Genomic DNA, 576,716 nt, shown 5'->3' on the forward strand with positions numbered 1-576,716 from the left:
CTTCAACAGATGAGTGGATAAATCAAATGTGGTATATACACACGATGGAATACTACGCGGCAGTAAGAAGGAACGATCTGGTGAAACATATGACAACATGGATGAACCTTGAAGACATAATGCTGAGCGAAATAAGCCAGGCACAAAAAGAGAAATATTATATGCTACCACTAATGTGAACTTTGAAAAATGTAAAACAAATGGTTTATAATGTAGAATGTAGGGGAACTAGCAGTAGAGAGCAATTAAGGAAGGGGGAACAATAATCCAGGAAGAACAGATAGGCTATTTAACGTTCTGGGGATGCCCAGAAATGACTATGGTCTGTTAATTTCTGATGGTTGTAGTAGGAACAAGTTCACTGAATTGTTGCTATATTATGTAACTTTCTTGGGGTAAAGTAGGAACATGTTGGAAGTTAAGCAGTTATCTTAGGTTAGTTGTCTTTTTCTTACTCCCTTGCTATGGTCTCTTTGAAAGGCTCTTTTATTGTATGTTTGTTTTCTTTTTAACTTTTTTTTTCATACAGGTGATTTGAAAAAAGAAGGGAAAGTTAAAAAAAAAAAAAAAAGATGTAGTGCCCCCTTGAGGAGCCTGTGGAGAATGCAGGGGTATTCGCCTACCCCACCTCCATGGTTGCTAACATGACCACAGACATAGGGGACTGGTGGTTTGATGGGTTGAGCCCTCTACCATAAGTTTTACCCTTGGGAAGACGGTTGCTGCAAAGGAGAGGCTAGGCCTCCCTATATTTGTGCCTAAGAGTCTCCTCCTGAATGCCTCTTTGTTGCTCAGATGTGGCCCCCTCTCTCTGGCTAAGCCAACTTGAAAGGTGAAATCACTGCCCTCCCCCCTACGTGGGATCAGACACCCAGGGGGGTGAATCTCCCTGGCGGCGTGGGGTATGGCTCCCGGGGAGGAGTGTGGGCCTGGCACCGTGGGACGGAGAGCGTCTTCTTGGCCGGGGGGGGGATGTGAAGGGAGATGGGGTAGGCTTCGGTGGCAGAGAGATTCCGGGGGGAGCCGAGGGGTCACTCTGGTGGGCACTCTTGTGCACACTTTGGACAGCCCTTTTTGGGTTCTGGAGAGTTGGGGTGGCTGGTGGTGGATGCCTGAAGCTGTCGGACTGCGGCCCGGAGCCCATGAGTCTCGAAGGCGGTTGTATGGAAGTGTGGCTTATGAGGGGTGACAGTGGGATTGGGAAAGCCATAAGGACCAAGCACCACTTTGTCTAGTTTATGGATGGATGTGTAGAGGAGTGGGGGAGGGAGACAGGCAGACGGGGGTACCCAGTGTTCTTTTTTACTTCGATTGCTCTTTTTCACTCTGGTTGTTATTCTTGTTGTTTTTGTGTGTGTGCTAATGAAGGTGTCAGGGATTGATTTAGGTGATGGGTGTACAGCTGTGTAGTGGTACTGTAGACAATCGAAAGTGCAGTTTGTTTTGTGTGACTGCGTGGTATGTGGGTGTATCTCAGTGAAATGATGATTTAAAAAAAAAAAAAAAAAAAAGAAATAGCAAGAGAAATTGCTAAATATATAGAGACGAATGAAAATGAGAACACAACATACCAAAACCTATGGGATGCAGCAAAAGCAGTGCTAAGGGGGAAATTTATAGCACTAAACGCATATATTAAAAAGGAAGAAAGAGCCAAAATCAAAGAACTAATGGATCAACTGAAGAAGCTAGAAAATGAACAGCAAACCAATCCTAAACCAAGTACAAGAAAAGAAATAACAAGGATTAAAGCAGAAATAAATGACATAGAGAACAAAAAAACAATAGAGAGGATAAATATCACCAAAAGTTGGTTCTTTGAGAAGATCAACAAGATTGACAAGCCCCTAGCTAGACTGACAAAATCAAAAAGAGAGAAGACCCATATCAACAAAATAATGAATGAAAAAGGTGACATAACTGCAGATCCTGAAGAAATTAAAAAAATTATAAGAGGATACTATGAACAACTGTATGGCAACAAACTGGATAATGTAGAGGAAATGGACAATTTCCTGGAAACATATGAACAACCTAGACTGACCAGAGAAGAAACAGAAGACCTCAACCAACCCATCACAAGCAAAGAGATCCAATCAGTCATCAAAAATCTTCCCACAAATAAATTCCCAGGGCCAGATGGCTTCACAGGGGAATTCTACCAAACTTTCCAGAAAGAACTGACACCAATCTTACTCAAACTCTTTCAAAACATTGAATAAAATGGAACTCTACCTAACTCATTTTATGAAGCTAACATCAATCTAATACCAAAACCAGGCAAAGATGTTACAAAAAAGGAAAACTACCGGCCAATCTCCCTAATGAATATAGATGCAAAAATCCTCAACAAAATACTTGCAAATCGAATCCAAAGACACATTAAAAAAATCATACACCATGACCAAGTGGGGTTTATTCCAGGCATGCAAGGATGGTTCAACATAAGAAAATCAATCAATGTATTACAACACATTAACAAGTCAAAAGGGAAAAATCAATTGATCATCTCAATAGATGCTGAAAAAGCATTTGACAAAATCCAACATCCGTTTTTGATAAAAACACTTCAAAAGGTAGGAATTGAGGGAAACTTCCTCAACATGATACAGAGCATATATGAAAAACCCACAGCCAGCATAGTACTCAATGGTGAGAGACTGAAAGCCTTCCCTCTAAGATCAGGAACAAGACAAGGATGCCCGCTGTCACCACTGTTATTCAACATTGTGCTGGAAGTGCTAGCCAGGGCAATCCGGCAAGACAAAGAAATAAAAGGCATCCAAATTGGAAAAGAAGAAGTAAAACTGTCATTGTTTGCAGATGATATGATCTTATATCTAGAAAACCCTGAGAAATCGACGATACACCTACTAGAGCTAATAAACAAATTTAGCAAAGTAGCGGGATACAAGATTAATGCACATAAGTCAGTAATGTTTCTATATGCTAGAAATGAACAAACTGAAGAGACACTCAAGAAAAAGATACCATTTTCAATAGCAACTAAAAAAATCAAGTACCTAGGAATCAACTTAACCAAAGATGTAAAAGACCTATACAAAGAAAACTACATAACTCTACTAAAAGAAATAGAAGGGGACCTTAAAAGATGGAAAAATATTCCATGTTCATGGATAGGAAGGCTAAATGTCATTAAGATGTCAATTCTACCCAAACTCATCTACAGATTCAATGCAATCCCAATCAAAATTCCAACAACCTACTTTGCAGACTTGGAAAAGCTAGTTATCAAATTTATTTGGAAAGGGAAGATGCCTCGAATTGCTAAAGACACTCTAAAAAAGAAAAACGAAGTGGGAGGACTTACACTCCCTGACTTTGAAGCTTATTATAAAGCCACAGTTGCCAAGACAGCATGGTACTGGCACAAAGATAGACATATAGATCAATGGAATCGAATTGAGAATTCAGAGATAGACCCTCAGATCTATGGCCGACTGATCTTTGATAAGGCCCCCAAAGTCACCGAACTGAGCCATAATGGTCTTTTCAACAAATGGGGCTGGGAGAGTTGGATATCCATATCCAAAAGAATGAAAGAGGACCCCTACCTCACCCCCTACACAAAAATTAACTCAAAATGGACCAAAGATCTCAATATAAAAGAAAGTACCATAAAACTCCTAGAAGATAATGTAGGAAAACATCTTCAAGACCTTGTATTAGGAGGCCACTTCCTAGACTTTACACCCAAAGCACAAGCAACAAAAGAGAAAATAGATAAATGGGAACTCCTCAAGCTTAGAAGTTTCTGCACCTCAAAGGAATTTCTCAAAAAGGTAAAGAGGCAGCCAACTCAATGGGAAAAAATTTTTGGAAACCATGTATCTGACAAAAGACTGATATCTTGCATATACAAAGAAATCCTACAACTCAATGACAATAGTACAGACAGCCCAATTATAAAATGGGCAAAAGATATGAAAAGACAGTTCTCTGAAGAGGAAATACAAATGACCAAGAAACACATGAAAAAATGTTCAGCTTCACTAGCTATTAGAGAGATGCAAATTAAGACCACAATGAGATACCATCTAACACCGGTTAGAATGGCTGCCATTAAACAAACAGGAAACTACAAATGCTGGAGGGGATGTGGAGAAATTGGAACTCTTATTCATTGTTGGTGGGACTGTATAATGGTTCAGCCACTCTGGAAGTCAGTCTGGCAGTTCCTTAGAAAACTAGATATAGAGCTACCATTCGATCCAGCGATTGCACTCCTCGGTATATACCCGGAAGATCGGAAAGCAGTGACACGAACAGATATCTGCACACCAATGTTCATAGCAGCATTATTCACAATTGCCAAGAGATGGAAACAACCCAAATGTCCTTCAACAGATGAGTGGATAAATCAAATGTGGTATATACACACGATGGAATACTACGCGGCAGTAAGAAGGAACGATCTGGTGAAACATATGACAACATGGATGAACCTTGAAGACATAATGCTGAGCGAAATAAGCCAGGCACAAAAAGAGAAATATTATATGCTACCACTAATGTGAACTTTGAAAAATGTAAAACAAATGGTTTATAATGTAGAATGTAGGGGAACTAGCAGTAGAGAGCAATTAAGGAAGGGGGAACAATAATCCAGGAAGAACAGATAGGCTATTTAACGTTCTGGGGATGCCCAGAAATGACTATGGTCTGTTAATTTCTGATGGTTGTAGTAGGAACAAGTTCACTGAATTGTTGCTATATTATGTAACTTTCTTGGGGTAAAGTAGGAACATGTTGGAAGTTAAGCAGTTATCTTAGGTTAGTTGTCTTTTTCTTACTCCCTTGCTATGGTCTCTTTGAAAGGCTCTTTTATTGTATGTTTGTTTTCTTTTTAACTTTTTTTTTCATACAGGTGATTTGAAAAAAGAAGGGAAAGTTAAAAAAAAAAAAAAAAGATGTAGTGCCCCCTTGAGGAGCCTGTGGAGAATGCAGGGGTATTCGCCTACCCCACCTCCATGGTTGCTAACATGACCACAGACATAGGGGACTGGTGGTTTGATGGGTTGAGCCCTCTACCATAAGTTTTACCCTTGGGAAGACGGTTGCTGCAAAGGAGAGGCTAGGCCTCCCTATATTTGTGCCTAAGAGTCTCCTCCTGAATGCCTCTTTGTTGCTCAGATGTGGCCCCCTCTCTCTGGCTAAGCCAACTTGAAAGGTGAAATCACTGCCCTCCCCCCTACGTGGGATCAGACACCCAGGGGGGTGAATCTCCCTGGCGGCGTGGGGTATGGCTCCCGGGGAGGAGTGTGGGCCTGGCACCGTGGGACGGAGAGCGTCTTCTTGGCCGGGGGGGGGATGTGAAGGGAGATGGGGTAGGCTTCGGTGGCAGAGAGATTCCGGGGGGAGCCGAGGGGTCACTCTGGTGGGCACTCTTGTGCACACTTTGGACAGCCCTTTTTGGGTTCTGGAGAGTTGGGGTGGCTGGTGGTGGATGCCTGAAGCTGTCGGACTGCGGCCCGGAGCCCATGAGTCTCGAAGGCGGTTGTATGGAAGTGTGGCTTATGAGGGGTGACAGTGGGATTGGGAAAGCCATAAGGACCAAGCACCACTTTGTCTAGTTTATGGATGGATGTGTAGAGGAGTGGGGGAGGGAGACAGGCAGACGGGGGTACCCAGTGTTCTTTTTTACTTCGATTGCTCTTTTTCACTCTGGTTGTTATTCTTGTTGTTTTTGTGTGTGTGCTAATGAAGGTGTCAGGGATTGATTTAGGTGATGGGTGTACAGCTGTGTAGTGGTACTGTAGACAATCGAAAGTGCAGTTTGTTTTGTGTGACTGCGTGGTATGTGGGTGTATCTCAGTGAAATGATGTTTTAAAAAAAAAAAAAAAAAAAAAGAAATAGCAAGAGAAATTGCTAAATATATAGAGACGAATGAAAATGAGAACACAACATACCAAAACCTATGGGATGCAGCAAAAGCAGTGCTAAGGGGGAAATTTATAGCACTAAACGCATATATTAAAAAGGAAGAAAGAGCCAAAATCAAAGAACTAATGGATCAACTGAAGAAGCTAGAAAATGAACAGCAAACCAATCCTAAACCAAGTACAAGAAAAGAAATAACAAGGATTAAAGCAGAAATAAATGACATAGAGAACAAAAAAACAATAGAGAGGATAAATATCACCAAAAGTTGGTTCTTTGAGAAGATCAACAAGATTGACAAGCCCCTAGCTAGACTGACAAAATCAAAAAGAGAGAAGACCCATATCAACAAAATAATGAATGAAAAAGGTGACATAACAGCAGATCCTGAAGAAATTAAAAAAATTATAAGAGGATACTATGAACAACTGTATGGCAACAAACTGGATAATGTAGAGGAAATGGACAATTTCCTGGAAACATATGAACAACCTAGACTGACCAGAGAAGAAACAGAAGACCTCAACCAACCCATCACAAGCAAAGAGATCCAATCAGTCATCAAAAATCTTCCCACAAATAAATTCCCAGGGCCAGATGGCTTCACAGGGGAATTCTACCAAACTTTCCAGAAAGAACTGACACCAATCTTACTCAAACTCTTTCAAAACATTGAATAAAATGGAACTCTACCTAACTCATTTTATGAAGCTAACATCAATCTAATACCAAAACCAGGCAAAGATGTTACAAAAAAGGAAAACTACCGGCCAATCTCCCTAATGAATATAGATGCAAAAATCCTCAACAAAATACTTGCAAATCGAATCCAAAGACACATTAAAAAAATCATACACCATGACCAAGTGGGGTTTATTCCAGGCATGCAAGGATGGTTCAACATAAGAAAATCAATCAATGTATTACAACACATTAACAAGTCAAAAGGGAAAAATCAATTGATCATCTCAATAGATGCTGAAAAAGCATTTGACAAAATCCAACATCCGTTTTTGATAAAAACACTTCAAAAGGTAGGAATTGAGGGAAACTTCCTCAACATGATACAGAGCATATATGAAAAACCCACAGCCAGCATAGTACTCAATGGTGAGAGACTGAAAGCCTTCCCTCTAAGATCAGGAACAAGACAAGGATGCCCGCTGTCACCACTGTTATTCAACATTGTGCTGGAAGTGCTAGCCAGGGCAATCCGGCAAGACAAAGAAATAAAAGGCATCCAAATTGGAAAAGAAGAAGTAAAACTGTCATTGTTTGCAGATGATATGATCTTATATCTAGAAAACCCTGAGAAATCGACGATACAGCTACTAGAGCTAATAAACAAATTTAGGAAAGTAGCGGGATACAAGGTTAATGCACATAAGTCCGTAATGTTTCTATATGCTAGAAATGAACAAACTGAAGAGACACTCAGGAAAAAGATACCATTTTCAATAGCAACTAAAAAAATCAAGTACCTAGGAATAAACTTAACCAAAGATGTAAAAGACCTATACAAAGAAAACTACATAACTCTACTAAAAGAAATAGAAGGGGACCTTAAAAGATGGAAAAATATTCCATGTTCATGGATAGGAAGACTAAATGTCATTAAGATGTCAATTCTACCCAAACTCATCTACAGATTCAATGCAATCCCAATCAAAATTCCAACAACCTACTTTGCAGACTTGGAAAAGCTAGTTATCAAATTTATTTGGAAAGGGAAGATGCCTCGAATTGCTAAAGCCACTCTAAAAAAGAAAAACGAAGTGGGAGGACTTACCCTCCCTGACTTTGAAGCTTATTATAAAGCCACAGTTGCCAAAACAGCATGGTACTGGCACAAAGATAGACATACAGATCAATGGAATCGAATTGAGAATTCGGAGATAGACCCTCAGATCTATGGCCGACTGATCTTTGATAAGGCCCCCAAAGTCACTGAACTGAGTCATAATGGTCTTTTCAACAAATGTGGCTGGGAGAGTTGGATATCCATATCCAAAAGAATGAAAGAGGACCCCTACCTCACCCCCTATACAAAAATTAACTCAAAATGGACCAAAGATCTCAATATAAAAGAAAGTACCATAAAACTCCTAGAAGATAATGTAGGAAAACATCTTCAAGACCTTGTATGCCAAGGAGGCCTGGGCATCAGAAAAAAAGATCCAAAGGGAAAGTTCAAAAGATTGGACCAGGTAAATAATTGGAAACTTAACAGATCTGAAGCTAGGTATTGCTAAAGTTTCTTCCTCACTTAAATAATCTGCATACACAGGAAAACTTCCTGGTTTCTTTAATTTTATTAGTTTTTTGCTTATTCATTTTCTGTAATGCTTCAGACTAATAATCTTCAGGTGTTAAAAAAATCTCAAACCCTAATACTTCTTTTGATGTACAAAAAACGTGATCTTAACCTAGTTTTCTCTACCTAGTCAAGAGGGAAGACCTCAAGACTTGATCTGGATGTAGACAGACCACTAGATTGCCTATCTGGTGTTTCTCTTCCGCAGATAATAAGGAGAGGAATAAATAATGAGGAAAAGCTTAGATAAGCACCTGATGACCTGTTCATAGATGAAACAGGGGAGTAAGGAGTGGACAGAAGCTTCCCCAAATCCAAGTTCTGGTACTTTATTGCATTATCATCCCTGCCCCACAGCCCAATACGTGTTTTAACACAGAAAAGAAATGCAAGCTTATATTTGCTCAAGCAGAAAAAAGAAACCAAGAAGCCCACGCACAAGATGCAGATTTCGGGGCCCCTTTCCCATTATTTCCACTAACAGTCTGGCTCGGGTCTTCAGTCCCTCTTTGGCCTGGCGTCTTTCCGGGCCACAGCGAGTTAGCAGTAGTACTCCCCACGGCTCTGGCTAATGACACGTGTTCATTTTGCAAAACTCAGCTGCAGAGGAAGCAGAGCCCCACGCCGCTCCACATTTCCTCCACGCCCTCTCGCGCCCCGCCTCGCCCTGCCCACCATGCTGCCCACCAATCGCGCCCGGAGGCGTAGCCTATCCCTGAACCGCCAGACTGCAGCCCCTCCGCCTTTGTTCGCCCCGGATCTCTCTCTCCGCCTGTGCGCTCTCAGCAAACCGGGTGGCAACCGGTGATTGGTGGTCGCGGCACAACCAATCAGAAAGGGGCACCTCACATTAGGGCTTGGAGTTTTAAATATCCGAGCCCAGGAACATGCAAAAGAGCAAGGGGAGGTGGGTTTTAGGAAGCGGAAGGAAGGAAGCCCTTTCGTAGGCCCCGCGCAGGTGTCGGTGAGAGTAGATCACGGTGCCGCCAGGTCCACGCTGCCCCGCGGCACCTGGACGCGGACTAAGGCGCACGCGTCGCGACGTCTGGCTCCGAGAGCTCCGCTGCCCCGCGCGCGCTAACCTCGAGCTAAGATTGGCCGGTCTGCGGGCCTCCTTCTTCCGTCAGCCAATCGCCAGGGAGAACTTCCTGGGTATTTCCCCCCCCACTCTTCTAGTTTCACTTGGGCCGGCGAGGGGGCGGTGGGCCCGAAAGCCGGAGGTCCGGGAGTGCCAAGAAACTGCAGGCGCCAGCGGCCTGGACTCAACATCTCTGCGCTGTAAGCGTCGCCGCCGCCCCGATGAAGTTTCGGAAAGCCTGCCTGCTCGTCCTGCTCTTGGCACTGGCGCAGCTGCTGGCCGTGGCAAGCGCCCAGGAGCCGGACGAAGGTGAGCGGGCAAGCGAACCAGGGAGGAGCGGGCCTGGCTGACTGGAGAGCGCCTTGTCCTCCTCCCCCGGGCTGGGCTGGGGGATCGACGCCCGCAGCTCGGGTTTGGAGTGTTAGAAACCTTTGCCGGGCCATCGCGAGGAGATGCGATCCTGGGTGACCCGTTGGGCTTCTGGGCAGATCTCCAGAACTCCTAAGGACAGGCGCCACCACCGAGCTCAAACTTGCCGGGAGTTTAAGGGGTGGCAGTGGGAGTTCGTAGAATCGCGCAGGAGATCCCGGGAGAGGTTGCAAACAGGTCTGGTGCTATAGGGCATTGGAAACCGCCTGCAACCGAGGCTTTGACGTGGAGAGGGACGATCCCCTGAGAGCTCCTTCTTTGCAGCTGGTTGCTTCACCGTATTTCTGCTCAGGTTTTTATCGGGATCCAGGCTGGCTGCCCTCTGCCCTGTTCTGGGAAGATGGGTGACCTGGGAAGTGGTTAACATTTCCATTCGAACACCCCCACGGAGTGTGAAGGGACAGAATACCGCTGTTGTGAAAACAGGTTTTAGGGGCGAGGGCCTGGAGATGCAGGTGAGAGTTCCCGGGACAGCCGCGGACAGCAAGCATTTTAATACTTTTTAAAATTGGAAGTAATTAATCCATGCGTTCTGGTTTGAGGAAGAAAGGATGGCTTGGTTCTCATCTTTTAGAGGCCGTTCCTTTTGTGAGCATTTATTTCCACATGTGCCAGTCACTGCGCTAGGTTCTGGGATTAAGACGTGAGTGTTGATCCCTGCTCTTAAAGCGCTTACTCGAGTAGGAACGACGCTTACTGTATAGCTGTTAGTCCTCGTACCTGAATTCTTTGAAATCAGTTAGCTGCAAACAGATGGCATAAAAGGACTTTGAAAATTAGAAATAGCAAAGAAAGATTGCTATTCCTAGAGAAGCTCGCACATAGTAATCTTCCTCTTTGCTCGTTGTTTTAATCACTAGGACAGTAGGTTTTTTCTTAGTGAGTTTGCTCCAATGTAAATAAACCCCAGTTTCTAATATTAGTGTGTAGGGGAAGTGTGAACTTTATACTCGTTCAGATTGAGTAACTTGGGGGGGTGGGTCACCAGTTCAAAAGGGTCTTTGCCCAAATAGAAAGCAAAGTAAAAAAAATCAGCACTTGGTGCAAAAAAAGACACAAAAAACCCACCCCCACCCATCTAAAGCAACTGGAGAGCAGTGTTGCTTACTAGTGTGCCTCAACACCTTCCACATTTAAATCACCTGGGAAGGTTTAAATGTAGGTTCCCAGAATACACTGAATCGGTGCAGGATGGGCCCTGCAATCTGTATTTTAAACAAGTTCTTCCTTGATTCATAGGTAAAATAAAGTTTGAGGACCTGGGAGATTGTGGGTACTTTCTGGAACATAGCTAAAAGCAAAATACTGTGTCTAGTTTTTAATGCAGTGATTCTGTTTTTGGAAGATTCTTGAGCGGCCTGGGAGAGGGGCAAACTTGGGTGGTCCTCAAGGGCTTGTAGGACCTGTGGGTTTGTCCTGGCCCTGGAGGCCTCCTATGGTCCCAGGTCACTAAGGCTGTCGAGTCCCTGGGAAGCACCTGCCTCTGGAGTGAGCCCAGGAGTGCCTGAGATTGTCATGGCCTCGGGCAGGCCTCCCAGAGGATGCCTTTCAGGGCCAGGGTGCGGCTTCTATCTCTTACCTTCGAGGGCATCCCCGACCCTTAATTTGCAATTCCTATCACACATAACTTGTCAGCAAATTTATTTTGGAACCACACCCAACCCCCAGATGTACCAAGTCTTCAGACATTTTTTTTTTTTTTGGGGGGGGGGGGGTCTCTTACTTTTTCACTTCAAATACGGTGGTGTCCTGGCACCTAAATGACAAAAAAACTGGTCACTAAATAGAGTGTAAGCTCTACTAGGATAAGCTTCAGTTGGTAGGGGATTTCCGTGTGTCAGAAAGTATTTTGATGTTGTTTGTTGCCTGCTTTTATTTGTAATCTATTTCTTTACATTTAAAGAGCAAATTCACTTATGTGTGATGCCAAGAAACTATTAAACTGACCCTCTTTTTTTATCTTGAGAAGTATTTTCAGAGCCTGATTTAAAGTAATGCAGAAAACAAATAAATCCACTTAAAACAACTTTGGGCACATTGGGGGGAAATTCTAATGTGATTCTTGGGCAAGTTACTAAACCTCTCTAAACCTCAGCTTCTTCATCTGTGAAATGAACATAGTACTGACCTCAAGGGGTGAAATAATGTGTTTAAGAGCTCAGTACAGTGCCTGGTACATAATAAACAGCTATAATGACATTATACCTGTTAATAAATTTCTCATTTTTTGTGTTGAATATAAACTATTCAGTGTTATTCTAATGGTAGAGTTGAACAGGCACTTCTCTGGTAGGAATTAGAAGTATGACCGGCTGGGTTAGAAGAGAGAAGACATCCTTAAAGTAGCTGCTTGAGTCCAGGCTGGGCAGAGACCCAGTGTCGTCAGCCAGATGTACGCAGTGGGGAGTGGACAAGGGTTGGCAGTGACGTGGTTAATCAGAAGGCCACAATATTTCAGGAGTGTCCTTACTATGTGGGCTAGGCAGGGAGGAGATGGATGTGTGAGGTTCCTTTGCCTCACTAAGGAGGATTGCACCCTTTTAGAAGGTGCTGAAAGGCTTTGGACCTATTTTCTCTCCTAGAAGGTACAATTTTAAAAGTAAAGCCCAGTGAAAAGTAGTCTCCCCAGTAAAATGGGGGATGTTTTGGTTGCAGTGATGTATGGGTTTTCAGTAGATAGCAATATATAGACAGCCCCTTCTCAAATTGCAGAGGCATCCGGGTTGGCTGTGAGTTGGGGTCCACTTCTAATGCAATTGAGACCTTTATTATGTAAGGAATGTTCTGTCATTTGTTATTCTTTGAAAAAAAAATACTCAAATTCATTTTTTTTTTAAGTATCAAGAAATAAGTTTACTCCTAGGATCTCTTTCCCATCGTAACTGCTTGACACCCATTTAATCATGAAGGCTCCATTGCTCTTAGTGTTCAGGGTCTGCTGCAGGCTGAACACAAGTAAGAAAACATTTAAATTTTTTCCTTTTTGTAAAATTTATCCTGGGCAAAGGACTTGTCTATTCGGCCATGTTTGGGCCTCTTCACCATACACATAAATCCTATGCCTGTGATTTGGATTGGTGAGCTCCCCCTCCTGCCCTAACTGACTTTTTTTTTTTTTTAATGCAATTTTATTGAGATATATTCCATAACATAAAATCCTTCAAGTGTACAATCAGTTGTTCATAGTATCATCATATAGTTGTGCATTTGTTACCACAATCTTTGAACATTTTCATTACTCCAAAAAATAAAATTAAAATTAAAAAGAGCATCCAAAACATTCCATTCCCCTCCCCCTCCATTGTTCATTTACTTTTTTTAACACATTCACTGTTTTTCTTAACTTTATCAAAATATTAAAAAACAAACAATAAAAAAGCATTTCAAACAAAACCAAAGCAAAGGAATAAGAAACAACAAATAACCTAAAATAACTACATTGCTTCCAAAATGTTCTTACCCTACCCCAAGAAAATAAACAAACTATAACCCAGCAAAGGAATAAGAAAGACAAATGACCTAAAATAACTACATTTCTGCCAGCTTTTCCACCTTGAAGAGTGGATCACGTTCCCCAGTGCTTTCTTTCCAGTCTGTCCTCCTGCCTGCAAGTTAATTTGATTCTCTTACTGGGGCATTGCAGCCAGGCAGTGATAGTGGATATGGACAGCCCACAAACCCTACCTGCCAGGCTCACAGCAGGCTGTCCAGCCCATGTGAACACCCAGACTAGAGTTCGGGGGTGTGGTGCCTACTAGGCCTCCCAGCAGAGCACAGAGCCTGCAGGCCGTCCGCTCATCAAGTCCCCAGGACTGCAGCCAGGGATGCAGGTCATTTTGGGTGGGATTTTCAAGTGAAGGGTAGTCAGACTAATCTTTGGGAAAGCCCCTTCTGACTAGTGTCTGTCAGACCAGAACCAGGTCTTTCCCTGCAGTTGTTGTAGGTGCCATTTCTACAGTGACCCCTAGTGGGCCAGGGCTGAATTCACAGGCAACCCAGCGCATTAAGTCCTCTGACTCCTCAGGACTGGGCATATGGTGTTGGCTGCCCGTCCCCAGTGGAAAGGGCTTCTGAGTGTAAAGACGCAAACCTAGGCCACCAGTCCTGGAAAGGGGTGTTAAGTACCAGTCAGGCTTAGCCCATTGATGACATTAGAGCCAGAGGAGCCTATAAACTATATATGTATTTTTAATTTTTTTTTTGAAGTAATTTCAGACTTACAGGACAGTTGCAAAAATAATACAAATGCCATATAGAGAGCTCCAACATACTGCCCACCCAGATAACCCAGATCTACCAACTTTTAACATTTTGCCACATTTGCCATAGCATTCTATCAACCCATCTTTCTATTTATTTTAAGTATCTTTAGATATCTTAATATCTTAGATATCTTTAGCTGCTTAGATATCCTTAAATGTCTTAAGTAGAGTTGTCAAGTTCAAGAAATTTAAGCATATAGTCTATACGCCACAGTTTTTTCATATGTCCCAATAATGTCCCTTTGGGCATTTTCTCCATTATTAGATCTAGTCTAGGATCATGTATTGCCTTTAGTTGTCTATTGTCTCTTGAATCTCTCTCACTTTTTTTTTAAATTGTACAGACATACATACAACGTGAACTTTCCCATCTCACCTACTTCCAAGCATACGATTCAGTGAGATTCATCACACTCACAGTGCTGTGCCAACCTCCCCACCATCCATCACCAGAACTTTCCCATCACCCCAAATAGAAACCCTGTACCCATTATATTTTAACTTCCCATCCTCCCCCTCCCCTGGAGCCTAGTAACCTGTACTCTACTTTCTGTTTCTTAATTTGCATATTCTAACTATTTCGTTTATGTGGGCTCATACAATATTTGTCGCTTTGTGTCTGACTTTTTTCACACAACTTGATGTCTTCAAGGTTCATCCATGTAGTGGCATGTATCAGAACTTCACTCCTTTTTAATGGCCAAATAATATTTATGTATATATATTTTTTAACCTCACACAGTTCTTTCAAAGAGACATGTAAATAGATTAGGCAAATATACCTTAAATGCTGTGAAGCAGAAGTTCCCTTCCTTCAACCCTCCCCTTCTCAGTGTTCTAGAAGGATGTGAACAACAGGATAGGAAAGCATTGGGAAGCTGCCTTCTCTTCAGCGTGGCTTCAGGCTGTCTTCCGTGAGCTATCCCTGGGGATCCCAGCCCCTTCCCGTGCTCCGTGCTCCATGCTTTTACACACACTCGCTGATGTAGCTCTCCTTAACGTGAGACATCCTGGTGGATGTCAGTTGCTCAAGACCACCAAGGAAGAGGTGGAACCTGAGCCCAGGTTGTCTTCCTCTGAGTCCTGGGAGGCATCATGGCTGCCCAGCCCCAACAGCAGGTCCAGGAAGCCTGGCGTTTCTTATAGCACGCCACAAGCCTCCTCGAGCCCACCTGATGGCAGTCCTGGGGGCCTGGCCCTCCTGTGTAGGCCAGTCCATCCCAGAGATAGGGCATGGCCCTCACCCCCATTCATGCTGTGGAGGGAGAAGGTGAGGTGACTCGGGAGTAGGACTGTTGGGAAGAGCTGCGGCACAGAGTGGAGGGGAGAGGGGTGGTGTAGGAATATGATGGACAGGAAGAGGGAACTTGTTGGAAGAATCACAGAAATTGTGCTTGCTTTGTACTGCTGAAAATCATGGGTTTCCTTTTGGAATTTTAGAGATGTTTCTCCCTCTACCAGCAAAGCAGGAAATTATGTCCTATGTTGGAGAGGAGAAAGGTGGTGGTCAGAAAAAAGCAATGGGATGTTTTTAAAGGGAAAATAGTTGAGGAAAGTGTGGCTAGGTACCAGTGGAGGTGAGTTTTCTGGTTTGTGTTTTTGAAATTAGTTTGCAGATTGGTAGATTTTAATGATAATGGACAAAGCTGCTCGCCCCACCCATACCCTTTAAGTAGGCTAGAAAAGCAGAGAGTGACGTGGCCTTGCAGAAGCCAGGCAACGTGGGTTTTCCTCTCTTGCAGAAGCACACTGCAGAGCTAGCTCTGGATGAAGTCGGGCAGGGGTGAGATTCAGCACGTCCCATGGGTTCCGAGATGCTGTTTGTGCACGCTTCTGATTTCATGTGTCTACCAGTTGCATCCCAACATGCGTGTATAATTCATGCTGTAGTCTGCCTTCTTCACCATTTTTCTTATTATTGCCGTCTTTCTCCATCACCTTCCAAATAATATTTGAATGATCTTCAGGAGTGAAACAAAGAACTTTTTTAAGAGCCTTTTGTCCTAAGCAGACGATCTCTGCTGTTCGCTCCATGGGCTAATGTGGCTTCCTGTAGGGAAAAAAATCCTGGACCAGCTCGGTGTCCCCTGTTCCATTCTGGACAGTGCTGGAAACCCTGGACTGAGTTGCTTGAGGCATCAAGAAATGGAGACCACGCCTGAGATTTGTTCATGATGTGGTCTGTTTTTGTGCCTGTAACTTACCCATGGTTCTGTTATGGGGGCAGGTGGGCTCCTCTTTCATTGAAGACTACCACCTCCGCATGCCTTTTAAGGAAGGTTTTGAAGCCCTCACCTCACCCTCAGCCCCAAACACAGTGACTAGCAGCGTTGCTTTATCTCCTGGGAAGCATCTCCAATTAAATTGAACCATAATAATATGATATACTCAGTTTTTTGTATTCTGGGAAGAAAATTTTATTTCCAAGCAGGGCCTTGTATAAAGGTATAATTTGTTGTATATTTTTGGTGCACATTTGCCCTGTAAATCCTAAATTCTTCATGGAATAACTTCCTCCCTGGGGATTACTCGGGTGATCTTGTAAGTAAAAATCTGCTTCCCTGCCATCTTCCCCTTCACACTTGAGGATTATAAAACCTACGGGGCTGTTTTTTAGGTAAAAACATTTACAGGTAAAATGCCATCCCCTTTCAGAAATGGCATTAGTGTACCATCCTCCAGAATGAAAAGGCAAGGATGAGCACTTGTTTCCTGTTTGTGTGATCTTTTGGGGGCAGGCAGATCATTCATTCACAGGAGGTTTTAATAAGGCCACACCCATGGAAAGCATAGAGTTTGCGGAGGAGGAAATATAGCCTGGCACAGATGCGGGGGAAAATCACAAAACGAAGTGCTTCTCAAATCCAGAGCGTAGGGATGTGGATATGAGAGCTTGTGCCCGGGGGCCAAGGTCTGGGAAAGACTGCCCAGGAATGGGTTAGATCTCCCTGTGGGAGAGCAGGGAGGAAGCAGCTGAGGTTGGACTTCTTGGGCTAGGGCAGGAGGCAGGCAGAAGGTGGCAGAGGCTGCAAGTCTGGAAGAGAAGGGGCCAGTGCTGCTGAGGAGCTTTAAATTCTTTTAGCCATGACCGCTCTTTAGGTGAAGTCTTACATGGCCACCCAATATACAAAATAAGACTAGAAGTGAGGGAGGCCTGAGGCCACCAGCCCTTCTCACGGTGGCCCCAGGGGACCACTCAGGACTCAAGACAAAAAAAAAAAAAAAAAAATTTTTTTTGAGGCTTTGGGGTTACAGAAAAATGTTTTTTTCCATTTATTTTTTAATATATATATTTTTTAATTAGAAAATTTAGAGGATTATAGAAAAATCATACAGAAAATAGAGTTCCCATATATCCCCCCACTATTAATACTTTGCATTAATATGGTACCTTTGTTAAAATTGGTGAAAGATTATTATTATTGTACTATTAACTATAGTCTATATTTACATTAGGATTCACTGTGTTGTACAGTCCTATGGTTTTGTTTTTAAATTTTTATTCTAATAACATACATAACGTATCTTCTCTTTAAGGAGGAGAGTTGCCAGTTTCCTAACATGTCTGGATATTTTCCTCCCAGGGTCTTTGAACCTAGAAGATGCCACTGAAGATGAAGAGGAGGAGGAGGAGGAGGAGGAGGATGAAGACGACTCAGAAGTTAAGGAAGAAAACGGTGTCTTGGTCCTAAATGATGTGAACTTTGATGCCTTTGTGGCTGACAAAGACACTGTGCTGCTGGAGTTTTATGCTCCCTGGTAAGCATCACATTTTTCTGGTTCTGCTGGCTGGATTGACATAGAGTTCCCTGACTTCTGGAAACCTTGATATTTTACGTGCTCAGCCCCTTCCAAGCTCATCTAGACCCTGGTAGGATGGGAGTATCCGGGACACAGGAATTCACACTCTTGGTTTAGTGCCCTGGGAGCTGGGTCACGTGGCCAGTTTGCATTGGGGATCTGACATGCCAGCTTCCGTGGTGTACAGTCTTCACTTGTTTCAAAGTCCAATGTTTCAAAATAGTAATACATCCTGACGGTTATAGCCGGTCAGGGGGAGGGAGCATTTAACAAGCAGGGATGTTAGGGAGACCTGAGCTGGTAACACACATATCCTTTGTTAAGACTCTGCCCCGACCCATCTCAAGGCCACTCCACCTCCCTCTTCCCTGCTGGCTCAGGGCCAGTAATCAAGCTGGCTACCCAGAGTACAAACTGTTGACCCATGTGTCAATTCCTTTATTGCACAAACAGCCCCTGGGAAACAGCCATGTCCCCCACTTTGCCTGTCTTTCACTCCTTATCATGCAATACATTGCACTTCTTGTTTTCCTTTCTCTCCCCTCACCTCTCTTCTAACTGCTGTTTTTTATCTCATAAATTCCTTCCCTGTGTTTTCCACTTTTGAGCCAAAATAATTAGAATAGACTCATATTATTTGTCCAGTCCCTGATGGTCAAGCACGGGCCAAGGTATTTTATATCAGAAACCAAATTTAATAGTCTTTGCTACGGGTCTGTGAGGTAGGTTATATCATTTCTGTTTTATATAGCACAAGTTCTCAAACTTTTTGGTTTCAGGATTCCTTAATACTCTTAAAACTTGAGGACCCCGAAGAGCCTTATAGATATGTTGGTTCTGTCTATCAGTGTGTACCATAAACATTAAAACTGAGAAATTTAAAATGATTTACCAATTCATTTTTGAATGACAACCTGTTGCACGTTAACATCAGAGCACTGACATCAATGTAAGTCACGTGGCCTCTGGAAAACTCCACTGTACACTCATGAAAGAATGGAGGCGAAAAGGACATATTACGTCTTGTGACCTCACAGACTCCCTGGACCAAACTTTGAGAAACTTAAAGGTGAAAACACTGAGGTTTAGAGATTTTCAAAGCAGAGCTGGAATGTAAACCTAGATCTATTTAACTTTACTTTTCCCCATTGTGTTATATTGTTGTCCTCTTCTTAACTGCAAGTATTTCTGGACCTAAAGCCCAATTTTTGTGTGCATTACTGGATTTTAATCCCCATGTGTTCTGGTTTGCTAAATCTGCCATTATGCAAAATATCAGAAATGGATTGGCTTTTATAAAGGGGATTTTTTAGTGTAATTTTATTGAAATATATTCATATACCATATAGTCATTCAAAGTGTACAACAGTTCACAGTATCACATAGTTGTGCACTCATCACCACAATCAATTTTTGAACATTTTCATTACTCAAAAATAAAAATTGAAGTAGAAAAGGACACCCAAAACATACCATACCCCTCCCCCCCATTATTACTTTACTTTTTGTCCCCATTTTTCTACTCAGTTCTCCATATACTGGATAAACTGTGAGTCACAAGGTATCCACATTCACATGGGCACACTGTATAAGCTATATAGTTATACACTTGTCTTCAAGAATCAAGGATATTGGATTGCAGTTCAGCCATTTCATATATTTTCTTTTAGCTATTCTAATACACTAAAATCTAAAAAGGGTTATCTAATGCATGAGAGTTACCTCCGGAATGACCTCTCGATTCCATTTGAAATCTCTCAGCCACTGAAACTTTGTTTCATTTCTCTTCCCCCTTTTGGTCAGGAAGGCTTTCTCAGTCCTATGATGCCATGTCCAGGCTCTGGGAGTCATGTCCCACGTTGCCAGGGAGATTTATAGCCCTGGGAATCATGTCCCATGTAGGGGGTGGGGGTGGAGGGGGCAGTGAGTTTACCTGCAGAGTTGACTTAGAGAGGCCACATCTGAGCAACAAAAGAGGTTCTCTGGGGGTGACTCGCAGGCACATTTCTAAGTAGGCTTAGCCATCTAAATGGGATTTATTAGGTTCAGATTTGCAGTTCTAAGGCCAAACTAAGGCATCAACAAAAGGATACCTTCACTGAAGAAAGGCCAGTGACATCTAGAACACCTCTATTGGTTGGGAAGGCACGTGGCTGCTGGTCCTTTGCTCCCGGGTTCTGGTTTCAAAATGGCTTTCTCCAGAATATCTCTGGGCTTCTGTCTGTCTTAACTTTTCTCAGCTCTCTGCTTGGTTCTCCTGGGGCATTTCTCTCTAAGCATCTAGGAGTCTTCTCTTAGCTTTTCCAGAGCAAACTCTGGGCTTCATCTTAGCTTAGCATCTGCAGGTATCTTTGTGTCTGCATCTCCCAGTGTCTGCAAGCATCTGGCTTTGTGTCGGCTCTTAGCTTCTCCCGGGGGCAAATGCTGAATACAGACCTTAGCTTCTCTCCAAAATGTCTCTCTCAGCTTCTCTGAGCTCCTTCTCTCCATGAGCTCTCTTAAAGGACTCCGGTAAACTAGTCAAGACCCACCCAAAATGGGCAGGGTTACATCTCCATGGAAATATTCAACCAGAAAGTCCTACCCCACAAGATTGGATTAAAAGATCATGGCTCTTCTGGGGTCTGTGACAGTTTCCAACCAGCATATCATGTATCTGCTGGATATAAAGATACAGTTAACCTGTTCTTCTTTCCCTAAATCTAACTCCTAGGTGTGGCCATTGCAAGCAGTTTGCTCCAGAATATGAAAAAATTGCCAAGACCCTGAAGGAGAACGACCCTCCCATTCCTGTTGCTAAGATCGACGCGACTGCAGCGTCGACACTGGCCAGCAGGTTTGATGTGAGTGGCTATCCCACCATCAAGATCCTTAAGAAGGGGCAACCTGTCGACTATGAGGGCTCCAGGACCCAGGAAGGTGAGGCCAGTACCTGACTGTCGGAGAAACCTGGGGTCAGAACTCCTCCCTGGAACAGAAAACAGGGGGAATAGGAATTTGGATAATAGAGAGAAGGGAGGCTGTTCCGGTTTGCTGAAGCTGCCATTATGCAGAATACCTGAAATGGATTAACTTTTATAAAGGGGATTTATTAGGTTACAAGGTTACAGTCCTAAGGCCATAAAAGTGTCCAAACTAAGGTATCAACATGAGGATACCTTCACTAAAGGAAGACCAATGGCTTCTGGAACATCTCTGTCAGCAGGGAAGGCAAGTGGCTGGCATCTGCTGGTCTTGTACTCCCAGGTTGTGTTTTAAAATGGCTTTCTTTAAATAACATCTCTGGCGTCTGTCTTCGCTCCCCTCTCTCAACTTCTGTGCATCCGTCCTTCTTTCTCCCTCGGCATTTCTCTCTAAGCATCTGGGGGTCCTCTCAACTTCTCCAGGGCAAATTCTGGGCATCATCTCTTAGCTTAGCATCTCCAAACATCCTTCTGTCTGCATCTCCAAGCGTCAGCATCTGTGTTGTCTCTTGTGCTCTCTTAAGTACTCCAGTGAACTAATCAAAACCCACTCTGAATGGGTGGGGTCCACACCTCCATGGAAATAATCTAATTGAAAGGTCTCACCCGCAGTTGGGTGAGTTACATCTCCATAGAAGCACTCAATCAAAAGGTTCCACCCTAATCAGAAGACTAATAAGTCTGCCCCCACAAGACTGAATTAAAGAACGTGGCTTTTGTGGGGGGCATAATAGATTCAAACCAGCACAGAAGCCAAGTCAGGTGGACCTGAGAATGACTTCCCTGGGAGCACCAACTTCTGGAAATGTTCTCTGCTTGAACATTAGTGGGAACTGAGATCTAAATTGAACTCTTCCTTGGGTGGGAGGGGTGTCTTCACATTTCAGACCATGAAACTCAAGATCTGTAGCGGTTGTGTTAAGAAATGGTATGTTATATAAGAGGCCAAGGCCCTTGCTGATGTTCTAGGGCAACAGTTCTTCATCTTTAGTGAGCATCAGAATCACCTGGAGGGCTTGTAAAGCACAGATGACAAGGCCCATTCCCGGAGTTCCTGATTCAGTAAATCTCAGGTCGGGCCCAAGATTTACATTGCTTACAAGCTCCCGGGGCTTCCTGGTGCTGCTGGCCCAGAACCACACGTCGAGAACCACTGGTACAGAGCGCCACCATCCAGGAATACTGCCGATGGCATCTTTAAAACCAGGCCTGATGGACTTCTGCCTGGCTGATAGTAGGCAGTAAACAAATTTTGTTAAATGAATGAACAAATAAATTTGTGGTCTCATTTAGCAGGGACACATCTCTTTTAATTATCCAAAAAAAGAAGATGACTTTATGTTAACTGCCTTCCCCTTGCTGGACCTTGGGTTCCTCATGTGCAATAATACAAGGTTGGACTTGATGAAAAAGTTCCCTTCAAGTGTGGTGTAAGCGTCTGTCATGATCCTTTAGGGCAGTGGTGTCTGTTGTGGGGTACACAAAGAAAATGTTATTGCTGTGATTAATACTTTTTTTTTTTTTTTTGCGTATTTATTCACTAGATAATACATTTATATGGTTAAGGATCCAAAAGGGTAGATAATGAAATAATCTTTCCACACCACTGTGGTTATCCAGCACCCCTCCAAGAAGGCAGCTAATGTAACAAGTTTCTTCTATTTCTTTCAGATATACTTTGTATACATAATGTGTTTTTGTATGTGTGCATATAATTTTTCCCAATTTTACACTGTTTGTTAGCATATCTTCAACACCATTCAGCACCTTGGTGTTTTTCTTTGACAGATATGTCTTAGCCAGATCAGTACATAAGGAACTTAATCTGAAAACAGGTTGAAAGTAGTATACATTTATCATACCCAGGGAGTGCACGCTGTGAATGAACTGTGGAGGTGGTTTATGCACCTTTCAACTTGAAGACTAGGCCTTTGCAGGAGTGGTTCTGAAACTTGGCTCCTTGGTGAACTCTACAGCCAAAAAAGAAAAGAAGAAAGAAAGTTTACAAACACTGTTCCTAAGCTGGTGCTCCCAGGAAAGTTTTTTGGAAGAATGTATTCTTGTGTCACTGAATCATTGTCCGAGGAATGAGGCTGTCAGTGGGCATTTTTAGAAACGCTTTCCAGGTGATGCTGATGCAACATGAGTAGTGTGGGAGCTGCTACCCACCTTCTACATTTTTTTCTCGATTTTTGCATGCATTTTTTTGATGTACATAATACATCAGTGCTAGATGTGTATTATTAAGTACATATACATTGTACATGGTAAGGGGGTGCCCCCAACACTGTATAAATGGACACATGTGATCAGAAGCATTGGGAGATGAACCCTCAGAGGGTTCCCTTGTAGTTAGCATTGTGGTCTGGTGAGAAAGGAAACCTCTTTGTTTAAGTAGGTCTTTGGCTGTCTAGAGTAAAGTCTTCAGGTAGTACAGGGATGCTGCAGTGGAAATGTCACAGACAAGGGGCTTCTCTGGTTTTTGGGAAACAGTGGACCGTCTAACTCTTAACTGTGCTGAAAGCTGCAGAGGTGACACTGGCTGTAAACACGTAAAGACTTCATGAGATGCAGTGGATTTTGGCTTCTTGTGGAAACTGCCACTTTCCTTATTCCCCCTGCCTCACCTGCTTCTGGACTGAAGTGAAGTATCTGCCAGGTTGGGGTCTAAGTGTAAATACTCTATTTTGGTTGCTTTCAGAAATTGTTGCTAAGGTCAAAGAGGTCTCCCAGCCCAACTGGACCCCTCCTCCAGAAGCCACACAAGTGCTGACCCAGGATAACTTCGATGAAGTTGTGAACAACGCAGATATCATTCTAGTGGAGTTTTATGCCCCATGGTAAGATGGGTGTCGGTCTCACTTAATGAAGAAAAATTGATTACTAAGGCATTGATTAGGTCCTGCATATTCGATAGGTACCCTGCCAGGCAACCTGGGGTGGGGGCTGGTAGAGACACAGATGACCAGGCAGAAGTAGCTGAAGAGCAAGGTGTGTGCAAGTTGTAGGGGGAGGTTGAGCTGCCAAGTCTCCTGGAAGAGAGGTGGTCTTCTCTAGAGCCTCAGAGGAAGTACAGTCTTTTCCCTGGGGATAGGGTGAAACTAAAACATGGGCTTGGAGCTTGGGAGGAGAGTGAGGCGTTGCAGGACGAGAGTGAAACCCATGTGGTCTGCATAACACTCACGCTGTTGGGAATGAGTGTGGACTGGAGCCCTTGGGCAATCCAGAGCCCCTCAGGATGCCAGGTTGGAAGACCACAGCTGTGTCCCAGACCCAGGACTGCCAAGCCTCTCGTTTGTCACTGAGCAGTTGGCTCTGCCCACAGCCCAGGGACATTCCAAGGAGAGGGTCCAGTAAGAAAACACACGTGAAAGCACTTTCACTCTGGCATTTGAGGTGAACGCAAGAAAATACACCCTTTGTGCCCAGCAGGAGGCAGTTCAGTGTGTTTGATGGAAGCTAACCTGGCTGCAGTAGGGAGGAAAGAAAGGGGAGCTTCAGCAGCAAGCAGGCATGGCAGCCAGCGGCCTCGCGGTGCCCGATCCAGGCTTTATTGAGCCTCAAAGCCTTCCCTTCTGGTGTACTTTAAGCATAGTTTTGTCTGTCTTTATCTCTGCTTGTGACTGTTCCAGTTTCTGATTGTTCCCTTCTTCAAGCTGGGAAGGAAGAGTAAATCTCAGAAGGTGACCTTTAACCCTTGCACTCAAATACTGTGTCCCTCTCTAACACTGGAGCTTCAGGGTTCCTGTCTCCTGTCCCCTCTTCTCCTCTTCACTCCTTCTGCGTCCCTGTCTCCCAAGTCCTCTCTTATAACCTGTGTCTTTGGAGCTCCCAAGCCCCCTCCCCTGACCTCCAACCCCAGGACCTTTCAGCTCTTCTAGGAGAGAAATGGCAGTGAGCCAGGCTGGCAGGGGCTCCCGCCTCCGCTCACCCACAAAGAAGCTGTTGTTTTGTTGCAACAGCCCCAACCATGTGGGGTTAGAACTTGAAAAGACAGATACCCCTTAACTCCAGCCTGTAGCCCACTCCCTTCCAGCAATAAGGAAAGCCCCAGTTCCACAAAAGACTTGGATCAGTGTCTTAGCATTTGTAGGGGGTGTTGACTGAGATGACACCCTTATCTGCCAGTATCTTAGCCAATTCTGGCATATAGTGGGTGACGACAGATCTTGCAGAGGAGAGAAGAATGGAAACTTGCAGAAGCAGGAAAAAGGGGAGGAGAGAGCACTGGAGGCAAGAAGATACCGGAAAGAAAAGCAGTAGGGCAGAGAGTGGGGGCCAGGGTTGGGTTGAGAGGCTGATTGGTGACGAGCCTGGCTGGGTGAACGGAGGCTGCTCTCCTCTTAAGTTATCTTGCTTCCTGGGTGTGGCAGGGGAAGCCCAGGCAGTTGCATGGAGAAGCAGAGGTGGTAGTTGAAGTAGACAGAAAAGAGCAAAGTGAAACAAAGACTGCTTTCAAGGGTGCAGTGAGTGCAGTGTCAGGGGAGAGCCAGGAGGGGCTGTCAGCCTTCCAAGGAATGGCCTGAGGCAGCATTTATCTGGGTGAATTCACTGTGGGTCAAGTAGCAGGTCTGTTCTTGGGCAGGGTTGGCTTTTGTCAAGAAGTACTCTGTGAACCAGAATGGAAGTCACCCAGTTGTGAGGTGGAATATGACCATTAGGCAAACAAGAGAGGCCTTGAGGGAATGTGTTCTGGACATGAGCTGCCCGGGGAGCCAGTGACAGGGAGCAGCAGGTGGAGGCCGTGGCTGGTGCACTGCAGGGTCCCGCCTTCCACACAGGAGGGCTCGGGCCAGGGCCAGGGGCCAGGACACCCTCATATCAGGCTTTGCTGGATGGGTCCAAGCCCGAGGCTTCCTGGATTCTGCAGCAAAAACCACTGCAGTTGGTAATTGTGGGAAAAAATGAATGAAAAGATGGATCGGCAGTTTGGGAAGAGAGTGAGTTTGGGGAAAAGGAAGGAAACACCCTAGTGCCATGCAGGAGCCAACACCCTCCTGCGATGGCTTTTGTCTTTGCTATAAAAGAGGCCCCAGCCTGGTGGGTGGGAGGGGGAACAGCAGTATGCTGACACCTTCCTGGTGAGTTACTTTATGAAATCTCAATGTATGAATTTAAATTCGTGATGATCCAGGAGCAAGGTTCAGCAAACTGTTTTACATAGCATGCTCAGTAAATGCATAGTGTGCAAATTTATCTTGTTCATAATATTTCAGGGAACAGTTATCATTTGGATCGCACGTAGTTTGCATGTTTCAGATTGTATCCCTGAACTCGTTTTTGGTGCCCTAAGGACATTGACAAGAGCAGAGTTTATTTTGACTTGGTGCTGAGAGCCTCCTGCATGCTGTGCCTGGGCCCAGAATTGCTGGCTGATCTTCCTGTGGCTGCAAAGGCTGCTGTTTATTAGTTTTAAGTCCGAGCTGCCTGAATCACAAATTGGTGAAGTTTTGTTGTCGGTGCTCCATTCTCTGCCCCCGTTGGTGGTGTTGCCTCAGTCCACTGCCCTTCCCTTTTCCCCCTTCTTAACGGGCCACATCTAATTCCTACCTGACTCTCCTGTCCCAGCTCAGCTATCACTTCCTGTAAGAAGCCACCCCAGCTTGCATCCTTACCTGCCCACACCTCCCCAAGCAAGAACATTCTCTCCCTTAGACACCCTCTCTCTAGGCATTTCCCCGAACCTGTGTCCTGCATGTCCTTCCTGCCCCCCAGGCTGTGAGGCAAGCTCATGTCTTCATCGTTTGTGTCTCCCGAGGGGCTTAACTCAGAGCCCTCGCCTAGGAGACATTCAGAGGGTTGCCGGATTTAGCTGAATGGCTCTGGGAACACAGCCTGCATTTCTTCGCCTCCTTGAGCTGTGAGGATGGGTCCACGCTGGAACAGGTCCCTGACAAAACTAGCTTCCTCTTGGCAGGTGTGGGCACTGCAAGAAACTCGCCCCCGAGTATGAGAAGGCCGCCAAGGAGCTCAGCAAGCGCTCTCCCCCGATCCCCCTGGCGAAGGTCGATGCCACCACAGAAACTGAGTTGGCCAAGAGATTTGACGTCTCCGGCTATCCCACCCTGAAAATCTTCCGCAAGGGGAAGCCTTTTGATTACAATGGCCCACGAGAAAAATATGGTACGGCCTCTTCCTTCTCTAATAGTGCAGTGGGGGAGGATAAGGCCCCTGCCGGGGATTTGCCATTGAAGGATTGGCAGCTGGTGGATGTGGGCAGTGGGATTGTCCGATTCAGAGGGCTTCTCTGCCTGAGAGCGCCTTCTAAGGATGTGCTGTGCTCCCAGGGATCGTTGACTACATGATTGAGCAGTCCGGGCCTCCCTCCAAGGAGATTCTGGCCCTGAAGCAGGTCCAGGAGTTCCTGAAGGATGGAGACGATGTCATCATTGTTGGGGTCTTCGGCGGGGAGAGTGACCCTGCCTATCAGCAGTATCAGGATGCTGGTGAGTAGCGACCCTCTGGGGGTGAACGAACTGCAGGCTTCCCAGGCCCCTGCCAGGTGAGGTTGCTGAGAATTTTGCTGCTTTTGCATAAAACTCCTGGGAGTGTTGATTGATTGCAGGGAATACCTTGATGGAAGAATTAAGATAGCATCTGAGGGAATCAGCTTTCCAATCTGGGGTGGGTGGGTGGTTGGTTCTCTTGTCACCTTGATTACACAGGGTATTGTCACATATTAAATGGATATTTGCTGGACTGCTCTCCCTTCTGGGCTTTGAGAGGAGGGGAGATACACAGACTCGTCAAAACTCGTTGTCTACTGTCCCGCTCTTCTGTGAGTCCTTTCTGAGAGCCCCTTTTACAAGAGGAGAGCCTCTTGACTGTAAAATAAGGGTTTTTGAGTAAGAACTGCATTCATGGCTCCACCCCACAAACAGGCAGCCCACAACTCAAGGAGAAGAGATTTTTTTTTTTTAATTAAATTCAGTTTTATTGAAATATATTCACATACCATACAGTCATCCATGGTGTACAATCAGCTGTTCACAGTACCATCGTATAGTTATGGATTCAACACCCCAATCTAATTTTGAACATTTTCCTTACATCAGAAAGAATCAGAATAAGAATAAAAAATAAAAGTAAAAAAGAACACCCAAATCATCCCCCCATCCCACCCTATTTTTCATTTAGTTTCTGTCCCCATTTTTCTACTCATCCATCCATACACTAGATAAAGGGAGTGCAATCCACAAAGTTTTCTCAGTCACACTGTCACCCCTTATAATCTACAATGTTATACAGTCATCTTCAGGAGTCCAGACTGCTGGGTTGGAGTTTGATAGTTTCAGATATTTACTTCTAGCTATTCCAATACATTAAAATCTAAGAGGAGCTATATATACAGTGCATAAGAATGCCCACCAGAGTGCCCTCTCAATCTATTTGAAATCTCTTAGCCACTGAAACTATTGCATTTCATTTTGTATCTCCCTTTTGGTCAAGATGTTCTCAATCCCACGATGTCGGGTCCAGATTCATCCCCTGGAGTCATATCCTGCGTTGTCAGGGAGATTTACACCCCTGGGAGTCAGGTCCCACATAGGGGGGGAAGGGAGGAGAGATTTTAAGCCCCTATGAAAGGTGTGAGATAGGAAAAATCAGTACGTGAATATAGGAAGCCGTGGGGTCGAGGTGTCCTGTGTGATTGACTCCTTTAACATGCATCTTATAATCACACTAGTTAGTTGTCAGTAGCTCCTGACAAATTAGCTTTTTCTGTGACCATTGAGTTCATTTGTTTTTACAAATTCCAAAGCGTAGGATCTAAGGTATTACATCTGTACCAGTTTTTTTAAAAACAAACTCCCTTCACGTGTTTAAGCTCTACATATTGTCCATACAGAATTCATGGTAGTACTTAAACTCTTTTTGGGGCATTTAGTTTGGCTGAGGTGGGTAACGAATTGAACCTAGGTCTCTTAGGAAATGTAATAAATTTTCTATTTTGTTATTCTGTTAATTTTTCAGCTAACAGCCTGAGAGAAGATTACAAATTTCACCACACTTTCAACACCGAAATAGCAAAGTTCTTGAAAGTCTCCCAGGGGCAACTGGTTGTGATGCAGCCTGAAAAATTCCAATCCAAATACGAGCCCAAGAGCCATGTGCTGGACCTTGGGGTGAGTGGGGGTCTCAGAGCTCACACTGGGACTCTTGGAAATGCCCGGTGTGTCCTGAGGCCTCTGCTTGAGCCTTTGTGTGAATTTTTGAAGCACAGAGATTGCCTTCGGTCATAGGGTGGGAAGCTCCTTTCCCAGCCCCCTCTCCTTCTCCCGCTGGTCCCTCGGAGGCAAGGGCTTGGAGCCTACCCGAGTGGTCACATGTCAGTGTCAAAGGAAATATTACATGGAGGGAACTCACCACTGGCTGTGGGTGCGTCTGTACACCTGGTACAGTAGGGGGCCCTGAGGCAGCTGGCAAAGCTTCACCTGCCTTTGCCAAAACAGTTGCTCCCATTCTTCATACTTGCTGGCAAATAAGTACCAGTCTCCCTTAGCTGCCCATTCCACCGTGGGTTTCTGCCTACCTGGCTGGCATTTCTCATAGCCGGGACGTGCTGCTCAGTCTCAGCTCAGCCTCAATTGCTGGCACACAGCTTGGGTGCCAAGGGCTGTGAAGCTACGGCAGGCACTTCCTGTTCACTGAATCAAGGTGTTGAGCTTGGCGAGTGGATTTTGGCTTGCTTTCATCTTCCCAAAGGGTGTGACACAGGCAACCCTAGAAAGGCAGAGGAGGTAACCAGCTCAGGGTGAATTTTTTCTGGCTCAGTGACCCAAGCGCTTCACTGGGGGCCCCTGACTTCAATAAACAGGTCTTTGGATTTGGAAGAAACCTTAGATGTCGAATCCAAAGCTTCTGTTTTACAAGCAGCGATATGGATACAGAGAAGTTAGTTGAATTGCCCGGGTTCCCACAGCCAGTGAGAAACAGAACCGAGATGAAAGCTCAGGTCCCCTCTTCCCCAGACCAGTGTTCTTCCCGCTGTGCTGTTATCTTTGCTGTTTGGACTGTGACGCTGGCTCTCGTGGGACCTGGAGAAGGTGGTGCCTGGGACAGCTGGTGTTCCTCCCTGAGTCCCACTGGGAATGGACCTGGGAGCTAGCCACATCCCTTCTGGTCTGTGTTTATAAACTAGGAGCTCCGTGTTGCCCTGGAGATACTGCCCTAGACTTGTCTGACTCCCCTACCACCACCTCCCTCAGTCTTTAGTCCTGTAGCTTTTTCCTCAGTCTGCACACACACACCTCCTCTTGTGTATGTCCTGCTGCCGAGGCTCCAGGCTCTTCTCCTCTTCCCTGGGCTATCACAGTGACCACCTCCAGTTGCTTGTCCTTTTGTCTAGAACCACTGACCCCAGGGATTCAAAAGGGGGCCTTTAATGAACTTCAGAGGGACTGAAACCTCACAGGAAGTCATGCTGAATTCTTTGTGGGTGTGTATGTGCAGGTTCCTAGGTGTTTCCGTTTGCTACAGCTGCTGGAATGCAATGTACCAGAAATGGATTGGCTTTTACAATGGGGATTCATTAGCTTACAAATTTACAGTTCATACTGCGAAAATGGCCATGAAAATGTCCAAATTAAGGCGTCAACAGTACAATACCTTTCTTCAGAAAGGCTGCCAGTATCCAGAACACCTCTGTCACATGGGAAGGCACATGGCCAGTGTCTGCTGATCCTTCTCTCCTGGGTTTCGTTGCTTTGAGCTTCTAGCTTCAGTGGCTTCCTCTGAAATAACCTAACCAAAAGGTCCCACCCACAACAGGTCTTCTACACTCACAGGAATGGATTAAAAGAACATGGTCCTTTCTGGGGTATATACAGCCTCCAAACCACCACACTAGGGAAAAGGGCCTGTAGCTTTCAGTAGATCCTTGGAAGGATCCTTGACCCCAAAAAGAAAAGGATAAGATCCGTGCAGCCTAGTCTATTTTGCATACCACTGCCACTTTAATCTCAAGTTAACCTCTGAGTGAAGTTCAGTCCAGGGTACTGTTCTGATGATGAGATTCTCCATGTGAAACAGGCTGCTGTTTCCTATGAAATAGGCTGCATGCCTTGGTGTGGCATCCGAGGCCCTCCTTGCCTGCTTTTCCAGCCCACTGCTCCCACCCACCCTGTGCCATCCAACCAGATCTCTTTTTACCTTCTCCTCTGCCTCTGTTCCTGCTGCTTCCTCCTGGAATGCCTTCTGCTCCCTCCCCCAAGCCCCCCATCAAGTCCCACCCATCCTTCAGCACCCACACAGCGGCCACCTCCCTGATTGCCCCATTGAAGCAGGAATTTTGGGGTTCAGAAGAGCACAACGTTCATCTACCACCTCCTGAGTCACTGAGGCAAGTTGCTTAACCTCGCTGTGCCTCCGTTTCTGTGTCTGGAAAATGTAGATCATAGGACCCACCCTCAGGGCTATTGTGAAGGGCCTGGCTCAGGTACCGAGTAAATGTGAGTTCTCAAGAGCCTGTTTCTGCAGAGCACTTTGTGCATCTCCTTGGGTCACTTTTCATCCCTGCCATTTTATTCTTGTCCTGGACTGCCAGCTCCTTGAGGTCATGGACCCTGCCTCTACCCAATAGTATCTGCCTTGTTGTTGGTGCTACATTGGATTCACCTGACACTAATGCATCCTCCCCAGAAAACACCTGCAAAATCTCATGAGCCAGTTTTAAAGAGCCGTTGCTGTTGAGCTTATGCAAGAGCAGCCACTGTCTGTGTGCCACATCCTCTGTGTGCGTGATCTTGTGGCTCCAGCTCCAACAGGAGGAACAGGCAGGCTCAGGTTGAGGAACCAAACCAGTTACTCACTTGGGTCTGACTCCAGATTCTTAGCCTAGGCAACACTGTATTCTAGTGTAATGGGGAAATTCAGGGAACTGAATTTGCCAAACTCAGAGTGCAAATCCTAAGTTGGCCACTGACCAGCTGGGTGAACTTAGGTATTATTTAGCCTTGCTGATGCTATGTTATTCTCATCTTTAAAATGTACCTCATAGCGATGGCAGTTGTGAAGACTAAATGAGCAGAAAATGAAAAGTACAGCACAGTTGAGTCTGTGTTCACAGCTGTCATCACCCGAGAGCCAGTCCTTCCTTCAACAGTTTGTCCCTGAGCTCCGACACCGAGCTCCAACCTAGGGGAAGGGAAGTGTGTTTTCTTCCTTTCCTTTAGAAGCTCACTAAGTGTCTCTGGAGGAAAAAGAGCCCAAAAGACACCAGGAAATTGTTGGGATGTGCTTAAATGGAGGCAAGCCCCGAATGTTTCCCCTCACATTGAGATGTGAAATCTCCAAAAAATCTCCACTCCCCAACCTCTTCCCTCTACCACACTGAATCCCCTCAAAGCAAACATCCTTATTCACCAACAGCAACGTGAAAGGTGAGAGTGCACCTTCGAGATGAAGCCCCCTTTTTGTTGGGGCCCATTCTTCATCTGTCCCCTCTTTGAAACAGGATTCCCCAGAGGGGTCTGCCATCAAGGACCACGTGGTGAAGTACACTTTGCCATTGGTCGGTCACCGCAAGACCTTCAATGAGGCCAAGCGGTACACCAAGCGCCCCCTGGTGGTTGTCTACTACAGCGTGGACTTCAGCTTTGATTATAGAGCCGGTGAGTGACAGCTGACAAAACCTGCCCGGCGGGTGGGTAGCTCCTTGTTTGGAAATGCCACCTGGAGCCCTGCAGGTTGGTAGCCTGGGTGCATTTTTAAAATTCATTTATGGCTTCAGGGTCATTTTTCATTCTATGCTATATAACCATCCTTTTTTCTTCCTTTTTTTTAGCAGGAGAGGAGCTTAGAATAGAATCTTGTACCCTCTTGGAGTTGAGGTAGTCAAGACTAAGAGAAGTTAGGAGATTGCCCATGCTCAGCCATGCTAAGGCTGCAGCCAGCCTCGCAGCACCCAGTCTGGTGGTTTATGTCTCCTGCTCATTGATCTGTCTCGGCTTATTTGACTTGTGTCCACTGGCTCACCTGCTCACAAAGTGTTGCTCTTTCAGATATGCTTTTCTCTGGATGAAATAAATATGGGGCATGTGCCTTATCAGAGAATTTAAACACCTTAGGAGTCTAAGCTGGGAATGTTGTTTTGCCTAAGCGCTCAGCTTATAGCCCCTGGTTCTGTTTCAGCCACCCAGTTTTGGCGGAACAAAGTCCTGGAGGTGGCCAAGGACTTCCCCGAGTACACCTTCGCCATCGCTGACGAGGAGGACTATGCCACGGAGGTGAAGGACCTGGGGCTCAGCGAGAGCGGGGAGGATGTCAATGCAGCCATCCTGGATGAGAACGGGAAGAAGTATGCCATGGAGCCAGATGAGTTTGATTCTGACACTCTCCAGGAATTTGTGACAGCTTTCAAAAAAGGTGAGCTGCAGCTGGGGCCCCCCCTTGGAGGCTCTCATCGTGCTTCCTTTAAGCACAGAACCTGGGCAGGCTTGAGGTGTGGCGGGGCAGGTGGGGAAAACCTGGCACGTTGACCTCTTCCCCTGTTCTAGATTGAATGGCCCTATTTGCCTGCCATACCTTGGCCACCGAGGCCCTGCAGGTCAGCCAGCAGCCTCCTCCCCAATCCTAGCACACTCGTCACTTCCCAACTTTCTTGTAAAGGAAGGGACAGGTATAGCCCCCAAACACAAAGGCACTGAGACAGCTTAGAAGAATGTGGTCTAACATTGGGGAATATTCTTTTCCCATTGGCAGTCCTTACATTGTTTGGAAAACAAAAGCAAGATTTTGAGGTTCATCTTACAGCTGATTCAAGCTCACTCAGCTGGCAACCTCAACTGGCTAAAATTCAGGCTGAGAGCCAGGTCTGCATAGGGGGCATCTGAAGATGCAGCCAAAAAGATACAGCAAAATTTTGATGAAATTAATGACCTTTGCTTGTGGCTTCAGATGCTGACTCAGAAGCCTCTTCATGTGCATTCATTTTTCCTCATGAGTTTGGCCTTGGTTCCTTGTCCCACATCTGAAAGGTGGGAGGATGGAGACAGGGAGAACCCTGATTAAAACCCAGTTGTTTTTCTTTTCTCTTCCCTTCTCTTTCTTTTCTTTTCTTTTTTTAAGAACAAAGTCAGATTTAGCTTGGAAACTTTACAAAGGCTTGTTTTTAAATACTGAAAGTAAAACAGGCTTTTGAACTTAGAAATAGGTTTTTTTTTTTAATCATCACTTTATTGAGATATATTCACATACCACGCAGTCATACAAAACAAATCGTACTTTCGATTGTTTACAGTACCATTACATAGTTGTACATTCATCACCTAAATCAATCCCTGACATCTTCATTAGCACACACACAAAAATAACAAGAATAATAATTAGAGTGAAAAAGAGCAATTGAAGTAAAAAAGAACACTGGGTACCTTTGTCTGTTTGTTTCCTTCTCCTACTTTTCTACACATCCATCCATAAACTAGACAAAGTGGAGTTTGGTCCTTATGGCATTCCCAATCCCATTGTCACCCCTCATAAGCTACATTTTTATACAACTGTCTTCGAGATTCATGGGTTCTGGGTTGTAGTTTAATAGTTTCAGGTATCCACCACCAGCTACCCCAATTCTTTAGAACATAAAAAAGGTTGTCTAAAGTGTGCGTAAGAGTGCCCACCAGAGTGATCTCTCGGCTCGTTTTGGAATCTCTCTGCCACTGAAGCTTATTTCATTTCCTTTCACATCCCCCTTTTGGTCAAGAAGATGTTCTCCATCCCACGATGCCGGGTCAACATTCCTCCCCGGGAGTCATATTCCACGTTGCCAGGGAGATTCACTTCCCTGGGTGTCTGATCCCACGTAGGGGGGAGGGCAGTGATTTCACCTTTCAAGTTGGCTTAGCCAGAGAGAGAGGGCCACATCTGAGCAACAAAGAGGCATTCAGGAGGAGACTCTTAGGCACAAATACAGGGAGGCCTAGCCTCTCCTTTGCAGCAACCGTCTTCTCAAGGGTAAAACTTATGGTAGAGGGCTCAACCCATCAAACCACCAGTCCCCCATGTCTGTGGTCATGTTAGCAACCATCGAGGTGGGGTAGGCCAATACCCCTGCATTCTCCACAGGCTCCTCAAGGGGGCACTACATCTTTTTTTTTTTTTCCTTGTTTGTCTTTATTTTTTTTTTTTTTTAACTTTCCCTTCTTTTTTAAATCAACTGTATGAAAAAAAAAGTTAAAAAGAAAACAAACATACAATAAAAGAACATTTCAAAGAGACCATAACAAGGGAGTAAGAAAAAGACAACTAACCTAAGATAACTGCTTAACTTCCAACATGTTCCTACTTTACCCCAAGAAAGTTACATAATATAGCAACATTTCAGTGAACTTGTTCCTACTACATCCATCAGAAATTAACAGACCATAGTCATTTCTGGGCATCCCCAGAACGTTAAATAGCTTATCTGTTCTTCTTGGATTATTGTTCCTCCTTCCTTAATTGCTCTCTACTGCTAGTTCCCCTACATTCTACATTATAAACCATTTGTTTTACATTTTTCAAAGTTCACATTAGTGGTAGCATATAATATTTCTCTTTTTGTGCCTGGCTTATTTCGCTCAGCATTATGTCTTCAAGGTTCATCCATGTTGTCATATGTTTCACCAGATCGTTCCTTCTTACTGCCGCGTAGTATTCCATCGTGTGTATATACCACATTTTATTTATCCACTCATCTGTTGAAGGACATTTGGGTTGTTTCCATCTCTTGGCAATTGTGAATAATGCTGCTATGAACATTGGCGTGCAGAGATCTGTTCGTGTCACTGCTTTCCGATCTTCCGGGTATATACCGAGAAGTGCAATCGCTGGATCGAATGGTAGCTCTATATCTAGTTTTCTAAGGACCTGCCAGACTGACTTCCAGAGTGGCTGAAACATTATACAGTCCCACCAACAATGAATAAGAGTTCCAATTTCTCCACATCCCCTCCAGCATTTGTAGTTTCCTGTTTGTTTAATGGCAGCCATTCTAACCGGTGTTAGATGGTATCTCATTGTGGTCTTAATTTGCATCTCTCTAATGGCTAGTGAAGCTGAACATTTTTTCATGTGTTTCTTGGCCATTTGTATTTCCTCTTCAGAGAACTGTCTTTTCATATCTTTTGCCCATTTTATAATTGGGCTGTCTGTACTATTGTCATTGAGTTGTAGGATTTCTTTGTATATGCAAGATATCAGTCTTTTGTCAGATACATGGTTTCCAAAAATTTTTTCCCATTGAGTTGGCTGCCTCTTTACCTTTTTGAGAAATTCCTTTGAGGTGCAGAAACTTGTAAGCTTGAGGAGTTCCCATTTATCTATTTTCTCTTTTGTTGCTTGTGCTTTGGGTGTAAAGTCTAGGAAGTGGCCGCCTAATACAAGGTCTTGAAGATGTTTTCCTACATTATCTTCTAGGAGTTTTATGGTACTTTCTTTTATATTGAGATCTTTGGTCCATTTTGAGTTAATTTTTGTGTAGGGGGTGAGGTAGGGGTCCTCTTTCATTCTTTTGGATATGGATATCCAACTCTCCCAGCCCCATTTGTTGAAAAGACCATTATGGCTCAGTTCGGTGACTTTGGGGGCCTTATCAAAGATCAGTCGGCCATAGATCTGAGGGTCTATCTCTGAATTCTCAATTCGATTCCATTGATCTATATGTCTATCTTTGTGCCAGTACCATGCTGTTTTGGCAACTGTGGCTTTATAATAAGCTTCAAAGTCAGGGAGTGTAAGTCCTCCCACTTCGTTTTTCTTTTTTAGACTGTCTTTAGCAATTCGAGGCATCTTCCCTTTCCAAATAAATTTGATAACTAGCTTTTCCAAGTCTGCAAAGTAGGTTGTTGGGATTTTGATTGGGATTGCATTGAATCTGTAGATGAGTTTGGGTAGAATTGACATCTTAATGACATTTAGCCTTCCTATCCATGAACATGGAATATTTTTCCATCTTTTAAGGTCCCCTTCTATTTCTTTTAGTAGAGTTATGTAGTTTTCTTTGTATAGGTCTTTTACATCTTTGGTTAAGTTGATTCCTAGGTACTTGATTTTTTTAGTTGCTATTGAAAATGGTATCTTTTTCTTGAGTGTCTCTTCAGTTTGTTCATTTCTAGCATATAGAAACATTACTGACTTATGTGCATTAATCTTGTATCCCGCTACTTTGCTAAATTTGTTTATTAGCTCTAGTAGGTATATCGTTGATTTCTCAGGGTTTTCTAGATATAAGATCATATCATCTGCAAACAATGACAGTTTTACTTCTTCTTTTCCAATTTGGATGCCTTTTATTTCTTTGTCTTGCCGGATTGCCCTGGCTAGCACTTCCAGCACAATGTTGAATAAAAGTGGTGACAGCGGGCATCCTTGTCTTGTTCCTGATCTTAGAGGGAAGGCTTTCAGTCTCTCACCATTGAGTACTATGCTGGCTGTGGGTTTTTCATATATGCTCTTTATCATGCTGAGGAAGTTTCCTTCAATTCCTACCTTTTGAAGTGTTTTTATCAAAAACGGATGTTGGATTTTGTCAAATGCTTTTTCAGCATCTATTGAGATGATCAATTGATTTTTCCCTTTTGACTTGTTAATGTGTTGTAATACATTGATTGATTTTCTTATGTTGAACCATCCTTGCATGCCTGGAATGAACCCCACTTGGTCATGGTGTATGATTTTTTTAATGTGTCTTTGGATTCGATTTGCAAGTATTTTGTTGAGGATTTTTGCATCTATATTCATTAGGGAGATTGGCCGGTAGTTTTCCTTTTTTGTAGCATCTTTGCCTGGTTTTGGTATTAGATTGATGTTAGCTTCATAGAATGAGTTAGGTAGTGTTCCATTTTCTTCAATGTTTTGAAAGAGTTTGAGTAAGATTGGTGTCAGTTCTTTCTGGAAAGTTTGGTAGAATTCCCCTGTGAAGCCATCTGGCCCTGGGCATTTATTTGTGGGAAGATTTTTGATGACTGATTGGATCTCTTTGCTTGTGATGGGTTGGTTGAGGTCTTCTATTTCTTCTCTGGTCAGTCTAGGTTGTTCATATGTTTCCAGGAAATTGTCCATTTCCTCTACATTATCCAGTTTGTTGCCATACAGTTGTTCATAGTATCCTCTTATAATTTTTTTAATTTCTTCAGGATCTGCAGTTATGTCACCTTTTTTCATTCATTATTTTGTTTATATGGGTCTTCTCTCTTTTTGATTTTGTCAGTCTAGCTAGGGGCTTGTCAATCTTGTTGATCTTCTCAAAGAACCAACTTTTGGTGATATTTATCCTCTCTATTGTTTTTTTGTTCTCTATGTCATTTATTTCTGCTTTAATCCTTGTTATTTCTTTTCTTATACTTGGTTTAGGATTGGTTTGCTGTTCATTTTCTAGCTTCTTCAGTTGATCCATTAGTTCTTTGATTCTGGCTCTTTCTTCCTTTTTAATATATGCGTTTAGTGCTATAAATTTCCCCCTTAGCACTGCTTTTGCTGCATCCCATAGGTTTAGGTATGTTGTGTTCTCATTTTCATTCGTCTCTATATATTTAGCAATTTCTCTTGCTATTTCTTCTTTAACCCACTGATTGTTTAGGAGTGTGTTGTTTAACCTCCAGGTATTTGTGAATTTTCTAAGTCTCTGATGGTTATTGACTTCTAATTGTATTCCATTGTGGTCAGAGAATGTGCTTTGAATAATTTCAATCTTTTTAAATTTATTGAGGCTTGTTTTATGTCCCAGCATATGATCTATTCTGGAGAAAGTTCCGTGAGCACTAGAAAAGTATGTGTATCCTGGTGATTTGGGATGTAATGTCCTGTATATGTCTGTTAAATCTAATTCATTTATCAGATTGTTTAGGTTTTCAATATCCTTATTGGTCTTCTGTCTGGTTGATCTATCTATAGGACAGAGTGATGTGTTGAAGTCTCCCACAATTATTGTGGAAACATCAATTGCTTCCTTTAGTTTTGCCAGTGTTTCTCTCATGTATTTTGTGGCACCTTGATTGGGTGCATAGACATTTACGATTGTTATTTCTTCTTGCTGAATTGCCCCTTTTATTAGTATGTAGTGGCCTTCTTTGTCTCTCAAAACATCCCTGCATTTGAAGTCTATTTTATCTGAGATTAATATTGCTACACCTGCTTTCTTTTGGCTGTAGCTTGCATGAAATATTTTTTTCCATCCTTTCACTTTCAGTTTCTTTGTGTCCCTGTGTCTAAGATGAGTCTCTTGTATGCAACATATTGATGGTTCATGTTTTTTGATCCATTCTGCGAATCTATATCTTTTAATTGGGGAGTTTAATCCATTTACATTCAACGTTAAAACCGTGAAGGCATTTCTTGAATCGGCCATCTTATACTTTGGTTTATGTTTGCCATATTTTTCCCTCTCTCTATTAATATCCTTTATTGTACCCATACCGAATCTCTTTAGTACTGAACCTTTCTCCAAGTCTCTCTGTCCTGTCTTTGTTTCTCTGTCTGTAGGGCTCCCTTGAGTATCTCCAGTAGGGCATGTCTCTTGTTAGCAAATTCTCTCAGCATTTGTTTGTCTGTGAAAAATTTAAGCTCTCCCTCAAATTTGAAGGAGAGCTTTGCTGGATAAAGTATTCTTGGCTGGAAATTCCTCTCACTCAGAATTTTAAATATATCGTGCCACTGCCTTCTTGCCTCCATGGTGGCTGCTGAGTAGTCACTACTTAGTCTTATGCTGTTTCCTTTGTATGTGGTGAATTGCTTTTCTCTTGCTGCTTTCAGAACTTGCTCCTTCTCTTCTATGTTTGACAGTGTGATCAGTATATGTCTCGGAGTGGGTTTTTTTGGATTTATTCTATTTGGAGTTCGCTGAGCATTTATGATTTGTGTATTTATGTTGTTTAGAAGATTTGGGAAGTTTTCCCCAACAATTTCTTTGAATACTCTTCCTAGACCTTTACCCTTTTCTTCCCCTTCTGGGACACCAATGAGTCTTATATTCGGACGTTTCATATTATCTATCATATCCCTGAGGTCCATTTCGAGTTTTTCAATTTTTTTCCCCATACTTTCTTTTATGCTTTCATTTTCCATTCTGTCATCTTCCAGGTCACTGATTCGTTGTTCAACTTCCTCTAGTCTTGTACTATGAGTGTCCAGAATCTTTTTAATTTGGTCAACAGTTTCTTTAATTTCCATAAGATCATCCATTTTTTTATTTAGTCTTGCAATGTCTTCTTTATGCTCTTCTAGGGTCTTCTTGATTTCCTTCATATCCCGTACTATGGTCTCATTGTTCATCTTTAGTTCTTTGAGTAGCTGCTCTAGGTGCTGTGTCTCTTCTGGTCTTTTGATTTGGGTGCTTGGGCTTGGGTTATCCATATCGTCTGTTTTTTTCATATGCTTTATAATTTTCTGTTGTTTTTGGCCTCGTGGCATTTGCTGAACTTGATAGGGTTCTTTTAGGGTTTGTAGACCTATTGAAGTCCTTATCTCTAATTTATCAGATCTACAGCTTCGTGGAGTACACTTTCTCTAACTAACCAGCAGGTGGCGTCCACGAGCCACCTGTTCTCCACAAGCCAGTTCTCCCCTGCTGAGTCTTTTTGGTGAGTGGGGGAGTGAGTCTTGTGGGGCCCAATTGGTGTACCAAGCTTGCGTGTGTAGTTGGTGTTGCCTGCCCTGTATGTGGGGCGTGTTTCTGGGCAGTCGGGGAGGGGGGGGTGGCCCTAACAATCAAATCTCCCTGATGATCCTAGAGTTTTAAAGCTGCTGCAATAGTCTAATCCTTCAGTTCAGTCCTGCCACAGTTTGTCTCTGCCACTGACCCACAAGTCTTTGGTATTGGCGTATGGCTCCTGAGATTTGCAAGTGGGCCCCTCTTCCTGGCTGTGCACCCCGGGTCCTCTGTTGAGGGATGACTGTGCTATGTCACAGGTGAGTGCCGTCCCCCCAGGGCAGTTCTGGGCTGCTGGGCTGTGTAGGGAGGCTCCCAGTCTGCTCAAATGATGGCTGAATGGGGCTTTGTTAATTCACACTGCTCCACCTTCCCAGCTCTGGGACATTCAGCTGAGGTTGCAGGGAAGGCTAATGTCCACGCCCAGTTTTGTGGTGTGTGCCTGTTATTTGAAGCACTTCCGTCACACTGGGTTGTCTGGGGCAGCTCTGGGGTATGGGGCTGGCGATGGGCAGGAGTGTTTCCTGTCCACCAGGATGGTGGCTGTGAGCGGACACCCCCCTTTTCTTGGGAAGTTGTGTTGTTTAGTGAATTTTCTCAGCCACTGGATTATTGCCTTTTGTCTCAGAGCTCTCTTAGTTCTGCTCTTGACTTGAGGTGCCCAAATTGCAATCTTTGAAGCTTTCTGTATTGGGCTTCTTAGAGTAATTGTTTTAGAAAAAGAAAAAAGGATTTAAAAAAAAAAAAAAAAAAAAAAAAAAAAGGCCCTCCTCAGAGATCTAATGGGTTATTGAAATGCTAATAGACAAAGCAACCAGGGCCATTAAGGAAAGGTCCACAGGGCAGAGAGATCAGCTTTGCTTCGGGATTTGCATATGCGCCTCAAGGCCTGAGCTCCGCCCTTCCCCTTTCTGTGTTCACCAGAACTCCAAAAATCCTCTGCTTTTATTTTGGAGTTTTTCGTGTTGTTTTTTTCTATGCCTGTCTCCTCTCTGCTGGGCTGGCTGCTCTCAGAGTCTCTGGTGTCTGGTCTCAGTCTATCTATGGTTGGAGTTTGAATCAGTAGAATGAGTTTCCGATAAGAGCAGCCACTGCAGTTCTCCCTTCTTCTTCCCGGAGCTGACAGCCCCTCCTCCCCCGGGACTGAGCCTGGCAGGGAGGGGCGCGGGTCCCCTGGCCGCAAAAACTTACAGATTTCGCTGATCTCAGCAGTTCCACGTTTTCATGAGTGTTGTATGAAGTATGCCCAAAGACAGATTGCTCTGTGGTGTCCAGTCCACGCAGTTCCTGGCTTTTTACCTACTTTCCTGGAGGAGTAACTAAAACTTACAGCTCACCAGTCTGCCATCTTGCCCCGCCTCCACCAGAAATAGGTTTTATGTATGTGGAAAACTTACTTTGAGGTTTTAAACAGGATGTCTTTATCAGTCTCTTTATCAATTTTGGTTGAGCAAATCACCCAAATTTCCCAGTGCTGGCAGAGTTTTCCCAGTGCTGTGGGGCAGTTTTGGTGCTCCCATCAATCTCTCCAGTGCTTCTCCACTGTGGCTTGGGGGCCCTCAGCCAAGCCTGCTCTACCCCAGGGCCAAAGATCCCAGTAATTCTGCACTAGAACAGTGTCTCTTCTCCCTGCCTTATTGTGCAAGACCTGATGGTTCATTAGCCTAGGGAAGGATCTACCTGTATACTCTTTGGCCCTTTTAGGAACCAAGAGAGTGGAAGATGTGAGTTAACTAAAAAAAATTAATTTTCATTTGTGGAGAAGAGGGTGGGTTTTGGAGAAAAGACCCTTCCTGGCTTCTTTGAATTGCCCCTTCTCTGATGGCTGCATATCAGGCTGGCCTCCCCGTCTATTTTCAAGAAGTACTTCTTGGGGTCTGGGGCCTTCTCGGTACTGACACCCTCTCCCCTGCTTGCTTTCCTTGGCAGGAAAACTGAAGCCAGTCATCAAATCCCAGCCCGTGCCCAAGAACAACAAGGGGCCGGTAAGGGTTGTGGTGGGGAAGACCTTCGACTCCATCGTGATGGACCCCAAGAAGGACGTCCTCATTGAGTTCTACGCCCCGTGGTGCGGGCACTGCAAGCAGCTGGAGCCCGTGTACGCCGCCCTGGGGAAGAAGTACAAGAACCAGAAGAACTTGGTGATTGCCAAGATGGACGCCACCGCCAACGACGTGACCAGTGACCGCTACAAAGTGGAGGGCTTCCCCACCATCTACTTCGCCCCCAGTGGTGACAAAAAGAACCCAATTAAATTTGAAAGCGGAGACAGAGACCTGGAGCAGTTGAGCAAGTTTGTAGAAGAACATGCCACGAAACTGAGCAGGACCAAGGAAGAGCTTTGAAGACCTTGAGGCAGAGGGTGGGAAGGGACCAGACACATCGTAGCTTCCAGCAGCCAGTTGCCAGAGGAGCCCGAGGGAGCCGTGTGGGCAGGGGGTATTAATACAATTGCAGTATCTTGATTTTTTTTTTTTTTTTTTTTAACAGTTTGATATTTCACCTCATGCTCTGAGTACTGAATAGATACAAGTGGCTCTATAGTTTAGTCAAGATTTTTATGGAGGATTCATCTATTTTTATCATTACTTGGGGTTTGATTTATTTTTTTTACCTTCCACCTTCTTTAATGTTTTTCCTCAGAGCAGATAGGATGAATCTCTTGTGTGTGAATAAGTTTTTTTTTTTTTAATTTAAAATTTAAAACAAAACAAAACATCGTTTGCCAAGTCATGTTGATTTTGCCTTTTTCATTTTGTTATCTGAGGAGTTGTTAAGGATTTGTTGACTATCGATGTGATTTAGTTTTTGATTTCTTCATGTCATGGCACTAAGTGAGGACCGTGGCCAAGGACCCTGCCAAGGATGACACTTCAGTCTGACCTTTGACCCACCACCCGGTTGAGAGAGAAGAGCCGTCTCCGGCAGGACAGTGCATAGCCGTGCCTTTTCCCTTCAATCCCAGGACACTGTGTGGAGGAACGTTCCCCCATGTTCCCCCCAACCCTCTGAGCCAGGTTCTGAGGCTCTGCTTTGCAAAGAGGCTGCCCACCTGTGGTGGCCTGACTTCTTCAGAATCTCCGTGTGTGGATTAGAGATGACATAAGACGCAGAGGTAGATACTTTCGGGTGATAGAAAATAGGGTAAGCTGTCATTGTAGAATTTAAAGAATTATGAACCACCGTAACTGTGTTAGGAAACATTAGCTTTGCTGATGTTGAAGCAGTGGGGTTGAGTTGACGTGGTGAAGCCCGACTTGGGCTTGGGCAGGGAGGGGCTCTGACCACAGGCTTCTAGGAGGCTCTGTAGCCTGTAAAATACAAATTACATCATGTGCTGCCCAAAATTCCTAGAGGAGTATCATCAGTGATCCTCAGGCGTGAGTTTCAGTGGTAGCACTTCAGGAAGTGTCAGCCCCTGGGCATGTGTAGCTTCTGTCTTGATGGGGAAGGGGCTGAAGGACAAGGAGCATCTGTGCCAGTGCTGCAGCGAGGAGGGGGTAGGACAGCAACCTGGGCCAGCCCTGACTTACGTTGCTCTGTGTCCTCCAGGCTCTCAGGATTTGTGTGTGGTACAAATGAGTTTCATTCCAGAGGTTCCTTCACCGAGATATGCCATCTCCACAGTTCTCAATCCACTCCTACCCCCCCATCATTCACCTTCTCTTAATTTTAACTGAAACAAAAGTGGCAATGGTGAACATTCTTGAGCTGGTGGCATCTCTTTTTGTGGTGATTGGTGTGTTTGTTGCAGGGGTTGGGTGGGGGGTGCAGCAGGCAGCAAATGGGTTTCAGGGGAAGGGGCAGCCTGGGTGGTCATTTCCCTGAATTATCTGCAGTCAAGTTGAGACCGGGGATTGTGGATGGTGCCTGGTCAGTCCTCAGACTTTTCAGTGTGACATGAAGCCTCTTGCACCCCCCTCAATGCCCTTCTCCATCAGGAAAACAAGGGGCTTCCAGTCCTGGGCTAGGACCTTTTTTTCAGGGACCTTATGCAAGAAATCTAAAAGGAGTAAATGTGGATGCGGGGGCAGCACTTAAAGGCACTTTCTTGAATTGAAAGTAATATTCATTCAACACTGTGCTAGGAAAATAAAGTGGTTCTTGTCCTTATGGAACTTCCAGTCTAGTTGGGGAAGCATTCAACACAAATAGTAAAGGGCCATGAGGAAGAGACCTGGGCTCTAGGAGGGAGTAACAGTGTAACTTAATTTGAATTGGGGTGGCAGGGAACGCCCGTCTTTTTGAAGTGACATTTGAGCTGAGGCCCTTAGGTTGAGCTGGCTTCAGCCAGAAAAAGAATAGAAGTACAGCCCGTGTCTTGTGGCCCCTGCTCCTGCAGCGTTGGTGGTGCCTGGATGTTTGTTAGAAATGCAGACTCAGGCTGGACCCTCGACCTACTGAATCAGAATCTGGATTTAAGAACCTCAGAAGACTCAGGCACATTTAACGTTTGAGAAGCACCAGGAGTAGATGTTCCAGGTACGGGATCAGCATGTGCAAAGGCAGCGAGGCAGAAGTCAAAATGTATCCTCTGACATGGAGTCTGGAAACCACGTTGCCCTAGAGAGTGTCTTAGCTGAGCAAACTCGCCCTCTGTTGCCTGCATCGACTGAAAAAAGACCGCAGACTGGTCAGAGAGTATGAAGACTTGTAGGTGAGACAAGCAAGTTAGTAATTGCAGCCCACTGTGGTCAATGACATGGTAAAAGTACACACGGGGCTGTGAGAGCCCAGAGAGGGGGCACTGTTCCAGACCGGGAGCCTGGTGCAGCCCTTCCAGAGAAGACTCATTGGAGATGGGTGGAGGTGAACTTTCCAAGGGGGGACATGAAAGGTGCAAAGGGACTGAAGCATCAAGCTGCCAGATAAATATGGAGGACCACAAAGCGGGAAAGGAGATGGAAGACGAGGCTAGTAGAGGTAGGACCAGGTGGTGGGTATTGCTTAAGGTCACACAGGGAGCAGCTGTCCCAGGCTTGGAGTTCTGGTTAAAGAAGGCACAATCCCTCTTCCGAATGTTTTCCCCCAACCTTGTGTGTGCTAAGTTAATGTGATCCCCAGTGTATGAAAGGTATGAAATTGGCACACAGACTATTAGAGACCAACTTGAAGGTCTGTAGCTTCCCAATATGCTAAATCTGAAAACCATTTTCTTTAGTGTTGTAATCTCTTTGTCTCTCCTACCTGTTCTAAGGGGCCAGGACTGGTCCATTGACCTAGCATTGTGCAGACATGATAATTCCCAACTGGAGGGTGTTGGGTTGCTGGGTATATAAAATGCAGATTCCTGAGCCCTAATCCTTGCCTGCTGGCTGCTATTTGGCATTGTTGGGGCCCAGTATCTGTTTTCAAAAGCTCATGCCTATGAGGACATTTCCACTCTGAAATATAGGCAGGACAAGTGTCACCTCCATCACATAGATAAGGAAATAGAAGTTAGAGAGACTCAGTAACTTGCCCAAAGCCACACAGCCAGTAAATTGGGAGGCCAGAACTAGAACTCGGGACCAGTGTTCTTTCCATTGCACCAGCATTTCCCAAAATGCTTTGGCAGAACACTGCTTCTGGAGGATGTTAGTAAGTCCTCCATTGAACTAAAATTCTATGAGCAACTTGACTTGGGTGATGCTGGACTAAGAACTCAGAGCCTGCAATGTGTTGGCATGCATTGGGACTCCAAGAGACAGTACAACCTGTACCAGGCTTACTTGATCACAAGCCGTTTTTTTCCGCAGAATTCCATAGTGACACACTCTAATATCAGGCATTGTTAGTACAAGTGTTTATGAGCACACATCTTCCCTTGGCTCCTTCTCCAAGCCCTGAAGAGGTAGAGATGCTTTCATCAACTCCCCCACCACCACCTCCACCTGTCCCCCCATCCAGGGTGAGGGACATGAACCAGGAATGTTCCAGGAGTCCACCACAGTCCACCACAGGGCACAGCTTCAAATAGCAAGTCTGAAGATGCTGCCATGAGGGCAGAGGGATTAAGTTCATGATTACTCTCATTCTTTGGTTCTTATTATAAAGAATCAAGGAGGTATTTAAAAAGCACTCTATGGAACCCAAGGTAAAGCATCCCTTTTAATTAAAATCTGTCTTGTTATCTGCATGATTGTTGGCTAACCGTGCCAAGCAGAGCACTTGGAGAAGCAAAAGTGAGGTGTGAGGGGCCACACAGGGCCAAGCATGTAGTAATTAAATGTCTTTTTTTAAAATATATACTTAGAAATTTTATTTAATAAGAAAAACATAAATAACATTAACAATATATTTAAAGTTGGTCATCACAAGGATTTTATCTTTATTATTTCTTTGAAGTTTTCCTCACCCCCTTCATGTCTAAAGAGAATTGACCAGCACTATCACTGACTTGCTGCAGTAATGAAACCCTTTGGTTCTAACACCTAATAGTACCATATTGGAAATGCAATTTTATTGAGATATATTCACATACAATATAAGCCATCCAAAGTATACAGTCAATGGCTCACAGTATCATATAGTTGTACATTCATCACCACAATCAATTTTAGAACATTTTCATTACTCCAAAATAAAAAAAAAAACATTCCATACCCCTTAGTTCTCCTTTATTATTGATATATTTTTTGTCTTTTATTTTACTACTCATCTGCCCATCATACACTGCATCCAGGGAGTGTCAGTCACAAGGTTTTCACAATCACACAGTCCCACAATAAAAGCTATATAGTTCACAATCATCAAGAATCAAATCTAGATTATAGTTCAACAGATTCAGTATTACCTTCTAACTATTCTAATACACTATAAAAAGGTATATCTATATAATGTGTAAGAATAACCTCCAGAATGACCTCTCAACTCTATTTGAAATCTCTCCACCACTAAAACTTTAGTTTGTTTCCTTTCTTTTCCCCTTTTAGTCAAGAAATTCTCAATCACTCAATGCCAGGGCCAGGCTCATCCCTGGGAGTCATGTCCCATGTTGTCAGGGAGATTTACACCCCTGGGAGTCATGTCCCACATATCGGGGAGGGCAGTGAGTCCATTTGCAGAGTTGGCTGGGAGAGAATTAAATGTCTTTTGAGTGAATAAATGAAGAATGAAAGATCTGTGAGTAGACCAGTCTTGGGGTTTCAGCAAAGAAAAGGGGCTTGCTTGTCTCCTAACACCAACCCATAGTCTCCTGATAACCTCTTAGCTACCCCCACCCTTGCTCACTGCACTCATTTTTTCACTCGGCTTAGCACAAAGCAAAATGAGCATAGTTCTCTAATTCAACATTGTCCCATCTTAGGTTACAGAGATACTGTGGAAGAGAGGAGGACGAAGGACCACTGTTAGTAAAGAAAGAGAAGAGGGTGTCTTAGAAAGTTGTAGCTGTGGCTTGAAGGAGTCAACTGGGGAAAGACCACCTTTGTCTCCTTTCTGGCTTTGGTCATATATAAAAAGAAAGTGTGGGTTCAGCTCAGGTAGGATTGAAACCATAATGCCTCAGCTATGGGTGATAGAAGAATCATGAATCTTCCCTTTCCCTGCCTGCTAAAAAAGGATCCTACTTGGAAATCGTAGATAATTGGAGTTGGTTGGGTACTTGAGAGACCTGCAAGGTCAAAAGGTTGAAACTCGTGTTCAAAGGACCCGGCAGGTGAGTTGGGTGCATGCAGAGGCTGGCTGTGGGCGATAGGGAGTGGCAGTGACCAGGGCACACTGGATGCCCTGTGTCCCATCTGAAAGGGCTGCTAGACAGCTCCAGGCGATTGTTGCTGTGGGAATCTGAACCTGCCATTGCTGTTCTCATTTTCCAAGAAAAGTAAAAAAGTTGTATGTGAAATCCCTCAATTATTAAGGGTTGGATCTAATTCAAAAGTTTTTAATAAATGCTCTGGGCCAAGGAAAAGACACCTTAGGGCTGGATTTGGTTTGAAACATCTAATCTAAGTCAAAACACCCCCTCTCCCCTTTGGGTTTTGCCTGATGGTTGTAATCACAAGAAACAAACTCACATAGAGGATACCCTAAGTGTAACAAAGTCTTAACGGTTGAGAGGTTTCCTTAAAAAAGCTGTGGAGATTTCAGTCTGGGGGTTGGAATTTGGGCTGCAGTCTTGTTAGTTGGATGGGTCCTTGGTACATGTCACGGCCCGTGCTTCAAACGTGAACACAAGGAGGGCTGCTCGGCCCGGCAGAGTGCTTTATTTCATGGGTCACATAGATGCAGTGACCCATGGAGTTTGTATTTGTCAAAATCCTTCCAGCTATTTCTCTGACTCTTCAGTAGCACACCCCACAGAGACCTGCCATGTCTCATCCTAGATGGCCACATTTTTTATCACCGCCTTTTGTCAGCCCAAGGCTAAGTGGGGTCAGAGAAGCAGCAACGGTTCCTGAGGACCAGCTGGGCTCAATCCCACCTGAATCTGCTGTTCCTTTCAAAAGCTTGACAAGTCCAACTCCCTCCTTTTTTAGGAAACTGAGGCCCAAGAGAAGGGAAAGGCTTACCCACAGTCACAGAGCTGGCCCAAGGCACTTCCAACTATCCAAACCTGCAAGGGTTGGAGAGCACTTTCAAGTATGTTCCATTTCAAAGCTCTGAGATTTCTAGGCTCTTCCTTATTGCTAAATTAACACAGGATGTAGAGTCCTCTTGACTCTCCGCTGCCACCAACCCAAGCCTCTGCTGCTGTGACACCATGGTTGCCAGACTACTGGTGCCTCCTCACGTGGGCCCACAATTGTCACTCTGATCACAGGCCAAAGCACCACTCCCTCCTTCCCCACTCCTCTCTGCTGGGTTTGAAAACCAAAGGGGTGGAGAGGGGGCCGCATCGCTTTCAGAAAGAGGCTGTTTAACTTACACTCATTTCACGTAGATGAGACAAAGATGGGCGTCTCTTAGAAAAGGCTTTTAGAAAACTTCCAAGTGAAGCAAGGTAGAAAGAAGACAAAGGCCAGGCTGGAATCCCCTCTGAGAAGAAATGAATGTCACTTGAGCCCCTCAAGGGGAACCCTCCCTCTGGCCCTAAGACACTCTATTTTAAAGAAAAACAGCTATGAGAACAAAGGAGGGTGTCCCGGCCTGCAGGACGTTCAACGGAGGCTCCGAGTCCTGTGAGGGAGGAATGGTTTGGGACAAGAGACACGAGAAATGACAGCAAGACAGGTTTCTGATCAAGCTGCAAAATTTTATCGGTGGAGGGAGTGGCTAGTAAGGACGGGTGGCGATCTAGGATTGGCTGCTGCTGTTGCTAGGGTGGAAGGCAGATGTAGGGGGATTGGCGGTTGCTGTTGCTGGGGGTCTGGGATTGGTGGTAGCTGTTGCTGGGGTGGATGGCCAATGGGCGGCTACTGTCTAGGTGCGAACTAGCTACTGCTTAGGCGGGAACTACTGTTACTTCCTAGAAGAAGGCTAATTATAGCTTAAGCTGTTCTTGCATCAGCCCTGGCGGCCATGTTACATGTTACCGGTATCGCTGAAGGTGAATATTATATACGCTACCTTAATTGTCCCCAACAGGAGGGGGCTTCCTTATGAAAAGAAGGATGAGGGAGAGAAAGCAGAAGTTGAGGCAGTAAAGCCTGGCTAAATCTATTCAAATTCCAGAGAAATCCAAGGAGAGATTTTTTTTTTTTTCTAAATAGGTTTAAAATGATTCTGAGTGAGTTACGAAGTCCAGCCTGAGAGAAAGTCTGTGTACATTCTCTAGGGAAACACCAGAAAGAAAGTCACCTTGAAATCACTGAGACGATTTCCCACCCCACCAGCATCCCCAGAATGGCTGGTGCCGGCCAGCACCTTGCTTAGGACAGTGGGGAAACGGAGTGGAAGCAGACCCTTTATGTCCTGAGAGATTTTAAAGAGCTGCGAAGGTGTCAACGTAGATCCTCAGGAAGGAAGTGGCGACTGGACTTCGAGCCAGTTCTGACCCAGCACTCCCAGGACTCGGTGCTCCCAGGACTGGCTCGTGCCTGGGAAATGTCGAGTTATGTGAACTGGGGAGCTGCAATCTCGGGGGCCTGAGTCGGGGGACCCTGAATGGGCTCATTGTCACTCCCAGGACCACTCCCATCTGTGCAGGGATCCGGGCCGAGCGCGGCGCCAGCATCCCGGGTCCGGCTGCAGGACTGAGTTTCAGCACCATCCCCAGGGCCCAGGGAAGCCCCGGCCATAGTGGGCCACCCCGATGTTCAGGGCTCTCACCAAGTGGTTGTGGAAGTCAGAGGACCCCCATGGGACTGTGGAAGCCCTGAGGCCCTTTATTTAGCTTTGTTTTTATTTTCACAACTGAAAGGCAGGAGGAATTCAATAAGGGAGGTGCTTGATGTTCAGGGGAGTCAAGAAAAAGATGTGACTTGTTTGTATCCCATTTTGGGGAATTCATACAATTTTGGGTGTCATTTCCCCAGTTTTGTTACTTTTGACCCTCTTGCCTATTTCCCTGTGATTCGGGGCAGTAAAATATGAGAAGGTTGAGAGCAACTTAGAAACAGGAGGGTAGAAGCTGTCCCTGCCTTTGTATGACTCTGGGAGTGGGCAACCCCCTCACCTCCCCTTAGTCCCAGCCCCAGAAATGCCAAGGATGAGGCCTTTACAAACAGAAGGTGACTCGAGAATCCAGCCAGAACTCCAGAGGAACCTGGGGAAGTGTGTGGTGGTGGCCGGACTCTGGACCTACTGGCACATCAGGACAAATGATCTCATCACATTGTCCAAACCCATCTGGAAAGTCAAGGGAGCAGAATCTGGCAGAAGTGGGACCCACCACAGGTGAGTTTTGCATGAAAGGGAGGGAAGACAGAAAGGGTTGAGACAATGTCACCTGGCTGGGAGGACACTTAGATTAAAAAAAAAAAAAAAATTCCTGCTCACATAAAGTACTTGGAAAGTGTTTCAGGAGAAATTTTTGATGAAAAAAATCAAGGGAAACTCCTTTCCCTTTGCCAGGCCCTAAGTTAATTAATAGATTAGCACTCTCAGATGGACGTAGCAAGGTTTTCAACAAAGCATCTTCAGTGTCTACTTAAGAAAACATGGAGGAACATCTCCATGATGCCCACACTAGTTTCAGCCTTTGCAGGTGAGTCCTCCTGGTTCCAGCCCACATACATGACCTCACAGAAAGAACACGCCCCACCTTGCTGTGCCTGCTTCCAGGTTACCAGGTCCACAAGCCCAGAGGTCAAAAGCACTGACCTTGGCCGCCGGCCAAAGCCCCTGCAACCCCCTCCTGCAGGACTGACCACAAGGACTGTGGAAACCTCCCTGGGGGAGGAAACAGCCACCTCCGTCGGCAGGGCAGGGGACAGGCGGACACACTGCACGTCCCCAGGAGAGGGATCCAGAGTGGACGTTGAAGACCACACTGGGCCTGGAATCGGGAGACTCATTGTTGGAGACCCAGTCCTGCCACCAGTTAGTTTACTAAGTGGGCAAGTCACTGAACCACTCCCAGCCTCATTTTTCTGAATCATAAAATTAGGGGAAAAAAAACCCACAAAACATAGCCAACACTACTTCCTTCACAGGATTGTCCTGAGAACCAAATCAAATGGGATGTTAGTTGAAAGCATTTTTTTAAATTGAAGTGAAATTCACATAACATAAAATTAAACATTTTTAAATGAACAATTCAGTGGCATTTAGTACATTCACAATGTAGAACAACCACTGTCTCTAGCTCTAAAACATTTTCATCATCCAAAAGGAAACCCCTACCTATTAAGCAGTTACCTACCCACTCCCTTCTTTCATACTTCGGCAACCACCAATTTGATTTCTCTCTCTGTGGATCTACCTATTCTGAATATTTCATAAAAATGGACTCATACAATATGTGACCTTTTGTGTTTGACTTCTTTCACTTAGCATAATTTTCTTGAGGTTCATCCATGTGGCAGAATGTATCAATATTTCATCCCTTTTATGGCCAAATAATATGCCATTGTGGGTATATACAACAATTTGTTTATCCACTAATCAGCTGATGGACATTTGGGTTGTTTCCACCTTTTGGCTATTGTGGATAACGCTGCTCTGAACATGCACAGGTACATGTATGTGTTTGAGTCCCTGTTTTCAATTCTTTTGGGTATATACCTAGGAGTGGAGTATCCAGATCATATGTTTAACTATTTAAGGAACTGCCAAACTGTTGAGAACATTTTTGTAAAGTCAAGAAACACACAAGTGTGAGGAAGTATATGTTACCACCCCAATCACCTTTCCCTGGGCACTCTCTAGTTTGTCGATGTCTTTTTTAAAATGTGGGACCCAAAACCAAACCCCATGGAGGGTGCAAGATAGTGGCATAGAGAGGAGTGGAATTCAGTTATTCCCCTGGAACAACTAATGAACAACCAGGAACAACTAGTAAATAATCTAGAATAACTGCTGGGGGACAACCGTGACTGTCCACACATAGCACACCAACCTGGATTAGGAGAAATGCCTGAGATCACAGCATAAAATCTGTAAGTAAAAGCTGCAGAGCTTCATGCCAGGAGTCCCTCCCCCCATGGCAGGCTTTGTTGGAAAACCTCACTGTGGTAGAAAGCAGCACTCTCCCAGCGAGTGAATATAGCTCAACTGAGCTCCAACTGGGTTTTAATTAACAAATGTGGACTGCTGAATACAAGCTACAACCCCCCAACAAGCAGACAGAGGCTTTTAGTGATGACTAACCTTAAAGAACCAGAAGATTCATCAGTCCTGGGAGGGGGGGGCCCAGATGACCAGGTGTTACCTCTGGCTGATGAGTGAAACTGGGGGCCATGTACTGGCTCTAAAAGGGGGCTTTCTGTCCCTTTTTCTCTCTCTCAACCTGAAGGGCTCAGAGGAGAGAATCACAGCCATTTTCAGTTTGCAGCGCTCTGACCTAGACAGGGGTGGAGATAACAGAGAAACAATTTAAATGCAGAGGATAACTCCCCAGGGGGCTTATCTTCCCTAAGAGTAAGGAGGTGGGGCCCAGCTTTCCTTTCAGAACCAGACCCCAGAGCCTGGGGGAAAACAGCCAAAACACAAACTGAAGGGGCCATATCTCCTTACACCAGTCGAGAGTGACAGACTGACAGGCACCACCTGTGGGGCAGATCAGGAAAAGCACAGTGACTGGAGACCTCACAGGAAAGTTGGTCAATCTTCTAAGATACACCTTGAATACATCCCTACTCTGCACCCTGAACCCGTGCTGTTCTGAGAAAATCTGATTGGGGTAAGTAACCAAGGAAACCAGATACCTAGACAACAGAAAACTACAATCTATACTAGGAAAAACGAAGATATGGCCCAAAGGAACAAACTTACACGTCAATCAAGATACAGTTGAGATATTGCTTCACTATAATGAAACCAGCTATTAAAGATTTTCAAAGTATGCTAAATCAAATAAAAAACCAAATCAGTGAGTTCAGGAAGATATAACAAAAGAGATGAAGGCTATAAAGAAAACACTGGGTGAACAGAAGGTAGAAATTGAATGTTTGAAAAAACAACTGGCAGAATCTATGGAAATGAAAGGATACAACACAAGAGATGAAAAGCACAATGGAGACATACAACAACAGATCTCAAGAAGCAGAAGAAAACACTCAGGAAATGGAGAACAAGACACCTGAAATCCTACACACAAAAGAACAGATAGAAGGAATTCTGCCTCAACTCTATACCCTTGACTCCTCTGTGGTCTACCCTACAGACTCAGCCTAAGGACTTCAACATCACCCTTCCTGGAATATTCTGCCTCTGGGCTGTTCTACAGAATTTGTACCTGCCAGCCTCCACAATTGTGTGACTGCAGCATGGCCATGCCCCAGGCTTTCTCACTGGGGTCCCTCCCTGAGCTGGCAGGTGCCCTGATGGAGCCCCAGCCCTGCCCTCGAAGCCTGGCTGAGGGCTTCCTGGAGAAGGAACTTTGGCTCAATGCCGAGCTGAACTAACTGCAGTTCTCAGAGCCTGTGGGCATCATCTACAATCCTATGGAGTATGTGTAGGAGCCCCATAGCAGCTATGTGATCCGCTACTACCAGGGCCCCAAGGAAGTGCTCTTCCCGTGCATGAGCCCAGGACCCTTTGGCATGGCCCAGACTGGGGTGCCCTTTGGAGAGGTGAGTGTGGTCCGGGAATGGTTGGGCATTGGGGGTCCTATGCTGGCCCCTCCCCAGGAGCACCCTAAGCAGCCAGTGCTGGGACTGGAGTGTCCCCAGTCAGAGGTGAGCAGTGCCTGATTCTCGGGCTTTTTCCAGAGCCTCTGCGAGCAGCCCAAAGTCTTCTTCCATCCCTGCTTTGTCCACAGCCTGTGTCCTCTGCTCTTCCTGACTCCAAGCGGGCACAACCTCACCCCTGCTGAACTGCTGGCCAAGCAGTGAGAACAGCTTCTTGTGATCTGTGATGCAGCCCTCTGCCAGCAGATGTAGCTGCTGGGAGTACAACTGGTAGTGGGAGTGGGGCAACTGGTGGAGCAGTGGGCATGGCAGGCTTTGGCAAGCCTGATGCCAGAGGTTCAGGTGGAAGGGCTCCTGCACCCCTCACCCCAGACCCCACAAGCCAACAAGGACTGGGAGGCAGTGGCTAAGGAGAGGCTGAATGAGTTGGGGCTGCTGCCACTGCTGACAGAATGAATGCTTCTGGGTCCTGGGCAGCAGACACGTTCAAGGACCCAAATCATTCTCAGGCAAGCAGATGGCTACTTACCTTCTGAACTGGAGCAACAAGTTCCTCCTGGGCTGCTTGGTTGCTGGGAAACAGTTCAACATCTGTCAAATTGTCTTCTGATCTGCTGTGGCAATTTTGAAAAACACTATTATTCCCCCTCCTGACTCCTGCTTTCTTTACCTTCTTTTGATCATTGCCCCTTTTGTCTTGTGGTCCCTCCCTGCCTTACTCTTTCCTTGGAAGCCTCTAATCAGCTGAGAGTGGTCTAGACTGTGACATCTAAGGTTGTACTTGCTGTTTTAGAAGAAAGATCTTACCAGGATCCCCACCCATCCTCCTAGAATAGCTTCCTTCAGCTGACCCCCTTCCTCACAGGGATCAGATCAAAGTATTGGGCGTGAATTAAGAGTGAACTTACAGGATACTGAGGCTGGATCAGAGAGGGAATTCAGTGTGGCAAAGTGGAAGAGGAATGGGCCTTAGAGAGAGAAGACCTGGATTTTCATCTCAATTCTGAGACTTGTGGACTTTATGATACTGGACAAGTTGATTAGCCTCTCTGAGACTCCGGATCCTCATCTATAGGATGGGGACACCTACTTCATGGGGTTGATGTGGGGATTAACTGAGAGTGAAAGGCACTTAAAAGTGCCTTGCATAGTGCCTGGTACTCATTACATTCTCTTCTTCCTTTCTTTATTCTGGGTTGGGGTTCACTGCGCTGCACTATAAGGGAAGCTCCTCCATTCCTGACAACCTTGCTGTGGAGGACTCTGGGCCTTTACCTGTGGCCTGGCTTGGGGGCAGATTTCTGTCCTGCCAGAGATGGAGCAATGACTTCATGAAAAACTCAGCCTGTGATTTTTTTGTCTAAGCATTAAAAACTCCTAAACCCTAAAAAAAAAAAGGAAAAAAAAAACAGATGATAGGGAAAAGAATGGAAAAATAGGAGCAACATCTCAGGGAATTGAATGACACATGAAGCACATGAATGTATGTGTCATGGGTGTCCCAGAAGGAGAAGAGAAGGAAAATGGGGCAGAGGCAATAATAGAAGAAATAATCAATGAAGATTTCCCATCTCTTTTGAAAGACATAAAATTATAGATCCAAGAAGCACAGTGTACCCCAAACAGTATAGATCTGAATAAACCTATGCCAAGACACTTAATAATCAGATTATCAAACATCAAAGACAAAGAGAGAATCCTGAAAGCAGCAAGAGAAAAGCAATCCATCACATACAAAGGAAACTTGATAAGACTATGTGTGGATTTCTCAGTAGAAACCATGGAGGCGAAAAGGAAGTGGTGTGATATATTTAAGATACTGAAAGAGAAAAACCACCAACCAAGAATCCTATATCCGGCAAAACTATCCTTCAAATATAAGGGAGAGCTAAAAATATTCTCTGACAAACAGACAATGACAGAGTTTGTGAACAAGATACCTGCTCTACAGGAAATACTAAAGGGAGCACTACAGACAGATAGGAAAAGACAGGAGGGAGAGGTTTGGAACACAATTTTGGGTGATGGTAGCACAGCAATGTAAGTACACTGAACAAAGATGACCGTAAATATGGTTGAAAGAGGAAGGTTAGTGTCATGCAGGACACTAGAAGGAAAGAGGAAAGATAAAGGCTGGGACTATATAACTTAGTGAAACCTAGAGTGCTCAACAATTGTGATAAAATGTACAAATATGTTTTTACATGAGGGAGAACAAATGAATGTCAACCTTGCAAGGTGTTAAAAATAGGGTGGTGTTGGGGAAAAAAATACAATGAATGCAAACTAGAGACTATAGTTAACAGAAGCATTGTATTATGCTTCCTTTAATGTAACAAAGGCAATATACCAAAGCTAAATGCCTGTAAGAGAGGGACATAAGGAAGGGGTATGGTACTGTTGGCATTGGTGATGTTGTCTGACTTTATTCTAATTTAGGTTAACTCTGTCTTTCCTTGTCTTGCTTTTTAGCTGTTTTTTTTTTTTTCTTTCTTTTTTTTTTTCTTTTTTCTCTGTACCTTCTTTGACTCTTCCTCCTTCTTTGTGGAAGAAATGGAGATGTCCTTATCTAGATAGTGGTGATAGTGGTGAATACATAAATATATGACTATACAGGGAACCATTGATTGTTTACTTAGGATGGAAAGTATGGTGGGTGAACAAAACCGTCTTTTAAAAGAAAACGGATTGATGAAGAAACCTTGAGGGCACTATATTGAGTGAAATAAGTCAGATGCATAAGGACAAATATTGCATGGTCTCAATGATATGAACTAATTATAATATATAAACCCATAGACATAAAATATAAATTACGAGGATATAGAACTAGGTTAAAGAATGGGGAGTGGTTGCTTATTATGAGCAGAATGTTCAACTAGGTTGAACTTAAGTGTTTGGAAATGGACAGAGGTGACGGTGGCACATTGTGAGAATAACTAACAGTGCTGAATGGTGTGTGAAGGTGATGGAAGGGGGAAGGTCAGAGTCGCATATGTCACCAGAAGGAAAATTGGAGGTTGAAAGATGGGAATGTATAAAACAGTTAAACTTGTGGTGGACGATGTCCATGATTAACTGTACAAATATTAGAAATCTCTCTCATGAACTAGAGCAAATGTATGACACTATAACTAGAAGTTAATAATAGAAGAGTATATAGGGGAAAATATATACCTATTGCAAAGTACGTACTACAGTTAGTAGTATTTTAACATTCTTTCATCAATAATAACAATGTACTATACCAGTATTATGAGTCAATAATGGAGGGGGTGTTACAGGTATGGGAGGATTTGAGTTTTCTTTTTTTGTCTTTATTTCTTTTCTAGAGTAATGAAAATGTTCTAAAAATTGAAAAAAAAATTTAGAGTGATGAATGCACAGCTGTATGATGGTACTGTGGGCAACTGATTGTGCGCTTTGGATCTTTGAATAATTGTATGGTACGTGAATAAATCTTGATAAAATTAAATTTTTTTTAAAAACGCATGCTCTGGGCAACACCTGACTGGAGCAGACCACAGTGTGACAACAGTGGCCACCTTCTGTGCACCTGTACTAGTGTTTGCATTATTACTTTGTATTCTTCTTTCTGGTACCTGCTTGAAATTTTTTGGTTTGGACTTTGGTTTTCAAATGAAAAGAAGAAACTTCAGCTCTATTAAATTGTATCTTGATGATTTGTGTCCATTCAGCCTGGGAAAATGACTCTGAACCTTAAGAGCTAACAATTTTAATAGAATTTTTTTTATGAGCCAGGCTAAGTGCTTTATGTGGTGTATTAGTTAGGGTTCTCTAGGGAAACAGAATCAATGAGAGGTGTCTATGACTATAAAATTTATAAAAGTGACTCATGCAACTGTGGGTATGCATGAGTCCAAATTCTGTAGAACAGTCAGCAAACTGTCAACTCCAAGGAAGATGTCTGATAAACTACTAGGAAACGAACCAGCAACTTTGACAACCTCCTGAGGAAATGAACTGGGATCTTCGACGAACGTGTTCGATGAATTCCTCAGGAAACGAACAGGCAACTTCAACGAACTCCTCAGGAAGTGCTTCGCTGGGCAGCCAAAGAAGAAGTGAAGGTCCTCTATCTGTCTCGCTTGTAAATCTTCAACTGATTAATTGGATTAAATCCAGCCAATTGCATTCTCTCATTGTGGAAGGCACGCCCTTTGGTGAGTCATCAGTCACAGCTGCAGTCAATTGACTGATGATTTAATAAACCAGCCTGTTGGTTTATTAACCAGCTACAAATATCCTCTCAGCAATTGTTAGGCCAGTGTTTGCTTGACCAGACAGCTGGGTACTATCACCTGGCCAAGTTGACACATGAACCTAACCGTCACATGTGGGTTCTAGTTAATCCTCCCAACACACTACAAGATAGTTACTCTGATGATGCCCATTGTATAGATGGAGAAACTGAGGCTCAGGCAAGGTAAAGGACTTGTCCAAAGACACATAGATCGTAAGTGGTAAAAACTAGGACTCAAACCTAGATAACTTGATTGGAGACCATGCTGTTAATCTCTACTCTCTCCCTGTTTCTTAAACCATATTAACTATTGTGTTATTAATACATTTGATTAGCTACTGTAAGTATCTTCACATTGTTAATGAAAACAAACTGGTCAAGGAGAGCACAGCACAGAGACCTCTCTCCCAGGCTGGCATCAGTCCCCATCAGCAACTCTGAGTCTGGCTGTTGATTCTATTTCTGTCCACTGGAGCATCACCCAGCCTACACTTCTCCTGCAGGTCCACAAAGGGAGAAGGATGAGAGAGGTTAAACAATTTAGTAAAATCAAGCTGTGCAATTAAAAACAAAAATAAATTAAGTGACTTTGGTGTGGCTGTTTCTCACTAATTTCAAGCTGGCTTTGAATAGGGAACAACATCAATTTAGAGACTGTAATTTATGAAACTGTTACTATAGTTTTCCCAAGTCTGGATTTCTGGGTTCGCACCACCTCCTTGGTTTCATTCATTCACTGAATATGTTTATTGATCACCTGCTGGGCAGTGTGCCAGGTACTAAGAAATGTCCAGCAATTCTGCTTTCGGATCAGGAGTATGTTTTGTATGAGTGGTAGGATGTGAGCTCACAGAGGGGCAGCCACTTATCTTCCTAGCCTGCAACTCCTGAAGTCTGTTCTACCTTCTGCAGTCGGGAGATCCTTCTTCAGAAGTAAAATCAGAGCTTTGAACTCTGCTCCTCTTCTACTGCCTGCCCTAAGGAATAGCCCTGTCTTTATTGCTCCAAACATATCTCTGCTGTCATTTTGGTGTTCTTTGCATTTGGGGCAAACTTCGGGTCTCTCAGAGCTTTCATCTCTCTGATGCTTACATAGAAATCTCCATTTGCTTTTACTTCTGGTCATCTGTCTGTCTTTTGTCCCTTTAAATTCTGAATTCCTCAGGAGCATCTAGGACGTTTGAGTGTTTCCAATGCCTCCTCCTCACGTTCCAGCGGTGGTGTTTTCTGTTCTTTATTAGTTAGAGTTTAATGGGGGCGGAAGGAGGTCTTGGGCATTGTGGGGAGGCACCTCACTCTTCTATAAAGGGAGCAGACTCTGCTAAAATGGGAATGTGTTTTCCCCTAATGCCAGAGGCACCTGCTTCCAGATTGGAATTTACAAACACAGAGGAAGAGAGAAGACTTTACCACAGTTTCCTCCAGATCTGAGTTGTCCCGAAGGTTACTCCTTAGACAAAGGAAGTCAGCGCTGATTGGGCAGCTTTCCCTGACCTGGGCAGGCTCAGTCACTCAAGACAAGCAGGACTGTTGGAGTGACGCATTGGTGATGCAATGCTAATTTTGCATATCTCTTTCCCAGGATGCTCAGCAATGCTCCTGATTCTTGTTATTAAATATATTTATCCTATTTATTGACAAATAGATGCTCTTGGAATTCTTAGGGGGTGTGTATTACTGATACTGTGAATGTAGTCATTTATCAAATATAGCTAAAATGTCACTGTAAGGTTAATATGAATGAATATTTGAGCTTTAAATAGTTTAGACAGCAGACAAACTGCTGGCTGGTCCGAAGGTAGTGAGTTATCTCAATTGATTGTTCACAGTCAGTTACAGATTGATCTCCTTGTTCTACTCTTTCCCCCCTTCTCACTACTGCACTTGACTAGTCTTTTACAGAGCTCTCCTGTTTTTATCTTAATTTAAAAGTTTTGAAAGCCAACATAACCAAGTAGTAATATGGAGTGCTTATCATACTGAGAGATGGACACTTTTTAAATTAGAAAATACAGTCCTTTCCCTCTAGGGACTAACAAAGTATTTGGGAAAACCCACCACAGGCAAAAGAAAAATCAGTTAGGTACAGTAATAACTAAAGCCTAATGAATGGTGAAGACAATACATGTCCTAAGAGATCAGTGGGGGAAGAGAGGTTGAATAGGGCATTTATTGTTCCCATGTTTGTAACATAGTGGGAGTTTATTTAATTTCTCTGTTTTTTTTTTATGACTAACTTTAGTCATTTGCAGAGGTGGGAGGAAAAATCTTTGAAGAAATATTTTGAAGGGTTTAAAAATATTTTGAATATCAGCAGGATGGATGACTGATATTTGAGGATACTTACAACATTTAATAGACAAAATTGGAAGACATTGCAACATTGACAATCCAATCAGGCAAAGTAGAGACATAACATTGACAGAGAGAAAGCATTTTAGAGGGAGGAAAGCCAAGTATAAAAGTCTGGAGGCTGGAAGAGGCAAATGTAATGGGTTACTCAGGGGGGCATCAGCGCTGCCTGCTAATCCTGGTCTGTCCTTACATTCTTGTGTAACCTTGAAACTGGGGGGTAATAATATTGATCTTCCTATTCCCTTTGCTAGATGGAAAAGTACATTCCTAACGGCATTAGAGACCAGGTGTTGTTTGATCAGTACAGTGTGATTACCACAAATGTGTATATAATGAAAAATAATATTTGGTTTGTCCTTATTAGCGCAGGCAACCCAAGGCATCCTGAGAGCACGTTGGAGTTCACCAAGTATTCCTTGGTCTTGTGTTAGCTGTCGTGTTTCCCACGGGGCAGGCAGGAGCATCATCCTCAGCAAGGCAAGGCTTAGAGAGGCCAATGGACTCTCCATGGGTCCTCTGAATCTAGATCCCGCGTCTGTTCCTGCACACCTCACTGAGCCCTCAGGAATAGAAATGACATTGGAAAGTGAACCATCTTTACTGAGTCATCTTTACTCTGACCTTCCGCTTCTATCTTTTGTCACTTTAAGTTCTGAATTCCTCAGGAGTGCCCAGGATGTTTGAACATTTCATGTGCCTCTTCCTTATGTTCCTGCAGTGGTGATTGTTCATGCTAATTGATGGTGCTAATATCAGTCACCAGCAATTAACAGAGGATTGTCGTTATATCTGAGGGATGACAGCAGCAAGAGACACTGTTAGAGAATAACCGTCTATTATTGGTGGTGGTCACATGTTCCGTATCTGCCAAAGAAAACCCCTATATTTGTATTGTATTTTATAAGGTACAAAGTATTTTCAATTTATTTATTTTATTTCACTTAATATTCTTTACAACCCTTTTAGGTTAGTATGGCAGACGTTATCTTTTTACAAAGGAAGAAATCAAGTGTCTGAGAGATCAAAGCTCAAGGCAAGCCACAGAGTTAATTACCTGCAGAGTCAGAATAACCTTTCTTCAAAAGCGCTCTCTCTGCTACCCCACAATGAAAAATCAGCAACAAAACAATGGCAACAGAGCCATGAAATCAATTGTAGTACTGTCTCAGAAAAAAGAAACATCACAGAAAACTAACTAACTAACTAACTAACTAACTAACCAACTAACAGAGGGAGGGAGAGAGAGAGATAAGGAGAGAGAGATGTAAAAATCTAAGTAACTGATGGTGGAGAAAATGTTAATATAAACATTAAGTCTCTTATTTTTCTAGGGCTGCTGTAACAAAGTACTGCAAATTGGGTGGCTTAAAAAACACAAATTTATTGTTTCACAGTTCTGGAGGACAAAAGGCCAAAACCTGTAGAGGAGGATCCTTTCTTGCCTCTTCCCAGACTCTGGTGGTTTGCCAGCAATCCTTGGGCTTCAATCACTGCCCCAGCAGTTACATGGCCTTCTCCCTGCATCTATCTGTCAGGGTGTCTGCTCCCCTTCCTCTAAGGGCACCAGTCGTATTGGAGTAGAGCCCACCCTAATCCAGTTTGGCCTCATCTTAACCAATCACATCTTCAGAGAAATTGGAATCCTCATGCATTGCTGGTGGGAATGTAAAATGGTGTAGCCTCCTTCCCCACCCCAACCCCAGCCCCTGGAAACCTGTATTCTAATTTATGATTTTATGAATTTTCTTATTCTAGTTATTTCATACCAATGAGATCATTATGTATTTGTCCTCTTGTATTTAACATATTTCACTCAACATTATCTTTTCAAGTTTCATCCATGTTGTTGCATGTATCAAAACATCATTCCTTTTATGGCTGAATAATATTCCATTATTATTATTCCAAAATGTATATACCACATTTTTTTATCCATTCATTGGTTGATGGACATATGTTGCCTCTATCTTTTGACAATTATGAATAATGCCACCATGAACATTGGTGTGCAAATATCTATTAAAATCCCTATTTCAATTCTTTTGGGTATATACCTCAATATATATATATATATATATATATATATATATATATATGTATATATATATCTCACATGATAATTCTACACTTAACTTTCTGAAGAAGACTCCAAACTCTTCAGCATTCAATGGCTGCACCATTTTACATTCCCACCAACAATGAACAAGTGTTCCTGTTTCTCTTTATCCTCTCCAACACCTACTATTTTATTTTTCTTTTTTAATAGTAGCCATCCTAGCAGATATGAAATGGTATCTCTTTCTTTGTGGTTTTAACTTGCATTTCCCTAATAGCTAATGATGTTGAGCTTCTTTTCATGTGCTTTTTGGCCATTTGCATATCTTCTTTGGAGAAATGTCTATTCAAGTCCTTTGCCCATTTATTAGTTAGTTAATTTGTCTTTTGGTTTTTGAGTTGTAGTTCTTTATATATTCTGGATATTAAACCCTTAATGGATATGTGGTTTCCAAATATTTTATGCCATCCTGTAAGTTCTATTTTTACTTTGATGCACAAAAGTATTTAATTTTGATGAAGTCTCATTTATCTATTTTTTTCATCTGTTGCTCATGCTTTGGGTGTAAGATCTAAAAAACCATCGCCTAACATAAGGTCCTGAAGATGCTTCCCTATATTTTCTTCTAGGAGTTTCATAGTTCTTCCTACATTTAGGTCTTTGATCCATTCTGAGTTGATTTTTGATTATGGTGTGTGGTAGGGGTCCACCTTCATTCTTGTGCATTTGGATATCCTGTTTTCCCAGCACGTTCTGTTAAAGAAACTATTCCTTCTCAACAGAGTAGACTTAGCACCCTTTTCAAAAAATCAATTGGCCATACAAATCACATGAAAAAGGTTCCCCTTTTCTTTTTGCCACACCTGGACAGTGTGCTAAGGTCATGTAGATTTGGGAAACCAAACAAGAACAGTTTAGTTCCAAGATTATCATCTATTATGTTGTATTTTTCCAAACTACTTCTCTCCCTTTGTCCTTTCTCATGAAAGCTTATTGATCCTATGGATCAAGCAGGACCATTTTGTGAACTGCAGTTAAATTGTGGACAGGATGGCATCCTTAAATTCAATCCCCTAAATGCAACCAAGACCTTGCATTTATTTTAGAACTACTCCAATATCTCCTTATCATGGATTTAAGTCGTATACACACCCCTTGGTCTTCTAGCTTCTTAGCTGTGACTGGGCTCCAGTGCCTTTTTGTGGAGTGTGGGAGCATAGCATCGAGACATGAAATGGATTTGCATTAGTGGTAGCAGTCACTCAATTCTTAAATGCAAGGAGCCCCCGTTTCACATGTCTTTCATAGTGAGTAATGGAGCTTATTAACAGGGAGGACCATTGCCTTGTTGGTGAGGAAGCCTGGGAGCGTTTGCTCACAAAACCATTCCATCTCTCCATGTAAAAGGGAGCTGCAAATCTAGAGAGTCTGGGGGAGGTCCTGTCTTCAAAAGGCTTATTTGAGAAGTCCTGGTATGTTCACCTTTCAAATAGCAAGGAAGATGACTTCCTTCTGAATTGGAAATGAGTGTCAGGTGGACCAGATTATGTTCCTTGGTACCCACTCAGGACCATGACTATTTAGGCAACAGAGCTCTCTGTACAGTGGGTCAGAATTCCTCTCTGGATGCCATGCCTCCTTTCCACTTCAATTTCTGAAGTGGGAGGTGGGAAGAAGGAATGATATATTGAAATTATCTGGTCTGCTGTGTTTTAAATTGTGCAGAGTTCCCAACTCCCTCTACTGCATCTACATAAGAAGTTGCATTTGACCCCCTGGGCATTTCTTCCTACTAAAATAGGGAGAGTTTTATGGCATTCGATATATGCACTAAGATTGAAGCCCCATGATCTATGTCCCACCACAGTAATGGAATGTAGTCCTCTTTCCCAGCCATGTGTGCTACAATGCAGGAGCAGTAAGTTTTAGTTTCAGGCTGTCTTGAATAACTGGGCAATATCAGCTTTTAAACTTCTGTCAGGTATCCATGAAAAAGTGGATTTTTTTAATTCAAGTTTGAGGTAAGCTGCTATAACAAAGAGACCTCAAATTATATGGCTTAAATAAGATGGTTGCTTATTTCTCCTCTGAATAATGGTCCAGGAATAAGCCCACAGTATAGGCTGGGTAAGGCACTTCTGCTCTACATCCTTGTCCTGAGAACTGGGTTCCTTCTAATTTGTTGGTCCACCATTTCCTAGTGTGTTGTCTTCAACCACATGATCAGAGTTAGCTCAACACACCACATCATGTTCCAGTCTATGGAAAGGGGGAACTCAAAATAGCAATAATAATAGTAATTTGTACAAGTAGAACACCTTAAAAGAATGTGATCTGGAGTTGCATATATCCCTTCCATTCGGACGTGGTTACATAGCCACACTAACTACAGGGGAGGCTGGGAAATGTGGTCTCTAGCTGGGGAGACACATGGTCATGTAGAATTTGGGTGGTTTTACTATTGAAAGAGAGAATGGGTACTGGGGCAGTTATCAGGCTCTGCCACAGTGGTGTTCAGTAATTATTTATTTTCTTTCTCACTCTGTCACAGAGCCCAGGTCATTTTGGTGGTTAGAGAAAGAGCATGAATAACTGTTCTTAAGCACATTATTACCACTGATGATTAAGGTGTGTTCAGTCTTCCCTCAAAATTGGTTAGGGGCCACATAGGCCTTTGATTCCAGGGACATGAACCAAATACATGTCAAGCTTGATTATTTCAGTCCCAATCCTATCTTATTCAAAGCCTGCATCATAAGATCAGTGTCTTTTCATTTAAAATGGTATATGATTGAAGCAGTACATTTTGATTTCCTATTTTTAAAACAAATATGCATTTAATTCAGTAATTCCTTTTTAAGATTACTTGGATGTAAAACTTCCTGCAAACAAAGACATAGGTGACCTCCTCCCTGCAGAGAATCATTATCTGCCAGAAAGCAGCTTTAAGAAGCAAATGGACCTGTCGTCTAATTGCTCAACCCCAATCACACCGAAGTGCAAAGCATTGTTTTGACAGGCATTTAACAATTTGAAAATTTTGAAAACTAAACAGTCCCAGGTTTGTAGAGGGGTAAATGGGTTTGCAGGTGCTCAAGGAACAGTCAGGCCTGGTCAGTTTCCTCTGTGCCAGCTGAGGGGAGAGGGGATGGTGCAGAAGGGCATTCCTTCATTCATTCCACAAGTAATTATGGAGGGCCTACTGTGTAGAAGCTGGAGCACATTGGTATGTCAACATGAGCCCCTTGACTAACCAACTTATTTCTTTCCTATTATGTTCCAAAATGTGTATTATCTCTTTTATTCTTGACAGTGGCCTTGTGGAGCAAATATTAAATATCAGCATCTAACAGGAGAAAACTGAGGCTCAGAGAGGTTAAAATAACCTGCAGAAGGTCACACAGCTAGGAATCGGCATAGCAGGGATTCAAAAGATAAAGATTCTTGAGTAAAACCGCCAGGACTCAAATCCCAGCACCCCCACTTACTAGCTCTGTGTGCTGGTTTGAGTACCCCAGAAAAGGCCATGTTCTTTTAATCCATCCCTGTGGGTGGGACCTGTTGGTTAGGTTATTTCAATTGAGATGTGACACAGCCCTTTCGATGTGGATCTTAATCCTTTCTATGGGAGTCCTTTATGAGAGAGTAAAGGACAGAGACATCCACAGAAGCCTAAAGAGCCAGTGAAGCCAGAACCTGAAAGCAACGAAACCCAGGAGAGGACCAGCAGAAGATGGCTGTGTGACAGAGGTGTTCCAGATGCCAGCAGACTTTCTTCAGAGAAGATATCCTCTTGTTGATGCCTTAATTTGAACATTTTCACGGCCTTAGATTTGTAAAATTGTAAAAGCCAACCCATTTGTGGTATATTGCATTTTGGCAGCTTTAGCAAACCAAAACTTGGACATGTTACAATAATACTCTAAACCTTATTTGCCTTCTCTATAAAATGGGAATAATTATAATAATTCCTTTGTAAAGTTGTTGTAAGGATTTATTGAGCTATTTCATGTAGCCATTTAGCATAAAATTAAGCAGAGCATAGAACACAGTAAATGCCCAATAAATGGCAGCAATTGTTATTGTTATTTAATATTAAAACCTTTACTCATTGTCTTTAAGACAAAGATAACAATTTCTTCCCTCTAATTCCACTACCACCTTTTGATATAACCAAGGTTAATAGCCTTGGGATTTCCTTCCTCATCTTTTCCCTTCCTCATCTTAACACAGACAAGCTAACTCAGAAATACATAAAGTATATATAGCATGAAATAGGATCATACTATACAAATTACTTTGCAACTTGCACATCTTGTGCTCTTTCCACTACACTAAACTGTCCCTTCCTTTCCTCCCGTTTTACTTCTTTCAACAAGTGCCTGACACAGTGGATAAAGAGGAGCATGAGACAAGTTTCATCCCCTAGCTCACCTACACCTACGGCTATCCCTATTATCAAGGAAAAATTAGAAGACAGGGAGCTCTCTTTTCAGAATGACCCATGTCAGACTCATAAACCACTGAGTCTGCTGCTGCCTATTAGTCATCTTCACTGGCTGGTAATAATGCACTAGGCACCTTTGTTTGTAGTTAGGGAGGCACAAAGCATTTTCTTGGTGTATTAAGAATTGGTGGAGAAGGAACTGATACTTGACTGTCCTGTAGGAAAACAGGCAAAAGACTAGTCAAGTGAAGCAGTGGGAGTGGAGAATGAACAAAGGAATCTGTGAGTGACTGTAATCAATTAGTTGTAACTGCCACTGCACTCGGACCAGCCAGAAAAAAGAGCCACATTGCTGTTTATATAAGTATCTAAGATTGTATAGATTGTACAGTTATGGTGACCATTAATCAGTTTAGTGGTTTTTTTTTTAAATAAAATGTATGCTTCAAATATAACTCAAATATTTAAAAAATAAAAACAGTAAGCACATTAACTTTGTAAAGAAACAAAGCCTTTCCTTCTTTGATGGCATTAAAGTACTCAGCTGCAACCTAGTTCAGAGCATTGTGGGTGATTTGCATGTAAAACCAGAGGCAGCCATATCCATCAAAGACTCCAAAAGGTGGATCTGGCGGTTTTGTAAAGTGTGATGAAATCACACAGTTTGCCTTAAATTTAAAGGAGTCAGGCGCTTGGCGAGCTAGAAATTTGTGTTTCTTAAGAAGGAAGTATGTAGAGATAGGCATTTTAGCTCAGGCAGTCTTTTGTCTTTCTGGATTCAATAGGTCCCTGGAGACACAGATGCAATTAAAGCTCCGGCTCCTCCTCGATTTTTTGCACAGTCCGAAAGCTGCTGCAGAAAGTATTAACCATTGAGTAGCTGTGCGTCTACAGCCGGAAACGAAAACAACTCAGTTTTTCTGTTCCCTTTTCCCCTCTCTCTTCCCCAACCCTCACCTCCTAAAAAAAAAAAAAAAAAGAAAGAAAGAAAAAACAGGTCCCAGGCGCTGATCTCCCAGAAGCTTTGGGGAAGCTTTCCTCGACGTTAGCCCTGCTAATCCCCGTGGTACTGTAATTCTCTCCTGTTCTTATCCAGCAAGTTTGTTTCAAAGAGAATTAGGGATATTCAGCTCTCCTGGAGGGAGATGGGGATCTCCTTGTCTAAATAAAAAGGAAAACAAGTGAATTTCGTCAGTGGAAGCTAAAACTAAAAAATAAATGAATAAACATGATTAACAATAAGTTTTTTTAAATGATGCTGTGGAGAAATAAGTAATCGCTAAACGGGAAACTTTCTTGGTTTTCTTCCAGAAAGCAGGCCCCAGAGTGCCGGACCCCAATGCTGAGATCTCTTTTCCAGCCCCACGCTATTAGCTCGATCATCTTTTCAAAGTGCACAAAGCATTTCCCCATAGCTTGGGGGATCCTGAGATGCAAACGGTGACTCGGTAAAAAATAGACAAGCAATGCAGCTTTCCGCAGGCTTTTTCGTTTTCAGATTCACTGCCGAACCCAGGGTATTTGACGTCCGTGGTGGGTCACTTGACTCTATGGGATAAAATTATTTTACTAATAATTGCATAATAATCAGTAATAAGTTTTCTTGCTTTGTTCTTTAGTTTTAAAGCAATTAACTATTTAAAAGGGGGAAATGTCTTTTTAAAGATATTTTTCAAAATCAGTAAAACATTTCATGTAGACCTAGAATTCATACTTAGCAATTATAAATATTTAACTAACCCTTAAGTTCCCACTCTGTTTTAAATTGTATGTGCATTTTAAATTTTAAATTAAAATTGACATTTAAATTTTTAAGTAATTTTTAAATTAAACTTCAAAATTAATTTAATTTTAAAATAAGCTTTTAACAAATAAAAGTTCCAAGTGGTCACCTACAACGGCCGAAATGAAATTAAGTTCTGTTTCTCGTATGTACAATCACTGTGCCGCGGTGGGGGGGGTATTTTTAATCATGCGAGTCTTTGGGGAACCCCAAGGAATTCACTCTCTAAACAAACGCTTAGCTGATTCCGCGTGTGTCGCGTCGACTGTACACCTGAGAATTCTCCAAATTAACTTCCACAGAGAATACGATGTGTATCGAAGGAAGCAATTAAAACTTACTCATTCCAATCTTACATATGTATTAATGAAGTAAAAGAATAAGTGCAACAAGATTTGGAATTTAGACCGACTAAAGATTTGGGGGGAGGAGCGTTTTGTGGTGACAATCGCAAGCAGACCTTCTAGGAGGGTTTTCGGTTGCGTTTCAGGTCCCCTCCGACCACGCGCTCTCGATTCTGGCCCCGGGCAAGCGCTCCCACCTCCCCGCCCATAGGAAGAGCTGCTTCTTCCGTCGCTTTTCAGTCTGGGCCTCGGGTCTCAACAGTCTCCTTACAGCCACTGGCCCTGACGGACGGACTGATGAGCAACTTTCGTTTTTCTATGAGCCGCCTCTTCCTTGGGGACAAGCAGCTCCCTTGTGAACTCAGCTCTAAGATCTCTGCTCCATTTCTCAGGTCGTGGGATGCTTTCTTTTGATCCCTTTCTGCTTTGCAATCCCAGTATTTCTCTAAAAACTGCAAGACTCTGCACTTTTCTCCCTCCCCTCAAATCCCTTGTCTCCTGCCTTCCCTCCAGATCCCACCCCCGCTCCCATCCGCATTCCTCAGCCTGTCTCGTCTGTAACAACCTTGAGGGATTATTTCATCACTGTGTCCTGGTTATGCTGGCGTTTGCTTCTAAATCAGCCGAGAATTTGGAGACAGGGGAGAGGTGGTGCAAGTGTTGCATATTTTTTCCCACACCCATTATCAACTCATTTTTGTGTCTCCCTACCCCCACCCCAAATAGTGAGGAGGGATTTGCTGTGCACAGGGATAGGGATAGCCCAATTGTGCAAATTGGGAAAAGGTCTCCCTTTCCTAAGTTAAAAAAAGGTAATAACATCTCACATATCTCAATAATAATGATAGCAATACATATAAAATAATTCTATATAAATGTATAAACTATGTGTCAAATTATTAAACATAAAACAATAGAAAAATGGTCTTAAATCATTATGGAAATCAAAATCCCTAAGATAATAATTTGTTATAAAATAGTCTTGCCTACAGGTCTTCATGCAAAAAGGAAATTGCTGTTTCAATGCTTAATTGCATTACATTGCAGCATGTAATTTCTGTACTGACAAAATTCCCACAACAAATAAATAGTTGTTATGATGTAAATAGCAAACCATTACAAAGTAATTTCTAATTTATGTCTATATAATACTTGATTTTGGATAATGGTAGTAAACGAATATTTCCTGACACAGGAAACAAACAGCTGAAGATAGAAATCACAATGCAAAATGTTGAATTTAGCCAATGCATTAGTACCAAGAGAGACTTTGTTTAATTTAAAAATAATGGCTGATTGGTGCAGATCCATTTTAGAAGCATAGACTATTTTAGATAATAGATCATCAACAAGGTTTTTCTGTTATCATAATTTTTCCTCCTGTGTAATTCCAAATGGAATGGTCTACATCAACCTTGTTAGGAGACAATTTCATTCCATCTTTTAGTAAATGTAATACACTGGTTTTGCTAAAGGATACTTTTATTGTTGTTGCTGAAAGTTTTATTATAGATCTGTGTTGTCAACAAAATTATAATAAAAATATGAACATTTTGGAAAATAATAAAGATATCTGCAGTGTGCGTGACGTCTCAGGATATATGGTACCCTTGTGCAGGACACACCCTGAACAATTGCATGTGGAGCCCTGACTGTGAGGCATCGATAGTTCTTCTCTTCTTCCTTGTAGGCTCAAATACACATCCACAAAAAGTGGGCTGAAATTAGAGCCTACCCCTGAAGCTAGGTAGTGAAACATGCATAAATAAATCACCTGGGTCTGAAGTCTGGGATCAGTGACAGGTTTGTTCCCTAATAAAGGATAACCATCATACCGAACATTTGAATGAATATTTTGTGCCAACGGGGATTTTTAAATTTCCATGGTATTCATGGATGCTTTGTAGCACACATTATTATAACTCCTAGCCAAGCCTATGATATTTATAATGTGATTTGTAGGGTGTATTTCACTCATATTCCTTGTCTCTCTAATTGCTGCCAATCCTGTAGACCTTATACTTGTAATCTGTTGCATGATTTGATATTTGTCCTCCAGGGCAGTTCCTACAAGTGAATGCAACCTTACCATTTTCTCACTACCTTCAATTTTCTTTTTTTTTTTTTTGAGAAGATTTAGGCTTACAGAAAAACCATACAGAAAACACAGAGTTCCCATATCCCACCACCACAGCTTTCCCTACTATTAATACTTTGCACTAGCATGCTACCTTTGTTCCAACTGATGAATGAATATTATTATAATTATACTATTAACTATAGTCCATGGTTTACATTAGGGGTCACTGTTTGTGTTGTACAGACCTATGGATTTTTTTTTTTCTAGTAACATATGTACAACTAAAATTTCACTGTTTAACCATATTCAAATACATAATTCAGTGGTGTTAATAACATTCACAATGTTGTGCTACCGTCACCACCATCCAGTACCAAAACTTTTCCAGTTCCCCAAACAAAAATTCTGCACCAATTAAGCTTTAAATTCCCATTCCCTATCCCCACCCTGACCTCTGGAAACTATATTTTAGTATCTGACTCTATTACTCTGCTTATTCTAATTCTTTCATATTGATGAGATCATACATTATTTGTCCTTTTGTGTCGGGTTTATTTCACTCAGCACAATGTCTTCAAGGCTCATCCATGTTGTCTCATGCATCAAAACTTCATTCTTTTATGGTCGAATAATATTCCATTATATGTATATACAACATTTTGTTTGTCCATTCATCGGTTGATGGACATTTGGATTGTTTCATTTTTTGACAATGGTGAATAATGCACAAATGTGAATAAAGAACACTGGTGTGCAAATATCTATTTGAGTCCTTGCCTTCAATTCCTCTGGGTATGTACCTGGAAGTGTAAATGCCAGGTCATATGGTAATCCTATACTTAACTTTCTGAGGAACCACCAAACTGTTTCCACAGTGGCTGCACCATTTTATATTCCCAGCAACAATGAACAAGTGTTCCTATTTCACCACATCCTCTCCAACACTAGTTATTCCTGTTTTTTTTTTTTTAATAGGAGCCATTTTAGTGGATGTGGAATGGTATCCATCATTTGCATTTGATTTACATTTCCATAATGGCTAATGATGTTGAGCATCTCCTTATTTGCTTATTGTCCATTTGAATATTTTCTTTGGAGAAATATATATTAAAGACTTTTTCAAAGTTTTTAATCAGGTTGTTTGTCTTTTCGTTTTTGAGTTGTACAATATCTTTATATATTCCAGATATTAAACCCTCTTTAGATATGGTTTCCAAATATTTTCTCCCATTTTGTATGTAGTCTTTTTACTTCCATGACGAAGTCTTTTGATACACCAAAGTCATTAATTGTGATGAAGTCCCATTTATCTGTTTTTTCTTTTGTTGCTCATGTTTTTGGTGTAAAGTACCTTCAGTTATTTTTAAACATCTCTCCTGTTTCCTCTTAGCCACACCCTTCTTCTTACCAGTACATCCAGTCCTCTCACTGCTTTTGCATAAATCAGACATGGTTGTTTAACGCTGTTTCTAAAATACTTCAAGAGATGCACAATTGCAGCAATCAGTGGTTGACTAATGAAAATAACGAGGTGGAATGACCAGCTTGACCTCTGTCACCATCTGCTGGAAGAGGATGGAGATAACAAGCTTTGGCTTTAACACGGGAAGTCTATTGGAGCAGATTCTGCCGGCACAAGGATTATGCAGGGGTGGATTTTATTTAAAGGAAAAAAAAGCCAGGGTTGAAGAACTAAACTCTGGGCTGGCTGGGTTGAGCCAACACTCCCTCTCTCAGAGGGTCTAGGAAAGTCCTAGGTGAGTGGCCTGGATCCCTGGCAAGCTTGACACAGGAGAATCGGAGAAAACCCAGTGGACCGGATCCCCACATAAGTAGGGTCAGGGTAAGGTGAAGGGAGTGGAGACAGAGACAGGTTCAGCTGGGCATTTCCCAAAGCCAAGATAAGATCGCCAGACAGAGACGCTGAATCAGAAGTTGGGATGCAAGATATGTATTAGGGATCAATATCTGAGAAAGGAAGCTGGGCAAACAAGACTGAGTAGAGGGGGGAGTTGAACTATGAAACAGATGCAACACCCACCAATGTGATAGACCGCTCTGGGGCAAATGGTGTCCAACAGAGCGTTGTCCCATGCTGGGCCCAAATGCAGGGGCCTTTAGGTCCCTGCCTCTCTGGCTCACTGAAAGTGGGCTGGCCTGATAGGGCTTGACAAGGACAGCACCCCCTGCAGCTGAGCAATAAATCCTTCATGGAAGGGAGATTGAGCAACACATCTCCATAGCTGACCCCTTGTATTGCTTGGGTCCACACGATTGGGAAGCACATCTTCCAGGATTCCAGTGGGCCTCTCCTTCTGAGAAGAAATGTAGAAGAGAGAGATTAGTGGTATGAACTACAGCCCCCGCAGCTGCAGTAAATGTCAAGGGTGCAACTACTGTGCATCCTTTCCCTTCTTCTTGATCATCTAAAGTTTCTTTTGATTTGGAACTTTAAAATTAAGGCTGAAATGCTTTATGCTCAATATAGGAATAAAAATTACCTTGGTATAAGGCAATGAAGTCTTAGACTTTGTACCAGATGCATGAGCAACAAAAGGAAAAACAGATAAATTGGGTCTCATTAAAGTTAAAAACTTTTGTGCATCTGTACACTTTGTTTTGTATGACTGCATGGTATGTGAATCTCTCTCAATAAAAATGAATTAAAAAAAACTTTCATGCTTTAAAGGACAGTATCAAGCAACTGAAAAGACAATCTACAGAATGGGAGACAATATTTGTAAACTACACATCTGATAAGGGTGAAAAACCCAGAATATATAAAGAACCACAACATAACAACAAAAAGGCAAGCGACCAATTAAAATATGTGACAAGGCCTCTCTTGCTCCCAGGCCATCCTGGTGGCTGCTCTTGGTTGGGGAATTCTTGTACCTCAGGCAGGAGGATGGTGGCCACAGAGAAGATGAAAAAGCTGCAGGAGTTGATCAACTTTAGCTTCCCACTTGTTATGAAAAGCAGAAAGTATGTGCTGGGGTATAAGCCAGGTCTCTAATAGGGAGACAACATAGTTTCTGGAGAGTATCAGAAGGGAGCCAGTTCAACTGGCTTATTAGTCTAACAATTTAATATCCCAACACCCTGAGGGATGGAAGACTATAACTGTTATAAATGTAAAAGAACTTCAAGGGTATACAAATATATGCTAATATAATTTGCTGTAAGTACCATCTCCCGGACACAGCTACCACCCACATTCATGTAATTGTACCCCTACAAACACCATATCCCTAACAATTTAATCACAGTACTGCAATCAACAGATTGTTCTGATTGTGGACAAGTCAAACAACCACTTAGAACTTTATTTTTCTCTTATATAAAAGGAGGAATTAGTCTAGAGACCTCTAAAATGTCTCTAAAGTTCTATAATTCCAATATGATTTTTTAAACATTTTTATAGCTCTATTGAAATATTCACATCCCATAAAATTCATCCTTTTAAAGTGTATAATTCAGTGGTTTTTTAGTATATTCACGGAGTTGTGTGACCATCACGGCTAACCAATTATAGAACATTACCTCATCCCCGGAAGAAACCCCATACCCATTAGCAGTCATTCCCCTTTCCCCTTACCCCCAGTGTGCTGGTTTGAATGTATTATTGTCCCCCAGAAAAAGCCATATTCTTTGATGCAATTTTGTGAGGCAGACATATATTAGTGGGGATTAAGTCGGAACATTTGGATTAGGTTGTTTTCATGGAAATGCGCCCCACCCAACTGTGGATGATGACTCTAATTGGATAATTTTGATGGAGGTGTTACCCCACCCATTCAGGGTGGGTCTAAATTAAATCACTGGAGCCATATATAAATGAGCTGGCAAACAGAAGGAACTCAGTGCAGCTGTGAGTGACATTTTGAAGAGGAGCTACAGCAAAGAGGGACACTTTGAAGAAAGCACAGGAGCTGCAGATGAGAGACAGTTTGAAGATGGCTGTTGAAAGCAGGCTCTTTCTCCAGAGAAGTTAAGAGAGTACAAATACCCCAAGTGCAACTAACAGTGACATTTTTGAGGAACTGCAGCCTAGAGAGGAATGTCCTGGGAGAAAGTCATTTTAAAACCAGAACTTTCAAGCAGGCATCAGCCACGTGCCTTCCCAGCTAACAGAGGTTTTCTGGATACCATTGGCCATCCTCCAGTGAAGGTACCCGATTGCTGATGTGTTACCTTGGACACTTTATGGTCTTAAGACTGTAACTGTGTAACCAAATAAACCCCCTTTTATAAAAGCCAATCCCTCTCTGGTGTTTTGCATTCTGGCAGCATTAGCAAACTAGAACTGGTATGTACCAAGAAGTGGGATTGCCAGGTCATATGGAAATTCTATTTTCAACTTGCTAAAGAACCTCCAAACTGATTTCTACAGTGGCTATACCATTTCACAATGCCATCAGCAATGTATAAGGGTTCCTAATTCTCCACATCCTGGCCAACACTTATTATTTTCTGTTTTTTTAGTAGTAGTCATTCTAGTGGGAAATGCTATCTAGTGGCTTTAATTTGCATTTCCCTAATGACCAGTGATGTTGAGCATCTTTTTATGTGCTTATTGTTTATTTGTACATCTTCTTTAGAGAAAAGCTTATTCAAATCCTTGCCCTCTGACTCCCCACCCCCTGTTTTTAAACAAGCTCTGGCCAATTTTATTAAAGACATGATTTACTTTTCACCAGTCTGTTCTGGCATGCTTCTAATGATATCAGAACTACCTGAATCGATGAAAGCCAGCAGCATACTCCGTAGTATTTTCCAGAAATTGCCACCTAAAAAACCATTATATTAAAAAGGGGAGGGGTTGTGTTTTAGCTAAGTATACAAGGATATGAAATGAAATACATAAATATATGTATTTACAGTATTTATCATTTTCATTGCTCTTTATTTGTTTTAGAAGCTTATAAAAATAACTATAACAACATTAAAATTTTAAGCACAAATTAAGTTAAACTAAAAAGGCTAGCTGTTTTAGTCTCCTGGCTGCCAAAGTAAATACCATGCAATGGGTTGCTTTAAACATGGGAATTTATTGGGTCACAGTTTTGAGGGTAGAAGTCCAAAATTAAGGGGTCATCAATGTGATCCTTTCTCCCAGAAGGCTGTGGTGTTCTGGGTTTGTGATCCTTGGCTTTTCTGTCACATGGCAAAGCACTTGGTGGCCTCTCCTGGCTTCTCTGGGTTTGGTTGACTTCTGGCTCCTTCCCACAGCTTTCTCTCTGTGACCTTCCCTGTAAGGCCTTCAGTAACAGGATTAAGACCTGTCCTGATTCATCTGGGCCACATCTTAACTGAAGTAACTTCATCAAAAGGTCCTATTTACAAGAGTTCACACCCATGAGAATGGATTACATTTTAGAACACGTTTTTCTGGGGTAAATGGTTCCAAGCCACCATACCAGCATATGCATTTTGCTTTTTTGCCTGTTACCCCAGATTTCCAGTCAGTTGCCTTTTCTGAATTTTGTCTGCAAAAAAATGAAAACAAGAATTTCATCCCCAAAGAATGGTTTTTCAGAAAGAGAAAGTGGGAAGGGGAAACAGACAGAAAGAAGGATAAAGGAAATTAAAGAAGGGGAGAGGAAAACAGTGGAGAAAAATAAAAAAGAAGTGAGAAGAGAAGGGAAAGAAACAATAGAATGTAAGCCCTTCACAATCACAGCAAGTTGTGGTTGCCCAGGAGGGGTCTGTCTGATCAAGGCTGAAGGCAACACCTAAATTACCACAAACACAAGCACTCACGCTCCATGCCTTCCTACTTTCCCAACAACCAGCTGGGGAAGGCCCCACTTTTGTTCTGATCAGATTTAGAACTAGGAGTCGAGTTCCCAGGGCCATGGATATTCAGCCAACTAGGCTGCACGTGAACGTGAACTCTGGAATCAACCCACAGTCGTCTCCAACCCTGTTCTGTCAAACTGTCATGCAGAAGCCGGTTTGGCCAACTTCATCCAGCTCCTGCCCTCCTCATCCTTCGGTGCCCCTTTCTTCTCATCTTTTCATTTCTGGTTTATTTCACTCAACACACTGTCCTCAAGGTCCATTCACCTAGCTGCAAACCTCACAACTTCATTCCTTCTTATAGCTGCTCAATATTCTGTTGTATGTATACATCTCAGTTTGCCATTATGTTCATCAGTTGATATACCCTGAGGCCACCTCCATCCACTGCAAATTGTGAATACTGCCACCATAAACCCCACTGTGCAAATGTCCATTCACGTCCCTCTTTTCAGTTCTTCCAAGTATATACCCAATAACGGGGTTGCAGGACCATAAGGCAACCCCATGCTTAGCTTCTTGTGGAACCACCACACTGCCCTCCAGATGGGCTGCACCATTCTACTTCCCCACCAACAGTGATTAGGGACATCCCTCTCTCCACATTTTCTCCAGCATTTGTATCTGTCTTTTTATTTTTTAAACAGCTTTATTCATACACCATACATTCCCTCCTAAGTAGACAATCAAATGTTTCTGGTATAATCACATAGTTATGCATTCCCCACAGCAATCTGTATAAGGACATTTCCATTTTCTTCTGCAAAGAAAGAGGAATAGGAGAAAAAAGAAACAAGAGAAAGAAAAAAAGAAAAAGAAATGACAACTGATATTTCTTTTTTCTTCAATTTGGCATTTACAGAGTCCTTCTCCAGTCTATATCCTCCTCAGAGTTTCAAACAATTCAGAATTGTCCTTTTTTCGTTGAATTTCTGGAGAGAAGTTTTCAGTAGTTGTTTACGTTGTCATGTTGATGACGTCACCCCCAAAGCATATACTTTTAAAGACATAACTCTTCTCCTCCCTGTCCCCTTCCAAAAAGGCAACTAGACAGTCCCTGCCTCTTCCCAAATACTCTTGTTGAATGGAGGATAGTGATGGAGTCACCCCCTCCCTTTCCTTACCAGGATGCCTCCCCATTTGGGGTCTGCATTTTCTCACAATCAAATGTTCTTTAAGCTACTGTCTCAGGATTTTCTTTATGAGAAATAGTGATGACCATGGCTGGGCCTACCTCCCAGCCCATGGGGGTGCCCTACATTGCTGGGGCCAGGGCTGGCAGATGATTGGAAGTGCACCCCCGAGGCAGTGATGCTCAGAACCACTCACACCCTGGCTTTCTTGGGAAGCATCATCCTTCACCAAAGCACAAGGAGACACTGCCTCCAAGGTGGAGTATGACCATCAAAGAATCTAGCTTTCTTTACCTGCTTTTTCTCCTTTCCAGTGTGGCCTGTGTTAACCCTTGTGGTGCAATGGGAAGCTAAAATTTCATTCCATAGAGAAGGAAGGAAAAAAGAATATTGATTCTGAAACAATGCTGACGAAGGCATAATTGAGAAGCTTCTTGGAGAGGCTCCATGGAACAGCAGAATAGAGCATTAAGACACACAAACACTTTCTATTTTTGAGTGGTTTTTATTCTGGAGAGAAAGTACAGCAAGTACTGTGAATAAATTCGAGAGCTGGGGTCACAGCTAGTGGGGAGGCATGGCTTGCAAGAAGAACAGGTGCCTGTTTGTTTTCTGAAAACTGCCTCTGACTGTGGCCCTGGGCTGATAGTAACCAGTCTCGGGACATGCTTTTCACTTCCAGACGTTGGGAATAATTTAGGAAGGTGCTTTTGATCACTGTGGCCATGAGCAGTGACACCTTTTGTACATCTTACAAAACTGTCTTCAGCAATGTTGTTTTTTTATTCTGTCCTTATTTCCTCCTCCATATCCTTAATCCTAGTATTCACCGACACCTTTCACCAACTACTCCAGCTCCCAGAAGGGCCCATGGGCTTAGCCTATTCCTTAGGAATAATCCAACTTCTGGACCAAGACCATGAAAAACTTGATTGTGCCAGTCAGTGAACTGTGTTAAATGTTTATTCATTCATTTGTCCATTCATTCCACAAACATGTATCATCTATGATGTGGGAGTTTGGGTGCTAGGCATGGGGAATGCATGAATGAAAAGAACTCAGGAAATACTCATTCTCAAGATGGGGAGCCTGAAAAGTAAAGGGATAATGAGAACACAAGGCAACAAGTAGTAGAATAAAGGTTGCACAAGGGACTCTGTCTTGAGGAAGTGTAGTATTTTTGACTAGATACATGGACCAGGTTGCTCAAAGATTGAAGGTGGGAAGATTAGAGATATGGGCCCCAGAAAATGAGCCTCTCCAAGGGGTCAATTTCCATTCTGGCCCCTGGAGGGCAAGACATTTGATATCCAGAGCAACACAATTATTAGTCCTCCAGGGACACTGCAGAGGAAACATAGCCCAGCTGCTCCGATGACATCTCCCTGCAGGTCCCTCCGTAATACTCTTGACATGCACACCTGCTCCTGCTCTCCCAGCCTCTGGAACACTCATCCTGTGCTCTCACGAGGGAGCACAGGCCACGATCCAGGCAGTGAGTAAACAACATTCAATTATAAGAGCAACTGGAGTTCAAGAAGCAGTAGGAAGGCTGCCTAAATTATCCAGATGTTTTATTTAATTCTTCATTTCCTGTAACCACGTCTATCAGTTGCAATCATGATGACGTGAACTAGAGGTCATCTAAGTGGTGTTTCTGGGGAGTCAGGCTCTTTCTACTTCAGTGACTCAGCCACCAACCATTGCCCTTCTTCCCCACCACAGAGAAAATGGGAAAAAAGAAAAGAAAATATATATATATATGCCTTTTCCTACCCAATCAGGAGATTTTGAAAGTGATATCTCCCTTGCTATTTTCTTTGCTTTGCTCCCATGGCCAGCACTCTCTAGGAAAGAAAGATTTGTGCTGGTTTGATGATGATGATGATGACGGTTATCATTATTATTTTAAACTAAAGCAAATATGATAGAACATGGTCAAGGAAAGACTTGAGTAGTTTCCCTTTTTTACATGGCACCATAGTTCTCATCCCTGAACTTCTCTAAACAAAGGGTTTAGAACTGAGATACTGAGAGATGCTTTCAGAGATAGATAAACGTCAAGTATTTGCAGCCAAGAACAACAAAGAACCATGACCTCCAAGGGAGAGAGTCTTGAACCTCAGAAGAGACAGTCAGGCAGAACTGTACCTGAGTCCTTGGAAATGGCTCCTCCTTTATGAGCAGATAAACTAAGGCCAGCCTGGCAGGCACCTGAGACAGCCCCTTTTCCCAGGCTGCCACCGTGAACTGCGCTGGCTCCATGTCCACAGAGAGCTAATACAGAGGCAGCTGGGCTCCAACCCCGAAGCCATAGAGCAGTGTTTGGTGTTTGGGCTAAATCCAAATGAAAGGATCAAATCTGCAGAATACCATTTCTAGTACAAAGTTTATTCAGTTGTTATTAAAATTAGAAAAAGAATGATATTGTTCTTAAATATGTTAAGTGCATTCAAGATTGATGTTTTTCCCCCAAATGGCTATTTTGAAAAGTTTTATATTAAATGCAAAATAAAATGGTTAAAAGCCAGTCAAATTCAGCAGTGGGGGGTTGTATACCAACTTTAGTGACACTAATGTTAATAAGTTCTGATAACCCACTACCATCGGACCAGCCGAAGTACCTACTTTCACTTTCATTATATAAATCCCTGAAGCAGTTACTCTAAATAACTTAGGATGAGTTCTTTTGATTATTTCTTTAAAAGTTTACAATATACAAACTATAAAATACAATGCTACAAAAGGCAGTACATTTCTGGGTTATTTTTCTTTGATTTTTAACTAGCTTAATACAAACTCATATTCAAAATGAATGTAGTTGCATGATGGGAAATAGAGACAAATTACCAAAAGGAGCCTCCTCTTGTCCTTCATAAATATCTTGAGGTTCATGGATCACAGAAAAAAATGAACATTCTTGCGTCAAGTAATCAGTAATAGAAATATTAATCATTTAAAGCCAAGGAAACGAGCTTTTTTTTATTATTATTATTTTCCTAAGATCTGCGAAATCCCCTTCTGTTGCAAGGCAGCAGCAGATGGCAGTATATACAGAGGATTCAATTTCCATCAACTCTCTACATAGACCTTTTGCTAGAGAACTTCTTGGTTGAGAATATATTTAGGGCTCACACTTGTTATTTTCTAGAATTTTTCTTCTTTTCCTAATAATCCCTGGTGACTACAATAAATCAAATAACTATGCCAAGTTTAATATGGCTATATTTCTCACCTTTAAGGAAGACTGCTACTGTTACATCAAGTCACCAGAAATTGCCGAAAATAGTCTTTTACCAATAATTTTGTAAATGGCTTTAAAATGATGGGATATAATCACCCTCACCAAATTCCGACTAAGAAATCCCCCATTAACCAGAAAAAAGAATGAAAAAGATAAGAGAATGTTCAGTCTTACATGTCTTAACTGACAAATGTTAATTCCTTGTTTTAAATTACTCATATTTTAAAATACCAAACATTAAATTTAATTGAAGCTTTCAAGGCAGAAGAAAATGTGTGTTCAAGATTTTGATTAATTTGAATGCTTAGGAAACACCACTTTTAAAAAAATACAATATATTCATTAATTAACTGCCTGATACAATTCTGTAATACTCACCCCACCCAACCCCCTCCCCATAGTCTTTGGCTGTGTACATTTTTAAAATTCAGTTTTATTGAGATATATTCACAAACCATACAGTCATCCACAGTGTACAATCAGTTGTTCACAATACCATTATATAGTTGTGCATTCTTCACCACAATTTTTGAACATTTTCATTACCACATGCCAAAAAGGATAAGAATAAAAATTTAAGTAAAAAAGAACACCTAAAACATCCCATACTCCCCATTCCTCCCTATTATTCATTTACCTTTTGTCTTCATTTTTCTACTCATCTATCCATACACTGAATAGAGTGTGAGCCACAAGATTTTCACAATCACAGAGTCACATAGTGTAAACTATGTAGTTATACAATCGTCTTCAAGAATCAAGTCTACTGGGTTGAGTTCAACAGATTCAGCTATTTCCGTCTAGCTATTTCAATGCACTAAAAACTAAAAAGGGATATCTATGTAATGCTTAAGAATAACCTCCAGAATGACCTCTCTACTCTATTTGAAATCTCTCAACCACTAAAACTTTATTTTGTTTCATTTTTCTTTCCCCTTTTGGTCTAAGAAGGCTTTCTCAATCCCACAATGTCAGGGCCAAGCTCATCCCCGTGAGTCATGTCCCATGTTGTCAGGGAGATTTACACCCCTGGAAGTCATGTCCCATTTAGGGGGGAGGACAGTGAGTTACCTGCAGACTTGGCTTAGAGAGAGAAGTCACATCTGAGCAACAAAAGAGGTTCTCTGGGGGTGACTCTTAGGCATAATTATAAGTAGGTTTAGCCTCTCCTTTGCAGTGACAAGGTTCATAAGGGCAAGCCCCAAGATCAAGGGCTTGGCCTTCTAGATTGGTAATCCCCAATGCTTGTGAGAATATCATTAATTCCCCAGGTGAGGAGGTTTAATGTTTCCACATTTTGCCCCAGTCTCTCAAGGGGTAAATACATTTTTGTTCTCTGCCCAGATTACTCTGGAATGTATAAGGGCTTCATACTAACCTGAACAAACCAACAAGATCTCACTCCCTATTCAAAGTTCCATGTAATTATAGTGTTTGAAATAAAACATGAAAATTATGTAGTGTGTTACAAAAAATATAGATTTTGCATCTGATAAACATCTTTTCCATTGGTCTCACACAGAAGTTGTTTTAAAACACTGACAATATCATTCTGTACCCTTTAGTCTGATTTACTTTTGTCCTAACCAAGTCCATTTTATTCATATCTCCAATTGAAGTCTTATCTCTTTTTTCAGATTCTTCAACATTTGCTGTATGGGATAATGCTGACATTCATAGCTGCCTGACTCTGGCTCTGAGTCACCAGGGTCGTACAGGTACCCTAAGTTCCAGGGACCAACCAGGTTATACACAAACAGCTCAGCATTTCAGATGTACCTGCTGTAAGAGCTTACAATCTAAGAACCTTTTTCTTAAGCTTTCCCCTGATAACCTATGCTCTCAGATTCAATTCTCAGAGTTTGCACATTATAGTTAGTCCGTATTAGTGAGGCATTATAATGTTTGTCTTTTTATTTCTGGTTTATTTCACTCAGCACACTGTCTTCAATGTCCACTCACCTTACAATCTCATTCCTTCTTGCAGTAGCTCAATATTCCACTGTATGTATACACCACAGTTCGCCATTCCGTTCATCAGTTGATGTACCCTTAGGCCACCTCTATCCATTGTGAATTGTGAATACTGCCACCATAAACCCCATTGTGCAATGTCCATTCATATTCCTCTTTTCAGTTCTTCCAAGTATATACCCAATAACAGAGTTGCAGGGCCATAAGGCAACCCCATGCTTAGCTTCCTGTGAAACCAACACACTGCCCTTCAGATGGGCTGCACCATTCTACTTCCCCACCAATGGTAATTTCTCCACATTTTCTCCAGCTCTTTTATCCTTCTGTTTATTTTTTAGACAGTTTTATTCACACACCATATATTCCATCCTAACTAAACAATCAATGGTTCCCAGTATAATCACATAGTTGTGCATTCACCATCACTATGTATATGAGGACATTTCCATTTTTTTCCACAAAGAAAGGAGAAGTGGCAAAAAAAAGAAAAAAGAGAGAAGACAAAAAGAAAAAGAAAAAAATGGCAACTGATACTTCTTCTCTTTCTTCAATTCGGCATCTGAAGTGTCCTTTCCCAGTATATATATCCTCCTCCAGTATTTTAAACAATTCAGAATTTTCCTTTTTCATTTACTCTCTGGAGAGGAGTTTTCAGTAGCTGTTTACATCTCTATATTGAGGACATCACCAGAGTTGCTGTTTTGGAGGTAAAGAAATTGGAGCTAAGAGACCCAAAGTGCTTTTCCTTTAGTATTCAGCCTCAGAAATAATGCTTAGAGTTAAATTAGGTAAGCTCCTTAAAAATGTGTTAATTACTAACTCTGTTCTTCCACATCTTTTTGCAAGTACTGGTTTTGAGGCTAGGAGAAATCCAAAATCAATGCTTCAGCAAGGTGATGCTTTCTAACCAATTTCTGTAACATTCTGGTGTTAGCTACCAGTTATCCTAGGGGCTCAGAACCTTGACTTATATCCCTGCCTCCCATCACATGGTGATGTCTTCTCCTTGCTCTTACAACATTTTTAAAGAAAAGAATTTTATAGTTTGATTTTCTATAGAGAGAAAGGAATCATCCAGTCTTTCATCTAGCATGATTGACTAAAATCTGTATATTGATCATTTGAAACTTTTGTTATTGGCAATATCACTTAAAATTTTAGGATTGTTGTTAAATTTGGGATAACCTCTGTCGTTTCCTCTATACATGAACTATGTAACTTGGAAAAACTTTCCACAGACTAGCTTCTTACCTTTCAAACTTTGTTTTAGCTTAACCATCCACGTACTTGTTGTTCTAGTTTGCTAATGCTACCAGAATGCAAAACACCAGAAATGGATTGGTTTTCATAAAAGGGGGTTTATTTGGTTACACAGTTACAGTCTTAAGGCCATAAAGTGTCCAAGGTAACACATCAGCAATCAGGTACCTTCACCATAAGATGGCCAATGGCATCCAGAGAACCTCTGTTAGCTGGGAAAGCATGTAGCAGGCGTCTGCTCCAAGTTCTGCTTTCAAAATGGCTTTCTCTCAGGATGCTCCTCTTTAGGCTTCAGCTCTTCAAAAATGTTACTTTTAGTTTCTCTTGGGGCGTTTGTCCTCTCTTAGCTTCTCCGGAGCAAAAGTCTGCTTTCAAAGGCCATCTCCAAAATGTCTCTGTAAGCCGAAGCTCCTCTCTCAGTTCCTGTGTGTTCTTCAAAGTGTCCCTCTTGGCTGTAGCAAGCTTGCTCCTTCTGTCTGAGCTTATATAGTGCTCCAGTAATTTAATTCAGACCCACCCTGAATGAGTGGGGCAACACCTCCATGGAAATTATCCAACCACAGGTCTTGTACGCATTTGATTGAATCACATCTCCATGGAAACACCCAAAGGATTCCAAAATCTAATCAACACTAACATGTCTGCCCACACAAGTTTGCATCAAAGATAATGGCATTTTGGGGGACATAATACATCAAACTGACACATTTGTCATGCCATCAGCCATAGTGGCCTTGTACCTACATGTCACTGGTTAAGTTAGCACAGTGGGTGGTAAGAGTTTACCAGGAAGTCATTCCTACTATTAGATGACTAACAATAACTTTAACTACACACAGACATGTCTGTAGACCCATGCAGATAAGGAATTCTGAAACTTTGACTTCTTTTCTTCCACAGTTCATACATCTCTGGTGGGGGGTAAAGGGCGTGGACAGGGTATGGAGGACAGAAAACCAATTCATGCTGAGAAGACCAGCACGAAAGGCCAAAATACCTCAATGTCCACTTTAGTGACTTGCTGAATATGTCATTTTGAAGGAGCCAGGAGTGGGAATAAATAAAGCCCTGAGTGGCAGCTAGAGACGGGGAGGACAGGATTTGCTGCAGGCTTCTGAGAATTTGCTTACACAAATAGGAAGTGTTTGTTGACTTCATATATATTGAGCAATGCCATACCAGGAAGTTTATTAAGTAACTGGAATGAGAAAAATGATAGTTCCCTGGGACCTGGAAATTGTAAAAGTGAAAGCCTGAACCTTCTGGAGAGAGTGAAGAATGCAGGGATGACACAGTCCCCTCAACTTTTCTCCAGATCCTTTCAGAGAGGGCTCAGAGCCACTTGTATCACCAGGCTAGATGGGTGTTCCTGGAAGGCCCACGAGTCCACAATTATTTTCCCCTCACCCACATTTCTCAGGTTCTCCCATTTGTTTGAATGGAAGGCTATTCTGGTCTCAAACATCTCTTAATAATCAATTTCTGCTTAACATGATAGACTGAACACACATACTTCTCTGAATTCCTTCCCCAACCCTGATAATATTTGAGTAAAATAATAAAAGAGGGGCAAAGAAAAAAGAAAAGAAGGCATTCTCACCCTTATCTCCTCATCCCTTCCTTCTTCCTACCTGGAATGGGGGATGTGGTGCTGGAGGTAGAGAAGCCATCCTGAGACTATAAAAACAGAAGCCTTCAGTAAGAATGGCGTAACATAAAGAGATAAAGATCTTCAACCACTGATGACATGGTGGGCATTTATCCAGTCCTCGATTGCCTTTCTCCATACTTCTTATTACATGAAGAAACTAATCTACATGGGCTTAATCCACTATTATTTGGGTTTCCTGTTACATTACAGCTGAACACGTTCCTAACCAGTAGAAACAGTGTACCTAAAGCATGAGACATGTACCACTGGATCATCACTGGATCAGGGTGGGGTATGAGAAATTTTAGGGAGCACTGTACATGGACTTAGACTTAAATAAAATTGACTCATATAATGAAAAAGTTATTCCTTTCCAATTTTCTTTCAATCTTTGTGATTAATTTGGGGGTGGGAGAACACTCAACTTGATGATAATATGTCTGTAACATATCCCATTTACTACGTTTCTTTTGAAGCAAAGGGGAATACCTTTTGCAGCAATAGTATTTCACTAGAATTTAATTACATTTCTTTTATTTCACTGTATCCATATTTATGGTCCCCTTTTCTAAAAAAAAAACAGTTTTATTCGCACACCATACAATCCATCCTAAGTGTATAATCAGTGGCTCCTGGTTTAATCACATAATTATGCATTCATGACCACAATCTATATGAGAACTGTTCTGTTTTGATAATGCTGCTAATATGCCAAATACAAGACTTGGGTTGTTTTTTATAAAGGGGGTTTATTTGGCTACAAATTTACAGTCCTAAGGCCATAAAAGTGTCCAAACTAAGGCATCAACAAGAGGATACCTTCACTGAAGAACAGCCGATGGCCTCTGGAACACCTCGGTCAGCTGGGAAGGCACATGGCTGGCATCTGCTATTTCTTTGCTCTTGGGTTGTGTTTCAAAATGGCTTTCTCCAAAATGTCTGTGGATTCTTTTAGCTCCTCTCTCTCCATTTCTCTGCATCCTTGCTTCTTCCTTCCAGGACGTTTCTCTCTAAGTGTCTGGGGGTCCTCTCTTAGCTTCTCTGAGGCAAACTCTGGGTTTCATCTCTTAGCTTAGCATCTCCAAATGTCCTTGTGTCTGCATGTCCAAGTGTCAGTGTCTGTGTTGGCTCATAGCTTCACCCAGGGGCAAACACTGGATTACATATCTTAGCTTCTCTCTAAAATGTCTCTCCCAGCTTCTCTTGGGGAATTCTGTCCTCTCTGCTCTCCGTGTGAGCTCTCTTCAAAGAACTCCAGTGATTTAATCAAGCCCCCACAAGTGGGTGGGGTCCACACCTCCATGGAAATAATTTAATCAGACATTCCACCCCAATCGATGGACTAATCAGTCTGCTCCCACAAGATTGCATTAAAGAATATGGCTTTTCTGGGGACATAATATATCCAAACCAGCACAAGAACATTTCCATTTCTTCTGAAAAGAAGGAAGAAAAGAAAAAGAAAATCTCAAACTCCTCCATTATGTCCCCCTCTTATTGACATTTAGCTTTGGTATATTGACTTTGTGACAATTAATAAAAGAATATTACAATGTTAGTGTTAACTATAGACCCTAGTTTGAATTAATTGTATTTTTTCCCATATACCATCCCATTTTTAACATATGGTTTCCTTTTAATTGTGTCAACTGATATTAGTTTTCTAATTTCAGTAGAGATATAAAGTTTCCTTTGAAAGCAGAAGTATTGGTATTTATAAATACCAGTACTATTTTACAGTAACTTTTGGTATATAAATCCTTTTTTTTACTTTTTACAGAATTTAATGGGCAAATGCATAAAACATAATTATAAATCTATTATTTGGGACATATAATGTATAAAGATATAACTTGTAACAAGTGCAACAAAAAGTAGTGGGAATGGAGGGGTATAGGATCAGTGTTTGTACATGCAATTTGAAGTTAAGTTGGTATCAAATCACATATGATTGTTATAGTTTAGGATGTTAAATACAGTTTAGAATGGTAACTATAAAGAAAATATCTGAAAATATATATACAGAAGGAAATGAGAAAGAACTCAAATTGGTACCCTACAAAAATCAAATGAATATCAAAGTATAGGCATTAATAGAAAAATTGAGGGACATAAAAGTATAGGGCTTAAAAGGTTAAATAGCAAAATGGCAGAAGAAAGTCCTACAATGCCAGTAATTACTTTAAATGTAAATGAATTAAATTCTCCAGTTAAAAGACAGAGATAGGCAGAATGGATTAAAAAAATACGACCTAACTATATGTTGATTTCAAGAGACTCATCCTATATTCAAAGACACAAGTAGGTTGAAAGTGAAAGGATGAAAAGATTATTCCATGCCAATAGTAACCAAACGAGAGCTACGGAAAATATACTAATATCAGACTAAATAGACTTTAAGTAAAAAACTGTTACAATTGACAAAGAAGGACACTAATTAATGATAAAGGAGTCAATTCAACAAGAAGACATAACAATTATAAATATATATGTGCCTAACTTTAAAGGCCAAAAATATGTGAAGCAAATATTGACAGACTTATGGGACAAATAGATTGTTCTACATTAACAGTAGGAGACTTCAGTACACCACTTTCAGTAATACATATAGACAGAAGGTCAATAAGGAAGTAGAAGACTTAAACAATACTATAAGCCAACTAGATGTGCTATATGTAAACATTTCACCCAAAACAGCAGAATATGCATTCTTTTCTGTTGCACATAAGTCAATCATATGATAGGTCACAGAAGTCACAATGAATTTAAAAATATTAAAATCATACAATTTGTCTTCTCAAAACATAATTGAATGAAGTTAGAAATCATGACAGAAGAAGAACTGGAAAACTCACAAAAATGTGGAAATTAAACAACTCTTGATCAACCAATGGCTAAAAAATAAATTACAAGGGAAATTAGGAAATGTCTTGAGGCAAATGAAAATGAAAACACAGCATACCAAAACCTATAGGATGCAGCAAAGGCAGTTCTGAGAGAGAAATTTATAGCTCTAAATGCTTACATTAAAAAAGAAGATTGAACTCTAATCAGAGACCTAATCTAACAACTGAGAACAAAAAAAAGGAAGAGCAAACTAAACCCAAAGTGAGCAGAGTGAAGCAAATAACAATGATTAGAGTGGAGACAAATGAAATAGACAATTAAAAGAAATAGAAAGACTCAGTGAAACCACAAGTAGCTTCTTTGAAAAGATCAATAAAATTGAAAAACCTTTGGCTAGACTGACAAAGAAAAAAAGAGAGAGGATGCAACTAACTAAAATCAGAAATGAAGAGGGGACATTGCTACCACACCCACAGAAATAAAATGGATTATAAGAAGATAATATGAACAGCTGTATACCAACAATTAGATAACCAAGATGAAATGGACAAATGCCTACAAACACTCAAACTACCTCCACTGACTCAAGCAGAAATAGAAAAAACAATGGAACAACAACAAGTAAATAGATTCAATCAGTATCCCAACAAAGAAAAATCCAGCACCAGATGGCTTTAATGGTTAACTGTACCAGACTTTCTTTTTTTTTTTTTTTTTAATCATCATTTTATTGAGATATATTCACATACCACGCAGTCATACAAAACAAATTGTACTTTTGATTGTTTACAGTACCATTACATAGTTGTACATTCATCACCTAAATCAATCCCTGACACCTTCATTAGCACACACACAAAAATAACAAGAATAATAATTAGAGTGAAAAAGAGCAATTGAAGTAAAAAAGAACACTAGGTACCTTTGTATGTTTGTTTGCTTCCCCTACTTTTCTACACATCCATCCATAAACTAGACAAAGTGGAGTTTGGTCCTTATGGCATTCCCAATCCCACTGTCACCCCTCATAAGCTACATTTTTATACAACTGTCTTCGAGATTCATGGGTTCTGGGTTGTAGTTTAATAGTTTCAGGTATCCACCACCAGCTACCCCAATTCTTTAGAACCTAAAAAAGGTTGTCTAAAGTGTGCGTAAGAGTGCCCACCAGAGTGATCTCTCGGCTCGTTTTGGAATCTCTCTGCCACTGAAGCTTATTTCATTTCCTTTCACATCCCCCTTTTGGTCAAGAAGATGTTCTCCATCCCACGATGCCGGGTCTACATTCCTCCCCGGGAGTCATATTCCACGTTGCCAGCGAGATTCACTTCCCTGGGTGTCTGATCCCACGTAGGGGGGAGGGCAGTGATTTCACCTTTCAAGTTGGCTTAGCCAGAGAGAGAGGGCCACATCTGAGCAACAAAGAGGCATTCAGGAGGAGACTCTTAGGCACAAATACAGGGAGGCCTAGCCTCTCCTTTGCAGCAACTGTCTTCCCAAGGGTAAAACTTATGGTAGAGGGCTCAACCCATCAAACCACCAGTCCCCTATGTCTGTGGTCATGTTAGCAACCATGGAGGTGGGGTAGGCGAATACCCCTGCATTCTCCACAGGCTCCTCAAGGGGGCACTACATCTTTTTTTTTTTTTAACTTGTTTGTCTTTTTTCTTTTTTTTTTTTTTTTAACTTTCCCTTCTTTTTTCAAATCAACTGTATGAAAAAAAAAGTTAAAAAGAAAACAAACATACAATAAAAGAACATTTCAAAGAGACCATAGCAAGGGAGTAAGAAAAAGACAATTAACCTAAGATAACTGCTTAACTTCCAACATGTTCCTACTTTACCCCAAGAAAGTTACATAATATAGCAACATTTCAGTGAACTTGTTCCTACTACATCCATCAGAAATTAACAGACCATAGTCATTTCTGGGCATCCCCAGAACGTTAAATAGCTTATCTGTTCTTCTTGGATTATTGTTCCCCCTTCCTTAATTGCTCTCTACTGCTAGTTCTCCTACATTCTACATTATAAACCATTTGTTTTACATTTTTCAAAGTTCACATTAGTGGTAGCATATAATATTTCTCTTTTTGTGCCTGGCTTATTTCGCTCAGCATTATGTCTTCAAGGTTCATCCATGTTGTCATATGTTTCACCAGATCGTTCCTTCTTACTGCCGCGTAGTATTCCATCGTGTGTATATACCACATTTTATTTATCCACTCATCTGTTGAAGGACATTTGGGTTGTTTCCATCTCTTGGCAATTGTGAATAATGCTGCTATGAACATTGGCGTGCAGATATCTGTTCGTGTCACTGCTTTCCGATCTTCCGGGTATATACCGAGAAGTGCAATCGCTGGATCGAATGGTAGCTCTATATCTAGTTTTCTAAGGAACTGCCAGACTGACTTCCAGAGTGGCTGAACCATTATACAGTCCCACCAACAATGAATAAGAGTTCCAATTTCTCCACATCCCCTCCAGCATTTGTAGTTTCCTGTTTGTTTAATGGCAGCCATTCTAACCGGTGTTAGATGGTATCTCATTGTGGTCTTAATTTGCATCTCTCTAATAGCTAGTGAAGCTGAACATTTTTTCATGTGTTTCTTGGCCATTTGTATTTCCTCTTCAGAGAACTGTCTTTTCATATCTTTTGCCCATTTTATAATTGGGCTGTCTGTACTATTGTCATTGAGTTGTAGGATTTCTTTGTATATGCAAGATATCAGTCTTTTGTCAGATACATGGTTTCCAAAAATTTTTTCCCATTGAGTTGGCTGCCTCTTTACCTTTTTGAGAAATTCCTTTGAGGTGCAGAAACTTCTAAGCTTGAGGAGTTCCCATTTATCTATTTTCTCTTTTGTTGCTTGTGCTTTGGGTGTAAAGTCTAGGAAGTGGCCTCCTAATACAAGGTCTTGAAGATGTTTTCCTACATTATCTTCTAGGAGTTTTATGGTACTTTCTTTTATATTGAGATCTTTGGTCCATTTTGAGTTAATTTTTGTGTAGGGGGTGAGGTGGGGGTCCTCTTTCATTCTTTTGGATATGGATATCCAACTCTCCCAGCCCCATTTGTTGAAAAGACCATTATGGCTCAGTTCGGTGACTTTGGGGGCCTTATCAAAGATCAGTCGGCCATAGATCTGAGGGTCTATCTCTGAATTCTCAATTCGATTCCATTGATCTATATGTCTATCTTTGTGCCAGTACCATGCTGTTTTGGCAACTGTGGCTTTATAATAAGCTTCAAAGTCAGGGAGTGTAAGTCCTCCCACTTCGTTTTTCTTTTTTAGAGTGTCTTTAGCAATTCGAGGCATCTTCCCTTTCCAAATAAATTTGATAACTAGCTTTTCCAAGTCTGCAAAGTAGGTTGTTGGAATTTTGATTGGGATTGCATTGAATCTGTAGATGAGTTTGGGTAGAATTGACATCTTAATGACATTTAGCCTTCCTATCCATGAACATGGAATATTTTTCCATCTTTTAAGGTCCCCTTCTATTTCTTTTAGTAGAGGTATGTAGTTTTCTTTGTATAGGTCTTTTACATCTTTGGTTAAGTTTATTCCTAGGTACTTGATTTTTTTAGTTGCTATTGAAAATGGTATCTTTTTCTTGAGTGTCTCTTCAGTTTGTTCATTTCTAGCATATAGAAACATGACTGACTTATGTGCATTAATCTTGTATCCCGCTACTTTGCTAAATTTGTTTATTAGCTCTAGTAGGTGTATCGTCGATTTCTCAGGGTTTTCTAGATATAAGATCATATCATCTGCAAACAATGACAGTTTTACTTCTTCTTTTCCAATTTGGATGCCTTTTATTTCTTTGTCTTGCCGGATTGCCCTGGCTAGCACTTCCAGCACAATGTTGAATAACAGTGGTGATAGCGGGCATCCTTGTCTTGTTCCTGATCTTAGAGGGAAGGCTTTCAGTCTCTCACCATTGAGTACTATGCTGGCTGTGGGTTTTTCATATATGCTCTTTATCATGCTGAGGAAGTTTCCTTCAATTCCTACCTTTTGAAGTGTTTTTATCAAAAAGGGATGTTGGATTTTGTCAAATGCTTTTTCAGCATCTATTGAGATGATCAATTGATTTTTCCCTTTCGAGTTTTTAATGTGTTGTAATACATTGATTGTTTTTCTGATGTTGAACCATCCTTGCATGCCTGGAATGAACCCCACTTGGTCATGGTGTATGATTTTTTTAATGTGTCTTTGGATTCGATTTGCAAGTATTTTGTTGAGGATTTTTGCATCTATATTCATTAGGGAGATTGGCCGGTAGTTTTCCTTTTTTGTAGCATCTTTGCCTGGTTTTGGTATTAGATTGATGTTAGCTTCATAAAATGAGTTAGGTAGTGTTCCATTTTTTTCAATGTTTTGAAAGAGTTTGAGTAAGATTGGTGTCAGTTCTTTCTGGAAAGTTTGGTAGAATTCCCCTGTGAAGCCATCTGGCCCTGGGCATTTATTTGTGGGAAGATTTTTGATGACTGATTGGATCTCTTTGCTTGTGATGGGTTGGTTGAGGTCTTCTATTTCTTCTCTGGTCAGTCTAGGTTGTTCATATGTTTCCAGGAAATTGTCCATTTCTTCTACATTATCCAGTTTGTTGCCATACAGTTGTTCATAATATCCTCTTATAATTTTTTTAATTTCTTCAGGATCTGCAGTTATGTCACCTTTTTCATTCATTATTTTGTTTATATGGGTCTTCTCTCTTTTTGATTTTGTCAGTTTAGCTAGGGGCTTGTCAATCTTGTTGATCTTCTCAAAGAACCAACTTTTGGTGTTATTTATCCTCTCTATTGTTTTTTTGTTCTCTATGTCATTTATTTCTGCTTTAATCCTTGTTATTTCTTTTCTTGTACTTGGTTTAGGATTGGTTTGCTGTTCATTTTCTAGCTTCTTCAGTTGATCCATTAGTTCTTTGATTTTGGCTCTTTCTTCCTTTTTAATATATGCGTTTAGTGCTATAAATTTCCCCCTTAGCACTGCTTTTGCTGCATCCCATAGGTTTTGGTATGTTGTGTTCTCATTTTCATTCGTCTCTATATATTTAGCAATTTCTCTTGCTATTTCTTCTTTAACCCACTGATTGTTTAGGAGTGTGTTGTTTAACCTCCAGGTATTTGTGAATTTTCTAAGTCTCTGATGGTTATTGACTTCTAATTGTATTCCATTGTGGTCAGAGAATGTGCTTTGAATAATTTCAATCTTTTTAAATTTATTGAGGCTTGTTTTATGTCCCAGCATATGATCTATTCTGGAGAAAGTTCCGTGAGCACTAGAAAAGTATGTGTATCCTGGTGATTTGGGATGTAATGTCCTGTAGATGTCTGTTAAATCTAATTCATTTATCAGATTGTTTAGGTTTTCAATTTCCTTATTGGTCTTCTGTCTGGTTGATCTATCTATAGGAGAGAGTGATGTGTTGAAGTCTCCCACAATTATTGTGGAAACATCAATTGCTTCCTTTAGTTTTGCCAATGTTTCTCTCATGTATTTTGTGGCACCTTGATTGGGTGCATAGACATTTACGATTGTTATTTCTTCTTGCTGAATTGCCCCTTTTATTAGTATGTAGTGGCCTTCTTTGTCTCTCAAAACATCCCTGCATTTGAAGTCTATTTTATCTGAGATTAATATTGCTACACCTGATTTCTTTTGGCTGTAGCTTGCATGAAATATTTTTTTCCATCCTTTCACTTTCAGTTTCTTTGTGTCCCTGTGTCTAAGATGAGTCTCTTGTATGCAACATATTGATGGTTCATTTTTTTTTGATCCATTCTGCGAATCTATATCTTTTAATTGGGGAGTTTAATCCATTTACATTCAACGTTAAAACCGTGAAGGCATTTCTTGAATCGGCCATCTTATCCTTTGGATTATGTTTGCCATATTTTTCCCTCTCTCTATTAATATCCTTTATTGTACCCATACCGAATCTCTTTAGTACTGAACCTTTCTCCAAGTCTCTCTGTCTTGTCTTTGTTTCTCTGTCTGTAGGGCTCCCTTTAGTATCTCCAGTAGGGCAGGTCTCTTGTTAGCAAATTCTCTCAGCATTTCTTTGTCTGTGAAAAATTTAAGCTCTCCCTCAAATTTGAAGGAGAGCTTTGCTGGATAAAGTATTCTTGGCTGGAAATTCCTCTCTCTCAGAATTTTAAATATATCGTGCCACTGCCTTCTCGCCTCCATGGTGGCTGCTGAGTAGTCACTACTTAGTCTTATGCTGTTTCCTTTGTATGTGGTGAATTGCTTTTCTCTTGCTGCTTTCAGAACTTGCTCCTTCTCTTCTATGTTTGACAGTGTGATCAGTATATGTCTCGGAGTGGGTTTTTTTGGATTTATTCTATTTGGAGTTCGCTGAGCATTTATGATTTGTGTATTTATGTTGTTTAGAAGATTTGGGAAGTTTTCCCCAACAATTTCTTTGAATACTCTTCCTAGACCTTTACCCTTTTCTTCCCCTTCTGGGACACCAATGAGTCTTATATTCGGACGTTTCATATTATCTATCATATCCCTGAGGTCCATTTCGAGTTTTTCAATTTTTTTCCCCATTCTTTCTTTTATGCTTTCATTTTCCATTCTGTCATCTTCCAGGTCACTGATTCGTTGTTCAACTTCCTCTAGTCTTGTACTATGAGTGTCCAGAATCTTTTTAATTTGGTCAACAGTTTCTTTAATTTCCATAAGATCATCCATTTTTTTATTTAGTCTTGCAATGTCTTCTTTATGCTCTTCTAGGGTCTTCTTGATTTCCTTCATGTCCCGTACTATGGTCTCATTGTTCATCTTTAGTTCTTTGAGTAGCTGCTCTAGGTGTGTCTCTTCTGGTCTTTTGATTTGGGTGCTTGGGCTTGGGTTATCCATATCGTCTGGTTTTTTCATATGCTTTATAATTTTCTGTTGTTTTTGGCCTCGTGGCATTTGCTGAACTTGATAGGTTTCTTTTAGGGTTTGTAGACCAGTTGAAGTCCTTATCTCTAATTTATCAGATCTACAGCTTCGTGGAGTACACTTTCTCTAACTAACCAGCAGGTGGCGTCCACGAGCCACCTGTTCTCCACAAAACAGCTCTCCCCTGCTTAGCCTTTTTGGTGAGTGGGGGAGTGAGTCTTGTGGGGCCCAATTGGTGTCCCAAGCTTGCGTGTGTAGTTGGTGTTGCCTGCCCTGTATGTGGGGCGTGTTTCTGGGCAGTCGGGGAGGGGGGGGTGGCCCTAACAATCAAATCTCCCTGATGATCCTAGAGTTTTAAAGCTACTGCAATAGTCTAATCCTTCAGTTCAGTCCTGCCACAGTTTGTCTCTGCCACTGACCCACAAGTCTTTGGTATTGGCGTATGGCTCCTGAGACTTGCAAGTGGGCCCCTCTTCCAGGCTGTGCACCCCGGGTCCTCTGTTGAGGGATGACTGTGCTATGTCACAGGTGAGTGCCGTCCCCCCAGGGCAGTTCTGGGCTGCTGGGCTGTGTTGGGAGGCTCCCAGTCTGCTCAAATGATGGCTGAATGGGGCTCTGTTAATTCACACTGCTCCCCCTTCCCAGCTCTGGGACATTCAGCTGAGGTTGCAGGGAAGGCTAATGTCCACGCCCAGTTTTGTGGTGTGTGCCTGTTATTTGAAGCACTTCCGTCACACTGGGTTGTCTGGGGCAGCTCTGGGCTATGGGGCTGGCGATGGGCAGGAGTGTTTCCTGTCCACCAGGATGGTGGCTGTGAGCGGACACCCCCCTTTTCTTGGGAAGTTGTGTTGTTTAGTGAATTTTCTCAGCCACTGGATTATTGCCTTTTGTCTCAGAGCTCTCTTAGTTCTGCTCTTGACTTGACGTGCCCAAATTTCAATTCTTTGAAGCTTTCTGTATTGAGCTTCTTAGAGTAATTGTTTTAGAAAAAGCAAAAAGGTTTTAAAAAAAAAAAAAAAAAAAAAACGGCCCTCCTCAGAGATCTAATGGGTTATTGAAATGCTAATAGACAAAGCAACCAGGGCCATTAAGGAAAGGTGCCCAGGGCAGAGAGATCAGCCTTGCTTCGGGATTTGCATATGCGCCTCAAGGCCTGATCTCCGCCCTTCCCCTTTCTGTGTTCACCAGAACTCCAAAAATCCTCTGCTTTTATTTTGGAGTTTTTCGTGTTGTTTTTTTTCTATGCCTGTCTCCTCTCTGCTGGGCTGGCTGCTCTCAGAGTCTCTGGTGTCTGGTCTCAGTCTATCTATGGTTGGAGTTTGAATCAGTAGAATGAGTTTCCGATAAGAGCAGCCACTGCAGTTCTCCCTTCTTCTTCCCGGAGCTGACAGCCCCTCCTCCCCCGGGACTGAGCCTGGCAGGGAGGGGCGCGGGTCCCCTGGCCGCAAAAACTTACAGATCTCGCTGATCTCAGCAGTTCCACGTTTTCATGAGTGTTGTATGAAGTATGCCCAAAGACAGATTGCTCTGTGGTGTCCAGTCCACGCAGTTCCTGGCTTTTTACCTACTTTCCTGGAGGAGTAACTAAAACATACAGCTCACCAGTCTGCCATCTTGCCCCGCCTCCCCTGTACCAGACTTTCTAAGAATTAATACCATTCCTGCTCAAACTCATCCAAAAAATTGAAGTTGAGGGAACACTTCCTAACTCATTCTATGAGGCCGTCATCGCCCTTATACCAAAGCCAGAGATAGATACCACAAGAAAAGATAATTACAGACCAATATCTCTTATGGATATAGATGCAAATGTCCTCAACTAAATAGCAGCAAACCAAAGTAAAAGTACATTAAAAGAATTATACACCACAATCAAGTGGGATTTATCCCTGGTATACAAGGGTGGTTCAACATAAGGAAATCAATGTAATACATCACATTAACACAATGAAGGGGGAAAACACATGGTTATCTCAACTGACACCAAAAAGACACTTGACAAAATACATAACCCCTTCTTGATAAGAACACTCAGAAAACAAGGAATAGAAGGAAACTTCCTCAACATGATAAAAGGTATATAATGAAAACCCCACATCTTACATCATATTTAATGCTGAGAGACTGAAAACATTCCCTCCAAGATCAGGAACAATACAAGGATGCCCCATATTACCACTGTTATTCAACATTGTATTGGAAGTTCTAGCTAGAAAAATTGGGAAGAAAAAGAAATAAAAGGCATCCAAATTGGAAAGGAAGAAATAAAATCTTTCCATTTGCAGATGATATTTTCCTATATAAAGTCCCAAAACATCTACAACAAAGCACAGAGCTAAAAAATGAATTCAGCAAAGTGGCAGGGTACAAGGTCACACCCAAAAATCAGTAGTGTGTCTATACACAAGCAATAAACAATTAGAAGAAGAAATTAGGAAAACAATTCCATTTATAATAGCAGCTAAAAGAATCAGATACCTAGGAATAAATCTAACCAAGGATATAAAAGAGTTACACATAGAAAGCTGTAAAATATTGCGAAAAGAAATCAGAGAAGACCTAAATAATTGGAAGGACATTTCATGTACATGGATTTGAATAGTAAATATTGTTAAGATGTTGATTCTACCCAAAGGAATTTAGAGTTTCAATGCAATCCAATCAAAATTCCAACAACTTTCTTTGCAGAAATGGGAAAGTCAATCACCAGATTTATATGAGAGAGTAAGGAGCCCTTAATAGTCAAATCTATCTTGAAAAAGAACAAAATTGGAGGACTCACACTTCCCAAGTTTAAAACTCATTACAAAGCTACAGTAATCAAAAGAGTATGATACTGGCTCAAGGACATATACATAGACCAATGGAATCAAATTGTGAATTCAGAAATATACCCTCATGTCTATGTCAATTTATTTGTACCAGGTCTACTCAATGGAGAAAGAATAGTCTCTTCAACAAATGGTACTGGGAAAACTGGATATCCATATGCAAATAATGAATGTATACCCCTACCTTATACCATATACAAAAATCAACTCACAATGGATCAAAGACCTAAATTTAAGAAGCAGAACTATAAAATTCCTAGAAGAAAACATAGAGAACCATCTTTAGGATCTTCTGTTAGGCAAGAGTTTCTTAGACTTTACACCAAAAGCATAAGCAGCAAAAGAAAACATAGATTAATTTAACCTATTTTAATTAACAAATTAAAATCTTTGTGCATCAAAGGACTTCATCATGAAAGCAGAAAGACAATCTACACAATGGGAGAAAATATTTGGAAGCCACATATCTGATAAGGGTTTAATATCCAGAATATGTAAAGAAATTCTACAACTCATAAGAAAAACAACCCAATTTAAAAATGGACAAAGGTCTTGAATAAATATTTCTCTAAAGAAGATATACACATGGTCAATAAGAACCACATGAAAGATGGTCAATATCATTAGCGATTAGGGAAATACTAATCAAAACTACAACAAGATATCATTTCACACCCATTAGAATGGCTGCTATTCAAAAAATGGAAAATAACAATGCTGAAGAGGATGCAGAGCAAAAAGAACACTCATTCATTCTTAGAAGGAATGTAAAATGGTGTAACTGCTGTGGAAGACAGTTTGGTGGTTCCTCAGAAAGTTAAGTATAGAATTACCATATTGTAAGAAAGGAATAAGTTTAGTTTTCACACAGAGACAGCATGGAATAAGGGAAATGGAGGCAAAACCAGTTTAAACAAGCCCTGTGATAAAGAGAAGAAAGAATCTGCCAGCCCCTTACATGGAAAAGTAACCATGGTTACTGGAATGTAAAGAAATATGAGGTAAAATCAGAGGCAGGAACTCACAGCAAAAAGAAAAAAAAATTTTTTTTTAAACTAAATGAACTCTCTGGAATAGGCTGATCAGTTCAAAATCTCAATAATGAGCTAGTTGGCTCTCTGGGATTGGCTATACAAATTAAAATCTCAAAAGATGAATTAGTTAGAGTTCTTGGATAGGCTGTAACCTCTGTAGTACCCAGTCAATGGAGAAACAGGGGAGGGACTTGTGAATTAGGAGTAGGAGATTTAAAGATCGCCATTCTCTTCCTCTGGCGCGCCAGCCTGCCACATGTTTGGCTGGACGCCCTATCTTGCAAGATTGTAAATAAATTCTTTTCTCCTCCAAAACCGAGTGAGTGTTTATTCCCTTACAGGTACTGCTTTATTTCCGACACATATGACCCAGCAATCCCACTTCTAGGTATATACCCCCCAAAATTGAAAACAGGTACTCGAAAGGATGTTTGCACACTGATATTCATAGTGACATTATACACAGTTGCCAAAAGATGGAAGCAACCCAAGTGTCCATCAACAGATGAATGAATAAGCAAAACATGGTATATTCATACAATGGAATATTAGTTGGTCATGAAAAGGAATGGCATTTTGATTCATGAGACAACGTTGATGAAACTTGAAGAATTGAGTTGAGTGAAATAAGCCAGACACAAAAAGATAAATATTGTATGATCTCATTTATATAATATATATTATGCAAATTCATAGAATCAGAAAGTGGAATACAGGTTACCAGGGGCCAGGTTTGGAGTAGGAGATGGAGAGTTAATGCTTAAATGGTACAGAAACAGAATTTCTGTTTGGGGTGATGAGTTTTGGTAATGGATGGGGCAATGGTAGCATGACATTGTGAATGCAATTAACAGCACCCAATTGTACATTTGAAAGGGGTTCAAAGGGGAAGCTTTAGAATAAAAATTTGTAAAAGCCATAGAACTGCACAATACAATCAGTGAACTCTAATGTCAACTATGCAGTATAATTAATAGTATAATTATAATAATATTGTTTCATCAATTGTAATAAAGGTACCATACTAATATGGTTAATAATAGGGGAAAAAAATGTGTGTGAGGGGGCTATCTAGGAACTCTGTGGTTTCCTCATGATTTTTCTGTAAATGAACAACTTCTCTAATTTAAAAAGAAAAGCAGAGTTATCTATGGAATATTACTCCAGAATAAAAGGAACAAGCTACTGATAGATGTGGCTGGAGAATGGAGATGGATTCATCCCAAGATGAATAATGTGAGAAAGAAGGCCAACACTAATTGCCCATGGTGTATTCATATGAAATGCATATGAAATTCTGGAAAAGGGAAAACTAATTGATACTACTAAAAAGCAGATCTGTGGTTACCAATGATGGGGTATAGGGCATGACTGAAAAGGGCAATAAGGGAACTTTTTTGTGGTGATGAAAATGTTCTGTACCTTTATAGTGGTTACACATATGTATGTATATATACATATGTCAAAACTCATCTAACTGTACACATAAAATGGGTGCATTTAATTATATATAAATATAAATTGTACCCCAATGAAGATGAAAGAGTAAAAAAGAAGTATTTAAGTAAAACAAACTAGTTTATTTGAAGAAAATACTGTGTAAATAACCATAAAGTGATATTTCAATTTCACAAAAACCAGGAAGGTGAGTCTCAAATGATCGAGTTTTGGAATACAGGCTCAACAGGAGGCATTTAACAGATGCTGAGATCAAACAGTAAGAATGGAACCAGGAAAGGCTGCCGGGCTAGAGACGGGCATTGGTGCAACAGGTGGGATAGAGCAGACAGAGAAAGGAGGTTTGTAAAGGAAGTGAATAGCAAGACATCCAATTAGCCTGCTTTACAGTTCTACTTTGGCCTACTCTGGAAAATTTTCAATTTTTTAGGAACATGGACAATTTGGTCATAGAGATCCAGTGAACACTTTTCAAGCGATAACCCGTGCTTCTCCTCAGAATAGGCTAGAAACTTTCCTGTGAATCCCCATTGCCTTCAGATTAAGTTTAAACCCCCTAATTTATCTGGCTTCATCTTCTACAGACTCATTTCTATAGTCTGCACATCCCTCCCATCTCCATTCTCCAGCCATATCAAAGAACTGCTTGTGGTTTTCCAAATGATCTATGCTCTTTAGCCTAAAGGCCTTTATCCATGCAGTTCTTTTTCTCATCCATCCTGATTACAACTATAGCCTCCCATTGGCAGGGAAAGGAAGGGGAACAATTATTTAAGTGGAAACTTTTTGTTGACAAATTGTTTTCAGCTAGTTGTGCTAAGAAGTTCTCCAAAAGATTTTCTCACTTTAAAAATCTCTGTACATGGGGTATGAACAGATTTGTGTTCTAAATTGCACGAAGACTATGTGAAAAACAAAAACAACAAAACAGTGCCTTTGGGCAAAGATCACAAAGGATTGTGAAAAAATAACAATGATTGTGTTATGGTATTAGAATTCCAGATAGTTTTTTTTTCTTTTAAAAGTTGACTTGTCTGCAGTATTGTGTATAAATGTGGTTGAAAGGGGGTATTTAGAGTCTTGTATGTCCCCAGAAGGAAAGCTAGAGGTTAGAACATGTGAGTGTATAATTACAGTGAATCTTGTGGTAGACAGTGACTATGATTAACAGTACAAATAGAAAAAAGTTTTTTCATGAACTAGAGCAAATATATGACACTATTACAAGGAGTTGATAAAAGAGTGGTGTATGGGGGAAAATATACCTATGCAAAATATGGATTAGGGTTAACAGTAATATCTTAATATTCTCTCATCAGCAGTAACAAATGTACCACACTGTAACCAAGAAGTTAGGATTTGAGGACTAATTATAATTACTAAATCATTATTTGATATTCCTTTTTACTTTCTGGTGTTTTAGAGTAGACAGAAGGAAATACCTGAAACCTGAACTGTAATCCAACTGCCTTGATGTCTGGTAACGATTGCATAGCCTTTATCTTATGCTCTTGTGATTGTAAAAACCTTGCGACTAACCTTCACTTGTACCCATTTATCCAGTTTTTCAAATTTAAAGTCATGATCACTAAAGTCAGCCCCTAATGTTTATTAGTGAAGGGCCTTGGGTCAGCCCAGAATTAACCCACCCCAAGTCCAAAGTTATCTTGATAACCAAAGCTGGATCTAACCAAAATGGGCCTGTCTGACATGTGCAGTAGCTTAGACTTTAACCTACAAGTCACCTATACCTCATTATAACACTAAAAGTCACACCCATCATCATATAAGGCTGCCATTTTCTTACATACCTTCTGTGACTAAGCATGTAATCAATCTGCGCATGCTCAGTAATTAGATCACCTATAATTACATCATCTAGAGTCAATGTGCTCATTATCCTATAACCTGCCCATCTTTTGATACTATAAAACTATCAGAATTACTGCAGTTTGGGGAGACAGATTTTTGGGCCGATAGGCCATCTGCTCTCCTGCTTCACAGCTAGCAATAAAACACTTTCTCTCTTTGACCCTGGTGTCTCGGGAATTGGTCGTTTGAGCTTATCAGGCAAAAGAATCCTCTGCCTTGGTCCATGACAAGACCAATGCTAGGGGTTCAATAATAGGGGGGTAAAAAGGGTATGGGATGTTTTGGGTTTTCTTTTTCTTTTTCTTTTTTTGGAGTAAATAAAATTTTCTAAAATTGATTGTGGTGATGAACACACAACTAAGTGATGATGTTGTGAGCCATTGATTGTATACTTTGGATGGATTGTGTGGTATTTGAATATATCTCAGTAAAATTGCACTAAAATTTACCTTGGGGGAAGGGAGTGATAGAAATGTTCTAAACTGGATTGCAGTGATGGTTGCAGAACTCTGTCAATGCTAAAAATCACTGAATTTTATGGTACATAAATTATACCTCAATAAAGTTGTTTTAAAATTTTTACTTGTGCCTAAAAAGAAATGCTAAACTGCTTTAAAAGAAAAGAAAAGAAATGCTAAAGATAGTCCTTCAGGCTGAAGTAAAAGGACACTAGACTCAAAGATACAAGAAGAAATCAGGAACATTGGTAAAAGTAACTACATAGGTAAATATAAAATCCTGTATTATTGTACTTTTGGTTTGTAACTGCCTTCTCATATGACTTAGGCAAATGTGTAAAATAACATTTTAAATCTATGTTAATGGGCATACAATGTATAAAGACGTAATCTGAGATGATAACAATATAAAGGAGATGGGAAAGAGATGCACAGAAATAGAGAGTATACTACTGAAACTAGGTTGGTACTAGTCACATTAGGTTTTTAATAGTTTAAGATGTTAATTGTAACTACAAAGGGCAACCACTAAGAAAATAACTAAAAATATAGAGAAAAGGAAAGAAGGAGGGAATCAAAATGGTATACTACAACAAAGCAACTGTTTTAGTTACCTGGCTGCTAAAGCAAATATCATTCAATAGGCTGGTTTAAATAACAAGAATTTATTGGGTCATGGTTTTGAGGCTAGGAGAAGTCCAAAATTGAGTTATCATCAAGGCAAAGCCTTTTTCCAGAAGACTATGGCATTCCAGGGCTGGTTGCCTGGGATCCATGGTCCCTGGATATTCTGTCACTTGGTGTGGCCGTATGTACCCCAGAAAAACATGTTCTTAAGTTTAGTTCATTACTGTGGGTGTGAACCCATTGTAAGTAGGATCTTTTGATGAGACTACTTCAGTTAAGGTATGACCCACCACATTCAGGATGGGTCTTAATCCTACTACAGGAGTCCTTTATAAATGGAATGAAATCAGAGAAAGAGAGAAAGCCACAGAAGCAAGAAGCTAAAACCAAGGAAACCTGGAAAAGAAGAGAAATGTTACCATGTAGCTTGACATGTAGCAAAGGAGCCAAGGATCACTGGCAACCAATGTTCGGGAAGAAAGCATTGCCTTGATGATGCCTTGATTTGGACAATTTCTTGACCTTAAAACTGTAAGCTAATAAATTCCCATTTTCAAGCTGAATCATTTCATGGTGTAAGAAAGGGTTAAGTTTAGCTTTCACGTAAAGGCAACATGGAATAGGGAAAATGGAGACTCAGCAGCAGAACTGGCTTAAACTGGCTCCATGGTAAAGGGAAGGAAAGAGAGAGAGCCATGACGTAAGCCAGAATCAGCACCAGCTCCTTATATGGGAAAAATAACCAGGGTTACTGGAATGTAAAGGAATATGCTACATGATCAAATGTGGGAACTCTCGGCAGGAAATTTAAACTAGTTAACTCTCTCTGATAGGCTGTACAAGTCAAAATCTCAAAGGCAGGCTAGTAGCACTCTTGGATAAGCTGTAACCTCTGGAGTACCCAGCCAATGGGGAAACAGGGGAGGGACCTGCGTATTAGCGGTAGGATATAACTACTGCTCTGTTCCTTCGTATGGTACACCTGCCATGTTTCTGGCTATGCATCGTTCTTGCAAGATTGTGAATGAATTCTTTCCTTCTCGACAACTGGCAGAGCATTTATTCCTTTTTGCTTGTTTCTTACAACTTGGAGGCTCATCCAGGATCCAAAGCACCAAGGGGGACCCCCAGGACAGAAGAAAGGAAGGCGTGCCCCACTGTTTGAGCAGTCTCCGACTCTGTCTTTGGGGGCCCGCCTCTGACTTCTGGTGAGACCCATGATCAGATGCTTAGTTCTGCCAATTGTGGACCAAAACAGGGGAAGGAAAAACACACCTCACAGCAGCCAGGTAACTCTCCACAGACTAAGGTAAGAAAAAAAAAAGGACTATTAAGTATTGCCTTGGTGGTTGAAACATTTTGATGAGTCTGAGGCTGATTCTAAGGGAAAGACGCCCAGACAAGACTCAGAATGGGGAATGGAGTCAGCCAGCTGGGAATAAAGGGAAGGGGGTACCTCTAGAGTCCCCCAGGAACATTCCTCTAAATAGTCCATTGGGGAACATGTTAAAACATCGGGCCAACAGTGATCAGCCCAAGGGAAAGGATAAAAGGAAAATGATCAAATATTGTTGTTATGTTTAGACAAAAGAAAGCATTTTGCCACCCGAGTATTCTGGCCAAAATATGGGGCAGATAAGAATTGGCTCTGTGCTGACCTTGTGCGTTATGTTAATAAAAAGAAACCTTTTTCCAAGGAGGAATCTAACTGTGCCATGTGCTGGCTGCAGGGAAAAGAGACCAGTTTTTATCCCATAAGAGTTAAAACCCCAGAATCTTTAGAAACTAAAACCTGGGATCCTTTGTTAACCATTAAAACCTAAAGATTCAATGGGACCAGTCCATGTCCCCAGGCAACTGGAGAGCCAATCAGTGCCGCCCACTGCTCCACCAGTTAAGAATTAAAGCAGTGTAATAGAGATATCCAAAAGTTTCCGTTTCCAGAGGCCCTTAAAGAAAGGAGGGTGAGAATCATTAATGGAAGACCCAGTGGGGCTAGCTGAACAATTAAATCAATTCTTAGGCCCCAGTTTATATGCCTGGTCTAAACTTATGTCCATACTAAATATCCCCTCTACGGGAGAAGAAAGGGGAATGGTGAAGAGGGCAGCTATGTGAGAAAGGGAGAGGCAGCACCTGCCCGGAATAAAATTGGCCATACCCAAATCCCCAACAGAGCCATGGAGGTTGAGGTCTGGAGTCAAGAGGTCTCAGACTGGGAGAGCGGAGTGACCCACATGCATGGAAAGGGTGAGTTTGCCCCGGAGATAGAGGGTGGGCCTTCTGACTCGATGCTCTGGGAGAGTTTTTCCAACCCAAGCCCCAAAGAAGGTGGAGCACATTCCCAGGGAATTGGGGAAAGCCTGGCTGCCACCCCACTGTTCAGAGAGAGGAGAGCCTTTGCCCCAGAGAGGCAGAGTCTGGGTGGCACCCTGATGTTTGAGGAGGATGGGGCCGAGAAGGTGGTCTCCCAATGTGTGGATATGTTGGAGCACTCACCCCAGCATTTGGAGAGAAAAGGGCTGCCACAAAAGCCCTTGGAAAGGGTTGGACTCCTGCTCTCTCAAGCCTCAAGGATATAACATCATTTTGTTAATGACTCTCAGACTTTGAGATCTAATGGAGTTTGCCCTGTGGGTTTTAGGAATTGTTTTTGTCCCTTAAACCCTGTTTTCCTTGCAGTTTACCTGTGAAGGTTAAGAAACCAGGTGAGAGAATACTCAGGAATGGATCCCAATGATCCTGTGCCCAGGGAATACTAAAGGTCAGCTATATAAAGGGATCTTGGCCTAATATTCAGAAAAGATCCAGAAAATGGACAAATGGCTGGGTAAGCCATTGGAGGAGTTATTAAGAGAGTCTACAAGGCAGGGAGGAAACAGACAGAGGCTAGATAGAGAAGCAGTCAGGGCCAGTTAAAAAGAAAGAGGGGGGATTTGTGGCATGGGGTTTGTGTGATTCTCTATTCATATACTTAAGTGATGTGGGACTAAATAGGTATTGGTGGATACATTTGCATATTGCAGTGTGTTGTGTAATCGAGTCTATTTAAGGCATGTAGAAGTTGCATTTAAATTTCATTAATGTGTGTATTCAGGGTGCACTGAATGTTGTATGCACATTTCCTAGGACTATGTATTTGGATTTTGTAGTAAAAAGCCATTAGTATGCATTCTGGGAGTTGAGAATTCATGTTTCTAATGGAAGTTTGGGTTTTGTGTTTATACAGGGATGTGGGATAAGACTGGGGATATGTCTTTGTGTCTTTGTAGTGTATACTAATTTGTGCGTACTCTAGAGCTGGGCAATTGTGCGCAAGTTCACGATAGTATGGAGAATGAGACAACTCTATTTAAAAGTGTGAGAAAGACTGTGTTTGTGTAGAGGTTTTCTGTATATACGTAACAGTAGGTGGCTGCACATGCTTGTAAATAAGCATAATGTGTGTGTGTTTTGTATGGTTATGGGTGGGTATATAAGCTATATGTGTCTGTCTGTGTTCTGGATATAAAAGGGGCTGTATGTTTTTGTGATTCGTAGCATGGTTTTGCTAATATATTTTGGGCAAAAGCAAAAAGTTCGTACTCAAAGTGCAAGTAGATTATATGCATATGTCCCTGTAAAAGGGGTTGAGATTCACTGAAGCTGAATCGAATGAACTTAGGACAGTGGGTGGTACATATCTCTTCCCAGCTCTGCATTTGGTGATGCCAGGTTGCTGTGGGAATAGAGACACCACATATATTGTCCTCCTCTCCCTGGAGAGTGGGTTACTACTCTTCTGACAGCAAACCTTGTGTGTGTGTTCAAGGTGTACATATATGTGAATCAAGTATATTCAGGCATCACTAAACTAGGTGTACTAAAGACTAGATTTTAAGTGGGCATTTAAGAATGGTAAGTCTTTTGTGTTCATTAGTCTATTTGCCCCATTGTTTTAACTAGTAAATAGATATAAATGTTGGTAAATTCTTGCTGCTCTTCATGCAAATGAGTTCAGGTGTGTCTGTACCTGAAGGAGGTATTAGCAGTTTTACACCAGGGGAATCACTGCAGGGGGCAGGGGGCAGTACAAGCCATGTGTGATTTAGTACTTAGGCAATTTGGACGTGTAGGCCTTTATACAATTGCTAAACAAATATGTGAATGGTGCATAATTTGTACACTGAAATGACACCAATAGGTTGGCTAAAGTATATTCCAGTAATTGTAGACCATCTAACCAAATGGGAGGAAGCCTTGTCCTCTAGCCTCACCTAAAGCATTAGGAACTTCTAAAATCTTCCTTAAACAAATCATTCACCATTATGGGTTAGTAGAAAATATAGACTCTGACAATGGTAGCCACTTTACCTCCCATGTGTTGCAGAATGTTATGGGAAGCCTGGGTGTCACTTGGGACTTCCATACACCCTGGCCATTCTCCAGGATAGTGGAGAGAATGAATCAAACCTTAAAGAAACATCTTTCTGAATTACCCTGGATCAAGTGCTTATCAATAGCCCTGTTAAGGATCAGAGCTGCCCCTAGAAAAGAACTGGGAATTTCCCCTGAGGAAATGCTTTTTGGTTTGCTTTTTCCCAGGAGGACTGGAGAACTCCCTTCCCTAGACATGAAAGATCTCTTCCTTAAAAATTACCTACTGGCCTTGTCTTCTACTTTATCATCCCTAAGTCATCATGGTTTGCTGGCCCAGACCCTGCCTTTCAAATTTGCTGTCCATTGACATCAACCCGGCAGCTGGGTCCTAATTAAGTCATGGAAAGAATCCAAACTTCAACCAATCTGGAAAGGACCCTGTCAAGTCTTGCTGACGACTGAAATGGCAGTCCGAACAGCAGAAAGAGGCTGGACTCATTGCACCCGAGTAAAGGAACCAGTGCCTAAACCAGACGATAAGTATCCAACCACTCAGCCCAAGTCCTGGAAAGTGAATCCTACCTCGAATCCCCTGAGAATCACTCTAAAAAGGACAGTAATAAGGAAAGCATATTGGGATTTATATTGGTTGCAATGTTCCATGTTCAAAGTGTAACAAGTTATGCTTGTCAGGTAATTAACTGTGGGAATTTAAAACATCAGCAACAACTGAGGGAGGAACATAAGTATTTACAATCCAGATAGAGAGCAAGATGGCTGGGGGTGGGGAGCAAACATTTGGGAGTATAACTTATGAGTCACCTGACCCCTGTTACTCTTGGAATGCTCTTTGGTGGACAACACAGTATAAGGGATGGGTCTCAATCATGTCAGAGGGAAAACCATTAAGGGAAACTTGGCTGGAGACCAACTCTCCAGTTCAAAATGACCCCAAGGTCATTAGAGTACTTGAGGCCAAAGACTTAAAGCAAACCATAGAAATAGAGACAGGTTATGGAGATACAAATGCCTGGGTAGAATGGGTCAAATATACCACCCAGAGTCTAAACAAAAGCGACTGTTATGCTTGTGCAACAGGCTCACCCACTGCTCAGATTGTGCACTTCCCCTTGGGTATGGAAAAGCATGAAAAGGAATTTAAGTGTATGATACTCCTTTTTCAAAATGCTACTCCTAGTGAAAGCTGTAGTACGTTGTCCTTTCTTATCCCTCCAGTCCAGAAGGCAAGTGTCAAGGCCATACCAGCTTCTCGCCTTGGTCCTGGAAACCACTCCGCCTGTCTCTTCAGATGGGAAGAAGGGCTCCAGGATCTTGGAACCATGGTCTTGTGTACAATGTGAGTAAGGATAGTACTGGCAACTTCTCCAGCTTAGCTATACCCCGAGCAGACCTCTGGTGGTACTGTAGAAAGGGCATTCTTCGGCCAACACTACCTGAAAATTGGGGAGGAAACTGCATTGGTTCAATTGGCTATCCCATTCACCCTGGCATTTAAAAGTAAAGCTATTATAATCAGCAAAGATTTATCAACTATACCAGAGATGCCATTAAGGGAATAGCAGGATGGTTAGATGCCACTAGCTGAATGGCATGGGAAAACAGAATGACCCTGGACATGATATTAGCTAAAAAGGGAGGTGTCTGTGTTATGATTGGGGGAAGTTGTTGCACGTTCATCCCCAATAATACGGCACCCAATAGAACTATCATCAAGGCTTTAAAAGGCTTAACAGCCTTATCTCAGGAACCAGCAGAAAATTCTGGCATTAACAACCCACTCACAGGGTGGTTGGAAAATTGGTTCAGGAAATGGAAAGGAATTGCAACGTCTGTTTTAACTTCCCTTATCATTTCAGCCGGAGTGCTTACAGCGGTTGGGTGTTGCATTATCCCGTGTGCCCAGGGGTTAGTTCAGAGACTCATTGAAACCACCCTAACCAAGAATATAAGCAGAACAATCTATACCCCCCTCAAAGAGAAATATCCCTATGATGAGGAATATGAAAAAAACTCTTAGCAAATTTGAGAAACTAGTATGCGAAACCTTAAAAGAGTTTGAAAAGAAAGAGAAGAGAATCTGTAAGAAAGGGTTAAGTTTAGCTTTCACCAAAAGGCAACATGGAATAGGGAAAATGGAGACTAGGCAGCAGAGCTGGCTTAAACTGGCTCCGTGGTAAAGGGAAGGAAAGAGAGAGAGCCATGATGTAAGCCTTGAATCAGAGCCAGCTTCTTATATGGGAAAAATAACTAGGGCTACTGGAATGTAAAGGAATATGGGGTATGATCAAAGGCGGGAATTCTCAGCGGGAAATTTAAACTAGTCAACTCTCTCTGATAGGCTATACAATTCAAAATCTCAAAGGCAGGCTAGTTAGCTCTCTCAGATTGGCTGTAACCTCTGTAGTACCCAGCCAATGGGGAAACAGGGGAGGGACCTGCATATTAGGGGTAGGGTATAACTACTGCCCTGTTCTTTTGTGCAGCGTGCCTGCCACATTTCTGGCTGTGTGCCCGTTCTTGCAAGATTGTGAATAAATTCTTTCCTTCTCCACAATCAGGTGAGTGTTTATTCCTTTTTGCTTGTTTCTCACAATGGTATTTGCTTTAAGCAGCCTAGGAACCTAAAACAGCATAAAACGTAGAAATAAGTGAAGTGCTGGTACATGCTAGCTCATCCCAGTCTTACAAACTCACCTGCCCTCTGCTCCAGGGAAGCTGAGCCTCCCCTCTCTCTCCCTGTTGTGAAAGCCTTTTAGCCTCTTTCTCTTCCCTATGGCCTATAGCTTTGACTAAACTCATCCTTGCCTGCTTAACATTGTCTGGTGAAAATTTTATTTCAATGGGTATAAATAATGCCCTGAAAACATCTACACCTGATTTAAATGGGATTCCCCAAATGTGAATGAATCTGCAAATGGACTTCATCTAAGCAACCAGAGTATCACCCTTGGGACTTCAGATGTCATTTCTGAACTGAACCAGCTCTTATAACATTGCTTTCCAACTTGAAAGGTGAAAGAAGGAAACAAAAAAAAGATTTAAACACTTTTTCCAGTGTCCCTTCCAAGCAAATCAACTTTCCTCTTGGGGAGGCTTGTGTTTTTGTTATTCACAGGCAAGGATCCTAAAGAATTTGGGAACCAGGAGAAATCACCCCAGAAGCCCAGGCTTCTGGTGAAGGTGGGTTGCAGGACTTGACAGTATCAGGCTCTGAAGCTCTGGGGAAGGGCCTTGTAGGATAAGATTTTGCAGGGCTTAAGCCACCCCTTCCCCCCAGAAAAAGAAGACATTCTCAGCATTTAGGGCTTTCTCTTTCAGGAGGGCTCCACCTGGAAGTTGCAAGCAAGCCCTCCTTTTCTGAGGTCAGGGCGGCACCAGGCTCAGGCCAGGGGCCCAGGTGAAGAGGCGTTGAGATGAGTGGCACAGAGTCATAAACAACGTGGGAACAGTGGGCCTCTATTCTCAGGGCTACAGCTCATCCCAGCCTGGAGAAGGTGATGCTCTGCCAAGTCCACTCCCCTCAGACATCTGGTGCTAGGTAAGGCAGCAAGACCAGCCTGCAGACTAAAATAAGATTGTTTTATGTTTTTGGTTTTGGCAGGCTGACTCAGCAGGGATTTTCCCTTTTTAAAAAAAATCTGTTTCCTTTTTTCTGCCCAAATCTGTTGCCTCATCATCCTCCCCAACTCTTCTAGTCTGGTGCCAACCTTCCAGGCAGCAGTGGTGGAGGTGGGGAAGGACACGGGCCCGGCTTCTAGAATCGGGTTCTGGTCTCTGCACTGCCATTACTGTGTACAGGCCATTTCATCTCTCTGGGTCTGACTTACCCCACTTGCAAAATAGGAATGAGAGAACATTACAGACTCAAACGAGCTTAAGCATGTGAACATGTATGGGGCACAGCAATAGAAGTTGTTACTACTAAATGCTGTGCTCACGGTCCTTGACTCTTGCCATGACCACAATATTTATTTCTTGTCTTTCTGTTATGCTTCAAAGCCAGCTTGAAAATTACCTTGTTCAAAAGGCTGTCAGTGAATACTGTATTAGTAGGAGTCACTGCAACATCTCTGATTGCCTTTTTGTGTATGTATATTTATGTAGAAACTGGGTGTCATGGCCCAAGAGGGCTTTTGTAGCCAAAGGACTAAAGAAAGCACCGGACATGTTTTGAGACATGAGCCTTTATTATGGGGTTTACCAAGAGGTTGGGGAGTCGAGTCACGTTGCCCTGAATTCAGGAGCTTCTCTGAATGCATTCAGGGGCTGCTCTGAATGGCGGGGTTCAGAGCTTAACCTGAATACTCTGCACTTCAGGGGTGCTGAATAAGCTGGTTATAAGGGCTAGACATTCCAATGGGTATGAGAGCAAAAGGCAGGCTTGCAAAGTAGGGAGGGATTGATTGTAATCAACAGGGAGGAGGGGAGGATTATAGATTATCTTGTAGATAACAGTATCTCAGGGAGTCTCAGGGAGTAGGTAGTTACAGATTACCTTTAGCACAGAGGCCTGATTTTACAAGAATAGGTCAAACATTAACTGTCCTAGGTCAAGCAAACTGCTGTGTGTAGTCTTCAAGACACTTGGGGGCCTGGGGCTCCCACACTGGGTTACAACAACAATCCTTCATTGCAACACTGTGGTGCTTAGGTGAAAGCTCTGGTTTAGTCACCAGCCAGGTTCAGAGACAGACTTGCAGACCAGACAATGGAAGGATAAGATTAGGACCTGGTCCCAGGCATGGGAGACAGAGGGGGGGCACCTGGAACCAGGTGGAGGGAAGCAAAATTGGTAGATGAGAGACCAAGACTGACCAGCGGTGGGGGAATTACAATAACAAACTCAAAAATTCAGGAGTATACTGTGTCTGGGGTGCTGAGATTAGAAAAAGTTCTTTATCTCCTTTTCCACATTTGCAGTCCCTAAAATCAGCACAGAGTTCAAATAATGTTTAATAGCATTAGTTTATGGGAAATGGGGAGTTAATGCTTAATTGGTACAGTTCCTGTTTGGGGTGATGGAAAATTTTCAGTAATGGATGGTCATGACGGTAGCACAACACTGTGAATGTAATTAACAGCACTGAGTTATATGCAATATTTGAAAGTGGTTAAAATGGAAAGATTAAGGTTGTATTTATGTTACCACAATAAAAATGTAAAAAAAAAAAATTTAAAGCATCTAGTTTAGAGAAACGATCATAACTATGAAATAAAGAGCAGGTAATAGCAATAATTATAACAGTTAAATAGCTTCAATCATGTTCTCACTATGTGATTGGGACTGTGCTAAGTGCAGTTATTTAATTGTCCTAATAATTCTATGAGGTAGTACTTTTATTATACCCATGTCGATAATGAGAAAACTGAGCCTCAAAAGAGCAACTCATGTATGACCACGCTGCTTATATAGTACGTGGCAGAAATAAAATCTGATGAGGTGGTGATAGCCTTTTGCTTTTAACATTTCAACCTTCTCCTAGGTGCTCAGGACTTTTCTCCTATATCAAAGTATGTGACACTCAGACCAATCCATCCGCAGTGAAGTCACTGGATCCTGCTAATACTTAGGCTGAAGATCGTTTTTACATTGAGCATCTACCATGCACAAGAAGCTATAGGAATGTGGCCTCACCCCTATCTTGGTTTTTCTATTGATTACATCCTGGAGGAGGAGAATGGGAATGGCAACAACATTTTGAGGAAGGCAATGCTAAAGCAGGGATTATCACCAGATTGCTCCAGCTATCTCTTTCCTCTGCTGAAGTATGTATGGCCTCACAGACCACTGTCCGCTGCTATAGGGGTCCCTCCACAATCTCTACTCCCTCCAGTCCTGCTCTAACCAACCTCCTAAGTGTGAGCACATCCTGCTGGGCCTGCTAGCAGCAAAGTACAGTTCCATGGATAGCCTGTCAGCAATTGTATACATTCTTTCCTTGTATTCAAACTGTATATATTCTTTCTTTAGAAATTCTCTCCCCTTGGAAATCTCAGGCTGAATATGTATTTTCACACATCCATCAAAATTTTCCCACAGAGGCACTGGGCTTCTTGGCATCAGAAAACCTGAAATTGAGTCCTGGTTGGATCACTTGCCAGCCAGGCATCTTTGGGTGGGTCACCCAACCTCTCAAGTCTGAAATTCCTCATTTGTAAACTGATCTACTCCTAGGGTGGAAAGAAGTTTAAAATAGAGAATATATGTAAAAGACAGTTTGTACCCTGTAAAATGCCACATAAAACAGGATATTTTAAATTCCTTAAATCAACTTATCCTTTCACAATTCATATCCCACCTTCTGTACATTGTTTTGAAGAACACAATTTATTTTTCCAATATGATTTTACACTGTGCCTTTGGTGTTAGCTTGGGTACTTTAAAGATAAACACAGCGGCAGGTAAATCACATTATTTACTCAGCTACCTGAGGACAGAGGTTGTTTCTCTTGTACATTCCTTGCCAAAATGCTTGTCAATAGTAGCAGCCAGTGAAAATTCTGTTGACAAGAATGAACTGACATAATCTAGCTCTTAAAATAACTGCTGTTTACACCTACAAGTAAAAGAGGAAAACGGGAGGGGAACCTAAAGGCTGGATATGTAACCAAGAAATTAAGAATTAACTAATGATTATGATTACTGAATCATTCTATAGATGCTTTTTGATTTTCTATATTGTAGAATAGCCAAAAGTTAATATCTGAAATTACTGAAACTCAACTAGTCTCATCCTTGTTTATACCTACTATTGTAATGTTTACTCTAGCCTAGTTTCACCACTGTTTCTACTTGGTATTGTGATGGTAACAACTCCATCTCCCTCTGTTTGAATCTATAAAATCCCGGAACTCCTTAGACTCTGGGAAGACAGATTTTGGGGATATTGCTCCTTCTGTGTAGCAATAAACTCTTTCTCTCTTTGAAACCCGGTGTCATGGATTGGCTGTTATGGCGGAGAACCCTGCATTTGTTCAGTATCAGATACTTGGAATCCTCTTCCAAATTCAGGTCCTTTGGGAATAAAAGATGTGCAACTGAATTTAAAAAAAAAAAGCCTTCAAGTGCAATTATTTAAACTGCTAAATAATGTGCAAATGTTTACAAATCAAGTAACCATTTCTAGATCATAGTCTGCAAATGGACAAGTTTACCATGGGGCTCAGCCCTACTGAGTTCCATCGGTATTCCTAACAGTTTGGGAGTTTTAAAAAGGTTGGCTGCAGCAGCTTGAAGATCAGATTTTGAGCCTCTTCAGGTGCTAGTATGACTTATGACGCCAACCTAGATCCTGCCTACAATTGGTAACATTGGTTCTTGGAGATGGAAACTGTTCATTCATTCATAAACATTTTTTAATAAGCAACTCCTTCCAGACTAATGAAATGGGAGGCTAATGAAACTAATACTATCCTATCCTATCCCCACCAATAACAAGTTTATAATCTACTAGGAGAGAGAAGATACTTTCACAAATTATTATAAAACAACAAAGAATATGCTAAGTGATGACAAATAATAAAGGTATAAACAGGGTCTTTTGTGATTCCCAGGAGGCAGGAGCAGACTGAAAAGGTGAATATCCTGCCTCAGGAAACTGAAGCATCTGGGTCCTTTCTCTTGATTACAGCCAGAGGCTGCGCTCAGCAGAACACCCTCAAAGATGCAAAAAAAAAAAAAGAAAAAAAAAAAAACCATTTAAAGGGGGAGGTTTATCAGTAAAGGAAACTTCTGGGTACCAAAGGCTGTGGCTGCCATAAAGGCCTCTTCTCAGAAGCCAGACTTCAAATCTGGCATGAGATTTGATAACAGCAGCCAGCACCGGGTTAGCCAAATGCATGGAAAGTTAAAGTCTGATATGTTGCTAATTAAAAAAAACAAGCAAAAAAAATCTCCAGGCCTTACATAATAGCATAATCTTAATTTGCTCTTAGGAGCTTTTAACTTCCTAGATTTGACTAAGGACAGATGCTCTGATTTCTTTTTCCCTCTCTTACAGAATAATGTATGAATGAAAAATATCAATTTGATATTTTGTAGATTTTTCTAAAGCCACCAAATTGAAACATGTGGGTAGTGACAAGGTTTAATTTTACCAAAGACCTGTGGTCTGGAAAAGAGTGAAGGCTAAGAAATCCCCCCATTCTTTTGTGTTCTGTAAATTGGCTCACTGTAAAGAATCACCCTTCCTCATATCACTTAGATAAGGGTCACAGATGCTGTACCCCTGATTTACAAGGACAGAGACAGACCCTCCACATTCCCATTCTCTGCCTCATAAATAGTTAGCTGAATTGCTTGTCTCCACTGATCAGCTGGAACAAAATGATCACACAGAACAAAGTTTGTTAACCAAACCTGGATTAAGCTTCTCTCCCTCCTCCAGATGCCTGAACTCTAAGGGAGCCTCCCAGAAAATAGGCTGATTCAAAGCACAAAATATTCTCTGCTCTATCTGATCACACCATCCTTTCATCCCATTATCCTACACCCCGTTTCTTTCTTTTCTGTAAAAGAAAGTCCCTTTTTACTTAATTCTTTTTTTTAATTCAACTTTATTGAGATATATTCACATACCATACAACCACCCAAAGTGTACAATCAATTGTTCACAGTACCATCATATAGTTCTGCATTCATCACTCCAATATATTTTTTGAACATTTCCCTTGTATCAGAAAAAGTGAAAATAAGAGTAAAAAAAATAAAAGTAAAAAAGAACATGCAAACCACCCCCCCACCCTATTTTTCACTTAGTTTTTTGTCCCCATTTTCTACTCATCCATCCATACACTGGATAAAGGGATTGTGATCCACAAGGCTTTCACAAGCACACTGTCACCCCTTGTCAGCTACATTGCTATACAATGATCTTCAAGAGTCAAGGCTACTGGGTTGCAGTTTGATAGTTTCAGGTATTTACTTCTAGCTATTCCAATGCATTAAAACCTAAAAGGGTTATCTGTATGGTGCATAAGAATGCCCACCAAAGTGACCTCTTGACTCAATTTGAAATCTCTCAGCCACTGAGACTTTATTTTGTTTCATTTCACATCTCCCTTTTAGTCAAGATGGCTCAATCCCATGAGGTCAGGTCCAGATTCATCCCCGGGAGTCATATCCCACGTTGCTAGGGAGATGTACACCCCTGGGTGTCAAATCCCATGTAGAGGGTAGGGCATTGAGTTCACCTGCGGAGCTGGCTTATCTAGAGAGAGAGGGCCACATCTGAGCAACAAAGAGTTACTCAGGGGGAGACTCTAAGGCATAATTATAAGCATTGCCTAATTCTTGGTGGTCAGAGTAGCATCCCCATTACTATAGGCCCCTCCTTCTACAGCAATAGCCCCTTTCCCCCTTTGCAATGATCCTTTTGAATAAAGTCTTCCCTTACCAAGCCTGAATTTGTTTTCTATTTGACTATAGAAGTGAAATATTACTACAATGAATATTATGGACCTAACATTCTTTGTTGTTATCTTGAGTTTGTTATTGTATGAGATACAACTATAAAACAAATTGATTAATTTTAAACAAACATGGAAGCAATAGAGCTTTATAGTAAAGTGCGTGGACCCTGAAGCCAGACTGCCAGCTTTTCTACTTACGTGCTATGTGCCATTGGGCAAGTCCTCTCTCTCTGTTTTCTCATTTATAAAACAGGGATAATATTGGAACCTAGGCATAGAGTTATCATCAGTAACAAATGTCATATGTATGCTAAATAGTAAATAAACACAGCACAACTCATTCATTGAGTAATGTGTGCATTAAATATCCAATGTAATAGCTCTTCTTTTGGAAGAGCTATTCCAATGACATAGCTGTTAGTCAAAATATATGTGAAACTGTAACCAAGAAATCAAGAATTAATAAATAATTGTGACTATTGAATTGTTACATAGATATTTTTCTTTCAGAATAGCCAAAAGTTAATACTTGAAATTACTGAGACTCAACTAGTCTCATCCTTGCTTATACCTACTATTGTAACTTTTATTCAAGGCTAGTCTCAGCCCTGCTTATACTTGATATTGTAATAGTAATAACTCCATCTCCCCTTGTTTTACGAATCCATGAAGACCCTGAACTTCTTAGTCTCAGGGAGACAGATTTGGGGGCAGATAAGCCATCTGATGTCCTGCTTCTGAACTCTTTCTCTCTTTGAAATTCCAGTCATGGATTGGCCGTTTGCACATCGGGCAGAGAACCCCACATTTGATCGATATCAAAACCAGAACCACACTAATGCCAAATGTTAATAATAGGGAAAACTCTGTGTGTGTGTGCACGTGTGCACACATGTAGGGGGAGAGTTATATGGGAATTCTGTACTTGCTGCATGATGTTCTAAACTGTGCTAGTTTGGATATATTACATCCTGCCAAAAGCCATATTCCTTAATGCAATCTTGTGGGGGCAGACATATTAGTGTTGATTAGGTTGAAATCCTTTGACTGTTTCCATGGAGATCTGACTCAATCAACAGTGGGTAAACATTTGATTAAATTATTTTCATGGAGAGGTGGGCCACATCCATTTAGGGTGTGTCTTGATTTAATCACTGGGATCCTATAAAAGAGCTCACAAACAGAAGGACCTCAGAGCAGCTAAGAGAGACATTTTGGAGACGGCCATTGAAGGTAGACTTTTTTTTTTTTTTTTTTTTTTTTTTTTTTTTTTTTGGCATTCTTTTTAATTAAACACAATTACAAGAAGAAATCACAAACAACCACAGCAGAAATAACCACTGATGGAAGGAGAGTAAGAAATACGGGTACTAAGCCAAGCAAAGCTGAGTTTGCCCGGTCATGATGAAGATGGAGACGCTGTGACCGAAGTGTCATATTGTTTCTTTGTTTTTCTGTTCAAGAATGATGAAAAACAAGCACCATTGCAGAACAGAAAGAGCCATGACCTATGTATCTCAAGATTTGAAGCTGAGTTTATATGCTTTTTTTTTTTTTAATCATCATTTTATTGAGATATATTCACATACCACGCAGTCATACAAAACAAATTGTACTTTCGATTGTTTACAGTACCATTACATAGCTGTACATTCATCACCCAAATCAATCCCTGACACCTTCATTAGCACACACACAAAAATAACAAGAATAATAATTAGAGTGAAAAAGAGCAATTGAAGTAAAAAAGAACACTGGGTACCTTTGTCTGTTTGTTTCCTTCCCCTACTTTTCTACACATCCATCCATAAACTAGACAAAGTGGTGTTTGGTCCTTATGGCTTTCCCAATCCCATTGTCACCCCTCATAAGCTACATTTTTATACAACTGTCCTCGAGATTCATGGGTTCTGGGCTGTAGTTTGATAGTTTCAGGCATCCACCACAAGCTACCCCAATTCTTTAGAACCTAAAAAGGGTTGTCTAAAGTGTGCATAAGAGTGCCCACCAGAGTGACCTCTCGGCTCCTTTTGGAATCTCTCTGCCACTGAAGCTTATTTCATTTCCTTTCACATCCCCCTTTTGGTCAAGAAGATGTTCTCCGTCCCACGGTGCCAGGTCTACATTCCTCCCTGGGAGTCATATTCCACATTGCCAGGGAGATTCACTCCCCTGGGTGTCTGATCCCACGTAGGGGGGAGGGCAGTGATTTCACCTTTCAAGTTGGCTTAGCCAGAGAGAGAGGGCCACATCTGAGCAACAAAGAGGCATTCAGGAGGAGACTCTTAGGCACAAATACAGGGAGGCCTAGCCTCTCCTTTGCAGCAACCGTCTTCCCAAGGGTAAAACTTATGGTAGAGGGCTCAACCCATCAAACCACCAGTCCCCTATGTCTGTGGTCATGTTAGCAACCATGGAGGTGGGGTAGGCGAATACCCCTGCATTCTCCACAGGCTCCTCAAGGGGGCACTACATCATTTTTTTTTTTTTTCCCTTGTTTGTCTTTTTTCTTTTTTCTTTTTTTTTTTTTTAACTTTCCCTTCTTTTTTCAAATCACCTGTATGAAAAAAAAAGTTAAAAAGAAAACAAACATATAATAAAAGAGCATTTCAAAGAGACCATAGCAAGGGAGTAAGAAAAAGACAACTAACCTAAGATAACTGCTTAACTTCCAACATGTTCCTACTTTACCCCAAGAAAGTTACATAATATAGCAACATTTCAGTGAACTTGTTCCTACTACAACCATCAGAAATTAACAGACCATAGTCATTTCTGGGCATCCCCAGAACGTTAAATAGCTTATCTGTTCTTCTTGGATTATTGTTCCCCCTTCCTTAATTGCTCTCTACTGCTAGTTCCCCTACATTCTACATTATAAACCATTTGTTTTACATTTTTCAAAGTTCACATTAGTGGTAGCATATAATATTTCTCTTTTTGTGCCTGGCTTATTTCGCTCAGCATTATGTCTTCAAGGTTCATCCATGTTGTCATATGTTTCACCAGATCGTTCCTTCTTACTGCCGCGTAGTATTCCATCGTGTGTATATACCACATTTTATTTATCCACTCATCTGTTGAAGGACATTTGGGTTGTTTCCATCTCTTGGCAATTGTGAATAATGCTGCTATGAACATTGGCGTGCAGATATCTGTTCGTGTCACTGCTTTCCGATCTTCCGGGTATATACCGAGAAGTGCAATCGCTGGATCGAATGGTAGCTCTATATCTAGTTTTCTAAGGAACTGCCAGACTGACTTCCAGAGTGGCTGAACCATTATACAGTCCCACCAACAATGAATAAGAGTTCCAATTTCTCCACATCCCCTCCAGCATTTGTAGTTTCCTGTTTGTTTAATGGCAGCCATTCTAACCGGTGTTAGATGGTATCTCATTGTGGTCTTAATTTGCATCTCTCTAATAGCTAGTGAAGCTGAACATTTTTTCATGTGTTTCTTGGCCATTTGTATTTCCTCTTCAGAGAACTGTCTTTTCATATCTTTTGCCCATTTTATAATTGGGCTGTCTGTACTATTGTCATTGAGTTGTAGGATTTCTTTGTATATGCAAGATATCAGTCTTTTGTCAGATACATGGTTTCCAAAAATTTTTTCCCATTGAGTTGGCTGCCTCTTTACCTTTTTGAGAAATTCCTTTGAGGTGCAGAAACTTCTAAGCTTGAGGAGTTCCCATTTATCTATTTTCTCTTTTGTTGCTTGTGCTTTGGGTGTAAAGTCTAGGAAGTGGCCTCCTAATACAAGGTCTTGAAGATGTTTTCCTACATTATCTTCTAGGAGTTTTATGGTACTTTCTTTTATATTGAGATCTTTGGTCCATTTTGAGTTAATTTTTGTGTAGGGGGTGAGGTGGGGGTCCTCTTTCATTCTTTTGGATATGGATATCCAACTCTCCCAGCCCCATTTGTTGAAAAGACCATTATGGCTCAGTTCGGTGACTTTGGGGGCCTTATCAAAGATCAGTCGGCCATAGATCTGAGGGTCTATCTGTGAATTCTCAATTCGATTCCATTGATCTATATGTCTATCTTTGTGCCAGTACCATGCTGTTTTGGCAACTGTGGCTTTATAATAAGCTTCAAAGTCAGGGAGTGTAAGTCCTCCCACTTCGTTTTTCTTTTTTAGAGTGTCTTTAGCAATTCGAGGCATCTTCCCTTTCCAAATAAATTTGATAACTAGCTTTTCCAAGTCTGCAAAGTAGGTTGTTGGAATTTTGATTGGGATTGCATTGAATCTGTAGATGAGTTTGGGTAGAATTGACATCTTAATGACATTTAGCCTTCCTATCCATGAACATGGAATATTTTTCCATCTTTTAAGGTCCCCTTCTATTTCTTTTAGTAGAGTTATGTAGTTTTCTTTGTATAGGTCTTTTACATCTTTGGTTAAGTTTATTCCTAGGTACTTGATTTTTTTAGTTGCTATTGAAAATGGTATCTTTTTCTTGAGTGTCTCTTCAGTTTGTTCATTTCTAGCATATAGAAACATGACTGACTTATGTGCATTAATCTTGTATCCCGCTACTTTGCTAAATTTGTTTATTAGCTCTAGTAGGTGTATCGTCGATTTCTCAGGGTTTTCTAGATATAAGATCATATCATCTGCAAACAATGACAGTTTTACTTCTTCTTTTCCAATTTGGATGCCTATTATTTCTTTGTCTTGCCGGATTGCCCTGGCTAGCACTTCCAGCACAATGTTGAATAACAGTGGTGACAGCGGGCATCCTTGTCTTGTTCCTGATCTTAGAGGGAAGGCTTTCAGTCTCTCACCATTGAGTACTATGCTGGCTGTGGGTTTTTCATATATGCTCTTTATCATGTTGAGGAAGTTTCCTTCAATTCCTACCTTTTGAAGTGTTTTTATCAAAAAGGGATGTTGGATTTTGTCAAATGCTTTTTCAGCATCTATTGAGATGATCAATTGATTTTTCCCTTTCGAGTTTTTAATGTGTTGTAATACATTGATTGTTTTTCTGATGTTGAACCATCCTTGCATGCCTGGAATGAACCCCACTTGGTCATGGTGTATGATTTTTTTAATGTGTCTTTGGATTCGATTTGCAAGTATTTTGTTGAGGATTTTTGCATCTATATTCATTAGGGAGATTGGCCGGTAGTTTTCCTTTTTTGTAGCATCTTTGCCTGGTTTTGGTATTAGATTGATGTTAGCTTCATAAAATGAGTTAGGTAGTGTTCCATTTTTTTCAATGTTTTGAAAGAGTTTGAGTAAGATTGGTGTCAGTTCTTTCTGGAAAGTTTGGTAGAATTCCCCTGTGAAGCCATCTGGCCCTGGGCATTTATTTGTGGGAAGATTTTTGATGACTGATTGGATCTCTTTGCTTGTGATGGGTTGGTTGAGGTCTTCTATTTCTTCTCTGGTCAGTCTAGGTTGTTCATATGTTTCCAGGAAATTGTCCATTTCTTCTACATTATCCAGTTTGTTGCCATACAGTTGTTCATAATATCCTCTTATAATTTTTTTAATTTCTTCAGGATCTGCAGTTATGTCACCTTTTTCATTCATTATTTTGTTTATATGGGTCTTCTCTCTTTTTGATTTTGTCAGTCTAGCTAGGGGCTTGTCAATCTTGTTGATCTTCTCAAAGAACCAACTTTTGGTGATATTTATCCTTTCTATTGTTTTTTTGTTCTCTATGTCATTTATTTCTGCTTTAATCCTTGTTATTTCTTTTCTTCTACTTGGTTTAGGATTGGTTTGCTGTTCATTTTCTAGCTTCTTCAGTTGATCCATTAGTTCTTTGATTTTGGCTCTTTCTTCCTTTTTAATATATGCGTTAGTGCTATAAATTTCCCCCTTAGCACTGCTTTTGCTGCATCCCATAGGTTTTGGTATGTTGTGTTCTCATTTTCATTCGTCTCTATATATTTAGCAATTTCTCTTGCTATTTCTTCTTTAACCCACTGATTGTTTAGGAGTGTGTTGTTTAACCTCCAGGTATTTGTGAATTTTCTAAGTCTCTGATGGTTATTGACTTCTAATTGTATTCCATTGTGGTCAGAGAATGTGCTTTGAATAATTTCAATCTTTTTAAATTTATTGAGGCTTGTTTTATGTCCCAGCATATGATCTATTCTGGAGAAAGTTCCGTGAGCACTAGAAAAGTATGTGTATCCTGGTGATTTGGGATGTAATGTCCTGTAGATGTCTGTTAAATCTAATTCATTTATCAGATTGTTTAGGTTTTCAATTTCCTTATTGGTCTTCTGTCTGGTTGATCTATCTATAGGAGAGAGTGATGTGTTGAAGTCTCCCACAATTATTGTGGAAGCATCAATTGCTTCCTTTAGTTTTGCCAATGTTTCTCTCATGTATTTTGTGGCACCTTGATTGGGTGCATAGACATTTACGATTGTTATTTCTTCTTGCTGAATTGCCCCTTTTATTAGTATGTAGTGGCCTTCTTTGTCTCTCAAAACATCCCTGCATTTGAAGTCTATTTTATCTGAGATTAATATTGCTACACCTGCTTTCTTTTGGCTGTAGCTTGCATGAAATATTTTTTTCCATCCTTTCACTTTCAATTTCTTTGTGTCCCTGTGTCTAAGATGAGTCTCTTGTATGCAACATATTGATGGTTCATTTTTTTTGATCCATTCTGCGAATCTATATCTTTTAATTGGGGAGTTTAATCCATTTACATTCAACGTTAAAACCGTGAAGGCATTTCTTGAATCGGCCATCTTATCCTTTGGATTATGTTTGCCATATTTTTCCCTCTCTCTATTAATATCCTTTATTGTACCCATACCGAATCTCTTTAGTACTGAACCTTTCTCCAAGTCTCTCTGTCCTGTCTTTGTTTCTCTGTCTGTAGGGCTCCCTTTAGTATCTCCAGTAGGGCAGGTCTCTTGTTAGCAAATTCTCTCAGCATTTGTTTGTCTGTGAAAAATTTAAGCTCTCCCTCAAATTTGAAGGAGAGCTTTGCTGGATAAAGTATTCTTGGCTGGAAATTCCTCTCTCTCAGAATTTTAAATATATCGTGCCACTGCCTTCTCGCCTCCATGGTGGCTGCTGAGTAGTCACTACTTAGTCTTATGCTGTTTCCTTTGTATGTGGTGAATTGCTTTTCTCTTGCTGCTTTCAGAACTTGCTCCTTCTCTTCTATGTTTGACAGTGTGATCAGTATATGTCTCGGAGTGGGTTTTTTTGGATTTATTCTATTTGGAGTTCGCTGAGCATTTATGATTTGTGTATTTATGTTGTTTAGAAGATTTGGGAAGTTTTCCCCAACAATTTCTTTGAATACTCTTCCTAGACCTTTACCCTTTTCTTCCCCTTCTGGGACACCAATGAGTCTTATGTTCGGACGTTTCATATTATCTATCATATCCCTGAGGTCCATTTCGAGTTTTTCAATTTTTTTCCCCATTCTTTCTTTTATGCTTTCATTTTCCATTCTGTCATCTTCCAGGTCACTGATTCGTTGTTCAACTTCCTCTAGTCTTGTACTATGAGTGTCCAGAATCTTTTTAATTTGGTCAACAGTTTCTTTAATTTCCATAAGATCATCTATTTTTTTATTTAGTCTTGCAATGTCTTCTTTATGCTCTTCTAGGGTCTTCTTGATTTCCTTCATATCCCGTACTAGGGTCTCATTGTTCATCTTTAGTTCTTTGAGTAGCTGCTCTAGGTGTGTCTCTTCTGGTCTTTTGATTTGGGTGCTTGGGCTTGGGTTATCCATATCGTCTGGTTTTTTCATATGCTTTATAATTTTCTGTTGTTTTTGGCCTCGTGGCATTTGCTGACCTTGATAGGGTTCTTTTAGGGTTTGTAGACCAGTTGAAGTCCTTATCTCTAATTTATCAGATCTACAGCTTCGTGGAGTACACTTTCTCTAACTAACCAGCAGGTGGCGTCCACGAGCCACCTGTTCTCCACAAGCCCGATCTCCCCTGCTTAGCCTTTTTGGTGAGTGGGGGAGTGAGTCTTGTGGGGCCCAATTGGTGTCCCAAGCTTGCGTGTGTAGTTGGTGTTGCCTGCCCTGTATGTGGGGCGTGTTTCTGGGCAGTCGGGGAGGGGGGGTGGCCCTAACAATCAAATCTCCCTGATGATCCTAGAGTTTTAAAGCTACTGCAATAGTCTAATCCTTCAGTTCAGTCCTGCCACAGTTTGTCTCTGCCACTGACCCACAAGTCTTTGGTATTGGCGTATGGCTCCTGAGACTTGCAAGTGGGCCCCTCTTCCAGGCTGTGCACCCCGGGTCCTCTGTTGAGGGATGACTGTGCTATGTCGCAGGTGAGTGCCGTCCCCCCAGGGCAGTTCTGGGCTGCTGGGCTGTGTTGGGAGGCTCCCAGTCTGCTCAAATGATGGCTGAATGGGGCTCTGTTAATTCACACTGCTCCCCCTTCCCAGCTCTGGGACATTCAGCTGAGGTTGCAGGGAAGGCTAATGTCCACGCCCAGTTTTGTGGTGTGTGCCTGTTATTTGAAGCACTTCCGTCACACTGGGTTGTCTGGGGCAGCTCTGGGCTATGGGGCTGGCGATGGGCAGGAGTGTTTCCTGTCCACCAGGATGGTGGCTGTGAGCGGACACCCCCCTTTTCTTGGGAAGTTGTGTTGTTTAGTGAATTTTCTCAGCCACTGGATTATTGCCTTTTGTCTCAGAGCTCTCTTAGTTCTGCTCTTGACTTGACGTGCCCAAATTTCAATTCTTTGAAGCTTTCTGTATTGAGCTTCTTAGAGTAATTGTTTTAGAAAAAGCAAAAAGGATTTAAAAAAAAAAAAACAAAAAAAAAAAACGGCCCTCCTCAGAGATCTAATGGGTTATTGAAATGCTAATAGACAAAGCAACCAGGGCCATTAAGGAAAGGTGCCCAGGGCAGAGAGATCAGCCTTGCTTCGGGATTTGCATATGCGCCTCAAGGCCTGATCTCCGCCCTTCCCCTTTCTGTGTTCACCAGAACTCCAAAAATCCTCTGCTTTTACTTTGGAGCTTCTCGTGTTGTTTTCCTTCTATGCCCGTCTCCTCTCTGCTGGGCTGGCTGCTCTCAGAGTCTCTGGTGTCTGGCCTCAGTCTATCTATGGTTGGAGTTTGAATCAGTAGAATGAGTTTCCGATAAGAGCAGCCACTGCAGTTCTCCCTTCTTCTTCCCGGAGCTGACAGCCCCTCCTCCCCCGGGACTGAGCCTGGCAGGGAGGGGCGCGGGTCCCCTGGCCGCAAAAACTTACAGATTTCGCTGATCTCAGCAGTTCCACGTTTTCATGAGTGTTGTATGAAGTATGCCCAAAGACAGATTGCTCTGTGGTGTCCAGTCCACGCAGTTCCTGGCTTTTTACCTACTTTCCTGGAGGAGTAACTAAAACATACAGCTCACCAGTCTGCCATCTTGCCCCGCCTCCCGAAGGTAGACTTTTACTGAAGCTAGCCCAGAGTTTGCTCTGGAGAAGCTAAGAGAGGACAAACACTCCAAGAGCAACATTTTGAAGAATGTACAGGAGTTGAGAGAGGAGCTGGAACACAACCCAGGATCAGATGTCACCCACATGCCTTCCCAACTAACAGAGGTTTTCTGGACATCATTGGCCTTCCTTTGGTGAAGGTATACTCGTGTTGATGCCTTAATTTGGACATTTTCATGGCCTTCAGATGTGAATTTGTAACCAAAGAAAACCCCTTTATAAAAACCCATCCATTTCTGGTATTTTGCATACTGGCAGCATTAGCAAACCGGAATGTAAACCTACAACTGCTCTAATAAAAAATGTTTTAAAAAATATATTTGAAACCAAATGAAATTGTCTTCAGAAGCTGTACAGGTTTTTTCATAGTATTACCTGTGGCAGCAAATCTTCCTTCTTTGAAGGTAGATTTGCTTTTTAAAATAGCCTTCAAAGCCAAAAATGGTGAATATAATGAGAGCGAGCTGGGAAGTACATTCTTGGCAAAAAATGGTGTGATTAAAGTAATTGAGGCCCATGTTCTGACAGGGTCACTTGGATTCTGAAGCACACTTTCAAAACAGAAGGCTTGCAAGTATGCTTAAGCAATGACAACATTTTTTTTTTTTTTGCAATTTATTTATTTATTTATTTATTTTTTTAAACATTGTACATTTTTCACAGAATTCACATTAGTGGTAACATACAATATCTCTCTTTTTGTGCCTGGCTTATTTTGCTCAGCATTATGTCTTTTTTTTTTTTTTTTTTTAGTCTTCATTTTATTGAGATATATTCATATACCATGCAGTCATACAAAACAAATCGTACTTTCGATTGTTCACAGTACCATTACATAGTTGTACATTCATCACCCAAATCAATCCCTGACACCTTCATTAGCACACACACAAGAATTACAAGATTAATAATTAGACTGAAAAAGGGCAATTGAAGTAAAAAAAGAACACTGGGTACGTTTGTCTGTTTGTTTCCTTCCCCTATTTTTCTACTCATCCATCCATAAACTAGACAAAGTGGAGTGTGGTCCTTATGGCTTTCCCAATCCCCTTGTCACCCCTCATAAGCTACATTTTTATACAACTGTCTTCGAGATTCATGGGTTCTGGGTTGTAGTTTGATAGTTTCAGGTATCCACCACCAGCTGCCCCAATTCTTTAGAACCTAAAAAGGGTTGTCTAAAGTGTGCGTAAGAGTGCCCACCAGAGTGACCTCTCGGCTCCTTTTGGATTCTCTCTGCCACTGAAGCTTATTTCATTTCCTTTCACATCCCCCTTTTGGTCAAGAAGATGAATGACAACACTTTTTGATCAAGTACATGTATCAGTTATCTATTGCTGCATAACAAATTAACCCAAAAGATAGTAATTTAGGACAACAAACATTTAATTTCTCATAGTTTCTGTGGGTCAGGAATCCAGGGCAGCTTATCTGGGTTCTGAGACTCAGGGTCTTTCACAAGGCTGAAATAAAGGTATTGGCTGGGGCTGCAGCCATCTCAAGGTTCAACTGGGGAAAGATCTGCTGCTGGGCCTCAGGGCCTCACTGGTTGTTGGCTCTCCATAGGGCTGCTCAATACTTGGCAACTGGCATCCCCCAGAGCAAGGGATGAGGGGAAGATGGGGGGAAGGGAGAGAGGGAGAGAGGCAAAGAGAGAACCCAAGGCTGAATCTACAGGCTTTTTTTTTTTTTAAACCTAATCTTGGAGGTAACATCCCATTACTTTTGTTTTATTCTATTCCTTAGAGATGCTTCAATAAATTCAGGTCACATTCAAGGAGAGGCGATTACATAAGGGCATGAATAGCAGCAGACAGAGATCATTGCATGATCCACTGAAGTAACAAAGCTGAATGATAAACATTCATTTCCAGATCTCTCTCTTTCTCTCTCTCTCTCTCTCTGTCTCTGTCTAAATATGCATGTGTGCATGTGATTGTTTAAAATTTTTTCATCATTTTTTAAAGATGTTACTTTTCTATGATACAGATATCTTTGTGAAAAATTTATTTGATACTAGGAACATGATCTTAATCATTGTCACTCTTGAGCCTATGTAACGGATTGAAATTATATATAAGCAATATAGCTTAGTTCTAGTCCATTTTTTCACAGTGGACCTTACCTCTGATAGAATTTTTTTTGTAATCTGAAACATTTAAGTGCCTGGTAGTCTAAATTTTTTAGCATTTTGTTTCTTAATGTTTTTTTTTTTAAATAATTTTCAACTCAGGATTTTATTTAAGTATTAACTTCAACAAAGACAACTGACACAAACCACCTGTTTTCAATGAGCTCCCACAAGCCTGCAAATGCAAGTGATACACAATCTCCATCTAAGAATGTTCTTATTAACAAATGATGCCATTTTCACCTATCAAGATTTAGTAAAAGTAGAAACTTCCTTCCAATTTTTTCAAGGCTTCTTTTTTGTTTGATTCTTTTTTGTTTGTTTTTTTTAATTTCCTCTTCTTTTTTTAAATGCAGTTTTATTGAGATATATTCACACAACATACAGTCCTTCAAAGTGCACAATCAGTTGTTCACAGTTATACATTGATCACCATAATCAATCTCTGAACTTTTCATTACTCCAAAAAATAAAATAAAAATTAGAATAAAAAAGAACATCCAAAACATTCCATTCCCCACCTCCCCTCATTGTTCATTTACTTTTTCTCACACTCATTCCTTGTTTTTCTTAACTTTATCAAAAAATTTAAAAAGAAGCAATAAAAAAACATTTCAAAACCAAAACAAAGGACTAAGAAAAAACATATAACCTAAAATAACTACATTGCTTCCAACATGTTCCTACCCTACCCCAAGAAAAATAGACTATAACTCAACAAAGGAATAAGAAAAACAAATAACCTAAAATAACTACATTTCTGCAAACTTGTTTCTACCACAGCCCCCAGAAATTAACAAACCATAGTTGTTCCTGAGCATTCCCAGAACATTGTTTACCTTCCATAATTTATCTGTTATTAGATTATCGTTCCCCCCTCACTATTTGCTGTCTTTCGCTAGGTCCCCTACATTCCACAGTATAAACCATTTATTTTACTTTTTTCCCAGTTTTCACATTAGTGGTAACAAACAGTATCTCTCTTTTTGTGCCTGGCTTATTTCGCTCAGCACTGTCTTTAAAAGTTCATCCATGCTGTCATATGTTTCACGACATCGTTCCTTCTTACTGCCGCATAGTATTCCATCGTGTATATATATCACTTTGTTTTTAATTGAGCAAATTTACAACAGAGGGTGCATATTTCTCAATAAAACAGACAAGTTTATTTGCTAATGAAGAAAGCCGGTGTGCTGGAAACTGTTGATTGAGTCTGAATATAAACTCTAACTGACCATAGCAACTGAACCAAAGAGCTGTTTGACAACTACAGACAGAAGGGGTGGATTAATACTGGAATCAGTAAGCCTTGCCACAGAGCTTAAACTGTACCTCCTTTTCTACATGGTTTTAATTTAGATATTGATCCTGATTTGTGAACTTAAGTATTTTATACGTGAAACAAACAAAAAACCAAACTTAGGAAAAAAAAAAAAAAAAAAAAGCACATTATCTATTCATCCGTGCCTACAAAATTAGTGAAGTAGCAACAAACTTTCTATATCTTTCTTTTTTAACTCTGAAAGTTTCTTTAAATGCCATCCTCTGAAATCCCTCTCCCCAGTTATATAAACGTTGTTAACCATTTGGTGTGTCTACCAGATTTTTTCCATATATACAGATATATGAGCATGCTAGATGTATCTTCGAAAGGAGGCTTCTTCGATTCGTTTTTCACTCTTTCCTTCTGAATGAGAAATGCATTCCTGTATAATCGCAAATTAATCATTATGAGTTAAAACATCTTTCCGTAGTCATTGTTTCACGAATTCTGAAGGTTAACTGTATGGGTTATTTTGAAAAACCTCTCCTATTCAAATCACCAACTAAAAGTTACTTTGATGTGTATTTCAATTAGTTTATTTAAACATCATGCCAATTACTATTTTCAGCTAAAAAAAACCACAGTTAGTCAAGCGTGGTTGTGGGGAGAGACATTGCCAAACAGTTCAGCAGTAACCCACAACCCTCGGACCAACCGGTAGTATAGAAACAATCTCTGATTATTTATAGTCCCCTTCTGAATTCTTTTCTAAGTTAGGAGACTTTTCATGATCTATTTCACAATTATGCGAAGTAAAATACATGAAACTTTCCGATTGAATACAGTGAAAACAAAACACAATTACTCTCTTTTAAATAGTTGTTTGAAGAATTATATTAACTAGAAACGTTTTATGCATTTCACTTTTACAAATGCATTATGGGTAGCACCTAGCTAAATATGAAAGTAAAAACAAGCGATGGTTCGCAGCAATGAAGCTTGAGGAACTTGCCTGTTAGTCTTCTTCAGTAGAGGCCATCCTTGGGCTGGGGACCCACGCTCTGAGAGAGGCGGGGCTGTCGATTAAATAGCCGAAGAAATCAAGTCACTTGTTTGCCTCTCACTACAACCCGGGACCCGCGCCTGCTTACTTTGCAGGTTTTTTTCCTTCGGCTTCAAGTAAGTTTCAGAACCGCGTAACCACGTCTGGGTTTCGCAGACGCCGAGCGGGCGGAAGCCGGAGCTCCCGAGACGCAGAGCACTAGCCTGCTTTTACACCTCCGGAGACGCGTTTCCCACCAGACGGCTTCGTTTATCCCTAAAAGTCCCTATCCCCCAGAAATCCCGCCCGTCTGCCACTCAGGTCACTAATTGCTTAAGAATTAAGAGTGAGTCAGCGAGGGTCCAACAGGTGACCCCAGCAAGACTCCCTTCTTTTCCTCCAGTAACTAAATACCACCCAGGAAACCCCGTGTTGGTTAAAAAGGATATTCCGAGAGTACTTCAGCGGCTTTTATCAGTCATAAATTGCTCATCGTTTCTCAACCCACCACGGAGGCCGAGGTATTTCTTTTCAAGAACTGATGAGAAAATGCAAACCATTGGTGATCCTTTGAAGCTTTAAATAATTATAGTGAAAGTTTAGGGGAAAACTGCGAGGGGGCTGCCCACACTTGAGTACTTTGTGCATGGAAAAATTTGCCAACCAAACCCTTATTTTCCTTAATCAAAGGAGAGGGTTTCCGCCAAGGATGTGGGTCTGAACCCCGGTGTTTTATATGTCAGAAGTAGATTCAATATGTAAGCACTTCGGAATATCAGAATCTTTTGCCTTTTAAAAAAAATGTATTTAAAAAACTCCTTTTTTGGAAGCATTTGATAGATTTCCTGCACTTATTCATAATAAAGCCTATTCCTTAAGGGTTTCCTGGGAACTTACTGTTTTGTCTTCCTGTAAAGACAGAGTCAGAAACTGTATAGAAAGACCTAAGGTGACTTTATAATTATTTGATCAATGAAAAAAACTTTGGAAATTAGAGGTATTGGGACTGGAACTGAGAATTTCTGACAAATGAAGAAAACCTCAGATAGTTAAGATACTAAAATTGTCCGAGAAAAAAAATGGTGGTACAAAAAGTTTAGAGGTTTTTAAAGATGATGCTAACTCAGTGATTTTTAAAATACATGCAATTTAGGAAAGGCATTAGATTAAGAGATTAGGAATGTTGTCAATGCTGTATTTTAAAGGTGAGTAATTGCTTTAGTGACATCCTTATATATTTTGGGATTTTTTGTCAATTAAGGTGAAAATTTATATAATAGTGATCAGTTTGTATAATAATTTGCAGATTTCCATGTATTATCTCATTTATCACACTGGTGATGGCTATATCTTGGGAAATTGGTAGAGCACATTAGCTTTTTCTCCCTTGTGTAATACTGTAATATTTATTTGATTTAAAGGAAATAGCATGAGCTATGGAACAAGTACTAAACAAAGAGGTAAATGGTGGGGTGGGGGGTGGGGGTTAGCCCTATATCTCAATAGAAATGTTTTAGTCCTAGATCTGCAAGGACTCAAGTTGAATTTGCTCTCTTTAATGTTTATTGAGATTTACCTCCATGCCAAGCACTGTGCTAAGAGCTTTACTGGCGTCCCATTTCGTCCTTAGAGCCTAATCCATCAAGTAGGTTAAATCAGTGAAATTAAATAACCTTTAACAGTTGGAGCAGGAGCCCTTTCTGAGCTCAGAACTTCCAGGGCTCAAATGTTACTTCTGAGCCCATGAGTCTTTTCTCTTCATCAAAGATAATAATTACTTCCAGGGTAGAAGTCACCTAATCTAATGCCTAGCACATACTGGCAAGCTAAATAAAGAGTCGTTTGAATTAATTAATTAATGATCATTGAGTCTGATTCTTTAGGGCTTTAATTTTAATAACTTTGACCAACATGGCATCTATGTACTCTTTTTCCCTTCCCATTATCTATTTCTGTTTTCCTGGACTCTTGCTAATGATACCTTCTTTTCTTTCCATTCTGTTTTTTTTTTTTAATTGAATGTAATTTTATTGAGATATATTCACATACCATATAATCCTTCCTCTCTTTTTAAGCTATCTAATTGAATATAATGAGCTATATTTACATGACTAGAGAAAGAAATACACTATCCTCCCAGTGTGTCACATCCAGGAACGAGTACACAGGGCAGATAACTCGGGTGTGAGTGGACAGTGCAGCTGGGAAGGGAGCATCCTGTCCCAACCTATGGCGGCTGTTCTGAATCTGGCACTGTCTGTTGCAGCAATGGGATGGTGGCTGCAGTTTGAATCCAGCATGGAAAATTCAGCCAGGGGAATAAGAGAGCCAAGTAGAGTAGGAGGCTTTGGCCCTTGCAGATCTGGGGTGACAGGGAAGTGGCTCTGCCTGCTTTCTTTGTCTGCCTTCCTGTTGCTTGTCCGTGCCAGGAGACCCAGACATTTTGAAAAAGATTTATTGCTTTTTCTGTTTATAAGAGCAATATATGATTGTTAGATAAAATTTGAAAATGCAGAAAAATATGACAGGGACAATAAAAATGACCTGATTTGCTCACTGCGCAAGTAACTCTTTTCTTTCAATCCCTCTTTCTTGCATTTTTCTTTAGTTGGATCATACTTAATACAGTTTTTATCTTGTTACTTTTGTTGAACTTGGTATTTATGAAGTTTAAGCATTTTCCCATACCGTTAAGATCTCTTCATGAGCATCATTTTTAGAAACTGGGTAATAGTCCATTCTGTGGACAGCCATAGTTTACTCAATCATGCTCCTACCAGTGGACACATCAGTTATTTGCATTTTTCACTGTTTTATATAATACCAAAGGGCACATCCGAGTTCACGAATCTTTCAATACTGGTTATTTCCTTGGTATAAAGTTTTGGGAGTGAAATCACCAGATGTCAGAATATAATGACTCTTTAAGTTCTGGTTACACCTTGCCGATGACTTTTCCAAAAGGTCGTGTGGCCTGGCATGCTTGGGACGTGCTGGTAATGGGGATGTCAGTGACATGCCCTTGGCGTTCACAGCCCAGAGACAGTGAGGCAAGGGAGAGCTCACTGCAGCTGCTATTCAGATGTCAGATGAAAATAATCGTCTTATTCAGTGTATAAGGAACTATTGGAATAAAGGAAAGACCTCAGAGTGTTCTTGGTATCAGCAAATGTTGCATACAAACTTGGTCTACCATGCTACAATCACAGATTCTAATCAAAATGTAGAGTCTTTTTTTTTTTTTTTTTAAATCAGCACCTCCCACACAGAGTATAGCTGTGGGTCCTGGAGGGGTAAATTGGAGTGGCCCTTCCCCACCTCTAAGCTCTCACAGTGTGTCTTCAGATGGAGGGGTAGGTGGGGTCCTCCTGCATCACACATGCAGGACCAGATGAAGGGCCAGTTGCCAGGGCCTAACCATATGGCTATGCAGGGATGGGGACCCAGTCAACTCAATGAACCTGCCTTCAGATAGCCTTGGATCCATGGGAGGTTACAGCCATTCTTTACCATCATCACAGAGCGTGCCTGTACAGAAGGGCCACGTGAACACACAGCTTCATCAGCACAGCACAGAGGGTACACTTTACCACACCCTCACCTTGTGTGAAGTCGTGGGAAATTACCTTTTTTTGTTTTTTCAATTTTTGATAATTTGAAAAGTGAAAAATGGTTTCTGTTTCTTAGAGTTTTAATTTGCATTCATTCAACTTTCAATAAGCAGGAATTTTTCCATAAGTTTACTAAATATTTCCCCTAAATGCTTTCTTTATTAATTTGTATACTGCCTTATATATTACAAAATATTTTAACTGAATTTGTAGCAGAGGCTGAAAATATATTCCCGGTTTATGGTTTGCCTTTAGATTTTGATGTTTTGATATGTAAAAGTTTAATTTTTAGTAGTCTAGTCTTTTCCTATATGGTTTCTTCCATTGTGTTTAAGTTTAGAAAGTTCTTCCCGTCAATGAATCAGTTAACGTTTATCTACATTTTCTTCTAGCTTTTGCTTTTATATTTTGTTTAGCTCTTTAATTAATCAATCTTATTTTGGTGTGTGTGATGAGAAACTAGCTACCCATCCTCCTTGCCTAGCTCTTCCTTCTTAATTAGGATTTCTAAATTGTGTGGTATTTTCTTAGCTTTAAAACATCTCCAGGTAATGTTAAAAATAGTTAAGTTTTACTATGCTCCAGTTATTTTCTGAGAATAAACTAAACTCTTTCAAGAACTAACATGCTAAATGACTTTGGGCAGCTCATTTCACTTCTCTGGGGCTCCGTCTTCTATAAAACGAGAGACTTAGAATAAATCAGCTTTTCCAGAAGCACAGGATTGATAGGGTTGAGAAAAGAATTCTGTGGTCAGATTTGTTTGGGAAACTCTGTGCTACATAAAGTATAAAAGTTTTTAAAATTTTATTTTACCTTTAATATTATTATTTATTCAAAAGCATTTTTTGGGGTGCTTCCTACACCAGGCATTGTGCTAAGTACTAGAGATAGAGCCCTGAGCCAAGGCTCAGTCTCAGCTCAGTGGAGTTCACGCCAGTGCAGAAGACAAACATTGAGCAAGCAGTGTCCAAATCCAAGGGCATTATGAGAGGAAATCAGGAGCTATGATGGGGGCACCTATCTCGGCGTCCTCAAAGTCTTCCTGAGACCTAAAGGCTGAGTCTGAGCTTCCCCGGGGTAGAGGGGGCAGGAGCAGAGAAATCAGCAAAGGCAAATGCTCCCACGTGAGAAAGCATGGAATGTTGGAGAAATTGGTGAAAGTCTAGGTTGAAGCCAGATTGTTGTGGAACTTACAGGCCATTTTAGGATTTTTGGATTTTATTCTAATCAAAGATTTTAATTAGGAGAGTGATGTTTACATTTTGCAGCGATCCTTCTGGCTGTTTTGTAGAGAATAGACTGACGGAGGCAGAACTCTTAGTGGCCTGCGGTGTTTTAAGAGGGAGATGATGGTGGCTGGGTGATGACAGTGAAATGGGAGGAAAGTGGACAAATTTGAGAACTATTTTGGAGATAAAATTGCAGAAGGTGAGGGAAAGAGGAGTCAGAAACACCTCCCAGTTTTTTTACTTATGCCATTAGGTAAATACTGGTATCATTTCCTGAAATATGGATGAAGTGATGTGGATAGTGTCTATGCAGGTGGTTGTGGTGGGGTGATGTGTGGACACTGATTAGTTCCATTTTGCAGCTGATATTGTGAATCTCTAAAATAAATAAATAGTATTCAGCATTTGCCAAGTTTATTTGACCCGTACCCATTTGCTTTTGGCAGAATCTCTCTCGGGGCCAGGGTTCCATGGAGCACACTTTGTTAAATGCTGAACGAGCTGTTGTCAGAGGTCCCTTCCAGTTCAAATACTATCCTTTCCCATAATGCTGACAGTAACAGGAAAGTAAATTGCATTACTCAATTTTTGAATAAACTTTTTAATTGAAGCATAACAAAAATAAAGAAGGTGCACAAACCAGAAGTGCACAGCTTGATGAATTTTTACCTATGAGCATCCCACATATCTGCCACCTAGAGAAACACAGAACATATTACTGCAGAAGCCTCTCACACTGTCTGATGTTTAAGTCTATAGGTCAGTTCTTGGTGACTGATCACATGGTAGCCAAAGGGACAGGCTTCTGGTAGAGCCACCCCTTTCATGCTGTCTCGAGGATGAGCTTCTTTCCCGGACTGTAGCAGTAGAGCGTTTCTTTGACGTTAGCTTACCCATCACTCTGCACTCAGAATGTACGAGGAGTCAGGAGCACTTGTCCTTTTTTCCTTGAAGAGGATATTAATAATCAATAAATCAAGCGAAAGACCTTCATCCAGGGTTAGACTCACCTGTTAAATGACTTTCTTGTGAAGATTTCAGCAATAAAGGGGAAGGGTCCTCTACCCATTTGACAAACAACCCACAGCTGCTCACTGATGCCTGCATGTAACAGTGGCACAGCATAGAGGTCAATCAGTATTTATGGGGTTAATGAGCATATGGGTATCAGAACCTCCGCTTCCTGCCGGGGGGACTAGGCTGCAGATGCAGGTGCCTCAGACAGCAGCACGTGCATTCGTGCATTCGCAGTTCAGCTTTGGGGGCTTGTTCCCTGGGCGGAAACCCCTCCCCACCTCTCTTCCCTGCTGACTCTCCTATCTGCCTTGCCAACATTTAAATGTTTAGATAGCTCACCCTTGGGGAAGCCATTCCTGCTTCCCAAACCAGGTCAGGCCATCTCCTTATCTATTCTCACAGTGCCTTACATTCTTTCCATGCCTGTGGGAAGCTGGATGGGGACTTCCTGAGTTCAAATCACTGCTCTGTCTACTACTTGCTAGCTTTGTGACCTCTGGCAAACTTAACTTCTTTGTGCCTCAGTTACTTTTCACCTAAGTGAGGACAGTAATAGTGCCCACATCAGAGACACATTGTGATGATTAAAGGAGAGAATCTACATCAAGTGCTTAGTGTGGTGACAGGCACGTGGGAGGTGCTTAAAAACCCTTTGCAGAATGAATGTGAAATGCATGTAAAAAGGTGGAAAAGGGGAGTGTAGTGGGGGTAGGTGTTAATGAAAGGGGAGGCTGGGAACATGTAATATACACTTTCATTTTAGGCTTGGGCCTGATTTGCTTTTACCCTAGAAAGATGCTTCTTAGCATTTGCCCAAGTTAAAATGAATCTGGTCCTGGGTGATAAGCAGCAATTGTTTTAATATAAATATAATAAAGTCTGTTTCTTCTTTCTGTTAGCTTCTGCCTTGGGAACTTTGGTTGGCTCCCGGTGGCCACCCTGTTGCATAACTTAGTAAAAAGGGGAGGAGAAAGGGTGGGGTTGATCATAGAGTTTTTATGTGATTCCTGCAGATGTGGATAGTAAGTGGAATAGTTATGGGTCTGAACACTAGAAAGTTCTTCTACAATTGATTCCCTTTTTTAATTTAAATGTCTATGAACTTGGTCTCATTCTACATGAAAATATTTTTAAGGGTTGGGAGTAGAAGTGGGTAGGGATTTTGGAACAAAAACGTTTGGTCATTTATTTCCTGGCTTTGTTAAAATGTGGTTCTTAAAGACAGTGGGGTAGCCTATGCTCTGTCAGTTCTCTAGATCACTTCCAGCCCCATAAGGCTATGATCTAATAGAATTTATAACATTATATATTCCAGTAGTGACTTGCAAAGATTGCTTTGAAGGGATTACAGATGGTTCTGTAAGTATATACTTACAGAAGGACATAATGCAATTTGCTTTCTAGCCCAGAGCCCTAAAAATAATTAGGTAGGAATCCAGACAAGTGTTAAAAGGCAGTTGTTTTGGAGGAATCCAAATGGCTTTAAAAAATCAATTTCATTTATCATCAGAGGAGGGTTTGCATTTTAGATTTTTTATGGTTTATTGAATAGTAAAACAGAATGACCATACTGGCATTAAAAAAGTAGGCAATGAGAAAAATCAGTGCAACATTCCAAAGTCGAATTAAGTATAATAGAGTGAGGAAAAAGAATTTCAGAATGCTGGAGTAAATAATGTTAGCTGGGACCTCAAATATTTGCCTTTGAGTATTCTTATTTGGTCCGATTTGCAACTTCACCATATGTCTTCCATCTGACTACGTCTGTAACCCATCATGCCTTGGAATAGCCATCGTCCATCTGGTCTCCTTTCATGGGATCTGAGAGAGACTTTCTCATTGAAGTGCAGGTCAGAGTTCAGTTTTGTCTGAGCATAGACAGGCAGGGACTGTTCAAGGAGGAGGAGAGGGGATCTAAGGACAAAAAGCAGGAGGGATCAGCCTGTGGAGGGCCTTCATGTGCAGACCCGTGAAGTTACTTGGTAGGCAAGAGGGAGCTATTCAGGAGTTTTATTTTCAGTAATTTTTAATAATAAGTTTGTACATTTAATGTAGAAAAATGGGGGGGGGGACCCAGAAAGGTATAAAAGGAAGATAAACCTCATTCCTAATCTCATCTCTCAGACCACTATTTTGCTGTTTTTACTTTCAGTTGGGAAGTGACTTAGTTTGCCAGGCTGCTATGACAAATACCCCACAGTGGGCTGGCTTAACCAATAGGCATTTATTGGCTCACAGTTTCTGCGGCTAGAAGTCCAGAGTCAAGGCGTTGGCAAGGCCATTCTTTCTCCCCAAAGTCTATAGCGTTTTGGTGCTGGGTCGCGGCAAACCTCAGGCGTCCTTGGCTTGCATCTCTGCGTCCCATCACAGAGTGATCTCTCTCCTGGGTCCAGTGTCTGCTGACTTCTGGCTTCCGTCTGTGGTCTTCTCTACTTCTTGCTTCCAGTATCTTCTCTTTATAAGGCCACACTTTAAAAACAACATCTTCAAAAGGTCCTATTTACAAATAAGTACACATCCAAACGGACATGAATTAAGATAAGAAATGTGTTTGTTTGGGTACGTAATTCAGTCTGCCACAGGGAGAGACATTAACAAATGATGCTTTTAGGAAGAGTAGCATGATGGTGGCATTTAGGATGTACTGGCAGAAGAACCAAGGCATGGAGACTATTTGGGAAGCTAATGTGTTGGTCACCAGGCAAAATGGTTGTAGTAGCAGTGACCAGAAAGGGGAAGGGATAGATTTGAGGCAATCAGAAAGGAAAAATCAATAAAACTTGATGAATTTAGATGTGGGGAAGTGGGGAATGAGACTTGAGTTGGAAGAAGTTAAAGGTGACTTAGAGTTCTACTGGGTGATGAGGAGGACACATCATAGATTCATTCATTCATTCAACAGAAATTTACTAAGTGCCTGCTACCCTCATGGAAATAATAAAATAATAAATTAAATAAATTAAATTAAATTAAATTAAAATTAAATAAAATACTACAATATATCATATGTTAAATGGCAATTAGTATTTTGGAGAAAAATAAGGCAAGGAAGCCCGATTGGGAGGGTAGACAGGGTGGAGCTTTAAACAGAATGACCAGGGAAGATCTCTGGCAGAGAAGGGGAAAGAGTGTTCCAGGGAAAGGATTGGGAGGTGTGCACATGCCCTGCTAAAGAGGAGGGAAAGATGGAGAAGGTGGAAGCCATCGTTGCTTTAAGCAGAATTGACACCTGACTCTGTTAAATTGAGAATAAATTGGAGGGAGGCACAAATGAAGGAGAATAATGGTGCATCCACAGAAGTAGGGAGGTCAGGAGGAGGACTGGTTTTTGGAGAAAGGTGATATGTTGCCAACTGACTCTGACAAAGGAAGTTTCAGTGATTCTTCAACAGTTTTAGACAGGTGCTCTCTCACTCTCCTAAAAATTTGTATGGTGACTGTCCTAGTTTGCTAATGCTGCGGAATGCAAAACACCAGAGATGGATTGGCTTTTATAAAAAGGGGGTTTATTTGGCTATACAGTTACAGTCTTAAGGCCATAAAGTGTCCAAGGTAACACATCAGTAATCAGGTACCTTCACTGGAGGATGGCAAATGGCTTCCGGAAAACCTCTGTTAGCTGGGAAGGCACGTGGCTGGCGTCTGCTCCAAAGTTCTGGTTTCAAAATGGCTTTCTCCCAGGACATTCCTCTCTAGCAAGCTTGCTCCTCTTCAAAACGTCACTCACAGCTGCACTCTCTTCAGTCTCTTTGAGTCAGCATGTTTTATATGGCTCCACTGATCAAGGCCCACCCTGAATGGGTGGGGTCACACCTCCATGGGAGTATCCCACCAAAGTCACCACCCACAGCTGGGTGGGGCACATCTCCATGCAAACAACCTAATTCAAACTTTCCAACTTAATCCCCACTATTCTGTCTGCCCCACAAGATTGCATCAAAGAATATGGCTTTTTCTGGGGGACATAATACCTTCAAACTGGCACAGTGACTCTTTCCTTTTCTCGGCAATGCCATCCTGAAAACAACCTGACAATAAAAAATTAAAGTCATAGCATTGATCCATTGAAGGTATTTCCTCATGAAGCCCTGGCTGTGTAACTGTGTTCCCAACTTGTGATTTTCCCTTTTACAGGGATTGACCGTGAAGGACAGTTAGTGACTCTGTCACTGGTCTTTCTAAATTAGCCTTTAGTCTATTGAATGAATCCATGAATGAATGGTCACTTTAATCTGACCTCTGGCCAGTGTTGAAATGCAGAAGAGATTCTGATATTTAAGTTCAGTGGTTCTTGTATGGAGTCAAGGATCCTTCTGAGAACATAGTAGAAAATTATCGTTGTCTCATCCCATAAAAATGTACTTATTCTCATTACAGACAATTGCCAGGGATTTGCTAATGGAGACTCTACCAACCCCAGTGGAGGTGGTCCAAAGCTTGCCTAAAGGCATGACCACATTTTTCTCATGAGAACTGGCTGGTACCTCATTCAATTCTTCATCTTATGAAACCACCCACCCCTCTTCATCTCATCATAAAGCATGACAAAGGAGATTTGGACCTGGAAGTTTTCAAGGGCATCATAGGGCTAGAGGGCTTAAACCAGGGAAGAAGCTGAAGTCAGAAGTGGCAGATGTAATCCAGGTATGAGATAATGCTGGCTGTGGAGATGGAAAGGAAGTCAAAGCCAAAACGCATTTAGGAAACTGTATTGAGTGATGGACTGGATGCAGAGAACAAAGGAACGAGGACTGGAAAATGACTCCAGGCTTGCAAGCCTCAGAGACAGGCAAGACAAGCATAGTAATCTAAAGGAAAAAAGGAGAACTTTTTGATGAAAAGTTCAATTTGTAGCTTATAGAATTTTTATGAAGTCCATATGCAGTTTGGAAATTTTCAACTCTAATCATTTAGCTTGTAGACATTAAAGAAACTAAACAACACTCATGAACAAACATTTTGGACTTTCTTCTCATAGCCAATATGGAGTTCAGTTTCTGTTAGCTTGAGGTTTTAGCTTTTTCCCTCTGACAGCCATTTTCTATGTCACAGGATCTGCTTTATAATGACGATGATTATATAAGGATCCTAAACTTAATAAAGATTGCTTTAAAATGTCACTTCCAGATAGTTTCTATGGAACCCATAAAGCTCAAAGTTCTAAGAGCATTATGTGAAGATCGTATATTGTGAAAAATTTCAGATTGTATAAGCCATGACTAAGAGGACTTGGCCTATAAGTTTATGGAGGTTTGGGGTTAGAAAGAGAAAAAAAAACATTTATTAAAAACTACTTTTTCTGCATGTGTATGCACATTTTTATGTATGCAAATGCATAGGAAAAAAGATTGGTAGGGCTTGGATGCTATTAATGGTTACCTTTGGGGAAGAGGGTGGGATTGAGAAGAGGGGAGGGTACTTTCACTTGTTCCTCTGTATACTCTGGTATTGTTGGAATGCCTTAAATGGAAATTACATTCACACATTGCTTGTAAAATTTTAAAGAATTTAATAAAGATGGTAGGCAAAATGTCAATGCCAACACAGCTGGCATAAACAAACTGAACCAGAATGGCTTGTGGCCTCAGGCAAAGTCTATGGACAAACCCTAGATCTTCTGAAAAATTATATAGGCCAACTCATTTTCTCAGGAACATAGTATATAGACTTTATTTTTGGTTATCCTAAGGAAAATTTATCTGCATTTGGTCTGCCGTTTTGAGAAATAAAGTAAGGGCTGATTTCAGAGTTTCTTCCCTGAAAATGAAATTAGGGCTATCAGCAGTGCTGAGGAACATGCCAGGAGCAAGCTTACTTGACTTTCTCACATGCCGGGGATTTTTCAGCAGCCGTTTAAGGATTGAGTGCTTTTCATTTGTTGCTGTTCTTGGAGTATGTACAAACTTGTCCCAAGCATAAACTATTAAATGACAAATGACACAGTTAATTACCACCCCACAGTCTTCCTTAACTCGTTTTATAATAAAATTGAATGAACACAAAATAAAACCAGAATTTTATAGAGTTGTTCTTTTTTAACAAAAATTATGTCATTCACTCCTGGCCACAGTCCTGTGATACCTGCCTCCCTGGCCCATTTTATACATTAAGGAGAATTTCCAGCAAGGTGAGGTAACACATCCAATATTATCAGACGTCTAAATGCCAAAGCTGGAACTTATATTTTCATCTTTCCACTAAACAAACTTACAATGATTCACTTCTCCCTCCTCCCTTTAAAAAATGCTTTATGTAGATCTTGGTAAGTGATAGTATTGGATGTATTGGTCAAGTTATAAGAAGAAAGGAATAGTTTGGTGGGAGGGTCTAGTAGCCTGCTGGGGATAAATCCTGGACCAGGACTTAAGGTAGAGATAGTCCAAAGAATTTACCATTAGGGTGACGTCCTGGCAGAAAGTAGCAAATCACTACCAAACTGTTGGCTTCTGTTAAAACAACTTTAGACTCTTCATCTGTGCATCTTCCCAGCCCATAAAATTGCAGTAGTAATGGCTTAAGTCATTTGAAATTCTATAGGCTGGAAACTTCATAAATTGAGTGAATATATGTGGGTGTGTATTGAATGTGTGTATGTGAGTTAGACATTTAGGTGTGATGATAATTTTCATCAGTCTCGATCAGGACTGAAATTAAACCAGGATTTCTATAGACTTCTCTTGCTAAAGGAATCCTTGTTACCTAAAGCCTGTTAATTGGTAGATGAGGGAAAATTCTAGGTAGGGAATATGTAAGAGTGGTTTAAATGATTTTCTTCTTTTAGGAACTAGTGGAGGTCAGGATTTTTTTTTCTCCCAGGCCTCTGTTATACCCCCTGGACCCAGGCTTTAACATAAGATTGAGTGCTTGAGTGCAGATAGAAAAACAGAGAAAGCTAGAGAAATGCTGGGATATCACTGCCATCAGGCACTTGGAAGCAGGACTCAAATACTTCTTAGAAAGAGGGGAGGGAAGGAGGAGAGAGAAAGAGAGAGAAGGAGACATACTCCAACTTGAATCAAGAAGCAAATAGACCAGTGTTACCCCAGGGACCTGCCGTCAAAAGTTAGCTTGGGGTGAATTATAAGATTTTTTTTTTTTTTAAATGATCTGGGATAAGATTGGAGATATCATGGGAAAAGTTAAGAACTTGTAGGAAGCGTTCAGTTATGTATTGTAGAGTTAATATTAATTTCAGAATTTGCTGAAAAGGTGTGTTATTGTAAATCCAGCACCTCCTGGAGTCTCAAAATGTATTTTTATGCACAAAGATGTACTTACTGTCAGACTGCATGCAACCATGTTATCTGCAATCACCTGGCAACTGCATGCCCAAACCTTAGTGAAAACTCCACAAGTGTCAGAGCTGCCTTCCCCAGTGAGGGCAGTGGTGGTATTTGTTAGGTCAGATGCACCAAGGTTATATTTATATTTTTGGAAATCAGACCACTCATATTAAGTTTGGATATTAGGTCCTCTAGTCTCAGGAAAACTAATTAACTACCCACTCATGTCTTTAACTGATAGACTGATAAGGAGAAAGTAAGTTATAGAAATGGAGTTAAATGCACAACACTTAAAAAATTGCTTGAGAGATACAGCTAGATATGGACGGAGGTTTGAGGCTGAAGTAGAATTTAGCCAAATCCTAAAGCTCTAGGAACTACATCTACAGTGGAATTAGTATGTGAAACAATGAGACATGCAATTCCATTGTCAAGGTTTCTGAATAAATTTAGATATATTGCCTTTTGCAGTGATGGTGCTATTGGTATTTTCTGAGTCAGATTGAGTAAGTGGATTAGTCCTTTATGGACAATGGGGGATTAAAAAATATGACTGATATTATTATCATTAATATTTTTATTCAACAGTGAAAATTTATTGAGTACCTGTTAAATGCTGTACACCATTAAGCATGTATTTTCTGTGTATGTGATTTTTAGATGCTTGATTTTTGAATTATAATTTTCTTAAAGACAAAAACTAATTTTTTTTTTTTGGTGGGAAGCGTATCAGATTTAACAATGGAAGGATTCAGTTAACAGAAATTCACTTTAGGAAAACTTTGAAAAATTCTATTCTTTTAGCTGTGATGTCTATGTTAAGAGGATATTAATATGCAGCAAAGATGCTTGCCTGAAAGCAAATAATTTTGCTTTGTATACAGTACCTGAGCCTAATTCATTGAATAGTAGATTGTTTTAAAGTGCATTCTTTCTTAGAGAGAAACCATCTCTTAAGAAATCTCTGCAAGGCCAGAGACTACATTTTAATTGTCTTTGTATCACCCATAACACCCAGCTCAGAGCTCGGAATATAAAATGTGCTCAAAACACATTCTTTGAAGGAATATATGATTTGGGTATCCAAACCTGATAGTGTCATATCTCCACCTACAGTCATCAATGATTGCTTTTTTAAATGACATTTTTTCCTGCCCTTGGTTCTAATTAATGTTCAGTTCAGACTGCAGGGTTTGGATGAAGAAATCTGAACAATAGCCAGACAAGACAAAGCCTGTTAAATCTTATGTAGGCTTCTCTGTCTGCTAATATGGTTTAGAATTATATCTTAGGAGCATTGTATACCAGAAGAATATTGATTGCATTTCAGATAATGTAATTTACAGTTAATAAGATGGTTAGGCTGGTCCGGGGAAATATTTGTTTTGTTCAATAATGTTAGACAGAAAACATATATTTTAATAAATACTGAATGAAATAATCCTTTTGAGTGAACTTCAAGGAAATAAACATCCTACCATATGACTACATATTGGTGGCTTTTCACATTTCTAAAACCAAGAAAGATACCTTCCCAGTAATCCTTTGCTTTACAAATAGATTTCCTTTGAATTGTTCTTGCTTTAATATCAGAAACTTTCATCTGGCATTTTGTATGTGACCTTTAATATCTAAGGATGACAGTTGTAGAACAGAATATATAATATAATCCCATTTGTTTAAAAAATATATATGAAAAATTCTGGAACACTAAATACTAGACTTAAGAGTGGTGCTAATGAGGATCAGGGCAGAATATAAGGAAATTGTAAATTTTGAGAGTAACAGATTTCTGTGATATTTGAATTTGTGTAATAAGCATATATTACTTTTGTAATCAGAGAACAAAAGATATATTAATATACAGGGCTAAAGATGATGACATCAAAAATAAAAACATAAATGCTTGGAGATAACCTAGTTACAGAGTCATCTATCAAAACAGATTCCTGTTTGTATACACAAGGATATACTCTGCAGCATTGTTTGAAATGGCAAAAGAGCTGCCACTCTTCAAAAGCCCATCATCAGAGGGAAAGAGGACATAGGACAATGTGTATGTATGCACAGGCAATGAAAACCTTATAGAAGATGCATGAGAAACTGGTAACCATGAGGGCCGTTGTGGTGGGGGTTGTATTTTTGAATTTTGTGATATGTGCCTGCGCTACCTATTAAAAAATAAGTTAGAAAATTTTGAAGGTTGTATTTATGTTCACGAACCACAACTACTGATCAGGATAGGAAAGGAATATGACCCAATATTTTCTATTCCCTGCAGCTGTCCCCTTGCACTTGGGTGTCTGTTCTGTTATCCCCTGAGCAGGGCTTCTCAAAACCATGAAAGCCCTGATTTTTATTTTTTTATTTCCCCAATTCCTTGAAGACCAATACTTTTATAAAATCAATAAAAATGAATTACTAGAGAAATGGAATTAAAAAACAACAAAGACATACAAAATTGAAGGTCCAATTTTTTTATTAGTTTGAATAGACGTAAAATTCCTCTATCAAATTGCTTTTAAACAGGGTTCTCAATGGGGGGAGGGGGTTGATTTTGTCCCCCAGGGGACATTTGGCAATGTCTGGAGACATTTTTCATTGTCACAACTAGTGAGGGGGTATCAATCTGTCAGATTCCAGAGTCCAGGGATGCTGCTAAACATCCTACAGTGCCCAGCACGGGTCCACAACAAAGAATATCAGGCTCAAAATGTCAGTAGAGCTGAGGCTGAAAACTCCTGCCTTAAAAGTTTGTAAATGCTTAATCTCGGTTTCTGTATTTCTCTCTTGGCAGATGGGTAACAGTTTAGGGGCCAGCACAGGTCAGCAGACCACACGTTGAGAGGACTGCCTTGGGTTATTTATTTGAACTCTGATCCAGTCAGGTTGCCAAGCAAGGCACAACCAAAATTGTCTAACCCTTTGAGTTTGTGAACCTCCTGCATAAACAATATACTAGTAAGAGCACAGCGGAACAGAGCCTAGTGATGTAATTAAATGAAATGTAAACAAACTATTCTCTGCAGACAGTGAGACCAGGGCTTGAATCCTGGTTCTGTCATTTACTGGCTGTGTGAGCTTAGGGAAAGCTGTTTAATATCTGGGCCACTATTTTCTCACCCCCATGTCTGAAATGGGGATAATGCTCTCTTCATAAGCTATTGTGAGATTTAAGTGTAAACAATTGGTATTTAAATTTCCTAATCCATGGTGGCACCTAATAAATATACTTAAATTAATTCTCTTTCCTTGACTCCTCTGACCCCCAATCCTCCAATCCCCCGCCCCACTCCCCCCACCCCCAGTCACTGAGGAGGACCCCGCAACATTGTTCCCTTCTTCTCAGCCATTGCATTTCTGTGGCAGGAGCAGAAACACCACTCCTCTCATTTTCTTCTTCTGAGAGAAGAGTGGTGCTAACCAGAACATTTTAATTGCCAGAACTGTGAATGGGTCAAGCACAGGTGGTAACTCTCCTGAGAAAGTTAAATGAAACCACTTTGTAAAGTGCAAAGTGCCATGCAACTGTTAGGAATCACTCATTTGTTTAACCAATATCTATTGAGCTCCTACTAGAACCCGTTAACATAGGTGTTCACAAAACTTACTGTAAGAGTTGATACCTTGTGGCCAGCGGTGTGTTCTCTGGGATCCAAAGCTGTTCGGGAATCTTTGATCACAGGCTCCCATTTGTTCACTGGTAGAAATGATCAGGAAAGAAGAGTAAAGACAATTCGTTAAGAAGCTGCTAGTACAACCCATAAGGCAACCACAGGGCAACCAGTTCAGACTTTGGCAGGGACTATGGGGAGGGAGCTCACCCAACAAATTCCAGCCCCACCTTAAAAAGTAATGGCCCAGCTGGCTCTTGTCCTCATGTCCAAACCTGGAGTGCCTGAGAACCTGGCATTGCTGACTTTGCTCCAGGGAACCACATGCAGACCCAGACTGTCCTGTTCTAAGAACAGGGATTGGGGTAAAAGCTGGCTGTGGGCCCCAATGCTAAATTGCTCTCCTCAGTAGATCAGAAATTGCAGCTTGTAGAGGACGTGTAGTGAAATGGGGACAAAGCTGGGGGCAGACACCTCCTGCGAAGGGGAAGAGGCCCTTGCTGGGCTCCCCGAGGGTACCATGTGGATAGTTGGCCCAAACGGAGCCCAAGAAGGTCTCTGCTTTCAAAACTCTCTTTCTTGAGAATGCTTTCCTTTCTTTCATAATCGGTATGTATGAGTCATGCTCTAGATTTCACCTGAACTGATTCTGAATGAGGAACTGTCAGAAGGCTGCTCTCGGTTTGTATTCTGAGTAAGCAGGCAAGTGCTTTAGAGAATGGCAGTTGCAGTTCAGGGTGAGGGACAGGCAGCAATTTGTAACAAGAACACTCAGTAGGTAGTAGAAGCTAGGAGGTTACTGTTCCAAAGACAGGGGTGGACTGGGAGAAGGTATTACTAAGGAACAGATTTGTTGATTACCAGCAGCTGCCTGGGAGGAAAAATCTGACCTATTCAAAAACCTTACATTACATCAGCCACCTCTTCACTTCTATGTGGCCTAAGGCCATTTTCACTGCTGTCAGTGAAGGTTTGAAAAAGTGGTAAGAAGTGGTCACCTTCTTACATGAGGCTCTAGGAGACACTCACTGTGTCTGTAAACTATATAAACAAATAATGTCAACACATGGGGTCACATGCTTTGAAAAAGTATTTAACAAGGTGTTCTAGTTTGCTAATGCTGCTGGAATGCAAAACACCAGAGATGGATTGGCTTTTATAAAAGGGGGTTTATTTGGTTGCACAGTTACAGTTACAGTTTTAAGGCCATCAACAATCTGGTACCTTCACTGTAGGATGGCCAGTGGTGTCCATAAAACCTCTGCTAGCTGGGAAGGCACGTGGCTGGCATCTGCTCTGGAGTTCTGGTTTCAAAATGACTTTCTCCCAGGACGTTCCTCTCTAGGCTTCAGCTTCTCTCCAAAATGTCACTCTTAGTTGCTTTGGGGCATTTTTACTCTCTCACCTTCTCTGGAGCAAAAGTCTGCTTTCAACGGCCATCTTCAAACCATCTCTTATCTGCAGCTCCTTTCTCAGTCCTGTGGGTTCTTCAAAGTGTCCCTCTTGGCTGTAGACGCCTCTTGAAAATGTCACTCTCAGCTGCACTGAGTTCCTTCTGTTTGTCAGCTCATTTATATGGCTCCAGTGATTTAATTTAGACCCACCCTGAATGGGTGGGGTAACACCTCCATGGAAATTATCTAATCAGAGTTATCACCCACAGTTGGGTGGGGCGCATCTCCACTCAAACACTCAAAGAATTACAGTCTAATCAACACTGATATGTTTGTCCACACAAGATTACATCAAAGATAATGGCGTTTTGGGGGACATAATACATCCAAACTGGCACACAAGGCTTTGGAAACAAGGAGGAAGAAGCAGACAACTCTGTCCAAAAACAAAGAAATGGCCCTCTGGATGTTCCTGCTCCTGGACACAGCAGTCTACATTCAGAGTCAACACAGTACTATTAATTTTGAGGCAAACGTTTCCTCATTTTATGAGATTTTCAGTTTGATTCATTATCACAGCAGAACACAGAATTTAAAACCTTCCTCCTAATCCCAGTTACCCAAGTATATTTTATACTTTATAAAATATATGTATTTACCCAGTACATGCTTCACACCACTAACTTATATTTTATACAGTATGACTTTCATTTCCAAAAGCAATTCATTCACGTAAATGTTCAAATCACAAAGCCTTGTACTCTGGTACTGGGCATAATTGGAGGATGAATTTGGTAAGTGTCCTAACTAAACCATCCCAACACATATTCATCAACATTTGAACTTTCCTCCTACTTTCAAAGAAAATGATGTATGAATAACATGCATGTTTTTGCATGTTAGTCTATTAATATTTTTCTACTAAATCAGGCAATGAGTACACTTTCCAATGTTGAACTCTTTGCAAATGAGCCCTATGACTCAATTTTGCCATGATCTGGTATTTTGGGGACTTTTAAAACTATGCAGGCACTATTAAAATTAGTAAAAAGGATCTTCAAAGTCATGCAAACTGAAATGACAAAAAAAATCATTTTAGCTTTTGATGGTGTGATGAAACTTTCTATTCACTGGTTTCAGAAATTCATAAGCATCAAAGTAAAGGAAATTGTGGTACCTGATTTTGCAGTCATCGTTTCTGCATTTCAGAGATGTATTCATATGACACAAATATAGTATTTTTAAATTTAAAATGGGTAAGATATAGATTAATGGTTTTAGAAACAGAACTAGAAAGTTTAAGAACTATAAAGAACCTTTGAGAAATTTTTTTTCCAAACCCATCATTTTACAGATAATACTATCAGCAACTAGTTTATGCCTGGGTAATCCCTTAATTTCCCAGGACCTTCACTTCCTTATGTATAAAATGAAAGGCTGGGCTATATGAACTCTTAAATCCCTTTTGAACTCAAACATATTGTAGGATTCTACTAAGTGGTTGCTGAATGAATGAAGCTAATGCTCAGAGAGACTGGTTGATTTGCCTGGGACCACCCAGGGTGAGTCAGGAGCAGATCCAAATCCTCTGATTCCCAGCCATTGCTGTTTACATGGAATAATCTTAAAATAAAGGTTTTGAATTTTATTAAAATTAGATGGAGATTAATGGGAGAAATATCTTAATTAAGAAAAAAAACAAAAACAAAACTGAACTCTATACTAAAGCCAAACCAAACAAACTTCCACACAGTACATTTCAGTTATCTTATCTCCACTTTTTAATCATAGACTGGCTTTTCTTGGACATCTAGCATATGGTCCTGTTGTAATTGGATATGTGCTGAAGAAATGGCCACCCGTATTTTGGTTTCTATTGCTGCATAACAAACTCTAAAACAAAAAGGCTTTTAACAGTTTACTGTTACCTCTCTGGGTTGATTGGGCTCAGCTGGGTCCTTATTACTCAAGATCTCTCTGAGATGGTGGCTGGGGCTGGAGTCATCTGAAAGCTCGACTGGGCTGGACATCCAAGGTGGCATATGCACATGGCTGGCAGTTGATAGTGCCTGCTGGCTGGGAGCTAGCTTTGTTGTCAGGAATGCCTCCATGCAGTCTCTCCATGTGGTACGGACTTCTCACAGCATGGCAGTCATTTCAAGAATGAGCATTCCAAGAAGCAGGAAGTAGAAACTGCTAGGCCAGATAAGGTCCTGCCCAGAACCGGTAGGTAGGTCAAACCTGTCAAGGCGTGTGGCAAGGTCACACTGCAGAAAAGCCTACGGCCATAATTAGAATATACAATCTACCACAACAATTTATAATAAGGTAAGTGAATGTGAGTCTATTAGCCGTAATGTGACATACTTTAGAACCAAATATTAGTGATTCAAGGACACTACTTTAGAGCCATTGCTTGCCTCTGTTAATATTGATTAACAAGATTAGGTGGTGGAAAACATTATTACTCGGTGTAGCAAATGATACCTTGGAACCCGGAGAGCTAATGAAGCCCCCCAGATGTTCTGAAGATCGTGTTTCCCCAGAGTCTTTATCACTCCTGGGGTCACAGCTTAAGAGACTGGAGGAGACATCTCCTCTTCTTGCTTTTGAATCATTTATCGCAATGGCTCTACCTTCCTCCTTGAGGAGGAAAGATTTTCCCTGAAGAGCCTACCAACACTTTATTCAATTTTCCTTTAAGTGCCTTCTGGGGGTCAGCATTGTGTTGGCTGCTGAGACAAGGAAATATGTAGTAATTTTAGAAGTTGAAAAGAAAAAAAATGCCTGCAGTCTAGAGAGATGGAGCCAAGAAGCCACCTTACCCTTCTTCTTTCTTTCTCCTTTCCAAGCTGTAGGAGGTGTGGGAGCAATGGGTCTTAGAGCCATCCTGGCCACTTGTCTTTGGATGTTCTTTCTTTTCCCACAAGTAGCTGGCCTGATGCTGTTTGTACTGGAGGAGGCTGCGGAGGTGTTGGCTCTGGGATAACCACATTTCTGCTCTCTGGTCCGTTTCCTCTGCCAGGGAGGTGAACTCTTTACTCTGTGATCTGAGAGGTTTCAGGTAGGGCTAGCACCTGGAGGGATAACTCTCTGAGAGATGGAGTCCTGCTATCCTTTTGGATTTTTCACCAAAGGGATTGTTATCCTGTGGTGGAGGATGAGTGGCTGTCATACCGCACATGTTGGAGCCCTTGAGTTTCTTTTAGAGGCATCAGGGACCTCCGGTATGTTTTATATATTGGACTTTTATTTAATATTTCATTTGAAGACTGGTATATATAATGACCAGTTTCCTGGCACCATCGAGTATAAGCTATTTGATCCTGGGCAAGCAACTTCACCTTTCTGGACCTCAATTTCTTGCCCACAATATGGGGGTAATAATGCCTCCCTCACATAAATACTATTCACAGGCAAAGCACCTGACATAGCACCTGGCCCACAGTAGGGGCTCATCAAGTGTTACTTCCCTCCAAGTCCTGCCTGTTTTACCTCTGGAGTCCTTCTAGAATTTGTCTCTTGTCTCCATCCCTAATACAACTCCATTAGTTCAAGCTTGACCTGATTCAGTGTGTTTGAAAACGATGATTAGGCCACATGCCTCTGCCAGATGCTCACCTTTAATGCAACAAAATATGTAGATATTACCTAGCAAGTAAGATGTCAGCAATGGCAGATCCCTTGGAGTAGGCAGGTGAGTTCCCGGATGTTTCCTAGTGCAGCTCTCTGATGTCCTTTCCCTTGTTGACCCACTACTGATGGACCTTGGTGGTCCCTCTGAGTCTGAGGAGTTGTCACGATGATGGGGTTCTATCCCTTTAGAGCCCCGTTTCCAAAGTTACTTTTATACCAAGCTATCTATAACTCTTGCAAGCACCTATTCTCACAAGATACAATGTAATAGAGGTCTCCTTAAACAGTTTATCTTTCAGTGTCTGCTAGTTAGGACCCTCTGAATACAAGGCCCTCATCATCTCTCTCTCACATGGACTACTCTCTCAGTCTCCTGAACAGTGTCACAGTTTCCTCTCTGGGATCTGAGAAATAATTAGGTAGTTAAATGGACCAAATTTGGTGACAGATTAGAAGTTGGGGGTGAAAGAAAATTCAAAGATGAGTCCCAAATTCCAGAGTGGGTGGTAGTGTCACCAAGTGGAACAGGAAACATAAGAGGACTATCAGATTTAAAGACCAGCATGTTGGGCAGGTGCAGCTCCCAGCACCTGTGGAACTCACAGGTGTATTCATCAAACACCTGGATATGTGCATCCAAAGTTCAGAGTGTCTGAACTCACTCTGGTGGCTTGGGCAAGTGGGTTGCATTGACCCTTCTCCAGCTGATTTTTTCAGTCTGCCTCTCAAGGGCAACTGTTTCCCCTTATTTCCAAGTTCTTAGGCAGAGGTAATTCACTCTTACCCCATGTCCTGTCTACAAAAATTACAGTTCTTATATGGCTTGGCATCTAGTTTGATGTTTTACTGTGGAAACACCAAATATTTGCATCTGAACTATTGGTTTATTATTTGACTGAATTTAATATTATTATTTTGATACTGTATATGAATATAAATTACAAATATTTTTAAAGATTTACTTTGTATACAAGTAATAGAATAACATATTCTTTAAAGCTAGAAGGAAAACTAGAGATCATATAATCCAACATTCACAAAATACCAAGTAATTTAACACATATTTATTGAGCTCCCTCTATGTGCTAATGTCTGGGGACACAGAGACGAATAATATATTATTCTTTCCCTTAAGGAGCTCTCACTCTAATAGGAGAAGAAGGTCACCTAACTTGTCACCACAGTGTGGTATGATAAGTGCTATAACAGAATCTGATCTATGTCTTCTGGCACAGAGGAGGGAGTTTCTATTAACTTGGAGAAGTCAAGGAGGGTTTGACAGAGTTGCTGATATTTGAGCTACATCTTGTTAGATAAGTAGGAGTTTTCAGAGGGACTGGATGGGGGGAAGGCAGCAGAGAGAGTTTGGAAGAATGCAGCACAAAGTCAAGAAGGGGCAACATGAGCTCTAGAGTGAAGCAGACCTAGGTACAGTGTGCATTCTACTACTTTTTCTCTGTGTGACTTTGGGCAAGTTAGTTAACCTCTCTAGGCCTCATTTTTCCTACCTGTAAAATGTGATATGAGAATTAAAATTAATTGATACCAAGTGCATAATAGGCATTCACATCCTATTAGTCCACATCCTTAGTGTGGCTAGGAAAGAAGGTGTGGCTGGGAGGCTGGGAGTAATTTCAGATAGAGCCACTCTGATTTTTTATTTTGTTTTGCTTTGTTTTTTGCTAGAGCACTGGAAAACCTGTAAAGTATAAAACATGGGCTGTTTTTTTCTTTTTTTAAAGTTCTAAGGCAATGTAAAGAGTGAATAATAGAGAGGGAGAAAATGGAGATAGAGAAATCAATTGGGAATCCCTTCTGACCTATGTGGAGATAAAAGCAGCAGTGATTCCTAGCCCTGAGATCTTACCTTCTAGTTATTACTGTCCTCATGGGGTTTAATGAAAAATCTTCAAATCAAATTAAATTTACATGTATGTAGAAGATATCAATTTTAATCCACAGGCTCAAATTTACAAGAACTACTACATTTTCCATACATTTTTAGACCACTTTATTTCTAAGCCACTTAAAAAACACCTTTGTTCTGAGTATGTAAATAATACATGTTTATTGGAAATAAAGAAAATAAAAAGTGAGAATTTAAAATCCATAAACCTATTACTGAGATGAAGTTTGTTCCCAGTAGTATATTTTCTTTTAGTTTTAGTTAGAATTAGGTTGGACTGCCTGTGACGGAAAATCCAAAAGACAGTGTTTTAAATAAGAAGGGAATTTATTTCTAACATGGTAAACCAGGAGATTGGCTGTGTAAGGCTAGTACAGTCATAAAGGCATTAGGGATCTAGGCTTCTTTCAGCACTGCTTCACTCTCCCTAGGGTGGGGCGGCATCCCATGGTACTAAATGGTAACTGGAATCCCAGCCCCCACATACACATTCCAGCTGGCAGAAGGGAGAAATGGAGGAAGGGAAAAGGGGGAAGAGTGTGCATGCAAACAGTCTTTTAAGGAGGTTTCCTGGCAGCTGCCATATGGTACTTCTGCTTACATCTCATGGACCAGACCTTGGTGTGAAAGGAAGGTGGGAAGTATGGTCTTTATTATGAACATAAAAGCACCCAGCTAAAACCCAAGGGATCTGTTACTAAGGAAAAACTGGAGGACGGATATAGAGGTAGGCAACTAGCAGTCTTTTCTACACTTCCAGTCTTTTTTATAGAGTATATATTAATGTAACATTTCAATAAATATTTTAAAGAAATTGGGACCATAATCTTATGTCTTTTTTTTAAATTAGTTGTAGGTTTTTGGAAAAATCATGCAGATAGTATAGCATTCTCATATACTTCCCCACAGTTTTCCTTTTTATTTACATTTTACATTAGTTCTTACAAATTAGTAATTATCAAGTAATTAGTAATTAATATTAGTAATGATTGATATTATTAACCAATTATGAATTATTAGTAATTATTAATATATTACCAATCAATTATTAGTAATTATTATTACTAATATTAGTATTTACTAATTATTAATTATGCTAGTTAGTAATTAGTACTTATTAACATTTGTACTTTCATTACAACTAATGAACCAATATTATTAATTATACACCATAGTTTACATTAGGGTCCACTCTTTGTGTTATACTATTCTCTCTCTATATATATATATTTTTATTGTGGCAACCTATATACTACATAACATTTCCCCTTTTAACCATTTTTCAAATATACAATTCAATAGTGTTAATTCCACTCATAGTGTTGCCCTATCATCACTACCATCTATTACCATAACTTTTATGTAACCCCAAACAGCAACTCTGTACCAATAAGCAATAACTTCTCATTCCCTGTCCTATACCTGTCCCTGGTAACCTATATTCTAATTTCTGACTCTATAAATTTGGAAATTATAATTTCATATAAGCGAAATCCTACAGTATTTGTCCTTTTTTGTCTGGGTTTTTTCATTCAACATTATGTCTTCAAGGTTCATCTGTGTTGTAGCATTCCGTATGATAGCTGAATAATATTCCTTTGTATGGATATACCACATTTTGTTTATCCATTCTTCTGTTGCTTCCATCTTTTGCCTACTGTGAATAATGCTGTTATGAACATCAGCATGCAAATATCTGTTCAAATCCCTGCTTTCAATTCTTTTCGGTATGTATCTAGAAGTGGGATTCTAGGTTATATGGTAATTCTATATTTAACTTTTTGAGGAACTACCGAACTCTTTTCCACACCAATTTACATTCTCACCAACAATGTATGAGGGTTCTTATTTCTCTGCATCCTCACTAACACTTATTTTCTGTTATTGTTATTTTTTAATAGCCACTCTAGTGGGTGTGAAGTGGTATCTCATTTTGGTTTTGATTTGCATTTCCCTAATGACTAATTATGTTGAGTGTTTTTCATGCACTTATTGGCTATTTGTACATCTTCTTTGGAGAATGACTATTCATGTCCTTTGCCTATTTTTAAATTGGGTTCTATGTCATTTTGTTTTTGTAGTAGTTCTTTATATATTCTGGATATTAAACCCTTATCCAGATATATTATTTGCAACTATTTTCTCCCATTATGTAGGGTTGTCTTTTCAGTTTCTTGATATTCTCCTTTGATGTACAAAAATTTTTAGTTTTCATGAAGCTCAATTTATTTATATTTTCTTTTGTTGCACATGTTTTTGGTATTATATTAAGAATCCAGTGAATTTGGCACTCACCCAGTTACTGCAACCCTTTAATTGTCTTCTGGAGCCCTGAGAAAGATAGCTTTGCCGTTTTTCCTAGTTGTTCAAAGATTCTTTGGGAAAACAGAGCCCTGGAGTATCTCATTCTGCCATCATGGTCAATTGGAAGTCTGTATCTTATTTTTAAATGTACTATTATAATGAAAATTTCTCATTTTTTATTTCACTTAAAGTTTTAAATATGTTTATTAGTCAACATATAGATGATTAGTAGTTTAAAAAATCAAATATTACTATGATACTTATATTTGAAAAAGAGCACCCTTTTGTTCCACCTCTCTCCACCCAAGTAGTTCACTTCAGAGACAACCACTTTCAACTATTTTAGCTGCATTTTCTGGTAGTTACTTTCATTTTTCCAAATAGTGTGCTTTTACAATTGGGTCTTGATTTATCAATTTTAAACGTTTAATGTTTTATTTTTTACTATGAAAAATGAAGATTTATATTCCTCTCCAATTCTCTGCCTCCATTACCCTAACACAGTTGCTGATTATAAATATTGCACACAATTCAGCCAAGTAGTTTACTATGATTTAATTTCCTTTCTTGTATAATTTTCCAGTATAGCTTTTTATTTCCCTTGAAGTTAATTATTGCTTTGTTTTTCTCTTTGTATAATAATAGCTTATCTATCATGAATTACTTTCCAGGCTCTGAAAAAACTGTAAAACACTTTTCAATATTGTAAAACCCATCAGGAGGTCAATTAAATTTTTTTTCTTGGAAACATCTCTCCTGAAACCCTCCATCTTTCTCCACTTTGGACTGATTGTTCTTTAGGCCTACCAAAGGACTGTAGTACTATGAATTCTATCACCTATCATCCTGAGAATACTTTCACTTCTCTCTTGTGTTGGATTCCCCTGTTTTCTGGACCCCATTTTTCTTGATTTGTATTTGGGTAGAGCACATTCCTTTAGCAGTAAAAGGACCTGGGAGATTGACTTTTTGAGTCTTGCTTTTCCAAAATGTTTTTATTCTAGCTTACAATTGATTGATAGTTTGATTGAGTATAGAATTATATCCAGAATTTTGAAGATAATGTCATGAAGGAAGAAAGCTTCACTGTCAACCAGCTTCCACTGTGACCATTCATATTTAAGAGGGTGGCCTAAAAACTGATTGGAAGCTCTATGAGTGAGGACAGGGCTTGTCAAATGGTGAACTTCAAGGTAGAGCAAGTGTTGGGAATTGAATCATTTCCTCCCTTAAAAAGCATGTTCAGGTCTCAATCCCTGGTCCTGTGGGTGTGGATTCATTTGTAAGTAGGACCTTTGAAGTTGTTGAGTGTGCCCTAACTGAATGAAGGCAGGCCTTAATCTAATATGGCTGAAGTCCTTACAAGCAAAGGAAATTGGACACAGAAAAAAAAGCCATAGGAAACAGCTAGAAGCTGGAAATCAGTCGAACCTGGAAGAGAAAGGAGAAGAGGCCGCTGTGCATTGCCATGTGATGGAAAAGCCAAGACCCATGGATCACCGGCACTCAGCCTCAGAATGCCACAGTCTTCTGGGAGAAAGCATTGCCTTGCTGATGTCTCAATTTTGGACTTCTCCTAGCCTCAATATTGTGAGCCAGTAAATTCCATTGTTAAGCCAATCTATTGCGTTCTATTTGTTTTTAGTATCCAGGAAGCCAAAGTAGTTTTTGGTACTAGAAAGTGGGGTGCTGCTATGACACATACCTAAAAATGTGGAAACAGCTTTTGAATTGGGTAATGGGTAGAGGCTGGAAGAATCATGAGTTGCATGATAGAAAAAGCCTGGATTGCTTTGATGCAATCATTTTGTGGGAAATCTTCAAATCTCAGAAAAGAATCCTCTGGTCTCTTATCTGGATGTCTTAAGTCTGGCTGTCATTATTCTGGTAGCCAAGTGGGAGAACAGGTCTAGGAATCTCACCCTGCAGTCACATAGTTTCACTTTATTCCCTTCTTTTTCTTTATGGCACTTTACTCTCATCTTTTACTGTGCTTGTTTTTCCCAAGATGGAGCTCCTGGTTAAATTTCATTAGATAATAAATTTCTTATTTCCTGACAGGGTAAGGAGGAATAGTACTTTATTCCCACAGAAAAATGGAAATTCTTAAAGTTGGGGTCCATAGATAGAATTCAGGAGATCTGTGAACTTGGGGGGAAAATGACATATTAATTTTTACCAACTTTGAAGATGTATGTGGTCAACAAATTAGGATATATTAGCAGTGCCTGTGACTTTGTCACCAATAGAAATCATGGATATTTTTATGTCACATTACAGTTTTTATAGATACTTAAACACTACTTAAAAATTACCATGAATTAAAGAATGTGTGGAATGAGGAGCAAGTTGGGGTTGCACTGCCCTTTATACACATTCTCAGTGAGTCTTCCTGTTTCAGCCCTACTCCTGAACCCTAACTTCCAAGGTGAATTCCTGAGTCTTTCAAAACAATGCTGGGGTAAATCATCTTGAGACTTGTTGCCCTACCATTCTGATTCCTTTGCTCTGCTTCTCTATCTGCTTTCCTTTTTGTTTTCCTTTTTCTTTATATTTGTTAATACTCCTTGGCCATTGCCTCTCACGTTTTCTTTGTCCTTTTATTTCTTTACTATTATTTTAATGAGATTTTGGAATGAAGTAGAAATAAACACATGTTCAAAGTGCCATGTTTAACCTGAAATCATCTTTATTTTATTTTAGATCATATTAAATTCCACCCCGGGACTCTAACCCATTAAGCTGGAAGGAAACCTAGTATCAGTTATTACTGGGTGATGCAAATGTTCCAGGATCTTCTACAGCATGGAAGCTTGGAGGAAGTACCTTGGACATGTCATCAGTCCACACTGATATGACTGGAGCACACGTTGCTCTAGTCCACAGAGACTCCCTGACCTGGGACTAGGCTGAGTCCTATAGCTGGAGTCTAGCCTGTGTCTACAAACAGCCATCTCCCGGGGCCTGGATCTCTGCTAGATGCATTGACCTCTCTGCTAGAAAGCCAGTTATAAGGGTTTAAGACAAAGACATTCCTAAGGGTGGGAGAGCATATGTACTGGAACAGGGTCTTATGATATGGGGGAGGGGGTTTGGTGCAGGAAGGAGAGGTGGATCATAGGATGGGGCTTTGAAGATAACCACAAGCGTGATAACATTTTAGGGAGTCAGGAAGCAGGTAAACTAGATTAACATTTGATGGTCTGACTTAACATTTACATCTTGCTCCTTTTTGAGACCAAGGGTTTCTCACCTCCTGTCTACTTCCTGTTTTAAAGTTACATTTTAAGATTAATTTACCATTTTTTTCTCTACTGGTTTACAAAGATGATAGGTTAAAGCATTAGCTGCCCAGATCATGCAGACTGTTCTGCGACAAGTTCTGCAGGCCTGTTTTGCTCAGGCCAGGGGCTCCTACACTTGTGTACACAGGACACAGTATTATTGTTAAGACACCTGGAGCAGGGAAGGGGGAGGTAGAGCAGTAAGTGAGATGGAGGAAAGATACTAGATTTCATAAGCTTGCCTTGCTTGGAGAAAACTGATGAAGAGGATCGGATTATCAGCTGTAGGTCCTGGACTGCCAAATTGGGAACCTGACCCCAGAACCTTTTAACTGGTGTGATTACACTGAAATTCAGATGTAGCCGGAGCATGTGGTCCTGATTTATATCAGGAAACTGGAAGCTTCCTGGATGATCCCCTGCCTCAAAGGAATAGAGAACGCCCTTAACTAGTTAAGGTCTTAGTAAATCAAATCCAGCAAGGTCTGCTCTAAGGGATGGGTCTGACCGGGTATATAGTCAGGGCGAGGGCTATTTCTTCAGTAAGTATTTATTAAGTACCTTCTACATATGAGGCATAGTGCAAAATGATGGGTATAAATGGTAAGGAAGATGAATAGGATCTCTAACTTCTAGTGGCTTTTAGGCCAGAAACTGCTGAGCAAGGAGCTCCTATAAGACTAAGTTCCCCCAACGAGGATACCTATCTTCCTCATAAACTAAACATGATGATTAAATTAATTGATAAATATATGTATATATATATATATATATATATATATATACAGAGAGAGAGAGAGAGAGAGAGAGAGAGGGAGAGAGAGACAGTAGTAGTAAAGGCTTATACATCTTAGGCACTCAATAATAGCTGGTTCTTTCTCCTTTTGATGCAGTGGCCTCCCCTTCCTGAGCCTTCTTTGATTCCACTGGAATGTCCCACTTGGGTCTTTCCAGTCAGGTTATTACCATGGACCCAGCTCTAGATCCTCTGCTGTTGTCTTAACCCAGAACATCCCACCCCTGTACCAAGACTGCTCCCCACAGTGCAAACATTTATTTGGATAGGAAAGCCATGTAGTTTTAAAATGTGAATATATTTGGGCAGACACAGTGATTTCAATTTGTCGATTTCATCATGGTTGTGCCATCAAGTGGAGTTGAGGTTTATTAATTTTATATAGAGTCTTTGAAATTGTTAGTTCATATGTATGGAAATAAATTTTCATGAAATGAACTACACATTCTCTTATACAGGACATCTATAATACTAGAGTAAAATAGCTTTTAGATTACTAGAATGTTAGGTTTCTACTATAAATTTGTGTAGAAAAAGGGAAAAAGAAAGCATAGATGGAACAACAACAACAGCAAAAAAGAAAATAGATGTGAAGTCACTGTTCTTTTGATTGCACGCAGGGAAAAAGTTTTCCTACTGATTTCCCTGGGACCCAGATCTTTATCCATCCTTACGGAGCCTTTTGAAAGGACAGGTGATTTATCTCAATTCCACTAGTGCTCAAGGGCAATTTGGGAGAGCTAGAATTGAGCTCTAGGCTGAGCCAGAAGGAAATGATAAGGGGCCAAATTAAGGGTTGCAATTGCAGGCAGCCTCCAAAAAACATATACTTTAGATAACTAGTGTTAGGCAGGAGGAAATAGGATCTCCTTCCTCATGGCCACTGGGCTGAGACCTTAGCCCAAACCCTCCTGGGATGCAACTGAGGCTGTGCTCGCCGATGGACCCAGCTGATCTATGAACCAAGGATGGAGAAATATTGATGTTCAAGCTCCATGGTTTTCATGGAAATATTGTCGATGGCTGTTTGCTGGAGAATAAGGCTGCAAGGGACCTTTTTTCTTCTTTGAGTTAATTCCTCCATCTTCCCTCAGCCACAATTCTATGGGAACTATTTTATAACTGCCTACAGAATGATTCACGTCTTCACAGCATCAAAACTAGCACCAAGTACAGAATCCTGCAGAGACCAAGGAGAAGGAGCCATGGAGATCATTTGTTGTTAGAGAGGAAATGAAATGAGTTGAACCAGAAGCTTAGAGTTTTTTAAAAAAAACATAAAGTTGCACTTGATACTGCTTTACTAGACTGATAAAGAAATAAACTTGAAAAGCAAATTAATCTAATCCAGTCAGAAGAAAGAAAAAAATATATATTTAACCCTTTTCACCACAATTGCTGTTCTATTCCCTTTATATACTTTTTTCCCTCTAACAATGATTTTTTAATCATCATTCTGTTACCACACATTTGCCTCACATTTTTACCAGTTGTGACTACAAAGTAAGGATACTGGTTTCTGCAAGCCATGTATGAAAATCAGTATCCTTATTTCATAGTAAAAGCATATACCATATTCTGTTTTAATTGAGTAGCAGATGCGATTTGAGACATCATTAAAAATCTTAGATTTTACTTATCAGAACATGGAATTTGGGCTTAACTAATCCCAGAATTTTGCATTTTCCAAGTAGTTTATACTTCTAAAAATAATTATATATTATTTAATAACTTAATAACAGCCTCCCCCCACTCCCGTTTGATGAACCAAGTGAAATTGTCACGAGGATGTCTCAGATTATAAATTCTGAGTCAGCAGGGGGTAGACCTATGCAGTTCCCGGTTTGTAATATTTTGCTAGTTAGAAGCTTGACAATGATGATGCTTTGAAGCAGGAACTTAATTTTTAACTTTTGGTCTTTGTATTTTCAACATAATGAACCAGGAAAATAGTGACTGTTTAATTTTTCTTGTTACATCATTTTAGACAGTGTCGAGTTCCTCGATTGTAAGCTTAATTATAGACAGGAGGAGAAATACTAGTACATACAGAATCAGAAACCAATCGACCCACAATATAACCATACTTGTAAACAGTAGAGTTTAAGTGGGATTTCTTATCATAGTCATTCATAGATGGATTTCAGAGGCTCTGGTCACTTCTTGAAATTCCGTTTGGAAATTTTTCCCTGGGGCAGGATGGTGGTGGTGATCCGTTCCTTACTCAGATACTCAAAGGAATTCAAGTTGCCCCACCAGGAAAAAAAAAAAAGTAAAAACACCTCTCTGAGTTTCCGGTTTTCCTGCTCCCTCAGGTTGAGAAGACAAGATGTTTGACTCACTGATGGTAGTGTGCAGATGCTGTTTGGCTGCTCCAGAGTCATTTCCTCCCCTTTCTTACTAACAGAGCCCTGATTTTACTCAAGGTAACAATGTGCCCAGCCTGAGGGGATGATTCATGGTATTTTGAAACCATTAATGACGGTAGCATTCTCTTTCATTAGCAAGTTGCAGGTGATACCTAAAACCTTGGCAGCCATCTTGCCACCGTGAGTTGACAGGCCTGAGGATGATAAACCAATGGGCAAAATGGAGAGACAGGGAGCCTGAGTTCTTGACGACACAGCTGAGCTGGCAGACCAACCTGAGTTTCTTGTTAAATAAACAATAAATATCCTTAAGTGAAATGTTTCTGCAACTTGCAGCCAAATGTATCCTAACAGATACAGGGAATAATCTTTTTCAGCTTAAAAACAGCATCCATAGATTCTGCCACTTCAAAATGTACCACTAGTGGCCAAATGATGTTTTCATTGGATGACACTAATTCCATTATTATGTTAATCTTCTAAATATGCATGCAAGAAATGTATGGAAAGTATAAGGAATGAAATGAGGGATCCTCTGCATTTAAAATAGTATTCTTCCTGATATAAAGGATATTGGATTTTACGTTATTTTTGGATAATAGTACTTAAATTAATGAACAGAAATAGTTATATAGACAAAGAGACTATACCTCTACTTCCAGTCAAAGTGGAAATTAATTATGTTTTCATGCTTTTCTGCTCCAAAATTTCTATCATGATAAATTTGTGTGCTATTTCACCATATTGCCTACCTACTAACAAAAGAGTAATCCATTAATTAAGGTTTAAGTTTTTAAAAATTTTTTTCCTTTTTACATTGTGATAAAATCCATTTTGACATATAGGCCACTTTAAAATTTTGAGTAAGGAAAAAGCCACAGAGTTAGCATATTTTCCTCCAGTAAATTTAGTCATATGTATTTCAATGCTATTTATATAAATTTACATATTACTTCATATATACAAATGATTCAATGTCTCAATAGCATCTTGAATTCAATTAGATACTGACTGTAAGTACTGGTAGTTAAGCCAGACTCCATAGGCAAACAGCAGTCCTTCAGACAAGTTCCTGGGCAAGTTCCAGGGCCCAGGCTGCAGTGCTTCTGACCAACTGGCTACAAATTTGGGGGTTCCCACCACTTTCTCAGGTTCAGTAATGCACTGAAATGTCTCACAGAACTCACTGAAAGTGCTATACTTATGATTATAGTTTTATTACAGTGAAAACAATACAAATAAGCCAAATGAAAAGACTCATGGGGTGAGGGCTGGGAGGGCCTCAAACACAAGCTTCTGTGGCCTCTCCACGTGAGTCAGAATGTGTCACCCTCAGGGCACATAGGTATGTATTATCAATCACGGAAGCTCACTGGCTCTTCTGTGCCTGAGAGTTTTTAATGGGGTTTCGTTACTTCGGTGTGATTGATGGAATCATGGTTGAACTCAAACTCCAGCCTCTCTCCCCTTTCTGGAACGTAGGGCTGATACGATGTGACCGCTTAATCACATGGTTGGTCTTTCTGGTGTGACTAGGCCCCACCCTAACACTACCTGTGTGGCTGCCCCACCTGGTCATCTCCTTGCTAAGCTATTAGGTATGGTCTGGAGCCCGCCATGAATAGCAAAAGACACTCTTATCGTGGGTAATTCCAAATTATTTAGAGGTTACTCCAGGAGGAAGGACAAAAATCAAATCTCTTTTTAGGGGCCAAATTCATTGCTATACTACGTATATTTGTGATCATTAAAAAAACGCAAAATTTTATTTATAGTACACTAAAGATGATAGGGTTGGAAGTTTATGAGTTAGCTTTTGCTGTGTCACAAACCTCTCCAAAATTCAGTGGTTTAAATAGCAATGATTTGTTTTCATTTACGTGCCTGCAGGTTGGTTGGTCCAGTTTGGGTTTGATTGGGCTGGGCTCCAAGTTGAAGGTTGAATCCGGGTCTGCTTCACTCACTCTTCTTGGACAGGCAGACTGGCTGGGATATGTTTTTCTCACAGCAGTGGCAGAAGTGCAAGAAGGCCAAGAAGGCCAACCCAAATTCAAGCATTTCAAACCTTTGTTTGTATCACATTCACTAACATGCCATTTGGTAAACCGAATCACATGGCCAAGTCTAATATCCATTGCCTTAGGAAATATACTTCAGTGCTAGGTAGGAGGATCTGCAAAGTCACACAACAAAGTTCACAGGAGGAAGGAGGGAGAAGAATTGAAAACGATGATGCAGTGTAAAGAAAGTGTGAAGTATTAACAAACGGCCAGCTTCTTTTTCATTGCTCTGACACTCAGCACAGTTCTGAGAAGAAAAGGAACTATCTTAGGAACGAGAAATGCCTACTACCTTTGACATGAAAGATAAAATTCTGCATGCTAAACATGTCATTGCCTACCTCTATTTTGTTCATGTATTTTTCTAGAATGAGCTTAATATTTCTATGGAATAAAGGCAATTTGTTTTGTCATTGTTATTGCCTGTATGTTGAAACTGTACAGAGATTGCATTTATGACATGCATAATGTGTTGATGGCCAATATTTTTTAATAATAGCTAAAATAAGGGCCATGTTTTTCACATGCATTTTCATTTTAATATTCACAGCAACGCTATGATGTAGGAATTACTTATTATTCCTATTTTACTGATGAGGAAATGGAGTTCTAGATTAAGTAACCTGCTAAAGATCATAGGGAATAGAATCAAGATTTGAACCTCATTAGTCTCATTTAGAATTCACATGCTTAAGAGTACACAAATATTGCCAAAGTGCCTTTACTAAAAGGCTTCATCACTTTTCACTACCAACATGTATGAGTCCTGTTTCTTCAGATCCTTGCATTTTACAAACATCATGTTCTAGTTTACTAATGCTGTTGGAATGCAAAATACCAGAAATGGATTGGCTTTTGTAAAGGGGGTTTATTTGGTTACACAGTTACAGTCTGAAGGTCATAAAGTGTCCAAGGTAAGTCATCAACAATCATATACCTTCACTGGAGGATACCTTCACTGGAGGATGGCCAATGGTGTCCAGAAAACCTCTGTTAGCTGAGAAGGCATGTGGCTGGCATCTGCTCCAAAGCTCTGGTTTCAAAATGGCTTTCTCCCAGGACGTTCCTCTCTAGGCTGCAGTTCCTCAAAAATGTCACTCTTTGTTGCACTTTTAGCTTCTCTGGAGCAAGAGTCTGCTTTTAATGGCCGTCTTCAAAATGTCTCTCATCTGCAGCTCCTGTGCTTTCTTCAAAGTGTCCCTCTTGGCTGTAGCAGCTTGCTCCTTCTGTCTGAGCTTATATAGTGCTCCAGTAATTTAATTCAGACCCACCCTGAATGGGCAGCCCAACACTTCCATGGAAATTATCCAATCAGAGTCATCACCCACAGTTGGGTGGGGTGCAAAGAATTATAATCTAATTAACACTGATAGGTCTGCCCACACAAGATTACATCAAAGATAGTGGCGTTTAGGGGGACATAATACATTCAACCTGGCACACATCATATCTTGAAAAACACAACATATTTATTAAGAATGTTTGACATATTTCTTGAACAAGCATGTATTCCTTTTGCAATGAGAAAGAATGTTTTAAAATTAAATTGAAATGTCGCTTTTGAAGACTGAAAGCAAATTCACCAAAATGGTAAAAGTGGATCTCTTTGGGAGATGGGCTATGGGCAATTTTCATTTCTTGTATAATCTGACAAAAGACAGTTAATTAAAAACAAGAATGTTAACATTCAAACATAAAGTTAAAGAAAAAATGGTTATAGAAAAAATAGAGAGAGATCACAAATCCCTGTTCATTTACCTATCCAATAGAATAGATTTGGCTGTATTTATACTGCAAGGCAATGCTAGCTTGGGCTGCCATTCAGGACTCAAAAACAGTTATCTGGAATAGGCATTAGAATGGATTCTTTAAAATGTTATTAAAACACATATGATAATTACAATATGAAAGTAGAAATGATTTAACACCTTAGAAGAAATTGAGTACCTCATCATTTTCTGCCAGTATCCAGTCTATTTTAAAAGGGTATTAGCTTGTAAAGTAATATAAGTTGTGCTGTATAATAAAATTATAGGCAATAATGTATGTCTTTTTACTGAGAATTCTATGTCAGTATTAGTTAACTTACACTTTTTTTTTTTTTTACAGTTCTAAGATATAAACTATTGAGTAATTGATAATGCTTTTGAGATTATTTGGGGATAATTTTATATGGAAGTTGTTCAAAAAGTAAGCTTACAAAGTTAATTTCCAGTGCAATGTTCAGTGATTTTTTTTTTCAAAAAATTCATCAGATGGGGTATGTGTGACAACACTGTAAAGTGAATCACTTGTAAAGTGAAACCCTGTAAAGTGAATATATCACTTGATATATTGCCCTTAGTGTAAAATGGCTGCTGTGTTAAACATATGGTTCCTAACTGAAGTTTTATCACTGCTACTGTTTTTCTTCCCAAAAGATTATACACCAGTTTGATAAATTTCATCAGTGGGAAAATATTTTCTCCTCAAGTTAGGGATGCATTTCTGCAGTTAGAAATTTTTTTTTTTTTTTGCATTCAAAATATTGACTCAAAACATTCTCTTCTTTTAACAGTAGAAATGTTTTAGTAAACTATCATTCGACACTGAGAATTGCAAAGCAATACATCAATACATGGAACTTGTACAAAACCAGAGTTACAGAAGAATAAAAGAATTGCCTTACTTGTCTATCCAGTCCGATGTCCTGTGCCAATGAAAGCCACAAATGTCAACAGCTTAGTTTATGCAATGGCCACAAACTTTGTCCACAGGTCCAGGAGGACAGAGGTGGTATAAAGATGTTGCAGGTCAAATCTGCTAAGGACATAAAAGGATTTGAGGTGGTCACCCACTTTGGACTTGGAACAGGAGAACATTCTTGTAAATGTCTTTTGGTAAATTATCTATCTATCTATCTATCTCTATATATGGATATATAGGCTGGATATATACTTAAGAGTAGAATTGGTAGGTTGTAGTGTATGTGATATTTTGTCCAACTTTTAGTAGATACTATCTCTTCTCAATTTTCCAAAGTGGTTGTACCAATTTATACTCCTATTAACAGTGTACAAGAATTTTGCAAATTCTAGGTATTTTCTGTTATTTTCTTGTTTAAACATCCTGATGGATATGTAGTAGAATCACATTATGGCATATTTGTATTTCCCTGATAACTAGTGAAATTAAGTACCTTTTAAAAAAATGTTTTTTGGCCATTTTTGCATATCACTTTTTTGGAGTGCCAGTTCAAGGTGTGTGTGTGTGGTATTTTTTATTTTTTGCCATTTTCTTAATATTTGTCTTCTTTTTCAAACTGGTTTGTAGTTCTTTATATAATCTAGATAACTAGTCTTTTGTCATATGTATGTCTCGTGGATTTCTATTCTTTGACTTTTCAGTTTCTTAATGGTGTCTTTTGATGGATAGAAGTTCTTTTCTTCTCTTAAACTTTTAATTTTAAAATACTTTCAAACTTATAGGACAGTTACAAAAATAATATAAACCCCATACTCTTATATACCCTAATTCTCCCAGATACCTAGATCTACCAATTTTAACATTTTGTCATGTTTGCTGTATCATTCTATCTATCCATCAGTCTGACAATCCTATCTCTCTATCTATCAGTCCATTTTTTGAACACTTGAGTGTAGGTTGTAAACATCATGCTCCTTGAACACTTAATACTGCCATGTACAGTTCCTAAGAACAAGAATAATCACTTATGTAATTACTTTAAGTGCAGTTAAGTTCAAGAAATTTAACATTGATATAAATAAAGCATACAGTCTATATTCCAATTTTTCATAGCTGTCAATAAAGTCTCTTTGAGCCTTCTCTCCTCTCTTATTAGATCCCATCAAGGATCACGTATTGCCTTTAATTTCATTTTCTCTCTAGTTTTCTTTCTGAGGTTTAAATTGTGGAAACATATAAAATGTAAACTTTCCCATCTTAGCCACTCCGAATCATACCATTCAGTGGGATTAATCACATTCACTATGTTGAGGTACCCTCACCACCTTCCATTACTAAGCTTTCCCATCTCCCAAACAAAACCCTACACTCATTTTGCATTAACTTTCCATTCCATTCCCTCCACCCCAGCAACCTGTACTCTAATTTGTGTCTCTGTGCACTTGCATATTCTCTATTTTCTTTGTAGTTGTCATGGGACTTAAACTTAACATCCTGTATCTGTAACAATCTTGTTTGCTTTGATACCAGCTTAACTTCAATAGTATCCACAAACCATATTCCTGTATCTCTCTATTTCCTCACCTATATGTTGTTCTTGTCACAAATTACATGTTTATATATTATGAGTGCAAAACTACTGATTAATCATTGCATTTTATGTGTTTGCCTTTTAGATCCTGTACTCTGCTGTAGGAAGTAAAGAATGGAGTTACAAACCAAAGTACAACAGTACTGGCATTTATATTTACTTCTCTCCTTATCTATACTGGAGATATTTATTTCTTCATGTGTCTTTAATCTATTGTCTATTGTCCTTTCAACCTGCAGAACTCTCTTTAGCATCTCTTATAGGGCTGGTCTGCTGGTGAAAAACTCCTTCGGCTATTGTTTATCCGGTAGTGTTTTAATTTCTCCTTTAGTTTTGAAAGACAGTTTCACTGGATATAGAATTCTTGGTTGGCATTTTTTTGTTTTCAGCATTTGAAAAATCTCAACCCATTGACTTCTTGCCTCCATGGGTTCTAATGAGAAATCAGTACTTAAATGTAATCAGGCTCCCTTGTACCTGACATGTTGCTCTGTCTTGTGACCCACAGAATTCTCTCTTTATCTTTGGCATTCGTCCTTGATTATAATATGCTGCAGCATGAGTCTATTTGGGTTTAGCCTATTTGGAGTTCATTAAGCATCTTGGATATGTATATTCATGCTTTCATTAAATTTCGGAAGTTTTCGGCCATTACTTCTTTGAGTATTCTCTCTGCCCTTTTCTCACTTTCTTCTCCTTCTGGAATTCCTACTGTATTAGTCAGGGTTCTCCAGGGGAACAGAACCAACAGGAGATACTTATATATATATATTATGAGATTTATTATAGGAATTGGCTCACATGACCATGGGGATTGTCAAGTCCAAGTTCTTTAGGGAAGACCTCAAACTGGGAATTCCAATGAAGGCTTCAGTGAATTCCCGTGAAGAAGCTTGCTGGCTTAGGTAGAGATCAAAATTCTTCTTTGTAACTGCTGAAATCATCAGTTCTTCTTTTAAGGCCTTCAACCCATTGGATGAGATTTCTCTCATTGCTGAAGGCAATCTCCTTTGTCGACTGTGTATGTAATCAGCCATAGATGCAATCAACTGACTGATGATTTAAATCCATGAGATATCCTCACAGTAACAATCAGACCAGTGCTTGCTTGACCAAACAGCTGGACACTATAACCTAGCCAAGTGGACACATGTACTTAACCATCATAACCACAGTGTGTATGTTGGTACACTTGATGGTTTCCCACAGTTTCCTAAGGCTCTGTTCACTTTTCTTCTTTCTTCCTTTTACTCTTCAGACTGAGTGATTTCAATTGTCTGAACTCAAGTTCACTGATTCTCCCTACTGCCAGCTCCAATCTGATGATGACCCCTCTAGGGAATTCTGTTACTGTGGTCTGCAGCTCAGCTTGGCTTCTCTTCACAATTTCCATCTCTCTAATGATATTTTCTTTGTGTTCATCTATTATCTTCCTGATTTCCTTTATTTTATTTGTTCTTGTTTTTCTTTAGCAATTTGAACATATTTAGGAGCATTTTAAAAAGATCTTTGTTATATTCCAAGTATGGTCCTCCTCACTGATGGTTTCTAATACTTTAATTTTCTCCTTTGCCTGGGCCTTCACTTGTTTCTTTCTTTGTATATCTTATAATCCTTTGTTGAAACCTGGACATTTTGATATTTTAATATGTTTTTAATGTGTTATCACTGGAATTTAGTCCTGTGTTCCTTAAGCTTGTATCTAGCTAAGGCTATGACAGAACTTTCCTTAAATGCCAGGAGCAAACAAACAAACCAAAAAAAAAAAGGTGGGGCGGAGGGGGAAAAAACACCTTTCCCAGTCTTTGAAGATTGACCTTTGCAAGTGCTATCCTTTAGGGCTTATGGATAAGAGTTTAGAAAATAGCTCAAGGCCAAAGCATAGGGGCCCACCCCAATACTTTCTGTGTATGCATCATGTCTTGGGCCTGTACATCTGGCCCTGGGAATTCCCTCCTTTACATGGATACAGATGTCCCCTCTTCCCTAGGAAACAGTTTCTTCCAGATCCAGGCACTACACGCTATGTTCTATAGTCAAAAATCCCATGCCTTAGTCAGTGACTTGATTCCTCACCCACAATATTCTGTGGGAGAGCTCGGTGAACTGTCTTCTACACTCAGGAAAAGTTCTGGAATAGCAAGTCTCTCAGGCCACCCTATACAGATTGGGCCAAACACACATGCTCCTAGTATGTGCATGGGGGTTACTCTGCTTCCTTTGGATCTGGGACCAGGGATTCACACTGCAAGAGTGGGCCAGCTCTCTGCCAAACAAGTGAGAGATGGGGTATGGGCCAGCCAGGGCACCACAAGATCCTACCACCTTTTTCTTGATTTAGCACTTGCCCTGTTACTACAATCCTTTAAGTATTTTCTGGAACCTTGAGAAAGATGTTTCTGCCCATTCTTGCTGATTGTTCACATCTTCTGTTGGGGAAGAGAGTCCTATCACATCTCATCCTGCCATCTTGTCTGAGCAGGAAGAAGTTCTTAATTTATCATTTCCCCCCTTTATTGTGAGCACTTTTGTGTCTATGAACTTTTTGCCTACTAAAAGACATGAAGTTTTCTATGTTTTCATTTATATTTGAATCAACAATCCATCTGGTATGAAGTAGAGGTTAAGATTTTTTTCTCTTAAGTATAACCAGTTGACCCAGAACCAATTATGGGAAAGATTATCTTTTCTGCATTGCACTGCAAGGTCACCATTGTCTTAAATGGGTAACCATGTAAGTGTGGGTCTGTTTCTGGACTATTTTGTTTGTACTGGTCTATTTTTTCCATGTTTGCACCAATATCACTCTCAATTACCATAGATTTTCAAGAGGTCTTGATATCTGATAGTGAAGTTGCCCAATTTCATTTTTCTTTATGGTTGCCTTAGGTCTTCCTGGCCCTTTGCATTTCACATGTTTTAGAATTAACTTGAGAATTTAGACACATACAGCATACACACACACGCATCACAAATTATGCTGGGATTTTGAATGGCATTGAGTTGAATCTATGCATCTTCCAAATCATAAAAAAACATTTTCCTCTATTTAGGTCTTTTTAGTTTCTTTCGATATTGTTTTGTAATATTCAGTGTATGGGTCTTGCATTTCTTTCATCAGAGTTATTCCTAGGTAGTTGATATCTTTCAAGTGGTATATGGTATTATTTAAAAGTAATTTCCTCTTTATCACTGATATATAGAAATTGATTTTTGTAAATTAGCCTTGTATCCTGTGACCTTGCTAATTCCATTTATTAATTCTAATTCTTTGATGAAGGATTATTTTGGATTATCTATGTATACAGTCATGTAGTCATTTTTACTTCTTCCTTTCCAACACCTACCTCTTGCTGAAACCACATTCTCTTATATACTGATATTTTTAGTCTATTTTTTCTTTCTTTATTTTATTATCTCCTTTATTATAACCCAGGATATTTGTAAGATTCAGCAGTTCTCAGCTTCCCAAAGTCTTCAGTAGTCCTTGATTGGACAGGTATCACATTTGTAAAATAATAATCTTTCTACTCAGGGGTTGTTTGTAACCATATTTTGGCCAATCATTCCTAAGTGTCATAGTTGAATTCCTTCAAAACTCTCAAGTAATTTCTAGATTGTCTCAATGTTCACTGTATTTTAGTCTATTCATTTGACCTGATCAAATGTCTCTTTTAAAAGTCTTAATGTAAAATGGTAATATCTTGATCAATTTAGCTGAATTTGTGTTTGGGTGAGTAGTACAATATAACTGGAATTTAGGGTGGTGGAGTTGTAAATGTTAAAGCTGAAGAGGTAGGTTGGGTCCACATTACAGAGAGCCTTACATCCATGTAGTTTACTTATTTCTTGATTATCAGAGGATCCAGACTCTGGACTTTCTACAACCAGAGAAAGATTACACAAGGGTCTTAATATCTACCAGGAGGCAGGAATGATTGGGACCTATTTTAGAGGCTGCCCATCAGTTCTCCCTTTGGCTTTCTAGGGGTGATTGTTTCAACCTGATTCCAGAAAGGATTAAGCTAATTAAAATCATGACCAAATAGTGTTATAATTTTTAAATTAAGATTTCTCTATGTGCTACACATCTCTTGGCTCCCGCCCAGTATGTTTTCTATTCTGCAGCATAATGCCACTCTTGTTTTTTACAGAGCAGCTCACTCTTTTTCAGACCCTTAATTGATACTCCTCTGGTGACAAGCTCAAGTCTCTTACCCAAATTATATCCTATGGCTCTTCATTTATCTTCTAATAACCTTCATATAGATTTTCCACACTCACCCTGTACTCTGTATGCCTAAAATGAACTCATCAGTTTTCTACCTCTGTTAGGATTGAGAAATTATTTTAGGACCAAGAAGGGAGAGTTTATAAAAATGCAATGTCACAAGGTCTAAACCTTTTTTGACCCTAACAAACTCTACATGCTCATTCAGGTACCACCCTTACTCAATCAGATAGTTACCGATAGGTATCTGTTGCAATTAAATATGAACTTCTACCAAATCTACTCAGCTACCTGCATTTCTGTCCATATACTCTGCCTTCTCTCCTGTTTGTGTTTCTAGCAAAGGCCAAATTCTGCACTCAGGCACTAGGACCCATCTCCTTTCATTTGTTCAAGGTCTGAAGTCCATTCCTTCTAACATGATCAAGGATGTTGCTCCATTAATACTCTTTCTTTTCTGTGTCATCAATTTTTCTATCTCCACGAGATCTTTCATCATCATACCAACATGATATGTTTTATCCTCCTATTTTAAAATCTTTCTCTTGACCCCATTTATTTCTCCAAAATTCATGAGAGAGTTGTCTATACTTGCTGTTTCCAGTCTACTCCTTTAATTCACTATTGAATCCTCTCCAATTAGGCTTTCATCCTCACCAATCCACTGAAACTGTTCTTATTAAGGTCACTAATGACCTCCAGGTTGCTAAATCCAAGGGTCAAGTCTTGGCCTTTTTATTTGACCTATTAGTAACAATTTACACATTTGATTGATAACTCTCTTTTTTGTAACACCTTCTTCCCTTGGCTCTCAGGACACCATACCCACTTGGCTCCCATTTCACTGGTCACTCCCATGTTCATTAGTTTCTCCTCATCTTTACAATCTCTTCATGTTGGACTTCCTCGGGGTCAACCCTTGTATTTCTTTTCTATCTATACTCTGTAATACATAGTAATTATGCTGAGGATTCCCAAACTATTTCTAATTTGAACCTCTTTCCTGAATTCCAAACTTGTGTAACTACCACCTATTTACCACCTCTCCTTGAAAATAGGTGTTTCAAACTTAGTATGTCCAAAACAGCTCTGATCTCCAAACCTCCATCCCATAACCCCTACTGCCTCTGCAGCCTTCCAAATGACTCAGATGGTCAGCTTGTATTCAACCTACTTTTTTTTTTTTTTTCCATCCCATATCCAGTCTGTTAGCAAATCTTATTGGCTATACCTTTGAAATATATCTAGAATCTGACTATTTCTCACCAGCTCCACTGTTGCCTCTTTGGTCCTAGCCACAATCATTTCTTGTCTGTATTATTACAATAGATTCTTCCCTGATTTGGCCCCTTCCCCACTTCAGGCTAGTGCAACACTGAAGCTAGAATGATCAGAATGAATGATCAGAATGACTGGGTTTAAACAGTCAATCAAGTCACTTCTCTGCTAGAAATCCTCACTTAAGTAAAAGATAAAGTCCTAAAAGACTTTAGGCCACAGGGCCCCCTTCTTGGATTCCATCTCCTACCATTCTCCTTCTTCCAGTTCTAGAACATATCTGCATGCTCCCACTTCAGGCCCAGGCACTTGCTATTTCCTCTTCCTGGAACACAGATAACTGCTTTCTCATCTCCTTTGAGTATTTTCTCAAATGTCACCTTCTCAGTGAGGCCTTCTTTGACCAACCTATTCAAGCTATTTTAAAATTGCAGCATTTGCACCCAACACCTGCCTCCTTCTATACTTTATTTTCCTCCATTTTATTTAACACTATTTCATATGCTGTGTAATTTACTTGTTTGGTTTATTGCTTGTTCCTCTCTACTAGAATATAAGTACCTTGAAGGTGAGGTTTTTCTGTTTTGTTCACACTGTATTCCTAGCTGATAGAACAGTGCCTGGCCCCTAATAAACCTTCCACAAACAGCTGTTGAATGTTAAGTGAATAAATGAATGTGTGAGAAGTCAAATCCCATTTGTGTGGCTATAGGGAAGTTCTGGGAAGTTGTACGTTCTGTTTATCTTTGTTGGGAGTCCTTTCTTCTCTTTTTTCCTCAGGGAAACCCTGAGGATATAGCCTGTGCATTTAAATAGACCTTGGGTTACAACAGTGAATAAGGTGGAGCTACTTCCTGACTTCATGGAGTTTAAGTCTCTCCATTTTTTTGGTTTCATCAGGTAACTATAATAGTGAATCTTTGTCTTTAACAGACAAACAGTAATGTTATAACTGTAATCTTAGCATCTTTAGACACAGAAATGGAAAAGCTTTGCAATTCTCAGCCTTCACATCCATCTTTGAGTTTAACCTGGTTTTCTGCTTCATCTAGGCCTTTAGTAACTAGCTTTCACACACAAACACACATACACATGCACACTTATATAAGTTTGGTATTGTGCATACTGAACATTTTTTTTCCCCCATCGAAGTGATCCCAATGACCTGTACAATAGATCTGTATAATAACATTTCCTTGCTTTCCTGCATTGGAAGTCTTCAGATAATTTTTTTGTGTGTGTGGGGCGAAAATGAAATATTTTTCCCTCCCAAGTGTCCTGTATTTTTCAATATATAGAAAGAGATGGAAGATTTTATAATACTCTCCATATACAATCAAGTCCTTTTGCAACGTTTTGCAAATTATCCTTTTCTCCAGTGATCACTGTGATCTAAACTATCACTGCTTAAATGGATAATATCATCACTGAATTAAGGCAATATTGTGATCTATTGGCATCCCTATTTCCTGCTCCAATCCTGCCTTCATATTGTATTTATACTTAGATATTATATTGTGAAAATAAATATAATATGTAATATAGCTTCATTTAGCTCTTTAATCTACTTTCACTTTTCACCAAGAAACTCCTAGCTCTAGTTATATTCTACACAATCACTCAGAGTAGCTGTTTATTTCCATGTCCCTCACTCACTGCCCAATCAACCTAGATCTTGCACTTTCTTTAGGATTCAGCTAAAATGTCTTTTTTTGTGATGCTTTTTTGTAACATCTTGATTTCAACATCATTCCTTGATTTTAAATGTTGTAACAATTTACATAGCATTTCACAGTTTATATAATACTTTAAATTTGTTGGTTATCTCTACAAATGTAATTTCCATATTTTAAAAATAGCCATTGTTTTAATATTTAATATTTAAAGACAGATAAAATCAGTAATTTGATAAGCAACTTAGTTACATTTCTGTAGACGTAAATTACTGGTCTAAATGGAAGCATTTTTCATGGAAAGTGAATGTATTGGTGATTGTTATGATAGATGGAATTCATTACATTATCTTATAGTCATCTCAGTTGCATAATCTACTTATTTTTGCTATCTTATAATTTATTCATAAAATGGTTGTGACTTTATTTGGGCACATGACTTTAAAAAAAAAAAATTTAGCTTACCTCTGCATACACTTTCCAACAGTGACTTGGTTCAGAGTATATGTGAGGGAAGAATAGGGATGGTGATTTAGGAAAGATGATTTATGGGTTAAATCATCAAACTGATTCTGCATAGTTATTAAAAATGTAAACATTTTTTGGGGGGCCCTTTAACCCAACAGTTCATGGTTCACTATTTTTTCCCAAATCTGAATTTATACATGGGTGAGCGGTATTTTATTCTATAGATGCATCGTATTAAAAACAAATCCAGAATAATTTTAACCTCTTTGCCAGATAAATCAAAACGGCTGATTGTATCCTAAACAGAATATTCCTAATTCCTCTGGGTTGAGACAGGTTTACCCGAAGATCATTTTTTAATAATTGAAAAACGTTACAATCATCCTAGCACTCTCCAGAAGCGTTAGCATGATTCAAGTGAATGCCACTTATTCTTGATAAACGATTTTTAATGTTGACACATGCTTGGACCTACAAACATTGGAAGGGTCTGAACAAGGTGCTTTGAGTGAGAACTTTAAAGTAAGTGTAGTGTTGCTCTTTTACAGGTTTCTAAGGCGATGGGCAATGCAAGTTCGACCAGCTGAAGTCCAGCTTGGCCAAGCAGCTGAGGTGCAGCCTCAGAAAAATAACCGTTACGGCTTTCTGCTCGGGTGGCGACGCGCCTGCCCACCCACCTGGGCGCGGGAGTGTCGCGCGGGTCCTCGGTTTGAGATCAGCGGGGTGGGCACCTCAGACAGCGTCTCGCATGCAAATGAGCAGCCTCGGGCAGAGGCTACCGCGGCCCACTCCCACCCCCCCCCCCCTCCGCACCACGTCCCTTGTCTTGCCAGGACAACACTCCGTACACCGGCCCAGCCCTCTACTTCGCGCGCTGGGAAAAGAGCGCGGCGGTTAAAACCGTTACCACCCCCTAGTTTTGAACCGGTTCAAACTTGGCTTTCAGCCCCCACCCCTCGGCCCCTCCCCCTCCAGCCCCGGGAACTCCAAGGCGGCGGTTCCCGCCAAGAACAGCGAACGCGTTGTCCCGCCTCCGGCCGGGTACCCGCCCCCCTCCCGCTCCCTCCCGCCCCCCTTCCAAGCTCCTAGCTCGCGGGCTGGGCTTCTGGCTTCCATACAACTCCCTACATCGTGGCCTGCCTGCCCACCGTCTTCTTGAGAGGCGCCGTGTGTCTGATGAAAGAACAAAGAGAAGGCGGCTCCGGCACTTGCACACCGAAAACCAGCGTCTCTCAGACTGAGCCCTACACCAGTGCGCGCACGCGCCGGCCCGCGCCCGGGTGTAAGTCCTCAATGTGCCTCTGTGCGTGGGTCTCTCCTCGGCGCCTCCGAGCTCGGCTGCCCTTGTGATTGGACGAGAGCCTGCCTCTCATCCCGCCAATCGGGGCGGCGCTTGATTGTAGTGGGGGGGCCAAATAAAAGCGATGGCGATTGGGCTGTCGGGTTTGGCGCTCGGTCCGGTAGCGTCCGACACCCGCTGGGACACTGAAGGCAGTGGAGAACCGGCAGCCGCTGTGGCGCGCGGGAGCGGCGCGCGGGAGCAGCGCGGGCTGGGGCGAAGGACGAAGGTAACGCATAGCTGTCCGGCGGTGCTAGTTGACTGGGCTCTGGGAGTCCAACTATGGGCGGCGGCGACAACAGGACATCACCACCTCTTCTTAGCCTGCCCCTAGGTATCGCCCAGAGATGGGTTTACCCGGAGGCACCGCTTTTGTATTCGGTGGGGGGTGAAGAGCGATCCCTTGCAAGGGGGTAACGAGGTCCGGACTGACCCGAGCGGCCCACGAGTGGGACAGTAGCGGACCCCCCGGAGATCCAAGGCGGGAGTAGGGGCGGGTGTTCGGAGGGGGGGGGGGGCGTGTGGAGGTTTTTTTCTCCCCATTTCTGTTTCCTCTGGAGGCGCCGGATTTGGGGTTGGGGGCTTTCCGGTGCCCGGTACTGGGTGGCAACCCCGATCCTGAAGTCTCCTTTGTGTGGAGCGGCCGCGCCGGGGCGGCGGGAGCGCTCCGGGTGTGACGGGACAGACACAACTTGGTGGGACCTCGCCACCGACTCTTCACTCAGACAAAGGACAGCTTGTGTCTCAGGGAAGGAGCTCGGGCGTGAGGGAAGGGGACAGTGACACTTAGGTCTGCGACAACAGACGGGAGAGAGGCGTTTAGGAGATTCTGGCCGCGGCAGCCAGAATGGGAAGGATTCGGTCCCCCCACGCCTCGCACACCCGGCGGCGCTGCCCCGCCGCCTCCCTACCCCCCCGCCGAACACGCAGACTCTTGGGGCAGTGTGACCGCAGTTACGGTGGGACAGTATGCCCGAGAATCGAACTCTGAGCAGCTTCAACTGTGACATTTCCCCCCAAAAACAACCTAAAAATCCTGCAGTCTACAGCCTTTCAAAACAAGGAAATTTCGGGCTGCCTTAGCCTTATTGATTGGCTTTTTGTTAAGTTTGAGGGAAGAGTGGCGATACACTCCCCTTTATTGGTTTTGTTCTTTTTGAGCACTTTCCGTTGAGTTTCCACTTAATACTATATTCCCTCCCCATTCCCCCCACCTCCAAGATATCTATGCCACAGGGTTACTTTTTGAAAACGGAAGGAATCGAGAGACACGAAATTTTGGAAAACTTGGAAATTTTGGAAAACTTGGTGAATGCCTAGTGACCCCTCACTCTCTGTAAAGAATCATAACCTCAAAAAAAATTATAAGCTGTTTTGGCCAACTTGTCTAACACCTGAGAATGGCGACAGGTGCTGTAATTGAGTAAGCGATTATTTCTCAAATCTCTAGGGGTTGAATGAAGATGAGGTCGAAATAGTTGATCAAAATAAAATGCGTAGACAAATGTGTTGTTATTATATAGTTATAATCATATAACAAATTATAATTTGTTATTAACTGGTCTTGTTTTCTGTGAACAATAGCATTTTGAGTCAAAAAAAAACTAAGGAAGAAATGTTTGTCGTCTAAGAAATTGACTGTGCTGCCCACAGTTAAACTAAACTTCCTTTGTTTATCACAGTCTGTAAAATCTAAATTCTTTTGGAAATAAAAGTCTGCCTTCTGTATTTAAAACTGTTTTTGTTCCAGGTTTATTTTCTAGGTTTCAAAGACCATTATCAGTTTAGTTTTATTGCATTTTAATGAACATAAAAACACTTTTTTTTTTTTTTTTTAACACTAAACCTTAACACTAATGCCCGCACAGTTGAACATGGTATGTACTTTTGGAGTTTTGCAGTTTATTTTCCATTTCTTTCGTTCATGAGCATTAGCAATTACTTCCCATTTAGTAATAAAATGCAGAACAAATATGTAATCCTAGCTCATTTATTCATAATTTTATTTGCAAGAAAATGAAAGCATTTAAGATGTATTCTAATTTCCTGTTTATAGTCCATAAAGTTAGGAATCAATAGGATTCTAGGACCTGTTCCTAGAAGTAAAGGTAAAAATCCTGTTATCCCTTTTTGAAGATGTATTAGGGAATGTGATGTTTAAAGTCCTGAAAACGATTTAGGAAATTTGTGTCCTAAATTCTGATTTTGGGGAGGGGATGTGTGTGTGTGAATATATTTAAAGAAAAATTTAGAGAAACACAGGCACTCTTTAATTTACATTGTTCTGTCTGACGAAAATTTAGTAGGCATCAACTAACTTAGGGATTCATAAAAATGGAGGTACAGAAGTGCAGTGTAAAAATCTATTTTACAAACATTTTGCAGTTTTGGACACCATTGAACAGACATTTCCTGATGCTGCTCCAGGTGTTGAGGGAGATAGTTAAGTAATGTTTACTTTTATATCAGTTACTGATAATTTTATATTAAAATATCTTGTCCACTTGTATGAGCTGAGCCAGTTATGCAGATTTTGGTAGAAATTTGGATGTTTTAGGATAAATTGTAATTTTGTCCTTCTGTTCTCTGTATTTGATAATTACTGTCTTTGTACTTGCCGCAAGATATTTTTGAAAAGGCTTTTTGGGAAGTTGATTTTTAAAAAATTATCATTTTGTGTGTGTGTGTGTGAGAGAGAGAGAGAGGTGGAATTGAGAATGTATTTAGTCAAGTTTAAGTACCAGATGTCATTAGGGCATTAAAAGTTCTAATGCTTTTATGCCAGTGTTGGCCATTTAAAAATTTTAGGCATATTTCCCCAGGCAGCTGTGATGTTTTTCCAGATTATCTTCCATCCTTTGAGCTGGCATGCTCTGGGAGTATGAATTAATTTCAGTATTGGCCTAAATAACAGTGTTTAAGAAAGTTGATCTGCTGCTTTTTAAAAACCAATAAGGAAAAAAATCTTTTGACCATATAATGCATGGTCAGTTACAAGTGATTTATGGATTAGTCTTGAAGTCTTCCTGGCAGCACGGATGATGAAATTTTTTCTGTAAATTATGAAGCGTTCTATATGCACAAGTGAAACCTTTAGTTTGGGGGACAGCTTAAGTCCAGAGGAAAAATTCATTAAATTCAGAGAAGGGCTCATGGTCAAATGATATTTGAGGACTTCCCTGAATTTCCAGGCACTCTTGTGTTCCTACAGTTTGTTCATACTTTTATTATACATGTATCAAATTGTATTGTAATCACTTGCTTATGCATCTGTCTCTTTTACTATACTGCAAGTGCTTTGAGGCAGAGGCTCTGTCTTATTTTTCTTTGTATACCTTGTACCTAGTTTGGCGGTTGCTGGAGAATAGGGGTTTAATAATTGAATGTGTGAAGGAAATTTAGAAAGTGTAGGGAAATAATTTGACAAACTTGAAAAACAAACCGTATATATTAATATATAGGTTGTGAGGAATTTTGAAAGTGCCCTCTTAAGAGGCAGTGATTACAAAGAAAAAAAACAGTCACCGCAAACAGGTTCCATGGTTTCTTGGATTCTGTTCTTATACTCTGTGATACTCAAAACTGGATATACTTTAGATGGAACTAATGTTTTTGAGGCAACTAGAGAGAAGCTTGATGCATCTGGATGCCCAGTATATGACATATGCTTAAGTTGATGAGTTGTTGATATTGATGATCCTTGAACAAAAATAGAAGGGAAAAGAGTGAGTGGGTAGTAAATCTCTTAATTGAAAGGAGTGTTCTTAAAATTAAAGAGTTCTTTACTGGAATAAATCAAGACAGATTTTGAAGCTAAAAACTGAAGTAGTGAAAACATGTAACTATGGGCCTTTTATTGGGATGCCCCCCCATTATTGTTTTAAAACTATATGATAAATGTAGATTAGCAAGTCAGAAGTTACAGCTGATTAATTTCAAAGATGGTTGCAGTCTTCTGTATCTTGCCACTGCACTACTCAGTACAAAAATTTGACAAAAGTGAATATTTATTAAAGTGCCTGCTATTTTCCAGTTGCTTTCTTTCTAATTCTTACAAAAACCATGGATAAGGAAACTGTAGCTTAGAGAGGCTAAGAATTTACCCAGGATTATCCAGTTAGAAATTTGTAGTCAGAAGTCCAACCTTAATTGTTTGACTCCATATTATCTACTCCATATTACCTCTATTATCCATGTTATCTGCTGGCCTTCAAGAAGAGTGAGTATGTTTGAATCAATCAGAAAGTTGCATTTTAAAAGTAAGTAATTCTAGTTTTGTGGGAGGAGAAATATGATGTCCTACACTAAAAGATATCTTTGAGGATTCTTTTCTCAGCTGGAGATGTAATAAATAGCATTAAAGTAGCAGTATAGTGGAGTTTCAAGAGTATAGTCGAGTTTCAAGTGTGCCTTACTCAAATCACATTTCTTGGGTTCCAATTCCTGATTTGCCAATTTGTACCTTGGACAACTTGTCCTCATGAAGTTTGAATTTCCTTATTTTTAATTGGTGATGATAACAACAGTATTTATCCCGTAAGGTGGTTAGAATTAAATGAATTAATATGTGTGAAACTCTTAGCACTATATCTGGCACAGTGTTTGATACATGAATTTTAATTATTGTGCCAGTATTTTTAAGAGTTGATGTAATTTCTTAATGGAAGTACTTAGTTTAAATATGTTTAGGATCCATTAAATAAAGAAATGATGCTGCATATCTATTTCTGTTTACTTAGAAATGTTTTTATTGGTTAAATAAAAGTTATTTATGTTGAATTTAAAATACTGAAACAAGTTAGACTTTTATAAAAGGAAAGCTTCTTTGAACCCTGTAATCCCATTCCTTACCATAACAGTTTGGTTTATATTCCTCCCCAACTTTTTCCTATCTATTCATATTATGTATTTTTTATAATTTGTACATATATTTTACAAAAATGGAATCAAGTTATTTAGTTCTAATGCAACTTTTTAAGGTCAATACAGAGATGTGCTTCACATTTTTATGTGCTTCATACTGTTCTAAGTTATGTTCATTATTTTATATACTGTATATAGGAGATGGAGAGATTAGTTAATGACTAGAGGTAGATTAAGGATGGTTTCAAAGCCCTGATCTCGTAAGCCCAGGTCAGCTCAAATCCATGCCTTGGCTTTTTTTTTTTGGTTTTTGTTCTTGTTTTTTTTTTGATTTTAAATTCAGTTTTATTGAGATATATTCACATACCATACAGTCATCCATGGTGTACAATCGCCTATTCACAGTACCATCATATAGTTGTGTGTTCATCACCTCAACCTATTTTTGAACATTTTCCTTATACCAGAAAGAATCAGAATAAGAATAAAAAATAAAAAAGAACACCCAAATCATCCCCCCATCTCACCCTGTTTTCATTTAGTTTTTGTCCCCATTTATCTACTCATCCATCCATACGCTGGATAAAGGGAGTGCGATCCACAAGGTTTTCACAATCACAGTGTCACCCCTTGTAATCTACATAGTTATACAGTCATCTTCAAGAGTCAAGGCTAGTGGCTTGGAGTTTGGTAGTTTCAGGTATTTACTTCTAGCTATTCCAATACAATAAAACCTAGAAAGTGTTGTTTATATAGTGCATGAGAATGTCCAGCAGAGTGACCTCTCAACTCTATTTGAAATCTCTCAGCCACTGAAGCTTTACTTTGTTTCATTTCGCATCCACCTTTTGGTCAAGAAAATGTTCTCAATCCCATGATGCCAGGTCCAGATTCATCCTTGGGAGTCATATCCTGCATTGCCAGGGAGATTTACACCCCTGGGAGTCAGGTCCCATGTAGGGGGGAGGGCAGTGAGATCACCTGGCCTTGGCTTGTTTTTTAAGGCCCACCAGTTAAGAATGGTTTTTAATGTTTTTTAAAGAGTTGTTAAAAAAAAAACAAAACAAACCCAAAGAAAAATAGTGTTACAGAGACTGTGTGGCCTGCCAAAGCTAAAATATTTACCAGGTAGTTCCTTATAGAAAAAGATGGCCACCCCCTGCTCTGAACTATCAGGCTGTACTTCCTCTATAAGTGGTACATAGTATTCATAGCATTCCAGTTTATCAGTGTGTCATCATACAGTAAACCAATCCTCTGTGGTGGATATTGCTTTCTCCAAAAATGTGAACATCTTTACATGTCTTTGAACATCTGTATGACAACTTTCTTTAAGAAGAATGCCTTTTCAATACTATGCACATTTCAAGTTTTAATGGATGTCTTCAGATTGCTGTCTAAAAAGACATTTTTAGTTCACGGAATCAACTTCATTGAAGTATAATTTACACACAGTAAAATCCGCATATTTGGAAGAGTTTTGACAAATGTATACACCTGTGTCATCACCAATCACTTAAGGTATATAACTGACCCCACCCCTAACTACCGATCAGATCTCTCATGTTCAGGAACTTCATATATAAATGAAATTAAATGGTATATACTCTTTTGTGACTGGCTTTTCTCATCCAGCATTTTTTTTTTTTTTTTTTTTTTTTGAGACTTTTGCTTGTAGCAGTTCCATTTTATTTCTGAGTAGTATTCCATTGTGTGAATATACCACAGTTTATTCATTTACCTGTTGATGGACACCTGGGCTGTTCTTAGTTTTGGGCTATTAGTAAAGCTGCTATGACCATTTGTGTAAGACTTGTGAACATATGTTTTAATTTCTCTTGGGATCAATACCTTGGAGTTAGACTGCTGGATCATATGGTAAATAAAGATTTAACTTTATAAGAAACTGCCAAACTGTTTTCCGAAGTGGTTGTGCCACCTGTACATTAAGAGTTACAATTGTAACTGTGCAAGAGTTACAGTTTCTCCACATCTTCACTGCCACTTGCTATTGTTAGCCTTTTAAAATTTAGATAGCTAATGAGTATGAAGTGTCCCACTGGGGTTTTAAATTGTATTTTCCAGATGATCAGTTGTGTTGAACATCTTTTTGTATGCTTATTGGCTCTGCCCTTTTGCTGGAATGTCTTCCCTACCATTTTAGCATCTCAAGATAGCTAAATAAAATAGCTACCTTATCTCCTTCTTAGAAAGAACCGTAATTTTTGCATTACACTTTTGTGCTTTTCTTTCTCCCTCCCGCCTTCATTTTAAGTTCAAGGGAAGAAATTCTGTATTAACCTATATGGCAGAGTATTTTTTTGGGGGGGTATGTAGTACATGCTAATTAAATGTTGTTGGAATTGCCACATAGGACTAGAGCCCTGAAAACTTGAAATCTCTTCTTTAGCAGCAAGTCATACATAAAATAATTAGTTAAATAGCCATACCCCCAAAACAGAGCCTGCAAGAATCAATCAAGTGAATTTTGCAAGGCTATACTGTTTAGCATCAAGTAAATTTTGCTAGCTGCTGCCATGATATTAATATTGTAAAGTTTTGATTTATATATATAGTAGATTGTTGATTAAAGTCAGAAAGCTTGAGAAACTGATGGAAAAATGAATGAGGAGCATGAAAGCGATGACTCTGCAAATTTGTCTTTTGATCGTCTTCATCTCTCAGATGTATTCATAAGAGCCAAATTCATATGTAGCATATCAAGCTGTCTCCAGTAGATTTAAAAAAAAGTGTTAAAAAGACAAACCTTATGACTGTTTTATACATTTTAGTGTCTTGGTTTTTTATACTCAAGACTGTCTTTTCATATATTGCTGAAACATGCTTGTTAGCAAACTCGAAAATTTAAGAATATTGGTTGATTTCCTTTATGCAGTGGAAGAATTTCAGACATCTTTAAAGCAGATTTTGAATGTTTTTGATGCAGACAAAACTATAATCTATAGTGAGATTTCATTGTATTCTGTTTATAGGTACGTGAGTTCCTACCATGTTCCTGTAAATAACAGAACTAACCACCATTTATTGAGAATCTTTACTGTGCTGAATATAGATGCAGTCTCTAAACATTTTTATCTGTGAATTTGTTGAAATCACACATTATAATTATTTAAACATGAACACCATGTATCATTTGTTTAATGGGAAAAGTAGAATCTGTCCTTATGATTATGAAAGAGTATTATGATCTGTCATACACTGGGTGGGAAAAAGCTGGTGTGTGTATCCTTTTTCATAAAATTCTGATCTGAAATATTCCTATATTCAAATTATTTAATCCTAGTACAAACAAAGTTGGCAAAATTATTTTTGAACAGCCAAACATGTAGGTCTCTGCGTCAGTGAGGGGTTCTGTTGGTATCCACAGACTAAAGAAATGGTACTTAGAAGCATTTTTACTTCCTGGAAAGAATTGATTATAGGGTACACTGAACTTAAGTACTGAAACTACCTACTTTTACTAGATTGTAGGATACCTGGAAATCCTGGGAGGTTCTGTAAATGTTCAGGAATTTGTAGTTTGAGTCACCCCTTCTATTTATGATTCGGTCTTCAGAATTCAGAGTGAATCGAATCTTATTTGAGACTTAGGATCTGAGGATTACAAGGAAGGCTGAACATGTAGGCAAAATTACTTGTGAACAGTTCTTAGGATGATGCCATATTACAAAATACCTTCTCTTTAGGTCTAAAACCAGCCCAGTTTTCTTCTGGGATGAGCACAAAGCACTGTTCTGTTGAGCGAGGAGTTGTTGGTTTGCACCTAGGGGCTAATGCTATATGAAAAATACTTTATCTTTGATTACTGAAATCACTCTGAGTGGCTAAATACAGTATGAGAGGCATGCAGAACAGGTTGTGGGACTGGCAGATTGATGTCATCTATCTCATGCTCATGTAGGCATATATTTACTGGCTGGGATGGTGAATAGATCCTTTGTATTTAATTCAGTTGAGTTTTCTTCATAAAATTTTGCTGAGTGTATGTTGTTATACTTGTGTAAGTTAAATTAGATGTTGGCATATTTGAGATAGAAGATTTAAAATAGGCTTCCTAGGAAGAAGAACATCTGGCATCAGACTTATCAACCTTTTCACTCTGTTTACTTGTATCAAATGTGTTGAAGAAATAACATGAATCTCATGTCTTATCTTTGAATTATAAATGAGCTGTATACCATAGCTTTAGCTTCTGGTAGATATTTTTTTGTTGCCATTTACATTCCACAATGTCTCCGTAATGAATATATACTCAACAAAGTAAGAGGATTTAGCCTGTAAAATAGATTTGCTTAGTTTTCAAAGAAAACTTTACATGTCAGTTTGGTTTGTGACTCATATATTCAAACAAAGTCTTTAAAACATTTGTGATAATACAGCTTTTCAGTTGATTTTAAATTTATATGGCTATTTTCTAATACATGTCTTTGTAAACTGATCCTGCTTTCTAATAAACATAGGAATAGTGGTTTGTGGTTTGTTGAACTCTGGAGTTTATTCTTGCTGGAAGGAGGAAAATAATCTTATTTTTGTAGAACACACATCACAGCAAAGTCGACCCACTTTTTGCTGCAGTAATCAAGTTAGTGTTACCTGTAATTCAGTTAAGATTGCCACGTTACTATAATTTTCATGTGCCTTTTAATTTTTTGGTATGACTTAAAACATGGCTACAAATACGAGCATCTTTTCTTTCTTTTGTATTTTACCCTATCATCAGTCACAGGCATATATTTTCCCTAGGTATTTCTTGAACAGAAATGCTGCTCTATATAGTTTCTCTTCTATAGTTGCAGGTACAAGTAATCCACAAAAGTGCAGGCACTAAAACACCTTTTATATCTTACACATTTGTATCTCACAGGATTTAGCTCTTTCAGAATGGTCAAATTCTTTTTTTTTAAGATTAAATTACTTCTGTTTTTTTTTTTTTATATTTTAATTCAGTTTTATTGATATAGTCACATGCCATACAGTCATCCATGGTGTACAATCAGCTGTTCACGATACCATCATACAGTTCTGCATTCATCACCCAATCTGTTTTTGAGCATTTTCCTTATACCAGAAAGAATAAAAATAAGAATAAAAAATAAAAGTAAAAAAAGAACACCCAAATCATTTCCTCCATCCCACCCTATTTTTCATTTAGTTTTTGTTCCCATTTTTCTACTCATCCATCTGTACACTGGATAAAGGGAGTGTGATCTACGTAATTTATTTTTAATTGTCATAAAAATATACATAAAATTATTTAAATCATTTTAAGTGAACAGTTGTTAAATATATTGACAATACTGTGTAACTTTCCCCACTTTAGTTCCACACTATTTTCTTCATCCCAGTCAAAATTCTTACTTACTTGATTGATAATATCTCTATTCCTGTAGTACCTCTATTGCTGTCTTTCCCAAGACCTCAAAACAAAAATCTTTAAGTTTCTTTTAGCACTTTGCAAGTCATTTGGATGGCATGTTTGGATCCAGCAGTCATGAGCTTGTGTATTTTTGTCATTCTTCTCCTTTTTAAAAATAAAGGCATTCTAGGAAGCAAAAAGATCCCTGGAACAAAATTTTTCTTTTCTTTTATGGGGGTAGGATGAAGTGTTTTGGTGCAGGTAGGGGTGGTTGTTTTAGATAGTTGGAGTGTCAGAATGGTGACCATGACTATTGGTGATACAGTGATGAACGATGGGTGGATAGGATAGGAAGGATAGGGACAAGATGGGTGAAAACAGAAGCAATTTGTTTAAAACAGGTTGAAAGATTATCACCTTGTTAGATCATAGTCACTTAATTTGGCACAGATACATGGCCAACTATCACTTGGATTCTATAGTTTTGACAGTTATAGTGAAGTATCCTTTGTTAAGTGTTCTTCATATAGATTTTTTGATCACTTTATTTTGTAATAATTTCAGACTTCCAGGGGAATTGCAAAAGTTGTACAGAAACAATACATAGAACTCCAACATACCCCCATCCAGATACCCATATTTACCATATTTTGCTGCATTTCCTTTCTTCCTACCCTCTCTCCTTTTTTTCTGTTTTAAATGTTTTGAGAGTTTAAATGTTTCCTCTAACAGTTGAAACTTCTATTTACTTTACATAGATTTTATTTCCTTTTTTTTTTTTAAGTTCAAAGAGTAGTCATTTCTAGGCTTTCATTCCTATGAAATATAAAAATATATAATTTGAATATATTGCCTGTTCTTAGGCTCTGCTAGGCAAATGGAAAGGATGCAGGCTCTTGCTATGATTTCTGATTCATATGGTGTCTGGATATACTTATGGTGGCTGTTTTCAAAGGTAGTCTGTGGATCCCAGGGGGTCTCTGAGGCCAAAACTATTTTCCTAATAATACTAAAATGTTATTTGCCTTTTTTGTTGTGTTGACATTTGCACTGATGGTGCAGAAGCAATGGTGGGTAAAAACTGTGTTAACACCTTAGCAACTGCAGTTAAAACCAGTTTTGTTTAAGAATGTTCTTCATGAAATAGTAAAAATTAAGTTTATTAAATCTCAATCCTTGAATATGTTTTTTTAATATTCTGTGCAATAAGATGAGAATGTGTATAAAGCATTTCTGCATACTGAAGTCTGATGATTCTCAAGGAAAAACACGTATGCCATTAAATTGTGAGCTGCTTTTTTTAAGGAATACCATTTTTCTTGAAAGAGGGGCTGACAAACTGATTATTCAGACTGGGGTATTTGGCAGACAGTTTCTTAAATCAAGTGAGCTTGTCACTTAAAGGAGAGCAACTGACCGTATTTATTGCCAATGATTACATTTGAGCTTTCAAGCTCAAACTTTGGAAAACCATGAGCTTGACAGCACTTAAAGACTTCTCTGATGAGATCAGTGGGTTTAACAAATATGATTTTTTGAAATATGCCAGCATTCTGGAAGATCTGCATAACTCAGTGGACCAATAGTTTTCAAATGAGGAAAGAGGTTGGAAAATTGTACATGGGTTAAAGAGCCATTCAAATTGAATAGACCAATGAATTTTGATGTGGCAGAGTACGAAAAGTTCATTGATAAAATTTCAGATTCTGTACTGCAACTAATCTTTAAGGAAACTACCACTGCTTACAGAAGTATGATTGTCTTGAGAAAAAGTATCTATGAGATTGAGTTGCAAGCTGAAGTAACTGCTTTCTTCATTGAACATTTTGTTTGTCATTTTTTAAAAATTGAGGTGAAATTCACAAAACAAAACCGTTTTAAGTAACAATTCAGTATATTCACAATATTGTAGAACACTACCTCTGTCTAGTTCAAAACATTTTCATCACCCTAGAATGAAAACTTGTACTCATTAAGCAGTCACTTCCCATTTTCCTCTTTCCCCCAGCCCCTGACAACCATCAGTCGCCGCCTTGGATATTTTATATAAATGGAATCATATGATATGTGTCCTTCATGGAACAGTTTCAGTGTAATATTAAAGCATGATGTCCATAATTACCTGAAAAGGCCCTACATTTTTCTAACTAAGAATTGAGTCTGGATTATCTTCAAATACTTCAACCAAAACAACATAATGGAGCAGATTGAATGCAGAAGCAGATATGAGAATATAGCTGTCTTTTATTAAGCCATATATTAAGGAAATTTGCAAAGATGTAAAAATACCCTTCAGTAGTTTTTTTAAGGAAAGTAGTTTTTTATAAAATCTTATTTGTTAACATGTAATAGCCTTGTTATTTTTAAACAAATTGATGTTCTAAAAAAGTTTTCAATTTTGGATTTTTAGTATGTCAAATATTGATAGATAATAAGCCATATAAACTAAAAATTGACATTTTTAAGAATATCAATGAATCTTCAGGCCAAAAAGCTTGAGAAGAGTTTATGGTGTTTTTTTCTTTAAATTTTCTGCCCTTTCTATTTTCTGTGATAGCAAACTACAATGTGAATAGTTAATGTCTAAACTGTGTAATATGTTCCAAATTCATTGATGTAGCAGTGGCTCAATTAGGACTTTATCCTCTTCTGAGCTCTTCTGACTATATCTGGTTTTAAAATTTCAGAATATCTCTTGCCATTTTGTTCCTCCATTCCCACTGCCATCATTCCAGTCAAGGATCTTGGCATTTATTCCTGAATTACTTCAAATACTCCAGTTTTCTGCTAATACAGTGTTTTTCAAGTTTTTTGACTGAATGGCATTCCAAGGTTGTCTTGACTATTTTTGTTAGTTATCTAAAAACATACCTCCTTATGGTGAAACCAAAGCAAATGTAAAAATCACGTACATTTGATGATGTTTTGTTGAGACTGAATATTCAGCCAATCTTAAAATAGAATGAAATAGCCTCAGGAATTTCAGTTTTATAATAAACCTGTTTCTTTAATTTGCTTTAATACTTATGCAGAGAATGGTTATTTGTGTAATGGTTATTTGTATAAGTAGATTTTATAAAATGGTGTTAGCTTTTAGTCTTTATTTTTTCAGGATAATCAGACCTAGTAGTTAACCAGAACAGGACAGCTGGCAATCCTTTAGTGTCAGTTGAAAATTCTGTAAAGCTGTTTTGATCACTGAAGCAATTTAAAGTTACTGAAATCTGAGTATTCAATCTAATTTATTCTTGGAATCTTTATTAGAAAAAAATATTGCATACTTTATTACTACTGGAATTGCTGTTAATATATTGCTGCTAGTTGGTGGGAGCAAAGTGCAAGTTGGTGGGCTCTCAGCGTCCCACTGGCTTTGGTTCTTTTGTGTGTATTACTTTTACCATACTCTGTTCCATGTGGTAACTTTACCTTGACCTTCCTTCCTTACCTGCTTTGGTTTTCTCCATAACACTCAGTACCATCTGACAAATATTTTACTTTGTTTTTGACTTTTCATCTAACTAGATTGTAAGTTCTCTGAGGCCATGGATTTTAGTCTGTTTATTGTTAAATCTTCAGTTTCTTTAACAGTGATTGGCAGATATTAGATGCTCAATAAATATTAGAATATGTGCATGTTGATGCTTTTCTCTATTTCTATGAACTCCAAACTCCTTCTCTTTTCTGTGTTCTGTACTTAGTGCTTTCTCAAGCTGGGGCAAAGACCATGTTTCTCTGTCCATCTTAAACACAACTCAGCTGGCACTGAATTGTATACAGTCCTCTTGATATTTGATCAGTGGTGTTGTTTGACGTGTACAGTCAGTGTCACAAATACGTCTCAAGTCAGATTCTGTATTTCTATTAATATAGCCTGAGGGTATTATGTTTTAATAGACATCACGTTATAGACTCATAGGGAGATCTTTTTTTCCATTTAAATTGTTCATTAATGTTACTTCAGATTTAAAATAGAATTCTAAGACGTGGGAATTCTTCCCCACTCCTGAAAGGCCTTTGAAGTTAATATATGTAAAAGTATAAGTAATCTTAATTACTACCTATTTTCTTTAACTTCATGTATTTTTAAATATTTCTAATCATCTGCATTTTTGTGTTTTTTCTGTTGAACATTTTATATAACATTTTAAAAATGTATTTCTGTTCCATTTATCATTTAAAAAATTAATGTCTTTACATTGGATTGTTGTTTAACCTAATTCTCTTTATTTTGGAATAATTTTAGATTTTATACAATCGTGGTACATTTGTCAAAAGTAAGAAACCAAGACTAGTACATTACTATTAACTAGAGACTTTATTTGTATTTCTCCAGTTTTTTCCACTATTGTCCTCTTCTGTTCCTGCATCCAATCCAGTATACCCATTCCATTTAGTTTTCCTGTTTCCTTAGTCTCTTCCTATCTGTGATTTTCCATGACCTTGATAGTTTTGAATAGTATTGGTCAGGTGTTTTGTAGTAATGTCCTTTAATTTGGGTTTTAATTAAGATTAGACTGAGGTTATGAGTTTGAGGGAAGGATACCATAGAGGTGAAGTGACTTTCTTAATCACATCGTAACTGGGTACATGATACCAACATGATCACATCATAACAGGGTACATGATATCAACATGATCACTTGATGGTATCTTCCAGGTTTCTCCACTGTAACGTGACTATATATCTTCTTTCCATGCTCTGTATTCTTTGGAAGCAAGTCACTGAGTCCATCCCCCACTCAAGGGTTAGGTAATTGCACTCTACCTCCCAGAGAGGGGAAGTATATACATACATTATTTGGGATTATTCTAGCAGGAAGATTTGCCTCTTCTCCCTTAATCTGTCTATATGTCTGTCTATCTAATCTAATGTAATTTAATCTAATCATTTATTTCATGGATACTTTATTATTTTGGTTATACTCTAATATTGTGATTTATTTTGTTACTCAAATTATTCCACCTTTGGCCATTGGGAGTTCCTTCAGTTTGGTTCCTCTCTTTGATATTTCATTTTTTGAGCTCTTGTGTTTTTCCTGCCCTAGACCTAGAATCAGCCCAATACCTTGCACTGGGGAATGGTATTTAGAAAAAAAGATGGGCCCATTGCTAATATAGTGAGGCTGCTTCTAGTCCCTCTGGGGACTAGAAATTTGTGAATGTATGGATGTATACGTAAGTACTATATTTCTGAGTATCTATACATATTAAAATTTCATAGTGGTATCTCTGACAGTGAGAAGCCTGGCTCACATTATCTACAATTTGTTTACTTTTTTGTTTAACCCTATACATGTAGAGTACTTTTAGAATTACTAACTGGTATCCCTGTTCAAAACAAATTTACCAATTAGAATACAGTGTTTATATATAGTTCTTTTTGTCTTTACCTTTACAGTATCTAGTCAAAGCACTGATTTCCAAAGTTATGTAGTTTTGCCCCTATTTGCCCTGGCCCTCTTCTTTGAGGTTATAAAGTTGATAGTCATTTGTCTAATCTGCCTTCTGTCCTGAGATGCCCCATCATCCTTATTTTTTGAAATGCACATGCACTGTATATTTTATCATTAAAAAAAAAATAGGGTTGTTCTCTAACTTAACTTTAAAAAATGAACATTGCAATTCCTGAGCTCACTCACTGGTCATTTGTGTAGTGGATAGTGAACACTTAAGTGTGTGTGTGTGTGTGTGTATGTGTGTGTGTGTATATACAGTGTTCATTGTATGCCAGGTGTAGTGTTCTACACACCTTACATAAAGTCTCATAACTTTATATATGAGATGGGTACTCTTGAATTCATCTCTTTCATAGATGAAGAAAGTGAGATGCAAAGCTGTTAAGTAACTTGGCCAGATTCACACACCTGAAAGAACTGGGATATGAACCCAGTTAGTCTGGCTTTGGAGTCTGTGGTCTTGCCTCTTGTTTAGGACTGATGTATAGGACTTAGGTTTTAATAGTGCTAAACACTATTTATTGTTTATTGTTGTAACAGGCATTATTAATCATGATAGCACTCTTTCCTGCTGAGCTAGAACCTGGTCTGGCCTCGGAATTCTTGTAGATATAGTGGTTACATGAGATAAAATCCATTTGCCATCTCTGTTCTTGTCATTTTTTGAGTGATTCTAATATTCAGTGCATTAGCTAGTCATCTGCTTCTCTTGGATTCTTCTTGTGATTTTCCCTTTTCTAAGGGCCTGTTTTCTGGAATTCCCCTCAGGCATAATATCTACGTTTCTTAGCTAATTAAATTTTATCTCTTATCAATTCTTTAACATCTGTATGTCACTCTGAGTTCTCTTTGTATTTTCCTTATCATTACCTACAAAAATCTTATTTACCATTTCCTTTTTTTTCTTTAAATTTTTAATTCAGAAATAATTTCAGCTTAACAGGAGAGTTACAAAAATAATACAAAACCCATATAGAGAACTCCAACATATCCTTCTTCCCACATATCCAGATTTACCATTCTTAACATTTTGCCACATTTGCCATATCCTTTTATCTGTCCATCCATATCTATATTCTGAACATTTGAGAGTATGTTGTATATCCTGTGCTCCTTGAACAAATGTACATTTCCTAAGAACAATAATATTCACTTATACCATCCCTTTAAGTTAATCAAGTTCATGTTTTTAAGTATGATGTAATAATGTCCTTTTGAACTCTTTCTCCATTATTAGAATCCATCCAGGATCCCATACTGTATTTAGTTGTCATTGTCTCTATTGTGCTCTTATTTTTTTTTTTAAATTACGGTGTTACTGGACAAAGTTCGTGGATTCTTTGCCGGATAGCGCAAATGACCAATTCCCAAGACACCCAGGTTTCAAAAAGAGAAAGAGTTTATTGTTAGGCACAGAGCAGAACAGATGGCCTGTCGGCCCCAAAATCTGTCTCTCTGAACTGTAGTAATTCTGATAGTTCTATAGTATCTAAAGATGGGCAGGTTAAAGGATAATGAGCACGTTGGCTCTAGATGATGTAAGTAGAGGTGATCTAATTATTGAATATGCACAGATTGATTACATGCTTAGTCACAGAATGCATGTAAGAAAATGGCGACCTTAATGTGATGATGGGTGTGATTTTTAGTATTATAATGAGGTATGGGTGACATACAGGTTAAAGTCTAAGCTATGCACATGTCAGGTGGGCCCATTTTGGTTAGATCCAGTTTTGGTTATCAAGATTAACTTTCTACTTGGAGTGGGTTAATTCTGGGCTAACCCAAGGCCCTTTATTAGTAAACATTAGGGGCCATCTTTAGTGATCACAAGACACCAAAGTTGAAGAAACTGGATAAAATGGGTACAAGTAAGGCTCAGTCACAAGGTTTTTACAATTAGAAGGGCACAAGATAACGGATGTATAATCATTATCAGAGATCAGGGCAGCTGGATTTCAGATATTTCCCTCTGTATACTCTAACATACCAGAAAGAAACAAGGAATATCTATATAATTATTCAGTAATCATAACCAGTAAGTGTGATTCAGTAATCATAACCATCCCTTAAATCCTAACTTCTTGGTTACAGTGGAAACCTGTATCTAACAAACTTTTCCATCTCAGTCACTCTCAGGCCTACCATTCAGTAGAATTAATCACCCGCACAATGTTGTGTTACCCTCACCACCATCCAGAACTTTTCCCATCACTTCAAACAAAAACTCTACATCCATTATGCATTACCTCCCCCTGCCCTCTTACTCCCCATCCTGGTAACCTGTATTCTGCTTTCTGTCTATGAATTTGCACGTTCTAGTTATTTTATTTTAAGTAGACTCATACAATATCCCTTTAAGTCTGACTGACTTCACTCAACATAATGTCTTAAAGGTTCATCCATGTTGTCCCTCGTATCAGAACTTGATTCCTTTTTAAGGCTGAGTAATATTCTCGTTGTATATGTATGCCACATTTTGTTTATCCATTCGTCTGCTGATGGACATTTGGGTTGCTTCCATCTTTTGGCTATTATGAATAACGCTGCTATGAGCATTGGTATCTGTCCGAGTCCCTGCTTTCATTTCTTTTGGGTGTATACATAGAATTGGGATGCAGAGTCATATGGTAGTTCTATGTTTAACCTTTTGAGGAGCCCCCAAACTTTTTCATGATGGCCTGGTGGCATAATTTTACATTCCTCCCAACAATGAATGAATGATCCTATTACTCCACATCCTCTCCAACACTTGTTATTTTCCATTTTTAAAATAATAGCCATTCTAGTGAGTGTGAATGGTCTCTCATTGTGATTTTGATTTGCATTTCCCTCATGGCTATTGATACTGAGCAGCTCTTCATGTGCTAATTGGCCATTTGTATATCTTTGGAGAAATGTCTATTCAAATCTTTGCCCATTTGTAAATTGAGTTGTTTTTTTTGTTGTGGAGTTGTAGTTCTGCATATATTCTGTATATTAAATGTAGTTCTGTATATTAAACCCTTTTCAGATATATGGCTTCAAAATATTTTGTTCCATTCTATAGGTCTTCTTTTCACTTTCTTGATAATGTCCTTTGCACAAAGGCTTTCAATTTTTAGGGCCCATTTATCTATTTTTTCTTTTGTTGCTTGTACGTGCCTCATGCAAGATCCAGAAGATATTTTCTTATGGTTTTAGTTCTTATGTTTAGGTCGTTGATCCATTTTGAATTAATTTTGGTGTATAGCATTTACTTTTGAGTTTATTAAAGCAGTGAATTTTAATGTAAAAAGTAAATGAAACTGAAAGATCAACAGTTGCCCTTGAAGCAAACTGTTAAACATCTTAAACATCAAAGCATTATTAAAGGCCAGAGTTTTCCAAATAGGCAATTTTTTTTTTAACTGTTAAACAGTTTTATTTATACTCCATACAATCCATCCTAAGTAAACAATCAATGATTCCTGGTATATTCACATAGTTATGCATTCGCCACCACAGTCTGTATGAGGACATTTCCATTTCTTCCGCAAACAAAGCGGAAGAGGAGAAAGAAAAATGAAGAATAAAAAAATAAAAGATAGAAGAAAAAATAAAATAAAATACAATGAAAATGTCAGACAGTAACACCAACACCAAGAATCCCATACCACGCCCTTATATTCTCCTCTTAAAGGCATTTAGTTTTGGTATATTGCATTTGTTACAATTAATGGAAGCTTATTACAATGTTACTGTTAACTCTAGACTCTAGTTTGCATTGATTGTATTTTTCCCCCACAACATTCAGTTTTCAACACCTTGTAATGTTGACATTCATTTGTTCTTCCTCAGACAAAAGCATTCATATATTTGTACCGTTAATCACCATAATTTGACCTTTCTAGGTTTTGCTAATTTATATAATCCCAGTCTTTATATTCTGTCTTTCCTTCTGGTGCCCCTAGCCTTGATCTTTCAACCGTACTCACACTCATCTTTGTTCAGACTACTTAGGATATTGTGATACCATCACAGAGTATTGTGCTATTTCTGGATCTATATAATCAATCATGTTGAACATTCTGTACTCCTTCAGCATCAAATGTCTGAACTCTACCCTTTCTATCTCCTCATAATCTGTTCTCAGCTTTAACTCTCAAGCTTTGCTCATTAATGTTAGTTAATATTAGTGAATCCTTACAATATTTGTCCTTTTGTTTCTGGCTAATTTCACTCAGTGTAATGTCTACTGTCTACTGTTTTGTCTTTTGGATTTTGTATGTCATATTTTTATTTATCTGGTTATATCTTAATCGCCCTCTAATTTTTGAAGGAGTGTTTTGTTAGATATAGAATTCTTTGTTGACATCTCTTTTCTCTTTCAGATTTTAAATGTGTTAGCTCACTGTCTTCTCCCCTCCATAGTTTCTGTTGAGACATTGGCACTTAATCTTACTGAGACTCCGTTATATGTGATGAGTTGCTTTGCTCTTGTTTTCAGGATTCTTTTGGTGTGGATTTCTTTATATCGTATTTACAGTTCATTGTTCTTCTGGGCTGTGTCTATTCATGTCTTGTTAAATTGGAGTATTTTCGCTCATTTCTTCAAATATTTTTTCTGCCCCTTCTCTTTCTGGGACTTCTATAATGCTTGGTATGCTTAATGGTATCCCAGAAGTATCAGGTTGTCTTCACTTTTCTTCATTCTTTTTTCTTTCTATTCCTTATACTGGATAATTTCAGTTCTCCTAATTTCAAATTTTCTGATTATTTCTTCTGCCAATTCCAATCTGTTGTTGAACTTCTAGGTAATTTTTTTTTAAATTCGGCTTTATTGAGATATATTCACATATCGTGCAATCATCTGTGATATACAATCAGCTGTTCATAGTACCATCATATAGTTGTGCATTCTTCTTCCCAATCTATATTTTTGAACAGTTTCTTTATACCGGAAAAAGTAAAAATAAGAATAAAAAATAAAAGTAAAAAAGAACACCCAAATCTTCCCTCCCACCCTATTTTTCATTTAGTTTTTGTCTCCATTTTTCTACTCATCCATCCATATACTGGATAAAGGGAGAGTGATCCACAAGGCTTTCACAGTCACACTGTCACTGCCTGTAAGCTACATTGTTATACAATTGTCTTCAAGAGTCAGGGCAACTGGGTTGCCGTTTGATAGTTTCAGGTATTTACTTCTAGCTATTCTAGTACATTAAAACCTAAAAAGGGTTATCTATATAATGTGTAAGAGTGCCCACAAGAGTGACCTCTCGACTCCATTTGGAATCTCTCAGCCACTGAAACTTTATTTTGTTTAACCAAATAGGCAGTTTTATGACAGTCTTGCTGTAAAACAAGACTGGGAATGTCAAAATTATATTACTTAAATTTTATTGGTTTTGGATTTGACTTTACTTAGCTTATATTCAGTTTAGGGTCAAAATTAATGCTATTAATTTTGTTAGGAAAGGTGAGCAGTACATGTAGTTTGTAATTTAGACAAGTAGAAACAGTACTCAGCAAGACCAAATAGATATAGACATTGTCTTGATTTAACAAATTCTTTAGGAATGAAGAACCTTTAAAGAAAGGCAACCCAGGGACATTGAAGGTGCCTAGGGAGCTTTTGTCTTTTTTTTTTTTTTTAAATCATATTTTTTATTGTATAATATAACATACACCTAGAAGTGAAAACTTGCCAAGTGCAATTCAACAAGTGGTTAGAAAGCAAATTTCAAAGAATATTACGGGTTACAGTTCCACAGTTTTCAGTTATTTTCTGATTGGGAAACATAGCATGCAAAAAGGTAGTGTCTTCCAAAGTGTGATTTAACAAGTAGTTAACTAGGAAATTTCCAAAGTTATTATGAGTTACAGCACTGTAGTTTCACTTTCTTCCTTATTGGGAAATATATATACAAAAAGGTGATGACATTCAAATTACAATTTAATAAGTAGCTATAGAACAAATTTCAAAGGATGCTATGGGTTATAGTTCCACCATTTAAATTCTTTCCTTCTAGCTATTCTAATACCTTAGCAACTAAGAAAAAGAAAATTATAAGAGATTCAGTATTCATAATCCTTTGTTAAATTCCATCTTTTCTGTTACTACCCCTTCCTCTACTTTAATCACTTTGTCTTTTTTATACCTAGTATTTGGAGCTGAATAAGGGACAGGAAAGTCTTCTTTGTAAAGGCTTCTCACAAGTGGATCAGGGATTGGAACTGCTAAAGGAGAATGCTAATTCTTTGGGCTTGTGTGGCCTGGTCATCTGAGAGGTAGAGTGGTTTATCTAGGCCACGTCTTGGGGGTCTGTATAAACCTGAGGGGATGGAGGAAGCTACTTACCTGTTGGTTAGCAAATCAGCACTATGTAACAACTCTTTCTAATGATGCCATTGACAATGAAGCAGTAAACCATTAGAACCCATCTTCTGTTAATTCAGGCAGTGTTGTATGTATAATCTCAACCCTAAGTATGTATCTTAGAAGCCTCTATATTTCAGGTGGCAGAAAACCGCATCCAAAATGGTTTAAGCAAAAAAGAATTTATTGGCTTACATAATTGAATGGTTCTGGAGATGATTTGGCAAGGTATGTCTGACTCAGGGCTCAAGTGATATGATCATGGTCCATTTCTTGGCTTTTTTTTTTTTCTTCTTCCCAGTTGTTGATTTTCTTCTTTGCAAGCTCCCTTCTCATGGTTGCAAGATGGCTTCAGCAATTCTTTGGGCTACATGTTTCCAGGTTCAAATCTAGTGGAAAAGAATGAGCATTTTTGTCCAAGCATTGCAGGAGACATTCTGTGACTGGACTGCTTTTGTTCATGTGTCCATCCCTGAACCACTCACTGTCTTTTAAGGAGATATGGTCCTTTGTTCGAGCCAAGATCACAGCCATTTGAAATTGGCTTCCTCAGGTGTTCATGGTAGCCCTCAGAGAAATGTTCTTGTGAATTGATGCAGGATGGTAAAAATATCTTCTATCTAATGAAACAGTAATAAAGGGCATAAAATTCAGGATATGTCTGTGTTTGATTTATAAAACAGACTCTGGACTGTGTGGTCTTGCTTTAACTTTATTTAAAGTATATAAATGTAACATCTAAGTCTTTACTATATTGTTAAGATTTTGATGGTCCTTTGCCATAATCCTGTTTTGCTTTTGAATTAAAGCCTGTAAACGGGTAGTATCTTGTTTTAACGACTAGAGCTATGATTTGTTTTGAATAAGAAGCTATTTTCATATCCTGGATAAAAACCATACTGGTGTCATTTAAAACACTAACCACTAACTATAGCGATATGTAACAATGATATTACATGAAAATATAAAATGTAATATAAAATATGTATCTTAAAATTACAGCCACATTACATTTCAATTAAAACTAAACACCATATTTTACTGTATACAGATTTTATTGTACCAGGGGTGCTACCTCCAAGGACCATAAATTTGTCAACTTGGCAGGTATGATTAGCCTAGGAGTTATAAAGGCAACAGATATCCCTTTTTCTTATAGTTCCTAGGCCTTTGAAATGCTAAATGTCTAAATATAATTTGCATAGGATAACTTAAAGGTCATCTGTTAACTAAACTAACAGACAGGAGCGGTTGATACAAAATTGTTTAAAAGAAAGTTCCCATTTCTTCCTAAAGATGTCCTTTTGCCCTACTTCACTGTCTTCCTAATCTCATTTTCTGCTTTACCTCAAGATGAGGTCATCTGCTTGAGTTTATAATTCTAATGACTTTTAGTTTCCCTTCACTTCACAGGCAAGGTCACACTTTGAACCTTTTCACATAAAAAACCTCTGTGATCTCATTCAACCTTTCTTATCTCTGCCCACTCTTATCACTTCGTTCTTCTCATTCCCCCTTCTCATTCTGAATGTTTTTCATTGTCCTTTTAATTCATGACTTTCTCTCTCTTTTTCCACTAACAGGGTCTTTCAGCCAAACCCCTCTGCTGTTACTTGCCCCACTATCCAGTTTTCCCTTGGATATCCCTTTTATTCTCTTTCATTCTTTCTTTGCCTTTTGAAATCTAATTCATCTTTTAAGATTAACTTCCCTTGTCACCTTTCCTGCAGTCCTGCAATTCCTGACATCCTTCCCCCCAAAATACTTCTCATTATACTGTATTTGCTTCTTTTCTGCCTTCTTAGCTATAACATAAGTAAGCTCCATAAGGGCAAAGTCTGTATTTTATTCATCTTTTGTACTCATTGCCTGATTCATAATAGTCAGTTAACATGCTTGAGAAAATGAGTTGTTTTTTTTTTTTTTTCCCTGAAAGCTCTGAATAATCTACCATTTGCTTTCTCACCATTTGCTTTCTGAATATTTTACAAAGTTACCCACTGACCTTAGGTTCGTTTTTCTTACTCTAAATCTTCTCTCGGCAGTTTTCTCTGTGCCTGAGTTTTATATAAACAGGTAAATGAAGCTCTATTCAGTCACCCAGTTATTTAAACCAGAAACTCATGTCCTCCCTCATCTTCCATGTTTAAACCATCACCAAGTCTGGGCAAACTTAACCCTCTAACTCTTGAGTTCATGTGCTTGTCTACAGTCTGGTCTAAGAAGTTACCGTCATCTCTTGTCTAGAGATTATAGTGCAGTGGCTTCTAATCTGGCTTTACCCATAGCTATTCCTTAACTTTCCCGCAGATCACCTTCTGTTCTCTATTGTAGCCAGCATGATGTTTTCAAAATGTAAATTCTTTTCTCAGTGGCTTCCCATTGCTCATAAAATAAAGAAAAATTCTTAACCTCACTTTTAAAGCTTTGTACTTTTTAAAGTTTGATAGATAGAAGTTTGATTTTTAATACTTTGAGAAGAAAATGTCATAGAAGAGGACACTGCTTGGACTTAAAGTAAGGACTCTAAAGTATGAATTAGATATTTAGTGTGCTATATGCTGTTCCCACATTTAAACATTGGTTCCTAGGGCCTGCAACTAAAGATAAGGCAGAGAATTTACTTGGCATTTGCTGCATTCCTTTTCTCTCTTGCTACCAGAAACCCTTCATGTGAATAAAGGTGGCACAGGATGCAAAATGCAGACTTGATCACAGTGTTTAAGATGAGAAGTATGATGAAAATGAGTGTGTGTATGTATTGGGGAGGTACTTTAATTTTTGCATTCTCAATATATTATACTATATATTTTCAACTTGTGCTGTATGTAAACTATTCTTCTGCCTTAATTTAGTGGTGAAAAGCTTAAAGGATGTTTATGAATTTTTTTCCCTCAAATATTTATCTCAATAAAAGGGAGCTTGTGGTAATGTGCTTTAATACATGTAATGGTATCACATTTCTCTTAAGATGGCTGCTATTTAGGCATGTAGAATTTTTGTAAATGTATCTTTTAAAATTGCTTTTAAACAATTTATTATTTGTGAAATGTTTTAAATATTTAACTATACAGAGTAAATGAGCACTTTGGCAAATGTCAAGAATGTAATATGTGTTATTTTGTTGATTGTTTGCTGGGGATTAAAACTCAAATGATCAAGTTCAAGCTGGTTAGGTTAAAACTCAAGTGATCATATTCAGGCTGGTTAGATTAGTGATTTTAATATGAAACCATTGCTTTTAGAATAATCATGGGCCAGACTGGGAAGAAATCTGAGAAGGGACCAGTTTGTTGGCGGAAACGTGTAAAATCAGAGTACATGCGACTGAGACAGCTCAAGAGGTTCAGAAGAGCTGATGAAGTAAAGGTACAATTTTATCCTTTGTGAAAATGCATATATGATTAAGGATAGTTTTTTGTTTTTCTTTCCTAAAGTTAAATAAGCTTTAATGTTAAATAGCACATTTTCAGCCAAGATCATATTTACAGTTGGGTAAAGGAAAACTTGGAAGCTAAGATCCCTTGATCTGTCTTAACCTAAAGATTGCATCATGCACATTAATGACAATGGAAAGATTTTAATTTAATTTCTATTTATCCTACTTAGAAATCAATGTCTTCTGTGTATACCTTTATAGAGCACGTATAGTTTCAGGACCTAAACACAAAGGAATGTGTTTCATGGTTTTATGTTTCTAAAGTCATTGTGATTTTTTTTATACAAAGTTAACAAAGAAAGGTTGGAAATAATTTCCTTTCTCCTCCCACCCTCAATAAAATTATAGGTGTGGTGTTTTCCTGTTCTTTGAATGTGGCAAACTACTGTCTAGTATAAAATCTGTATGCTTTTGAGGAATGTTCTTGATGTTTTTGAGAAATCACTAGATTTAAAAAACCTGCCTTACAGATGTTACTGATTTTCTAACAATGACCAATTTCTCCTTCTTTTGTTTCTTTAAAGAGTATGTTTAGTTCCAATCGCCAGAAAATTTTGGAAAGAACAGAAATCTTAAACCAAGAATGGAAACAGCGAAGGATACAGCCCGTGCACATCATGACTTCTGTGAGCTCATTGCGCGGGACTAGGGAGGTTGGTTAACAAAACATGTAGTAATTATCAGCACATTTGGTTTATGCTATTGGACTGTTCATTGATTATTGAAAGGAAGTCATTGACCCCTCAAGATGTCCATCTTTTTAAGTGCCATTTCCTTTTAATGTGTAACTGTTAACAACTGCTTAGATGATATTACTAGCTATTCCTATAACATTTCTAAGTGTTTAGACTGTACATTCACTGTTAATTAGTAGATTCACTGTTAATTAGTAGATTCCAAGATTTTCCAAGACTTGCTTAAAAAATTTTTTTAAAAATCAAATATCCTTTAATGTTCTTATCAGATTACTGCTTTGAGTAAGAGTTTCTGATTCACAGTTATCTTTCTTTTGTTTATCCCTTAATATGAATTAGCCTTGTAGTAAGAAATGCTTTGTTTCATATTCATGGACTAAGAAAGCTTTTTATTATATATTTTGCTCAAAGGCTGAGACTGAATTTTTAAAAATCAGTGTTGAGAAATTGGAGTTTTCTGTTTTGTTGCATTTTCTGAACAAGGTAGATATTAATGACTCCAAGAGTTTCCTATTTTCGAAGTTGATAAATCCATGGTAGAGTCTATAATTAACTATTGTGTTAAAATACAAGTTGCAACAAGATGGAAAGGAAATGGCAGAAACAAACAGTAAAGAACCAATCATTAGAATTTGAGTTAAGGCGTTTCTGTTGAATTACCTGTATGTATGTAGAAAGAAATATAGGATATGGCATCCTATTTGAAATGAGAATTTAAGGAAAAAAAAGGGAGCTGGTGATTTGGAATTTCGATTATCATAGATGATTGTTATCGGGATGACCAAACATAGGACGTATTTTAACAATGGAAAATAAAAAAAAATTTTTTTTTCAATGTAGTCACTTTTTATATAACATTAAGTGATAATTTGCTACTTTATGAAGACTGCTGTGATTGTGTGACACACCACCTTCAAAGACTTGTCACTGTTAGCACAGAGCCCAATCTGTGTAACTGACAGGATCTTAAAGATTTCAATGATGTCATGGTGGTCTTGATGGTAACACATGAGTTGAAATGATTCTTAGTCATTTATGCATTTTGGCAGGTGACAACTCTTTAAAGCTATGGTTTACAATTGTATAAATGTGTATTGTTTGCTAAAATCCTTTCCCTTATTATGATCTTTTGGTGTTAAGATCTCTGAAACTTAGGAATACCCACCTGGAACAGGTTAGGTCCTAGGTGTTTAGGTAAATGACTTTTTATTAATATGTTAAAGGTAAGAGACTTATTTTCTTTGCCAGTCAGTATGCTCTCAAAAGGGCAAAGGATGGGGCTTTTAAGTAATTTTTTGGGGGGATTTTTGTCTGGCGAACTTTTTGGAAATTTTGAGATGAAGGAAAAAGAAACTTCAGTTCACTCAAGCCCCCTTGGAGGAATAAATCTTCAAAATTTGAAGGAATCAAGTAGAAAACACAGAATACTTATTTTTGCCACCCATTAATCTCAAAATGCTATCAAAAGCCCAATTTTACATTATAATAAAGGTAAGAGTAATAATTATTTCTGACACTGTGCCTAGGTACTTTGCACACATTATCTCATTTAATCTTCATGATGGTTATAGTACTCCTTTTTGTTTCCAGGTGGGAAAGGTGAGCCTTAAGAATTGTCAGTGTGCTTGCTCTAATGATCTGATATGGGCCCAGAAGAGTATACTTGCTCAGACAGATTGAGGAATATTAGCACACATTTTTTATGTAGAACTTGAATTTCTCGTTATAAAGTTTGACATTAAATTTAAGACAAAAGTTCATTCAGAAGAATGTTTCCTAATTGAGTTTTGATTTAATTTTGTCAAATGGAGAGAAAAGTAATTAACATAAAAGATAGTTATTTTTGTGTGTTTATGTGAAATAGAATTGTGAGAACAAATCAGTATCAATATTGTAATAAAACAAGATTGTTTTCTAAACTTAATACTTCCACAGTGCCACATAGTTTGAGAAAAACATTTTCCTGAAATATTGGGTGTGGGGGGGAAGAAAATCCACAGTCTCAGGAATTCAATTTTTTTCGCGTAGAACGCTTATCAAGGTCACTTTTTTTTAATTGAGATTGTTCACATACTATACAATTATCTGAAGATTCAAAGTATACAATCATTTGCCCCCAGTACTGTCATACAGCTGTGTATCCATCACCACGTTTAATTTTTTTTCAATTTTTAGAACATTTTCATTACTCCAGAAAAGAAATAAAGACAAAAAAAGGAAACTCAAATCCTCCCATACCCCTAACCACCCCCCCTCCACTATTGATTCATAGTTTTGGTATAGTACATTTGCTACTGTTGATGAAAGAATGTTACAATACTACTAACTGTAGTATGTAGTTTGTAATAGGTATATATTTTTTTCCTAGATGCCCCTCTATTATTATCTTCTAGTTATAGTGTCATACATTTGTTCTAGTTCATGAGAGAGATTTCTAATATTTGTACAGTTAATCACGGACATTGTCCACCACAAGATTCACTGTTTTATACATTGCCCTCTTTTAACCTCCCACTTCCCTTCTGGTGACATACATGACTCTGAGATTCCCCTTTCCACCAGGTTAACGCAACATTCAGCACTGTTATTTAGTCTCACAATGTGCTACTGTCATGTCTGTCCATTTCCAAATGTTTAAGTTCAACCTAGTTGAACATTCTGCTCATAATAAGCAACCGCTGCCATTCTTTAGCCTCGTCCTATATCCTGGTAACTTACATGTCGTGTCTATGGGTTTACATATTATAATTAGTTCATATCAGTGAGACCCTGCAGTATTTGTCCCTATATGACTGACTTACTTCACTCAATATAGTGCTCTTAAGGTTTCTTCATCAACCCAATTTTAAGAGACAGCTTTGTTCACGCACCATACATTCCGTCCTGAGTAAACAATTGATGGTTCCCTGTATAGTCACATATTTATATATTCACCATCATCACCACTGTCTATATAAGGACATCTCCATTTCTTCCACAAAGAAGGAGGACGAGTCAAAGAACGTAGAGAGACAAAAAGAAAGAGTAAAAAAAATGACAGCTAGGAAGCAACAAAAGGAAAGATAGCATTAAACTAAAGTAGAATAAAGAGTTGGACAACATCACCAATGCCAACAGTCCCATACACCTCCCTTATGTCCCCCTCTTATATGCATTTAGCTTTGGTATATTGCCTTTGTTACATTAAAGGAAGCATAATATAATGTTTCTGTTAATTATAGCCTCTAGTTTGCATTCATTGTATTTTCCCCCCAATCCCACCCTATTTTTAACACCTTGCAAGGTTGACATTCATTTGTTCTCCCTCATGTAAAAACGTATTTGTACATTTTATCACAATTGTTGAGCATTCTAGGTTTCACTGAGTTATACAGTCCCAGTCTTTCTCTTTCCTTCTGGTGCCCCACATGCTCCTAACCTTCCTCTTTCAACCATACTCACAGTCATCTTTGTTTGGTTTACAGTGTGCTGTGCTACCATCACCCAAAATTGTGTTCCAAACCTCTCCCTCCTGTCTTTTCCTATCTGTCTGTAGTGCTCCCTTTAGTATTTCCTATAGTGCAGGTATCTTATTCACAAACTGTCATTGTCTGTTTGTCAGAGAATATTTTAAACTCTCCCTCATATTTGAAGGACGGTTTTGCTGGATATAGGATTCTTGGTTGGCGGTTTTTTTCTTTTGTTGTCTTAAATATATCACACCACTTCCTTCTTGCCTCCCTGGTTTCTGCTTAGAAATCCACACATAGTCTTATCAAGCTTCCTTTGTATCTGATGGATCCCTTTTCTCTTGCTGCTTTCAGGATTCTCTCTTTATCTCTGACATTTGATAATCTGATTATTAACTGTCTTGGCGCTTCTTGGATCTGTAATTTTATGTCTTTCATAAGAGATGGGAAATTTTCATTGATTAGTTTCTCTATTATTGCTTCTGCTCCTTTTCCCTTTACTTCTGGGATACTCATGACACATACATTCCTGCATTTCATTTTGTCCTTAAATTCCTGGAGATGTTGCTTATATTTTTCCATTCTTTTCTCTATCTGTTCTTTTGTGTGTAGGCTTTCAGGTGCCTTGTTCTCCAGTTCCCGAGTGTTTTCTTCTGCCTCTTGAGATCTGCTGTTATATGTCTCCATTGTGTCTTTCATCTCTTGTGTTGTGCCTTTCATTTCCGTAGCTTCTGCCAGTTGTTTTTTCAAACTTTTGATTTCTACTTTATGTACACCCAGTGTTTTCATTATACGCTTCATCTCTTTTACCATGCCTTCCCTAAACCTTTTGAACTGATTTAGCATTAGTTGTTTCAATTCCTGTATCTCATTTGAAGTGGAAGTTGGTTCCTTTGTCTGGGCCATAGCTTCGTTTTTCTTAGTGTAGATTGTAGTTTTCTGTTGTCTAGGCATCTGGTTTCCTTGGTTACTCCAATCAGGTTTCCCCAGACCGGAACTGGCTCAGGTCCCTGAAGGAGGAAATATTCAGCACCAGGTTTCCCTGAGAGTGTGTCTTAGAAGATTGATACACCCTGTGAGGCCTCAAGGTACTGTGCTTTTCCTAACCTGCCCAGCAGGTGGCACCTGTCAGCCTGTAGCTCCTGACTGGTGTAAGGAATTGTGGCCCCTTTCTCAGCTTAATTTGCTTCTGGTTTGATTGTTTTCCCCCAGGCCCTGGGGTCTTGTTCTGAATGGAAGGTAGGTAGTAGAGCTGGGCACCACCTCTTTCTCCTTAGGGAAGATACACCCCTAGGGAATTTTCATTTGCATTTAAATAGGCTCTTTGTCTCTCTGACTCTGCTGTCTCCACCCTTGTCTGGGTCAGAGCACTGGGAACTGAAAATGGCTGAGTTTTTCCACTGCAGAGAGCTGTGAACTGAAAATGGCTGAGGCTTTCTCCACTGAGCTGCTCAGGTTGAGAGAGAGAAAAAGCGACAGAATGCCCTCTTTCAGGGTCAGTCCATGGCTTCCAGTTACCCATTGGCCAGAGATAGCACCCGGTCCTCTGGGCTCCCCCTCCTGAGACAGAGACGTCCCCTGGCTTTTCAAGGTCAGTTGCCACTAAAAGCCTCTGTGAGCTTGTTGGGGATTTGCAGCTTGCATTGAGCAGTCCATGTTTGCCAATTAAAACCCCAGTTGGAGTTGGCCTGAGGTATATTTACTTGTTCAGACAGTGCTGCTCTCTATCTCAGGGAGGCTTTGCAGTTTATATTGCTGTGGGGGAAGGGGGCTCTCAGCTGGCATCCGCAGTTTCTACTTACAGATTCCATGCTGAGATCTCAGGCATTCCTCCTGATCCAGATTGGTGCACGATGTGTGGACAGTCATGGTTGTCCCCCAGCAGTTATTCCATATCATTTACTAGTTGTTACTGGTTATTAGTTGCGCTGGGGGGACTAAATAACTTCCACTACTCTCTATGCCGCCATCTTCTTCCGTCTCCTTGGTCATTTGTTTTTGAGCTACTATCTATGAGCTGATTTTCCTTCAAATGATTCCTCTTTTACCTACTCCTCTCCATTTTAAACCCATCTTCAATGACTTGTGGAAGCTGAAGATTTATACAATTTATGATAAGCTTTTTGGTGTTACCACAATATATAAAATTTTAGGGCTGAAAAGGACTTTAATGATCTCTTAGTCTAATCCCCTTAATTTCTAGGTGAGAATATATACCTACTTATTTATTTTTTGTTATGAGCATTTCCAGCTACATATCAATTTCTTTTATGTAGAGTCTGAAATAGTTCAGAAACAGGAAGTTAGAAGTTAACCTGCTTTGGAAAACTTTCCTAATAGATGGTAATCGCAATAGGCTTGGGAGAATTTCAGACTGCAGTGTTGATCTAAACACCTAAAGTCTGTAGCCTTCAACATTTGTTTTATTTAACTGCTTATTTTTATAAGCCAATCATACATAAGTGCTGACCATCAGTTTAAGTTCTCTGTAGCATGACAAATCAATGACAATTTTCAGTTCTTCAGTCAAGCATTACACTGTACTATCATCTGTACTCATAGAATTAAATACAGTCTTACAATGACTGATTTTATCTAGGTTATCTTCATAAAGAATGTCTAACAAAAGTTTATTTTCTGATCTAATGAAGTGACTCCTGTGGTTGCTGACTTCAGAAATATCAGTGAGCTAGCTCAGCAGTTGAATTGAGAGACCATTTCTTTAGTATAGTTTCCTTAATATGTGTTTTTAAGATAACTCTGAGCATCAAAAAATTTTTGTTTTTTTTAAATGCAATTTTACTGATACATTCACACACCATACATCCATCCAAAAAATTTTTAATACAAAATATGTCTTCTTCTTTTGAAATACTTATAACTTGAAGATTGTGACTAAAATGTTTTTAAAATTTCTCTCCTGCACTCTTAGGTTAATATTTTTAAGTAGTATCTAGCTTCAAAATGTCATTATCAATACATATAGACCAAGGGGTGTATACCTATTGCCATTATATGTGTCTGTTTTTCAAAAAATTGTTTCTTGGTGTCTTTCATTACTGTCTTAACAATAAAGAACTTTATCTTCTCGAAATCTTCATAAATTGGTAGTTTTAGTCTTTAATATGTTTGTTTCTCCAGTTTTAATGAAGAAACTGATTTAGGACTTACTTTTGGAGTTCTCATTAGTGTATTTCTTTTTGCACATTTGTCTGTTTCTTGCTAAAAAACAGAAGACGCTTTCTCCTTCATTGTTTCTTATCAAAAATTGTACTATTCATATTAAGATTGAGACCGAGACTTGCGCCAATAATTAATAGTCTGTCTTCTGGTCAAGTGATATAATTAGCTTAGTAGTTCAAAATTATACTGCATCTATGCATTTTTAGATTCTCTGAAAAATATGTTGGTCCTGTATACTGATAAAATGAATGAGAATTTTTGGTGTATATTTAAACATGGGACTTCTTCAGATACAGAATCAGCATCAGAAAAATGTCATGGTCCTCATATTCATGAAGAATAAAAAAAAATCTCGTATTTTAATATATATAGGTTTGTATAGCCTAGCATATTTGCAAATGAACGTTTTGGAGGGAATTTCATCAAAATAACAACATGTAATTTCATGTTGGCAATTTGTACTTACAATTTTTCTTGTAAGAAAAAAAACATTGTCTAGTTTACATGCAGATATTTGATTGCATTATTGTTGACTTGGTAATGCAATCCACTCAGTTAATTGTAAATAAGTTTATATTTATAATTTATATTTATATTTACATATTTATAAATTTATAATTTATATTTACAAAGAAAAAAGAATATGCCAGTGTCTGTGATATGTAATGTAGTGTTTTGTATTCAAATATACTCTTAGCTTTCAATATAGTAAGTAATATGTTTTGTTTCCTTTCTAAATTTCAGAGTTATAGGACCTATAAGTCTAGAGTCCCATAAACTTTTTGAGCAAATAGGGCATTTTTCTCATGTCTTATAGAAATAAATGGATGACTCTATCAAGTGTCTGTATTACTCTCCTTCTGAACATACCCATCAGTTCTTGGTTCCTGAAGAAACTGGTCTCAAGTTGCCCTTTGCTGTCATTTGCCTCTCTTAACCATACTTGTTATTTACTTGGGAGAATTTAGTTTTATGTTAACTCTGCCAGTCCTTTCTACCACATAACTTTTTTTAAGTAGCCACAGCTGTTGCTCTCTTGCTGGCTCCCTTTAGGCTGAAATAGAGGATTATAAAGGGGCACTTTTCTTTTGAAAAGAAACCAATAAAAGCATTTTATGCTTTTCTAAAATGTTTTTTAAAAAACAGAAAGGCCATTTATGATGTTTGAGTTTATTTATTTATTTTTTGTTTTCTAACTTGCTTTTTTTAATTCATTTTTATTGAGATATATTCACATACCATGCAGTCATACAAAGCGTACATTCAGTTCACAGTAGTACCTTTATATGGTTGTGCCTTCATCACCAAAATTAATTTTTGAACATTTTCATTATCACACACACAGAAATGATAAGGATAGATATTAAAGTGAAAAAGAACAATTAAAGTAAAAAAGAGCACTGGGTGCCTTTTTTTTTTTTTGCCCCCATTTTTCTACTCATTCATCCATACACTGGACAAAGGGGAGTATGGTCCATATGGCTTTCCCAATCACATTGTCACCCCTTACAAACTACATTTTTTTTATAATTGTCTTCAAGATTCAAGGGTTCTAGGTTTCAGTTTGATAGTTGTAGGTATTTACTGATTAGCTGTTCCAATTCGTTAGAACCTAAAAAGGGTTGTATAGATTGTGCGTACGAGTGCCCACCTGAGTGACCTCTTGGCTCCTTTTGGAATCTCTCAGCCACTGAAACTGATATCATTTCCTTTCACATCCCCTTGAGTTTATTTTAATATCTTAAGTTTAAAAAGTGATTTTTTTTAAAAAAGGCAAATATTTATATTTTGTAAAACTATTAAACTAGCAGAAATTGCCATTAATTTACTGCTTTTCTCCTGGAATACTGTGTAGACTTTGTTTTTAAAATTGTTAAATGGAGAGGTTTCGTTCCCAAAATGAAAAACCAATTTTTCAGTTATTTCAAAAACAAAACAAAACAAAAACAAAAGATGCTTGCCTAGTCTGGAATGTTAAAAATTAATTTATTCTCGGAAGAAATGAAAATTTCTTGCTCTAAAGCTTTTGCTACAATTTAGCTTGATAACCTGGATTGACTTAGTTTCACTGCTTAGGATTATATCTTCTCAAGATTATATAAAAAGATTTACTTGAGTAACATTTGGGGAGTGTTGGGCAGATTTCATGAGCCACCCTGATAACCGATGAGGCGGTTTTATACTTGCTAATGTGAGTATCTCTGAGGTTAATGAAACGCTTTTGTTTTATTTATCTCCAATTAAAAGGAGTTAATACATGATCATAGTAAAAATTCAAATGACAAAGAACTACATAAAACAGAAGGCAGAGGTCCCTATAGTCCAACCCTTCTGACTTTATTTTTTGCAAAATTCTTTTTTATAGTATTACAATGTGTAAATAATGATGATTTACTTATGTTTAGAAATTACTGCCCAGAAAAGACATTGCTGCCAGGTTGTCCTATCAATTTACCACCTCTTTAAAAATGTATAGTATTTGATACTAGGGACATATACCATATTTTATTGACCTATTTCTAATTGATGGACATTTACATCTGTATTTTTTACTTTAGTAAATAACACTGCTGTGAACATTCTTCATAGACATCTTTGCATTTTTTGAATACTTTTATAGGAAGAGTGCTTAGAAATAGAATTGCTAGGTCAAAAGATTATGCATATTTTAAATACATATTACCAAATTATTCCCCCCAGAAATTTTATATTTATACTAACATGAACTATTATGAAGGTGTCTGTTTACCTAGATTCCCAACACAAAATATTATTTGTCAGTCTGATAGGTAAAAGATTGTTACAATTTGCATTTCTTAAATTGTTCAGTGAGGTTGAGAATTTATATTGTTTGTTTATATTCCTTATATGAATTGGCTGTTATAGTCTTGAATCTTTTAAAAGTAGCCTTTTTCTTAGGATTTATAGATTTTTTGTTTATTATGAGTATTGCTTATCTGTGTACAGATATTCTTTCAACATTATAAAATTATCTACCCATCTTTCATATTAGTTCTCTTTTGAATATCTTTTTTTTTTTTTTCCTGGTCTTAACCACATCTGCTTTATTCATATCTCCAATTAAATCTGGGCTCTGTTTCAGTTTTTTTTTTTTTTTTTTTTTAACAGTTGCTGTATGCGTTAATACTGATATTCATATCGTCCAAGCTCTAGCTCTGAGTTTCAGGTGTAACACAGATACCCAATGTTCCAGAGACCAATCAGGTTATACATTAAGAGATCAACATCTCAGAGTTTGGAGATAGCCATTACAATTCAGGAATAGATTTGACTGCTGTAAGAGCTTACAATCTAGGGACCATTACAATAATCATTTCCCTGTTAGGCTGTGCTCTAAGATTCAATTCTGAGTTTACACATTATAGTTAGTCCATATTGGTGGGGCATTATAGTGTTTGCCTTGGTTTTTGGCATACTTCACTCAATATGCTGTCTACAGGATCCATTCACCTTGTTGCGTGTCTCACAGCTTCAGTCCTCGTAGTTGCTCAATATTCCATTGTAAGCATTCACCACAGTTCACCATTCTGTTCCTCAGTCAGTGTACCCTTAGGCCACCTCCACCCATTGCAAATCATGAATACTGCCTCCATAAACACCAGTGTGTAAGTGTCCATTCATGTCTCTGCTCTCAGATCTTCCAAATACATACCCCATAATGAGGTTGTAGGACCTTATGGTCCCACGTACTTAGTGTCTTGTGGAGCCACCACAGTGACCTCCAGAAAGATTGCACCATTCTGCCTCCTCATCAACAGTAAATAGATACATCCCTCTCTCCATGTTTTCTCCAGCACTTTTACTTCTATTTGTATTTTTTTCATACAATCTTTTAGAGATATATTCACATAACATACAACCATCCACAGTGTACAATCAGTTGTTCATGGCATGATCTCATAGTTGTACATTTATCACCACAGTCAGCACTTGAACATATTATTGTGAAAAAGTGTTTTTTTTTTTTTTTTTTTTGGTGAATAATAAAAAAGATAATAAAAATGTCATATAATACAATATATTAGTAAGGACAAAAAACAATACCACTACCAAGAATCCCATAGCCCTCCCTTATATCCCCCTCTCATATACATTTAGCTTTGGTATATTGCCTTTGTTACATTTAATGGAAGCATATTGGAATGTTACTGTTGACCATAGACTCCAGGTTGCTTTGATTATGTTTTTTCCCAAGTATCATCCGGTTTTTAACACTCTGCATGGTTGACATTCATTTGTTCTCCCATGTGTGAGAACATTTTTATATTTGAACATTTAGCAACAGTCATTGGCCACTCCAGTTTTTGCCAAGTTATACAGTCCCAGTCTTCATCATCTATCTTTACCTCTGGTGTCGTACATTCCTCTATCCCACCTCTTTCAGCTTTACTCACAGACATCTTTTTGCCATGTACTTACAATGTTGTGCTACCATTACACAGTATTATGCTATTTCTGGCTCTGGAAACAAAAGGGCAAATACTGGATGGTCTCATTAATATGAAATAACACTAATGAGCAAACTTGGAGAGTTAAAAGCTGATAACACAGGCTACCAGGAGATAGAAAGAGGGTAGAGATCAGGCATTTGATGCAGGAGGACTACAGAAACGTTCAGCAGGATTGACTGTGTAGATTGAATATCATTTTTAACCCATCAGAAATTACATTTGATGTAGTGAGTTGGGGATTTGTTTTTTCGCTTTTCTATTTAGCTTTCCCATTGATTCAGCGCTATGTATTGAATAAATGGTGAACAGGTGGGAGGCAGCCCTCACACCAGTTTTTCCTATTCATTTTTAACTGCTACCTCTACTTTTCTGCAGTATTAAATCCCATATCCATTCATTTAAGCAAAATTTCAGAACAATTTTGCTGCCACAATTTATGGAAATCATTTTTGTTTTCTTTATTTCAGTGACAGAAATGATCTTTCCACATACACAGAACTTTTAAAAAATACTCTTAACAATTATTGCATATTTGTAATGTTGAAAATACAACTTCCACAACTGTGCCATAGGCAGGGCTATCCAGATTATTGCAATGTACAAAGCAGTGGCATGGAGTTAATGTTTTAAATTAGGACAATACAGGACAGTTTTTGAACTAAGTAGATACTTAAGTTTGCATTTACATGGCTCTGGTTACCTGCCTCGTCCTGTTTTGAATGTCTTGTCATTGTACCAATTTATGTCCTGTGACTATTAGTTCTGCTTCTGATTTCCAGTGTTTTAGCAAAACTGCAGATAGGACAGGAAGGAGTGATTTCCCCTAACAAGCCCCCTTCATACCTGACTACTTTGGATTTCCCTGTTTAATCCTAGTTTTATGTATCTATGATCATTTTCACTGAGTGCCAGGTTTCTGAAGCTAGGATTCAGGGAAACACTTTAAGGGTCTAAACTTCCTGAAATTGTATTCCAAATGGTTTATGTTCTGTGTTAAATGTTATATATGTCTATTTTTTTTTTCCTGGGAAGAAGTATAACAACTCACTGATACTTAAAGCATAACATCTTATGAACTCAGAAGCAATAGCCTTATTGTTACAAGGTAGAGGTTCTTCCCCCAATCTGAAATGGTTCTGTAAAATAAATATTTTACAAAAATTGAAAGAATTTACAATCAATCTGGTATGAACCATTGTTTTTCATTCCTTAGCTCCAACACCGTTGATTGGCTGCTTTCAGTAGATGCATTTAATGTGTGTCAAGGTCTTGTCAGGATTTTTTTCTTCCCATTTTTATTTGTGACCTCTGATTTGAGTCCCTCATTTTCTTCAAGAATATGTCATTTAATTTCCGTCTCTCCTTTTGCATTCTAAACCTGGTTATGAACTCACTTTGTATTATTGAGCTTCTCTTAAGCTTCTCTTAAATACCAGGCTTGGTATTTACCACATTCCAGTTTTTAGTTCAGTACTTCCTTCACATAAAACTAGTCTGAATTTATAAATTTATGCACTATCATTTTCACCAGAAGGGCTAGCTAATTTTAAACTTGGGTGTATTACCTTTTCTTTAACAAAATCCTGAAGAATATAGATAGTTTCAGAACTCATCCTCAGTTTTCTCTAGAGTTAGGTGGCAATTGATGCCTTCTCCTGACTTTTTTCTCTAGGGTGATGACCCTCCCCTACTTTAGATATGGAAACTTTCCGTATTGTTTTTACTTGAAGAAATTAAAGGGCGTTAGACAATATGAACAGTTCATTGTGTCTTCAAGCATGAAATAAATGGGCCATCCAGTATCCAAGAATATTTTTTTACTTGGCTAACTGACTGGATTTTCCCCCCAAATATAAGGAAGTTGGACTTAACCCTTCTGATATTAAAGATTATTCAGAGGCAGGATGGCTATGGCCATTGTCCTTTGGGATGTCCCTCTGTAAAATGGGGAGTCATACCTAAATCATAGTGTAGTTGTGAATTTTAAAGAAGTTAATGTGTGTAAGATCTCTAGCACAGTGATTGGCACATAGTAGGGTGTGTTAATTTCTTTCCCTTCCCTGCAGGCCATTCACCTGCTCTTCCCTCTACGATTTTCCATAACACAGTTTTTACTTGGAACCAGCCTTCTGCCAAGAATCTCAGTTTGGTTGTGTACTCCTACAACTACTATTTTTGGCTTGACTTCCCTCTCCAGCTCCCAGTGGTCCAGCCACACAGTCGCCTATTGTACCAGCTGGTTGATGTAAGTCTATCCATCCTTAGAGGAACCTAGTTACTTACCAGTAAGCTATGTTTCTCTGAAAATGTAGCATCCTTGATCTTATTATAGTTTTTTTTCCTTTCTTTACCATTGATGATAATCATCTATATGACTTTTCCTTGTGCGATCCTCAAGTTGGAACTAGAATTAGAATTTAATTTGTTTGTATAGGTCTCCTAGTGAGTTCATGAGTCCAGGACACATGACTCTTTCTGATCAGGTCAGGTAAAATGCTGTGGAGACCCATGAGGTTAAAATTCGTTTCAGAACTCTTGAGTGATGTGAAGCTTAATTTATATAGGCTGTCAAGGATGATACCTTTTCAAAGAAAAAAAAAGTTACTAGTAAGTAACTGGGATTTGTGAGTTATTTTCCTGTAAGTCAATAAATTATTAAGAATTCCCAAACTTGTTTTACAAACAAATGCTTTTGCATTTGAATATTATTTCATAAATGAAAGGAATATGGTTATTAGTTAAAGTTTATAGTTAAGGAATGGTATGGGTTTCTAGAGATACTACAAAGACAGTGAAGTAGGGATAGACCTTCAGTTTCCTAAATAGATACTCTCTTAGTTTTAAAGAGATATTTAAGTTGAAGTCTCCATTAGCGGAAGATCAGAGGAAATACAGTCTATTCATTCCAGAAACATTTTTCGAGTGCCTACTCTTCGAGACACTGTGCTGAGTATTGGGATACATAGTTAAAACCACACTTGGTCTCAGCTGCTTTTGCCCTCAAAGAGCTTATTTCCTGCCCCTTGGTGACTCTTGTATGACTCAAAATTGAGATGATACGGTAATGGGATCCTGACAGAGGTATATGGGATTGGAAGTAGTATTTAGTGCTACAGCCTTTGCCTTCTTATTTTCTGTGCTTCTGTAAGTTTTCTGTCCATGGGAAAAATCAGCTGACTCATTCAGTATATTCAGAGCATTTTGTACATTGCTACAGCAAAATATAGATGAAGAAAAACCAACATTTCTCCTTTTTAGTGGTTGAAAACAGTATCTAACTTCACTTGTCATCATGGATTTAGGTGTTATTTGCAGGTAAATAAGCCAGTGTTGGAGAACCCTCCCACTTTTTTGTAAGCTTTAAAGGCAGTCAATCTTCAGAACTTAAGCCACAGAATTAATTTGGCCCCACCAAATTTAAAACAAAAACAAGAACTTTTTTATTGAGAAATGACCATTTTATATTTAAAATCACTAATGTTTATATAATTCTTGATTCATTAATTACAACAACCTCTTCCCCAAATTTACCCAGTTAAGTAGGAAGAAGGAAAGAAGACTTGGTAGTAGGAATAATAGGTGGAATTTGGGAGAGGTGATGCTCCTAGAACATTTCCTATTTGTCTATTGTGCTACAGTTTTACCCTATCAGCATTTCAAGGACAAGGAATATAGGTCAGGAATTAAGGTCTTGGTTGCTGGAGTCAGACTTGATCTTAGGTTTGAATCCTGGCTTTGTATTTACTACCTTTCTGACTACACAAGTTGTTTAACTTCTCCTGAGCCTTGGTCTCATTTGTGAAGCTGTGGTGCTAAAAATACTTGTAAGGTTGTGATGAGGAATAATTTAGATAATGTATATAAATTACTTAGCACAGTGCCTGCCACATAGTACGTGCTCAATAAATGTTAACTGGTGTTATTAATGGATTATTAATGAATGGGTGGATGGAGGATTGTAGCAGAGGTTAAACAAAAGAAAAGGGAAAGATTGCAGGTGCTAGAGTATTAGTAAATGTTCACAGCCTTTTTATTTACTTGAGGTATGGGCTTTATAGTATTATATTTTATTTTGCCTTTTTGGAAATCACTGTCACAGTTCTTCCTAACAATTGAATCTTTTAACTTTTCCTTCCACTAAGGAAGGAATTACTTTTTGTGCTAGAATGACTGTGACTATTGCAATATTATCCCAGAAACCTGATGAAATGCTGAGGGCCAGTTGTGACCTGTATGTGAAAGATTTACATTCTGATTTATCCAAACTGAATTCTGATATTTTTAAGATATCTAAAATAAAAAACATTTAATAATATGTGTGTGTATATATATATATAATTGTTTTGTTTCATTTTACTACTTCAATGCTACTTCTTTTTGCACTATGAATTATGAGTATATGTTTAGGGTATTTCTGAGAAAGCTCTGGAGGCCTGATACTTGGAGGCGATGATACTCTTTAGGAAAATCTGGATTCCTAGACAGGAAGGAAAGAGCTTTGGTTACAATTTGGGCACAGTGTTTTAACTGTATTTTGTAGAACCAAAGATGCAAAATTTTCAACATTTTAATATCTGAAACTGGAATCTTCATCTCAGAATTGCTGATAGAAAATGACTCATAGTTGAATTGGCAGCAATTTTTTTTGGTTTCACAGATATAATGGTGTGCCTTGAAATTGAAGTCATTGTGGATTGGATGAAATATGGTATTTCAAGGGACTATATATACTAAATTATAAGATTCTGGTATAGAGGCAATATGTGTAGTGGGTAAGAGCAGAGGCTCCAGAGTTAGACTTGCTAGATTTAAATTCTGGCCCTAGCTAATGTACGACCTTGGGCAAGTTACTTACCTTTACTTTGCTTTAGTTTTCTCATTTATAAAATGGGGCTAAGAATAGTACACATATTACAGTGTTGTAATGAAGAGTAAACATAGCACAGTCCCTAGCATGTAGGAAGCACTTAATAATATTAGCTGCTATTATTACTAATTTAGAGAGTGTAGTTTTGCAGAATTGATTTGAATCCATTTTGTGATTGAAACTCAAGATATATTACCTTTATAATTGTATATATCATCTGATGATATCAGCAAATCACACTTGGTTTTAAAAGGGGGGAATCAAGTTTATATAAGATCAGGCTTAAGTTGTATATTATGTGGTTGAGATGTAAGTGAAATTTAGTAATGCTAGGAAATTTATAGTGAAAGTGTGGAGCAGTGAATCAGATTGTTGAGGCCAACAAAATAAAAATTTTTTCTTGTTGATATTAGCAAACATGGGGAGGGTTGGAGAGTTTTGAAAAATTGCAAAATCTGAAGAATTTTTTTTACCCCAAATAAATAAAAAGAGAGAATCTTTTTTGATTTTGATGAACTTTACTGACGTAGGTAAAGAAATTTCCTTTTCAAAATCATTAAGTAGGAGCATTTCTTGATAATATGATGGCTGTAGCTTGAGGTTGTCCTTTTATTCTTAAGAGTCAATTTTATTTTTTCTGTTTTAGTGTTCGGTGACCAGTGACTTGGATTTTCCAACACAAGTAATTCCATTAAAGACTCTGAATGCCGTTGCCTCAGTACCTATAATGTATTCTTGGTCTCCCCTACAGCAGAATTTTATGGTATGTAAATAATGTATCTCCTGCTTATTTGATATGTAAAACTTAATTTAAATAGAAAGGCATAGGTAATTTTCTTTTTTTGTCACGTTAAATCAAGATAATATAAGTAAAAATAAGCTATCAAAAATGGCAGCACTTGAAGTGTGTTTTTTTTTTTAAATTGATAACAGGTGCTTTTTTTTTTTTTTAAAAGCCTTTACAGTGCTTCCTTGTCCTTTTAGATAAGTTAAAATATTCTCCAGTAAAATGTGTTGCAAAATACCATACCTGGGACTAAAAACATATTTAAAAGGTGAGCTTATAGAAGAGGTCAGTCTGTATCCTACAATATCAGTCTTAGAGTTTTTTGTAATTTAAAACAGTATTAGGTGTATGTTGTTAAGTGATAATGTTCTCTTTGAAATATTTCAGGGCTCATAAAAAGCAAGCATATTTCCAACAGTAACCCAATAAGTTTTGTAATAAAATGCTACTATTTCTTTAATCTTTTAAACATTAAAAAAATTCGTTATTCTTATATAATTCTTGATTTAATTCTTCAGGATAAGGGAGGGTTGAACAAAAGAAATTGAGAATTTCAGTATGAACTGATTTGTATTTTTAGATAAAAATATAGTTTACTTGTTTGATATACAAAATGGGAAGAGTTAAAAGATTGACAGAATTCCTTGGTGAACCTACTTTAGAAAATTGCTTACTAGATTTTTCTAGTATTTGTTTGTAATGTCTTTAGAAACTTTTCTCTTGTAGTTTTTATAGTGGCAGGTTAAAAGTAAACCTCAGCAACTCTTCCGCATTTGTACACATTTGTGTGTTTAAGTCTAACTGTTCAAAAATATTTAATTTGCGAATCATATTGCAGGAGCCCAAGGGAGGCTTCGTATTTTCGGGGCCCGAAATTCATAAAGGATATAGTGTTTAAAGTTGTCAGTGAATATTGTAAATGAATCATCCGTAGGTTTTGCTGGTCACTGATCAAAGCAAATTAGGCAGATTTTTTTATTATGGCTAGGATGTTTTGAGGAGCAAAGATTACATGGATAGGATTGGGAAGATAAAATAGCTGATTGTTGCTTAATTTTGCTTACATCCAAAGAAATTAAATCTCCTGATAAATGGGATTAATGCAAGTGAGATGAGATGAAAATGGGACTTTTCAGTATGTAAGCTTGAATCTGAATAGGTCAGTACATTAAAATCTAAGTTTTCATTTTATACCCCATATTCTCTTCTTTCAATTTCTCTTTTCCCTGTTTGCCTAAGGTACTATTATCTTTATGAAGTTTGCAGTTGTTCTAGACCTGTTATGTAGGGTCATTTAACTTTTTTTTTTTTTTTTTTTTTAATTTTCTTTTTTTTTTCACATTTCCTATTTGCTGCTGTTTGACATTCTCAGATTTGTTTTTCATGGTATCTTCCCATTGTATTCTTTCCTGTTAATCATGGTTATGGTTCTAGTCCTAGCCTAAACTGTCTCACACTTTAAATATCTGCTGTATTCTCCAGTAAATCTTAGCTAATTGTTAACCAGTATCCTCTTCAGTGTCCTCTTAAGACTTAGCTGTATTCTTACTTTAGTTTCATTAAAATGTAATTCAGAACCCTCCAGTCTTGTACATTTTTTCTCATTTTTATTCTTCATTGAAAATTCTCTTCCTCCTTTGAAAGAATCCCTGTATTCTTCACTCCATTCTCTGAACTTTTTGATTGGCTCCTTCCCTACTAAGTTATAATTCTCTCACTATTGTCTTCCAAACCTCTTCTATTATCTTTGCTATCATTATCCAACTTTGATATGTATCTTGTTCATCTAAGGATTGAAATATTTCATGTTAGTGTAGAATATTCTTATTTTACATGTAAGCTTTTAACCCTTTTGGTGTAAACTAACGGATCTTCGATACTCTATTTAACATCCCTACAACTTGATTATATTGAATGTCTCTTAATGACTATCAGATAAAGTTTAGAAATCATTGTGCTGGGTTTCTTTTTTTTTTTTTTTTTGTATGGATATTTATGGTTGTTTGATAAACCCTGCTTCATCAGTTCTGAGGCACATTTCCCTACTTTTTAACATCTGAAGTGGGCAAGTGTCTTAAACTGACGTATGAAAGCATAATTTAAAGCCTACTGTTCTTTTTTATAGGTATATGATATAATGGTAAGTTTTAAATGATCGAGGACATCTTGGATTAGTAAAAGTACAATATGTTTCCCTAAAATTTTTTCATATGAAGAGTTTCCTCAGATGATATGGTTACTGGTGAGAGGGTCCTTTTTATTTTATTTTATTTTTTTATAGCCTTTAGAGTATTCTATTTTAGATCTGGAGAGTTCTTCAGAACTAAAATACAATAATTTAAAAAAAATAGATATCCCATATTGAGTTTTTAATCTTTTAATACTTAAGCCTGCTTTTATAATTTTTTTTATTCGAGAAGTTATAGGTTCACAGAACAATCATGCAGAGAGTACAGAGTTCCCTTATTATCCCCCAACACCCCAGTTTTCCCTTTATTTACATCTTGCATTAGTGTGATACCTTTGTTACAACTGATGATGCAGTATTATATTATTAATTAAGGTCCGTAGTTTATATCAAGTTTTACTCTTTGTGGTGTTCGGTTGTATTCTGGTAACATATACAACCTAAAAGTAATCATTTTAGCCACTTTCAAGTATACAATTCAGTGATGTTAATTATATTCACTATGTTGTGTTACCATCACCACCATCCATTACAAAACTTTTCCACCACCCCAAACAGAAACTGCTAATTGAGCATTTATTCTACATTCCCCATCCCCATCCTTGCCCCTGGTAATATGTATTCTGTTTTCTGACCTTGAGTTTAGGATAAGCCTGCTTTTTAAATAGATATTTTTACTTTTAGGTGGAAGATGAAACTGTTTTGCATAACATTCCTTATATGGGGGATGAAGTTTTAGATCAGGATGGGACTTTCATTGAAGAACTAATAAAAAATTATGATGGAAAAGTACATGGGGATAGAGGTGAGCCATATGTTTATTCTCTTGGAAAAAGGGGCCAAAGAATCGAAACACTTTGGTTTATTTAAGCCTAGGGCATGAAAGAAAAAAGTTGGTCATTTTTTTGTCACATGAATGACAGGCATTTTAAAAAAATACTTGATAATTATTCATAATTGGTTATAACAAATTATATGTCAATAACATGTAAATGAAATAGAAGTTGTTTGAGTGAATGTGGTTTTTAAGATTCATTGGTGGTAATAATTTTTTTAAAGTGGATATCCCACAATGATTAGGATTAGCCCTGAAAGTTAATATGTAAGCTGACTAGGGCTTTGCTTATGTGGCATAGACTCCAGAAGACCCTACTGCTGAAGAGATCCTATTCCTAGTATCTTACCCACCAGGCTACTGCAGTACCTGAAATTAGAATCATAGCTTTGGTTTTTTTTATTTTCTCCAGAAGGCCCCATTAAAGTGTCTGGAAGGAGGGTATTTGTAACATCATCATCATATTATCATAGTGGAAAACAAGGTCCTGAAGTAATCAGTTAATGAATAGATAGATACGTTATTTGGGATGGGAGACTAAGGTTAAAGGAGTGGGCACTGAGCACCTTTTGGGAGGAGGGATGATTGAAGAGAACATGTTAGGTTGCAGATTGAAGATAAAATCCCTTTCCTAACTTTGCCTAAGGTCAGTCCTGAAATGGTGAAATGATCTTCTGCCTACTTCTATTTTAATAATGTTAGAGAGCTGAACAATAGGCTGTGGCTATTCCAAATTAGAAAAGGCATACATATGTTTTTATTACCACTTTGTCCTGTATATTGCTTATATTTCTATTGATGAATTTCAGAATGTGGGTTCATAAATGATGAAATTTTTGTGGAGTTGGTAAATGCTCTTGGTCAATACAATGATGATGATGATGATGATGATGATGGAGATGATCCTGATGAAAGAGAAGAAAAACAAAAAGATCTAGAGGATAACCGAGATGGTATGTCTGTTTATTAGGTTTTTGTGTATGCATCACAGCATTCTTTAAAAAATAATAGCTTAAAAGAACTCCATTCTTTTTTCTGTTGTTTAATATCACATCAACAGTAGTGTATTTAAAATTATTATATTATTTGTAAGATTTCATCGTCCACATGAGCTTCTTCGTTTCTTTTGGCTAGCAAGAGAATGTAATCTGTTTGTTTCTTGGGCTTCACATCATTATAATGTATAAAATAGATTGAACACTGACTATGCACAAGCAGTGTGCTAATCACTTGATATTTATTAGCTCATTTAATCTTCTTGAAGGCTCCGTGAAGTAGATATTATTATTAGAACCATTTTACTGTTGAGGAGATGGATAGAGAGAAGTTAGGTAACTTAAGATTATACTGTTGGTAAGAACAGCACTCTGATGGTAACCCACATCTGACTAAGTTCAGAGCCCATATTTTTAAACTTTTCTGTCTCCCTAATAATAGATATATGACTTAACAGAAAAATCACTGATCCCAAGACAGAGTCAATAGTTGGTGTGTTCTAGATGGCAAAACCCATTATTAAGACAACAAAGAAGAGTTTGGTAAAAATATAGCAATTCCAAAGAAGCATAGTTTTTAATAATGATAGGGGCACTTAGTGATCATCTAGTTCAGTTGCTTCATTTTACAGATGAGAAAACAGACTGAAGTGGTTAAGTGATGACTAAGCAAAGGTCACAAAAGCAGTTGGTGGCAGAGGTGGGATTAGACCCTTCATTTTATGCCTCCCTGTGCTTTTAAAACTTTCCACATTTGAAGTTGAATTTTTTGTTTGTCTGAACTGCAAGTATTCCGTAAATCCATGTAAAATATGTTAGAAGTCAGCAAAACACAAAGCTAATGATTTCTCTGAAAATTAGCTTTGGTATAGAGATACAGTGTGTGTGGAGAAAATGAAAGACTGAGAACCTGTTGATTTTCACCGTTCTTTTCCCTTTCATATTTTCCTATTTAGATAAAGAAAGCCGTCCACCTCGGAGATTTCCTTCTGATAAAATTTTTGAAGCCATTTCCTCAATGTTTCCAGATAAGGGCACAGCAGAAGAACTAAAGGAAAAGTAAGATTTGTTCTTTTCAGACAATCTTGCATTTATGGTATGTAACTCACCGTTTTGCTTTATTAGAAATGGAACTAATGTAGCTGATTTATTTATTTACAATGTGTACAAGATATCTGGAAAAGTATCTGAAGAAGTATGTTTCCTTGGTAATCTGTACCACACATTTGTGGTAGATGGGATAAATTGTGTGTGTGTGTGTTTGTGTATGTAGTATTTCTCTGGACACTGGTAGAAATTTTAGTCTGATGTTTAATTAAAATTACTATTTACCATGATATACCTGAATCACATCAGTGAATTTGATTCTTTATGTATCATGCATAATATCTAATTCTTTTTATTTAAACTTTGGTGTGGCTGACTACATTTTTTTTTAAAAGAGCAGTTTTATAGAGAGAAATTCACATACTATCTAAAGTGTAAAATCATTGTCTTCTAGTATATTCACAGAGTTGTACATACATCACCACCATCAGTTCTAAGAACATTTTTACCCTGAAAAAGGTTCACTGTGTTCTATAGTCCCATGTTTCATATAGACTAGATCTTTTCTTTTGTATATGAGGGAAGTTAAAATTTTACCACCATGGAAACCTGTTTGAATCTTTTATTTTCCAAAAAAGTGATTTTTTGTTTTACCTTTACTTATATTTTTCTTGGTTAATGTTAGGTATAAAGAACTCACCGAGCAGCAGCTTCCAGGTGCACTTCCTCCTGAATGTACCCCAAACATAGATGGACCAAATGCTAAATCTGTTCAGAGGGAGCAAAGCTTACATTCATTTCATACGCTTTTCTGTAGGCGATGTTTTAAATATGACTGCTTCCTACATCGTAAGTGCAATTATTGTACGTTTTCATTTTTTATCTTTGTTGTAGAATTCTGTCTAAAGCAGCTTGGAAAATGCTGTCATTTGTTATGACTAGGAATTTATCATTTAATCTTGTAGTGAAGATTGAAAAATACGTTAAGATTAAGGTATTCTTATTTTTTAATTTATTGTTTGGGGATTGCTCTCAAGTCTTTTACCTGAATTTAATTTGACTCCTGTTTTTCCTAATAAACTGAAATACACATCCATGATTTTTCCATAGATGCTAAGAAGTTATTTTATAAGAATAAAAGTTTTACTAAGAATGAGCTTATAGCCCATAGCAATATTGCTCATGTTGATGAATAAATTTTGTTGAATAAGAAATTGGCTAAAAAGATGTTTATATAAGTTTTTATCTGTTTAGTGTTAAATCTTTTTTTGGTCCTCCAGTTATGTTGCTTTTGTAAAATATGTGTGTTTGAATTCAGATGAAATAAAATGTTCTTAATGAAATTAAGTATAGTACATACAATAATATTTCATTTCTCTGGCATTGCTGAGGAATGAGGTTTCTTAGGTCTAGGTAACTGGAATTTATTTCTTTAAGTGCAGTTAAAAAAAATCAACTACTTATTGAGGCACACCTTTTGAAGATCTATTTCATACTTCCTAATTTTCCTAAGCAAAGTTTACTTAATATAGGCTAACTTTTCCCATATTATATTTTAATGTCAATATCTGTGGCATGGTAATTACCTTTGGGGGCTTTTAAAGTGTGTAAAGTTCTTTCCCCAATATTAAATGGACCCATTACTTTACCTTTTCAAGCTCCTGTGCCTGCTTTTTACAGTTTCCCCCCTTTATCCACTGGTAACTCCTGATGCTAATATATGCCTGCCCAAGCAGCGGTATCTCCCCTCCTTTTGGGTTACAGCTCATAATTTGTTGGGTGATGCATATATTGGTCTGAAAATGGTAAGTTTTGTTTTGTTTTTGTTTTTTTTGAAATGTTTGTCATTTAGTTAACTTAGAAAAACCTGAAGTAAATTTTCAGAGTTATCATTGTATCTCATGTCTTTGCTGTTGCCTGCATTCTTAATGTAGTTTAAATTGATGGTTTGGTAATTTAATCCTTAGTAAGCCATTTTTAGTTAAGCCATTGGACAATTACCAAGTATTTTATTTGGGCTTGGCAGTGATATCTTCCTACAACCCTTGAAATAGTTATCTTGAATTGCATTTAATTCTTTCTTATATACTATCATTTTATAAATGTGATTTTATTAAGATATATTCACACATCATACAATCCATCCAAAGTACACAGTCTGGCTCACAGTATCATCACATAGTTGTGCATTCACCACCGCAATGAATTTTAGAACATTTTCATTACTCCAAAAAGAAAAAAAAAATAAAACCCAAAACATACCATACCCCTTATTCCTCCCATCAATGATCCCTAGCATTGATGTGGTACATTTGTTACTGTTGATGAAGGAATATTAAGATATAACTGTATTTTTTCCCATTTACCACTCTATTATTAACTCCTTGTAATGTTTTGTACTTTTGTTCCAGTGAAAGTTTTTATACTATTTTTTTTTAATCATCATTTTATTGAGATATATTCACATACCACGCAGTCATACAAAACAAATTGTACTTTCGATTGTTTACAGTACCATTACATAGTTGTACATTCATCACCTAAATCAATCCCTGACACCTTCATTAGCACACACACAAAAATAACAAGAATAATAATTAGAGTGAAAAAGAGCAATTGAAGTACAAAAGAACACTGGGTACCTTTGTCTGTTTGTTTCCTTCCCCTATTTTTCTACTCATCCATCCATAAACTAGACAAAGTGGAGTGTGGTCCTTATGGCTTTCCCAATCCCATTGTCACCCCTCATAAGCTACATTTTTATACAACTGTCTTCGAGATTCATGGGTTCTGGGTTGTAGTTTGATAGTTTCAGGTATCCACCACCAGCTACCCCAATTCTTTTTTTTTTTTTTTTTAATGGGTTATTTTTTTTTTTTTAATCTTCATTTTATTGAGATATATTCACATACCACACAGTCATACAAAACAAATCGTACTTTCGATTGTTTACAGTACCATTACATAGTGGTACATTCATCACCCAAATCAATCCCTGACACCTTCATTAGCACACACACAAAAATAACAAGAATAATAATTAGAGTGAAAAAGAGCAACTGAAGTAAAAAAGAACACTGGGTACCTTTGTCTGTTTGTTTCCTTCCCCTATTTTTCTACTCATCCATCCATAAACTAGACAAAGTGGAGTGTGGTCCTTATGGCTTTCCCAATCCCATTGTCACCCCTCATAAGCTACATCTTTATACAACTGTCTTCGAGATTCATGGGTTCTGGGTTGTAGTTTGATAGTTTCAGGTATCCACCACCAGCTACCCCAATTCTTTAGAACCTAAAAAGGGTTGTCTAAAGTGTGCGTAAGAGTGCCCTCCAGAGTGACCTCTCGGCTCCTTTTGGAATCTCTCTGCCACTGAAGCTTATTTCATTTCCTTTCACATCCCCCTTTTGGTCAAGAAGATGTTCTCCGTCCCACGATGCCGGGTCTACATTCCTCCCCGGGAGTCATATTCTACGTTGCCAGGGAGATTCACTCCCCTGGGTGTCTGATCCCACGTAGGGGGGAGGGCAGTGATTTCACCTTTCAAGTTGGCTTAGCCAGAGAGAGAGGGCCACATCTGAGCAACAAAGAGGCATTCAGGAGACTCTTAGGCACAAATATAGGGAGGCCTAGCCTCTCCTTTGCAGCAACCGTCTTCCCAAGGGTAAAACTTATGGTAGAGGGCTCAACCCATCAAACCACCAGTCCCCTATGTCTGTGGTCATGTTAGCAACCATGGAGGTGGGTTAGGCGAATACCCCTGCACTCTCCACAGGCTCCTCAAGGGGGCACTACATCTTTTATTTTTTCCTTGTTTTTCTTTCTTTCTTTTTTTTTTTTTTTTTAACTTTTCCTTCTTTTTTAAATCAACTGTATGAAAAAAAAAAGTTAAAAAGAAAAACATACAATAAAAGAACATTTCAAAGAGACCATAACAAGGGAGTAAGAAAAAGACAACTAACCTAAGATAACTGCTTAACTTCCAACATGTTCCTACTTTACCCCAAGAAAGTTACATAATATAGCAACATTTCTGTGAACTTGTTCCTTTTTTTTTTTTTTTTTTTTTAATACTATTAATCACAGTCCATCCACCACAAGATTTACTGTGTTATACAGGTCCATGCTTTAACCTCTTGCTTTCTTTCTGGTGACATGTGATTCTAAACTTCCCATATCAACAACATTCACTATTCAGCACTGTTTATTATACTCACCATAATGTGCTACAATCATCTCTATCCATTTTATTAAGATTCCATTTTATTAAGATTATAAATTGCATTCAATTATTATTATAATAAAGAATTGAGTAGAAATTCTGTTTTGGAGTAAGATAAATGGTCCTTCCAATTTGTTGTAGCATTTAATGTACCTTTACTCTTGTACAAATGAACCAAAGTAGCAGCATACTACGTTCAAACATTACTATGAGAATTATTTGATAGTGAAATTTAGATAATTTAGATGAACCTTGAACTGTTATTTATCCCATTATGCAAGCTGAAACTTAGCTTCCATGACACTCACAGGCTGCCCATTTGTAGCACTTGGGGAGCAATGGATCTAACAGCTACCTTTCCTTCTATAGCCAATTTATTCATAATTTAGCCTTAAGGAATTTAGGTATTTCAGTGCTTTATACTAATTTTGACAAAACACCACATACTCTGAATGTTCTTCAAATAGATTATTAAATATTTATTATTAATATATATGAAATACAGTCTTTTGCCTTTTACTGTTTTCTGTAAAATGAGGTTAATACTAATATTTTCTCATAGGCTGTTCTGAGGATTAAATGAGTTAATGCATGTAAAATACCTTAAATAGTACCTGGCTTATATTTAGGTATTGTTATTTTTAAAATAAATCATCATATATGATTTACATGTCAAAAAAGCATTAAAAAGATGTACAATGAAATCTCCCTATTCCCCATCCATTTAGTTTTTACCTCACTCCCCAATAGTTAAACTACTTATATTTGTTTTTTTGTATCTTTTGTAGTCTCTTTTAGCAAATATGAGATATTGGTTATAAGGTTCTTAGCATTTTCCTGGAACTGAGGAGTTTTTGTTAGCTGTTTTTGCTACCATTGCTGTTATTACTACTATCCTATGCTTTGAATAGTGACATTATTTATTTCACGAGATGCTTTTTACAAAAGTTGTCTGATCCCTGGGATATACACACAAGAATTTATATGAATCTAACTGAAGTATATTCATTAAGAATTTATTCTTAACACTTAAGTTCTAGTCAAATCAGGCAAGATCAGTACTGTAAAACAGGAAGTTACTCTATAAATGTGACATTTTCTACTGATTGTGATCACTTATATTTTTAATTACACGATAACTTTAACAGGTTAAAGAAATGTGGTATATACCAGTGGTAGTCATTACAATGACTGATTAGAGAGATGCCAAGTTATTATCTTCATTTGTGTAGTGAAAAGAGTAGTTCTAGTTACATCTATTACCAACTAACTAGGTAAGAATAGGCAAATTATTATTCTCTTTATTCCTGTTTCCTAATTTGTTAAATCACTGCTGAAAACAGGTGACTGCTAAGGGTTCTTCCAACTCTCTAATTCTTTGGTCTTCATATTTATATACTTGAGGCATAGCTTATTTGGTGAAACAAGATTCTCAGGGGCTTTGTATTTTAGTCATTTTGTTTTAGGGTTGCCAAGTTTAATCTTACATTGATATAGAGAACAGCTGGAAATGTATATTATAAGTCTTTTTCCTTTGCATAAAAACCTTTATTAGATAAGATTTTTCAACTAGTCTTTATGGGTTGCTTCTTAAATTAAAAAAATTCCCTTAATATCCATGTTCTCTCCTGTTTCATATAATTTAAAGAGCATTTTACCTAAATTTCCCTTCTAATTATTTTTCTGATCGGAAAACTTTATATTCTATAATCTTCCCATGTTATATTTAGTTTGAAATATATTTTAATAAACATATTGAATATTAGATAATATTTTAAGATGCCTATTTGAAAAGATTATGTTTAACCTTTTCGAAATTTAAAGCAGTCAGGATGATTCTAGATGGAGTTCTTTAAGTAGTTTTTCCAGTGAATTGAAGTTTGAAATTCTGCTGAAGGAAATGTAGTCTTATGGATAGTCTCCATCTATTTTCAGTTAACTGAAATGTGAAATTCAGAGTGACATTTTAAAATTAGCTTTTAATTTAGTATGTTAGTAAGTTGCATGTTAATTTTTTTCCTGTGTTATCCTGAACTTGTCTTATCTTGGACTCTGTAATTTTGGCTTATAAGGCATATCCTATTTTCTAGATCTGAATAAGAGACATCTTCTAGCTCAGGTTAGGTTGAACAGGCTAGTGAACTTTTTGGGTGTGTGTTTTCACTGAATTGAAACAAGAGGATTTATAACATAAATTACTATAATCTCTATATAGATTATATATCTATAATCTATAAATAATATCATGTGTTAGAGGAGGCATCCAAGTTTTACCAAAAATTGTGTAGCTAAATATGTGTAGTTAATTCTGGCAAATGAAAATTTTTTCTTTTAGAATTGATGTAATTACTTGCTGATGATGTGATTTAAGTCTTCTAGGTGCTAAGTATCTGTATTAAAGATCCCCTAAATTCAGTTCAGTGCCAAATTAGTCATATGTATTAGGCTTTTATGTTAGGAGAAACTCACACTTGAAACAGAATTTAAGCCTTGAATTTCTACTTTAAAACATCATTATTTTGTCCTTTTATTAATTCCCCTTTGTTCCTCTTCATTTTGTTTTTATTTCCCCTTTAAACTCCATGGATAGGAATTGACTTGTTAATAATATTTTTAAAAATACTTGTTTCAAGAATATGCTATACTTTCCTTCAAATTAATTTTCATCTTGTGCAATTCTGAATGGCATTTCTATTTGTCTTTTGTACTCTAGGAGACATACTTTCAAAAGTAGTTCTCTGAAGTTACTGCTATGCATTAGCACTTCTTTTATATGCCTTTGTATAACTATTATCTCATTATTTGGGAATTTTAATTTCAAACATTTTATCTTTCTAAAGTCTGTTTTATCTGATTTTTCTGTAGAAAGGTGTGCTGACCGCGTAACAGTTCTTAAGTCTTTGAATTCTGTGGGTGGTTAAGATTAATTTCATTTTAATAATCTGGAGCAGTCCTATTTATCTTTAAAAAAATACAGTTTTTACCATGTATTATCCCAACTCACTACTCCCCATTTGATGAGGTGATTGCTAACCTCTCTTTGGAAACAAATTGTAGATGTCAGAATCCTTATGGTAAAAATAGTAAATCTGATTTCACTGTAGAGGAAAAATCAACTGTTTCTATGGAGATATTAAAGGACTCAATTTAAATGAATGTGTATAATCAGAGTTTATGTTTATGGAATCACACTTGTGAGGGGAACACTAAGAAATCACTCATCATTTGAGAACTGACTATTTCCTCCCTTGCTTGGGGTGGGGAAGGAGGGGAGGAGGAGTGGAGGTAGAGAGTCAATGAGAATATATTGTGAAAATTCAATAAGAGCATGAAGGCAGTTCTACAGAATAAAAAACAGCAAATATTAGCTAGATTGTAATCTATCAACTTTTTACATTATTTTTTACATTGAAACTAGGAAAATGATAAAATATTTTATAGTTATATTCACATACTTTATTTTTAATATATTTTGCAGCTTTTCATGCAACACCTAACACTTATAAGCGAAAAAACACAGAAACAGCCCTAGACAACAAGCCTTGTGGACCACAGTGTTACCAGCACTTGGTAAGATTTATTGCTTTATTTTTCGAGACCTATTTGAGAACTCTCATTTTGAACACTGGTGGAGGTCTATAAAGTCAGCGTTAACATGTCTGGAACCATATTTTTAATGGCCATATAATAGGCAGAGTTTTCTAACCCATGTTATTTCTTTCATAGCTCTTATGTACTGCACATTTTAGTCTTTCATTAACTTTTTAAGTGTTTTTTTATTTGTGTTATCTCTGGCACCATTTCAAGATCTTTAGAATCGAGGATTATTGCACCTTCCACAAAAAGGATGAGAGTGTAAAGCACAGATAGCCCCCTGAAAACCCCAGAAACTCAGTAATTACATGCTGTAGTTCCTAAGCCTTTTGCATAGCTGTATCCTTTCTTTGGGTTTTAGATCCACTGTACTTTGAGTTATATGATAGGTTTCACAGATTTTTTTTTTTTTTTTTTTTTTTTTTAAGTGACGGAGAAAAGGTAAGCATTAGGAAAATAAGAGATAGAAAAGTTGCTTTTTTACGGGTACTATCTTATTTTTACCATTTCCCCCTCTTTGAACCAAGCCACTCCTACCTAGGAACTAAATGGGTATATATTGCCTGTTGGATTTTGGACAGAAGATTCATTGAATGGCACCTGCAGAAGGTATCCTATTTTTAAGCAATTTGGTTTTTGTAGAATGAAGTATAAAACTGTTGGCTACTCAAACTTTTCCCTTCTATTTCCACTAAAAAATGGAATTCTTGAACATTATTTTATAATATTCTTTATAAGGCAGAATTATATTTGGCTCATCTAAAATGTTTCTGTGTTACATTTTTAAGCCATGCCTTTACCATTGTTTTATACTTTCTCAGACTGGATTAATGTATTTCATAATGCAAAGTGTAACCCTTACAGTTTTGTTCCTGTAAAGTTCTTTTCATGTCTTCCTGTGGCTATGTATTTCTCATAGGAAAAAAAAATGGATATTTTAATAGTAAGGCAGAAAGTGACAAAGTAAGCATGTTTATGTGCTTTGTATTCTTGTGCACACTTAAGTATTATTACCATGGGTAGAGATGCATTATTTTCAGAAACACTGAAATAGGAAAGTCTGACTCTAGAATGCACGTTAGTATGATTCTTTACTTTTTGTAAAGATTCACTTTTAATTATGCTTTGTGCGTGTGTATGTGTGTGTGTATATTATATGGAGAAGAGTATGCACGCCAGAAAATCATTAAATCAGGAAAATCAAAAGCTAGCATATGTAGAGAGGACTACCTTTATTATATAAAGACCATATATATATTTTAGTGTAAAAATCAGTTAATATATTTTTTAAATCCAGTGGATAACTGTCTTGCCTGATTTTGTACCACTCTTGTAAGATATATATGTGTGACCCATATTTCTTGAAATTTTCAAACTATCAAAAGCAGATTGGAAACAAGTGTATTTATATATGCAAATGTTTTTGTGATAAATGGATATTGTGATACATTTCCTGGCTTATTTACCTTATGCATTTTTGTTTGTTTTTTTCCTCCTCCACCAACATGAGTTTTAGAACTTTACCTTGATGTTTATCTACATTTTTCATTTGTAGGAGGGAGCAAAGGAATTTGCTGCTGCCCTCACTGCTGAGAGGATAAAGACTCCACCGAAACGGCCAGGAGGCCGTAGAAGAGGAAGGCTTCCCAACAACAGCAGCAGACCCAGCACACCTACCATTAATGTCTTGGAATCAAAGGACACAGACAGTGATAGGGAAGCAGGGACTGAAACAGGTGGAGAGAACAATGATAAAGAGGAAGAAGAGAAAAAAGATGAAACTTCCAGCTCTTCTGGTAAGATACATCTGATAACTGGGTTTTACTATTGTGTTGAAAATTTTCATATTGGGAAAATTAAGGATGTGTAATGTGTTGAATGATTTTCTTGGTTGGTTAGTTTTTAGTATAATGAAAATCCCCTCTGCACTCCCTCCACCCTGCCCCTTACCCTATTTATGATGTTTGCCAGTCCGGGTTATTTGAGGGTTGATGATCCAGTTTGTTCTTACTCTGTATCATTTTCCTTTTTCTTCTTCATCTTTCTCAGACAGGGCATAATGAAATTCAGATCATTCAGTTTAATATTTTTTATATTCTGTGAATAAGTATGGTTAGGAGAGAAAATTAGAATCACCAATGAGTTAGTTTTTTACTGATTGGTTTTTAGTTGTTCATTCCTTTGATTAATAAGTATGTAACCCCATTTGCTTTGATTTTGGAAGACTGTGTTAAAGGGAGTTCAACCTCAATGGTGAAATGGTTTCCATGGGAGAAAATTCTTATTGATATTCTTTCTATTCTTAGTTTATTCTAAAATATGATTCACCTGTCTCCCCGCCCCCCTTTTTGTAGCACACCCTGAATTTTAACTACTTAATACTGTTTTTCTCAGTTAGCATTTCTTGATCAATGCCTAAATTTGGTTTTGTAGAGGCAAATTCTCGGTGTCAAACACCAATAAAGATGAAGCCAAATATTGAACCTCCTGAGAATGTGGAATGGAGTGGTGCTGAAGCCTCAATGTTCAGAGTTCTCATTGGCACTTATTACGACAATTTCTGTGCCATTGCTAGGTTAATTGGAACCAAAACATGTAGACAGGTAAGCATATCTGATAAAAATATTGTTAAAAGAGCTTCAGATGTAGGGAAAAATACATACCCATCCAACCATGAGAAAATTCTTGGTTACTTTTAAACTCTTGTTCATCTGTTGAAAATAAATAAATTTCTTTTCTCTCTGAAGAAAGAACTGGATTGAAATTACTTTTCAGGTGGTTTTATAGAATTTACCTAATTTAGATAGTTAAGGTTAGGTAGCATTAGATTTAAAAGCTAGTAAGAATTTAAATTTAGCATTGCTACTCTTGATCGGAATATACTAGTCGTCATGGTATCTATTTGAGGGTTGGGACAGTGTTTGTTTTGTTTTCTACTACATGCCCAGCACCTAGCAGTGTCACAGAAGAGGTAAAAAAATTTTTCTAGTATAAATGAGTATAAAAATGGTTTGCTTTAATAAGAATGTTTTCATGGCTATGTGACTGTGCCTCTTGTCAGGTGTATGAGTTTAGAGTCAAAGAATCTAGTATCATAGCTCCAGTTCCTGCCGAGGATGTTGATACTCCTCCAAGAAAGAAGAAAAGGAAACACCGGTAAGTATGTTTTGAAGAAGTCTAGAAAAGTCAGACATAAGCTGCAGGTAAAGCACTTCCTAAGGGCAATGATTGTTTTCTACCTACTTTATTAAAAAAAAAAAAAAAAAAAGTCTTAAAAATTTGCCATCAAAAATAGACCTGTGGAATCTTGTTTACACTGCTAGTCTCTTTAAGAATACAGCAGTCACCAGTAAATTTGCGTGTCGAGCATCATAAAAATTGTTACCATTCTGCATTTTAAGGAAAAAAAAATCAATTAGTTTGTCCAATAAAGTCTACATAAACAATTACTTAAGCATTTGTTATAAAGTGTATCTGAGATGTGTTCCTCTATATGCACCTTGGGAATAATCATGTGAGTCTGGACCAGTGTGTGTGTGTGTGTATATATATATATATATATATATATATATATTTTTTTTTTTTTTTTAAGGTGCTGGGGCATTGCATTCTGATATTATTTAATGGTCACCCTACTTTGAGCCTGTATAAAATTAGGTTACCTTTCACAAATGCTTGTAATGAGTTACTGATGAAATGTAGTGAATATTTTCAGGCAGATAAATGTAAATGTAGAGTCTGTAAATTATGAGTACATTAATCTGCTTTCATTCCCACCATAATCCTCCTCCTTTTTAAAAAAGGGACATATGCATGTTGCATTTAAAAAATAAATGAAGTCAATGTAATTAAAATTTAAAGAACTTGAGAGGTTTTTTTGCAAAGAAATTAAGACACTTGTAGGTGGTTCTGAATTTTTTGGTTGATTTATTTCTTACCATGTTGTTTAATTTCATGATTAATGATGCCTGGAATTAGGTTAATTTTACTTTATCAGTATAACTGATAATAGAATAAGTCAATTAGGTAAGTGTATCATGCTACATGAAGAAAGGACTGCTAGTATATCCTGAGTGGTTGATACTATAAAATATTAGGGAGCACTGCCATTTGCTAAGTGTCTTGGTAATCTGTTAGTTCAGTTGTTATAAAGAGGCCTGCAGTGACCAAGCTGTTCTTGAGTTTCTTTGAACTGATGGCACATATAAAGCTGGGTAGTGTATGACTCGGGCACTGCTTTATTAACAGCACAGGTATATCCATTTAAGTAACTTTTGTTAGAGTTGTAGCTGACTATACCCCCTAGCTTTACAAAGAAGTTTCTTTCCTGCCAATAGTCTTGTGTTTGTGTTTTATTTTCATTTGTTTTTGCAGGTTGTGGGCTGCACATTGCAGAAAGATACAACTGAAAAAAGGTTAGCATCTCTCCCTTCAACTTTATCATTAGCTTAAAAATGTCTGATTTGTTTTCATTTGCTTTAGAATAGTTATTGGACAGATGTAATATTAGTGTTGGGATATTCTGATAATTGATTTCTATACATTTTAACCAATTTAAATTGAGAGATGTGTATTAAGCTCCAGTCAGTTCCGTTTTATACTGTAAAGTGAAAGCTAATTGGATGGAGTGAGTGAATGGGTAGGTTAAAGAAGTACTCTAGAAAATCTGAGCAGTGAGTGACAATCCTTCAGAGTTTATAAGCACTTTGGGGTTGTGAGAAAAATTTTATCCATTATTTTGTAAGTAGGAATATGTGTAACGTTGTAAATAACGTAACAGTGATGAAAACCCAGCTAAGTCCCAAAAGTTACAGAGAAGAATATACTCTTGATAGTATGATCATTTCATATCTCCCTGGATTAATTGGTCTTCATTCTGTTACCTTAATTCAGATGGCTCCTCTAACCATGTTTACAACTATCAACCCTGTGATCATCCACGACAACCTTGTGACAGTTCGTGCCCTTGTGTGATAGCACAGAATTTTTGTGAAAAGTTTTGTCAGTGTAGTTCTGAGTGTAAGTATTTGTTGCCTTGATGCGGTTCTGTGAGGATTAAATAGATCTTTGGTTAGCAATTTAAGTTAAAACGTAAGAAAGTAGGAGCTCTTCCCTAGGAAATCTATTTGTTGTACCAGCATTTGAGCCCTATAATTGACACCGTGTTAGGTGTCCAGCCAGACTCCCGGGTAATGTGATTGGGTATAAGTTCCAGTTTGGCAAAAGTGTTTTAATGGAATTGCCTTCCCCCCACTTCTTTGATCATTGAAAGTAAAATCATAGTAAAATTGTCACAAAATGTAAGGGAATTAGGATGATGTACCCAAATAATTGTTGGGTACCAGATGGTTCTAGCTTCCAGAATAAAGGAATGTCGTATAAGGTAATGATTTTCTTTAATTAAACTGCACATAAAGCTTGAATAATAAAGACGTGCTAGAACTGTGGGCTATTAGAATGGTCAAGGAGCACAGATATTTAGTCCACCCACCCACCCCTCACACACCTGTTTTATAAATCAGAACTTCAAGTACATATACCGTTTAACAAATTAAAAAATGGCGAATGAAGAAACTATTACTGATCCTTTTTGGTTCTGACATCTTTCACTTGCCAGTTTAATTTCCTCATCAATACAATGGAATAAGGTGTTGTGAGGAATAAACAAGTTAATCAGTTACTTGATGTATAGTGTGCAAATTTTCTTTGCTAAAAACATGATAGTGATAATAATGATGAAGAGTATCTCTCTGAAGGTCAAAACCGCTTTCCTGGATGCCGTTGCAAAGCACAGTGTAACACTAAGCAGTGCCCGTGCTATCTGGCTGTTCGAGAGTGTGATCCTGACCTCTGTCTTACTTGTGGAGCTGCTGATCACTGGGACAGCAAAAATGTGTCCTGCAAGAACTGTAGCATTCAGAGGGGTTCCAAAAAGGTAAGTAAAATTTCCTTCTGGATGGTCATGTTTGGTTAGATATTTAGGATGCAAATGCCAGGATAGTTTTTAAAAAGGAGCATTGATAGTGTAGCTATCATAATGTACCCTTTGGGCAGTTTCTTAATAGGTTTTCTGTAGAACACCTTACTCTAGTGAGAAGCAGCTGTTAACTGGATGTGGCATAAAATAACTATTTTTCTAGTCATTTAAAAGACAACTTTTTGCTTTTGTAGTCTCTATAAACGGTGATTTCTATCAGAAAATAGGGATCCATTTTCATCAGATAGTATTTTTAGGTTCTTTTCTGTGCAGAGGAAAAGATGAAAATTTCCCATGGCAAGTTTTCACAGACTTAGTTCCTGTTTCCCTAATAACCTTGAAAATAACTTAACCAGAAAGTTTGTATTTCAAGCCTGGGGATTGCATGGAGGTGATTTTAATTGTATCAGCCAGGAGGTAAATTATTTAACTGTTTTGGATATTGACTTTTTAAATCATCATAACCTTATGTGTTAGGAACAATTGTTAACCCCATTTAACAGTTAAGGAAACCCAAAGTCACAAGACTTGTAAATAATGGGGCTGAGAGTCAGGCATTCTGGCCCCAGAGTCTGTCCTGTTAACCAGGATACCATTCATTTGCTTGTGTGTCTGTTTGGTATATCTATCTCAGGTTATTCAACCATTTTATAATATAATTGAGATCATATGACTATTAGCAGTCCTTTTCTACCAGAAATTCTTCTTTAGGAAAAGTGTCTTAGCTACTCTTTTGTTTCTTTGTGTCTTTGAGCCAAAATCTATGTTCATGGAGGCTCTGATTATCTTGATCAGCCTAGCAGTCTAATTTGTTATGATTTTTTAGGCATTTAGATTATTTTACTCTAGTACTTTAAGGTCACTTAGTCACAATGATTGATGGTACAGTTTCCCCTGGCATATCCATTCAGACCTAAATTCTCATAATTTCTTTCCTATCCCTAAACTTGCCATTCTATGATATATTCCTGCCCTCCACTTATTCAAAAAGTAGACAATACTTATTAACATTCACACATCCCCTAACAGTATTTAGCTACTTTAGTTTCTGATCAGGAGGGTATTTGGGAACATTAAATGGCAAGTGAATGTAAGATGGACTAGCATATAAGAGTAGTTTAGGAAGTCTTGGTGATCAGGGAACCTTTTTAAAGGTCACAAAATTTTGAATGAAAGCTTAGTAATGAGCTATGATGAAAACTAAATCTGGGAATGAAGCGCCCTGCGAAACAGACAGCCATGATCACCTGGACAATCCTGCTAAAAAAAGAGAATGCTGGGTTGATTAGATCCTGAAACCTACGCAAGTTATTTTTCATCATCTGCGCTGTGGAAGAAATGCCAGGGCTTTAGGAAGGAATAAAGGTCAGTGAAGAACCAGAAAGTCCTGCTGGGACCCTAACTGAAAATGGAGGACAGAAATCACTTTGGGGAAATGGAGAGAGAGGAAGGGATGGTATATTGGTGCCCTTGTATTAGAATACAAGTTAAGAGTGACTTATTTAAGGAAGTCAAGGACTGAATCAATAGTGGTGAAGAAAAAGTGCAGCAGTCAAGTACCTAATTGAATGACAGTAATTGAAAGGGACTAGTAATATCAAAGGTAACTTTTTTGGTCTATGATAAAGAATACTTATCCTCTGGTATTGCAGTGTGTCATCTCCTTTGGCAATACTTGGGAAGTTGACCACTCAATTTGGGGTATTTAGCAACCTTATATACTGACTGTTGAATTGTTGCTTTAGAATAGGTCCGAGGATTTACAATGATGCCTCTGCTTTCACTGTGTAGTCTTGTTAGCAGTCCACTTTTGCTCTCCTTTTATGATTTTATGATTGTGTTTTCTTGTCTTAGCATTTATTGCTGGCACCATCAGATGTGGCAGGCTGGGGGATTTTCATCAAAGATCCTGTACAGAAAAATGAATTCATTTCTGAATACTGTGGAGAGGTAAGGCAAGAATAACCCCTTCAAGCATATTCAGAAAGCATAACGCACACCAATCACATGTATTCAAGTGGTATTGTATAGAATAGCTTTTCTCTGTTTAGGATTGATTTCATTGGGCAAGTCCATTGGCTTCGATTAGAAATAACAATACAGATTACCTTCTTGGCTCAGACTTATTCATGCCTTGTGCATTTGCTTAATAACTATAGATTGCTTTATATTTAGACTATTATCTGGGATGGCAGGGAGGTGGGGAACAAGAACTTTGTACTTCTCTGTGTAGAATCTGTCCTGCTTAATCCACAACTTAATTGAGAAGGAATTAGAAATACCTTTTTAGTGTTGGGGAAAAATCATTGGGGTCAAATTCAATTTAAAATCAGTCCCACCAGTTTGTAATTAATACTCAGCAAAACAACTTGTTTATCATTTTCTCCAAGCACATAATTACTTGAGATGTGGAAAAATTTCTGAGCTGAAGTCTTGAAAATACCAGTTTTCTGATGTATCAATACGCAGACAGAATGGAGTGGGGGGTAAAAAACTGGCCCTAGTAACATTTGGTTTGAACATTTTCAAGGTCCACATTCTCTTAATGAGGGCTTCTGTGTGTTCTACCAGCAGGCTTGACCATGTGATCCCAAAACAATTTTTCCCCATGTCTTTCTCTAGATTATTTCTCAAGATGAAGCAGACAGAAGAGGGAAAGTGTATGATAAATACATGTGCAGCTTTCTATTCAACTTGAATAATGGTATGTTTAAAAGTTAGAGGGCATTTAGTATCTTTTTTTTTTTTTTAACTTTTTAGTGTGAAATAACATTTAAACCTACAGGACAGTTACAAAAAGAGAAGCCCAACATACCCCACCCCAGATACCCAGATCCACCAATTCCAACCCTTTGCCATATCATTCTGTCCATCTCTCTGTGTATTTATCCATTTTCTGAACACCTGAGGGTAGTTTGTACACACTTTTTCCTCTAACACCTAATACTGCCATGTTAACATGGATACAAAGCTTACAGTCTACATTCCAATACTTGCATATGTCCCAGTAATGTCTCTTTGAGCCTCCCTTACTAGATCCCATCTAGAGTCATGTATTGCATTTAATTAATTGTGGGAACTTGTATACAACATAAATGTTCCCATCTCAGCCATTCCCAAGTATACTGTTCGGTGGGATTAATCACATTCACTGTGTTGCAGTACCCTTACCACCTTCCATTACTAAACTTTCCTATTTCCCAAACAAAATCCTACACCTGTTTTGCATTAACTCCTTTGCCTCCTGCCTTAGCAACTTGTACTCTAATTTCTGCTCTATGAGTTTCCATATTTTCCAATATTTTCATTGTAGTTATCATGGGGCTTAAATTTAACATCCTAAATTGTTTGCTTTGATACAACTTAAATAACATACACAAACTACATTCCTTTACCCCTCTATTCCCCACCTTTAGGTAGTGCTTTTCACATGTAAGTCCCCAACCACTGATTTATTATTTGCATTTTGTGCATTTACCTTTTAGATCTTACAGGAAGTAAAAAGTGGAGTTGAAGACCAAAAACACAATTGTACAGGCATTTATATTTACCCCTCTCCTTATCCTTACCAGAGATATTTATTTCTTCGTGTGGCTTTGATCAACTAGCTATTTTTCCTTTCAATCTGTAGAACTCTCTTTAGCATCTCTTGTAGGTATGGTCTACTAGTGACAGAATCTCAGCTTTTGTCTATCTGGGAACGTCTTAAAATCTCTCCGTTTTTTGAAAGAGTTTTGCTGGATATAGAATTCTTGGGTTTTCAATTTTTTCCATTCAGCACTTTGTCACCCACTGCCTTCATGCTTCCAAGTTTCTGATGATAAATCAGATAATAGTAAGTTGGAATAAGCAGCAGAGCAGTTTTCTAGGGATATGTTCCATAGATATTTATGATTTTAAATCTGAAAGTGTTTTTTATTGATGTTGGGAGAAATTTAGTCAGATTCCATTCTTTTGTAACATTTTGCTCAGTAATGTATAATTTATATTGTCTCATCAGTGACCATTTAAATTTTAACCTATAACAACTGTTTTCTTCCAAATATAATTTTATACTGACTGTAGTTGCTTAAATGATTTGATTTTGAAGGCAAACCCCAAAGAACTATAACCAGTGTGTTTCCACAATCATAATAACTTTCGGTTTATTGATCTATAAAATAATCAGTGAATTGTGTTTATTTTTTGTTTAGATTTTGTTGTGGACGCAACCCGCAAGGGTAACAAAATTCGTTTTGCAAATCATTCAGTAAATCCAAACTGCTATGCAAAAGGTAGGTACTAATAAGGTCAATATTATAAGTTTGACAATAAGAACTCCCTTTTCCATCCAGTGATAATGGACTGGAAGAGTTCTGGGAAACATGTTTAAGCTGTGTACTGGCTTGGCCTATATTCATACTAACTGCTTACTGATGTGGGTGTGTCTCTTTGCAGTTATGATGGTTAATGGCGATCACAGGATAGGCATTTTTGCTAAGAGAGCTATCCAGACTGGTGAAGAGCTGTTTTTTGATTACAGGTTGGTAAAATACACTTACAGCATGATGTAAAGGCATTTTTCTATCTGGGCCTGAATTATAAGATGAAGGTTGCTATTGCCACCCCCACCCCCGGATCCCCAGTTTTTTCTGAGTGCGCTCATTCATTATTTAGCATGGTCACTGTCTTTCTTTTTAATAAGTTTTTGCAGGTTTTTTCTTTCCCCATTAAAAAACAATCATTTACACCAGATAGGTATGACTCCTGGACCTCTTCACATAATGCTTGTATGCAGCTGGTTCTTGCTGGTTGCATTTTTAAAAGTAAACTTGATAAGACTATACATAAATTGTTCTGCAACCTGCTTTTGTTTAGTTGACAATATATTATGTCTTTAATGTCAGTACATTGAGATCTACTTCATTCTTTTTACTATAGTATTTATTACATTGCAGCATCATTTAAAATAATACTAGATACTAGTTCACACTTATTTTTTTATTGAGATTGTTCACATACCAAAGATCCAAAGCACACAATCAATTGCCCATGGTACCATCATACAGCTGTGCATCCATCACAATTAATTTTTTTTTCAATTTTTAGAACATTTTCATTACTCAAGAAATAAAGACACAAAAAGGAAGCTCAAATACTCCCATACCCCTAACCACCCCCTCCATTACTGATTCATAGTTTTGATATAGGTTTGTTACTGTTGATGAAAGAATGTTAAAATACTACTAACTGTAGTATATAGTTTGCAATAGGTATATATTTTTTTCCTATATGCCCCTCTATTATTAACTTCTAGTTATAGTTTCATACTTTTGTTCTAGTTCATGAAAGAGATTTCTAATATCTGTACAGTTAATAATGGACATTGTCCACCACAAGATTAACTGTTTTATACATTCCCATCTTTTAACCTCCAACTTTCCTTCTGGTGACCTACATGACTCTGAACTTACCATTTCCACCACCTTCACACATCATTCAGCACTGTTCGTTATTCTCACAACATGCTACTATCACCTCTGTCCATTTCCAAATGTTTACGTTCACCCTAGTTGAACATTCTGCTCATAATAAGAAACTGCTCCCCATTCTTGAGTCTCATTCTATATCCTGGTAACTTATATTTCATGTCTATGAGTTTACATATTATAATTAGTTCATATCAGTGAGACCCTGCAATGTTTGTCCTTTAGTATCTGTCTTACTTCACTCAATATAGTGCCCTCGAGGTTTCTTCATCAACCCATTTTTTAAAGATGGTTTTGTTCACACACCATACATGCTGTCCTAAGTAAACAATTGATGGTCCTCTATATAATCATGTATTTATGTATTCACCACCATCAACACTATTTTTATAAGGACATCTCCATTTCTTCTACAAAGAAGGAGGAAGAGTTGAAGAACATAGAGAGACAAAAAGAAAAAAGAGAAAAATAAAAACATGACAGCTAGGAAGCAACATAAGGAAAGACAGCATTAAACTAAATAAAATGAAGAATCAGACAGCATCACTAATGCCAGAAAGTCCCATACCCCTCCCTTATCTCTCCCCCTTATATGCATTTAGCTTTGGTATATTGCCTTTGTTACATTAGAGGAAGCATAATACAATGTTTCTGTTAATTATAGTCTCTAGTTTACATTGATTGTATTTTCCCCCAATCCCACCCTATTTTTAACACCTTACAATGTTGACATTCATTTGTTCTACCTCATGTAAAAATAATTTGTTCCTTTTATCACAATCGTTTTAACACCCTAGGTTTCACTGAGTTATACAGTCCCTGTCTTTATCTTTCCTCTTTCCTTCTGATACCCCACATGCTCCTAACCTTCCTTTTTCAACCATACTCACAGTCATCTTTGTTCAGTTTACTTACATTGCTGTGCTACTCTCTCTTAAAATTGTGTTCCAAACCTCTCACTCCTGTCTTTTCCTTTCTGTCTGCAGTGCTGTCTTTAGTGTTTCCTGTAGAGCAGGTATCTTGTTCACAAATTCTGTCGTTATGTTTGTCAGAGAATATTTTAAGCTCTCATATTTGAAGGATAGTTTTGCTGGATATAGGATTCTTGGTTGGTGGTATTTCTCTTTCAGTATCTTAAATTTATCACCCCCCTTCCTTCTTGCCTCCATGGTTTCTATTGAGAAATCCACAGTCTTATCAAGCTTCCTCTGTATGTGATGGATCCCCTTTTTCTTGCTGCTTTCAGGATTCTCTCTTTATCTTTGACATTTGATAATCTGATTATTAAGTGTCTTGGCATAGGCCTAAACAGATCTATTCTGTTTGGGGTGCACTGCACTCCTTGTATCCGTAATTTTATGCCTTTCATAAGACATGGGAAATTTTCATTGATTATTTCCTCTATTATTGCTTCTGCCCCTTTTCTTTTCTCTGCCTCTTTTCCTTTCTCTTCTCCTTCTGGGACACCCATGACACATACATTCATGCGTTTTGTGTTGTCATTCAATTCCTGGAGACGTTGCTTATATTTTTCCATTTTTTTCTCTATCTGTTCTTTTATGTGTAAGCTTTCAGGTGTCTTGTTCTCCAGTTCTTGAGTGTTTTCTTCTGCCTCTTGAGATCTACTGTTATATGTCTCCATTGTGTCTTTCATCTCTTGTGTTGTACCTTTCATTTCCATAGATTCTTGCCAGTTGTTTTTTCAAAGTTTCGATTTCTACCTTATGTACGCCCAGTGTTTTCGTTATATGCTTCATCTCTTTTGCCGTATCTTTTCTAAACTTTCTGAACTGATTCAGCATTAATTATTTCAATTCCTATATCTCAGTTGAAGTGTAAGTTTGTTCCTTTGTCTGGGCCATAACTTCCTTTTTCTTAGTGTAGGTTGTAGTGTTCTGTGATCCAAGCATCTGGTTTCCTTGGTTACCCCAATCAGGTTTTCCCAGACCAGAAGGGGCTCAAGTCTTAGAAGGAGGCAGTAGTATCCGGTTTCCCTGAGCATGTCTTAGAAGACTGATAGACCTTGTGAGGCCTCAAGTCACTGTGCTTTTCTGTCCAGCAGGTGGCACCTATCAGCCTGCCACTCCAGACTGGTGTGAGGAGGTGTGGCCCGTGTCTGTTTTCCCTCAGGTTCTGGGGTCTGGTTCTGAATGGAAGGCAGGTAGTAGAGCTCGGCCCCATTTCTTTCCTCTTAGGGAAGATGCACTCCCTTGGGATATGTTATTTGCATTTGAATAGTCTGACTCTGCTATGTCTACCCTTGTCTGGGTCAGAGTGCTGGGAACTGAAAATAGCTCAGGCTTTCTCCACTGAACTGAAAGAGGGACAGAAAGCTCCCCTTCAGGGCCCATTTGTGGCCACCTTCAGTTTTACGTGTCAGCCAGAGATAGCACCTGGTTCCTTGGGCTCCCCCTCCTTCCCAGAGAGTCTCAAGCTCTCCAAGGTCAGTGGTCACCAAAGCCTCTATCTGCTAACTGGGGATTCGTAGCTTGTATTGAGCACTCCACGTTTGCGAATTAAAACCTCATTTGGAGCTGGGCTTAGCTATATTTGCTTGCTCGGACATTGTTACTCTCTCACAGTGAGGGTTTGCAGTTTGTGTTCTGTGGGAGTGGCGCTCTTGGGGTGGGTCTGCAGTTTTTACTTACAGATTTTATGTTGCAATCTCGGGCATTCCTCCCAATTCAGGTTGGTGTATGATGAGTGAGTGGACAGTCATGTTTGTCCCCCTGCAGTTATTCCAGATTATTTACTAGTTCTTCCTGGCTGTTTATTAGTTGTTCCATGGGGACTAACTAGCTTCCACGCCTCTCTATGTCGCCATCTTCTTCCCGAACCCAGAGTTATTTTTAATGCTTTATAATCATCTGTGTATTCTCATATGCAAGTCAAATACACAAAACCTGCAATTCCTAAATTTTTTCTGACCAAACTCGAACAATTTTACAGACATACTTGTTTTATTGTGCTTCACACGTATTGCCCACCCCCCCACACACACACTCCTCACTGAAAGTTTGTGGTAACCTTGGGTTGAGCAAGTCTATCACTATCATATTCCCAAAGCATGTCCTCATGGCGTGTCTTGTCTTTGTGTCCCACAATAATAATTCTTACAGTATTTCAAACTTTTTTCATTGTATCTGTTATGGTAATCTGTGATCATGTTGTTACTATTGTAATTGTTTTGGGGCGCCATGAAGCACACTCATAAGATGGCAAACTTCAGTGATAAATGTCACACATGTTCTGGCTGTTCCACTGACTGGCTGTTCTCTGGTCTTTCTCCCTATCCCCTGAGACACAGCAATACTGAAATTAGGCCAATTAATAACCCTACAGTGGTCTCTTGAGTGTTAAAGTGGCACATATCTCACTTTAAATTTAAATCAAAATCTGGAAATGATTAAACTTAGTGAGGAAGGCATGTTGCAAGATGAGGTAAGCCGGAAGCTGGTCCTCTTGTGCCAAACAGCCAAGTTGTGAAAGCAAAGAAAAAGTTCTAGAAGGAAAGTAAAAAGTGGTACTCCAGTGAACACAGGAATGATAAAACAGTGATATCGTTTTTTGCTGATATGGAGAAAGTTTTAGTGGTCTATATAGAGGATCAAACCAGCCAAAACATTCTAAGCCAAAGCCTAATCCAAAGCAAGGCACTAACTCTCTTCAGTTTTTGAAGGCTGAGAGAGGTGAGGAGTCTGCAGTAGAAAAGTTGGAAGCTAGCAGAGGTTGGTTCATGAGGTTTAAGGAAAGAAGTAGGCTCCATAATATGAAAGTGCAAGGTGAAACAGCAAGTGCTAATGTTGAAGCTGCAGTATGTTATCCAGAAGATCTAGCTAAGATAATGGATGAAGGTGGACAAAACAGCGTTTTATTGGAAGATGTCATCTCGGATCTTCATGGCTAGAAAGGAGAAGTCAATGCCTGGTTTCAAAGGACAGGTTGACTCTTGTTAGGGGCTAATGCTCTGGTAACTTCAAGTTGAAGCCAGTGCTCAAATTTACCATTCCGAAAATCCTAGGACTCTTTAAGAATTGTGTTGTGCCCTGTGCTCTATAAATGGAACAACAAAGCCTGGATGAAGCATAGCTGTTTATAACATGGCTTCCTGAATATTTTAAGCCCACTGTTCAGACCTGCTGTTCAAGAAGAACGATTCCTTGCAATGGTATTTGCTGATTGACAGTGCACCTTGTAATCCAGGTACATCTGATGGAGATGTACAGCAAGGTGAATGTTTTCATGCAAGGCCATAGCTACCTTAGGTAATTATTACTCTGATGGATCTGGGCAAAGTCAACTGGAAACTGTCTGGAAAGGACTCACCATTCTAGATGCCACGAAGAACATTCAGGATACATGGGAGGATGTCAAAACATCAACATTAACCAGAGCTTGGAAGAAGTTAATTCCAGACCCTCATGGATGACTTTGAGGGGTTCAAGACGTCAGTGAAGGAAGTCACTGCAGATGTGGCGGAAATAGCAAGAGAACCAGAATAAGAAGTAGAGCCAGAGGATGTGACTGAATTGTTGCACTCTCATGATAAAATTTGAACAGATGAGGAGTTTAGAGGCAAGTGGTTTCTTGAGATGGGATCTACTGGTGAAGATGCTACCAACATTGTTGAAATGACAACCAAGGATTTAGAATATTCCATAAATTTAGTTGATAAAGCAGCAGCAGCAGGGTTTGAGAAGATTGATTCCTGTTTTGAAAGAAGTTCTACTGCGGGTAAAATGCTCTCTAAGGTGTCCAAAGTAAAGGTACCTTCACTGGAGGATGGCCAATGGCATCTGGTAAACCTCTGTTAGCTGGTAAGGCACGTGACTGGCATCTGCTCTGGAATTCTGGTTTCAAAATGGCTTTCTCCCGGGACGTTTCCCTCTAGGCTTCAGCTTCTCTCCAGAATGTCACTCTCAGTTGCTCTTGGGGTGTTTGTCCTCTCTTAGCTTCTCTGAAGCAAAACTCTGCTTTCAAAGGTCATCTCCAAAATGTCTCTGTAAGCTTCAGCTCCTCTCTCAGCTTCCGTGTATTCTTCAAAGTGTCCCTCTTTGCTCTAGCAAGCTCCCTCCTCCTGTCTAAGCTTATAAGTACTCTAGTAAACTAACCAAGGCCCTGGCTGAATGGGTGGGGCCACACCTCCAAGGAAATTATCTAATCAGAATTATCACCTACAGTTGGGTGGGGTGCATCTTCATGGATACAACCTAATCCAAATGTTCCAACTTAATAACCACCAATAAGCTGCCCCCACAAGACTACACCAAACAACATAGCTTTTTCTGGGGGATACAATACATACAAACTGGCACACCAGGAAACCAAAAGTTCATGTTACTTGCTTTATTGTGCTACTGGCTTTATTGTGGTGGCCTGGAACCGAGATTTCCCAGTGCATATAAAAGTTATGCTTATATTAAGGATCACTGATCACAGATTGCCTTAATAGATATTATATCTGTTATGGTGATCTGCGATCAGATCAGATTTGTGATCAGAATTACCAAAGGATGACGCCGAGACCCAAGGTGAGCACATGCTGTTGGAAAGATAGACATGCTCGATGCAGGGTTGCCACAAACCTTGAAAAAAACACAATACATATTAAGTGTAAGAAAATGAATTATGCCTGTATATCCCATTCAACAGCTCAGTTTTTTGAGTTGTCTTAAAGTAGGGCCCATTTTTGAGAATGGCATACCTAAAAGAAACCTGAATAAAGATCATACTTTAGAGGACGGTCACTGCAAGCTACTTTAGTCTAAGAGAGGTGGCCGCCTCAAGACTCTGCTACTTTGCCTCCTAACACTCATGCAGGTCTTCCTTATTCTGAGTGAACTTACAAACACTTCCTTTTGTGTGACCCAGAAGCATGTGTGTCGTCTCTCACCTCCCCTGCCCCACAGAGCTGGCCTTCCGGCATTATTTGCTGTCACCCCAGTTTTCTTTTCTACCTGTAGCCAATCAACTTTGGTTTTGTTTGGCCCTCTTCCTTAGTCATTGTTTTGTCCAGCTCACAATTTTCTGTTATTTTCCTTTCCTTCTACTCACTTTCAGTTTTCTATAATGTTAGGCCCGAGTGTCATGATGTGCTTGGGGCAGTTTATTTCAGAGGCTAGAGGGAAAGGCATGGCTTGTTTCTTCTCTGTATTAGGAAGAACGCTCTGAGAATGGATGCAGATAACAGGACTGTCCAGTTCAAACTCTCTGAACTTCTCCACTAGAAATATTACCAGTGAGAGGAACACGCATCTGTCTAATTTGATGAATATGTATGGGTGTTTTTTTTTTTTTTATTGTACTCACTGAAATTTAGCAGACCTGGTATGTGGTCATTCCTTTTTTTCATGTTGTTTCAGATACAGCCAGGCTGATGCCCTGAAGTATGTGGGCATTGAACGAGAAATGGAAATCCCTTGACATCTGCTACCTCTTCCTCCCCCTCCTCCTCTGAAACAGCTGCCTTAGCTTCAGGAACCTCTAGTACTGTGGGCAATTAAAATTAAATGCAGTCTGAAATTCTGAATTTGCAAAGTACTGTAAGAATAATTTATAGTAATGAGTTTAAAAATCAACTTTTTATTGCCTTCTCACCAGCTACAAAGTGTTTTGTACCAGTGAAGTTTTGCAGTAATGCAGTATGGTACATTTTTCAACTTTGAATAAAGAATACTTGAATTTCTTCATGTTGTTGAGTCATCTATCATACAGTTTCATCAACTCGTTTTAGGAAAGTATTGTTTCTAATGGAAAAACAATTTTCAGTTGTCCTACCATCAGTCTTGATTCATTTAAGTTATATTGCCTATTAGTAAGTAGGAGATACCCTATGTGAATATACTATACTGTGTGCATCTGGGGGATTTTGTACTCACAGGAGATATGAGTGGGTTGTGTTCCAGTTATTTAACCTAGTGAAAATTAACCTCTAGGTCTGTTTCTTATATGTATATAAAATGGCAGACTTGGATTACATGATTTCTGAGAACCCACCTAGCTCTAAATCAGGTTAAACGTGGGTCCTTTAGAGATACAACAGTGTTAAGTTGGGACTTAGCTGTGAAAGGTTAAGAGGTATGACCAAACTGAAGTTTTATATCTTTAGTTTGTGATGTGTAGTTGCCTTTTTCATAGAATTAGATCTAAAATTTGATTTATTTATAATGCAAAACGAACTCACCTTCCTTTCTAATATCGTAAGCATTTATAAGACTTTTTAAACTTTCTGTTACATGAATGCATAAGGCACAGCAACTTGTTCTGAATAATTTTCCACTTGAATTTGGTAATGAAAAGACCTCATCTTAAACTCTAGTCTCATTTGGTTATTCTTACATTTCCTCCATGGTTACTTTCACGACAGTGGTGATATATTTTATGTCTCTAACTACTACCACCCTTTACCCAGTAGGTAGTTGCCGACTGGTTTAAGTAGAACAATATAACAACTCCAGTGTTCCACCCTTGGCACACTCAGTGTGATCATGGGTGAAGTGGGCAGCCATTTAGTCCTGAAAGGTTATTATTTTGGTTTGTTTATGTAGGTTCTTTAAATGGTGTAATGGTCTTGTTTACACGTAGGTGAATGGAGCTCATTTATTCCTTATCACAAGTGGGCTTGTTGAGGATACTCTAAAGGTTACTTGTGCCCAACAGTATGTAATGACATAAGAGTTCCTTGCAGCCATATCTTTTCTAGGGTTAACAGCACCCAAACTATCCTTAAGTGCAAACAGCTGGGAGGTGGGTCATTGAGTCTAGTAAGATTAACATACCAGAGACTCAAATGCATCAAAAAAGCAAACGATGTATTGATAGATTTTGAGCACCACCTGATGTGTCAATGCACAACATGCAGCAAAAGCTTGACAGAGTCCCCATTTTGTCAAACCTCTGGTCCCTCCAGGCTTCTTGGCTGAAACATATAGTATCCTGTCATCTCAGTATAGGTAGCACCACACCAGAGACTCAACTTGTGCAGGCAGATTTAAAGTTACCATGAGACAGCATTGTTCAGCTTGTTAAATTTTAATCAATATTTTATAATTTATAGAAAATAATTATCTACCTAGAAGCTGATTTTTAGTTCATTTTCAAGTTCATTGTCTGGTTTGTCTGATTTCCAATCTTCACCATATCCAAACTTGCTGATCACCACCTCCTCCCATCTCCACCCCACCAAAAGTCAACTGTGGGTAAATTAAGCAGGTCATCTAATTTAAGCTTATAGGTAGGTCATCAAGACAGGATCCTTATGTTATTTAAAAAGAATTGATTCTCTGATAAAAGCTGTATGAGCTTTGGATTCTTAGCAGATTACGTGCCTGCTTATTCTCTCAGCAATTTGTTTAGCTGGTACAGAAGTAGCCCATGCTCACCTGTTATAATAATTTCATTGTTGGGTCCACCACTGGATAGGTACAAAGAACTGGAAAGATGAGATTAAGATAAATCACCCAGACATCGAAGTTATTATTATTCTTAAATATATCTTAAATTCCAGGGGTCTGTTGGTACTATAGCTACCTCATCCATTATGTAGGCTCAATCTCCAAATTCCTATGTTTTAGTATTCCTGGCTTTTTTTTCCACAAAAGGCAGTAAGTACAGCCAGCAGTCAAACAAGTCTACAGCAAGTATGATTCAAATCAGACGTGGTGTTTTATAATAGCTAGAGCATAAACCAGGATAATCTGCTACCCTTGGGAGTTGTGAAGATCAAGGTTCTACCCTAAGAGAAAATGATTCCCTCAGGCCGTAGTACCTGTAATGATAAACACACAGAGCCCACTTATTTGGCCTTAATGCAAAGCCCAGTACTTTCTAGACTACATGGAGTTTTGTTCTGCAACCATAAGAGGACTAAACATTGGTGGATTTATGAAAGAGGCAGTTTAAAGTCACTGATAGAGTAAAAAGTAAATTTTTGTTGCTGTGATACTTAAGTTCATAATCTTTTTGGCAGTGATTCCAAGAAGTAAGCCTTGTCTGGATGGGTAACTGTACCCATGCATACTTGAGCTGCAGAATTCCGCAGCAAATAGTGACCTTATAATAAGGCTCCACTATAGCCTCAAAAAAGCAAGAAAGTCTAGTGATAATGTGGCAATTCTGGGATTAGTTCAGTGATTTGGGGCTTGGATATTTCTATGTGAAATACTTTCACAGGTATACCTACTTGTAATAGTAACCACAAAGCCAAATTGCATTTACAATATCAATAATTTAGAAATATTTTGACCAAAGAGAGGTGTAAGAAGGACTTCAGAATTGGGCAAACATGGTTTTCTTAAACCGCCGAACTCATATTGGTTATTATAATGATGTAATCACTAATCCCTCCTCAAGACAAAACTTAATAGAGACTGCACACCAGAGGATTTTCAAAGCAACACCTTTAAGCAGCTACAAAGACTTGTACTGAGCCATCCAGAAAAACTTCCTCATACAATATCCCTCTTTCCATTTTGTTTTAATAAACAAAGTCTTCAAAGTTACTCTACATGTAAGGGACACTGGGGTCTAGACACGGTTCAGTGGAACTGATTTCTTTTGGCTTCCATTTGGATGCTCCTGATCATCTATTTAATGTGGAATAGGAAGTACCAAATGACAGTGTGGGATTAACAACCTCGTTTATCCTATCCCTTAGTTCAGCTGAATGAGTACAGCACCCACTTCTGTGAACAGACTTTCCAGTATGGGGATAGAAGGGAAAGACTCGAGGATCAGATGGTCACCTTGCTTGCTGTTCTTAATTTCCATAGTACCAAAATACTTACCCAAGGGCGTTCTTGATCTGAAATAAAATACCGGCAAGATTTCCTTAAAATATTTCTTGTTCTGGATGAGCTCAGACGGAGAAGTTCTTTTAGTGTCTTCACGGTATTTTATGCAGCATACTTGTCCTAGAGGCAAATAAATCAACTGTTATGAGGAATAACAATCCATAAGATGAACTCTCAGTAAGGGTGTTAATGGGAGTGGTTTCAAATTGTCCTTTGTGGAGCCCTGGGGGCACTTTAACGTCTGAGGAGAGTGTCCAGTAGGTCATGCTCCTCCTTTTTGTCTGGTTTTATATACTGGGCATCTGCGTAAAACTTTGATAAAGGAGGATATAAAGTATTAGACCATTAAGTGTTTTGTTCAACCACTATCAACCCGTTTTTAAAAGGTTAAGTGCCAGATTTTGAAAAAAACCATTTAATCTCTGCTTCTTTCTTTAGTTATGCCTTTTTATGATGATTTTGACTATAATATAATTATACTAAGTGTATTCAAGTATTTGTTGCTTTAGGAACTTGTGAGATATTTTAAACTTACAAAGAAAATAAAGCCAATGAGTTAAATAGTAGAAAAATTCTCTGCTACTACCTCCCTCTCTACTATGACCTACAGCCAGGAAGTGATTGCAAAAGGGGCACAGATTATTGACATGATAAATAATCAAACATGAGAATGTAGAACGGAATAAAAACAGAAAGCGTGATGGAGACTGCTCCCAGGGTGCTATGTAATTAGATTGTTCACTGTTATCACAGTACTGCTGGAGGACTGGGGCAAATACTTCATCCTCACTTTTCTAACAGTCAACAACTACTTGTCCACTTTACCAGGTGTCTCAAAAGCAAGATATTCTTGGTTCTCTATTGCCTGCCATGGGTGATGATCACCAGGGCTGCTTCTTACCTCCTGTCACCATTAGTAAGCAAGGAAACAGCGCCTGGGTGGGAAGGGAAGGAAGGGGGCTTGCTGCATTATCTAATCCAGAGTTTTACCAGCAATAAAGCTGATGTTTTAATCTTGAAACTGTTGTCTCCTTTTAACGACTGGTTAGAACCAAAATGAGTGAGTGACTAGGCTCCATTATTTGTTGTAATCAACTGTTATAATTTGTTGGCTATTTGTAAGTAGCCAGGAAGAATGGTAGGGAGCATGGATTCTGGGGCCTGGTTGCCCAGGTACAAATCCTAGAACCCGTACTTACTGACAAGTTATTTAATCTCACCTCAGGTTTCCCCATCTATAAAAGGGCTACAACTTCCCTGAGTTGTCAGGATCAGTTTGCTTATTCCTCACGAGTGTTAAACGGAATCAGTACTGTCAATGAATCTCTGATATGCTGCATTTGAGTCACTGGAAGAAGAAAAGTCTTAGACATAAGCCTAACATTGGGGCTTAAAATCCAAAGAATGCAGCCTTTTTAGACTATAGGAAGACACTGGGAATGTAAATTTGCATAATCATCTTTTATTTACATATAGAAATTAGTAAAACTTAAAACCAAATGCGACTTGTACAGAAATCCTTTAATTTTCTTTATTTCCACACATTAAAAAATGAAACACACTATACAAATGGTTTTTCATAGCAGATTACACGTGGGTCCATTCAGACTTGCTCTCAAAGTGCTGCCAACATTCTAAGTGCTGCCTAAGATGACAGCGGTTAATCGGGTAGCCAATGTATTGATTTAAATGCAGTAGCATGCAGCCCTCAGCATGGAAGGTTCAATTCCCCTCTGTTCTTAAATTAGGTTAAATGGCGTCGGTGTCCATATTTACAGACTTGAAATGTATCAATCCTGAGCAGTTCCGATGTAAATCTGAGACTAGCTGATGGGAGTCTTGGTCTCAGTTTTAAAAAGGGAGGTCCAGATGGCAGCATGCTGGCTGCTATGAACTTGAATTGTTTTCATTCTTTCCACCATGGACTATTTGCTGTGGGTTGCACAGTCAGCCCCTTCTAGAAGGGTTAAGCCAGGTAACTGTAGGTGTCCTTTTCACCATCGACTCGCTCCAAATATTCTTTCTCAATCAGAATGTCAATGCATTTCTGGGCATTATGTAAAAAAGAAAGAGGTAGGGAAAGGGGAAGAAAAACAAATTTATTACCAAAATAGTGACTACCGGGCTGAAACCACCCTCACCAACTGATAACTCCCCACCCTTGAGGGCCCAGTGGGGAGCAAATGTATCCCTGTATGTGTATCTGTTTAGTATATAGTCTTACTTCCCAGACAAACAAGACGCTGAACAGAGCTCTTTCAGTTTCCTTTTCCTTAAAATGACTTATTTTTCAAACCCACTCACTGCTCTGGGACCCCCAGGAGAATCAAGCTGTCTTAAGACGTGGAGTGCAACCAGCAAGGCTCTCCCAACAGGATCAACCCTGGTCTCTTCCCAGACATACATGCTGATCGTGACTGTGAGTCCTCTTCTGGGCCCACCCTGGGAAGCCACATGCTCCCAGTGCCCGCTCAATGAAAAGGTCAGACATTTGAGAATCCCCTTTTCACAGGGGTCTGGCTGTCTCTAGGACAGGATTCTTAGATGTACATGAGGATGTCATTATCAGGGAACAGGGGGTTGTGGGGAACTCCCCAAATTGCATTAACTGGCACCTGTGTGAAATGTAATCCCAGGAGCTATTACTGTTGCCTGCTGTCTGTCGGGAGTTGCCTGTAAACTGCCACCCTAGGAGGTTCTCCACTAGCTGATATTTTACTCAACTGGCTTTATAAAGGGAAAAACCCATTTAGTTAATGTCAATCAATAGTAGACTAGGTAAGTGAATTGTGTTATGTTCATAAAATAGAATACCCATATAACAATAAAAATGAATCAACTTGCTACATACTACAATGTGGATGAATCTCACAAATACAATGCTGAACCAAAGAAACCAGACACAGGAGAGTACATACTGTCTGATCCATTTATATACAGTTCAAAACCAGGCAAAAAACCCTAAGGTCTTAGAATACATAATAGTGGTTATTTTATAGGGAGTACATGTATTGGCTGAGTTGGGGCAGAAGGGGGTTTGAGGGTTTCTGAGATGCTGGCAATGTTTTAGTTCTTGATCCAGGTAAAATATATGTATGATTATATATATCATGTATTTATGATTTGTATACTTTTCTGTATATACATTTCAAGAGAGACTATTTTTCTTTTGAAGAAGTCTATCACATATGAATAAACTAAGTTTCCTTGTTCATGAAACTGCAACCAATACACCTTTTGTTATGCCTTTTCTCTTCTAAAATAATAAACTGAAAGCTACTGCTATGTAATTCTTATACCTTAATTACTGGAACCCGAGGTTTGAATCTTGAGGAGAGCTGAGTTAGCACTTCTCCAAGTAACTGCTGGTGTTTTAGAACCTTTCTCATTTTCATAATTCTCACGATAGCCGCCTATATAACCAAGTATAAGGCAAAAACGAATAATTATTTACAATTATTATTTACAGTTAAGGACAACCAGTAAAAAGGCTGCCAAAGTTTTATTTTCATGCATAGCATTACTATTTTATAAAAGGCAACAAAGATACTACAGGTGAGAGAGGGGACTGGGAACCAATTCTATCTACCTAATGCTTCAATTCTAATGTAATAAACATTAAAATTGTTATTTTTGGTCTTATGAGCAATGTTAATAATTTAACTCAACTATGAAGTATTTTAAAAAGAGAAAAAAACCTTTTAACGCCACAAAAGCTGCCCGCATTTCTCCATGAGACAATTCTCCTTCTCTCTTATATTACTTTAATTTTTCTCTCATATTATTTTAAAGGACGGAAATTCACCTACTGTTCATCAAGAGAACCATCTACATTTTGGTAACCACTCACTGGTCACATACAACACAGAATGTGAACTAAGCACCCACCAATTTTAAAAAGCCATCTTGTATGCAAGGGAATCAATTAATCAATCAATCACCCATTTCTCTCGTGCGCGCTCTCTGTCACCTGAATCAGGAGTTTGCGGTCTTCCTCAATATTTTTGTGTGTGGTTTCTTGTTCCTGCTTTTGTTCAGTTTTCATTGGCACATTAATGTTGACCCTTAATTTCTTACTGTCAAGAAAATTGAGGAAAACAATCATAATCAATCAATGCAAAACAGAGGCAATAAAGCTTCTTTACATTTGTTAATCTGTGCTCCCCTTGATGGAGGTTGGAGTGTGTAACACATCTTATACCACTACTGCATATTTATATCAACTATCTGTGACACACCCTGAAACCCAATACCAGGTAGGTTTTAACACAGGGTGGCTTCCTACTTAGTCCTTAATTTTGACACCTGTATTATTCTGACAGGAAATTCAGTTCCTTAATCTGCTCCCCCAAATTGCGTCAAAATAAATAAAATCAAGACACTCTGACATAACCAAACTTTCCAGGAAAGCCACTTAAGGGGACTGTCTTGCCAAGGAATCTACTAACTAAAGAAAACCCCCAAAACTCAAAACGGTTAAATAGAATAACACCTAGGGGACCATCAAATGAAATGTTAAAGACCCAAATCAAACTCCTATCCAAGCCTTACATCGAGTTTCCCAATTTCCCTCTGTTTGCAACTACACCAGTAAATGTACTAGGGGTGTTAGGGTAAAGGTTATGGTCGAGGGGCATCTAGTAGGTTTTTCTTACTTTTTATAACCAAGAAATAATTTTATTAAGGTATCTGGCTTCAATTCCACCTCATCAACATTTGCATTTTCATCTTCTAAGACCTATTAAAAAAAACAACCATTACTATTATAATCTCAGGAAAATATTTTCTTCTAGCTTAACATAAAAAGCACACAAACATACCAATAACTTTGACTTCAATAAAATCTGTAGGACTTGCGCCAAAATATCCTGCAATTAAAGAGAAAACAATAGGTTAAAGGGAACATGCATTTTTCTTTGCAGTAGCAATCTCAGACAAGAGTCTACTTTTCCACAGAAAAACAACGACCACCCAAATAGAAGGAAAAAGAGAGATGGGTGTTTCTCAGAGGTTCCCTAAATCCCCCTGCTCCCCCTTCCAAAAGTGAAATCAACTCCTTTCTGGCCTTAATCACTCAATGCTTTTTTTTTCCGAAGTGATTCTGCTATATGACAGTAATAGAAATTGTGCATAACTGGTTTCTTTAACAGCTAAGGGAGCCTATTTACTTCTTAAATCTTATGTTCATCTTGTTTACTGATCACTGCAAAAGAAATATAAAAAGGCTTTCTCATCACTAGAAATAACTTTATGTTCCTGAACAAAGACAAGGCAAATCTGCAAGAGACCTCTGTTCTTGACTTTACTTGTGGGAACTCTCAGTACATCGTGTCATCTCTCTGGGCCTATTTCCTCATCTATAGAATGATGGGGTAGTGGTAGTCTCCCATCTCCTTCAGCTTTACAGCTTTATGATTCCATGAAATCAAAGAGCACCAGCTGCCCAAGGGGAACTTATACAATCACCTGGAAACCCCATCATGGGTACAAGATCCTGTCCTCATCTTTTCTGTTACCCATTCTGGTCACAGAGCACAAGGCTGAAGTTGTAAAAGTGAGATGTGTCTGGTCTAATAATCCAACCAGAACTCCCAAATACGGAGGATTAGAATACCGCTAGTTAAGTCTAGAGCAGGGGTGACAAATCAATTTCAATACATGAGCCAAATCTGACAGAGCAATGTCAGATACCGATAGGACTCGGCAGGGCAGAGAGCAGCAGCATCCCCCGAAGGGATATTTTAATTCTCAAAGCAGTTCAAGAGATTGGAGTAGAGTTGCTATTATCAAGGTAATCAAAGATCCAAACAGATGTAGCTGTCAGCTCTGTACAGCAGTTACCAACCAGTGCGTGTTTGGGAGGCACCCTAAGCCGCCAATGAAACATTAATCTCCTCACTCTGACATGACTAAGTGGGAATGAGAAAAGACTTCCATGTAAAGAGAAGCAAACCAGTTTTGAAGACGGTTTGTTTTTTTTTTGGACTAACTTAAAAAATGATTTTAAAAATGACTTTCCTAACTCATCTTGAGGCCAGTATTACTCGGATACCAAAACTGGGAAAAGACATCACAAGAAAAGAAAATTATAGACCAATTTTCCTTATTAATAGAGATCCCAAAATTCTCATCAAAATACTAGCAAACCAAATCCGGCATCATATAAAAAGGATTATACACCATGACCAAGTAGGATTTATCCCAGGAATGCAAGGTTGGTCAAGTGAAAAAAAATCAAGGAATGTAATACACTGTATTAATAAATTAAAGAGAAAATAACTATCTCAAAAGATGCAGAAAAAGCATCTGATAAAATATAACACCCTTTCATTATTAAAAATCACTCAATGCAATAGGAACAGAGGGAACTTTCTCAATGTGGTAAAGGGATTCCATAAAGAATCCTTAATGGTAAAAGACTGAATGAGTTCACCCTAATATCAGGAACAAGAGAAAGATGTCCATTCTTGCCACTGCTATTTTAACAGTGTAGTGGAGGTTACAGCCATGGAGATTAAGCAACAAAAAATAAAAGGCATTGAGATTATAATGGAAATGTTTAAAACCGTCTGCATTTGCAGATGATATGATTTCTCACATCAAAAACACTCAAGAATCCATGAAAAAAAAAAACAAACTCTTTAGAGCTAATAAATGAGTTCAGCAAGGCTGCAAGATACAAAATTAATATTAATAAATCAGTTGTATTTCTATACAGTAGTAATGAACAATCTGAAAAGGAAATTAAGAAAACCATTCCATTTAGGATAACAACAAAAAGAATAAACACTTAGAAATAAATTTAACCAGAGGGTATGAGACCTGTACACTGAAAACTATAAAACACTGCTGACATAAATTAAAGACCTAAATAAACAGACATCCCATGTTCACTGACTGGAAGACTTAATATTGGTGAGATGGCAATAGTATCCAAATTGAGCTACAGATTAAATGCAATCCCTATTAAAATCCCAACTGCCTTTTTTGCAGAAAGGGACAAACTGATCCTACAATTCATATGGAAGTGCAAGGGACCCAAAAAGAAAAAGAAAAAAAAAATCCTGAAAAAGAACAAAGTTGGAGGATAATTACAAAACTACAGAACTCAAGACAGGGGCATACTGGCACAACAGACATACAGACTAGAATGGAGAGTCCAGAAACAGACCTGAATATCTATGGTCAATTGATTTTGGACAAGAGTGCCCAGACCATTCAACAGAGAAAAAATAGTCTTTTCAACAAACAGTGCCGAGATAACTGGAGATCCACGTAGTCAGGCCCCTACACCTCACACCACACTCAAAAATTGATTCAAAATTAATTGCAGACTTAAGTGTAAGAGATAAAACAAAAAAGCAATTCGAAGGAAACGTAAGGATAGAATCTTCATGACCCTGGATTAGGCAATGGGTTCTTAGATTTGACAACAAACTCACAAACTGCAGCAAAAACAGATGAACTGGACTTCAAAATTAAAAACTTTTGTGCTTCAAAGGGCACAATCAAAAACTGTAATGACAATCCACTGGATGGGAGAAAATTTTTGCAAATCATATATGTGATAAGGTTCTAGTATCTAGAATATATAAAGTATCCTTATAACATAACACATAACATACAAAGACAAATAACACAATTTAAAAGTGGGCAAAGGATGTAAACAGACATTTTTCCAAAGAAGATATATGACTGGCCAATAAGTACATCAAAAGATACTCTGGTTTCAAACAGAAATCAAAGCACAAATGAGATATCACTTCATACCCACTAGGATGGCTAGAATTAAAAAAAAGAAGAAGAAAAAAAGTGCTGGCAAGGATGTGGAGAAACTGGAGCCCTCATATATTATAGATGAGAATGTAAAATGGTACAGCCACTGTGGAGAACAGTTTGGAAGTTCCTCAAAAGGCTGAACTAGTAGACACAAACTAAATGCCTACCAACTGATGAATGGATAAAGAAAATGTGGTATACGTAAACAACGGAATATTGTTCAGCCATTACAATGGAAAATTATTCAGATAAAAAAAAGAAGCACTGATACATACGTTACAACATGAATGAGCCTTGAAAACATTATGCTACATGAAAGAACCAGACACAAAAGACCAGATACTACATGATTCCATTTACATGAATGTCCAGAATAGGCAAATCCAAAAAGATAGACAGCACATTAGTGGTTACCAGGGGCTGGGGGAGAAGGACTGATAACACGTAGGCTTTTTTTTTTCCCAGGGTCTGGAAATGTTTTCGAATTGGATAACCTTGTGAATATATTAAAAACCAGTGAACTGTACACTTCAAAATGGTGCCTTTTATGTTAGGTTAAGTTTTACGTTATGTGATTTATATCTCAAAAAAAATATGAGTAATAAGAAAAATAATGTTAAAATTAAGTAAAAACTTGAACTTAGGGAAAAAACCCTACTCCAAAAAAGGGTTAAGAAATGGTTGTGTATGAGAAAAGCAATACAGCTTATACTCTCAGTTTAAAAACTAAGCTCTCCGTAACACGTACTAAAGTCTTGGAATAATAGCAAAGTCATATTCACGAACAAATATCTATTGCACATCAAAGACACTATAACCTTTCCCCAACCATTCCCAAATAGCCTCATGAATAAGGGAAATGCAACTTGATACGATAAAGAGACTGTAAAAAGATAGGAATACCATTTTAATTTGCGTGCTATCGGTCAACTGCTGCACCGTGTAGGCATCTTCTGTGTTGTACTGAAGCAAGATCGCCATCTGGAATGTAGATGCCTTTGAGGTTGGTCCCCCATATAAAAGAAAAAGAAACATTTCAAGGCCTGGGAAAAACTTCAAAAATATGTAACATAAGTTTGAAGGATTTATTTATAAAAGGAATTCTTCAAAGAAATTCAAAAATTAAGCACATCGATTTAAAAAGGTATACAAAATGTTGTATGTAATATGACTAAACATGCAGTATTTTCTGGGAAGATGAGTCTTCATTTCCCATTTTTTCAAACATTCAAATATTTTGAATTTTCTTCTAACATGTGCTGTCTCTGTAAATATACATTATATATGCACCAACACACTGTTACATAGGTAAACACACATACACACACCTGGTATATATGGACACATTATGCACGTGTTTAGATTGGTTTTTTTTTTTTTTTTTTAAATCATCATTTTATTGAGATATATTCACATACCACGCAGTCATACAAAACAAATTGTACTTTCGATTGTTTACAGTACCATTACATAGTTGTACATTCATCACCTAAATCAATCCCTGACACCTTCATTAGCACACACACAAAAATAACAAGAATAATAATTAGAGTGAAAAAGAGCAATTGAAGTAAAAAAGAACACTGGGTACCTTTGTCTGTTTGTTTCCTTCCCCTACTTTTCTACACATCCATCCATAAACTAGACAAAGTGGTGTTTGGTCCTTATGGCTTTCCCAATCCCATTGTCACCCCTCATAAGCTACATTTTTATACAACTGTCTTCGAGATTCATGGGTTCTGGGTTGTAGTTTGATAGTTTCAGGTTAGATTGGTTTTTTGCACAAAAAAAAGGAAAATTCCCCTTTGGTACATTACTGACATAAAACAACCTACATATTGAATTATATCTGGTTTTTACTATGTAAAGAATAAAGTGGTGTAAAGCATTTCAAAAACCACTTTAAGATATCTACTAGTGAACTGTGCATGAGGTAGCACGTGCTCATTCTTCGCTCCCTCGAGTGTGCAGGGAATGAACTCCTGCTACCTGGGGCACCTTGCCTGTTTATCTCATGGTGATCTTTCTCCCCCTCTCTTCTATAATCCAAAGCAACAAGTAATGTATGGTGACTCCTGCTTCTTGCCTAGGCAAAACCTTGGTCAATGAAAAGAGAAATAAGCAATGACGCGTATTTTAGTACATCGGTGAGATGACAGTGCTGCTGAAGGGACTTAGGCTGCTAATCAGAAAAACGATCTAACGGAAGAAGCAAGAGCAAGATTCTAACATGCTTTGGGATAATACTACTGCCCTGCGTTGGGGACCAGGATGCCTATAAAAACAGAGGGAACTCTATACAGCCTTTCTCAGGGCAGTGACAAAACCCAAAAGCATCTTGGTAGTGGTTATAACTCAAACTGTATACCTAAAATGGATGCATTTTATAATATGTGAATTATTTCAATAAAATTGATATAAAAGTTTTTAAAGAATCAAAGAAAAACACAGGGCAAACACACTGTTTGTACCTTAAACAGGAATATAACCACAGGAAAATAGCACATTCATGATTTTACACTGTGCCCTATCTTGGCTGCTATAACATGGCATCTATTTGGTAAAAAAAAAAAAAAAAAGGCACTGAAGTTTTAGTACTATAGTATGAATGCATGGATTCTTTTACGGATGTTTAGAAATATATAAAACAAAACGCCATTTATACATTAATACACACTGACATTGATTAAGATCTCTGTACCTAGAGAGTAACAGATTATTAAGCATTTTAATATTGTATTAGAGTAGAATTATTGAAAGTTTAAATTAATGAGCAGCTTGAGTCTGCAGAACCCAGTCTGAAGTTTCTCACCACTTGAAAAGTGTTACAAGCATTTTTATAATCTCTCTAGAGAAACCTGCTTACATATTAATATAAAGCAGTTATTTGTGAAGCCCTTCTGTACAAAAGTTGAAAGAGAAAGAACAGAGTCTCTTTGAAGAAAAAGACCTTAATTGAAATTTTGGCTCTGCCACATATAAACTAGAGTCCAGAAAGTCACCTGAATTAACTTTAGCCACAGTTTCCTCACCTATAAAATGGAAAATTACTAGTTGTACACTGATTGCTGTAAGCACTGAGGATTATAATTAATGTGAAACTGCTCTATCAATGGAAAAGAACTATCATCTTAATTAAATACATCAAATGCTAGCTCTTTAAGCCACCATCTGAACACTTAACTGTGTGAAGGGCAGGAGCCATGCTAAACATTCTAAATACATTATTTCATTTACTTTTCAAGCCATCTCCAAAATAAAAGCATTAACACTCCCATCTTATGAACGAGAAACAGAGGCTCAGACTCAGTAAGTAACTTGACCTTGGTTACTTAGCCAGAAAGAGTAAGAATTCAGGTCATTGGATGCTCAACCCCATGCCATTAATCTCTATGCTCTTTTGCCAGATGCTTAACTCTGGTTTCTATTAAGTGGGTCACCTCATCCTGTCTTCTATCAGTCTTATCATCATGTAGACTAAAAAAAAATACTGCAAATTAAAAAGGTGACCTTACCTGCAAGGTATATCTGTTTTTGAAGCAGTTAGTTACCAATTCTCCTTTAGACAGTTGATATAACCATGTCAATTTTCTGCCACTGTGACGGCTAGCATAAAACGCTGTAAATCGCTGATAACTACGTTCCAACTGTATGAACAGAGAGCATTATATAGAATCCCTTTCTTACCATTTTCTAAGTCAGCATTTCTAAATAAAAATACTGTCCCAAGTTCACAGTACAAAATGTGAATGGTTCACATGGAAGTAAAATACAAAAAATGGGCATTTCACATTATTTGACTTTCTTGTAAAGCATTTTAGCTTAAGCATTGGGAAGGTATAATCAAAAAAGGTTTCTATTTTCAGACAAGTAGGTATCATCAATATGCTTATTACATAACTAATAAGGTCCTACTTTATGAGAATAAATAAACTTGCTTTGTTGAGGGTGAAATCAAGCTCCCTTACACATAACCCTGCCATGAGCATTTTCTTGACCATTTAAAGTGGTATGGCTGGACAGCAGGAAGGCATTCTGCAGACATGCATTCATATTAATGGTGAAGGCTGCCTCTTTTTAACCTTTAGGTAGCACTAATGGAATAAAAAACAAATCCATCCTTACCTCTGACGGCAAGGCAAATGTACACGACTGCTGAAAGGGCCATGATCCGGAACTCAGAACCTGAATACTGAAATCCACTGGGAGTGGGAGGTGGGGGGTGGAGGCAGAGAGGAATTAGGAAACACATTTAATTCATTTTAAAAACTGAAAAACTCTATTACCTCAGATAAATGTGGTTTATTTTTATTAAAATACATTAAATGAAAAATCCAGAATTTTATGAATATAAAATTAAGAATTGAATATACTTCATTTCAATTCATTTTTATCTCAACTGAAGTTAGCAAAAGGTGGAAGACCCATAAAGTCTTTTACACCAAAGAGTGAGGTTTCATTTCACTTCAAACTCATAATTCTGTTATATACACATTTTGCTTCATTCACTTTAATTTTCTGCTGTGAATAACTCAATCCATTCAAGCCATACCTATGCTCACCAGGTATAATATTACAGCCGAGAGCACAAAAAGGCTAAATAACCACACATAAATAACTAACTTCATTATATAACCAGTTTTGTGTGATCCTAAGTTTTTGATCTATAAATTATGACAATAATTTCATCACAACGGCTGACAACAAATCTAATGGCAAAACTGTCAAGTTTAACAATCAAACAATACTTTTAATTTGTGAAAAACAAAAAGACAAAATCCATTATAATGGCACAAGCATAAACCTGTTATTTCATGACTACAGGAAGACTTTACAATAAGAGGCAGGCTGACACTCTTGGGGAAACACATCCCTTGCCTGTGCTACCACATAATTCAAATCTAAAGCCACAATGTCTTTAGTTTGACTCTGTTGTTTATATAGACCGAGCAAGTTTCAAATAATAAGTTTCTAATAATTGAAGAAAAAGAAGAAGAAGAAGAAGAAAAAAAAAACAACACTACTAGAGCAGATCAATAATAGAACAACAAATCAATTGCCCCTAGCCTGTGTGTGGAGCACCAACTGGCTTTTGCTCAGCACTGTGATCTTACCAATAGAAAAGGCTGACAATAATTTAAGAGTGTCATCTGCTATCAGAAGGGAGCCAAGGCTGGGAATGTAAGGGCATTTGTAAGGAACTTCCTATTTCTCAGCACTGAATTTCTGATGAATTATCTACTATTCTTACTTAATATTTTGTCATTTTGCTCACTTGCTTAAAGAGCATTGACTTCTCTAAGAACACTGCCCGTAAAAAAGCTTGTAAACACATGACATACTCACAGTCTAGTGGTTCTGAATTTGTCAGGTGCTTTTTGAACTGCTCATTCAAGTCTTTGCTTACACCGATGTCCTGAAACATTCGTTGAAGTTTAGAGGTATACTCAAAACCACAAGCTTGCTGAAATAAATCCAAAGAACTGTCTCATTACTCTGTATAGAAATGTACATAACGTATACAAAGGAACCTCAGAGAAATCACAGTACCAGGACATATACTTAGACAGTTAACACATAACTATATTTTACAGTATAAATATGAGCAGATTAGATAGTTAAGTCTTCATACAAACAATAACTACTCATTTGAGTATCTATTTTGATGCCTTGGTTAGAATACAAAGATAAAATTTTTTAGTCTATACCTCTTCTCCCATGTAACTGTAATTTCAGGCCAAAAGTGAAAAATGCTCTAAAGACATAAATAACATGTTTTGGGAGTTTAAGGGAAGGTGGTTAATAACAACAGCTTTAGCATCTGACATAATTCGTTTCAAAAAAGAAGGCTCTGCTACTGAGAGGAGTCTGTGGAAACTTTCTAGGCCTCAGATCCTCATTTGTAAAATAAGAATAATAACATTATCTACTCTCATCAGTGACTGTGAAGATCCAGTAAGTTAAGTGTACACCAAACTCTTGGCATAGTGTACCTGGACAACAGTGCTGGACCAAGTGTAAAAAAAATACCAACAAGAGGGGACTTTGTGCAGGGGGATTAAAGGTTTCAAGACATAAGCAGAATTTGAGATAGTCCTGGAAAGACTTGGAAATACAAACACAACATATATTCCATAGTACACTGAAATATACAAATCCTATCTAAAGATATCTAACCTTTTAACAACAATGCAAGATAACAGGTAAGATGTAAGGTTGTGAGAGGGTTAAATCAGGTAACTCAAGAAAAGCACACCGGGCAGCGCCACTCAGGGTCTGTTCACGTTCAGAAAAGTTATGTGACAGTGGGGGGCAGGAGAGAAGCAGCAGCAGTGAGTGTACCGCCAGGATTCCAATCCAAGTCCCCCAAGCAGGTAGACTTATTAATGGGGAATAGTCCAGTCAGAGGCAGTGACTCCAATAACAGCAGGGAGGGAAGAAAGCATCAGGCAGGAACTTAGACCAGGTACAGCACAGGATGCTTGAAAGATAATGGGAAAAAATCCTGGAGACACTGGCTAGGGCTAGATGGTGAAGGAGCTTTAATGCATGGCTATGGAATACAGTAGGTTTCCCTGGGAGTCAATGAGGAAGTCCCAAAAAAGGATATAGGTGCAACTCATGGCTTACAAAAATTTGGTAATTATATGAAATTAAAAGATTAGGGGACTTCAGGATCAATTAGAATGGAATGAAGAATAATGGGAAGAAAATAACTGTCTAGACAAGAAGAAAGGAAGGCCTAAAGCAAGGCAGTTGGAGCAGAATGATGAGGGCATAAAAAAACACCTTTGAAGGAACAGGTTTGGAGAAGCAAATACACTCAATTTAGACATAAGGTAACTGAGGGTAAACAGAACCCTCAGATGGATAAGTCCATGGTAAACTGCAGGAGAGACGTCGGAGGAGAAAAACAGACAGGGATTCATTAGGTAACAGGGATAGCTGAAAATGGGCTGAAGAGCACTGCCAAGGCAGCACGTGTATTTCCAGAAGAAAAGAAGGTTGAGGTGAAAGGCTCAGGGTCAAGAGGAAGAGGAGGGATCCATGGGAAAGGTACTGAGAAGAAAAAGGAGGGCCTGGAGGAAATGTTGTAGTATAGAATCTAGGGGAGGCAGTTTCAAGATGCAATGTGTGGTCAACAGGTTCCAATCTATGGAAAGGGATATTACCCGTCTTACCTACTTCAATAGTTATGCTCATTTCCTTTGGAGCTGCATAAAAAATGCTTGGTAAGCAATGACACATGATCAGTTTTCATCAATATGAGAAATGAAAAAGGTCACCAATTCATGTATTGGAAGAGACTTTTTGAATTATGCCAGGATGTCTTTGGGAGGTCAAAGGTAAAGGGAAGGAGAAATCAAGGTCGCAGCTTAAAAAGTAGTAGAATCCAGGAAATGATGTTGGGGAATTTAGAGATTAAGTCAAGATAATTTAAGGAATGTTTATAAAGCACTGGAAGAAATCTGTGGATGCTTAAAGGCAAGGGGCAAAAGTAAATTAAGAGGGACTAAAAATTCAACTGGTGAAACGAGGCTCAGGGAGGAATCATGAAATGACAGTAAAGGTAGAGTGGAGGGGTCAATTTTGTAAGGGGAAAGTTAAGTTGGAAGGAAGACAATGGATAACGATGATTTGAAGAAAAGGAGGGCGAGCTGCTTGCACAGGAAGGTTCTGATCTCAGCAGACTCAAATAAGAGTGAGGCCAGTGACAACACAAACCCTGGCTAATATGTATTGAACACTAATTATTTCATGGATTATCACATTTCATCCTCACAATCTTAAGAGATAGACACTGAGGCACAAAGAAGACCACAAGGAAGGCAAAACAAAGTGGCAGGGCCAGGAGACCCAAACACAAGTAGTCTGACTCCACAATCTATACCCTCAAGAACCATGCTATGGAAAGGAGAAGGGAGCCAAACAACACACAAGGAGTCCAAGCCAGCACTGAAACAAATGTAGGGAATTCAGAAGAGGCAGAGGTCATTTTTGGCTCTAGAAGAAGGGAGATATTGATGCCACAGAACAGACTCAATAAAGCAAAGTAATACTAATCCTTTTCTCCTCCTGCAGATACAGTTCACTAAACCCAGAGCAAAATAAAACACCCAATCAACTCAAAGCCAACAAAATGTGAATACAAGCCACAGCAAGGATTTAGAAACTGAGTAATTCATAGGAGTAAAGACAATTGAGGTCTCCACCCAGACTAGGGGGGAAAAGCATGCCAAAGGTGTGGGAGCCAAGAAAGGACGCATGGGGCAGGGGGAGCAGACCACAGCCAGGCCTGGCCAGAGCAGAAGTGTTCCAAAGAGTGACGGGAAAAAGGCTGGGAAAGCACTTAAGGCCTGACAATGGAAGACCCCCAAGCAGTCACAATTATCAGGAGTTCTTTAGAAGTGAAGTAGCAGTAGCTCTACGCTTTTCATGTTGTATAAAAATCTTGTTAATTACTGACAAGCTGCTTGCCCATCTGATAAATGGAAGAAAACTAACAACTTAAGAACAGCTTAAAAAAAAAAAAAAGAAAAATGTTAGGATTTCTTAGGAAAAATATTAAAGTTACCTTTAATTTAGAGATCATGCTTGCTTCGGCATCATCACTTGCACTATTCTGGTGTACGAGTCTTTTGGCCAACATTTTTGCATAGAACTTTTGAAATACATCTTTATCCTCTATGTACTTGAAGACAACCATCTAACAAAGCCATCAAGAGAACACACTTAATGCACACTTACAATCCAACTGTGAAAGCCCATTGTCATTGAACACATTTTGGAAAGCAAGATGTGTAATGGTGGAATACACCAATATACCACCCTATAGTCTTTGAAATAAATATTTAAATTAATCCCTTAAATCACATTAAGTTGTTCTGGATTTAGTAATAATAAGGAGAAGTACAAATGCTAAAATTAATGGCTCAATTTAGGGAATAAAACCATAGATTCATGATAAAATAAATAGTTACATTACTTTTCACATTTCAGATGCTTTATAAAAAGAACCTTAACAACAACTTGTCCCATAGCTATTGAAAATGGATGTATTATTAAGCACCTTACCACTTGATTAAGTGTATCTTCTAGTTCTGCCTCTTCTGGGTTCTTGGAACTGAAATTTTAAAAAGTCATAGTACTTTAAAACAAATCAGCAAAGGTTTCATAAGCCGAATTATATCAGAATGTGGTTCTGAGTCTCCAAATTAAATTTTTTCTTCAGATTAGTAGGCAGGAAAAGGGAGGGTTAATTTTTCTTATTTATGCCAATTTGCCAATCTTACTCTATAATTCTATCATGGAAGAACAGATTATGCAACCATTTAGAATATTCAATATGAAAATCAACAGAATATATTTATAAAAAGTCCCCCCAAAACATTCTAAACCAAGTTTTTCTTTAAAGTAATCTATTTAAATATAAATACATAAGTTTCACTTTTTAATTGCCTTATAACTTTTACTAACTTTGAAAAAATAAAATGGCATATATGAATAGCTTTCTCTTAATGCTCTAAAAATTAAAGGTAACAAAGGGGTTTAAACTACTAGTAAAGTGTTGCCTTGCATTTATAGGTATGTCTACAAAACAGATGACTGTCTTTTAACAACTGATTCATTCACTGAACAAATATTAATTGAAAGGTAATTTGAGGAAAATTGCATTTTTTTAAGTTTTCACTACAAGAATCCTTTATAAATAAGACCCTTAAAATTCATCTAAAATGATCCAGCTACAAAACAAGCTCCAGTGAGGTGCTTCTACTTAAGAATAATAGTCAGTTCAGAAAATCCAGTCTTTAAAAATCCAGTCCTATTCTTTATGTTGACAATGGTGGAAAGACTGACAGTCAGGGCTGTTTGTTTCTCTGCAGCAGTTTTACTTAGCCCTGAAATCCAGGACCAACTCAACTCTATTCACAAATTCATGCTCATTAAAAGCACCACTGTAGAAACATCCTGACATTCTATCTGCTTCAGTAGACTTAATTAAGAAATAGTAAAATAAGAGGTTTAGTGCGGACCATTTTTGAAAAGACAATTGATAAAAAGAACACTTAAGTATTCTGACAAACTAAAGCCCTAATAGAACATCTCCATTTTTAAAATGTTTAAATTTACCATATTACTATAGCCTGAAAATATGAAATTATAAGAGGCATTCCAATTTAAAAGGCCCTTTTCATTCCTGGAAATAACATATTAGAGGATCTCATCAGAATTACAAAATTACACACCAGACCAGCAATTAACAGAATTAACAGAAGCTAACCAAAAGAATAAATAAATAAAGATCAAATACTCATGTTGTGAACTCTTACAGGCCTTTGGCAAGTAACTTTCTGTTAATAAGAGATACTTATTGACCTTTATTCAAAGACCATGTTGTTTTGCAGGAAGATCTCTGCTAACAGTAAATCACGAGACCTACCGTTAAGCCATCTAGATTTCTAGAATTCTATACTATGTTTTGAAGAATTATTCTTTAATTCATTGAGAAATGTGATTTGCTAGTATTTTACTTAAGATTTCTGCAAATGTATTCCTCAGACTTGTCTGCATTTTTTTTTTTAAATGTTTCATTCGTTATTTATCAAATACTTGACACCAAGAATATGATGAAAAACAGCTGACATAGTTCTTGTCCTCATTGTTTCTGGTCTAATGAGGGAGACAAATATTAAACAAATAAACGCATACAAATAAATAATTACAAACTGTGATAAAAGTTATTAAAGAAAAGAGCAGGGGTGATCTAATTTAGATAATGGTAAGGCAGGCCTTTCCGAGGAAGTGAAATTTCAGTTGCTATCTGAGGTAAGATGAATAATAGTTATCCAGGAGATTGTCTGTAGTCTTTTTATTTCTAGTATGTGTATGCATTCATAATTGTTTTTGTACTTGGGTTAGTCTAGCCTTAGGGAGCTATTCAAAATACAATTTTTTAATATGAAAACCCAGTTTTATTTGGACGTATGTAAAAGTACTGTAAGAGAAAACCATTAAAATCTGTTAACATTTGTTGATATATTTGAAATAGAAAAATCATCCTTGAGCAGTTCTGAACTGAAAGACACTGTTAAACCCAAAGAGAAAATGAGAAAAACTAAAACAAACACACAAACAAAAACTGAATAGAGGGAAACATATTAGATTATGTTGCCTACAGTTCTTAATACACATAAATTGATTAGAAAAAACGGTTAAGATGATGACTAAAAAATAATGAATGTGAAACAGCAATAATACAAACTCATCAAATGAAAAGCCAATTTACAAGTTCATACAATAATGAAAGTTTTGTACATGGACAGTCATCTCTTTCCATCACTAAAAATACCAGTGGGAGCTGTTGCAGATTTTCAACTGCAAAAGGAAAAGAGGGGGGAAAAAAGGAAAAAAATAAATAAATACATAAAATAAAATGCTAGGACAGTAGAAAAGAAAAACTAGAGGACCAGAAAAGAAAAGGTTAGTTTATGGTATAATATCCACCATTGGGTAACAACCAGCTTGACCCACTGAAGTCAAACCTTATTTAGCTAAAAGGGTCACACTGGATGCAATTCTTAAAGACATTAGCAATATAAGAAGAAAATGAATGGACATACAATACAGAACATGAAGTACTTTCTAGGAGGGCAAACATAAAATGTTTCAAGTATTTTCTCAAAAGGTTTAAAAGTTACAATTTAATATAGGAAAAATTTAATGTAAATTCTACCACCTCATATACAAGCTGAGATTTAGATAAGCTTACTTTTTTATTTTTTTTTTGAGTTGGCAGCTTTGTATTTATTCAATCAGTGTACCTGGTAATTGTAGTTGTGTCCCGGTAGAGATATATATATATATATTTTTTAATTCAGTTTTATTGAAATATATTCACATACCATACAATCATCCATGGTACACAATCAACTGTTCACAGTACTATCATATACTTATGCATTCATCACCACAATCTATTTCTGAACATTTTCCTTACATCAGAAAGAATCAGAAGAGAAAAAAAAAAAGTAAAAAAAGAACACCCAAACCATCCCCCCCATCCCACCCTATTTGTCATTCAGTTTTTATCCCCATTTTTCTACTCATCCATCCATACACTAGATAAAGGGAGTGTGATCTACAAGGTTTTCACAATCACACTGTCACCCCTTGTAATCTACATTATTATATAATCGTCTTCAGGAGTCCAGACTACTGGGTTGGAGTTTGGTGGTTTCAGATATTTACTTCTAGCTATTCCAATACATTAAAACCTAAGAGGTGTTATCTATATAGTGCGTAAGAATGTCCACCAGAGTGACCTCTCAACTCCATTTGAAATCTCAGCCACTGAAACTATTTCATTTTGCAACTCCTTGTGGTCAAGAAGATATTTTAAAAAAATATTTTAATACCTTTTCTTCAGCAAGGAATCACAGTATCGAGCCAGCAATTCAGGGGATTTACTGGATGACTGAGCCATTTTGGTAACTGCATTGTTGTTTATGAAGCGACCACAAGCCTGTGAATTATATAAAATATAGTTAGAGAAAAATTTCCTATCCATATATATTATAGGAAAGTTACAATAATAATATACCTACTTTATCAAGGGCAGCCACAAAGCCAGCGTCGTTGTTGAATGCTGACATGACCAGGGCGTTATATTTTTTATGAACATCCAACACTGTCTGTACATACATTTTGGGGTCCTTCAAAAGAGGGAAAAACAGAAAGAAAAGAAGGTTAGTGGGGATAAAGTTGTTTATCAGTATGCTATTATAAAATATTCCAAAGAGTTTAGACACTTTTAAGAAGTCAACAAGTAAAATCAAGAAATACATTTGGTTCCATCACTGAAATGCATAGGGCATTTTGTTTATATATACCTATACCTATAATTAATAAAATAGAATACCTCCGCACTTGCAACTAAATACTGTTTTCAAGCTTGCATTTAAAACTAATAGTACAAAGAAACTGTCAGAGGATATGGAGAATATGTAAGTTCACAGAGACAGATTAGAGTGCAGGCTGTCATGGGCGGGAGGGAGGTGGCAGGGGGAGCAGATGCAAAATGGATGTAGGTTTTCTGCTGAGGGAGATGGGAAGGTCTTGGGAGTGGAGGGTAATGAGGATACCGCTACACAATAAATGTGATTAATCCCACTGAATGGTATGCTTGGGAGCAACTGAGATGGGAGAGTTTTTGTTGTATATATGTTCCCACAAATAAGAAAAAAAAAAGGGGGCAACTAAAGAGACAATGACCAAGGTGATACATGATCCTGGATAGGATCTAACAGGGGAGGACAGAAGCTCACAAATAAGTGTAGAGAGGCCAGAGCTGATCAGAGAGGAAGGATGTGGAAAACAGGCAGAGGATTTGCAGAGTTGATAGGGTAGGCAACAGGGAATTCCTAGACAAAGGAACAACATAATGGAAGAATTTAAAGATCAGCCACAGGAGAGGTTGTGCAGCAATTCAAAAGGAAGATAGTTACAAAAGAAAAAAAAAAAAAAAAAAAAAAGGAATTGATGCTGAGAATTCACTGCCTGCCAGACTCTGTGCCAAGCCCTTTACATGGACTGTCACAATCGCACTATGAGGGAGGTACAGTTTTTATAGATGAAGAAAATCAGTCATGATGGGGAACCTAGTCAAGTGTTTAACTGGCAAAACTAGGCTTGAACCCAGTTCATGATCTTTCCTTTTGAAAGGGAAAAAAGGCCTAGGTTACAAGTCAGAGAGACATGATACACTGCAAGGGATCACTGAAACTCTGGGTATATAAACAAACTTTCTCTTTATTTGCAAGAATGACTCACCATGAGGAGCAGACAGGGCCACAAACACACAAACATAACATGATATCACCTACTTAAGGAAGACTGACTGTCTAGCTTGTACTGCTTCTCCCTACATGTGCTTGGCCTGGTTCCCAGAAGCGATGACTTTAACTTCATGTGTCAAGAGTTTTCTGCTCATGCTTTTGCCTTGTCGTCAGTAGATTCCTTACAACCAGTAATGTTTCTCTGTTGTTTATTAAGCTTTAATTCTTGCAGGAGAAATTAAAATACTTTTCCTGTTTTGTCAATTTCTTGACCAATTTTCCTTGGGATTCCAGATTGGAAAGTTTCAAGTTTTCTGAGAAATACCCAGAAGACATTCCAACATGGAAACACAACACTACCCCAAGGGCAAAGACAACTTCAGACTCCAAATCCCAAGGTTCTTTCCACTTCAGATATCTGGTGAGTAAGTGAGGGTTTGAATGGCACCCAGACCAAGGGAATCATACACGAACACAATGAGCCTTGGGGAATCCCTAACACTTGAGGTCCAAAGAAAAGCTATCTAGGAACTTGGCAAGGCACACATAGAGACAGGAAACACATTAGGAGAACACAGAGGAGAAAATTTTAAGGAAAGAGCAGTTAGCAGTACCAAATATAGACAGATGTTAAAAAGTTGGGTGGATTTAGTAATTAGCAGGTACATGATGATCTTTAAAAGGTGTTTCAGAGGGTGACTGATTGCAGGGAGAGGCTAGATAATAAAAGCAACAGAGGTAAGGAAGGAGAAAACATCAGTGGGATCAAATGAATTTTTTTTGTTTTCTGTTTTTTTTTTTTCCAAAAAAATTAAGACTCGAATTTCTGAAGATTAAAAAAAGATGAACAGAATATTGTAATTGGTCTGTCTGATTCATGACCATCTGTTTTTTTTTCAAAACAGTACACGAAGTCACGTTTATATAAAAAAAACAACGCCTCTCAGAGCGTCCTTGAGGGATCTCATCCAACTCCCACCATTTCAATCATTGCTATTATGCCAATGACTGTCACATTTATGTCTCTAGACCAAACTTCTCCATTTGTCTTTAGATGTCTCACAGGACTCCTCTACACGTCAAGCTCTGCATGTCAAAAACGTTTTTTGGCTATCTCACTCTCGGCAAGTGACACCACCACTCTCACCCCAGTAGCTCAAGCCAGACACCAGGAATTACCTTAACTCCTCCTCCTTTCCAACGTCTACTCAATCAACAAAACCTGTCCATTAATTTTTTTCTCGTCACATTATGGGAAAATTTCAAATATATTCAAAATTATAAAGAATAGTAAAACTCACCCCCATCATCCAGCTTAAAAATGTTTCAAAATATAAAACCTTTCCATTCTAAAGTCTAACTACCTAACTCCTTCTCTTCATCTGCATTGTAACCATCCCAGTGTCTACTAGGCCACTATTACGTTTTCACCTGAACTACAACAACAAATCTAATTGGTCTTCTCACAGGAACTCTTCTTCATTTTAATCCATTTTCCACATCGGGAGCAAGTAATTTTTTAAAAATAATAATCTGATCTTGTCAATTCCATGTTTACATAACCCTTAATTGGTTTCCTCTGGCCCTTGGCATTAAGCCATTATTAACATGACTACGAGGTCTTCCATGATCTGGCTAGCTTCTATCTAAGCTTTCAGCTTTGCCTGATTCCACTTTCTCTCTGTGCTCTCTTCAAGGTGTACCAGATTTCTTGTTGGTAAAATGGGTGGTGTTTGTACCCACTGAGGGTTTGCTCTGCCTGTAATTCCCCCTTTGCCTGGCTAGCTCCAACTCTTCTCAGTTTCATTAAACAAGTTTTCCCGGTACTTCTTCAACAAGCTAGGCCTCCCTGAATGTACTGCCCAAATCCCATGGCAATACTAGTCATACTAGCAATTCATTGTTGGTGGATGGATGCCTTTCTAGGTGGGCATAAGCTCAAAGAAGCCGTGGGGACCATGTCTACATTGCTTACAACCACTGTGCTTAGAAGGGCCTTGTGTAGTGATACCAAATATTTCTTAAATGGCTACATTAAAGACATAATGATAATCATTACTTCCACTAAAAGGATAATTCTAAAGGACAACCACAAAGAGAAAATATACCTTAAGAACCTCCCATAACTACTATTTTCTCTTATCCTTTCTTAAAATATTAAACTAAATATCGCATTCAAAGAGGTTTCAGGGCATTATTTTATGGAAAGCGAGTATATATTTTGATATGATTTCTAAGTATCAGTTATGATCCTAAGTAATTCTGAAACACTCTAATACTTCCTAGTGACTCAGCAACATCCAAGAATATTGTCAAAAGAGGCATATGAGGGGTGCTAGGCCTGGGAGAGTATCCCTCACCATTTCATGTAAATAAATTGGTCCTCTCCAAGCCAACAGCAGACCTGAGCAGTCCTTGGAAACCCACTCTTATCTACAGCTACTTCTGAGGGTATGTTCTTCAAGCATCCAAATCTTTAAAAGGGTTTCTTTGAGGGCAGTCAGTCAACAATGTTAACAGGGTGCCCACAGTGGGCATGCCCAAAGAACCTTTCTCGGCACTAGAAACAGTCCCTACCGCTAGGTAATTTTTCTTTGAGAAGAAGAAAGAGAAAAGAAATGAAGACTCATTAATTAACAAAAACATATCAAATAATTCTTCTTTCCCATAAGCATTAACACTTGGTCTTTGGCGTTAACACTATCTCCGTGGAAAACAAAGAGAAGCTTAAGTTTTGGAAAAACATACACATATAAACTACAAAGAAAAACGAGCAACTCAGTTTTTCTGCATGAAGATGATATACTTTGACAAGTACCTGTGCAAAGTTTTAATTCTAGATTGGCTCCCCCACCCTCCCCAGCGTGTTTCTAAGGTGCCTCCTTCCACTGCCAGTTTGTATTTGCTCGGTTAGTTAATTTTGATATTAACTACTAGATAAAAAGAAGCAGGAAGATAAATCTGAAGCCTCAAAAATCACTAATATTCATTTATATTATATACAACATGCTAAAATACTTCAATTTAATAGTACATTTATAATATAATAGTTTGGGATTTTCCTAATAGGCTTTTTTGAATTCATCACCTAACTTCTTTCCGTAAGCAGAAATCACCAGTTCTTCAGACTGAATGTGGTTTAAAGTTTAAGATACTGAGGCAAAAAGACAAACAATTTAGCAAGTGTTCTCTATTATCATCATTTTAACCTCTGCCTACCTGCTACTTTCTGCTTCAATCAATCTCTTATATTTAATTTGTGATCATGGCTCTGAATCTCAGAAAGTAACTGGTACTGTTATCATTATCTTTGGAATCTGATTAAAAAAAAAAAAAACACTATGAATTTCTGATCCCTGATACATAACTGTGTGTGCTTTCATTTTTTTTATTAAATTCAGTTTTATTGAAATACATTCACACACCATACAATCATCCATGATATACAATCCACTGTCCACAGTATGATAACATAGTTATGCATTCATCACCACAATCTATCTCTGAACATTTTCCTTACATCAGAAAGAACCAGAACAAGAATAAAAAATAAAAGTGAAAAAAGAACACCCAAATCATCTCCCCATCCCACCCCGTTTGTCCTTTAGTTTTTATCCCCATTCCTCCACTCATCCATACACTAATGATAAAGGGGGTGTGATCCACGAGGTCTTCACAATCACACTGTCACCCCTTGTAATCTACATTATTATATAATTGTCTTCAGGAGTCCAGACTGCTGGGTTGGAGTTTGGTAGTTTCAGGTATTTACTTCTAGCTATTCCAATACATTAAAGCCTAAGAGGTGTTATCTATATAGTGCGTAAGAATGTCCACCAGAGTGACCTCTCGACTCCATTTGGAATCTCTCATGTGCTTTCATTTTTGAGCTCTTGCCTATATATGCTATACATGCCTGGTTATTCTCCTAGTTCTAGCTCATACATAAGTGTTCTTTCGATCCAAGATAAGGCTGAAGTCCTAGTCTTTGGCCTTTTATTATTACCAACTGTAAGTGGTGAGGTTCCAAGTCACTGGACTTAGGAGCTAAGTGATCAAGGAGGTGAAAATATTAAATTTTGGAAGCAGAATTAAGTGAGACTTGTCAGGAAAAACTGTGACTTCTCTGAAGAGAAAGAATTAGATTATCAGAGAGAATGATGTTTCAGAAAGTAATAAAGTTAGTTCAGAGACAGGAGTAGTGTACAGAGAAGATAAAGAGTAGGCAGCTTATTTCAATTAGTGATAGCTGAGAAAGAGAAAAGTTCATCACTAATTGGGCTTGAAACAACCAGGGGCCACTTCAGTATTTATAATTTTGTAACAAGGATTAAATTCTAATTTTATCTGATGTTGGGTATAAAGTTAGATTTGGGGACAGGTTTCCATAATTGGTTTGCTTATGAAATAAAGTCTTCCTTACAGATGAAAGAAGGGATATAAAAAAATGAAACAAGTCTTTTCATAGACTAGCTAATCTTAGACTCAAAAATGACACCAATGTATTTGTTTTCTTTGAGAAAATGGTTATTCTCCTCCTCCCATGACAAGATAGAAAATAAAATCCAAACATTCCTTATTTCCCTGAAGTTATGAATCTATAATTCACAAATTCAGTTATATCCTTTCTATGAACCAATTTACATTTTCAGCACATATCAACTGTTTGTGTCATTCAATTTCTAAATGTGACTTTACAGTAAAAAATTGTGCTTCCTTTTATCCTAAAACAACTCCTTGGTCCCTCCCTTTCTTCCTTTTCAACCTTCACTTAATTCACAAAACCTGTACATTTCTTTCGTTTTTTAAGAAACCTGTTTTATTATGGAAAATTTTCAAACATATTCAAACTTAGAAATAGTCAACTCACACTCGATTTTAAGGGATAGCCTCAATCTAACAAATCTAGAATTTTCTCATCCTGTCCTCTACAGACCCTTTTAAGATTCTATGGGTGTGTATTACATCTCCTTTTGACCAAACAATGCTGGGCTAGACTCCAAATGTAAGGTTGCCTAGCTAATTTGATCACTTCTTAGATTAATTGTTTGGATGATTTTCTTCTACTATTATCCACAGAATGTTTCAATCAGGACTACAGTTGTGTAAGGATGCATTTTTTTTTTTTTTTCAAAAAAGGGACTTTTCTTGGATATATAAACTAAACCCAACTGTGCTATAAATGCAGAGGTCTGTGTGACTCTATTCACTCTGGCGTCAGTTCTTACATAATTGGGTTTTTATAATTACTTCTAATTCAACCTCTCAATCCAAATCACAGAACTTTTTCATAGTTCTGATAAGGACCCAGATTCACTCCTTAGTCTTACACAGAAAAAATGTCCTTGTCAGGGTTACCTGACTATCTCTGCCTATAAAACCCTCCATGTTAGGTGCTGCCTTTTATAAGCACTATCATTCCCAATCCTGGAGCCGGCAGCTCCAAGCAGCTCCTAGAAAAATTCTCCTCCTGTTTCAATACAGCTTCTGTCAGCTTCACATAAACTTTCTTAACTTTGTTCCCCATTGAGAATCTATAGCCCACATCCATATTGTTAGACACAACAATCTTGTTGGATTACACTTCAATACCAACTAGACTAAGGAATCTAAATCAAAATATGATTTCCAAGAGGACTTTGTGTTTATTTGTTGCCATTTTTTATCCCAAAGACAAAGAATAACAGTCTTTGTAGGGGAGTACAATAGTACTCAGATTGCTGAGTGGATTATTTAAAAATTCAAAATGGAATAAACAGTATCATCAAGCATTGATTAATAAGTTTTAGCAAGTTTGCAATATTTGGCTCTTCCAACAGAATAGTTTTCCTGAACTTTATTTTGGTATTTTACTATAAGCTTGTGCCAAGGAAACTTATAAAATCACCCTATGTGAGTAAATATGATAACTCTGTACACATTACTCTAGGGTTCTCTTTATAATGAGCCATGGAGGATGTATTTGCAATTCTGAATGCCAAGAAAAGTTGTTCTTTTTCTGAGTTAGAGGTTTATTTTCTACAATTACTATGAATCAAACACCTGATTTATACTATAACCATAAAACTCCTAGAGGAAAACACAAGGGAATGTCTTCAGGCATGAGGAGCTCTCTACACTGACTAGAAACATTCAGAGGAGAATTTGTGACCCACCCTAACAAGAGTACTAGACTTCACTGCATGCACACTGGGTACTATCTTACACTTAGCTTCAGTTTGTTTCCTATCTTTATTTTTCTATCCCCTGATTTACTTCATTTATCCTGTCGTATTTTATGTATTGTATAAACAGCTCTAAATCCTGTTGGGAACAATGAGGAACAATGAGGGTATACTGACACCCTATTCTGTACAAGGCATTGTGCTAAGCTCTGAAGACAGAAAAATGGATAAAGCCAACTCTGCCAGAAGACATTTACACAGGCATTTAAAATATAAAGCAGTGGAAATGTCACAGAGGTAGTTCAATGTGCTGTGGCTCAAGGGGGAGATTCTACCACTGTGACTAAGATGGATCAAGAAGGGCTTCACAGAAGAAATGGCGTTTGAGCTGGGTTCTGAAAGATGAACAGATGTTTAAAAAAGAAAAAAAGAAGGAATGCATCCAAGCAGAGAGAAGAGAGGAGCTAGGAAGGTACAGCAAGGCGTATTTATGGAATGGTGAGTAATAGAGGATAAAATTGGAAAAGAGGCAGTGGCCATGTAGCAGAGGGTTTTTCCCATCATCATCATCAATGAACACTTCACTTTCTAGGTAAAATACTAGAAACTGAAATTATAAAGAGGTATGAGCTTTGTTCTAAAGGGATTTACAATCTACTGCAGAGGGACAGGAAATACAGGAAGTTACATACAAATATAGGGTGGTATATGAGAAATGTCTGTAAATGCTATAAGGATCTATGATGAAGGAATGATCACCCAGTGCTGGAATAGTTAATGGAAAGCTGTATTTAGAAAGGAGGACGTGAACTGGACTTAATAGCAGGACTAAGCCAAACAGAAAGCAGCGATGACTACACTACAGGTAGAAATAGTATGAGTACACATGAGGAGGTGTAAAATATTTGGGGAGGAATGAAGATATAACAGTTTGGCTCAAAAGGAGGGTTCATGAAGATGGGGGCAAATTAGAAAAAGATTCCAATTTAATATAATGTTGGAGATTTACTATATTATTGTAGGCAACAACTTATTTTGTTTTATTTAAAACAAAGTAGAAAGAATGAGAAGTGCAACTGTTAATGTGTTCAGTGATATTTTTCAAAGATTAAACTGCCAAGTACTATGAAGGATGAACTGTAATGGAAGAGACGCAAGACCATTTGGGAAATGAAGTGATGGGGGCCCAGACTGAGATAGTGGCACCGAATCTGGAAAGAAAACCCTTGGCGAGCCCAAGGAGGAAGAATCTCCATGCTCTAAAGACTCCTTAGAGAGGACACAGGAGCAGAAAACTTGCTGCTAAGGCTTGGGTGACAGGCAGGTTTCATCTTCAAGCCAGCTCTGTGTCGACAGAGACTAGAGTATTAGGTTGGGAAGGGTGTTCAGACTATGTCCAGATTCAGAACTAATGGACTGGCAATATTTTAACTAAACTAGGCAGATGAATTCATGGAGATCTGATGAAAAGATAACAATGAAGCATTTCAATTTAGAATCCTTACATCAAGTCTATTGCAGGAGTGCCATAAATGAAAATAATGGTTTCAATTTTATCTAACACTCCTTTGCTGTTGCCTGCCATTGTGTTGGCCTGTTGACGCCACCCAGCTTCACTGAATTAATTACTTTGGCAGATACAAAATTTAAAAAAACTAGCATGGGGTCAGACACATACTAGGAATCCAATCAAGTTTTGAAGATGCTCCCCTCAAGACCTTGCTAAGTGGACTGGAAATATCCACTGTATAATATAAATTATTGCCATGCTTTTGCCAATCTATGAAACACACAAGATCATCTTTCAAATTTTTTTTACTTCCACAAGTTTTTAACTGCCATTTAAAATGAACTAATTTATCATGCTGCCCCACCCTCTTCTTTCAATCTCATAACTGAAGCATGGGTAATGTGGCTATCAAAAATCTTTTATCCAATCCTTTGTTCAGCTCTAAACCAGTTCTTAACTCATACACAAAACATTCCCATTCATAAAGTCGTTTTTTTGTATACAAGGTTCCCAAAGTCCTACTGGTGCCCCAGTCCAATATGCTTATTTATTCTCCAGCACATTATCAGTTAAGCATAATTATTCTCAATAGTGATGACTGCTGAAGGCTGGAGATAATCTTCCACATTGGAACCCTGCAAGACGGTGGTAGAAGGGACCTACAATGCTCCACCTCAGCATCATTCAGCCTGGAAGCTACCCTGGTTCTCTGTATTCCAAGAGGAGCCCCTGAATCAGTCCCAGACGAAAAGGACTGCCTCAGCTTGCCTCGATCACAACCCACATTCCCAGAGTGTTGACGAGCATGTATATCAGGGTGCATGGTACAAGGAACAGCACATCTAAAAATAGCAAGTATTTTAAGAGCTCCCTTTTCAGTTACACTTCATTAAGGAGCATTGCCAGTTTTTATTTAAGTACTGAGAGGGAGATACTGTGAGGGAAATTCCCCTTGAGTCCATTATTCAGGACCAGTTTTCAATTTTTAAATCAGTGTTAACAATGAAAAAAAATCGTCTTAGGAAAAACTCATAAGTTTGAAGTATCTAACACCAAAAACATTTAAATTACAATACAAATTTGAAATGTGTACTACTGCAATCTAGGCCAGACTAATTAGCAATAAAATTGGTTTTATAAAGGTGTAAACATTTTAAGAACAATTTAAGAAACTTTTTAACCCTTAAAAAATCATTTAAGCAGTGCCTTTTATGGTCTTTAATATGCTAATTACAAACGATTCTCACAAAATTGGATCTCCACATGCAAAAGAATGAAAGTGGACCCCTACCTCACATCATACAAATATTAACTCAAAACCAATCAACGACCAAAATCTAAGAACTAAAACTACAAAACTCCTAGAAGAAAACATAGGGGAACATTTTCAGGACCTTATATTATTCAGCCAAAAAAAGGAATGAAGTTCTGACAGATGCTACAACATGGAAGAACCCTGAGGACATGTTGAGTGAAATAAACCAGACACAAAAGGACAAATATTGTATGATCTCACGTTTATAAAACAGTGTATGCAAATTCAGTCAGAAACTAGAATACAGGTTACCAGGGGCAGAGGTAGGGGGAATCGGAAGTTAATGTTTAACAGAGTTTCAGTTTAGGATGATGAGAAGTTTTGATAATAGATGGTGGTGATGGTAGCAAATATGAACGTAATTAACACCACCATACTATATACTTGAAAGAGGCTAAAACGGAAAATTTTATGTGGTATATATAAGTAATCAAAATAATTTTTTTTTAAAAAACCCATAGAACTATACAACACAAAGAGTGAATACTAACGTGGACTTTAGTTAATAATATAATTATAATAATCAGTTAAGCAGCACCTTATTTATGTCAGTTACCGATACACTATGTTTCAATTCAATTTGGCAAAAATATTTTAAACCTAAGAATTACGTTCTCAAAGTAGTTAAAGTTCACTATAAAATTATGTATAATTGTAATTTTTACTAACTGAAACAACCTCTTCTGTCTCCTGGTATTTTCAGAATGAGTGGGTTCTAGAAAACCATTATGGCACTGGTTGCAATGCATCTTTTACATTTATGACATATTTGATGAAAATTCATAGCTATTTAAGATTGTTTTTAGCAGCTGTATTTATTATTTCATATAACAAATATTCAAGCACTGCTGCGTCAAGCTAACCACTGGATATGCTGAAGTGAACAAGACACATGAGGGATTCTGCTGTCCTTGGTTTCCTGGAATTGAGGGGTTTTCCCATCGCTGGTGAAACAGGCAGCAGGTATGGACCCATACCGGAGAAGGCTGGGCAAAAAAAATCTATGCCTCAGCTGGAAACTCAAACCTATATCTCAACTAGAACTTTAGAAATAAGATAATAAAACAAATTCAAGAAAAACCTCCTTTGGCACAACAGGAAAGGTATATGCTTTCTTAAAGAAACGTTTTTCTCCATCAGAAAAATAATTTTAAATACACAGTTTCAAGAGCTTAATATAATACCGTAAATGTTCCAATACTGGGGACTTTACTTTTAAGCTTATGGTCAATTAAAACCTGGAGATCTTTCTCACAAAACCTACTGCTAAGCCAGTTTCTTCCCATCTTGTAGGCATAAAATTAATTATTTTGTAAACTTAAAGGAATGGCTTTACATTTTTGCCTCTAATAACTCCTATTTAAAAATTTCTTTTCATGTTAAGGGCTTTTGAGATCACAAAGAAATTTAATTCTATCCTCTTATCCCTCTAAATTTTGTAGTATATGAATTTGTCTTTTTCTAAATGATTGACAAAGATGTGGCAATTAGTGAAGTAGCGACTACCATAAATGAAAGTAAAAAGCAATCTTTCAAAAGATACCAGGGAAATAAGAATTTTTAAAAAATAAACTAAATATATTATTTTAAAAAATAATCATCATTTGTATGACTGCGTGGTATGTGAATATATCTCAATAAAATGAAGATTAAAAAAAAATAATAATCATCATTAAATGCAATAAAATCAGACAGATAAGTTTTCTGATTCAGACATAAAAACTAATTGTGACCTAGAAGTCTTCTTTGTTATTAGTTCCCCCAAATGCTATTAAAGTTCACAATAGGAACAAAACTGAAGACAACTTATCCATCTTTTAGAATCATGTGATACTTCCCATATAAAGTTACTACGTTAATTACAGATAACCTAGCAGTAATATTCTACGCAGCTCATTTTTGGGGGTTGGAGGTATGTAAGAGAAACATACATTTCAGGGCCTTACAGAGCACACAGACTGTCATCTTCAATTACAGGGTATTATTCAGATCAAACTTCTTGAAAGGCATAATTTGTGGATTTTAGGTGGCATGGCAAAAAGTTCTAGGAGTCCTTAGACTTTTCTTTCTGTGGAAGAATCCTCTCTCTTCTAGTATTAAAGGAATGTAATAGAAAAAAATAAAGAGGGGGGAAAAATCAAGAAATGATGCTCTTATTGCCTACAAAGTGTCAGAGAATAGTTTAGGAGGCATTTACACTAAACCAAGCTGTCTGTAAACCTCCTACTTCAAAAAGCCAAGAAAGTTCCAGGTCCTCTATGAAAGTTCTAGTGATAATCTTCCCACTCAGATTCTTAAATGGAGAAGCATAATACATGCCTTCAGTTCATGAATGAAAATAATTAGGCCTGATTTTCAATTAAATATTACTTACATTTAATGCGGCTTCTCCACACTTTTCAATTGCTGCAAGACCCTGATTATGAATGTGTGTCTCCAGAAGTTTTTTCAATTCTCCTAAGCCATCCTGGATTCTAGATACAAGATTATACATTCGACCCAAATCTGAAATAAGAGGAAGGCCATCATTATGCACTGAAACAAACTTTGCATGTTTACACCACTAATTATGCATGTACACTGGAATGAAAGGGGAAGATATTCTGAAATAAAATACCAAATAGTTTCAATACAGTGTATGCATTTTTCTTTTAAAAGTAACAATGAAGTCATGCTACTGAAAAACTTTATTTTTCTGTTAATATGAGAAACCACTAAAAAAAGAACAGAAAAAAAAATCTTATCAGAAAACATATCAAGTGCTTCCGAAAACTCTTAGGTTCTGTTATATTTTATGTCTGACACACAGTAGGCACTCAAATATTTGTTTAAAAATTGAATACATTGAAGATGAATATGAATATCCATCTCAGCTATATAAACAAATGAGTGACAAAAGGAACCTCAAAATTCTTCAATTAAAATATGTATAGCATATAGTTAAATTTATGAAGCCCTAAAAAGTACAGTTAACACTTAAGGGGGAAAAATCCCTAATTCAATCATAAATCTTTTATTGAGCTCTTAATAGGTCCAGTAAAACATATGAGGGAGAAGGAAAACAAATTATAGTTTTCCTGTCTTGAAGAATTTTTCAAGGAAAAACACTGAAGAAAAAATTGGGTGTGGTTAGCATGTAATGCTAAATTATGGAACACGTTATATTCCAAATTAACTTATACCAGATGGTCCACAAAAATCTGAAATCAATTTACAACAAGGAATAAAGATACACACATAAGACATCTTTTCGTAAATAACTAATGCTGAGCAAATATTTGGTTTTATCCCTATTCTTTAAATTTGTCCCAAGCTTTGCCATCTTCAATTTTTTTGTTTCAACTAGATCATTTTACCAGTATCATCTCCTTTGAACTCTTCATTTCCAAGCACTGAATTTGAAATATTGTACACTATAGTCTTAAATCCTTTAGTTGCCACCTTTGAATCTTTAACCTCATATTATCGGAATCCAAAGACAGCATCACACTAGGTTTGTTTTCAGTATAGGATAAAGAGAACAATTCTCCAGTAAGAGTCATCTCTAAGTCTTGACCATAAGTAAGAAAGCCTTTGCTAAGAGACCTGACATTACTGGTTTTGATGGCAGATGGCACCTGATCAGGACTCCAAAGCAGAGGTGTGTACACCGCTGGTCAACTGGGATGCTGCACTATCACAACCCAAAAGTTACTTAATAATGTTTAGTTTCTAGTTTTGCTTTTAAATTCTAGTTTTGAATTTTATTACATTATGTTCAGAGAACACAGCTTGTATGATATCTAAATGGAATTTATGAAACTTTATCTGCATTCTATGACAAGAATCTATTTCAAAAATAAAACGTGTGATTGAAAAGCATTCTGTGCTGTGTGTCATTCTCTGTATACGTTATATATCCAGCAGTTTCCACTTAGTACAGTAATATTCAGTTCTTTAATATCTACTTATTTTTGTCTATTTTATCAGTTTCCTGAGAGGGGTACATTAGAATTTCTAGCAGTTGTTAGTTTTTTATTTATTTTCAGGCTATACTGTTGGAAGCATATGCTCAATTTTTCTTTGTATCAGTCTAGCAACTCCTCTTGGTCCCTTACAATATTCTTTGCTTTGAATTCTATTATATTAGAGAGTAAGACTGCTACCCTAACCTTTTCATACTTGTCTAGTATATCTTTTCCTATCATTTGATTTTCAACTTTTTCTATTTCCTCCTTTTTGGGGTCTTCCCTGAAGAGGGGCCGATTTTTCTATGTATGGGTAGAAGGGTTTGCATTAAGTATGCATAAACTTTCCATAAATTATGACTTTAAAAAATTATGCTGGTGGATACCTTTAGCCAGGTTTAGGAACCTCCATCCTATTCCTGGACTCCTAGGAATTTTTATCATTAATAGATATGAAATTTTAAAAATGATCTTTCTTCATTTGAGACAATCGTTTATTTTTTCTTTAAATTTTATAAGATGAATATTTAATACATTTTAATATTCAACCATTTCTGAGTTGTGGAGACAATTCTAGCTAGGGCATGATGTATTATTATTTAAAAATATATTGCTAGATGCAATGTGTAGAATTTTGTTTCTGTAAATCTACAACATCCCTTACAACAAAAAAAATATTAATAAAATAACTCATAATAATAAAAAAAGAGGCCCCAATGGTTTTACAGGCAGTGTCTTCAAACCATTCAAGAAACAGATCATTTCGATTTCATACAAACTGTTGCACAAAATAAAAAGAGGAGGACATACCCCAGCTCATTTTATGAGATGAAAAGACCCTTGATATCCAAACCAAACAAGAATGAGAAAGAAAAATCACAGACAAATCTCACATAAACAGATATAAAAATTAAAAAATTTCTATTTTTAAAATTGCACCCATTACAGTCAAAATATTTTTGGATTTAAAAAAAAATTACAACCAAAGTCTGTCTTATTTGATAAATTAACATATTTCTATTTATTGTAACTAGTATAATTTGTCATCTTAATAATTTCCATTTTCTGTACCTTTTTCTCTTTCATTTAACAAGTGAGATTCTCTTTTGCTGATTTAAAAGTACTACAATCTGAGGCGGGGCAAGATGGCAGACTGGTGAGCTGTATGTTTTAGTTACTCCTCCAGGAAAGTAGGTAGAAAGCCAGGAACTGCGTGGACTGGACACCACACAGCAATCTGACTTTGGGCATACTTCATACAACACTCATGAAAACGTGGAACTGCTGAGATCAGCGAAATCTGTAAGTTTTTGCAGCCAGGGGACCCGCGCCCCTCGCTGCCAGGCTCAGTCCCGTGGGAGGAGGGGCTGTCAGCTCCGGGAAGGAGAAGGGAGAACTGCAGTGGCAGCCCTTATCGGAAACTCATTCTACTGATCCAAACTCCAACCATAGATAGACTGAGACCAGACACCAGAGAATCTGAGAGCAGCCAGCCCAGCAGAGAGGAGACAGACATAGAAAAAAACAGCACGAAAAACTCCAAAATAAAAATGGAGGATTTTTGGAGTTCTGGTGAACATAGAAAGGGGAAGGGCAGAGCTCAGGCCCTCAGGCTCATATGCAAATCGCGAAGAAAAGCTGATCTCTCTGCCCTGTGGACCTTTCCTTAATGGCCCTGGTTGCTTTGTCTCTTAGCATTTTAATAACCCATTAGATCTGTGAGGAGGGCCCTTTTTTTTTTTTTTTTTTATCCTTTTTTCTTTTTCTAAAACAATTACTCTAAGAAGCCCAATACAGAAAGGTTCAAAGACTTGCAATTTGGGCAGGTCAAGACAAGAGCAGAACTAAGAGAGCTCTGAGACAAAAGGGAATAATCCAGTGGCTGAGAAAATTCACTAAACACCACAACTTCCCAAGAAAAGGGGGGTGTCCGCTCACAGCCGTCATCCTGGTGGACAGGAAACACTCCTGCCCATCGCCAGCCCCATAGCCCAGAGCTGCTCCAGACAACCCAGTGTGACGGAAGTGCTTCAAATAACAGGCACACACCACAAAACTGGGCATGGACATTAGCCTTCCCTGCAACCTCAGCTGATTGTCCCAGAGTTGGGAAGGTGGAGCAGTGTGAATTAACAAAGCCCCATTCAGCCATCATTTCAGCAGACTGGGAGCCTCCCTACACAGCCCAGCAGCCCAGAACCGCCCTGGGGGGTCGGCACTCACCTGTGACACAGCACAGTCATCCCTCAACAGAGGACCCGGGGTGCACAGCCTGGAAGAGAGGCCCACTTGCAAGTCTCAGGAGCCATACGCCAATACCAAGGACTTGTGGGTCAGTGGCAGAGACAAACTGTGGCAGGACTGAACTGAAGGATTAGACTATTGCAGCAGCTTTAAAACTCTAGGGTCACCAGGGAGATTTGATTGTTAGGGCCACCCCCCCTCCCTGACTGCCCAGAAACACACCCCATATACAGGGCGGGAACACCAAGTACACACGCAAGCTTGGTACACCAATTGGGCCCCACAAGACTCACTACCCCACTCACCAAAAAGGCTAAGCAGGGGAGAACTGGCTTGTGGAGAACAGGTGGCTCGTGGACGCCACCTGCTGGTTAGTTAGAGAAAGTGTACTCCACGAAGCTGTAGATCTGATAAATTAGAGATAAGGACTTCAATTGGTCTACAAATCCTAAAAGAACCCTATCAAGTTCAGCAAATGCCAAGAGGCCAAAAACAACAGAAAATTATAAAGCATATGAAAAAACCACACGATATGGACAACCCAAGCCCAAGCACCCAAATCAAAGGATCAGAAGAGACACAGCACCTAGAGCAGCTACTCAAAGAACTAAAGATGAACAATGAGACCATAGTACAGGATACAAAGGAAATCAAGAAGACCCTAGAAGAGCATAAAGAAGACATTGCAAGACTAAATAAAAAAATGGATGATCTTATGGAAATTAAAGAAACTGTTGACCAAATTAAAAAGATTCTGGACACTCATAGTACAAGACTAGAGGAAGTTGAACAACGAATCAGTGACCTGGAAGATGACAGAATGGAAAATGAAAGCATAAAAGAAAGAATGGGGAAAAAAATTGAAAAAATTGAAATGGACTTCAGGGATATGACAGATAATATGAAACGTCCGAATATAAGACTCATTGGTGTTCCAGAAGGGGAAGAAAAGGGTAAAGGTCTAGGAAGAGTATTCAAAGAAATTGTTGGGGAAAACTTCCCAAATCTTCTAAACAACATAAATACACAAATCATAAATGCTCAGCGAACTCCAAATACAATAATTCCAAATAAACCCACTCCGAGACATATTCTGATCACACTGTCAAACACAGAAGAGAAGGAGCAAGTTCTGAAAGCAGCAAGAGAAAAGCAATTCACCACATACAAAGGAAACAGCATAAGACTAAGTAGTGACTACTCAGCAGCCACCATGGAGGCAAGAAGGCAGTGGCACGATATATTTAAAATTCTGAGTGAGAAAAATTTCCAGCCAAGAATACTTTATCCAGCAAAGCTCTCCTTCAAATTTGAGGGAGAGCTTAAATTTTTCACAGACAAACAAATGCTGAGAGAATTTGCTAACAAGAGACCTGCCCTACTGGAGATACTAAAGGGAGCCCTACAGACAGAGAAACAAAGAAAGGACAGAGAGACTTGGAGAAAGGTTCAGTACTAAAGAGATTCGGTATGGGTACAATAAAGGATATTAACAGAGAGAGGGGAAAAATATGACAAACATAAACCAAAGGATAAGATGGCTGATTCAAGAAATGCCTTCACGGTTATAACATTGAATGTAAATGGATTAAACTCACCAATTAAAAGATATAGATTCGCAGAATGGATCCAAAAAAATGAACCATCAATATGTTGCATACAAGAGACTCATCTTAGACACAGGGACACAAACAAACTGAAAGTGAAAGGATGGAAAAAAATATTTCATGCAAGCTACAGCCAAAAGAAAGCAGGTGTAGCAATATTAATCTCAGATAAGATAGACTTCAAATGCAGGGATGTTTTGAGAGACAAAGAAGGCCACTACATACTAATAAAAGGGGCAATTCAACAAGAAGAAATAACAATCGTAAATGTCTATGCACCCAATCAAGGTGCCACAAAATACATGAGAGAAACACTGGCAAAACTAAAGGAAGCAATTGATGTTTCCACGATAATTGTGGGAGACTTCAACACATCACTCTCTCCTATAGATAGATCAACCAGACAGAAGACCGATAAGCAAATTGAAAACCTAAACAATCTGATAAATGAATTAGATTTAACAGACATATACAGGACATTACATCCCAAATCACCAGGATACACATACTTCTCTAGTGCTCATGGAACTTTCTCCAGAATAGATCATATGCTGGGACATAAAACAAGCCTCAATAAATTTAAAAAGATTGAAATTATTCAAAGCACATTCTCTGACCACAATGGAATACAATTAGAAGTCAATAACCATCAGAGACTTAGAAAATTCACAAATACCTGGAGGTTAAACAACACACTCCTAAACAATCAGTGGGTTAAAGAAGAAATAGCAAGAGAAATTGCTAAATATATAGAGACAAATGAAAATGAGAACACAACATACCAAAACCTATGGGATGCAGCAAAAGCAGTGCTAAGGGGGAAATTTATAGCACTAAATGCATATATTAAAAAGGAAGAAAGAGCCAAAATCAAAGAACTAATGGATCAACTGAAGAAGCTAGAAAATGAACAACAAACCAATCCTAAACCAAGTAGAAGAAAGGAAATAACAAGGATGAAAGCAGAAATAAATGACATAGAGAACAAAAAAACAATAGAGAGGATAAATATCACCAAAAGTTGGTTCCTTGAGAAGATCAACAAGATTGACAAGCCCCTAGCTAGACTGACAAAATCAAAAAGAGAGAAGACACATATAAACTAAATAATGAAAGGAAAAGGTGACATAACTGCAGATCCTGAAGAAATTAAAAAAATTATAAGAGGATATTATGAACAACTGTATGGCAACAAACTGGATAATGTAGAAGAAATGGACAATTTCCTGGAAACATATGAACAACCTAGACTGACCAGAGAAGAAATAGAAGACCTCAACCAACCCATCACAAGCAAAGAGATCCAATCAGTCATCAAAACTTTTCCCACAAATAAATGCCCAGGGCCAGATGGCTTCACAGGGGAATTCTACCAAACTTTCCAGAAAGAACTGACACCAATCTTACTCAAACTCTTTCAAAACATTGAAGAAAATGGAACACTACTTAACTCATTTTATGAAGCTAACATCAATCTAATACCAAAACCAGGCAAAGATGCTACAAAAAAGGAAAACTACCGGCCAATCTCCCTAATGAATATAGATGCAAAAATCCTCAACAAAATACTTGCAATTCGAATCCAAAGACACATTAAAAAAATCATACACCATGACCAAGTGGGGTTCATTCCAGGCATGCAAGGATGGTTCAACATAAGAAAATCAATCAATGTATTACAACACATTAACAAGTCAAAAGGGAAAAATCAATTGATCATCTCAATAGATGCTGAAAAAAGCATTTGACAAAATCCAACATCCCTTTTTGATAAAAACACTTCAAAAGGTAGGAATTGAAGGAAACTTCCTCAACATGATAAAGAGCATATATGAAAAACCCACAGCCAGCATAGTACTCAATGGTGAGAGACTGAAAGCCTTCCCTCTAAGATCAGGAACAAGACAAGGATGCCCGCTGTCACCACTGTTATTCAACATTGTGCTGGAAGTGCTAGCCAGGGCAATCCGGCAAGACAAAGAAATAAAAGGCATCCAAATTGGAAAAGAAGAAGTAAAACTGTCATTGTTTGCAGATGATATGATCTTATATCTAGAAAACCCTGAGAAATGGACGATACAGCTACTAGAGCTAAGAAGCAAATTTAGCAAAGTAGCGGGATACAAGATTAATGCACATAAGTCAGTCATGTTTCTATATGCTAGAAATGAACAAACTGAAGAGACACTCAAGAAAAAGATACCATTTTCAATAGCAACTGAAAAAATCAAGTACCTAGGAATAAACTTAACCAAAGATGTAAAAGACCTATACAAAGAAAACTACATAACTCTACTAAAAGAAATAGAAGGGGACCTTAAAAGATGGAAAAATATTCCATGTTCATGGATAGGAAGACTAAATGTCATTAAGATGTCAATTCTATCCAAACTCATCTACAGATTCAATGCAATCCCAATCAAAATTCCAACAACCTACTTTGCAGACTTGGAAAAGCTAGTTATCAAATTTATTGGAAAGGGAAGATGCCTCGAATTGCTAAAGACACTCTAAAAAAGAAAAACGAAGTGGGAAGACTTACACTCCCTGACTTTGAAGCTTATTATAAAGCCACAGTTGCCAAAACAGCATGGTACTGGCACAAAGATAGACATATAGATCAATGGAATCGAATTGAGAATTCAGAGATAGACCCTCAGATCTATGGCCGACTGATCTTTGATAAGGCCCCCAAAGTCACCTGAACTGAGTCATAATGGTCTTTTCAACAAATGGGGCTGGGAGAGTTGGATATCCATATCCAAAAGAATGAAAGAGGACCCCTACCTCACCCCCTACACAAAAATTAACTCAAAATGGACCAAAGATCTCAATATAAAAGAAAGTACCATAAAACTCCTAGAAGATAATGTAGGAAAACATCTTCAAGACCTTGTATTAGGCGGCCACTTCCTAGACTTTACACCCAAAGCACAAGCAACAAAAGAAAAAATAGATAAATGGGAACTCCTCAAGCTTAGAAGTTTCTGCACCTCAAAGGAATTTCTCAAAAAGGTAAAGAGGCAGCCAACTCAATGGGAAAAAATTTTTGGAAACCATGTATCTGACAAAAGACTGATATCGTGCATATATAAAGAAATCCTACAACTCAATGACAATAGTACAGACAGCCCAATTATAAAATGGGCAAAAGATATGAAAAGACAGTTCTCTGAAGAGTAAATACAAATGGCCAAGAAACACATGAAAAAATGTTCAGCTTCATTAGCTATTAGAGAGATGCAAATTAAGACCACAATGAGATACCATCTCACACCGATTAGAATGGCTGTCATTAAACAAACAGGAAACTACAAATGCTGGAGGGGATGTGGAGAAATTGGAACTCTTATTCATTGTTGGTGGGACTGTATAATGGTTCAGCCACTCTGGAAGTCAGTCTGGCAGTTCCTTAGAAAACTAGATATAGAGTTACCATTCGATCCAGCGATTGCACTTCTCGGTATATACCCGGAAGATCGGAAAGCAGTGACACGAACAGATATCTGCACGCCAATGTTCATAGCAGCATTATTTACAATTGCCAAGAGATGGAAACAACCCAAATGTCCTTCAACAGATGAGTGGATAAATAAAATGTGGTATATACACACGATGGAATACTACGCGGCAGTAAGAAGGAACGATCTCGTGAAACATATGACAACATGGATGAACCTTGAAGACATAATGCTGAGCGAAATAAGCCAGGCACAAAAAGAGAAATATTATATGCTACTACTAATGTGAACTTTGAAAAATGTAAAACAAATGGTTTATAATGTAGAATGTAGGGGAACTAGCAATAGAGAGCAATTAAGGAAGGGGGAACACTAATCCAAGAAGAACAGATAAGCTATTTAACATTCTGGGGATGCCCAGGAATGACTATGGTCTGTTAATTTCTGATGGATATAGTAGGAGCAAGTTCACAGAAATGTTGCTATATTAGGTAACTTTCTTGGGGTAAAGTAGGAACATGTTGGAAGTTAAGCAGTTATCTTAGGTTAGTTGTCTTTTTCTTACTCCCTTGTTATGGTCTCTTTGAAATGTTCTTTTATTGTATGTTTGTTTTCTTTTTAACTTTTTTTTCATACAGTTGATTTAAAAAAGAAGGGAAAGTTAAAAAAAAAAAGAAAAACAAGGAAAAAAAGATGTAGTGCCCCCTTGAGGAGCCTGTGGAGAATGCAGGGGTATTGGCCCACCCCACCTCGATGGTTGCTAACATGACCACAGACATAGGGTTTTACCTATGGTTTTACCCTTGGGAAGACGGTTGCTGCAAAGGAGACGCTAGGCCTCCCTATGGTTGTGCCTAAGAGCCTCCTCCCGAATGCCTCTTTGTTGCTCAGATGTGGCCCTCTCTCTCTGGCTAAGCCAACTTGAAAGGTGAAATCACTGCCCTCCACCCTACGTGGGATCAGACACCCAGCGGAGTGAATCTCCCTGGCAATGTGGAATATGACTCCCGGGGAGGAATGTAGACCTGGCATTGTGGGACGGAGAACATGTTCTTGACCAAAAGGGGGATGTGAAAGGAAATGAAATAAGCTTCAGTAGCCGAGAGATTCCAAAAGGAGCCGAGAGGTCACTCTGGTGGGCACTCTTACGCACACTTTAGACAACCCTTTTTAGGTTCCAAAGAATTGGGGTAGCTGGTGGTGGATACCTGAAACTATCAAACTACAACCCAGAACCCATGAATCTCGAAGACAGTTGTATAAAAATGTAGCTTATGAGGGGTGACAATGGGATTGGGAAAGCCATAAGGACCACACTGCACTTTGTCTAGTTTATGGATGGATGAGTAGAAAAATAGGGGAAGGAAACAGACAGACAAAGGTACCCAGTGTTCTTTTTTACTTCAATTGCTCTTTTTCACTCTAATTACTATTGTTATTTTTGTGTGTGTGCTAATGAAGGTGTCAGGGATTGATTTAGGTGATGAATGTACAACTATGTAAAGGTACTGTGAACAACTGAAAGTACGATTCGTTTTGTATGACTGCGTGGTATGTGAATATATCTCAATAAAATGAAGATTAAAAAAAAAAAAAAAGTACTACAATCTAATTTTTGTTTTAAATGTTGTCCTTAACGTAAGACTCGTCTTAATTCATATAATCTTACTGATTCTTAGGCTTAGCAATTTCCGAATCAACTTCTTACAAGTACTTAACTTGATTCCTTGTTGTCTGTGCAGATAGTTCATAAGTTTATAAAATTACCAAATCTTATTAATATTTTCTTTCTAAGGTTACTAAAAATAAGATTTGTCTAATTAGTGTTCTAATGTGAATGATGAATTGGTTTGAATTGTTTGTTTACTTACTTCATTTAAGTGCCTACTGAAATGAACCCACCCACCTCCCCTTTCCATTCTCCCACACCACACCCTCCATCAAGATGCCTATATACTGCTTGTTCCCTTAATGACCTAAGTATATCCTCCTGCCTCCCTTTGTCCTTCATACTTGTCTAAATCTCACCCTTCTCTGTAATGAAACCGAAGTTCAAACTTTTCCATGTCAATGTCAAAAGGATAGAGTCAATTTATTTAGTTTTCAAACATTGGCACATGGCTGCTCAACGTTCACTGGAAGAAATTTCTGCACACCCCTAAATGTCTCCTAGTAAATATTTTTAAACATTGCCACTGTTTTGTAAACCTGCATTCTGTGATTAATTTGTCACATATCATAAGCAACTCATATAAAAAAAATTTAATGATCTTTTTGAAGGAAAACCAAGAATTCAGATGTTGGAGAAAGGAGGAAGAAGGGGATGCTGCTCGATTCCAGATCATCCCTCCTCTCAATCTGGTCTTCCAGGTTGTAGTATTCTAGAGCTGGTTTGGTATAAGAAAAAAGCAGTATATCATACATCAACACCCCATCCCCCTTTTACTGGTGAGGCAGAATTGGAAAAAAGGGGCTAGAACAGATCAGATCCAGGAAAACTCAGGGCCTTCGGATTCACACAGAAAATCAGAAGAAAAAAGCAAGGGAGTAAACAACTTCTTTCTGACTATTCCCTTCAGCATAAAAGAGAGAAAAGACTAACCTCAATTCTCTTTCAAGGAAGCATCATGGCCTAACCAACTATAAATCTAATAAGCTTCAGGAGAGTTCCACAGCAGAATCAATTCCTTTCTCCTTCCCTACACACTGAGAAGGCCTAAAGTTCCTCCAAAGTTCTTTACCCTCTATATTCAAAACAGTGTAAGAAATAGAAATTAAAGGGACTTTACCCCACACCAATACTGCCAGATGCTGTGTGAAATAGGTAATGTGCTTTCCTTTGGTTAACAGAAACCTAAAGAGAAAATCTGAGGTAGAACAGATTGGCCTTGGTGGACAAGTGTGGAAAGTCAAAGGTGACATGACATCAGGGGTTTCCCTCCTATTCTCAGAGGCCTAATTAAGCTCTCCATTAACTTTTTTCAGCTCAGCCTGCTCTCTCCTGGACCCTCTTCCTTTACTTTCAGGTTGAGGAAGAATTAGGAAGCAGTAGGTAAACATATATTTTAGGGCTCACATATAGCTGTATGAAGGAAAGAACTGAGCACAGGTTATTTTTGGTAAAGTGAACTCTAAAGTAGCTTGAAGGGAACTATATTTTTTGTCATTTATTTCTATTTGTAAAAAAGACCTTATTCAAAATGCTGTATTGAAGGAACAGAGCTTTATGTGGATTATACATAACCTTCCTTTTGAATAAAAGCTATTTTAACAATTTGATTAAACCCTATCTCTCTACTGCAATATATTTTTATTAAAGTGTGTTTTATTTCCATTCTAATAAATTCCAGGAATAAATTTATTACATAAATTCTCTAATTTGTTTGTTCCTTATTAGCCGTGTTATAAAGAATTCCCATCAAAAGCTTGAAAAATATATACAAATATAAGTACACTACCTTCAGAAAATGCCAAGCAGTATTTTCTGAGTTACATACAGTTTTCCAAGAAAGTTAAAAAAGCAAAAAAATCCTGGTTGGCAAACTTAATTATAGACATACTGTGGGTATAAAAGGTGATGGGTTACATCAGCCCAACAGAAAGGCCATACCTATTAAGCACAACTCCTCCATTCCCTTTTCCCCCCATTCTCTATTAACCTCTAATCTCTCTGTCTCAATGGATTTGCTTATTCTAGATACTTCATGTAAGTAAAACCATACATTTGTCCTTTTGTGTCTGGCTTATTTCATTCAGCATGTTTTCAAGGTTCATCTATGTTGTAGCATTATCAGAACTTTATTCCTTTCTACAGCTGAATAATATTCCATTGTATCCACATACCACATTTTGTTTATCCATTCACCTATTGATGGGGCACTTGGGTTGTTTCCACCTTTGGGCTATTGTGAATAATGCTGCTAAGAACAGTGGCATACAAGTATCTGAGACCCTGTTTTTACTTTCTTTGAGTATATACCTTAGAGTGGAGCTGCTGGTTCCTATGGTAATTCTACATTTAAGCTTTTGAGGAACGCCAAATTGTCTTTCACAGTGGCTGCACATTTTATATTCTCACCAACAATGCATGAGGCCTCCAATTTCTCCGCATCCTTGCCAACACCTGTTACTTTGTTTTTCTTTTGTTGTTTTTTTTTTTTAGTAACAGCCATCCCAGTGTGTGTGAATTGGTGTGACATTGTGGTTTTGTATTATTTTCTCTTTATGCTTTTCTGTATATTCCAAATTTTCAACAATGGGAAGGCACTACACTTTTATAATCCTGAATTAAACCCAAATATTGAAAAAACAAAAACAAAAAACCTTTAAGCATACTGAACTTTTGGTACTTCCAATAGCTGCAATTAGCCCTGCTCATATACTGCCTTGACTTACTCCAATGACAGCAGCAACATCCACTCACTTCTAGTGTATCTCACATCAAAAGGGTAAGAACACACACACCTCTATCAAGTTCATGGCATTCATTTCCCATTTCCCATGAATTCAACGCGCCACAGAAAATAAGGATGTACTACTGGCACTCATGAAAACTGTTTATGTTACTAACTTTTGGCCCTGTCTCCCCATCGACATGATATGTTTCTTAAAGCCAAGGATTTCTCTCCTACTTGTATGCCCTTGTAATGGCCCAATCATTTCAAAACTGAAGATTGTAATGAGTTTTAGTGGCTCACCTTCATTTTTATCAGCATCCAATAAATTCTGAAATTCTGTGTGGAAAATTTCCAAGTGTTTTTCAATGAGTACTTGCTCACATTTCCTTGCTAATTCATCTTGTGTGCTTTCATGAAGATAAACCTGAACTCTTCGCTGTTCCTCAAGAAGACGAGCTTCTGCCTACAGAGAATTCAAATGAGTGGTTTTTTTCTTAGTTTTTAAAGAATTGTTATGTGAATAATGGCAAATTAAATTTACAAACCTGCTCTAATAAAATTATGATTGAGGAAAAAACGGAAATCTTACAACAGTGTAAGGTCTTTGATTTTAGGGTAAATGCCAGCCATATTTAAATGGCCACCGATGTGTTCCATTTTCTCAGCAACATGTATTTATTTCAAATTTCTCTTTAAATTCCTTAGCAATGTTACCATTATTAATAGCTCAAATGTCTTTATGTTAAAATTTTTGTTTCAGAAGTATTTCACCATTTGGGGTTATATGCCTGTTCGACACTCAGAAACCTACAGATCCTCTCCTACACATGGACAACAGGTTAAGAGCAACTACCTTTGACTGAAAGTTACTCTTGAAGTCAAGGGTCACATAAATATAATCCCCAAAATTACCACATGGAAATAATTATTAGCAATTAGACATTTAAAAAAATTTAAAGATAAACATATGGCCCTCTTTGTCAATCACTGACTATGTGTCTTTAAAATCTATTGGGTTATTTACACATCTCAATTCTTGCATTTCCCTCCAAGGAAGAGAGGAAAATAGAGGCTGTTTAGCAGAGCAGCAAAATTAACAAAAGTCAGTATATTTTACAACATGTCACCAGAAAGTACCACTGAGGAAACACTAAATTATCCAAGCAGGGATCAAAATTCAATGATAATCTCAAACTATTTAGTCAATCTGAACAAATGGAGACAAAACTATATTTTGTACTGTAAAGATTCTAATTCTCTCCAAAATTATTTTCCATTTGGTATAAATTTCGAGAAATCTGGTAAAACTCAACTGGAAGAACAAACATCCAGGAAACAAGAAGACTTATAAAATGAAAAATGACTTGGCAGGATTTGCACTGTCAAGAATTGGTAACAATGGGACAATTGTTTAAACTACAGCACAAGTTACAAACTTCTTACACATTCTAAATAAAGAATTAGACGTGAAAAATAAAATTAACGTGGAAAATATTTGCAGTATATATCAAAAGGTCAATATCCTTATTATATAATTACTTCTAACAAAACAGGATGTGCAATCAAAATAAAAACATGGGGAAGGAAAGGAAAAAATAATCTGCAAATGAAGAAACATAGACAAGTCAATTCACACACATAAAAAAGGATCAAACTCATGATTTAATTATGGAAATTATTAAATGCACTCTTCATCCATTAAACTGGCAAAGAGCTTTTAAAAATTTTATTTCCACCAATAGTAATGAAAATATAGGAAAACAGGCAATCAGTGCTTGTAGGAGTATACATTGGTACAAGTTTTCTAGAGAACAATTTGGAAATATATGTCAAAAGACTTAATAAATGTTTTTGTACTTCGAATAAGTAATTCCATTTCCAGGAACTTATCTTAAGTAAATAATCAAAGTTGCAAATATTAAAATCATATACAGTGTTACCTCTATTGTGATAAATCAGAAGTTATTAAATTACCAATAAGAGGTAATTAAATTGTAGCATCATCAGTTAATGGAATACTTTTCCACTAAGACAAATAAATATAAAATATTAATATAACAAATCATTAGTGAAAAGTTACAAAAAAAATCAATAGCATTATTCCAATTCAGTTTTCTTTGTTCGCACAAATGTTTCTTTTCCTCCAGTTTTATTGTGTTTTTCTGTAATGCTGTGAAAAGCCTTCATTTCCCTTTTCCCAAGTGTTGAGAGTCAAAAGCAGCTCTTAACCATAGACTAATCTCTTCAATATCTTCTATGTTGATTTAGTTTCATATGTAAATATTTTTATTAGTTCTCCTCAGGGATTTCTACATATATATATTCCTACACACATATAAACAAGCTTTTCATCCTCATTTTGACACACCTGTTCCTTGGTCAAGGCCACCTGCAAGAGCAAGTTGGTTTCTGAAGAGATCTTGCAGATCCATTACAGGATTATCATTAGTTTTTAGCCTGTGTTCTGATCCATTGCACCTAAATTTTCTTTTCAAAAAGCTTGTGGAAGGAGCTGCCAAAGCCCCCTTTCTGGTCTTGTCTGGAGTTTGACTGCTGGACGATGTTTGTTCACTTTCTTTCTTCCTTTGGACAGCATCTAGTGGTGTCTTCTAAATGCATCAGAGTTTTGCTTTGGGACCTCTGTTGGGGGAAGAAGGTCCTGGGTGTGCCACCGGCAGTGGTGGCTGAGTCATGGGGGACATGAAGAGTTCAGCCTTGCTGTTAAGTGCTCAAATTCAGTTTCGTATATATACAAACAGTGTCTCAGGCTTCTAGGATTATGTTATTTTATTTTCCAAATACAATTACTGTGTAATTTTTTTTTCCTATTGCAAAGTTATTTTAAAAGCTACTTTAAAAAAAAGTGATCGTGAGTGAAATAAGCCAAAAACAAAGAGACAAAAACATTGTAAGGTCTCACTAATAGATAAACTAACTACACTAAGCAAAGGCTGAGAATTGAATTTGAGAGCATAGGTTATCCGGGGATGGAACGGGGGCAAAGATTGGGCTATTGATGATTAAGGAGTACAGAGTATTCAATAAGGCTTATTGTAAAGGTTCCTAGACTGTAAGCTCTTACAGCAGTCACATCTATTCCTGAGTTTTAACTTATTTCTAAATTCTGAGATGTTGAGCTCTTTGTGTATAACCTGGAAGTTCCCTGGAAATTTGGGTATGTGTGTGACACCTGAGACTCAGAGTTCTGCAGCTCTGAAAGTCAGCATTACTCCATACAGCAACTGTTCAAGAAGCTGAAATAGAGATCAGACTACAATTAGAGACATGAATGAAACGGACTTGATTAGGACTAAGGTAAATTAGAATACAGGGTAAAGGATGATATTGACAGTATTTTAAAATGCCAACTTCTGTGTGAAACCAAAGGAAGAGAGTTTTATTTGGTATAAAATGTGTATTTTCTGTAGCACACTATCTAATTCAACCTGTCTTGTCAGTTTATTAAAAAAACATGATTACGTGGAACCTAGAATAGGGAATGAGATCTTGTTATTCTGTACAGGCTCATGTAATATCCCAGAATATTTGGGGCAGAAAATAAAAATGTATTTGCAAAGTCCCCTTGAGGGACTAGGGGAAAAATGTGTAACTATTAAACTTCCCCACCTGGGGAATTCCTGATATTCTCTTAAGCAACAGGGGCTCCCAATTTAATAAATCAAGCCCTCAATCTAGAGGCTTGCCCTTATGAAACCTATCTCTCCAATGGTGAAGCTAAGCCTACTTATAACTACGCCTAAGAATCACCCCCAGGGAACCTCTTTTGTTGCTCAGATGTGGCCACTCTCTTTAAGACAACTCTGCAAATTAACTCACTACCCTCCCCTCTACATGGGACATGACTCCCAGGGGTGTAAGTCTCCCAGGAAATGTGGGACAGCACTCTCAGGGATGAGCCTGGCCCTAGCATCATGGGATAGAGAATGCCTTCTTGACCAAAAGTGGGAAAAGAAATGAAACAAAATAAAGTTTCACTGACCAAGAGATTTCAAGTAGAGTCAAGAGGTCATTCTGAAGGCTATTCTTATGCATTATATAGATATTTCTTTAAGTTTCTAGTGTATTAGAATAGCTAGATGGAAATACCTGAAACTGTTGAACTGTAATGCAATAGCCTTGATTGTTGAAGATGACTGTATAAGTATATAGCTTTTATTGTGTGACTGTGTGATTGTGAAATCCTTGTGACTGACACTCCCTGGAGCAAGTATATGGGCAGATGAGTAATAAAATAAAGACAAACAAATAAATAAATAATAGGGAGTGATAAGGGGTATAAGGTGTTTGGGGTGTTCTTTTCATTTTTATTTATTTTTAAAATTTTTGTTATTGGGGAGAATAATGCAAATATTTAAAACTTATTATGGTGATAAATGCTCAACTATATGATGATATTGTGAGCCACTGATTGTATACTTTGGATGGATTATATGGTGTGTGAATATATCTCGATAAAAGTGCATTTAAAAAAAGTGATCCTTAGTGCTTCATTCTAACATGTCATTAAGCTTGATACTTCAAAAACTAAAGCTGATGAAATACAGGACATTCAAACCAAAAAGCACTACTTTTCCTCTTTTGTTTAAGTTATTATCTGTTTCTTTGAAGAACTTAATGACCATGGGCACAGAAGCCCATCTCTCTTAAACCTTTGCTTTCCTCTACAACAAACTTTCACCCCTTCTCAGATTAAAGATTACAGTTTGATGTCACTGCTGCTTCATTCTTTGAGATACACTGGCTTTCTACTCTTATACTAACATCAGGAGCATTTGATAGCCCCTTTCTACAGGGGCCAAGAGGGCAGAAAAAGGACAAACTGTGCCTAAGTGTACAAAATCATTTAAGACCAAAGAGGCCTCAATTCAAAAACAAATAAGAAAAAACTGAATAAAATTAATCAAATATTGCTATTAATCCTATTAGGATCAGTTCACAGCAAGAAAAAAAGAAGGCAAATAAACCTAAGGTATATTTCATTTTTAAAGTTTTTTATGACATTAGAAACCTAGGATAGTCTTACAACATTTTTGTATAGCTCAGATTAGAATTAATCATGAGACAGTAAGAGATTTTAAAAACACTAGTGTGGCCCAGTGTCATTCAATTATCAAAACCGTCTCTACTAAGGGAAGCCAAAGCTTCTCATTTGTTTCTCCTAAAATATTCTTTAAAAACAGAAAAATGTGAGCAAAGACCTCTAAAGAATTTACACATCCAGCCCAAAGAAGAATATTTCTTGAAGGCTCATGCTTTATCTCAATAGTGCCCATCAGTTTTTAATTCTATTTTCTAGTAGAATATAATTTTCTCCCTAAATTATTGAAGTCAGCTACTTTTTTTTTATTAAATTCAGTTTCACTGAAATACATTCACACACCATACAATCATCCATGTTATACAATCCACTGTCCACAGTATGATAACATAGTTATGCATTCATCACCACAATCTATCTCTGAACATTTTCCTTACATCAGAAAGAACCAGAACAAGAATAAAAAATAAAAGTGAAAAAAGAACACCCAAATCATCCCCCCATCCCACCCCATTTGTCCTTTAGTTTTTATCCCCATTCCTCCACTCATCCATACACTAGATAAAGGGGGTGTGATCCACAAGGTCTTCACAATCACACTGTCACCCCTTGTAATCTACATTATTAAATAATTGTCTTCAGGAGTCCAGACTGCTGGGTTGGAGTTTGGTAGTTTCAGGTATTTACTTCTAGCTATTCCAATACATTAAAGCCTAAGAGGTGTTATCTATATAGTGCATAAGAATGTCCACCAGAGTGACCTCTCGACTCCATTTGAAATCTCTCAGCCACTGAAACTATTTCGTCTCATTTTGCATCCCCCTTTTGGTCAAGAAGATACTCTCAGTCCCACGATGCCGGGTCCACATTCATCCCCGGGAGTCATACTCTGCGTTGCCAGGGAGATTTACACCCCTGGGAGTCGGGTCCCACGTAGGGGGGAGGGCAGCGAGTTCACCTGTCGAGATGGCTCAGTTAGAGAGAGAGAGGGCCACATCTGAGCAACAAAGAGGTACTCAGGGGGAGACTCTCAGGCACCATTACATGCAAGTTTAGACTCTCCTTTGTGGTAATGAGCTTCATAAGGGCAAGTCCCATGCTCGAAGGCTCAGCACATCCAACCGCCAAAAGTCAGCTACTTTTTATCCTGTGGGTTTGTATACTCCTTGGCATATACTGGAGATTTTGAAGGATGTGTGTGTTTAAAATCAAACACTTGTGTCATGCTTACTCTTTGCCAGGCACTATTCCAAGCACTTTATAAAAATGTATGCTCATTTAGTTCTCATTATGATTATTACTATCACTCCCATTTTACAGATGAGGAATCTTAGCAACAGAATGATTAAGGTCATCCAGCTAATAAATCGTGGAGCAGGGATTTAAAGCTAGAACCATAACCCATTCTACTTTTATGTTTACATATTCTCTTCATTATAGACTTCCAGAATGTGCTGCAAGTCATATTTGGTATCAACCAGCTGGGTTTGGGACAAATCTTTAACTCCTCTAGAAAGGAATCCCCACTAAAAGAACCAGGATGCAGGAAGTACAGTGCTGTCTTGAAGGCAGGGCTCACGCTGGACTGAAATGACCAGGTTACTGGAAATCTTTGCGCTTCACAAGTTTCCTTTGGTTTCATGTCTGATTTTAAAATCAGATTTCCTTTCTTTAGGAGTTCTATGTAGCATTACCCTGCATCATACATATGGACAACTGAGGTGATCCCAAATCACTAACAAGTCTATAGAAATAACAAGTTCTCACTACTAATGTGGACAGGTACCCTGACAAAAGGCCTGACTTTTTAAAATACACATGGTTTTAAAAGAATTGCCATACATAACAGAATTTGATAAAAAATGTGTTTATGAAAACCATACAGCCAAAGTAAAAATGAAATAACATGTAATGCTAAGATTCAAAACAGATTATGTTTCAAAAGTTTATTTGTCAGGCAGTTGTTTGAAATTCTGAATAAACTAGTTAGGTTACAGATCAGCACACAAAAGCCAATTTAACCCACAATTTTCCAAAAGAACTATTAATATTCCATATATTAATACTTAGGAATGATTCTATTTTTGTTAGATTTTCAAATATCAGAAATTTGTTTGTTGACTACTTTCATACTTCAATTTTCTAAGCTCCACTTATAACTGTATCTCTTATGGGAAAATGCATTTAGAACATAAGAAACATTTTATGGGTAAAATCTTTGATTAGAGAGCAGAACTATTGCTCTTCTTTCTATCTCTGCCTGTGGTAAAAGTAAATTTGCAGTCCGTTCACTCTCCAAGCGAACAGGGAATAATGGGCAAAGCGGCTTCTCAGATGCTGTTAGATCAAAATACCCTAAAGTCTCCTTGTCTACTTAAGGTCAGGCGTCAGGAAACCACAGTCCATGAGCCAAATCCTACCTGCTGCCCTTTTTGGGTAAATAGTTTTACTGGAACATAGCCATACTCATCCATTTATATATTGTTATGGCTGCTTTTGCGCTACAACAGCAAAGTTGAGCAGCTGTAACAGAGACCATATGGCCTGCAGAGTCTACATTTACTGCCTAGCCCTTCACCAAAGTCTGCTGAACACTTACCTAGGTAATACCTCAGAGCATAAGTCAGGGATACCTATATATCTACGAGAAATAAAAAAATACACTGTGCCAGTCTGGATGTATTATGTCCCCAAAATGTCATTATCTTTGATGCAATCTTGTGGGGGAAGACATATTAGTATTGATTAGATTGGAATCCTTTGATTGAGTGTTTTCATGGATAATTTCCATGGAGGTATTACCCCACCCATTCAGGATGGGTGTTAACTAGATTACTGGAGTCCATATAAAGGAGTTCACAGAGCAGACATGAGTGACATTCTGGAGAGCAACTGAAGGTGATATTTTTGGAGCAGCTGCAGCTAAGAGAAGACAAAAAACACCCCAAGAGCAACACTTTGGAGAATGTCATTTTGAAACGCAACCTGGGAGCAAGCAGACACCAACCACGTGCCTTCCCAACTAACAGAAGTTTTCCGGATGCCAATGGCCATCCTCCAGTGAAGGTACCCTTTGTTGATGCCTTACCTTGGACACTTTATGGCATTAAGACTGTAACTTGGTACCCAAATAGACCCCCTTTATAAAAGCCAATCCATTTCTAGTGTTTTGCAAAAGGGCAGCATTAGCAAACTGGAACATACACTAAAACTTCACTTTAACACTTACTACAGAAAAGGATTTATTATACTTAGCTCAGTCTTGAATCTCCTCCCATACCAAGGACATTCAGGTCCTGTGGTTTCAGAAGAACCTTTCCTATAATACAAACTCAAATGATGTCTTAAAGCTAGATTCTTAGTGGCTATCTTAGCAGAAAAGAGCAAAAGCTAAAAGTTTGAAAATTTGAGAATATTTGTTTTTCTTAAAAGCTCATTTCCTCATTGATATCATAAGACTAACTCTCATTAGCTACAGAAGTACATTCTAGAAAACTGAAAACAAAAAAGTTGTCCAGCTCTACAGTTATGTTCTTAGACTGATAAAGAGAACACTGAGTGATGATTAACATTAATTTACAGAAGTTTCTTGGAGAATTAGGAGAATCAACTTGCACCTACTACTGGCATCACAGGCTAACACAGGGTGGCTGTTCAACAAATTAGCTGTGAAGAAGGCTGCATATACTAAAATGAGTAACTCATTTCAATAGCAACAACTTTTAATTTAAGTCTACTTTAAGTACAATATTTAAGCTTACCTTTTTCATATATTCAGTAACTGGGTTCTGCTGCAAGAATTCAGTACTCTCTCTTGTGTAAAATCTCTCTGTGTCAGCCAAAAACTGAGATTCAAAGGATTCTTTATACACTGTTAACGTAGGGCCCTTTGCAAATGCATCATCTTCATTCAGCCCCAATTCCACTAGAAATAAATATGAACTATATTTCAATTATCCTATTCTATGGTACATTTGACAAAATATACTTAAGGTGTAGAGCACTCAGTTTGTTATGTTTAAAAAGTAAATGTGAAATGGTGAGGCATAAAGTAAATCTGATATTCACCAATATTAAATCTCAGTTTCAGTAAAATAGAGAAGAAAATTCAAGATGTACAAGAGCAAGTAATTCTAACCCAAGATCAAGCATGCCTCAAAATTATCATGAGGTTCATTTACAGAACTTTAATATTTTCAAAAACTTAAAAACAATTCATATGACTAATTAAAAACTTTTAAAGAAATGTGATGTTATCCTAGTTTTTAAAAAATTATATTACTTTAAAATAGTTTCACAATCTCAATTTTTTAAGATATATACTGCTGATTATCACTCAACTCCATTAATGATACTCTATTACGGTATATATCTAAGCCCTTCACAATGAAACTAGAAAAGAAAATAATGCAAATGTCTATTCCATCACATTTCTTCAAAGCATAGGGACCAAACAACTTTTCTGAAAGGTAAAAATCAAATTGAGTCATACTGACTTAAGAGAATTATGAATACCTTTGTAAATACTAACACTATTCTTGATAATATTAAACTATTTTAACATAAATCTGTTGGAGCATTGTTAAAATTGCCATTTGATACGAAAACTGAGTAAATTAAAGGGAAACTGTTTACCGTAAGACTGTACAACTCCACTAATCAGTCTTGTGTTGATGGTTTCACCATTTCTTTCCTTTTCAATCAGTTTTAAAACAGCATTTGTTACCTTTAGAAAGGATATAGGAAACATTGAGATGCAGAGATTATACCTTACAGTATACATTACTATACATCCTTTAAACATTCAAATCCATTCAACAGTGCAAGAAGAGTTATTCTGAGATATTCCAAAAGGAGTAGAAAAGACAAAGGCTAAGAAATGAACTTTGTAAGACATTTAAGAGATGCGCACACACACATACCTGTTTATTCAATGGCCTGAAGAGACAATCTCTCCAAGTCACCAATGCAAGCTGGATGAAAAAGAAAAAAGGAAAAATATAAACGCCTATACTCCTACTATGTTTTTCCAAGACTAAAGTCCATAGTAAATAACATGAATTCCAGATTATATTTATCAATATTTCTAGATTATAAATTGGTAAAAATCTGTCTTTGTGATATGAAAGCAGTGACACGAACAGATATTTGCACACTGATGTTCACAGCAGCATTGTTCACAACTTCTAAGAGATGGAAACAATCCAAATGTCCTTCAACAGATGAGTGGATAAACAAAACGTGGTATATACACACCATGGAATGCTACATGGAAGAAAGAAGGAACAAGGTCATGAAACACATGACAACATGGATGAACCCTGAAGACATAATGCTGAGTGAAATAAGCCAGATACAAAAGGAGAGATATTGTATGTTATCAGGAATGTGAACTCTGTGAAAAATTTAAAATAAATGTCTTATAATGTAGAATATAGTGGACCTAGAGACAGCCAGAACCTAGTGAAGAGGGAACGATAACCTAATACATACAGATATGATAATGAAGGTGACCTTAATGGTATGGGAATGGACAGGTGTGACTATGATTCATTAATGGGATTATAAGTATCAGTGATGCACTGAAGGTGAACATGTTTGTAAACAGTTGTTTAAAGGCATGTAATCCACAGAGTAGCACCACAAAACTAAATAAGTGTTAGCATGATACATTTATATGGTATGACACTGGTGTAGAGGGTTAACAACAGAGTGGTATGGGAAAACTACCCATTGTGTATTAAAGACTATATTTAATAGAAATATCTTAGCAACTCTACACTAATACTAAGGATGAATAATTGGCAGCTGATGAGCTCTGGGATGTATTATGTTATGCCAATTGTTTAAAGTTGAGAGTGATGATGACTGTACAGCTAAGTGAAGATAATGTACGAAACTGACCACTTATCTTGGGATAGAATATATATTAAGTGATGGCAGGAACCCACTACTTAATAAATCAAGCCCTTGACTGGAGGCTTGCTCTTGTGAAGCTGAGGGTTGTAAATGGGAGACTGAGCATTCCTATAATTATGCCGAATAGGCACCTCCAGGGAACCTCTTTTGTTGCTCAGATGTTGTCTGTCTCCTTATAAGCTCAATTCGGCAAATAAATTTCACCTGATTCCCAGGAGAATGAATCTTCCTGACAACATGGGAAATGACTCCCAGGAATGAGAGCCTGGCTCTGGCAGTGAGGGATTGAAAATGCTTACTTCACCAAAAGGAGGGAAAAAGAAAGGTTACAAGCTGAAATCAGAGTGGCTGAGAGTTCCCAAAGAGTTGAGAGGCTTTCTTGGAGGTTTCTCTTATGCAAGCTCCAGTTAGACATCCCAAATGGTCACAGTATGCCATGCCCTTATCAAAAATAGTTCTCAAATACCTAGATCCCTATCTGAGATTCTATAAAAGATTTATTCACTAAGTTTTATCATTCAGAAACTTAAATCCACCAGAGTGTTCCTATAACAGACAAATCCCACAATTCAGAGGCAACAGCCTCTTTAAGATCAACAATTAGATGCAGCCACCTTCCCCACACTGTCAACACCCCCTTTCAATATGAACAAGTTAGGGTGCTCTTTGCCTAGACACCCCTGAAGATGAAGAATGTGATTAAGTGAGAGGAAGGGGTAGCAACAAACAAGATAAAATTTAACGAAGGCCTATGAATAATGAAACTTTATATAATTACATATACATTTTTGGATGCTGGGGTGTTGGAATGGCTGGGAAGAGGTAAATGATATGGTGGAACCATGGCCTATGGCATCCCTTGGGATTTGCTCTACAGCTGCTCACTGAATTGTGCCTTGAAGGTCTTCTTTCTGCATATACCTTGTACTGCATAACAGGGAAGGGACTGAGACTGTGGAACTGTAAACCATATCAATTTTTGAAATTACCTATATAATTGCTTGTTGAGTTGTAAATCAAGAGTTGATACCTTTCTGTATGTATGTTATATTTTACAGTAATGGAAATGGCTGATGTTGTGGAACTGACCCATGGCATTCTGTGAAATTTGCTAACAACCTGTGAAATCATACTTTGAAAGTTATCACTGTTATGTATATATGTTAAAGTTCACAATAAAAGAACTCTATCTTCATGATGAAATTAGAGAGTCACTCTCTTGAATTAACAAATTCAAGAGGCAAAGTATAGGCACTGATAAGCCACATTTTAAAATGAAATGAAAATTTGGATTTAAGGAAAAGATTCATATCACTGTGAAGGGTAACAGTGGATGTAATCTGTACATTTCTTCCCTGAGCGAGACAAAATTTAATTTTAGGCCTAACACACTTAATGAAGTGAAGACAATTTTAGCTATCAGCATAGTCTCTTAATACTTGGGAAACAGTCTGTAAAAACCTAGTTAAGTTCTGTATCTTGACTGTGGTGGTGGTTTCATGGGTGGATGCAACTGTGAAAGCATCAAATTATATATTTTCAATGGATACAGCTTACTGTACATAAATTATTCCTCAGTAAGGTTGATTTAAAGATTTAATAACATAAGGATGTGGGTCTTTTAAAACTGAAAAAGCTGACTGCAGTAATCTCTCCTCCCTAAAAAATAGAATACAAGTTTATTTGATAAATCTTTTTGTATTATCTCAGAAATTTTCCTCTAAGACTGACACATTTTCTTTATAATGTATCTCAATTACAATTTACCTGACCTATAAAATTGTTTAAAAACATGATACTGTTTTTAAAAAGCCCACACACTGCTATTAACATTATGACCTAAGCTTTACTCAAGTGTATCTGAACATTATGTTGTAGTGTCAAGGGTTTAAATCCTTTAATGTTTCCATCATCTCCTGGATTTGGGTATCTGGTACTAGGAGACATGTCGAATACTAAACGGTCCCCCTATTAGACCAAGTATGGTGGACATGGTCTTACTTCTCTGATAAAAGCAACAAAACATACCAATAGCTTTAGATTTACACAATACCTACAATGTACAAGCACTGTGCTAAGGACCTTACATAGATGTTTCATTTACTCCTCACAGAGGTACTAAGAAAGTAGTGTAACTTTAGTCTAAGGAGGTAACTAATATTTAAGCCTTATTATAAAGGGTGGTGCTTTTAATTTTTTCTGGTGTGGCCTCTATCTGAAGAGTTACAGAAAAGTTGTTGGAATCATACACAAACTAATAACATCTAAAACTAAAGACTCAATCTTTAGCATGGGTTTGAAAGAATATTTTGAAAAAATATTAGAACACGTATTTAAAAACCTCTAGCAGGCTATATAATCACGAGACAGGAAATCCTAATGTTTTTTTAAAGTACTGCTATAATTTCAGTCAAATCAGTTCTGTTCAGCCAGGTAAGCTGCCTTACACTCAGAGATGGCAGTTTCTGATTCTGACAGAATTTAGGACCCTTGGGGCTTTATATGTAAAATAAATCTCTCTCAAGATCCTAAAATTTTGTCAAAAGACAAATTTCCTATTCAAGAGATGAAAACCCGTCCACACAAAGACTTGGAGGTAAATGTTCACAGCAGTATAATCCTAACAGACAACCCAAATGTCTACAACAACTGAATAAGCAAAATGTGGTAATTTGGCAATAAGAGAGAATGAAATACAGACACATTACAACACAGATACACTTTGAAAACGTGCTGAGACTCAAAGATTACATATCACATGATTCCATTTATTTGACATGTCCAGAAAAGGCAAACCTATAGAGGTGGAAAGAGTATTAATGATTGCCTAGATCTGGTGGTAGGAAAAGGGGTTAACTATAAATCTCATCTTATCGGGGTGATGAAAATATCCTAAAACTATTTGATGGTGAGGATTACAGAACTTGGCATATTTATTAAAAATCACTGAATTGTACACTTAAAATGGGTAGATTTTATGGTATGTAAATTAAATCCTATTAATTTGTTTTTAAAAAGATTTTATGGTATGTAAATTAAATCCTATAAATTATAGTATGCTGATTATTTTTCAATGGAGCTGTTTAAAAAAGATTCAAAGTAACCAAACTCACCACAAAATTTTCATTAACAAATACTTCTGAAACAGTTAAAATTTTCAAGGAGGTAATTATGAGTAAATGTTGAAAAAAAACAAGTAATTTCAGATATTATGAAATCAACTGACACATCATAGATTATGAAAATGAAATCCCCCTACTTTACAGAATAAAATTATGTGATGTGGTTTGCAGGCTTGATGTCAAACCCACTAATATCCTAATTTTTTCCCGAGAAATAAACAAATAGTACAAGGACCCAAAGGACTGCACAAGAAAACCATTTCTCTTCTTCTCTTAACATTACTGGAAAGACAAAAAAGCATGCAGCAGAGCTGCCTTAGCTCTACCATTGGCACCCTGCACAGTCCTCTACTTAGAGAGCAGCTAAAATCTAGACAACATGTACATTAAGAGCATCTATAGAAAATCGAGTTGTGTAGCCACACAAAATTCAGAACATCCCATCTTGTAGAATTTTAGTTCACTATCTCCCCTCATCCACACCCCAATTAAATTTTCTACAATGGGGTTTTCTCAACAATGGCACTACTGGTGCTTAGGGGAGGAATATTCTTTGTTGGGAGGTGTCCTACGCATTGTAGAATGTTTAGGAGCATCTCTGATATGTACTCAACTAAAAATGTTTCCAGACATTACCAAATTTGTCCCAGAGGAGGGGATCGGTGGGTGGGTGGGGCAAAATCCCCCCCACTGAGAACCAGCGGTCTACAATTTGCTTTAATACTGGCCAACCAAATTGTGTACCTCAACATCTGTCTGAGGTACTTCAGAAGTATAAAGGGACCTCCTGTAGGTACCAGACAAATTACCTATGTTTACAAGGCATCTAACAAATGTTCTTCCAATGAAGCACCACACAGTGAACTGGGGTTTTTAGGTTTTTAAAATTAATTCTGGGGCATCACCTTCTGGTAAAAGTTAATGTTCCCGGTGAAATTTAGGGAAGGTTTGCGCTACAAAATTCTTAACTGGGGCTATGCATCAAATTATCTGTGGTGCTTTTAAAAGGCATACAATTCTAGGCTACTGAATCAGTAGTTGCCTTGGTTTGAAAGTCCTGAATTAGTAACAAAGAAAAGGTGAATAAAGGGGAAAAGTGGAAAAAAACGAAAAGGGGGTAAAAGGGTGGGGAAGACAACTGTGTTTGTGTGTGTGTGTATGTGTGTGAGAAAGATGCATTTTTAAAGTGAAGGTATAAGGTCATGTAGCTTATTTTTTAATTTCCCTAAAATTCCCAAAGGGGTTATATCAGAAAAATGATTAATAAAAAATGCTCCCCTTAAAGAGAAGTCAGAATTCACACATGATTTTTAAACTGTTTCTTGGCAGAATTAAAATAAAATTCAAATTTATAACAATTTAACACACAAATACTAACTCGTGAAATTCATTTAAACATAGAATGTTAACATTTTTTTTTTCCCCACATTTAACTAAAGATAATACTTGGTTTATGTACAACATGCATTTCTGAAAAGATTATATGTATATTCAATTTATATAAAGAGCTTTTACTGAGTGGTATTTCTACTAAAAAATCACAAGACAGAATGAAAACAGTATTAAGAAGGAAAATATCTATAAAAAAATAACTTTAAAAACATGAACAATATATTCAAGTCTAGTGGTAGCATAAATATCAGATTTCAGTATCAGGAATTATGACATCCAAAAAGATGCTGGAAGGCAAGAACTTCATTTTCCAGGAGAAATGCAATGTTGGGGGTAGTATTTGGAAATAACTTTTCCCTATGAAAATTCCTTTCCTTCCCCACCTCTTCAGACATCTTTAACAGGTGTGAAGCAGTAATCAAAATGCAGTGCTATAACCATGAACAAACAAAGACATACCACACTGTTTTTCTAAATTAAGAGAGCCCTAGACACACCTAATTTGACTTCAGATGATTTGTCACTGTGAAGAAGAAAGAAAGAAGGGTCAGACAAGAAAAGAAAGCAGGACCAAAGGTGAAACAAAGAAAGTTCAGAGAAACAAATTCAAGAAAATATCTTGCTGAGTCACTTTAATATCAGTAATGAAATTAATTTATGTCCTCTGGTTGACTGGAAAAGAAACCAACAACTGTCTATAATTTAAAAGGAGAAAAGAACTATTAGCAAAAAAGTAAAATATTTATGTTCCATGACAAAGCATTTCCATTTTTGAAGATTCTAGAAAGCACAAGTAGATTATTATAAGGGAATTTAGTCTAGTATTCTGAAAACAGCCCAATATCTAGATTCCCCTATGAAAAGATGATACAATTTTAAGAAAATAAACATTTGAAAAGTTTTTAAAAAAATTCTTACTGAATATATTTCATATATTCCTTTTCGTCCTTCATCACATTCACGGCGAACCCAATGTCGATTGAGGTAGGCACAAATTCCATTCAACACTTTGCTTGAAAATCGATAATCTTCCCATTGTTGAGTGTAGAATTTCAGTACGCTCTCATCCATCAAATCCTCTCCATCCTAAAAAAAAAAGTTAAAGCTTTAAGATGACTAATTTGTCCCATACATTAAAGATAAAATCAGTTAAAATCAAATTATATTAAAATACACTGATAAATATGGTTTCAGATAGGTTCTTTAAATTATTCTGTATACAAAAATAAGTTAATGTATATTCTCACAAGAATATAGCTAGTGAGGGCTGAACCAAAAGAATTTTAATAAAAATCCTTTCATTTCAAAATAAATGAACTGCTTTCATGGTATTATATATGCATATACATTCATAAAAAGTGCTCTGAACTTTCAGAATATGAGGGTAGTTCCTTTCTTTATTAAGGAATGAGGAAACCACCTTAATATCTCTATTTTTGATATTTTCCCTCTGTTAAAAAATTAACAAGACTTTATAACCATTTAAAACCATGGCCAATACTAATTCAATTTTTTAATGCACCATCTTCCTTCTTTAAATTTAAAGTTATAAAAATGAATAGCTCTTTGTTGCAATTTGTTGTGTTTTTGTACAAATAAAATGCATATGATGGTACAATATTTTTTCTTTAACAATACCTAATAAAGAAAATACGTATTTACCAAAATTAATTTTACTGAGATTTCCATAATTCAGACCACAATTTTTATTTGAAGGAAACTAGAAATTTTTTTCATAAGTAGTAATGCCACCATAAAGTAGTAATCCTTTAAAAACAAAATTATATTGCAAATTTTAGTATATTACTGTAGCTGAATGGCACTAAATGTGAAGCTAGGAGTAGAGGTGGCTCCTCCATGAACCAAGGACCTGAGACAAACCATTTAACTTCCCTGAGGCTGTTTCAACTGTAAAATAAAAGGTTCTTGTCAGATCTCAAGTTCCATACAGACAGAAAGATACACATATATCTAAATGGAACACAATCAACAATCTATGCAAAAACATGATCATATTTTGATACAACCAAGTTTTAGTTCATTTAAATTTAAATACTATGAAATGAACTTTAAATGTAAAGCTTTGTATATTCTTCTAGATCATATGACCTTTTATAAAATGCAAAAATGTCAATGACAGTATGACTTTCAATACCTGTACACAACACAATATACTGCTCTTCACTTCAGTACATGAAATAGTGTCTACTTCACCAAGTGTTTATTTATAAATATATTTATATCTATAAATATAAATTAAAAGGACACTGCTTTCAGCAAGACATTAGAAACACACTAGGAAACATGAAAATGACACTATCAGTCACAATTTGTGGCCAATTAACAATGGTCTGTTAAATTCATGTTTAAGTTTCCAATTAGTTTGTAAAATAAATTAACAATTTTGGAACCTGCCAAAATTTTTGCATATTATCTGTGTATCAAAAATCTTTAAAATCTGTACACAGACAAGTCTCTGCAAATTTCCTAGGAAGAGAGTATAGATGTCTTCACTCACTCTATGCAATATGTGTAGCACCAGATGAAGGAGCCACTTGCCCATCCTTTGGCTGAATGTAAGGCATCACACTGCCTTTGCTAGAGAGGATGAAGACTGAGAGAGAAAAAGGTAGAAAATGAAGGGGAAAAGACTCCATCACTGCCCAAGCAAGACTCATACTCAAAAGAAATGGATATTCATAGTGAAATCCATAATAGACAAAGGTACAATTTCACAGTTTTGAAATACACTACACGACCACGTGTAAAAAGTCCATTGGGGTTAAGTTGTTAGACAACCTACAAATATTTATACATTTGATACAGAATAACATAGCTTCAAAATAAAACATATGTAATCTCAATACATAATTATATGTTTTAAATGTTCATCAATTTCTAACAACCAAATACAACATGGTTAATATGCGGTATGGTATCAATCATTTCCAATAATGAGTTTTGTTTTTTCTTTTTAAAGTCAGAATATGGCTTATGAAGATTTCATCTTCATAATAGGTAAAAGACTAAGCAATACCGAAAAATCTTCATGCACATGTCAATGTCTACAACAATGAATAAATGACACTAGAAGATTTAACATTTAAGTTAGAATCATTATTTCAATAAATTAAAGAAATTCTATTATAAATGCTCAATATATATGTAAAATATCTCACCTTAAGAAGATTTGTCAAGTAATTCTTCAAAAATTCTTTAAGTCGTTTGTATAATTCCAAGCCAACAAACTGAGCTCCTCCAGGTGTCTGACCCTTTTTAGATTTAGAAGGAGGGACTCCAGCTCCTCGTGCTTGGTTTGACTGGTGTACACTTGTACAGTAGTTATAAACATGACTTGGAGAAAGGTTAAGGAAATTTAACCTGCATCATGTTTGCAGCGATTAATATGAACATCTTTTCTTATAAAATATTTGAGTATCAGTAAGTTTCCAAAATACCTACAAAACCTGTGAAAAACTAGAGTGGAAGTAAGACCCCAAAGTCAACAAGCCCCATTCACATGCTTATCAGCAGGCCTAGGGAGCAACCAGCCGAGGAGAACCGACACCAGCCGAGGAGAACGGACACTCCAGAAGGACGTTTGCTGAGAAACTATTCAGACTTTCCAGATTACCCAATATGATTGACTTTGTGGAAAACTGTCCTGAGAGTCTATTAGAAAATCTAAAAAGAACTGAAAAAATAGGTACAAAGGAAAGGCTGAAAATGACACAAAAACCTACAGAACAATCATTTACTTCAGGGAAAAAAAAAAAGTTGATAACCATAGCCTATAACAAAGCTCTGCAATACTTGTACTACCATAGGCATATATTTAAGAAGAGGCGATCAAGGATTAACAAACATCTGAAGAAACTTCCAAAATGGAAATAAAGACCAAATCTTAGAGGAAACAGAAACTATCCAGGAAGGAGAAAACTTAAGAAAAACACCCCAACATCAATATCCTCACAGGAAATACAAGATTGCATTCACAAAACAAGAAAACAAGATCAGGATGCTATAAAACAGCCACATTCAGAGAATGAAATAACAAACCTTAAAAATTAAAAATGTGACAGCAGAGAGATAAAACTGAAAGAAATGTCCCACAAAATATAGCAAAAATGACACAGGTGGAAGATAGGGGAGCAAAGACAGGAAAACTGGAGTATGTGTTCACAAGACTCAACATCTAAATAGGAATTCAAGAAAAAACACACACTGAAATCTGATTAAGAAATCCTCAATGAAGTAAATCAGAAAATTTCCCACAACTGAAGCAAATGAGTTGCCATACTGAAGAATCCACTGCATGCCCAGAACCACGGATTGAAACAAATCCACAGAAAGTAACATTACTGTGAATTTCACAACTGGGGAAGAAGAGAAGAACCTATTGGTTCCTAGAGGAAAACAAATCCCTGGGCACAAAAATAATCAGAAATCAGAATGGTCTTGGACGTCTTGCTGGGAAGAAGTATTAGAAGCAAGGCAACAATGTTGTAATATCTTCCAAATTTGAAAGAAAAACTAATCTAGAACTCTGTAAGTAAAAGAGCAATCAATACTAAGGTGGATTAAAGACGTTCGCATCAGCAATAATCTCAAAAACTTTATCTTCAATCCATTAATTCACAGGGTAGATGATAGACGACAATCCTCCAATGAGGCAGTAAACCAAAATAAGAAGTGAAAAGAAAGAAAAGAAACAGAAAACAGGACAGGCAGCTCCTCTAAAAAAGTGAAGGGGATTGTCAGACAGACGGTGAAGGGAGGTGCCAGGAGAACTACAGAAAGCAAGCATTCCAAAGGGAAACCAGGAGGCTTGAGAGACAGACACACTATGGGCTGCTGTCCCAATGTCCTCTGTTGTTCTAATTTCTGAAGGACATGCTCCACCAATATAAGGGAATAAAAACAAGAGGAAGACACAAGATCCAGGAAACAGAGAAGCCAACCTAAAGAAAGACAAAGAAAATTCCAAGGCTGACAGCAAAATCAAATCCCTTACTGACAACTATACCACAGGCCCCCAGAGCAACCAGCTTAGAGGTAAAAGGAATGCACCAGGAAGAGGGTTGCTCCAGGAGAAAGAAATGCTCCAGGAATTCAGAACTTTTAAATCTCCTGATGTGTTGGGCCTTATGGAAAATGTCCCGAGAATCTATTGGAAGGTAAGAAAACAATTTAGTAACAGATTCAAAGGAAAGTTTGCAAATGAAAAAATAAAGCAATGATTAACTTCAGGGAAAACAAAAGGTTACTAAACCATCATCTATTATGATGTTCAGTTATGAATAATATTTTCATAAGCATACAGTCATACACTATATTAAAATATTTCAATACACGAATATCAAAATAACCAGAACTTTATTTCAAACTTTTTACGAATTGATTTAAATAAAACTACATTTTGAAGATAAAGGATAAAACCAGAAGAAATGACAGGGCATTAGAGAAAAAGACTTTCAAAAAAGAGTCGGTATTCCAAAATTCATTACAAATGGATTAAGAATTAAAATTTGAAAATTGAAACCAGAAAACAAAGAAAATACAGATGAACGTTTACTTTTTAAAGCAAATATGTGAAGTCAAAAGCCACACAATTAAAACCTAAAAAAGCAGAACTAGAACCCTAAAGACATCATGTTAAGTGAACACGCAAAATGACAAATACATGATTCCACTTTTATGAAATACTGACATTATGGAAATTCATATGACACAGAGAGTAGATTACTAGGGGTGAGGTGGGGGAGATGGGATTGGAAGTTATTGCTTCATGGGCACGGACTTCTGTTTTGCAGTGATGAAAAAATTTGGGTAATGGAGGTAGTGCCGGTAGCACAATGTTGTGATTATGATTGTATCACTGAATTGTACATGTGAAAATATTAAAATGGGAAATTACAATAATTTTTTTAAAAAAGATCTAGCTACATAATATTAAAACTCCTACATAGTAAAATATACCATAATTTTTAAAATTAACCTATATTTTCAATTTTGAAAATATTTTAGCAAAATGTCAACAAGGGATTACTATCTTTAATAAATTATAGTATTATAAAAAAACACATCTCCAAAGAAAAATGTATAAAGTATATGAACGGGGAAAAAATGTTTCAATTGTACAGAGAATCACAAATACACAACCCCTCTTAAGTCAACAACCCAGTTTTGATATCTTCCTACTCCCACACTCTTCTTATTCCAACTACTACCCCTTCCACCTCAACTTTCTAAGAAATAAAATATTACAGATTAAAATTGAAACACTGTGTATTCCTAATTCCACTCCCTCTTACCCATGAGGCAAATACTCCCATGAATTTGATGTATCTCATTCCCAAGAATGTTTTTATATTTCACCACAAAGAAATAACTGGAATATAGTATTTTTTCCCATGTTTAAAAGTTTAAATTACAGAAATTTTAACATTGTACATTTGCTTCTGCCATTTGTTTCTGATAAGATTGAGAGAGCAACTATTCTACATGTGCTTGAAAAAACCCATCGATTCTCTATTGTTGGATACAGGGAATCATTAAATTGAACTGGTCAATTTTGGTTTCAAATCTATCATTACTTTTTTGCCTATCAATTACTGTGAAATTTTATTAAAATCCCCTTATGGACTTGTCAATTTCTCATTCTTCTCTAAAATATGTCATATTTTTGATGCCCTGTTAATAAATACAAATTCTCTTCCTATATTATGAGGTAACCATGTTTATTCCAACAATATTGCATTAGAAGTCTATAGCATCTGATGTTAACATAGTTACACCATCTCTTTTGTTTAGAATTAACCTGAAATAACCTTTGTTCCATCTCTTTACTTTAGACCTTTATATCCTTATCTTTCAGTGTGACTACTGTATACCAGAGTAAAATTCACGTTTTAAAACCATCTGAAACCTACAACTTCGAGTCTGATAGGCTCTGATTGACAAGTACGGTTTTACACTTACACTCTCTTTTATACTGCTATTTGGATTTATTTCTATCATCTTGTCTTGTATAGGAGAAGTCCCAATCAAGGCCATGTTTTCTTCCCAAATACTGGTATTCTGGGGCTGGCTGCTGTGATCCTTGGTCCTTGGCTCCTGTCACATGGCAATGCACATGGTGGCCTCTCCCTTCTCTTCCGGTTCCATTGACTTTCACCTCTGGATGCTCCCCCTGTGCTTTTTTCTGTGACCTTCCCCTAAGGCCTTCAGAAATAGGATTAAGACCCATCCTGGGCTACAGCATCTGAAGTAACCTCATCAAAAGGCCCCATTTATAAGGGTTCACACCCACAGGAATGAATAAGTTTAAGAACATGCTTTGGGGTGGGGGGGGGCGGCGCACAGCTCTAAAACATCACAGTTATATACTAATTTCCACCTACTAAATTAATGAAGGTTTAAAAAAAATAATTAAACCTGATGATGCCTTAAGGTACAGGAAAATGAGAGCTTCTATACTTTGGGGTCAGAACATATACTGTCACAAATTTCTGGAGTAAAATCTGAAAATATTCAAAATCCATAAAGGACATGTCTTTTGATACAGCAATTAAACCTGTAAGCATTTATCATAGAGGAATTATCATAGAAGTAACAAATACTTAGCCAAGCAAACTACCATAGCATTATTCATAACAGCAAAAAAATTTTTGAAATAATCTATTTGTCAAGCATAAGAGAATTAAATACATAGTTGGAGCCTTTTGATGAAATAATATTCAGCTTTTAACAGTCATAGAATATACAGTGATTTTAAATACTGCAACATATTTATCCAATTTCATCTATCCTAAGAAACCATTCATAATGTTGATTTCAAGTAAGAAAAGAAAATGTTGCCAATGAAAATGATACAGTGTACCCTTATAGATGGAATTTTTACTTTTTGAAAGATTAGCTCTTCTAGACTCAGGTTTATATCAATCTTTTAAGCAGATAAAAAAAGAAACTCTAAATACATTGGTTGTTTCTAAAATATTTTTACATAAAATCTGACTCTTTGTTACAGATGTTTCTCCACATAATATTGATCCCCATGCCATTAAGTATGTCAGCATTTTCTAGGAGTAGTGCACAGTTGATTCCAGCATTCTCTTCTAATCTCCTAATCAGTTTGTAAGTTTTGATCCTGAGCTTTCTTGATATTAAAAGAAAGTATCAACAGGTTTTTTTTTTCTTTCACATTCCTCTGCAAATGGTCCTTAAATTGTTTGGTAACTGAAAAGAGAAGTTTGCAATCAAGTTTGCACAGGTGCATATAATGACAACTATGCCATAAATGACACCTTGCCAAAAATTAACTTTAGGATGCACTAAAGAATTAAAATGGTACCAAAAAAGGCAGGGGAGAGGGGTAGGGTGGTCCTGGAATCAGTGAATTTTGGTACAATCACAAATCAATATGGAAAGGAAAAGAGTAAGTGAAAAGAAAATTAGTGTTAGTATGATTCCTTTGGACAGGCAGATAAAAGTTTACATATCTGTTCAGAAATGAAATTAACAATAGTTCCTTCTAGAAAGCAGGGCCACAGAATTCTTTCTCAGAAATGTATTTTTTGAGGAAGAAAAGCCCAGTCCACAGAACATGCCCTCTCTGTACCACGAACTACTACTCTCAGCCCCCTCCTCAAAGAGGACCTTGACACACATTCAACGAACTCCTAGGACCCATGCAACAGATTGAAAGACACCACTTTAATGAAAACAAAACCTTCTAAAAGTTGTTTTAAAGTTTCTACCCAGAGTTTAACTCCATAGTCATTTGTAAATTAGCATTAAATCAGTCATGGAAAACAACATATTAGTAGTTAAGAGATTTCGTGCTTGCTAAGTTATATTAGTTTCCCCAAATTCATTTGCTTCTTCTATCAACTTTGGATATTAAGTTACAGAGATGAAATAGTGCAGAACTTGTAACAAAAAACAGGAGGGCTGATCCAACCTCTACACCCAACAGTGGCAACTTCCTTTCAACTCTTTCACTATTTTTTTCAGGTGGATATGTACATATGTTTTAAATAATGTGCTCATATTATATTGTTCTGTGACTCATCAAGTTTTATATAAATTACTGATTTTCTGCTGACAGAAAATATAACTTATTTATACCTTCTACCTCTAGTCCATCATTGCAAAATTCATATCACCATGGAGCCTGTATTAGTGGCCTTTGTACCTTTAAGTTATATTTAAATTTTGGTTCTGTTTCTGGGAAACAAAATATCAAACTAAATTTCTGGCAGGTAACAACTATAAACTCTGGAAAAAATATAAAAACAACTATCAGAAGGCACCAGAGATCAACCAAAAGAAGCTGATACTGAACGGTAGTTTAGTCTTGGAAGAAGGGAACAACACTGGAACAAAATCCAACATTATTGACCTAAGAGCAAACAGGAAAATTAGACCATTTTTAAAAGAAAAATCAACAACAGAATGACCTGGAGATGACTCAGATGTTGGAACTAATAGAGAAATATTTTAAGGCAACTATTATAACCATGCATAAGGAAGTAAAGGAAAATATGCTTACAATGAATAAAAAAATTAATTTCAGAACAACAACTCTGAAAAAGAACCAAATAAAAATTCTAGAATTGAAAAGCACATTTGAAATTACTTATTGGATGAGTTTGACAGCAGAATGGAAATTAGAAAAAGTCAGTGGGTTTGAAGACAGAATAACAAAAATTACCAATTCTGAAAAGTGAGAAAAAAGATTAAAAAATAAAAGAGGATAACACCTCAGAAACATGCGGGACAATATCAAAACATCTGATATGTAATTGGAATCCCAGAAAGAAAGGCTAGGAATAGGGCAGAAAATATACTTCAAGAGATAATGACCAAAAATCTCCCAAGGTTGGAGAAAGACAAATTTAGATTAAAGAAGTTCAGAAAACCTTAAGCAGCAGAAACATGAAGAAAATCATGCTAGGTATGTACATCAGAGTGAAACTGCAGAAAACTAAATTAAAGAAAAAAAATTTTTGAAAACACAAGGAAATGACATACAGGAAAACAATTCAAATGATCACAAATCTCTTGTCAAAAACTATGAAGCCCAGAAGACAGTGTAATAACATCTTTAAGTGCTGAAGAAAAAACAAACTATAAATCCCTAATACTTTTTTTTAACTTTATCAAAAAATTAAAAAAAAATTTCAAACAAAGGAATAAGAAAAAACAAATAACCTAAAATAACTACATTGCTTCCACCATATCCCTACCATAGCCCAAGAAAATTAACAAACCATAACAATACAAAAATAAGAAAAACAAATGACCTAAAATAACTACATTGCTTCCAACATGTTCCTTCCATACCCAAGAAAACTTACAAACCATAATCATTTCTGAGCATTCCCATAACATTAAGATTACCCTCAATAGTTTATCTGTTCCTAGATTATCATTCCCCCTTCACTAGTTGCTGTCTATCTCTAGGTCCCTTACATTCTACAATATAAAATATTTATTTTACATTTTTCACAGAGTTCACATTTGTGGTAACATACAATATCTCTCTTTTTGTCTCTGGCTTATTTCACTCAGCATTGTCTTCAAGGTTCATCCATGTTGTCATACGTTTCATGACCTCGTTCCTTCTTACTGCTGCGTAGTATTCCATCATGTATATATACCACATTTTGTTTATACACTCATTTTGAAGGACATTTGAAATCCCTAATTCTTTATCCAAAGAAAATAGCCTTCTAAAATGAGGGCAAGTACAACACCCAAAGCACAAGCAACAAGAGAAATGATAGATAAATTAGGCCTCATCAAAATGAAAAACTTATGCTTCCAAGGACATTATCCAGAAAGTGAAAAGCCAATGTACAGGATGGGAGAAAACAGTTGCAAATCATATATCTAATACAGACTTAGCGTCCTGAATATACAAAGGACTCTTACAATGCAACAACAAAAAAGACAACCCAATTTAAAAATGGGCAAAGGGTTTGAATAGATAAATCTCCAAAGAAGATATATAAATGGCCAGCCAGCACATGAAAAAAAGTTCAACATCATGCACCCTTAAGGAAATGCAAATCAAAACAAATCAAAACCACGATGAAATACCACTTCACACCCACTAGCATGGTTTTAATGTTAAAAAAACAACAAAGAAACAGGAAAATAAGTCTTGGCGAAGATGTGGAGAAACTGGAACCCTGGTATATTGCTGGTGGGAATGTAATGTGGAAATGCAACATGGTAAAGTCTGGCAATTCCTCAAAAAGTTAAACACAGAATTACAATATGACCCAGCAATTCTACTCCCAGATATTTCCAAGAGAAATAAAAACAGGTCTATACAAAAACTTGTATATGAATGTTTATAGTGGCGTTATTCATAAGAGCGAAAAGGTGGGGAACAACTGAAATGTCCATCAACAGATGAATGCATAAACAAAATGTGATACATACATAAAACAGAAAATGATTCAGCCATAACAAGGAATGAGGTGCTGATTTATGTTGCAACTTGGATGAACCTCAAAAACATGACGCTGAGTGGAAGTCACACAAAAGGTTACATACTGTCTGATTCCTTTTATAAAATACATCCAGAATAGATAAATCCATAGGGACAGAAAACAGATTTCAATTTACCAGGCAGAGGTTGGGGGATGAGGGTGGGTTGAGGGAGAGGAGAACAATGAGTGAATACTTAATGAGGAGGGATATTTTTATGGGGTGATGAAACTCTTGAATCTAGAGTGAGCTGGCAGTTGCCCACACCCTGTGAATACACTAAATGCCACAGAATTGTAAATTTAAAAACTGTTACTTGTATGTTGTGTGAATTTCACTTCAATTAAGGAAAGCTAATAAAAATTTATAAACTTTTTATAAATAACATGCTTTACACTGAAAATCTATAAAGCAATGAAGACCATTCTAAAAAATCATCTAAAATTCATTACCTAGAGACAATCACTTTCAAAAAGCTGGTGTAAAAAATTTTTAAAAAACTAGGCCAGTGCACTGGGTATTAACAGTATACATATTTTTTCTTTTAACAATATTACTAACATTATTGCATGTCCATGAACACTCTTCAATGTATTTTTAATGGTTGTCTACAGTAATACCAGTATCTTTAGTGTTGAAGATTTAGTGGTTTTTTCATCATTTCCTATTAATAAAATATGCTGAATAGACTCACACAATTTGAATGTGGTTATTTCCTTGGGATAAAGTTAAAAGTTAAAAACAAAAACAACTGCTGGGCCAAAGTAGAAGCACATTTTTAAGTCTTTAGACACATCTATATATTAGATAGTTCACATTTGGAAAAGATGTGAAAAACCTTTATATGTTTAGGTTTATATGACATGATCCATTTTCATTATATTAGCAAAGTCTAACATTTAAGACTTCTGAATAAAAAGTACAAGATTAGAATGTCCAAATACATCTATTTAGTTAGACAGTTTTCCAAAATGGATATGGATTATCATAAATCTTTGGTGAGAACAATTTGCTATTTCTTCCGACTGATCTGTTTTTCTATGAGATTTTGATTTTCTTTAAAGAAAAGAGAATTTTGCAATAGGCAGGGAAAGGAAAAAGGCTGCCACTTAGAATACTCCCCTTGCAACTGCAACCACTAGAAAAGAGATGGCAAGGTACAAAGGCACATGCACTTCAGGAAAGTGACAGCAGCAGCTGTGATAGGACAGCACAGCAGACCAGTGCTGAGCTGCAGCCAGGGACGAGCATGCCCTGGCATGTTATCCTTAAAAGCATATCCTCCTGCAGTCTTCTAAGAGCCCAGGAGATTTACTCCGGGTGAAAAAGTACCTCCATCACCAATGATCATGAATTGTATCACAGAACATCAGAAGAAGATTAAATGTGAATTCAGAATATGTTTATATTATAACTTACTGAGGTTAGCAGCCAAGACTAGGAAATATGAATGTGATCCTTATTGTACTAGTTGGGGAAAAAAAGAATTTGAAAACCATAGGCTAAGAAAGCAGAATAAACTAATTCGGTTCGTAACACAACAGAGAGAAAAGAGAAACTTCAAAGTGTTCATGAGGACTTATTCAATGCCAACGTAGATGTTTAAAGTTTTTTATTTCAAAAGAGTATAAAATTTTGGGTCTGAGGTGCAAGATGATTGCACAAGAATTTTCAATTGGAAGTGAGGGGCAGGTAGATATGGGCCCAAACAAAAAGAAATAGAAATTTCAACCAGGTGACCTGAAAGATAGGTGTTCTTCTCTTATACTGTAGGGATCCTCACACTTTACTGCATTTCTTTCATATATTCTATTCCACCAGTCAGGAACTTTATTTGTTCTCTGAGCCAACCATGGTACCTGAAATATAACAGGTTCTCAATAAATACTTGTTGAATGAACAAGAAATTCATTACCTATTTCAAGTTCAAAAGGAAGGAAATCTATTGCTATCTACCCACCTGCATAGAAGTACTGATATTTTACTGCAGAAAAAGTATTCTTGTATGTAACTATACATATGTCAGGGTATAGAAAATGATAAATAAACAGACAGAAGCACTGAGCAGACAAACATACGTGGAGGGGCAGGTAGAAGTAAGGACTTAAGGCTACAAACTTTAAAACAGAAATGAAGCCTTGAGAAGTGGCAAGACATAAAGTTAACTGAACTAGATAGAGCCTTTTGTTTGGGGATGCTCTGGACATTTTTTTCTTTCCCCATATTCCCTTCTCTCTCTCTTGCCATTCTGAGTTGAAAAACCAAGAGAAATGTTTATGCTATATAACAACATATATTCTTGTTGTAGCAATCATAAATGTTAGAGGTTCCTAAAAGCTCTAAGAATATTTGTTACGCATATAGACACACGCTACTTCCTCTAGAAAACACATCACAACCGATTCTCCAGGATAACCAAAATGGTAAAAATCTACGAGTTAAGACACTAGCCAGAGTTATGGGAATAAAAAGGAATCCCTCCCTTTTTCTCTCAACCAGTTTTCCTCCCCTCCCTTCTTACCCATTTTCCTTTACCAACTGCTGATAAACATCTCTAATTCTGAGAGTGGTACTAGAGTAGTGAGATAGGACTGCAGAGATAGAACTTTCTTCCTTGGATCAAAAGCACCTCCTAACCTGAAAAAATAAATTCTAGAATTCAAGAGTAAGATTTTACTGTATAGCAGCCTTTAGGGGGTAATTTTAAAAGGCAGTAAGTGGTTACATAGCAGATCAAATATATACCTATAAGAGAAAACTTTTTTTAAAAACTGTTTTGTTATGTAAAATGGGTCCAAGATAAAGCTGTAGTAACAGCCAACTATAGTTCAAAAAAATACATCTTAACATAAATGGATATGAAAATATACTCTAGAAAAATATCAGATGACTCAAAGTGCTTCTAGTTATGCCAATAACACTGCTATTGAAGATGTATGTGAGGAGTAGGGGAGAGTATAATTTTATAATTTTCAATAAATTATTAAATACAAGCAGAAATAAATCTATTATTTCATCTTTACCTGATAATACATTGAAAGTTAACAAAAATATTTTTCTTTGGAACTTCATAAGGAAGATTTTAGAAATACTTTGAAAAATGTGATTCATTCAAATACAATGTCAATATAATGGTTAAAGGCATAGTTTCAAGATTAAGACTATTTAGAATTTTAGAACTGGCATTATCACTTACCAAATGGCTGCTATAATAAATAGGCAAGTTACCTGAACTTTTGGAGACCAAATTTCCTACAATAACAAAATGGGATTACCAACAACTCTCAGGAGTGACATAAGCTTTAAGAAAGACATAACAATTCCTAGCATAATGCCTGACACACAGGACTCAACCAGTAGTTAGTATTTCATAAATGATATTTAAAGAATTAAGTAAGAAATTTTAGAATCATTACAAAAATAAACTTGAAATGAAGAACAATGTTCCCATGCATTTGATAGATCAATAGAGTAAGTGAAAACCTGACATCTCTAATTTGTCAAAAGAATCTGGAAAAAAAACAATACAACTTTGAAAAGAGAATATTCATCCATGATAAAATATGGTTTTCTATTAGGTCTTAGGAAAGAAACAGCAAAGTTTACCACAGAAAATTTCAGTATTTTGTTTTATAATATCAATACTACTCATGGAAAATAAATCCTGATATGAGTTTTTTTTTCTTTTTTTCCCATCAATCAGATGAAATTTCTGAAGCATGAAAAAGCAGTCTACAAGTTAACACTGGATTCTTCATCATGAGTAATCTGAGTTAATATGTTTTTTATAAAAGCTTAACAAAAATTATTAGCATTACTCAATTTGATCATGTACTTTACTCAAAACACGTGCCAAAACCTCTGACAGAATCCAGAAATAAAATCCATTTTTGGAGAATATTTCCCACAATTACAATTTTTCAAAATAATGAAAAACTTTGAATTCCAAAAGTTCCAAAAATGCTCTGCATAGTAGCAAAATCACTGGAGAATGTGTATACCAATCTGAACATTTGTATAATGCTCTGGATGTTTGTTACAAAACAAAATGGCTTCACTAATGTATTGAAATGTCAGCTAATATTAACAAACTAAAAACATCTTTAGCAATTAGTTTAGATTCTCTAATATTAAAAAATGTATGAAGCAGTTATCTCAGAACTGAAAGGGAAAGAATAATACCCAACTTACTAGTGGTAGTTTTAAAAAATTAAAATTGTGGCAAGTATCAGAACTTGATAGAATTCAGTAATTTCTGCAAACAGGCAGTCTACTTTCTCACAGTCCCTAATTGCAAAACATTCTATCAGACATGGGACTGATCCATTTTATTACAAAATTACATATTAATAAATTCTTCATACAGACAGATCAGCAATTAAATCTCCTTGATCTACACCTGTTTTATTTTGTTTTTGCATACCCAAAATGCAACTGAGTATCTTGTCTCACTATTGGAATCACCATCTTCAGCTGTATTACTTATCAGAATTTAAAAAAAACAAAACAAACAAACAAAAAAGCAAAAAAAGGTCATCCCTAGTAAGCTACAACTCTCTTGAATGGAATATCAACATTTGGCAAAAAGTGCTCTACGTACTATATGATGTGGCAATTCCACTCCTAAGTATATACCCAAAAGAAAAACCACACAAAACTTTTATACAAAGTTCATAACAATATTCATAATAGGCAAAAAGTAGAAACAACCCAAGTGTCCATCAGTTGATGAATGGATAAACAAAATGTGGTATAGTCATACGATGGAAGTAAAAGAGGCCAGACACAAAAGGCCACGTACTGTGTGACACCATTTTCTATGAAATGTCCAAAACACGCAAATCCATGGAGGCAGAAAGTCGATTAGTGGTTGCCAGGGAATTGGGATAAGGAGAAATGAGAAGTGATTGCTAATGGTATGGGGCTTCTTTCTGCAGTGATGAAATTCTACAATCAGATAGTGGTGATGGTTGCACAACTGTCAATATAACTAAAAACCACTGAACTGTACACTTTAAGAAGGTGAATTTTATGATGCGTGAATTATATCACAATAAAGCTGTTATAAAAAAACAATGTATTCTAAACCATAAATGTATACACATAAATAAACATGAATATGCACACAGAATTGAAATTAATTTAGGAATAGTTTCAAATCTATTTAAATTAATGTTTGTTTTTTTTTTAAAGAACTCTAAATTATTAACATACTTGAAGGCATACTGGAAGATCTCCTAATCAAGTCTGACAATCACTGAAACATACTAAAAATTTAATCATATTGCTCCATTAAACTGGCAACTTTAAACTCCTACATTCAGCAAAACAGACTGATATGCCCTCTAATGTGTTAGCTAAGTTTTAATTTCAATTTCTTACATATAAATGAAATTAAGAACTCTAAAGTTAGTCTCAGAGTATGTAACAGGACATAAACTACATCTTTTACATCCTCAGAAGCTTCAGAGCATATATATGTTCCTTGCACACATGATGGACCAAATAATGAACACATGAAATACTTTCTTAATATCACATTTATAAAACAGGGGTGTAGTGGTAAAACTTTTGCTGTATAGGCTATCCCTTTAGATTATATCAGGACCCGATAGTGAATATTTTAGGCTTTGTGGATCCTACAGTCACTGACACAACTACTCAGTACTGTCCCTCTACCACAAAGGTAACCATAGACAACATACAAATGAATGGGCAAGACCAGATTTGGCATGCAGGCTGTAGTTTGCCAAACCCTGCTTTAGATCAGCACTATCTAACAGAACTCTTCACAATGATAGATATGTTCTAATATCTGGCTATGGAGCACTGAAAATATGGCTGACACAACTGAGGAACTGGGTTTTAATTATTCAATTTTAAATTTAAATTTAAATAGCTACGTGTGGCTAGAGGCAACTGTATTGAACAGCACTGCTTTAGAATGCTAACTAGCCAACTGCACCATTGTTCAAAAAAAGAGTAAACCAGTTAATTTTTAAAGCTAAAAATGAATACTGTGGTTATATTATAGCATGAACTGGAAAGTGACAATACAATATAAAATATGTCAAAATTCTAAGCAAATTAATTTCAGCTCAAACAGTAGGATACGTGTAGAGTTCCATATATCTGGATTTTGCCATACTTTGTCTGGTGTAAACTTGCTGGATTCCAGCTCTGAGATCATCCCAGATCTGGTCAAGGCCAATCTGCTTCAGTCCATGTGGATTCTGACTCCTGTTTGATGACATTGCGAGTAATATTCTGAAATCGTCCAGTGCAGCAATCCTTATTCAAGATATAGCTAATTCTCCATTAGATGAAAATATACAATATCATTCCAAATTTATTCACAGCAGCTCAGAAAGGATGTCCTTCAAATGTAGAGAATGAGATCTCATTGCAGGCAAACCTGAGAAGAAACAGAGAAAATTAAATTCTTTCTCAACATCCTAAGTGCCACACCTGCCAAATATTTAGTTTCAGTCTATAGGCATTAGCATCTATAACTCTACTCTGGAGATTATTTCTTTATGTTAAAACACACTCATATGAAAGAAGAACAAAGTGGGAGGTCTCATGCTACCTGACTTTGAGACATATTACAAAGCTACAGTTGTCAAAACAGCATGGTACCGGCATAAGGACAGATACACTAACCAATGGAATCAAATTTAGTGATCAGAAATACACCCTCGCACATCTGTAGACAATAGATCTTTGATAAGGCAGTTAAACCAAAGCAATTGGGACAGAGCAGCCTGTTCAATCAATGGTGTTTGGAGAACTGGATAGCCATCTTCAAAAGAATGAAGGAGGACTCCTGTCACACACCTTAAACGAAAAATAACTCGAAATTGATCAAAGACCTAAACATTAGCACCAAGACTACACGACTTTCAGAAGAAAATGTAGGGCAATTACCTTAAAGATCTTGTGATAGGAGATGATTTTCTAGACCTTACACCCAAAGTGTGAACTACCAAAGAAGAAATAGATAAATGGGATCTCCTCAAAATTAAACACTTTTGTACATCAAAGGACTTGGTCAGAAAAGTAAAATGGCAGCCTACGCAATGGGAGACAATATTTGGAAGCCACGTATCCGATAAGGGTTGAATATGCTGAATATATAAAGGGATCCTACAACTCAACAACAGAAAGACAACCCAATTAAAAAATGGGCAAAAGACATGGACAGACACTTTTCTGAAGAGGAAATACAAATGGCTCAAAAAACATATGAAAAAAAATGCTCAACTTCACTGGCTATTAGGGAAATGCAAATCAAAACCAGTATGAGCTATCATCTCACACATACCAGAATGGCCATTATCCAAAAAAAAAAAAAAAAAAAAAAAAAAAACAGAAAATTACAAGTGCTGGAGAAGTGGAGAAAGAGGCACACTTATTCACTGTTGGTGGGAATATAGATTGATGCAGCCACTCTGGAAGGCAGTGTGGCAGTTCCTCAGGAAGCTAAATACAGATTTGCTGTATGATCCAGCTATTCCACTGCTAGATATATACTTAGAGGAACCAAAAGTTAAGACACAAACAGACATCTGTAAACTGATGTTTATAGCAGCATTATTCACAATACCAAGAGATGGAAACAGTCTGAATGTCCATCAACAGATGAGAGGATAAACAAATTGTGGTATATACACATGATGGAATATTACACAGCTGTAAGACAGAACAAAGTCACAGAACACATAATAATGTGGATGAACCCTGAGGATGCTATGTTGGGTGAAGTCAGCCAGAAACAAAAGGACAAATACTGTATGGTCTCACTAATACGAACTAACATAAATGAGGAAACTTTGAGAGTTAAAAGCTGAGAACACAAGTTATCAAGAGAAAGAAAGAGGGTAGAGATAGGGCATTTGTGCTAAAGGAGTACAGAATGTTCAACAGGACTGACTGTATAGATCCAGAAATAGCATAATACTGTGTAATGGTAGCACAATATTGTTAAGTACAATGAACAAAGATGTCTGTGAGTAAAGGTGAAAGAGGAAGGCTAGGGGAATGTATGACACCAGAAGTAAAGACAGACAATAAAGACTAGGATTGTATAATTTAGAGAAACCTAGAGTGGCTAATGATTGTGACTAAATATACAAACAGAAAAATACTTTTACTTATGGGAAAAAAATGAATGTCAACCATGCAAACTGTTGAAAAAGAGATGGTATTGGGGAAAAAACAATCAAAGCAAACTGGAGTCTGTGGTCAACAGTAACACCAAAATATGGTTCCATTAAATGTAACAAAGGCAATATACCAAAGCTACATGTGTATGGGAGGGGGATATGGGGTTCTTGGTAGTGGTGCTGTTGTCTGACCTTACTATTATATTGTATTGTATGGTATTTTATTTTCTCTTTATTATTGTTTTTATTATTCTTAAAAAATTTTCTTTCATAGTAATGAATATGTTCAGGTGCTGATTGTGGTGATACATGCACAACTACATGATAATACTGTGAATAACCGATTGTACACTGTGGATGACTTTATGGTATGTGACTATATCTATAAAATTGTAGGAAAAAATATAAATAGAGATAAAAGCGCTAGAGAAAACATGGAGAGAGAAATGTACCTATTTACTGTTGATGGGGAGGTAGCATGGTATATCCTATCTGGAGGACAGTGTGGTGGTTCCACAAGAAGCTTAAGTATGTGGGTACCAAAAGGTCTTGCAACCTCATTATGGGGTATATACTGGGAAGATCTGGGAGAAGGGACATGAATGGACACTTGCACACTGGTGTTTATGGAGGCAGTATTCATGAACTGCAATGGGTGGAGGTGGCCTAAGTTCATTGACTGATGAACAGAATGGTGAACTGTTGTGTGTGCATACAAGGAAATACTGAGCTCCTGTGAGAAGGACTGAAGCTGTGAGACACCAACAAAGTGAATGGATCCCATAGGCAGTATTTTGAGTGAAGTATGCCAGAAATGAAAAGACAAACATTATAATGCCTCACCAATATGGACTAACTGCAATGTGTAAACTCTAGCTTACAATCTAGGGACCATTACAATAAGCGTTCCCTAGATTGTAAGCTCTTCCAGCAGTCAAATCTATTCTTGAATTGTAATAGCTGTCTCCAAATTGTGAAATGCTGATCCCTTTGTGTATGACCTGATCAGTCTCTGGAACTCTGGGTATCTGTGTGACACCTGAAACTCAGAGCTAGAGCTCAGCAGCTATACATGTCAGTATTAGCCAATACAGCAACTGTTAAAAAAGCTGAAAAAGAGTCCAGACTTCAATTAGAGATACGAATGAAGCAGATCTGGTTAGGACCAAGGCAAATCAGGCCAAAGGGTAAAGGGTGATACCAACTGTGTTCTAAAACTTCAACTTCTGTGTGAGACCAAGGGAGAGATGTTTATTTGGTGCGGGATATATATACAGCACACTAAATAATTTAACTTATACAGTCAGTTTATTCAAACACCATAATTACATGGTACTTTGAAAAGGACGTGAGATCTGATAGGTTTGTACAGGTTAGTGTGAAACAGCGATACATCCCAAAGTAATTTGGGCAGAGAATAAAAATATATACATAGGGCCCCCCTGAAGAGCTGGGGGAAAATGCGGAAATATTGGATGTCCACACTTGAGTTATTACTGATATTCTCACAAACATTGAGGACTGACAATTTGGTATGCTGAACCCTCGATTTTGGGGTTTGCCCTTATGAAGCTTGTTCCTGCAAAGGAGAGGCTAAGCCTACTTATTATTGTGCCTAACAGTCTCCTCCAGAGTACCTCTTTATTGCTCAGATATGACCTCTCTCTCATGAAGCCCACTCAGCAGGTGAACTCACTGCCCTCCCCTCTATATGGGACCTGACTCCCAGGGGTGTAAATCTCCCTGGCAACGGCAGGATATGACTCCTGGGGATGAGCCTGGGCCCAGCATCATAGGATCGAGAAAATCTTCTTGATCAAAGGGGGAAGCAAAATGAAACAAAATAAAGTTTCAGTGGCTGACAGATTTCAAATGCAGTCGAGAGGCCACTCTGGAAGGCATTCTTATGCACTATATAGATATCCCTCTTTAGGTTTTAATGTATTGGAATAGCTAGATGGAAATTCCTGAAACTGTCAAACTGCAACCCAGTAGCCTTGAATCTTGAAGATGGTTGTATAATTATGTAGCTTACATGGGGTAACGGTGTCACTGTGAAAACCTTGTAGCTCACACTCCATTTATCCAGCATACAGATGGATGAGGAGAAAAACAGGGACAAAAACTAAATGAATAATAGGGTGGAATGGGGGGGATGATCTGGCTGTTCTTTTTACTTTTATTCTTTATTCTTATTTTTATTCTTTCTGGTGTAAAGAAAATGTTCAAAAATTGACTGGGGTGATGAATGCACAACTATATGACGGTACTGTGAACAGTTGATTGTACACCATGGATGACTGTATGGTATGTGAATATATCTCAATAAAACTAAATTTAAAAAAAACGCACTCATATTATACGGTCTGAGCTGAGAAATATGCTTACTTAGACATTTTATTCAAAATCATGATTTTTAGCTCTCACATAAGAAAAGCTGGGTAAAACTTTACACAAGCATAACTCTGTTGCCTTTTTTGTGCCTTCTACAGTTACCAAAATCTATCACTTGACCTACATATCATTTAGAACTCAAAATTAAAAAGGCAAAAGATAAAAAAATTCATAGAAAAAGAAAAACAAATAGCTAACAGGAAAAACCATTCAATCTCATTAGCACATTGTGAAAATATAGTTTTCACTTAGCACACTGGCAAAAATGCAAAAGTTGGTGTGGGTGAAGATAAAGTGAAATGATTACATCCTTTTTAGAAATGAATGTGTACAGAATTATTAAAAGTTGAAGTGTAGCCTGAAATCAGAGAAAACTGGGTTTGATGATCAGCCACACACCTTTGTAAGTAACTTCACTTCCATAAGCTTCAATTTCTTAAGTCTACAAAATGGGGCAAATCACCTTTCTGGTGTCATAAAGTTTAAATAAAATAATGTATATCAAATTCTTAACACATGGTAAATGTTCACAAATGATAAAGGCTATTATATCTAGGTACATGAAGCTACAGCAAAATACAATTTATATTGCTTTAAGGATTTTGGATCCATAAATAAAGGATCTTAGATATTTAATACAGTATTAAATACATTATCATGGATGATTTTTTAAGGACTGTCTGTATATATCACATCAACGTGAAGGTTCTAGTGCATTTCTAGTGTAAAATTAGGACAATTATTTTAATGGTTTCATAACCATGGTGATTTATATAGAATAAAGCTCTATTAAATTTAAAATAAATGTTGCTGGAAGGTAAATATGACCTGGAAAAATAAGAATAGGTTATCAGAGTCTGCATATTCAAGGTTGAGTTTCTCGTCAACTAATTCAGTGTGTCCTGAAATCTAGATTTATATCCTAAATAGCATTATGGAGCCCTCTGAAATCTAAGGCACATTTAAGGACCTTGTAGATCATGCTTGTGGGTTGAAACTCTAAACTACTAAATGAGCACTAGTATTTATAATCTGAGCTATGGGACTTAGTATTTTATGAAACCATACCACCACTCCTGATTCTGAAAATATTTTATTTCAAATGTAGAATAGAAAAATGTACAATAGAAAAATATCTAACAGAAGAATTCCCTCAAATTTAAAGGAAACAAACAACTCAGCAACCAGTCTGCAAATGTTCCCTATATACAATTTTAATATGCTTTTCCTTTCATCTACCTTGGGAGATCACACCAACACCCCTCTTAATAATCAGACTGTTTTGGACTGAAAGTACCACCTGATAGCATCAACTATTTAAACCTAAATTCATTTCCCATCACTTATTTAATTTTCCCTTAAGGAGAAATTATCACTTAAATTCCTCAAAACTTGCAATTCAATTAATTCTATCTCAGATATCTTCCTCATATCCATTTAGATGCTCTTTTACTTCTTTTCTAACTTCTACCATCAACTGAGGAAAAATGTTACACTCATCTCATTTTTATCTTTTCCTTGCCTTACCATTTCAACTGGCACAATAAAAGTAACTGTTAAGCACAGCATGGCAATACACCAAACCTTCTCTCTACAAACCTCCATATGTCAATGATTCACAAAGTGTATTTCCAGCCCCGATTTCTTCTCTGAACTCCAAGGCTGTCTATATATCCAAGTGTCTTGTTCATATCTCCTCCTGGATATTCAAAACCCCAATGGGTCTACAAATGAACTCAGGATCTGCCCCCAAACTCCATCCTCCACCAGTGTTGCCCTTGTGCAAATGATTCTAACACCTTCTTCATCTTTCATCTTTGATATCTGAATCCCATTGACTTTAACTTCTGAGGTCATTTCAAATCCATTCACTCATCTCCATTCCTCCTTCTTTAGTAACTCAATCATCATCTTTTGCCTGAACCACTATTTTAGTAGTCTGGACTCCTATACTTCCATCCATTTGCATCACCCCCCATCCGTTCTTCACAGAACAACCACTGGAAGATTTTAAGTCTAATTAGGTTATCATCCTAAGAGGAATAGGGAATCAAGGCAGAATTTAGAGCAAGGAAATCCCTAATATGGCATGACCACATCCTTTTCTTGCTCTCCATCTGCCTCTTACAAAACCCTCCTCTTCATCTCCATTGGTACAGCCACACAGGGTTATTTTTCCCCTCTTGGATACTGGGAGTCTCCACATCTGAGGATCTCTACATTTGTTGCCATATAAAGAAGGGCAAATATTGTATGATTCCACTTATATGAAATATCTGGAATAAGCAAAGTCAGAGAGGCAAAGTAGATTACAGGTTACCAGCGGCCAGGATTGGGGAGAGTAGAGGGGGCAGAATGGGAAGTCAGTGCTTAATGTGTACACAATTTGTGGTGCTGAAAATGTTTTATAATGGATGGTGGTAACGGTAACATAGTATTACGAATATAATTACTATCACTGAATTGTACATATGAAAATGGTTAAAATGGGAAATTTTGTGTTTTCCACAATAAAAAATTTTCAACAAAACAGTTTATTTTTAAAAACTTCTTGTATATAACTTACTTGTAAACTGGAAACTCCATGTACCATGCATTTGTACACCAAAAGTTATTTGATCTTAAGAGTAAGCTACAGTCACAGACATTTAGGGGCTAACCAACACACTAGTCTGAATTTTAGGTTCTTTCATTTTTAAGGTGCAAGAAATAGCAAAACCATTAAAAGAGCCCTAAGAAAAACCAGATTCACTGATTATCTATTTATTAAACTAAGAAACCCAAACATATTCAATTATAGGAGCTGACAGTTTTAAAGTACTGACAAATCAGAACTGTATCAATATTAAACCCATCTGGATATTATGAAAGCCCAATTCTAACAAGTCTGCCATTTTTTTTTAACTAAGAAAAACACTGCAAATATAACATTATCAAGGATAAAGTCAAGGTATTACTTATCTTCTGTCAAAGTTAAAATACGATAAAATTGTCAATATGCATTTTCCTCAGATTAACAATTTTTCTACAATGCTTCCATTCTTATATTTCACCATAAGTACACCAAATGTTCCTCTACAGACATACCTCATTTTAATGCACTTGGCAGAGTGTTTTTTTAAAAATTGAAGGTTTGTGGCAACCTTGCATCAACCAGGTCTATTGGTGCCTTTTTCCAATAGCATGTGCTTACTTTTTGTCTCTGTGCTACATTTTAATTATGGTGCGTACATTGTTTTTTAGACATAATGCTATCGCATACTTAAAAGGGTACAGTATAGCGTAAACATGACTTTTATATGTACTGGGAAACCAAAAAATTTGTGTGACTTGCTTTATTGCCATATTCACTTTATTGCAGTGGTCTGGAACTGACCCTGCAATATCTCCGAAGTAAGCCTACACATTCTTTCTTCTTTGTATTAAATTTCTGATTCCAGTTGTGAGTCTTACTCATAATGACTGAAAATCTATGAGATCAAACATGACCTTTTCATGTTAAAATGTCAAATTCACTTTGTTATTAACATATTTTGTGTCTGGTTCTATAGATAACTTTGTGCCACAGGACACCTCAGCTTCCTCCTTAGAACTATATTCCAGAATATGTTGAAAAATTACTGAAATTTTCTGCTCCTGTTGTCCTGTGCTTTATTATTTTCTCTTAACTATCCATTCCCATTTTCTAGTTGTCTTCATGGAGTATCCAAAATTCATACATAGTTGATCTGAAGTTCTCATATTGGCATGTGTCCTTATCTACCAAACTGAGCAAGTTTAAAGAGGACAACCCGATATTTTTTAATATCCTCTGGAGAGCCCCATATATATACATGCTTAAACATTTATATTACTAATACAACAATGAAATCTAAAAACTAAATATAAAAGGACACACATTAAAAGCAAGCGCTTCCATAGAGACAGAAAGTAGAAGTTACCAGGGGTAGAGGTGGGGAAGGGGAAAATGGGGACTTAATAGGTACTGAGTTTCTGCTTAGGGTCATGAAAAAGTCTTGGTAATGGATAGTGATAATGGTAGCAGAATATTGTGAATGTAATTAGTACCACTTTAGTGTACACTTAAAAATGGTTAAAATGGGAGATTCTGTGTTTTTATTATATATATATATATATATATATATATATATATATATATATATATATATAAAATACATATTATTTTTCACAATTGAAAAAAGTAAGCACATCACTAAAATTTCTTAAATGAAAAGTCATGCTAACACAGCAATAGCACAACCTGCTTCTTGCAGGCTGGGTTTTCTGGAAACAGATGCTGAGACAGAGTTTGGGTGCAAGATGTTTACTAAGGATGGACACCTGTGAAACTAATGGAGCGGAAACAAGTCTGGGGCAGAAACAAATTGAACTGTGATGTGAATCTTACAAGGCCTAACCCACCTGGTGGGAAACCCCGGAAGGAGGATTGCCAGTGTCCCACAGGTGCCTTTACACTCCCACTTTGCTCAGTCACTGCTAGTGGGCTGCCCTTGGGAGGGCATGACCTCAGGCAGAATGGCTCTCTGCAACTTAGACAAACCCTGAAGGACCTGATAGCTGGAGTATGCAAACCATATCCCTGTAGTGGGTAGCAAATCAAGTCTTTCCTTGAAGGGGCATCCGAATGAGGCATCTCCATACCTACCACATTGCCCAAAGGGATACAGAATGCTCTGGTAATGAAGTTTTCCAATTTAGGTTGTTTTCTTTTTTTTAAATCTGTTGATGCATCACTCAAGTGTTTGGTGAACTGAACTGATTATAAAACTGCCTCAAGCAATAAAACAGAATAGAGGTGGTCCACAAAAAGACTGGCTTATCTATCAATGCTGAATTTTCATAAATATACCACTATACAAATTATATACCCTTCATCTAATAACCAGGCTCAAAAAATGTCAATAATCCTAAGGAGACTTCATACAAAGCCAGAGAGGTTCAAATGGTTTTTAGGTAGAGGGTAAAGATATTTTCCTAATATTCTAGTTTGCTAATGCTGCCAGAATGCAAAACACCAGAGATGGATTGGCTTTTATAAAAAGGCGTTTATTTGGTTAAAAAGTTACAGTCTTAAGGCCATAAAGTGTCCAAGGTAACACATCAGCAATCGGGTACCTTCACTGGAGGATGACCAATGGTGTCCAGAAAACCTCTGTTAGCTGGGACGGCACGTGACTGGCGTCTGCTCCAAAGTTCTGGTTTCAAAATGGCTTTCTCTCAGGATGTTCCTCTCTAGGCTGCAGTTCCTCAAAAATGTCACTCGTACTTACACTTGGGGTATTTGTCCTCTCAGCTTCTCTGGAGCAAGAGTCTGCTTTCAACGGCCGTTTTCAAAGTGTCTCTCATCTGCAGCTCCTGTGCTTTCTTCAAAGTGTCCCTCTTGGCTGTAGCTCCTCTTCAAAACATCCCTCACAGCTGCACTGAGTACCCTCTGCCAGGCAGCTCATTTAGATGGCTCCACTGATCAAGGCCCACCCTCAACGGGTGGGGCCATGCCTCCATGGAAATATCTCATCAGAGTTACCACCTACAGTTGGGTGGGGCGCATTTCCATGCAAATCTAATCAGCACCAAAACGCGTGCCCCACAAGACTGCATCAAAAAATACAGCTTTTTCTGGGGGACATAATACATTCAAACCGGCACACCTAATAAATCACATCACACAACTAGAAAGCTTGAGAGATCCAAAGAGCTAACAGATATTGAAAGCAAAGTGAAAACATCCAAAAAAAAAAAAAATGCTTTGAAAACTCAGGTAGCTTTCAAAAGTACTGTGGTATGGAATGATAGGATTTACCACTTGAGGTTATGCATATGCAAGAGTTTTAGGCCATACAATATGCAATTTTGCTACATCGCAGTTTAGAAACACAGGCCCTGAGCAACTGGCACACACAGGAATCAAAAGGGAGTGGAGCTAGCTGACTGCTAATGGCAGCCACAGCTCAGCGCACTTCACTGTCCTCTAGTCAGCACCACTACTTACCCAGCAATTCACCTAAAACCATGCTCACAAGCTCCATCAAGTCCTACGAGATAGGCAGGCATAATTTTCTGTGATAGGAAACCAAGGCACAAAATACAACCAACCAAGGACAGAAACCAATGGCAGAACCAGTTGCAGCTTCACAAACCCTAGCCTCTGGCTCACAAAGTCTGAACAAATTACAACACATGCACACAAACTATGAATATACTTCACCGTCACCTCACCTTAGGAAAATATAATAATGGAATGCAATAATCAAAACAAACAGATCTAGTAAGAAAGAAGGGATGGAATTCTCTGGTATATAATCCCTGGAAACTGAGTGCTAGAAATGGGAAACACATCAGGCATGTTTCTTAATTTCAAAAGCTCTAACAAAGTCTTTCATGATATCTTTGTGGGAAAAAAATGGTGAGAGACATGGGCTGAATGTGGAGCTGAATAATAGTTCTAATTTCATAGACTCAGTCGGTTGATTTGCAACTGAGTCACCCGTGAAATGAATACATCGGGAGTGCGCTTTGCCAGATTCTACCTTAGGCTCTATCTTGCTTAACATTTGTTTCAAAGATGCAAAGTCTTGAGTATTTATTACACAAAACTATGAGGAAAGGCTACTGAGAGATGACAAGTTAAAATGCTAAAAACAAACCAACAGAATAAGAATTTAACACCGATTTTTTAAACAAAGTTAGAGGTTCTAATTTGTTTACTGAATATAGAAAAGGAAGGAAACTTTTTTTAAGTACACATGAAAAAATCTGAGGATTTTAGTTGACCTCAACCTTAATGAATTAACAGATAAAATAGTAACTAAAAAAAAGGAAAAGCAATCTCTAATCTCTGGCTACATACAGAATTCAAATCAAAGGAAATAATAATCCCAACTCCATCTTATGCTGGTCAGACAGATCTGTACTTAATTGTGACAGCCTCAGAGGAAAATTAAACTAAAGCACATTTAGCAGAGCACAGTACTTCCCAACTTTTATAAATTATGGCACATGCAAGGAAAACAGTTGGGAAATACAATGGGGTAAATGACGGTTACTTGCAGGCAAACAGAGCAGCATAGGGGTTCTGTCAATCCTGGATTCCTCCAACCCACAACAAAATCTAGACCAAATATCTCAGCTCAACAGTAATTCTTCCATGGCACACTACATGCTGTACCAAGCACTCCAGTTGTAAAATTCTACGGAAGAGAACATAACAGGATGATAAAAAGTCTGGAGATTATCTTCAAAAATGTCTGAAGAAGAAAAGATTAAGGAAAGACATCCCAACTAACACTGGGAGATTTAAGGACCTGTCGCATAGAAAAGGCTAGGTTGCTCCAAAGGGCCATGAAAGCCAATGTAATAAATATTAAAAGACTTTCCAACAATTTAAACTAATCAAACAGCCTATTTCTCAAGATAAATGATGCAAAAGATTCCTTCTTTGAGTGGAAGTGTAGACTAAATAAATGACCTCCAAGAATCTCAAATACTTGACATTAGTGACTATTTCAGTTTCATCCATGTATACTGAAAGGGCTTTTCAAAAGAACACAAGTAACCGTCTTCCACTAAACACTAACTGGAACATCAACTGAACATCAAGGGAATTTGGGAAATAACAGCTTTAGTCAAGTTAAATAGATTGGTTGGTTTCAAGATTCCAGAGGCCTGAAATGAATATGCCTTACGAATTTACAAGAGGAAAACAGTACAGAGCGTCTCCCACCCAAACCTACTTGGTCATAAAATATTTTTACCTGAATGTATCTGGGGACTAGTTTTTCAAGAAATAACAAGGCATTAAAACCAAAAAAAGATAAAGGAAAACAAAAAGATGCATTTGTGCTGACCTCTACTGATTCCACTCGAGATAAACCACACACTATTTTGCAAACTCTGTCACTTAATAATGAGAAACCTCACTTTATTTAATGAAATACACTTCATTTGGTTTTTGTGATCTACATAATAACCCATTATCTGTCTAACTAGTCCCCTTTTAGGTGTTTACTTGTTAACAATTGTAATACTGCAAAAAGCATCCTTAATACTGCAAAAAGCATCCTTACCTGATTCAAGAAATGCCTTCACAGTAATAATATTGAATGTGAATGGATTAAACTCCCCAATTAGAAGAAAAAGATTGGCAGAGTGGATTTAAAAATATGAACCACCAATATGTTGCTTACAAGAGACTCATCTTAGACCCAGAGACACAAAGAAATTGAAGGTGAAAGGATGGAAAAAAATATTTCATGCAAGCTACAGCCAAAAGAAAGCAGGAGTAGCAATATTATTCTTAGATAAATAGACCATAAATGCAAGGATGTTATAAAAGACAACGAAGGTCAATATATACTAATAAAAGGGACAATTCAACAAGAAGAAACAACAATCATAAATGTCTATGCACCCAATCAAGGTGCTCCAAAGTATATGAAACAAACATTGGCAAAACTGAAGGAAGCAACAGATGTTTCCATAATCATTGGGGAGACTTCAATACATCACTCTCTTCAATGGATAGATCAACCAGACAGAGAACCAATAAGGAAACTGAAAACCTAAACAATCTGATAAATGAATTTGAATTAACGGACATATACAGAACACTACATCCCAAATCACCAGGATACGCATTCTTCTCTAGTGCTCATGGAACTTCCTCTGGAACAGATCATATGCTGAGCCATAAAACAAGCCTCAATAAATTTAAAAAGACTGAAATTATCCAAAGCACATTCTTGGATCACAATGGAACACAATTAGAAGTCAATAACCATCAGACATTTAGAACATTCACAAATAATTTGGAGGTTAAATACACTCATAAATAACCAGCGGGTTAAAGAAGAAATAGCAAGAGAAATTGCTGAATATCTAGAGACGAATGAAAACAAGAGCACAACGTATCAAAACCTATAGGACACAGAGAAGGTGGTACTGAGGGGAAAATTTATAGCTCTAAATGCATACATTAAAAAGGGAGAAAGAGCTAAAATCAAAGGACTAATGGAACAACTGAAGAAGCCAGAAAATGAACAGCAAACTAATCCCAAACCAAGTAGAAGAAAAGAAGTAACAAGGATTAAAGCAGAAATACATGACACAGAGAACAAAAAAATAGAGAGAATAAATAAAACCAAGAGTTGATTCTTTGAGAAGAACAACAAGATTGACAAGCCCCTAGGCTAGACTGACAAAATCAAATAGAGAAAAGACCCATATAAACAAAATAATAAATGAGAGAGGTGACATTATTGCAGATCCCGAAGAAATTAAAATTATAAGAGGATACTATGAACAAATGTATGCCAACAAACTAGATAATGTAGAGGAAATGGACTAGTTCTTGGAAACCCATGAACAACCTAGAATGACCAGAGAAGAAAAAGAAGACCTCAACAAGCAAAGAGACCCAATCAGTCATCAAAAAGCTTCCCACAAATAAACATCCTGGGCCAGATAGCTTCACAGGAGAATTCTACGAAACTTTCCAAAAAGAACTGTCACCAATCTTACTTAAACTCTTTCAAGACACTGAAGAAAATGGAACACTACTTAACTCATTTTATAAAGCTAACAACACTCTTAATACCAAAATGAGGTAAAGATGCTACAAGAAAGGAAAACTACAGGCCAATCTCCTTCATGAATATAGGTGCAAAAATTCTCAACAAAATACCTGAAAACCGAATCCAAAGACACATTAAAAATATCATACACCATGACCAAGGTGGATTCATTCCAGGTATGCAAGGATGGTTCAACATAAGAAAATCAATGTAATACAACACATTAACAATCAAAAGTGAAAACCTGAATGATCATCTCACTAGATACTGAAAAAGCATTTGACAAAATCCAGCATCCTTTTTTGATAAAAACACTTCAAAAGGTAGGAATTGAAGGAAACTTCCTCAATATGATAAAGGGCATGCATATATGAAAAACCCACAGCCAGCACAGTACTCAATGGCAAGAGACTGAAAGCCTTCCCTCTAAGATTAGGAACAAGACAAGAATGCCCGCTGTCACCACTGCTATTCAACATTGTGCTAGAAGTGCTAGCCAGGGCAATCCAGCAAGATAAAGGAAAAAAGAAATCCAAATTGGAAAGGAAGAGGTAATACTGTCTTATTTGCAAATATATGATCTCATATCTAGAATACCCTGAGAAATCGATGACACAGCTACTTGAGCTAATAAACAAAAAGCAAAGTAGTAGGATACAAGATTAATGCACGTAAGTCAGTAATGGTCCTATACACTAGAAATGACCTAACTGAAGAGATACTCAAGAAAAAGATTTCATTCTCAATAGCAACTAAAAAAATCAAGTACCTAGGAATAAACTTAACCAAGGATGTATAAGATCTATACATAGAAAACTACATAACTTTACTAAAAGAAATAGAATGGGACCTAAAAAGATGGAAAAATAGTCCATATTCATGGATAGGAAGGCTAAATATCATTAAGATGTCAATTCTACCCAAACTCATCTACAGATTCAATGCAATTCCTATCAAAATTCCAACAACCTACTTCGCAGACTTGAGAAAGCTAGTTATCAAATTTATTTGTAAGGAAAAGAGGCCTCAAATTGCTAAAAACATTCTAAAAAGAAAAATGAAGCAGGAGGACTTACATCCTCTGACTTTGAAGCTTATTATAAAGCCACAGTAGTCAAAACAGCACGGTACTGGCACAAAGATAAATATATTGATCAATGGAATCGAACTGAGAATTCGGAGATAGACCCCCAAATCTGTGGTCAGCTGATCTTTGATAAGGCTCCCAAAACCTCTGAACTGGTACATAACAGTCTTTTCAACAAATGGGGTTGTGACAGGTGGATATCCATATCCAAAAGAATGAATGAGGACCCCTACCTCACATCCTACACAAAAATGAACTCAAAATGGATTAAAGACCTCAATATAAGAGACAGCACCAAAAAACTCCCAGAAGATGATGTAGGGAAACATCTTCAAGACCTTGTATTGGAGGTCACTTCTTAGACCTTACACCCAAAGCACAACCAAAAAAAGAAAAAATAGATAAATGGGAACTCTTCAAGCTTAAAAGCTTCTGTACCTGAAAGGAATTTGTCAAAAAGGTGAAGAGGCAGCCAACTCAATGGGAAAAAGTATTTGGAAACCATGTATCTGACAAAAGATTGATATCTTACACATACAAAGAAATCCTACAACTCAGCAACAATAGTACAAACAGCCCAATTATAAAATGGGCAAAAGATATGAAAAGACATTTCTCTGAAGAGGAAATACAAATGGCCAAAAAAACACATGAGAAAATGCCCACCTTCACTAGCTTTTAGGGAGATGCAAATTAAGACCACCATGAGATATCATCTCACACCAATTAGACTGGCTGCCATTAAACAAACAGTAAACTACAAATGCTGGAGAGGATGTGGAGAAATTGGAACTCTTATTCATTGTAGGTGGCACTGTATAATGGTACAGCCACTCTGGAAGACGGTCTGGCAGTTCCTTAAAAAACTAGATACAGAGCTACCCTTTGATCCAGCAATTTCACTTCTCGGTATATACCTGGAAGATCTGAAAGCCGTGACACAAACAGACGTTTGCACACCGATGTTCATAGCAGCATTATTCACAATTGCCAAGAGATGGAAACAATCCAAATGTCCTTCAGAAGACGAGTGGATAAACAAAATGTGGTATATATACATGATGGAATAGTACAGTAAGGAGGAACGATGTCGTGAAACACGACATGTGGATGAACCTTGAAGACATAATGCTGAGTGAAATAAGCCAGACACAAAAACAGGGATATTGCTGGTGGCACTGTATAATGGTAGAGCCACTCTGTGAACTCCGTAAAAAATGTTCAATAAATGTTTTAAACTGTACCATGTAGGGGACCTAGTGACAGACAGCAAATAGTGAAGGGGGAACAATAATCTAAGAAGAACAGATAAGTTATGAAGGGTAAACTTAATGTTACGGTAATGCTCAGGAACGACCATGGTTTGTTAATTTCTGGGGGGTATGGTAGGAACAAATTAGCAGAAATGTAGCTATTTTAGGTCTTTTTTTTCTCTTATTCTTTTGTTGGGTTATAGTTTATTTTCTTGGGGTAGGGTAGGAACATGTCAGAAGCAACATAGTTATTTTAGTTTATTTGTTTTTTCTTATTCCTTTGTTTTGGTTTTGTTTGAAATTTTTTTTATTGTTTGATTTTTAATTTTTTGATAAAGTTAAAAAAACAATGAATGAGTGTTTAAAAAGAGTAAATGAACAATGGGGGGAGGAGGGGAATGGAATGTTTTGGATACTCTTTATTTTATTTTTTGGAGTAATGAAAATGTTCAAAGATTGATTGTGGTTATGAATGCACAACTATATGATGATACTATGAACAACTGATTGTACACTTTGGGTTGTATGTTATGGGAATATATCTCAATAAAATTGCATTTAAAAAAAAGCAGTCTTACTAGTGTGTGTATTTTTGCTTATGTGATACATATATGCATCCATATTATAAATATGATATGGACTACAGTCTGTCTACTAAGAGAGAACATTAGGGAAGGAAAAGATTTGTGGAAAGATAATTTACTTTTGGATACAGTGAATTTGAGGCACTTCTGAATCACCTTAGGTAGCTGCCAAAATGGGACTAAAGCACAGAAGAGATGACTGGCTGTAGACTAATATATGACCTACGTGACTTAATTCTGGGAACCATGGATAACCTGAGAAAATACAACAGAGATGGGCCCAAATGGAACTCTGAAAAACATTTAAAGATTGGCCAGATGAAGGGGAACCCAGTTTATAAACGCAAAGTTATAGCCCAAAACAGTAAGAAACCATACACTAGAAGCCAAGGGAAGAATGAGGTCAAACAAAAGACTGACATTTATTTCTTGTATGGTCATGGGTAAGTTACTTAATATCTTAGTACCTCATGAAGTTGTGGCAAAGATTAAATGAGGTAACATATATTAACCCTATGTGACACGTTCAGTAAATGCTAGCTATTATTTTCATCAGCATTAGGATGCTGGAAATGTAACTTCTGGATTATTTTTAGCAAGTGGTTGCAAGGGGAGAAAACCTACTGGAATGGATTGTGAGGGACAGAGAATGCAGTCAATCTTTAAGAATTTTGGCTATGAAGGGATGTGAAGTCCATGAAAGGCACTCATTCCCTTTCCCTCTCTTTAAAGAGCAAGAGCTAGAAAGATAGGAGGTTGTGTTTGGGAGGTGGGATGTCTGAATCAATGACTCTAGGAGTGGTACAAAATGGGTGGTAAGGCTAAAGCTGGGACATAACAGTGAATGACTGAAGTAGAATGGAGTTAAAGAAGTGAGAGATCAGGACACTGTATGGATTCTCCAAGTCAAGGTAAAATTACCCAGAATAATAGGTTTTGGGAGTGGAGGGGAAGACTTTGAGCTGGGTGAAAGAGCTTCCAATTATTTTTAAAATAATGGCTATAAATAATCTATTTCAAAGATGGATCATTAGGATCCACAATCTCCTAGCTTAACAAAAGTAACAATATTTGCTTGAATATTAATTACTTAGTTTTGAATGAGATGAGTTTTTGTATTAATTTTTTTATTAGAGAAATTACAAGTTTATAGGAAAATCTTGCAGAAAAATACAGAATTCCCATATACTCCTTTCCATTATTAACACATTGCATTAGTGTGGTACCTTTGTTGTAACTGATTAAAAAATACTATAACTATACTATTAAATATAGTCCATTCTTTACATTAAGGTTCACTGTGTTACACAGTCTTATTTTTTAATTATTTTTATTCTAGTAAAATATATACAATCCAAAATTTCCCATTTTAGTCACATTCAAATGTATAATTTAGTGCTGTTAATTACATTCAGTGTTGTGACACAATCATTCACCATCCATTACCAAAACTTTTTCATCTCCCCAAACAGAAACTCTGTACAATTTAGGCATCAACTCCTCATTTCCTCCCCTCACTCTGGCCCCTGGCAACCTGAATTTGTTTCTGGTTATGAATTTGCTTATTCTAATTAGTTCATATCTGTGAGATCATACAATAATTTTCTTGTCTGGCTTATTTCATTCAAAATAATGTCTTCAAGACTCATCCATGTTGTCACATGTATCAGAACTTATACTACTCATCTTGTTCATCCATTCATCCATAGGTGAACATCTTCTGTCTACTGTGAATAATGCCACTATGAACTCGGTGTACAAGTTCCTGATTTCCAATCTTTTGGTTATACACTGTTCCAGTTTGCTAATGCTGCCGGAATGCAAAACACCAGAGATGGACTGGCTTTTATAAAAGGGGGTTTATTTAGTTGCACAGTTACAGTCTTAAGGCCATAAAGTGTCCAAGGTAAAGTGTTGGTAATGCACCAACAGTTGGGTATCTTCACTGGAGGATGGCCAATGGTATCCAGAAAACCTCTGTTAGCTAGAAAGGCACATGGCTGGCATGTGCTCTGGAGTCCTGGTTTTCAAAATGGCTTTCTCCCAGGTGGGTCCTCTCTAGGCCACAGCTCCTCAATATCACTCTCAGTCTGCTCTTGGGGTGTCTGTCCTCTCTTAGCTTCTCTGGAGCACGAGTCGGCTTTCAGTGGCCGTCTTCAAATTGTCTCTGATCTGCAGCTCCTCTCTCAGCTCCTGTGCGTTCTTCAAAGTGTCCCTCTTGGCTGTAGCAGGCTCGCTCCTTCTGTCTGAGCTTATATAGTGCTCTAGTAAACTAATCAAGGCCCACACTGGAAGGGTAGGGCCACACCTCCATGGAAATTATCCATTCAGAGTTATCACCCACAGTTGGGTAGGGTATATCTCCATGGAAACAACCTAATCCAAACGTTCCAACTTAATCAACACTAATATGTCTGCCCACACAAGACTGCATCAAAGATAATGGCATTTTGGGGGACATACTACATTCAAACTGGCACATATACCTAGAAGCAGGATTGCCAGGTCATGGGATTTCCTTTCTGAGGAACCACTAAACATTTTCCCCAGCAGCTGAACCATCTTAAATTCCCACCAACAATGAAAATGTATTCCTATTTCTCCACATCCTCTCCAACAGTTGTTATTTTTTGTTCAGTGAAAAGTAGCCATTCTAGTATGTGTGAAATGGAATCTCACTATGGTTTTGATTTCTATTTCACTAATGATGTGGACCATCTGTTTTAGTTTCTTGACTGTCAAAGCAAATACCACACAATGGGTTGGCTTAAACAATGGGAATTTACTGGTTCACAGTTTTGAGGCTAGAAGTCCAAAATCAAGGTGTCATCGAGGCAATGCTTTCTTCCACGAAACTGTGGTGTTGGGAGGCTGGCTACCAGCAATCCTTGCTCCTTGGCTTTTCTGTCACATGGCAATGCATATGGCAGCCTCTCCTGGCTTCTCAGTTTCATGGATGTTACTGTGGCTTTTTCTCTCTCTCTGTGGTCTTCCCTATAAGGTATTAGGTAATAGGATTACGATCCATCCTGATTCAGTCGGCCCACATCTTAGCTAAAGTAACCTCATCAAAAGGTCCTATTTACAAAAGTCCATACCCACAGGAATGGATTAAGACTAAAAACATGCTTTTCTGGGGTACACAGCTACAAACCATCACAGCATCTTTTTGTGTACTTTTTGGCCATTTGTATATTTTTTCTTTGAAGAAATGTCTATTCAAGTGTCTTGCCCATTTTTAAATTGGGTTGCCTTTTTGTTGTTGAGTTGAAGGAGTTCTTCACATTAATCTGGATATTAAACCCTTATCAGGTATGTGGTTCCCAAATATTTTCTCCTCTTCTGTAAGCTGTCTTTTTTACTTTCATAATGTCTTTTGATACACACAAGTTTTTAGTTTTGATGAAGTCCCATTTATCTATTTTTTTTCTTTTGTCTCTTGTACATTTGGTATAAAGTTTAAGAAACCATTACCTAACACAAGGCCCTGAAGAGGCTTCCCTACATTTTCTTCTAGGAGTTACATAGCTTTGGTTCTTATATTTAGGTCCTTGATCCATTTTTTAGTTAACCTGGGTATATGGAGTGTTGTAAGGGTCCACTTTCATTCTTTTGCATGTGGATAACCAGTTTTTTTCAGCACCATTTGTTGAAGAAACTATTCTGTCCCCACTGAGTGGACTTGACACCCTAGTCAAATATCATGACATACATGTAAGTGTTTATTTCTGAACTCAATTCATTTCCGTGAGGTCAGTAGTAATCCACCACCACCACCCTCTTTCTGATTTTAGTTAATTATTTGCATTCTCTTTTCTTCTTTGTCGGTCTACTTCAAAGTTTGTCAATTTCTTACTGATCTTTTCAAAGAAACAACTGTTGCTTTTGTTGGTTCTCTCTAAGAGACTGTTTTTTAATTGCCTACTTCATTTATCACTACTTTATTTCTTTCCTTCTGCTCACTTTGGGTTTAGTTTTTTCTTCTTCTTCTAGATCCCTCAGTGGTGAAGTCAGGTCTCTGATGTGAGATCTTTCTTTTTTTAAGCATTTAGAGCTGCATCCCAAAAGTTTTGATATGTTGTGTTTTCATTTTCATTCACCTCAAGATATTTCCTTTAGAATTTCTTCTTTGACTCAATGGTTGTGTAAGAGTGAGTTGTTTAATATCCACATTTTTTTTTTTTTTTCCATTTCTCCCTCTGTGACCCTGTTATTGATTTCTAGCTTCATTCCATTATGGTCAGAGAAGATACAGTGTATGATTTGAATATTTTCAAATTTATTGAAACTTGTTTGATGATCTAACATATGTTCTATACTGGAGAATGACCCATGTGCACTAGAGATGAAAGTGAACTCTGTTGCTGTTGGGTTAAGTGTTCTATGTATGTCTGATCAATCTAGTTGGTTTATGGTATCATTCAAGTCTTCTCTTTCCCTACTGACCTTCTGTCTAGGTGTTCTATCCATTATTGAAAGTGGTGTATTAAATTCTCCAACTATTAATGTAGAACTATTCCTCCCTTCAAATCTGTCAGTATTTGCTTCATTTATTTTGGGACTCTGTCATTAGGTACATATATATTTATAAGTCTTATGTCTTCTTGCTGAATTGACCCTTTATCAGTATATAGAACCTTCTTTGTCCTTTTTAACAGTTTTTTATTTAAAGTCTATTTTATCTGATATTAGTAAAGCTACTGCAGTTCTTTTTTTGGTTACTTTTGGTTACTACTTAGATACATATCACTTTCAATCTGCTCAGGTCTTTGAATTTAAGGTGAGTCTCTTGCAAACGGCATATAGTTGGGCCATGCATTTTTTAAATCCATTTGGTGAGTATCTGTCTTTTGAATGGAGACTTTAATCCATTTACATCTAAAGTCCCTATTGATAATGCAGGACTTCTGCCATTTTGTGATTTGGTTTTTAAATCATATCTCTTTTGAACCTCAATTCTTCCACTAATGCCTTCTTTCATATTTATTTTTTTGTACTGTACTATTTTGAATCCATTCTCATTTCTTTCTGCATATATTTTTCAAATATTTTTGTTACAATTACCAGGTGGCTTAATTTTAACATCCTAAATCTATAAACAATTTTTTATTTGATACTAAATAAACTTTAACAGCATATATTCCATTCCTATACCCTTCCATCCTCCCACCTTTTTATTGTACTTGTTACAAATCATTTCTTTATATATTTTATGTCTGAAACCATAGATTTATCATTACTTTTTGTGCATTTGCATTTCTGAAACTGTAAGAGGTAAAGTGCAGATGCATGCCAAAAAATACAGTAGTACTGGTATTTATAATTACCCACATGGTTATGTTTTACAACGTTCTTTATTTCTTTAAGAAATAAAGTGTTTCAATCCACTATCTATAGTGACCTAGCCTTTAGCATTGCTGGTAGGGCAGAGGTCTAGTAGTGATGAACTCCGTCAGCTTTTGTTTATCTGGGAGTATCTCTCCCTTATCTTTGAAAGACATTCTCACCAGACATAAAATTCTTGGTTGGCAATTGTTTTTTCTTGGTGCTTTATGTATTTTGTCTTACCACCTTCTTGCCTCCATGGTTTCTGATGAGAAATTGGCACTCAATCTTATTAGGACTCCCTTGTACTGACATGCAGCTTTTCTCTTTCAGCTTTCAGAACTCTCTCCTTGTACTTGGCTTTTGACAGTAAGCCTACTATGTGTCCGGGTCTGGTTCTCTTTAAGTTTAATCTGTTTTGGGTTCCTTGGGCTTCTTGAATCTGCAAGTTCATATTTTTTGTTAAATTTGGCAAGATTTCTGCTATTAGTTTTCTTTTTGGGACTCCCATAATGTGTATATTGGTAAGCTTGTGGCCCAAAGGTCTCTTCAGCTGTGCTCACTTTCTAAAATTGTTTTCTTTCTGTTCCTAAGCCTAGATCATTTCAATTGTCTCGTCTTCTTTCTTATGCCAGCTCCAATTTGCTACTGAAAACCTCTGGGCAATTTTTCATTTCAATTATTGTGGTCTTCAACTCCAGTATTTCTGTTTGGTTTCTTTATAAAATTTCTATGTCTTTAATGAAATTCTCTTTTTGTTAATTAATTATCTCCCTGATATCCTTTAGTTCTTTATTTTTTTTATCTCCTTGAGCATACTGAAGACCATATTTTTAAAGTTTTTGTTTGTTATGACCACACAGTCCAGTTCTCTTCACCGATGGTTCCTGGATTTATACCTTGTTTCTTTGGACAGGCCATCATTTCCTATTTTTTTGTTTGTCTATCTTGTAATCTTTTGTTGCTCACTGTACAGTTTCATATTTTAAAGTGCTAACGCAGAGATTTAGTCTCTGAGCTGTCCATCCCTTAATCTGTACTCAACTAGTGAAATGACAGATACTTCCTTGGGTGCCAGGAACTAACAAAAACAAACAAACCAAAGCAAACTGCCTTGGCTGGTTTTTTACTTTAGAATTTAGACCTCCTATCAAGAAGACGAGCCCAAGAGGAATGCAAAGTGCAGGGTCATCTCCATCTTTTCTCAGCCTGAGTCCTGTTCTGGGTTTGTGACCTTGGGAACTACCTTGGTTATAGGAATTTGAATGCCCCCCTGTACTCCCCATGAAATAGATTTTCTCCCCTTCCCCAGTGCTCTAGTGTATGTCTTAAAGCAGATAAATCTTTGCCCCAGCTGGCTTAATTTAACTGTCTTACACTTCTTTAGCTGTCCACAAGCTGCTTCTGCCTGCAGGGCAAGTTCTGGTGAGCCTGAGAGAAGTTTCCAGGTTCAGTCTTTCAGCCTGCCACTCATCAGATTGACACTGACATACAGTCACCCCACTGTGAGCATAGGAGTTATTCCGCTACCACTGAACAGGGCCAAGGACCCATATGGGAGTATGGAAGCGTGGGAGAGGGCCTAGCAAAGGACACCAAAGCTTCACCTAATGTTTTTAAAGATGTGGCACCGACCAGTTACTGCAACCCTTTAACAGTTTTCTGGAATTTTGAGGAAGATGGCTCTGCCAGTTTTTGCTGCTTGTTCAAAGATTCTGTGGGGCAACAGCACCCTGGAGCTTACTTGGTCAACCGGAATACCAGGCTAACTTTTAAAATCTGGTGGTTAGAAGATAACACTATGAGGAGGGGAAAGGGGCAATATAGCAGAGCACTCCAAAGATTAAGTAAGTCTATGTCTATGGCTGTATACATAACAGGGAAAGGAGGACACTGACCTCATGTTCCAACCTTGAGGGTTGTGGAGTATGGGATAACACAAATAGCCGAACCCTAATAGAGCTTTAAGGAGATTTAGTCTTTAAGGAAGACCAAGGAGGTTGAAGGAATGTGAGAAGAGGCTACAGAGAGTTTTCCTACAGAGGACTTCCAGGGAGTGCAATGAAGAATCTGAGTGGGCAAAGAAGTGGGGGTAAGGCAGGGTACTGGTTATAGAAAAAGATGTACAAAGCAGCCATGGAGATGTTAGTTCAGAAGATGTAAAGATAACCCGAGGGCCTGTAATGGTCAGAGATTATGGGGAGAACACATGCAGTTTTAAACCTCTAACTTTGGAAGGAGGCAGCCCACTACTTCACAAGATTCAGCTGTGGCCCCTGTACTGGACTACAGCACCAAGCATTTCTTTGTTATTTATCTAGTCAATTAAACTTTGTTTTCTTGTAATGTATCATTTCCCTTGACAACTCCTAAATTAAAAACGGGGAAGAAATAAATTCTTAAGGCTTCATTGAACATAACTGCATCACTACTCCATTTTAACATAAATGTGACCTTCTTAATTTTACCTCAAATATTTAAAAAAAAATCTAGATAATACTTCTGCCTAAAAATGCAATCTTGATATTTGCTTCCACTTCTATAAATTAAGACCAAACACATTTAGCAGATGTTAAATCAAGGAGTCTTAAACAAAGCAAGATAATTCAAATCAGAATTGTAATGGGAATGCAAGAAATAAGATTCTTCTAGAAGACTACAGCTGCAGTTAGGCTGACTGCTTTTGAAAAAATGTTAAAGATAAAAACAAAGCAGTGATTAAAATGTCACAATATCTTCCAAAAATAAAGACTATATTTGAATTAATGAAAATACAGTTTAAAACACTGATAAAAATAAAACAATACAAAAATTTGGCTTTTCTAGTTTAATAACATTTTAAATCTGATTAAAATTTAAATGATCCTGGGTAATACTCAATAGTGATTATTATTTTCTAGTACTTGGTTAAAAGTACTCTCTGGATTTTATTTGCAATATGGCAAATAAGATATGAAATATATAATACACCAAATGATTTAGACCTAGTGAAACTTGCATATGTGCATCAGAAAATAAAGAAACTCATGTACTGTTCATAAGAGCAAAAACCTGGAAACAACCCAGATGTCCACCAACAGAACCCGTAAGCTAGTATATCCACACAATAGACAAAACACAAAATGAATCAACTTCAGCTATACACTTATACGGGAATTTTAGAAAAAGTGCTAAGTGAAAAAGAAGTGACAGAGTAATACTTATAGTATGATACGATTTTTATAAGATCAATTTTTTTAAAAATACTTATATAAAAGGAGAAGCTAGCACTCCCCTAACAGGAATGGGAGATGTTCTAAGATGACCCAAATAATGCATATCTTGTCAAGGCATTGGCTAACTATTTGGTAGCATGAAACCATGGTTGTACCATGTTTATATTAAAAAATATATATATTTGTTATAGATACATACTTTTTGGGTGAAATGATGACTGGGATTTACTTAAAAATAGTGTGTTAACAGACATAGGGGACTGGTGGTTTGATGGGTTGAGCCCTCTACCACAGGATTTGCCCTTGGGAAGACTGTTGCTGCAAAGGAGAGGCTAGGCCTCCCTGTAACAGTGCCTAAGAGCCTCCTCCCGAGTGCCTCTTTGTTGCTCAGATGTGGCCCTCTCTCTCTAGGTAAGCCAACTTGAAAGGTGAAATCACTGCCCTCCCCTCTATGTGGGATCAGACATCCAGGGGAGTGACTCTCCCTGGCAACGTGGAATATGACTCCCCGGGAGGAATGTAGACCCGGCATCGTGGGATGGAGAACATCTTCTTGACCAAAAGGGGGAAGTGAAAGGAAATGAAATAAGCTTCAGTGGCAGTGAGATTCCAAAAGGAGCCGAGAGGTCACTCTGGTGGGCACTCTTACGCACAATATAGACAACCCTTTTTAGGTTCTAATGAATTGGGGGTAGCTGGTGGTGGATACCTGAAACTATCAAACTACAACCCAGAACCCATGAATCTTGAAGACAATTGTATAAAAATGTAGCTTATGAGGGGGGACAATGGGATTGGGAAAGCCATAAGGATCACACTCCCCTTTATCTAGTTTATGGATGGATGAGTAGAAAAATAGGGGAAGGAAACAAACAAACAAACAAACAAACAGACAAAGGCACCCAGTGTTCTTTTTTACTTTAATTGCTCTTTTTCACTTTAATTAATATTCTTGTTATTTTTGTGTGTGTGGTAATGAAGGTGTCAGGGATGGATTTTGGTGATGAATGTACAACTATGTAATGGTACTGTGAACAACTGAATGTACAATTTGTTTTCATGACTGCATGGTATGTGAATATATCTCAATAAAATGAATATTAAAAAAAATAGTGTGTTAAAAAAAGATGCATGACAGAAAGGAGAATTATACTTCCTCTAATTACCATTAATAAAAACTTAAAAATCTCAGCAAACCTAAACATGAAGTAAAAATACAAAGAAAAGCAAAATCCTCACATACATGTCCAATTGGTTTTTGTCACAGGTGCCCAGTGCACCCAACTGGGAAAGAAGAGATTCTTCACAAATGGTGCTGGGAAAAGTGGATGTGCATATGCAAAAGAATGAAGGTGGACCCTTAGCTCACACTACATAAAGAAATCAACTCAATGGACCAAAGACCAAAATATAAGAACCGGACTATAAAACTCCTACAAGAAAACATAGGGAAGCATCTCTAAGACCTTGTGTTAGGTAATGGTTTCTTAGACTTTAGAACATCCAAAGCCCAAATAAGCAACAAAAGAAAAAAAATAAATGGGACCTCATAAAAATTAAAAACTTTCATGCAAAGGACTTTGTCATGAGAGGAAAACCACAGAGTGGGAGAAATATTTGGAAACCATACATCTAATAAGGGTTTAAGACCCAGAATATATAAAGAACTCTATACAACTCACCAGAAGAAGACTTGAACAGACATTTCTCCAAGGAAGATACACAAATGGCCAAAAAGCACACGAAAAGATCCTCAACATCACTAGTCATTAGGGAAATGCAAATCAAAACCACAATGAGATACCATTTCATACTCACTAGAATTGTTATTAAAAACAAAAACAAAAACAAAAACAAAATTACACTTGGAGAGGATATGGAGAAAAAGGACACTTATTCATTGTTGGTGGCAATGTAAAATGGTGCAGCTGCTGTGCAAGAATTTGGTGGTTCCTCAGAAATTTTAGAAGTAGCATATGACCTGGCCATTCCACTTCTAAGTACCCCAAGGAATAGAAAGCAGGGACTCAAACAGATATTTGCACACCAATGTTCATAGTGGCATCATTTGCAAATGCTGAAAGGTGGAAGCAACCCAAGCGTCCAACAATCAGTGAATGAAGAAACACAATGGAGAATTATTCAACCGTAAAAAGGAATGAAGTTGTAATACCACTGACAACATAGATGAGTCTTGAAGATACTATGTTGAGTGAAATAAGCCAGACAGAAACATTCAATTATTGTATGATCTCACTGATACGAACTAATTAGAACAAGCAAATTCATAATCAGAAACTGGAATTCCAGTTATCAGGGAGTAACAGTGGGGATAGGGAATGGAAAGTTAATGCTTAAATTGTATAGCGTTTTGTTTGGAGAGATGGAAAAAGTTCTGGTAATGGATGGTGATGATGGTATCACAACATTGTGAATGTAATTAACAGCACTGACATATATATTTGAAAGTGGTTAAAAGGGGAAATTTGGGAAATGTTACTAAAACAAAGTAATTTTAAAAAATCCATACGACTATACAACACAGTGAACCCTAGAGTGAACCACGGATCATAGTTAAAAATACAATTATAAAAACATGGTCATCATTTGTAACAAATGTACCACACTAAATATGAGACGTCAGTAATAGGATGGTATATGGTAACTTTCTATTTTATGCAAGATTTTTCTGTAAACCGACAACTTTTCTAATAAAAAACAGTTACAATGAACAAGATACATAAAAAAAAATTTCAATTACTATCCTAATGGACTACTTTCTAGAGATGTTAGTGGAGTTTTGCCTCTAATTATATTCAAAATCCAGAGACTTAAAGTCAAAGAAGTAACAAGCACACATTCAAATGGGAAATGAGTTCTGCTGTGTTCTGGACAACTAACTCAAAGTCAAATTCTCAAGACCCAAATGTGTCATAAGTGCCTGAACTGCCTTGTTATGTCATTACTCAAAGCTAGTAATCAGACATTTGGCACTAACAGATCAGATTCGGTTAAAAACACAAAATTTACTACATGGCTTATCTATTCAACTATTTATCTACCCAAGAAGAAGAAAACATATGTCCACCTAAAGATGTGTATATGAATGTTCACAGTACATCATTCATAACAGTAAAAAAATAGAAACAACCCTAATGTCCGTAACCGGTGAATTGATAAATAAAAGGTCACATTCATATAACAGAATACTATTCAGCAATATAAAGGAAACATTCAATTACAACATTCAATTATACAATATGGATAAACTTCAGAAACATCAATGCCAAGTGAAAGCTAGATATAAAAGACCATATATTGTATGATTCCATTTATTACATGAAATGTCCAGAATAGGAATATCTATAGAGACAGGAAGTAGACTAGTGATTCCCTGGGGCACAGGGTGGGAATTTGCATGACTGCAAATAGGCACATGGGATCTTACTGGGACAATGGAAATGTTCTAAAATTGAATCGCAGTGATGGCTGCACAACTCTAAATTTAGTAAAAATTATTGAATTATATACTTAAAGTGATATTTACAGTACGTAAATTTTACCTCAATAAAACTATTTCACACCCCTACCCCCCAAAAAAAACCCACCAGCTTTAACGCATTCCAGCTATAATTACTTATAATTACTCATAGCAGTTCTAGGTTAAATTCAGTTCATTTACCAAAAGGAATGCCTCTCTAGAAAATGAGGTTCTGCATATGTATGGGTCTTCCCATAAGCACTAAAAGCAGTCTTATTCGGTGCTCTATCAGAAAGGAAGCTTTAAGAACTGCTATGTAAGACATATTACCAACAGACGGGTTTATACTCTCCTGCAATGATGTAAAAACACGTGAAAACATAATTGAAGAGATTTAGCTGAAGGTACTAGAAGAGATATCATGAGACACATAATTTGCTGCCATATTAAAGATATAGACAAAAAATGCAATACAAGTTCAAAGAAGAAAGAAATCATTTCAGGCTACAATGATCAAGAAGGCTTTGCATCTAGTTTATGGATGGATGAGTAGAAAAATAGGGGAAGGAAACAAACAAACAAACATACAAAGGTACCCAGTGTTCTTTTTTACTTCAATTGCTCTTTTTCACTTTAATTATTATTCTTATTATTTTTGTGTGTGTGCTAATGAAGGTGTCAGGGATTGATTTAGGTGATGAATGTACAACTATGTAATGGTACTGTGAACAATCAAATGTACGATTTGTTTTGTATGATTGCATGGTATGTGAATATATCTCAATAAAATGAAGATTTAAAAAAAAAAAAAAAAGAAGGCTTTGCAAAATGTGTCCGTTGAACTGTTTCTCAAAGGATGAATAGGATTTGAACAGTAGAGGAACAGGTAGGGTGTTTTACAAGGGAAGAGCATAAGGCAGCCTCACAAGAGGCTGAGTTATCCAGTTCGGCTGCAGTGGAGGACTTGTTGAAGAAGCTGTGAGAGGCAGGAAGGATGGGTTTATAGTACCAAAGAGAGAGGCGTTTGTGTAGGCAATAGAGTCATGGAAGGTTTCTGAGTAGGGGAGTGACATGATTAAAGTGATTTTGGAAGCATTAGTCTGACAGCCCTGTGGAGTTGGAATTAAAGAGGACATAAAGGCAGTTAAACTAGTTGGTAGGCTATTAGAGTTGAGCTAATGGTTCAACTTAAGGCCTTATAGCAATGTAAAAAGAAAAGGACACGTGCTTAAGACCACACAAAGTGGAAATTATAGTAACTAGACTAACTGAACATGGGTAGCATAGGTAAGGAAAGAATTAAGGATTACAAAGGACATCTTTTTTTTTTTTTAAATAAACTCAAAGTTATAGGAACAGTTGCAAAAACAATACAAACCCCATACACAGAACTCCAGCATACCCTGACCCCCCTCCCGATACCCCAATCCACCAACTTTAACATGCTGTCACATTGCTATTTCTTTCCCTTCCTCCCTCCCTCCCTATCATCCATCATCTATTGTTCTGTCTTCTGAAAATATGAGAGCTAGCTGCACACATCCTTGAACAAACAATATAATTCACATATACACTACCCATGAACAAGAACATTCTTTTATGCAATCCCATTAAGTGCAGCTAAGAAGTACAAGAGATTCAACAATGATACCAACAAAGGCCGTCTTTTAAACCTCCAAAAATTTATCTCTGAATTCCAGAATCTGACAAGGCAGTCCATTAAAAATTCAAAACAATTTAACTACTGCTGGCAGAAATGCTCAATGATACAATTAGGAATTAGTATCTATCTACTAATATTATAGACACATTCGCATTTTAACTCAGCAATTCCACTTCTAGAAATTTAACTCCATAACTGGCAAAAAACAATGAAAGTCATATTTATCAAGTTTAGTCACTGCAGAGGACTGGAAACCACCCCTAAATCCATCAACAGGGCACAGGAAGGATAAATCATGGTATAATCCACACAAGTACACAGTCTCACAGCAGTTCTAGGTTAAATGGCAACCATCCACACATTCATAATGTGCTTAATATGAAATTCTTTAGATCACTAAATTGAACACCCAATTAAAAAATTCTATGCTGCCAAAACCTCAGCAGTCAAGGGACTTAGAGACAACCCCCAAAAAAGAATGTTGATATTATTAAGAGAAACACGTAAGTTATGTGAAGAAGCCTGGATTTAGAAAGAAGATGAAGAACTTAATTTTAGAAATATACAATATGAAGTAATTTTTTTTTTTGGTATCAGCATAAAGTTGTACATTTATCACCACAATCAGCACTTGAACATATTGATTACCACAAGAAAAACTGTTTTTTTTTAGCAATAAAAAAGATGATAAAAAGAAAAATAACATGTCATACAATAAAATAGTAAGGACAGAAAATAACACCACTACCAAGAATCCCATATTCCTCCCCTATATCCCCCTCTCATAAACACCTAGCACTGGTATATTGCCTTTGTTACATTTAATGGAGGTATATTACAATGTTACTGTTGACCATAGGCTCTAGCTTGCTTTGATTATGTTTTTCCCAAATACCATCACTTTTCAACATTCTATATGGTTGACATTCATTTGCTCTTCCCAACACAAAAACATTTTTATATTTGTATATTTAGTAACAGTCATTGGCCACTCCAGTTTTTGCCAAGTTATACAGTCCCAGTCTTTATCATCTATCTTTACCTCTGGTGTCATACATTCTCCTATCCCACCTCTTCCAGCTTTACTCATAGACATCTTTGTTCGGTGTACTTACAATACTGTACTACCATCGCAGTACTTGGATTTAGAAAGAACAACAACTTAATTTTAGAAATATAGAATATGAAATTAAAAAAAAAACACAAAAAAAACACCAAAATGAAAATGCCCAGTTGTTCTAGTTTGCTAATACTGCCAGAATGCAAAACACCAGAGATGGATTAACTTTTATAAAAGGGGGTTTATTTGGTTACACAGTTACAGTCTTAAGGCCATAAAGTGTCCAAGCTAACACATCAGCAATTGCGTACCTTCACTGGAGGATGGCCAATGGTGTCCAGAAAACCTCTGTTAGCTGAGAAGGCACGTGGCTGGCGTCTGCTCCAAAGTTCTGGTTTCAAAATGGCTTTCTCTCAGGAAGTTCCTCTCTAGGATGCAGTTCCTCAAAAATGTCACTCTTAGTTGCACTTGGGATATTTGTCCTCTCTCAGCTTCTCCAGAGCAAGAGTCTGCTTTCAATGGCTGTTTTCAAAGTGTCTCTCATCTGCAGCTCCTGTGCTTTCTTCAAAGTGTCCCTCTTGGCTGTAGCTCCTCTTCAAAACATCACTCACAGGTGCACTGAGTTCCCTCTGCCTGTCAGCTCATTTATATGGCTCCACTGATCAAGGCCCACCCTGAATGGGTGAGGCCACGCCTCCACGGCTATATCTCATCAGTTATCACCTACAGTTGGGTAGGGCATATTTCCATGCAAACAACCTAATCCAAACGTTCCAACTTAATCCCCACTAATATGTCTGTCCCACAAGATTGCATCAAAGAAAATGGCTTTTTCTGGGGCACATAATACATTCAAAACAGCACACCAGTTTTAAAAGATGGAAATGTAGCCCAAAGAAATCACACCTGAAGAAATAAATTTAGCAGTTGTCAATAAGGTAAAATTACTGACATCAGTAGGGATAAATCTTCAAAGGATAAAGAAAGACCCTAACAGAGATGAGAACTGATGTTTCTATTTGAAGGACAGGAGAAATGAGTCCTCCTATTACCCGCCCCCCTCAAAAAAAAGTGCTTGCAAGAGGCAGAGACTATATAGATTAGAGGACCAAGAGGCCAGAAGAAACAAGACATTGCGTGAAACTTCTAATCCTCAAAGTATCAAAGGTCCAAGATAAACATCTATTATGAAAAAGACATTGATTTTAGTGACTCAGGAGCCTAGCGACCTTCAAGAATGTAGTTCCAACAGAGTAGAAGGCAATGAAGTCAGGCTGCAGACAAGTGGAATTAACTGAACTCGGATGGTGAGAGGAGGTCGCTGAACTCTATGTCACTAACAGAAACCAATAAAAATGACTCTCCTGATATTTGTCACAGGAGAATTCCTGAGACTAGCTCAAATAAAGTGATGCCTTATTACTCCTGTTCACCATTATACAAAGTAATACATGACCTTCCCTTTTAAATTGTAAAGGCAATATACAAACAACGATTGTAAATTTATAATGGAAAAATAACAGGATAGCTATTGTGCTTCAACTTCTAAAACAAACTGCATATTTTATTCAAAAATAACGTGCAAAAAATACAGTAAGTCTCATAATAAAACTTTTGTACATGTCTCATAGATGAATTTATGTAACACTGGATTCAAAGTTGGATATTAAATTGACCAAATTCTGCAGCAGTGTGTTCATGCTTCCCACTACACTCTAAAACGACTCCTTTCCGCAACCTCATCAAGGTGACCCCCAACTCAGATCACCACTAGATGGCACTGAGAAAATACTATGCCAATCACAGTAGACCAACGCAGAGAATACAAACCCAGCGAGCCCTGCTAGTCAGATTCACTTGGAAGGCTGCATTTGGTTCATTCTGATTGTTAACCCACTTTTAATCTCTCTTCAGAAATTAAGCACCAAAATGCCAACTTCTCAGAGTTGTCATAAAGAAAAAAATAAGACATACATAAAAACACCTAGTTCTGTGCCTGGTACACAGTTGGGATTCCCCAAATGATGGTTCTTCCTTCTAAAAAATAATCAGGTGGTAGGAGATGATCCTTAAAGGCCCACCTAATTCAAATGATTTTAGTCAGAAACGATTAAACGCATTAAATGCAAGGACATGTTTAGCATAATGAATCTTATTCATGTGGTATTTGCAAAATCACCCGTAAAAATGAAAAGAGGCTCATCTTTGACTTATACATTTTACTTACGAAATACATTTGTATTGTGCTAATCATTGCTATTTGAATAATGGATGTTTTAATAAGTAGATTTTGTATTTATACCAGTTACTATAAATTGGAAAATGCATCAATAATAAAAGGTTGTTCTTTGTAAACACAAAATTTCTCTCCCTAACCTTTGGATTTAAATGAAGCAATTCTGATTTACTGACTCCCATTTTGTGGCCAGAGGGCAGGAGCACGATCTGTTTTAGTCACAGCTGAATTCTCAGCACTGACCATACCGCCTGGGCACACTACAGGTGCTCAATAAACACTCGGTGAATTAATTACTTCAAATATTTTAGGGGCACACCTGACTGATGATACTTAAAAAAAAACCTCAGCCCATCAGCATATAGAAATACTAAAAGTAAGTTATGGGCTTGAAAATGCTTAATTGTTTGTCAATTTATTTTCTACTAGCCTATAAGAGTATGAAGAAAAATTTAGAAGGGAAAAATTACACAACACTTAGACTGCATATAAAATTTAAGAGAAATAAACAACCCATAAAAACTAATTCTTACCCTAAAATGACATTTTAAAGTTCTTTTTTTAAGCATATAAAACACATACAACTATTCTATTTTAAAATAGGAAAACTGAGGCTCAGAGAATGTTGGCCAAGGGCACAGCTAATAAACGCTAAGAGTCAGGAGACCATATCTTGCCATTATACAAATGTACTAATCACCCTACCCTAGTCAAAAAAAATGCTATAAATTTAATCCTATTCACCTGGGTGAAGAATAATTGTACTCCACTAAGAGCAAGAAGCCTAAAAAAATTTGAGGTGAGAAATATTTTAATAGATTGATTTTACAATTATTATAACACTCTAGTATAGCCACTTTAGAAGAAAACAACTTCAGTCTATAAAACGCTTAGAAAACACAAGCGTTAGAAAATACAAAATACAAAACATGTTAGTAACAGAGCCAGACCAGAATCTGAGTTGCTTGACACAACTGCAGAAGACATTAACTTACGATTCACTTCTCACTAGGCTCGTGTCTATTCTCTCCTCTCCACTCCTGGCCTAGTTTCCACTGTGCCACCCCAAACAATAGCTCTCACCTCTTCCAACCATACTGCATCCTATTTCCAGTCACACTCTATGCCTCCAAAACCTTTAAGGGTCCCATGCTGTCCATCAAACAAACAATAAAAACTTCTCAGACGGATACTCAACACCCCCAAACTATCTTTACAGTCAAGCAAAATGAACTGGATAGACAAGACACAAACCTCTGTACTTCCCACCTCTGCATACCCTTAGTTCAATACTTCTCTTTTCAAAGTATAGTCTTTGCCTCCATTTCCCTAAGGCCAAACTTATCTCAAGGCCCAAATGAATTGCAAAAATCCTCTACATTACACTTCTGATGATTTCCTTCAATTGGAAATAATAGCAATCTGTCAGGTCTCAGATTTTCTGTTCTTTATTACTGTTTTTTTTTAATCATGGATAGCAATGTTTAATAGCTTTATTGAAATATAATTTATATCTCACAAAGTTTACCTAATTTACTGTACAATTGAATGTCTTTTACTATACTTAGAGTTATGTGCAGCCATCATCACAGTCTAATTTTAGAACATTTCCACTGCTCCAAAAAGATCCCTTGTGTCCCTTAGGAGTAATTCCCCATCCCCTCCCTCCACCCCAAATCCCTGCTCTAGGCAACCACTAATCTACCTTCTATCTATAGATTTTCCTAATCTGGACATATCATATAGATGGAATCCTTCTCTATATATATTGTGTGTGTGTGACTGGCTCCTTTCACTTAGAATAATGTTTGTAAGTTTCATCCATGTTGTAGCATGTATCAATACTTCATTCCTTTTTATTGCCCAATAGTATTCTTTCCCCTACTAAATGGAATTATATCCCAAGGACAGAGTATTTACTTTGAGTGTACTTTTATGCCTTTTCCTATATGTATTGCATACTAATGATCTTTAATAAATTTTACTAAATTAAAATAAACAGAAACTCTTCTGACTCATTTCTATGGGGGCTCATTCTCTCTTATCTCCCAACCCATCTCCCTGCCAGTCTTCCATGCCCCGAATGCATCTTCACTTCTGTGGTCAGCTAACTTTTCTAAAACACCTATTACGTTTCTCAAATGGTTCAGTGGCTCCACATTTTGGCTGAAGAACTCCTTGATCAGTGTTCTGGTTTGCTAATGCCGCCGTTTGCAAAACACTGGCTTTTATAAAGAGGGTTTATTTGGTTACATAATTACATTCTTAAGGCCATAAAGTGTCCAAGGTAAGGCATCAGCAATAGGGTACCTTCATTGGAGAAAGGCCACTGTTAGCTGGGAAGGCATGTGGCTGGCATCTGCTTGCTCCCAGGTTGTGTTTCAAAATAGCGTTCTCCAAAATGTCTCTGCATCAGCTTCTTGGGGCAAACTCAGGGATAGAACCTCCAAAGCATCAGCAAAACTCTGCTTTCAACAGCCATCTCCAAAATGTCTCTGCAAGTTGCAGCTCCTCTCCAAATGTCACTCTCAGTTGCTCTGAGCTCCTTCTGTCTGTGAACTCTTTATATGGCTCCAGTGATTAATTCAGACCCACCCTAAATGGGTGGGGTAACACCTCCATGGAAATTATCCAATCAGAGTTCTTGCCCACAGTTGATTGAGTCACATCTCCATGGAAACAATCAATAGGTTCCAACCTAATCAACACCAATAATGTGTGACCACACAAGATTCCATCAAAGAACATGGCATTTGGGGGGACATAATACATCCAAACCAGCACAGTCAGCCATTACAGATCCTCTCAGAGCAGGGAGCATGTCTTCCCCGGCCATATCACATCACAGGAGGAAAACTACATAAGCTACACTACTTACTACAGGTTTTCCTACAAATACACCACCTACTTTCAAACTTTTACTCTTGCTGTTCATTCCTTCAATATTAAATCTTATCTAGCCTTCAAAGTTCAGCTCGAATACTACCTCCAGAATTGAAGGGGAAAGAAAATGTGCAGAAAAGGCTTTGGATTAAATCCCGGCCATGCCACCTACAATGTGACCTAAGTGGTTCGACTTCTCTGAGCCCAGTCCACTTCTCATCGGTAAAAGGGTGAAAAGGAAACCTACTTCATAAGACTATTATTTTTTAGTGTCATTGCAATATATATATAAAGCACCTGGCAAATAGAAGTAATTCCCTTCCTGAACCTCTCAATTGAAATTACCCAGTCTTCCCTGTACATTTTCCTTGAGTTAGCACACCTTTCATCTGTGTTCGCATGTCTGCTTTACCAGCTAAGACTATAAAGCTTGTTAGCAAATGTGGTTCTCTTTAGAGAATGGGAATCACCCGTTCACTTTAAAAAATTAAGAAACAAGACCTGGACCCCATGTTCAGGGTTAGGGCAAGAGCAACTGTATTTAAAGCTTCATGGTTTAGTCTTCTCTATGCCTTCTCCTACCTTTCTAAAAACTAGCAGAACTTTGCAATTAGGCCCTCAAACATTTACTAAATGCATAAATACAGTTGCCTTCTCCTTGTGATCAATCTTTCTAGTCATATAATATAAACATATGCACAAGCGAATTTAATACATTCTCACAAACACATGAATCTATAATTATGAGAAATTTCAGGTGTTATTCAGTAGAATTATAGAATACTCTCCTATGAACACCTTAGGGATTAGGAAAAAACTTTTTGTTCTCTTAGACTTGGTACACGAGCAATTACTAATAGAAAAGGGTTCTTTTAAATCCAAAAAATCCACATACAAGCACTCAAAGCCTTAAATACTGTTCAGTCCACAAATGGATTTTAATTAAGTCAACATCTATATACTTCCTAATTCATATGTGCCTTTGAGGAAAGATGCAACAAGTATCACTGGTTTAATTGCTTTAGAAAACTTGAAGACCACAATCACCTGTTAAATTTAGCAGGTGCTGTGCAGACTGACCATTTTGCCCATATAATCTAGTTTTATCTGCTAACAAGTGATTATTTTTAAATTTTTTTTTTTTTAGTTAGTTATCTATTGAGTAGGTAATCCAGTCACATGATACAAATTCAAGGGCTACCAAAAAGACCTAGGGTAAAATGTCTCCCTCTCCTCAGCCCTGTTTCCTCCCCATAGATCACGACTGTGGTCAATTTTTTGTCCCCTAGAGCCTGTGCATATGCTAACAAGTACACTAACAACTGACTTTAAGTTCTCAGTTTGGCATAATACTTTTTATGTGCACATTTATTCAATTATCTAGCTTGGTACCTCCATGTATTTTATTTCCAAGCATCTCATTCACTTTAAAACAAGGAAAAATGGTATTACATTTGATAATAATTATCTACATCATGTTTTTCAAACCAAGGGATGCAACTCATTAAATGTGTGAATCATTAAATCAATTTAGTAAACAATTACTGGAACTTTATTAAAAAGAAAAATAGGAAAATAAAAAAGAGCTCACAGCATATAACAACATAAGTATTAAGTGTATCTATTTCAGTGTGTACTGGTTACCCTATAAAAGGCAGTTTACTGTAGAACAATTCAAACAGCACTGACCTACATTACACAGTGACATGACTATTTTCAATAGCTAATACATAAATATATGTGGATGTTTATGGGCCTTCAAAATCCTGGCTCCACAGCTCACTAGCTGTGTGAGCTTAGGCAAACTACTTAACTTCTGGGCTCATATATCCATAAAATGGGGATAACAACAATACCTATCAATCAGATGTGCAACAAATGAGTTATGTATGCTTAGAACAGTAGAAACATAATAAATATGTAGGAAGGGACCTCAAACAGATCCTGTGCTCAGGACCAAGTGTGTTGGCAAGGAGGAATAAAACACAATCCCCTAGAAGATAAGGGTACTGCCAGTACATTTCTTCCCCTATTGTCCTGAGCATTGAAAATACTCACTGGGGACAGTATTGATTCTCGTGGGTGTGTTTCATGACATCTAGCTCACACCCTTGTGGTATATCTGTCCCAGGCAGGGAAGTAGCAGGTTCCTCACCACAGCACAAGAAGGTAGTACTGTGCATAGAACACCTCCCTGCCTGGGCCATGGATTGAGACCTGCTGGCTATAGAGAACCAATGCCCACTAGTGAAGCTGATCTTGCTCTGACTCTTTACGTGAGTAAAACGTCTTTCCATCAGAGCCTGTGTGGATTCTTTTTGTGCCGGCAACCCTGCTGGATGAGTCAGTCAGTGGTAGAGTGAAATATTCTCAGGTTTCCATGGGTGGAAATTAGATGTTCACCTTCTGATTGAGGAGGCACAATCACATCATTTGTGGTGAAGACTGAGTTTGCTCCTAGTTGATGAGCGCTAAAATACCCGCTAAATAAGCAGATTTTGAAAACCACTCTATCACCAACTGAACAAGAAGTCATTCACCTTAACCAGGTTTTCAAGCCTTTTCATTATACTTTTCTTTCCACAAAGATATATAATTTAACCTTAAGTTCAAAAATTCTGATCAGCAACTTTCCCTAGCTAAGTAAGCTTTCAAAGATACTTCCCATTTCACTACAAATTGGTCCACAAGAGGATAAACAGTCCTACTACTCTCTTTATTTGACTTGGAGCCTTTATGTTTTGATTAGTTTTTAATACAATTTACCATTTTCTCCTCCCCATGGGCAATGGTCCCCAACACACTTAAGAGTTCACAATGAGCTTGAAGGCACCTGTTTTACCTGTGGTTTTGTCTTGCCAGTTTACATACCCCCATTCTGTGCACATGTTCAATACTGTGCTTGCTAAAACCGTGTTGAAGATTTCTTTACCAGTTACTATAACATCAAGTACTTAAAAATTAAAAATTTTCTGACATTATAAATATTGGGTAAGGAGTGCTGGGAGATAAATATAAACACAGAAAGTGTGTACTTAAACATGAACTTTAATTCAATCAACGCTAACTAGTTGTTTTCGTTTCCCAGGCTGCTCAAGCAAGTATCATGAAATGGGTTGGCTTAAACAATGGGACTTTATTAGCTCATGATTTTGAGGCTAAAAAAGTCCAAATCAAGACATCATTGAGGTGATGATACCTTCTCTCCAAACACTACGGTGTTCTGGGGCTGGCTGCTGGCGACTCTTGGCCCTTAGCTTGTCACATGGCGATGCACAGGGCAGTGTTTCCTGCCTCCTGCGTTCTCTTCCCGATTTCATGGCTTTCAACTCCTTACTTCCTGTGTCTTTCTCCATCTGAATTTCACTCAGCTTATTAAGAACTACAGATTAATAAAAGGATTAAGACCCATCCTGAATGAGGTGGGTCATACCTCCTTGAATGAAGAAACCTTATCAAAAGGTCCTACTTACAAGGGATTCACACCCACAGGAATGGATTAAATTTAAGAACATATTTTTTCTGGGGTACATACAGCCCCAAACCACCACACTAGCTTAACACCTCAGTTTTGGTCAATTATTTGACTGTCCTCTGAGTGCATGAAAATCTGCCAATAGATGATAACCTTCAACAAGAGGGTTTTCTTGTGGGAGGGTGGAGCTGCTTTTTATTTTAAATCTTGCTTCCCTCTTCAGACTCAAAACAATATCCTATAACAAAGGAGAAGTTTGGTAAAACCTGTAACATGAGCTTCACCTTAGAAGATGATTCTGAAACAGATTAAGCTTCTAGCATTTTTCACTCGTGTGTTTTAATCGAACTGTTTCTAGTCAAGATGCCTTTCTTTTTAGCTGCAAACATTTCACAGTCTGCACAGTTTGTTTTTATATGTCACTGCAAGAGTGATTTTTCTTTTACATTATTGTTTAGGGTATGAAGAGACACAAAGTGGCTCATTTGCATCTCTATATTAAAAAAACATATTTTAAATAAGCATAAAGAATATCCTACACATTAAGATTGTTAACCATTTCTATCAGTGCACTAGTTGGACTGGAGTAGTTCACCTTCACCGTATAACTCAAGTTTAATGGAAAGACGGCCACATGGAAATACCTGTCAATAGTCTTGATTTCACATAGTTCATTAACGTGCATTTTCTCAAGCCAGGTTTTCAAATTTACGCTTCAAATAGCTCATTTTGAAAACCATCAACCCATGATCCCAGTTAAAAACAGTTAATATTTTTTAAAAAGGGAAGGAACTGACACACACACACACACACACACAAATCACAAAAATCCAGGTTTTTCCCATAGTTTTGCATCATCAAAAACTCACTACAGAAAATACTAAAAACCACTGAATTGTTCACTTTAGATTGGTGAGTTTTAGGATATGTGAATCATATCTCAATATGATTTAATAAAAAGAACTCTACAAACAGTTGCTTATTTATATAAAGAAAAAAACTGATCAAACTGATTTGTAGAAGCCAATGATTCTTTCTGTAACCCAAAGCAAAACACAGACATACATAAATACCTACTTTACATGGTGATTAGTTATCTCTGTGAACAGTTCCACAAACAATCCCGTAGTCAGATCATGGGCTCCAAAAGACCAGCCTGAACCACCATGCCAGTGACGTTAGTGTGTGCTCAGAATGGGGCCTGGTCACTCAGACACAATGGAAGGAGTACTGGCAGAGAACAAGCCAAGAACAAAATTTCAGATTCTCCAATTGCAAAAAAATTAAATAAATTCTCCCATTAATTGGGGGATGCAAGTTTTTACCCTCCAAGTATTCATCATCATTATCACCATCATCAACACACAAAAGTGACCAATGGGGGGAAAATGTTAACTGCTGATTTTCGCTTGTAGAGATGAAAAATCTCTCCTAAATATGCCCACCCCTTAAAAAAGCAGTAATGTTTCCAAGTTATTTAAAATAGACTTTTCAAGAAGATACATGCTTGCTATGTTTATCCTGGAACTGCTCCTATCATGGGGCTTACTGCTACAGAACCCCAGGGGACCAGGTACTCAAAACTGAGGAACTAGGAAAACTCAAAATAAAAGAACTATTACTTGGGTACTGGTGGTTTGATGGGTTGAGACCTCTACCACAGAATTTGCCCTTGGGAAGACTGTTCTGCAAAGGAGATGCTAGGCCTCCCTATAATTGTGCCTAAGAGCCTCCTCCCGAATGCCTCTTTGTTGCTCAGATGTGGCCCTCTCTCTCTAGCTAAACCAACTCTAAAGATGAAATCACTGCCCTCCCCCCTACGTGGGATCAGACACCCAGGGGAGTAAATCTCCCTGGCAACGTGGAATATGACTCCCTGGGGAGGAATGTAGACCCAGCATCGTGGGATGGAGAACATCTTCTTGACCAAAAGGGGGAAGTGAAAGGAAATGAAATAAACTTCAGTGGCACAGAGATTCCAAAAGGAGCCGAGAGGTCACTCTGGTGGGCACTCTTACGCACAATATAGACAACCCTTTTTAGGTTCTAATGAATTGGGGTAGCTGGTGGTAGATACCTGAAACTATCAAACTACAACCCAGAACCCATGAATCTTGAAGACGACTGTATAAAAATGTAGCTTATGAGGGGGGACAATGGGATTGGGAAAGCCATAAGGACCACACTCCCCTTTGTCTAGTTTATGGATGGATGAGTAGAAAAATAGGGGAAGGAAACAAACAAACAGACAAAGGCACCCAGTGTTCTTTTTTACTTTAATTGCTCTTTTTCACTTTAATTATTATTCTTGTTATTTTTGTGTGTGTGCTAATGAAGGTGCCAGGGATTGATTTTGGTGATGAATGCACAACTATGTAATGGTACTGTGAACAACTGAATGTACGATTTGTTCCGTATGACTGCATAGTATGTGAATATATCTCAATAAAATGAATTAAAAAAAAAAAAATCTGCCCTGCTGGTCTGACCAGCCCGACCCTTTCCATTCCATACTAAGAGAAATCTGATCCCTCTTTGTCTTTTTTCCCCACATCTGGTGTTCATATGCCTTTGTTATCAGGCACTTGAAACTATTTTAGCATAGGATTAATTAATTTCTACATAGTAAAGGCATTTTTTTCCTGGCATTTGGTGACATTTCTGTACACCCATTTTCTCCTAATTCCCATAGTATTCCTAAATGTGCCACTCAGAATACATTTCTTAAATAATTGACAGTAGCCTTTCTATTTTCTCAGCTGTAGCACAAACTGTGCCAAAACAATTTTTAATTTTTAGCATATTCATACTTTTAAGCATAATTAAATTAGGTTTAAAACATCAATTTAAAAATATTTCTACTAGCACTAGGGGTTGTGAATTAGCAAGGGGGTACGATCCCTACTTTCAAGTTAACAGTATCACTAAGAAAAACTTCCACACTGAAGACAATGTATCAGTACATAATTAATTTAATAAAATCAAACAGTAAATCAGTTTTATGAGATTAGGCTAGTTTCATGGTAGGCACGAAACTTGAGGGAACCTGAAGCATTTGAAGGATTAAGATAACGGGAAGATGAGAGCCAGAAAGGAGAGATCCGACTGGAATGAGCCCACCAAAGTTGTATCTGAAGCCCTTAAGGTGTCAACACACCTGGAAAAGGGCCTTCTAATGAAGCAAATACCAAACTTATTTCAGCATTACTAAGTGGAAACATATTTGTAAGTCTCATTGCTTTTATTGTCTTGTTTTTTCTTTTTATAAATTAATACACAGTGTTATAAATGCATGAGCAATGTAAAAAATTGGAGGAAAAAGTGAAAAACAGAAAAAAAAAAAAAAACAGCTAATAATCCCACTGCTCAAAGATAATCACTTTTGACATTTTGGTTTACTATCCTTTTTTTAAATGCATATACTCACTCATATAAAAAAATCTGCAATATTACATATGTTGTTTTGTAGCATGTTTTTGTCTTTAATACTGCTGAATAATCATTAATATTACAGAAATGCAAAGATTTATCTAAACAATGATGAAAGAATCATCTGTAATAAAAGCAAATCACAGAAAACAAAAGCTCAATAAGAAAGCATTTATTAAATAATAGCATACCTATGATGGAATATTAATCATGTCTTTTATTTTCTTTGACTCAGTCCTTAGAAATGGATTAGCTATTTCAAAGTGCATATATATATTTTTTGTAAGCTTTTGTTATATATTTCTCTCCAGAAAAAAATCATACTAAATTATACTCTTTCTAGCAATGTATTATGAGTGGGCCCATTTCTCCATATCTTTGCCAAAATCAGCTTATTTTTTAATCTATGCCAAAAAATATTTTTAAATTAGTATCTCAGCTGATTTAAAATTCTGAGAGCACTGCTAGTGAAACAAAATCTCAAATGTTTACTGATCCTTCTCTTATAAATTACCAGTTTGCCTGTTTTTCCATGGTGGGTGAGGGGGCTCTTTTTCTTATTGGTTTATCGGTTTATAAGCCCTCTTTTTATGATAAGGAAATTAAATTTGCTTGTAAGTTACAAAATCTTTCTCAGTTTGCCATTTCCCTTTTAACTGTTTATGGAGTTTTAATATACAGAAATTTTATTACTCTAAAGTAGTGAAACAAATCTTTCCCTTCACAGTTTCTACTTCTGGTGTTATGCTTGGAGAAGCTTTCTCCATCTGTGATTTGAAATCCATTTGTATTATTTTTTCAGTTCTTAAAATTTTTCTTGAAAAAATTTAAAAAGCATGTAAGTTCACTACTTTAAAATAACTATTTTTACTATTTATGAATATTTCACCAATGCATACACACTTTATACTACATATTTTAAATGGTGGCAACCATTTTCTACCAAGTATTTTTTTGACACAGGCCTTTTAAAAAATTGTAGTTTGCTAGATTTGAACAGACTTAAAAGGCTCTACAAATTTTCCAATGCCAAATCATAACATCACACCCAATTTAACAATAGCCCCAAAGTTCCAGAATTGTTTGTTTCTATCCCATCAGTGCCCAATTACTTTCCTTCAATATACCACCAGTTACTAAAAGCACCAGAAGAAATAAGCTCATTCTTAGTAGTCAACCACAGTTGTGCATAACAAACTGTGGTAGTTACCAATTAATTATCAGATACCAATCCTTAAGGAATTTATTTTATTCTCTTCTCTTCTTCCACCTTCATATAAATCAAACACTTAGAGCACACTTGGTTAAAAGCTCAAGCTTTGGACTCCGCCTAGTTCTATCTCAGGTTTTACCACCTTACTAGCTCTGTAACTTCAATCACTGGAAGACTCAGTTTCTTCATCTGTATTCTAAAAGACAGAATTATCAGTAGTACCTACGCTTCACAGGGCTTTGTAAGATTTGAAATGGGAGGATGTACATGAAGTGCTTAGTTCAGTGGAGGGCACAGAGCAAGCATTAAATGAATGTTAACTTGAACGAGCAGTGTGCAAGCACTGGGGACAAATGCATATCATGAGGCTCCTGCCCTAAAGCAGGTGGGTCTAATGGCAGAAACAACCAATTAAAATTGAAGTATTAAATGCTATACATTAGTGGAGACTGAAAGCAGATTAGAGATTAGCAGGGCAGGTGGGGGTATGGGGAGTTATTGCTCAATAGGTAGAGTTTCTGTTTGGGGTCTCGTACGTCTTTGTAATGGATGGTGGTGATGGTAGCACAACATTGTGAATGTGATTAATACTACTGAAGTGTACACTTAAAAATGGTTAAAATTGGAAAATTTGTGATATATATGCTAACAAAAAAAATTAAGTGTTTTTTTATCGACACAGGCAGGGCATTATGAGAACCTAAAGAAGGGCTCCTAAGTCAGGTCAAGGCCAGCTCTCCAGAGATGGAACTGTCTTTTTAAAAGAACAGAAGTTTGCCAGGTGATAGGAAGGGGGAAAAGAAAAAAATAATATTCTAGACAGAGGGGAAATCATGAGCAAAAGCAGAGGAAAGGCGAGCAAGTGAAATTCTGGGACCTGCAAATGCAATAATGCTGAAGCACAGAGCGAAAGCCAGGGAAACAACTGTGGTTTCTGGATCCAAGTTTCCCCACAAGAGAAAAACTTTAAATGACTATCAATCTTTGACTTCACAATTCTGCTTTTCAAACATGAGTAAGATGCACTATATTTTAAAAGACAGTTTTTCAAGATATTTCAAGATATTGTTAAAGTTAAAAGCTATGATATTCTTATGGATTCTACACACTCTGGGGTCCTAAAGAAATCTTAAACAGCATCAAGTAAAAAACTTCTCATTTTACAAATGAAGATATATATAGGCCTAGCAGAGTTAAGCTGAGACTAGAGCACATGTCAGGAGCAGTAAAAATGAGTGAATAAGTTAATAACACATACATATACAGCTTTTCTAAGAAGCCAGACACGATCTCTGTCTTTGTGTGAATAAAATGAGAAAGTCATTCAATGTTACAATTTTGTGTATAGTGTGCATTAATGTACATAATATAAGCAAGGAAATTAAAATCCTCAGTAATAGAAGGGGTTTGATCCAAATTTTGTATTTTTTCAATATTCATTTGTTTTGAAAAGCAAACTTTTCAAACCTTGTGAATAAACTACCGTATATTAAAAACAACAAAAGGTGAACTTAGAATTGATCCTTAGGATGGTTGCACTCTTTCTCCAGACATATCTAAAAGACAAGCTCAAATTTAAACCAATAGTACCAAAAATACACATTAATCCAGATTAACCCTTAATTTCAGAAGGTGGAAAAAGCCCACAGTTTTGGGATTTATGGAGGAGTATAAAGAAGAAAAACACAAGCACATTCATAAGTTTCGGGGCCCTAATTTTTTAATTTGAAGAATGGCAAGTAACAACAACTCCCCAATATAAAGACTTCAGTATATTCATTTTAATTTTCCATGCTAAAAGGCACACTATGCCTGTTGGACATATTGGGAGTGAACTTCTGATAAAAGACCCTCAATGACCCAAGAATGTTTTCTCCTATAAGAGAGGTCACTTCATGCTCTAGCAACCCTACTCAGTTTGCTTCATGTTTCCAACAGAGAAGAGCTCGACTACCAACTACTTCATTTCAAAGACAAAGCTGAGATATTTAAGCAGGAAAAAAAAAAGCCCTCAATCTTGTTACAAAAAACAAATGCAAAAAATAAATTCCTCACTTTAAAACTAATTCAAGTTTCACAAATTATTTTCTTGGCACTTCCCCAGATTTCCATAGCTTAAGAAAAGCTGAGCACATATCTCTTGGGGCACTGTACCAGAAACTGGGGGGAGGTGGAGGGGAGGAAGGAGAGAATGGAAAAGAAAAGAAGGAATGATTAAAGCTACAAATTTTATCATTCTCTCTCAAGAAGCTACTACTACTAATAATAAAGTATGCATTCCTAACCACTAGAAATGCAGAGACTATGTTTACTAGAGCCAAAACCAGGGCCAGTGGTCAAACAACAGGTATAATTTAGAATTATTCCAAAAAAATCATTCATTCAAAGAATCAAGATGAGGTACAGGACCAAATTCTGTGCTAACTGGCGATGCAAAAAAATAAATAAATACTCCCTGCCTTCAAGGAATTCATAGACTGAAAAGCATGGGTGATAACTGACAGTCAAGCCTACGTTAATTATCACTAGGAGATAATATACAGTAAGCAGCAAAGGAGACTAATGAGTTTTAATCTAAGGAAATATGTGCAGAATCAATTTACACATTTATCTCTTAGTCTTCTGATGTGGTATTCACTAGGAGTAGGAACATGACTATAAGTCCAAAACATGTGGCTCTGAGAGAAAGTGGATTTTATAAACTGGTGAAAAAATCCTAGTATAAAAGTTTTGAGGTTTGGGGCTTTTTTTTTTTTTTTTTTTTTTGCAAAATAGTTTTTAAAAGATGCCAGTGGTGAAAAAAAGTTTTAACACTTTTAGAATGTGATTTTTTTATATTTCACTTTTCACGTAAACATTTTTAGAAAGTAAGCTTGAGCCATCTCTATCAAGCTTAATGAGCACTCTTGTGAAACCTCCAAAAATGGGCATAATAGAGTCAAAGCAAGCCAGTCTTGTGTTTGCGGGCTTCGAAATTTGAAATGCGATGCAACTACTTCGACTTTATATAGAAAGCAATAAATAGAACTTTCAGATAACAATTTTTCTAATATACAAAAAGCTTCTTATAGTTTCACATCCAAATTTTTTAAACAAAAATTGCTGGTTTTGCTTTTTCAGCAAAACCACACATTTTACTACACAGAACATAACCTCTACAGGATTTCAGAAAATCAGGGAGAGAGTGGCCACAAAACGAAACGTTAAATTTAAAACTACACATACTTTAGCGGAGTGTTAGATATGTTTGTCCTACAAACTCATGGCTGAAAATAAAAATGAAATTTAGTTGACACTCCAATACGTGCATTTCAATAAGAGTGTGAACATTTACTCCACTCGTAACTATTTGAATGCTACTACAGGAAAAAGCAATTACACAGAGTAAATAAACACTTGAGTAAGTTGACCGCAATTCAATATTTATAAACCTACCTCTACCCCTACTAAGAACTAAAAGCAACAGTGCGACTCAATCAGAAAACTAGCTAAGATGAGAAAACCCTTACTTAGGGAACTCATCTCAGAATTTTTAGAAAAGCATCTCTCTCTTCAAATTATGTCGGCATTAACACATTACACACATGGCAGCAAGATAGGACTTTCGGGCCTTGGGAAGAAATGCACACAACTCTCGAGGCTCGGGACCCCAAACTCCACACAACCTCAGCCCAGCGCCCCTCCGTTTACCTCTGGGGCCACTTACTGCGCGCTCCCGCTTAGCGCCCGGGCTCCGGGGACGCGCCGAGGCCGCAGAGCAGAGCCCCGCCGGACTCGCCAGCGTACCGCGGGCGCGGAGAAGCTCCGTCCGGTTCAGCAGCCACACTCACATCCCCGTGCACCGGGCAAGCGCGGTGCCCCCTCCCCCGGCCCGCTCCCCGCAAGAGAATGGAGCAAAAGAGCGATTATTACCCAATAATAGCAACCTCAACCAGTCGCAACAATGAAGGGGGGGAACCCGAGAGCTCCGGCGGCGGGCAGGGAAGCGGAAAGCAAAAGAGCTCTACTTTGTGGCTCTGCTGCTTCCCGGACTGCCTCACTGAGAGCAAGCCAAGTACTTACTTAAGAGCACGGGTAAGGGGTGAAAGTGATGCATGAGTGAGAAGAGTGATCCAGGAAGGGGGCAATGGGGAAAAGGCCAAAGTCGGAAGCACTCACGTGGGGACGGGGAGTCACGCAGGGGTCGCCTGCACAAGGGTAGGCGAAGCGCAAGACTCCTGTGTGCCCGGGGAACAGTCACCGCACCAACTTCCCCGGCCGCGGCTGGAAAGAGGCCGGAGCGACAAGGCCGCCTCTGCCAGGCGCGATGAATCGAGCTTTTTCCCAGTGCGTAGGTCCAGGCCTGGCTGCGCAGAGCGCCCTCCGGGGCCGCAGCTCAGCCAGGCCCGAGTCGGCCGGGGTGACTCAGGGCCGGGGTCTCCGCTCGCTCCCTCCTCAACCCCCGCGTCCTCGGTCCACAAGACCCCCAGCCCCAGCCGCCATTCAGTCCCGCGTGGGTTCGGCGCGGCGGAGGCTCAGGCCTCGCCTGATGCCGGGGTTCGGCCGCGACCGCCGCGGCCCCAGTCACTGCGACACCGCGGCTCGAGCCCGGGCCTGCGCAGCCGCCGCAGCTTCCACTCGGCCCCGGCTGCCAAACCCGCAGCCAACACTCACCCTCATTTCTTCCAGTGCTTAACAGGCTCCAGCAACGTCTTCACCTCCTCGCTGGGCCCCGGGCCCGATTAAATCCCCGTCCCGCCAAGGTCTGGCTGCGTCCCTCAGCCACAGGGGCCGCCCCGCCTGGAGCTGCGTGCGACACCCGCTCCCTCCTCCTTCTCCTCCCCTGCTCGCTAGTCCGTCCCTCCTCCTGCCGCCGCCGCTGCGCCGCCTGCACAACGCAACCTCCGCCCTCTCGCCTTTCCTCCCTCCGCTCCCCGCCCTCCCCGCCTCACCGGCTCCGGCTACCGGGTGGGAAAAGCTGTTGGGGGAGGGCCGACACGCACCGCCGTCGGCGTCCGGGGCGGGGGAGCTGGGAAACCGCCGCCGCCATCTCCCCGCTAGCCCGAGGCGCGGGAGGGGCCCGGAAACCTCCAACTCCTTCGGGTTTCTTCCCCGCCCAGAGCCTCAGAGCGAGGGTCATTGCCGCCAAGAATCAATTCCCCCTTATCTGCGGAGGACCCCGCTCGCATTGGTTGTTTCTACCTGAAAGTTCATTGCCCTTTCCGCGTGAACACGCGGCGCCATCTCCAGCCAGGCTCACGGGATCCTCCTCCGGGTTTTACAGACTCCCTCCTTAGGGCGGCCTCTAAAGACCCGGGTTCCCGCCACTTCATACCTAACGAAGAGGAGTATAACCTTATAAAGTTGGTGGCATTACCTTCTGGAGAAACTCCCCCAAAGCACCCTGAAGGAAAAGGGTATTACACCTCCTCCTGCCCCTCTCCTGTGCGTACGCTCTACACACAGACACACACACACACGCACACACCCTACGCTAACACGGAACAGAACTACACTCAATAATGCCTCCTCGGACAGGGAGATAAACCAAAAGCGATATCCCCGACTGGTAGATAAGAAAGTCCAGGATGGGAAAGAGGCCCTAAAAATCAGGTGCAGACTTCAGAGAAACATGTAGATTTTCTATCCCTTTACACCTGCAGGCCTTAGGAATAAATACCTGGAAGCTTGAGGTTATCTGCATCTCTTTAAAAAAAAAAAATCATTTAAAAAATAAAACCCAATTAGGCTTCCCTTTTCAAATCCTTCAACTCATTTTGGGCAAACTTTGGCAAGGATCACTTTATCTTTGCAAAGACAATCAAGAATAGACAGACTTTAAGAATTTGATCGGTATGAGATGTGCCTAAAATAGTTTTGCCTTAACTGAAGTAGTCTGAAGTAGTTAGTACCATTAATTTGAAATTAACCTGTCATAATTAGCAGCTTGAAATATTCAAAATAAATACAAATTTTGGCAGCACAAATAGCCACCCTACTTCCTGTGGCGGCAGAGGCTGGAGAAAGTGTGCTCTTGCCCCACGCTTAGTGAGAGGCAACTGTTTTAAAGAGCTGAGAAATCCCATGAACAAGCTAGGAAGGATTACAAATTACCCTATCAGCTAACCGAAAGAAGTGAAGAAGGTAACTTTCTTTACTCAGAACTAAAACACTACGGAGATTCGAGTACCACCTTGGCGCAGAAATCCTCTGCACAGAGCAGAGGGCTGCCCCAAAGAGCCACATGCTACTTCCCAAGCAACGTGCCTTTCCTTCAGAAGGAGCATCCCACCTGTATATTTGATTCCTCCTGTTGAAAATATGGTCTTTTTTCAACCTTTGTTAAGTATCTATAGAAGTATTCATTTATATACACTAGTGATAAAAGTATGTAATCCTCCAATTTGTGCAGGGGGTTAAAAATTCTTGGGTTAATATCCTACACTTTTAAATAACCTACTTAAAGGAAAACTTCAATGCATTTAACTTTTGAGGGGTACATGATAAGACTTTACCTCCTGTTGACCACACTTTCCACTTTAGATATATGATATGGCTTTTTTTACAGTCATTTCTTTTTAATGGAACTTGTGTTTCCTTCAGTCAACAACATATCTCATCTCCATCTTGCCTAACCTGTCTTCTCCCATTCCATTATTCCATATGGTCTCCTTTCCTCTGACTTCCCAGAGCTAAATATGAGAGTTGAGTGGGTCAGCCTTCCCTTTTCTGTTTGCTTCCTCCACCTATTTTTCCTCAATGGAAGTATTTGCCACCACCTTCTCCACTTCTTAGTGCCTCCAGTCCTGATCTTAACCTCTTACGTCCTTCACTTTCTGTGTAGCTGCACTATCAATCATTCACAATTAGAATGTCCCATCAGTTTTTGTCTGCTTCACAGCCAGGTTGCATCTATGCCATCTTTATTCTGGGCAAGTAACTCTGTCCCCTGTCTAACCGATCAAGGACATCTAATCTCCTTCCACTTCAAAACATCCTTCTTCCATCTTTCTCCCCTCTCTCAGCAAAACTGGTGTCTGTCCTTCAGATCACCCAAAGTTTGGAGGGATAAATAATTTCATAGATGTCAGAATCAAGATTCAAAAGAGTCTCAAAAAACTAGAATATTAAGCTAAAACCAATGAAATAAAATTTAATTTCACAAATCTAAAACAAATAATGCATTTGAAAAGGCCTAAGTTTTAGGTTTAGGCAGACATTGGTTTATATCCAGACTCAACTTACCATCTTTTACTCTAATTAAGCCATCTGTTAAATGAGGATAGAAATATCTACCTCATAAAATTGTTATGAAGAGAAATTCCTTCATAATTTCAGCAAAATTCCTGGAACATTCTCTGAGTGTTAGTTGCCTTCCTTCTCCTCATCTTCCACAAGGTAAAGGTCCACTGACTTCTATTGATGACACTTAACATTTTCTAAGCCACATAGGCCTGAAAACTCAAAATACTGACCCATGTACTTTGTATCTCAGAGCTAGCCATCATCCTAGGAACATCTTTTGTCTGTTTTGGCTCTGTTTGTGGAAGTAGGTATTATCATCATCACAACCACTTTCCAATGGAATACCCAAGGAGCAAAGATACTCACTTAAAATCAGTATGATCAGTGGCATAACCTCAACCAGAGACAACCAAGTGTCTAAATAGCACTACTATACCATGCTATTTTCTCATACCTATACGGTTCCCTTAAACTTCTAAATGATTTTCCTGGTTCTGGTCTCTTCCCCATCCTTCTCATATACATAGTGACTGTAGGTTGTTCCTTCTAAACCGATACCCTCATCATTGTATCTTTGTCCTTTCAAACTTTTCAGTGACACCGCATTGTTTATGGGCCTCAGACCAAACTCTTGACTTGGCACTTAAAGTTTACCAACTTACTTTTCCGAATTTATTTCTAGCCACTTCACAAAAGGAACTCCCAACTCTGTCCAATCCTGTTGGGCCTATTCACTTGCCACAAACATCGGCTTTCAATCAACGCTTATGAATGCTTGCTTCCATTTGTTTCTTTTACAGACATAGTTCCCTCCTTCTTCCTGTTTCCAAATCGTGCTTACTTTTTAACATCTAGCTCCCCTCCCCTCCCAGGAAGCCTACCCTCTACCCAGCCTTTTGTGATCTCTCCCTAATTGCCAACTTCTCACTTGTGCTTTTAATACTATCTAGGCTGTGCCTGGGGTCAGGGACTATTTCCTAATGTTCACCATAGCATTGTGCCTGCAGAACACCAAAGAGTATGCAAAACATTTGTTTACTAATCAAATGAAAGGATACTGTTATTTGATTAGCCTTATGAACTAGAAATGGAAATAGCCATCCAGTGCAAAATAAATTGATTTATTGGGATGGTTCCCAAACCTCACTTTTTTGAGAATCACCTAGGGACTTGAATACTGATTGATTCAGGGTCCTTTTTCAGATCTACTGCAACAAAATTGGGTGGGAAGGGAGAGGGAGAGAATTTCAAAGTGCCACAGTTTATATTCTGGCTTCATTACTTACTATCTGGGTAACTTTGAGCAAGTTACTTAATTTCTCTGTCTCTCAATTTCATCTACCTTGACAAGAACTGTGTCTCATATGGAGTTGTTGTAAGTTAAACACTTAATAAATAACTACCTATGATGATGACTATTATAATGATTATATAATTACCTCAACGCCAGTCCGGTGGTCTGAGTTTGGGAATCACTTATTTAATGAGCCATTCCTCCCTCAAATGTTATGACCTTAAAACTTCCAGTATTAAACGTATGACATATTACAATGAATCTTATTTGTTTTAGAATAGTGTAATTATTTTAAGGAAGAGGAGCCAAGTAAATTAGATTTTTCAATTAAATTTGTTTATTTGATTCAACTCATGAAATATACATTATTCATGATTTTGTGAAAAACGAGTTCCTCTTAGAAAAATAACTGCAAATATGCTATAAACGATACAGAGTAATTCAACCAGGTGCGTTCAAAGGACACAGGAAAGAGATGAAACAATATCAAGATTTCTCCACTTAGGACAAAGAGCTGTAATTCTTTTTGAAGAATTACAAGGTTTTTAAATCCTCTACTTTAATTTGTTAGAAAAAAAAGTCTTAGCTCATTTTGGTCTAATGACAAATAAGCAAGATTTGAATGATATTTAGATGTAACTAGATATAAGATATGAAGTAGAAATTTACCTATCAAAGTCACAAGCTAAGTATACCTGAATGGGGAACACAGGATGGGTAGGCCCCCATCTCAATGCTTGACTTATAAATGCCCTATATACAGAAAGTGTGACTCTTTGCAGTCCACAAAAGGCCTGGTTTTTAGTGCCTGGAATTCCATCAAAGATTCTTAAGTATCCTCACTTAAAGATTTAAATAGCTCTGGAGAGGTCTTGATAGTCAACTATACATTAGCATTAACTAGTTCAATCGAGTTGTCTTTTTCAGACACAGATCAGTAGCACCTAAAGAATGGGAAGTTTTGGACAAATCAAGTTTGGGAGCAACACTGAGCACCTCAGGGTAGGTTGATGACCTTGGGACCAGAGGTTCCTGGGAGAGGAGCATTAAGGAATGGAAGGAAATGCAGGAAAGCAGAAAGGAGGATTTAAAAATCTAATGTTTCCGATTTCAGATTTTTTGCATATTGCCAGTCCTAGACCTCTTGTTTGGGGACCCAGAAGTTAGAGAATACTGCTATAAAATAGTTATTAATTAAATAGGCTTTAGAGGTCTGACCTGGAGGATCTAGACACCATCATAACATTCTATTAAGTTGCACCATATGAAATTACCACTGATTTGCAAATGACAATTTAATATCTATTAGAAGATTAATCTGAGTTCCAGAAAATTGTCATAAAATCACTTCTCCCAGGAAGCTTTCTATGACCCTCCATACCTCGACTCACTCCTACCCCTGGATTAGGTACCCTTCTTGTGTGATTCTTTTGCATGTACTTATTCTTATTTAAGAGTTGATCATATTGCATTATAGTCTTTTTCCCTTATGTATCTCCCTTTTCCCCCACAGATTGTGAATTCCTTGAATTCTGGTACTGTGTCTTTTATTTCTATATCTACTTTTAGCATAGTGCCTGGTACATAGTATACTGAAAGAATGGTTGAAACTCAACTCATGGATAAATTGGGATTGTTTGTACTATGAAACCTGGTTGTGTTACTTTCCTACTCAAAGACCTTTAATAATTCCTTGTTTCCTACCCAAAGAATTACAAGCACTTCTTTCTGAATGTTAAAATGCCTTCTACACTTTGGCTCCAGCTGATCAATCCATACTATCACCTGCTGGTTTCTTACGCATATCATACTGGAACCAAACTGGACTCCCCGTGAAACCAAATAGGCTCCATGCATTTCCTCATCCAACAATACCTTCCATATAAAATGCTCTTCTGCAATTGCTGCATCTCCAAATACAATCCATTCTGCTAAGCCTACTTTAAAAGCAATCTCTTTAGTGAAACCTTTCCTGCTCCTCTACTAGATGTGACTTCCACCCCACCCCCTTCATGATGGGTAAGCTCCCTGAAGAAGTTCTTAAACAAGCTGGTATCTCTGCAGCACTTAGCAAGATACCCTGGATATAGCAAATGGCACTTTATTTTTCTAAAAATTAACTAATGCTCATTGCCTCAACTTTACTACCTCCTAGTGACTCCTCAGTCCATTACAATCTACCTGTTAAGTTCAACAGTTTCCGTTCTGCATTCGCTACTACTACTGCCCACCCCTCCATCCTGGAAATAGTTTGCCTTTGGCTCTCGTATCTGTGCTAACCTGATAACTTTTTCTTCATCTGGCTCTCTTCCATCCACCCTTAAATGTGGGCTCCTGAAGATTCCATCCTTGGTAGTCTTTTTCTTCCTACCTTTTCTTTTTGGGTGATCTTGTCAGTTTCCATGGCTTCAGTTGTCATCTATATCAAATAATCACTTCCGACTTTATCCAGGAACACATCCAGGTTTCATGGTACCTAAAGTTGATACAATTGGGTGGGGAGAGGGCATTCTTTAAGAAAATTTCTACACTAGGATTGCTAGCAACAACTAAACTGTACACAGAAAGCATATAGATGTATCCCACTAAACCCAAACTCTCTTGGATTACTAACTCAGCTTTCCCTTAAACAGTTTCCCCCAAAATGCCTGGAGCACCTTAAAGCCACCTCACCTGTGGGGAAGAATGAGGGAGAGGAAGTTGGGGTGAAAAGAGACAGCAATCTTCATTGTAGCTAAAATAACCTAACCTACCTTTGAAAAGTTTACAGAAACATATGACTACATGAAATATTGCTAGCTCCTGCCAGAGGCTTGGAACAGCCCATATAGGTAAGGAGACCTGAAGCTAAAGCCTCACTACCTTCAAGAGTATCCACTTTTATCTCTGTCTTCAACCTTGAACTCTCCCATACTCCAGATCTGATGCTCTAACAGGGTGCCAGACCTGTCTGCATGATGTCCCACATATTTTTAACCATTTGGCCTCAGATGAAGCCTACTACTTCTCCTTCTCTCCTAGGCCTGTCCTGGGCCTTCTCCTTTGTTTCCTGTCTAAGCTTTTGGCATTACCACCCATTCAATCATGTAAGTTAGAAGCATCAGTTGTTTTTAATGCTCCTGTCTTTTTCACCTCCATATCCAGTTGGTCACTAAATCCTAACAAGTTCAGACCTGTATTATCTTTCATTTGGATTATTGCAATGGCCTCCTAGCTGGTGTCCTTGCCTTTAGTCTCTCCTATGATTCTCCGCACAGCCATGGAGTTACCTTTCTAAAATACAGTAATGAATTCCTCAAGAAGCACTAGAGGATGGGTTCAGGAGCTAGACTACCTAGGTTTAAATCTTGGCTCTATTGTTTACTAGCTGTTTGACCTTGGAAAAGTTACTTTTGTCTATGCCTCAGTCTCTACAGATGTGAAATGCGAATAGTACAGATTTCACAGGATGGTTTTAAAAAATAAGTTATAGCATTTCAGTGTTGTATATTTGACACATAGAAAAGCATTCAGTATATTATCATTCTTAATGTAGCTCGCCTATGAAAAACTTTCAATGGCTTCACATGCCTAAAGACCTAAAGTCTATTACAAGACACTGAACAATCTTCACAGCAGAACCTCAGCCTATTATCCAGGTGTCCATTCCAGCCACTTCTCTTCCTGGTCCTTGTGCTGCAGCTAATTTGACCAGAAAGATGTTTCCAAGTAGTTTGTATAACTCCCGGTAGTTTCCTTTGTTGGGAATGTCCTTTCCTTTCCCATTCCCTGAAGAAATCTTAATCATTTGCTAAGTCTCTGATCCAATTTCATCTTCTCTATGAAAATTTCCTCAGTCTCTTTAACTGCATTGTGTCCTGATGTTTTTTCATAAACATTGAGCAAAAGTCCTCTGAGAAACTCCCAATACCCTGAACTCTCTTTTTCCATCACTGAAAGTGGAGCTTAAGTTATTTATTGGGCCACATTCTTGTATGCAAACACTCATGTTATATGTGTAAAGTAAATCTTGAATTATTCCAGTTTTTATTGGCATAAATTGAAGAAAACATTCTAGTTGTGAATGATGAAGAGCGTTTTCCAGGTCATGCTACATTTGTGCCAGGAAAAATTTTATAGCCCATTAACATCATTTGTTTTTGGTATGTTTTAAATAACAGTTACAGTATTTAGAGAATGTGTACAAAGAATGTAAGAAATCCAATGACCTTAGAGTTTGGTTTTCTTGATATGTAACGTCTGTTGCTTTTTGACTCAATATTCACTTTGGAAATGGGAAAATGGATGCCTAAAGATGCTGCAGGCTGGAGTCCTCAGTTAACAATAAACTCCCCAAAAGATGTTATATTACCATTTTATGGAGAAAATTACAGTACTCTCTTCTCACCCCATTAATTTTTCTGGGGAATGGCAAGTGAAGTGAACTTTTTAGATTTTTGTATGATTTCTCTGACCATTTTTTAAAAACTGTGTTAATTCAGATTTGGAATCTGGATAAATAGGTCCTGGCTTCTCCTGCTTGACAGAGTAAGTTCAGAAATGGAACTCTAATTGTACAATAAGAGCTACAAATATTTTTTGATGATAATGTCTCAGAAACTTTGGTCAGCATCATTAACCACTGTTCCATCTCAGCAGCAGCAGCAGCAGCATTCACAGGTTTCTGGCTTCTCTGATGAAGCCAGCGGGACTTGACTTGCTTCTGTGAGCTTAAGCAGTTATTCAAGAGGGAAATAACATGGTGAGAAAAAGAATTAAAATTTAAAAATTATTAAGATTTAAAATAACTTTTAAAAGTTATTCTGCTTGAATACCTTGGTGCAGGAGCAAGCTGTATAAGATAAATGGGAAATCAGCAACTACCTATCCAAAATAAACATATAAACTTTCCTCCCCATTGAGAAGACAGCCCATCTTTCTTGTGGTCAATAATCATTTCTTTTATTTTTCCCTCTCCTTCCTTCCAATAACTCTAACTTTATTTTAAAGATTAACACTAGGTAAATATCCAGCAATCTAGTTCCCTAGCTATTAAAACATTGCTGACTTAATTGCCTCTAAATTAGGAAATGCCACTTGGACAGCGCAAAAGGATTTATGTTCTTAAGGTACCAACAAGACCATCAGTAAGACACGGGCAGTGGAATAAAATTTACTTTTAACCATTGTGCCAGTTTGTATATATTATGTCCCCCAAAATGCCATTATCTTTTATGGTCTTGTGTGGGCAGGAAATGTATTGGTGTTGATTGGATTGGAGACTTTTGATTGGATATTTCCATGGAAATGTGATCACTCAACTGTGGGCAAGATCTTTCACTGGATAATTTCCATAGAGGTGTGGCCCCGCCCATTCAGCATGGGCCTTGATTGGTTTACTGGAGAGCTACATAAGCTCAGACAGAAGGAGCAAGCTTGCTACAGCCAAGAGGGACACTCTGAAGAACACCCAGTTGCTGAGAGAGGAGCTACAGATGAGACACAGTTTGAAGACAGCCATTGAAAGCAGACTCTTGCTCCGGAGAAGCTAAGAGAGGACAAACACCCCAAGAGCGATCACTGAGAGTGACATTTTGAAGAGGAGCTGTGGCCTAGAGAGGAACATCCTGGGAGAAAGCCATTTTGAAACCAGAACTTTGGAGCAGATGCCAGCCACATGCCTTCCCAGCTAACAGAGGTTTTCTGGACGCCATTGACCATCCTCCAGTGAAGGCACCCAATTGCTGATGCGTTACCTTGGACACTTTATGGACTTAAGGCTGTAATTGTGTAACCAAATAAACCCCCTTTATAAAAGCCAATCCATTTCTGATGTTTTGTATTCTGGCAGCATTAGCAAACTAGAACAACCATAGACACTTAAATTTTCCTAGTGGAATTTGGTAAGTAGATGTACAGTGCATTTAAAACTCTAACAGTCAAAACAAAGTGTCTTTTCTCATTCCAGGTTATCCAAACATATGAAAAATAGAGTAAAGCATTTATTGTGATGTTGTATTTCTTGAGTAAGCACTTCATATACCACTTGCTAACTGACCTACTCTACCACCCCCCACCCCCCCCCCCCTGCAGCCAAAAAGCTACACTGTAGTTTAAACATGGCAAATAAGGGTGGCTCCTACCTGGCACAGAAAGGGATATAATCCCACTGTGACTGTGCTATAGGTAAGCTTTTTCCAGCTCCACCCTCAGTCTGACAGAGGCTGTGGGAAAAAGCAAGGAAGGGACTCCCATGGGAAAAAGACAAGCTCAGATGGCCCAGTTTGTGTATCAGAGAGGCAAAGAGCAGAGCGGGAGACAGTACAGCCTCCTCCCTCCTGCTACCCCCCAGGCTCTGCCACCATGTTGCAGACTGGCTTTTTTCAAGATTGCCCCTGGCCAAATAATGCCGTGCTTTTGAATGCCCAGAATTCACACCTGCCAGAGTTATTTGCTCCGAATTCACACCTGCCAGTGTTATTTGCTCCGCTAATTATATTTAACATTTTCTAACTGTAAACTATTTGGGAGCAGGGCTATGTCCCCAAAGCACTCAATTACACAATCTGTCCCCAACCCATCTTTCCAGGCTCACTTCCTACTCTGCCCCTCTCATCCTCCTTACTCCATACTGGACTAGTCACCATATAAACATTGTTTGTACTTTCCTTCCTTCAAGCCTTTGTTAACTCTGCCTTGGATGCTTTCCTTACTCCTGGGTCCATCTGCTCAAATCCTATTATCCTTCAAATCTTAGTTCAGTTATTACATCTTCAGACTTCCAGATGCCCCTTGCTGAAATTAATCTCATTTCCCCTTATATTCTCACAGTACTTTGCTTGGCCCTCTACTTTAGATATGTATTCTTGTTACATGTATTTCTGTTGCACTAGACCATGGACGTCTTGTCTTTTCCTCCTCTAATACAGTCTCTTTGCAAAGCATAAGTTTTTGATTATGATGATATCCAATTTTATCAGTTTTTCTTCTTATGGATCATACTTTTGGTGTCAAGTCTAAGAACTCTTCACCTAAAACCTAGGTCTGGAAGATTCTCTCCTGTGTTGTTTTTTTTCTAAAAGTTTTATAGTTTTCTGTTTTACATTTAAGTCTGGGATCCGTTTTGAGTTAATTTTTGTATAAAGATGTGAAGTTTAGGTCAAAGGTTTTTTTTTGCCAATGGATATGTAGTTGTTCCTGCACCATTTGTTGAAAAGGCCATCCTTACTCCTTTGAGTTCCTTTTTACCTTTGCCAAATATTAGTTGAGCATATTTGTGAGTTTCTATTTTTGGGTTCTCTATTCGGTTGCATTGACCTATGTGTCTGGATTCTAGGTGCTTGAGGGTCAGGTATATTTCTTTTTTTTAAAATAGTGCCTTCGGTATATTGCCTTGCAAACAACAGCATCTAACTCTGCCTGGCACATAGTAGGTGTTTGGTTTGCTAATGTTGCCATTATGCAAAACACCAGAAATGGATGTGCTTTTATAAAGGGGGTTTATTTGGTTACAAAGTTAGTCTGAAGGCCATGAAAATGTCCAAATGAAGGTTAATGGTGTCAGAAAACCTGTTAGCTGGGAAGGTATGTGGCTGGTGTCTGCTGATCCCAGGTTGTGTTCCAGCTCCACTCTCAGCTCCTGTGTGTTCTTCAAAGTGTCACTCTTGGCTGCTGCACCTCCTTCTGTCTGTGAACTTTTTTATAGAACTCCAGTGATTCAATTAAGACCCACCCTGAATGAGTGGAGTAACACCTCCATGAAAATTATCCAATCAAAGGTCTCACCCCCAATTGATTGAGTCACATCGCCATGGAAACACTCAACCAAAGGATTCCTACCTAATCAACACTAATACATCTGCCCCTACAAGATTGCATCAAAGAACATGGCATTTTAGGAGACATAATACATCTAAACCAGCACAGCAGATACCCAATAAATTTTTTAAAATACATTTTTAAAGGAAGAGAGAGAGAATAAAAGTATTTTATAAATGTGAGTTGAATTATTGCTGAATTAATTTTTTAAAATGTTGAGAGTCAGACTTCTGTGACTTTGCAGTCAGCCTGGCAATAACCTTTCCATAGCACTCCTCCTCCCCCCTTTTTTTGAGGGCAGAACATGGCTTTATTATAGCAATGTATCAAACAAATATAACTAAGTGTTCATAAGCACACTATCCATTATGCTTGATGGTGTTATTCAGCTCCCTAAAATTTGAGGGAATAGTTTATATAATTCTTGAAATTCACTGACCTTTTTATAAAGATCTGGGTTTGAAATGCATGGACATGTTTTTTTGTTAAGAGTATATAACTTTTCACTCTCCTGACCTTATTCATAATCTTAGCCTTTTCATATATCCTCAGTGAGCTAACCAAGCTCAAGTCCTTTTGTTACTAAAAACAACCAGTAGTTCTATTTGCTCGTAGCAACACCCTTAAAAGGATGGCATTTTAAAGTGAATAACAACTAATAGGTAACCAACAGGTTTTTGATCTAATTCATTTTTCCTTCATAACAAAAAGAATTCACCTGCCATCCCACCTATTCTAGTTTGCTAATGCTGCCAGAATGCAAAACACCAGAAATGGATTGGCTTTTATAAAAGGGGGTTTATTTGGTTACAAAGTTACAGTCTTAAGGCCATAAAGTGTCCATCAACAAAGGGTATCTTCACTGGAGGATGGCCAGTGGTGTCCGGAAAATCTCTGTTAGCTGGGGAGGCACGTGGCTGGTGTGTGCTCCAGAGTTTTGGTTTCAAAATGGCTTTCTCCCAGGACGTTCCTCTCTAGGCTGCAGTTCCTCAAAAATGTCACTCTTAGTTGTTCTTGGGGTGTTTGTCCTCTGTTAGCTTCTCCAGAGCAAGAGTCTGCTTTCAATGGCCATCTTCAAACTGTCTCTCATCTGCAGCTACTCTTTCAGCTCCTGTACATTCTTCAAAGTATCTCTCATGGCTGTAGCAAGCCCACTCCTGTTTGAGCTATATTTATATAGTGCTCCAGTAAACTAATCAAGGGCCATGCTGAATGGGCGGGGTCACACCTCTCATTATCCAGAGTTATCACCCACAGTTTGTGGGGCCCATTTCCATGGAAACAACCTAATCCAAACGTTCCAACTTAATCCCCATTAATATGTCTTCCCCCACAAGATTGCAGCAAAGAATATGGCTTTTTCTGGGGGATGTAATACATTCAAACCGGCACACCACCCCATAGCCCTTTTTACTCAGAAACCAGAGCCCCCACACAGCCTGCACACACTGAAGACCTCCTGCCTGTGCCAGTGCCTGGATACTTTATGCAAGTCCCATGCCCCACTCCTTCCCATGCAGCTGCAAGCTCCACCTCCTCCCACACAGCTTGCACTCTCAAGGTCTTCTGCCCCTCCTAGTGCTGGGGATCCCACTGCATTCACCCACTGCTGATCACTGTCTCCTGCCTGCATTCTGGAAGGTTCCCTATTACTTGCCCAGCAATGCCAGACCAGCTCTGGCCTGGTCAAGTCACAGCATTCTTCAGTGAGGTCTGAACCCAAGTTTGTCCTTCCTAGAGTACTCTCCATCAGCCCAAAGGTACCATAGCATATAGAGATTCCTTATAACTTACAGTTACTGTTTCATCATAGTTACTAATTATTTATATACAACTTCCCTGTTTAACTTAATGTGTAATTCCTGTCTAGGACTTAGACTGCCACACTTGGGTAGTCACTACCCTTATCTGTCAGGGTCCCTGTGATATGTAGATTACCTTCTTCATCCATATATCAGTGCTCCAAGGCCAAACTCTGAGAGCCATAATTTACACATTGCTATAAATTAAGTCAGCCTGTTATAGTGGAAAGATCCAAGACTTTGGAATAGAAAGCCAAGAGTTTAGGTTTGGCCCTTACCGTTTACCGTCTGAGTGATAAAAAATGTGACACTAGCTATCTTGGTCAAGTCAATTTATACATAGAGCCTTGAAAGGGGAATGATTGTGATGATAATACTTTACAGTTTTGATGTGTTGATCAAATGAGAAAATGCATATAAAATGTTTCATTCAAGTTCCAAAAAAATGACAGTCCTTTTCAGTTAACCTTAAGATAAATTATGAAGGGAAAGACTGTCTCCTGCTGAGTAAATTCCAAAAATTTAGGAGCAGCAGAGGATTTCTTCCAAAATCATACCACCGAAGCAATTTCTTTGGCATAGAACTGGGCCTGGGCACAGCTATCTAAAATGTCTACCCCCCCAAAGACCTTTACAGATATACTTTCAATAACAAGTAAAATAATGATGCTCGACTTTATTTTAAAGGCAAGGAAAGGGAAATTAAGTATAATGGAAATACTGTAGAAGAAAAACTGCTGTTTATATTAAGATTTCCTGCTGTTTAGAAAGATGAGTAGTTAAGGACCAAGGTATGTGAAAGAACAGTGCCAAATTAAAATGTGTTCTTAGCCAGAACATTTGATATAGAATAATTATTGTAAGAAAAGCATGATGGCAAAGCAGATCTGGTGGTTGACATAAATGTCAAAGAATAATTAAAAAAAAAAAAAGTTTACAGAAAGGATTGCTCAAGAATTTCTGAGTTTCTAAGGCAATTTTAGCCCAGCTTCAAAGTTCCCATACACATTAAATGGGCAGGGAGTTGCTAACGGACAATCTAAAAAGAAAACTCAGTATTGCAAATACAATATGATATTCAGTATGTTAAAATGCTTTTTGTAAATCATTGCATAAGGTATATACAAAGTATCTTCAATGGGATTATCTGAAATAGTACTCTGTTGATAAATGAATTTTCTGAACATGTCAATATTTCATCCTGACTAGTATTCTCAAAGAAAATGATAAAAATGCAATGAGTTTTGCTTTTCTAACTTTCAAGTCATCAATGATATGGGTTCTACTGAAATCAGCTGTAACTATTTAAAAACATCATTTGCACAGACAAAATTGTATATTTTATCTGCTGCAAGTAACTTCTGCAAAAAAGTTGCCGCTGTCCTCAGAGTTAATGTTCTTCCTGGTGGCTTTAAAATGTGCCCACCAATTTTTTTATACACCTCCCTGTAAGAGGTGGGGCCAAATTCCTCTCCCCTTGAGTATGTTCTAGACTTAGTAACATGCTTATAGTAAACAGGATAGAGACAATAGACAAGATGGCGGATTGGTGAGGTGTATGTTTTAGTTACTCCTCCAGGGAAGTAGGTAGAAAGCCAGGAAATGCGTGGACTGAACATCGCAGAGCAATTTGACTTTGGGCATACTTCATACAACACTCATGAACACATGGAACTGCTGAGATCAGCAAAATCTGTAAGTTTTTGTGGCCAGGGGACCCAAGCCCCTCCCTGCCAGGCTTGGTCACCGTGGGAGGAGGGGCCGTCAGCGCTGGGAATGAGAAGGGAGAACTGCAGTGGTGGCTCTTATTAGAAACTCATTCTACTGATCCAAACTCCAATCATAGATAGACTGAGACCAGACACCAGAGAATCTGCAAGCAGCCAGCACAGCAGAGAGGAGATAGGGATAGCAAAAAACAGCAAGAAAAACCCAAAAAAGAAGAAAAACTGATCTCTCTGCCCCCTGGACCTTTCCTTAATGGCCCTAATTGCTTTGTCTCTTAGCATTTCAATAACCCATTAGATCTGCGAGGAGGGCCCCCCCTTTTTTTTTTTTATCTTTTTTTCTTTTTCTAAAATAATTACTCTAAGAAGCCCAATACAGAAAGCCTCAAAGACTTGCAGTTTGGGCAGGTCAAGACAAGAGCAGAACTAAGAGAGCTCTTGGACAAAAGGCAATAATCCAGTGGCTGAGAAAATTCACTAAACACCACAACTTCCCAAGAAAAGGGGGGTGTCTGCTCACAGCCATCATCCTGGTGGACAGGAAACACTCCTGCCCGTTGCCGACCCCATAGCCCAGAGCTGACCCAGACAACCAAGTGTGATGGAAGTGCTTCCAATAACACGCACACACCACAAAATTGGGCGTGGACATTAGCCTTCCCTGCAACCTCAGCTGGTTGTCCCAGAGTTGGGAAGGTGGAGCAGTGTGAATTAACAAGCCCCATTCAGCCATCATTTCAGCAGACTGGGAGCCTCCCTACACAGCCCTGCAGCCCAGAACCACCCTGGGGGGATGGCACTCACCTGTGACATAGGACAGTCATCCCTCAACAGAGGACGAGAGGGTGCACGGCCTGGAAGAGGGACCTAGTCGCAAGTCTCAGGGGCCATACGCCAATACCAAGGACTTGTGGGTCAGAGGCAGAGACAAACTGGCAGGACTGAACTGAAGGATTAGACTATTGAAGCAGCTTTAAAACTCCAGGAACACAAGGGAGATTTGATTGTTAGAGCTGCCCCCCCTCCCTGACCACCCAGACACGCGCCCCATATACAAGGCGGGTAACGCCAACTACACACACAAGCTTGGTACACCAACTGGACCCCACAAGACTCACTCCCCCACTCACCACAAAGGCAAAGTGGGTGAGAACTGGCTTGAGGGGAACAGGTGACTCGTGGACGCCACCTGCTGGTTAGTCAGAGAAAGTGTACTCCACGAAGCTGTAGATCTGACAAATTAGAGATAAGGATTTCAATTGGTCTACAAATCCTAAAAGAACCCTACCAGGTTAAGCAAATGCCAAGAGACCAAAAACAACAGAAAATTTTAAAGCATATGAAAAAAACAGACGATATGGATAACCCAAGCCCAAGCACCCAAATCAAAAGATCAGAGGAGACACAGTACCTAGAGCAACTAATCAAAGAACTAAAGATGAACGACGAGACCATGGCATGGGGTATAAAGGACATGAAGAAGAGCATGGCACAGGATATAAAGGACATCAAGAAGACCCTAGAAGAGCATAAAGAAGACATTGCAAGACTAAATAAAAAAATAGATGATCTTATGGAAATTAAAGAAACTGTTGACCAAATTAAAAAGATTCTGGATACTCATAGTACAAGACTAGAGGAAGTTGAACAATGAATCAGTGACCTGGAAAATGATAGAACAGAAAATGAAAGCACAAAAGAAAGAATGGGGAAAAAAATCGAAAAAATCAAAATGGACCTCAGGGATATGATAGACAACATAAAACTTCCGAATATAAGACTCATTGGTGTTCCAGACAGGGAAGAAAAGGGTAAAGGTCTAGGAAGAATATTGAAAGAAATTGTTGGAGAAAACTTCCCAAATCTTCTAAACACCATAAGTACACAAATCATAAATGCCCAGCGAACTCCAAATAGAATAAATCCAAATAAACCCACTCCAAGACATATTCTGATCACACTCTCAAATACAGAAGAGAAAGGAGCAAGTTCTGAAAGCAGCAAGAGAAAAGCAATTCACCACATACAAAGGAAACAGCATAAGGCTAAGTAGTGACCACTCAGCAGCCACCATGGAGGCGAGAAGGCAGTGGCAAGACATATTTAAAATTCTGAGTGAGAAAAGTTTCCAACCAAGAATACCTTATCCAGCAAAGCTCTCCTTCAAATTTGAGGGAGAGCTTAAATTTTTCACAGACAAACAAATGTTGAGAGAATTTGCTAACAAGAGACCTGCCCTACTGGAGATACTAAAGGGAGCCCTACAGACAGAGAAACAAAGAAAGGAGAGAGAGACATGGAGAAATGTTCAGTACTAAAGAGATTCAGTATGGGTACATTAAAGGATATTAATAGAGAGAGGGAAAAATATATACGACAAACATAAACCAAAGGATAAGATGGCTGATCGAAGAAATGCCTTCACGGTTATAACGTTGAATGTAAATGGATTAAACTCACCAATTAAAAGATATAGATTCGCAGAATGGATCAAAAAAAATGAACCATCAATATGTTGCATACAAGAGACTCATCTTAGACACAGGGACACAAAGAAATTGAAAGTGAAAGGATGGAAAAAAATATTTCATGCAAGCTACAGCCAAAAGAAAGCAGGTGTAGCAATATTAATCTCAGATAAAATAGACTTTAAATGCAGGGATGTTTTGAGAGACAAAGAAGGCCACTACATATTAATAAAAGGAGCAATTCAACAAGAAGAAATACCAATCATAAATGTTTATGCACCCAATCAAGATGCCACAAAATACATGAGAGAAACACTGGCAAAACTAAAGGAAGCAATTGATGTTTCCACGATAATTGTGGGAGACTTCAACACATCACTCTCTCCTATAGATAGATCAACCAGACAGAGGACCAATAAGGAAATTGAAAACCTAAACAATCTGATAAATGAATTGGATTTAACAGACATATATAGAACATTACATCCCAAATCACCAGGATACACATTCTTCTCTAGTGCTCACGGAACTTTCTCCAGAATAGATCATATGCTGGGACATAAAACAAGGCTCAATAAATTTAAAAAGATTGAAATTATTCAAAGCACATTCTCTGACCACAATGGAATACAATTACAAGTCAATAACCATCAGAGACTTAGAAAATTCACAAATACCTGGAGGTTAAACAACACACTCCTAAACAATCAGTGGGTTAAAGAAGAAATAGCAAGAGAAATTGCTAAATATATAGAGACGAATGAAAATGAGAACACAACATACCAAAACCTATGGGATGCAGCAAAAGCGGTACTGAGGGGGAAATTTATAGCACTAAATGCATATATTAAAAAGGAAGAAAGAGCCAAAATCAAAGAACTAATGGATCAACTGAAGAAGCTAGAAAATGAACAGCAAACCAATCCTAAACCAAGTAGAAGCAAAGAAGTAACAAGGATTAAAGCAGAAATAAATGACATAGAGAACAAAAAAAAAAACAATAGAGAGGATAAATATCACCAAAAGTTGGTTCTTTGAGAAGATCAACAAAATTGACAAGCCCCTAGGTAGACTGACAAAATCAGAAAGAGAGAAGACCCATATAAACAAAATAATGAATGAGAAAGGTGACGTTCTGCAGATCCTGAAGAAATGAAAAAAATTATAAGAGGATACTACGAACAGCTGTATGGCCACAAACTGGATAATGTAGAGGAAATGGACAATTTCCTGGAAACATATGAACAACCTAGAGTGACCAGAGAAGAAACAGAAGACCTCAACCAACCAATCACAAGCAAAGAAATCCAATCAGTCATCAAAAATCTTCCCACAAATAAATGCCCAGGGCCAGATGGCTTTACAGGGGAATTCTACCAAACTTTCCAGGAAGAACTGACACCAATCTTACTTAAACTCTTTCAAAACATCGAAGAAAATGGAGCACTACCTAACTCATTTTATGAAGCTAACATCAATCTAATACCAAAACCAGGCAAAGGTGCTACAAAAAAGGAAAACTACCGGCCAATCTCCCTAATGAATATACATGCAAAAATCCTCAACAAAATATTTGCAAATCGAATCCAAAGACACATTAAAAAAATCACACACCATGACCAGGTGGGGTTCATTCCAGGCATGCAAGGATGGTTCAACATAAGAAAATCAATCAATGTATTACAACACATTAACAAATCAAAAGGGAAAAATCAAATGATCATCTCAATAGATGCTGAAAAAGCATTCGACAAAATCCAACATCCCTTTTGATAAAAACACTTCAAAAGGTAGGAATTGAAGGAAACTTCCTCAATATGATAAAGAGCATGTATGAAAAACCCACAGCCAGCACAGTACTCAATGGTGAGAGACTGAATAAACAGGATAAAGTGGAAGTGATGTTTAGAGACTTGGGAGACTTGGTCATAAAAAAGCACCGTGGCTTCTTTCTCGCTCACTCTTTCTTGAATTGCTTGCTCTAGGGGAAGTTAGCGGCCATGCTGTGGGGAAATACCCATGTGGGGAGGAACTGAGGCCTCCTGTCAACAGCCTTATCAGTGATCCATTTTAGAAATGGATCCTCTAGCCCCAGTCAAGCTTTCAGATGACTGCAGCCGCAGCTGACATCCTGACTGAAACTACAAAAGAGACTGAACCAGAACCACTCAGCTAAGCCACTCCTGATTTTCTGACCCACAGAAAATTTGTAATAATACAATTTTATTTTTTAAGACTCTATGTTTTGTAGTAATTTGTGACACAGCAATAGATAACTAATACATTCTTGGAAAGAACTAATCTCCTTTCTCTATCAACTAGGAAAAGATCACCTCAAAGGTAAATTAACTTCTCACTAAAATACATGAATATTTGACAAAAGACTGTAGAACTCATCAGAACTTCTATTGCCACTTGGGGCGTTGGCTTGGGCTGGAGGAACACTTGAGGCCAAAGAACGTCTCTCATCTCTTCCCTGTGGTACTAGCTTCCTATTGCTGTTGTAACAAATTACCACAATTCAGTGACTTAAAGCAATGCAAATTTATGATCTTACTGTTCTGGAGGTCAGAAACCCAAAATGCATCAGCAGGGATATGTTTCTTCTGTAGGCTTCAGGGGAGAATCCATTTCCTTGCCTGTGCAAGCTTCTAGAGGCTCCCACATTCCATGCCTTACGGCTCACATCACTCTGACCTCTGCTTCTGGTGTCACGTCTCCTTCTGACTCTGACCCTTCTTCCTCTCTCTTAGGACCTTTGTGATTATAATAATCACAATAAAACTCAGATAATCCAAGATAATCTTCCCATCTCAAGATCCTTAACTTAATCACATCTGCAAAGTCCCTTTTGCCACGTAAATTAACATATGCGTAGGTTCCAAAGATTAGGACATACATATCCTACCACACCTACCCAAAATGCAGGGTCTCTCACCTCTCCTACTTGCAGAACAGTGCCTCCTCCCTCCTCATCCACTTTGGAGAGGACCCTTTATACTTCCTTTTTTTTAACTGAAACCTGAATCATTCCTAGGAACATGTCTTTCTCAATAATCCTGAGAGCCAAGGTTTTCAATCTCCAATCCTACAGACTATAGGACAGGAAATAGGATCTCTGAATTTTCTTAACTTCTGGCTACCATTTCCAAGCCATTTGTTTTTGCGCCTCATTCAAAGTCTTCTTCCTTTGAGACCCATGCTACCTGCCCCTGCCCTGTTTATCACTACATTTATCAATCACATTGATTATTTACTAATTTCCCCCAAAAAACTCCGCCTTTCTCTTCATTCTGCTGTTTCCTAGGGGACTGAAAGGTTGATGTAGATGACATTTCCCACACAGTACACAGTACCCTGAGTTCCTCTCAGCCTCAGCTCCAATGTGCTTACCTCCACTCCACTCTCATGATCATACGCTGGACCTTTCCTTATCATCACCTGGAACTGCTCTTAAAGTTTCAAGGACAGTATCTCATTCTCTCTTCCTGACTTCCATATGATTCCAGCTATCCCATTCCCTAATTCCACAATACAACAACAATGATCATAAGAGTTAATATGTTTATAATAGTTTAAAAAATTATCCCCATTTTTCAGGTAAGGAAACCAAGGCTCAGAAAGGTTAAATATCTTATCCAAGATTAAGCTAAGGTCATCTCATTTCCAAGGTAAATATTGGAGCTAGGATTTGAACTCAAGCCATTTGATTCCAGAGCTCATACCCTTAATTAATACACTATCAAGAATTACCAGGACCTTGACCCTCATGTTATTATTTTTTTTTCCTAGTCCATCACCTTCACTTAAAGGCCTGTCTCCTGTCCCTAGGGGTTCCTAAATTCCCATGCATTTCCAGTTCTCCAGGCTAAATGAGTTCCGATCGCCTGGGGTCAGCCCTTGGGCTAACAGATTCAGGTGCGAATGAGAGCACCCCAGAGGGCTGTGGACACCCAAATGGTAAAAGGATCTGAAGGGCTGTGGGTCCTGGATGGAGCATTGTCAATCCCTGCTCCACCTCTATGTCTTTGGACTGCTCTAGTTTCCAGTCTCCAGAGTGGTCTTTCCAAACTTCGCCATTCTTCTAATACCACTAATCCTATCCTGCTACCTTTCTTTAGTAGGTGTTCTACTTTGAGAAAATTGAGGCTACTAGTCTGGCTTCAGAGGAAGACACCCACCCCCCCATCTGGGTCTCAGCTCTCATTCTATTCATCTCCACGTGGCCCATATTCCACACACTCTCCCCTATTTCTATTTTTTATCAACCTTTCCCTGTTGTTGTCTTTCAATAAACATGCACAAATATATCCCATCTTAAAAACAACCTAAACCAAAACCAAAAAGCACATTCTTTTACCCTCTGTTCTCCCTTAGGTGTTATCTGCTTCAGAACAACTGTGTCTATTTCCTTAACTCCATATACTTTTCATCCCTCTTCAGTTCAGTTCCTTCCTCATCATTTTAATGAAACTAGTCTTTCTAAGATCTCTCCATAAAACATACCATCACATCACATAATATAACACATAATACAGCATAACATGGTATTAAACAATATAACATAAAACATAAATATAGCACTGATTACCTATGCCACAGTAAACTTTCCATACCAAATACTGATCTTTCTGCAGCTTTTAACTATTATTCTGCCTCCCATCTTTATTTTTTTTAATTCAATTTTGTTGAGATATATTCACATACCATGCAGTCATACAAAGCATACATTCAGTTCACAGTACCATTATATAGTTGTGCATTCATCACCAAAATTAATTTTTGAACATTTTCATTACCACACACACAAAAATAATAAGAATAAAAATTAACGTGAAAAAGAACAATTAAAGTAAAAATGAACGCTGGGTGCCTTCCCCTCCCCCCCCATTTTCCTACTCATCCATCCATACACTGGACAAAGGGAAGCATGGTCCATATGGCTTTCCCAATCACATTGTCACCCCTCATAAGCTACATTTTTATACAATCGTCTTCAAGATTCAAGGGTTCTGGGTTGTAGTTTGAAGTTTCAGGTATTTACTGCTAGCTATTACAATTCATTAGACCCTAAAAAGGGTTGTCTATATTGTGTGTAAGAGTGCCCACCAGAGTGACCTTTCGGTTCCTTTTGGAAACTCTCTGCCACTGAAGCTTATTTCATTTCCTTTCACATCCCCCTTTTGGTCAAGAAGATGTTCTCCATCCTATGATGCCGGGTCTAGATTCCTCTCTGGGAGTCATATTCCACGTTACCAGGGAGATTCACTCCCCTGGGTGTCCAATCCCACGTGGGGGGAGGGCAGTGATTTCACCTTTCAAGTTGGCTTAGCTAGAGAGAGAGGGCCACATCTGAGCAACAAAGATCTGCCTCCATCTGTAAATTCTCTCTTCCCTTCATCTGCAAACCACCATTGTTTCCTAAATCTCTACATCCTTCAACTACTCATTAAAATTTAGTGTTTCCCAGGATTGTCTTCTCTGTCCTAACGATTTAGGGACACCCTTTCTGGCTTTAACACACTACCTATGTGCAAATGACTTACGTCTGTGTCACTTCCACTGACTTCTCATGTCCTGACCTACATTTCTGTCTTTGCATCTCCACCTGGTTGCTCCACAAGTACTACAAGCCCTGTTCTTTTTCCTCCTTGGTAAAAGAGCCTGCTGGCCACTTTGGCTCTTTTGTAGCCTGCTTTTTCTAAATGTTGATGTTCCTCAAAATGCTCAGGCTAGGCTTTTTCCTTTTCTCACTATATTCTTTTAATTACCACCTGAATGCAGATGTATCTTCAACCTAAGATTTTTTGGGGGCTCTAGACCAATATATCAAGCAACCTACTTGATTGCTTCTCTTAGATGTCTCAAAGACACCTAAAACTCAACAGGCCCAAAGCAAACTCATGATGCCACCCCACAAATCTTGCTTAGCTTCATTATTTCAATCATTGACTTCCATTCAGTCAGTTTCATGACTTTTGTTCTGTTTCACCTCCATAAGTTCACCCCATAGGAGTTCACTAACTCCTATAAATATTGCTTATTTTTAAGTCAGCGTTATTTAGGTATAATTTACATACAATAAAATTTACCAATTTTAAGTGTACTGTTCTGAGTTTTGACAAATATATACAGTTGCATAACCATCACTATAGTCAGGATACAGAAGTTTTTCATCACCCCAGAAAGTTTCCTTGTGTCCCTTTGCTCAGTCATTCTCTTTCCCCCATCCCTGGCTACTGGCAACCACTGATTTTTTAGAATTTCAAGTAAATGGAATCATACAGTAGATACTTTTTTGTGTCTGGCTTCTTTCTACTTAGCATATGCTTTTGAGATTCATCCATGTTGTTGCATCCATCAGTTTATTCCTTTTTATTGCTAAGCAATGTTCTTTGTAGAGATATTACACACTTTGCTTGCCTATTCACCAGTTATTGGACATATGGGTTTCTTTCAGTTTGTGGCTATTATGAATAAAGTTACAAACAAGTCTTTGTGTGGACAAGTTTTTATTTCTTTTGGGTAAATCCTTGGAATGGGATTGCTGGGTCTTATGGGTGAAAGTATGTGAAACTTCCAAACAGTTTCCCAAAAAATCTATACCATTTTTATTTCCACCAAGAATATGTGAGAGTTCCAGTGGCCCCATATCTTCACCAACACTTGATATGGTCAATCTTTTTAAATTTAGCGATTCTGATAGGTGTGTAGTGATATCTTGTGGTTTTGGATAGCATTTCTCTAATGACAAATGATGTTGAACATCTTTTCCTCTGTTTACTTGTCATTTGGGAATCTTCTGAGGTGAAGTATCTGTTCAAATCTCTTGCCTATTTTGTTATTGGTTTGTCTTTTTGTTGAATTGTAAGAGATGTTATATATTCTGGATGCAAGTATCAGGTATATATTTTGCAAATATTTTCTCCCAGTCTATAGCTTCTATTTTCATTTTATTAATAATCTCTTTTGAAGAGCGAAACAATTTGATGAAGTACAATTTGTCTTTTTTTTTTTAACTGCTTATGATTAGCTTAAGAAGTCTTTGCCTAATCCAAGGTCACAAAGATTTTTTCCAATGTTTTCTTCTAGAAGCTTTATCCTTTTAGCTCTTACAAATGTATGATCTATGATTCATTTTGAGTATTTAAAATGAATATTCATTTTGATATTTTGTTTATTATGATGTGAAGTTAGGGTCAAGTTTCATTTTATTCCCCATATGCATATCCAACTTTTTGAGCACCATTTTTTGAGCCACTATCCTTTCCCCATTGAATTGCCTTGGCACTTTGTCAAAAATCAATTGGTCATGTATTTGTGGGCCTACTTTCAAATACTCCATTCTGTTCCATTGATCTATCATATATCCTTATGCCAATACCACACTATCTTGATTGTCATACCTTTATAATAAGCCTTGAAATCAGGTAGTATAAGACTTTCAACTTTGTTTTATCTAAAAATCGTTTTGGCTTTTCTATACCCTTTGCATTTCCGTATAAATTTCAGAATCAGCTTGTCAATATCTAAGAAAGCCTGCTGGGATTTTGATTGGGATTTCTTCTCTATCTCTTGAATTTATGTGTTTCTCTCCATCTCTGCCACAATCACTACCCTAATAGAAGCCAAGTTAACCAAACAGTCTACCAACTGGTCCCTCTGCCTTCAGTCTAGACCCACTCCAATCTGTTATTCACCCTGCAATGGAGTGGCGTTTTTTAAACATATATCTGATCATGTTACTCACTTAAAAGGTATCTCATTGCCCTAGGGATAAACAGTAAACTACTTACATGGTCCATACGCAAGGATCATATTTAAAGTAGTCAAAATATTTAACTACACAGGTACTGACCAGTCAGAACAGATGCCAACATCTTGGAGCAACATTTTTAATCCTCTCCTTCCCCTCCCATTATGCTGGATATTACTCTTTTGGTTGCTAGATCATGGGGAAGTCCAGAAGAGGGGCTTGGTAGCTAAATTAGTGGGGGAGGGGGAACTAGAGTAGCTCAGTGCAGTAACTATCAAATGGTACAAAAGTAGTTTAATATTTTAACAATAGCATGGCCATATTGTTGCAGACTGGCTGACCATCAGGCCTGCTTCCAGGGCTTTCTGTGGTTCTGGCATCTATCCACTTTTTTGGTTTTATCTCCTGCCTTGTCTGCTCAAGCCACACTGGTCTTGGAGTTCCTTGAAAATGCTTCAGAGCCTTTTTTACCTCCTCCACTTAGTTAACTCCTAGTCATCTGTCCTATCTCTGCTCTAACATTAATTCCTTAGAAAGCTTCCCTGATCTCCCTGAGTAGGTAAAATCCCCCAATAAAAGACCTCATAAGACCATGGCCCTCTCCTTTCTAGCAATCATCACAATTGAAATATTCATATATTTTTATGATTATTCAATTAATCCTCTCTAAATAGTAAGCTCCAATAGGGCAGGGATAATGTTTCTTTTGGTTTCTTATTGTGCCCACAGTGCTAACCCAATGACTGGTACATACTCCATAGCTAATAAATAGTTGTTGAATAAATGAATGAAAAATAAAACTCATTACCTCTTCTGACAAGCCCATTCTTTCTGAATTTCCCATTTTGGCCTATGGTACCATCTACGTTGTCACCCAAGTCAGAGACTTAGAAATCATTCTGGATTCCCCTTTCTTTATTCCACCATTAAGATAGACATCAGATCCTGTTTGTTCTACCTCCTAATCATACCTTAGCTCAGGCTGCATCATTTTTTTTTCTTTGTCTGGACTATAACGAAATCATCCGAACGCCTCTCATTGTCTTCAGTTTTGCCTCTGCTTTGTTCATTCTTCATAATGAAGATTAGCATATATTAGGATTAGATTGAGTTGTGAGAGACAGAAAACTCAAAATAAGAATTTATTTCCCTCACATCTATAAATCTGGACAGAATGTTCCACGGTGTCAGGGACCAGGCTGCTCCCACCCTGTTGCTCCGCTGTGCACGGCCTCTATTCTCAAGCTTATCTAATGGTTTAAGATGAAGTTGTACACTCACTTCCCCTTCCATCTTATCGGCGTCCTTAGACCCATGACATAGCTGCGGGGAGGCTGGGAACTGAAGTCTCTGTTCCAGGCAGCCATGGATCTGGCTTAAAATTGTGTATTCTATTAGAAGGGTGATCCTTCTAATGTGATCACGTTATTTCCTTGGTCAATTATTTCAGGGTCAAGTCCAAATCAGCTCGTGTTCTGATTCCTACTTACCTGTCCAAGGCCATTCCTTATACATCTCCTGTGCTATAGTATTCCTTTAGCGAGGCTCAGCAACATTCAGTATGGAGCCCTTGTTTCATTCATCTCTATTCTTAGAACTTAGCATAATGTCTGTCATGGAGAGAGCAAACAAATAAATGTTTGTGGTATTGAATGGAAAGGAACAAGACTTATTTTTGTCTCAGTGTGCTGTTACAACAGTATGGTACTATGAACAATATTCATAAGGATGACTGTGAGTCATTAAGAAATGGATTAAATTATATTTATAAGCTTAATATAATACATCTGGGAAAGATTTCAAATGAGAATGATTATGATTTTAAAGATTTGATTCTTAAAGACAGAGTTGTTCAATTGTTTTGAAAAGTCAGCCACGCAAACTCACATTCTGAAGTCTTTGGGATATCAGTGACATTTGACTATGGTTTAATAATATTGTCTTTCCCTCTGAGGAGTGGATTTAGCAGCAGTTGTGAGTTTGGCATATTCTTCCTTAAATCCCATATTTACATACATTTTTCTGTTCTTCTACATTATGGTCATACCAGAAACTATCAAATGGTCACTTATTTTTATTTGCTGCTCTGAGAGATTATGTTTGGAATAAAATTTAAATTTAATTTAAAGTGTGTCTAGAGCAGCTCATAGGCAAAAATGTATGTGAGTCAATATGAAATGGGAAGAAATGATGCCAGCAAGTACTGTAACTGATGTAGCCTTTTTAAGGGACCAAATTTCCATCTGCTGAAGAGAGCTAACCCCACAAGACTCAGAAGTAGAAATCAAAAAGAGAAGACCTCAGATATATATTATAAATATCTTTTAAAATAGGAGACTCTAAGCAGAAACCAAATGGCATAATTTTACGAAGCTATTTTAGTGAGGGGTAAGGGAGTGTCTAGGGAACAGCTGTAGTAGAAGGGCTGAATAAGACACTATAATTATAGCATTCAAGACTCTACAACTTTTTTTAATATGTAGCATGGACAATTAAGATGATTAAGTGATAATTGTCTCAATTTTCTTACCTGAGAAATGACTTTGCCTCCAAAGGTAAGTAAATGGTTGTAAATTGTTTCAGTACTGATCCTCACATTTGACTTGGAAATTCCATTTGAAATTAATGTCCAACCTTAGACTCTTTGTCCTAAGAGGAAGGTGATCTGTTTCCACAACCATCATATAAGATGTTGGCTCATTCAAGCTGTCTAATTTGAAGTTATCTTTTCATAATTCTGTGAATTTATCCAGTTTGACCCACTGTTGCATTGTGGATGGTGAGCCTAAAGGGGATGGCTAAGAGAGAATTGTTACTGTGAATTTCTATTTACAAAGAAATCTCATGTATTGGACCTTGTTAACACAAAATTTGAGTTAATTTGGACAGGGTCAAACTTGCATTTTACCATGATACTATCTTTGTAAAAAACATTTGAAAATGAAATTATTATTGTTTTAATTATTTCACTTTACATGTATGATTTCAGGTGTATTTCAAATGATGGCAACATGTATTACTTAATAAACAGTCTCTCTTATAGTAGTAGAATATTCTCCAGTGAAAAAATTTTCAACATCATTGCTTGTTTTTGATGTTTATAAATTAGAATGTGTATACTTTTTTTTTTTAAAGAGTAGTTGTGGGTTTACAGAACAATCATGCAGAAAATACAGGATTTCCACATACCTCCCTATTACTAACATCTTGGATTGTTGTAGTACATTTGTTACAATTGCTGAAAGCATATTGTTATAATTGTACTCAACTACAATCCATGGTTTAACTTAGGGTTCACTGTTTTTATTGTGCAGTCCCATGGATATTTTAAAGAAATTTTATTCTAGTACGACCTAAAATTTCCCCCTTTAACCACATTCAAATATATAATTCAGTGTAGTTAATTATGTTCACAATGTTGTGCTACCACCACCACCATCCATTACTAAAATTTTTCCATCATCCCAAATAGAAACTCTGTACATTTTAAGCCTTATTAGCTCCTTATTCCCTACTCCCTTTAGTGTTATTGATAAGATTTCAAATTGAACAGTTTCAAGGATTTAGAAGTATCATTTATGTCTAATTATCCTGATTACCAAATCACCATTGTCTTTTCATAAAAGAAGCTCTTTTAATAGGTATGTATTTCTTACCCTACATCTAGTTTTCATATCAATACATTTTTGTTGAACATTCTATGTCCTTAATACTATGCCAGGCATTGTTGGGGATAGAAATAAATTTTAGTCAATAATATGCTTGGCAGGGTAAAACTTTTACCCACAAACACTTTTATAACAAAATGAGTGAGTATAATCATAGTGTTAAACTGTGTCACAATTAGGTATTACAGCAATTCAGAGAGGTAGAAATCAAGGCAATTTGAGTTATGAGGACAGGTTTTACACGTGCTGTTTGACATATGGGTGGAAATGCAACTTCATTTCTTTCAAAGAAATTACAGTTCTTCCACCAGGACACTGCTTTTTCTGCATTTATTTTCAGTTATTAATATTGACTTTTATGGAGGGGTTAAGTGAGAGAAGTGTACTGATAAGATCTTTTCCAACCCTCTCCCATCTCTGCAACTGTTCATGGCCTTAACTATGTCACCTGGAAGTACTCACAAGGTATTATCTCTTGATATTTGTGAGGGGTACACAAACACATACACAAGATCTTAGTGTCTCTCCTAATTTTCTAAGACTTCCTCTCAAAGTGTTTCTGGTAGAATTTAAAAAAATTCTTTTGTGCATATCCCCAAACTAAAATATAACCAATTTTCAATTCTCAATAAAATCTTACCTCTTATTTATGAGACAGCTATTATTTTTGCCTCCCGCCCATCCATTCCCCCTTATTCTGAAGACAGAAACTTTCTCTTCTTGGAACATTTGCCAGTGGTGTGCTGGAGCTGGCTCATACTAGCTCATGAGAGCCAATTGTTAAAATTTCAGCATTTGGCAACCCCATTGTCATATATCTATATAATCATTATTTTAAATTAAATTATATAAATTTATGGCTAAATAAGTTATACTAAAAGCAAAAGTAATAAATACTCAAACCTCATCACTTCCTACTTATTTTACTACATTTTTTTATTATTGATGCTCTTGAAGTTATTACATTTATTGTATCTGTATGGTAGAAATATTACACATCTCTTCCCAACTCCATGCTCAGGAACATCACCTTGGTAGCTTGAAATCTGCCATGGTGAGAGCATTTACACACCACAAAATCTGTAAACTGTATAAATGAGGGCTCCCCCTACCCCCAGAGCTGGTTGTTAAACACTTAACAGCACCCTAATGGGCATTACTCATTTCACTTCATGTGGTTCAGGTATTCTGACCACATTCTCTAACTCCAGGACTGGAAACATGACCCAAACTTAATGAGTGAGAATAACCCCTCTGTGGTTGCTAAGTCAGTACTATGTAAGTTTGTAGCTGGGGATAGCCTTTTTGTCATCACATGCAGAGACTGCCTGAGAAGGAAGCCAACTCAGAAGAAAGCAAAATGGAGAGCTGGAAACAGCTTCCTAATGGCATCATTTAACATTTGGATCTAGCTTTGCCTGCAGCTATTGTATCCTTGACTTGATCGTTTCCCCTGGGCCAGTTTGAACTGGTTTTCTATCACTTGCAACTAAAATAGCAATTTTCCACAATTGAAACACTTTTTAAAAATCACTTTAGGGGAGTTAGGAGTACTCAATTGCAGCAAGAGAGTTATAAAGCCATGTTTGATAATGGGTTGCTGTTTGGGTGATTGTAGGCTCACTCTCAGAGATTTGGCTGCAGAGCACATGATTCAAATTCACATGGTTAGAAAAATTACTCAATTCATAGACTTTGGATTACCCTTGAACGGTTGAATCTTTGAAAGTTAAGTTTGTCAATACTGAGTCTATTTAATTGACTACCATGCTTTGTAGTCGTCTTAATTCTCTCCACATGCTCTAAGAGGAGGAGGTCTGTGTTCTCTGAGAGACACCCCCTGTGGTGTTATAACCCATTGCACAAACCTAGTCAAGCTCAGTGTTATATTTCCTCAAAAAGTTATAAAGTTTGAGACTAAAAGAATTTACCCAATTTGTGGAAAGAGCCCTGGATTCAAAGTCAAAGATTTGTTACCTAGTCAAGACTTTTCCATGACTTTGGGCAAAACACCTCACCTCTCTGGGCCTCTGTTTTCTTTTCTAGAGAAAGGAGCTGAGGCTAAATGATTCCAGTGGTATCTTCCATTCTTCCAAAATCTATGATTCTATTTTAAACATTTATTTACTGAAATTTAGTTCCCTAAATGGTTCTCAACATTTTTCTCACCAAATAAAACCATGATTTTTTTTGTTTTTTATTCATTTTATTGAGATATATTCACATACCACGCAGTCATACAAAACAAATCATACATTTGATTGTTCACAGTACCATTACATAGTTGTACATTCATCACCTAAACCAATCCCTGACACCTTCATTACCACACATACAAAAATAACAAGAATAATAATTGAAGTGAAAAAGAGCAAGTAAAGTAAAAAAGAACACTGGGTGCCTTTGTCTGTTTGTTTGTTTGTTTCCTTCCCCCATTTTTCTACTCATGCATCCATAAACTAGACAAAGGGGAGTGTGGTCCTTATGGCTTTCCCAATCACATTGTCACCCCTCATAAGCTACAGTTTTATACAATCGTCTTCAAGATTCATGGGCTCTGGGTTGTAGTTTGACAGTTTCAGGTATCTACAGCCAGCTACCCCAATTCATTAGAACCTAAAAAGGGTTGTCTATATTGTGCGTAAGAGTGCCCACCAGAGTGACCTCTCGGCTCCTTTTGGAATCTCTCTGCCACTGGAGCTTATTGCATTTCCTTTCATTTCCCCCTTTTGGTCAAGAAGATGTTCTCCATTCCACGATGCCGGGTCTACATTCCTCCCCGGGAATCATATTCCACGTTGCCAGGGAGATTCAGTCCCCTGGGTGTCTGATCCCACGTAGGGGGGAGGGCAGTGATTTCACCTTTCAAGTTGGCTTAGGTAGAGAGAGAGGGCCACATCTGAGCAACAAAGAGGCATTCGGGAGGAGGCTCTTAGGCACAATTGTAGGGAGGCCTAGCCTCTCCTTTGCAGCACTAGTCTTCCCAAGAAAACCATGATTTTTGATAAGTTGCCACATATCTAAAAGGTTAATATTTTCACCTTTTTAACCCAATAAAGAGTGACAACAGGACTAAATGACAAGTGATTCTACACTGGAAGAAGAAGGAGAATGAGACCCAGAGAAATGTTTGCTGTGGGGGAAGGAAGGTTTTGTAAAGTTTGTACTTCAGCTTCTAGCTCTTGCATCAACAGCCTGTGATCACAGGTGCTAATTAAATTAATAAAAAGGCATTTTGTTAAAACATGTGCCCTGCACCTGCTGTGTCACCAGGCACAGGTTTCTTGCCTGTTGTGATGGATCAGTTTTACCACTTAACAATGAAGGCAAAAAAGAAAATAACAGCAAGAGGGGAAAAGTAGAACTGTAGCCAGTAGGTCTCTAATATTCCCTCCACAAATGCCTGTTAAGTTGTGATGGCACATATGGAAAGCACAATTTTGAAATTGATGTTCTCAATTACTTTGGGTGTGACAACTTTGTTTAATAATTATTATAATTACAAAAAATAATATCCGGTCCTCACCCAGTTAAGGATGAAGATGATAAACTGAGAAATTATACCTTATAAAAATAAAGCTTTAGATGCAAACAGTACATCCATCTCTCTATAATGAAGCTTTTATTGAATGTCTGGGGTCAGTTATTTGGAACTATTTTTAAGAAGGTCTGGTAATGTCCATTCTTTGACTTAAATGTAGACACAGTGTATTTTTGTTTGAGAAAGATAAACTTTTAAAAATCCGTTTAGCTTTAGCTACATTTTATGTTAAAAAATGGACATACCCCAGTATATTAGGATTAGATTCAATTGTGAGAGACAGAAAACCCCAAATTAGAATTTAGTTCCCTTGCATCTAGAAATCTAAGCAGAATGTCCCAGTCCAGGATAATTCTCCACCAGGTGAGGGGTGGTGCTACACGGTGTCAGGGACCAGGCTGCTCCCACCCTGCTGCTCCGCTGTGCACAGCCTCTATTCTCAAGCGTATCTCATGGTTCAAGATGAAGCTGTACACCCACTTCCCCTTGCATCTTAATGGCATCCTTAGACCCAAGACATAGCGGCAGGGAGGCTGGGAAATGAAGCCGCTATTCTAGGCAGCCATAGACCTAGCTTAAAATCGTGTATAGAACAAGGATTGCCAAACTTTTTATAAAGGCCCAGATAGTAAATATTTTAGGCTTTATGGACTTTATGGCCCTCTGGTTAAAGTACTCAACACTGCCATGGTAGTGCAAAAGCAACCACAGGCAATACATACACGAATGGGCATGGTGGTGTTCCAATAAAACTTTATTTACAAAAATAGGTGGCAGACTAGCTTTGGCTCATAGGATGTACCCCTGTTACAGAAGATGGGAAAAACGTATTGGGGATAACTAGTAGCTTCTGCTCTACCAGGTAACAGAGATATGAGCAATACTGACTCGGGTAATTTTCCTCCCCCTCTTTTTTAGTATAGTTAGTTGCAAGCAAAATTGCCAATAATTAATTAAAATCAGCAAGATTATGTCGTGTCGGGCAAATTTCTCTAAGGCTTTCTTTGAAATAGTAGTTAGATTTCAATTATGCCTTTTGTTTGTCATGCTGACTTATTGAGAAACCCCTATTGATTCTAACTTTGGTAAGTGAATAGTTATTTTCTGAACATAGTGCTTGGGAGATGCAAGGTTCCATGAAATGAGCACTCCAAAGAGAAGCATAGGAGACACTGATTTCCCTGAGAAAATAATTATGGCTTTTCTTCTCTTCTTGGCAGAGTAGGAGAGGGCTGTGATCTTTCATGTAATTATATCTCACTTTAAGATCTCCTTTCTTCTTTGTGGACAGGGGAGAGGAGGTGCACCATTACACTAGATGGCTGTTACTAGCAATTCTTGTAGAAACTCAATAAAAAGTCATTGTGATAATTTTATTTTTCATTGATTATATTTATCTTTTATTCCTAAATTCAAAGGTAGCGCATTGTTTTACTAAGTCAAATATAAATGCATAAATATGAAATTGAGAGCCTTCCATTACCCACCTCTCCCAGTCTCTTCCAGGCTTTTTTATATGCCTGTCCTAACAATCAGACCAGGATGCCAGGAAAGAAGGGTTATTACAGTTATTTCTGTTGCTTCCAGAACTCATAAAATGAGATAAGCTCCTCTGCAAACTACTCTACTAGTTCCTTTGTCTTTATTTAAGACTCTAGTTAGTAGAAGCAATATCAGCTTTCAAGATGTTCCCTTTTCTTAGTATGGTCTACCCTTAAATCTACTTTAATATCTCCCAAACTCCAAATTTTGTATTCAGTAGAAAAGATACTTAATTTTAATTAAACTGGTCAAATTTTTTTTGCTACATGGAATTAGAAACTAAATGACAGTGGCCTTATAAATCTTTTAGTTTCCTCATCTGTTTAAAGCAAATACCATGAAAAGGATATGCTTTAACAATAAGAATTTATTAGCATACAAGCTTCCAGTTTGAGGCCATGAAAATGTCCAAACACGGCATCATCAAAATGATGCTTTCTTCCAGAAGACCGGCTGCTGTTGGTCCTGGACTCCTGTCACGTGGCAAGTCACATGGCGGTGTCTGCTGTTCTCTCCCTTCTCTTCTGGGTTTCCTTGATTTCAGCTTCTTGCTTCTGTGGCTGTCTCTCTGAATTTCATTCCAGTAAGAGGATTAAGACCTACCCTGGGCCATGCTTCAACTGAAGTAACCTCATCAAAGTTCCTATTTTATAATAGGTTTACACCCACAGGAATGGTTAGCTTTAAGGACATGACTTTCTGGGTTACTTACAGTTCCAAACCACCACAGTATCCATGATTATAAAAGCAGACTTAGAATGGAATAGTAGAGCCAAAAAGAACCTTAGGATATGTTAGTCCAAATTCTTTGGTTATCAGAGGGAACTGAGGTTCAGAGAAGGAAAGTGATTTGTCCTGGGTTGCATAGCTAATTAATAATAGAATGTGGTAGTGACATAGGTCTGCTGGATCACAGAAATGCTTGAAAAGTTCCACCCTCTCTCCTGATGAGCCCTAACTGGGACCAGAGGGAGAACGCTGCCTGTCATGCATCAGAAGGTGGGAAGATAAGATGTCTGGCTTTGCCATTTCTTCTTGCAACATCTGTAAATAAGGAAGGCCTCAGGCTTCTTCTGAAAAGGCGGTTTGTTCTCTGGGGCAAAGACGCAGCACTGTGACTGTATTGGAGACCTGTCCGGCAAGGACTAAGAGGTGCAAACAAACGGGGAGTGCACAGTGTAAGGAGCACAGGGTGGCCTTTATCAGGGAATTCTGCTCCTGTCTTTGGGGTGTGTCAAGGAATTGTCCCCAAGTCTGCAGTGCATCTAATTTGCTTGGTACCTTTAATATGACAGCTTTTAGAAGAAAAGAAGTATGTCAAATATAGACCAAATGAAAAGAACTCCCACATTTCCTAAAAGGTTGGAGATTGCTAAGCATTAAAAACTCGAACAAATGTATATGGTGGTGTAGTTTTGTAGAACATATGCTTAATATGTTCCAACATGTTTGTTAATTAATTTCCAGGGTCATCTTCATAAATGGGTAAAGTTTCTATAGATGTATATAAATATATGGCTATTATGTAATATATATGTATATACACACATGGATACACATACCTACATGCATATATAAATTATATATGCATACATGCAGATCCTTTCATCTTCAAATATGAGTATGTTGAGAGAGCCCTCTTAACACCCATGTATATCTGTATATATTGTATAATTTTCTTTCTTTCATTCTTCCGTTCTATTTTCCCTAAAGAAGGGTGGGAGGAAAGAGAAGAGAGGGAGGGAATATGAGAGAACAGTACTGAGTGATCAAAATATGCTCAAACTTTAATATGAAAAGAATAAATGCCTAATCATAATAATTAGTAACACATGCCCTTTGTGACTTTCATCTGTTTTAGTCTAATAAAAGAAACAGAAAAAGAACATTTAAAAATGAGGAAAATTCTCTTTTTCTTGCTTTCTAAAACTAACAAAGGCTACTTCATATTGCAAGTCATCATAGCAAAAGCATTAGGAAGGAAGAGCCATTTAAAGTTAAGTCAATCATTAATTTACTAACTACTCACTTGAATGTCATAAATAATTTGAAGTAGAAAGGATTGTCAAATGTGATTAAGGTCATTATTTCATGTTAAACTGGCCCACGGTCTTTTTAAATATAAACATCTTTCCATTAAAAGAAGAATTAAGGTTTCCTCAAGGTTAAGGGTCTCTGGAGCCTAATCCATGAAGATATATTACAATAGACATGATCAAGTGTGTATATGTGAGATGAGAAGATAATACAAAGTTTCTCAAGGTGAGAGGTTTCTGAGTAAGAACAGATACATATTATTTTAAGAAGATTTTCTGGGTGTTCCATTTCCACAATGAATTATAATATTTTCTGCTACTTGAAAACTCTGACACCTGTATTGAAAAAAATAATAGCTTAAGAGTCATTTAGTTCATTCAGTAAATATTTATTTAGCACTTCTATTTGTCAGACACAGTTCTAGGGTCTTGTGCTACAGCAGCAAACTAAACAAAGTCCCTGCTCCCAAAGACTTCACATTCTCATTGTGGAGGCAGGCAATAAAAATAAACCAATAAATATAAAAGATAGTGGAGCTTATAATCTGCAGCAAGAAACAGACAAATACGCAATAACAAAGCCCAGGGACTAGTTTTATGGACAGGGAGTCGACCTGGATCTCAGAATTGGGAGGATAAGGCCTGTCTTCTTGGACCAAGTGACGCTAAGCCGAGACCTGAAGGATAAGGAGTGGTTACCTTGGCCAAGGTAGGTGAGGGTTTGAGGGGGAGGCCAGGGAGGAGTGTTCCAGGGAGAGGGAGCAGCATCGGGAAGAGGTGAGACGGCCCAGGTGAGAAAGAGCATGACATGTTTTAACAACCAAAAGAGTAATGATCAGTATGGCAAGAGAAAGAATTGAGGAAAGAGGGGTGGGAGGTGAGGCTGGAAATGTGCACACAGGGCAGATCATGTAGGATCTTGTAAGCTAGGTGAAGGAATTTAACTTTTATTTAAAGAACAATGGGGAACCACTGTTAAGTTTTTAGCAGGGAAATGACATGATCAAATTTTGTTTAATAGGATCCTTTTGATGGCAGTGTGAAGATTGGATTGGAGGGGGACAAGATAACAGGCAGAAAGATCATCAGGAGGCTGTAGGTAAGCCAGGAAGAGAGATACAGGCATGGCTGGCACTAGCAAGTGGCAATGAGGACTGTAATGAGAGGTAGCACCTGCTATGTGCCAGACACTCTTCTAAGCACTTCAACCATCTCATAAAATCCTCATGGCATCTCTAGGAGGGAGGTTCTGTTATCACACATTTTGTTTTATTAATGAAGAAATTATAAAGAGGCTAAATTACTTGCATAAACAAGTGGTAGATCTGGGATTTGAATCCATGTTGTCCAACTGCAAACTGTATTATTTCACTACAGTTTTCTCTGAAGCAGATGATTGGAGTTCTCTTTAGAAGGTGGACTTGAGAGCATTCAATGACTGATTGAATTTAGGGAGTCATGAAGGAGAAGAAGGAGTTCAGGATGATGACTGGGTGGATGGTATTGCTTTTTACTAGGTGGAGAAGGGAGTTTTTTGGAGGAGGGCAGATGAAGAGTTTAGTTTCAGATATCCTGAGTTGGAGAAGCTACGTGGAATGTTCAGTTGACTTACTGATCCAGTGCTCAGTAGCTCTGGGCTGGCAACTAGAGTTTTGGAGGACCTCAACATAGATGGTAATGGGAGCCAAGGAAGTAAATGAAATTGCCTAGAGGCAGTTTTTAGGGTGGCCAGAGAAGATAGCCTAGTACCTCAAAGGACACCAACACTTAAGGAATGGTCACAGGAAAAGTGGCTTAAAAAAGAGACCAATAGGATGTGGCTAAAGAAGTCTGAGAAAATCAGAAGAATGGGGAATCACAGAAATCAGGTAAGAGAATGTTTCGGGTAAGAGTCATCCTCAAGAAGAGGACTGTGCACAGGTCAAATGCTGTCTAGTAAGGTCAGGACTGAGACACTTGTATCAGACTTAACGACAATGTAGTCCCTGGTGAGAAGAATTTTAGTTGACCAGAGGTAACAGCCAGACTGTGGTGGGCGATGGAAACGATGAGTGCTGCAGATAACTCAAGAGGAGAGAAGAAGTGAGGTGGTTGTAGGAAGGGAACATGGGGCTGGGGAAGTCTGTTTGATTTTTAAATATAGTAGCTGCTTGAGTCCATCTACTCGCCAGCTAATGATAAGGATACTTCAGAAGAAGTGAAAGGTGGAGCAGAGAGAGAGAATAAGGCAAAGAATGGGTTCTTTGAGGGGAGATAGAACTCAGAGTACAGTGGGAGGACTGACCTCAGACTGAAGGGGAAAGTTCTTTGATCGTAACAGGAAGGAATGTGGAAAGGGAAGGTGGATGAAGATATATTTAATTCTTAAGTCAAACACTGACTTAGCGAATACTGAACCATTGCTCCTAGGGGAAATCCAGGGTTATCTTCCTGCAAGACTCTGTTCACAACATTTTCATCAACTCATTAATACATAACCTTGCTTTATATGTATTTCTGTTTAAAGACACCTCATTAAATATATATTGTTGATTGAACTCACTGCCAACAGCACTATAACTCATGCCTGAATGAAGCTTATCTGACACATGTATTTTCTCTAAGACACAACACAGTCTTGTGCTTAGGAACCCTAGAGAGCACTTCAGCACTGTGCTTGGGCATCATTTTAAACAGAAATTATCAACAAAAAGCACAAAATGTGAAAAATGGGCACTAAATATACCACAAAAAAGTAACTTTTTATAGCAAGGCAGGAGAAACAATAAGGCAGTGCATCATCTTGTTTGATCTTGGCTGGGACTTTTATTTTTCGCCATTCTGCACATGTTTGCGAGTGACCATGAACGTGTGTAAGTATTGATTTGGGGATTACAAGTGAATTTTAGTGAGTAAGTAAATTCTTAAATACAGAATCTATGAATAATGAGGATTGACTATATAGATGCAGGTTTGGTGTTGGGAAACCAAGGGCTTTCCTGTTAGAGGACTTCGTTTTAGTAGAATTGAGTGAAATGGTGGGGGGTGGAGGGTCGGGGAAGTGTAGTGGTGTCAGAGATTTGAGGAGAGTAGAAAAATTGTGAAATAACTAGAGTGGAGACTGTGGAAGAGAGTGGACCAGGGAAGGATTAGTGGATTGCAGGCAGCCTTGAGGGTCCAGTCATGCCTGGCAGTCATGAATTTATGGTGACACAAATCTGTGAGGTTGTCTCAAATTCTCAATCAGAGCTTGGCAGCCCAGGTGTACAGAGAGGACAGAAACTTTGGCTTGTTCCAAGTTGAAGTCTGTCAGGTGGTTTGGGAAGGATGGACAATGGGGAAAACGGGAATTTTCTTATCTCATAGGGATAAGATGGGGCAGATTCTTGCTTTGGCTCTCTCACTGACTCTGTTACCTTAGGCAAATCACCAAATACTTAGAGGCTTCATTTTTTCCCCCAATCTATAAGGGAAGGTGTTGGCTGGAGGGTATGCATTCTCTTTGGAATTCTCATTTCGTGGTTAACATCCCCTCTAGTTCTAAAATTCTGTGGTTCCATTTTGTAAAAATGTAAGCACTCTCTGAACATGTGTGAAAGACATTGCTAACTCCTTCAAATTAGTAGGGCTAAACAACTTTTATTATGATGGCAAAGCTGATTCTATTGATGCTTCCAGAACTGATGCAACTGTTTCATTTTCTCATGAAAATATGCCAAATGTTCACAGGGCCCTTCCAATTAATCAAGAGTAAATGTCTCACTGTCATTGGTGATTCATCGCTGCTGTGCACTTCCTAATCTGTACTTGATTTAATTCAATTCAACTTAAAAACATATTTATTGAGTATCTTGCATAAGTTGCTGTGGCAGCAGTTTCAGGTACTATGAAGATGAGAGAACTACAGTCCTCTCTCGGTTATAGTGTAACAAGGAGTATAAGACCAGTGTAGAAATAAGTATGTAGGGCATATAAATCTTGTTATACAATTCAGGTAGCAAAGAGCAATTTTTTTCTATATTTTTCTCTCACAACTTAATGTCTGTTTTGAGCCTCTTTTTACCAAAGTTGGAATAAACTCAGTGGGGGGTCTCCCATTTTTTTGGATTATGACTAAATTCTAGGGGCTTGCATAATCAGAAGGCATGGGGGGGTTGCCTTTGTGGTCCTTAATATCATCTGTCAGCACTATTTGCTGAGACATTCACTTCCCCTGAGGTTCTGCGTTATCAGTTCATGCAGGCAGCCACAGGAACATATTCATTCAGCATGTTTCTTTCAGGACCTTTTGATTCTCTCTCCTACTTCCAGGGCTTTCTGGGTTGCATGGGAATCAGTGTACCACTTCCCAGTATGCTGAGACACACCACCCATTAATTTTCTTTATGGTGTCTTGCTGCTTCTCTAAGTTTCTTCCTGGGACACAGGATAGAATGCCTTTTCCCTGTAGGATCAATCGACATTTGGAGTCTGCATTTGCTCTCCATCTTTTTTATTTGTAGCCCTGAGAATCCTCTCGTAGGGGAGGATTGAGCAGGTAGGGTGGGGAATCCTAGGATTACAAATTATGTTTGCTTCCAAATCTTTTGTCTATGCTGTGAACTACTTCTGTTATACTAAGAAACTTCTTTTTCTATCTGTTTTCTGCTCCATCGCGTCCCTCTAAGACAATGAGCACAGAATGGATTAGCTGCTTGAATATGGAGAAGAGCAAGGCATAAAAAGAAATGTGGGGGGAAACAGTGGAAGCTACTGGCAGAAATAGGGTGTGTTATGATATGGCAAGCATTGTACTCCGGGGAGATGGAGGTGTGCAGTGAAAGTATATTAATAGGGATCTTTGGTTGCACTTGAAAGAAATGAACAATGGCTAACTTAAGGAAAAAGATTAACGTGTTTATTGAAAGGATTCTGGGGAGCTCACTAAATATAAAAAGAACATAACAAATGCTTTGAAAACGATAGGAAGCAGGGCAGCAGTGGGGATTGTGGCAGCAAGAACTCAAGCGCCATCAAGGGTGCCATGGTCAAATGACTCAGCTCCAACTATGTTCTGTCCTGGTGTGTTTCCACTCAAGAGCAAATCCCCGGGAGATTGGATCTGATTGGCTGAACTTGGGTCACATGACCATACTATGGGTTTAGGGTTCTCTACCTGGAAGCTCCACCATCTACATGGAATGGGAGAGGAACAACACTCCTAAGCCAAGGGGGAAGTAGAGGAATGAAGGGATGTTGTGTGGACAAAACAATGGATGCCCATTCAAGGGGAATGAAAGCAAGCACATCCCATTAAGAAACCAGGAAAGCTTAGAGCAGATGGCATTTGTGAAGGACTTTGAAGGACGGAAAGGGTTCTGATGGATAGAGATAAGAGATGGGGATGGGAAGAGGAGTGTATATTCTAGGCAGAAAAGACAGTTTGAGCAATGGCCCAGAGACAGGAAATATGGGATTATTTCAGAGACCATCTGAGAAAAGTTTTGCTAGAACTTAGTATGATTAGGGGTAGAAGATGAAATTGGTAAGGCTGAAAATGTTGACTTAGGGTCATATTAAGAAACCTGAATGAGGGATCTTTTATTTTGGAAGTGATGGATAACCATTGAAACTTTTTTTTAAAATATAGTTTTGTTGAGATATATTTACATACCCTACAATCATCCACAGTGTACATTAGCTATTCACAGTACCATCATATAGTTGTGCATTCATCACCAGAATCAACTTTTGAACATTTTTCTTACTCCAATAAATAAATAAATAAATAAAAATAAAAGTAAAAAAGAACACCCAAACATTCCATCTCCCCCATCCTACCCTATTTTTCATTTAGTTTTTGTCCCCATTTTTCTACTCATCCGTCCATACACTGGACAAAGGGAGTGTGAGCTACGAGGATTTCACAATCACATAGTCACACCATGTAAGCTACATAGTTATGCAATCATCTTCAAGAATCAAGACTACTGAGTTGCAGTTTGACACTTTCAAGTATTCCTTCTAGCTATTCCAATACACTAAAAGCTAAAAAGGAGTATCTATATAGCGCCTAAGAATGCCCTCCAGAGTGACCTCTCGACTCCATTTGAAATCTCTCAGCCACTGAAACTTTGTTTTGTTTCATTCCACTTCCCCCTTTTGGTCAAGAAGATTTTCTCAATCCCACAATGCCATATCCAGGCTCATTCCCAGGAGTCATGTCGCATGTTGCCAGGGAGATTTATACCCCTGGGAGTCAAGTCCCACATGGGGGGGGCATTGAAACTTTTTAAAGAGCTGAATTACATAATTAGGCTTATGCTATATTTCAACAAAATGAGTCTACCAATGACATATCTGAGGGGTTTAAATAGGTAGAGCCCGGAGGTTGGAAACCAATATGGAGGCTATTGTGATATTCTTTAAGAGGTAAATGAGGGTATTAGCTTGGATGGCAGCAATGGGAGTGGAAAAGAGACTATAAGACAACTCTTATAGAGGTGGAATTCAGAAGGCTTGGTCAAAATCAGATGTCGGGAAAGAGGAGAGTAAGAAGTCAAAGATGTCTTTGATTTTTCTAAACTTATCTGTGAGAACAAGGTAATGAAAGAGGGCATCTGGTTTGTCAAGGTAGTTGACAAGTATATTAGTCAGGACTCTTTTGATGATGAATAACAAAAATCCAATTTAGCCAGCTTAAGAAAAAAAAGGAATTTTTAGTTGATGAAATTCTTAAATCCAGGGAGATGCAGCTGACATTAGACACCTCTTGTTCCAGGTGCTCAAATGCTGTTATCAGCATCTACCTCTCTTTTTGTCTCTTGACTTTGCTTTCTTTTGTGTGCCTTGCCTTCCTTCTGCCTTACTGCAGATGACATCATGTGGCTAGGGAAGATGCTTGCATCATCTTTAGAGTTCATGATCCAAGCAGAAGAGAGACCTCATTACTTTCTCCCAATATCCATATATCGAATCTCATGGAAGGAATCAGACTGATGTCACTTAAGTCGGGTGCCTACCCTCTTGGCCAAATCATGACAGGAAAATGGGGTACCATTGATTAGCAAGTCCTGGGTCATGTGGGCCAGGAACCAAGTAGGAAACTTTGATTGACCATCCAAATAGATGAAGAAGTGATAGTTCTCCAGTAAATATGAGATATAGGGCAGACTGAAACAATAGATGGCCACTCCAATGAATTTGGATTTGGATATTTCATTTTCGGACATGCCAATATTGAGTCAAGAATAGGATTCAGGGAAGGTATGGTGAGAAACAGATTTTAGGAGTTGGTTGATAATATGGGTTTGGTGCTCAAGAAAGAGAGAGAGGTTACTCACATAGAGGTTGTGGTTAAAACCATGGTAGTGGATATGTGTTTGGAAAAAGAGAATAGAGATGCAAAAAAGGTCTGAGGGCTGTCTAAACATTAGGAAATTTCTATATCTTGTGCAGGAGAAAATGAAAAAAATACAGAAGTAGTCAGAGAGGAGCAGGCCACCCAGAGGATATGAATTTATGGAAACCAAGCAAGGAGAAAATTTCAAGGAGGGAGTGTTAGCACTTTTCAGAGGTAAAGGGGGGTAAGGACTAACAAAAGACAGGTAATTAGGAGATCACTGGTGACGTTCTTAATGCCTTTCAGAATAAGTAATGGTGCCATTGAAGAAAAACCTGTATTTTTAGGGGCATTCATGAGCAAAACAGTTTATGGGCAAGGTAAGGTATTTGGATGTAGACTTAGAACTTTAGAATCTATAGGAATTTTAGAAATAAATTATTGAGAACTATTCTGTGCATATTCAGTTGGTTTATGAGGGAATTGAGGTCCAGAATGGGACAAAAAGTTGCACAACTTCCTCATGTGGTTTAGTTGAAGAACTAGAATGATCAACAGAAGCCTTGAATCTGGGTCTGTAGAAAACCATAGGCCCTCTACCTGCAGTTTCCTGTATACCAAGAGCACATGCTCAGGGGGAAATGGAGATAACATAAATGAATGAAGCAGGAGATGGTGATCCTGGAGAGCCCATGCCCCATTGGATGGGACTGCTGCTACTCAGCTCCAGCTGATTACTGCCGTATGGGAATGGAGACTCAGTATTGTCCAGATAGATTTTCAAAGAGTAGCTGGTAATCAGGATTTTTATGTGAAACCTCTTACTTTTTATGTATTTACAGCTGATTAAAGAACATAAAAACACCATGTGAGCAAAACAGGATTGTGGGCTGAGTTACCAGTTTATGACCTGGGCTCGAAAAGGAAACAAGTAAACTTTCCTGCTACTTTTCTAGGAGAGCACTGATGTGCTCTCTGGGACCAGGTCATTCCCTCCCATGGCAAGGTTTCTATCCTCACCCTGGGTCCTTCTGCTGCTCACTTGTTCCTGGCTTTTTAGGTACTCCCGGCCTAAGCTTTCCTTCTGCTCCTGTGCTCCCATCTTGCCTCTGTTCGCTCATTAACATATATTAGTTCCATGCTCCAGAGAAGCTCACTGTACCTTTCAAGACAGTTTTGTAAACCAGTTTATACCAGTGAACCAATAGGGAAACCAAAAGAGGACCCTTCTTGCCCAGGTAAATATATGCAATTTAATAAAGGCTGTGTGCATATAATGCACTCATTTTATTTTATAATCCAGAGGAAGGACACTGATGTTAGGAGATTTAGTCCAAGCTATGTGGGAAATTATTCTTGAACACACGAGGCTGTGAATTCGAGACCCTCTTTACACTATCCAGGCACCATGACTTTATGACCTGAATTTCATGAGATAGTCTCAGTTCCAAAAATTGTATCATGCTGCTCTCAAAAGTGCCCTCATACTTCTCAGAATACAAATCTTAATTTTTGGTTCAGAAAATGTGGTCCTTGGGCATGTTGATTGATACCATTTTCATCAAGTGTACTATCTCTCTTTTTCATGGTTTGGCTAATTGGGGTCCCTCAGCCTTCCACATAATTTTTTTTTTTTAACTTTATTAGAGAAGTTGTGGGCTTACAGAAAAATCATGCAGAAAATACAGGATTCCCAGATACCATCTGTGCTGGTTTGGATGTATTATGTCCTCCAAAATGCCATGTTCTTTAATGTAATCTTGTCGGGGCAGACATATTAGTGTTGATTAGGTTGGAATCTTTGGATTAGGTTGTTTCCATGGAGATGTGACCCACTCAACTGTGGGTAATGTGGAAAGCCGCCTCCCGAATCGGGCCTAGCGTATGCGCTGCAGCCTGCTCTAGAGTTACCCCCGCCCATCGAGTGAGCCAAGATGGCGCCTGCATCCTGTTTCCGCATAGTGACGCATGTATCCGCCACCCGCTCCTACCAATCGAAATCCTGTATACGCGATACTAGCCTAGAAGCTTATTGGTTGTTAATTGTGTATAAAAGGTCTTACCCGGACGGGGTAGGGTGAGACAGCCCACAAGGAGCCGTGCCTGACGGCCACATCGAGGCTGCTCTCCCACGAGGCGCCGTGCCCCGTGTGGGAACCAGTAACACAGAATGTTCATCTAGCTGTAGTAAAGGGCTTGCTTTCACAACTGCCGTGTGGTTCGAGTCGTGATTCATGACCAGGTTAGTTCGCGCAGTCTGCATCTCTCTCTCTCCTTCCCTGTTTCCCCTCGCCGGCCGGGAACCGGGGACCGAGCGGGCAGCGCCGGACAAGTGGTGGCCCGTACGGGGAAGCTCCTCCTCCTGCCTCGCTCTCGACGGTCCCTCTGTGAGGAGAGCAGCGCTGCGCGTCGAGCTTACGGCGGACTTCCCGCGCCTGATCAACGCGAGAAGGTGAGTGCGTCTTATTACATGATAGTTAGGGCCCGTGGGTTTTCAGGTGACCCCGGGGGACTCGGAAGAGCTCTCCGAGTGACTGAAGTATAGTGCCGACTGCAATCATGGGGCAGTCCGGAAGTTCACCTCTCTTAGCTCCCTTAAAGAACCTTTTGAAACAACGGGGTATCTCGGTCAGGAAAAGCTCCCTTCAGCGTTTTCTTGATGATGTTGATACTTTTGCCCCTTGGTTTGCCTGCACCGGCAGCCTTAGCCTACCCTCTTGGATGAAGCTCGGTCGCGACATAGACCGAGCGCGCCAGACGGGCGTGTGTATGGACCCGATTCTAGTACCCATATGGGAGGACCGTCCGTGCGGTCCTTGAACTAGAATCGGCTACCGGCCTAAGCCCGTCCTCTGTCTTGCAAGAAGCACGGTGCGCGCTCCAAGAAACCCAGTCAGTTTCGTCAGCGGACGGCTCCTGTAAGGGCAAACCGCCGGAGTCCAGTGACTCTGACTCAGAGTCAGATAGCGATACTGACGAGAAGGCGGAAGCATCCCCGCTAATTGAGTGGGAGGAGCCTCCCGCCACACCCGTGCGGCCTTCCGCCCCGCCAATGTCTACCGCTGCACCCCCAGGGACACCCCAGCTCCCAACTGACGCCTTGGGCGGTCCCACCAAAGGACCTCGCCGAGAGCTCCCTCTAGTGGCCATGCCCAGTAAATGTAATTATCCTTTGCTGCCAGACCCGGAAACCCCGATGGGTCGGTCAGGGGAGGGGCAACCTTTGCCGTACCCCCCGCCCGAGTATAAAGGCCCTGACCCGGTGCTCAGCTGGGCCAGAGGCTCTGTTTGTGTTTTTCCCCAGGAACCAGGACGTCAACCAGTGTGGGTTCCGGAAAGACTGGTGAGAACCGTGACATCACCTGAAGAAGCCAAGGAACAGCTGTCAGAAACGCCAACGAATATACAACCTGAACCATTAGACCAAGCCTCCGACCCTGCTGATGATGGCGACGACCGACAAGACGATAATAGTAGGACTGACCACCCCGCGGTTGCCCAAAAAGAGGATCGGTAACTCTGTTCTTTGCTCTCCTATAGCAATCCTTCTAATCTGCCTTTTTCTTTTTAGTGGAACTATATTTCCTCCACAAGCTTCAACGAGTCCTTCCCCCTCACCAATGACACACTGATCCTCTCTTTTGCTAACCTCTCTGTCAAGGTTGTCAACACCACAGTTGCGGCGAATGCTACTTGTGAAACTGGGCTTGCTCCTACAGTCTGCAACCGTTCCAAAGACCCGGATGCCTCGCCGCCCCGCTATCCTAGTGTATCGCCCAAGTTATGTCTGGCTCCCCGTCAAGGCAACCGACTGGGTTGGCCCTGTTTCTCAAGTTGTTTCACTTAACAATATCCCCTTCTCTAAGTCTAGGCGTCCAAGAGGCATAAAAGAATGGCTATCGAATGCTGCCAGTGTAGCTTCCTCTTTGTTTGTCCCAACGATCGGGCAGGCTGTGCTACAAGCATGGACAGATCGGCAGCTCGCCATAACGATGGAAACGGTAAATGGCTTGGTCAACCTTACCCGAGACGTGCTACGCCGCCACAATCAGATGCTGAACTTAAATTTCCAGGCCATTCAGAAACTCCAAGCGGAGATAGATGAACTTGGACTGGAAATAGATGGACTCTGGAGAGTGCTTCAGCAAACATGTGACACCCGGTGGCTTACGGTTAAACTCTGTGTCACTCCTGTCAGGGCCAACGTGACCGGAAGCATTTCCAGAGTCTCTGATTGGCTGAAAAGGTCATATTTTCCTGAATTTGTTAATCTCTCCCAACAGGTGGAATCTAGTTTAGACACAATTGGGGGGATCAAGTTAAAACCCGTTAAAGTCGATCTCTCCGGGTTAGGCGAGGTTCTACAGAAACTATTGCACAGTGTTTCTTCCTGGTTCTCTTGGCCCAATTTAACTAATTGGATCCTCATTGCAGTGGGATTATTGGTGGGATTAGTCGTTGTTAAATGTTTGCTAGAACGCCTGTTTCAAGCGCAGCAGCAATTGCGTGTTACCACTATGATGGCTATGACTCCCACCTCTGTTACCCCCGATAGTGACCGATTTATTAACCATACCCCTTCCTGGTCGCCTCAGGTGGGGCGCTTTGGAGCAAAATTTGTAGCGAATCGCATGGCTGTTTCTCGGGTGTAAAAGGCGACACCAGTAGTCATAATTTTGTCTCAGGTGGGTCTCTAGGGCAGAGTCCTAGTTGTGGCCAGACTGGACCCTAGCCATTGCACAGAGACACCTAGTGACACCCCCGACTCTGGTTACTGCTGTTCCTGCCCCCGTCGTTGTTCCCCAGTTGCCAGGCAAAGCACTGCAGGGAGAGTCACGTTGCTTCCAGCTTACGGACTCTCCGGTCTCCATATGACGTGAGCATTCTGGTTGGTGCTAGAGGCTCCGCCGCTGGATGGCTGAGGCCTAGTCCAGACTCCCCAAAGCACCAAAGAGGTTGTGAACCATTTGGGTTCACGGGAGCACGCTCATCACTGGAGACACTGGGTCAAAAATAAATAAGAAAGGGGGAGATGTGGAAAGCCGCCTCCCGAATCGGGCCTAGCGTATGCGCTGCAGCCTGCTCTAGAGTTACCCCCGCCCATCGAGTGAGCCAAGATGGCGCCTGCATCCTGTTTCCGCATAGTGACGCATGTATCCGCCACCCGCTCCTACCAATCGAAATCCTGTATACGCGATACTAGCCTAGAAGCTTATTGGTTGTTAATTGTGTATAAAAGGTCTTACCCGGACGGGGTAGGGTGAGACAGCCCACAAGGAGCCGTGCCTGACGGCCACATCGAGGCTGCTCTCCCACGAGGCGCTGTGCCCCGTGTGGGAACCAGTAACACAGAATGTTCATCTAGCTGTAGTAAAGGGCTTGCTTTCACAACTGCCGTGTGGTTCGAGTCGTGATTCATGACCAGGTTAGTTCGCGCAGTCTGCATCTCTCTCTCTCCTTCCCTGTTTCCCCTCGCCGGCCGGGAACCGGGGACCGAGCGGGGCAGCGCCGGACAGGGTAATACTTTGATTAGATTATTTCCAAGGAGGTGTGGTCCCGCTCACTCAGCATGGGTCTTGATTAGTTTACTGGAGCCCTACAAGAGCTCAGAAAGAAGGTACTCAGTAGTGCTGTAGCTAAGAGAGACATTTTGGAGAAGGGCATTTTGAAACACAACCTGGGAGCAAAGGAAGGAGATGCCAGCTATGTACCTTCTCAGAAAACAGAGGTGTTCCAGATGCTATTGGCCATTCTTCTGTGAAGGTACCCTATTGTTGATGCCTTAGCTTGGACACATTTATGGCCTTAAGACTGTAACTGTAACCAAATAAACCCCCTTTATAAAAGTCAATCCATTTCTAATATTTTGCATAATGGTAGCGTTAGCAAACCAGAACACCATCCTATCATTGATAGAATGCGTCGGTGTGGAATATTTGTTACCATTAATGATAGTCCATTTTTATAATTGTACTATTAACTATAGTCCATGGTTTAACTTAGGGTTCACTGTTTGTGTAGTATAATTCCATGGATTATGTGTGCTCTCTTGATATCTTGGGTATGCCCTGCACACAATATCTAGTGTACATGTCTCTCTGAAAAGGAAAAGGTTCAGTCCTCAATATTGGACTTAGAGAATGATCAAATGAAGGAAGAAGTCATGGATCTCATAAAAAAAAAAAGAGGTAGTGTAGAACGGAAGGAGGGGAAAGAGATGGAGCTAAATGGCAAATAGAAGATGAAGTGAAAAAAAATGGGAAATGTGTAAAGAAAAGAAAAAGCTCCAAAAGATTTTATGCTAGAGAAAAGAAAAAAAAAAATTCTTTGCTAACCCCATTCAAAATTGCTTTGTCTAAAAATCAGAAGACTGAAGAAAACAGAAACCTTGTGCCACAGCGCCCCCTGGCACCACTAATTGGAACCATGTTATGCAACTTCAGATTGCTAATATATTTATTTGCTCAAAATGTACTCATATTTCACAACAAACACAAATTAATTATAGTTCAAAAGGAACAGAGTTAGGCTTTCAATTCAGGCTCTAAGCAATCATATTAGTGATTATTTTTCTTTTCCTAATATACCAATTAAGATCATTGGATTCCAGCTAATTAAGTTACTTAACTCAATGATAAGGGAATAATAACATATACTAAAGATTGAATGAGCTCTAGCTTTTAAATAATTACCTCTCTGAGATTGGGGCTCTTCACTTTCGTACACAATGCCAGTAGATTGACTTTCAAGAGTCATTTAGAGGAAAAGAAAAAGGCAGTTAGATAGTTATAAGATAGTTATAAGATTGTCAGTCCTTATCAGAAACTGGGTTATGTGTACTTTGACTTTAAGACTCAGGGCCACGCACCTGTGGGAACTGCACCACACACAGGTTTTGAAAAGAGGCCCAGCCACAGCTGGAAGGTATGCTATACCTCTTAGCATTGGCATCCAAAAGGAAAGGACGTTTCTAAATTCCAGGTATATTTTGGAGCCACTTGATGCTCTGAGAGGAAAGGCTTCTGAAGACAAAGTAAGTAATAGATCCTAACTTTGCAAACTGCAAAAACTATAAGTTTTAAAAGAAGGAGGAGGAGCAAATAAATGAGATAAAGACAAAAACCTTCAGAGTCAGAATTTGGGTATGAGAGGAAGGAAAAAGGCAGCAGAGTAACTTGTTTTCAAGAACCCAAACTAGGAAGGCCAGCAAACTGGGATGGAGGGCATGCAACTGCAAGGGTGGATTGAGAGAATCTTACAAATTTGGAAACATCTGCCCAGGTGGCCTTGGAACACAAGTACAGGTACAGAGATAACCACTTTCCCCACTATTCACCGTAATTAGGTAGCCTACTTCCTTGATAGCTCTGAGAATGTACACAGAATTCTACTTGAAAAAGAGCCCCTTTAATTCATTAAAAGAAGAGCAATTTTCAGTCCTTAAAAGACTTACAGCTATAAGTCAATCAAATTTTTGGCATGGGCTGTCCCCTGGGAAGAGACTGCAACCTTGGACAAGGCAGTTCCCTGTGGCTGAGAGCAATGCCCATTGAGGGACACAGCCATATGCCTTCAATAGCTGATATTTCCAGAAGCTGTAGAGTAGATGCATTGGTCCTTGAGAGGGAACCTGGGTGGAGAACCACAGTACTACAGTCCATCCCTTGAGCTACTCAGCTCCATTTACTTACTGATAGTAAGTTTGTCCTATCTGGGGATAGCTTTTAGGATTCTGGCCTGTTGTGTTTCCTGGGGAGCATTTAAGGGAAGAGTTAGTGGGATGGTCTATAGTCTCTTGCTTCTGTAGTTGATCTTAAGGTTGTAACTGTTACTCATCATCCCTCTTCTCTAGTATCCACTGTAGATTTCTTTCTCCCTTGACTAGCACTTCTGCTGATCTATGTGGCTTGCCCAATTAAGTGATTCTGACCCTTGCCCCTGAAGGGTGTGGCCCTCTGGTTACCTTACTCTTCTTAGACTGTGTCTACTGTACATCCATTTACCTTTAAAACTGGACATGGGAGTACCACGTGATGTCACGTGGGATCACCTGGGTGCCATAGGGTAGCAGCAGACCTACCTACATAGTTCCTACTGATGATCAGAGTCAATTTTCCCTGACATTATGGTGATTCCTTTTCTTGCCTGCTGGTCTCTTGGCACAAAGGGTTTAAAGTCACTGGGGACAGCCATGGCTTAAAATTCAATGTGGGTTTTGGTCATCAAGATGGTGGGGTGAGCTGCTTCAGGGCTGTGTCCCCATCCAGAAGTCTTAAACAACAAGAGCTGGCAGAACCATCTTTCTTAAAGCTCCAGAAAACAGTTAAAGGGTTGTAGTAACAGGGAAAGTGCTGAATCAAGAAAAAGGCAACTTAAAAATGGTAGGAAATCCTCCTCATATTGCTCTGGCTGGCCATATCTCCATCCCCTCACTGGCTTGGTGTGGAGCTGGTTGCACTTCCAGTGTGGGTACTGGGTCCTACTTCTGGAGGGAAGACAGCAACCCTCATGCACATACTGGGAGCATGTATATCTGGGCCATTCTGTCTGGTAGCAGCCTGAAGAACTGAACTGGGACACTCATCTCAGGCTCATTGTCCCAGAACTTTCAATGCACATAGAAGGCAATTCACAGAGCTCTACTACTGAATGCTGTAGGAGAACAGTAAAATCACAGCTGCCTTGGGCAAAGGTTTGCAGCTGGAGGGACATAAAGTACAGTGCCTGGGACCATGAGGAAACACTGTTTCCTAGGGAAAAGAGGACATTCTTTGTGCAAATGGGGGTATTCCCGGGGCCATGTGTACATACTCAGGACAAGATGCATGCACAGAAAAGAACAAGGAGGATCCTATGCTTTGCACAGGCCAATCACCAAAGACTGAGATAGGTAGTTTCTCTTTCTTTCTCTCTCTCTTTCTTTCTTTCTTTCTTTCTTTCTTTCTTTCTTTCTTTCTTTCTTTCTTTCCTTCCTTCCTTCCTTCCTTCCTTCCTTTCTTTCTTTTTCTTCCTTCCTTCCTTCCTTTCTTAGCTCCTAGCATTCAAGGAAATCTCTCTCATAACACTAGCTGGATACAGGCTTAAGAAACAGATGCCTCAGTGTCTAAATTTCAGAGAAAATACCTTAAAATATAAAAATGCCAGGTTGCAGCAAAAGATTACAAAACACATGAAGAAACAGGAAATGAAGGTTCATGCAAAGGAGCAGGATAAAGAATTAGAAATCATCAATCAAGAAGACCAGAAGTTGGACATACCAGAGAAAGACTTTTGAAAATTTGTCCTAAATATGCTCAAAGAGCTAAAGGAAGACATGGACAAAGAACTCAAGGAAATCAGAAAAATGATAGGTGAACACAAAGAAAATTCAATGAAGGGATAGAAATCATGAAAAGGAACCAAACAGAACTGAAGATCAGAGTAACAGAAATAAAAAATTCCCTAGAGTGGGTCAACAGAAGATTGTAGCTGGCAGAAGAAAGAATCAGTGAACTTGAAGATAAGACAATTGAAATCATACAATCTGAGGAGCAGAAAGGAAAAACAATGAAGAAAAGTGAACAGAATCTGAGAGACTTGTAGGACACCATCAGGCATTCCAATCAGGCACTGCGGGATTCCCAGAAGGAGAAGAAAGGGGCAGGAAGAATATTTGAAGGAATAATGGCTGAAAACCTCCAGAATTTAATGAAAGATATGACTATACGCACTCAAGAAACTCAATATACCTCAAGCAGGATAAACTCAAATAGACCCACAGCAAGACATATATGGTAATCCATCTGTTGAATACCAAGGATAAAGAGAGAATTCTGAAGGCTGCAAGAGAGAAGCAATATATCACATACAGGGAGCCTCAATAAGACTAAGAACCGATGTTTCATGGGAAACCATGCAGGCAAGAAGGTAGTGGGATGACATATTTAAAGTGCTGAAATAAAAAAATTCCAACCAAGAATTCTGTATCTGGCAAAATTGTCTTTCAAAAATGAGGTATATCAAGACATTCACAGATAAACAAAAGATGAGGGATTTTATCACCACTAGACTGGCCCTATAAGAAATGCTAAAGAGAGTTCTGCATGTTGAAAGGAAAAGGCACTAGATAACAGATCGAAGCTACATGAAGAAATAAGGATCTCTAGTGAGAGTAATTAGATGAGTAAATATAAATGACAGTACTATTTTATTTTTCTTTTGCAACTCCACTTTTTACTTCTTACAAGATCTAACAGGCAAAGGCATAAAAAGTAATGATAAATCAGTGGTTTTTGACTCATAATGTACAAATATGTAATTTGTGACAAGAACTACATAAAGATTGGGGGACAGTATAGGAACATAGTATGTATATATTATTGAAGTTAGCTTGATATCAAAGTAAATGAGATTGTTATAGACTTAGAATATTAAATTTAAGCCCCCTGGTAATTACAAAGAAAATATTGGAGAAAATGTAAGCTCATAGAGACAGAAATTAGAGTACAGGTTACCAGGGGAAGGAGGCAGGGAGAATGGGGAGTTAATGCATAATGGCAGTGGGTTTCTGTTTGGGGAGATGGGGAAGTTTTAGTAATGGAAGGTGGTGAGCATATCACAATTTTGTGAATGTGATTAATCCCACTGAATGGTATGCTTTGGAAGTGGTTGAGATGGGAAAGTTTATGTTGTACATATGTTCCATCAACTAAAAAAGAAGAAGAAAGAGTAACTAAAGAGATAAGGACAATTAAATGCAATATGTCATCCTGAATGGGATCTGGCAAGGGAGGAGAAAAGGCTCAGAGGGACATTATTGGGTTATAGGAAAAAATTGGAACATAGCCAGTGAGCTTTATATCAATGTTACATTTCTTGAACTTAAAACTACACTGAAAGCAGTTACATAAGTGAATATCCTTGTTCTTAGGAAATGTATGTGGCAATATTAAGGTTCAAGGAGCATGATGTGTACAACCTACACTCGAGTGTTCAGAAAATGGATAGATAGATAACAGAAAGAATATGTCAAATATGGCAAAATGTCAAAATTGGTGGATTTGGGTATCTGGGTGGGTAGGGGTATGTTGGAGTTCTCTTATGGGGTTTGTATTATTTTTTGTAACTGTACTGTAAGTTTGAAAGTATTTCAAAATAAAAAGCTTTAGAAAATGAAAGTAAGAAGTACCCAGAATGCTTATTTCCTTTCAATAGATTGCTACATGTAGACTTTTGTGATCGATGAGAATGAAATGTCTAAGGTTTTTTGGGCAGAAAGTTAAACTCTTACCTGCAGTGTGTAGGAGAGTACCCATTTTTTTAGATGGAAGAAACAAATATACAAATTGTTCAAGCATGTGGGGTAGAGAGGGAGGGACACAGGAGGGAAAGTGTATAATATATGAAGCAAGTATCCCGGTGAGCGGAAGAGGATGGCTTAGAGTAAAAGAAGATTTGCTTGGAGTTCTCATTTAAAAGTTTCTGTTTTCTCTATGAAGTAGGAGATGAAGCTGTCTTCTGAAAATGTGTGAATCATGAGGTTGGAGGTTCAGAGAGCTGTCTAAAAGGGTATTGCTGGGAAAACTTAGGGCCAGCTATTCCTACATTCAACTGCATTCTCCCCTAACAGATTCTTACCTAAGTTCTGAAACCATCTCCTTTTGGTTGAAAAGACCCTTCCCTTATGGGGCCCCCGCATCTTGAAAGCCTGCAAAGTCTGCTTCTTCTGTCACATGGACTTTAGACCCTCTAGCCATTCAGTCTCCTAGATCCACAGGAGGCAGGTCTCCATGGGACCTTCTCTGAACCCCATGCATCCTATAAATCTACATCCTGTAGTGCTATGGGGAAGGTCTTATTCTATCCCCTGAGCCCATGAAAGCTTTTTGTTTTCTCAGCAATCAGCCACTACCAAAAGCATGAGCAACAAAAGAAAAAATAGATAAATGGACCTCATCAAAATTGAAAACTTTTATGCATCAAAGGACATTATCAAGAAAAAGAAAAAACTTACAGAATGGGAGAAAATATTTGGAAACCAAATATCTGAAAAGGGTTTGATATCCAGAATATATAAAGAACTCCTATAACTCAACAGCAAAAAGATAAATGACTCAATTAGAAAATGGGTCAAGAATCTGAATAGACATTTCTCCAAAAAAAGATAGACAAATGGCCAAAAAGTACATGAAAAGATGCTTAACACATTAGCCATTAGGCAAATACAACTCAAAACCACAATGAGATACCACTTCACACCCACTAGAATAGCTATTATTTTAAAAATGGAAAACAGTAAGATTTGGTGTGGATGTGGAGAAATTGGAACCTTTGTACATTGTTGGCGGGAACATAAAATGGTGCAGACTCTATGGAAAACATTTGGTGATTCCTCAAAAATTTAAACATAAAACTATCATATGATCTGCCAATCCCTCTTCTAGGTATATACTTTCAAAATTGAAAGCAGAGACTTGAACAGATATTTTTACACTGATGTTCAAGGCAGCATTATTCATAATAGCCAAAATGTGGAAGCAACCCAAGTGTCCACCAACAAAGAATGGATAAATAAAATGTGGCACACATATACAATGGAATATTATTCAGCATAAAAAAGAATGACATTCTGATACATGCTCCAACATAAGTGAACCCTGAAGACATCATATTGAGTGAAGTAAGACACAAAAAGACAAACACGGTATGATTTCACTGATATGATGTAACTAGAATATGCAAATTCATAGAGACAGAAAATAGAATACAGGTTACCAGGGGCTGGGGTAGGGTATGGAATGGGGAATTAATGCTTAATTGGGACAGAGTTTTTATTAGGGGTAATGAAGAGTTTTGATAATGGGATGGGGTGATGGTAACACATCCTGAATGTAATTAATATCACTGAATTGTATACTTGGAAGAAGTTGAAATAGGAAATTTTATGTTGTATATCTGTTGCCACGCTAAAAAAATGAAAAATAAAAAATAAAATAAACAACAGTCGACAAATAATCCAAGAATCTGCCCAGATCCTTTTCCAAACTGAATCAGCTTCTGATACTGGTGTCCTTCGTGAAGAGCCTTGACACCTTTCAGGGAGAGGGAGACATTCCTTGGAACCATCACTGGTACTCAGGAAAAAAACAACAACAAAAACTGGCTCAGTTTGAGAATCCCCCTATACAGAACCAGACACTGGCCAATGCCAGAAAGAGAAGGATGCTTGATGGAAGGCAAATGACCACCACCTGCCCTCTGTGCTGCTGCTTCTGCTCATTTACATAACATCTCCTGTCCATGGGCTTCCACTCTAGTAGAGAATGTCAGTAGGAGCTTCCGGCTGAGATTACCAAGCCTTTGTTTAGATTTCAGTTTAGTGTTGCCCAGTGTCCTTGCCCTTGCCCTGACCTGTGTTGTGTGGGCTGTGGTTCAGTCTGCTGGTGGCTTACTCACCTTCCTGCTAACTTATTGCTTTGGACTTGCCTTTTGGATCCTGGGGATTTCCTCGCTCCTGGCTGCTACCTGACATTTCACCTACTGCCTCTCTTGTTTAGCTGTTGGATTTCTGTCCACTTCCTTGAACCACTCGCATATTCCTGATATTACTTAAATCACTGCCCACTACACTGAATTCTTCCTTTGGTCTGGTCTATTCAAAGCACATTCCTGAATTCTGTGCAGAAAGCCTCTTGAAAGTTTTATTACAGGTGGCATTAACAAATTGTCCAGCCCTGGGTAGCTCATTTAAGCAATCATATATGCTTATAACATGCACTAGGCTTTTGAACAGACTCAGCATTCATGGATTTGGTTCTGAATCACCTTCTTGACCTTTATCTTGCACCTGGTTCTGCTTGCATCTTTTGTAGCTGCTTCATATGCTGCCACTTCTCTCATTTTCATCCTTGCCTTACCTTTCAGACATAGCTTCTCTCCAGTGGTTCCGGTTCCCACCTCAGCTCAACACCCTGTCTGAATTTAACCCAATCCTGGAACCCTGTTGGGAGATGCATTCATGTTCACTCCTGCCCCACAAGAAGCAACCAAACAAGGATATTTAACCCAAAATGATTAGGTTAAATGATAAACATGTCAGTTACATTAAAAAAAAAAATTAAAACAAATCTTCACACTAAAGATCACAGAAAGATCAAAGACTAATGTAAAAAGAAAGACACAGAGACAGAGAGGGAGGTAGGGAGACAAAGAAAAAAGAAAGAAGGAAAGGAAGAAAGAAAAGAAAGAAAGCACTACAAAAATAGTACAAGAAAACATAGGGAAACTCTTTCATAGCTTTGGAATAGAAAAGCCCTTTCTAACTATGACACAAAATCTAGCCATCATAAAATACAAGATTTATAAACTCATCTTCATAAAAATAAAACATTTCAGCATGAAAAAATAACATAAGCAAAGTCAAAATATAAACAAGACTTTGGATGGATTTTATGGTGACTATATCTCAATAAAATTGCATTAAAAATATATATGTGTGTGTGTATATATATACACACACACACATACAATAAACTAGGAAAAACACATTTTCTATTCATATCCCAGACAAAGGGCTAAGCACACTAATATATGAAAACCTGCTACAAATGGTAACTTGATTTTAAAAACTGGTAAAGAACATGAATGGACAGTTTATAAAAAAAATACAAATGGCTTTAAAGCATATAAAAGACACAACCTCACTCATAAAAGACAAATAAATACCAGTTTTTATTTGGAAACTACATGGAAATATTACTTTTCACCTATCAGACTGGTAAAAATCAAAGAGTTTGGTAACACACCATTTCTTAGGCTGTCAGAAGACAGGCCCTCTCATACACTGTTGGTGGAAATATGAATTGGTATAATCCCTTTGGAGGACCGTTGAGTGGGATCTATCAGAATTATAAATGCATATGTATTTTGTTCCAGCAGTTCCATTTGTAGGAATTTATTCTGTGTTTATTCTTACACAAGTGTGAGATGATTAGAAATAAGGTCATTTGCCCCAATATAGTTTGCAATAGAATATTCTGAATATATTCAATATTTAAAAAAACGAAAACTATATCTAGGTACTATTTTTAAAGTAATAAATGACATAAATACTTAGAAAGACTCAAGAGAAAGATTCTGAGATTTAAACTGCAAAAATTTATAATTTTATAATTCTGGCCCTTCATCTGGGTCTACAAATTTTTAACTTGCATTCTTCACAAAAGCCTGAGGGTATTCTGAGTTGAGAAGTCTACATCTCCAAAACCTGTGTTCCTTGACACACAAGCTCACTTCTTTGGCAGAGCTTGTGTGTACTACTTGCATGGAAATGATGCTTTATTGACAGATGGTGTAGCCCTGAAAATACAGCCACACAGGAGAGAAATAAAATGAAATAAAATGAATGAAAAAGAAAACTAAACAATCTCTCCAAACAGATTTTTTTTTATGCTACTAAATGTGGTTTAGGGTTTTCTAATAAAAGTCATATAAAACAAAATATTTACAGCAAATGTGCTACAATATGAGTGGTTTTAGGAAAAATGTGGCTTTGGCTAGAATGAAAAACATTTTAAAGGCTTAAAAAACAAAACAGCACTGGTCGTCTCAACCTTTATAGCAATGAAGAAAAGCCAACATATTTTTTTTAACAGCATTCAATTCCCCTGAATAGCTTTTTTTTTTTTAAAAAGTATGTGGTTAATTTGAAAACTTTGTTTAAATGTAAACTGAGTGGATCAGGGAGGAAAGGTAAATTGATACACATCAGATTAAAGATAACGAAAAGAAACGGAATGACCTATATATCCAGAACATTTTAAGAATGATCATTTGTCTTTTTTTGCCAAGTGCCAGAGAAAGAAGTGGCTGAAAGTTGGCAAAATAACAAATAAGAAGCTGTAAAACTGCCTGTCTGAAATCTGTTCTTCTCTGTGGTTATTTGGACCAGGCTGACTTCTTGCTGGCACTTCTCACATGGAGCACCCTGTACCCCACAAATACTCACATCTCATCAAATGCTGACAACATCACACGCCACTCCAGCTTCTAAGGATTCTTCACATTACCTGAGTCTTATGGGGTTGCATCAGCTGATTGATTTCATGTGACAGTTCCTATAACTTTTCACCCAGAGACTGAAAAAAAATCTGATGCTTGAAAAGCACCATTTTAAAAAGTTGTAAACAAGCACTAAGAGGCTCTCCTGTGTAGTTAGGAAGCAAGCTTATTTCATTTTGCAAAATGCATTCCCTGGAGGTTTTGTAAAAACAACTGTGCTAAATATAATATTAATAAAAAGCCAGGAATTAGCATTAGTTGTTTAAATACAGCCATTTTCCAATCTTCCAAAGCCAGAGTTGCTGTAGTTTAGGAAAATGTTTTTTTTAATTGTTTGTTAAAATATTATGGACCATATGGAAGGAACATATAGTTAAGAGAAGGCAGTTTAACAGTAGTAGGCCCAACAATACTAGTTCAACAGACTGGGTCCAAAGATTTTCCAACCTGTAACATTTTCCCCTCTTTGTACAGGAAGCTGGAAAAGAAACTAAAAATAAAACAGAGTTTTACTTTAATTACTGACAGCCAACCAGGGTTTCTCCCCCCCACTTCTGGAATATTCCATTTGATATTGGCAAAACAAATATTTCATAACATAAAGAGAAACAGAAGCAAAGTATCATGAAATCAATGCCTACAGTAAGTTCAAATGCTCCCTTCTAAAACACTGTGTACTTGTTTATTCCCTCCCATGATGTAAGCTTTATTTCAGGGTAAATCACACTCAGCTTCATCTCTCCCCTCAGGGAAGGGCAGGGTTCCTTCAAGTTGCCAGTGTCAGGCAGGAGAAACAAAGCCAAAAACAGGCTGAGCTGAGGTCAGGTACCTGGGGATGCCAAAGCCTGGGTACAGAGAAGAAAAGCAGATTTGCAGATGGGTGGAGGTTACAAGCTGAGTCAATAGCCAGAGACACCAAGTTCAAACCAGGACAAGCTAAAAAACCAGAGTCTTGGGGGCAAACCTAAGAAAAAATCAGACAGGAATAGATGAATATGCAAGTTAAAGGGGACTAAAAAGCATATGGAATTGGTGTGGCTAAATCTACACAGACATTTTGTTTAGTTCCAGGGCTTCCTCCTCGGCACGCAGCCTTCTATTGGCCTGAAAGGAGCATACTCTGAAAATAATAGTACTCTGAACTAAAAGCAATTAATAAAAGATGGAGACTAGGTTATGCACAAACATGCACCACCACCAAGACTCCACAACAGAGATCTCTAGAAGGAATGCATAAGCTAAAGATTGGTATCACTATTGTTAGAACAATAGAGCAGGTATAACTGTAACTTTAGCATACATGAAATATATGGTAAGCCTGATATAACACTCATCCCATAATTTATTCATTCAAAACATTTTTAAGTCCCTCTGGCCAGGCTCTGTGCTCCCTTGTATATGTCACAGTGCCTCTCCCTTGCAGCTTTCAGAATTCTCTATTTTTGACATTTGACCATTTGATCATAATATGTCACGGCATGGGTCTATTTGGGTTTATCCTCCTTGGAGTTTGTTGAGTGTCTTGGATGTGTATGTTCATATCTTTTCTGAAATTTGGGAAGTTTTCAGTTATTATTTCTTTGCATATTTTCCCTGTTCCTTTATCTCATTCTTCTTCTAGGATTCCCACAGTGCATATATTGATGTACTTGTTAGTGTCCCCCAGGTCTCTCAGACTCTGTTCAGTTTTCATCATTCTTTTTCCTTTCTGCTCCTCAGACTGAATAATTTCAATTGTCTTATCTTCAAGTTCACTGATTCTTTTCTTCTGCCGGCTCCAACGTGCTGTTGAACCCCTCTAGAGAATTTTTGATTTCCATTACTGTGGTCTTCAGCTCTGTTTGGTTCCTTTTCATAATTTCCATCTCTTTATTGATATTCTTTTTGTGCTCATCTATCATTTTCCTGATTTCCTTGAGTTCTTTGTCCATGTTTTCCTTTAGCTCTTTGAGCATTTTTAGGATTGTTTTCTTCAAGTCTTTGTCTGATATGTCCTTCATCTCGTCCTCCTCACTGATGGTTTCTGATGTTTTAATCTTCTTCTTTGCCTGAGTCATAAATCCCCCCCCCTTTTTTTGTATGATTTTAACCTTTTATTGCAGACTGGACATTTTGATATTTTATGTTTACGGCTGGAATTTAGGCTCTGAGGAAACTGCTCCTTAAGCTTGTAGCTGCTAGTGTTAGGACAGAGATTTGTTTGAATGCCAGGAGCTAACAACAACAACAACAACAACAACAACAACAACAAAACAAAAAAAAAAAAAAGAAAAACAGAGAGAGAGAGAGGAAAATGAGAAAACACCTTTCCTAGTCTTTGAAGCCCTGTGAATCTATCTTCAGGGCTTATCCATACAATGAGTTTAGAGAATAGTTCCAGGCAAAGTATCGGGGCCTCCCAGATCTTTTCTGTGCAGGTGTCCTGCCTTTGGCTTGCACATGTGGTCCTGGGAATTCCCCCATTTAAATGGATATGAATGTCCCTTCATCCCTAGGAAACAGTTTTCTCAGGGTCCCGGGCACTGTACAGGATGGCCTACAGCCAGCAATCCCTTGCTCCAGGCAGCCACTCAACTGCTCTCTCACAGCATTCTGTAGGAAAAAGCTCTGTGAGCCACCTTCTAAACACTACACACAGGGCAAGTTCTGGGACAGTAAGTGCCTCAAGCCATCATTAGACAGATTGAGCCAGATATCCATTCTTTCAGCACGTACACAAGGGTTACTCTGCTTTCTCTGGAACTGGGACCAGGGATCCATAGGTTGGGTGTCACAAGATCCTGCCGTTTTTTAGTAGACTTTTTCTTGATTCAGCACTTTCCCTGTTACTGCAATCCTTTAAACTGTTTTCTGGAGCTTTGAAAAAAAAATGTTTCTGCCAGTTCTTTCTGGTTATTCAAAGTTTCTGTGGCGAGATGGAGCCCTGAAGTGTCTCACTCCACCATTTTTATTGGGGCAGGCCCTCTGGATACGTTTTTCTTTATTAGAGAAGCTATGGGTTTACACTACAATCATACATAAAATACAGGAGGTGTGAAACATCATGTATAATTGATGATAGCACATTTTTATAATTGTACTATTAACTGTAGTCAATGGTCTTACATAGGGTTCACTGTGTAGTGTAATTCTGTGGATTTTTAAAATAAATTTTTATGCTGTTACCATATACACAATCTAACATTTCCCTTTTAAATCACATTCAGATACATATTTCAGTGCTGTTAATTACATTCACGATGTTGTGCTATCATCACCACCATCCATTATCAAAATATATCCATTTATTCCAAGTAGGAACCCTGTGCATTTTAAGCCTTAACTTCTCATTCCCTATCCCCACCCTGTCCCCCAGTAACCTCTATTCTAGATTCTGACTCTATGAGTTTTGTTTATTCTAATTATTTCAAATCAGTAAGATGATGCGATTTTTGTCTTTTTGTGTCTGGCTTATTTTTCTCAACATGATGTCTTCAAGTTTCATCCATTTTTTCATATGTATCAAGACTTCATTCCTTTTTATGGATGAATAATATTGCATTGTAAGTATATACCACATTTTGTTTAGCCATTCATCAGCTGATGGACACTTGGGTTGCTTCCATCTTTGGGCATTTATGAATAATACTGCTATGACCATTGGTGTGTAAATATCTGTTCAAGTCCTCTCTTTCAGATAATTTTAAGATGTGAAATACAATGGTGTTCATTGTGATGTTGTTTATCATGGCAAAAAATGGAAATGATGTAAATGTCCAACTAATAGGAATTGTCTCAATAAATTATGGTACACCCATACAAGGAATGTTATTCAGCCATTAAATACTATGTTGCAAAGGAATGGATGGGAAATAAACTGATATTAGCTTGTCAACTATAAAGCAGGTTATAACATAGTTTGATTACATTTTTTCTAGCAAATAACTGATATGGACTATTTTGCTAATTTGGGGTTGGAGATTATGGCAATAATTTCTTTAACATTTCTAGTTACTTGTTTGATCTTCCACCCACTCCCAATATTTGAGCAGGAAGCCCAATATTTCTCTATTGCAGTCTCTGGTATCCTCACCCTCTTCTGCATTCTCCCGTTTTCTCTTTTCATTTCTTCCTCTATCCTTTCTGAATTAACCAAGAACCCTGTGCTTGCCTGTGTTCAAATCGTGGCTCTCCTGCATCTAGTTGTGTGACCTTAAGCTCTTTTTGTTTATTTTCTCATCTGTAAAAGAGTTCATCTCTTCTAGGACTGTTGGTGAGCAATAAGGAAATAATACATGCATGAGCTTAGAATAAGGCCTAAAATACACTGGTCTCAGTAAGTTGTTATATTGTCATTATTATTACATGATATTATCATTACAGAGTAAGGCAGTGCTTAAAACTTCTCCATTTGAAACTGATAATGTTTTCCCTCTCCTTTATACTCAGCATGATGGTTTCCAAAGGGTTTTTAGTTAACACTGAAGAAACCTCTGTGACACCTAAATTTTCTGTGGTCAAGGCCAGGTATGGTTTGGACCTGAGTTTCTAATAAGGATATTTATGAGAAAGATCCCCAAGACCAAGTCAGCAGAGAGTCACCACAGGTCACTTGAAAGATGCCAAGTTAGAAAGGAGGACAAAAGTCAAGTGATGAAGAGGACTTTGGAAGGTGGATATACAGGCAGAAGCAAGCAAGAGGCCCTGGCCCGATGATGTGAGGCACGGGAAGGACCAGTACGGACCATAAGCTCACGCCCAGACATCCTTTAACACATATGCTCCCTCACCTGGTTGGAAGTGGGATCTTAAATGGGCAGGTACCTGCCGATTCAACTAAAATCTAATGATTCTCTTTTCAAGCTGGACATGTGCCTAGTTCAACAAGAAAATTAATGAGTTTATTCCATTGAGTCAATGTGCTTTCAAGAGCAGAAAGGGGTGTCAGGAAAAGGGTCCCTTAATTCAGTGTTTTCCAAAAAATGCATCATCAAGACCACAGTGGAACAAAAACAAAAATAATTCTTAGTGTGATGAGATCATGGGTCAGTTTTTATGATCATTAGTTTGAATTTTGATTGAATCTTATTATGCTCTATTTTCAGTTATTTATTTTTAAAGAGTTCTCTTTGGGCAAGCTAATTTTTTGGGCTCCTACCCTGCACCCACTGACATTGGGACCACTGTTGCCAGGGTGATCTGTGCCCTTCCCTGCTACTGCCACCTCCTTGGGCCTCTCTGTTTTATTTATTTGTTTTTAAAAATTTATGAATGCTTATTCATTTTTTTTTTTCATTGAAGGAGTCATATATACTCATGTTAAGACTCAAAGAGAACAAAAGGAGACACAGGACAAGTAAGTATCTCTCCCAAGGAGTAATCACTAGTTCCCATGCAAGTGTACCCGTTCATGCATTTTCTATGTTCATACAGATACAGATCCACCTTCCCTTTCTGACATAGACGGGGGCATCGTTGTTTTTCTCTGTGCTCTCTCCTCTCCTTTTGAATGAGCACTGGGTTGGGGTACAGTTTCACCCCCGTGAGGTCTGCAGCTGACACAAGTGCATCCCAGGCAGCAGGGGTGCCACGTTGCTGGCACCCTGTGGTGGCATCTTCTCTCATCCCTTTCTTCATCTGCTTTGTAGTCTGGGTTTGGTGAAGACTTGCCGACATGTCTGCACAGCCCGGCGTTGAACATTGGCTTTCACGGCTCCATTCTGCCCTCTGGGTGTGCAGCAGCAGTCAGGAATGTGTAATTATGCTGTGGAGTGCTGGGATCCAAGAAGCCCTATATTCATTTATAAGTCACTGAACACACTGTGTTTGTTTGACCTACTTTATAGTTGCAGTATTACCAAGTAAATTATAGAGGTCATTTACGGTTAGAAAATCTACACTTTTCCAAGAATTCAAGGAGTTTTACAAAAACATCTATCTGATTGTTAACTCTTTGAGGGCAGGGGCTAGGGTTTATTCATACATGTGATCTCCACATATCCTGGGCAATATCCGGAAACATAACAGGTGGTCAGCACGTTTATATATTGACCAAAATGATTTTTACTTTGAATACAAAAAAACCTCTGGCCGTCCTCCAGTGAAGGTACCCGATTGTTGATGACTTACCGTGGACACTTTATGGCCTTAAGACTGTAACTTTGTAACCAAATAAACCCCCTTTATAAAAGCCAATCCACTTCTGGTGTTTTGCATTCCAGCAGCATTAGCAAACCAGAACACTGAGGGACATAATATATACAAACCAGCACAACATATTTATATTTAAGATAGAATGGTCAGCAAATAAAAGTTTATATAATCTAATATTGATGAGTAATAGCAGAACAGTTTAGGTGTAGAACACTGAGTTGCAAAGCTAAAGTTCCTAGGCTAAATGTTAGGATTTTTTTATTCATAAAAAATGTCAAAAGTCATATATTACAATGTACTAGGAGTTGGTTGGGAGAAACTGGTGGGCCAAAGCATCTTTCTAATCAGCAGGTTCAACACCAAATTAATTTCCACCCTCCTGAAAACTGGTCCTCACCCTTTTCTCCCCCTTTTTGTTAATCATATCAACATCCTCAGAATTTCAAGGAACCAGGAATCAAGGAGATAGCTTAGATTCTTCTTCTCTGCTCTTCCCATATCCATTTTCTCATCAAGTCCCACCAGATAGCTTCAAGGTCCTTAAATTTGTCCACTTTCCTTTGCAATTGCTTCTGCTCTAGTCATAATTTCATGTTTCTTTTCTTTTCACTATGAATAAATTTCTAGAAAAATGTTTCTGCGTTTGGTTTTGATTTGCTCTAGCCCATCCATCATAACATCTAAATCTGATCACTTTACTTCCTGACTTAAAACTATTTGGCGACTCTCCATCAGGGACAGGATAGCCTCTGCTGCATCTCTGTCCCGTGTGCCCTGTCCTGTGGGGAAATGAGAACTGTTCCGGCCATAAGCAGGGAGGCTGCAAAGACACAGGATTTCATTCATTATTCTTCTCAGTGATAAGCCTGTGTTCCTTGGGTTTCCTGTTTGGAGGATCAGCCTCTCGGCAGCTGGGCAGATCCCAGGTCTTTTCTCTGCTTTCCGGACAACCGTTCAAGCACAGCCAACCACAGAGAAATGCTCTACCCAGACATGGACCTGTGCTGCCACTGCCCCAGGGGCCCTCCCTGCACTCTTGGGCCTGGCCTGTTCTGCTTGGACCCAAGTTGCTGCTGCTCCTCCCCAGACTCTCCTCCCCCATCCCCATGCCACCCTTTTCGGAGATCAGGGCCTATGTTTACTGCCTCCTCCCGAGGGGGCTGACTGGGCATCCCTGGGACCGTGGCCTCTCAGTGCATTCTCAGTCTCCCCGGACAGGGCTGGGTGGTGTGATCAACTGGGTCAAGCCTGTAAGACCTGCTAGGACCTTGCTGCTTCCTTGCTGTCTGATTTGAGTGCTCCGTTCTTTCACAGCACCAGAGTTGCTGCCGTCTCTGACTTGTCTGACTCAGGTCCTCCCCGTCCCTCCCTGGCCTCCCACGTGGACCTCTCTCGAGGCTCAGTGCTGAGCACCAGTCTGCACACCAGAGCTGGGGAAACCTTCCAGAACACTTGATCATCACAGTTTCCCATACATTTCAAATGTATGGGAAATGACTTTCTAATGTCTAAGTCAGAATGACTAATGTCTGAGTCATTAGACTAATGTCTAATGTCTAAATCACGACAACTTTCTAATGTCTGAAACCTCATGTCTAAATTCTCTCTCCTGACCTCAGGGTCACCCTGCCTTTCAACCTCATTTCCCCAGAGCTCCTCCTCTTCCCTTTCTCTCTCAGCCCTCGCCGGGCTCCATTAACGTTCAGTGGTGCATCTATTTGGAACACCCTCCCCGTCTTCCCTTTAGCTTTTCAAATCTTACCCAGCCTTTAGACCTCCATTCTAGATTCACTTCTTTGTTGAAGCCTTTAACAACTATTCTAGCCTACCCCATCTCTACCACTTCCTAACTCTTACTGCAATTAAAATCAGAACCTCACAGTGTATTATGTAATTGTTCTCTGATTTAATTTCTTATACTCTGTCTTCTCCCCTCTATTAAATTGCAGCTTATTGAGGTCAGGGATATGTTTTATAGTTCTGTTTTCTCATACTTAGTATAGGAGGTGCTCCATAAATATTTATTGGTAGATTTAGTATGACTATTTCCTTATTCTATTAACTCAGATACTACTTTCTATTTGTTATTGTAAAAATTTATACACTACATTCAGATGTGCCCCTCCCTCAGTGTAGCATATTTAGTTACATAACTGTTCTCATATTATTCTCAAGCCCCCATTCCTCCTTTAGTGTGTACATTTAACTTGCCAAATAAAGATAATAGTTTCCTCTTGTTTAAACACTCATATCCTTTGATTTCAGGCTTTCCCCTAATCCATTCCTCTTCCAAAGATGCTGTCTCAGTGGAGAAGGAAGCACATTTTCCCCTATGGGCGTTTGGGGAGGTGGTGAGGTGTGTGCTGAGATCCCTGTGCAGTTCCCTTGGTCCACGCTGGACCCTGCTGCAGGGCAGCTGGGCTAATCTTTGGGTCCCTTGTGCTGGTGCTTCAGGGGTATCACTGTTTATTTGGATTTTGGGTTATCTTGCTGGTGCTTACTGCTGTCATCCATGTTTCTGACTGTATGGATTGAATTGTACCTTCCCCAAAAAAGATATGTTGAGTCCTAACTTCTAGTACCTCAAAATGAACTTACTGGAGATAGGATCATTGCAGAAGGAATTAGTTAAGTTAAGATGAGGTCAAACTGGAGTGGTGCAGGCCCCTAGTCCAATATAACTTGTGCCCTGATTAGAAGAGGAGAAGAGATAGACAACACACAGAGAGTAGATGGCCTTGTGAAGACAGAGGCAGAGATTGGAGTTATGCTGCCACAAGCCAAGGAATGCCAAGGCTTGCTGGCAAACCACCAGAAGCTAGGAAGGGGCAACAAAAGATTCTTTCCTGCAGACTTCAGAGGGAGCATGGCCCTGCCAACACCTTGACTTCAGACTTCTAGCTTTCAGAACTGTGAGACAATAAATTTCTGTTGTTTTCAGCCACCATGTTTGTGGTACTTTGTTACAGCAGCTCCAGGAAACTAAGACACTGACTTTTTGCCTCCTGCCAGGAAATCTCCACACAAGCAGCCTTGGGGATTTCCAGAGCCGTGAATGTGGGCTGGAGGAGGACCAGGAGCCCTGCCTTAGCATCTAAGATCGTCCATCATGTGGATGCCAAGTTTTTCCAGCTAAGCTGAAGTCAGGGCTTTCTCAAAGGGGTTGAAGTTTTCTGGGGCATTGCCATGGAATGGGAAGTGAGAACAAACTCTATTGCTCTTCAAATCCCCATAAGGTAACTGGTCATTTATAACACCCACTTCCCCACTGAGGTTTTCATCTGAAAGGAAGCAACAAAAGCACGTTGTCCTGGCCTGGCCTATTTTCCCACTCTTCTTGCTCCCCTTGCCAGAACCAGAGGGGCTTTCCCCTGGGATTTCCTGTTGAATGATCCATTCTCTTATTGGGGAACCCTTGATTTTCCCTCACTGCAGCTTACAGAAAAATTCTGTGCTCAGACATCCAGGCTTTACTCTTGATATGTAAAGGAGGACTTTTGGAATTTATAAAAAAGTGTTTTCTCTTTCCCCAAATCCTGTCTTTCAAGGCTTTTTTCTCTTTTGGATTCAACAGAGTTATAGCTGAACATGGCCTCCTTTTGTTCTAGGTGGCTCTCGTCTCCTTCTCTGGGAAAATGAGCCTTCATGGTGGAAGGACTGCAGGGCAACATTATTTATAGAGCAATAAAAAAATACTTCAAGTTCAATATTTTCAAAATACTGTTTTTGTTACAGTTAACATGCATACAAGTAAGAAGATTTTGACTAACCCTGGTTGCTGAGGATGATACTTCAGTTAAAATAAGAAATAACAACTAACTCTGGCCAAAAGTTACCATATACTGAGTATTAGTAGTTATTAATGGAAGTCAAGAACATTTTGCAATAATTTCATCCTTTTGAGTACCACTGACCATTTTATAGGTGGTTGTCACTCAACTGACTTCAGATTATTTGCCTAGAATGTCCTTAGAAGTTAAGTCTTGATTGACAGTCAATTTTCAATTACTGGCACTAATTCAGTTTAACAACTCAACATTTCTAGGGCACTTGCTATACCCAGAACATTACACTGAGACCTCAGTGATGGAAAGAATAGTCCAGAATTGTAGATTCCTACATGCCATTTCTAAAATGTTTCTAATTAAAAAATTTTAAAATGACATAACTGAAGAGACAATCAAGAAAAAGATTCCATTTTCAATTGAAACTAAAAAAATTAAGTACCTAGGAATAAACTTAACCAAGTTTACATAGAAAATTATACCTTTACATAGAAAATTATATAACTCTACTAAAGGAAACAGAAGGTGACCTGAAGAGATGGAGATATATTCTGTGCTCATGGATAGGAAGGCTGAATGTAGTTTAGATGTCAATTCTACCCAAACTGATCTACAGATTTAATGCAATTCCCATCAAAATTCCAGCAATCTACTTTGCAGATTTGGAAAAGTTAGTCATCAAATTTATTTGGAAGGGAAAGATGCCTCAATTTGCTAAAAATATTCTGAAAAAGAAAAATAAAGTGAGAGGACTTACAGTGCCTGACTTTGAAGCCTACTATAAAGCCACAGTAGTCAAAACAGCATGATACTGGCACAAAGATAGGCATACTGATAAATGGAATCAAATTGAGAATTCAGAAATAGACCCCCAGATCTATGGTCAATTGATTTTTGATAAGGCTGCAAAGTCTACTGAATTGGGACAGAACAGCCTCTTCAACAAATGGGGCTGGGAGAATGGGATATCTGTATCTAAAAGAATGAAAGAGGACCACTACCTCACACCTTATACTAAAATTAATTCAGCATGGATCAAAAATCTCAATATAAGAGACTGTACCATAAAGCTCCTAGAAGATAATGTAGGGAAGCATCTTCAAGACCTAGTATTAGTAGGTCGCTTCTTAGACCTTACACACAAAACACAAGCAACAAAAGAAAAAATAGATAAATGAGAACTCCTCAGAATTAAAAGCTTCTGTACCACAGAGGAATTTGTCAAAAAGGTAAAAGAGACAGTCAACTCAATGGGAGAAAATATTTGGAAACCATGTATTTGATAAGAGACTGATATCTTGTATACATAAAGAAATCTTACAAATCAATGACAACAGTACAAAAGCCCAATTATAAAATGGGCAAAAGATATGAAAAGACATTTCTCTGAAGAGGAAATACAAATGGCTAAAAAACATATGAAAAAATGTTCATCTTCACTAACTATTAGGGAGATGCAAATCAAGACCACAATGAGGTACCAACTCACACCAATAAGAATGGCTTTCATTAAACAAATAGGAAACTACAAATGCTGGAGAGATGTGGAGAAAATGAAACTCTTACTCATTGCTGGTGGGACTGTATAATGGGTACAGCCATTCTGGAAGACAGTTTGGAGTTTCCTTAGAAAACTAGGTATTGAGTTACCCTATGATCCAGCAATTTCACTTCTTGGTATTTACCCAGGGGACCTGAAAGCAGTGACACAGATATTTGCACATTGCTGTTCATAGTGGCATGGTTCACAATTGCCAAGAAATGGAAACAACCTAAATGTCTTACATCAGATGAGTGGATAAACAAAATGTGGTACATACATATGATAGAATCTATGCAGCAGTGAGAAGGAATGAGGTCGTGAAGCATATGACAACACGGATGAACCTTGAAGATACAATGTTGAGTGAAATAACTCATATACAAAAGGAGAGACGTATGTTGCCACTAACGTGAACTCTTATTGTAGAGTATGCAAATCTAGAGATAGATAGCAGTTAGTGAAGGAGGAACAATAATCTAATAAGAACAGATAAGATATTGAGGGTAATCTTAATGATATGGGAATATTCAATAATGACTATGGTTTGTTAATTTTTTTCATGGTATGGTAGGAGCATATTGGAAGCAATGAAGTTATATCAGTTGTATCAATGGAGTTGTATCAGGATATTTGTTTTTCCTGTTCCTTTGTTTTATTTTTTCTGGAAATGTTTATTTATTTATTTATAATTAATTTTATTGAGATTGTTCACATACCATACAATTATCCAAAGACCCAAAGTGCATCATATAGGTGCCTCCATCACCACAATTAATATTTTTTCCAATTTTTAGAACATTTTCACTGTTGATGAAAGAATGTTAAAATACTGTTAACTGTGGTATATAGTTTGCAATAGGTATATTTTCCCCCTACATACCCTTCTATTATTAGCTTCTAGTTATAGTGTCATACATTTGGTCTATCTAGTTCATGAAAGAGATTTCTAAAATTTGTACAGTTAATCACGGACATTATCCACCACAAGATTCACTGTTTTATACATTCCTATCTTTTAACCTCCAATTTTCCTTCTGGTGACATATGTGACTCTGAGCTTCCCCTTTCCACCACTTTCACACTCCATTCAGCAATGTTAGTTATTCTCACAATAATGTGCTACTGTCACCTGTGTCCACTTCCAAACACTTAGGTTCAACCTAGTTGAACATTCTGCTCATAATAAGCAACTGCTCCCCATTCTTTAGCCTGGTTCTATATCCTGTTAACTTATGTTTCATGTCTATGTGTTTACATATGATAATTAGTTTGTATCAATGAGACCACACAATATTTGTCCTTGTGTATCTGACTTATTTCACTCAGTGTAGTGCCCGCAAGATTTCTTCATCATCCCATTTTTTTAAAAGTTTTGTTCACCCACCACACTTTACATCCTAAGTAAACAATTGATGATTCCCTATATAGTTACATATTTATGTAGTCACCACCATCACCACTATCTATATAAGGATATCTCCATTTCTTCCACAAACAAGGAAGAGTCAAAGAAGGTAGAGAGACAAAAGAAAAAGAAAAAGAAAAAGAAAAAGAAAGAAAAAAACATGACAGCTAAAAAGCAATGAAAGGAAAGATAGAATTAAACTAAAGTAGAATAACAGTCAGACAGTATCACCAATGCCAAGAGTCCCATACCCCTCCCTTACGTCCCCCTCTTATAGGCATTTAGCTTTGGTATATTACCTTTGTTACATTAAAGAAGCATAACACAAAGTTTCTGTTGACTATAATCTCTAGTTCGCATTGATTGCATTTTTTCCCCAATACCTCCCCATTTTTAACAACTTGCAAGGTTGACATTCATTTGTTCTCTCTCATGTAAAAACATATTTGTACATTTTATCATAATTGTTGAGCACTCTAGGTTTCACTGAGTTATACATCCCAGTTTTTATCTTTCCTCTTTCCTTCTGGTGTGCCACATGCTCCTAACCTTCCTCTTTCAACCATACTCACACTCATCTTTGTTCAGTGTACTTACATTGCTGTGCTACCATTACCCAAAATTGTGTTCCAAACCTCTCACTCCTGTCTTTTCCTATCTATTTGTAGTACTCCCTTTAGTATTTCCTGTAGGGCAGGTATCTTGTTCACAAACTCTATCATTGTCTGTTTGTCAGAGAATATTTTAAACGCTCCCTCATATTTGAAGGATAGTTTTGCTGGATATAGGATTCTTACTTGGCAATTTTTCTCTTTCACACCACTTCCTTCTTGCCTTCATGGTTTCTGCTTAGAAATCCACACATAGTCTTATCAAGCTTCCTTTGTATGTGATGGATCACTTTTCTCTTGCTGCTTTCAGGATTCTCTCTTTGTCTTTGATGTTTGATAATCTTGTTATTAAGTGTCTTGATGTAGGTCTATTCAGATCTATTCTGTTTGGGGTATGCTACGCTTCTTGGATCTTTAATTTTATGTCTTTCATAAAAGATGGGAAATTTTCAGTGATTATTTCCTCTATTATTGCTTCTGCCCCTTTTCCCTTCTCTTCTTTTTCTGGGACACCCCTGACACATACATTCATGTGCTTCCCTGAGACATTGCTCATATTTTTCCATTCTTTTCCCTACCTGTTCTTTTGTGTGTAGGATTTCAGGTGTCTTTTTCTCCAGTTCCTGAGTGTTTTCTTCTGCCTCTTGAGATCTGCTGTTGTATGCGTCTATTGTGTTTTTCATCTCTTATGTTGTCCTTTCATTTCCATAGATTCTGCCAGTTGTTTTTTCAAAGTTTCAATTTCTACCTTATGTTCACCCAGTGTTTTCTTTATAGCCTTCATCTCTTTTATTATGTCTTCCCTGAATTCATTGATTTGGTTTTTGATTTGATTTGGCATATTTCTTTGAAAATCTTTAATAGATTTTTCATTAAAGTGAAACAATATCTCAAGTGTATCTTGATTGAGGTGTAAGTTTTTTCCTTTGACTGGGCCATGTCTTCACTTTTCCTTGTACAGATTGTAGTTTTCTGTTGTCTAGGCATCTGGTTCCCTTGGTTACCCCAGTCAGATTTTCCCAGACCAGAACAGGTTCAGGTCTCAGGTTATATTCAGGGTGTAGCTTAGAAGAATGACAGACTTTCCTGTGAGTTTTCCAGTTGCTGTGCTTTTCCTAACCTGCCCAGCAGGTGGCACCTGTCAGTCTGTTGCTCCTGACTGGTGTAAGGAGGTGTGGCCCCCTTAGTCCTTAGTTCCTGTTTTGGCTGTTTTCCCCCAGGTTCTGGGGTCTGGTTCTGAAGGGAAAGCTGGGCCCCACCTCCTTACTCTTAGGGAAGATACACCCCCTAGGGAGTTATCATTTGCATTTGAATCGACTCTCTGACTCTCCTGTCTCCACCCCTGCCTGGTTCAGAGCACTGGGAACTGAAAATGGCTATGGCTCTCTCTTCTGAGCCCCTCAGATTGAGAGCAAGAAAAAGGGACAGAAAGCCCCCTTTTGGATCCAGTACATGGCCCCCCTGTTTCACTTGTCAGCCAGAGGTAACACCCAGTCTTCTGGGCTCCCCCTCCCAGGACAGATGAGTCTTCTGTTCTTTGAGGTCAGTCATCACTAAAAGCCTCTGTCTGCTTGTTGGAGGTTTGTAGCTTGTATTCAGCAGTCCACATTTGTTAATTAAAACCTCAGTTGGAGCTCAGCTGAGCTAGATTTGCCCACTTGGAGAGTGCTGCTACTTTCTACCACAGCGAGGTTTTGCAGCTCAGCCTGCCATGGGAGAAGGGGGCTCTTGGTGCGGTTCCACAGCTGTTACTTACAGATTCTGTGCTGTGATCTCAGGCATTCCTCCCAATCCAGGTTGGTGTACGATGTGTGGACAGTCACAGTTGTCCCCCAGCAGTTATTCCAAATTATTTACTTGTTTTTCCTGGTTGTTTATTCCACTCCTCTCTATGCCACCATCTTGCCCCTCCTCCTCTTATTTATTTTTTGATAAATAAAGTTAATAAAAAAATTCAATAGATCTAGAAGTCAGACAGTTATAGCTCACCTTCCCATAAAAGGCTTTCTTATTCCTCCACTCCATTCCACCTTTCTTATGCAAACATAGACCAAAATCAATCAGATCCTTGAGTAATTGGAATACTTCCAGATGGGAACCCTTGATCAGTGAGTCTTCCTTTTGGAAGTTTTAAGTTATTTTTTTGTGTGTGTGATTTTTCCATGATTTCAAAAATAATTGCTAATATTTAAAGGTACTATGGGGCCCAGTGTTGGTTCCAGAAATTAAATACCAAAAAAGAGGAACTTGGGGCTGCAAACTGGTAGGAAGGGGGAACCTGTGGCTGCATTTATCTAACACCTACTGTTTAAATGGAGAAGACATCAATTGCCCAGATCAAGGAATGGGGTAGAAGATAATGCAGATTATGAAAGAAGGCTGAAGACTCCTGTCCCTAAAATCACTTCTTAGTGCAGACATAGTGGTGTAATTGAAAATGCACAGGCTTTGGAAACAGATAAATACAGAGTCAGATTCCAGTCATTGTTCTTATCACATGGCAGTTTACTTAACCTCTCTAAGCCTCAATTTCCTCATCTATAAAGTGGATAAATATATATAATACCTACCTCATTGAGTTGCTGGAATATTAAAAGAGAGATAAGGTATATAAACACCTAGTGTAATACACCTGGCTCATAGTGATATGATAAATGGTAGCTGTTATTATTTTTGTTAAACCCCATCAGGGGAAGGCAAACTTTTTCAGTAAAGGTCAGAGAGTAAATATTTTGAGCTTTGTGGGACAAGAGGAAAAACTAAGGGTATTATGTAGGTACTTTTTAACAAAAGAGAAAATAAATTTCCACAAAGCTTTTATTGACGAGAATCACAATAAAATAATTGATTACAATTTTTTGTAATTTAGGTCTACTAATAAGGGGAATGGAATTCTTTTTTGGGAATAATATTTTGCTAGTTGGGGTTCAAAATTAGTGTCCTGATCCTCTAATCAATTATGTTCATCTGTATAAACCATTATCTTACAGACATTACAAAAACAAGAGGTGGGCCAGATTTGGCCCTTAGGACATACTTTGCTGATCCTGGACTACAATTTGGACATATGATGCCCATTTATAAAATTGATTATATTTCATGTTTGAGGCAATGATTTACATGCCTACTTTTTTTTTTTTTTTTTTTAATCATCATTTTATTGAGATATATTCACATACCACGCAGTCATACAAAACAAATTGTACTTTCGATTGTTTACAGTACCATTAAATAGTTGTACATTCATCACCTAAATCAATCCCTGACACCTTCATTAGCACACACACAAAAATAACAAGAATAATAATTAGAGTGAAAAAAGAGCAATTGAAGTAAAAAAGAACACTAGGTACCTTTGTCTGTTTGTTTGCTTCCCCTACTTTTCTACACATCGATCCATAAACTAGACAAAGTGGAGTTTGGTCCTTATGGCATTCCCAATCCCACTGTCACCCCTCATAAGCTACATTTTTATACAACTGTCTTCGAGATTCATGGGTTCTGGGTTGTAGTTTAATAGTTTCAGGTATCCACCACCAGCTACCCCAATTCTTTAGAACCTAAAAAAGGTTGTCTAAAGTGTGCGTAAGAGTGCTCACCAGAGTGATCTCTCGGCTCGTTTTGGAATCTCTCTGCCACTGAAGCTTATTTCATTTCCTTTCACATCCCCCTTTTGGTCAAGAAGATGTTCTCCATCCCACGATGCCGGGTCTACATTCCTCCCCGGGAGTCATATTCCACGTTGCCAGGGAGATTCACTTCCCTGGGTGTCTGATCCCACGTAGGGGGGAGGGCAGTGATTTCACCTTTCAAGTTGGGTTAGCCAGAGAGAGAGGGCCACATCTGAGCAACAAAGAGGCATTCAGGAGGAGACTCTTAGGCACAAATACAGGGAGGCCTAGCCTCTCCTTTGCAGCAACCGTCTTCCCAAGGGTAAAACTTATGGTAGAGGGCTCAACCCATCAAACCACCAGTCCCCTATGTCTGTGGTCATGTTAGCAACCATGGAGGTGGGGTAGGCGAATACCCCTGCATTCTCCACAGGCTCCTCAAGGGGGCACTACATCGTTTTTTGTTTTTTGTTTTTTTTCCTTGTTTGTCTTTTTTCTTTTCTTTTTTTTTTTTTAACTTTCCCTTCTTTTCTCAAATCAACTGTATGAAAAAAAAAGTTAAAAAGAAAACAAACATACAATAAAAGAACATTTCAAAGAGACCATAGCAAGGGAGTAAGAAAAAGACAACTAACCTAAGATAACTGCTTAACTTCCAACATGTTCCTACTTTACCCCAAGAAAGTTACATACTATAGCAACATTTCAGTGAACTTGTTCCTACTACATCCATCAGAAATTAACAGACCATAGTCATTTCTGGGCATCCCCAGAACGTTAAATAGCTTATCTGTTCTTCTTGGATTATTGTTCCCCCTTCCTTAATTGCTCTCTACTGCTAGTTCCCCTACATTCTACATTATAAACCATTTGTTTTACATTTTTCAAAGTTCACATTAGTGGTAGCATATAATATTTCTCTTTTTGTGCCTGGCTTATTTCGCTCAGCATTATGTCTTCAAGGTTCATCCATGTTGTCATATGTTTCACCAGATCGTTCCTTCTTACTGCCGCGTAGTATTCCATCGTGTGTATATACCACATTTTATTTATCCACTCATCTGTTAATGGACATTTGGGTTGTTTCCATCTCTTGGCAATTGTGAATAATGCTGCTATGAACATTGGCGTGCAGATATCTGTTCGTGTCACTGCTTTCCGATCTTCCGGGTATATCCCGAGAAGTGCAATCGCTGGATCGAATGGTAGCTCTATCTCTAGTTTTCTAAGGAACTGCCAGACTGACTTCCAGAGTGGCTGAACCATTATACAGTCCCACCAACAATGAATAAGAGTTCCAATTTCTCCACATCCCCTCCAGCATTTGTAGTTTCCTGTTTGTTTAATGGCAGCCATTCTAACCGGTGTTAGATGGTATCTCATTGTGGTCTTAATTTGCATCTCTCTAATAGCTAGTGAAGCTGAACATTTTTTCATGTGTTTCTTGGCCATTTGTATTTCCTCTTCAGAGAACTGTCTTTTCATATCTTTTGCCCATTTTATAATTGGGCTGTCTGTACTATTGTCATTGAGTTGTAGGATTTCTTTGTATATGCAAGATATCAGTCTTTTGTCAGATACATGGTTTCCAAAAATTTTTTCCCATTGAGTTGGCTGCCTCTTTACCTTTTTGAGAAATTCCTTTGAGGTGCAGAAACTTCTAAGCTTGAGGAGTTCCCATTTATCTATTTTCTCTTTTGTTGCTTGTGCTTTGGGTGTAAAGTCTAGGAAGTGGCCTCCTAATACAAGGTCTTGAAGATGTTTTCCTACATTATCTTCTAGGAGTTTAATGGTACTTTCTTTTATATTGAGATCTTTGGTCCATTTTGAGTTAATTTTTGTATAGGGGGTGAGGTAGGGGTCCTCTTTCATTCTTTTGGATATGGATATCCAACTCTCCCAGCCCCATTTGTTGAAAAGACCATTATGGCTCAGTTCGGTGACTTTGGGGGCCTTATCAAAGATCAGTCGGCCATAGATCTGAGGGTCTATCTCTGAATTCTCAATTCGATTCCATTGATCTATATGTCTATCTTTGTGCCAGTACCATGCTGTTTTGGCAACTGTGGCTTTATAATAAGCTTCAAAGTCAGGGAGTGTAAGTCCTCCCACTTCGTTTTTCTTTTTTAAAGTGTCTTTAGCAATTCGAGGCATCTTCCCTTTCCAAATAAATTTGATAACTAGCTTTTCCAAGTCTGCAAAGTAGGTTGTTGGAATTTTGATTGGGATTGCATTGAATCTGTAGATGAGTTTGGGTAGAATTGACATCTTAATGACATTTAGCCTTCCTATCCATGAACATGGAATATTTTTCCATCTTTTAAGGTCCCCTTCTATTTCTTTTAGTAGAGTTATGTAGTTTTCTTTGTATAGGTCTTTTACATCTTTGGTTAAGTTTATTCCTAGGTACTTGATTTTTTTAGTTGCTATTGAAAAGGGTATCTTTTTCTTGAGTGTCTCTTCAGTTTGTTCATTTCTAGCATATAGAAACATTACTGACTTATGTGCATTAATCTTGTATCCCGCTACTTTGCTAAATTTGTTTATTAGCTCTAGTAGGTGTATCGTTGATTTCTCAGGGTTTTCTAGATATAAGATCATATCATCTGCAAACAATGACAGTTTTACTTCTTCTTTTCCAATTTGGATGCCTTTTATTTCTTTGTCTTGCCGGATTGCCCTGGCTAGCACTTCCAGCACAATGTTGAATAACAGTGGTGACAGCGGGCATCCTTGTCTTGTTCCTGATCTTAGAGGGAAGGCTTTCAGTCTCTCACCATTGAGTACTATGCTGGCTGTGGGTTTTTCATATATGCTCTTTATCATGTTGAGGAAGTTTCCTTCAATTCCTACCTTTTGAAGTGTTTTTATCAAAAAGGGATGTTGGATTTTGTCAAATGCTTTTTCAGCATCTATTGAGATGATCAATTGATTTTTCCCTTTCGAGTTTTTAATGTGTTGTAATACATTGATTGTTTTTCTTATGTTGAACCATCCTTGCATGCCTGGAATGAACCCCACTTGGTCATGGTGTATGATTTTTTTAATGTGTCTTTGGATTCGATTTGCAAGTATTTTGTTGAGGATTTTTGCATCTATATTCATTAGGGAGATTGGCCGGTAGTTTTCCTTTTTTGTAGCATCTTTGCCTGGTTTTGGTATTAGATTGATGTTAGCTTCATAAAATGAGTTAGGTAGTGTTCCATTTTTTTCAATGTTTTGAAAGAGTTTGAGTAAGATTGGTGTCAGTTCTTTCTGGAAAGTTTGGTAGAATTCCCCTGTGAAGCCATCTGGCCCTGGGCATTTATTTGTGGGAAGATTTTTGATGACTGATTGGATCTCTTTGCTTGTGATGGGTTGGTTGAGGTCTTCTATTTCTTCTCTGGTCAGTCTAGGTTGTTCATATGTTTCCAGGAAATTGTCCATTTCTTCTACATTATCCAGTTTGTTGCCATACAGTTGTTCATAATATCCTCTTATAATTTTTTTAATTTCTTCAGGATCTGCAGTTATGTCACCTTTTTCATTCATTATTTTGTTTATATGGGTCTTCTCTCTTTTTGATTTTGTCAGTCTAGCTAGGGGCTTGTCAATCTTGTTGATCTTCTCAAAGAACCAACTTTTGGTGATATTTATCCTTTCTATTGTTTTTTTGTTCTCTATGTCATTTATTTCTGCTTTAATCCTTGTTATTTTTTTTCTTGTACTTGGTTTAGGATTGGTTTGCTGTTCATTTTCTAGCTTCTTCAGTTGATCCATTAGTTCTTTGATTTTGGCTCTTTCTTCCTTTTTAATATATGCGTTTAGTGCTATAAATTTCCCCCTTAGCACTGCTTTTGCTGCATCCCATAGGTTTTGGTATGTTGTGTTCTCATTTTCATTCGTCTCTATATATTTAGCAATTTCTCTTGCTATTTCTTCTTTAACCCACTGATTGTTTAGGAGTGTGTTGTTTAACCTCCAGGTATTTGTGAATTTTCTAAGTCTCTGATGGTTATTGACTTCTAATTGTATTCCATTGTGGTCAGAGAATGTGCTTTGAATAATTTCAATCTTTTTAAATTTATTGAGGCTTGTTTTATGTCCCAGCATATGATCTATTCTGGAGAAAGTTCCGTGAGCACTAGAAAAGTATGTGTATCCTGTTGATTTGGGATGTAATGTCCTGTAGATGTCTGTTAAATCTAATTCATTTATCAGATTGTTTAGGTTTTCAATTTCCTTATTGGTCTTCTGTCTGGTTGATCTATCTATAGGAGAGAGTGATGTGTTGAAGTCTCCCACAATTATTGTGGAAACATCAATTGCTTCCTTTAGTTTTGCCAATGTTTCTCTCATGTATTTTGTGGCACCTTGATTGGGTGCATAGACATTTACGATTGTTATTTCTTCTTGCTGAATTGCCCCTTTTATTAGTATGTAGTGGCCTTCTTTGTCTCTCAAAACATCCCTGCATTTGAAGTCTATTTTATCTGAGATTAATATTGCTACACCTGCTTTCTTTTGGCTGTAGCTTGCATGAAATATTTTTTTCCATCCTTTCACTTTCAGTTTCTTTGTGTCCCTGTGTCTAAGATGAGTCTCTTGTATGCAACATATTGATGGTTCATTTTTTTTGATCCATTCTGCGAATCTATATCTTTTAATTGGGGAGTTTAATCCATTTACATTCAACGTTAAAACCGTGAAGGCATTTCTTGAATCGGCCATCTTATCCTTTGGATTATGTTTGCCATATTTTTCCCTCTCTCTATTAATATCCTTTATTGTACCCATACCGAATCTCTTTAGTACTGAACCTTTCTCCAAGTCTCTCTGTCCTGTCTTTGTTTCTCTGTCTGTAGGGCTCCCTTTAGTATCTCCAGTAGGGCAGGTCTCTTGTTAGCAAATTCTCTCAGCATTTCTTTGTCTGTGAAAAATTTAAGCTCTCCCTCAAATTTGAAGGAGAGCTTTGCTGGATAAAGTATTCTTGGCTGGAAATTCCTCTCACTCAGAATTTTAAATATATCGTGCCACTGCCTTCTCGCCTCCATGGTGGCTGCTGAGTAGTCACTACTTAGTCTTATGCTGTTTCCTTTGTATGTGTTGAATTGCTTTTCTCTTGCTGCTTTCAGAACTTGCTCCTTCTCTTCTATGTTTGACAGTGTGATCAGTATATGTCTCGGAGTGGGTTTTTTTGGATTTATTCTATTTGGAGTTCGCTGAGCATTTATGATTTGTGTATTTATGTTGTTTAGAAGATTTGGGAAGTTTTCCCCAACAATTTCTTTGAATACTCTTCCTAGATCTTTACCCTTTTCTTCCCCTTCCGGGACACCAATGAGTCTTATATTCGGACGTTTCATATTATCTATCATATCCCTGAGGTCCATTTCGAGTTTTTCAATTTTTTTCCCCATTCTTTCTTTTATGTTTTCATTTTCCATTCTGTCATCTTCCAGGTCACTGATTCGTTGTTCAACTTCCTCTAGTCTTGTACTATGAGTGTCCAGAATCTTTTTAATTGGGTCAACAGTTTCTTTAATTTCCATAAGATCATCCATTTTTTTATTTAGTCTTGCAATGTCTTCTTTATGCTCTTCTAGGGTCTTCTTGATTTCCTTCATATCCCGTACTAGGGTCTCATTGTTCATCTTTAGTTCTTTGAGTAGCTGCTCTAGGTGTGTCTCTTCTGGTCTTTTGATTTGGGTGCTTGGGCTTGGGTTATCCATATCGTCTGGTTTTTTCATATGCTTTATAATTTTCTGTTGTTTTTGGCCTCGTGGCATTTGCTGACCTTGATAGGGTTCTTTTAGGGTTTGTAGACCAGTTGAAGTCCTTATCTCTAATTTATCAGATCTACAGCTTCGTGGAGTACACTTTCTCTAACTAACCAGCAGGTGGCGTCCACGAGCCACCTGTTCTCCACAAGCCAGATCTCCCCTGCTTAGCCTTTTTGGTGAGTGGGGGAGTGAGTCTTGTGGGGCCCAATTGGTGTCCCAAGCTTGCGTGTGTAGTTGGTGTTGCCTGCCCTGTATGTGGGGCGTGTTTCTGGGCAGTCGGGGAGGGGGGGTGGCCCTAACAATCAAATCTCCCTGATGATCCTAGAGTTTTAAAGCTACTGCAATAGTCTAATCCTTCAGTTCAGTCCTGCCACAGTTTGTCTCTGCCACTGACCCACAAGTCTTTGGTATTGGTGTATGGCTCCTGAGACTTGCAAGTGGGCCCCTCTTCCAGGCTGTGCACCCCGGGTCCTCTGTTGAGGGATGACTGTGCTATGTCACAGGTGAGTGCTGTCCCCCCAGGGCAGTTCTGGGCTGCTGGGCTGTGTTGGGAGGCTCTCAGTCTGCTCAAATGATGGCTGAATGGGGCTCTGTTAATTCACACTGCTCCCCCTTCCCAGCTCTGGGACATTCAGCTGAGGTTGCAGGGAAGGCTAATGTCCACGCCCAGTTTTGTGGTGTGTGTCTGTTATTTGAAGCACTTCCGTCACACTGGGTTGTCTGGGGCAGCTCTGGGCTATGGGGCTGGCGATGGGCAGGAGTGTTTCCTGTCCACCAGGATGGTGGCTGTGAGCGGACACCCCCCTTTTCTTGGGAAGTTGTGTTGTTTAGTGAATTTTCTCAGCCACTGGATTATTGCCTTTTGTCTCAGAGCTCTCTTAGTTCTGCTCTTGACTTGACGTGCTCAAATTTCAATTCTTTGAAGCTTTCTGTATTGAGCTTCTTAGAGTAATTGTTTTAGAAAAAGCAAAAAGGATTTAAAAAAAAAAAAAAAAAAAAAAAACCCGGCCCTCCTCAGAGATCTAATGGGTTATTGAAATGCTAATAGACAAAGCAACCAGGGCCATTAAGGAAAGGTGCCCAGGGCAGAGAGATCAGCCTTGCTTCGGGATTTGCATATGCGCCTCAAGGCCTGATCTCCGCCCTTCCCCTTTCTGTGTTCACCAGAACTCCAAAAATCCTCTGCTTTTATTTTGGAGTTTTTCGTGTTGTTTTTTTTCTATGCCTGTCTCCTCTCTGCTGGGCTGGCTGCTCTCAGAGTCTCTGGTGTCTGGCCTCAGTCTATCTATGGTTGGAGTTTGAATCAGTAGAATGAGTTTCCGGTAAGAGCAGCCACTGCAATTCTCCCTTCTCCTTCCTGGAGCTGACAGCCCCTCCTCCCCCGGGACTGAGCCTGGCAGGGAGGGGCGCGGGTCCCCTGGCCGCAAAAACTTACAGATTTCGCTGATCTCAGCAGTTCCACGTTTTCATGAGTGTTGTATGAAGTATGCCCAAAGACAGATTGCTCTGTGGTGTCCAGTCCACGCAGTTCCTGGCTTTTTACCTACTTTCCTGGAGGAGTAACTAAAACATACAGCTCACCAGTCTGCCATCTTGCCCCGCCCTCTACATGTCTACTTTTGAGATGCAATTCAGGGTGGTCGGAGACTTCCTATTATCTACATAGCACAATAAAGAGTAAATTAAATAGAATCATTTGGATAGACTAATATTAATACAAAAGGCAGTTTCTGTCTGTGATTCTCTGTTCCTAGTACACTCAACCTTCATTGTAAATACTGTTGGGGATCACTCTATCTGACACACCTTAACCTACGTACCGTTTTTGTTTGTGCTTTTTAACTGGGACATAACAGAGACATAGAAGGGTTAACTGTGATGAATTAAGAGTACACTATGGAATAAATTCCATAGCATGTTTTCATGAAGAGTCAGCTTGACAAACCAGATAATGCAAATAATAGGCAGGCAACTTATAGTGTGGTCCAGATGTTAACTCTTGGGTCCTTCATTGCATAGCTACTAAAATACTTAGCAAAAAAAATGGTCAGGGAAATGTCTTGTCCTGGCTCTCTCCCTTTAGAGCCTGGTTTATTGTCTTTCTGTGTTGCTGTTTTGGGCCTACCCAGTGCATGCCCACCATACTGATTCCTGTGGGTGCACATGGAACTAGGGCTGATAATTGAAGAGAATTTGCAGCCTCTTTGCTGTTGTTCAAAGCTCAGACTTCAGATCAACAAGTTTTCACCAACTATTATTTCCATAACTCTAGCTGTTACTCTTTCTTCTTGCACTAGGATATTCCACTGTCCTTACAATTTGGAGGCAAAATTCGGACTACTGCTGTTGGTTCTGGGAACACTTGTGGCCTTGTCAGAGTACTGAAGTTTATATACTTCACGTCCACTGTGCTGGTTTGAAGCTGTTACATACCCCCGAAAATCTTGTGTTGTTTTATTCCATCCCTGGGTGTGCAGACCTATTATGGGTGGGACCTTTTGCTTAGGTTGTCTCCATGGAGATGTGACCCACCCAATTCAAGGTAGGTCTTAATCATTTACTGGTGTCCTTTGTGAGAGGATAAAAGATGATAAATGTCCAGAGAGCTGAGAAACACCCAGAGATATTTGGAGAGAGCTATTGAAACAAGAACCAGGAGAGAAGGACCAGCAGTCATCGCCATGTCCCTTCTCATGTGACTGAGGAATCCTAGATGCCAGCAGCCTTTCCTCAGAGAAGGTGTCTTCCTCTTGCTGCCTTAATTTGGACATTTTCATGACCTTAGAACTGTAAATTTGTAATGTAATAAAACCCTGTTGAAAATGCCAACCCATTTCTGGTATATTGCATTCCAGCAGTTTTAACAAACTGAAACACCCACTTACATATGCATGGGTTACATGAATTTATGTCATCTTATCTTTTTCCTAGAACATCAACAACATGGTTTAAAACACTGTCTCTGTCAGCTTTCATTAGAGTCAAACAAAACCTCTTGCTTACCATCATCCTACTCTTTATTGATATTCAGCCTTGTTTAGAACTTAAGAATTTTCCATGTATGTCTCCATTCATCTTGAAGATTTAAAATGATGTAGGCAACAATAATTTTAAAGAAATCTAGTTGCTTTGTTACCACTAATGGTATTTTAAAATTTTAGATTAAGGTAGATGATATGAATGCTCAAGTTAATAGATTATTTTTTAGGGTTAGGAGTTTCTCCAGAGGTTTTCTAGTTTGAGAATTTGATTTTATGGAGACATCTACAGGTATCTAGATGTGCAGAGTGCTCTCCCCAGGGTCACATAACTCCTGAAGTCTCTGGTGGTCTGGATTGTCCTCTTTCTACAGCACAGTCCTAGTTCAGAAATGGACCTGTATTAAAAGTTTAGATATATGGTCTCCTTTATTGAGCTCCTCTTTTGTTAAAGTGACTTAATACCTTTAGTAATTGTGAATAAAATGGAAAGATGGAACAAGACGTTAATGAGGTACTTGTGGAGGAAATATCATGCATAAGACAATAAAATGCAGAATTCCCACATACCACCCTATAAACAGTTTGCATTAGTGTGACATATTTGTTATAATTCATGAAAGTACATTTTTATAATTTTACTATTAACTATAGTCCATTGTTCACAAAAGGGTTCACTGTGTTGTACAGTCCTATGTTTTTATTTTTTTTCCTAATTTTTATTCTAGTAACAAGAGGTGTTAAGTCCCTAGCAAAAAGCTTGTGATCAGTTTAGTTTTATGCTGGATATTTGGAGAATACTGAAATGTTCAGACCTGCTAGAAAACGGCAAGCTCTCCAAATCTTAATTTTTGTGAAAGTTTCAAGATCTCTGAGGGTTTTCTTAACATGTAGGTTCTAAAACCCTTCAGAATTTGTGTTTAAGTGTGAATTATTCACTTTTCTCCCATGCTTCCAAGAGACTCTCAGAAGAGCTAGGTAACTGGAGGACAGAGTGCAATCAAATCTGACGAGTCTTTTCCTGTGTCTGGTCTGATTCTAGCTGGTCCCCGGGCATAGGGAGATGGAGAAAGGAAATGTCATAGGCTTTAGCTTTGGCAGGAGCAGCAAATCCCATTCCCCTGTTCTTGTTTCCATGTGTTTGACTCTGAAAAAATAGAGCTTAAAGGGGTTGCCAGGGGTTAATGAGCTGCTAATTTATCACATCCACTGTTGAAGCTGCAAAGTACCTGTTAGATGTATGAAGTGGTCTGGAGATTTCAGACAAAGATATTCTTGCTAGCATTTGTCTTTTTTTTCCTACAAAAAGTTTTATCGTTTACACTTGGTTCATGGCTTGTTAGAGGACTGCAAGGCAACTAGTGAGAAAAGTGCCTCCTCTCTGGAGGGAGGGGCTCAAGTAGAAGCCTGGATACCAGGGAAATGCAGAGGGGGTCCCCCAAAAACCTCTGGGCTCTGGAGGCTCCTATCATTTTTTTGAGGGTGAACCTTTGGAAGACATACTTGCCTAACCCAGTCTGTGGAATGGCCAGCCTGGGAAGTTTGGTCAAGTGGTCATGCATCTTCTTGATGAATTTCACCTCCTTGCCTAGGAAATGACTCTCTAGGGAATTATAGAGATGAGGGTTCATGTTGGCAGAACCCAGGGAATGCAGATCCAAAAAGGCCTGCTTCAGGTTCTTCCCTGGGGTCATGGTGGTTTCTGTGGTGTCCAGAGTTTTACCCCACTCATCTTGGGATGGTTTCTGCATAATGTGGAAGAGGGCATGGCCGCTGTGCTGGTTTCGCATCTTCAGGAGACGATTAGTGCCCTTGTGCTTCTCCTTTGCCAACTGCAGAAGAAGTGATCCATACCCTCTAGGGCCACTTTGTTTGGGGTGAAATAGAAGCCCAGAGAGTGGGAGGTGTAGGAGGTCAGCAGATGCAGGTAGACCAGGTGGTTGGTGGAGGTCTCCACTTTAGCAGAATAATTCTGATGGATCTGAGAGCCCATGGCTGGTTGACAATGAGGAAATAACCACACACAAAAGGTGTTAGCTGGTCCTGCAAGCAGGGGATGGCCAAGAAGATGGTCCTGGAGGTTGCAACTGGAGAGGATGTTGGAGGGTGGTCAGCAGCTGAAGTTGAGGAGGTGGGGGGGGGGGTGTCAATAATCCCGAGGTCTGTTCTGTCTGAACATCACTGAAGCAAGTGACAGATCCTTGGGACTGTGGGGCCCACTGTCAACATTTGCTTTTTAAAATTAGTTCATTCCAACATTTTAAAATACATTATTTTTTTTAATTTACCAGCTTTATTGAGATGTAATTCACATACCATACAATTCAATCATACTTATAATGTGCAAGTCAATGGTTTTTAGTATATTCAGAGTGCAGCCATCACCACAATCAATTTTAGAACATTTTTACCACCTCAAAAAGAAACCCTGTACCCCCTATCAGCCGTTACTTTCCATTTCCCTCCAAACTCCCCTGCCCTAAGCAGCCACTAATCTACTTTCTGTATCTATAGATTTGTCTATTCTGGACAATTCATTTAAATGGAACCATATGATTTGTAGTCTTTTGTGTCTGTCTGGCTTCTTTCATTTAGCATAATGTTTCCGAGGTTCATCTAAGTTGCAAAGGCAGCATTATTTTATTCCTTTTTATTGCCAAATATTATTCTATTGTATAGATATACCATATTTTGTTTATACATTCATCATTTGGTGGGCATTTGGGTTGTTTCCACTTTTTTGGCTATTATGAATAATGCTGCTATAAACATTTGTGCACAAGTTTTTGTGGGGATGCAAGTTTTCATCTCTTGAATATATACCTAAGAGTAGAATTGCTGTGTCATAGGTAACCTATGTTAACATTTTGAGGAAGTACTAAACTGTTTTTCAAAGTGGCTGCACCATGTTACTTTCCCACCAGTAATGCACGAGGGTTCCAATTTCTCCACATCTTTTCTTACACGAGTTACTCTCTATCCTTTTTTTTTTAATCTTCATTTTATTGAGATATATTCACATACCACGCAGTCATACAAAACAAATCGTACATTTGATTGTTCATAGTACCATTACATAGTTGTACATTCATCACCTAAATCAATCCCTGACACCTTCATCAGCACACACACTATCCTTTTGATTATAGCAACCCTTGTGAATATGAAGTGGTATCTCATTGTGGTTTTGATTTGCATAACCAAAATCACCAATGATATTGAGTAACTCTTCATGTTTTTATTGGCCATTTGTATAACTTCTTTGGACAAATGTCTAGTCATATCTATGACCATTTAAAAAATTGGGTTATTTTCTTTTTAATATTGAGTTATAAGAGTTTACATATTCTGTATACAAATTCCTTATCAGATGTATGATTTGCAAATATTTTCTCCCATTCTGTGGGTTGTCTTTTCACTTTCTTGATGATATTGTTTGTAACACAAAAGTTTTTTATTTTTATTAAGTCTAATTTATTATCTATTTTTTTCTTTTGTTGCTTGTGCAGTTCCAATGTTTTGGAAGATGAACCTAGCTCTTCAGGGTAGAGATGAAAAGAGTTATACCTTATATGTCTGGTGGGACATTATTAATGTGACACTTAGAAGATGGAGCCAATAAGACACTTAGGAAAAAAGAAAGAAGAAAACAGCAGATAAAAGGGATTTTAAAAAAATTGGCACATTTCAGTTGACTAGGAAGTTCTCTGTGAGTCATGTTCTTGGCAGGAAACAGATGGGATGTGCAAAAGGGGTGAATAAGGAGAGTTTAATGAAGAACTTTTTATAAAAAAGGTTTTGACAGTGTTAATGGACACCAAAAAGGTATGAAGAGCTGGTAATGCTGGGATGCTACTATCACACCTTGGTGAGCAGGGAGGGAACAGTTACCATAAACTGATTATAACAAGGGGTGCTCCCTTTTGGTAGAAGAATGTAGCCACTTGCAATCTACAGACTGGCAAGGAGGAAGCTAGAAGAATAATAAACTCCAACTTTTTTTCCTTCCACTCTCTAATCTCCTGCATGTTCCTTCCTTTAGCTGAACCCAATTGAAAGCCAGGAGCAAGGGAACCTTTTCGATATGGTCAGCAGAAGTTGGCCTTGTTGGCCACAGAAGGAAATGGAGAAGAATGGGGAGTAGAGAGTAGATCTGAAGGAGAAGATGGAGTGCAGTCACTAAGATGGGAGTTTGGATGATTATTGGTTTTTGTTTTTGGTGGTATGGTGGGGGTCAATTTATATATTTTTTTTAAAAAGGCAAAGAATTCCATAATCATGTCTTTTAATATTCTTCACCCATTGTCGTCCCTTCACTCTGGAAAATCTATCACCCATACCTTTGCATATAAAAGCTGATCTCTCACAGGCTCAGCTCAGATGCTACCTTCTTCTTGCTGTTATTCCTCATAATTTGGTCAGAAGTGATCCCCCTCCTCCAAAGTGCTATTGGAGATTAAACTTCCCACAGAGTGATTTTAACTTATATTGTTATTTATGTACACATCATATGAATCTCACTGTACAATAAATTCTTGAGACAGAATCAGCTTTATTCACCTCTGTAACCTCTTGCAGGACCAGCACAGTGCCCTGATATTAACACAGTGACTCAGTTAATATTTGGTGAATGAATGAATTTAACACAAGGAATTTATCTAGTTTTCTTCACATCTGTTAGTTGGAAGGGTCCACAGTGCATTTCCATTTTTAACTCAGCCACTTCATGTTCCTGCTCAGCAAAGACTGCCTCTGGGTAGAGGGCACTGTAAGCTGTCTGTCCAGCATTTCCTCCTTATTCCTTGAGTAGAGACCTGAATTTGTTCAAGCCTCCACCCTTTTCCATGCAGCCATGTATTATAGGGGAAGCTTACACTGGGCTAGAATAATTTAAGGATCATATTTTCCCTTTTACTAGGAATTGGTCTGGGAATGGACATGAAACCAGATTCTGACTACAAAGCCTTCAGGAAAGGTTTGCTCACGATTTCCAAGAAATTCCTTCCTTCATCTTTTAGAGAGAAGATCCGATTGTTACTGACAGCCACTTTACAACCAGGAGAGGAATCAGTTTTAAGAGGATGTCAGTGTGGATTACAGAGCAGCAATATGGAAAGAACCTGGGCCCTGGCTAACATCATTGAGGGCAACCTGAAACCTGCCTTATCTCTAAAATCCTGCTTTTGTGAATAAATATATTTTCTCATTTGGAAAGACCTTTGAGTTGAGTTTTCTACTAATCTGTATCTGAAAGCAGGCACATGTACTCTGTCACTGTTTTCCTCTTCAACTCTGCTGATATAGGAGCAACAATATAAGTGAATAGCTATCTGAGTGTTTAGACTTACTTTGTGCTAGGGAAGGTAAGAATGGCTTATATGAGAGAGACCCTGTCAAGCCCGAAAAATTATATATATCATTACACGAGTAGCTCTGATTCTGGAGGCTTAAAGTTTGTTAAATATTCATTACAGAATTCTGCTAAATGAAAGCTAAAAATAATAAAATGTTTATGTGCTACCTCTTGCCCATTACATTAACTTAGATTTTTTTAGAGAAGTATCTCCAAAATGTTAAAGATGTTTTTTTCCCCATACTTTTTCTTCTTGAAAGTAAGCATGAGCCTTAAGCTCTGAATCCAGAATAGATCATCAATAGTGTTGTCAAAGTAAAGTTTGCCAAAGGAGCCCTTCTTGTGGACTTGATGTTTCACAATAGGGAAGAAATAGGGCTATGCATGTAGCTAATTGACAAGTCAATTTCACAACGAGATTTATTTTGCTTTTCCTTGCAATTTAGATTGGAAGTCAAAACCAGCTCTTGTTTAAATAAAACTCCATGCAGAGTGATTACTGGAAGTACTTCAAGTTCAGTAAGCAAAGGGACGGGAATAATTATTGACAGAATTTCTGGCTACTTGATTAGTAATTTCAAGGTACTTGTCTTTGGGGTAAAGTCATTTTTCTCTATCTATCCCTCTAAGCAGGAATGGACAAAACCTCATGAAAGAAGATTTTGTATGAAAGGATGGGAGCCAATATACTAGAAGTAAAAGGAGGTTATTTTATTGGGGCACCTGTGGCTGAAGAATTGAGAAAAATTATCAACAATTTTGAAAGAGGGAGAACAAAGGGGATTGGAGCCAAGAAAGGAGGAAGAAAAACAGTTAAGAATAAGATAGTGTATAGGAAAATAACAAGAGGAGAAACATTCAAATGTGATACATTTTTCCATGGTGACAATTAAAAGATACATTTATTGGTGGTTACTAAGTAGAAACATCCAGCAAGAGTTTTTTTTTTTTTTTTTTTTTGCTGGTCCAAATAATTCATTATTCAAAAACTAAAGGGAGTAGATCTCTCTAGTTCATTTATCTGAAGGCTGAGGTATCCTGGACAGTCAGACAATGTGTATCTATTGCCAAAAAATCAAGTAGGAAGGATCTGTTTTCTTTCTAGTGTCCCATGGTTTCATAAAACTGATTTCTAATCTGTTCTTCCTTTGCTTTTTTTTTATGAAAAACTACACATTTTAGAGAAATTGATCAGTTCATCTAGACATGGTTTTGTCCATCTGCTACATGAGTTCCTTTATTTACATAATAATTAGACCAGTATTTCTCAAAGTGGTCTCTGGGCTACTGACTTCAAAATTGTTAAAAAGTATATATTGCACCAGGCCAAATGACCCAGTATGTCTGGGGATGGGATATTTTTTTTTCTTCATTCAGTATTTTTTTTAAATTCATTTTTTGAGATATATTCACAAAGCATGCAACCATCCACAGTGTACAATCAATTGTTCAATATACCTCAAATAGTTGTGCACTCATCACCACAATCAATTTTTGAACATTTTCATCACCACACGCACAAAAAATAAGAATAAAAATGAAAGTAAAAAAGAGCACACAAAACATTGGGGATGGGGTATTTTTAACAAGCACCCCAGATAAGTTTTACAAATTCTAATGTTGAGAAACACTGGTCTCGATTTTAACTGTTTTGAAACAAGACCCAAATCATTTTTTTTCTTCTAATGCCTAGCACACAGAAGGTGGTTGACAAATAGTTTTTGGAGGAATGAATCTAAGAAAAGCAAAACTCAAAAATATGGCCTTGCAGTTCCTTACTGCCGGCCTCTACTTCTCTGCAGAGTAAGATCTACCATTCTGCTAACAGGCATTATCTTCTGTATCTTGGGATTTGTGGCAGCCTTAGGTATGCACCCCTGGTCAAAAATATCTTCTCTATACACCTCTTCAACTGTCTGAGACAATGTCTTTAGAAATGCATTACTTTGGGTTAAACAAACTACTCCTTTGTTTTAATTATCTACTGCTATATAACAAAGTAGCCCTAAACCTAGCAGCTTAAGGCAACAAACTTTTTTTTATCTTACAGTTTCTGTGGGTCAGGAGTAGCTTATCTGTGTGGTTCTGGCTCAGGGTTTGTCATGAAGAAACCTACAGTGAAGCTGCTGGCTGGGGCTGCAGTCAAATGAAGGCCTGATACATCAGCCGGTCCCCCAGAGCCAGTAATCCGAGAGAGAGAGTGCAAGGAAGAAGCCACTTGCTTGCTATGAGCTAGTCTCAGAAGTGATGCATTGCCACTTCTGCAATATTGTATTTGCTAGAACAAGTCACTAAGTCTAGCCATTCTCAGTTGGAGGGGAATGAAGCTTCCCCTTTTGAATGGAGGAACATCAAAGAATTTGTGGGTATATTTTAAAAGCTCCATATCCTTTAAAATTAAAATGGAGTAGGGAGATAAAAATAATGAATAGCCTACTAACCAATCACACAGTACCATGGATTAATTTAATCAGATCAGATCCTTCTAAAACATGAAGTTTAATTTTTGAGGTTTGGAGGAAAAGGAGGAATAGGCAAGTTTAGAGCATGAGGACTGAATGGAAGGAGAGAGATTTTAATTTGAGCACAAGGGTACTGGGTACATGGGAGGTGAGGGAGGAGAGGAAAGAGATATCCTGAGATAAACAAGACCTTGTGTTTTTCTTGGATTCCCAATAAGGGCAGCTGCACAAGCTGACATTGTTTCAGTTTGGGGGATATGTTATTACTGGGCTTAATTTATTTCAGGAATTGTTTATGATGCCTTAGATTCAACAGGAGTTGAATGCCCTTTCATCCAGTATAAAGTGTAGACATATAAAATATTTGTTGCTTTTTTATGATTATAAAAATAATAAGTATTCATTGTATAAAATTTGAAAATGCAGAAATATTTAAGGAAAAAAATTAATCACTTATTCATCACCTTGAGAAATTCATGCCTAGCATTTTGGTGGATATCTTTCCTGGTTGTCAGTTCATTGTCTCCATGCATTTTTAAAAACAAAGTGAGATCCCTCTGTCAGAATTCTTGGTTGCAAGCAACAGAGATCTACTCTGGCTGTACCAATTATTAAATGTGGCAAACCACATTTTGCTTTGCCAGCTGGCTCCATGTGTCTTTGACAATAGCGTTAATTAAAGAGAAACTGCAAGGCTGTAGGAGGAAGAAAAGACTTGCTCCTTCCTCTCTGCTTAATGTGAGCTTGTCATCTGCTTCCTGTTCCTGTGAGTACCACCCCAGCAATACTTCTTCACTCAAGCAGTAGCATTCACTTTCCAAGGAACAGCTGAATGCAGTTGGCAGTTTTTCCAATGTCTGCAGAATGTTTTGGTTTACTTCGGTAAAGCTGCTGAAACACAATATACCAGAAATGGGTTGGTTTTTACAGTGGGGATTTATCAACTTACAATTTACAGTTCTTACACTGTGATAATGTCCAACTCAAGGCATTAACAGGATGATACCCAGACTCTGAAGACAGACTACCAGTGAGCTTGGACTCCTCTGTCATATGAGAAGACACGTGGTGGCATCTGCTGGTCCCTCTGTCCTAGGTTTCATTGCTTTCAGCTTCTGGCTGTTCTATTGCTCAGCTTCTCTGTGTGCTTCTCTGAGGTTCATCTCCTAGCCTCTCTGGGTTTTTTTATCCTCTTATAAAGGATGCTAGAATGAGGATTAAGACTCACCCTGAATGCGGTGGGTCACATCTCAATTGAAATAAGATAATCAAAAGGTCCCAACCACAACAGATCTGCCCACAGGAATGGATTAAAGGAACATGGTCAAACAGCCAGGAAGATGGTGGAGTCGGTGAGGCAGAACGGGCTTCTCCTTCATCAGAGTAACTAGAAAGGGGCCAGAGGACACCAGGAACTGCAGTTCTGGGGTGTGACTGGCCATAGAGGGTCCCCCACATTATGTGGAGGGGACACCCAACAAAATGGAGGAGAGACAGCAGCCGGAGGCATACAGTGAGTGTGTTCCCTGTCCAGACCCACCTCCACTAAGGCCAGAAGCAGCAAAACTGCTGCTGGGCAAGGGAGTGAGCAGCAGCTCTCCACTCCTATCCACCTACCTTGACAGTTTGCTGGGGGGTGATCCTCCACAGCCAGACAGTGGGGAGCTCTCATGAGGGAATGTGCTGGGTGGCAAGTGCTCCCCCTCATGGAAGTTGGGGGGGGCTGCAATGGTGAGAAGCAGGGAAGGGAGAGGAGCGATACCAGTGATCAGGAGCCCCTCCCAAACCCCAGAGACTCGCGGGCGCAAGGTAGGTAGAGAACCTTCAGGCAGGGCCCACATCCCACCTGTGGGGTGCCCTTGGTCAGGCACCCTGCCTACCTGTTCAGGGCTGGTGTGGCAGCTTCAGGACTGGGATTCTCCAGAGCACATGGAGAGCTGGTGCACTGATTGGTTCCCCGCCCAGTTTGGATTCTGCCCACTGCACAGAAGTTTGGGGAAGACTTACTTGAGAAGTCCACCTGCTGGTAAGTTAGTAAAACTTCACTCCAGCAAACTGTACCTCAAAATTGCCACCTCCTGGTAGGTTAAGGAAACCGCCCTTCCAGCAAACCAAATTGTATATAAAGGCTCAATTAATTCTGCACTTCCCCAAATATCCCTATCAAGATAAGCAAATGCCCCAGAGCCAGCAGAAAATTACTAAGTACTTGAAGGATATAGAAGATAAGGAAGCCAAATGAACAATTTAAAAAGCCAGAAGAGACACAAAATTTGGAGCAATTAAACAAAGAAGTACACACAAATATTAATATTATGGCTCAGTATATAAAGGACATGAAGGAGACCCTAGAAGAGCATAAAGAAGATTTTCAAGAGTAAATAAAAAAATAACAGATCTGTGGATATAAAAGATACTGTTGATCAAATTAAAAATATTCTTGAGACATGTAACACCAGGTTTGAAGAAGTAATGGAATGAATTAGTGACTTCAAAGTTAGGATGATGGAAAGTGGAAACACAAAAGAGCGAATGGTGAAAAAAATAAAAAACTTTGAAAAGGAGCTCAGGGAAATGATGGACAACATGAAGCGCACAAATTAAGAATCACTGGTGTTCCAGAAGGGGAAAAGTAAAAGCCTAGGAAGAGTATTCGAAGACATTATTGGGGAAAACTTCGCAACCCTTCTAAATAACACAAATATGCAAATTAAAGATGCCCAATGAATTCCAAAAAGAATAAATCCAAATAAACCTACTCTGAGACATGTACTGATTAGATTGCCAAATGCTGAAGAGAAGGAGAGACTTCTGAAAGCAGCAAGAGAGAAGTGATTCACCACATACAAGGGAAACAACATAAGACTAAGGACTGACTACTAAGCGGGCACCATGGAAGCAAGAAGGCAGTGGTATGGCATTTCAGATTCTGAAAGAGAAAAATTGCCAGCCAATAATTCTTTATCCAGCAAAGCTCTCCTTCAAAATTGAGGGAGAGTTTAACATTTTCACAGACAAACAAATGCTGAGAGAATTTGTTAACAAGAAACCTGCCCTTCAAGAAATACTAAAGGGAGCTCTACCAGCTGAAAAAAACGAAAGGAGGGAGAGGTCTGGAGAAGAGCACAAAAATGAAGAGTATTAGCAAGGGTAACTTAAAGGAAAAAAAGAGAGAGGGAAATAGATCTAACAACTAAAAACCAAAGGATAATGTGCCTGGTTCAAGAACTCCCTTCAGAATAGTAACTTTGAATGTGAATGGATTAAACTTGTCAATTAAAAGATACAGACTGGTAGAATGAATTAAAAAGTATGACCCATCGATACACTGTTTACAAGAGACTCATCTTAGACCCTGCAACACAAAGAGACTGAAAGTGAAAGGATGGAAAAATATTCTATGCAAACTGCAACCAAAAGAAAGCTGGGGTAGCTATACTGATATTGGACAAAATAGACTTTAAATGTAAAGATGTCATAAGAGACAAAGAAGGACACTATATATTAATAAAAGGGATAATTCACCAAGAAGAAATAACAATCATAAGTTATGCACCCAATCAAGGAGCTCCAAAATACATGAGAAAAACATTGGCTAAACTGAAGGGATTAATAGACACATCTACAATAATAGTAGGAGACTTCAATACACCACTCTCTTCTGTAGATAGAACAACTAGACAGAGGACCAATAAGCAAATTGAGAACCTAAACCATATGATTTAGACTTAACAGACATGTATATAGATTTTTACATCCCAAAGTACTAGGATATACATTCTTCTCTAGTGTCCATGGACTGTTTTCCAGGATCAATCATAAGCTGGAGCACAAAACAAGTCTCAATAAATTTAAAAAGATTGAAATTATTCAAAGCACATTCTCTGACCACAATGAAATCAACAACCACCAAAGAACCAGATCTTTCACAAATATATGGAGGTTAAACAACACACTCTTAAACAACCAGTGGGCCAAAGAAGAAATTGGAAGAGAAATTGGTAAATATCTAGAGATGAATGAAAATGAGAACACAACATATCAAAACCTGTGGGATGCAGTGAAGGCAGTGATGACAGGGAAATTTATAGCTCTAAATGCATATATCAAAATGCAACAAAGAGCTAAAACTAAAGACCTAACTGAACAACTGAAGAGGCTTGAGGATGATCAGCAAACTAACCATAATGCAAGTAGACAAAAAGAAATAACAAACATTAAAGGAGAAATAAATGAGCTGGAAAACAAAAAACAATAGAGATGATAAATAAAACCAAAAGTTGGTTCTTTGAGAAGATCAACAAGATTGACAGATCCTTAGCTTGACTGACAAAATAAAGAAGCTAGAAGACCCAAATAAACAGCATCAGAAATGAGAAGGGGATAATTACCACATCTACTGAAGAAATTTAAAAAATTATAAAAAGATACTATGAACAACTGTATGCTAACAAGCTAGACAATTTAGAGGAAATGGACAATTTCCTGGAAACACATGAACAACCTAGACTGACCCAAGAAGAAATAGAAGACCTCAACAAACCAATCACAAGCAAAGAGATCCAACCATCATCAAAAATCTATCTACAAATAAAAGCCCAGGGTCAGATGGCTTCACAGGGGAATTTTACCAAACTTTCCAAAAAGAATTGACACCATTCTTGTTCAAATTCTTTCAAAAAATTGAAGAAAAAGGAACACCACCTGTTCTGGTTTGCTAATGCTGCCAGAATGCAAAATACCAGAAATGGATTGGCTTTTATAGATTGACTTTTTTTTTTTGGTTACAGTGTTACAGTCCTTAGGCCATAAAGTGTCCAAGGTAAGGCATCAACAATAGGTTACCTTCACTGAAGGATGGCTATTGGTGTCTGCATAACCTCTGTTAGCTCTGAAGGCATGTGGCTGGCATCTGCTTGCTCCCAGGTTGGGTTTCAAAACAGCTTTCTCCAAAATGTTGTTCTTGGGGTGTTTTGTCCTCTCTTAGCTGCAGCTCCTCTTCAAAATGTCATTCTCAGTTGCTTTCCAAAATGTTGCTCTCCAAAATGTTGCTCACAGCTGCACTCAGTTCCTTCTGTTTGCCACCTGTTTTATATGACTCCAGTGATTTAATTAAGAAACACCCTGAATGGGTGGGGTTACATGTCCATGGAAATTATCCAATCAAAGGTCTTGCCCATAGGTGATTGAGTCACATCTCCATGGAAACACTCAATCACTACGTTCCAACCTAATCAACACTAATATGGCTGCCCCTACCAGATTGCATTAAAGAATATGGCTTTTTCTTGGGGACATAATATAACAAACCAGCACACTACCTAACTCATTTTATGAAGCTAATATCACGCTGAAACCAAAACCAGATAAAGATGCTACAAGAAAGGAAAACTACAGGCCAATCTCCTAATGAATATAGATGCAAAAATCCTAAACAAAATACTTTTAAATCGAATTCAAAGGCACATTAAAAGAATTATACACCACAACCAAGTGGAGTTCATTCCTGGCATGCAAGGGTGGTTCAAAATAAGAAAATCAATTAAGATAATTCAACACATTAACAAATCAAAAGGGAAAAATCAAACGATCATCTAGATAGATGCTGAAAAAGCATCTGACAAAATTCAACACCCCTTTTTGATAAAAACACTTCAAAAGGTAGGAATTGAAGGAACCTTCCTCCACATGATAAAGGGCATATATGAAAAACCCACAGTCAGCACAATATTCAATTGTGAGAGGCTGAAAGCCTTCCCCTGAAGATTGGGAATGAGACAAGGATGCCCACTGTCACCTCCATTATTCAACATTGTGCTAGAATTTCTAGCCAGAGCAATTCACCTGATATGATCTTATATCTGAAAAATCCTGAGAATTTGACCACAAAGCTACTTGAGCTAATAAACAAATTCAGCATAGTGGCAAGATATAAGATTAATGCACATAAGTCAGTAATGTTCCTATACACTAGTAATAACCTAACTGAAGAGGCAATTGAAAAAAAATTCCATTTACAATAGCAACTAAAAAAATCAAGCACCTAGGAATAAACTTAACCAAGGACATAAAAGGTCTCTACATGGAAAATTACAAAATTTTACTAAAAGAAATAAAAAAGGACCTAAATAGGTAGAAAAATATTCCATGCTCATGGATAGGAAGACTAAATATTGTTAAGATGTCTATTCTACCCAAACTGATCTACAGATTTGACGCAATCCCAATCCAAATTCCAACAACTTACTTTGCAGACGTGGAAAAGCTAGTTATCAAATTATTTGGAAGGGAAATGGGCCTCAAATTGCCAAAAACATCCTAAAAAAGAAGAACAAAGTGGAGGGGACTTAAACTTCCAGACTTTGAAGCCTACTATAAAGCCACAGTTTTCAAAACAGCATGGTATTGGCATAGAGATAGACACATTGATCAGTAGAATCGAGTTGAGAGTTCAGAAATAGACTCCCAGATATGGGGTTGACTGATTTTTGATAAGGCTCTCAAATCCACTGAACTGGAACAGAAAAGTCTCTTCAACAAATGGGGCTGGGAGAACTGGATAGCCATAAGAAAAAGAATGAAAGAGGACTCCTACCTCATGCCCTATACAAAAATTAACTCAAAGTGGATCAAAGACTTCAATATAAGAGACAGTACCATAAAACTCCTAGAAGATAATGTATGGAAACATCTTCAAGACCTAGTATTAGGAGATCACTTCTTAGACCTTACACCCAAAGCACAAGCAATGAAAGAAAAAATGGATAAATGGGAGCTCCTCAAAGTTAAAAGCTTCTGTACCTTAAAGGAATTTGTCAAATAAGTGAAGAGGCAGCCAACTCAATGGGAGAAAATATTTGAAAACCATGTATTTGATAAGTGACTAATATCTTGCATATATAAAGAAATCCTACAACTCAATGACAGTAGTACAAACAGCTCAATTATAAAATGGGCAAAAGATATAAAAAGACATTTCTCTGAAGAGGAAATACAAATGGCTAAAAAACATATGAAAAAAATGTTCATCTTCACTACCTATTAGAGATATGCAAATCAAAACCACAATGAGATATCATCTCACACCAATAAGAATGGCTGCCATCAAACAAACAGGAAACTAAAAATACTGGAGAGGATGTGGAGAAACTGGAACTCTTACTCATTGCTGGTGGGACTGGATAATGGTACAGCCACTCTGGAAGACAGTTTGGTGGTTTCTCAGAAAACTAGATACTGAATTATCCTATGATCCGGCAATTCCACTTCTCAGGATATACCCGGAAGATTTGAAAGCAGTGACACAACCAGACATTTGTACATTGATGTTTATAGCAGTATTGTGCACAATTGCCAAGTGATGGAAACAATTCAAGTGTCCTTCAACAGACGAGTGGATAAACAAAATGTGGTATATACACATGAAGGAATACTATGCAGCAGTAAGAAGAAACAAGGTCTTGAAATCTATGGCAACATGGATGAACCTTGAAAATATAATTCTGAGTGAAATAATTCAGACACAAAAGGAGAGGTATTGCATGTTACCACTTCTATGAACTATCTGAACAATGTAAAATCAATGTCCTATAATATAAGACTATTGGGGACCTAGTGATAGTAGCTAGTGAGGGGGGAATGATAATCTAATATGTTGAGATATGTATGTTAATGATGGTGAATTCAAAGGTATGGTAATGGATAGGGGTGATGATTATTAATTGGATTATAAGTATCAGAGCTGTATTGAAGGTGAATAGGATTGAAAGGGGGTGTTTAAATGCATCTCTCCCACAGATCAGTACCACAAATACAGATAGAGGCTTGCATGATATACTTCTAAGGTATGACACTATCACAGAGAGTTGACAACGGAAGGGTATATGGGAAAAATCTACACATTGCATACTAGGGAATGTAATTAATAGGAATACCATACTAGTACTACACAAATACTAGGGACAAATAATTAAGGGCTGATAAGAGCTATGGGATGTTTTGGGTCATGAGAATTGTTTAAAATGGAGAAGGATGAGGATTGCACAACTAAAGTGATGATAATATGAGCTATGGATGGATTATTGTGGATTGGCTATATGAACTTAGGAACCTCCTACTTTATAAGTCAAGCCCTTGATATTGTGGTTTGCTCTGGTGAAACTTATGGTTGTAAAGGGGAGGCTGAGCCCACCTGTAATCATGCCTAGGAGTCACCTCCATAGAACCTCTTTCATTGCTCGGATGTGGACTTTCTGTCTCTAAGCCTAACTCTGCAAATAAACTCAACAGCCTCTCTCCGATGTGGGACAGGACCCCTAAGATGAATGAGCCTTCCTGGCGATGTGCAACATGGATTCTGGGAATGAGCCTGACCCTGGCATCAAGGGATTGAGAATGCATTTTTGACCAAAAGTGGGGGTGTGGGGGGCAACAAAATAAGGTTTTAGTGGCTAAGAGAATTCAAACAGAGTCAAGAAGTTGTCCTGGAGGTTACTCCGAGACAAACTTCACCTAGATATGCCAAATGACCACAATATGATAAGCCCAATCAACAGTAGTCCCGAAAACCTTAAAGAATACCTGGATCCCTATCTGAGACTCTATAAAAGTTTCACTCACTAAGTTTATTTGTCAGAAACTTAAATCCTTCAAAGTGTTCCTATGCCAGTGAAGTCCCAAAACCCAGAGGCAATAGCCTCTTCAAGAATATCAACTAGATGTGTCCCCTTTGCTCATAAAGTTGACACCCCTTTTCAACATGAACAGGTTAGGGTGGTCACTGCCTAGACATCCCTGAAAATCGGGAAAGTGATTAAACTAGAGCAAGGGGTAGCAAGAGACAAGACAGAATTTAACAAAGGATTATGAGTACTGAACCTTTATATAATTTTCTTTTTCTTAGTTGCTAGGGTATTAGAATAGTTAGAAGGAAAGAATTTAAATGGTAGAACTGTAACTCATAGCATCCTTTGAAACTTGTTCTATAGCTACTTGTTAATTTGTAATTTGAAAGCTATACCCTTTGTATATATGTTATAGTTCACAATAAGAAAATAACTGAAACTATGGTACTATAACTTATAATAACTTTGGAAATTTCTTATATCTCTATTTGTTAAATCATACTTAGAAAAATATTACCTTTTTGTATATATGTTATATTTCATAATAAAGAAATAACTGAAATGTAGAATTGTAACCTATAATATTCTTTGAAATTTGCTCTCTAACGATTTGTTTTTTTAACATTAAAAATTGTTATTTATTAAATATCACTATGTACACAGCCCCACAGAAATAAATAGTTGGAGGTCAGAGAATTTAAGAAAAAGGCAAACACAGATGAAGAAACCATGCAACAAGCAATGCAACAGAAAAGAACACAGTTTAAAGTAGGCTTTTGGGTAGCTCAGTATTTTCTCTGCACCCTAATTTTTGGCCAGCTGCTTCAGTCTCTGTTTCAAAGCTGCTGACTTTTCTCGTAGTCTAACGGGATACCTTAACTGTGGAAGTGCTTACAAAAATCTGCCAGACTCTGAGGTTTATGCTAGAATAAGCAAGGAAGATGCTTTACTTGCCTGTGACATCTTTACTCAGTTAACTCCATGGTACCTTAAGAATCAGTTGTAATTACAAAACTAATATATTTTCATAAAAATTCAAACACTATAGACACATATAAAGTAAAAACATTAAACCAGGGCTTTTTTTTTGTGTGTGTGTGCAAACGTAAAGCATAAATGTAAAGCACCTTATTTACAAAAACCAGATGAATCATTGTGTTCAGGAACTCCTTTATTTTTCCCGGAAGCACTCATGGGTGACGGATTCAGAGTAGGTGCAGGTGTCACTGCGTGGCGGGTGACGCCTAGGGCTGGTGGTGGGGGTGCTGAGCGGCGGGTAGCACCAAATGGTGGCCGGCAGCAGCAGCAGATGCGCGGAGTGCCTGGGACAGGAGGGCCACGGGGAATGGTCCCGTCTGGAAGTTCTCAGGTCGCTGGGTGGCCATGCCAGAGCTGAACATCTTAGGCCGAGATGTGGCCCTGCAGCCTACACAGGAGAGGGGCATTCTGAAGGCGTCTGCTTTGGGAGACATGGAAGGAGAAGTGGTCGGGCGGCTGGCGGCTGAGCCCAGAAGCGGGGGTGGGTGGGGCCTGGGAAGTCACTGTGCCCGGTGCCCCGTTTCCAACAGCATGCCCTCCAGCTGCAGCTTTCTGTCACTCTGCATGTAAGGCTGGTGCAGCCAGAGAGACAAGTAGCTCAGGGTGAGATCACAGTCTGCGGTGTGGGCAGCCCTTCCACCACAGCACGCTTCAGGAGGAGCTCCTGGTACATATCAGAGGGCAAAAAATGGGCCGTGGGCCAGATGTGAAACAGGGAGTGCTTCTGTCGTCTCCATAGTGGTACTTCTCTAGGTCACAAATCCCTTTGGTTGTTGAAGACAGCATTTCCATCTTCGTCTGTATTTTGGTCAGACCATTCAAGGTGGCCTGCAAGGCCTCACATAGCGCCTCAAGTTCCTTGTTATATTCTGGATACTTCTTTTCTTCATTTCTATCGGAAGCCAGGCTGCTGTTCTCTAATTCCACCTTGTCTTTAGTTGGCAAACTGATTTTAAGGTTGGCAATACTGTTTGCAGTAGCAAAACCTGCATCATTAAGCGTTTCCTATTTCAGGATAAATCATGCCAATAAGCAGCATTGTCCTTAATTCTTATTGCACTGACAGATAAGACAGGTTTTCTGGGAGTTGCAATTCCAAGAGTCTTTGCTTCCATGCTGTTGGCTGATATCTCGGGAAAGAGCCCAGAGCCCCTCTAACTATTTGTTAAATTGCACTTGGAAAACTATCACTTTTATGTATATATGTTATATTCTACAATAAAAAATATGATAAAAAAGTAAAGAACATGGTCTTTTCTGCTGTACATAACAGCTTAAAATCACCACAGAGCCCCATCCCACTCACCTCATACACCAGAACAAACTGAGCAGTGCCCTCTTCTCAGACGTCTAAATTTTAGCTCTATTGGGCCCCACTCCTAAGTTGATAAGCTTTTCCCTTTTCTTTTTGTTCCTTCAACTCTAGGAGTGGTAGCTCCTTCCTCTATGGTACCTTAGAGTTTTATTATTAACAAGTTTTAACCTAGTTTATATGAAATTTTTATATTAAATTTTTTCTATTCACATAACTTCTACGTTTTTCTGTCTCCTGATTGGATCCTGACTACATTGACTATAACTTAAAGTAGGAAAGAAATTTATCGAAATAATACTGGGTAGTTCCTAGAATGCACAGAATAGCTAGCCAACCAGGCTGGAAAAGATAGGAAGCCAAGCCAAATATAGCCTGCAGGAACAGCTTGGCCAAGACACGGCTGCTAGGCCTCAGACATTGCTGCATCTACCACCATCCACATTGACACTGTGATTCACCTTCTGATGATCCTCAGGTCCTCACGTCACAGGCTCAAGATCCAGTCTTGGGGTGAGCCTCTGATTGGCTAAGTCGTGCTGGGTCATACTAAGTTATGCTGTAGAAACAAACCACCCCCAAATCTCAGTGGCTTAAAGTCACTGCTTGCCCTGTGTGTCCATCCTGAGCCAGCACCATCTCATCCTCACTTCCAGGGTACAGGCTGACAGATTGTCATCAAGGCAGAGAGAAAGTCTTGATACAGAAGTGCTTTCAAGACATAAGGCCACATCTAACTTCAAGGGAGTAGGGATGTGAATCTTGCCATGTGCCAGGAAACCTAGAAATATTTGGCATATAGGGCTGTCTGTCATATGTCTGTCACACCAAACTTAGGTACAATGCCTGCCCTCTGGGTGTACCTGTAATAACAGGTAGCAGCAGGAGGGAGCTGCTGGGACTCATCTCCCTGGTACACAGACACACACACACATACACACACACCCACAGCAAGGGATGGGATTGGGCAGCCTAAATGGCAATGTAGTAGGCAAACATCTACTACATGGGTGTACTGTTTTGAAACTATTTTTTTCCTTCTAACTTTTTTCCTGTGGGTGCAGTAGACACTTTGGGGGAGGAAGACCTGTCTGGCTTATGACCACGTCCTCTGTTCTCTGAGATCTGTCAGATCTGCCCAAAAGCTGGCGTCTGACTACCTTATTTGTGCCTTGTGACCCTGTTCCCTTGACACATCTTATTAGACTGGAGACATACACTGGATAAAATCTTGGCCTGGCCAGTTCTATGTCGCAAGAATTTGGACCGAGTGTCACAGAGACTCAGCTGTGTCTACAAGGAGGTTCTACAAAGTACTGCCACTGAGGTCTTCAAGTTGAACTTGCCCTGGTTCTTGCTCTCCTGAGGCCTGTATGTCCAATTTTTCCTTCCACTCATGTAACAAACTGGTGTTCTTTCCACAAATTCTCTTTTTTGCCTAAGCAAATTCAAGTTAGTTTCTGTTTTGGTACACAAAGTCATAATTAAGATAGTAAGCATTTTCCAGGTTATTAAATGCTTTAAAAAATATCTAAAAATATAGTCCAGAATATGATCCATAATCAATCTTCTATTGTTGTCTATTTGGTTTGCTTCAAAATATTCCCATATTTTACATCTTTACTTCTCTGATATTTAAAATTTAATTTTTATAATGTAAAATTTGATATGTACAAAGAATGCATGTAACACTTAAGGGTGTTTTGTTGGCAAGTAAGAAAATGAACATCCATGAACTCAACAGCCACCCACGAACCGAAATATTTCTAATACTTTTAAAGCCCTGTATGCCCCTCCCCTCCTTTTTCCCTGCTTCCGTGGCTATGCCTATGGTGTGCCAGGGCCCTGGGGAAATATTACATGTGGGATCCTTTTCTGTATAGACAGTTTGATGAAAAATTTATTATAAAATTCATGGGCCCATCTAGGTACAATGATTTATCAGTGAGGATTTAGAATAATAGCAAGAGAAGAGGTACTTAGATAGTAGTTTATTGTTGATTCAGAGCATATGAAGATTCTTGCTACTGTCTAGGAACCATCTCTTTGTTTTCTTTAATGTCAAATAATTTCATATCTCCCACCAAGAAAAAAAGGTAGCTGAGCTGTATTTCTTATGGAATGCCAGGGCTCTTTGGAACTTGTCTGGAAATATGGCTCTTCCTGTTTCCACAGTTTCTTAATACCATTAAAATAGCAAATGCTGGTCCTATCAGGGGGCCTGTGAATAATGGCTTCTGTTCCAGTTTGCTAATGCTGCCATTATGCAAAATACCAGAAATGGATTGGCTTTTATAAAGGGGATTTATTTGGTTACAAATTTACAGTCTGAAGGCCATGAAAAGGTCCAGATTAAAGCATCAACACGAGTATACCTTCACCGAAGGAAGGCTAATGGCGTTCAGAAAACTTCCTTTAGCTGGGTAGGCACATGACTGGCATATGCTGATCCCGGGTTGTGTTCCAGCTCCTCTGTCAGCTCCTGTGTGTTCTTCAAAATGTTGCTCTTGGAGCATTTTGTATTCTCCCAGCTTATCCAGAGCAAACACTGGGCTAGCATCTTCAAAGTGTCAGCAAAAATTTGCTTTCAGCAGCCATCTCCAAAATGTCTCTCTCGGCTGCTCTGAGCTCGTTCTGTCTGTGAACTCTTTTATAAGACACCAGTGATTTAATTAAGACCCACCCTGAATGAGTATGCTAACACCTCCATAGAAATTATGTAATCAAAGGTTTCCCCCACAGTTGATTGAGTCACATCTCCCCAGAAACATTCAATCAAAGGATTCCAACCTATTCAACACTAATATGTCTGCCCCCACAAGATTGCATTAAAGAACATGGCATTTTGGGGGATATAATACATCCAAACTGGCACAGCTTCCAACAATCCTCTTAGAGGCTGCTACTTAGTGTTTTGTTAATGATGACTACAAATGCAATCTTACCCAGGCTATGCAGAAAAATGTGAAAGATAATTCATTTTCTGGTCATGTTAAATTTACTGTTCAGAATTTTAATGTAGCACAACACATTTGGCAACTACATGCTCTTTTGGACTTCTTTAGGCCATAATGTCCCGCATTCCTCCAAGGTGGTCTCTTTCAATTGTGATTTCACTCCTGCCTTCCAAGTACAGCTGGAGTGGGGAGGACAGGCGAGGGACCTGCGGGTGGAGAGAGAATAGTGGTCCCATTCATGCAACGAATGTCGGTCCCTCCTCCAGCCGGGCTTAAGAAGGACATGGAAGAGAGTGCTTAGGAGACATGGGCACGGCCATTGCCCAAGGACTGTCTGACAGTGGTAGGAAGCCTGCAGTGGAGTGGGGTGAATGCCTTGGGCATGAGGTAAAGGGTCAGAGAGCCCCTGAAGGAAGGTAACAGGAATGGTGGCAGGGGTGGGGTAGGGGGTTGTCGGGTCTAAGAGCAGTACCGCCTACCCCCATTGGTGACCAGTCTCCTAGATTTTCTCTTTATCTTCTCTTTGCTTTTCTTCATAGTTTGCCAATTAAGTATGTATCTTGAAACTATCTGTTTAGTTTTGCCTACATTTTTTAACTTTTTTAAAAAAATTCAGTTTTATTGAGATATATTCACATACCATACAATCATCCATGGTGTACAATCAACTGTTCACATCATTACATTCATCACCCCAATCTATTTTTGAACATTTTCCTTACACCAGAAAGAATCAGAATAAGAATAAAAAGTAAAAGTAAAAAAGAATACCCAAATCATCCCACCCTATTTTTCATTTAGTTTTTGTCCCCATTTTTCTACTCATCCATTCATATGCTGGATAAAGAGAGGGCGTTCCACAAGGTTTTCAGAATCACACTGTCACCCCTTGTAATCTACATTGTTACACAATCATCTTCAAGAGTCAAGGCTACTGGGTTGGAGTTTGGTAGTTTCAGGTTTTTACTTCTAGCTATTCCAATATATTAAAACCTAAAAAGTGTTATCTGTATAATGTGTAAGAATGTCCACCAGAGTGATCTCTCGACTCCATTTGAAATCTCTCAGCCACTCAACTTTATTTCGTTTCATTTCGCATCCCTCTTTTGGTCAAGAAGATGTTCTCAATCCCATGATGCTGGGTCCAGTTTCATCCCTGGGAGTCATATCCTGCATTGCCAGGGAGATTTACACCCCTGGGAGTCGGGTCCCACGTGGGGGGGGGGGGCAGTGAGATCACCTGCCAAGGTAGCTTAGTTAGAGAGGTCACATCTGAGCAACAAAGAGGTACTCAGGGGGAGACTCTTAGGCACAATTATAAGCAGGTTTAGCCTCTCCTTTGCAGTAACAAGCTTCATAGGGGCAAGGCCCAAGACAGAGGGCTCAGCATGTCCATCTGTCAGTCCCCAGTGTTTGCGAGAACATCAGCAACAATCCAGGCGAGGAAGTCCAACACCTCCACATCCTCCCCCAGCTCCTCAGTGGGGCCAAAAATATATATTTTTATTCTCCACCCAAATTACTTTGGGCTGTGTTGCTATTTCACTCTAACCTCTACAGACCTACCATATCTCACTTCCTATTCAAAGTTCCATGTAATTGTGGCATTTGAACAAACTGACTGTAGAAGTTACATTGTTTAGAAAATATAGATCCTACACCAAACAAACATCTCTTCCCTTGGTCTCATATGGAAGTTGAAGTTTTAGCACACAGTCAGTTTCAATCTTTACCCTTTGACCTGATTTGCCCTAGTCTTAACCAGATCTGCTTCATTCATGTCTCTAATTGAGGTCTGGGCTCTTTTTCAGCTTTTTTTTTTTTTTTTTAAATACTTGCTGTATGCATTAATACTGAGATTCATATCTGCCAAGCCCTAGCTCTGAGTCTCAGGTGTCACACAGGTACCCAATGGTCCAGAGATCAATCAGGTTATACACAAAGGGATCAATATCTCAGAGTTTGGAGACAGCCATCGCAATTCAGGAGTAGATTTGACTGCTGTAAGAGCTTACAATCTAGGACCATTACAATAATCATTCCCCTGATAAGCTGTGCCCTAAGATTCAATTCTGAGTTTACACATTGTAGTTTGCCCATATTGGTGAGCCATTATAGTGTTTGCCTTTGTTTCTGGTGTACTTCACTCAAAATGCTGTCTACAGGATCCATTCAACTCGTTGCATGTCTCACAGCTTCATTCCTTCTTGTAGTTGCTCAATATTTCGTTGTATGCACACACAACAGTTCACCATTCTGTTCCTCAGTCAGTGTACCCTTAGACCCCCTGTTCTAGTTTGTTAATGCTGCCGGAATGCAAAATACCAGAGACGGATTGGCTTTTATAAAAGGGGGTTTATTTGGTTACACAGTTAGAGTGTTAAGGCCATAAAGTGTCCAAGGTAACACATCAGCAATCCAGTACCTTCACTGGAGGATGGCCAATGGTGTCCAGAAAACCTCTGTTAGCTGGGAAGGCACATGGCTGGTGTCTGCTCCAAAATTCTGGTTTCAAAATGGCTTTCTCTCAGGACATTCCTCTCTAGGCTGCAGTTCCTCAAAAATGTCACTCTTCATTGGACTTGGGATATTTGTCCTCTCTCAGCTTCTCTGGAGTAACAGTCTGCTTTCAATGGCCATCTTCAAACTGTCTCTCATCTGCAGCTCCTGTGCTTTCTTCAAGGTGTCCCTGTTGGCTATAGCTGCTTTTCAAAATGTCACTCACAGCTGCACTGAGTTCCTTCTGTTTGCCAGCTCATTTATATGACTCCACTGATCAAGGCCCACCCTGAAAGGGTGGAGCCATGCCTCCAAGGAAATATCTCATCAGAGTTATCACCTATAGTTGGGTGGGGCACATTTCCATGCAAACAACCTAATCCAAACATTCCAACTTAATCCCCACTAATATGTCTGCCCCACAAGATTGCATCAAAGAATACGGCTTTTTCTGGGGGACATAATACATTCAAACTGGCACACCCCCTCCAGCCACTGCAAATCATGAATACTGCCTCCATAAACACCAATGTGCATATGTTCATTCATGTCACTGCTCTTGGATCTTCCAAATACATACCCCGTAATGAGGTTGTGAGGTTGTAGGACCTTATGGTCCTACATACTTAGCTTCTTGTGGAGCCACCACAGTGACCTCCAGAAAGGCTACACCATTCAGCCTCATCAACAGTAAATAGGTACATTCCTCTCTCTATGTTTTCTCCAGCACTTTTACCCCATTTATATTTTTTCCTACAATTTTGTAGAGATGTATTCATATAATATACAGTTATCCACAATGTACAGTTATTCACAGTATCATCATATAGTTGTACATTTATTACCAGAGTGACTATACTTTTTAATTAATGCACACATAAAACATTTACAAAAATAGGACATGTAATAAGCCATAAAGAAAATATTAATAAATTTCAAAGAATCAATATCTAATAGGATGTGTTATCTAACCATACTGCAATAAAATTAAAAACTAATATCGAGCTTTAAAAAGTCCACCTACTTTGGAAATAAATAACATGCTATTAAAGAATCATGGATTGAAAATGGATTTGGAAATCATAAAAAATATCACAAATGTAGAATTAAACAATAATGAAATCACTACTTGTCAAAATTTTTGGGAAACTGCCAAAGCAGTATTTAGAGGAAAATTTTTAACTCAAAATAAATTTATCAGGAAACAAGAAAGGTTAAATCAAATGAACTCAAACGGTGGAAAAAAGCAACAATGCTATCTTAAGGAGGTTAATGAAAAGAGCAAAATAATGAAGAGTAACAAAACCAAAAGCTGATCCTTTGAAAAGATTTGAAACCCTCAGAAAGCTCCTTTTGATTAGTTAGGAACAATTAATTCCTTCAACCAATGAATACATAAGTTCTTCATTTTAATGTGCATGGCAAACTGTGTAATTCATTTATGTTACAGTGATGGATAAGACTGTTCTTGTCTGAAGGAACTCACAGGACTTTGGACAAATGTGTACTAACTAGAGAAACAACTTGGGAATGAAAAAAATCAGTAACAAGTTTTCATTCGTTTCTCAAATAATGTGTGAAGTCCCCTTTCTTGTCAATTAATCAATATGAAAAAGAAATGAAGACTTGAGTAAGGCATTTAACCCAATAGTTTAATTTTGTAAAATGAAATGGTATATATATTTTACGACATACATAATATTTATATTAATTCTTAACATTACAGAGTCACAAATATGTATTTTGTTAAAACAGGCTTTTTGTTGAAAAACTGGCCAGATTATATGAGCTAGTTATCCTAGTTAATAAAGAATAGTCATTTCCTGATGTTAATCTAAAATTAATCTGGAAAAAGTAGCTGTTTTACTGTTAAAATGTATGTATACTATTTATTTATTTATTTATTTATTTATTTATTTATTTTTTTAATCATCATTTTATTGAGATAGATTCACATACCACGCAGTCATACAAAACAAATTGTACTTTCGATTGTTTACAGTACCATTACATAGTTGTACATTCATCACCTAAATCAATCCCTGACACCTTCATTAGCACACACACAAAAATAACAAGAATAATAATTAGAGTGAAAAAGAGCAATTGAAGTAAAAAAGAACACTGGGTACCTTTGTCTGTTTGTTTCCTTCCCCTACTTTTCTACACATCCATCCATAAACTAGACAAAGTGGTGTTTGGTCCTTATGGCTTTCCCAATCCCATTGTCACCCCTCATAAGCTACATTTTTATACAACTGTCTTCGAGATTCATGGGTTCTGGGTTGTAGTTTGATAGTTTCAGGTATCCACCACCAGCTACCCCAATTCTTTAGAACCTAAAAAGGGTTGTCTAAAGTGTGCATAAGAGTGCCCACCAGAGTGACCTCTCGGCTCCTTTTGGAATCTCTCTGCCACTGAAGCTTATTTCATTTCCTTTCACATCCCCCTTTTGGTCAAGAAGATGTTCTCCGTCCCACGGTGCCAGGTCTACATTCCTCCCTGGGAGTCATATTCCATGTTGCCAGGGAGATTCACTTCCCTGGGTGTCTGATCCCACGTAGGGGGGAGGGCAGTGATTTCACCTTTCAAGTTGGCTTAGCCAGAGAGAGAGGGCCACATCTGAGCAACAAAGAGGCATTCAGGAGGAGACTCTTAGGCACAAATACAGGGAGGCTTAGCCTCTCCTTTGCAGCAACCGTCTTCCCAAGGGTAAAACTTATGGTAGAGGGCTCAACCCATCAAACCACCAGTCCCCTATGTCTGTGGTCATGTTAGCAACCATGGAGGTGGGGTAGGCGAATACCCCTGCATTCTCCACAGGCTCCTCAAGGGGGCACTACATCTTTTTTTTTTTTTTTTTTTTTTTAACTTTCCCTTCTTTTTTCAAATCACCTGTATGAAAAAAAAGTTAAAAAGAAAACAAACATACAATAAAAGAGCATTTCAAAGAGACCATAGCAAGGGAGTAAGAAAAAGACAACTAACCTAAGATAACTGCTTAACTTCCAACATGTTCCTACTTTACCCCAAGAAAGTTACATAATATAGCAACATTTCAGTGAACTTGTTCCTACTACAACCATCAGAAATTAACAGACCATAGTCATTTCTGGGCATCCCCAGAACGTTAAATAGCTTATCTGTTCTTCCTGGATTATTGTTCCCCCTTCCTTAATTGCTCTCTACTGCTAGTTCCCCTACATTCTACATTATAAACCATTTGTTTTACATTTTTCAAAGTTCACATTAGTGGTAGCATATAATATTTCTCTTTTTGTGCCTGGCTTATTTCGCTCAGCATTATGTCTTCAAGGTTCATCCATGTTGTCATATGTTTCACCAGATCGTTCCTTCTTACTGCCACGTAGTATTCCATCGTGTGTATATACCACATTTTATTTATCCACTCATCTGTTGAAGGACATTTGGGTTGTTTCCATCTCTTGGCAATTGTGAATAATGCTGCTATGAACATTGGCGTGCAGATATCTGTTCGTGTCACTGCTTTCCGATCTTCCGGGTATATACCGAGGAGTGCAATCGCTGGATCGAATGGTAGCTCTATATCTAGTTTTCTAAGGAACTGCCAGACTGACTTCCAGAGTGGCTGAACCATTATACAGTCCCACCAACAATGAATAAGAGTTCCAATTTCTCCACATCCCCTCCAGCATTTGTAGTTTCCTGTTTGTTTAATGGCAGCCATTCTAACCGGTGTTAGATGGTATCTCATTGTGGTCTTAATTTGCATCTCTCTAATAGCTAGTGAAGCTGAACATTTTTTCATGTGTTTCTTGGTCATTTGTATTTCCTCTTCAGAGAACTGTCTTTTCATATCTTTTGCCCATTTTATAATTGGGCTGTCTGTACTATTGTCATTGAGTTGTAGGATTTCTTTGTATATGCAAGATATCAGTCTTTTGTCAGATACATGGTTTCCAAAAATTTTTTCCCATTGAGTTGGCTGCCTCTTTACCTTTTTGAGAAATTCCTTTGAGGTGCAGAAACTTCTAAGCTTGAGGAGTTCCCATTTATCTATTTTCTCTTTTGTTGCTTGTGCTTTGGGTGTAAAGTCTAGGAAGTGGCCTCCTAATACAAGGTCTTGAAGATGTTTTCCTACATTATCTTCTAGGAGTTTTATGGTACTTTCTTTTATATTGAGATCTTTGGTCCATTTTGAGTTAATTTTTGTGTAGGGGGTGAGGTAGGGGTCCTCTTTCATTCTTTTGGATATGGATATCCAACTCTCCCAGCCCCATTTGTTGAAAAGACCATTATGGCTCAGTTCGGTGACTTTGGGGGCCTTATCAAAGATCAGTCGGCCATAGATCTGAGGGTCTATCTCTGAATTCTCAATTCGATTCCATTGATCTATATGTCTATCTTTGTGCCAGTACCATGCTGTCTTGGCAACTGTGGCTTTATAATAAGCTTCAAAGTCAGGGAGTGTAAGTCCTCCCACTTCGTTTTTCTTTTTTAGAGTGTCTTTAGCAATTCGAGGCATCTTCCCTTTCCAAATAAATTTGATAACTAGCTTTTCCAAGTCTGCAAAGTAGGTTGTTGGAATTTTGATTGGGATTGCATTGAATCTGTAGATGAGTTTGGGTAGAATTGACATCTTAATGACATTTAGCCTTCCTATCCATGAACATGGAATATTTTTCCATCTTTTAAGGTCCCCTTCTATTTCTTTTAGTAGAGTTATGTAGTTTTCTTTGTATAGGTCTTTTACATCTTTGGTTAAGTTGATTCCTAGGTACTTGATTTTTTTAGTTGCTATTGAAAATGGTATCTTTTTCTTGAGTGTCTCTTCAGTTTGTTCATTTCTAGCATATAGAAACATTACTGACTTATGTGCATTAATCTTGTATCCCGCTACTTTGCTAAATTTGTTTATTAGCTCTAGTAGGTGTATCGTTGATTTCTCAGGGTTTTCTAGATATAAGATCATATCATCTGCAAACAATGACAGTTTTACTTCTTCTTTTCCAATTTGGATGCCTTTTATTTCTTTGTCTTGCCGGATTGCCCTGGCTAGCACTTCCAGCACAATGTTGAATAACAGTGGTGACAGCGGGCATCCTTGTCTTGTTCCTGATCTTAGAGGGAAGGCTTTCAGTCTCTCACCATTGAGTACTATGCTGGCTGTGGGTTTTTCATATATGCTCTTTATCATGTTGAGGAAGTTTCCTTCAATTCCTACCTTTTGAAGTGTTTTTATCAAAAAGGGATGTTGGATTTTGTCAAATGCTTTTTCAGCATCTATTGAGATGATCAATTGATTTTTCCCTTTCGAGTTTTTAATGTGTTGTAATACATTGATTGTTTTTCTGATGTTGAACCATCCTTGCATGCCTGGAATGAACCCCACTTGGTCATGGTGTATGATTTTTTTAATGTGTCTTTGGATTCGATTTGCAAGTATTTTGTTGAGGATTTTTGCATCTATATTCATTAGGGAGATTGGCCGGTAGTTTTCCTTTTTTGTAGCATCTTTGCCTGGTTTTGGTATTAGATTGATGTTAGCTTCATAAAATGAGTTAGGTAGTGTTCCATTTTTTTCAATGTTTTGAAAGAGTTTGAGTAAGATTGGTGTCAGTTCTTTCTGGAAAGTTTGGTAGAATTCCCCTGTGAAGCCATCTGGCCCTGGGCATTTATTTGTGGGAAGATTTTTGATGACTGATTGGATCTCTTTGCTTGTGATGGGTTGGTTGAGGTCTTCTATTTCTTCTCTGGTCAGTCTAGGTTGTTCATATGTTTCCAGGAAATTGTCCATTTCTTCTACATTATCCAGTTTGTTGCCATACAGTTGTTCATAATATCCTCTTATAATTTTTTTAATTTCTTCAGGATCTGCAGTTATGTCACCTTTTTCATTCATTATTTTGTTTATATGGGTCTTCTCTCTTTTTGATTTTGTCAGTCTAGCTAGGGGCTTGTCAATCTTGTTGATCTTCTCAAAGAACCAACTTTTGGTGATATTTATCCTCTCTATTGTTTTTTTGTTCTCTATGTCATTTATTTCTGCTTTAATCCTTGTTATTTCTTTTCTTGTACTTGGTTTAGGATTGGTTTGCTGTTCATTTTCTAGCTTCTTCAGTTGATCCATTAGTTCTTTGATTTTGGCTCTTTCTTCCTTTTTAATATATGCGTTTAGTGCTATAAATTTCCCCCTTAGCACTGCTTTTGCTGCATCCCATAGGTTTGGTATGTTGTGTTCTCATTTTCATTCGTCTCTATATATTTAGCAATTTCTCTTGCTATTTCTTCTTTAACCCACTGATTGTTTAGGAGTGTGTTGTTTAACCTCCAGGTATTTGTGAATTTTCTAAGTCTCTGATGGTTATTGACTTCTAATTGTATTCCATTGTGGTCAGAGAATGTGCTTTGAATAATTTCAATCTTTTTAAATTTATTGAGGCTTGTTTTATGTCCCAGCATATGATCTATTCTGGAGAAAGTTCCGTGAGCACTAGAAAAGTATGTGTATCCTGGTGATTTGGGATGTAATGTCCTGTAGATGTCTGTTAAATCTAATTCATTTATCAGATTGTTTAGGTTTTCAATTTCCTTATTGGTCTTCTGTCTGGTTGATCTATCTATAGGGGAGAGTGATGTGTTGAAGTCTCCCACAATTATTGTGGAAACATCAATTGCTTCCTTTAGTTTTGCCAATGTTTCTCTCATGTATTTTGTGGCACCTTGATTGGGTGCATAGACATTTACGATTGTTATTTCTTCTTGCTGAATTGCCCCTTTTATTAGTATGTAGTGGCCTTCTTTGTCTCTCAAAACATCCCTGCATTTGAAGTCTATTTTATCTGAGATTAATATTGCTACACCTGCTTTCTTTTGGCTGTAGCTTGCATGAAATATTTTTTTCCATCCTTTCACTTTCAGTTTCTTTGTGTCCCTGTGTCTAAGATGAGTCTCTTGTATGCAACATATTGATGGTTCATTTTTTTTGATCCATTCTGCGAATCTATATCTTTTAATTGGGGAGTTTAATCCATTTACATTCAACGTTAAAACCGTGAAGGCATTTCTTGAATCGGCCATCTTATCCTTTGGATTATGTTTGCCATATTTTTCCCTCTCTCTATTAATATCCTTTATTGTACCCATACCGAATCTCTTTAGTACTGAACCTTTCTCCAAGTCTCTCTGTCCTGTCTTTGTTTCTCTGTCTGTAGGGCTCCCTTTAGTATCTCCAGTAGGGCAGGTCTCTTGTTAGCAAATTCTCTCAGCATTTGTTTGTCTGTGAAAAATTTAAGCTCTCCCTCAAATTTGAAGGAGAGCTTTGCTGGATAAAGTATTCTTGGCTGGAAATTCCTCTCTCTCAGAATTTTAAATATATCGTGCCATTGCCTTCTCGCCTCCATGGTGGCTGCTGAGTAGTCACTACTTAGTCTTATGCTGTTTCCTTTGTATGTGGTGAATTGCTTTTCTCTTGCTGCTTTCAGAACTTGCTCCTTCTCTTCTATGTTTGACAGTGTGATCAGTATATGTCTCGGAGTGGGTTTTTTTTGGATTTATTCTATTTGGAGTTCGCTGAGCATTTATGATTTGTGTATTTATGTTGTTTAGAAGATTTGGGAAGTTTTCCCCAACAATTTCTTTGAATACTCTTCCTAGACCTTTACCCTTTTCTTCCCCTTCTGGGACACCAATGAGTCTTATATTCGGACGCTTCATATTATCTATCATATCCCTGAGGTCCATTTCGAGTTTTTCAATTTTTTTCCCCATTCTTTCTTTTATGCTTTCATTTTCCATTCTGTCATCTTCCAGGTCACTGATTCGTTGTTCAACTTCCTCTAGTCTTGTACTATGAGTGTCCAGAATCTTTTTAATTTGGTCAACAGTTTCTTTAATTTCCATAAGATCATCCATTTTTTTATTTAGTCTTGCAATGTCTTCTTTATGCTCTTCTAGGGTCTTCTTGATTTCCTTCATATCCCGTACTAGGGTCTCATTGTTCATCTTTAGTTCTTTGAGTAGCTGCTCTAGGTGTGTCTCTTCTGGTCTTTTGATTTGGGTGCTTGGGCTTGGGTTATCCATATCGTCTGGTTTTTTTCATATGCTTTATAATTTTCTGTTGTTTTTGGCCTCGTGGCATTTGCTGTCCTTGATAGGGTTCTTTTAGGGTTTGTAGACCAGTTGAAGTCCTTATCTCTAATTTATCAGATCTACAGCTTCGTGGAGTACACTTTCTCTAACTAACCAGCAGGTGGCGTCCACGAGCCACCTGTTCTCCACAAGCCAGATCTCCCCTGCTTAGCCTTTTTGGTGAGTGGGGGAGTGAGTCTTGTGGGGCCCAATTGGTGTCCCAAGCTTGCGTGTGTAGTTGGTGTTGCCTGCCCTGTATGTGGGGCGTGTTTCTGGGCAGTCGGGGAGGGGGGGTGGCCCTAACAATCAAATCTCCCTGATGATCCTAGAGTTTTAAAGCTACTGCAATAGTCTAATCCTTCAGTTCAGTCCTGCCACAGTTTGTCTCTGCCACTGACCCACAAGTCTTTGGTATTGGCGTATGGCTCCTGAGACTTGCAAGTGGGCCCCTCTTCCAGGCTGTGCACCCCGGGTCCTCTGTTGAGGGATGACTGTGCTATGTCACAGGTGAGTGCCGTCCCCCCAGGGCAGTTCTGGGCTGCTGGGCTGTGTAGGGAGGCTCCCAGTCTGCTCAAATGATGGCTGAATGGGGCTCTGTTAATTCACACTGCTCCCCCTTCCCAGCTCTGGGACATTCAGCTGAGGTTGCAGGGAAGGCTAATGTCCACGCCCAGTTTTGTGGTGTGTGCCTGTTATTTGAAGCACTTCCGTCACACTGGGTTGTCTGGGGCAGCTCTGGGCTATGGGGCTGGCGATGGGCAGGAGTGTTTCCTGTCCACCAGGATGGTGGCTGTGAGCGGACACCCCCCTTTTCTTGGGAAGTTGTGTTGTTTAGTGAATTTTCTCAGCCACTGGATTATTGCCTTTTGTCTCAGAGCTCTCTTAGTTCTGCTCTTGACTTGATGTGCCCAAATTTCAATTCTTTGAAGCTTTCTGTATTGAGCTTCTTAGAGTAATTGTTTTAGAAAAAGCAAAAAGGATTTAAAAAAAAAAAAAAAAAAAACGGCCCTCCTCAGAGATCTAATGGGTTATTGAAATGCTAATAGACAAAGCAACCAGGGCCATTAAGGAAAGGTGCCCTGGGCAGAGAGATCAGCCTTGCTTCGGGATTTGCATATGCGCCTCAAGGCCTGATCTCCGCCCTTCCCCTTTCTGTGTTCACCAGAACTCCAAAAATCCTCTGCTTTTACTTTGGAGCTTCTCGTGTTGTTTTCCTTCTATGCCCGTCTCCTCTCTGCTGGGCTGGCTGCTCTCAGAGTCTCTGGTGTCTGGCCTCAGTCTATCTATGGTTGGAGTTTGAATCAGTAGAATGAGTTTCCGATGAGAGCAGCCACTGCAATTCTCCCTTCTCCTTCCTGGAGCTGACAGCCCCTCCTCCCCCGGGACTGAGCCTGGCAGGGAGGGGCGCGGGTCCCCTGGCCGCAAAAACTTACAGATTTCGCTGATCTCAGCAGTTCCACGTTTTCATGAGTGTTGTATGAAGTATGCCCAAAGACAGATTGCTCTGTGGTGTCCAGTCCACGCAGTTCCTGGCTTTTTACCTACTTTCCTGGAGGAGTAACTAAAACATACAGCTCACCAGTCTGCCATCTTGCCCCCTATGTATACTATTTAAAGATTAATCTCTAAAACTTAAAGAGCCAGTTTTTCACTTATTAGGTATGTGTGACAAATGTGGCTGTTCATATGGAGTTTTTTTCTTTTTCTTAAACAGTTTTATTCATATACCATACAATCCATTCTAAGTGTATACTCAGTGGCTCCTGGTATAATCACATAGTTATGCATTCACCACCACAATCTATATGAGAACATTCCCATTTCTTCTGGGGGGGGGGAAGGAATCCTGTTTCCCTCCTTGATATCCACCTATGATTGACATTTAGCTTTGGTATGGTGCCTTTGTTACAATTAATGAAAGACTATTACAATGTCGTTGTTAACTATAGATCTTGGTTTATATTAATTGTATTTTCCCCCATATGCCACCCCATTGTTAACACCTTGGAATAGTGACATATAGTTGCTCTAGTTCAAGTAAAAACTTTCTTCTATTTGTACAATTAACCACCATCATCGTTCATTCTAGGTTTTGCTAAGTTATTTGGTCCCAGTTTTCATCCTCTAGCTTTCCTTCTGGTGACATACATGACCCTAGTCTTCCTCTTTCAGCTGGACTCGCACTCAGCTTTGTTAATTACACTTATAATATTGTCTTATATGGAGTTTTAAGGCCGTGATCTGCAAGCTGAGGTGTGGGACACAGACATGGGTTCTCACTAATTTTGAATGATGCCAGGTGCATTGTTTCTGGGTATAAAAACCTCTAGAGTACCAAAAAAGGGATAGTTTGTAATATTGAAAACCTCTTTTGATCATGACATCCTAAACCTGCTAAAGATCTTTGTGCCTTTCATGTCCTATACTTGCTTCTGATAAGGTGAATGTGCTTTAGAATTTGGCGTTTTGGCCCATGTCATTATGTTCTGAATTCAGATATCTGATAGAATGGGGCAGTGGTAGTGGTATGAATTTTCATTTAACTACCTGAGTTTTCCATCCTTTGGCTATTGTCCAAGAAGCCTTATCCTTGAGAGAGAGTTCCCTGACTGAAGAGCAAAGAGAGCACTGGTAAGAAATACTGAATTGAGGTAGCATCTCTATTTGTCCAGATGACAAATTCTTGGCAAAGATCCATGCCCTATCCATTCATCTATCCATCCATCCATCCATCCATCCATCCATCCATCCACCCATCCAACTCCATATCTCAGAAACAGAATATTCAAGAGCAAGAAAAGCATGCTAGGCAATATTCTTTCACCTTTCTACCATTCCAGTAATGGGAAAGGACTTGGTGAATGCTCTCACTTGTCTCTTGGTGGAGTCAATAAGGGGAAGTGAAACATTCTCATATTATTTCTGCAAGTTTTTTGGAGTAAAAAGAACAAATCTTAGAGGTAAATTTGTTTTTTTTTTTTTTGAACATTTACTCAGATTAGTAGGAGAAATGTTTTATTAATGTTTGCAAGAGGACTACTGGATATTTGGGTAAAGTCTCTTCCTTGCTGTCAGTCGCCCACCACTTCAAATTCATTACTGTGAATTTAAAAAATGTAGATTAATTTAAGGGAAATAGCTGTATACTCTAATAATCGTAAACAATATACTTGACAATCATTAAAATATCTTTTGTAAGCTTCATACTTACTAGTAGCACAATGTCTTCATTTCTTTTTTCCTGTTTCATTCTAGCAATAATCATTTATCCATGGATACATGAACAAATTAAAAAACCAAGAATTTAGCTCCAATCATCTTGTTAGGGTATGCATTTGCAATAAAATGTTACTCTTTTTGTTTAATGATTATTTCTCAGCATATGTGATACATTTATAGTTTTATACAACTGTATAGTTAAATACCTGCCATGACAATTCAGAAGAATTTTTCTTAAAAGTTAAAGTTTTAAGGTTGCTGAAAACATAAATTTAATTTCAATATGTGTGGCATATTTTTAGGCAGAGATGTATGATAAGGATATCAAAAAATATTGTCATGCATAAAAATATCTTACATTAAATGGTTATGAAGTTTCTTTCTGTGGGGTGGAAGTGTTCTGAAATTACATAGAGATAATGGTTGTATAACTCTGTAGCTACACCAAGTATCATTAAATTCTAAAATTGGATACTTAATATGGGTGAAGTTTATAGTCTATTAATTATATCATAATAAGGCTGTTACAAATTATATTATATTAGGATAAATTCTATTGGGAAACTGTCCACTGGCAGCTTCCACCAGGCCCCAGGAAGTTTTATTCACATTTTATTCATATTTCACATAGTAACCTCCTGCCTGACCTTCCCTCCTCTTTTTCCCTCACCCCCTCCCACCCCCACTCCCACCCCCACCCCATCCCTAGGTGACTGGGCCTTTTTATTAAATTGTCATCCTGGGGCTCATGCTTAGGTGGTTGGGACTTCCCTGACCTTTTGCTTTTGGAGTCCCTAAAGATTCCGAGGGAGCAGGGTTTAGAATGTGATGTTCTCTTGACCCTTACTGTTGTTTCCCATAAATGAGAGTGGTTATGAGTGTAGGTTGTATTTGCTATTTAGGTTCCAGAACCACAGCATTAACATAAATGTCCTCTTCTTTTGAATAGAAAACAAATGATCCGCAGTGTTCATGCCATGCCTTAATCTCTAAGGCTCTATCTTACACACCAAATTCCATCACATTTTTCATAACACATTTGACTAGATTGTAAGTGTGTCTCTCTATAAATCTTCACCCTGATTCTGCAAAGCAAATCAAATGATAAATGTGTCTTTTTGTACTTAGATGTAATCTCAACTCTTGCTTATTGGAAGGTTGGCATAGTCTTTCCTTTTACTTCATCATCAAACAGCGTCTCTCTTGGCTCTGTCCCCTTTAGCAGTCAGTCCTAGCTTTAAGTTTCTTTTTTTAAGTTTCCTTCCAAACACACTTTTCTGCCTGGCAGGTGGTCTTCCCCTTCACATTCAGCCTTCCTGAAACATATTAGACACTGAGACAGAGGAAAAGCACTTTGAAATATCTTGATTTTAAATTAACATTTTAAATTAAAAATAACTTAGAAAAATCTTATTATGGAAATAATATATATTCTTTTATTAAGATAATTAAGAACATTCAGAGAGAGAAAGAGAAAAAAGCAAAAATTCCCATAATGTCATCCATAGACTACTACTGTTAAGATGTTGATGGGTAGTTCATTGGTTTAATGGACTTAAATCTTATATATCCTATTAGGTCCACTCATCCACTTGTGGCCTCCTTCCAAAGAAGGGACTGGGCAGTGATAGTCTTTTCTCACCCCCCCTTTTTTTTTTTTTTTTTAATCATCATTTTATTGAGATATATTCACATACCACGCAGTCATACAAAACAAATTGTACTTTCGATTGTTTACAGTACCATTACATAGTTGTACATTCATCACCTAAATCAATCCCTGACACCTTCATTAGCACACACACAAAAATAACAAGAATAATAATTAGAGTGAAAAAGAGCAATTGAAGTAAAAAAGAACACTGGGTACCTTTGTCTGTTTGTTTCCTTCCCCTACTTTTCTACACATCCATCCATAAACTAGACAAAGTGGAGTTTGGTCCTTATGGCATTCCCAATCCCACTGTCACCCCTCATAAGCTACATTTTTATACAACTGTCTTCGAGATTCATGGGTTCTGGGTTGTAGTTTAATAGTTTCAGGTATCCACCACCAGCTACCCCAATTCTTTAGAACCTAAAAAGGGTTGTCTAAAGTGTGCGTAAGAGTGCCCACCAGAGTGATCTCTCGGCTCGTTTTGGAATCTCTCTGCCACTGAAGCTTATTTCATTTCCTTTCACATCCCCCTTTTGGTCAAGAAGATGTTCTCCATCCCACGATGCCGGGTCTACATTCCTCCCCGGGAGTCATATTCCACGTTGCCAGGGAGATTCACTTCCCTGGGTCTCACCCCCTTTTAAACACACATATATCATTAATGATCATTTTCATAGTAAAGGCTAATTTCATTGATTCACATCAAACTATCATTGCCTAGGAAGTGTTTACCACTTCTTGTTCTCCTTTTTGCCTAAAGCTAAATAGGCTTTCTCTGATATTGGAAGAAGATTTAAATTAAGGCCACCTGCAGCTGAGCCCTTGCAGACAGGCAAACATCGCTGACCCTACAGTTCATGTAGCTGTTCCCAGGCAAAGATTGTTTAGCCCCCATCTTGCCCTCTAATGGCTGGCCTAAAAGATACCCTGAGCCTATGGAATGTGTCGGTTTGGGGCAATATACAGAATTCTGGGCGTGGGCATATGTAAGGAGCCAGTGTCTGGAAAACGGGAAGAAAGTAAATTGATGACAGAGAAGTGGATGGAAGCCTGTATCAGTGGAACTAGACATCCGAGAACAGAGGTAAATCTGAACAGGTGGCTTAATTTCTCTCAAAATTCACACCTAGCAGGAATGAGAGGCCTGGTAGTCAGGCAAGGCAAAGTGTGAGGGATCAGGGGTTGTCAAAGATCAAAGCCAGGGAATGAGTCAAAGGATCGGGTCTTTAGAAAGAGGAAACGAGGAACCCAGGTGAGGGGATAGAGAAAAGGCTGCAGGGCTCTGCAGTAAGGAAGGCACCGGGCCCGGTACCAGAGAGGCATCCTATTTACCCTATTTATTTCTCTCCAGGGCACGACCTAGGCTTGGAGTCAAAGAAGTGCACAGAACTACTCCTTATACCTTGGTAGGTAAAAATATGCAATTTTCATGCTGAAAACTTCCAAGTCACCACGACCCATGGGTTAAACAATACATAAGAAGATCCAGTGGGCTGCTTCTTGGGGCATGTTCTCCCCATGGACACCCCCAATCTCCTTTGGGACAGTGAATCAGTGTCTCTGTCTTTCAAATGTGTCAGCCTAGTACCGGATGCATGGTAGAGAGTCAAAAATATAAATGAATGAATCCTCTGGAGATAATTATTGGCCAAAAAATGGCAGTTGACCCATCTTAGAATAGTTAATTTACCTTATGTCTTCCTGTGGCATTATTAAGTTAAACTTGGGTGCACCGTTAGAATGGATGCACACAGTGCCTGCCCTCCCACTCAGGCAAAGACCACCCCCATCCCTTTCCCTCTGAGCAGAAGGGCTTCGTATCCACATTCAGGGGCTAGAAATTCCCAGGAACACTCACCAAGTCTGAGACTAGTGAAGTTCCACCTGCAGTTTGGAAAAATAATTACCTTTGCTGGATGCTGTCAAGCAGGGCAACAATTCACTACCAATAAGTGAAATCAAATCATACGTATCCCCGGAGGCAAGAAGAGGCTCCAGATCTAGGGTGGGCACTTTGCCCCTGCAATACCATGAGTGAGGTCACAGCTAAGTATAAAATGCCTTGAGCAAACTGGAGGTGAGAGAGGGGCCAATGGAAACAGTGGACTGGGCAGCCCCCTCCATGCTCATTATCCCCACTGTCTCCTGTCTTCTCAGATTAGAATCCTAATGTGAGTTTACAGAAAGTCAGCTGGAGCTGGTCCTCCATGTAATTCAATCATGTTGCCCGCAGCTCTTAGGAACTCAAACAAGCAGAGGGACTAACTAATATTACCACTGAAATGGAATTAAGGACATTCGTTGTAAAGTAATAAATCATCTCATCCTTACCACATGGCCAGAACTGATTAACACCTAGAAAAAAAATGATTTAAATGCCCCCAAATCAGAATTAATGTTTCAGAACATAATGAGAAACCATTTTTTTTTTTTTTTAAGAAAAGGTGGTTGGGAGTTTACTAAACCAAGAGGCAAAAATAAAATATTGGGGATAACATCCTGACAAATCTCATTCAGATTCAATGAGTTTGCCATATCACAAAGGCAAAAATCTTATAAGATTTAAAAAGTGGAATGGTCGTTTAATTGAGTGATTTCCCCTCTATTATTTCTCTTATAATTATGAGAAATTAATGAAGGAGCCTCCACCTAGGCTGACAGTTTCATAAATCCCCAGGGATGAGCTTAGCCCATTGACTGAAAATCTTTTTCATAAGATACTGGCTGTTTGTTGTGCAGTGTGATTTAATCTCTTGGATTAGTTAAATGGTAAAATGTTAGAATTTCTGGGCAGTACTAAACAGGTTAGCAGCAGAAGAGGTGCTTCGAGAGCTGCAGACCCTTTTAGAAGACAGGGTTGCCGTTAAAGTTAGTTTGCAGATACTTTAGCTGTTCCAGGCACTTGATTGGCATATGTGCCCTTGGGCCATATGCAGAAACATAAAGAAACAGAATTTGGGATTCCCAACCCCCCCAATCCCACTCCGAATCCCTTAGATTACTTTGTATACTGCTGGGAGAAAGCTTAATGGGCTCAACACCATCTTACTCTTTAGGAAGGGTAAATGGGGAATATTCTTTTTTTTGCAAATACTTTTATGGGTGGCCAGGGATAATAATTATTGGTAGCCGAGTAGGTAGAATTGGTACAGCTGGTATTCCAAACTTTTGGGTAGAAGCTTGAACTTGCAGCTATAAACTCTGATTCTCATTTTGCCTTTTTGCTTCTCTGTCTTTGGCACCAGAGACATGGGCCAACCTCAGAGTATTATTTCCTAAATTGCCTCTAAAAAGGTGAAAAACTTTTGTTCATGACCAGTGGACCTAGATGAGAAGAAATTAGAGAATTCTTAGGGTGGAAGAAGTTATTCCTAGACAAAGAATCCCCTGGATTTGTGCTGAGGAGTGAGACAGCTGGTCAGCGTGGAGGTGAAAAGAGCTAAATGTACAAGCCTATCATTGTTTTGATTATCCAAGTTGGATTCAGGGAATATCTGTGCTTCTTTGATTAGTACAATGACAGTGAGACTTCTTCATGTAATTGCAGAGAGGACAAGTGCTGAGAAGATGACCCCTTAGGGAAAAAATTTAAAATTCTGCCTTTTGAACAGAGATCTGAATTTCTCTGCCACTGCTCAATCTATGCTCAAGGGCTCTCTGCCCTAGGTCTATGGACAGTATTCATACTAGATGATTTCTATTTGCTGTGACATTACAGTCTTATCAGCCAGAGCTCCATCTGGGGACACTGCAAATCTCAGACCTGCTTCAGTCATGGAGTCCCACTGCAGGCTGTCACCCTGAAATCCACATATAAAGAAAAGAGATTCCACAACCCTGACATTGGAAGTGTTAGGCTGAAAATTTCAATGTTGTGACAGATGGCCCAGCAATGTGGTGTGAACAGCAATGGCCTCGCCAGCCCATTGGTTCTTTTTGTGAAATTTAAATATTGGAACAATGACTGATGGTGCTGGTGAGAAGGGCACCTTCAATCCCAGTCCTGGTAGAAGCAGGGCAGTAAGTGCCTTATTTATGGTATATGCTTGGGTTCCCCAAACTGCCCAGTTATGTTCATGCATGGAACTGGAGGTATGGATGGAGGCGTGGGGGGCTGGAAATAACTCTTCTGGCAGAAAACAATTTATCCCACATGCATGGAATACGGAAGGGAACCAAGGGAGCAGAGAACTGGACAGCTCATCAGAGTGGCTATGAGTTTTGAAAGCTTTTTACTGTAAGAAAAGCAAAATCTGCAGTTTAATTTCAAATAATGCGATCAATCTGAAAACCTGGACTCTTTCAAATTATAAAATTTTGTTCATGGAAGGAAGAATTTGAGGTTTCCCTTTAAAGTAAAGTTAAAAAAAGGGGAAACAAGGATTATATTAAGCATTGCTTATAAACAACGAACGACTGTTTGTCATATAGTCTAAAATACGTTTTACTTTGTTTAAATCAGTAGTTAGTTAGTATTAATGCTTTATTCATTTAATAATACAGTTTTAAAAGGCAGTTTATTTTCACAGAAAATTCCCAAGCATCTGGCATTGTATGCTTTAAGAAAAAGTAATGCCATAATCCCTTTTGGCCCATAACCAGCTGCCAGTTTACCTGGTGTTCAAAATCCAAATTATAAACACAGTGCTGAGGACTCTGAAGGACTATTTTCTGCAAACCAAGCCTTCATTAACTTGGTAGGGCAACAGAATGAGTGCCCATTTGTGGCACAAGTGACTGGAGGTGGTTGAAGATCCTCTAGTGGGAAGTGTCTCTGGTACTTTCACAGGGTTGCCTCTGTTTTAAGTATATGCATAGACAAAGCCAGAGTGTCATCACTGAGCTTTTAAAAAACAAAATCAAAACTAAAATTTACTTAGGGTCAACTCATTCTCACTTGAAACACTTCCCTTTCTCATTGATTATGTATATCTTTGATCTTTGGTGTGAAAGTGTACTATAAAAATATCTATCATTACAATGTTGATCTTGATGAATTTAATTTAAAGGGTCTGGGAAATAATTTCAGGAACAAGTTTTAGGTAGTCCCCAAGATATTGACACCTGACTCAGAAACACCCAAATATAAGCACAAAGCTGCAAGAGGGATTTTTGACCCTTTCCTAATGTAACCAACTGTTGAAAAGATGGGGTCAGCATTGTGGAAATATACATGGGTTCTGCAACATTAGGGTTAAAATCATCAGTGTGACTCAAAAGTGCCCAAAGCACCCCTGCTTCTATTTTGGGCTCTGGCCATGCAGGCCTCTTGAGAGCTGACAAGAGCTGCCTTGGGGCTGTCACTGCAGGATCCTCCAAGGAGCAACTAAGGAGCTGCTGTGCTCCGTCTCTCTCTTGCCCGACCTCAGAGGACCTCTTGCTCCTCGCTCTCTCCCTTCCATTCCGGCCTAAGAGACCATTCTCCTAACTGGAGGCTTTTTGTTTTCACCCTCAACATTGTGTAAGTCAGTTTCTGCCAGAGCAGTAACCCTGCCTGGGATATTTTTTTATTGTAATTAAAAAAATTGGTATCTAATGTTTTTTGAGCTTAGATGCCAGGCACGGTGCTAAGTGCTTCAAATGAATTACACCCCGTGAATCACTTCATCCAGACAATTCCAGGCCTATAAGTTATGACTTGTTCTTAGAGTGACGTGGCTTCTTCTTATTAGAATAATTGTTGACAAGGGATCTGGAGAAATCTCCAGGTCTACAGGAGAGGCATATGGGCCTAATCTTCATCTGGAGAAAAGGAACTGGACTTGGTTTGGCAAAGTCTGATGTTGCCTGAAATGTTGGTGTCCCATTCATGGTGTTATTCCAAACTGAATAAGCCAGATGTTGGGAAATCTACTGTTTGTTGATCTACTGAGTGTTTTTTTTTTAAATTCAGTTTTACTGAGATATATTCACATGCCATACAATATAATCCACAGTATACAATCAACTGTTCACAGCACCATCATATAGTTGTGCATTCATCACCCCAATTTGTGAACATTTTCCTTACTCCAAAAAGAGTAAAAATAAGAATAAAAATAAAAGCATTCCATTCCCCCATCCCACCCTATTTTTCATTTAGTTTTTGTCCCCATTTTTCTACTCATCCATCCATACAATGGATAAAGTGAGTGTGAGCCACAAGATTTTCACAATCACACAGTCACACCACGTACACTACATATGCAGTTGTCTTCAAGAATCAAGGCTACTGGGTTGCAGTTCAACAGTTTCAGTATTTCCATCTCGCTATTCCAATACACTAAAAACTAAAATGGGATATCTATATAGCACATAAGAATGCCCTCCAGAGTGACCTCTCAACTCCATTTGAAATCTCTCAGCCACTGAAACTTTATTTTGTTTCATTTTGCTTCCCCCTTTTGGTCAAGAAGATTTTTTCAGTCCCATGATGCCAGATCCAGGCTCATCCCCAGAAGTCACGTCTTGTGCTGCTAGGGAGACTTACACCTCTGGGAGTCAAGTCCCACATAGGGGGGAGGGCAGTGAATTCACTTGCCGTGTGGGCTTAGAGAGACAGGGCCACATCTGAGCAACAAATAGGTTCTCCGGGGGAGACTCTTAGGCACAATTATAAGTAGGCTTAGCCTGTCCTTTGCAGTAACATGCTTCATAAGGGCAAGCCCCAAGATCAAGGGCTCATCCTATTAAATTGTTATGAACTACTGAGTTTTGATATGAATGTCTTGTTGGAATTCTATGGCTAGACCATAGTGTTGGCAGGAACTGAGTTATTCCTGAAGGGAGTGGATGTTCCCACCAATGATCTTAGGAAGAGGTTAATCCTAGGACAGAAAATGAGTACTGGGCCAGTGGCCTCTGGTCTGGAAGAGGGCATAGAGGAACTGCTGCTTCTCTGGGCCCAGTGGCTGAATAGGGACCCATGTGGAGTGACCTGTGCCTATTAACTTTGAGTAAAGCCATGTCAAGAATTCAGTTTTAAAGGATTTCTGTATTGTAATTCCTTTCTATTTTCCCCAAGGGTAGTGAGTATCTGTTGCTCTTGCCTTCCCAGTATTCACTTTACCCTTTTTTGGTAATAGCATCTTCAATTTTTCTTTTGACAGTTGGATACCCCATAATTCCGTGGGTTTCATTTGGGGCTGAGGCCACGCTCTTTATGGTGAGCATGTGACAAAGGCCTGGCCAATGAGAGTACTATACAACTCTGGCCACAGTGGTTGGCTTATGACTGATCATGTGACCCAAGCTAGGCCAATCAGAGCAGCCTTTAGGATTGGCTAAGATTATTGGGAAAGAGCCATTCATTCTGTCTCTTACAATTGGGGTGAATAAGCCTAGAGGTGTTGGGGACCACTACTTAGAGAATTAAAGTACACAGGGCAAGCCAGGGCCTAGAAAGGGAATTTGAATCCTGAGAATGTTCTTTGAGCTTCTTAAACCAGTCATGCCCAAATCAAGAAAATGTCTGTACTCTTAAGTTATATGGACCAATAAACTCTTTTTTTTTAACCTCTGTTTTGATTGGGGTTTCTGTCGTTTGCTCCTAAAGATATCTTTTTAAATGTACTAGCCTGGTCTCATCTATCACTTGGGAAACTCAGGAAGGATCTATGCCCATGCTTAGCATAAAGTGCATTGTGAGAGAATAGCAACAGCTTAAGAAAGCTGATATAGATCCTACAGGAGGTAATCTACAGGGAAGGGAGTGGACAACAGCAGCCAAAGCCAGATCACTGGTGAAAATAGCAAGCTTCAAACTGGACAGATGTGTGGTACATGTGATTATTCTTTGCAAAGTCTGAGAAGTACCAGGGAAAGGATCTAGATAGTGTAATAATTTGAGTATTAAAAGCAAATGTTAACTCATTTATATATCCACGCAGTGAGGCCAGGCAACATTTAGAGTAACACAGCTAAGTGTTTTATATCTTGCCAGGGAGGAACAGAGATGTCTGGGGAACAAAGGCTAATAAACCTTTCCAAGTTTCCTCATAGGGAGATAGGTCCTGAATCCATAAACAGTATTGTAGGGACACTCCACAAATTCATAGATGGTATAGAATACTATGGGGCTCTGATAGTATAAAATACTTACAGGCAAGATTTAGCAATGTTGGAACTGCAGCTCTTAGTTTTAATTTCTTACTCTTGCATTGTGACTCTGGACACCCTACAGAATGATCAGGGTAAAGATATGGTAAAGAGATGGGGGCTTCTTTGTCTTCTTTTCACCCTTAAACTCTTCCCATCCTTTCTCCAGGCAGCAGATCTGCTTGGCATAAAAACCGTGTTGAAAAATAGTTTTCAAAATGCTTCCCTTTGAAGTACAGGGGATCAGGATTTTGAATGAGCCTTGCAGGCCTTGAACACAAGAGGCACCACGTCAGGACCCAGACTGAGGGTTTCCTCACGAAGTGGAAAATGGAGCTTAGCAGCCTGAGCCCCAGGAGGTTCAGCAAGATGAACCTGGTATTCTGGGGAGAAGAAGGGGAATTCAAAAGAAAAGAAAAGAGGAAGGGAAATAAGCAGGCAGGGATTTCTAGGTGCCTTTCTAAGAAAGGCAGACTTTATATATACTTGAGGGATTCCCAACAGGAATTATAAAAATTTATATTTTGTACCATTCTCCAATTAGGTTTATGATTGTCTATGTGTAACATGTGTACTCTTTCAGGTGGTATGGGGCATAATGGCAGAAATTACATTTATATTATTTATTTCTCTTTCTTAATAAATGATTAATGAATGGTGGCCAATGAGGTGCATTGGAATTGTAAAAGAGAAAGGGGTAGACTAGGGTCTGTTTGAGATCAAGTCCTATTAGTACACACCAGGCCCTAATTCAGGAAGTTACACAATAAGCTTTTATCAACAGGATGAAGTGAAACCCAGGGACTTTAGAAAAGTCCCCCATTATTTCTACAAATAGGTCATTTGAGGAAAAGAATTGGGTTTCAAGAAATTGAAACTTAAGTGATTATTTAAAGCCCAGCTGAAGAACATGAATTTAGAAAATTCCATTGACCTGGCAAATAAATGAAGGTCATTCAATGTATTCCATCTTGAATAGTTTTAGACATGTTTTGTTAGGCACTCTAAGGAACTATACCCTAAGGGTTTGGAGTTTCTTTGACCAATAACAGAGAAATTGGCCCTGAGCTTTCAACCACAATTCTCCCGGGAAGGTATTAAAAAAACAAGAGATGATGAAATAATTTACTTTTTAGATGTGTTTACACCAGGGTGGTAACAAATTTTGTAATCTCTGCTTTTTAAGATGATGGAAACAATTAAGAGAATTTGGTCTACTAAATTTATAAACATGATTTATTAGAATTACAGAAGTTACCTAAAAGCATAGGAAACCTTGGCCTTTTGTAGTCAGTGCTGCACTCCTATCTTTTCAAATTCCTTTACCACTTTTAGGTACACAGGTTCCCAGTGATTTTCACTCTGAAAACCAGTACCTGCATAGTGGAGGGCTGCCATCAGGCTGTTAGTTTTGAATGAGTCCCAGAGCAAGAGAGGGCTTTGCAGTAGGTTCAGGCTGTGGAACAAGTGACTGTGCTACTGGAGCCATGTGGCCTGACAGATCCCATGATGCTAGAGATACCCATGGTAGATCAAGCCTTGTTAAGAATACCTCAGTGTAGACCCCTAGCATTCAAAAGTAAGGCCATCCCACCTGAAGAAGAAAACTATATGCCAGTGGAAAAAGCTCCGTGTATGCTGTTGGGCCCTGACCATATGATCATGGGATATCAACTGATAGGTGATCAGAGTTGGCTATCATGAGTTGGGTGCTGGGGTACTATCAGACCCACCAAGTCACAAGGTCAAGTGAGCATAGCAGTGATCCATGATAAAATGAAAGTGGTACAGCTAGCGTTGATCTTGAGCAAGTCAAGAGGGCACGAATAAGTTACACAAACGGGTGGTCCAGACCCCATGTCACCTATCATTCTTTTTTTTTCCAATTCAGTTTTATTGAGATATATTCACACACCCTAAAATCATCCACAGTATATAATCAGTTGTTCAAAGTACCATCATATAGTTGTACATTCATCACCAAAATCAATTTTTGAACATTTTCATTACTCCATGCCTATCATTCTTGCATTCCTTGTTCTCCTACGCTTATAGGAGCTCCCTATCACCAATTAATGGAGGACAAAAATCTGGGTCTGGTTCATGGATGTGTTGTCTTAATATGCTGGGATGAGCCAAAAATGAACTCCTGCTGCAATATAAACTGACTCAGAAATGACCCTGAAAGTTAGTGGCGAGGGAAATACTCTCCACACAGATCTTCCACTTTGTGTGGAAGAAAATTGTCTTAAGGTAAATGTATCCCTGTACTCCTAGGCAGTGGCTAAGGCTTGTATGGGTTGTCAGGACCCTGGAAGAAGTTAGCTGCAAAAAGGTGTGGGAAAGACGCTTGTGGATTGATCTATGGAAATGACCCAAAGTGTGAGAATCTTGGTATCATATGTTGATACCCACCAGAAAGTTTCCCCTACAGAGGAGGCACTAAGCAACCAGGTGGACAATAGGACTCATCTAGTAGATGTCAACCAGCCTCTGTCCTTGGCCACCCCAGTGTTTGCATGGTGGGCCCAGGAATGGCAGAGATGGAGGCTATGTGTGAACCCAACAGAACTGGATCCCTCTCACCAAGGCAGATTTAGTACCTGTTACTGATCTGCCAGTTGGCGGCAAAGACAGATTCTGAGCTCCCTGATATCTAGCAAGGTATGTAAAATACTCATCAATATCAAAATGTCAACTCTAAACTAAAAATTAGAAGCACTTATAAATTATACTAGATACTCATTTACCAAACTAGACAACTAATTACAATTATACTCATCAATGCATGTAAAATAAGTAGTTCAACATACAAATGAACCTATAAAAAGGTGCATCAATAATCATAAATGCAGGATATCATTATGCCCCCATTTTGGTAATCATCTGAGGTAACTACAATTTTCAAATCTGAAATTTCACCTTGAAACTAAAAGGTGGGATAAATACAGTGTAGTTGAATATATTTTCAGTCACATCTCTTTTAAAGTGCAGTGTTCAGTCTTGCTACAGAAAATGAGGAGAGGATTTAGAAAAATGAAATCAAGCAGTATTTGTTGTATTATAATAACACATAGTGGAAATATTATCTGCATTCTCCTAACTCTGTGGAACCCAGAATAGAACAGTTAGTGCTTTAACAGACATGCTGTTGACAAGAATTTAGGCCTTAAATGTTTATCTTTGACAAATTAGTTTTGCTGCCTGATCATGATGAGAGGAAACTTACAGTGTAAGGCAGAGCCAGTCTCTATTTGCTTAGGTCTTGATTTTATATTGAAATAGGGACCAAATATGAAGATTCTTATACATACTGCTTTCTCGGGGGAGGCAAGGAGAATTAATTACAGGGGAAAATCATCAAAAGTATAAATGTACTTTATTTAAATTGCTTGACAGTTATACTATTGAATAATTAAAAAAAAAACCCTAAAAAATAATTTAAACATTCAAATTTGCTCTTCAGTAGATCAATTTTGAAGCGAAGTTTGCAACCAAAGTTTTAGTTTTTTCACACAGAACCACTCATGTTTTATCTGTTCAAAATTTTTTTAATGTAGTCATTCAGAAGTGCTGGAAAAATAGGCCAGGGAAATAAACCACCTGTAAAAGCTGTAAGCCAGATTTCAAATATTTCAGAAACAAATTTTCTCATTCAATTCTAAAAAAATTTCTACAAGCATATAATATGCTTCTGAAATGGAATAAACACAGGTCCTACATTAAGGAAATTTATTTTCTATAATTCCTATAGAAAGAAGTAAATAAAGAAAATAGAATTCATGAGTGGACTAGAATGAAGAGCCAGAAGCTAAGTCTGAATGAAGGGAGAATGAAAAGAATCCAAGGGAAGTTTCCAAATTTATTTAGCTTGCTAAAATAAAAAGCAACAATATGACTAGCATATGAATTAATTTTCAGAAATGTTTTTCTTTTGCAATACCTGGGGTGATAGTTAAGTGATCACGATTTTCTAAACTACCACTTGCCTTCCTGGTTCAGAGACACATAGGCATATGAGACGTCTCCACAGACGCTTTTTGTGTTTGCTTTTTAACTTAACCTCATCTAACAGTCATGAAGATATTTTCTATGTTATATTTTAAAAGCTTTAGCATTTTTCTCATAGCATTTTGGTCTTTAATCCCTTTGGAATCAATTTTTGTGTATGCAATTGATTTTTGTATAGACATCCAATTGCCCCAGTACCATTTACTGAAAATACCTTTCCCCACTTTCTGCCATTCCATCTGTCCTTTACCAAGTCTCTATAAATGTGGGGTTCTGTTTCTTGCTGTGATTTGTTTTATTAGTCTATTTGTCTATCTGAGCCAATTTCACACTGGCTTAAATATCATAATTTTATAATGCCTTGGTGTCTGATAGAAGCAAATCCTTCAAGAATGTATTGGCTATTCTTGGCCATTTGCATTTCAACATTCATTTAGAATTGGCATCAATTTTTACAAAAAGCAAAACTGATATGACTCTGTTTAGAATTATATTTAATCTATAAATAAATTTATTGAATAGGCACAGCTTCAGAGTGTCATCTTACAATTCCTGAACATGGTATATCTTTTCATTTTTAAGTCTTTTTTAATGTCTCTGAAGACAAAATTTTAATTTTCTCTGTCAAGGTTTTGCATGTTTCTATACTTAGAACTGTTATAGTTTTTAATGTGATTGTAAATTATGTCTCTTAAAATTTAATTTTCTAATTTTTTGTTGCTTGTAAATTAGACTACAATTCATTTTCATATGTTGATTTTGTGTTTAGCCACCTTGCTAAATTCTTATTAATTTAAATAATTTATCCATGGAATCATCTGTGGTTTTAACATATAGAAATATATAATCTGAGATTTTACCCCTCTCTTTTAAATTTTTTTCCTTGCCTTATCATGTTAGCTAGAACTTCCGGCATAGAGATGGTTAGAAGTGCCGATAACAAGAAGCCTTGTTTTAGGATTTCAGTGTTTCAACATTAAGTATGATATTTACTGTAGGTTTTTTGTAAATGTACTTTATCAGTTTAAGGTTTTCTTTATTCTTAATTTGCTATGGATTTTAATCATGGATAGAGATTAAATTTTTTTCTAAACACTTTTTCTTTATTGAGATATTTTTCTTCTTTACTCTATTAGTGTCTACATGAATTAATTTTGCAAGACTAAATAAATCTTTAATTTCTAGGATCAACCCAATGTGATTTTATATATTTATATATTTTTAATATATATAAATATATGGATTTGATCTGATAATATTTTACTTAGGATTTTAGTATCTATGTTCAAGAATGAATATGGTTTATTTTTATTGAATATAACATTCTACTATATGAATGGAAAGACAGTATTTTTATTCATTCTACTGTCAATTGACTTTTGATAGATTTTTTTAGCTATTATTAATATATTGTTCTGAGCATTCTTATAGGTATCTTTTGGTGAACATATGTTTGTCTTTTTTGTTGGATACTTAGGAATTAAAAAAATATACCCCATGTCTAATATCCCTAAATATAAAGTCTGTATGCATCTATTTCTGCTGTCTTTAATTCCACTGTTTCTTGCTCATGGTTCCTTGTTTTCTTGTATCCTTGGTTTTCTTTGAACATGTGCTGCTCATAGATAAGAAAAATCATCTGTAGGGAGTTCCCTAAGCCTGGGTTGAAGAATCTTTATTCCAAAGATGGTTTATATTTACATAGCCAGATACCTGAGTACTACTAGTGTAGGACCATCTCAGACCTAGTTAGTAACTTGAGGTTCTGTGGACCACACAAGTGATGAGAACCTAGTCTGCAAAGTCATGCAGCAATTACTCTGTGGTCACAACTTCCTTGGTCAGTGTTTTTCCTTCTTTCCTTTCTTTTCTTACTCCACTTAGTGCCAAGGCTACTCTCTTTGTGGTCCTCTGGGAATGGGACCTAGAGTTTAGTTGGTTCATCCTTCCGATTGGGGTCCTAAATTAATGTGGCAAGGATAGCCTATCAGATTCTCCGACCTGGGTGAGCCTTGGGCTTTGACTTCCGTCCTCCTCTGTGTGGTTCTCCAAAACCAAAGCAAATGGTCTTAGGACAAAAGCAGCTTAGGTACCCAATTGTTCTAATTCTCTAGATTCTATGTTTCCCCTGGAATTTAGCTGGATTATTTTCCCTTCCCCCATCTTGTATACTCTCCAATGTTTTTAAGATTTTTAAAATAATCAGAATTTTTGGTTGTTTACAACAGAAGGGTTAAAATTACCAATCTTTTTATTCATTTTGATTCTTTTCTTTCATTCTGTTTTCCTCAATAAGCTGCAGTGTTTATCTGTTTATATCTAGGAATCAAGGTCCAAGCTGATTAACATAAGTAGCTCTTCAGGTCCCCCTTCCCCCCACCCCAAATCCTCTCCTGTGACTAGGACTGTTTACTATGGATTGGTGAGAATGTGTGGGACAAATGAACAGATAAGTGGGCTCGTGACACCACAATCAGTAAATAAAGACCATTACCTTGGGAGAATAATACTTTAGTAAAATTTATTGCCAGGGGGAGCTACCTTCCTTCATGCTGAAGGCCAGTATTTACTCAGGTTCTGACAACCTTCTTACTCTGACCCTAGGGCCTGTGCTGGGAACTCTTCCCAAGAGTGACTGAATGACTTTTAGTTTATTCAGAAAGCTGCTCTCAAGGCTATATCCCAGAGGAAAATGCTTTAGCCAGTTACTCTGTAAACTTGTAGAATTGCAGGGCTCTGTTGCTCTATACCCAATTAAAAACTATTACTCTGATGACTGACCCATTGTCTTCTCTTGTATTTTTTTAAAATTCTATATTGGAGTTTTTGTAGGGACTGTAATAACTTTCTCCTATGAATTTTTTTGAGCTGTGGATTTCTCTGCCTCGGTTTCTGTGTCAAACTAATTTCATCTACTTTCTATTTTCCAGAAATTCCACTGTGTCTTCCTTGCTAATAATATCATTTCTTATTTTTATTATTATTATGAATTTATTATTTTCTAGATATCTTTACTTTCACTTCAGTGAGGTTTGGGGTAAGAATAACTACTAAGCCAAGGCTTTGAAGTATGTTATTCTTTTTGTTTTATCTAAATCTATGACAAGGTCTAGTGTAACCTCAATATAAACTTGATATTCACATGGCCCAGGCTTGGCACAGAGTCACATTTAAGGAAGAACAGTCTAACAAACAAAAGAAATGTAAAAGATAACCCAGGAGGCGGGGCAAGATGGCAGACTGGTGAGCTGTATGTTTTAGTTACTCCTCCAGGAAAGTAGGTAGAAAGCCAGGAACTGCGTGGACTGGACACCACACAGCAATCTGACTTTGGGCATACTTCATACAACACTCATGAAAACGTGGAACTGCTGAGATCAGCAAAATCTGTAAGTTTTTGTGGCCAGGGGACCCGCACCCCTCCCTGCCAGGCTCAGTCCCGTGGGAGGAGGGGCTGTCAGCTCCGGGAAGGAGAAGGGAGAACTGCAGTGGCAGCCCTTATCGGAAACTCATTCTACTGATCCAAACTCCAACCATAGATAGACTGAGACCAGACACCAGAGAATCTGAGAGCAGCCAGCCCAGCAGAGAGGAGACAGGCATAGAAAAAAACAGCACGAAAAACTCCAAAATAAAAGCGGAGGATTTTTGGAGTTCTGGTGAACATAGAAAGGGGAAGGGCAGAGCTCAGGCCCTGAGGCTCATATGCAAATCCCCAAGAAAAGCTGATCTCTCTCTGCCCTGTGGACCTTTCCTTAATGGCCCTAACTGCTTTGTCTCTTAGCATTTCAATAGCCCATTAGATCTCTGAGGAGGGCCCTTTTTTTTAATCCTTTTTTCTTTTTCTAAAACAATTACTCTAAGAAGCCCAATACAGAAAGCTTCAAAGACTTGCAATTTGGGCAGGTCAAGACAAGAGCAGAACTAAGAGAGCTCTGAGACAAAAGGCAATAATCCAGTTGCTGAGAAAATTCACTAAACACCACAACTTCCCAAGAAAAGGGGGGTGTCCGCTCACAGCCATCATCCTGGTGGACAGGAAACACTCCTGCCCATCACCAGCCCCATATCCCAGAGCTGCCCCAGACAACCCAGTGTGACAGAAGCGCTTCAAATAACAGGCACACATCACAAAACTGGGCATGGACATTAGCCTTCCCTGCAACCTCAGCTGATTATCCCAGAGTTGGGAAGGTGGAGCAGTGTGAATTAACAAAGCCCCATTCAGTCATCATTTCAGCAGACTGGGAGCCTCCCTACACAGCCCAGCAGCCCAGAACTGCCCTGGGGGGACGGCACTCACCTGTGACATAGCACAGTCATCCCTCAACAGAGGACCCGGGGTGCACAGCCTGGAAGAGGGGCCCACTTGCAAGTCTCAGGAGCCATATGCCAATACCAAGGACTTGTGGGTCAGTGGCAGAGACAAACTGTGGCAGGACTGAACTGAAGGATTAGACTATTGCAGCAGCTTTAAAACTCTAGGATCACCAGGAAGATTTGATTGTTAGGGCCACCCCCCCTCCCTGACTGCCCAGAAACACGCCCCATATACAGGGCAGGCAACACCAACTACACACGCAAGCTGGGTACACCAATTGGACCCCACAAGACTCACTCCCCCACTCACCAAAAAGGCTAAGCAGGGGAGAACTGGCTTGTGGATGCCACCTGCTGGTTAGTTAGAGAAAGTGTACTCCATGAAGCTGTAGATCTGATAAATTAGAGATAAGGACTTCAATTGGTCTACAAATCCTAAAAGAACCCTATCAAGTTCAGCAAATGCCAAGAGGCCAAAAACAACAGAATTATAAAGCATATAAAAAACCAGACAATATGGATAACCCAAGCCCAAGCACCCAAATCAAAAGACCAGAAGAGACACAGCACCTAGAGCAGCTACTCAAAGAAACAAAGATGAACAATGAGACCATAGTACAGGATACAAAGGATATCAAGAAGACCCTAGAAGAGCATAAAGAAGACATTGCAAGACTAAATAAAAAAATGGATGATCTTATGGAAATTAAAGAAACTGTTGACCAAATTAAAAAGATTCTGGACACTCATAGTACAAGACTAGAGGAAGTTGAACAACGAATCAGTGACCTGGAAGATGACAGAATGGAAAATGAAAGCATAAAAGAAAGAATGGGGAAAAAAATTGAAAAAATCGAAATGGACCTCAGGGATATGATAGACAATATGAAACGTCCGAATATGACTCATTGGTGTTCCAGAAGGGGAAGAAAAGGGTAAAGGTCTAGGAAGAGTATTCAAAGAAATTGTTGGGAAAAACTTCCGAAATCTTCTAAACAACATAAATACACAAATCATAAATGCTCCACGAACTCCAAATAGAATAAATCCAAATAAACCCACTGTGAGACATATTCTGATCACACTGTCAAACACGGAAGAGAAGGAGCAAGTTCTGAAAGCAGCAAGAGAAAAGCAATTCACCACATACAAAGGAAACAGCATAAGACTAAGTAGTGACTACTCAGCAGCCACCACGGAGGCAAGAAGGCAGTGGTACGATATATTTAAAATTCTGAGTGAGAAAAATTTCCAGCCAAGAATACTTTATCCAGCAAAGCTCTCCTTCAAATTTGAGGGAGAGCTTAAATTTTTCACAGACAAACAAATGCTGAGAGAATTTGCTAACAAGAGACCTGCCCTACTGGAGATACTAAAGGGAGCCCTACAGACAGACAAACAAAGAAAGGACAGAGAGACTTGGAGAAAGGTTCAGTACTAAAGAGATTCGGTATGGGTACAATAAAGGATATTAATAGACAGAGGGGAAAAATATGACAAACATAAACCAAAGGATAAGATGGCTGATTCAAGAAATGCCTTCACGGTTATAACATTGAATGTAAATGGATTAAACTCCCCAATTAAAAGATATAGATTCGCAGAATGGATCAAAAAAAAATGAACCATCAATATGTTGCATACAAGAGACTCATCTTAGACACAAGGACACAAAGAAACTGAAAGTGAAAGGATGGAAAAAAATATTTCATGCAAGCTACAGCCAAAAGAAAGCAGGTGTAGCAATATTAATCTCAGATAAAATAGACTTTAAATGCAGGGATGTTTTGAGAGACAAAGAAGGCCACTACATACTAATAAAAGGGGCAATTCAGCAAGAAGAAATAACAATCGTAAATGTCTATGCACCCAATCAAGGTGCCACAAAATACATGAGAGAAACACTGGCAAAACTAAAGGAAGCAATTGATGTTTCCACAATAATTGTGGGAGACTTCAACACATCACTCTCTCCTATAGATAGATCAACCAGACAGAAGACCAATAAGGAAATTGAAAACCTAAACAATCTGATAAATGAATTAGATTTAACAGACATATGCAGGACATTACATCCCAAATCAACAGGATACACATACTTTTCTAGTGCTCATGGAAATTTCTCCAGAATAGATCATATGCTGGGACATAAAACAAGCCTCAATAAATTTAAAAAGATTGAAATTATTCAAAGCACATTCTCTGACCACAATGGAATACAATTAGAAGTCAATAACCATCAGAGATTTAGAAAATTCACATATACCTGGAGGTTAAACAACACACTCCTAAACAATCAGTGGGTTAAAGAAGAAATAGCAAGAGAAATTGCTAAATATAGAGAGACGAATGAAAATGAGAACACACATACCAAAACCTATGGGATGCAGCAAAAGCAGTGCTAAAGGGGAAATTTATAGCACTAAACGCATATATTAAAAAGGAAGAAAGAGCCAAAATCAAAGAACTAATGGATCAACTGAAGAAGCTAGAAAATGAACAGCAAACCAATCCTAAACCAAGTAGAAGAAAAGAAATAACAAGGATTAAAGCAGAAATAAATGACATAGAGAACAAAAAAACAATAGAGAGGATAAATATCACCAAAAGTTGGTTCTTTGAGAAGATCAACAAGATTGACAAGCCCCTAGCTAGACTGACAAAATCAAAAAGAGAGAAGACCCATATAAACAAAATAATGAATGAAAAAGGTGACATAACTGCAGATCCTGAAGAAATTAAAAAAATTATAAGAGGATATTATGAACAACTGTATGGCAACAAACTGGATAATGCAGAAGAAATGGACAATTTCCTGGAAACAAATGAACAACCTAGACTGACCAGAGAAGAAATAGAAGACCTCAACCAACCCATCACAAGCAAAGAGATCCAATCAGTCATCAAAAATCTTCCCACAAATAAATGCTCAGGGCCAGATGGCTTCACAGGGGAATTCTACCAAACTTTCCACAAAGAACTGACACCAATCTTACTCAAACTCTTTCAAAACATTGAAGAAAATGGAACACTACCTAACTCATTTTATGAAGCTAACATCAATCTAATACCAAAACCAGGCAAAGATGCTACAAAAAAGGAAAACTACCAGCCAATCTCCCTAATGAATATAGATGCAAAAATCCTCAACAAAATGCTTGCAAATCGAATCCAAAGACACATTAAAAAAATCATACACCATGACCAAGTGGGGTTCATTTCAGGCATGCAAGGATGGTGCAACATAAGAAAATCAATCAATGTATTACAACACATTAAAAAGTCAAAAGGGAAAAATCAATTGATCATCTCAATAGATGCTGAAAAAGCATTTGACAAAATCCAACATCCGTTTTTGATAAAAACACTTCAAAAGGTAGGAATTGAAGGAAACTTCCTCAACATGATAAAGAGCATATATGAAAAACCCACAGCCAGCATAGTACTCAATGGTGAGGGACTGAAGCCTTCCCTCTACGATCAGGAACAAGACAAGGATGCCCGCTGTCACCACTGTTATTCAACATTGTGCTGGAAGTGCTAGCCAGGGCAATCCGGCAAGACAAAGAAATAAAAGGCATCCAAATTAGAAAAGAAGAAGTAAAACTGTCATTGTTTGCAGATGATATGATCTTATATCTGGAAAACCCTGAGAAATCGACGATACAGCTACTAGAGCTAATAAACAAATTTAGCAATGTAGCAGGATACAAGATTAATGCACATAAGTCAGTAATGTTTCTATATGCTAGAAATGAACAAACTGAAGAGACACTCAAGAAAAAGATACCCTTTTCAATAGTACCTAAAAAAATCAAGTACCTAGGAATAAACTTAACCAAAGATGTAAAAGACCTATACAAAGAAAACTACATAACTCTACTGAAAGAAATAGAAGGGGACCTTAAAAGATGGAAAAATATTCCATGTTCATGGATAGGAAGACTAAATGTCATTAAGATGTCAATTCTACCCAAACTCATCTACAGATTCAATACAATCCCAATCAAAATTCCAACAACCTACTTTGCGGACTTGGAAAAGCTAGTTATCAAATTTATTTGGAAAGGGAAGATGCCTCGAATTGCTAAAGACACTCTAAAAAAAGAAAAACGAAGTGGGAGGACTTACACTCCCTGACTTTGAAGCTTATTATAAAGCCACAGTTGCGAAAACAGCATGGTACTGGCACAAAGATAGACATATAGATCAATGGAATCGAATTGAGAATTCAGAGATAGACCCTCAGATCTATGGCCGACTGATCTTTGATAAGGCCCCCAAAGTCACTGAACTGAGTCATAATGGTCTTTTCAACAAATGGGGCTGGGAGAGTTGGATATCCATATCCAAAAGAATGAAAGAGGACCCCTACCTCACCCCCTACACAAAAATTAACTCAAAATGGACCAAAGATCTCAATATAAAAGAAAGTACCATAAAACTCCTAGAAGATAATGTAGGAAAACATCTTCAAGACCTTGTATTAGGCGGCCACTTCCTAGACTTTACACCCAAAGCACAAGCAACAAAAGAAAAAATAGATAAACGGGAACTCCTCAAGCTTAGAAGTTTCTGCACCTTAAAGGAATTTCTCAAAAAGGTAAAGAGGCAGCCAACTCAATGGGAAAAAATTTTTGGAAACCATGTATCTGACAAAAGACTGATATCTTGCATATATAAAGAAATCCTACAACTCAATGACAAAAGTACAGACAGCCCAATTATAAAATGGGCAAAAGATATGAAAAGACAGTTCTCTGAAGAGGAAATACAAATGGCCAAGAAACACATGAAAAAATGTTCAGCTTCACTAGCTGTTAGAGAGATGCAAATTAAGACCACAATGAGATACCATTTAACACCTATTAGAGTGGCTGCCATTAAACAAACAGGAAACTACAAATGCTGGAGGGGATGTGGAGAAATTGGAACTCTTATTCATTGTTGGTGGGACTGTATAATGGTTCAGCCACTCTGGAAGTCAGTCTGGCAGTTCCTTAGAAAACTAGATATAGAGTTACCATTCGATCCAGCGATTGCACTTCTCGGTATATACCCGGAAGATCGGAAAGCAGTGACACGAACAGGTATCTGCACGCCAATGTTCATAGCAGCATTCTTCACAATTGCCAAGAGATGGAAACAACCCAAATGTCCTTTAACAGATGAGTGGATAAATAAAATGTGGTATATACACACGATGGAATACTACACGGCAGTTAAGAATGAACGACCTCGTGAAACATATGACAACATGGATGAACCTTGAAGACATAATGCTGAGCGAAATAAGCCAGGCACAGAAAGAGAAATATTATATGCTACCACTAATGTGAACTTTGAAAAATGTAAAATGAATGGTTTATAATGTAGAATGTAGGGGAACTAGCAATAGAGAGCAATTAAGGAAGGGGGAACAGTAATCCAAGAAGAACAGATATGCTATTTAACGTTCTGGGGATGCCCAGGAATGACTATGGCCTGTTAATTTCTGATGGATATTGTAGGAACAAGTTCACAGAAATGTTGCTATATTACGTAACTTTCTTGGGGTAAAGTAGGAACATGTTGGAAGTTAAGCAGTTAGGTTAGTTGTCTTTTTCTTACTGCCTTCTTATGGTCTCTTTGAAATGTTCTTTTATTGTATGTTTGTTTTCTTTTTAACTTTTTTTTCATACAGTTGATTTAAAAAAGAAGGGAAAGTTAAAAAAAAAAAAGAAAAACAAGGAAAAAGATGTAGTGCCCTTTGAGGAGCCTGTGGAGAATGCAGGGGTATTCGCCTACCCCACCTCCATGGTTGCTAACATGACCACAGACATAGGGGACTGGTGGTTTGATGGGTTGAGCCCTCTACCATAAGTTTTACCCTTGGGAAGATGGTTGCTGCAAAGGAGACGCTAGGCCTCCCTATGGTTGTGCCTAAGAGCCTCCTCCCGAATGCCTCTTTGTTGCTCAAATGTGGCCCTCTCTCTCTGGCTAAGCCAACTTGAAAGGTGAAATCACTGCCCTCCCCACTATGTGGGATCAGACACCCAGGGGAGTGAATCTCCCTGGCAACGTGGAATATGACTCCCGGGGAGGAATGTAGACCTGGCATCGTGGGACGGAGAACATCTTCTTGACCAAAAGGGGGATGTGAAAGGAAATGAAATAAGCTTCAGTAGCAGAGAGATTCCAAAAGGAGCCGAGAGTTCACTTTGGTGGGCACTCTTATGCACACTTTAGACAACCCTTTTTAGGTTCTAAAGAATTGGGGTAGCTGGTGGTGGATACCTGAAACTATCAAACTACAACCCAGAACCCATGAATCTCGAAGACAGTTGTATAAAAATGTAGCTTATGAGGGGTGACAATGGGATTGGGAAAGCCATAAGGACCAAACTCCACTTTGTCTAGTTTATGGATGGATGAGTAGAAAAATAGGGGAAGGAAACAAACAGACAGAGGTACCCAGTGTTCTTTTTTACTTCAATTGCTCTTTTTCACTCTAATTATTATTCTTGTTATTTTTGTGTGTGTGCTAATGAAGGTGTCAGGGATTGATTTAGGTGATGAATGTACAACTATGTAATGGTACTGTGAACAATCGAAAGTACGATTTGTTTTGTATGACTGCGTGGTATGTGAATATATCTCAATAAAATGAAGATAAAAGAAAAAAAAAGATAACCCAGATTTTTTTGCACCTCTCAAGGAACAATAAATGGAATCTAAGTCATGACTCCCACTTTTCTTTCCTTTTGAAATTTTCACACTCTCACAGCTGCTCTGGGCTTTTTACTAGCCAAATTCCCCAGCTCTTTCAGATATCCAGGCCATGATATTTTTCTATTGCTTTCTCATATACTGTCAATCTTATTTTATATAGACTGACTTAGTCTCTCTGGTTTATTTTAATTTCATCTCCTGCACGGGAAGAAAGAATTGCTCCTTTCCATGTCTCTCGTGTCTTATGTCAGCTTATCCGTTCTCTAGGGACTGGGCTGGCAGAATAAAAACTGGATTTCAAGGCAAATCTTTCCTATAGAGTAGGAGAGGTGAGGGTCTGGACCCCTGAGAATGGTTGTGCAGGTGTTTCTCCAAACAGAGCTTCCTGCCTGAGAGGTTATTGCAGGGCTATGTTTGCCAAGGGGAAGGGCTGCTTTCTAATTCACACAAAGGCTTTAGGGTTAGGAGAATTGGGAAAAGACAAATGACTTTCGTATTTGCAGAAAGAAGAGTCAGGACATACATAGCGTTTTAGTTTCCTAGGCTGTTTAAAGCAGATACACGAAATGGGTCAGGTTAAACAATACAAATTTATTAACTTACAGTTTAAGGCCAAGAAAATGTCCAAATCAAGGCATCATCAAGGTGATGCTTTATTCCGGCAGATGTGCTGCCAATGATCCTTGGCTCCTCTGCCGCATGGCAAGGCACATGGCGGCATCTGCTGGTCTCTCCCTTGTCTTCCTGGTTTCATTGCTTTTAGTTTCTGGCTTCTGTGGCTTTCTCTCTCTGTCCATCTGAATTTCATTCTCTTATAAAGGACTCCCGATATAGGATAAAGACCCATCATGAATTGGATGAGTCACACCTTAACTAGAGTAACTTCATCAAAAGTTCCTACCTACAATGGGTCCACACATGCTTTTCGGGGGTACATACCGCTTCAAACCACCATAGATAGGAAGACTCAAAGTTTAAAAAAATTGATATTTTCATAGTTGATAGAATATAAATATATGTTTATTTCCTATTTTTCTCCAACCTTAAAACACGTATATAAAATAGTAAATGTCTAAGATTCTGGACCTATTCTCTCAACAGATAATTTCCTTGGGCCTCTGACAACTCTCTTATAGCCCCTCCCCTATTCCAAACACACAAAATGGTATTCCTACAGTTGTTTTACATCTGGGAGTTCTAGTTTCCCAGTCAAACCCTGGGCTTTCCTTCAGGGTGGGAGAACTGGAAGGCTTATGACAGAGATTGTGCATTGTCCTTTGTAAACTGGGTGTATAACAAGGTGATACTGACAGTAATTTGCTATAATCTACAAATGACTTTTTGTGGGGAATGGGAGAAAACACTCTGTGCCTAAAAGTGGAGGGGCTAGAGGACAGGTCAGAAAGGGGAGGCTGGAAATAGTTCCTGCTTCTCACTTTTATCTGACATTAGCTTGTTTATCTTCACTTCTTAGTGGTGAGTAGAAAGACAGTAGTACTATGGGTCATGACTTAGAGGATGGATAAATTAGGTTCCACCACAAGATATGTTAACTGAATAAGGACCCTGAGTTCTAGATGACACACTATTTCTTAATCCATTTTCGAGGTTGGAATAACAGTCTTTGCAATTTGCATTTCTTAGTATCTGAGAGAGTATGACCCTGGGATAGCAGGTGAATAGGACAGCAACTCAGTTTTACTTCTTAATGTCTGTTGTTGGGGAGAATGACAAGTGGGTATATTTCTGCTTCTCTGAGATGGATCCATCAGTGAGTACTGAGCTTGTTTTCTCACTAGATCAACTTAAAACAGTTCCTGATGTGAGACGAGTTTGCAAAATCATTGGTCTTGATATTTGTTTCTGAGATATGCTTTTCTATTTTCAGTATAGAAAAAACATTTGCCATACTTTTTACCGCTCTTGTTAAAAAGAGAAAACGAAAAATGTACTGGGTCCTCAGTTATGCCTGAAATTTAAAACAATCAAAGTAAATTTTATTTCGTCAGAAAGCATCAGGAAATCTTTTGACTACTGTGTAGAATCAAGAGGTGGAATAACAAAAGCCAAAAAGCAGCCGGAGCCCAGTAAGTACCACAAGGTAAGCCACAGAGAACTTTGAATTAGGTTAGTATAAACAATAGGGGGTTTATTCAAGACCTTGCCTCAGGAAAGTCGTGAACAAAGCGAGTATTTGTGATTATGCTTGTCTCAATAAGAGCCAAACCCCAGGTATTGTGAGGCTACAAAGCTATCTCATCATCTTCCTGTATCATCTAACCCTGGGATTCTCTGTGACATTTTAAACTGCTTATTTTAGAGCAAACCAAATGGACTATACAGTATTCATATACATAGCACATTTGTAGTACATAAAATATGCATGGATTCAAAATGCATTTAGAGAAAAAAAAATCATGATTTGTTGTTAAGGGGATATTTTCGTAAAGCATTAGAACTGGAAGGGCCTGAAGAAATAATAATGTGAAGCCATGCAATATTTGGGACATACTTTTACTAAAAATTATTCATTGTTTATATGTTTATTATGCTTATACTGAAGATTATTACTTATTTATATGTTTATCTGAAATTCACATTTAACTGAGTGTGTCCTATATTTTTTATTTGCTAAGTCTGGCAACCCTACCATATGGCCTTCTCCCCAGGACATCAGCAAAATCTTACTATGTAGAAAATCTTAGGTGACTGTTAAGAATTCCATTTGTCTACTATCTTAGAATGTTTTAAAATAGAAGGGAACAAATAGACTTTTTTTAAAAATGATAATACCATTTTCAAAACTTGGAAATATAGCAAAAGGAGGATAGCATGTCCTTTTAATGTCATTTTGGAGCACTGTTTAACAGGTCTAGCTGAGGATTGTTTATATATTTAGGGCAATGTACTTGTTTGTCTTGTTCTGTATTAATGATTAAAGGGCCAGAGTCTATGAAGTTACGTGTCCTCTTGAGATATTTGTCTGATATAGATGCAAATAATTTCTGTCTGGTAGTAAAGATAATTTGAAAGGTTATTGATTTATTATTTTGTAGGACTGTGCTGGTTTGAAACTGTTATGGACCCCTGTGGAGCTGTGATCTTTTAATCCAATTTTGTTGGGTGGAACTTTTGATTGTTTCCATGGAGATGTGACTCAATCAATCACGGGTGAGACCTTTGATTAAATTATTTCTGTGGAGGTGTGGACTCCACCCATTCATGGTGGATCTTGATTAGTTCACTGGAGTATTGAGAGAGCTCAAGATGCAACACAGATGCTGATGCTTGGAGATGTGGACAGAAAGATGTTTGGAGATGCTAAGTTATGAGATGAAGCCAGAGTTTGCCCCAGAGAGGATAAAAGAGGAACCCCAGATGCTTAGAGAGAAATGCCCTGGTTGAAAGAAGCAACAGTGCACAGGAGCTGAGAGAGAGAGAAGTGAAGACAGAGGCCCAGAGACATTTTCGAGAAAGACATTTTGAAACACAATCTGGGAGGAAAGGACCAGCAGACACCAGCCACATGCCTTCCCAACTGACAGAGGTGTTCTGGGCACTATTGGCCATTGTTCAGTGAAGGTATCATCTTGTTGATGCCTGAGTTTGGACATTTCTATGGCCTTAGGACTGTAAATTTGTAACCAAATAAACCCCCTTTATAAAAGCCAATCCATTTCTGATATTTTGCATAATGACATCTCTAGCAAACTGGAACAAGGACAGTAACCACTTTGTGTAACCTAAAACTCTTATGCTAACATTTTCTTTTCAAATACCTATAATATCCAGTTCTTCAAATTGTTCCTTGAACCAACTTTAATGTCCTGTTTGTTCACTTGTTAATGAGTTGAGTAAATATTTAACATGAGTTTGTTTTCCATTTGTATATGAATCATTTTCAACTTTTTGAAATTAATTTTGCTGCCTTCTTATAGAAAATGGCAGATACGAATTCTATGGATGTGCATTGTACCATGTTGTGACTTTTCTGGCATAAGCCAAGCTTCATGGAGAAGAAAGCTAGGTTTATGGAGTGAAATCCATTATCTCTCTTTTGCAGAAAAATGCAGCTTGGTTTAGGTAGTAGTTGAGAACCAAGCACACATAACTGAGAAGAATGTCTGATTGTCAAAAATCAATAGCAATGGATAGTTTAAATCTTCTTTATATTTTCCAGATTCGCACAATGATTATATATTATATTTATGATCAAAATTACTTTATCCTAAAACATGTATAGCTGAAGAAAGCCTTTTAGAAACTATTTTCAAGTTTCAGATTGTCAATCCTTGAAGTACCAGTAATTAAGAGGATGAGTTATAGGCTAACATAGACTAATATAATCCATGATTAATTAATAAGATTTGAAGGTTTGTTAGAAGATACCCAAATATACTTAGGTATTTGTATCTCTTTATACTTTTCTATAAAATTATTGTCTATTATTGGTAAAGGAAAATTTGTTTCTGTTTATTTTGGGCTATTTTAATAAATTTTCCCATAAAAAGTATAGATGGATGAAATTATGACCTCTTCTATACTGATATCCACCTCTGAAAAAGCTTAACAATTTAAATCACAAAGTCTATAGCCAGGGAACATTGTTCAATTGTTGGCAACCATCAAACTTTCAGAAATAATTCCTAAGTCATGAAGAAAATAAATAGCTTCTGATGGGACAGCTGGGAGGATAAGTCAGAGTCAGATTATAATTCATGAAAAGAAGAAAAAGAGTCAGAGCAAGTTGCTCTGATGTCTGGTGTCAACTCTATCAATAACTAATCATGTGACATTGATAAATATTTCCTCTCTCTGGGCCCTAGTTTTATCATCTGTGAAACAGATAATGATAACAGTAGTGGCAGCAGCAATAAATTTGATTACTTGGCTAAGATGGTTCAACCAGTTTTCTTTATTCATTATTTCTTGAAATATTTCTTTCTCTATTTTGTTTTAAAATTTTCTCCCTTTGACTCTTCTATTATCCAGATGCTGTTGCGTCTTCTTCTACTCTTCAGATCTTTTAGCTCTTCCTTTATAGTTTGGATATCTTCATTTTTCTCTGCTGCCTTCTGGGAGAATTTCTTAATCTGATCTTCCAACTCACTGATTTTTTCTTCAATGGTAACCATCCAACTATTTTTCACATTTATCATTTTCTTTATTTGTTTTAAGCTGCTACATTTCTGGTACTTATCTTTACAGCAGGAAAAGAAAATGAATACAAAGACCTTATATCTACATATAATGGAGGGCCCTGGCTGAATTTTAATCTAATATTTTTAAAACAAAAAACAAAAGCAAGAATAGTGCAAACCTGCAGTTGGGCTTGGTCATCCCCACTCCTCCTGGCATGAACAGAGGTGTCAAACATTCACAAAGATATATTGAGTAAGGTACTTGCACAATAAAGAATAACCAAACTGAACAGGGTGATGCATGACAGCTACTGGAAACCTCTCTCCAGAGATACATATAAAAAAAAAAAAAGAACAATTCTCACTTGTTCAGAACTCTGGAGGAAGGGAAAGACTTGAGGAGGCTGCCACAAATGCTCAGTTGAAGAAAGAGTAAAACATCATGTAGGAAACTTCAGTCCCAGACCAACTGGTTCTCTTCCCCCACCCCCACTCAGTCCCATGCAGCTCAAGAAGTGCCCAGAGGCAGCAGCTGGGATCCCTCCCTCCTCCCACCAGGGACACAGACTATAAAGTCTCTCACAACAGTGAGACAGATCCTTACCTATATCTAGTCACAGAGACACAAGCCCACAGGGACCCATGGCAGGATTCAAGTCACAGGGAGGGTGGAATACAAAAAGGCAGCAAGGAGGAGTTTCCAAAAGGGAGGACTAAGTAGGGAGCAGAAGAGTCTTTCACAAAAGCAGCAAGTAGCCAGGCAGAAAGTGCCCAAATCAATTATTTTGGGAGCCAGGGGACAGGGGAAGACATCTCAAGGCCCAGGTCAGTGAGGAATGAAGAGTCTGAGAAAATATGGACAGAGACTGTGTTTCCAGCCATGGTTCCTGTCACTCATCCCCCACCCATGAGGGAAACAGCAGTGGTGGCCTGATCCTTGCCTGGGGGATGGCTGCAGACTGGGTCAGCTGGGGGAATCCTTTGCCACAAATAAAGTGGGGGATACAGCCCCATATGAGCCAGATTTTGTCTGGTTAAATGAGGGCAGAGGAACTCCACAGTTTCAGCCCTGCCCAGACTGGGGCTTCTGCTGGGGTTCCAGGAAGTAAACAGCTTCTAGGGATGATTACATCAACAAAAAGTGCCATCTGCTGGGCAGGCCAGAAATGCAGGGGAAAATTACAGGGCTTCGCAGAGCCTCTTCAGACCCTATCCCAGGCCCATCAGAGCTGGTTTACACCCCCTTCATAGGTACCCAGCCCTGGTTTGCCTGAGAAATGCAGATGAGCCAACTGTCAAAGTAGTGCCCTAATACAAATCCAGGCAACAACTAAATCCCAGACAAGAGAGAGAAACTGACCTTAAGAATAGACCCATCAAGATAATCAGAAGACCAGATAACAGCAAAAATCACAAGGCATCCTAAAACTCAAGAAGAAATGGCCCAGTCAAAGGAACAGATCAAAAAATTGGAGAAGACACAGAATCTGGGACAACTGATCAACAATGTGCAAAGAAATCTCCTGAATCAATTCAAAGAAATGAGGGAAAATGTTTAAAAAGAGATAAAGGATATTAAGAAGACACTAGAAGAGCATAAAGAAAAATTTGAAAGAATACATAGAAAAATAGACATTACAGAAATAAAAGACACTATAGATGAAATTTAAAAATATACTGGAGACACACAACAGCAGATTTGAAGAAGCAGAAGAAACAACTGAGACAGAAGACAGATTAACCAAATTCAAATAGACAAAAGAATAAATGGAGAAAAAAATGGAGAAATTTGAGCAGGGTCTCAGGGAAATAATTGACAACACAAAGCACAAAAACATATACATCATGGGTATCCCAGGAGAAGAAGAGAAGGGAAAAGGGCCAGGAAGAATATTTGAAGAAATAATGGTTGAATATTTCCCAACCCTTATAAAATACATAAATATGTAAATCGAAGAAGCCCAACATACTCCAAACAGAATAAATCCAAATAGACCCACTCCAAGACACATAATAATCAGACTGTCAAATGACAAAGAGGAGAAAATTCTGAAAGCAGCAAGAGAAAAGTGATTCATCATATACAAGGGAAGCCAATAAGATGAAGTGCTGCTTTCTCATCAGTATCATGGAAGCAAGAAGCCAGTGGTATGATAAATTTAAGATACTGAAAAACAAAGATTGCCAGCCAAGAATTCTCTATCCAGCAAAGCTGTCCTTCAAAAATGAGGGAGAGAAGGAGGAGCTAAGATGGCGGCATAGAGAAGAGTGCTAGTCCCCCCCTGGAACAATTCATAAATGACCAAAAAACTAGTAATTAACCTGGAATAACTGCAGGGAGACAAACGTGACTGTCCACTCATCATCCACCAACCTGAATTGGGAGGAATGCCCGAGATCGCAGCATAAAATCTGTAAGTAAAACTGCGGACCTGCACTGAGAGCCGAGAGCCGAGAGCCCCTCCCTCACGGAAGCCTTGCAGAGCTAGAGAGCAGCACTGTCCGAACAAGCTAGTGTACGTCAGCCCAGCTCCAACTGTGGTTTTAATGTTAACTGCTCAATACAGACAGCGAATCCTCAACAAGCAGACAGAGGCTTTTGGTGACAACTGACCTTGGGAGAGTTGGGGGACATATCTGTCTCAGGATGGGGAGCCCAGAGGATCGGGTGCTATCTCTGGCTGACGGGTGAACCTGGGAGCTTTTCTGTCCCTTTTTCTCTCTGTGGAGAAAACCTGAGCCATTTTCAGCCCACAGAGCTTTGCAGTAAAGACAGCCTCAGCCATTTTAAAATCAAAACACTTTGATCAGCAGGATCACAGAAACAAAGAACTTATTGATATGCAGTGACCTCTTTGGAGGGGGCATAGCTTCCCAAGAGGAAAGGGAGGGGCCCAGCTCTACTGTCTGCCTTTCCGGAACCAGACCCGAAAGCCTGGGGGTGGAGAGCCCCAGGCCACACCCTCTTACACCAGCCAGTGACAGGCTGACAGGTGCACCTGCCGGGCAGAAAAGCACAGGTGCATCAATCCTCTAAGAAAAACCATCAGGGAAACCAGATACGGAATACTACCTCCTTCTGTGACCTGAGCCTGTTCTTGTCTGGGAAAACCTGATTGGGGTGGCCTAGGAGGTCAGATGCCTAGACAACAGAAAACTACAACCTACACTAAGAAAAATGAAGCTATGGCCCAGTCAAAGGAAAAAACTTACACTTCAACTGAGATACAGGAATTTAAACCACTAATGCTAAATCAATTCAAAAAGTTTAGAAAAGATTTAGCAAAAGAGATAGAGGCTGTAAAGAAAACACTGGGCATACATAAGGCAGAAATTGAAAGTTTAAAAAAAACTAGTAGAATCTATGGAAATGAAAGGCACAACACAAGAGATGAAAGACACAATGGAAATATACAACAGCAGATCTCAAGAGGCAGAAGAAAACACTCAGGAACTGGAGAACAAAACACCTGAAAGCCTACATGCAAAGGAGCAGATGGAGAAAAGAATGAAAAAATATGAGCAACGTCTCCAGGAACTTAAAGATGAAACAAAGTACAGGAATGTATGTATCATTGGTGTCCCAGAAGGAGAAGAGAAGGGAAAAGGGGCAGAGGCAATAATAGAGGAAATAATCAATGAAAATTTCCCATCTCTTATGAAAGACAAAAAATTACAGATCCAAGAAGCACAGCGTACTCCAAACAGAATAGATCTGAATAGGCCTATGCCAAGACACTTAATAATCAGATTATCAAGCATCAAAGACAAAGAGAGAATCCTGAAAGCAGCAAGAGAAAAGCAATCCATCACATACAAAGGAAGCTTAATAAGACTATGTGTGGATCTCTCAGCAGAAACCATGGAGGCAAGAAGGAAGTGGTGTGATATATTTAAGATACTGAAAGAGAAAAACCACCAATCAAGAATCCTATATCCAGCAAAGCTGTCCTTCAAATATGAGGGAGAGCTCAAAATATTTTCCAACAGATAATGAGAGACTTTGTGAACAAGACACCCGCCCTACAGGAAATACTAAAGGGAGCACTACGGAGTGATAGGAGAAGACAGGAGTGTGTGGTTTGGAACACAATTTTGGGAGATGGTAGCACAGCAATGTAAGTACACTGAACAAAGATAACTATGAATATGGTTGAGAGAGGAAGGTTGGGAGCATGTGAGACACCAGAAGAAAGGAGGAAAGATAAAGACTGGGACTGTGTAACTTGGTGAAATCTAGAGTGTTCAACAATTGTGATAAAATGTACAAATATGTTCTTTTATGAGGGAGAACAAGCAAATGTCAACCTTGCAAGGTGTTAAAATGGTGAGGCATTGGGGGAGGGATGCAATCAATGTAAACTAGAGACTGTAAGTAACAGAATCATTGTATTATGCTTCCTTTAATGTAACAAAGGCGATATACCAAGGTAAATGCAGATAAGAGGAGGGGATAGGGGAGGCATATTAGACACTTGACATTGGTGGTGTTGTCTGACTCTTTACTTTGATTTAAGGTTACTTTTCCTTTTGCTATTTCCTAGCTGTCATTTTTTTTTCCTCTTTCTTTTGCCTCTCTACCTTCTTTGACGCTCCCTTCTGCCTTGTGGAAGAAATGTAGATGCCCTTATATAGATAGTGGTGAAGGTGGTGAACACATAAATATGTGACCATACAGAGCACCATTGATTGTTTACTTAGGATGGAATGTATGGTGTGTGAACAAAACCATCTTAAAAAAACAAAAAACTGGTTGATGACAAAACCTCAAGGGCAATATACTGAGTGAAATAAGCCAGACACGTAAGGACAAATATTGCAGAGTCTCACTGATAAGAACTAATTATAATATGTAAACTCATAGACATGAAATATAAGGTACCAAGATATAGGATGAGGCTTAAGAATGGGGAGTGGTTGCTTAGTATGAGCAGAATGTTCAACTAGGATGAACTTAAATGTTTGGAAATGAACAGAGGTGTCAGTAGCAAGATGTGAGAATAACTAACAGTGCCGAATGGTGTGTGAATGAGGTGGAAAGGGGAAGCTCAGAGTCATATATGTCACCAGAAGGAAAGTTGGAGGTCAAAAGATGGAAATGTATAAAATTGAATCCTATGGTGGGCAATGTCCATGATCAACTGTACAAATATTAGAAAACTCTTCCATGAACCAGAACAAATGTATGACAATACAACTAGGTGGGTTGGTTAGGGATACGGGAAGATTCGAATTTCCTTTTCTTTTTTTTTTTTTTTCTCTTTTTACATCTTTCACTTTTTCTTGTCTGGAGTAATGAAAAGTATCTAAAAATTGAACAGAAATTAAGTGCAGTGATGGATGCACAGCTGTATGAGTATACCAGGGCAACTGATTGTATACTTTGGATCTTTGGATAATTGTATGGTATCTGAACAACCCCAATAAAAATTTTTAAAAAAATGAGGGAGAATTTAAAATATTCACAGATAAACAAAAGCTGAGGGATTTCATCATTAAGAGGCTGTCTCTACAAGAACTACTAAAGGGAGTTATGCTAGCCGAAAAGAAAAGATAGGAGAGAGAGGCCTGGAGGAGGTACAGAATTGAAGAGTATTGGTAAGTTTAACTTAAAGGATAAAAGAAAACCAAACTATGAGAAAAGTCCCATGAACCCCATGAAAAAAGGGGGAAAAAACCAATCAAGTCTCACCCTGAAAAAAGCAGAATTAAAGAAGCAATCAGAAGAGGAATTCAATATATCTAATATATAGAGAGAAATTAGGGATAACATTGTATTGTGGAAATAATATCAAGTGGTTATAAAACAAGAAAAGTTCATTAAGGAAAATACAGTTGGTTCTGCTATATTGTGATATATGCACTCCTAGAAATCAAAGTGCTATGCAAAATCATATAGGAAAACAACAGGGCTTATTGAAAAATATGGTTAGGGGTCCAACACACAAAACTTTGACAGTGACACATTAAAAAGAGATAGGAAATTAATAAAAATTGTAGCACAGTTTTATACATGTTAACTGGGTAAGAAATTCATACATTCTATGGTAAACATGGAATTTTACCTTGAAAAAGATCTAAAGTTTGCTTGTAGAAGTGGGCTTTGGAAGGGTTGAGAAGTGCTGGAAGGAGGTTTATCTGAAAAAGGATAGAAAGTTGTAATGCCAGATGTGGAAGGCTGTAGCTCAGGACACACATTGTGAACTGAGGTAACTGGTTGATGTTTGAGGGGTGCATGTGCGTGTGTGTGTGTGTGTGTGTGTGTGTGCATTTACATTTTATGTATTCCTATGCAGTTTAGCTGAGTGTATGTGTTTGGAGCTCACTCAGTGTATCTTGTGGGCAAAATCATGCATAAACAGATGTAAAATTCATATTTGCTTTGATTATTCCCTAATATATCAATCACATTGGAACAAATTCACATTTTCAAAACAAATGTTATAGAAGAACTCACTGTAGCTTTGAAATGAAAATTCTATAATCAGCCAAATTCAAGAGTGAGAGAGTTAGGAACTCAAATAACTTACTGTTCCAGTTTGCTAAAGCTGCCATTATGCAAAATACCAGCAATGGATTGGCTTTTATAAAGGGGATTTATTAGGTTACAAATTTAAAGTTCTAAGGCCATAATAGTGTTCAAACTAGGCATCAAGAGGATACCTTCACTGAAGAAAGGCCGGTGGCATCTGGAACACCTCTGTCAGCTGGGAAGGCATGTGGCTGGGGTCTGCTGGTCTCCTGCTCCCAGGTTGCATTTCAAGATGTGTCTGGGATTCTTTCTCTCTTAGCTTCACCTCTCAGCTCCTGTGAATCCTTGCTTCTTCTCCCAGGGTATTTTTCTCTAAGCATCTGGGGGTCCTGTCTTAGCTTCTCTGGGACAAACTCTGGGCTTCATCTCTTAGCTTAACATCTCTAAATGTCTTCTGTTCTGCATCTCCAGGTGTCTGGGTCTGTGTTGGCTCTTAGTTTGTCCCAGGGGGCAAACATATCTTAGCTTCTCTCCAAAATGACTGTCTCAGCTTCTCTGAACTCCTTCTCTCTGTGAGCTGTCTTAAGGTGTTCCAGTAAACTAATCAAGATCCACCCTAAATGGTGAGGCCACAGCTCCATGGAAATATTTAATCAAAGGTCCCACCCACAATTGTTTCTAAGGAAACAATCTAATCAAAATATCCCACCCAACAAGATTAAACGATCATGGCTCTCCTGGGGTCCATAACAGTCTCAAACTGGCACACTTACCATTACTAGATAGTATCTGAAAGAATTCTCAAGGCATGTATTCCAATAATAAGAACAGTGAATTCAGGTAGCAGTAGTGAGATGCAAGAAACTGTTGTGAACAAATAAAAATAAGACCCATTGTTAAATATGATTTTATCATCTGTAAATTGAAAAAAATCACTGGATCTAAAATCTAACATCATATTAACATGAAACTTGCAGGAAATGGGGTAATAGACGGAAATAAAAGCAAGTTGATTCTCTCCTTTCCTGGGGATGGGAGTTGGACTGACACAGAAACTGATTAACTCTGGGTTTTGTTAGACAATATAAAATTTAACAGCAGTCCCTAGAAGAATAGTAAAATAACATATAATTATCAATTAAAAGGGAGATAAAGAAACAAATGAAATGGATCAAAAGCAGAAAAGAGAAGAAATGAATCAAAAAAGAAAGAACTGAAAATTAATAAGATCCTACTAAATCACAAATCAATGCTTTGATAAATCAAAATAAATATGAATGAAATAATTGTGCTGATGAAAAAGCATGGACTCTTTGATTACATTAAAAAACCAAATTAACCATATGATATGTAGAACATGCATTCAATAAAAAATGAAATGAAGATGTAAAATAAGGAGATGGAAAATGTTCGTGCAAATACTAACAAAAAGAAAGTCTGTGTATATATATATTGATATTGATACTAGATGTAATATAACTCCAAGCAGAAGGAACAAGGAGGGATGTATCATATTGGCTAAATGAGTGATCAAACAAAAAGATGTAACAATTATGGACATTTATTTCCTTAATAACATAGCTAAAAAACAGATCAAGCAAAGTGATATAACTTTAGGGAGTAATTGACAAAGCCAGTGGGAAAATTATATCCCTCTCTTACAAGCTGATATATCAAGCAAAGCAAATGTAAGTAACTATATAGAGTATTTGAGTAATACGAGTAACAAGGCTAATCAAATTGATTCTCTGTACTAAGTAAACAGAGAGTACACATTCTTATTAAAAATAAATAGAACACTGTGGAGAATGCAGGGGTATTGGCCTACCCCACCTCGATGGTTGCTAACATGACCACAGACATAGGGGACTGGTGGTTTGATGGGCTGAGCCCTCTACCATAGGTTTTACCCTTGGGAAGACGGTTGCTATAAAGGAGAGGCTAGGCCTCCCTATAATTGTGCCTAAGAGCCTCCTCCCGAATGCCTCTTTGTTGCTCAGATGTGGCCCTCTCTCTCTAGCTAAGCCAGCTTGAAAGGTGAAATCACTGCCCTCCCCACTACGTGGGATCAGACACCCAGGGGAGTGAATCTCCCTGACAACGTGGAATATGACTCCCAGGGAGGAATGTAGACCTGGCATCGTGGGACGGAGAACATCTTCTTGACCAAAAGGGGGATGTGAAAGGAAATGAAATAAACTTCAGTGGCAGAGATTCCAAAAGGAGCTGAGGGGTCTCTCTGGTGGGCACTCTTACGCACAATTTAGACAGCCCTTTTTAGGTTCTAGAGAATTGGGGTAGCTGGTGGTGGATACCTGAAACTATCAAACTACCACCCAGAACCCATGAATCTTGAAGACAATTGTATGAAAATGTAGCTTATGAGGGGTGACAATGGGATTGGGAAAGCCATAAGGACCACACTCCACTTTGTCTAGTTTGTGGATGGATGAGTAGAAAAATAGGGGAAGGAAACAAACAAACAAACAGACAAAGGTACCCAGTGTTCTTTTTTACTTCAATTGCTCTTTTTCACTTTAATTATTATTCTTGTTATTTTTGTGTGTGTGCTAATGAAGGTGTCAGGGATTGATTTAGGTGATGAATGTACAACTATGTAATGGTACTGTGAACAATCGAACGTACGATTTGTTTTGTATGACTGCATGGTATGTGAATATATCTCAATAAAATGAAGATTAAAAAATTAATTAATTAAAAAAAATAGAATGACTACTAATATTGATCATGTATTAGGCCACCAAGAATACTCAACAAATTCCAAAAATTATCAAATAGGCATATGGGCTGAACACAGGATATAAAGTTGTGGAAATGAGTTCAGCTGTGATAAAAGTAGTTTGGAAACACTGTTTTTTTATTTCAAACTTCATAATTTTTAGTTTGCATAACTAAATTAATTCTTTGTCATATAAAGCTCTGTGGATTTTGACAAATGCATAGAGTGGTATGTCAACCTGCAGTTATGGTGTGTTCACCTGAAGTTATGCAATCCCAGTCCTGGTAACCAGTGATCTATTCTCTGTCCCTACAGTACTTCCTTTTTCAGAGTGTCATATAACAGGAACCATACCATAGATAGCCTTCATATCTGCTTTACTTTCACTTAACAAAATGTATTTGAGATTCCTCCATGTTGTTGCATGAATCAATAATTTGTCCCTTTGTATTGCTGAGGAGTATTTTATTAACTGGATGTACCACAGTTTGTTTATCTATCCACCAGCTGAGGAACATCTTGATTGTTTCAGTTTTCAGTGATCATGGATAAAGTTGATATATCCATGTACAGGTCTTTGTGTGAACAAAAGTTTTCATTTTTCTCAGGTAAATACCTAGGAGTGGGATCAGTAAATCATACAGTAAGTGTATGCTTTATTTTTATTTTTATTTTTTTTAATTTTATTTTGACATAAATTCAAAGTTACAGGAACAGTTGCAAAAACAATACAAACCCCATACACAGAACTCCAGCATACCCTGACCCCCCTCCCCCGATACCCTGATCCACCAACTTTAACATGCTGTCACACCGCCATTTCTCTTTCCCTCCCTCCCTTCCTCCCTCCCTATTATCCATCATTTACTGCTCTGTCTTCTGAACATATGAGAGCAAGCTGCACACATCCTTGAACAAACACTATAATTCACATATACAATTCCCATGAACAAAACATTCTTTTGTGCAATCCCATTAAGCACAGCTAAGAAGTTCAAGAAATTCAACATTGATACAAAGCTTACATTCTGTATTTCTTTTTTTTTTCTTTCCTATGTCTCAGCTGTGTCCCTTTGAGCCTCCTGTCCTCTATCCTCAAATCCCATCTAGGATCATCCTTGGCATTCAATTGTCACCTATTTAGACTGTCTTTTTTTTTTTTTTTTTTTTTCAATTGTGGAAGCATACATACAGCCTAAATCTTCCCATTCCACCCCCTCCCTAGCATTCCATTAGTGGGATTAATCACATTTAGAATGTTGTAATGCTATCACCTTCCTACCATCTATTACTAGAAATTTCCCTTCACCTCAAACAGCAACCCTACACTCATTTCTTAACTTCCCATTGCCCCTTCCCCCACTTCTTGTAACCCGTACTCTACTTTTCATCTCTATGGTCATATTCTCTGATAATTTCTTTGTGTTTACAGTGGGGCTTAAAATTAACCTCTTAAATCCATAAAAATCTTGTTTTTCTTTGATACCAACTTAACTTCAATAGGACACGTAAACTATGTTCCTATACTCCTCCATGCCCCCACCTTTATTTATTTTTTATTTTTTTATCTTCATTTTATTGAGATATATTCACATACCACGTAGTCATACAAAACAAATCGTACATTCGATTGTTCACAGTACCATTACATAGTTGTACATTCATCACCTAAATCAATCCCTGACACCTTCATTAGCACACACACAAAAATAATAAGAATAATAATTAAAGTGAAAAAGAGCAATTGAAGTAAAAAAGAACACTGGGTACCTTTGTCTGTTTGTTTGTTTGTTTCCTTCCCCTATTTTTCTACTCATCCATCCATAAACTAGACAAAGTGGAATGTGGTCCTTATGGTTTTCCCAATCCCATTGTCACTCCTCATAAGCTACATTTTTATACAACTGTCTTCGAGATTCATGGGTTCTGGGTTGTAAGTGTATGCTTTGTAAGAAACTGCCAAGCTGTCTTCCAAAGTGCTGCACCATTTTACATTCTCCAGTAATGTATGAGTTCCAGTTGCTCTGCATCCTTGGCAGCCTCGGGTGTTGTCATTTTTTGTTTATTTGCCTTCTTTATTTTTTTTTACTTTATTTTTTAATGTTTAAGCTTTATTGTAGTAATATATAATGTAAAAATTGTCATTTTCAGAGTACAATTCAGTGGCATCAATTACATTCACAATGTTTTGCAACCACCACCACTATCTCCAAAACATTACATCATCCCAGCAGAAACGCTCTGTACTTAACCATTTAAAAAAAAAATAGCCATTATGGTAGGTATGTGGTGACATCTCAGTGTGGTACTAATTTGCATTTACCTAATGATTAATGATGTTGAGCATCTTTTCATATGCTTACTTGCCATCCATATATTTCTTTGCTGAAGTTTCTTTTCAGATTTTTTTGTATGTTTTTAAAGGTGGGTTATTTGTTTTGTTATTGTTGAGTTTTGAGAGTTCTTTATGTATTCTGGATACAATCCTCTGTCAGAAATGGATGTTATAGCCCAATGGTTGCAGTTTTCCCAATGAAGTATAAAGTAAGATCATCAGGTGAGAGTGAGGATGGTATAGGAGGTATAGGAAGTTTTTGAGGAATAAGAAACAAATATGAAATAGTGTCTTGGGAATAGGGGAGTGAATGGTCTCAGAATGTATTCTGTGATTGCCTGGTGGCATTAAGGGCCATCTTGAAGTACATGGTCATGAAGTAAAACTGGGACCAGTCAACATGGTTGTGATTTTTTTCCCAAGCCATGATTAGTTGCATGGGTTTAAGAATGGAGTAGATGGAGGGGTAAATTGAACTAGGGTTACAGTTTTACCAAGTGAATATGAAGAAACAAAGAAGGAGGGAGGGGAGTTAAGGGTATATGCAAGGGGCAAATTAGAATGATTGACCATGGAATTTAAGTGGAGTAGGAAGAAAGGCCATCAAGGGATGAAGGGGCAGTGAAGAGATTTTGGATCAATAGATCAGAAGTCACAGCATGGAGAGACGATTTTGGGGATTGGGATATTGGGAAGGTAGGAGGTAAAGTGAGATGTTTGGTATTGAGATAACATCAGGATTGCAGTAATGTTATGGGATAGGACTATAGATGAAGGTAGAGGATAAAATCATTGAATGAGTGATGTCAATAGACTGGAGGCCAGGGTGTATACATTTTCACTGAGAATTAAGACAGAAGTAATATTGAGTGACAGAGAGCCAGGACCAAAATTAAGGAGAGTGCTCTCAAGTTTGGAAGATGACAGAAACAATGAGATGAAGTGGAAGGCATAGTCCATGAGGAATAATCTCTGAAGGAGAGTGTTCAAACAGGTCAACCTGCAAAGACTAGGAAAGGTATTTTCTTTTCCCTCCTCCTTCTCCATCTCCTTCTTCTTCTTAAAGTTCCAGGCATTCAAGAAAAGCTCTGTCATAGCACTAACTGGAAGCAAGCTTCAGGAACAAACACCTTAGAGTCTAAATTTCAATGATAACACATTAAAATATCAAAATGCCCAGTTTCAACAAAAGTTTACAAAACATATAAAGAAACAGGAAGCAACGGCCTAAGCAAAGGAGTAGATTAAAGAATTAGAAACCATCAATGAAAAGGATCAGACGTGGAACATAACAGAGAAAGACTTTTAAGAAATGATCCTAAATATGCTCAAAGAGGTAAAGGAAAACTTGGGCAAAGAAGTAAAGAAAATCAGGAAAATGACAGATGAAAATAAAGAGAGTATCAATATAGAGATGGAAGTTATGAAAAAGAACCAAATGGCACTGTTTGTAACAGAAACTAAAATTCTCTTGAGGGGCTCAACAGCAGATTGGAGCTGGCAGAAGAAAGAATCAGTGAACTTGACAGTAAGGCAATTGAAATAATCCAGCCTGAGGAGCAGAAAGAAGAAAGAATGAAGAAAAGTGAACAGAGCCTGAGAGTGGGACACTAGCAAGCATACCAATTATATGTATTTTGAAATCCCAGAAGGAGAAGAGAGAAAGGAGCATGTATAACATTCAAAGAAATAATGGCTGAAAACTTCCCAAATTTAAGGAAAGATGTGAATATATACATCCAAGATGCTCAATTAACTCCAAACAGGATAAACTTGAATAGATCCACACCATGACGTATAATTGTCAAATGTAAGAAAAATTCTGAAAGCCACAAAAGAGAAGCACCATGACACATAGAAGGGAGCCTCAATAAGATAAATGCTGACTTCTAATTGGAAACCATGAGGTAAGAAGGCAATGGGATGATATATTTGAAGTGCTGAAAGCAAAAAAAAAAAAAGAAAAAAAAAGAAACCACCAATCAAGAATTCTATAGCTGACAAAACTGTCTTTCAAAAATGATGGCGAGATTAAGACATTCCCAGATAAACAAAAGCTGACAGATTTTGTCACCACTAGACTGGCTCTATGAGAAATGCTAATGAGGGTTCTGTAGGTTGAAAGAAAGGGAAACTAGACAACAGATCAAAGCCACATAAAGAAGTAAGGAACTCCAGTAAGGGTAATGACATGAGTAACTATAAATGCCAGTACTAGTGTTTTTTTGGTTTGTAGCTAGACTGTTTACACCCTACAGGATCTAAAAGGCAAATGCATAAAATGTAATGATAACTAAGTGGTTTGGGGCTCATAATGTATAATCTTGCAATTTGTGACAAGAACTACATAAAGGTCAGGGGACAGAGGAGTATAGGAACGTAGTTTGAATATACCATTGAAGTTAATTTGGTATCTAAGCAAGTGAGAATGTCATAGATTTAGGATGTTAAATTTAAGTCCCATGGTAACTACAATGAAAATATTGGAGAATATGCAATCTCATAGAAACAGAAATTAGATACAGGTTGCCAGGGGTGGGAGTGGGGGCAGGAGAAATGGGAAGTTGATACATACTAGGTGTAGGTTTCTGTTTTGGGAGACAGGAAAGTCATTGTAGTGGAACGCGGTGAGGGTACTGCGACAATGTAAATATGAATAATCCCACAAAATAGTGTGTTTGAGAGTGACTGAGGTGGGAAAGTTCGTATTGCATGTATGTTCGTTCAGTTAAAAGAAGACAACAAAGAAGAAGGAGGAGAAGAAGAAGAAGAGGAAGAAGAAGAAGAGGAAGAGGAAGAGGAAGAGGAAGAGGAAGAGGGAGAGGGAGAAGGAGAAGGAGAAGGAGAAGGAGAAGGAGAAGGAGAAGGAGAAGAAGAAGAAGAAGAAGAAGAAGAAGAAGAAGAAGACGAAGAAGAAGAAGAAGAAGAAGAAGAAGAAGAAGAAGAAGAAGAAGAACAAGAACAAGAAGAAGAAGAAAGAAAAGAAAAAGAAGAACAGCTAAAGAGACGACAGTTAAATGCAATACATGATCCTGGACAGTATCTAATAATGGAGGAGAAAAAGCCCAAAAGGACATTTTTGGGACCTATGAAAAAATTGGAATATAGATATAAACTTTGTATCAATGTTCAATTTCTTGAACTTGATAGCTGCACTTAAGGTGATTACATAATTGAATATCCTTGTTCTCAGGAAATGTACATGGCAGTATTAAGTATTCAAGAAGCTTGATGTATATACAACTGTGGTAGTTTGGAGCTGTTATGTACTCCAGAAAAAGGCCATGTTCTTTTAATCCATTTTTGTGGGTGCAGACCTATTGTGGATGGTTCTTTTGATTAGGTTGTTTCAATCGAGATGTGATCCAGGCCATTCAAGGTGGGTCTTAATTCTTTAATGGAGTCCTTTATGAGAGGATAAAAGGCAGAGCCATTTGAAGAGAGCAGAGGGAGAGGAATGCCTAGAGAAGCAAGAAGGACCCACAGGAGTTGAGAGAGACAGACAATGAGAGAGAGAGAGAAAGAGAGAGAGAGAGAGAGAGAGCCAGAATGCAGGAGAGAAGGACCAGCAGACATAGCCATGTGCCTTCCCATGTGGTAGAGGAATCCCAGATGTCAGCAGCCTTTCTTCAGAGAAAGTATGCTCTTGTTGATGCCTTAATTTGGACGTTTTCATGGTCTTAGACTTGTAACATGCGACTTAATAAATCCCTATGGTTAAAGGCAACCCATTTTCTGTTATATTGCCTTTTGGCAGCTTAGCAAACTGAAACATCAACCTACACTTCAGTGTTCAGAAAATGGATTGATAGATGGACAGATAGGTAGAATGATAGACTGATGGGTAGATAAATCAAATGATATGGCAAATATGGCAAAATGTTAAAATTGGTGGATCTGGGTATTCAGGGGTGTTCTCAGTATGGGGTTTGTATAATTATTTTTTAACTGTCCTGTAAGTTTGAAAGTATTTCAAAATAAAAAGTTAAAAAAAAAAAAAAGCAATTGGCCTTGAAGAAGGAAAAAAAGAAGTAATAATAGCATGAAGGGTTGAAGAGGAGGAATATGAGGTCAGATTTCTGAGCCCACATGCGGCTATATCTTGAAGTTTGAGAGGTGGCAGGAATGGAAAAGGGGACATACACTAAACAGGGGCTTTGGTCCTGAACTCAGTGGGTAGGATACAAATGTGGCGTTCTTCTATATCCAAGTGGTGACGTCTGAGCATACTGGGTACATATATAGAAAAATTATTTATATTCATTTCTGTAGGTGGAATTTATCTTTGGCTGCTTAGCAAATGCATTCCTCTTACAGGGTCAAACACTATTGTGTTTTGGTAAAGCTCAGTGCTGCTTCATTATTTTGTCCTTTCCTCTAGGTATCTTGTGTTAAGGGGCATGTCTGATACTCTATCAGAGCTATATCACTGCCATGTTATCTTAATCCCAATGTATTACATTTGACAAGTTAGAGGCATAGAATAGAATAGTGCTTCAGCAATAAGGGTCCATAAGCATTGAAGTTTAAAATTATTTACTTTCACTTCAAAAAGGAAAACTCTGGAAAATTAAGTGAATAGTTTTTAATTTTCTTAGTTTTTTAATTGGTAAAATACTCTTATCCCCTGGGTCCCCCAACCCAAAAGAGAATAAGTAAATCTTTTTTTTCTTTTTCTTTTTTTTTTAAATATTTGGAGACTTTAGTAGGCATAGGATATTAGCTACCTAGGAGAAACCTTTAATCGTGGGAGGAAATGATTAGTTTATGGTTCGTTTTATGCCCAACACCATTCTCTCTATTTTTGTGTATGGCCTAAACTGTGAGAGAAAATAATTGGAAATGCTATGATGAAAATAATAGAGTGATTCCTCTTGTTGCTATGGTGACAAGAATAAATTGAATCCATTGCTATGAAAAATTGCCCAAAAGGGTACTTCAGCATTCCACAGTGGGTATATTTGTTAAGAATTTTAATCTGTCAGCTTCCATCAAAATTATGCAGCCTTCAGAGAAACAGTTTGCAACTGTACTTTTAACTAATTTTTAATTATTTTGACAGAAAACAGCAGAGAAGGAGCAATCATTATTACATTGGAAAACTAAGTAATTTTCTAAAAGTATCTCGCCAGGTACAATCTCAAAAACACATTACATGAGATTGCATAAAAGAAAGTTCTTGTTCATGGGAATTGTATATGTGAATTATATTGTTTATTCAAGGATGTGTGCAGCTTGCTCTCATATGTTCAGAAGACAGAGCAATAGATGATGGATGATAGGGAGGGAGGGAGGGTGGGAAAGAAAGAAATGGTGGTGTGACAGGATGTTAAAGTTGGTGGGTTGGGGTATCAGGGGAGGGGGTCGGGGTATTGGGGGGAGGGGGGAGGGGTATGCTGGAGTTCTGTGTATGGGGTTTGTATTGTTTTTGCAACTGTTCCTGTAAGTTTTAATTTATTTCAAAATAAAATTAAAACAAAAAACAAAAAACAACACATTACAGCTTTGTTTCCACCAGCATGGAAAATGTCATTGCTGGCATCAGCTAGCTTTGGATGATTTTTCATATCACTAACATTTTTTACTATGATATGGGTCTGAAAACATCTGGTCTAAGGCCTGGTTTCGAAACCAGAGGTTGAGGATTCCAAATCTCGTTCAGTATAAGACAGTCAGTAAAGAGAGTCCATAAACTCCCAGTGCCTCTGTTTCCCCATTTTTGGCTATGAGTATTTTAATAATGTTAGCATGTACTGAATGCACCGTGCTAAGGAGTTCACACATGTTGTCTACCTTCATAGCAATTCACATAATATTGTATAAATATTACTATCTGTAAACATGTAAATATTATAAACATGTATGTACATGTTTATACATCTATAAACATGTAGATATTACCTATACAGACGAGGAAACTGAAACCCAGAGTGATTCAGCAAGTTCCTCAAAGTCACACAACAAAGTGGCGGAGCTGGGATTTAACCCTAAGAACATCTTGACCCTAGAGCCTGGATCTTCCCGTGGTCCTCTTGCCGCTAGCATCTCTAACCTGCAGTCACACTGTTGGCTTTGAATATTTGGGCATTTACCCTGATCAGTACATTCAAGGCAGGTAGTGCTTGCCTGACTGGCTTTTGCAAGAGTGGTGAGAAAAGCAGATATTTAACTTTATTTTTTTGTTTTGATCATTTAGTTTACTGTCTTTATGATTTTGTTTTCTCATTTTTTGGGGGAACAGTTCTTTGATCTTTGGTGAAGGAAAACCTTTGGGTACAGACCAAGAGCCTGATTCTATCCTGTGTATCTAAGTAGTGCCTTTCCCTGGCCATCTTCCCAAGCACCCAGGAGAGAAGCATCTCTTCTGCCACCTTCTAATAGTCACTTCTGAAGTCAAACCTCTTGAATACAGGGAATCTCTGAGGACCCACAAAAATGTTACCTCTAATGCTTTCCTGCATAACTGCTGAGTATGGTTAAACTTTTTTTTTTAATCAAAGTAATAGGTGCATATAGTTAAAAATAAAGTAAAATATTTCTACAAACATCTCTCCTGTAATCTATGCTTGCTCAGCTATTGACCTCTGTGGTGGTTTGAAGCTGTATGTACCCCAGAAAAACATGCTCTTAAACTTATTCCATTCCTGTGGGTGTGATCCCATTGTAAGTAGGACCTGCTGATGAGGTTACTTCAGTTAAGGTGTGGCCCAACCCGATCAGGATGGATCTTAATCCTATTACTGGTGTTCTCTATAAGCAGAGTGAAATTCAGACAGAGGGATAGAGAAAGACACAGGAATCAACTGAACATCAATAGAACCCAGAAGAGAAGGGAGAGAGAGGAGATGCCATCAGGTGCCACGTGACCAACCAAGGACCAAGGATCACCGGCAACCAGCCCCACAGCGCCACAATCTCCAGGGAGAAAGATCGCCTTGTTGACACCATTGATTTGGACTTTTTCCCAGCCTTAAACTGTGAGTGAATAAATTCCCATGGTTTTACCTGAAAAACAACCTCCATATAAATAATTACTATTTCCTGATTTATCTCTTTTAGACATTACCTATTGACTTCCTATTATTGCCTATGACAGTTTAGCTTAACCCCATTCTCTCCCTCCCATTCTAGTTACACCAACAACCAGTGTGTATAATATTACATTTTCGCTTTGCACATCAGTTTTTCCTGGGGCTAATAATTGCTTCATTTTATTAAAGGGCCCCATAAAATCTGTGAAAAGCCTGTTAATACTACTGAATATTCAACATACCAAATATTATTTCCATTCCATTTCCATTTTCATGGGGGAGCTTACCTTTCCCAAGCCCTCTGTGCCCTGCCCCAGCCTGCACTGTGGTTCCCTAGCGTGATGAACCATTGTCATTCCAAGTCCTCGCCTCACTATTCTTATGTAAGGGATCCTCATTGGGTTTATTCCTTTATTTTTCTGGAACATATTGTCTAGTGGTTTTCAAGGAAGTGTACAGAGGAGGTACATTTTAAAATTGGTATATATTTTAAACATCTTTGTTTTAACTTCACAGTTTCTGGATAGTTTGCTGAGTATAGAATTTGTTTGAAAATCATTTTTACTCTCAAATTTTAAGGCTTTATCTAATTCTTATCCAATGTTCCTGTAGTTCCTTATGCCATTTTGATGTCTAGTCCTTTGAAGCATAACCTCTTTGGTTTCTGATGTGTGAAAACTTTTAAGTTCTTCTTTTTACTACTGGTCCTCTGAAATTTTACTCAGTGTGAGCTATTTTGTTTTTCTTTTTCCTATTTGTTGTGCTTAATGGGTCTTTTCAACCTGCAAGTTTATGTCTTTCAGTTTTGATAATTTAGTTCTTTGATAATTTATTCCCCCCTCCATTTTTACTGTTCTTTTGCTTTCTCGAATTCCCATTAGCTGGATGTTGAATCTCCTGGACTGAACCTCCATTTTTCTTAACTTTTTCCTTTTATTGTCCATCTGTTTTTTATTTTCCCTACTTTCTGAAAGAGTTCCTCTATGTTATTTTTTGATCTTTCAGCCGAAAATTTTATTCTTTCCCCCATCAAAGGAGGCAAGTTTAAATAATGCTAGCTGATGTGATTTTTTTTTTTTTTTCTGTTTTTATCTCATTATCTAATTCTGTGAGGCAGTGGAAAGTTGCTCTAGTCAGTGGGCTTATATGGGCTCAATTCCTCACCACTTTCAATTTTCTGAAGGGAAGACTAGAGTATGCAAGTATTCTTTTTTGTTCCCATGGAAATAAGATACACTTATCTATGATGCATTTTGATGATGAAAATATAGTATTTTGAGTTGTAGGCAATTAAGAATAGAAATACTATAATGTATTTTTCTACCCCTTTGGAAATAGTGAAAGCGCCAAAAGGCAGCCATCTTGGATGTGGCGGGTATTTCAATTTCTTGTGACAGAATTCCTTGGATCAGAAACTTAAAACAATTGACATATTACTACAAAATATGTACTTTAGATAGCAGTAATTAAGATCAAATTCCTTTTAGTTCAAATTCATAGTCCAAGTGTCAGGCCCAAATCACATTTCACATTTAATGGAATATGTTAGTCTAGAAAAAATTGTTTTTGATATTCAGAAATAACAAGAATTTAATTTTTAAAATTTGTTTACAGTCCTGGGAAAACTAAGAACCATTTGCCAAAATAAAGGAGAAAAAAAATCTTAGTATTAATAGTGATTGATTTGGATGTTGGAAAATGTTGAAGACAGGTGCAATTAACCAAACCTTTTTAACAAAACTATTGTAGAGTCTGCATTAGAATAGAATGTTTATAATAACAGAGCAACTAAGACTATAAAGAAGGTAAGACCAGAACTGAGTTCAGACTTATACCATTAACCCAGTACCAAGTACACCAAGCTCCTGTAATTGTCTTGGTTCTCCTACAACCCAGTGCTTCTGATGTAGGTGTCACAACTTCTTGGCTCTGGAAATTTCAGGCAATGTGAGCCTTTAAAAATTTTAGTTTTTCTCTAAAAGTTCTTCTCTCTTCATTTGTTGGTTTGGTACATAGTCATATGGGTGATAGTTCCACCCATCATCATATGGGTGTCATTATGCTATTTTGCATCTTCCATCAAAATAGAGAAACTTGAGAAGCTAAACAGGATCTTAATCTATTTATGATTGTTTACTTCAATCTCTTCATCATTTGCCAGTCTTTAGCAGAGCTTGTCAATATTTCTGTAGCACTCATTGCTCTATTTTATTCCTTGTCTTTATTGTGTCTTGGTCTTTTTTTAAGTCAGAGATGAGCAAGGTCCATTCATTCCATTCATTCATTTATTCATTTATCCAGTGATTACTGAATACCTCATGTACATCAAGCAATTAGAAAGACATTGGGGATCAAAGATGACTAAATTAAATTCTGGTCTTGAAAGCTCTCAGGGAAAGGAGCCAGAAATACAAACGATAAATTACATTTAATAAGATTAATGTTAGAAGTACAGATATGGCATAAGGGGACATAAAGTAGAGACATGAAACCATAACTAGGGAGGTCAGTGAAGGGAGAAAATGCTTGATCAGTGTTTGGAAAGATGAGTCAGAGTTCCCTGGGTGAATATAAGTAGAAAAAGGAAGTGGGTCCGAAATTCAGGCAGAGAGAATAGCATGTGCAAAAGTGGCTTGGAGGAACATAGCGTGTGAGAGGACTTGCATACAGGTTTATAGATGGATGGGGGGAGGAGAAATTAGAACAAATTTTCCTAAATTGTATTCCACAAAATACTAGTTCTGTGAGTTGCTCTGCAGAGATTGGTCCCATGATCAAATAAGTTTGGGAAGTGCTGCAAAGTATTCGGTATTATCTATTGTCTTAGACTGGGTCCTCTGGAAACAGATTCTGATGTTGAGACTTACATGCAGAAGGTCTCTTGGTGAGTGCTCTAGGGAAGCATGCCTGTAAGGAAGTGAGGCAGGCAGGAATCTGTATATATTTTTACCTTAGGCCACTTGTACTTCCATATGAAATGGCTGACCAGGTGCACTCCTACTTCTTGACTAAACCAGTGGTGGAATACAGTCATTCTCCAAGACTCATCTGCCTTCTGCAGGAGCCAGATTGGCAAATTAAATGGAGATATTATAGGGCCCACACCCCTATATCTTTTAGCTCTTTAAAGATGGCACTAATCTCCTTCTCAACATTCTCCTTCCCCATAGGATACCATACGATTTTTAATTTTCTATCTTGGAACGGGGTTGGGAGAGGTTCAGAAGCCTCCATTTGCCTTTCCACATGATAATACTCTTACTTACAAACCAAGGGCCAAATGTGGGGGTTACTCCAATAGCCAAGTATATCAATTCCAACTATATACTCATGGAGTGGAGAACTGCTCTTAACAGCAAGTATGAAAATTCTCTTTGCTTCCTATCCTTACCCACACTTGGTATGATGGTTTGAAGGTGTATGGACCCCAGAAAATTATGTTCTTAAAGTCAATCCATTCCTGTGCATGTGGACCCATGATATGTAGAATCTTCTGGTGAGTAGGATCTTAACTTAAGATGTGACCCACCTCATTCCAGGTGGGTCTTCACCCTCTTACTGGAGTCCTTTATAAACATGATGAATACAGAGAGAAAAAGAGAAAGCCACAGAGGCATGAGGCTGAAAGTGACAAGACCCAGGGGAGAAGGGAGAGACCAGCAGACACCACCATGTGCCTTGCTATGTGACAGAAGAGTCCAGAATCACCAGTGCTGGCCTTTGGGGAGAAAGCATTGCCTGATGATGACTTGATTTGGACATTTGCCTCAGCCTTGAAACTGTAAGCTTGTAAGATAATAAATCCCCACTGTAAAAGTCAACCCACTTCTGGAATATTGCTTTTGGCAACCCAGCAGACTAGAACACTTGGTATTGTTTTACATTTATTATTTTTTTTTTTTTGCCAATTAAATGGATGTGAATTGATACCCTCTAGTATTTTTAAAATTCACATTTCCCTGGTTGCTAATGACGGTGCACATTTTTTCTTAAGTTTATCGGCCATTTATGTTTTCTCTGCTGTGAAATGTTCATTCATGGCTTTTGCCCATTTTTCTTGTCTGTTTCTTAGTGATTGATTTTTTAAATTGATTTTCTATTATCTTTTGTTACCGATTTGTAGGAGTTATTGAATGTATTCTGGGTACTAACCTTTTGTCTGTTATATGTGTTGCAGATAACTTCTCTGGAACTCCTAGAAGGTCCCTATTTGGGGTTCTGATGCAGAGGATTCATGCTTCTAGTACTCAGCTCAGAATATGAGATTCTTTTGAACTGCATATGCACCAATGAAGGCCTGTCTCTGCGTTTTCTTACTGGGGCAGTACAAGCACATAGAAGGTCTGCAACAATGCCAAAAGGGGAATCAAAGAGCAGAATTTTAGGGCTCCAGGCAGTGCTAGGGACATGTTGGCTCAACTACAGCCTCCTGAGAATCATGTACAAGTGTTCTGGTTGTCCCTTCTTCGGTAAGTTCTTAGCACCCTGGGTGTGAGCAGCCCTAAAAGCTATCTCCTCTCACTCTATCCAGAGTCACTTGGTCCAGGGATGCTGAGGAAGCCTGATGCCTGCTGTTCTGTGCTGGTCAGCATCCAAAGCTCTCTCCTCAGCAAACAGCCTTTGGCTGATTATGCATGGCAAGGTCTCAGCTGAGCCCTTAAACAGCTAGCTGGGCTCTTTCCGGTCCCACAGAATAAGTAATAGCTTTCAGTCCTCTGGATTTGCCTGGAAAAAAACAAGGCAGTGCCATACTCTGCAGCATCTCACTCCCAGCTCCCTCTAGGCTCTCTTCTAATGGGCAGTGAGGAAGAACACAGTTAGGTTTCCCTGTTCCCTAAAGAGGCCTCCTTAAAATGCAGCAAAATAGAGCCAATCAATACCCCCTACAGCATACAGGTAACCAGAAGACTTGGAAGCAGCCCCTTTGCTAATATGTTTCCCTGCTAGAAAGAGAAAAACATGAAAGTGAAATCCTAAATTGTGTTTTTGACCTCTGCTAGTTCCAAAAGGTAAATATGCAAAATGTGCAAACTAATTTTACTTCAACCTTGATATACAATATATTTTCCATATCTGAGAAATTTCCCCAAGTTAAAAATCCAAAATTGATTTTGTTGGAAAACATGCTTCTTCTTTGGCTCGGCTATTTAATACTCTGGTCCCCAAAAGGGACCTATAGCCATTTACTCAGGTGATTATACACCAGGAAAAAGGGAATAACCAGACATTCGAGGACTATTGGACATGGAGTCTGAGTTGATATTGATATCTAGAGACCCAAAGTGTCATCATTTAAGAATATAAATGGGCACAATTGCTTCAGAAAACAATTTAGCATTAATTAGTAAGGATGAACATCCCTGCAACTCAGGGATTACATTATAGTATTATAGTATTATATCATTGTTTATAATAGTAAAAATTCAGAACAAACAATATATGTATCAATAGTAGATTGGCTAAATAAAATTTGGTATATTCATACAATGGAATACTATGTAGCAGTGAAAATAAATGAAGTCTAGTTTCACATATCAACTGATATTAAAAACTAATAAAAACACCAACAAAAAACAAGTCACAGAAGAATGCATCTAGTATGAGCCATTTATACAAAGTAGAAAAATAGGCAAAAGTTAGAGATACACATATATGGAGTAAAATGGAAAGAAAAGCAAGAAATTAAATAACACAATCAGTATAATGGCTACCAATGGTGGAAGTTGAAGAGCAAGGAGGGTGTGATAGAGATGTGCACACAGAGAGTTCAAAGTCATTAGTCCATTGCCTCATCTGGGTAGTGGCTGCAAAGATGTTTATTATTGTTTCAACTAACTTGTGTTAAATTATACATTTTAATTATATATGTATATATATTATAATCACTCTACTTTAGGCATGTTGTATTTCACAATTTTAAACAAAGGAAGAAGAAGAAGAAGGGGCACTAGGAAGTGGTTTGGGTGCCCAGGTGAAGTAAATTTAGCCCTGTTGAACGTTATCTGAAAGGAGTAATAGAGACATGTCTACAGCATTCCTGCAGTGTCTGCTCTGGACTCCAAGTGTGTCCCTGATCAGCCAGAAGTTAGACAGAATCTTTGTGGTGCCGAATTGAGGAGTTCAAGGATGGCTTCCTGTAGAAGATGAAGCTTGGCCAACATCATGGAGACTTACGGTGTTATATGATTGTTATTCATTCAACAAATACTTGTTGAGCACCTATTGAGAGCTAATATTGTGGAGGGATACTTTATCATAAAACATAATCCTCAACTTTAATTATGAGAGGCGGGGGTGGGGTGGGGGGAGGAAACAAGCAAGCAAGCAACAGGGATACATAAAGCTGTATCTGAAAAATGTCATAATTTGTGGAAATGAAGTACTATAGAAATTGAATGGAGGGAGATAGTACTTCAATTGTAATAGATTCAGGAAAGCCTTAGAATCATAGTTGTTCAGAGTTGGGAAGAGAGGGAAGAAACATCTACTAAGCTTTACCAGAATCAGGCATTGTGCTCCAGGTGGGTGGAGTGGGCATTCTGGGTGAAGGGAGAACTGAGCAAAGGCCAGAAGGAGGAACTACAGGGTTCATTCAAGGAGAGGTTAGTGTACAGTTTGAGTGGAGTAAAGTAATAATGGTTGCATTTATTCTTAGGGCTGGAAAATTTTTCTGTCAAGGGCCAGATAGTAAATATTTTAGGTTTTGTGGGCCACAGGGTCTCTGTCAACAATTCTGCTGTTTCAGTGAAAGCAGCCATAGACAATATGGGCCTGGCTGTGCTACGCAAAACATGCAGTGGACCAGATTTGGCTGGAGAACCATAGTTTACAGATCCCTAATATATTGAATGATTACTATGTGCATTCACTCAATTCTCAGAACAATCAAGGGAGCAGAACATTCTCTCCTTCTTACAAGGTTCAGAGCGATTAATGGACTGGACCAACGTTACTTAGTAGCAAGTAATGAAGGTAGATTTTGAATCAGGGAATCTAACTCCAGTGTTCAGTCTTAGCTACTGTATTACCTTGATAATTAGAGGTGCAGGTAGGGGCCCACTCATGGAGATCCTTGTCTGCCAGGCTGAGTCATCTTGGTTAGACAATGGAGGACCATCAAAGGTTTGAAGTAGAGAGTGATATAATCTGACTTGTTCCACACCCTTCATTTATTAATGAAGGCCTCCTGGCTTTATTCCCCCTTTGGAGAGCTGGCTGTTAAACATTTACTCACACACCGTTGGAAAAATGGCTGAAAAGGAGATTTGGAACTGGAACTTGAAGATCTTTATGTTATACTAAGGAATGAGGACTTTACCTTTGGGTCATGTTTCCTGAAGTGTGGTCTGTGGAATCCTACTCCTACACAATCTTCTTTAAAATATATATATTTAAAAATATATGTGTTTTGATGTGTTTGGTAAGCCCCTAAACTATACTCCCATCTCGTGGAGCTTCATGATGCCTAAAAGCACATTAAAGGCTATGGAAGTTTTATGGTAAAGCATGGTAAAGACACCTTTTAAGTTGGCATTTCCAAAATTAGTTGGCCATACAAAACCCTTACTTCAAGTAATACCTCAACATTTGTAGTGCTAGTATTCTTGGGGCCTTGTTTTGGGAAATAAGGGTCAGTGGAGCCTTTTAGGAGAAAAGGTAGGAATCTCAGATAATCTGTGATTTAGAAAAATAACTCAGGAAAGCAGAGTTCAAAAGTTTAGTTAAAGAGGGTTAGTCTCAGGTTAGACAAGAGGATCTAGCCAAAATCAAGAAAATTTTGTAATAGTCCAGAAAATATAAGGTCACAAAGTAGTGACAGTGATTATGGAGAAGGAGAGAGAGGCAGATTTTGTCCAAACTTTTCTCTGAGATGGGATTGAGAGCACGTGTGATGGAATGAATGAATGGTGTTGGAAAGGGAGGGGTCAAGGTTGCCTCTTAGATATTCAGCTTGGTTGACCAGATGGATGGTCATGTAGTTAACCACTGCTGAGAATGCAGAAGGAAAATTTCCACCATGGTTGCTTTCTAAAACAGTAAACGTTAGGGTTTTTTCCATCACTTTCTGGATCCATATAGTTGATGTCACAGAGAAGTATAGGCAAGGTCAAAATTGAAACCCCTGGCTCTGGGATCTGGCAGAAATTTATAATTTATATTCCTCACAGATTGCTCTGCTTCTTTCGTGCTTCTCTGACCAGTTTTGGTCTTCAACTCAGGGAATGAAACCCAGCAGGGCACATTGTGATGGGAATACAAATAAGTCTCTTTCTGTCAAAGTGCTTAACACAAACAATATATTATGACACAATTGGCCAGCCCAGTCTATCAGAAAAGTTCAGAAAGAAGAATGATTGTTTTTCGAGTGGGAGTTTCCAGGCTATTTGTCAGAGAATTTGGGGAAGTTGCAATGGGTAAAGTTTATCAGTGGCAGCAACTAAAAATTGCCTCTGGATGTCTCTCAGGCCAGAGGATATTTAAAATCTGCACAGATGATTAATTCTCCCACCAGTACGGGGAGAAACTGTAATTTAAAAAATCATAATATTGTCCTTATGTTCCTCATTGCAACATGAATAACTGAAAATTATGAACAGTAACATGTATGATATAAAATACCAAAATATGAAGACTGGGTTTTCTGGGAATATCATGAGAAAGGTCAATTTATTAACATTATGACCATATGTTCTATTGCCAGGAAGCTACATGTTTAACATTTATTGAGGATAATATTAGAAAGAGCTACATGAAGAACATTTCTGTACCTTCCGTAAAACTTTTAAGGAGAATTATTTTTGTTTTGTTTCTTCACAGAAGGATTCACACAATCTTTTTTTAAAGGTATTTAGCAAAAGAAAGAAGAATATTGGTTCTTTTTCTGATTGTGTTTTCTTTTTTGTTTTCAGTTTAGGCAAAAATGACAATCACAGTAGATATTCTATTCCCTAGATTAGCATTGTGAGTGGGTTCCACGAAAGAAGGCCCACAAGGTATTCTATGATTAAATACATTTGGAAAATACTGGATACTATGTTTCTCTTGGGAATTTATAATACATATTAGTATACTAAAGGCTCAGAGAAGTCTGCAGAAAAGACACCTATTTTAGTTTAACCCAATGTTCCACCCACTTTATTTGAGCAGAGGACCCTTTTTGTTCTCATATATTATCTATTAACATTCCTTGGAACTTGTGTCCTATAGAACACACTTTTGGGAAATTCACATCCAACTGATCGATGTATTTGTGCTGGCCTCTTTTAATGTAACTTTGATTTAAAATTTTTACTTTACTTATTTTTATATGTGTACTTTTTTTGTAAGCTACCTCAAACTCTTCTTAAAGACAAGCAGTCTAAAATTGTAGGTAAATATATTACAATTAGAGATTTGCAATACATAGGTAAAGCTCTGTGAAGGGAGGCTTAAGAAATTTGAAACGTTAGCACTCTACTAACACTTACATAACTTAACCATGGATAACTCCAAAGCCATACTGAACCTTTGGTAATTCACCATGAATGTGTTCTCTTGTGACCCTGACTTTGCATATGCTGATTCCCATGCTTAGAATACCATCCTCATTCCCTAACACAAGCTGAGTTAAGTACTTCTTTTTCCATGTTTGTGTATAATCCCATTCAAAGTTCTCTTATAATGTATTTCAAATTAATATGATTATGTGTTTATGTAGCTGTATCCCCCACTAGACTTAGGCCATGGAAGGCAGAGAATATTCTACTTATCTCTATCTCTTGTAGTTAGTAGATGATAGGAACTTAATAAATGCTTGTTAAATGAACTAATCCAGTTCAACCATCCATCCAATGCTGGAATAGTTGCTAGGATGTTCCTGAATAGGTGTCTAATCTATGTTTAAATACTTCTAGATATCAGAAAGCCCTACTACTTGAGATAACTTATTAATCTTTGGGTAATCCTGACTATTCAAAAAGTTCTTTTCATAATGAATGATCTCGCTTAAACTAAGAACAAACAATATTAGAATTTTAAACTATGAAATATGGGATAGTTCACTGTTTTGTCTCTTACTGGATTTCTAGCACTTAGAACAGTCCTTGGCATATAATAGGTATTCAGTAAATATTTGTTGCATGAATAAATGTATTATACTTTAAATTAAAATCAGAAACAAGGCCTGTTTTAACTGTTATTTAACATGTTACTTATGTGTAGTGAATAATTCCATAATTATAAAGAAAGGAGGAAATAAAAATGATCATTATTTATAACTGATACAATTTTACATCTAGGAAATCCAAGACAATTAACTGACACATAATTCAAAATTAGAAAGTTTAGTAAAGTTTCTTATTCACAACTAATGTCTGAAAAATATCGTCTTACATGCAGAACCCATATGAAGAAAATGACAATGGTAGTGAGATAATTGGTTAAGTATTTGCAAATAACTGAATTGGATCTCTACCTTATATCTAAACCAAAACAAGTTTCATTTGATTAAAGAGTTAAATGTAAATGATAAAACTATTAAGGAGCCAGAAGAAAATATGTGTAAATATTTATCAGATCTTGCCATGGGAAAGCCCATTCTAAATTATGCTGTTTACCATGAGGAGAAAGATCACTGGATTTGATTACATTAAAATGAAAACTTCAAAAAGCACGAAAAGCAATATTAAAAGGCAAAGGAGGAACTGAGGAAAACATTTCCAACATAAATGATAAAGGAATTGAGTTCTTACTATATAATAAACATATAGATTGATAAATTGCTAATAGATAAACACTCCAATGGGAAGAATGGGAAGATGAATAAAAACTTGAATGAGTAGATTATACATGGAAGAAATGTAGTGGTCAATAATTTTATAAAAACATATTCAATATCATGAGTTATCAAAGAAATCAAAGTTAAAATGAGATACCATTCTTTTCCTAGAAAATTGACACATTAAAAAATACATAATATTCAGGGTTGATGAGGATGTAGTGAAATGGGTACTATGCTTCACTGTGTCAGGTGTATAGATTGGGGCATCTTTATGGTCAGGCTTAGGGGACAAGTGTGAAAAATCCTAAAAATGACTAGGGTATACCACTTCACATCCACTAAGAGGGTTATTGTTAAAAAATGGAAAATAGCAAGTGTTGGTGAGTATGTGGAGAAATCAGAACCTCATACATTGTTGGTTGGAATGAAAAATGGTGCAGCCACTGTGGAAAACAGTTTGGTAGTTCCTCAGAAAGTTAAACATAGAATTATCATATGACCCAACAATTCTGTTTCTAGGTATATACTCAAAAGAATTGAGAACAGCAACTCAGGTATTTTTATGTCAGTGTTCATAGCAGCATAATTCCCAATAGCTGAAAGGCAGGAGAAACCCAAATGTCCATCAACAGATGAATGAATAAATAAAATGTGGTATATACATATAATGGAATATTATTCAGCCCTGAAAAGGAATGAAGTTCTGATACATGCTATAACATAGATGAAACTTTGAAATCATTATGTTGAATGAAATAAGACAGACACAAAAGGACAAATACTGTATGCTTTCATTTACATGAAATACCTAGAACAAGCAAATTCATAGTGACAGAAAGTAGATTACAGGTTACCAGGAACTCAGGAAAAGGAAGAATTGGCAGTTTCTGTTTGGGGTGATGCAAAAGTTTTGGTAATGGATGGTGGTGATGGTAGCACAATATTGTGGATGTAATTAATATCACTGAATCAGACATCTGAAAGTGGTTAGAATGGGAAATTTTGTGTTATATCTATCTTATTATAATAATTAAAAAAAAATCTTAAAAATGTTTTCATCCATTGTCCTAGTATCTTTATTCCTACAAATATTTCTTATGGACATGGACTGTGATACTTACACAGATATATTCATCCTAGAATTATTCATGATAATGAGATGCTAAAAACAAAAATAGGGTATGGACACATTCATAAGAAGGAGCATTTGAAACCATTTAAAACAGTATTTTTAAAGAACATTTAAGATATGGGAAATATTCTTTATATATTATTTAAGTGAATAAAGCAAGGCATATACCTAAATCTACTATATGATTCAAATTCTTCAATAACTATATACACATGTTACATAGATAAGTGCGCACATGCATGCATGTGTGTGCTGTGTGTGTGCCTATGTGTTTGTAAAAAAAATATGGGTACCTCTGGGTGGAAGGATGATGGGTGATGGCTGGATGATATTTTTATTATTAAACTTATTGTATTTCTAAATCTTCTACAATAAACATAGTGTTTCCATAATTATCAATAGATACACAAAGAGCAAACACACAGTTCTTCCATGAAGCTGAAAAAGGATCTCTCTTGAACTTACTAACCTTTTATTCCATTCCCTTGCAGGCACACAGAACATATCCTGTATGCTGCCCTTCTTCAACTCCATTTTCAGTCACTCCCTCTTTCATCCTATGAATTTCTATCACAACCTTTCACCTTTCTGGTTACTCTCCTGAAAAAGTGCTCTAAGACGTTTAAACACTTCTGAAGAGTGGCTAGTAAAACTGCATGTGGTTTTGCATGTGCAGTGTCATCAGCACAGAGCACGTACTAGACCCCACATTCCCGTTAATGCCCTGAGGTTTGAATTCATTTCTATTGTACTTCTACCTCATTTGATGCATGTGGGATCCCTCAGTGGCACAGGGTTCCTGCTGCTGAGTGCTGTCTCCTCCGCCCTCCCTCAACCCCACCATGCTGTTACTGAGCCAGGCACGTACGCTGTATCATGGCAATACTCTTCTACTTCATATACTGCCAGAGTCATGTCTGGGCCCATTCCTCCCCTCACTGTCCCTGTCTCATTACACGTCTTAAATCTGGCAACTATTTTACCATGAGAAAGTCTGCAGGCAAATAAGGCACCATGTAGGGGCTTTGCCTCACTCAAGTCCCTTACTCCTTTGTATTCTTTCCTTGCCATTCATTCAGAATAGAGCTGTTGCTCACATGGTGTCCAGAATGACGGGATCCCCATCTACTTGAGCAGCTTATCTTGCACAGCATATCTTGCATGGTTAATAGGCAAAATCATGCATCACCTGATCAAAAGTGTTTTAATAATACATATTGCCTCCTTTCCTCATGTTTTATGGTTTCTCTTGAATGCAAGCAAGCAGCTGTTTTCCATCCTTTAGAGTGTGCTGTTGTGGCTTGTGAACCATACTTTGTCCGATTATTGGCAGATTTTTCAGTAAGACTCCTATTTTCAACATAAATTTAAATATTGGAGGAAGAGGAACAAAGTTGTTAATATCCACTTATGGAATTGGACATTACCAGGTGTAAGAAAATTTTATTTTTACATGTCAGCTTTTTCCCCCAATGGAGGTGGGGAGGGGGTATTACCTGAAAGAGATGCAGAATACCTGGTGAAGTGGATGGGGAAATCCAACTTGGGAAAGGATTAGAAATGAATTGGTTTACTCTTTTTCTTTTTTTTTTTTCTTTTTTTAATTTTTTTTTCATTAAATTCTATTTTATTGAAATACATTCACACACCATACAATCATCCATGGTATACAATCCACTGTCCACAGTATGATAACATAGTTATGCATTCATCACCACAATCTATCTCTGAACATTTTCCTTACATCAGAAAGAACCAGAACAAGAATAAAAAATAAAAGTGAAAAAAGAACACCCAAATCATCCCCCATCCCACCCCATTTGTCCTTTAGTTTTTTTTTTTTTTTTTAAATTCAGTTTTATTGAAATATATTCACATACCATACAATCATCCATGGTGGTGTACAATCAGCTGTTCACAGTATGATCATATAGTTATGCATTCATCACCACAATCTGTTTCTGAACATTTTCCTTACGCCAGAAAGAATCAGAATAAGAATAAAAAATAAAAGTAAAAAAAGAACACCCAAACCATTCCCCCCATCCCACCCTATTTGTCATTTAGTTTTTATCCCCATTTTTCTTTTTCTTTTTTTTTTTTAATCTTCATTTTATTGAGATATATTCACATACCACGCAGTCATACAAAACAAATCGTACTTTCGATTGTTTACAGTACCATTACATAGTGGTACATTCATCACCCAAATCAATCCCTGGCACCTTCATTAGCACACACACAAAAATAACAAGAATAATAATTAGAGTGAAAAAGAGCAATTGAAGTAAAAAAGAACACTGGGTACCTTTGTCTGTTTGTTTCCTTCCCCTATTTTTCTACTCATCCATCCATAAACTAGACAAAGTGGAGTGTGGTCCTTATGGCTTTCCCAATCCCATTGTCACCCCTCATAAGCTACATTTTTATACAACTGTCTTCGAGATTCATGGGTTCTGGGTTGTAGTTTGATAGTTTCAGGTATCCACCACCAGCTACCCCAATTCTTTAGAACCTAAAAAGGGTTGTCTAAAGTGTGCATAAGAGTGCCCACCAGAGTGACCTCTCGGCTCGTTTTGGAATCTCTCTGCCACTGAAGCTTATTTCATTTCCTTTCACTTCCCCCTTTTGGTCAAGAAGATGTTCTCTGTCCCACGATGCCGGGTCTACATTCCTCCCCGGGAGTCATATTCTACGTTGCCAGGGAGATTCACTCCCCTGGGTGTCTGATCCCACGTAGGGGGGAGGGCAGTGATTTCACCTTTCAAGTTGGCTTAGCCAGAGAGAGAGGGCCACATCTGAGCAACAAAGAGGCATTCAGGAGGAGACTCTTAGGCACAAATATAGGGAGGCCTAGCCTCTCCTTTGCAGCAACCGTCTTCCCAAGGGTAAAACTTATGGTAGAGGGCTCAACCCATCAAACCACCAGTCCCCTATGTCTGTGGTCATGTTAGCAACCATGGAGGTGGGGTAGGCGAATACCCCTGCATTCTCCACAGGCTCCTCAAGGGGGCACTACATCATTTTTTTTCCTTGTTTTTCTTTCTTTCTTTCTTTTTTTTTAACTTTCCCTCTTTTTTAAATCAACTGTATGAAAAAAAAAGTTAAAAAGAAAACAAACATACAATAAAAGAACATTTCAAAGAGACCATAACAAGGGAGTAAGAAAAAGACAACTAACCTAAGATAACTGCTTAACTTCCAACATGTTCCTACTTTACCCCAAGAAAGTTACATAATACAGCAACATTTCTGTGAACTTGTTCCTACTATATCCATCAGAATTTAACAGACCATAGTCATTTCTGGGCATCCCCAGAACGTTAAATAGCTTATCTGTTCTTCTTGGATTATTGTTCCCCCTTCCTTAATTGCTCTCTACTGCTAGTTCCCCTACATTCTACATTATAAACCATTTGTTTTACATTTTTCAAAGTTCACATTAGTGGTAGCATATAATATTTCTCTTTTTGTGCCTGGCTTATTTCGCTCAGCATTATGTCTTCAAGGTTCATCCATGTTGTCATAAGTTTCATGAGATCGTTCCTTCTTACTGCCGCATAGTATTCCATCGTGTGTATATACCACATTTCATTTATCCACTCATCTGTTGAAGGACATTTGGGTTGTTTCCATCTCTTGGCAATTGTGAATAATGCTGCTATGAACATTGGCGTGCAGATATCTGTTCGTGTCACTGCTTTCCGATCTTCCGGGTATATACCGAGAAGTGCAATCGCCGGATCGAATCTATCTAGTTTTCTAATGAACTGCCAGACTGACTTCCAGAGTGGCTGAACCATTATACAGTCCCACCAACAGTGAATAAGAGTTCCAATTTCTCCACATCCCCTCCAGCATTTGTAGTTTCCTGTTTGTTTAATGGCAGCCATTCTAACCGGTGTTAGATGGTATCTCATTGTGGTCTTAATTTGCATCTCTCTAATAGCTAGTGAAGCTGAACATTTTTTCATGTGTTTCTTGGACATTTGTATTTCCTCTTCAGAGAACTGTCTTTTCATATCTTTTGCCCATTTTATAATTGGGCTGTCTGTACTATTGTCATTGAGATGTAGGATTTCTTTGTATATGCAAGATATCAGTCTTTTGTCAGATACATGGTTTCCAAAAATTTTTTCCCATTGAGTTGGCTGCCTCTTTACCTTTTTGAGAAATTCCTTTGAGGTGCAGAAACTTCTAAGCTTGAGGAGTTCCCATTTATCTATTTTTTCTTTTGTTGCTTGTGCTTTGGGTGTAAAGTCTAGGAAGTGGCCGCCTAATACAAGGTCTTGAAGATGTTTTCCTACATTATCTTCTAGGAGTTTTATGGTACTTTCTTTTATATTGAGATCTTTGGTCCATTTTGAGTTAATTTTTGTGTAGGGGGTGAGGTAGGGGTCCTCTTTCATTCTTTTGGATATGGATATCCAACTCTCCCAGCCCCATTTGTTGAAAAGACCATTATGACTCAGTTCAGTGACTTTGGGGGCCTTATCAAAGATCAGTCAGCCATAGATCTGAGGGTCTATCTCTGAATTCTCAATTCGATTCCATTGATCTATATGTCTATCTTTGTGCCAGTACCATGCTGTTTTGGCAACTGTGGCTTTATAATAAGCTTCAAAGTCAGGGAGTGTTAAGTCCTCCCACTTCGTTTTTCTTTTTTAGAGTGTCTTTAGCAATTCGAGGCATCTTCCCTTTCCAAATAAATTTGATAACTAGCTTTTCCAAGTCTGCAAAGTAGGTTGTTGGAATTTTGATTGGGATTGCATTGAATCTGTAGATGAGTTTGGGTAGAATTGACATCTTAATGACATTTAGTCTTCCTATCCATGAACATGGAATATTTTTCCATCTTTTAAGGTCCCCTTCTATTTCTTTTAGTAGAGTTACGTAGTTTTCTTTGTATAGGTCTTTTACATCTTTGGTTAAGTTTATTCCTAGGTACTTGATTTTTTTAGTTGCTATTGAAAATGGTATCTTTTTCTTGAGTGTCTCTTCAGTTTGTTCATTTCTAGCATATAGAAACATTACTGACTTATGTGCATTAATCTTGTATCCCGCTACTTCGCTAAATTTGTTTATTAGCTCTAGTAGCTGTATCGTCGATTTCTCAGGGTTTTCTAGATATAAGATCATATCGTCTGCAAACAATGACAGTTTTACTTCTTCTTTTCCAATTTGGATGCCTTTTATTTCTTTGTCTTGCCGGATTGCCCTGGCTAGCACTTCCAGCACAATGTTGAATAACAGTGGTGACAGCGGGCATCCTTGTCTTGTTCCTGATCTTAGAGGGAAGGCTTTCAGTCTCTCACCATTGAGTACTATGCTGGCTGTGGGTTTTTCATATATGCTCTTTATCATGTTGAGGAAGTTTCCTTCAATTCCTACCTTTTGAAGTGTTTTTATCAAAAAGGGATGTTGGATTTTGTCAAATGCTTTTTCAGCATCTATTGAGATGATCAATTGATTTTTCCCTTTCGAGTTTTTAATGTGTTGTAATACATTGATTGTTTTTCTTATATTGAACCATCCTTGCATGCCTGGAATGAACCCCACTTGGTCATGGTGTATGATTTCTTTAATGTGTCTTTGGATTCGAATTGCAAGTATTTTGTTGAGGATTTTTGCATCTATATTCATTAGGGAGATTGGCCGGTAGTTTTCCTTTTTTGTAGCATCTTTGCCTGGTTTTGGTGTTAGATTGATGTTAGCTTCATAAAATGAGTTAGGTAGTGTTCCCTTTTCTTCAATGTTTTGAAAGAGTTTGAGTAAGATTGGTGTCAGTTCTTTCTGGAAAGTTTGGTAGAATTCCCCTGTGAAGCCATCTGGCCCTGGGCATTTATTTGTGGGAAGATTTTTGATGACTGATTGGATCTCTTTGCTTGTGATGGGTTGGTTGAGGTCTTCTATTTCTTCTCTGGTCAGTCTAGGTTGTTCATATGTTTCCAGGAAATTGTCCATTTCTTCTACATTGTCCAGTTTGTTGCCATACAGTTGTTCATAATATCCTCTTATAATTTTTTTAATTTCTTCAGGATCTGCAGTTATGTCACCTTTTTCGTTCATTATTTTGTTTATATGGGTCTTCTCTCTTTTTGATTATGTCAGTCTAGCTAGGGGCTTGTCAATCTTGTTGATCTTCTCAAAGAACCAACTTTTGGTGATATTTATCCTCTCTATTGTTTTTTTGTTCTCTATGTCATTTATTTCTGCTTTAATCCTTGTTATTTCTTTTCTTCTACTTGGTTTAGGATTGGTTTGTTGTTCATTTTCTAGCTTCTTCAGTTGATCCATTAGTTCTTTGATTTTGGCTCTTTCTTCCTTTTTAATATATGCGTTTAGTGCTATAAATTTCCCCCTTAGCACTGCTTTTGCTGCATCCCATAGATTTTGGTATGTTGTGTTCTCATTTTCATTCGTCTCTATATATTTAGCAATTTCTCTTGCTATTTCTTCTTTAACCCACTGATTGTTTAGGAGTGTGTTGTTTAACCTCCAGGTATTTGTGAATTTTCAAAGTCTCTGATGGTTATTGACTTGTAATTGTATTCCATTGTGGTCAGAGAATGTGCTTTGAATAATTTCAATCTTTTTAAATTTATTGAGGCTTGTTTTATGTCCCAGCATATGATCTATTCTGGAGAAAGTTCTGTGAGCACTAGAAAAGTATGTGTATCCTGGTGATTTGGGATGTAATGTCCTGTATATGTCTGTTAAATCTAATTCATTTATCAGATTGTTTAGGTTTTCAATTTCCTTATTGGTCTTCTGTCTGGTTGATCTATCTATAGGAGAGAGTGATGTGTTGAAGTCTCCCACAGTTATTGTGGAAACATCAATTGCTTCCTTTAGTTTTGCCAGTGTTTCTCTCATGTATTTTGTGGCACCTTGATTGGGTGCATAGACATTTACGATTGTTATTTCTTCTTGTTGAATTGCCCCTTTTATTAGTATGTAGTGGCCTTCTTTGTCTCTCAAAACATCCCTGCATTTGAAGTCTATTTTATCTGAGATTAATATTGCTACACCTGCTTTCTTTTGGCTGTAGCTTGCATGAAATATTTTTTTCCATCGTTTCACTTTCAGTTTCTTTGTGTCCCTGTGTCTAAGATGAGTCTCTTGTATGCAACATATTGATGGATCATTTTTTTTGATCCATTCTGCGAATCTATATCTTTTAATTGGGGAGTTTAATCCATTTACATTCAACGTTATAACCGTGAAGGCATTTCTTGAATCGGCCATCTTATCCTTTGGTTTATGTTTGCCATATTTTTCCCTCTCTCTATTAATATCCTTTATTGTACCCATACCAAATCTCTTTAGTACTAAATCTTTCTCCAAGTCTCTCTGTCCTGTCTTTGTTTCTCTGTCTGTAGGGCTCCCTTTAGTATCTCCAGTAGGGCAGGTCTCTTGTTAGCAAATTCTCTCAGCATTTGTTTGTCTGTGAAAAATTTAAGCTCTCCCTCAAATTTGAAGGAGAGCTTTGCTGGATAAAGTATTCTTGGCTGGAAATTTTTCTCACTCAGAATTTTGAATATATCGTGCCACTGCCTTCTCGCCTCCATGGTGGCTGCTGAGTAGTCACTACTTAGTCTTATGCTGTTTCCTTTGCATGTGGTGAATTGCTTTTCTCTTGCTGCTTTCAGAACTTGCTCCTTCTCTTCCGTGTTTGACAGTGTGATCAGTATATGTCTCAGAGTGGGTTTATTTGGATTTATTCTATTTGGGGTTCGCTGAGCATTTATGATTTGTGTATTTATGTTGTTTAGAAGATTTGGGAAGTTTTCCCCAACAATTTCTTTGAATACTCTTCCTAGACCTTTACCCTTTTCTTCCCCTTCTGGGACATCAATGAGTCTTATATTTGGACGTTTCATATTATCTATCATATCCCTGAGGTCCATTTTGATGTTTTCAATTTTTTTCCCAATTCTTTCTTTTATGGTTTCATTTTCCATTCTGTCATCTTCCAGGTCACTGATTCATTGTTCAACTTCCTCTAGTCTTGTACTATGAGTGTCCAGAGTCTTTTTAATTTGGTCAACAGTTTCTTTAATTTCCATAAGATCATCCATTTTTTTATTTAGTCTTGCAATGTCTTCTTTATGCTCTTCTAGTGTCTTCTTGATATCCTTTGTATTCTGTACTATCGTCTCATTGTTCATCTTTAGTTCTTTGAGTAGCTGCTCTAGGTGCTGTGTCTCTTCTGGTCTTTTGATTTGGGTGCTTGGGCTTGGGTTATCCATATCGTCTGGTTTTTTCATATGCTTTATAATTTTCTGTTGTTTTTGGCCTCGTGGCATTTGCTGAACTTGATAGGGTTCTTTTAGGGTTTGTAGACCTATTGAAGTCCTTATCTCTAATTTATCAATCTACAGCTTCGTGGAGTACACTTTCTCTAACTAACCAGCAGGTGGCGTCCATGAGCCACCTGTTCTCCACAAGCCAGTTCTCCCCTGCTTAGCCTTTTTGGTGAGTGGGGGAGTGAGTCTTGTGGGGCCCAATTGGTGTACCAAGCTTGCGTGTGTAGTTGGTGTTGCCTGCCCTGTATGTGGGGCGTGTTTCTGGGCAGTCGGGGAGGGGGGGTGGCCCTAACAATCAAATCTCCCTGGTGATCCTAGAGTTTTAAAGCTGCTGCAATAGTCTAATCCTTCTGTTCAGTCCTGCCACAGTTTGTCTCTGCCACTGACCCACAAGTCCTTGGTATTGGCGTATGGCTCCTGAGAGTTGCAAGTGGGCCCCTCTTCCAGGCCGTGCACCCCGGGTCCTCTGTTGAGGGATGACTTTGCTATGTCACAGGTGAGTGCCGTCCCCCCAGGGCAGTTCTGGGCTGCTGGGCTGTGTAGGGAGGCTCCCAGTCTGCTCAAATGATGGCTGAGTGGGGCTTTGTTAATTCACACTGCTCCACCTTCCCAACTCTGAGACAATCAGCTGAGGTTGCAGGGAAGGCTAATGTCCACGCCCAGTTTTGTGGTGTGTGCCTG

The 576,716-nt window shown here is 38.5% G+C and overlaps 3 protein-coding genes, 1 non-coding gene and 3 pseudogenes across 12 annotated transcripts; 4 read left to right on the plus strand and 3 right to left on the minus strand.

The window, feature by feature from the left end:
• Positions 1-9,116: 9,116 nt before the first annotated feature.
• On the plus strand, positions 9,117-44,483 carry PDIA4 (protein disulfide isomerase family A member 4). Of its 2 annotated transcripts, none has more exons than XM_037835920.1 (10): positions 9,117-9,603; positions 17,570-17,744; positions 20,500-20,705; positions 23,451-23,589; positions 26,653-26,787; positions 27,035-27,195; positions 28,724-28,875; positions 32,205-32,361; positions 32,882-33,115; positions 42,300-44,483. In XM_037835920.1, exons 1-10 carry the CDS (start codon positions 9,516-9,518, stop codon positions 42,713-42,715), a joined length of 1,863 nt encoding a protein of 620 aa, XP_037691848.1. In that variant the 5' UTR covers positions 9,117-9,515; the 3' UTR covers positions 42,716-44,483. The 2 variants fall into 2 exon arrangements, with proteins under 2 accessions (XP_037691848.1, XP_037691846.1); XM_037835918.1 differs by having other exon boundaries at positions 9,120-9,603; positions 26,667-26,872; positions 27,037-27,195.
• Positions 44,484-54,166: 9,683 nt separating this feature from the next.
• LOC119535097 lies at positions 54,167-54,979 on the plus strand (annotated as a pseudogene).
• A 77,556-nt stretch (positions 54,980-132,535) lies between these two features.
• EZH2 (enhancer of zeste 2 polycomb repressive complex 2 subunit) lies at positions 132,536-254,333 on the plus strand. 5 transcript variants are annotated; one of them, XM_037835921.1, is made up of 21 exons: positions 132,536-132,759; positions 179,603-180,622; positions 205,678-205,801; positions 206,396-206,524; positions 223,184-223,300; positions 226,197-226,317; positions 227,157-227,300; positions 228,299-228,401; positions 229,075-229,238; positions 236,088-236,179; positions 237,759-237,999; positions 238,637-238,806; positions 239,265-239,359; positions 240,578-240,618; positions 241,097-241,222; positions 241,960-242,138; positions 244,035-244,130; positions 244,803-244,884; positions 246,374-246,454; positions 246,618-246,702; positions 254,011-254,333. In XM_037835921.1, the coding sequence occupies exons 3-21, from the start codon at positions 205,685-205,687 to the stop codon at positions 254,069-254,071; spliced, it is 2,244 nt and encodes a 747-aa protein (XP_037691849.1). In that variant the 5' UTR covers positions 132,536-132,759; positions 179,603-180,622; positions 205,678-205,684; the 3' UTR covers positions 254,072-254,333. The 5 variants fall into 5 exon arrangements, with proteins under 5 accessions (XP_037691849.1, XP_037691851.1, XP_037691852.1 ...); XM_037835923.1 differs by having other exon boundaries at positions 206,396-206,497; positions 229,075-229,253; XM_037835924.1 differs by having other exon boundaries at positions 206,396-206,497.
• Positions 254,334-258,939: 4,606 nt separating this feature from the next.
• Positions 258,940-386,696, minus strand: CUL1 (cullin 1). Of its 4 annotated transcripts, XM_037835927.1 has the most exons (23): positions 386,399-386,546; positions 378,181-378,333; positions 336,807-337,107; positions 322,370-322,544; positions 320,109-320,276; positions 313,680-313,730; positions 313,393-313,483; positions 312,519-312,682; positions 303,999-304,161; positions 290,417-290,547; positions 277,824-277,931; positions 277,635-277,741; positions 274,294-274,342; positions 273,794-273,925; positions 270,565-270,682; positions 269,344-269,420; positions 268,734-268,865; positions 266,122-266,214; positions 262,260-262,307; positions 262,095-262,177; positions 261,410-261,515; positions 260,739-260,852; positions 258,940-259,486 (listed from the first exon to the last, which is right to left on the minus strand). In XM_037835927.1, the coding sequence occupies exons 3-23, from the start codon at positions 336,944-336,946 to the stop codon at positions 259,406-259,408; spliced, it is 2,331 nt and encodes a 776-aa protein (XP_037691855.1). In that variant the 5' UTR covers positions 336,947-337,107; positions 378,181-378,333; positions 386,399-386,546; the 3' UTR covers positions 258,940-259,405. The 4 variants fall into 4 exon arrangements, with proteins under 4 accessions (XP_037691855.1, XP_037691856.1, XP_037691854.1 ...); XM_037835928.1 differs by lacking the exons at positions 378,181-378,333; positions 386,399-386,546 and adding an exon at positions 386,677-386,696; XM_037835926.1 differs by lacking the exon at positions 378,181-378,333.
• On the plus strand, positions 362,334-362,460 carry LOC119535616. The gene has a single exon (XR_005217232.1). It is a non-coding gene; the product is annotated as a U6atac minor spliceosomal RNA (small nuclear RNA).
• Positions 386,697-473,123: 86,427 nt separating the features above from the next.
• On the minus strand, positions 473,124-473,758 carry LOC119535246 (annotated as a pseudogene).
• Positions 473,759-489,742: 15,984 nt separating this feature from the next.
• On the minus strand, positions 489,743-490,357 carry LOC119535247 (annotated as a pseudogene).
• Positions 490,358-576,716: the final 86,359 nt, after the last annotated feature.

The sequence above is a fragment of the Choloepus didactylus genome, chromosome 5 (assembly GCF_015220235.1).
Source record: "Choloepus didactylus isolate mChoDid1 chromosome 5, mChoDid1.pri, whole genome shotgun sequence".
Taxonomy (NCBI): Eukaryota; Metazoa; Chordata; class Mammalia; order Pilosa; family Megalonychidae; genus Choloepus; species Choloepus didactylus.

Excerpts from the sequence above, each read along its gene's own strand:
- PDIA4 (XM_037835918.1), top strand. The coding sequence starts at position 9,516 with ATGAAGTTTCGGAAAGCCTGCCTGCTCGTCCTGCTCTTGGCACTGGCG. Across the intron at positions 23,590-26,666 it reads GTGGAGTTTTATGCCCCATG|GTGTGGGCACTGCAAGAAAC; the intron begins GTAAGATGGGTG and ends TCCTCTTGGCAG. Across the intron at positions 32,362-32,881 it reads CAGCTTTGATTATAGAGCCG|CCACCCAGTTTTGGCGGAAC; the intron begins GTGAGTGACAGC and ends GTTCTGTTTCAG.
- EZH2 (XM_037835921.1), top strand. The coding sequence starts at position 205,685 with ATGGGCCAGACTGGGAAGAAATCTGAGAAGGGACCAGTTTGTTGGCGG. Across the intron at positions 238,807-239,264 it reads GAACCAAAACATGTAGACAG|GTGTATGAGTTTAGAGTCAA; the intron begins GTAAGCATATCT and ends GCCTCTTGTCAG. Across the intron at positions 246,455-246,617 it reads TCCAAACTGCTATGCAAAAG|TTATGATGGTTAATGGCGAT; the intron begins GTAGGTACTAAT and ends GTCTCTTTGCAG.
- CUL1 (XM_037835928.1), bottom strand. The coding sequence starts at position 336,946 with ATGTCATCAAACAGGAGTCAGAATCCACATGGACTGAAGCAGATTGGC. Across the intron at positions 313,731-320,108 it reads GAATATATGAAATATATTCA|CTTGCATTGGTGACTTGGAG; the intron begins GTAAGAATTTTT and ends TTTTTCATCCAG. Across the intron at positions 260,853-261,409 it reads ACCGCAAACTCCTGATTCAG|GCGGCTATCGTGAGAATTAT; the intron begins GTGACAGAGAGC and ends TTGGTTATATAG.